This window comes from Dromaius novaehollandiae, chromosome 6 (genome assembly GCF_036370855.1).
Source record: "Dromaius novaehollandiae isolate bDroNov1 chromosome 6, bDroNov1.hap1, whole genome shotgun sequence".
Taxonomy (NCBI): domain Eukaryota; kingdom Metazoa; phylum Chordata; class Aves; order Casuariiformes; family Dromaiidae; genus Dromaius; species Dromaius novaehollandiae.
The window spans coordinates 33,668,365-34,079,378 of NC_088103.1; the positions used below are offsets into that span (position 1 = coordinate 33,668,365).

Here is a 411,014-nt window from a genome sequence, read left to right on the forward strand (position 1 = left end):
TCCTAAGCCCATCAGTAATAAATTTGTTTTCAAGCATAAGTAATAGCTGAAGTCAATTAAAAAGCAGATTTTCCTCTCTAATATTATCCATACCATTTTGCAACGGTTTCTGCAGTTTTTTGGTACTCTCTACTTACTGACATCTTTGGCTGTGCATTCTAGGGGTTAACTACATTCTTCTCTGAAAAAAAATTATCAAATTTTAATTAACCGCTTTTCAGTTGAATAGATTTTTTTCCCTTTCTGTACTAGAAGAAAAACAAACAAAAGATGACCCTCTATATAAAGAATATCGCTATAATAAAAGCTTTTTGTCATTTCATGGGACCATTTCAACAAACTGCATCAGTTCTCTCTGAACATTAACTAGTTTCTCTGTACTTTTGAGATGCAGCAAGCAGAAGAGGAGTGTTGGTACCAAGAATAAAAATAATAGGCATTCCAATATTAAATAATATGCTCACTATTGTTTTCCATTCATTTTTCACATGTTCTAAAAGCATTTTGAATAAGTGGATAATTGATGACTGATCATGACGCTAAAATGACACATTTACAATGTTTACATTGGACTCTGAGCAAAAACAGTGGGTCTTGAAGTTAGTTAAAATGCACTTCAAAGCCAGTAAATGTATATAAAGGCTAATTCAGAACTAGACCATCTTGCCCCATATTTCTCATGGAGACACTAAGCCTTTTCTTCTGTGATTTTTGCGTTAAACCCAAGCAGATACTCTCATCTGAGATATCTATTTTGTTTCAGTGATGTTCATCCTTCATCTAGTGCAAAAGAGCTTTATTTGGTATGACAGGATGGAGGGTTTTAAATTATTTCAAGGACAGTATTATATCACCTCAGTAAATGCCAGGAGAGGCTAATTACATATATTTAGCCTACGAAGTATTTCATACATGATTCTGTTTGTCATATTTATCTTCTCAGTTGACTATAACTGACTTTTCAGATGGATGTCACAAAAAGCGGTATCACTATAACAGGACAAGTGAAATACTGTTTATTGCAGGAAGCAATGATTCATGAAAATACCAACTGCTCATCCCTTCCCTGGTATAATCATCTGTTTGTCTCTTCGCCAGCTTCTTGACTACACGTGATCTCCTAAAAGGTATGTTGAGAATACTGATTTTAGAGTAAAGTCTCTTCAATTAATTAAACGAGAAACACAACAAGCAGGAGCGCTCATTCAAACCTCTCAGTGCTCTATAGCTCATTTTTCCCTATATTGATTAAAAAGCAGTGCACTGCTCTAGCAAAGACATATAGGGTTATTGAACATATGCAGGCTCATGTATACATACAAAGAAGGCTCTGGACCACAGATGCAAGCCAGGAAGGGAGCCAGACCTCAGTGCGCTTAGCACGTGCGGTGAAACCCTCCATGAGACATCCCTCATGCTCACACTGCTTAATAATAGCCTCTGAGGTACCTACAAATAAAAGTGGGGGGAGGTGAAGGAGCTGCAAAGAACTGGTGAAAGTAGAGGCCTGGCCCCCCACCCCTCACTGCTATGGGGCGCCCGCACAGGGCCCCCTTCCCTCAGGCCCACCCAGGAGCTCGCAGCCTCTGCTCCTCGGCCCTGCACAGCGCCACTGCCCTGCCTCACCCTGACCAACAGCTCCCCACGGCTTCCTCCACAGCTCTACAGCTCCCACAGGGCCCCAGGACTCCCCACGGGGCCCCACAGCTTCCCACATGGCAGCTTTCTACCTCATCCCCTCCCCATAGGGCCCCATAGCTCCCCGCACAGCAGCTTTTCACCACACCTGCCCTCTCCCCAAACCCTATAGCGCCCCATAGCTCCCCACACGGCAGCTCTTCACCTCACCTGCCCCCTCCCCAAACCCTATAGCGCCCCATAGCTCCCCACAGCTCCCCACACGGCAGCTCTTTACCTCACCCCCCCTCCCCACCCCACAGCGGCCGCCGCCGCCGCTAGAGGGCGCGCGCGCGTCTCCCCTCCGCCGCGGCGCGGCGGGGCGGGGCGCGGCGGGGGAAGAGGCGGGGCCGCCCCGCCCCGCGACGCGTCGCCATTGGCGGAGCCGCCTGCCACTCGGGGTCTCCGTGGCAACGGGGCCCGCCCCACCCCTCCTCCCGCAGCGCAGCGCCGCGCCGCGCCGCGCCGCGCAGCGCTGCTTGGGCTGGACCGGGCCGGGCCGGGCGCGTATCGGGGCCGGGAGCGGGCGAGGGCTGCGCCGGGAGCAGTCGCCTCCGCCGCGCCGTCCCTCATGGAGGGCGTGCGGCCTGGCGGGGCGCCCTCCGCTGCCGCCGCCGGCGGGCCGGGCTCGGGGCTGGGCTCGGGCTCGGGCTCCGGTTCCTTCCCGTCGCTCTTCCCGCCGGGGCTGCACGGCATCTACGGCGAGTGCCGCCGCCTCTACCCCGACCAGCCCAACCCGCTCCAGGTCACCGCCATCCTCAAGTACTGGTGAGGCCGGCGGGGCTGGGGGCCTTGTGTGGGGCTGGGGGGGAGTAGCGGGTCTGGGGGCCTCGTGTGGGGCTGGGGGACCTGGGAGGCCTCGTGTGGGGCTGGGGGGGCTCGGGCTAGGGGCCTTGTGTGGGGCTGAGGGTCCTGGGGGAGCCTTGTGTAGGGAGCAGTGGGGCTGGGGGCCTCATGTGGAACTGGGGGACCTGGGGGGCCTCGTATGGGGCTGGGGGGCCTCAGGCTGGAGGGAGCAGTGGGGCTGGGGGGGTCCTGGGGGAGCTTTGTGTGGGGCTTAGGGCCTTGTGTGGGGTTGGGGGTCCTGGGGGGGCCTTGTGTGGGGTTGGGGAGGACCAGTGGGGCTGGGGGTCCCGAAGAAGCCTTGTGTGGGGCTGGGGGGTCTTATGTAGGGCTCAGGGGACAGCAGGGCTGTGGTCTAGTTTGAAACTGAGGGTCCTGGGGGGGCCTGGTGTGGGGCTGGGGGGAGCAGCAGGGCTGGGGGCCTTGTGTGGGGTTGGAGAGGGTTTAGGGGGTGCTTTGGGGCTGGAGAGCATCGCGTGCGGTTGGCAGGAGTTTGAGGGTAGCAGTGGGGCTGGGGGGGGGTTGGGGATGGCTGCAGTGGGGCTGGGGGGTGTTGGGGATGGCTGCAGTGGGGTGGGGGGAGGGGGGCAGCGAGGCGCAGGGGGACTGGGGAGGGAGGCACTAGAGAACAGGGATCTGGGGGGGCTGAACTGAAGATGGGTGATTTTGGGGGGGGGGGGGGTGTTAGGGTAACGTGGAGCTTTCCAGAGTGAGGAATGGGGGCTGAAGAGGGTCTTGGCTGGGGAGGCCGTGGGAGAAGCTTTACTCAGTGGAGCGGTTGCCACAGAGGACTGGGTGGCCCTGGCGTTTCTCCTGCTGGACAGGAGGCACCAGCTCCTCTTCTGACCTGGAGCTTGGGGTACAAATACAGAGTTAACCAGAATGAACCTGTGCTCTGGCCTCCAAACCAAGCGTGTGCAGTGCGTGCCCGTAAAACCGCTGGGAGAGAACCAGCTTCTCTTGCCCTTGCGGAGCCGTGTATTGTTGTAGGCTGAGGATCTGCTTCTTCCCATCTCTTCTGACACCAACAACAGTGGTTGTTTATGTGGGAGAGTGGCATGAAGGAAGTACTCGGATGTTTAGCTATCGAGATAAGTGTCTAGCGTCTAGCCCTGTGGGAAGAGGAGTCCCTTGTGCTTTTTACTGTAACTCTGCTGTTCAGCCCCCTCTTCTGGACCTAAGGAACATGATCAGGTCACCACTGACTGTTTGCTGGCTCTGACATTGACCAGTCTGTCTTCCAGCACTTTGAAAAAGTTTAGCAAAAGCTTAACTTCTTCATTTACAGTAAGTTTTAACCTGTGTGTCTCTACCCGGCTGAGTCCTGAGCAGCAATAGAATAATATCCCCGCTATGTTTTACTCTGAAAGGCAAGCCATCGCTCGTGTCTTCCAAATAAGTGTTGCTCTTTATGAGGTTCCAGGCAAGAAATATAGCTGTTAGTCCTCATTGCTCAGGTGCTTATTTGGTTAATTGCTTAAACTGGTAGAGTGGACTGAGACAAGGAGATCTTGCAAATCTGTGACTTTGGAATAAAAATAATTTCTTAATGATCTGTACATGCCAGTACTGTGGTACTTCAGTGCTGGTCTGCTGAATTTGCTTAGTGACCTGTAATATCTAATCTTAGCTATTCAACCTTCATGAGTTTCCAGTCATCTTGGTTTAGGAGTCAGCTGCTTAAAATACTACTGACAAGAGTGATGATGATGTGTGTGGGATGGAGGGAGATTTGAGTCTGTAATGAGGAATGGCAGAGACCCTTGTTTGGAAAGACTCCTTGCTTCCTGTTGGCTTAAGGGGTTGATCAGGACCTCACTGCAGTCAGAGCTCAAACACTAGAAAAGCTGCTATTGGCAGTGATGATAGATTGCATGCAAGAAGTAATATGAAGGCCTGTTTATACTAGCATTTTCTGCTTAACGGTTCTTCCTACTGTCATCTCAGTTGGCAGCAAGAGCTGAGAGCTTCTGTAGCAGGACCTCAGAGGTGCTCTTACTGCTGCTTTCAAACGCAGGAAACTCTCGTGCGAGGTATAGCATATGTGTACTCTGCTGAGGTTTTTTCTTGTTTTGTTGGCAAAGCTGGCAAAACTCAGAGGTTGGTTTTGCTGAAGTCTGGTAAATGACTTCTGCCACCACTCATGCTCAACTAGTCTGTCCTCCTTTGCCTGAGCTGTGAGCTATTAGGTGGTTTAGACTAAAAGAGGAAATTGCTGAACAAAGTTTCCTGCCTTAGGAGAAATATTCTAAAGCTAATCAGCTTTTAATAATATGTATCAGTTTCTCTATGGTTAGCAACAAGTTTTTGTTCTGGGAGCTGAAATTATGTTCTTGAGCTTGCAGGGCAGAGCATATCCTCCAAGTTGGAGGATCCACAGAATCACATACCTGTTAAATGAAGGGATTTGGCTGTACAAATTATTTCATGAAACTAGCAGCTCTTTTTTTTAAAAAAAGAAAAAAAAACTCCTATTTGCCTATCTTGGGAGAGTTCTTGATTGCAATCGGAGCTTCTTGGAAAAGCTCCTGGCTATATCTGTGCAAGGCTATGCCCTGAGAAGGAGTTAGTCTCCGTTGCCATCCAATACCTGCTTTTATTTTTAAAATGTGGTTGAATACCTCTGAAGTGGAATATCTTGATACACTGAACTGCAAGTGAAAAAGCAAATTTATACTTCCATTGCTTTGTGATAGGTTTTGAAATATGTAGAATCCAGGCTGGACTGTTGTTTTTGCATCCTCCATCTTGAACTTGGGCCATGTACTTGAAAACCAGTGCTCTGACTTCTGGTCTGTGGCTACTTGGGGATCACGGACTACTCCTGAAGGGTTGGCAAAAGGTAGCTGAGAAAAGCAGACCTGTTGTCAGCTGCTGGAAATGATTATAAAGGATCCCCTGGAGACTTTTCAGGGTGTAAACAGACTGGGGATTTCCCAGTGTTTTTCTCATTGTGGAGCTGTTTCCCCTCTGCCCACTTTGGGTTTCTCCTTCAACAGAAACTTCAGAGCAACATCAGTTAAAAGACGCTTCTTCATGCAGATGCAAATACTGCTTTTCCCCTGAGGCTGCCCTTCTTGCTCCTAAATGAGCTCCATGAATAGCGAATGTAACAAATTTGTACTGTACCTGTAGCTTTGAAGTTTGGCTCTTCCTAATGAAATCCTCCAACGCTTCCAAGCTCTTTGTGTGAACCCTTGTACTGATATGTAGATGGTGATACGAGGTCGAACAGTGCGGTAGTGGCTGTGGGTGGGAGGACAGTGCTTGACTAGGTTGCGTAGCAGTCACACCTGCCCCTGAAACTGGATGACTATCAGTGTTGACTAGCCTTGGCTGAGCTCTGTTGCCGTGGGTATGCTACTTGCTGTCCTCCAGGTAGCTGGCTTAAAGCTAGTGGTAGATACTCCTGCGGTTGTAGTGGTTTCAGCATAGCTGTATGGCATGGTTGTTTATTTTTCAAAGTTAGTTACTGCTACAGGCTTTTTACTTTATCTGAATCACTTCCAAGCCTACCAAATTTCTTAGGGAGTAAACATGGTCCTTCTGGATTGCTGTGTAGCGTGTAAACTGGTGTGTGTAGCTAACCGACCAGGTCTGCTCTGCACAAAGCAGAGCTCAGCTCTCCAGAGCTGGTTGCTGCAGTGTCTTTGCACCTGGATCTTGGGTAGTTTGGTGCTGCTCATCCTGAGAGGCTTGGTGTTTTTTGGGAAGCACAGAGTTGTTGCAGGAATGAGGGAGGGGTGTCTGGCTTGCCTAGCGAAGTCTGGGCAGAATTTGCTCGTTGTTGCATCTGATCTGAAGAATGACATTTGAGTAGCCCTGGGGAAGAGCGTGCTTGCAGACAAGTCCCTGCCCTGAAAAGGGGGCATTTAAGGGTTTGCTTTGTGTGTTGTCAGTGTCAGAATGCCTTGTGTCAGCAAAGAGTGTTCCAGTGTGAATCATCTGGCATCTAGGGTGTTATTAAACCCAGTTTGGAAGCAGGTTTTATGCATGCAGGAGAAACTTGTTGCATAGCAGGTGGAGGTGTTTTCCCCTCATTGCACATCTTACTCATCTGCTCCAACCACTTGCTAACCTCCCACACTGTTTTGCTGGTCCTTATATTGACCTCTCTTGCTCTGGAGTCTTCCCAGTCAGGTAACTTTGAAAAATTGTGTGCAACTGTTGCTGCTCGTGAGGAATTCATGTGTTTGTGTCACTCCTTTTCTGTGCTGCACAAAAAGGAGCTCTAAAGCCAGAGACAGGGGAAACTAAACTGTTGCGGCTTTCCACGTGGGTTTCTTAGCAAATACTGGGATATGGAGATGGCCTGGACACCCTCAGTGCTTTTGGGGCAAAGGAGCTCTGCATGCATGCAAAGTGTAGGGCAATTATACACAGACCCTGTGCATGGCTGTTCCTGGGAGGAGTGTGGCTATATCCTGGCTAGAATCACTTCCATCTGGCTATGTCCCCATTACTGTGCTAGAAGTTATTGCCATGTGGAGCTTGAGAGCTGGCCAGCGGGTCAGTGCCACTACTCTGAACATAACCACCTGGCTGAACATTTACTACAGAGGTTGAACATTTACTACAAAGGTCTTGGACAGTCTCTGGTGCAGCCTGGTGATGGGGGGGAGGAAGGGGGAAGTGAAATGCAGGTGGAGATAGAGAATGTCAGATGGGACTAGTCTTTTTCCTAAGTGTTTCAAGATACCACTAGACTTAGAGAATGGGTTTTTACAGCCTGCTGTTGAGGGTCACACTCTGCTCCATCCCAGGGCCTAACATGCATACGCCATGTTTACTTTCCAGTTTACCTTTTACACAGTAAAATTGCTCGTGTTGTATGAGGACCTAAAGGCTGCATAATTATGACTTAGCCCTTGCCTAGTTGAACTCTGTCCCATTGCTTGGGGTGGGATGCTCATGTACTCTCTCCTGCTGTGGTATCCTCAGCTGCATCCTCAACTGACCAGCTGGGAGGCTAAAGCTGGCATAGAGCCCTTGCAGTGGCCTTATGGGACTAAGAGGAGGGAAACTGCTTTAAGGAAAGTCACTCATCTTAAATAACCTTACTCTGTCTTGTTTTTGTTTTGTTTTTTTCCCCTGCAGTAATAAGAGGGAAGCAGTGCACTCACTGGGAGAGCCCATGGGCCTTTCCAGCTGATCCATTGTTATTGTTTCATAAAAGCCTTTCAATACAATAAGCTGGTATATTATTTTGTATATCTTTAAAAACAATTGGGAATTTCTTCGTTTGTTGTTCTGTGGCTTCATCATCTTTTCTTGCAAAGTACCCCTCTTGATGTCTGAGGAGCTTGGTGGTGTCGTAAAAGCAATGTATTGATCATGTCATTGGAAGCTGTTCATCGTGCACCATATGGGCAGCTTTAGATTCTTCTAGATTAAATACTGGTCCAATTCTATTGTGCTTCTTCCTGCTGGTATGTACCCTAAATGTGCTCCTTGCTGTGCTCTCATTAGGCTTCAGGTAGGAATGCACTGTGCTCAGCTTGTGCTCTTCTTCCTTTTGCCCCTCTAGAGATGCTGCACAGAAAATAGCTGCCCTAATTGTAAGAAAATCCTTACTGGGATCTACTTCCTTTTTCAGCTTCCCAAGTACAAAGTCTGTGCTGGTTCTGTAGCTATTCATGAGACAAATGAACACTGTCTGTCTTTCGCTGAGTAAGAGACTTCAGAGTTGGGCAGTGGAGGGTAGGCGTGAGATTTTGGATAGTGTAACACTATCACTGGGAAACTGCTTAAGAGTTTCTAGGGTCCTTTTGGAAACAACAGGGAAGCTGGTGATGAAGATAGTCAGATGCTGCAGCTTTGATGAGGCTTGTGCAGAATCAGAGGAGCAGCTTTAATGCCTCTGTTCTGCAAAGCCAGCTGTCCCAGCTCTGAAGCACTCTGTCCCAAGGGTCTCTATTAAATGAGCCTCAAAGAATTGCTGTGCTCGGTGAATCTGATCTGGGAATAACTGTGCAAGGTGAGGGTTAAATCTCTTCTGCATTGGTTGCCTGTTCTCTGAAGCTGGTAGGTGTAACCCTAGCTGTACTACCAGCAGCCTGGTTACAGACTGGGGACTGAAATGCTTGTCAGGGTTTCCTCTGTGTTGCCAGGTGGGACTTTGAGAAGGGTGCTGGCTTGGAGAGGGATAGTAGCTAGGTTTCGCTGTATGATCACCCCAGAACTTCCTTGCTAAGGCAAGATCTGAATCCAGACACGGAGCACAAACACTCCCGGGAGGCATAGAGCAGGAGCTGAGCGCAGTATGGGCAGCCTGACTAGCGGGCTGAGTGCTTAAAAAGTTTCTTCCCAAACCTGCTGCTGTTTGATATAAGACAATGATATTTTAATCATGCAACAAAAATGAGGCACTTGAACGCTTTTCGTGCGGCAGTTGTGGAGCACGTAATGATGATACGCAAAGCCCCAGGGCTAGTGTGGGAAGCGTAGGTGTGCCCTGAAACCTGCAAATGATAGGACCAGGGTCGAAACAGGTGATGTGGATGAGGGGAGTTAATGTGTAATAAGTGGTTTGAATGAAGGGGGTCATACTAATTTGGATTCTCCTGTTTTGAGCATTTGGAAGTGTTTTACTTGATTGAAAAAATGAGTCGGAGACAGGAAACGGTTAAACAGCTGCTCTTGCTACTCCATAAACAGTTGTGGTACATGGTTTGATGTCTTGTCTCTTCTTGCTTGTTTCTATCCTGTTTATTTTATGATTGACAGGGCAAACAGCAAGCAAAACAGTCTAGCATGTCCCTTCGTTCAGTGGGGAGTTTGCCTGCCTCTACACAGCCAGATGCCACTGCGAGAAGCTGCGGAATGGGCGTACTCGCACTAACTCTGTTAGCACAGCAACCAAGTTTCCTCTTGTCTTGTAATGAGAAGAGTTTCTGACAATTTGGGTGATTTAATGTAGTCTGGCTGTGCTGCACTGACTTTTAAATAACATTCTTTTGTGTAGCCAATTCTAATGTTGAAGCAGAGGTGGCAGTTATGCTTTTTACTCATTCTTGATTGATGCAGCTAGTGTATTTTACAAGTTCTGGTACTAAATTTTTCTGAATTGGTACTTTCTCCTCCACTATTTTAGCATCTGTGCTTATGTTCAGGAGTATGGATTACTCTCCTCACAACTTAGCCACTTCAAATTTTACTTTAAGGAGTAGCAGGGTTTTTTTCATTAAGTTGAGGTATATGCTTCTGGCCTGAATTAAGCTTGCAGTACAGATACAGCTATCACTCTTTACTAGTATAATTTTCCAATTTTCTTTGTTTTGTGGAAACTTTAATGTGATTTTCCAGAGGTTTTCATGCTTTAATGTTAAAAACATTTTAGTATGTTGCACATATGCACTTTGCCTTCCTGTCCTTGAAGCTCTCTGGACTTAACCCAACCTTTCTCTTCAGTTTTTTTTAAAGGTAACTTGAACATGCTAATTTCACTTTTGTCACTAGCTATGATTTAAAGCAGGTCTTTGTACAGCCCATTATAGCATCTGTGGACACTTATAATTTGTCTCAAATAAACTAATTTATCTAAATCTTTTTTTCTTTTAATGCAGGCTGGGGGGACCTGATCCTCTGGACTACGTCAGCATGTACAGGAACCTGGGAAACCCCACACTGAATGTTCCTGAGCACTGGCACTATGTCAGCTTTGGTTTAAGTGACTTATATGGAGACAACAGAGTACATGAGTAAGTCTCTTAAGAGTTCTGTTGGGGTGTGTGTGTGTGTGTGTGTGTTCTGTTTTGTATTGCATTTGGGGGGCTAGATAAAACCCCAAACTGCTGTTCTTATTATTTGATCTACTGTGAATACTGTAGTCCTGGTCTTGCTAAGGGATGCCATGTGCTTCTTCTTGCATGTAGAAGATGTACTATGTTCCCCCCTTCAGAATTAAGGCCCACTTTGAATAATGCAGTGTATTTCCTTGTTAGTATAAATGTTGGTGGGGAGGGTTGATTTTTTTTCTCTTCTTCCTGAATGTCCTCCCCTCCTTCCCCCTTGTTTAGTCTGTTATGGTTATATGCTTAAATCCTGACCCCTCCCTGCACATGTTAATGCCTTTCTCTGGAAAACTGCTGTAAGGGCATTTTTCCTGCTGCTGGCACAGCAATGTTAGTGTCAGCAAGTGGACTGCCATCCCAGTGACTGCTGTATAAGATGCCAATCTATAGTACAGAAGCATAAAATGGTAATTGTTTGCCTCTATTCTGTCCAATAATTGAGTGATTATCTTGGCTTGTTAGTGTGGACAGTCTTTAGCAGGTGTTTTGTATCAGATCAGGCAAGCAGTGTGGCCTGATCTTGTTTTGGTATGTCTTTTACTGACTTTGCTCCTTAACTTTACATAAAGTGAGTTGCAGTAGCCAAGCTGTCATGATCCCAGGGCTGTGAACACAGCCTTTTAACTAGCTAGAAATCAAAAAAAGGTTTCCAGTGTTGCTGTTCCTTAGCTCTTAGTTTAGTGAAACTGTCTTGCACTGTTTCATAGTCATAGGATAAATATCCTTGATGAATGCTGCAGCAAAGGCCCCATTTCGTTCATTCAAGCTCTCCCTCTTTTGTTTGTCTTGGTTAAGTTTCAGCCAGCAGTTTTTCATCCTGGTGCTTTTCTTGCAACAGCAGCAGTCAAACAGCCTCTTTAACCTTATCTGTGTCCTCAAGGCAGCCACTCCTGCTTGCGGGTACAGCACTGTTTTTAAGACAAGCCTCTTTTAAGAGGGGAGCCTCGGTGATGTGTTTGACCCACAAACCCCATTCACTCATCGCTGGGGCAAGGTAGGGCAAGAGAAAGATGAAAGAAAATAATTGGAAATTAAGTTAAAGGCTTCCTTCCCTCATTTCCACAAGAGACCCAGTCCTGGATATGCAGGTCTTCACACATGCCTTTTTTTCCTCAAATCATGAGCTTTCATCTTTGCCACTAAGAATCTGAGGTTGCCAAGACTAGGTCATCTGTGTATGGCTGCTTTGTTTTGCTGGAAATGAATTTTGTGGGGAGAAAGCCTTCTGCTGACTTCCCCTTCTGGTGGCTTATCAGCCTGAGACACGCTCTCGCAGGGTGAGGCTGTTCTTTTTGCTCAGGCTCTTGCTTGATGGTTTTGGGAAAGAGTAAGGAGCAGACATGGGGGTCTCTCATGAAGACATCAAGGGTGAGGGGTGGCTTAATGTATTTTTATGAATGAAGAAGCAAATATGTAAGGACATAGCCTCCTTGCCACTGATTGTAGCACGCACTGGCCTCTCAAACTCAAGCTGCTCTCACCAAATACTGCTCTTATTCTATAGTGGAAAGCTGAAGGAGAAGGGGTGAAAATATCACATGGATGGAATATCAGTTTTTAAAATCTGCTTGGGATGAGACCTTCTGTGTCTTCATACTGTTAAATGCTTCAGTCCAGAAATTCATAATCGGAAACCTTTTGCTGGTTACAATTCACACGAATTTAAAAAAAAAAAAAAAAAAAAAACTGGACATAGGCAACAGGCAGTTTCCTAGGCCTGAGGAAGGAAGGAGTGGCAAAGTCCTCTCCAGACTCTGGGAGGTCTGGAAGGCCCTGAGCACCATGCCTGTACCTCAGCCTGGGAAGGGAGCACGGGGCTCAGTGAGCGAGCTCGCCTTGGCTGCTGGGAGCGCCGCACTGCAACAGGAGCCTGCAGCTGGATGCTGCACGTGAACAGTGAGCCCAAGGTACTGTTTCCTTGCAGGCTTTGGCAGAAACCTGTTGAGTACAGGACTGTTCAGATCTGTCAAAGTGATTTCTGTGCCCCATGTGTACATATGTATGTCCATTCTCTCTGTGTGGGCTGGGACATTGTTCCTGGGCTCCAGAGCAGGGAGTCCCTGTGTCATTTGCCCTGCAAAGCTTAGCTGTCTACACCCTGCACTGTCTTTATTTTAGCTTTATCCTTGGGGCTACAAAATACAATATTACATGTGCTGTTGAGAAGGCTGGAGCTGGTTCTGTCTTTATTGTGAATAATCTTAATATACATTTATGTGTGTGGTAAGGCTGTCAAAGCCTACATATCTCCTAAACATTGAACCGGAAATTATCATCTGGTATGTGAGCACTGAAGACAGGCACAGGAGAGATTTAAAAGGAGCTCAGCACTGTCCCGATCCAATATCGGGGGGGGGAGTTTCATTATGATCCCAAGGACGAGATTAAGACGCTAAAACTGGTCAAATATCGTACAACCTTTTAACTTTATTTTCCACGGAGTGGGGAATAAAGGTGGGGAAAGGCAGAGGGGAAGAGAGAGAGAGAGGGAAAAGGGGGAGAGAGAAAGAGATATCACCACCCGTGGATCCAGCGGCGTCCCGTTGGTCCTCTTCACCCTGGGTGTAAATTTTAGCAATGCGCGTGCGGTAATTACAACTCGAGCAGGGTCTGACCCTAAGTTCCCACTGAAAAGTTCGGAGCCAAATCAAGGCAAATTAAATAGATAAATTGTAATGACACGCATGCAGTAGTTACAGCTCGAGTTGGGTGCCTCCGAAGAGGGACGAGGAGGGAGGGCCGAGAGAGGGAGCAAGAGGGGGGGGGCCAAACAAAGAAATCCCTCGGCAATTATAGCTTTTTCAAATTAAGTTTTCCCACCCCTCACGTGGTAGTTCAGACCAATAGTAATATTTGGGTCTGGGGTCTCCTGCTCCTTATTGGGTCTCATCACTGTCCCTAGGTAGGCCGTTTACTGTTGCCGTTTCTGCTGACAGGTGTGTCTCCATTCTTAGGTCCAGCCATTAGCTCTCAAGGTCCTGACAAAGAAGGTGATAACTCCAGCAATTAGCACTGTTTCAGCAGTGCACAGGAATGCAAATTGCTGGTAACGCCCTTATCATTCCCGCCTGCAGCAGCTCTGGGCCCTTTCTCACTGTACTAGGGAGTGCGGCCTAAGGCTTCAGCAAATTTAGCCACTCATGCCAAGCAGGTTTTATAGAAGTTGTGCTAAAAACGGACAATAATTTACAGTCCAGATCCCAAAGTCTCTGCCCGATTGTGGTCTTGTTCAGTGCAGGCTTGGTGTGTCCTGGGTGGTCACAGGGAGACCATCTCAGGGGTCGCAGCAGCCCAGTCCTGTTTCCGCCAGGGACAGATGGCTTGTTCAGGGTTGTGGCCTGCCTGCACCCCATGCACCAAGAAATGTTTAAGGCAAAAAATTCATTCATCAGTCCGCCACAAGCACCCACCAGCGCTTCTTGTTCCCAGTGGCAGTCACTGTTTGCTAAATACTCTTGAAATGTGACTGCCTACATGAACTGCACATCACCAGATTGGCACTGCACGCACACTGCATGAATGTAGCGATTATTCTGTGCATTCAAGAAGGTCTTGTTCTCTGGGAGGCAATCTCTTGTTTAAAAGAATTGGGTATCTCTCTCTATGTTTCTTGAAGGACTTTGGAGTTCTGCTGTCGCAGATAACATGTGCTATGGGATAGTTGGCAGGAGCAAAGGGTGACAGTGGAGTTGTCTAAATCTTTGGAAATTTTCCTTTAAAGCTGGTATCATGCAGAACTGGCATCTGGAGAGGTTTTTTTTTTCTTTTTTTCTCCCTCAAAAAAGCACTGCAAGAGTGCAGACTGCAAAGAATGCAGAGTTGGACCTGCTTGTGACAGTCAACAGGGTTCCTACAATAGGGACGTGTTTCCATAACCCTGCCAGCTTTCATCCTTTAGTAAGGGGAAGGTAGTATATTGCCAAAGGCCTTTGAAATCTCCCTAGCTGACTTTGGGTAATGCATAACTTATCTCTCATAGACCTCTTCTGGTGCTACAGTACAATTTAGACCAATTATAATGCAGTATGAAATGAAAAGGACTTTTTGAGGGGTTTTGAGTGAACCAAAGCTGAATAGGAGGCCCTTATATTTTTTTATCTATAATGGAATAGCAAACAGATGTAGCAAGTAATGTGAAGAAGTTGATCTTAATTTATATTTTTAATAAGAACCTGGAAAGTCTGAAGTGGAGCTCTCCCTGTGCCTCCTTGTTGACAGATTTATTTTCAGTTAAAACAGCACTATTTCCTGCTCTGCTTAAATATCAGCTATGCTCTGCTTACAAAACAGGTCTGTTTTTAAGAGTCTACAAAATAACATAGAAGAAATCTAAGAATTTCAAATGGGGAAACCTCTTTCATTTAAAAACAGTCGGTGTTTCATGGTATAATGGCAACTGTGACACCAGCTGCGCTGGGCTCATCGCTCTAAAAATCCAAAATCGTGACGTAATGACCGTGTTATGGAACCACAGGCCTCTCGGTGGGATTTCATGCCAAGTTGCTTGCATGGCAGTAAGTTTCTCCAGTCGAGCATGCTGCACAACTTGAGTGGCAGCAGAAATCCTGTGACACTTCTGCAAGTTTTTCCTCCATTTTTAACTTTCCTGACTACTTTAAAATTAAAACTGATGTGTAACTCTTTGAATCCTTGCAGCAGGGTTAGAATAGAACTTTTTTTTTTTTTTTTTTTGGACTGTTACTGCATGACAGGGATGGGTAGATGTGTAACGTGTGCTGGCAGGGAGCCTCTGGCGACTCTGACTGTGGGAGATGTGACAGGCCCTGCTCCCTCTTCCCCCCTCGCTAGCAGCTACGGCCCCATGGCAAAGTTGGCAGTAGGGAGCATAGCCCTGTGCTTCAGTGCAGCATCTCAGCTGGCAACTGCAGATTCATGCTCAGATGCCAGACTGTCTTCTGGCAGGGTCAAGGCAAAGGCATCTGATTCTTCCTGCGGTTTCCAAGCGCTGTGGTAACTTGTGACTATGCGGAGAGCAGGCATCTGAGGGAAGCAGCTTCAGCAGTTGTAGCTGGACTCGGGAGACTCAGTGACAACACCAGCTTCAGCTCCCGCTGTGTCACAGCGTGCTCCGGCCCCTGGATTGTGCTGGCACAGGGGTTTGCAGGGCTGTCCAGGGAGCTAAAGTGATATGGTTTGTCACCAGATTGGCTCCTAGCTCCGGTTCACAGATAGGCCAAGGCTGGATCTCCAGTTAATTATTCCTGTAGTTCAACAAGTGCTCACCCTTTTTGTCAACAATTTTAAAAGTGCATGGAAAATGAGACCCACGAAACCAAAATCCCTGAAAACCTTGAATAGTCTTATTTGTATTACAGTTGCAAGGCTGTAATCCAGAGCCATAATAGAAAGCAAAATTTAAATTTTCGCTAGGTTAAGATAAGTTGTGTATTTGAGGCCTTCCTGTATCCTGAGAAGAAACACTGCAAGTGGGTTTGTTTAGCTTTTTATGTAAATGTCAATAATTGGGTTTCCTGGTCCACACAAACCTCATATTGACGAGGGTTTTTCTGGCAGCTTGCCGGGAGTGTAAGTGCAGCCTCACATTTGCATAAAACCGAACAGATTACAGCTGCCTCCATCTCCAATACAGATGCATGGTGCCACCCGCAGAGACAACAGGTTCCAACTTGCTGTGGTCCTTTTGATTTGGGCTACTTACCATTTGGATCGAGTGGGCGCAGAGCATGCCGGGATAATGTGTTGTCTCTGTGGGTGGTGCCTCCCTATTAAAGGTGAGGGTAAGCATGAGCCTTTCAAGATCTCCAGTCCAGCTTGTGTTCTGCTTGCTTGTATAGATCCTCTGAATGACCTTAACTTGTAAAAGGGCAAGGATGCTTGTTAGAGCTGGGAGGAAGAAAAAGGAGCGCAAAACTGGATCAGGTAACAAATGCAAGGCTTGCAGAGGGGTGGATGTTTTCTGGAAGGCTTTTTCCAAGCATGAAAGGAGTTTGAAAAGAGTATTTAGAAAATAGCCTGAAAGTTGGAACGAGTGCTCTCTTTCTTTTTAGTGCGTGCTGGCTTCTCTTTTGAGCCTGCATGAATGTAGGATGGAGTGGTGCTGACAGCTGTCACTTTAGTGGCCTCTTAGTTCTGTAGCTTTTCATAAGTTTAAAAAGCTCGCTGCCCTCAGCTTGCTAGACTTTAGCCTTAAATTTTGATATTTAATGTGTCCCTAACTGCTTCATAAACTATATGCTTAAAGCACCACTGAAATATTACACCAACTCCAAGGTGACAGTGAACACTTCAAAAATGCTGGAGATGGACTCTGCCCCTCTTTGTCTTCACAAAAATGCAATAAAATAAAGGACCTTTAAGAAGAGAGTAAATCAGGGAGGGGTGCTGGTTGTTCTGGGTTGATACTGCAGAGGAGACCTTGAAGCAGCTTTTAGAGTTCAGCATATCTGCCTTGAAGGGATGAAAGATCCTATCAGTTAAATTTGGGAATTGAGTCTGCAATTGCAGGAAAATTATTAAAATCTCAAGGTTTTTTTCCAGCTTTTGTGGCTTCCACATTTCTTCCAAATGTGACATTTAAGAATACTCTATGCAGAGGAGACCAAGGACTTTCTTAAATAAAAGCTTAGAGGCGCAAACCCTCCCCTCATCCTCAGTTTGTTTCACTGGGCTGTTAGCTCTGAAGTCAAATGGCACCTGCCATGTAAGGGTTGGCTACTGGGAAGCTGCTTTAGCACATGGAATAGGGAAGGGAGGTTGAGTTTTGGGGACAAATCCTCAAGTTGAGGGTCAGGAGGGTAGAAGCAGTGGTTCTGCTCTCAGGTCAGGCTTTTGTGAGCTGTGACTGTGAGGGGTTGGTTGTGGGGAGCAGCCATGAGAGCACAGCAATTCTGGAGACTTGGCATCACTCTGACAAGCTTCTTGCCGTTCTCTGTGGCTTCCTGCTTCATGTTGCCGTGGCTTCGTCTGTAGGAGTTGTCCATTAGCCAGTACACTGAAGGAAATATTTCTTCTGGGCTTTGTTGCTAGAGATGTAGCATCTACCCCAGCAGAAGGAAATAATGTGAAGGGGGACGTTGATAAACATGAGTTTAGAAAGGAGGTACGAGAGCTAAGGCTGCAGGGGTAAGGGTCCAGCGTGGGCACTGAACTCTAAACTTCCTTTTTCTTCATAGTTCTCCTGTCTGTCTGTCGGAGATCAACCCCCAGATGTAATGCTTATTTTTCCAGTTAGTCTTTTTTTTTTTTTTCTGAGACAGAGGGGAGGAGAGAGCTCATGGCAGAGTGGGAAGGGAGAGGCCACAGAACTAGGGTGTTCTGTGACCAAAAAAGTATTTCCTTTCACTGATAGCTTATTTAAGAATCCCTCAGAGTTGAAATGGGTGGTTTCAGCTGCAGGGGGCTAACAAGGTCTGGTTTCTTACAAATTTAAGTCTTGTGGCTAGATGTTTTGGTGTCTGAAGATGCAAGCTGGACTGAGCTTTTTCCACAATTAGAGTACTCGTAATGGCTCTCTCCTGTGTGGATTCTCAGGTGTCTAGAAATATAGTTGTGCTTCTACTGGAACTTGCTTACTGGGAGCACTTGTAGCTCCATCTCTTTTACCTGGCTGCTTGTCTCTGCCTAGTTTGTAGAACTGTGATGTTTTGGGGACTACTCTCCTTTTTGAAGGACTTGGTTGCGTTTGACCAGAGGGTTCAAAAATTGTGGGGACACCTTAAAGAAACACATGCACAAGTGTGATCCTGTATGCTTCACTTCCATGAGACCAGGCAAAAAACAGTTAAAACCAAGTGTCATTCCTGTTTATGTGCCCCATTGATAGTGTCCTTCAGATCACCGAGGTAATGCACCAGGACTGTCTAAGACTTGTGTTTCCCTGCTGGAGGCAGACCTCCCTTGAAGCTATGGTCACCATGGGGAAATCTCCCCCCCCCTTCTCAGTACAGAGTGCACTTGGCTTCCAAATGTCATTTGTTGGAGGTAGTTAGCACCGTTAATAATACGGAAGACGTGGGCCACCTACAGAGCAGAAGTCTGCTTTGTGCTGTGGTATATCCATGTGTTTGTGTGCACAGGCTGTGGGAGCAAAGTGCACTCAAACTGTGTTAGGTTTGGGATTTTTTTTGAAGTATTGAAGGAAACTCATTTAACGTTTACAGCACAGTAGTTGAATTTACAAGAAGGACTGTTTTCAATAAAAAAGAATAAGATTGGAAGTAAGTTTATAGCTGAACATTACCGAAGGCAAAACCAGCTTCCTGTGCAGTAGCGCATCTGTACATGCATCCTGGTAAGATGAGCCTTCCCTGCCATGCAGGGGAAGGGGCACAATGTTCAAATTGGATGATCTCTTTTTGTCAGCGGATTTGTATGTATATCATCTTGGCACGTGGGAGGGGAGCTGGCCTGAGCTAGGGCTTCCTTGCTCTCACCTGGGTTAGCGTTGAATGACGTGGGAGAGCTTGCATGTTCTGCTCTCCCCGTGAGCTCAGCCTGCTGGGAAGAGGGAAGACTGGGGAGCAGGCTTAGGTCTTCTAGTGGAAGACTGTGCTATTTGATAAATGGATGTTCCAAAACAGTTATTAAAAGATAATTTTGTTGTGTATGTTTTTTTTTTTTTCAGGAGTATATGAAGGCAAAAGCGCCTTTTTTTTTTGAGCTCTGTGGCCACTCCAGCTGTGAGATCAAAGGGGGGTCGATTTTTTTATCCTTTTGGTTGCTGGAGTAATGATACTAACAAAATGAATGTTTGAAGAGGCGCATTTGAATGCTCTTATTCAGACCTAATCCCCTTTTTTTCCTCAATGTAGACTTAGCATTGGGAACATGCCTTGCTGACTAAAACAGTGCTAGGAAAGTCTATTCATCTCTTGTTGGGACAGTGGTTACCGATTGCAGATTTTATTTGAAAATATGGACTGTCAGTATATCCCTCTCCTAAGCAGCAAACTTGATAGTAATCACTAAGCTGGTCTGCACCTCTACTGTCATCTCAATTTTGAATCGAGGCCTGGTAGGCAGTGACACCAGGCTAACAAAAGAAGGCTGTAAATCTTTGGTGGTCTCCCATTCACATAGTATTCCCCCCCTTGGACAAAGGGGTGGCTAGTGCTCCTCAGCGCCTCTCTGCCTCCAGGGATGGTAAACAGGGAAGGGATTGTCTTGTGGGAGGCATTTTTTGATGAGCTGACAAAGCTGATTTGGGGTAGATGGGGTACCACCTGACAGAGGGCTGAGGTTTAGTGAAAGATTCCCTTGGAGCTCTTGAGAACAAAAAGTAAAGAAAGAAATTAACCCACAACTTCCCCCCCCCCCAAAAAAATAAAAAAAGAAACCCAAGCAAACAAACAAAAAAACCCTGTTTTTTGCAGGAGATAAACAGAGTGAGAGGAGGTGGAGGGAGGCACTGCCGTTCTTGGGGACCTCTGATTTAAGTCCAGAGGGCAGGGACAGGCGAAGGAGGGAAGGGCGCACAGATGGCTCATTGTTTTGTCTCGCTCGGCATTCTTGCCCTGCTGAAGCGAAGGGCAATTGTTTTAAAATCCCTTTTTGCAGAGGGAGCTATTTGCTTTTCAGCTATGGCTTGTCCCAGAAGATGCAAGCTGTGATCCAGAGGGACTGTTCTTTAGCACCAGTTTGTTTTGGAGGGTCAGTGCTCTATCCAGGGGACCCAGGGCATTTGGGTTGTGAGGGAATGATGGTAAGAGCATGTGCCTAGGAAATGTGCCGTGGAGCCAGGAAGAATGTGAGAACAAAAGGATGCACATGCACGGGCTGAAGCAGAGCCCGCTGCAGTGGTGTCCTGCTGGGGGAACTCCACAAACCCGAGAATGTGGCATAAAGCTGGCATATACCCTGCCTGCAAAGAGATTGATGTACTCTGTAGCTTTCTTACAGTCCTTAACTTTTTTTGCAGCAAAAACTACATTAATACAGAGAAATATTCTGCCATTTCTATACTGTTATTCTTCTTACTGCTTCAGTTGCCCTGGTGTAGCTCCTTCCCTCTCCTCCCCTGTGAATTGTTGTGGCCTTTCTGGAGCAGGGGCCTTTTTTGGCATAGTCGACAAAAATAAACCGTAAAGACTGCTGCTGTTATGAATAAGGCTCAACAGGGGAATTTTACCAGTAGAACTACAGCAATATAATTATGCTGGTAGACTAGTTACAGTAAATTTCCTCATGAAGACAAGCCCTAAGTTGACATTTCCTAGCTAAGTTGAATCCATATGTATAACTTTATTACGCAAAAATAATGCGTCTCTGGGCCTTGAATTCTTTTTCACCCAGAAGAATAACGTTAAGCAGGAAAGCAAAGAATTTGGTGTTCAAAGATGTGTGGGGAATTTTCCGCAACAGAGCGGTTGCGATGAGTTGTATGCTGAATTTTCTGTTTTACTGAGTAGGTTATTCCTCCTTCAGTGATCGTGAGCATGAGAGGAGTGTGTTAGTGCCTAACTGCATTAAAAAGCAAGAGGTACTAAAACATGCTATAAGTTGATATCTCTCCAAATCTTACTCTTTTTAAGAGAAACCGACCCATATTGCGGTCTCCCTAGCTGAAGTGGCTTGGCTGGGAGGCAAAACTATTTTGCCTTTATTAAAACCTTTAGGGGTAATCCTGGAGCCACTGAAATGGGGAGGAAAATGGTGTTTTCATTCCTTCTTTGCTTGATTTCAAGAGGCCAAGATATTTTTGTCCTTTTGTTTTTTATCTTCCAATAGGATGGGGTATATGTAATGTTCACAGGCCAGGTGTTTATTTCTAAAGATCAAAAAATCAGCCTGTGATTCCTGCCTCTGAAAGTATCTAACCCTTCAAAGAAGAGATGATCTTTCAGGAGAAGCTTATCATTTAAAGGCAGATAAAAATGCAGTTGACTTTTCCATGCAGCTGTTTTGTGTTTCCCATTTGGGAGTCTTTCACCAGTGGTCTAAGGCTTTCTTTTCCCTTACTGGGGTTATGGCTAGGACTTCAAGGGCCTTTCCCTCCCTGTTTAATCCGTTAAGATTTCTTGTGGTGCTCCTCAGTATGTTTTTGAGTGCACCCTTTATAATGAAATGAGACTTGCTTAATAGCTCTGCAAGTGAGGAAGTATTGTCTTGATTTCCACAGCTAATGAAGTGAAAGATCAGGGGTTAATGTCCAGATCACGTTGGATACCTAGGTGCCCAAACTCCAGTCGAAATCTGTTGGAGTTCAGGCACCTAAATACCTTTTGTGTCTAAAGCTTATTTATGGCACAGCACTGCTGAGAGCTTAATTGTATCAGAGTCCTAAGAGTGTGTTTTAAAGTTGTTTCCTGTGTGATTTATTTTACGTATGTTCTTTAGCTAATGGGAAAGTAGTAGACACCACTGTTGATATACTACATAGCATGTTGGAGCCCTGATCCTCACCTGAGACTTTTAGGCGATACTGAAAAAAACTAGTTAGCTGTCAGCGTAGCTTCTCACTTTGGGTTTTTCTCTTGTTCTTTCCACCCTCCCGTACTGATTTTTGAAAGCCGCTTTTGTTCTGTGAATGGATTCCTCCCAGCAGCTGCAGAACTTTCCACAATATGAGCTAGGAAGGAGCCAGCAAACGCTGCAAGGAAAATTGGTGCTCTTTCTCCAGCCTCCCTGAACATGGTAGTACGATCCTTCCAAGTCACGCAGGCCCTTTGCTTCACTTCTCTCATGCAGTGATTTGGTGAGGTTGCAGCCGAGCCCTTTAGGCGTTCCAGGTGAAGTGGAATTCCTTGTAGGCTATGCAGAGACCACTATATCAGAGCTAAGGATGCAGTCCTGATGTGAAATGGGATCCACATGGAGATGAGAAGTTGTCTTCCCTAGTGCACTGCATAGCATAGTTAATACAGCTTGTGTTGCAGGATCACCTGCAGCTCAGGCCAAGTGAAAGCCCTCTTCTGCTGGACCTCGTAGAAATAGGTATCATTTTGCTTAAGCTGTCTACTTATGCTACACTTGAGAGCTTTTTATGAAGTACAGGAGCTTTCTTTTTATTTAGTAAGTTCCCTGCCCCCTCATCCTCTGAATGCAAGTGTGCATTCTTACTCTAGTCCTAGCTGTTCTTTCCAGGTCCTTATAGTGGGTGTAAAGATGATGCAACCCTTTGCTGCAGCTTTCCCAGGCCATTACAGTGTGGCTGCACTTTGCCAGGTGTTCCCAGAAGAAGCAGCCTTGCTCAGGGTGCAAACTGTGTGTGCAGTGTGCTGGCAGGTAGTGGTTGAGAGGCAGCTCTAAGGAACACCTCAGCTAGAGTGTGCAGCCACTCAGCTGGGTTGGGATGGCTTCTGCTGGCCAGGACATGTGGGCCTGAGTGGCTTCAAAGAGAAAAGTATGAGCCCTCAAACCAAAAACACGGCCTGTCCTCTGACTGCTGATTTCATATAGATGTCATCTTGAATATATGTTTTGGGAAACATCAGGATGAAGCATTTTTGTTTTGTCATTTTGATTATGACTGTTTGTAATGGGCAGCGAAACCATTGCCTATGAGGTAGCTACATCCATGCAACATAAAATAGAAAATAAAAGGAAAACCACCCTCGTGGGGACATGTTTTTGCTGGGGTAAAGGGTGACATATACCATGCAGCCTCCTGTTTCATATTTTGGTGTTTTAGTCATTTCCCGTGCTCAGTATTTGTCCATGCTGTGCGGAATGTGGAATTAATTTCCCAGCTTTTCTGTGGCCTTTATAGCGTGAGCATACAAGCATTTCCTATATGATGAGTTTGTCCCGTTACCCTATGGAGTAGGGAAATATCATTATTTTACATCTGAGAATAAAATTCGTAAGTAACTTGCCAGGGATGATAGGAACATAGGACAGTGTAGCAGACAGGGGATTCAAACTTAGATCGCTCAGGTACTGTTCCAGGACTTCAAGAGTGTCCTACAGTTTCTTGATTCAATGTTAATAATGAAGCATCTAGATTCCCTTGGCACCAATAGGGCCATTACAGCCTTTCTCCCTTAATCTCCATGCATACTACTCTTATATATGTGTGTATATGTATGTATTATGAACAATCTGTATGTATATGCATGTATGACTATATGTTGCGGTGCTCCAGGATGAGATGGTAATGCTTCCAAGCCTCTAGAGCTCAGAGGGATTAGCCTGTGGCAGCTAAGCAGGGTCCTGTCCTTCCCCCTAGATGCTACTGCTTTCATGGCATGGACAGCTGAGCCTCAAATGAAGCAACCCCTGAATGGCCTTAATTTCTAGCCTAGCACACTGAAGTGACCTGAAGCTTGTGGTGGTTTACTTTAATGTGCTGGGCTGGAAACAGCAAGGTTTAGGAGCTGTTTCACATGTGAATGAGCAGGAACCTGGGTTCAGAAAACACTTCTGTCAAGTGAGTTTGACTGGTGTGTTCATGAATTATCAGCTGTGGGTCTTGTCAGCTCTGTTTTCAACACAGGGCACCAGAAGTTCTAGGACAGTATTAAAAGTTTATATATGCAGTCTTGGACCTAATGCTTCATAGGTTCACCTCTGTTGGAGGGGACCTCTGAAAGTCTCCAGTTCAGCCCCAGCTCAGGTCAGGGCCAACTCCCCCAGTCTCTCTGGATCCTTTTCCAGTGTTAGGTTTAGGGGAAAAAATTGTTTCATCCAATGTGTCAGCATTCTTTATTCTATTCACAATAACTGGTTTAAAACAACAACCACCACCCAAACCACCAATCTTTGGGCTTCAGAGGAAAGATTGTTACCAGCTGAGTAGTAAAATGTGTGAAATCCATGTTGCATATATGACAGAATGAAACTTAAACCCAAGTCTTTTCTATCCCCTCTTCCCCATAATACCACTTCACTTCTTAAGTGGTAGCTCAGTGAAGTAAAGTTCTGTTCTCGTATTGTCCAGCAACAAAATGATTCATAAATTTTACTCAGATCTACGTGAATATAAGTTTTCTAAGTGCATCCTACAGAGGATTAAAGAATACTGAGACCCTTGCCTCCAAAACACTGTGGAGCAAGTACCTCTGCATCTGTTTGGGTTCAGATGTTGGAGTAATTCTCTAAAACAATTTAAGTTGCTGTTTCTAGAAGGGTTTTCCATTTGGTTGATTGCAAATACATTTGATATGACATACTGCAAGAGAAGTCTTTAAGCAAGTTTCAAACATAGCCATAGATGGATGACTGAAGCATTGTTTGTCACTTGCTTTCTGACACTGATTTACATTAACAGCAGTCTTTGAGCATGTATTTTTTTGCACTCATTTTTTCTTCTTATGTGTAAAACTTTTCCTTAAATCAAGTTAGAAACAAGTCCAGTAAAGCTTCCTTTCTGTGTGCAGGTTCAGGGTTGTGAGAGCTCGTGGAATTTCCTGTCGAGTGTGCTGATGCGAGAACCATCTGATGTCCAGATAACCATCCTGTGGTTTTGTCAGATGTTTCTATGTGTTTTTCTTTAAAATTGATGTTTTTGTCAATACGAGGCGACAATCTGTGAGAATATGTGAGTAAGCAGGTGCTTTTTGGCCAAAATAACTTTTCCATATACTACTTAAGCCTTTCAGGGGAGTTATGCCTATTTTCATAAGAAATTTCTTCACAGGAACACCTTAGCATGCCATCAAGGCTCTCAAATGAAACTTTCGTATTGTTTCAGAGCTGCATTAGAACAACCATTTCCTGGTAGGCAAGATGCTGGAATTACCAGTTGATAGGTGGTGGTGAGGGGGTTGTTCATCATCCTTTTTGTTCTGGAGTATGACTATGATTGGCCTATGGTAGTAAGACAGTATGTAATACACTTTTGGTGTCTGTCTACAGAAGACTGACTCTGAAAAAACTTTTGTTGGGACAAATCAGCTCTTGCCCAATATTCTTCCCAGGAGATGGAGACACTAAGATGTTGAACTCAATGGCTGCAGCAGCCTACTTGAGGCTTTTCCTTGGTTTTTAGACAAGAGAGCACCCTTTGTGTTACTTGCTTCTAATCAGATGGGAGCAACTGAAAGGGAAATGACATATATCCTGATTTTTTTTTTTTCCCTTTTCTCAGTGAGGACCTGTGAAGTCTGACAAATCAGCATCACTCATCAGTTGCTAAGTGCACCGATTTTTTTTTTTTTTTACATTAGTCCTCTGTGTTGCCAATAATAAACAACATGTTCACTAGCTAATAGTAACCATCACAGAACATTTTTCAAACTATGCAATCTTCAAACACTGCTGAAAGTTGGGCTGTGAAATACTTTGGTCTTGACAAGCGGAACTGTGGGCCCTGCTTGTCAACTTTGGTGGAACGTAACCAGCTTCTTGAGCTTCTGAAATGTCCTGATAAGTTGTACTCAGAGCTGCTATGGATTAACCATTCCTGGTACGTTTCTTGAGGCAGAATTGAGACTGCTTTATGATGGAGCTAACAGTAGGTCTTGCTGGTGTCAAACTTAGAAGTGCAGTGATACTGTATTTTTGTGGCCTTTAAAACAACATTGGAGTGGCTCAAAACAGCAGGAAGACTTTGTAGAAGATGTGGGGGAAATGCAGCTAAAGAGTTGAAGCCAAAGGTAGCCTAAGTGGCTTCACAAAGGCAGTCGTAGCAGAGCTGCAATTTGAAGCTGGGACAAGTCAGTCCAGCGTGCTGTAAGACTGCCCCTATTTCTCAGGAAAGACCCATTTTATCATATTGTAGTTGCTGGACAAGTTGGAGTTGTGACTTCTGGAATTCAAGTTCTAACTATTCTAAAAGAGCTTTTCTTGTTCCCTGGCTGAAATAAATGTAGCAAAAGGCCAGCCTTTCCCTACATAAACTCCCGTTTTCAGGGTTTGGTACACCTAATATATTTATGTACACATACTCTTAAACTCTCAAAAATAAACACCTAATACACTCTGCTCCTTGTCCAGCTCTGCGCAGTGTTTAAAAGCAGAATTTCAGAAATACTGCCATCTTGCACTGAAATGAAGCAGAGCTTTTCTTGTTTCTTGCAAAAGCTGAGAATGGAAGTGCTTTGGCAAACAGTTTTTTTTTCTAAACTGCAAAGCCTCTGGTTTTCAGAGCTGCATTTAAAGCAAAGGGCCAGTTTGGCTTTTGAGCCTCTTAAGCTGGGTTATTTGATGTGAAAAAATGCCCTGGGTCCGCTGCTGCAGAGGGGAGCAGCTTTTCAGTTCTGCGTGTGTGGCTTCAGGAGAGGGGCCTGGCAGAGCGCGGAGTGGCGGGGGGCTCGAGGAAGCTGGCTGTGCTGCTCTGTAAATAGAGAGGCCTCTCTTTCTTTGGATTCCTTTACAGGAACTAAATATCATGATCAGTGAAACTCTTACCTCGTTAAAGGAACAAGCCAGACTTCTGCAGCGTGTGCAGCGTTACAATGTGATCTGTCCTGCTGATCTGATTTGCTGAATAGATAGAGAATTTTAAACCAGAGAATGGCATGTGTAATGTATGACCTTGGCTTTCAAAAGGTTTATTTTTGTTCATGTGACAAAATAAGGTTTTAATATTAAATATAGGGTTGGATGTGACTTGGCAGATAGCAGAGCCTTCCACTACTGCTGTAGTCATAATATGAAACTATCTGCTGTGTGCCAGTGGGCATGTAGCAAGCCAAGAATTTCTCTGTTGATGTTTGTTTTGTGAAACCTTAGCTGGCTGCTTTGGATCTGGAGTGGTGTAAAGGTGATGCACCTTCCTGTTGGGGGGGGGCAAAGTAATGACAGGTATAATACAGCCCCTGGTCAGTCTTACTAGCAAGTATCTTTAGTATTTGGGCAAAATATGGATTTTTTTTCCTCCTTAGCATTTTTTTTCTTCTGGTTTAAAAAAAAAAAAAAAAACTTTCACTCAAAAGTGCATGGTTCAGCAGAAACAGGGCATAAACCAAACTATGTGAAATATTCAGATCTGTTAGCAGAGAAACTTAATGCTGTGTTGAAGCTGACAGTTTATGTACCTGGGGCCATGCATAGATGCAAAACTCTTTCTGAGGTTTTCCTCTCGCACATGCGCCATCTCCCAGTGCTGGCTGGCTTGGCGCTGCTGTTGCACTGTAAATCTGAGGAACTTTCAGGCTATTGTACTGCAATTGTTTGCTGTAGAAATGCCATGTAAAGGACTTCATGTGCTGAGGTGGTGAACTGAAATCCAAAGCCTCTGTTCTAAATTGACTATAATCTGAACTGGTCAGCCAAAAAAACCAAAACCCAACCAACCCACCCACAGCATGTAATAGAGATGTATTACCTTCACAGTTTACATGGGAGACTGGGTCAGGTTAACCTACTAACAATACTTCCCTGCCTTCCTTGGAAGGGAGCAAGTCAGTGTGGGTAGCGCTGAACTGTTGAGATAACTAGAGAAGAGCATGAGACACTGTATAGGTGACTTCCATGTGCTTTAGCAGACATCCTGGACAGCACTTGTTTTGCAGTATCTTGTCAAAATACTGCAAACAACAGGTAGCTAGAGTAGGGACTTGGATTTTGGGTTATCCTCATCCCTCCACCCCATGGAAATGAGGTTTATTCAGTCTGTCTCTTTTGGAATAATTTTTTTTGGCCTCTTGGTTGACCCCAGCCGGTCTGAAGGGACTCCATGATTCAGTTTCCTGGGAAGTTTTGTGAAAATTGGGAACCTGGAAACTCTTTCAGCTTGAGGTTTGCATGTCCACAAGCCTCTAAGTTGTGATCCCTTTGGCCTGTTCATAGCAGCCTGCTAGCCACTGTAAGATACCCTGTAGGGAGGAGGTTGCCCTGAGATTTCCTGTGGCCACATGAAAATCATGGGACATCTTAGTGTAGGTTAACTCGTTAGTGGGGAATCTCACTTCATTAGCTCCTCTGACTGTGGGAAGGGGCTTCTTGTTTGAGAGGTGTATCTTTTATCTTTTTGGTAAGGCCTCGAGGAGATATAACACAAATATTTGGGGGAATGGGTGGCTGCTTACTGCCCAGATGTTATGTAAGAGAGGAGTTTTGTCTTAGTGTGGCTCATTGGCAGGAGGGATTAAAAAACCAAAAACATTAATGTGGTCTTCTACGTTTATGGCTCATACATCTAGTAGTGTTGAACTTCTCATCATTGCTGTACAAACTCATTTCCAATGCATTTTTTTTCTGTTGACTGTAGCTACTACTAACCTCTTCAGCCAGCTGACCAACGTGTCCTTATCCTCAGCAATTTTGTGTCAGTGCCAGGGCAAGTGCCTATTCCCTGGTGAAAAGTCCTTTTGTAAGAACCAGCCAGTCTGTGTAACATGGCTACAGGATTCTCCTCTGTGATTTTTGTGAGACCAAGAGTCTGAGGCACGTTGCCAGATTGTAGATTTATTTAACTTCTGAAGCCCAAGTCTGCCCGCATTGTCATGTATACCCCCTAAACCTAACCAAGTGGGAGCTCTCCTTGGGATCGATGTTGGAGAGAACAGCCATGCAAAGCTGTAGTGTGTCATTGGGTAGGTGGGAGTTGTCCTCATGAGTGCAAAGTGCTTTTTTCTATCCTACAGGCTCAGTCAAACTAGGTTAGCACTACTCAAAAGCTTCATTATGACCCAAACTGCTGTTATAGGAGCACTTTGTTGCTTGAGAAGGAGGAAGAGGTGCTTCTCTGTCGTGTTGATCTAACTAAACAGAATGGAGACCATTTTTTACCTGTCAGGACAGATTTGCAGAGAGGGCGGAAAGGTTTGAAACTAGTACTAAGAATCGAGGCTGCTAGCAAATCAACACTGTCGAATTCCTGCTCCAGCCTCGTCCCAGCTTCTAGTGATGGCAGGATTTGCTCCTGGCTACCTTCCGATTGAACCATGTGGGTGTCTGTTAGAAAAGGCTACATGAGTGTCGGTGGCTGAGCAGACAATTCACTTCATACATTGTGTAGCTGGATCCCCAGGTTGAAGGATTTATGGTCTTTTGTTCAGTGTAAGCTTTTATGGTAGCTACTGAAACTACATTAGACCTGCTTTCAAATACAAGTGTAATGGGTTTTTTGGGAAGAACAAAAGCTTTGGCAAAAATGGTAACTGAATGTGGCTATTTTTCCTAATCAGATTTTGAAGGTTAATATTTGCTGCTTTCTGTGAAAGACTTATGTCTGTTGAATTGTATATAAACATAAAAGGGTTTTTAAAGTTGCATACATCACAATTACCTTAAAAATAAGTTACCAATCTAGAATAAAGCAGGCTCCGATCAATTACTTGACACACCTTTGAAGAGCGGTAGAATACAGGCGAATTGCATATGTTTAAAGTTTCATTGCAGTCAAGCAATGTGTTTTCAGCAGCCTTTGGTCATTAACTGTTCTAAAACAAACTTTTTTGACCTGGTCTTTTAAATACAAATTTCTTGCATGCAGATAGGGATTTTTCTAGGAATTGATTGTAAAGTTTAGGATATTAAGAGTTATAAATGTTGTATGCTGCTGCATTTTTAAGTCTTTTGAAGAATCAAAAGATGCATCTACTTCAAAAATTTTTTTTCTGACCTTATAAGGGAGGTAATTTATAGAATAAAAGATGGGTAAAGGAGTAGTGTGTTTCCTAGTAATTTTGTTTTAGAGGCTTGTTAGTTACCCTACCAAAAATAATTGAGCAACAACATTGCCTGCCAGTTTTACCACTTTGAGACCACTGGTGTGTTGCTGGCCGGCGATGTTTTCTTAAATGCTCATCTTGCTTTAAATTTGGTGGATAATTACCTGAGCACTTCTTCTGTTACTGAGTTAACTTGCTTGTGGATCAATATAAACCACATGTGCTATTTGTTAAACACTTATTTCTGGGTACCAGAGTGATCTTCGGAGTTCTTTAAAAAAAATAAATAATTCTCTAGCTGAATGCATATTAAAAGTAAAAACATGTTTCAGAACTTGCTTTGGAAGGAGTAATTCAATAGGGAGCCATCTTGCTTTCCAAAAATTATAACTGCATAAAATCAGCTTGAAGGCTTTATGTTAACTTTGATCCTTTCTAAAATTGACCTGTTCACAAAGCACTTCAGCCTCTGCATACTTTTTCCTGAAATCAGTCCTTGAAAACTGCCAACTTTGAATCATTTCTGTTTCTGCCTTTATGAAATACTTCTGTTTTTCCTTTGCTAAGTGATATGTGAAAACATTGAGACATAAAACACTAGAGATGCCGAATGTACGAAGTACATTTTCATATTTGAGGCATCGCCATCATGTACCAATCTCTTTGGTAGCGCTGCGTGCGTGGTTGCAGAGCACGGGTTTCACTTGCATCCAAGTCTCACTCCCTGATCCCTGGCTGTCTGGTTAATTAGTAAGCTCTTGCTTTGTTTTAGAATGAAATATAATTATTTGGCTTGTTACTTAAAGGTACATTTGTTTTCTAAAAGAAGTATTATGTGCACCAATTGGCATTATTGAATGCAGTATCTGTTCTGTTTGCAGAAAACTTGCTTGTGGTACATTATCTGCAACAAAAGACTTGAAAATTATGTGAAGGAAAAATGAATTAACTTGCATGTTTTTATACTAATAAAATAAAGTCTTAATTTCTTTTTTTCTTTTTTCTGTTTACTCACCTTTTGCTCCCCATTTTAGATAGGTAGCTTTTTTCAGTACCTACCCAAAGAAATAAGGAACAGCTGTCCCATAGTTTAGTCCTGTCCTTGAGTGTATTTCTTACTACTTTTGTTAAATCTATGAATCTATCACAATCAGACTTTCCATGAAGAAATCTTTTTTAAAAAATTGCATTGCATCATGAAGCAGTTGCCTTAATGCTTATGTTTGGTCAGCTTTAGCACTGCCATTAGGCAGGATGGCTATAAAGCATTTCTGCCTCAAATCAAACTCTTTCCTACCACAGCAGACTATGCAACGCTTGGAGCTGCTCACTGCACTGCTAATGCTCTGTGTTTTTCAGCTCTCATCGCTTTTCTGACTGCTCTGTTTGGCTGCTTCTAGTAGAAGCACCATGTTAACACTTCGTGCGTTATATATATCATGGGTGTCAGCAAAGTGTCTACATCCAAGACATTTGCAAAGCTTCTCCGGAGAATTTGCCAATGATTGTAGCAATTGCTGGAGATTTAAACTTGCAGAATGATACTGGTTTGTGAAGGCTTCTGTGAGATGTCTTTGTGCTCTGCGTAAATCCTTTTTTTATGTCTACCTTATGGAACAGCCACAGCAAACAAGTGAGGGGTGTAGTAGCAGAAAGTAGCAGAAAGGAAACTGTTGCCCCAAATTGTTTTCAAGTTTGTGAGCTTATATATTTGTACATGAGGCTTCACTTTTTCACAGGTAAATTGTCGCATTATTAGCTGTTGGGCACTTGGAGCAGGAGCTCCTCGTGTAGAAGTGTCAATTACAGGATTGTTAAGGACCAGTTTTGCTGAGCAAAGAATTACAGAATCGGAAAATGGTTGGGGTTGGAAGAGACCTGGTCCAACCACCCCCTAAAGAAATAGAACAGGGTATCTTTTATTTGCTTCTCTTTATTGTATCCTTGATATTTCTAATGTGACTTTATTCTCCTTATCAGAGCAAACCACATAAACTGGCACCTAAGATGGTCAAAAGAGGAAGTAGCCAAATATTTTGCTTTATCTGCAGTAGTTGTCGTATTCAATGCTTTTTCATTGCTATCCTCCTAGATAGGCAAAGAGAATTTGTGCAAACTGTAGACAGGCACTACAATGTGTCTGTTACATGTGGTAGAAATTGAAGGATTAATGAATTGTGTGGGAGGTTATTAACTTTCTGCCTGCATCCTCCAACTTTTTTGACCATTCACAGCACAAAATACCATGTGCTGTACACCAAAACACCAAACTGTTTAACCCTAAATCCTGCTGTCCAGTAAAGTTGTGTCCTACTCCTCCATGTGTGGAAACCCGACTTCACAAGTGCAGAGTAACATTCTTTCCTGTTGTACGCTTTCTTTGGTGTGCCCATTCAAGCAAATGTAAGTAGGGCAACTAGGTGTACAACAAATTCGGGATGCTGAAAATTCCACTCGTCCTGGGCAGAACTGTCATGATTCCAAGACTGAGCTATTCTGACTGAAAACATTATTATGATAGTTATCTTGGAAATTATCTTATATTAGCTAACCTGACGTTGTTATGCCGTTCAAACTAATGTAGACTGAAATAAGAGAATTTCTAAACTTATCTTTCCTGTGAGGAGAACATTTAGGCTTTTTTGATGGTCACACTCTTGAAGCCTGTTCTGGTTGCAAGTAGTATGTTGTGACTTTTCATTTTTCATTTCCTCCAGGTTTACGGGAACAGATGGACCAAGTGGTTTCGGATTTGAATTGACGTTTCGACTAAAGAGAGAAACCGGGGAGTCGGCACCACCTACCTGGCCAGCAGAGTTAATGCAAGGCTTAGCCAGATACGTCTTCCAGTCAGGTACTGCAGTGTTAAATATGCTGTCTGTCTCTCTCTCTCTCTCTTTTTTTTTTTTTTTTTTTTTTCCTGCCTTCAATTTGAAAGGCTCCATCTGTCGCAGGGCACTGTACTTGATTCGTGTGGGCGTTCAATCAAATTTTGAGAATTTTCTTTGTGTGAGAACAAATGTTTGACCAAAAGGAGTGGGTTCCTTCCATCAAACTGGCTTGCCACAGGACAAAACTCAACTGCTGTTAAGGTAACTCCAAATGCCTGGTTATCGAGAAGCTGAAGATGCCAGAACAGTTGGTAACTGTGGGAAGCCTGCCCACTGGCTGTTTGTTGCTTTGTCGCACTGTTGGTTTCACCCTCTCTAGGTGAGAGGGGAAGATGATGCAAGAAAATGTCATTTGCTTTTCTGGACAGGGCTGAGGAGCACTCATCTGATAAGGTTACACTTTTCCGCAGAGGGGCTGTAACCTTCTAAACAGTTGCAGCTCCTTCACAAGCAAATCTCTTCCTACAGTCTGTGCAGTTGAGCAACAGGAGCGTATTCTCGTAAACAAGATGTTGCTAAGATGAGGAAACAAATGCCTTATATAAGGGATGCTAAGGCTGGGGGTGTGAAAGAAATGACAATTAGGAATTCTCAGTGCTGGTGAAGACTTATCAGAAAATGGGGGAGCCAGAGTCCCTGGAAAGTATCCAGCTCTTTGCACTACTCTTCCTGGGTTTTATTTATAGCAGTAGGTCGATTACTAGTTTGTATTGTGAGCACATGAAGTTCTGTGGAATGGCCGAGTGCGTAGTATACTCAAAAAGTGCCCTTCAGTGTCATAAGATCTGAATGAAAATATTTGAAGAAACTTTTAAACCTAGTTTGGGGTCCTTTGCAGGTAAAATACCTTTCCAAATCAATGATTACTGAATTTGTAACATGGGTACTTGCTCTACTGGTTAGTAAATTGCTCAGTAACTTCTGATTCTGTTGCTGGTTTTCAGTCAGTTGGCTGACTCTCAAATGGAAAGGTCCAAATGAAAACAGGATTGCTCTAGTAACTTCTGTCACCAATCACTGAGGCGGCAGCAGCTCTTATGGGGCATTTCTTCTAAATGTTGACTGATGGAGACCAATGCAGGCATGGTTTATTGCTTGTTTTCATCTTGGGAATGTCTCTTGATGCAGTTTAAAATGACGCAAGCATCTTTTCTAACCTTTGCTGTGCAGCAGTCTTTCTCTGTTGCCATCCAAACTTAGACTCCTCTGTTCTTTTCTGTCTTGATTTTTTTGCTACTCTGAAGCATCTGAATCTGCATGACTCTTGTAGTTTTTGCTGTTGTTCAAGAGTCCTGTCCTGCCTGAATTGTACTGTACAGTAGTTCTTCAATACTGACCACCCAGTGATAGATTCATGCTCATTATTTTGTATGCATTAACTGCAGGGTGTGAAGAAAGCATCTGATTTTATGGCCCCCCCTTAGGTACAATACAACATATGACACATTTTGCTATAACAGACTACATACAAGGTTTCTTTTGGAGCCTTTCAAATTTTTAGCCTTACACAGGCTCTCGTAACATTCTCTTTACCACAGTAATTTCAGTGCCTTCTAGTTGCATGTTAAGCAACCTGTCTATTGCAGCAGCTTGTTTGTCTCGCCCTTTCCATGGGAAAGAAGTCCGCACAGGGAAATGGGGTTTTGTAGGGTTCTTGAGGGAAAAACTTCCCAGTGACTAAGCTAAACTGGTAGTCAGGGCAGAGAACTTCCCTGTCAGCAAAGCAGCTTTTCCTGATAGATGAGGTGGCACTTTCTCCTTCATAATATTAGCAGGCCTTGTTTGCATGTAAGTGTCAATAAGCCTGTTAGAAAAGTTTTGCTAATGGAAGGATTGTTCTGCTGGAAGGTTTCTCAAGTTTCCTGCCACTAGCACAATCTCATCTTTCTGACTTCGAAGCAAATGGACTGTTTTTCAGCCTACACTGAAATAGCATTTTTGCCTATGCATAGCACAGTCCCTACGACATGAACTTCCAAGGGCCTTCAGTATTATCCTCTGCTTGTCCATGCTGATTTTGACTTCCATGGCTTGTTTAAAACATTGCTCAAATATGTTTTAATAGATTCTAGCCTCTGGGTGTTTAATACTCAATCTGTTGTCAAAAAAAAAAAAGTGTGAGAATCATAAATTGACTTCTTTGAATATGAAATTAAATATGAGCCAAGAGTGTGCTCATCGTGCAATAGGCAAACCACATACTGGGTTACATTAGGAAGAGCATGTCCAGCAGATTGAGAGCAGTTATTACCTCTTCTACTTGGCACTAAATGAGGCCTTGCTTAAAATACTGTGTCTAGTTTTGGACCTCACAGTTTAAGAGATGCTGAGAAACTGAAGAGTGTCCAGCGGAGGCTGCCAAGGTGACTGGGGGCCTAAAGCACGTGTGCTAGGAGAAGGGGTGGAGGAGTCAGGGCTGGTTTAGTCTGTAAGGAGAAGGTGAAGGATGACCTAATAGCAGCCCGCAGGTATTTGAAGGGTAGTTACAGGACTGCAGACCCCTTGTAGATGATACAACAAGGTGCTACAGCTATGAATTGCAGTAAGGGAGGGTCTGAAAGGATTTTAAGGAAAACTTGCTCAGAAAGAGGGTGGCAAAGCACAACAACATTTCCTCAAGATCAGGGATTTCCATCCCTGGCAGGGTTCAACACTTACCTAAACAAACCTGTAGCTGCCCTGATCTAGCATTGCTGATAGTTCTCCTTCAAATAGGAGGGTGGACAAGAGGGCCACAGAGGTCCTCTTAAACATACTCTTCTGTGACTTTTTTCAGTTTCCTGCCCTGCAGCAAGCAGCTGCGTGCTGTGAACAAGTATTACAAACTTTTCCTCCCTGTGGTGCTGCAGTGAGTGATCAAGGCATAGTTTTATCTTAGTACAAACTTTGTTATCACTTGCCCCTTTGGATAATAATCTTCTCACTTAAGCTAAAATCTTCTGGCCCTGTCTTTGCTAATCATAGACTCTGGGTTAACCCAGACAAGATGAGGCATTCAAAAGTAAGGCTTGGCATGGGGGTAAACTCAGTGGCACATTTCTCCTCGGTTTCTCAGGGCAATGCTGGCAGATTGTAGCCAGATGTGGTCATTTTCCAGTTTAGTGTAAGCTCACTCCATTGCTCTAACAAGTCCCCAATACTCCTGCTATATCTGATATGGTCCACTTTACTTTGCTCAATTCCCGTTCCCTGCCTCCTCTCAGACTGGGAATCTCCAGAGCAATTCCCATGTTCTCCCTTACCTTCTGGGTGATTGGGCAGTATGATTTGTTCAGCAAAATTGGATTTTCCCCAGTCTAACCTGACCAGTTTGCAAAGCTGAGTAAGGTTTTTGCTGATTGCACCTTTCCTTGGTCTTTTACAGGACTTCTCTTGGTAGATGCTAACGTGTTAAAACAGATGAGTATTTGAAGGGGTGTTTCTCTTGAAACCCATTCTGCATACAGGAGTGTGTGGCACTATAGCATTGTTTTACACGATGAAATATTTCTTTTTTACTCAAGTTTTTCTGACTGTGCTGTTTGGGGCATTTGTCAAGTGCAGCAATGATAAATGTACTTTAAGGACTGTAGTGTAGTGTGTACCTTACTCTTGTGCTGCTCTGTTGTTTAAAAATCTGTTGAGTCTCTAATACTCCAAAATAGCCTTTAAAACATTTGAATCAAAACAACTTGAATAATGCTTATTAATCCACTCTGAACAAGAAGCAAGAGAAAAATTAAAACTGGCAGAGACTTTGTGGGTAGGCTCCAAGCGGTTTGGCATGTCAAAGGATTATTTACTTTAAAAACTATGCGAAGAGCTAGATTCATATCTCTTAAATAATAAGCCACCTTCTTGGTTATCATGGATGTTCTTTGCTGGGTCCGACTGAAGTGGTGGGAGAGTGAGATGTAGTTATGCCCCTGCTGTGTCTGAGCATTTTCAGATGGTGATGATTAGGTTGAAAATTCCTCTAACAGCTACTGCTGTCCTAAATATTATTTCTGTGTATTGCAGTTGTAAAGCATATCTCATTGCAGGTGATGCATTTTTGTAACAAACATTTTTAGGCAGATGAATGTCGTGTTCTTTTGTTTCCATCTCTCCTGCAGTGTGGCTGTAGTTTAGAAAAGCAGCAGTCTTCTGCATTGAATTTCAGACCCCTTTGAGCCTTGGCTTCCCTGTTCACTGTAACAAACACTTGATGCTTTGTGCTTTTGATTAAACGGCACTATTTCTCCTCCTTCAACAAAATGAAGTTTGCAGTTCTCAAAGTTTTGTTTGTGGCTTTATCTGTTTTGAATTTTATCACTGTTTGACCATGACCACAAATTCCAGCTCTGTTATTTTTAGTTAAAAAATAAAAAAATAAAATAAAAAAACCCACTGAACCTTGAAAACGAAATTCAGTGACCTTAACTTGTCATGGTTCATGGGTGTTCTGGGAATATCTCAGTGGAACAAATTTATATTTCAACTCGAACCAAGAGAAAGAAATGCTGTTCCTATGGAAAGCGTGTTCAGGGCTTGTTACATGGTTAACTCTTTAGGAACTGTGTTGTTAGGACACTTGGTGAGTGTAGAAAGGCCATGGGTTGTGTTTTCCTGAAATTGAAATGTGCAATTTCTTTCTTATTTCAAGTCAGGTAGTTTTCAAGGGCCTGAGTGGTTTACATAATGAAGGCAATGTATTAATGTAGCATGGAAATAAATGTATTGTGTGTCTGAGTTCTTGCAGCTTCCATGTTTCTTGGTCTGAAAGAGAACAGTTGCAACTTTCAGGTACAGATCTGGAGAACAGTCAGGAAAAACATGTTACATTATGGCCTAAAGGTAAAGGCATAGTACATGCTGTGGCTGTTTCCTCTGCTAAGGAAGACTAATGGGGAACTAGCTAGTGAAGCTAGCTTCAGAAATATTAAGAGGATCTCCATGGATAACTTAGAGGTTTCCAAGCTGGCTGGGCCTGATGACATTTCCTTCAGTATAAGCAGTCCCTGTGAGCCCCTGTGGTTACAGCTGGGAACTTTTGGGCACAGGTGGATTTCCTGCAGGCTGGAAAATGGCCAGTACTGCTGTCCTTGATTTAAAAAAATAATAAAAATATCAGGGGTTTGTAGTCAGTTGACCATACTTCAGCTCCTAAGAAACTTCTAGGAAAAACAAGCCATCCAGATGACATCAAGGGAATGATGGAAGTTCCAGAGTTGATTTTACCAAGAATAAATCAGAGCAAACTAATTAAATTCTGTACAAAGTAACAGGCACTGTTGGAAGTGGTGAATATTGGTTACTTTGACACTACTGAGACTTTTGACATTATCTCATATAACAGGTCTGTGAGCAAGCTAAAGAAATATGGTTTTAATAAAACTAATAGGGGTGCAATACTAGTTGGATTTCTAGTCTCCGAGTACTTGTCAGCGTGTTGTTATCAACCACGAGCGATGTGCGGAGCTGGGATTCCACTGGAAGCTGTCCTAGGGCTGACGCAATAGGTACCGACCTGCATGATGAAATACAGAGTTTCCTGATGAAACTTCCAGACCCAGCAAATTTGCAGATTGTCTGCAAGCACTACGGCAGATAGGACTAGAGTTCAGAACAGCCTTTGCTGATTGAGGAAATAGTCTGAAGTAGCTGTGTGTCATTCAGTAAGGTGCAGCAAGTGCAAGTTTCTGTGCTTATGCAGGGAAAATCCAACCCACAATTACTAGTTGGGGGACAACTAGCAAAGGCAGAAGTCCTGAAAGGAAAAGATTGGGAATTGCTATTGATAATGAGCTATAAATAAACAAACACTTACTTCACTCTGAGAGAAAAAAGTAAATGTGCTCTGATACATAAATAACATACAGAACACTTAAGTGTGATACAGTGCTCAGTTATTCCGGCAACACTGTGAAGGTAAAAGGAGAGCGTTGGGTCTGGTGTGGGGCACAAGATTTCAAGTCAGATTTATCCCAGAGGGAGAGAGTCCCAAGGAGAGCAATAAGAATGACCCAAAGGTTTAGAAAATATGACCTGTGGAGGAAAGATCTGGGGATTATATATGTTTAGTCTAGGGAAGAGAAGATGGAGGGAAGATGTGAGAACAGTCTTCAAATATGCAGCAGGTTGCTGTAAGGAATAAAATAATAAATTTTTCTATGTGCCTGCTGGGGGTATGAGAAGCCCATTACTATTCAAATTCTGTAAGGTATATTTAGGTTTGTCATTTAAAAAAAAAAAAACTTTTTGATGGTAAATATAGCGAAGCACTAGAATAGTTTTGGAATTCCCAGTGCTGGAAACCTTTGAGAATAGGTTAAACTATTTCTCTTAGATATTTGTCAGGAAGAGCTGATCCTCCCGTTGGGTCCCCTTTATAACTTGTCTTGTGAGTGATTAGATGTTGCCTTCAGATCTTTTCTCTGGTTCCATGAATACATAATTTATCATCTTTTTCTCAAGTTTTCTGGTTGCTAGTGTGCTGAAAGATACATAAATGTGAGTTTTGAAATCTCAGCTAACTTAAAAGTGGAATTTTTAACCTTTAACAAGTCAATAGTAGGAAGTTGTAGGAGAAGGTGTGTTTGTGTGTTGGGGGAATGTGAAACAATAGTAAAAACTTACAAGCAAAGGAAGCGAGCATGCAAGATGCAATTTCTGTGCAGTACTTTAATATACATTTCACATGATTACTTCAAGAGAAAATTGGAGGAGAAAGTTGCTTATATATAGCAGAGACAATTGTTAGGTTTTGGATAACATTGACTACGTTACTCCTTAGCAAAATTTAATACAGTGTATTGGACAGAACTAATTCCCACAGGTACACAATGAGTTATATAAGTTGACAGCAGTGCGTCAACACAGTGACCAAAATAGTAATAGCAGAGTTTCTGCCCACAAATACCTTTTTTCTTGGCATGTCTGCCGCCTCTGTACTATAGTTGTGGTGGATGCCCTTTTTTCAAGAGGAGATAAGATGTGTCTTGGCTTATTCTCTTCTCTCTCCCCGAGCTTATGTAGGAAATACTTTGTGACCTCTGAGTGACTCTAGACAATAGATTAAAAAATTCCTGGGACTGGGAGGGGCCCATTTGGCTCTGATAAGATGTTTGACAAGACATTACTGTACTTGCCAGAATGGGCTCCATCCTGGCATGGTGGAAAACTTTACTTCTGTGCACGGGGCTTTTTTGGTCTGTGGTTCAGACTCTGGTGGATACGCGGGTGTCGTGTAAAGGTCTGGGGGGATCAATAGCATGTGTGTTAAATGCTCACAGCTTCTAGGGGAGGCAACAGCAGCTGCCCTCCTCCTATAAAGAAGAGGTTTATGAGCAGTACAGGCAGTAAAAATCCATTTTCCTGTAGGTTTCGCTCAGGGCTGAGCTTCCTGAAGTATTCTCCAACATCTGAGAGTTGCTGTTCTCAGCCTTTCTCTTGGATAGTGCTAAGAGGGTCTTGCTCCTCTTGTGAAACCCATAGAAATTTAGTACCCGTGAACCTCTGTTGCTCTCTGTCACGATTTAAATCCTTTGGCTGATTTCCCAAGGTCACCGGAAGGAAAGATGGTTGTGACTGATACGCGAGTGCCCAAGGCAACACAGCCATATGAGCCTTCAGAAGCCACCCTAGAAAGCAGGCCCCAAATGAGATACATCTAGCTTCACTTAGTTACTTGTGACATGTACTACTTTCCTCAGGTAGGAATTACTGTCTAATGGCTAATCTGTAGTTTGAGGAAACGCATATGCTGTTCCTGCCTATGTCGTTGGCCCACTGAATTGGTTTGAGCGTACTGTGCCGCCTCTGTGTGCCTCCAGTTCCCCTTTGATAATTAAGGAGGGTGACGAGAGTCCCAAGGTCTGCTGGTGAAGAAGCACTCTTATTTGGTAATTTTCATCTGGTTCAAAGTTAATTTAATCTGAGCCACAGAGGCACTTTGTGTCTGACAAGCAATATAACTTTTGCACTGAAAATGAGATGCGGTGGGATTAAGTGATTTGGCTAAGGTCACCTGCCCAAGGCCATTGAACGAGTGAATATCTTGACAGCTGTTGCCCTTGCTTAACCGCTAGACCTCATGTTCTGATCTTCTGGTGTCTAGAAAGCCTCAGTGCAGTAGCCTCAAAGCCTTTCCTTGCTGATGTGTTTTCAAACATTCTTGGCGCAGGCAAATTTCTGTTTGCAAAAAGGAGGAAAAGAAAACAAAATACATGCTTCCTTGAGTACAAATTAGACTTGTCTAGTTTGCTTGTAAAACAGTGTTTATTTCTTCCCAACAGGATGACTAAAGCCAAATAGAATCTCCCAGTAATTCATATATTTCTTTTTCTTGACTGTGCCTTTATTTTTTTTAAATCCCAGGCTGATTTATTATTCTGTTATGGTTGCTATGGCTCTGCTTAAAAAAAAAAAAAAAAAAAAAAAAGTATATCTATATTTTTTTCTATCATCTGTTTGTAATATTGACCAGCTTCCAGTGTAGAGCTGGCCCTGGCTCCTCTATAGTATTCCAGGATTTTAGATTAAAAATGGGGGGATTAGCTGTGTTTTTAGCTCCATAAAGAAGAATAAATCAATATAAATTTCATTTCAACAGAACCTGTTATGTAGTGAAATCTGCTGCACAAACATTGGAGCTGTAGTGCAGTGAAGTTTACAAAATAAACTCCTGGCCAGTTGTTTGCCTTAAGTGAATAGGATTCAGCCAAGTGAGTGGACTGCATGCCTAAATTCTGTAAAGGGGGTATGGAAAAATTGAGTCACTGGTTCCAATTTAACCCAAGCTTGTCATGGCCAAAAGCTGTCATCATCTGATAGTTATTCAGTGGTCCATGAGAAATTGGTTGGGGTTTAGCTTAATTCCTCTTTAGAACATTTCCCATAAAACAAGCTGATCTGTGAGCACCGGGACAGATGAAGCCTGGTCCTTTTTGTATTTGTCTCTTAGCCGCTATATGTCCCATAGCCCTGCAATAAATCCACTTCTCCCCGTACTGCTGCTTATGAGCTCACCTTCCCAATATTTCCCACTTTTCTGCCCCTCCTGCATCTCCAAAGCCAGCGGTGTCACATCCCCTAGCTTCCAGCTGGGGAGTACGTGCTCTGGCTGGTACCAAACTATGTGCTCGCTGATAAAACAAGCTGGTTCCTTGTGTGCGGAGCGGTCTGCTGACGTGCCAGGCGCAGCAGACAGCTACCAGCTTGTGCTGTGGCCGCGCTCTGTGCAGCACAGCTTTGGGGCTCTAACCTGTCACTGTTTTTTCCCAGCGCTGGCTGAAGGCTCAGAGGTTACTGGTGAGGGAATTGGCAAAGAGACTATTGCAAAATGTCTCGGTGATCGTGGTTGGCGTTTGCAGCAAAGTACTGGTTGAAGATGGACCCGGCCCTTTTTCCCCCCTGTGGATCACAAGTAGAGCTTATGCAGTGCTGCCAGTAATCCAAAGAGGAACATCTGTCTCCAGAGCTGCTGAGCAGCCAGACAATGCTGAAGAAACCTCAGGAAAAATGTTTTTATCTACAGAAAGGATGCCTCTGAGAGGAGACATTTTGTAGGAGTATAAAAGCACATATTCTTGAAATACTGTCCCAGAGTTGCACAGAGTAAACGCTGAAGGTGTAACCACATTTATTCTTACCTTCTGATTGCTCTTACTCCTCAGGATGCTCAAGGGTTGAAATGTGCCCCCTGGCACTGATTGCCCTGCCCTGCCCTGCCCAAAGCTGCCTCCCAGGTAGTGTTTTGCCCATGTTACGGGTCCCTCCAGATAGGGCTTGTCCTGCTGTAGCAGCTCTGCTGACACTTGGGAGGTATGTGTATGTACGCCCATTAGCTAACATTCAAGACAGTGCCAGTTACAGTAAACCTTTACTTTTGCAGCTTAAGACTCATCAGTCTGTCTTGCTTTAGCCTCAGCCTAAGACTGTGTGCAGTTGTTGCCGCCTAGCTAATAGACGGCATTTAAGCTACAATACCTTGATTGCGTGTCTGAGCTCTCAGAGTGAAAAAGTTCATGTTCTGTTTTTGCTTTACATGTTTTTCTTTGAGTGCACTCAAAGCATGGGGCAGCTGAACACCTATCTGCTTTCCTGACAGCAACTTTCACGCAAGTCTCAAAGCCTTCTTGCTGTTTAGTCCTTGGCATCAAATATTTTTCTCTAATCTGTTTTGGTTTTACTGTGACTGGTCTGGGCTTGGTCCAGCAGAGCTCAGTTATAGCTTTTTCCCCTCTCAAAGAAACTTTAAACTTCTAATGCCTTTTTTTAATATTAAGGTGGTCTTGCCAACCCTTAAGAGGAGTCTGTGGAGAAAGTGTAGCAACGCTGACTGTGTGCAGCATCCATTTTCTTCAGTGCAGGGACCCTTTTACTTGGAAAGGAGGAAGAGGACAGACCTTGGCATGATACTGGTAATAGTGAGATATTGGTAATAGTGCCTGTGAGGCAGGCAGATACAACCAGCTCCATTTTTGTAGCTGAGAGTCGAGGCACAGAGAGAGTTAAGAGACTTGCCCATCATCAGAGAGGAGCTTTGTGGTAGGTCAGGCCTTCAGCTGAGGCTTTCCAGGCTGTGAGCTAGCACGCACCTGGTGGTCTGTCCTTCATCTGTGTGAATCCTATCAAGGTCAGAAGAGCTCAGATCTTGGTGGTAAACTAGCCGAGGGAATCATAAGACAGAAATACAGATGTGAATGCTGCCTAGTACTGTTAAGTCACCATACAGATGGTACAGCTATGCAATATGCCTGTTCTCATTCTTCCTGGCAGTGTAAATGGAATTGTATAACTTTAGATTATGGCTGGATAACTTGGATTTTATTTCTGTTCAGAACAGACAGACTATGCAGATGCTGCCCCTTTGCGAAACCTGGAGGCAGCCTAGTTCCACAGTCTGTCCTGCCCATCGTCTTGGAGCAGTGTCATTTCTTCAGCTGCTAATGGGAGAAAATAACCATTCAGTTTAACTCTTACTGCTTTTGGTGGGTAGCATCTCCCTGTTCTTTGCTTGGAAGTTGCCAGGATATTGTGCTGTACCAGAGAGCTAGAATCTCTTCTCCGCCAAGCTCCTTCTGCTGCAGTGATAGAAAAGCCCTGCAACCCTCTAGCCAGATTTAAAAGGTGCTGGCCCCTCTCTCAGAAACTTGGGTGGAGAAACATAACACCCACTGCCTTGTGACATTACCTCTTACTTTATCAGCACTGGTGGCATGAACCTGAACTGAGCATTACACTTGCTCAGCTTCATCGCAAGCTGCAGTTCAGCTGTAGGAAGCATGGCTGGGAACCCAGGGATGCCCTTACTCTCATTTGACTTGGAGGAGGAAAAAAATCATCTGTGGTCCATGTCGGCATTCAGCAAGCTGTGTAACATGAGTAACAGGAGCCTTTCCTCCTCTACCTCCCCAACCTCATGGAGTTTAGGCATTTTTTTTCTCCTGAAGTTTGTCCAGGCTCGCAGATCAAGCTGGGTAGTTCCTGTGCCGCCTCATGGAAGTCACTGTTGTCCCTAACTTCTAGCTCTCAGCTGAGAAAAGATCTCTGACCTTCCCCATCCTCAAAGGCTAGGCTGACATTAAAGTATGGAGAGACTTTGTGCCAGGAGCAGAGGCACAGAAAGTCCTCGTTCCTTATAAAAGACAGTTCAAATGGAGAGAAGGGAAGCTGCCTTCCCTGAGCTGCTCTACTGATTGCCTAGTATTGCCAGGCAGTAAGCAAGGGATCTGAGTACTGCTTAAAAGAGGAAGCTTTTTTTTAGCCAGGTGTTTAGATGTCCAGTTTGAATTGGGTAGACTTCAGCCAATGTTGCCCGTTTTGAGTCTGTCAACCCATGTCCTTTTGCTGCCTGGGAACTGAACTTAGCTTGTTGCTTTTCTGCTGTTCAGTACAGTTCATTCAGTTGGTTTATTTAAGAAAAACAAGACCCCTGCCTTCTCTTTGCTCTGCATCAGACCGTGTGCTTTGGGGCTGCTCCCGAATGTTGGGAGAGGACAGAGCAGCAACACTTGCAATGATACGGTTGTATTTACAAATGCACAAACAGTTTCAGCCTCTGTACTGCACATGGGCTGGTGCTGGAAGAGGGAGGAAAAGCCCAGAGAAAGCTCTGTGCTGCATCTCTGTGCCAGGCTGCTGGAACAGCACAAGCAGTATAGGGATGGCTGTCAGGCTCTGTGCCCTGGGGATGCTTGGATGCTGTCTCCTAGCAGGTGTTTGTCGTGAGTGGCCACAGTTCATCAAGATCAGGCCTGATCTTGCTAATGTTTTCTGCCCAAAGCAGGGAGGAGCTGAGCTCTTTGCAGGCAGCCTTTTGTCCATCCCACCTCTCCGCCGCGGGAGGGTCCGGAGCTCACAAGGGGGACCAGCAGGCCCTGGTGAAAATAGCATCTCTGGCTGCTGTGGTAAGGAAGCGGGGGAGAAGCTGCACATGGTCGGCGCAGCCCGGGACAAAGGCTCTGTCCCCTGTGCTGAAGGAGGAATGCAAGACAAAGGCAGCGGCTCGGGGAAGGCAGAAAACTCCCCCTCCTGCTGGTGTGAGGTCTTTTGGCATCTTGTATATGAGGTCTTTGTCCCACCCGGATTTTTCTGGGAAACGGAAGCAGTCACTCTAATAGTTGAAGGCTTTTGCATAGAATAGTATTGCCGCCTCCTATCAAGGGGTTGAAAGCCACAAAGCAGAGGGATTGTTCCACAGTCCCAGGAGCATCCTCTCTTGCTGCCTGCGTGCAGTTGTTTTGGATGCATGGAGGAGAGTTCGAAGGCTGCATGTACTGAGTAGCCTTGTGAAAAAGACCAGTCTTTCCCTTGAGAGCTGCCAGCCTGTTAGATGAAACTGCAGAGAAGAGTGGACTGAGCTGGAAGTTGGGTTCAGAGTTTCATAGCCACCTTTCTCTTGAGGATGTGTGCAGCAAGTGGTGCTCAGACTGTACCTTCTGACTAAGCCACTCTGCCCTCTGCCTAGGAGTATGGCAGTATGCTGAGGTCATTACAGACCATCTTCTGACAGCCTCACATGCAAAGATCCTTTGCAGCAGCCTGCTCAGCCAGGAGGCAGCAAATGGGCGCAGCAGGGGAAGCGTTTTGTTCTTGGTGGGGAAGAGAAACTGGGAGAGTGTGTTCAGAGGCTGCAGGCAGCATAGAGCCTGTGGAAAAAGTGGGCTCTCCTGCTTCTTCTTTTTAAACAGGCCATAAAGGAATCATCTCAAACTTCTGGGACAGAATTTCCAAAGGTATTTCATAAACAGGCTGATCATTTTGCATTTGAACCACACTATAGTTCTTGGATGAACGTTTTGTGTTTCTTTTGCACTACTATAATAAGTTGGTAGGATTCAATGTGTAACTAAATTTTTACACAAATATGTGTGAATATAAAGTTCCTCTGTTTCCTGCCCTTCAGCCTGCTGCTTTGCCAAAAGCAAAACAAAAGTTTGGCCCATGCAAGCTTTAGATTCCTGAAAATTTAAGAGAAAATAATCAACCACTGAGGGGGGAAGAAAATGCTGCAGTGCTCTGTTTTCTTAAAGACCCCTTCACTCCTTTTTCATTATAAACTCCAGAACTAGAGTGAAGGTAACTTGATAACTTCTCTTAAGAGGTTATGATGTGATAACTCCGTAGATGTTTTCTCACAAAGGCTGTCTTTCCCTTTTTGCCCTTTCTGTTGAGTAACTTACACTGCAAGCGATATTCTAGTACCTGCACCTTCTTGCAGGCTTTCTGTCGAACTTGTAAGACTTCTGTGCTGCAGAGACTGAGTAAAGTGCATGCATCTTCTTTAGATCCTTCACGGGAGAACAGTGCCTTAGTTTCCCTTTCAAGCTCCTTAAAATCTCTTCAGAAACATCTCAAAGATATGAGGTGATCACAAGTGACTACATGCTGTCGTGGTGCTCCTGTGCCCATCTGTAGGTACATACCCTTGTTCAGTGACTTGCACATGCACAAGGGGCAGGAGGTTCAAAAAAAAACTGTTTTTTCTCTCCTGTTGCATTTTTCTTCCCTCCTTAAGGATGCCTAAAAGGTGGTTAAATGCTGCGGGTGCAAGTCTTTGTTCTAGCTGCAGCAAGCTGTGAAATGTTCAAATAACTATAAAAAACTCTGGCTTTCATGTGTCAGAACACAGGCTAGTATTTTTCAATGAAAGGCAAGTATTGCTTCAATTTGGCCACGTGGGGCCATTCTGAGTTGAGTCCTTATCTGATGGGAGCTCCTTCTGTGTAACATCCTTTCTTGCTCCCAGTCTTCCACCCCATCCTGAGGCTATTCAGTTACTGCAACCTTGAAGGCATAAATACCCTGCTTTGAAAGAGAGCCGTAAAGCACTTGTTTTCTCTCTGAAAGACGGCTGATGCAGAGAGCTGGTGGCAGCACAACTGGACAGTGGTGGTAGGTGCATAAGAGGCTCTGCTCTGGGAGGCCATTGCCCTGGTGCCTCTTGGCTGCTCTGGCTGCCTCTCAGGTGGGAAGTGCTGTGACTCTGCAGTAATGCTGACAGACGTCTGTTCAGAGGAATCGAGATAATACGGCCCGGGGGAAGACGTTATCAGTGGGGCTCGGGCTGTGACACCAGCCCAAAGCTCCCTATCTGGCAAGTCCCTGCACTCTTGTGGTTGCTTGGCTGGGGGATGAAGGAGGTAGGGTAGAGATCGTCCCGCTCGCCTGTCGGCAGACAATGCAAGCAGGCTAGCCCTGCAGCACCTAGGGGAGACAAGCCTGAGTGACAGGGTGTAGAAGAGCAAGAGCCTGGAGTGACAGGTTTTCGTGGCACCACAAAGGTACAAAGAAGCAGCTCATCCATGTTCAGTTTCTTTAGCTCTATACTCAGCTGTGTCAGGCAAGCAGTTTCCTTTCTTGCCTTCCTCCAGGTTTCCCTCCCTATAGGTGGGTGCTCATACAGATAAATTGGTAGATAGGTAAAAAGAGTGGTGTTGCAAAACCAGCAGAAGAGCTGCAGCCTGCCCCAGGCAGAGCTTATGCAGAGGGGGTGCCCAGCCTGCTGAATGCGCCCACTTCCCTCTCTGCCGAGCAGGAGGCTGAGGACGGTAAGAGGCTGAGGAAGGCTGTAAGGAGCAGGGGTGGGCAGGCACGGAGCTGAATGAAGTTGTGGAGGGGAAGTGGGGGAGGAGGTGTTCGGTGGAGGAGGCTGTAGAGAGTCAGGGAGAGGATGGGGGGCCCACAGCTCCAAGAGGGTGAAAGCGTGCCCTGGGCACAGGAGTCACTCTCTGGGAGTCTGCGTGCGAAATTTTCGGGGGCTGCAGTAATGGAAATTGTATACATGCATAGAGATGGGCAGGGAGAAAGAGCAACTCAGAAACCCAGATGTGTAAGCAATAGAAAGAAGTGTCCTGGAAGACAGAAGAGGTGAAGGAGGCCCCAAACCAAACTGGTTCTTGTAGGATAGCATTTTAGCATTTGGTTTTCTACTAAAATGTTACAAGACTGACAGTCTCCAATATCACATAAGACACCCAGGTGCCTGGGATCTGCTTTATGATATGAAAGCCAGTATTTGTAACTCCATCAGTGGAAGCCGCAGTACAATGAGACACTTTTTCCACCATCCCACTGTCAGTAGGATTGAATGGCAATTTTGAACGGTCCACAGAGAAGCAAGGAGTCCTGCTTGTTCTGCTCGTGAAAGTACCCTGGGGAAGTATGGTAGGTTCCATTTTTGGCCCCTTCATCTGGCTTTCAGTCCAGCAGACTTAAGCGATCAAGGAAGATTATATATACTTGCATAAACTGATGGGACTCTTCAGGGCAAATCGTTAAAATTCTAGGCTTGCAACCTGGAGCTGTGCAGTAATGAACTTTTTTTGAAGGTGATCAGCAGGTTGAAAATATGATCTGCGTCACACTTCTGTTTTCAGGAACTCGGTCTCCAAAAAAGCAGAGGTTCAGCAGTCCTTACAGTACTGATAATCTGTTTTTTCACTTTTTAAAGAACACTTTGTCTGGGCCCCTTTTTCTAAAAGCCCAATTTGAATCCCTGCAGTGGAGCTATTGTTTAATTGTACTCTAGGGATTTAATTCTTCCTAAGGCATCTCGTCTATGCTGCATGTCTGCAACAGGCAGCAGCACCATGGGATGCCCTCTGGAAATCTGCACCTCATTAGAGAGTTCCTGTTTCCCAGGCAGGAGATAAGGGGCTGCAAAATGAACTGCATAAGAAAAACATGAAGGAAATGCATTTTTTTATGTCATGCAAGTATATAATGGCTTGGCTTCTAATGGCTTGGCTTCTAATTCCTGGTGCACGTTGTTCTTAAAACACATTCAGCTCAAGCTGAGAATGAAATTATAAATTAACACGGCCAGCAGGCCCCAGAGATGATACCATGATTGTTCTGCCCCCCCCCCCCCGCCCCCAACCAGTGCGTGTGTGCAGTTCTTTGTAGGTTAGGCAACTAGGCAGACATACTGAATTTAGTGTTAATTTGATTATTCCTAGATTATCTAAATTAATGTGACTGGCAAAAGAGTCCGAATGAGATCTTATTCTTTATACTGTTTTTTTTAAAATTTGCATCTGCATAATGATTTGCAGTAACAGTATTAATTTGAGATATTTGGACACAATTTTCATGTTTAGCTTCTGTATCAGTTTGTTAAAGGTACATCATTGCAAGCACTGTTTTATCCATTATTAAGCTAGTTAGAAATATATTAAGTAATTCTGGTGAAAAATGTAGCTAATACATTTCAGTATTGGACTCTACATCTGCCCTTAGTGTATCAATTCTAGCAGTTCAGACTGCAAAATGCTACTGAAACACAGCAACAAATCTAATTTGTGACAGACTGCCAGATTATCTTTAAAAAAAAAAAAAAACAGACTGAATATTCAAAATGTGTTGGGGAAGATACCCATTCACAGTGTATATGATTTATTATATAAATGTAATAACAATGCAATCAATTACATTATTTCTGCAGGCGTATGATAAGCTACATTCAATTTAAATGTCTGGCTGCATCACTGTGGGACTTATTGGGGATCTTTTTAATGTTCCTGCATCCCTAAGTCTTGGAGCCAAAATCCTTTATTGCTTTGCCCTTAAATGCAGAATTTCTCCTGAGCTATGCCAGCTTAGGTGACTTGCTGCCTGCAGTTTAGCTGAGCTTTCACAGCGAGATCCAAAATACAGGTTTGTGCACCTTAGAGTGGTGAGGTTTCAGGCTGCTGAGTGATGTGGATAACATGGACCTGGCTTGTCTGAAGGATGTGGTCATCTTGTTTGCCTGCCAGCATCCCCAGTGCCACACACTCTTGCAGGTTTATTAGATATATTTTTTTTAGACCAAGTCAGGAGAGAAGCGCCAAGCATTGCACTAGCATAGCTGAGCAGCTTCACTGGTTGCAGGGCAGTGATCCAGGTCATGACTGTTGTCACAGAGGCACGAGCAGGATTGTCTCAGCAGCATCTTGCACATTTCCTGGAATAAAGTGACCATGTAACAATGGCCTGAATTGCCACAGAAACAAAAGAGGAACACAGACATTTGCCTTTGAAGGATATGAGTGTAGCAGAGCAGCTGTTTTCCCAAGATCAGGCACACTTGGTCGTTAATGTACTTAGGACTTCTCCCACTCTCTGCTGTATTACCACAGAACGCATGATACACTATCCAGATGGGTTATCAAACTGGCTTTGCAGTGCAAATACAAACAGATTAACTACTGAGAACAATTTAACCCTTTCTTTGCAGCTTTTAACTGGCATTTTGAAAGAGGAGGTGTCTTGGAAGCAATAGAGAGGAATGACCATGCTACAGTTCTATTTTTTTAATTTAAAATTACTCTAAAGAACGGCATGGTGTGACCAAGTCAGAAGGGGAAAGTTTCTGACCTTTGGTTGAACCAGGGTGATGCATTTGTTTGACAGATCTCAACTGTCTCAGGAGCCAGACTCAATTGGGGACTTTGTGCCAGGCCATGCATGGGCAGGAGATTATGCTTCAAACCCCCTTGCTGTCTCCTTTCTGGTAGAACAGCATCAACTCCTTTTTCCTTCACACTCTCACCTATGCATGTGCATAGGTATTTTACTCTCTGATGCCCAAATTGCTATTTCCTATCCCCTCTGGGTGAAGGATAGCAAACTAATGGGAAATGTTCCTAGGGCTGGATTCAGCCTGGAGGCCACCCTTTGGATGGATCTCAATTGCTTCCCAGTACTGCTTGCTCACTGTGGTTATTCAAGGGAGGAAGGGTTCCTAGCAAGATCCTAATGTTGTGGAAATGTCAGGTTTAAAAAAGACATTGAAAATACTGTGAGAAATAAACCTGAAGTGATCTCTGTTTATCTCTAGAGCTAGCCAACACCTTTAGAGCATGGGTTGCATGCATTAAACTGTTTATAAAACATCTTGAGGCCAAGAATATAGCTTAGGTTTGTTTCTTGAGGCATTAGCTATATTTAGTCAAGATAAGCTGGGGGGAATGTACTCTAAGAAAATACATGAACAGCACTACACAAATAAAATTTACTAGCCCACAGTGCCATGATTCCCTCTGAGTTATTTCCCCAGTTCTCATTACACAGCAAGTGGATAGTAAAGTTAGGAGAGATTGCACAGCTGAATTATGACCACTGCTGCATGAAGGAACCTCACCTGTTTTATGTGGGCTGTAAAAGAAAATGGATAATGACATTTCAAAGATCTCAAAATATGGGAAGTTTAACAGGGCAGCCTGGTATAACTGTCTTATAGAAGCTGCTTCTGCATAAAAGGGTGGTACAAGAGCTGGTCTGTAGGAAATTTAGAGACTTTTCTGTAGAGCTAGAGAGAAGTATCAGGTTTGCTGTTATAAATTATGAAATCAAGTAATAAGTTTGAAATGAAATGTTTTAATCACTTCCCTGTTGAATTTTTATGAAATCAATACCTCTCTGTAAGGTAATTTGATTTTATGGAATCAGCATTCCCCAACTGAAAAAAATATACATTTTGGTAGCTTTTGTTAAAACACACTTGCAGAAAAAGAACCAGTTTCAAATTCCTGAGGCTGGAACTCCTTGTTGCACTAGGCTTAAGTCCTGTTAATGCACCTGCAAAGCAGAAAGGAAAGTGAGTGCCCAAGAGGTTACTTAAAACCACCCTTGTACAATTACAACACATCTATGGCTCCTGTGGTAACTGCTGAAGGGTATGCACTAATCCTGAGGCAGGTGAGGCAGCTTAACTCCTTCTTTCATGGAGGGAACATGTAACTACCTCAAGTTTACCAAGGGGCAAAAGTATACAACTGTGACTGTTTGCTGTAAATCTGAGCCCTAATTTGCTCCTGATGACTTGCCGATTTATTCATTCACTAAGATCATTTGGATTTTTTTTTACATATTTTCTTTAGTTACTTCGCTATTTAATTCTGCCTGTGGATCACCAGATCATTTCTATGCTTTGTGTGCTCTGTCCTAGGGATTTGACAATTCCCCAGTGATGCCCTGGTAGCTTTTTCATGTAATTGAGTATTGTTTTTGCTGTGATTGCATAAACCTTGTTTCCTTAGGTAGTCATGGTATTCTTCTATCTAGAAGACTGTACTGCGCTAACGGTACTTGAACCTGTTGTCCAACATCAAACGGATCCGATAGATGGGTAGGGCTTGCAGAGAGACTGTTCTTTAAAGGATCATAAAAATGAGCAGGTGGTTAAAAATGCTAGCTGTGCCCCTGCGATGGGGAAGAGTAGAGGTGCATACGCTCCATGTTAGACAGAAGCAAATATACATGGAAGCATCCTCCTGTGCTTGCTGTATCTGTGGTAAAAGCTTTAGTCAGAGCTCCTTCATAGACAATGAAGAATCCAACCACAATGTGCAAAACCATAGGAAAAACTGCTTTAGTAGTTCCCCTGTTCAGAAAAGGTCTTTTTTTTAGCAAGTCTAGTGATCTCAAGCTTCAAGGTAGTTTTGATGTGACAACATGCAATCTGCTTTTGTGACAGCCCACTTTGTCTCCCTGTGTTCCTCTTTATTTGAATGTCTGGTGTGTCATACATGATCTGAAGTCCTAGAGTAAAGATGTCTCTCTCTAAAGCAGAACAGGCTTCAAGTGCCCTTTTTTCCCCTAAGTTGATCAAGCAACTCTTTGCTGGTTTGAGAGGCCTCAAGAAGTCTAACTCATCTCTCCTGCTCCCCTTCCATAAGCTGCTCCCTCCACTCCCCTAGCCCAGAAGTCCCCTTGAAGCTTACTCCTGAGAATGGGAACACACCAACTGACCATCAGTTATGAGACTTGCTATTACTACAAGAATAGATTAGACTCATCCCACTATATAATGTGATTTCCTTGGACATATCGCAGCTCTTGTTGGCTTTGCTGTGCAGTCATAGTTAACACTGAAGTTCAAAGAGGCAAGAGTAAGTTCACCTTAGTCCTGTTGTTTTGTGTTCATAGTAGTTGTTCTTTTGTGCTGGTAGCAAAGGTGTTTGTTCAGTAACAGCTCATGATTTTTCACAGCTATCACTGAGAGCCCCCTCACCTTTGACTAGATTCTGGACCCAAATGTATTTTGTCTCATGAGGAGATAAGATGCAAAAGGACTTTTGTAGTCTGTTGTGCTTGGTCTTTGTACAGAGGAGCTGTACAAAGGAGGAGAGAAACCAGGAGAGAAAGTTTGCCACATTGTTCTGATCCCCACAGCATTTCAACAGGTTAAAAGGGTTGTTTTGGCAGAGCTTATAAGTGTGAAAGGTATTGGGGTCAATGGTTGCTGTAAATTGGCTGGGATAGAGCAGAGGCTGTCCCCAAATCTACAAGGACTTGAAACAGCATCAGTGTTGTGATGGTATCCTTTCAGAACCATCTTTGTTGCTGAGGCCGTAAAATTCCAGGTTTACTAACCAAGATAATTTGCCGAGGAATTTTCTGTGCTTATCTGAAAGAGAGGTGTTTCGGCCTAAAACTAGAAATTGCAGGTGACCTTGTAGCAGTGAGTCCTGTCAGACTCTGTCAGCAATCCATGGACACAGACTTCTATGTGTAATCTTTTTATTTTTGCATAAAACATTTCTTTTATGTGTATATAAATAGTTATTTTAATGTCTGTATTTGCAAGTTTCCATGTTTAAGTAGCTTGTAGCTGCTCGCGTAGATTTCTCGTGGCAGTAGGGATCAAAATGTATACTGAAAGGTATGGCTATAAAATGATGAACATTGTTTAGAGACCAAGATTGTCATCCATATCACTGAAGGTTTAGGTTCCATTCTTGGTTCATAGTGATGCAAAACAGAGCTTCAGAAATGAACTGGAGATGGCACGCTACTTGCTCCAGTTTGTTCACGCACTGTTGGAGGAATGGGAGTGTGTTTTGGGGAACCAAAGTAGCCATCGCCAGGCCAGCTCTCAGGCACAGTTGACTGAAACATGTTACTTGTAAGGTGTTTGGGCTTCTAGCATACCTGCAATAAATGCATGTGCCGTGTGCCTGCTGTTCTCTTGTTTTTATGGGAATACATATGAAAATGCTAGTGCACGGTAAGTGTTTGTGGATGGAAGGAAGGTTTACTAAGTGTGTTATTGAGAGCACTGCAAATGATAGAGAAGGGACAAAAACCGCAAGACACTTCTCCCATCTATGGGAAAAGTGATGACTCTGAGGATTTATCTGGATGTTGTATGTTCTGATTCAACATTCATGAAAGCCCAAAATTTGGTTATTAATTTTCTTCATGGGAATTTATGAAAATTTCAGGATTCTTAGGTAAAAATATTGTTTTAAGTTTAAAAACTTAAAAAGATTTTGATTGTTTTATTTTGAAAATATGAGTATGAAAGATAGGGTGGATACTCACCACTGTTTTCAGCGTGAGGCTGATATAAGTCATTATCTAGTCCTCCTTTGTTCCTGTAACTTCTTAGTTTCTGTGACTGCAGCTCCTGTAATTCAAGTTGTCCTCAATACCACAACTATCTCTATACAAGAGCTGGTCTTACATTCTATGTGGTTTACAATGCAGCAAGCTGGGTTTTAGGCCGCCTGAATTTCCTGCACTCTTATGGGTTTTAATTGGGCTTCATGTTACTTGCACAATGTTTTTTTTGTGATTTAATTGAGCAGTCAGTGTGAATTTTGTGGTGTTCGTGTGCATGCGAGAGAGAGGGGGATTTTCTAAGTGTTCAGTGTTCACATAGACATAAACAGGTGGGTTTCCAGCAGAGATATTTGCATTTGAAAACCTGCTCTAAACGGGCTGGGATTTCCCAGGAGAAGCAGCATCAGCAGTGAAATGCAGCGATCGATCAGCATAGAATTGTGTGAGCATTTGATGGGCAAAATGTTGTGGTATAAAGACAGGACCCAAGAATAAGCGCTTTGTGGCTTTGTTTCATTCTTGAAAACTGTGACTGAGAAGCACTTATTTAAAAAAAATAAAATGGCCACATTTTGGTTAACCTGGAAAATTTCAGCAAGATCTCTTGCAAAATTGTAAGTATTGTTTATTTCTTTAATCCAATTTTGATGTAAGAAAACTTTTAAATCAGGTTTTTCATTTGTCTGCCTATATGCCCAGCTTTAAAAGTAGAGAGTGCAAGAACTACGTGCTGAGCCACTCCTTTCAGTCACAGAGCTGAAAGCGTGTAATTTATTGTACGTAATGGTAAACTCTTTCTAAGCAGCTTGCATTTGCTGTTTTCTCTCTTTCCTAGTTCTAACTAAAGAAAACATTCCCTTCCTCATCACAACACTTCTACTCCACACCTTGTTCTTCAGGCCAAGCTGCTTATGGTATTGAGAGTTTATTTTAATTCTTACCTTATCAAATGAGCTCTCCAAGAAATACATCTGCAAAAATATGTGTAAATGTTCAAATAAACAGCAATGGGGACACCTGGTGGAGAAACTACAAGTTGCCTACGACACCCTGAATTGCTCATGAACATGTAACCATGAATTAGCTATCAGTGTGGTGGTCTGTGAGTGCTTTTAACCACAGCAACTGCAAGATAACTCTGGTTAGCTTAGTGGTCTGCCACTGTTGGCTCATTCGAGGCATCCTGCACTTGCTGCTGGCCAAGAGCATGTGCACGGATTTGTCCCGGTGCTGGTGAACAGTGACCAGTACGCAAGCACCTGCTTCCCGGTTTCTGTTGTTGCTTAACGTGATTGGGGATGAAGCTGCAATTGCTGGCCAATGCTAATTCTCCTTTGCTGCTGCAGAAGCTGCTGTGCCCAGGGATTCTCAGCGAAACACTATGGATACTTGCTTAAGAGATGTCCTGTTCACAGATGTTTTTGGAAGGTAGTTGGGAAGGTTAGGTGAAAAGCCAGGAAGATGTCTGCTCATAGCTGAGAGGCAGAGGAGAAGCCAGACCGGACAGCACCTTGTCCTTGAATGGTTCCTGCTCTATGTCACCCAAGATACCCCAGTCTCAAGTGCTCAGTTCATCCCTGGAGCACCACACCTACGTTACAGGGCAGAATTTGGTTTCTAGGCTGTTTATTTGTATGTACTATAAAAACTCTATTCAGAATGGGACAAGCACAAGATCAAGTGTGAGGCAATCAAATGGGCAGCATTTTTGTATGTGTGCTCTTGGAACTGTGTGCAAGTAGACCCTGCTTTAACTGGAGAGAAAATGCTCATGGTTGATTGTTTCACTTCGAGTTTGTTTGGAAAACAAGCATTACCCTTTCTTGTGACAAGGCAGCAACATATGGGTTCTGCTGTGCCTTCTGGCAGGCACCAGCTACAGAACATGGGACTATCTGTTTTCTTTGTCTTTCTAAGCAGGAGAGGAGGAGGAAAATTCTTATGGTCATGAAGGAGGAAGAATAATTTCTGGCTGTTTTGATGCAGTCCATTCTGACATAAATTGAAATTTGTATAGCCTACTGGTTTTCTCATTGTTTGGGAAAGGAATAAATTAATTATAATTCTGTACCAGAGCTGCCAGACAATTGGAAGAGAAAGTGACTTCGACTTGGACTGTCACAAGTTGGGCAGCAAACTGTGGATTTTTATTAGATATAACAGAGTATTATTTGTGTTTAATTCACATTTCAGAATCTTTTCTCTGTGGCAAAGCAGAGTTGCAAGTTAAGTATGAACTGCTGTTCCGTAAGCATCCAGTGTGGCCACCTGACTGTCTCTGCCCTTGCACAAAATGAGAATAATAATAGACAGACTAATTTTATTTGTTTGTATTTCTGTGTCGGGATTAATATCAAACCATGGCACTATTTTTTGCTACAGGACTGTGACTCAAAATCAGGCAGTTTTAAATTTGGAGCTTGAATTCAGATGCCTCAACAAGATGCCTTTCCTGCTGCAGGATTGGGTGCTCCGGCTGCCTGAGACCCAGCAGAGCTGACTAGAGGCAGTCACTTTGAATAGCAACAAGTGACTGTCTGGGGCCTGAGCAGAGGTCCCTGTCTGAGAACGGCCAAGAGCAGATCCTTACAGAAGGAATATGAGTCCTGAGCAAGTCCCTGGTTTATCCTTCCAGCTTCTGGAAGAATTTAATCACTAAATATTTCTTATTTTCTTCCTTGCAGAAAACACCTTTTGTAGCGGTGACCATGTGTCGTGGCACAGCCCTTTGGACAACAGTGAATCTAGAATCCAGCATATGTTGTTGACAGAAGACCCGCAGATGCAGCCAGTGCAAACTCCTTTTGGGGTTGTTACTTTCCTACAGGTACGGCACAGTAGTGGTGGCTCTGATGGTCACCTCTTGGTTATGGAATGGAGCTGACGTTACGTTTTGTTTAGTTTTGATAAATAATGTGGCCTTTCAGGACTTGCTGTCAAATGCTTATTTCCCTGTTTTCCACTCTTCTTCCTGCTTTGATTACAATGGATCTCATCTTTGAGTTGTTCCTTTGGTGGTGTTCAGTAAGGATTTTACTGCTAATGAGCCATGGCGTGCACAGCTCTCATGGTAGAGGCCTATCTGGTGGAGAGAAGCTTGATACCCTGAAACAGACCCAGAGTTGAATGTTGCATATTACTGCTCTGAAATTTCAAAAAACAACATGGGGGAAAAAGGCTCAGAGAAGCAATTTTTAGAAGAGTATTCAGAGCTAAATGCCATGGCAGCATTAATAAGTGATCCACTGGTTTGAGGTCCAGGAAGAGAGGTGCTTGGAGTAGGACTCAGACTTGCTTTTGCATCATTTAATGGCTGAACTATAGCCTGTAACATTGACACAAGGATTCTTTAGAGGCAAGTGAATTTGCCTGTATTGTTCTACTGCTTAAGAAAGGTTCAGGTTTGCTTTGCAGAAGAAACATTAAACAAATCCCTTGCCTGTTAACCTCACATCTGGAGCTGTTTAGGCCAACTGCTCATTTCTCCCTGGCCCATGAAAAAGCTTCTTTGATGTGGGAAGATGCAAGTATCTGTATTTTACAATTTAAGCTTCAGGTTGCTCTCATTTGTCCCTGGCTCTGGTTGCAACAAGTGATTGTGAGCAGGAGTGAGGAGAAGCTCCGTTATCACAGACCTGCACAAGGCAACTGCTGTGCAGGGGCAAAGGGTTTCCTGAATCTTCTGGCATGCCCAAAAGCCTGTGTTTTATCAACAGGAAAGAGATATATGCGGGTTAATCAGTAAAAGGTGAGTTGTTGGTTCTGGAAAGCAAAGCTAAGCAGGGTGATTCCTGACTGGCCCCCAGTGGGTGCTGCATTAGTCCCCATCCCCTCTTTAGTGCCTAGCTGTTCCGGATTGAAGGACAGTCAGCTTGTGGCATCCTTTGGCTCTTGGTCTCTCATCATCTTCACAACACATACAATTGACTTATTTTTCAACCCTTTGTTTGTTTGAAGCTCATTGTTATGGATTTATTTTGACACATGAGGATAAATGATTGCAAAGAGAAAGGAACGAACACAAAATAATTTCCTGTTTAGAGTCTTGCTGTTTGTACGTAATTAGTGAGTAAAGGCCCAGGGAGGGGTGTGCTGAAGCGAGGGTGATTCAGGCTGTTCGCTGAGGAAGCCTAGCAGATGGGTGGGGGTGAAGTGCTGTTCCAAGGGCTGGGTCCTGAGAAAGAGCACTCTGCAAGGGGCAGGAGGCAGGGTGTGCAGGACTAGGTGCATGCTGACATTGATAGTTTTCCATACAGATCTCTATCAGTGCAAATACACGCTTGTAGCAAAGGCACATCAAGCACTTCTACTTACTGCTCTTCAGAATTTAGTTTCCAGTTTTCCTCTTTTCTGATAAAGCACTAGCTGAGCAAATTTTGACCAAAAATTCAGTGTTGTTGCAAAAGGCTTAGGCTCTTGAGAGAGAAAATAAAAAATAATTTCTCATTCCAAGGGGTGAGTCATTGCGCTCCAAGGCACAAGGCAGCAGTTGGTGGATAAGGAAGAAACTGCCTTTCTCCATCAGCTAAAGAGTGTTTTGCCCCCTTATTTGAGGTGGTTGATCTCAGCTGCTGTGAGAGGGACATGTGGTATTGCTCAGTGTGGCAGTTCCCACCCTGAAAGGCAAATACATCCTGCATTGTACAGGAAGGTAGAAGCCTGCAGTTGCTTGCAGTGAAGAGTGGATTACGTTATGTGTAAGCAGCTCTATGGTGCTGGATTTAACCAGTCAGCAAACTGAGTTGGTCAAGGATTTGTGCGTACCAAAGCATTCCTTTGTGGCAGTAGGTCCTTTGCCTAATTGAAATCGCTGATGTAGCGTTGCATTTGCTCCAAGCAATTGGCTGACAAAGCATATGCTCAGACCCTAACATGTGCTGCCTTAGTCTTTCTTGCGTTGACTAAATTGAAGTGCAAGAATGGGCTAGTGGATCTTTGGTGAACTGGCTTTTCAGCCTTTTCATAGTTAAATCCACATGCTCCATGCAAGATCCGAATGTTACATGGCAAGGGCACCTTACATGATGTGGGCAGAGGGCATAAGGAGCTGCAGCATCTCTCTGTTGTCTCAAGCTCCATTCTGATGTAGTTAGTTTAAAAGAATGGTGCTTCCCTGTATCTCCAGTTTGATCTAGGAGCATGTGGCACATTTTCTCTATGGTTCTTGCACTGTTCCCATACTACTTAGTATCTCAGTTTTTATTTATTCCAGATTGTTGGGGTTTGCACTGAGGAACTGCATGCCGCTCAGCAGTGGAATGGACAAGGGATCTTGGAACTGCTTCGGACTGTGCCTGTGTAAGTGTCCATTAGTTCATACAGCCCCATATAGAAGAGAAAATTGTCTGAAAGCTTGTACAGACCCATATAGAAGCACATCTGCAAGCTGTGGGTTTTTTTATTAAAAATATTTAACTCGTTGATGAAACTTATTTAATCTTTTGCTGTAGCAGGAGATGGGAATTCATTGCAACTCTTTTCTCACGTGCAGACTCTTAGATGGCAAATTAATGCATGTGAAAGTCAACATGTTCTGAGTGGGACAGAATGACCTCTTGAAAGCTTAATTTCCTTCCTCTTGTGCATGAAGCATTTTCCTGTTAGTTCTTCCTGGAAGAACCAGGATAACTGTTACTGGTTGTCCTCTCTATGCAGTCCATAATAAAGAAGGTAGAAGGTCTGACTTAGAAAGCCTAGTAAAGCTTGGATATTGTCTGAAAGTGAGAAAATCATGGCAAACGCAATGAGAGGAAGAGTGTTCATGCTAGTGAAGTCCTTTCTGTTATTTCTCCATTATAATGTTGGATCAAGGAGGAGATAGATTTAAAATGTTACATGATATGTTGATGCCTTATTTGCTGTCAGGTTGCAGCTAAACCTTTTTTTGCTTGCAGGTGTTTTGTTTAAATGTTTTCCTCTCCTACTTAGAGGAGGTTATTGCAGTACGATAGTAGCATGAAAGATTTTAAATAAAATGGTTTTGAATATGTGCTCCTGGGCACCATAGGCCACTCTCTAGTCCCACAGTGGACTTTTATTTCAGCCTTGTGTGGGTTTGTGGGTTTTAGGTTGGTGTTTTTTTTTTTTTTTTTTTTTTTTTTTTTTTTTTTTTTTTTTTTTTTTTTTTTTTTTTGAGTCCAGCTTTTGCTTCTGGTTTTCTTGAACTTCTCAAATTTCTTCTGAATGTCTATGCTCTAAGGCACAAGTGCAGATAGTTCATGAGGATGCGCTAGAGAAGAGAGAATCTGTGCAGCTGCCAACTTTGTTTCTGGGACCTCAAGGCAATAAACACTGCCTGCAGCTTCCCTGGTTCCTCTTAAGTCTATGCAGATACACTATGCTTCTCATTCTGTTCTCTTGTTCTGTTTTTGGGAAAGTACTGCTCTTCTGCTGTGGTGCAAGCACCTTTCCAAGGGTGAAATGAAACCCAAATATGCTGCAAACTACTGAGCTGCTGATGTGTCAGGGTGAAAGTTTCTCACATCCTAGGTGAGGAATTGAAGCAGGTGGCACCTTTGCAGTTAACAACAGCTTCCAAAGTGATGTGAAAAAAGTGGCTATCAATGCATCTGAGGAGCTATAAAATATTAACTTTCAGTGCTCTGACTGCAAGTGCTTTAAGAGACTGTAACACAGACAAGACCAGAGGAGGGGGCTTTTGACTGCAATAACAAAGTATCTAATGTAAAAGTGAAATTTTTATGGCAATTCCAGAAGACTTCAATCAGTTTTTATTTCAAATGAAAAGCACCCTCTAAAACTGATTTCTGTAGTCTGTGTGCATTGTAACCTAAATTAAAGTCCTCAGATAGTTTATCTTCTTAGTAATGTTTTCTATCACCTTTGTTAGGAAACATCTTGACCCTTCCAACTTTTATTGCTAATGAAAACAGATTTTCCTGAACCATCTGAGTACGCAGCCATTAAGTACCAACCAGGCAAAACGTCTTTTGTGAGGATATTAATCAAAGCAATAAGCTTTTCATGGTACTGAACATGACTGCTGATCTCGGCAAAAAGCAAAGCCCCATTGGGACCCTGCTGCATCTTTAGATGTGTAATAGAGGTGGTAGATCTTGGCCCCAGGCCTTGCTTTTCTTTCCTAGGCCCAGCATGTGCTGGACTTCTCTGTCCCAATTCAGTTACCTACTAAGAATAAAAAGCAGTTCAGTCTTGTATGAGTAAGAAGGTCCACATGGGGGATAGCCTGAGTCGATCTTGACTGTGTTGCAAGACTTGGTGGTGCCAGACACAGTCAGGTCATAGAGGACTTTCATTACGTAAAAATGTAAGGGATAAATGGGTGCTATGGGATATATATGCAACGTGGAGGGGCTTCCAGGCTTTTTTTAAATTGTCTTGTGCCTCCTCCAAGTACAGGTCCGCTGTGGGGGCTCCGTCTGGAGAGTACTAGCTAAAGTCCTTGTTTGGTTCATTACCTTTCTTTCTTTGTAGAGCTGGCGGCCCCTGGTTAATAACAGATATGCGAAGAGGAGAGACAATATTTGAGATTGACCCACATCTGCAAGTATGTCTTTAGTTAATAAAATGTCATGTCTTCTGTAGTAGCCAGGAGAAATTGGTTTAATGGTATTAAAACAGTTCTGTTGTTTTCTGTAAACATACTGTGATCTTCCCAGCATTTGCAGTTATCCCAGAGCTGCCTTAAGACTCCTTTTGCTGTCTCAGAGGTGGTTCCAGTGTTCAGGTGTGCACATGTTCAGGCCCAGGTGCATGGCAGCTCTAGGAAAAAAATCAGAGGAGGAGGACCAGGAGAGCAGTCTCATACATGAGACAAATTAGTGAGATTTGGGTTGCTTGTTTGGGAAAAGGTGGGGGGGAGGGGAGATATAAGCATGTAGAATCATACATGACTTAAAGAAGATAGATCAGGAATTTCCTTCCTCATTTTGTATGTAAATATAAGGAGATATGACATGCAGAAAATTCAAAACCTACCGAAGTAATATTTTTTCACAGGTATGACAATGTAACTTATTTCTCTAGGAAGTCACTTGAGGCCAAGTAGTTTAATCTGAAAAAGAATGGGAAGCCAGGAGTATCTCCTGCGGTTATCATTAATAATACATTCAGGAAGACATATTAAACCTTCTGCTTTAGAGTTCAAATTAATTTCTAAAGTTAAAAGATAAGAATAGGACCTGTATGGGGACAGGGGGAGGTTACCGTCCCATGGCCTACAGCTGATTTATGTGTTTGACAGACAGTTGTGCATCCCTTCAGCAGAGACGTGATACTGAAGTAGATGGGTCCCAGGCAAATCCAGTGTCATGCTGACCTTGTTTCAGTGAATCACTGAGAATTTTCCTTTAACAGAGAACTTACGGCTTAGTCTGGTAGGGCATGTGCATATGTGCATGTTTTATACAAGCTATCACATTTGCTTATGGCCTGTCTGTCTGTATCTGATTAGCCTTAGTTGCCTCACAAGACTTTTTGTTTTGAAAGCTTAATAATAAAACCAAATTCTACTCTTACTGTTTTTAGAGATTCATTCATCTAAAATAACCCCAATCTGAGAGAGAAAAAAATACTCCACATATGTCCCACAGTGTGGGTGCCAATACAACTGTAAGTTTTTTAAAAATTTCAGGCTCTTGCAAATTTTGCCCGTGTGCCCTCTCCCCTCCTGGAGGGTGTTTGTTCTCTACACACTGGTGATTCCTAATGATAACAGGGTTTTCTTCACTTTACTGTAAACGAAAAGTAGCTCAGCTTACTGGAATCTGAGTCAGCCAAGGCAAGTTAAGGCAAATAGAAAAGTACTTCTCCCCCACTAGTGTGTCCTGCTACTGAAGGCTGCTATGTCTGTGGTCTTTCCGGACTTCCTCACGTTGAGAACGTTCCTGTCTCTGTTCTCTCTTGCCCTTCTTGCAGTGGGTATGTGCAGGTATGTGCGTACCCCCTTTCTGCTGTGCTGCTGCTGAAGGCAGACTGTGAGGGAGACCCAGGGCAGAAACTTCTGTGGTCCTGAGTCCCGGGAAGAGCCTCTGCGAAGTGCCGGGAACAAGGCTGTGCCACACCAGGTTCAGCCCTCGTCGTGGGCCTTCTGCTCTGAATTAGCAGGCAAAGGATAAAGTGGCTTTCACTCGGCATTTTCTTATTGGTGTTACTTGGTGCCCGAGAGCTGAAAGGCACCACTAGAGGATAGGTGGAGGCGAGGGAGGGAGAAGGGAGAGAAAATGGATAGCTTTCCAGGGAGCCGGCACGCACATTGCCTGCCTGGGAAGCGGGCAGAGCTTGTTTTGAGACTGCATTGTTTCTTGTGGGAATTGGTTGAGGCCTAAACCCAGCCCTGGCAGCAGCAGCTGTACTTTCTGTTCGAAGTGCTGAGAATGGGTCCCAACTAAGATGTCATCCCAGGATGTCAGCAATTAACACTGTGGCAACACTGGCTGGTTTCTGTTCAGCCAGGCTTCCCTGTAGGCTATTCAGATTTCTCTGGCAATACTGTCAAACAGTCCCTGTTGGGCCCTAGCTCTGCACTGATTCTCAGCGCTTTGCTTCTGTCTTAGCAGATATCTCAGAAGAGAATAAAGCTGATTTGAATTTCCTGAGTTGTGGTTGCTGCTCTGCGGGTCACGCTGCAGTGTTCTGGCTCGTTTAGAAAGGGATCAATGACTTAGAAGAGCCTCAGAGCATCCCTCCCACATGCTGAGAGGAAAATGGGACAGAAACATCCTTTCTTTGAGGAAGGAAAAAGCTGAACCTCCTTTGCCCTGGGCTCCTGCAGCCTCCTGCTCAGGCTGCCCTTTCAGGGAGGAAGAACAGCCTCTTGGCCCAGGCACATCTTTACTGGCCAAAGATGGGGTAACACTGTGCATCACCCCAACTGAGAGCCTGTGTTGGTTAGGTTTTTTTTTTTCTCCTTTAGCATCAACACTTGCAAATGTTATAAAACAGGCATACAAATTAGGCTGCCTTAAGCCAGCTCATTTCCATCAGTCCCCCATGATCTCCAAGAGATGCCAACAGAGCAACACTTCTTCCCCTAAGGAAGTGCTCTGCAAACCAGCTGAGATGCAGATGATGAGCTACAGAGCCTTTCCCCTTCCCTTAGCTTCTGTGTCCTGTCTGGAGGAGCTAACTGTGTCTGTCAGCGGGGCCCCTGGCTATGCTCTTGGAGAAGCACTTCCCATGAGAGCCTTTGTCCAGCTGGAGGCTTCAGGGCCCTTGGGCTCTTCCTCTACCTCCTCAAGGGCAAGTTTGGCTCTCCTATGCGTCCCTAGTCACTGGAATGAAAAATAACCATGCTGACAAGCCAAAGCTCCCCATCCTCGCTCCAGCTGATTTCGGTCCTCACAGAGCACTGTGCAGCTCACTAAGGAGCCACATGGTAAAGCATTATTTGCGTATGTAGGATCGAATGTATTTTTTTCACAACTTCTATTTCTGGGTGGAACAGCTCATTTTGTATTTAGGATATAACAAAAGAAAATGACTGCAGATTTGTTATTTCTCAGATTTTCCCATTGCTTTTCCATGACGCTGGAGGAAGATGCCAGCAAGTGGAAGCCTTCTTCCAGGGAGAGAAGCAGAAGGCAGTTTCTTGACTGCTTAAATCTATCTAAGCCAGGATTGCTCTGGTCCTGCCCTTAGCTGCAGGCTTCTGCATGATGCCTTGGGCCAAGGAGACAGTTCAGGGAGATGATCCAGCTGAGAAAAATCTTTTGGCTCAGGGGCAGGGGTAGGAGCACATGGGGGAGGGTGGGACTGCAGCCACTGCGAATTAGATCAGCTTAAACTGCTGTGCAACCACACCCCAAGTCCTAGTGCTTATCTTTGAGCTGCTCAAATCCTCTCTTGAATGGTCACAAGAACAGGCAGTGCTCTTTATAGGGTACAGCGTATTCAGCTGGGCAGGGGGAGGAGTGTATGTGGGTTTTAGTATGGAAACTGCTTCTCAGGGAACAGAGCACTGAATGCTCCCACGGTCTCTTGACTTCAGTGGCAAGGTCAAACCGGAGGGTAGGAATAATGAACGAGATCTGCTCCTGTTGTGTGTAACACGCAGAGAACTGCTCTGTGCTTCCCTCAAATCTTCAAAGTCTGTCTTGCGTACTGCGGAAGCTATCGCATATTTTGAGGTGACCCAGATGTATGTAGTGAGGTGGAGATCTTGCTAGTGCTAGCCACTGGTACTAGAAGTGACACTCCTGAAGAGGGGAAAATGAGCCTGATTTATTCAGCGCCAGCTGAGAGGTAATAGCATTAAGAGCAGCCCTTCCCATCTGTAACTCGGCTCTAGGTTTGTCCAGCTCAACATTACCCCCTTGTGGGAAATAGGTGGAAATTCAGACTAATGCCTGTTCCCTTTAGCAGGTAGGAGTCCTTTGGAGGTTTTGGCTGTAGCTTAAGGCAGAGGCTTGCTGGCAGCAGATGCACGTGTCCTTGAAAAAATGCTTGGTGTCTAAGAATATCCAGCTGCATGCTGTTTGTGTGCAACACATTCCTAGACCCAAACAGTGGTTACGTGCTTGGAAATTCCAACTCACAAGGGATGGAGTTTGTGTACTTGGCCAATAGAGAAAGCTATGCGAAAGCTTTGACATCTGCACACAGATCTTACGTCTCCCTTGCACGTTTGTACTCAGCTGAACACAGCAGCATATTGAACAGCAGTAGTTGTTTGGTTGGGTTTGCAAATAATGAACTCTTGTGAACAGTTAGCCACTCCGTGAACTATTTTTATTCTGGGACTCCTCGGTAAGCTTGGAAAGGGATCTTAAATTTAGCTATTCAAGAGTTTGTCACTGACATAAAACAAGTAGACTGCCAAGCTGTGCTTCATAGAGGAGTATACACTGTAGTGTCATAAATGCTTCAAGCTGGTATAAGCTGGAGCTGGCACTGAAAAAAGCAGCCCTGCATGTGCTAGGCCACTCATTTCCACCTCTGTTTTTCCCTGCTTCATGCCAGCCATGACCACACAGTGAAACAGTGGGGATGGGATAGGAATTCAAACCAACCTGCTACCAAAAAAAGGTTTGGTCCAGTTTAGATCAGCTCCCTAATTTAGCTCAACGTGCAACCACCCTCAGCAGGCTGACCAGGATGAGGAGCAGAGAGTGGAAACAGGCAGCAGAGGAGGGATACGTAAGGGCTGCTGAAGGCAGCTGAGCCAATGCTGTCCTAGAGCCAGAGGGCTTGCAGCTCACATCCAAGCCACACCCAAAAAAGTCTTGGGGTTTTGGATCTTTTCAAGCAGGAGAGAGTCGACAAAGGAATTGAGACAGATGGCTCAAACCTGAGCGGCGTGAGTGCCAAGTGTGCCTGGGATGATCTCAGCCGGCCCCCAGAGGATGACGAAGACAGCAGGAGCATTTGCATTGGAACCCAGCCACGGCGGCTGTCCGGGAAAGGTGAGAAGTCCTGCACTGGCCTTTGAGCCTGCTCTCTGATGTGTCTGGGCAGCGGGCTGAGTCGTGCGGGATGTATAACAAACACCACATTTACGGGAAGGCTCAGCGTGTCTCGGGGGGTGGGGGGGGGTGTGGAATGAATTTTGGTATGGCCTTTTCGAAGAAGATAAGAGGAGTGGGAGAAGAGAGAGTGGGAGAGATCTTTGTGTTGTTTTGTCTGAATTTATTTTGAAGTTTTTAGGCTATTCCTAATCTGAATCTCCAAAGTTAAACTGAGGTCTGGGTGAAACCAGGACCTTAAGTACCTACAAGGTGGAGCAACTGCATTTTCCCAGGCCATGTTTCCTTTTTAACATTGTCACTTCCCGGGTGTCAAGTTAGATTGACGCTGCGTGTTGCTGTAGCTGAACTCAAGTGATACTTGCAAATACATAACTCTGGAAAGAAGAAATCGAGTACAGTGGAGTTCCCCTTTACAGTGAGATGCCGTCTCAGGGTACAGATGTTACAGCCATTAAGCACACTTGAAATTACCCATGTTAGCTTTCAAACTGGTTGAGTAATGTAAAATTTAAGGGTTTGAGATTTCCAGAAATTAATGGTGGTTTCCATAGGAATGATATCTTGCTTGTTTTTGATTCCATAGTTTAAAAAAAGAATTAAATGCATGTAGCGTTCCATCTGGCTTCTGCGCAAATATCTTGAACTGCAATGGATCTAAAAAGACTAAGCACTGTTCTCTCCAAGCCCCACAAATGAAGAGCCTGAGACAGGTCTACACAGTGGTATTTGCCCATCCTTCAGATGATTCTGAAATAACTTGGATATTTTGTTCTGCACCCAATTCCCACATTTCTCAGAAAAGATGAGGAATTGTCTAAGGAAGCTGGGGTATGAACATCCTTTTAAAGTATTTGGCTATTAGGCATTACAGGAAGATGAAAAAGTAGAAAGACTGCATTCAAGCTGCATAATTTGCAGTTTATTTTCAAATGTCAGCTTGAGGATGAAACTTACTGTGCATAAAATTCCTTTCTCTTGTGGATATTTTTGTAAATTAATTGACAGATTTGCAAAGCCAAGTGCAGAAACTCAGGGACCCTCTTGCACTAATTTGGTAAAGGAACAAACTCCTGTTATGCCTACTCCCATCATGAAAGCTGGAAGTATCAGGAGGTTCTGCGAGAGCTGCAGAAGCAGCAAACATGTAATTTATGAAAGGAATACAAAACTACTCAGAATTTCCTCAGCAGGAGGGTGTAGTGCAAAGGTTCCAGCTCTCTTTGCCTGACATAACATAGCAGCCCAAAACAACAGCAAAATAACTTCTAAGTTGCAAGAAGAGCCATTAGGAATTCAGCCTTATTTTATCCCTTGATGTCTTTCTGAAGGGGAAGAGTTTGGATGAAGCGCACTATAAAAACAGGCCTTTTAGGAAAAGCTGATACCTTCTTGTGCTATGTTTCTGGGGACAGTAAATCACATTAAACAAATTCTCTTTGCAGATACGGAGCAAATCAGGGAGACTTTGCGGAGAGGGCTTGAGATTAACAGCAAACCTGTTCTACCTCCAATAAATGCGCAAAGACAGAATGGGTTGAACCATGACCGAGCACCGTAAGTTTAATTCTGCACTCTCGGATGACAGGAGAAGACTAAAGAGCTCAGAGTGAAAACCAAAGCTGGGTGGGAAAAAGACTTGGTGGGGGAGAGGAAAGCTAACAGCAAATACTGGCAAAGTGTAAGAACAGAGGGAAAAGAGTTGCTCAGGCTGGATTTATAGGCTAATGCTTAGGAGGGCAAATTTTGAGACGGATGTTGGGCAAACCTTAGTAATGCAGAGTGGCTCTGACTGTCCTAGAGGACTTGCTGCTCACAGCGCAGTGTTTGAGGTCAGACTGGACTGAGCCCTGTGAAATGTACTGGGTCAAACAGTGCTGTACTATCCAGAGAGCTAGGTGGAAGAGAGCAGTGTTTGATATTTTTGCCTGAGCGTTTTGTTTTCAAACTCATAATTACAAACCTTTTGGTTAAAATATTGTGGAGTGATTTTGTTTGTTTGCTTGTTTTTTAGAAAAGGTGACTTTGATCTTGTCTAGCTCAAATAGGCAAGTACTGTCACTAGTCATATGCCAATACCACCCTGGTGTCTTTTTGTGTACAGACTGTAAGTGGAGGAAAGTGGGTCTAGGTGGCCCTGTAGATCTTGCCTCATTTGTAATTTTTGACTTTGGTGAATCTATAGACAATCACTTGTGGTCTCAGCCATTTGCTGTGTCTGCACTCCAGTTCTGTGGGTTTTTTCCCCCTTCCCATTTTAGGCTATGTTTCAGTTAGTAGTTAAATCTGTTCCCATCCATTATAATGTTTTCATCTAAATCTGAAGAAATCTAAATCTAAAGAAAATGCATGCGTCTTTGCTACATTCTTTCATCTTGGTGTTTCTTTTGGTCTCCTAGCCTCCCCTGAACACTTGTGCTCTCTTGTTCAAAGAGTAAAGATCATCAGGCTCTTTCCTGGAGTGCCAGGCAGGCCCAGCGTCCTGCTCTGTTTCAGTTTCTCTGTTTCATTCTTGATTCAAGCACTCTATGAGAAAAATATTGCTGGTACTTGGTTAGGACGCTGATGTTCGTTCTTTTCCTTTTTTTGTGTAACTTCTGATTTAGCTAACTTAAATATTTTCGAGTTACCCTGCCCTTTGGGGAAGTATTATGTCAATTGCTGATGCAATGTACTAGTAAATAATATGAGGTAGTGGTATTTTTCAAAAACATCTCAAATGGCTTTATTACTGCTTTAAGAATAATCTTATTTTTTCTATGTAATGATTGTATCGAGCCAGATTCTGACCTGACTCAGATTCTGAGTGGTGTTTTTCTGCCTAAAGGTTGGTCCCACTGGAAAAATAAAATGATAACGTGTGATTTGCAAGAATCACACCCAGCCTTAGAAGGCTGAGAAGTACTGAACAGGGTTTTTCAGGGATACTGGGCTCCTGCATGAATCTGCACGCCCAGTAAAAGCCCTGTGTTCACAGAGGTTTGGGGCAACCAGAAATATTTGGGGTGCTCATCAGGGCAGGGAGGCAGCTGCTGGGTAAGACTCACTGCTGGGAGGCAGTCTTTGCTCAGATAAGAAAGCTTTATATTATCCAGGGTAAGGTAAACAGAGATATGCTCGAGACAGAGTGCTGAAATGTTAGCAGAGGTCAGAGATGGAACACACAAATATTTACCTGGGTTTTTAACAGTTCTGAGGCAGAGAGGAAGGTAGGTCAAATTTGGAGCTTTGTATCTGTGTAGTGCCCTTTGTAGCAAATCTGTCCTACCTGTAGCAGCTCTGCACCCGCCTTCCCTGAAGCTTTAATAGTAGGAATGGCAGGTTCCCAGTGTTTGTCTCGTAGAAGATCAATACATTGCTCAGAGGTCTATGGTTACCAGCGTGGAAACTGATAGATAGCCTGTTTCTCCATAATAGTGATTCAGTTAAGGAAAGGGAGTTATCAGACCACTGTGTCTTGCCTGCAGTCAATCTGCTGATAGTTAGCATCTGAGCAATAGAGGAGGTCTCAACTTAAACAGCAGTGTTTCCTGACACCTCCTTCCTCCATGCTTACTGACTAGTCAGAGTTTGGAAGAGGTCTTTTTCTTCTTTGTACAGTAGCTCCCCCCCCCCCCCCCCCCCAATTCACACAGCAGATAAAATGGAATTTGTTCAACGGCATGTCCTTACTGGGAGAAGTGGCTTGTGCTGCGAAGCAGTGTTTGTTTGCAACCTCTGACTAACTTGTAGTGAAATCAGGCCTGATTGTTGTTACCCTTGCTGTGGCTAACACTTACCAGTCCATGTTTTTTCCAGCCCAATGTGGTATACACAGAGCAAAAGAGAATGATCTTAGTAGGTCTTGGCCATTTTTAATACGCTATCTGAGCATATAGTCTGCATTTGAGCAAAGTTGGACAACCTGCTGCTTAGTACCTCAGCATGGTCTGGAGTCTCTCATCTCCCACTGTTATAGAGGGAAGTAGCTTAGAAGTTCAGCTTTTGCATGTAGTAGTATATCTACATCCACATTCCCTACAGGTACTTGTAGTGGCAAAAGCTAAGACATGAAAGGCACCAAACCTAGTATGGATATAGTGATTTTGTAGGACTCGTGGGTAGATGCCTGACATGGAGGACAACTTTGCACGTAGACCTTGTCCCTTGGGTACCATCCTTGTTTGGGCCTGGTAGAGCTGGAACTCTGTTCTGTCCTTCAATGTAAATCTTGTGTAATCTAAGGCAAGTCATTTAGGTATTGAGCCTCAGTTCTGAATCTATAAAATGGGACTAATAACAATGTCATCTTCTTGAGGCACCACAAGGATAAATATGTTAACGATTACAAGGTGCTAGCTGATGGGAGCCAGGCTTGTGTGTAATCATATCCTGCACTGTACACATCGGAGCATAAACTATCCAACCCGTGGTTTTGCAAGGGCCTGTGAATAACCGGTGCATTGGGGGCTCCTCAGGAACTCGACAGAAGTGCTCTGTCAGGGCATGGCAAGTTGTTCCAAATCTGCTTTGCATAGGAAGCACTGCAGAACCCCGGGCCATCAAATTTGCACCCAGCTGACATTCAGACATTCAAGTCTGACACAGACTCTAATGGCTTCATGCAGAAGAGGAATGTGCTGTTTATTTACCATAGATTTGCAGCCACTGACTGCTTTCCTAGTAGCTTTCTTCCTTTTCTTTTATCCTAGCCCTGCCACCCACCCACAGTAATCTGTCAGGGTTTAGAGCAGACAACCTGTGTTCTGCATTCAGTGTCACAAAGTAACACCAGAAACACTCAAACTTTCTAATATTTATTTGTATAAATTTTCTATAAATTGTGTAAAATATATAAATTGTGGGGATCCATACAAACTTCCCTATTTTTGTGCAGTTATTTTCAGCACTTATACAAAAGCCTCACATTGTTTCATTGCAGATAGGGCTTAATTCAGTATTTTGGCTCCAGCAAAGTACATACTTACATGTTAAGCATGCATATTACCAGTTTGCTGTCCCAGAGTCCTAAAAAAAGTTCCTTCGAGAAAAAGCTGGTTTCTGTCAAAACCCAGTTGGGCAGCTGAGCACTTTGATTCATTAGTGTTATTACTGTAGACTGTGTAGCCCTTTTTCTCCTACGGATATGAATAAAAGCACTCTTAATGCTTGAAACTGCATTGGACATCTGTTTCTCAAAATGACTGTTAGCTCAGTTCATAAGCAGCCATTAAATCAGTTCATATGCATTAAACAAAAGAACATGTAAATTAATCTTTGGAAACATGACTAATCATTTTGACCATAGGTAGCATAATACTCTTGATTACTACTTGGAAAAATGAGGCATGTATGAATACAAATGTACTTTATAGCAGCACATTATTTTTAGGACACATCAGCTTGGTAGGTGCTATTCAGACAGACAAAAACACAAGGCTCCCAGTCTCCTGAACTGTGCAGATTCTGCCCTTGTTGGATACTGTTAGCTGTTATCAATAGGGAAAGTCTGGATGTCAAGACTAAACACTGCTGCTGTTAAGATCTCAGTGGGCCAGAGGCTCCAGATGTCAAAGATCAGTGACACTTGTAGAGTCTTGCTTAGTTCCCTGTTTAATTTCTTGATGTAGTAAAATTCTGGGGCTGAGTCTTTAATTGTCCCCAGCAATTAGTTCTCTGCTCTCCTGTGAGGTAGGTAAGCAGCATTTCCACTTCTGAGATGAGGACAGAGGAGTTAATTTGCCACAGTTGCAGTGAGAGCCAGGATTGGGATAGGGGAATTCTTGACCTTTTCCACTCCTCAAGGGTCCCCTTGATCACACAGTGTTGCTGAAAGTGATGTTTTTCTGCCCCTTGGCTGACTCAAACAGCTCTACTGCTCCTGTCTGCTGAGCCGTAGAATAGAAACCTAGAGCTAGCAAACTGTGGTACTGCGTAAATTGAGGCTAGAATTATCAGTAATTGCTACACTTCATTGTGCCAGGATTCAAGTAATGCCCACCCACATCCCTGGTGTCTCAGGTGACGTCTGAGTAGTGGAGAACGGTCTCCCAAGACTGTGTTACTTTGACAAAACGCAGCGCTTATCCAGCTTCTCTCTATTGTTTATATCTCTCCCCCTTCTCAAAAAGGATAAAGCAGTGTGGTTCAACAGGCAGCTCACGCACAGTTCCCATATTTGTCTGGGATTTCCCAGACAACAGTGCGCAGGAAGGTCCCCCAGCATCAGTGGTGAGTCACTCATGCGCAGTGGTCATTTGTCCGGGAACCCAGGACATGCCCAAAGATCTAAGATCCCATCTGCATTCGATTTCCAGGCAGAAAAACAGGTTGAGTCTAGGGAACCCTGAACATATGGTAGCTCTGTGCCCGTGTGCTAATTCTATCCAGTCCTGAACAATTTCCAGCTGTGCAGGGAAATGTAAGTAGGTTCCTGGCAAATAGACCAGGGAACAACCCTCCGGCAGGTGGGGCTGGCAGGACTGTCCTGGATGTGACCTTCTGGTGCACTGCACACTGAGCATCTCAGGTTGTTGCCCTTCCCATGTGGGGAAAGAGAGAAGTTGTGTCACTCCAGAAGTCCGCTTCAGATAACCCCAGACTGGCACCTAGTCTGCTCTAGTGCCAAGTTTAGGAGCAGATGAATGACAGCGCTACCACTTGCAGGACTGGAGTCCGCTCTGTGTAGTTCCTTTTACTTGATAAATAGGGCATGCTGATTTCTTCTTTCAGTAAATGCTTTGCGTAGCATTAGGTTAATGCAAATTAACAAGCTCCATCTGAGGAATATTTTTGAGGAAGCTCTTAATGGTAATAGTGCAGGCAAGTCTGCACTTTGCTTCTTCCAATTGCGCTAGGTTTTGATTGCTGTTTTACTTGGGCAGAGGGAAACTGTTGTCTGTGTAGCTGGTTTCCTGTCTTCGGTTCTTGGAGGCAAACTTTTACATAAAGGGAAGCATTTCAGTGTTCTCTGAAATTGTCTAGTTCTGGCTAGACTTTCCGATCCTGCAACCACTAAGCAGTAAGTTTCCAATCCAGTCCTGCTTATTTAGGCATACTCTCTCATCGAGACGCCATGCAGTGGTGTCTTGCTTGAGTAAGGAATGCTGTATGGGGGGAGGCGGTATACTTCAGGGAGTGTCTCTCGGCATGAGGCTGAGTGCTGGGTGACAAGCCAGCAAACTAGGAAAGCAAATGTCTGGAAAACCAGTGTCAGTAGAAGTGCAGAGTGGTCACCATGCTAAGCTGCACTTGTGCATAGCTTTCCCCATCTGAGAATCCAAAAGTGCTTTGCAAACATTGACTTAATCCTTGCAACACCCCTGCGTGGAAAAATGTCTCAGTTGTACAGACAGAATACCTAATGCATAAAGGAGTTGTTTGACTTTGCCCATGAGTCTGCAGGGTGCCAGTGGCACAGCTTAAATCTCTCAATCCCAGTTCAGCTCTAGGTCCAGAACAGTCTGGCCCCTGCAAACACTGACAGTAGTTATTATGCAGCTTTCCAGAGGGATATGTGAGTGGCAAGAAGATTGTTGCTGCTGGCATTGTCCTTGGAGCTCTTCTGTGCCAGGAAATACACACAGTACATTTTTGCTGTCCGGTTTAACCAGGATGATGAGCACCCAGATCTGAGCGCTTGAGCTAGCTTTGTCTGAGCGTGATCACAGCAGGATCTGTGTAGCAGTGTCCTCCCCATTTCTGCACTTGCCTCTGTGCGTCTGTGATGTGTCCTATAAGTCTGTGTGCCAAGATGCTGTAGGGCTTTTTCCCACAACTGCTGGTTTGCCCTTCAGGGAAAGCTGTGGGAAAGACACTGGAAGATTGCTGGCACTTAAGCGATCTTTGAGTGTATCTTCACTAAGGAATAAGGAAGTGGGAAATAGCCAGAGTTGGCGGGAGAAGACAAGTGGGCCAACCTCTCTGTCCTGGCTGTGTAAGCTGGCACGAATTATTTGCATTTGCCAGCTCATGGCACAGGGTTTTGTACCTGGGAAGCAAGCAGTGACTGTAACTCAGGATAGTGGGGCAGTGGCACCCATTCCTACAGAGTCCCTGTCGTGAACAGCTTCCAGCAGCCTCTCCTTTGCGGTTTCATTACCTGGGAGGTAATTTGGAAATGCAGAGAAATGGTGCCCTGTCGGTGGCAGAGCTTGGAAGGGAACTGAGGGCTGGTCCAGTAACAGAGCTGTGAGCTCAAGCACTCTGATCGTAAAGCAAAATGCAAGGATAAGTAAGATCAGGTTTCTTAATTGGATCAACCTGGTTATTTTTGAATCCCATAAAATAACTGCTGTCAGGACTGCTTGAAAAGAGGCTGCCATAGACATGACTTACAAGGAGGGGACATCCAAACTTTGTGCCACCCAGTGATTGCATTGGCGATTTTCCAGGATCCCCAAGGGCTGCTGCCAATTGGCATAAAATTAAGCAGGTTGCAGCCACCCTCATCCTTAATGCAAAGAGAGGGCCCTGAGTGGAGGCTGCAGCTTCCAGTGTGTGGCTGCACCCATCAAGAAGGAGCACAGCGTGTTGGGATGTGTAGTCTCCTCAGGCCCTTCCTCCCTGTGGACAGAGGTCTGGGGAGGCTGCAGTCCACGTTTGACCCCTTTGCAACGGTTTGACCACCCCTCTCACAGAAACCTTGCTTAAAAAATCAAATATGGCTTTGGCTAAGTTCAGGCTATTAGTCTTCATTCACGAGATTTAAAACAAAACTAACAAGCATCATTTCCTCCCTCTCCCCTCCACCCAGAAGCAGGCTACTGGTAGAAACTGAAGCTGGAAAAAATAGTTGAAAGTCAGCTAAAGTCACCTTGGTAACTGCAGCAATACACTTGCCCAGAACAGGAGACATCAAACCCAACTACAAACAGCTTTAAAGAAACAAAAAGAATGTAATCATCTAAAGAATTAATCTGACAACTGCCCACGTTTACACCTCCCACAAGCTCCCAATCAGAGGGAAATGTGCTTTAATCTCCTCCAACTCCCCTCCAGTTTCACAAAACACTAGATGTGCAGTCCTTAAACTGGGGCATTTCCGGCATGCTGCTTCCATTTAAATAGACAGCCTTTCCTAATGCAGCAGCCCTGGCTTTTGCAGACTTGTTTTTTCTGGACACTGAGAAACATGAATTTTTTGTGTGGGTTGGATGAAGCATTAAATCTGGAATAGACAAAGTTTGCAACATTTTACATGATAGTCAGCTAGATCTTAGTCATAACAAATAAAACTCCACCAGTTTTTGCTGCTGATTTCTTTGGTGATGGGGTGGAGGAAGCAAAGGCTTATGGGTAACTGACAGTCAGAAAATCAGAGATGTTAGTCTTAGAAAGCAAACTTTTTCTACATTTCCTTCTAAAGCCGAAAGCTACAAGCTGTGAATGGCAGAATGTGTTATTACAGGAGCTTTTTATTAATAACACTCTAGAAGTCCTACTGACCCTTCATCTGGGCCATCACCGTTGGGAAGTGTCTGTGTACAAGGATTTCCATTTCCGATGAAGGAATTTTAATGGGTCTTACAGAGTCCCTGTGTCATGATACGTGTTCCAGAGTCTGAAAGTCAGGGCTGCTTTGTGACCTTCCTCATGCACCTTCCAACTGAGCATCTCCGGACATTTTACAAACTTTAAGCCTGTTAACACCCTTCGCTCTGAAAACAGCTTAGGTGTATTTTGCTCTGTTTTATTTTCATAAATTTACATGCCTCTGGATATAAAAGTAGTGGAGAAAACAGTCCTCTCTGTGGATAGTATGGGCCAACTTCCTTGCCTCAGCCACCACATGGGTCCAACCAGTAGCCCACATGGGATGCTCATCTCCCCCTCACGACCTTTGCACCACAGAGAACATGCTTGAGGGACGCTCGCAAAACCACAGCAGGGCCCGTAGCTAGAACAAAGTGCTGTGGGGTCCCTTGCTGGGGAGGTGGGACTAGTCACCTCAGCTCCAAGGCTGAGATTGCAATTTCCATTAAGGCAGCAAAGCGGATGCTACAGTCTGACTCCAAGTAGAGAGCACTGTGACCTCTCGATATGTTGTGTCCAATCCACAGCATGTCCAGAAGGGCCCAGCACACAAAACTCTTGTTTAGAAAGGTGTAGCTGAGAGAGAAGGTTATTTGGTTTCTGCTGTCACAGTTTCACCCGTAACTTCATGTAGCTGAAATTGTATGTGTGCCACCAACGTGAAACAAGAAACACAGAGACAGTGGCTTTTTTGAAAAAGTTTTGTGGAAAGGATTAATAATTTCATGTCATTCAAAGTATTAACTACCATTTTGCTTCACTCCTTCACCTTTTTGACAGAAGGGCTGGTTACTTATTAATGTGAAGTCATAATTATTGACAGCCTTAAAGTCATGACAGTTCCATTTGATAGTTATACATTACTCAACATCTTCTTGAGCACGTAATGACAAACAGCATTTGCTGTTTTTAACAAGACTTAGAAAGCTTTGCCCCTTGCCTGCAGAATATTGTCGGCATTCCTATTATTGCATTAGCAACCGGAGGCTGTTTCCCCTCAGGACTGCGGCCCCCTTGTGCTGGCAGCTCTACTGGCTAGCACAGGGGAAATCTGAAAACTCACCTTCTGCTCGGAGTTTGGAGCCCGGGATTTTAGGGAACTGTCGTCCAACTGGCCGTCCTTCTGAAACGCGAAGCTACAGCACTCATCGCCTGGGAAGCAGTGTTAGGGGACGTGCCCAGCACACTTAGCCAGTCGAGGTGAGAAGGGCACGGTCTCTTGTCTGTAGCAATAACACTGCTGTTTAACTCTTGATCTGCTCCAGGGTACATAAACTCTGGAACTGCATTTAATGAGTGCAAGCTTATGGCCTGCATGAAAATCATGCGTTGCTAATGGCTGACCCTTTTGGTGGGGATTGATAATGAATGATGGGAAGCGGTAGACCACAGGCTGACTTTCCCACAGCTCACTGTGTATATAAGATCTGATAAGGAAGTTCAAGCGAAGCTTAGCTTAAGGTCAACTGATCATTAATCAACTGTGCACTTCTCAGGTAATCAGCCTGCAAAATGCTGGCCCACTGTACTCTTCCAAGGCCCCACCTACAAAGAGCTGTAAAATGTTTGCTGAACTAGATTAAACACAGCTTTAAGTGCCACCTATAGACTACAAAGCGTGATGTGTCTTTGCTTTGGGGTTAACCCATCAGACTGACACTGTGCTGACTGTCAGCCCATCAGCCCACCCCTCACATACAAGCAGTATTCTGATCTGCTGTGCCTTTGCTGGGTCCATTATTGCTTTTGTGTGCTCTTAAGGCAGAAGCTGGGACATGTTCTGCAGTTCTTTATTTTGCAGGGAGCTGAGCTGCTCTTATTTATTTATTTATTTATTTATGGTGCATATATCTGTCCTGGGCATGCTGGACATTTGCAAGAAGGCATTGTAAGATAACAGCATGCAAAGGGTTTAGTTGGTATCCTCATTTCAGAGTGGGCAGTTTTCAAGTACAGGGGAAAGGCTCACCTGGGCCCTGGTGACTTGGCAGAGGCTGTTCTGGTTTGGAAGCCACACTGAACTCTGTTCATATGTCTGCATGTGGTGGATGGGAGTAATTTTGGGACAACACCCATTCATAAAGTCAAGTGGAGATAAGGTAATAAATCAAAAAAAAGTCATCTTCTGAGGGTCACGCTGATTCTTTACAGTTTTTTCCAGATAAATTTTAGAGGTGGGTCCCATCTTGGGTGCAGGAAGAAGCCAGGCATATTGCAGCTTTGCTCAGAAATGGAGCCATGGCCTGGTAGCTTTGTTTCATTTTGGTTTGTCTGGCAAGATAAAAACATATTATAATATGGCATCTTTTTCTCATCTCCTTCCTCCTGTCCCTGTCCCCCTTCTCTGGTGATTCTCTTCTATAGAAACTATCTTAACAAAGTCTTGCCTCTGTTAAATTCACATGGATGACCAGGTCAGATAAACATAAACCATGTGTCAGATGCATCACATTCATTGCATCCCCCAAAATCATAGATTTGCTGAGCAAAAGGAACTGTGTCCTTCCTTCCTTTATTCTGTACCATCAAATAAGGGGTCACACTGCTGCTCTTTGAACATATAAAATATTTATGATCAAATATTTTGAGATATACCTGTTTGGTTATCTGGAGGATTCTGTCTGGCAAAGTTCCTAATCGTGTAACAATATAACCTTTAGTCATAGCTTCACAACATGCTGGCCTTGCAGAAATGAATAAATGAGTAAGGAAGAAGGTCTGCATTGTCTTAAAGCAGCACCACTTTCCCCACAAAGGGAGAGCAATCTGCAGATATCCAGCATGTCATGTGTAGATTTTGTATTGTGGCTGTTTCACTTGGTGCTGGTGGAAGCAAAGGGTACTCAAAAGCTTTTGATGGTGGAAAGAAATGATTTGGGAGGAATTGCAGAGATGCCTCATGACCTGAAAAGTATTCAAGCAAGGGCAAAAGAGACTGGACAGCTCTTCCAGGCAGGCTGTTGCCTAAAAAACCCTGAAGATTAAGCACAAGGATGAAGAGACATCTGCTAATTCTTCCAAGCCATTTTATAGTGCTTCAGGCTCTGAGAGAGTGTAGTTTTTCTCCAGTTTTTCACAGAAATATATTTCTTTTATTCTGGGAAGGTGAGCACCATGTGTATTCACCAGTCGAGGTCCTAGGTCATCAAATCAAGGTGAAGAACTACATGCTGGGATCTGTAGGCTGAAGGGACCTGCATCTCTGTAGGGGTTGGTGACAGCTCAGATACGCCCTGATAGCAGTTTGCTTGTGTCCTTCAATTTTTGCACAGCCACTCTGAATCACAGCGGAAATAGGTGTGTGTTTTTTCACAGCACTGGAATCCTAAATATGGACCCTCTTTCTCTTCTCTTAGAAGCCGTAAGGACAGTTTAGAAAGTGAGAGCTCAGCAGCTATCATTCCTCATGAGCTAATCCGCACGAGGCAGTTGGAGAGCATACACCTGAAATTCAACCAGGAGTCCGGAGCACTGATTCCGCTCTGTCTAAGGTGAGCGAAGCTGTCCTCCTCCTCGGCTCTGTGCTAGCATGGTGGTTTTGCTTTGTGGCAGTGTTTCACCATAGACATGCATGCAAAGGATCTCTAAAGGCCAGTGCTGAGATGTTTTGCCAGAACACATTAGAAACAGATGATGCTTTGCATGTGTGTTCATCATGGTAAGATTGTTTCTCATTCTTTTTGTTTCCTCTGGTGTATTTTGAGTGCTGAAACAGGAGAGGGTTTGTATGGGATTTTTTTATTAGTCTAATGCTGGCAACTCTGTGATAAATAAGGGATGCATTACCATATTCTGCCGCAGAAATGCCTTAAGTTGATAACTCTGGCTTGTGGACTTTAATACAAGTGTTTGTGCAAAGCCTGTTTGCAGTCAGTTGCTGCATGCAAGTGTGTTTTGTAGACAAATTCTGTCAGTTACATGCTTGAAGGAACAAAACATTGTGTGCATGCTCTACCTGTTATCTTTTGAAGGTTCGGGCTGCTCATACCACTATAAGTGACTTTTCTAGGTTTCCACAATTTCAGTCAGCGCTGTTTTTAGAAATGCTCATGACAAATGCTGTAGTCCTTAACACAAAGATGAACTGCGGGGTAGAGACAATGATTGCAGGTGATTGAGTTACTTTGGCTTAATGAGTTACACATCTGTGGAGCCAGAGTTATCAACAACAAGTGCACGCTTGCCTGTTGAGAAATCCAGTGTAACCGTTGACATGAACGTATTTTATTTTGCATTGCGAATGTGTGAGCAGTCTGCCCTGGTCACTTACCACAGCTCAGCTGACCAGCAGTAGCGCATCGAGCAACTGTGATTCAGTTGTTAGGCACCATATATCCTACCTGGAATTTTTCCAGGTATGTACTGGAAGCAATGTGTATGTGTCTCGCAGGGACTCTGAGCATAAATACCAGAGTCATGATTTGCCTTGTGAAAAGCACTGAATGAAGAAAAGGTGAGGGATACTGTGATGGTCATGCACGTACATCTTCTAGGCATTTTATTGAAATGCTTAAGTGGTACAGATTGCATTTGTCAAGTGCCAGGGCAATGGACTGCCAGGTGCTGTCGCTGTGTGTAAGTTTGGCCCTCTGATGGGCCTGCTTGGAAATGTATTTTCACATTGCCACGTGATGTGGAGTCTGGATTCTCTCCTGCAGTCTTCATCTTATTGAAAGGTTTGGCAGTCCCTGGCCTTACACACAGCAGTGCCTCATCATGGGGATAGGTGTGCGGTGGGATCTAGATGTATTCTGGTTCTGATACTAGGCCCTACAATTAAGGAGGGAAATCCCTGTCTCAGAAAGAGACTTATGAGCTGCTTTGTGGAGCAAATTGTTCATATATTCCTAAGAAAAATTAATGGTTGCTGCTGTCAAAATAGTTTCCCGCATTGATGGCAGAAGTTATAGCGATACATCATCATCATTCTGTTGAATGTAGCTCACAACATCTCGGTTCACACACACATTTTATTCTACAGGGGAAGGCTGTTACATGGACGGCACTTTACATATAAAAGCATTACAGGGGATACAGCAATCACGTTTGTATCAACAGGAGTAGAAGGAGCCTTTGCTACAGAAGAGCACCCCTATGCAGCACATGGACCTTGGTTACAAGTGAGAGCACCTCCCTTTCTTTCTTTTTCTCCCCCATCCTTCTTTTACAGTGTCCTGAAAATGATCCTGCGAAGGGCTTGTGTGGCTTAGAAGTGTAAGAAGCCTGTATATTCTGCTGCAGCATCTCTGATACTTCTTGCATAATGTTTTCAGTAGTTATATACTCAAAAAATAATGTCGAACTGTTACTATTTATATTAATGGAAATCAAAATGACAAGCAGGGGCTGGAAAGTTCTAAAGTCATCTGTGAATGCAATAGTGTCCGTTTCCTGGAGTCACAGAACACTTTGCAGGCTGTATTTACTCTGATTTATTCCAGAAAGGAATTTGGGGAGGCAGAGTGGAATGACCTAAACCAGAATGGAGCCAGGGCAGAAGAGCTAGCAAGCTGATCTCAAGGGAAAGCTGTGGGACTTTGATCCTACAGTCAGGATCTCAGGTTTACATCATCCTTTAAAGGAGAGTGGCACACAGAGCGCCGCCACCTTTGGTTCTGTCGCTTTCCTATTGATTTCTTGGCAAATGCAGTAGTTATGTGAAGCACCCACACAATTTCTGTACGAGGGATTTTCCTTGGAATCCCTGTCCACTTGGTGTTGAGGGTCATCTCTACTGAGCCCCAATGATGCACTACTGGTATGAGGTCTTTGCGCTCTTCCAACCTTTAGGTTCTTCATGGTTGTAAACATATGTGGTAAATCCCATCTCTGAGGGTCTGTATATATGCAGTACATTTCTGCCTTCGCTGTCACTGTGGCCTTCCTGCCTCTCCTCCTGTTTTTAAGGCAAACATCTGTCTCAGACCTCTAGAATTACAGTGCGGCAATTAACCTTCCAGTGACTTGTTTTCAAGGTATTCCACTGCCTGTGTTCATAAGTCTAGAGGAGGGTCTTACCTGGAAATCTGTGTGACTTGTAAAGGAGCCGATCTTGGCTAGAATCATCTCGTGTGTAGGGATTTTCAAAGAACTTGTGAGCTTTGATTGTACAGACTGGAAAGTGCAACACTCCTGCAATGATTAACAGCAAACGGTCAGGTTTAAGGGTGGGTCATCTGCTGTTGGCTCCTGCGCTTGCCAACACATGATACGCAGGATCTCGTGACTGTGTTAACCCCAAACATAAAAGTGTTTGTTTGCATTTACATCACATCTTGAAGTGTATTGATGTGTAGAGTAGTCAGGTAACCTCTAAACAGTGAAGAATGGCAATAATTAGGTCACCATTCAGACATGTAACTTATATTAACCCTTTTGATCCTGGTTGCTTCTATGCCTGTTACTCGCGCACTAAGAATTAGTTAAATTTTTCTAGTAAGTAGGAGGGAAAGGTGGGGGATTTCTGGCTACTGAGAGGTAGGGAGAAGCAAGTTCCCTGCCCTGTCTCCTACACAAGGTTAATGCATTGGATCTTCTCTTCTCACATGACCAGCTCTGCTGCTGGCTCCTGCCTTGTCCCTGTCATGAGAGTGGAGGAGGACAGCCTGGGTGGGGGAGGAAGGGAGGCTAAAAGCAGCCTGGGACAAGAGGAGGAGCACCCGGTTCTGCGAGATACATGTGGGAGGGTCTGAGGCTCTTGGCTTAATATGCAATGGGAGGCTTCATCTGTGCTCAGCAGTCCCTTGTGGTGTTGGGAGTGGAGGAGGGAGGTTCGTGTGGCTTTGCTTCAGAAGTAAAAGAAATTGTGGTGCACAACATTTCCAAGGAGGCAAATTCTGTTTGGTTTAGTCCCTTAACAGTCTGGGCCAGCCGAGCTGGCAAGCCCTGCAAAGCTTTCAGAGCGAGGCCCGCAGAGGATTCGTCTCCTACCTCACTTGGGACCCCAGGCACAGTGATGAGCTCCAAGGAGAGTTGGCGTCTGAAAGCAGATCACTGCAATGCAGGGGCTTGTTGCAAAGGCATGTAAATGGAGGGGCTGCGTAGAGGCAAGAAAACAAGAGACTTCTCCTCCTGTGGACTTTTTCCCTATCTTGGGGGAGGAAGAACAAGCCTGAAAAATCTTGGCCAAGGCTGTGTGACAGTCAGAGACTGACTCCTCTTGGCCCTGAGCTTTGGTGCAGTGAAAGCCCAAACCTGCAGACTAAACACAGTACCTCCTGTTTACATCTCACGGGCTGGAGTGGAGCGTGTCCAAGGTGGGACAGGCCGGAGAGGTGCTGCGCGGTTGCTTAGCTCCAGCCACCCTGGCCAAGCAGTGAGCTGAGAGCCACTGGGCTCCAAGGGACGATTAGCAGATGACAGGAGTTTGGCAGGTCCCAGTGCCATTCCTACCAGACAGGTGTCCGTATCACCGCTGCAGCTGGTACTCGGCAGGAGCCATTTTAGCAGTCTCAGCAGAAAAGGCAAGGAGTCATTAGACCGCAGAGATTATATGCCCCATTTCTATCAACAGCCTTTCCAGGTCACGTTTGAGGCATGTTAGTAGGGGAAGCCTGTTCTGCTGCTGCCCATGCTCTGGGGATGATTAGATTATTTCATTTTCCAGAGCTGTCAAATTGGCACCTTTCCCAAGTACTTGGATTTTTTTTTTTCATTTAAGTAATATTTAATTAGTTCTAAGAAGCTAAATTCTATTAAAGGTCCAAGCATGTCAGGCTGGTTTATTTCTGAACTTCTTCCACTGTGTCATGTATTGTTGAATAGGGAAATTGCTTTGACTCGGAAAAGTACAAACATATTCAAGAAGTCCTCCTTGTTAACACTAGACTCCTGTTTATATGCTAGTTACCGTGGCAAAGTCTCTGATGTGTAACACTTGCATTAACATTATACATGATCAAAGGCTTTTGCAGTCCTTTCTTCCATTCCCCCTTCCCCCAGCGTGGTGACAGCAGTGCCCTGACACTGCCTCCTAAACTCCTCTCCGCACTGCACATGTTCCAGATGCGCAGTGAAAGGCTGCGCAGGAGGTGCCTGGCCCTGTGTTGAAGGGTTAAGGATGCTGATCGTGCAGAGAGGCTCTGACATTAACTGCCCCACAGTGGCATTCATATTCGTGGTGAAGCGTCCAAGCTGAGCCATGCCAAGCGTGCAATTCATCACAGATCAACCTTGTTTGTCCCTAAACCTACCCAAAGCAAGGTGAGAATGTGCGTGTGTTCTCCCTCTCCGTCTTTCTTATGTTCAGGCAGGTGATAGAGACGCTCTGTTGAAATGTGTTACTGATCAAGCCCTTCCCAATAAAGTTGCCTGAGCCTTTAATACATATTAATATTATCCTGGGGTAGTTTGTGTCAAAGCCTGTCAGCATGCATCATCCTTTGGGAATTACCATCATTAAGTCTCCAGTGATGGGAGTCAGGACATGCTTCTGCAAAGCTCTTCTGCTTTTATGTGGAGCGCTCTGCTCATCTAGCACAAAGCAGACTGTTCTCCCCTCCTACCTTGCTCACCTGGACTGCTTACTCTCCCCAGAGGGGAGAAGGAGGTTTGTTTAACACTACCTTCAGATAATTTCTGCTCCTGCTGCTTTAGGCAGTCATTGTTCTAGGGAAGATGACATTCAAGTCTTTGATCATGTGCAATATTCCTGTTGCACTTCAGATATTGCTGCAAACTCTGACATACAAGCCAATATGCTGCACTAAAAACAAACCTATAGTTAAAGAGTTCTCGTTAACTTCAAAATCAACTAGCCAGAGTTTCAGAAATAGCTGAACAACAGTCTCTACAGTTTAGACTTGACCTTGTTAGGCATGTGTATTTCTATACATTATCTAACTGAATGATGGTATGTATTTTTTCAAAGGATGCCTGCCTCATTCAATACACAGAGAGGAAACATGGTTTGGGGGTGAATCAGGACTGTGGAGCAGACTCTCGTCTATAGGACTTCCACTTCATTTGCTTGTCAAAATTAGAAGGTGTGTAGTGAATGAGGCAGGTAATTGCAGAAAAATCACAATAGTGTCATGGTGAAGCCTGTTAAATGTTGCCCTGGAGAATTGGATCCTGTCCCTGCCTCTACTGCAGTGTTATTTCTCAATGCTATTGCACATTCTCAAGCCAAAATGTTCACAGGTGGCCACTGAGTTAGTGTTCCTCATCTTCTGGATGGCTGATTTGAAACCTGAGGTCTGACCCCTGTTCCCAGCAGCGCCTTGAGGCCACGAGGAATTCTGCTGCAGAGAGCCCTGTGCCCTCCAGTGCCGAGCACACTGGAAAATGGGGCCCTGCAAGTCTTGAGCTGGGTATCCAAAAGAAGTGGACATTTGGACTCGATTTCCTCTTCACTTGTTTTCCCCTGTTTATTAAGGAAACCTTCTGCCAGTCATCCTGTGAAGATTAATTCAGTGTTTGCCAAGCATTCCAGCACCACAGCTGAACACCAGAGACAAGTTCATTCTTACAGACAGGGAGAGAGAAAGGATCGCTCTGTGGTAGGCGGTCAGCCTGGGAGTTGAAGACCAATGTCAGCTCCCTGCTCTCTTGCATTTTTCCTCTGTGACCATGTCAAGTCTCTCAGCTTCTTGTAGCCTCCCTGCCCTGTCTGCGCCAGGGAGAGGAGCCATCCCTGCCTCGCAGAGATGTGAGGCTCAGCGTGCCAGAGACCGTAAGAGTGCTAAGGACAGTAAGATTAGGTACTTCCAATGTAATCCATGCTGGCAGTAGTCGGCTGGAGCATACTAAATGAGGAAGAAGAGAGCAGGAGGGAACGAGGAAACAACTTGAATGATAATGAAAAGAAATGATGACTAATGCTGCATTCAGTGAGCAGAGCCATCCTGAGGACTGAGCAGGGCAGAGGTCTTGTGGGAGAGGAACTGCAGGCGGTCCTGTGATTACAAATTTGTTTTGTGGTGCAGATGTACACTGGGGCCAAATCAGCGTTGTGCAGGCAATCTCAATTCAGGCATTTCCCAAGTTTGGTATGCCTGATAGTGCTGGTCTCTGAACGTGGAGAGTTTTTTCCAGGTAATTTACTCAGTTTCAAAACAAATCCTGTTAGGCAGATGGAGGCTATGGTTCATTTGCAGTTGGCGCCCTTCGATTTTCAGCACAAGGTCTGTGTCTCCACATGAGCTGTGAAGCTCACAGAGGCGGCAGGACTTTATCCTCTGGCACCCGCTGCTGGTGGGGGACACCCCGCTCAGCTCCCATGTCAGTGGGGTGCAATGTCCAGCAGACACCGTGTGGATGCTGAGGCTGTGGAAATGGGGTTTTAATCCTGTCTCCCTACCCTTTCTGTCGCCTCCCGCTTTGGCCTCTGATCTGCCCTCCATCCTGTTTTTCTGTGTTTTTGTCTTCCCCTCGTCCTGGCCGGTCTCTGCTTTTCTCTCCTCCTCTTCATTCAAGTTGGCAAATTCCTCCTCCTCCTCCTCCACATTGCCTGACTTCCAGCAGAAACGCCGAGAGCGCTGGAGAGTTTCCCTGCTTTTAGTCCTGATGTGCCTGGTGCCATAGCAATCCCTTGTCGCTCGGAGGAATGATTGGAGGGAAAAGTACTACTTAGCTACCTCCGCCCTGTGTTGGGGGAGAGCTGTGTTGGGCTGGGACATGCTCAATGAAAAAAGAGCCTTCAGTACATTTTTCTGCCTTTCCCTGAAAGGCTATGGACAAACAGTGACTTTCAGAGGCTTCTGACTTGGCGAAGCGTTCCCATGATCGGGAGAAAGACTTTCCCTTGACCTCCAGAGCATTTTTTGCTAATCTTCGTAGTTCTCCTCCTAAGGGGTAGTTTCAAGGCTTTGCAACAAAATGTTCGTACATGTTTGTTAGCACTGTTGAAAAGTACTTCTTCCAAAATACCTCTCTGTGATAACTTGATCTCTTTTCCCCTAAAACCTTTTTAAAAATCAAAACCAAGATATCCTGCATGGAAAAATAAGTTGAGACTTAGGACAGCAAGGTCAAACTTTTCATAGAAAATGTTAAACAAACCTGCCTGTAGACGGGGTAGATACGTGGAGCCTGTATGAAGCATCCAGCATTCAGGAGCTATCAACACGCTCTATCTATGCTGGCAGTCTGGGGGAGATTACTGTGAGCAGGGTCACAGGGGATGATCCATTCTTTTGGTTTGGCAACCTAAGTGAAAAATCTGGGGAAGAAACTCAGACTGAGCCTGATCTTTAAATATTTTCAGTTTTTCTTGCTGAAACAAAAGCCTTAAACCAAAAGCTGGAAAAAAAAATCCTTTTGTGTTGCATGAAACCAGAAATAGAAGGTTTTCTTTAGTAAAAAACAGTGAAGGAAAAAAACCTAGTTTTGCAGAATGGAGCCGGAATTGTTAGAAGTTTTGCCTTCTCTAATCCATGTTTGAGGGATACAACACTTAGCCAGGATATGGAACACTCATGTTTTATTCTCTCCCTTTTATTTGAACCCCTATTTCTGCTTCTTGGCTTTATGGGCACCATAGCTATAGGGTTTTTTGGTTTTTCCTTAGTTCATCCAATTGGAGTTGTTCCACATCATATAAAACACTGAATTAGTCACAGAGACAGAGAGCACAAGAGAATGACTCTATTCCGGTAGAGCTGGGACATTCCCCTGGAAATGAGCACATCTGTTTCTTCTCTCAGCTATAGCACATGTTAAATCATTTACGCATATTGGCATAATGGCAGCAGCAGCAGAAGTTCAGCGCAACCTTCATAAGAGCTACCCTGATGCTCGCGATGCTCTGCTGTAAGTGGCAGGTGTGGGTTGAGTCTTCTGCTGAAGACAGGGGATTGAATTTTGGTCTCCCCAACCTTGAATAGATGTGCTACACCTAGGCCAGTGTAGCTGTTCGGTTTAAGTCATGCACAACTGCAACTTCCCCAAAGCAGTTTTAGGAATCTAACCCAACAGGAACTTTTTCAGAATCTTTTTGGTGGCTTCCTCCAAGTTCTTCAGTAGGTCTAGGGCTATCTAAACTCATGCTTTCTGGTAAGCTTATCACCTTCCCTCGATGCTCTCCAAACCTCGCTGCGTTATCCCCCTGTGTTCTTCTTCCTCATTGTTGAATGAGACACTGGGAGAAACTTACACTAAAGGCAGAAAAAAGCCTGTTAGGTCATCCTGATGCATCATTCCCTGGGGACCATCAACTCATCTGCAGCATGTTCTTTTGTACTTTGTCCAGGATAGTTTTGGATGATTCAAGTTCTTCCATCCTGCCTAAGCAGACTGATTATCCCACAGCCTAATTCCCCTCCCTTGCTACTCAGACTACATTTTGGGTAGTTTCTGTAGCTTTTCTTCCTCCCATTTGGAGCATTCCCCAAAATGCCTGTTCTTCCTTAGCATTTTCACTCTGAAAAAAATGGTATTGCCCAGTACCTTGGCTCAGCCCTCCCCGACTGAGCCAAACTCTGTGTTCGCTGGAAGCAGTCCTGTCTGCAAGGCAGATCTCATCAGGCTCTGAGGCATCCAGGTTCTTGTGACTAGCCCTGTAGTTGGGGATGTCATAGAGAGATCTGGTGTGGTCAAAAATCATTCAGCATCATCATATGCTTCCTCTGCTAGAGTTGTAACATCACTGTATGAAGCAATAGGGTCCCTTAGGCATCTGTGAGTGGATGTCTTCCCTTTACAAGAAGGGTTATGAGTCTCCTGGAAGAGTAACACTGGAATTTCCCATTAAAGGTGTTTGTTGCAATGCTGGTACCTTTGAGGCTATAATGAGAGCTGTGGTGAATCCAGACAGCAAGGTGGACTCTTCAAACAGTGTCTGGGCTGGGCATGACATAAATGCAGTGAAAAGGCCTCTGCGCTGAGCCACTTGCAGTCACAGCAAGGCTGTCCATAGAAGGCCAAGGCAAGGGGAGAGCAGAGAGATGGCCTGGGGGGTGTTCATGGCCCAAAGCATGATTTATGAGGGGTTTGATTGGTTATGTTTAATTTCATTGGGGAACACAGGCACAGCTTAACTTCATTTTCGCAGGAATTACGCTGGAACATTTTCAGTGCAAAGGGCTCCTAAAAGTTGTTGGGCATTTGCAGATGTAACAGCTGACATGCGGCTTAAGGTACAACTGCTCCACCCAACCCAGGCATAGCACCTTTATGGATGAACATTTTCTTAGGTAGGGTGGTATAATTTACCTAGGGGTTTATTGCAATATGTCCCCGCCTTCTCTGGCTGAGCTGTACAGGCCATCTCTGTACTAAGTCCAGAACTAATAAAACATGATTTCTTTTCTGTGACAAATGTGTTAGAAAAGCAAGTGCTGGTGTTTAATGCAAACAAAGCACTGGGGCAAAGTGTAGGATTGTCTGGTTTGTTCCTAGGTAGGCAAGAAAAATGGGTATTATTAGCAAAAGCAGCCATGCTTAATCATCCCTGGGCTAATCACTTGTGTCTTGCCATGGACAAAATGTTTTCTGAAGGTGGGCAGAGCTGTAGCCAACTTCTTAGCTCAACTTCTGATGGTCTTCCTTGATCAAAGATTTGCCAGCTGTGCCAGGCTATCAACACCTGGGTGACCTGCAGCCCCAGGCAACCTGTCCCTAGCTGAGAACTTCAAGCCTTGCTGCTCAATCCTACCACCAAAGTGGGACATGTGCTAGGTGTGGAAGGGTACCTACAGGCTGATTATGAAGTTTTTAATATTTCACTAAGCATCAGTTGCTTTCAAAGTCAGATGAACTAGTCTAGAGCCCCATGACCTTGTGGGCATTTTTAGATCTTGCCTGTTTTCATGCACTCACAGCTGTGTACCTGCAACAAGTCACAATACAGGTTTGTCAACTATCTGCGGGTACAAAAGCTTCAAGACAAGCTCCTTCACTTGACCTTTAGGCAAGTCCTGTAGGTAGGGAGTAGGTTTCAGCAAGCACGGGTGGGACTTGCCACGAGAGGGAGACATCATGCATGCAGCCGGTGTGTTCCTTGAACACATCTACCTGAACAAGACTGCGTAGCATGGTATTTTGTAACGTGTCTGGACACATACAGCCATTAGTGAGGCAGCGAGAGCCCAAAGTTTGGACCCTAGGTTGTGCAGTAGGTGCCTGCGATAGAGAGAAAACAGGGATTTATCCCTTGGCTAGTCAGTGTCTTTTCAAAGCATCTGCAGCGTGAGCAGGGCTGCAAAGCGCATATAAAATGGAGTCTAAATCTGCTGGCGGTGGGATTGCATGCGTCTGGGCCTGTCTGGGTCAGGTCACGGAGATACTGGTGTGAGCAGTACTGCACAGCCCCGAAGGAAACGGTTCAAATGTCCCCAGCTGGTCGGCGCGGCTGTTCCCTGTGCGTATTGCAAACAGCCCTCACAGAGGCCGAGCTGCACCCTGTAACCGGCTTCAGCAGGCCGGGCAGGCGGGAATGTTTGCACAAAACTGTGAAAACACAGCGCTGCGAGCGCCCGGCCGCTCCGGCACTGGTGGCGACGCCAGCAGCACCTCGGGAGAGCTCCTGTGCTTCCTCAGCACTGGCCAAGAGATTTCATGGGAGAAAAGGCCTGCTCAGAGCAGAGGCACAGCCGGCTCTGACTGTGCACAGAACGGCTTCATTTGCCCTCCAGATCGCAAAGACTCTTCCCCTAGTTGCAGCACAACAGGCCTCTATTATTCTTTGGGGAGTGAAAAAGCTGCTTCATCATTGTGATCTCTGTGCAGTGTCCTGTTGATAAGATCAGTTAACAGCATCAGAGGAAAACTCTAGATTCAGGTCTGAAATATAAAGTGAACAGGGCCTATTTGTTTAATTTGAGCTTCTAAGGTTTAAATCCCAAAGGAAATTAAATTAGGTGCCTAGAGCAATGGCAGTCTGTCATGTTTATTTGCTGGGAATGTCACCTTTAATATCATGCATCTATAACGTGTGTGTATTAATGTAATGGGGTATCATACTGTGCAGGAGCAGGCGTGCTGCAAGAGCTGGAAACCTGAAATATTGTGAGTGAGGGAAGCTGAGACTGGCTTGGATTTATTCTCATTCTCCTCTGTGGGAGCAAAGACTTGCTCACCAGCATAAAGCTGGTTCTGCTGCTTGCAGGCGTGGAGGTCAGCCGGATCTAGGAGCCTTAGTACTCCTGGGCCGTTTTGGTTGGGCTGGTTCTAAGTGGAGAAATCTCATCTGGATGCGAAGCCAGGATCACAGTACTTCAAAGCCCTCTTCAGCAGTTCATGCACTGGGAACATGTGCCTTCCCCCTGCATCCTCAAGAGAGTTCAAGAGTGCCGATTTCCTGTGCTGAGAGACCAGGTCACTTGTACATTTGGTTACACCTGCACTTCGAAGACTCACTTCTCCTCCAGGGAGGAGGGCAGGTTCCCCAGCAGTGAGGCTGCATGGAGTTGTAGGGTTTGAGATGGCTTTTTTTTCTGACTCAGGTTGTTGAGGACGGAGGCTGGTTGAGGACAGGCTGTGAGTGGCACGCTGTGTGAATGTCACTGCAGCGGTTTGTCTTTGCAGCCTGAGACGCCTGCCCTCCACCAAAGTTAACTGCCTATGCAGGGTGTGCAGAACAGCGCCGCGATCTTCCCTCAGCCCGCTTCGTAGCCTGCTGCACTAGTGCAGGCTGCTGTCAGTTAGATCTCATGAACATGGTTCACGAGACAGCTGAGCTGTGGACTCTCGTTCCCTCCGCACTTGTCACGCTCTTCAGGGAGCCAGTTCATCTCACTAAATCAGCAGAATTCGTGGGTTTTTTAGCTGGATTAACAAAATCCAGTGACAAGGTAGCAGCAAGCTGCAGATGGGCTCAGCTACCTTGTGGGATTGGACCTCAGGTCAGTGCTAGCTACAGTGCTCCACGTTTCTCCCTAGTCTGGGAGTTTGTGCTTTAGCCAAGACCTGACCTGTCCCCCCCTTCACTGTCTCCAACCTGCGCTGTTTACCCATACACACCCTGTCTCATTTTCCACCAGCCTGAGAGCAGCTGGCTGCCTCGCACACGTGGTTCCCATTTCTCCCCTGCCTCTGGCACCTTGGGAACGCCCGGGGTCTTCCTGCTCAGCTCAGCCAAAACTATGGCTCCTCATTCCTGTGCTCTCAGCCATCCCAACCTCTGGCATTTTTGCTCATCCGTGGATGGCCGAATATTCATTTCCTCCTTGCCTGATTGCTGTGAATACCAATTCCTCCTCCTTTTTCCGGCTGCTCTGTAGATTTTGATGTCTGCCAAATTGTTTTCATTCCCTCACCCCATGGCAGGCTGCACCTCCGCAGAATCTGATCTGCTCTGTGCAGAGCCCCAGCTCCCCACCCAGCTCTTCCTTCTGAGCTAAGCGATCAGGTTGCCCTTCTGCCTCCGACTACGGACAGCCTGCTTCCTCGCTTCTGCAAACAGTCAACAAACGAGTGTCTCCAGTCCAACAGGCAGACTAGTTACAGTCTCCTGCAAGGAGACTGCAGTAGTTTGCAGTGATACTACGTGTTTCAGTGTTTCTATGTTTCTCAGCTTGCCAGTCTGCAGATTGGTGCCAGGTTGCAGAGTCCTGTCCAAAGCAGCAAGATCCTGGCTCATAGCTAAAGCAAGGTTTTTCCAGGCTCAAGGTATGATCAGAGAGGCCTGGTGGAGCTGCCTGCATCTGTGCTGAGCAGCTCAGTCATAAGCCCTGGACGGGGGTTGATGGTGGCTTTGGGATGGAAAGCAGTGCCAGAGATAGAGGAAAGGGTGGAGCGAAGGAAGGAAAGGAGGAGCAGTGGGGAAGAAACAAACCTGTAGGTTGAAATGGGAATAATCTGCTGGATACTGCTGCAACCTAACTCCCAGGAATGTGGCTCCGAAGCCCCCTCACTGCGTGGGGATGTTTGCCTCATCCTGCAACTGCCGCCTCAACTCCTGTGCCAAACCAGCTGCCCTGCATGTAGCTCTGGCCCTCATGGCTGTTGTGAAGAGAGGCAGAACGTGTTTGTTTTTAGCTGTCACACGTTTATTTAAAGAGGGTGGGAGTTTTTTCCCTTGAATTCCTGGGGCTGGTTTCCTCTCTGGCATCTCTGGTTCATGTGGCTTGGGGTCCTTGGGGGCCAGGACCAGCTGGGGCTGTGGTCCTCAGCTGGGGACTTTGACCTGTCGGAAGCCACTTCTCTGGGCCGCTTTATGCGTGCCAGCCTGGCCTTGAGATGAGCCAAAAGCTTTCCCAGCACAGGCACGCGGCATCAGCAAGTGAGAGATACAACTCAGAGCAGGGAAAATCTGCAAGTTTGGGAAAGAGCAGAACGGGTTTTCTGAGAGCCTAGGCCAGGGGTCCCAAGGCCTCGAGCTCCTACCGCAGGCACCTTTGGGAGCACCTCCCCCACCAAACCTTTCATTCGTCAAAGTGACATGCTGCGCTCCAGGCAAGAGCCCTCCGTGTGCCCACAGTACCAGCTCTGTACGGGTTTCAGGCTTTCCCTGCACTGCTCTTTCCCTATTAAACTGTAAGCGTAACTTCCATGAATCAGATGAAAGTGGCTCTGTCTCCCACTGTCTTTCTGGCTGTTGTTATCTTGACCCCTTTTCCTCCTTTCCCACTCTCTCTGTCTGAAGCTGAGCCTCTAATTTTAGATTGAGGAAGATAATTGAGGGTCAAAAAAGATTGCCATATAATTTTAACATTTTTTTGCCGCGGTTGGGGTGGGAGGCAAAGTTATGAGCTGCTTGCCCTCAAAACCTATGTGGTGCAGGAAAGAAGGACACGGGAGAAGGAGGAGTGAGCTGATACAGTCTGCTCTGTGCAGAAGCAGTTCTCTTACTTGGCAGTTAGCTAAAACCGGGAGCATAAAAGCATAAACAACTGTATTTCCTTTGCAGATCCTATTGACTGAAGAGTTTGTAGAGAGAATGCTGGAAGACTTAGAAGACCTGAATTCTCCGGAGGAAGTAAGGCCGTGTGGTTGCCACATCTCCCTCGTACTGTCCCCACGAGCAATGGCGCGGCTCGGCCCGCTCTGCGGCTTTGCTGTGTTCCTGCCTGCCACAGGCAGGCTGCAGCCCTGCCTCCTCGACGCGAGGCCTCCTTAGGCCTCCACATCTGCTGATGTGAACTAAGGCACTGAGAGGAGACCTGAGAGCAGGAAATACAGGGCAGCAGCGAGTATTGAGGGGGATGCTGTGTGACCTCCCTGTGAGGGGAGAGGGGTACGGGCAGTGGGACAGGTACGCTATGCCCCAGGGATCCTTTCCACCAGCAGTGTTCCCCATCCGGCATCCAAATGCCCCGAAGCGGTGCGGCCCTTGGCCCGGTAGCCCCGTGCGGTGCAAGGCATCCTCTGCAGCAGCTCGAGGCATGCCACCTTCCCCACTTTCAGAAGGGCGGTTTGCAGCTGTACAGGCTGCTGCAGGGGCCTCTGTTTGGCTTCAGGGAGCAGACGGGGTTTTTTCACCTCTGCTGCTGGGCCTTCACCTGCTGCCCTTGCAAGTCAGCACACAGGGGGCTGTCACCAGCCTGGAGCTGTGGCGGCGGAGGGAGCTTTATAAAGCTTTGCTGTGTGGTGCTAAACTTCCCCCTGCCATGTGATCTCTTCCTGGGGAACATTTAACACCCTGTCTCCCATGCATGCCATATAAATATTCTGCCTGACTTCAAAGAGCAGTGGCAGAAATGACATGTAATATTTTTAATCCCATTTTTTACAGCTCCCTGCAGACTCTAAAGAAACTTTCCTTGGCTTGTCGAGCAGCCTTCCCATCCCTCACCCCGCTCCCCTCCCCCCAGCAAAATCTCAGGGTTCTAATTGTTTAATCCTGAGTTGATTTAATGCCAGGGTGTTCTTCACTGTGCGAGTGAGGGAGCACGCTGCTGGCTGTGCAGTGACTTTCTGGCCAGCTTTTATCCAGTTAAACCTAATCCAAAGCTCATTTTGGCCAGTGACATGGATGCCTGGGAACACTCGATTCGAAGGCCCTGTAGTTAAGTCTCTGGGCGGCTCGTGTGCTATCGCTCTCTGCTGAGATGCAAAGGCAGCGGGTATGGCAGCTCCTGGCAAAGCGAACAGGCACTTGGTTCTGAATTACTGTGACTTTGCTAAATTAAAAAGCAAAAAATGAACAAATGCAAAGGGTGACTTCTCCAGGAGGATTGCTTTGAAGCCACTCCTGTTTATAAAAAGGAAATGCTTTAGATGAAATGTGATCTCTCAGCGGCCAGATTCCTCCAAGGGTTTGTAAGTTACAGGATCCCAGTTTGGGCCAACTTAATGCGTTCCTCAGCAGCCCTGGCTGGTTGCTGGTGATGTTCGTGTGATAGAAGGAAGCCCAGTCAGTGCTGCAGAGAGTCCTTCCTTCGCTGTGTAATGAGCCACCAGTGGAAACTGGAATTAAATACCAAATTATTTGTCTGAGTAGCTTTAGCATGTTTTTTGCATACCCTAGACATTAAACTCAGAAGGATCCCCTGGGCCTATAGGACCTAGAGACTGAGGAGTGGGAGTTTATGGTAGCCATTACCCTACATGATCCTCCTGCCTTGCCACCACAGCAGGGCTCAGACCCTGAACCACCAGCCCAATGTGCAAAAGTCAACGGGTACCGATTGCAAGTTACCCTCATACCCGAGCTGCAAGTGCAGTGAGTTTAGGAGCAAATTCATAACCCGTTAAAGTGGAGCAGACAGCTGGAGGGGAACTCCTTTAGCAGGAATCTGCCACTGAGTAGATGTTAATGTCCTCCAGAAGCAGGGTGCTTACAGGAAGGACAACGGATTGGATAAAGATGGATGATTCACCCATCACTTACACCAGCTCTCTAATTTTCATAGCCCCTGTGTAGCTTGCAGCACTGTTGGCCTTGGTCTGGGGACTCTCTCAGGAGAGGATCCCTCTGTAGGCATCCTGAATTAGCTGCCTCTGCATTGGAGTATCATTGACGTCTCGGGATCCTGCCTAGACACCCCTAGCATCCCTTTGGGGTATCAGGTACCATCGTGGGTCAGGCAGTACTGCACTGTGAGCGCAGCAGAGTTTTAAAAATAAAGTTGTTCTGCAGACTGATTTCCAGAATGGTCCCCTATGTGCTGTGGACCCTCAGGCCCAGCAGTGGGATTGCCTGAAATGCTGCTCCAGGTCATCCAGCTCTGGATGGGGCACATCCAGAGTCTGGAAAGCTCGGTAGTCTATAAAAGCCTCAAACACAACCAGCAGCTTTATATATCCAGGGTGCCATTCTGCCACGTAAGGATTTGAAGCCTTTACTAGCTCTGCATCTAGGCTGTTTGCATTCTTTGGACTTTTTCCACTCTTAGGCATCTCTTTGCCAGCTCAGCAGTGAGAACCAAATTGAAATGTCGAGGAGAGGGGATTTTTCCTGCTCTGGGATGCACTTGTCAACCCCACAGAAGCCCCAAGTCCCCCCTGCTGCACGGCACCTCTCTCTTTGCCCACCCTCTGCACAAGAAGGGAATGGGAGGACTGGTGCATGTTAACCCTTGCAGGGACACTGCTGCCTGGGAATGGCCTGTGGTGTTCCTCTCTGCGATGGGTCGGTTCCCCCTTTTTTCCCCCTCCCCCGACAAAGCTGTTTCTGAGAGGTCTGCGTGGATGCACAGGCCCTGCTCAAACGTGGTTGTGTCAAGGGGTGGTAAGGGCTTCTTGGGCCTCTCTTCCCCGGCAGTCCTGTTTGGGGTCAGAGATGTTGGGGAGACTTCCCAGCCAAAGGCAGCATATCCTGGAGCAACATCAGGGCTGGTGGAAGCAGTGTACTTGCACCATTCAAGAAACATTTGCCAGAGACAGTGCTGTGTAAACCAGACCGGGGCAAAAATCTCCTCTCCATGGGCTTCAATCAATGTTTGCAAAACACCCTGAGCAGCTGAGCGCCTGTGTGAATGCGAGGCATTGTAGAGGCGCTCACGCTCAGCGAAGCCTTTGTAGCAGAGGTGGGTAGGGCTCGATCAGCAGCGCTGTTCAGGCCCGCTGGCTCTCCCCAGCCAGGGCAGTGCAGTTTGCCCTCCTGGAGCTGATGGCCATTTGCAAACCATTGCGATTCTTTCACCTTGCAGAAGCACGCTGTCTCGCGCGCACCCCGCCGTGCAAGGGGAGAATTTTAAAGCTGCCGTAATCCCCTCTCTAAAGCAAACAGAGGGATCTTGGGGCCGGGGGGTAGCTGAAGGGAAACGGACGTGGTCAAGTGGGAGGGGAGATACTTGTGTGTTGCAAATTTTCAATGAGCTCGGGGAGGGGAAGTGGTGATGGGAACAGTCACCCTCCAGAATCCATCTGATGAAATAAACAATGCTTGGGCTGAAATCTCCGAACTTTACTTTGGCAGCTGAGGCACAGACCACATTATCTAATGTCCACTGCTGTCCAAAACATACTGATGGGGAAATGTTTTCTTAGTGGCCTCTTGTTTTAAAAAATAATAATAACAGAGGGCTGCCTGCCTTTGCAATGCCTGTGTTTTTCTGTGGGTTAGGTTGCAGTGATATACATTAACTGGCTCTCTTCATTGTCTTACAGTTTAAACTTCCAAAGGAGTACAGCTGGCCTGAAAAGAAACTGAAAGTCTCCATCTTGCCAGATGCCGTGTTCGACAACCCGCTGCATTAGAGCTGAATTACACCCTTCTAACGACTGGGAGAGCCAAGTTACTGTCCATTACCCAGTGACTCACAGGATAATTAATGCAGTAAAAACTCTGCCTGCAAATGAAAGAGTTTGCTGCACAACCACTGCAAACAGAAGAGGAGCTACTCAGCACCAGCCCAGACCGAACTGAGCCCTTTCCTTTATCCTTCCCAGGGCTGAGCTCTCTGGGAACAGCCTGCGTATGTGTGAGTGCGAGTGAGCAATATTTAACTATGAAAATTAGTAGTAAGAATCCTTTCTCTCTCCTAGCTACAGAACTTCCCTCTGCCTTAGCCCAGGGTGTAGACGCTCTGCACGCCTGTATTTACACATGCATTCTGCCAGGTGCGAGCCTATAATCCATGGATTAAATGTTCTTTACGTGACTCTGGAGTCCTTTTGTTAGCCAAACTTTTACTGACTGCAGAACTGTTCTTCCATGTGCTATTTTTTTTTGCTTTTCAGAAACGGAATGGTATTTCCCCTGTTTAAAGGAGGCCAAAAGCTCACATGCTTGAAGCTGAACAGATTTAAAGATGAACTTTCTAGTTCAGTCAAGAAAAACAAACCCAGATCCTCCCTGCCCTCAAATTAGGCATGTTTGAAGTGTCGGTCTTGGTGCTATTAGCTATGGTATCGCTGCAAACAGAGGCAACTTTATTCTCGCGCATCCTGTCCTTGTGCCTGAACCCCAGGGAAGGTCGCAACCTCTGGTTTTGCACAAGCAGGAGGAAGAAAGCTACCGGGGCGGGGGAGATCTCCTGTTTACAGTGTGTTTATCTTTAAAGAGATACTGTCAAGTATTTTTTCCTTGCTATTGTACAGAATTTGAGAAGCTAGAAAGGACCATTTGTTCACAGGGACAACCTCAGCAGCTCTGCAGGATCCAGAGGGCTGCTTAAAAGCCTATGAAATGGAGATCTCCACTGCCCTGGTGTAGCACAGAGGAGACTCAGCCTCACTAAAGCCGACTCTCCTCCCTGTTCCAGCAGGGTTGTGCCCTAGCACAGCTCCCTTTTCCCCTTCAGTCTTGCTGTGTTGGCTCTTTTGGGGCTGGTGTCCCTTTACAGGGGGTTTTGGACTGTAAAGCATCAAAATTTGTCTCCTCCTAGATCCCCGCAGCCTCCTCCTTGGAGCAAAACGTGGTGTGCAGAGGACTGTGTCCCCTGCAGGCTGTGGCTCTGTGCTGAGACGCTGGCCCCTGTGGATGTGCTGGAGCAAGCTGCCGCAGGCATTGCCCCCTGCTGCTGTCGCAGTCTTGTTCCTGATGCGCGTTCCCCAAGCCTTTCCCTGCTCACTGCCTTTTGGTGGCAACTCTTCGCTCCTTGTCGAGGAGGTGCAGCTTCTCTTCCACCCCTTTCTACCTACAAGCTGACTTGGCTGTTTTTTCCTTCCCGGTTTATGCGCAATAGCCGTGTGATCTTAATACAGATACAACAAAAGCTTTTAACACTTAACTCCCCTGATCAAACAGCAAAGTCCAAGAGGCCTCACGGTACCCCAGGGTCGGTTTTCTGTTTGTTTTCTGATGTAATTTCTTCCTGGCACAGTCGGCTTTGATGTTTTTTGCATATATTTGGGGCTGGTTGGTGTTGGTTGAGAAGCAGAGCTAGGAGCCACAAAGCTTTCCTTGGACTTGCTACAGAATTCCTCTGTGGCCTCGGGCAAGTCGCTCAATGTCTCTCTGTGCAGAGAGGGTGATTATTGACTAGGGGGCTGTAGGACCTACCGAAGCATGCCAGCATTTGCAGGGGAGGGTGTGCTTTGTGTACAAAGTAGTATTTGTATTATTATAATTGTTGGTATATTATAATTTAAGGCAGGCCAAATGCAGGGTCCAACACTGCTAGGCAGAACCTTCCTTTCTGCAAAGCTACGGAAGCAATTTACATGTAAATGAGTTTGTCATTTTGTCTGAACTCAGAGGATCATCTTAAAATCCTGCTGCGAAAGAGCAAACTTTCAGATATCTGCAATGTGCCAGCCAGAGTGATTTCTGTGCTGTGGCAGACTGTGTTCATCCATCGGATCTCTTGGCTAGTTTCCACTGTCCTGGTTAGCACTAAGCATGTACCGTCTCTTCTGCGCTGTAGATGCATATCCAAGGGCCAGTATGGGCTAGAAAACGGCAGGAAAATTTACCAGTCCAGCTTCAAAAACGACGTGCCCGAGTGCCCCATCGCAAGATAATGAACACACGGCCATTTGTGTCAGTCAGGAAAAGGGCAACGACTAGGATTTTTACCCAAAGCCATCTGCAAACAGTAGCCCGTGGACTGCTCTCACACGAGCTTGCTGAGGGTGCCTGCAACAGAGCTGGCCCGGTGCCACGACGCTGGCTGCTCTTCCTTGTTTCCAGATGCTAGCTCTCATTAAAAGAAGCTCAAAATCCACATCTTGGTGGAGAAGGGACATTTGGAAGGTCAATTGTTGCTGTTCCTGCAGAGATCAGCACAGGGCAGAGAAGTCTATCAGAGCCTCTCTGAGCCCTGACACACATCTGGAAAGCTTAGGACCTCCTGCCCTGCGAACCTCAGACTCTCTGAGCCTTCGCAGTAGGGAGGCAGTGCTCTGCGCAGGGAAAGCACCTCCTCCGCGCTGGCTTGTGCTTCAGTTCTGCTGTTCTTGTGCGTGTGTTTTCCTCACCATATTTACTCTCATCAGCCGCGCTAGGTTGGGTTTTCATTGACTTCGGCGGGAGCACACTGAACGCATTCGAAAACCCACACAGGATCCTTGTGTGTGTGTGTATTTTTGTTCCATGTCATGCATTTATATATAGTTCTGTGTATTTGAGTTACGAACAGGTGGCATGACAGAAATCTCTGTTTCTGAGACACTTTCTCACAGATCGTTGCTGGTAGCCAGATAACAATTGGTTTGAGGAGAAGGAAAGGAAATCTTCCTATTTAGTTGTGGGGGGAAATTCTAGACAAAAAACTGCTAAAATAGAAAACGCTGTCTTATTGTTAGAGCAGCTATAAGAGATAAAGTGGTGAAAGTCAACCCTTAAGCTCCAAGGTTGTGTTGCTGCCTCTCAACGGTTATCTAGGAATAAGAAAGTTGCATGTTACTCAGCGCTGTAAAGATCTCTGCACCGACAGGGCCTCCCCTCCCCGATTCGCTTTGAGTTTGCATTCGTGCCAAAGGCTTACTTATTGGCAAGCGAGTGAGATCTTCAGTTTGGATATTTTCCTCCTGGGGCAAGGGGGCATGCCCGGGTGTGAAGGCAATAGAAAAGAAACCTATATATTTTAGTGGGCAAATAAGTTTGAAAAAGGGAAACGCATCAGTGCTTGCAAATCCCACAGTAGCTTTCTAGCCCAAACCTGCTGCGATGGTAGCTCCACAGGTGCTGATTTTTTCTAGATTGTGTAGAAGGTCTGAAGCAGGATTATATGAAACCAAAACCCGTTGGCTAAAGATAGTGATCTGGATATAAATGACAGTTTCAAAGAAGTGGGTACAGGTTTTCTCCCTCCCGCAGAAGTCTCATGATGCAGATAGATAGGGATGTTTCCAAAGATGAAGAGCATTTACAGCAGACCTTGCCTTGAAAATCCAACATGGGACTGCAACTCTGAAACAGGAGAAATCCCCAAAACCAGGACTGCTTTCCCTCTCAACACCTGGTTAAAAAAAGGGGAGAAAGAGTTTACAGTTTCAGTATTAAAGCATGCAGCATATGATCTGAGCAGAGCAGTCAGTGTCACAGCCAGTGTGACCTACAGTGATATTTTCAGTGGCTTAGATAGGTGGTGTCTGCTGCATATGGTGTCTTTGAGGATGGTGGTGTATTGGTTTTTCTGTACACGGATTTGCCAGCAGTGATTTGAGATGCTGTTGTGAAGCCCTTCACTTCAAATACCCTGTTGCTCTCGCATGGCTTTTCAGCTGATGCCGTCGGGGCGTCAGATGCTCTTTGAAGTAGTGGGGTGGTTGTTTTTCGGTTGAGACCAGTAGAAATGTTTAGGGGGTGTAGCTTTAAAGAAGGAGAGAAAAAACAGTTGAAAGCAAGGCTGAGTTTGGAAGGGGTCTTTGGTGGGTCTGATTTCCCCATTGCACGATCTTGCACCCAGCAGCTCCGCTGCCAGCGGCAAGAGCCTTTCCCCGCCGCCACGTCCCGGCGGCTCGTTCCTGTGCTGAATCGCCCTCCGTTTAGTATATATTGTGCCTTATTTCTCCTCTGAGGGAAGCTATGAGGGCACAGGAATCGCCGAGCAACTGAGAGACCCTTCCCGTGCGTCTGCCCCCTCAATAAAAGCGAGCGCGCGCAGGGGCCACGCTGCATCGGAAACGATCTCTGGATACACGTTCACCAGCGAGGGCTGCATCCCGAGGTTTTGAAAAGCTCAGTTTAGGTCTCTGGGACCGTGGCAGTTTTTAACTAAGCTCTGTAGCAACTTACTATTTTTGTAACATTTTTCTGTTGTCCGCTGCCTGCCTGTTTGCTTTTGAAAAGAAAAAAACTCTTCTATTCAATACATTTCCAAAATTTTAAATGGCAAAGAGGGCTGCAGACGTGTTTTGAGCTGAGCCTGGCGTTGAGCTGCCTCTCTCGGGCGGCGAACCCGTGGCATCACCTGCTCCACCGCCGCTCTGTCTCCACCCCCGTGATGCTTGCCCGAACACTGCTCCCAGGCCATGAAACCGCCGCACGCGGCGCGTTAGCTCGGAAACACCGCGTTCAAGTGTGCCACGAAGGCAGCTGGCCCCTCTCCCCGGCACGGAGCTGCCGCACGTGGCCCACGGCACCGGCGAGCTCTTCAGTGCGTTGGTGTTTCCAAACTGCTCTAGCGCTGCGTCTCCCCTCTTTGAGAAGAGGAAGGGGGGGATAAAAAAAGCCCTTGAAAAGCTGGAGGAAAATTTCCTGCCAATTGTTGTGTTTTGCAAACGCTGCTCTTTTCTCTTGTGCCGAAGACCAAAATGGCCCCTTTGTTCCCGCACCGGGGGCGAGGGCAGCTCCGGAAACCCACAGGCAGCGAGGCTGGGAGGCACCAGCACAGTGGGTCCCGCGTAAACGCGGGGCTGGGCAGCAGCCTGAGGGCTTGGCGGGGGCGAAAGCTGATGGGGGCAGAGCAGGGCCCCGTCCCCGCTGCCCCCGCCAGAGGTGGCACCAAGGGACGCTCAGCCACGGCCATGCCCCAAGGCCGCCTGCTTCTGCAGCCGGCACATCGGTACCTTGTAGGTGGCTTCCCACCCCAAACCTTTTTTTTTTTTTTTAATAAAAGACAAAAACGGAAAGCTAAACTAGCAGAGGTTTTTAAATATTTTATATTAGTTTCTAATGTAAATTCCAACATTGTTATTGCGGTGCTGGGCGCCTTTCGCCCGCGCGTGACTTTTGTAATATTTTTGTGACTCGCTGAACGGTTTTTCTCCTCCCGTGTATCCTAAGTGCATTAAACGTCTTTGCGTAACTGTTGGCGTCCGTCTGTGCGGCCTCGCGGCGGGCATCACGGTTTCCCACCCTGGCCCCACTGCAAGCGGCCGGGACCCCCAGGGGTCTCCCCCCCCCGAAAAGCCCTCGGTGGGACGGGGCCGAGCGTGCTGCAGTAGAGGCACGGCAAACCCTTAGGAAAAAAATATTACCGAGCTAACGTTGCAAGGATTTCCCAGTAATGCTAGGCGATTTTCGCAGTCATCTTTTTACACTCCTCGGTAATAAATTCCTCTACGGTCAGCGAGAGGAAGGGTGGGATGTGAAGACGGGGGGAAGGGAGCTGGCGGCGCGGAGGCAGCAGCAGAGGAAAGGACAGGCCAGGAGCCGAGACCCGGCTCGGGGGGGGGGTTTGCCGCGAGCCAGCGGCCGCCGGGGCGAGCAGCAGAAACACCCCCGGCGGCGTCCTGCCCCCGCCAAAGCACCTTGGGCAGCAGGTTTAAGGAAGATTCCCGCAAAGCGGCGGCTGGGAGCCCCTCCTGGAGCTGCAGCTCCGTTAGGAGTGGCTTGTTGCTAATAACACTGGCCGCTTCCCTAATTAATACCGGAAGGGCTGCGAGCAGCTGCCAAGCTGGGAGAGGGAGCGCATTTGTTTATTTATTTCTATTTTATTTTATTTTTTTGTTTTAGCGGTGCACAGGGAGGGCTGGGGCTCTTTTCCCAGCCGAAAAGCGAATCGCGGCGGCAGGGACCCCCAGGCTTTGCCTTAAAAGGAGATTTCAGGGAGGCTTCGATTTGGGATTGTTTTCTCATTATTCGGCTTATTGGGAGCCATGCCACACTGCAAGCGGCAAGGGGGCTCCGGGGCACAACCGGCGGCACCAAAAGCTCCAGCCAGGGACGTTTTTGCAGATTTTGAGGCCAGAAGAGCCTATTAAACCATCTTGTTCAACCTCCTGCACTTGCAGGCCGGCGGCTTTCACCTGATTACCCTCGCACTGAGCCCAATAGCTCGTGTTTCGGACCCAAGCGCGCCGTCCAGCCGCCCCGTCTTGATTCGACAACTTCAAGAGATGAAGAGTCTCCCACCGAATTGCTTGTCCTCGCAGTGAAAAGAAAAAATCACACATGCACACACAAACACACGGGAAACACCCCCCCCAAAACACCCACTGCCAACGGGTGCCTAGCGAGCGGCTCGAGGGTTAAAACACTTCGAACAGATGTGACCGACATGTCAAGACACGCAGAGTACATGGTACGGATGTTTATAAGCACATCGACAGCAGGCATTCGTAAAAGGTTATAAAACGCGGTAATAAGCAACCCCTCAGCTTGTTTGGACTCTAACACTTGATTAACCATTTATTAAAACATGGAGTAATCATTTATAAGCCCGAAGTGGGACCAAACGTGAAGCACGAGGCTTTCTCACGTTAGCGGCAGCCTCGAGGATCTCAATGCAGCCGGTTGCGCTGCCCAGCGCCGTGGGACCGGCCGGTGCGGACCCATCCCGCCGCCCTGCAGCGAGTCCCCAGCGCCTGCCCGGCTGGCAGCACCGCTGCCCGCTGGCCTCTTCCCCCAGGTCCCGGCCGGGAGGAGAGAGGAGGAGTCCGCCCGGCCACTCTCTGAAAAGAAGAAAAGAAAATCAACCTTTTTTTTGTTTGTTTGGCTTTTTTTTTTAAGGGCTTGCAGCTTTGACGCAGTTTCCTGAAAATCCTGCCTCATCCTGCCAGGGGCTGAGCGAACGCACATCCCGGCCCACGGCGGCGGTGGGGGAGAGAGGGGGGAAAAGCGCAGCAGCGGTGCGGGAGAAAAAAGCCTTCGCCAAACTGGCCTGACCAGAGTGCGACACAGGAGCAGGATGTGAGTCAGGCGGCAGGGCAGCTGCTCGCAGGCGTTTGCACAGAGAGAAACCCCGCCGGGGCGCAAGCCGCCGCACCAGCCCCCGAGCATCGCCCCCACCGCTGCCGCCGGCACCCGCGCAGCCTCCTGCCGCCCGCCCCCAGATGTGGCCGCCCACCCCCAGGTGTGGCCGCTCAATCCCAGATGTGGCTGGTCAACCCCAGATGTGGCCGCTCAAACCGAGATCTGGTCACTCAGCTCCAGATTTGGCTGTTCAACCCCAGGTGTGGCCGCTCGACCCCAGGTGTGGGGCCCCTCAGATGGAGATGTTGTCACCCAACCCCAGGGGTGGCCACCCAACCCCAGATTTGGTCACTCAGCCCCAGATGTGGCTGCTCAGCCCCAGCTTTGGTTGCTCAGCCCCAGATGTGGTTGCTCAGTCCTGGCTTCATCCCGGGACCAAGCTGAGCTCCCCCCATCGCCACCCCCCATGCAGCCCCCCTTGGCCAGGCCTCCAGCCTGTCTTGACCCCTCGTTTCCTCCTGATTTCAGATGGCAAAGGGACAAGGGACAAGGCTTAGACCTGCTGCCCAGGGAGCCCGCGACCGATCTCCGCAGACTCCTTCCCTTCTCTTCCTCCCCAGCAGGGACTGTTCCCGGGGATGGCCCCCAGCAGACAGATTGAGCACTGCCACCCCGGGTCTTGCCACCCTGCAAGTGCATTAAATCCTTCAACCCAACCTCAAAACTTCAGCTAAAGCCTTTAATGTATTACTCGCCACGGCACAGGGATGGGCGCCATACCTCCGCCTCAGCAGCCGCCTCACTCGGCGACCACTTTTCCCCGGCTGGTTGTGACCGACCCAAGGGGGTCACTGCTCTCTGGTATTTTTGGAGGGCTCTGGATTGGGAGCTGCCAGCTGCTCAGAGAGATGGGATAAACCTTTTGGCAGGCCTTGGCTCGGCCCCGAGCCATTCGCCTCTCGCTTTCAAGCCCCGCGAAACACCCGCCCACCCAGCCCCACACAGAGGGCTTCGGCCGGCCGCCCCACGGCGCTCAAACAGAGATTCAACCATATAATTAGGAGGCAAACGGAGCCATTTTTGGAGAAGTGGCCCCTTTTTTAATGCAGGGGTTACGCACACGCGTGCTGCTCTTCCCAGAGGCCGGGGAAAGCACTAGGTCTCCAACACCTCTCCCGAGACCCTGTGGTGGAGCAAGAACAAAACGCTGCCTGGAAACGAGGCCTTGGGGGTTGCCAGGAAAGCTGCTGCGCGCCGGCGTCGGGGCACGGCCCGGCTGGGCGTGTGGGTGCACGGCGGCGCTGAGGACGCGCGGCTCAGCGCAGCAGTGGCGGGCCCGCACAGCGCCGAGCACTGCGGTGGGCCCCACCGGTGCGGCGCGGCCGCTTTAAGGCGGCGCCGTTTCATGTCGGGGCGCGGCGCGCCTGACGCGCGGGGGCGGGGCCGGCCGCAGCGCAGCGCAGCTCCGGGCGGCTCGAGGCGGCGGCGGCAGCGCCCGGCGGGACCCAGCGGGACCCAGCGCCGCGGACTGGCCCCACCGCGCACCGGTGTCGCCGCGCCCCCCTCGCCCGCCGCGTGGCGGCCCCGCTGGTCCCCCCCCAGCACACCCCATGGCCGCGCCGCGTCCCCGCCCGCACCGGCTCGCCCCCCCGCGGCGCCGCTGAGCCCCCCCCCCCGCGCGGCCGGGCCGTTCCCGAGGCGCCGCTTCCGCACCCCCCCGCGCCGCGCGCTCGAGGCGACCGTTGGGGCGGCCCCGCCCCCTGCCGCGGGGGCGGCCGGCGGTGGGCGCCCGCGGCGAGCCCGACATGGCGGGCGGCGGCGCGGCGGGCGCGGGGTGCCCGGCGCGGCGCTGATGCGGCCCCGGCGAGAGCCGCGCAGGGGCAGCTCGCCGCCTCGTGACTTTATTCCCCCCCCTTTTCCCTCCCCCCCTCCCCTCCACCTCTTTTTATTTTTTTCCCCTCTTTTTGGCGTTTCCCTCCGCGTTTTTCTCAGGCCTCCGGTTTCGCTAGTCGGGCGCAGCTCAAAATGGCTGAGGACTGACTCGACCCTGCGGGGATCGGCCGCTCGCTCCCTCGCAGCCCCCGGGCAGGCCGGATCCGGCGGGAGGAACAGCTTCATGTCGGCGGGGGAGCGGCGGGGGGACGGAGCCGTGGGGGCAGGGCGCCGCCGGAGCGGTTCCCAAATTCCTTTTCAGTTGGATCAAGGCGCGCTCGGCCGCCCGCCCGCCGCCCGGCGCGCCCCGGCGCCCTGAGCCGCCGCTCCGCGCATTGTCTCTGCTCGGGGCCCTTCCTCGCCCGCTCCCGTCAGGATCTCTCCAGATCTGGAATGAAACTAGCCTAGATCGGGTTTTTGGTTTTTACTCCCCCACACACTTTTTTTTTCCTCCCCCCGCTTGAAGAGGACCCAACCCCTCGTGAGAATTTAGAGCAGGTTGATTTTTGGTTCATAGGATTTAAATTCTCTTCCTCCCCCCCCTTTTCCCTCCCTCCTTCCCTCCCTCCCTCCCTCCGCGAAACCCATTTTCTTTTTCATTCCTATTTATGAACGGAGGGAGAGATTGGGAGGGTTGCTTTGGGCTCGGGGCTGGAATTTCATCTGAATGATTGGCCTGTCTTCCCTCCGAGCTCTCCCATTCAAGACCTCACAATTTTGAAGCAGGCGAGAGGTTTCATTCTTCCCGTTTTTTTTCTCCTGGCTTGTCTTTTTTCCCCCTTTTTTTTTCTCCCTCCCCCCTCCCGCTCTGCCGGGTTAGAAGCAAATCTTCGGGGCCGTTGAGCGAATTCAGTTTTTCATCACCGTCATTGTTGCTATTATTATTATTTTTTTTAATCTTCCTCCTTTTCCCATTTTGGATCTTAACCCTTTGATCTGTTTCCTTTAAAAGACTCCGATTCTGAACTCCCGTCGGGGAGAAAGGGAGGAGAAATAATTAAAAAAGAAAAAAAAATCTGAGCTAGTCTGTTCTCTCAGCTGTTAGCCAGGTTGGTGGGGGACAAAAGTCCTTTTAAAATATTGAATGTCAGTGGCAAACCTAAGAAAAGAAAAATCAAATCCGGAGCGCTAAATTTAGGAGGTTTATATGGAACTTGGACTCTGCTACTGGATTTTGTATGGATTTTTTTCAACCTTTGGTAAGTTTTGATTCACCTTCTGGGATCAAAAGAAACAAATTGTTTTTAAGGGTCGTTAAGACTGTGGGTTGTAAATCCTACAATATTATGCCTTTTTTAACTGCGTGCTTTTTTTTTTTTCTTTTTAATGACATGGATGTTGTGTTTTCTTTTCTGGGATTCCTAGAATACTGCTCCGTGGTTTATTTTATTCTTAATTTTAAAATATGTTGTGGTTTTTATTTATTATATGCACTAAAGGGGGAGGGGGGGAAAACAGCGATTCACCCCGAGACTTCCTGTTGCAGGGAGAAAAGACCCCGGTGTCCATCTGTAGACCAAACTGAAAGACTAAAAAGGGGGAAAGACGCCAGATCCTGCCAGCAGAAATGGCTGAGAATTGGAAGAACTGTTTCGAAGAGGAGCTCATCTGCCCCATTTGCCTGCACGTCTTTGTGGAGCCCGTTCAGCTTCCTTGTAAGCACAACTTCTGCCGGGGCTGCATCGGGGAGGCTTGGGCCAAGGAGTCGGGCTTGGTGCGGTGTCCCGAGTGCAACCAGGCGTACAACCAGAAACCCAACCTGGAGAAGAACTTGAAGCTGACCAACATCGTGGAAAAGTTCAACTCCCTCAACCTGGAGAAGCCCCCCTCCGTCTTGCATTGCGTCTTTTGCCGCCGCGGCCCCCCACTGCCGGCCCAGAAGATCTGCTTGAGGTGTGAGGCCCCATGCTGCCAGTCCCACGTCCAGACCCACCTGCAGCAGCCCTCCACGGCCCGTGGGCACCTCCTGGTGGAGGCGGACGACGTGCGGGCCTGGAGCTGCCCCCAGCACAATGCCTACCGCCTGTACCACTGCGAAGCCGAGCAAGTGGCCGTGTGCCAGTTCTGCTGCTACTACAGCGGGGCCCACCAGGGACACTCGGTTTGTGACGTGGAGATCCGCCGCAATGAGATCAGGGTAAGTCGATCCCCTTTTGCTCCCGCTCGTCCTCCCTTTTCCCTCCCCTCCGGGGTCGGCATTGCAGCCGCTGCGCGAGGCCGCGGCGCAGAGGGTCTCTGCCCCGAGGAGCCTGCAGAGCAGCCAGAGCATCCGTGCTGTAGCAGGTCGGCGGGGCCTGCCAAGTGGTTCTGCAGGCCGGTGCCCGTGCCTGCTGCGGGATGGAGCTGGGCACACCTGCTGGGCCACGGGAACTGTGCCGGGGCTGGTGGGGGGGGGTCTGCTGGCAGCAGCGTTCGAGAGCTGCCTCTCGGGAAATTTCCAGGCTTCCGTGATGGGTTAAAATCCCATCCAGTGCAGCAGCCCGTCTGCCTGCCTGCCTCCCCCAGCTGAGACTGCTCCCAAGCACGGCCTGCCGTAAGGCTCGGCCGCGAAGGGATTCAAGAGGTTCCCCGCCACTGGAGTGGTCGGGTTGGGAAGGAGCTTCCAGCAGAGCATGGCAGGCCTCTGCTAGGGAGCACGATGTGGTGTCTGATAGCAGTGGCCTGGGCTCGCCTAGGTGTCTGCTCCCTCCTTCGCCTGGATCCACTGCTCTGGACCGTGCTGTGTTGGGTGCGTTGGCTGTTTTTGAGAGGCCTGCGTTTGTGTAGGGCCTACACAATGTGCATCTAGCGCTGCTGCTCCTGCAGCTAACCCTTTGACATAACGACCTGTTCTCCATGCCTCGCCGATGCCCTCGGTGGCGCTGGGGTAGGAAGGAGGAAGTAAGCAGCAGCAGACATGTTAGATTACAGCCCCATCGGGGAGAGACGGGGAAAACCAGCGTTTGCCAAACGGTGACGGAGGCGGCGGTGGGGGGTTTTGTTCTCCCAGCCCTCCCTGCCCTTTTGGGGGAAGGGTTCCTGCGGGAAAGGGGGTTGGGGCTGGGAGCCGTCTGAAGTCGTTCAGCCGTGGGACCTGCATCCGCTTGGTTCGTTTGCAGCGTCTCGCTGATGCAGCTGAACGGGGAAGGGTAGAGATCTGAACGCAGTGTAGGTAAAGTCTGCAGAGGAGGGGGGATTTTGAGGAGCAATTTCCCCTGGTTCCTGTCTGGGTACAGCCCTGCTGTGATACGAAGCAGGACCAGCTGACGGCTTTAGGAGAAACATGCTAAAAACCAGCAGCAGAGAGAGCAGCTTGGCTGTGTCCTCTGCTGCGGGGCCTCTCCTTCCAAAGGCCTCGTCCTCTCCTGGTTGCTGAGCAAGGGCAAGCTGGGGAGCAAGCACCGGACGGGGGGGCAAGATGGAAGAGCTGCCTGCGTTGAAGGCTGAATCGCCCTGAAATCTGGTTTCAGGTAGCTTGCTCCCGGGGGCGACAGAGCCATGCCGCGAGGACACGGATCCCGTCCATTGTAAGGCTGGTGAATGTCAGGCTGCTGCCTCTTCCCACCGCCTTCCTCGCCTCTGCTGAAGCCTAGTGCGAGCCTTCCCGTTCCTCCCAGCAAGGTCTGAGGCTGGGAGAGCTTGGCGTTAAGCAGCATACTCCCAGCCTCCCCCCTACGCAGGGGGAAAGCAGGACCTCTTGCGGGGACTCAGGATTGAGTTTTGGCCAAATAATGGGGTTTGCTAAGGAGAGGGCGCGTGGGCCTGCGCCATCCCAAAAGCAGTGTGGGGCACAGTGCTGGCTTGGGGGGAAAGTAAGCCTGTATTTTGCTTGCAGCTGGACCATCTGGCAGGAGCTTTCACCCCTGGCTCTAGACCCTGAAATTATTGGCGGGCATTTAACCGCCCCGCAGGCAGCCCTGTTGTAACCCCGCTGGCCTCCTCCAGCCATCGCATCCCCTCCCGGCTGCCCCAAGGCTCCTGGTTAGACCCTTAGGAAGAGGCCCAGTGCTAGTCCACCGAATAAATATTTAACAATGAATTGAATGGTGATTACTGTAAAATGGGGATGATTTCCTGTGTATTTTAATGTTGCCAAAATGAGTCACCATTTAGCAATAAAAAAAAGAGTCATAAATAAAAATTGCAGTATAATTACTTTCCAATTGGATGGCCAGGCCTGGGAGGGGGGGAGGTGGCTCTGTGCAGTGAGGAGCCAGTGTGAGCTAACAGGAAGGTTATTTTCCTCTCCAGGTTTTTTGGGGGAAAACCAGAGACCTCCGCGGAGGTGCCAGCAGCTCCACCACACACACTGGAAGGGGGAAGACCCAGCCAGGCTTTTTGAGAAGCACTTTCTGCTTCTATTTATAGGAAGTCATTTTTGTCTCTCTCTGCCAGGGTGGAGAGCCACCCTGGAGGACTGTGTGGGGCTGGGACAGGCCTGCCTGTGAGTGTATTTCCCGGGAGCGTTAGCCAGGGACCTAAAGTATTTTTCCAGGTCCTTTTCCAGGACACTTTGATCTCATCTATTCCCGCTCTCCCTGCATTTTTGTTGTTGTTGTTGTTGCTGCCGTTGTTATGGCTGGATGTTCGCTGCTCCTTGTGGATACGCGCCACTAATGGCCTGGCACGTAACTACTACCACTAGGCTGAATTTTGGCCCTGGTGTGAAATCGTAGGAGACGTGGCCCAGCACCGAAGGTGTCGGGCCATATAGTAGTGTTGCAGACTTACTGCGTGACCTTGGCTAAATCCCTTAGCACCTCCATGGCCGATATCTTAGTTTCCCTTCTCTGCAGTAATAAGCTTGTCTCTTCTCACTGAGCTCACAGTTAAGGTAGTTGCTCATGGTTGGGTTAGGTGCTGGGATAACAGAGGACAGCTCAAAGCTGGGGGATGGTATACCTGAAGGATTCCCCTGCAATTCAAGCAGTTTCTGTGCGAACCGACTAGAATAGGGAAAGAAAAACCACCAACGGGTTGCCGGCTCTCCCCTGCGCTCGCTGTGTGGCCTTGGGTAGGGCTCTGGTTAAAATCCACCCCTTGCCGAGCCGCGTGAGCCGGTCCCGGAGAGGAATGTGGCCGTGTCGGCTCCTGAATTAGGCCGCGTGCATGTACCGTCCTGCGCGCGCTCAGCCAGCGGCGGCTCCCTGCGCGCAGGAGTCAGGCCCGGGATTCCTGGCTGCTTGCTCATCCGACACGGGTGAATACGCTCATTGAGCGTCCTGGGGAAGGACCGCCGCCTGCGGCAAGCCCCCACATCGCCAGAAGGCTGGGGCTGGCGAGAAATGCCGGGCTGGGGAGATTAGCGTGACGGGGGCGAATGAGTAACGTTGGGCTTGTGAGATCCGGAGGAGGCCCCAGGAGCAAACGGTCATGAGAGATTTGTTCCATTCGTGTCTCTGGCGCTCGTGTTTGGGAAGCTCTTAATTGAGAAATGAGTCAAAGTTTGGAGGCTAGGAGCCTGATCCTCTGCCCGGTATGTGGCATGGGGAATTTGCGGGTGTTACAGCGTGCGAGACCAACCCAGTGGCGGAGGTGACCCCTGGAGGGGGGGCGGGCGGGACTCTGCAAACTGCCCCTTTCTAGTGCTTATTACACCAGCCCTGCTGCCAGCCCACCTTGGAGGGCATCTCACCCACTGCTTGCAGACTGATTTGAAGGGGCAGAGGGGCTCGAAACCATTTGGGGACAGAACTATTGCTTTGTCAGCTGTAAGTTAGCAAGTCGGACAGGAGGTCTCTTGCTGGCCCAAAGATGCTGGAAGCAGGCTAGTGTGGGAGGAAGCGGGGTGTCCGTGGAGTAGTTAACCAAAGCGGAGGCTTGTGCTTGGGTTGTTTCAGGGGAGAGAGACCTTTCAGTGGTAGGTGCTGCACAAACCCACACAGCCCTGACTCAGGATTGGATGAACTCTAAGGTGCAACCATAGTACAAACAGTAAATAAAGTATGTGGTTAATCTTTCTTTCGTGGGCGTATAAAACGCTTACCTCCCCTTCCCCCTTGTGAGATGTTTTCTCCTTTGTTTCCTGTTTTTGCAGCGCTTAGAGGAGAGAGAGAGAGAGGAAAAAAAAAAAAAGCCAACAACCCACCCTCTTTTTTTTTGCTTCTGGAGGTTTTATTTGTGTCAAGGTCTCAAAATGAAACGTTTTTTCTTCCATTTTTGCCTTTCCTGCCAGAGACATATGCCTCCTGCCTGGTATTCCCAGGCATGAGGGAATCTGCTTCCAAGGTTGAAAAAGAAAGTTATTCCAACTTGAGGTTGGTATGTTACTTTTTTTTTTCTTTTTTCTTCACCCAAAGATGGGGGGGAAAAATACATTGCTGGGATTAGAGGGCAGGTCGGAAAGCAGCAGCCAAAGATATGCAAAAGGGGCTCACTCGAACATTTGCTGGATGTTACCACCACATTAACACCCTCTTTGTATCTGACATGGTTGCTCGAAGCCAGGTACAAAGCTTGCTTGAGGATGTCCCCGCTGTCTGTACAGAGCTGAGGGTGCCACTAGTGGAGAGGGTGTTAGGGGATCTGCTTCCGCTTTGCTTTTGTTCCAAGGGACAGAGGTAGCTTTCACCTTGCACCTTGGTATAAAACCGAGAGAAAATTCCTCTGTGTTCCAGCATCTCCAATATTTCTGAATGTTAAGAAGAGGGAGCAAATGTGCAAAGCACATTGTGGGGATGAGTCCTGTGGGAAAACATCTGGGGGACCTCCTGCCAGTGTACAGGAGCAGAGCACGGCTCCATCGGTGGAGCAGCACCCGTTTGGCAAATCCAGGGGGACAAGGATTGGGTTTCCAGGTGCCTCTGGCCCGCAGTGGGTTTGGGCTTTCTTTGCAGTTCCCCGAATAAGCTCAGTTCAGGTGCTTTCTGAAGCATGGGAGGAAGGAGAGGCGAGCGCTTGGTAGAAGCAGAGAGATGAATCCCAAGTCTGTACCTGAAACTCTGGCCCTTTGCCAGCATTGGCTACCAGTCCCAATGCAGAGATGGCCACTGGCTTTTCCTAGCTGCCCAGCTGATTGCTGTTAAGTTCAGAAAGTCTAGGTCTCTAGAGGGAAGATGCCACCAGTTTTTCTTTGATAGATGGCTCTGACACCAGAGACACCTTTTTATTTGGAAAAGTCCCATGTCAGATCTTTCTGCTGCCATCCATGCTGAAGATGTTAAGCAGAGAGCTAGGGAGCCCCAGTGCTGGGGAGACTGGGGTCTGCTCCACCGCCAGGCTCCTGGCTTGAGCTGCTGTAGGTTGTTTTACTCTGGAACAGGTTTGGTAACTTGTGATGGGCTGGATTTTTACAGGCTTACTTATTTTCCAGATGACTTGTTTATGAGGAGTGCGGCATGCAGTTCGTTGGAGGCACTGTGAGTGCGTATGCTGAAGTTTTCTGGTGCAATTTAGCTCTCGTGACTGTAGGCGGTGTGGGCTGGCACCTGGCAGGTGTTCCCGATGGTGCTCTTTGAACATACCCAGTCCCCACCACTAATTTTGGCAGTGGGTCCTATGAAGCTGGGCTGGTGCAGTCAAGTTCCCCCTGCTCCTGCTCCCTCCATCTGCCAGGACCCCTGGAAGTGAACCTCCAGCCCTTTTCTCCTCCCCTGTCAGTGTAGACCTGGTCTCTTCCTCCCCCAGCTTTGCCGATGCCCCTTGTTCCTGCCCAGGGGCCTCGTGGCTCCAGCGCCAGGCTGCTAAATGTGACTGATTATTGTGCCCTGGGATGCTGTCAGTTGGTCAAACTGCCTTGATGAATAATGACTTCTCAGGCCTTGGGCAGATGCAGAAATCCCAGCACCCACCTAGCCTTGCTTTCTAGCTCCATGCCGTTCACCGCCATCGATCTGTCAAGCTTTGCTGTGCTTCGTCAGGGACAGCAGAGAATTTACGTTCAGCCGATAGCAACCGGTGCTGCCCTTGAGAGATCTCGGTGGGCCAAGCCACACTGGTACAAACCCATCTGGGTTTGCTAGAAAAACAGCCATGGGTGTCTTAGTGCTCCCACATCTTCAGCTGAACTGGATCAGTCTCCTGCCTCCCTGGGGTTTGGATTAAGGGCTTTTCCCTGCTGCTTTTCTGCTAAGCCTGGGCATTTTCCTTGCCCTTCACTCATCGGGTTGCCTGTGGTTGCTTGTTCTAAACCCGCAGCCACAATTCTACTATGTAGAGTCATCTGAGAAATGACAACAGAGATGGGGGGCACAGGGAGGCAACTTAATGCCTTCGAGAGGGAAGAGGCCTGGATGGAAGACATGGAGCTGGTAAAGCAGAGATAGAAGTCAACAGCTGGGGAGGGCAGCGGCTGCAGCGGGGAATGCTCTCTTCCCTTGGCGGGGAGTGCTGCATGAAAGGGTGCTGGAGAAGAGCGAGATGGAAGGAGGAGAAAGAGAGAGGGTCATCCAAGGACCTTGAGCTGCTTGCAAGGAGTGGCAACAAGTTAAAGCCCAGCGACACCACTGCAGTATATTTGAGTTAGCTGTATTTTGCAGGTGAGGATGTCTCGGCCCAGCCTTGCGCACCCATACCGGACAGCCCTGGCCAGAGAACTTTCTGCCTTGAACCCCTCCATGTGGTGGTGGCTTCTAATTCACCCCTAACACAGGGGTGTGCTGATCTGGTCTCTGAACTAGCAGGTATCAACCCAGCTTTGGCTGGTGATGAGAATGTAATAAACTGTGCCCAGACCCTTGTTTAGTCTGAATCTAACCCACAGTATTTAGGTAAGTGTCACGGAGGTGCTGGCATGCAGGTGTGGTTTGTGCAGCTCTTCTGGAGCCTATGGTCATGGTGGAGAGGGAAAAGTAGGAAAGACTTCACTCGCAGTGTGACACCCCCTGGCTTTCCTCCACTTCTCAGCCTTTTGCTTCACGTGTGGGAGCCCGGGTGAGTCCATCGAGGAATACGTGAGTGCCAGGGATATTCTTCCCTTCTCCTACCCGCCATTGCTCCAGCAAAGCCCCCTCCTCGAGCTCTCCCGTGCGCTTGGCCCAAGCCGGGTCTTGCCGAAAGGGGGGCCGCATCCTCTCTGCTGCTCTATTCTTCACCTCTGGAGCTGTGCTGCGAGAAGTTAGGCAGATGAGCCTCTGCCCCTTTCTGAGCAGGGCAGAGAAGAACAGAGGCTGTCGGAGGGGGTGGGAGGAGAAGGCAGATTTCCATGTCTCACAAAGGGCACAAGTGATCAGATTCGTGCAACTGCCCAAGAATAAAGAGGCTCTTACATTGCTGGCTGCCCTGACCTCTCTCCTCTCTGTGTGAGGGGACAGCGTGTGACCACACAGGGATTTCTTAGTTGTGCTTCTGAGGGAGGCAGCAGGTTTTCTGTCCCCAGATCTGGGCCTATGTTGGCCTATTTTTTGCATGTTACCTATCTGTTTATTTTTAAACAGCCCTTGGAAGTCTTGGTGCATGGTGGTAATTTTTCTTCTCTTTAATTTCATGTAAATTTTTTTTTTTTTATCTGAAGCTGAAATGGGGCTGAGAGCAGCAGTGCTTCCAGAGCAGGCACAAAAGTAACCAGGAGACACAGGGCAAGAGAGGAGGGATCGACACCGAAACAATGAAATAGCCGAGCAAGGAAAGGCTGAATGCTCAATAGCACAAGCCTTTGCAGAAATGCCTGGCTAGTGCAGCATTTTATAATCAGCTTCTGTGCTGGGCAGGCCTGCAACAGTAGTGTGATGGGGGAGGAATGCTTTGAATTAGCTGGATGCCAGAATTAATTCTGTCAGAATTCAAATGTACGTGTATGTACAGATTTATAAATAAACACTTGGAGAGATTCTGCTTTGCCACGCAGGCTCCAGGGCAGAATCTGGTCTCGCCTTGCTTTTCCCTTTTCAAAAAAAATAAAAGACTGTAGATCTGGACTGGTCTCTGGTGACTTTGTCAACTTTCTGTGTTTATCAGCAGCCCATAGGCTCAGGAGACGCTGGTTTGGTTGGAGCAAGGGAGGTGGCTCAGAGGAGTCGGAGCTGCTGAGCCGGCTTGCTGAGGTCCCCAGTTCGCTGCACTGAGCCTCCGCTTGCTGGTAGAGAAGATGGGGCGGCTGCTGTGGGGGCCAGCACGGAGGTCTGGATGCCCAGGACCGGGGGGAGGGATGCCCTGCCTTTCTCAGCCCTCCGTGGCGGGAGTGGTTTGGTATGTCATAAGCCCCAAACTGATGCAGGCAACTTTCTCAGGAGAGTGAAAGCCAACATAGTGGGGAAGTGGAGAAGGAGACGCCTGGTCCTGAATATGGAGGGGTAGACAGTTATTTACAAGCATGAGACTTGGGATGCACGTGGGAGTTTTTACATATGTCTCCCAGATGAACTCAGGGAAGAGGTTTGCAGTCTTGCATCCTTTCTGATAAGGACAGCTTTGGCCCCTTCTTACTAGAGGATCATGCTTGTCCCTTTTCAATCTTGTGATTCACTTGTGACAGTAACGTGAGCAAAGTTCCCAGCTCGGAGCAGGGCCTCACAGTCAGAATGAGCTGTTTGCTGTACCAGAACTGCAAAAAAAATTAAGCATGAATTAATTTTGTTTCTCTGCCTCCTCCCCATTTCTTTTCCACCTCTTTCACTCCCCCCCACACACCTTTTCTTTCTCAATTCCTTGTTTTGTGGATGTTTTGGGGGCTCATCTCTGGAGCGAATTGGAAACAACCGAGCTGTGGATGGCTCCAGATGAGGCAGTTGGCAGGGAGTGACGTTCCGGATGGCTGTGTCTCTCTGAAATATGAGTAAACGTTGTCAGACCAGACGACTGTACGAGCTGGAGGTTCAGGGAAGGCTGATCTGGCCTTTCCTCCCTCCACCCACCTCTCTGTGTGCATGATCCCCTGTTTGCTTGGCATCACCTGATTCTCCTTTCCTGTCTTGGTGACCTGGAAGCTTCATTCCAGAGCTGGAGACTTAGAAAAAAGGGAAGGAAAATCCCCTGTATCCTAATGGAGTCGGCAGTTCCCCTCATTGTACAACAGCTTAATCCAAACCCTTGTTCGAGCCAGTTATTGTGTGGCTTTAAAACCCAGTCCCCTGGAAACCAGCCTCCCACCCCCTTCCTTTGCAGTCAGTCCTGGTGCTTGGCTGTCACTGGGGCTGAGCTCCAGGGTTTGGTGCTTGGCCACACGCAGGCGAATATCGATCGTGTTGGGGGTCGTTTGATATTTTTGTGGTGATGGTTTTTGCTCCTGGTTGCGGTTGTTGCTGGAAGGAGGGAGGGGGGTGTGCGCTGTGATGGGTTTGTGTGTGTGGCAAAGGGAGAGAGGGTAACGTGATCGCATCCTTGTGTTCATTATCCCCTTCCCGGCATGGGAAGGGGGGGGGCATCCCTCTCGCCATCCGATGCCGCACAAAGCTGCCGGCTGCTCGGTGGGAGCTGCTGTTCCTCGCAGGTGAAGCTCCTCCGTGCTCAGACAAAGGGATGGGGGTGCGGGTGCCTCTCTTTGTTCTCCGGTCCTGGTGCGTCCGGTGCTGACGGCAAAAGCCCCTCGCAGCGCGGCTTGCAAATGGCTGGAGCGGAATAAATACACTGCGAGGCTCCCATCGCAGAGCCGCCGCGGAGGCGGGCAGCCCTCCCCCCTTTCCTCGCTTCCCTCAGGTCTTGGGTTAGGCCCCCTCAGTGCTGGGGGTGGCCGGATCCAGGAGGGAATTCCTGCTCTTCGGCCAGCTGCATGGTGGCTGAGCCCTGTTTGGATCAGAGGCGGTTTGGTTGTAGGAGAATCAGGGAGCAGGATCAGCCCACCCTCTCCAGGGGAGTGGGAGCATCTTTTGGGTCCATTTTCTCCTGCTTCTGCTGTGCCGGCAAACTGTACCACAGGGCATCCAGGTGGGGGGCTGGAAATGGGGGTGCATGGCCTGCAGAGAGCACCCCCTCCAAACACCTCTCCCAAGGATGGGAACCCAGCAGCTGTAACCGTGGCCTGTCCTCGAGCCAAGCATTTTGTAGTGTTTTCCTTACAACAAGGGAAGAAAAAGGGCAGCTGCATCTCTGCAACACCCTAAAATCAGCATAGAGGAATCGAGATGTTACCCTAAAGCTGGCATAAACTGAGGTGGGGGGGGACTTCCCTGACATCATTCAGAAAGTCCGTGGCCGCATGGGAAGCGATCCTGGGAGCCCAGACTTGATCTTACCGGGGGTGCTGCAGCGTCAAGCCCCAGGTCTGAAGTTTTGCATGCTCATCGCCAGGTCGCAGCACGTGAGGAGCCCCTGCCTGCAGTGCCTCGCTGAACAGGGACCTGCTCGGTGCCCCCACCCAGGCATTTCTGCCCTCAATTCTCCGCAAGGTTGGCTGCTGGCTCCTGTTATCACCTGTGAACATACACAGTGCTAATCTCCATTTATCAAAGTGCTTTTGCAATAATCTAATAAACAACAGCTCAGCAGCAAGCAAAACCTTCATCTGCAAGTTAAAAATGCCCACTGGAGCATTCCTGGGGAATGTGCCTCCTTTCCAAAATGCAAGGCCTAGCTTTGTAGGAAAGGGAGAAAGACAGGGAGCATCTGAGAAGACACCCCCCCCCCCCCCCCGCTGCCCTGTGCTAAGTAATCATAGCACAGAAATGTGAGGAAAATACTGTGATTCCCAGAAGATGGAGGCTGAGAATTTCTGTCGGCCGGGGTGCAAGATGGAGGAAATAGGGGAACAGAAACGCATCGGGCGGCAGACCCAGGCGTCCTGAATGCCAGCTCTGCTGGCTGGCAGTTGCTTTGTATCCGGGGAACCTGTCTCTTGTTCTGCCCAGCGGAGGGAGCAGGCATTAACATTTTGAAGGTCAAGCAGAAATCGAGAGCTGCCTCGGAGGTGCTGTTGTGCTGGCAGGCAGGTAATGGAGAAGCTACCACATAACCGAACTAGCAGCGAGGCTGCTCTGTGGGTGCGAACGCGTGGAGGGGCGAGGAGCAGCCATTGCTGGTCATTCAGCTCTAGAAAATGGCAGTGTGGTCACAGCTAGAAATGGCTTCTCCCTCACACCCTGCTCTCTGACACGGCCCCCCCGATCCCCGCACAGCCCTCGGCACCTCCCTTAACCTTTGTGTCTCTGCTGCATCCTCTTTAAAAGAGGGTAATGAAACTGGAAGAGGGAAGCAGCAGGCGCTGGAGGCACCTTGGACTGCCTGACAGAGTGCTGCTGATCTGCTGGAGATGGGAGGAGCTGGATTTTTGAGTCAGGAGATCAAATGCCAGCTCCGGCTGCCACCGCGCTTCCTCAGGGCTGCTGCAGCTCACGCCGAGCCCTGCTTGGGGACCTGAACAGCGAGGCGCTGTGGCCGCGATGGGGCCTGGAGAGAGCTGCTCTGCGGGCCCCAGCACTGAGGTCTCTGCTGGGCTCCTGTCTGCCAGCTGCACCCGCCTCTGCGGGCACACGCGGGAGGAGGCCGCGCATGGAAATCCTCCGTTCAGGGCTGGGGACTGGGGCTCGAATACGGATGGTGCAGAGCAGTAGAACCATACTCGAGCACTGCAGCCTCACCTCTTGCTCCTCAAGGGGATGGAGCAGGCTGGGGTCTGAGCTGTCAAGCACCAATCTCAGAGTCAAACCTGAAAGATAAATGACACTTCAGGGGCCTGAGATCAATAATGTCAAAGGCTGGCCCGTAATCAGGCGAGATTAAAAACCAATGACAGGCCTCCTCCTCGGAGCAGAAGTCAGCGCGTTAAAGAACAACAGCAGGGGTTGGTCCTTCACTGTTATTTCCCGGTGGCGGCTGCATCCGAAACACTCACCCCCGTCGCACCCTCCCGGGCTCCCCTGTCAGTGATTTCCCCTCCGCAGCATCAACCAAATGCTGCAGCTCTCCTACGCCCACCACTCTTCACCAGGCCCCGTGCGGCTGGTCCACCTGATCCTGAGTGTTCTTGCCCCTGGAGGAGCCCATGAGTTGGGGACAAAAGAAGTCCAGCCCCAAACCAGCCCAGGACTGGTGTGCAAGGGACCTGCCGTTGGGGGGTGGATGGGGGGGTGCAGGGGTAGAGGAGGGGGAGGAAAGACTGCAGCAGACTACAGCGAAGTGGGGAGCTGTTTCGATGCTGTGGGTACGGCAAAGTGACGCATGCCATGAAGACTCAGTTTTGAGGAGGGGGTTGGAGAGAGCAGTATGGGAAGTCAGAGCTGCTGCTGATGGTATTGACTCTTCTTAAATATGTTGTTTTCACCTATGTTTATCTATTACCAGTGTGACGAGTGTTCAGCCAGGTAACAGCGCGAGGTTCAGGGAGGCTTGCTGTTGCTCCGGCAAGGAAGCAGTTGAGGCGGGCGCTCTGCCGGGGTTCAGGAGGGCCAAGCTGGGGACCCCTTTGCATGCGTGCAGCTGCAGGTGCCGGCTCCCAGCCAGATCCTGCACTCAGGCAGCGGTTGGGTGCCAAAGCTGGGGCCTGGCTTTCCCTGCCCTCCTCAAACTGCTGCTGAGCCCCATGATCCAAAGCTAGTGCTCATGGAGAGAGGTGCGCATTGCTCAATTTGCCAGCTTAAAATATGGTGAGAAGGCTTTCGAGTGCTGATCTTCCTTCCTCCCCTGTTACTGCTTGTGGCTATGGGGAGTTAGCGCAATTTTCTTGGCTGGTTTCGCCGGAGCGGTGCAGGCGGGGGGCCCATTTCGGTAGGGTGCTGGCGCCCAAGCCTTTCGGAGGCAGCTCTTCTCCCCGGTGCGTGCTGGGCGCCCGAGCCATGTGGAGCGGAGCGCAGAGCCGGAGCGTGCTTTCCCACGATTGGCAGCAGCCACAGTCCAGCTGAGATGGAGAAGGTGGCGCTGATTTATTTTCAAGCGCAAATTAAAACAAACTCGGGGCCCTTTTTCCTGTGGAGCCTTAAAGGGGTGCGGGCTCTGCCACAGCTCTGCGAGGCAGGGCCGCACGGTCACTGGGGGTTGCTCGCAAGGCACTAGGAGATAGGGTGTTGCCTCTCTTTCCCAAGCACAAGGGCGATTAAAGGAGAAGGGGCCGTGCTGTTCTCCCAACACCGTCCCTCCCGCATGCCGGGAGCTGGAGGTGCCGGTTGCCTTTGCCCCGGGCTCCTCTTCCCCTTCCTCTGCGCTGCGCCCACCCCTTCCCCGCCAGGAAGCCTGGCCTTTGTGTGAAGTAATGCCGCTTGACATCGCCCAGCGCCGTTTCCTGACGGGCAGGACGGGTGCTCCGGTGGGGGGAGAGCGCAGGGGTTCCGCGCCGCCTCTTCGGCATCTGCCCCCACCTCAGTGCCAAGGGGGAGACAGTCACCCCCCGCCTCAGCAGTGCAGTGGTGCTTCACCCACTGTTATTGCTCAGCTCTGTGTCTGAGACCCCCCCCCCCAGTACAGGGCTTGTCCTGCCTCTTGTTGCCTGCAGATCTGCTGCTTCAGTAGGGTCTTCAATTTTCCCCTCCAGGAGGGCAGGATTGCCCCAAAGCCTGGGCCAGTGGAGGGTGCTGGGTCTCATTCCCGGGGAGAGCGGCCTGGTGGCACTAAGCAGAAGCAGGAGGGTTGGTACCGGGGGCAGGAACGGAGCCAACATCGCCTGGGACCCAGGCCTAAAACCAAGCTCTGGGATACTCTAGCTGTCTGCACAGACACGTTACTTTAGCAAGGGCAGAGCACAGCTCGGCTGCAAAGGGGTTTGCAGGGTGTGGGCTCTTGGTCTGCTCTTAAAAAAGGGCTAATGCAACACGTGAGAATTGGCCAAATGCCTTCCAACAAGCCGCTGCCGCTGATGTCTTGCCAGCAGCTGGGGGCTTTGCATCTATTTAATTTAAGATGTGTTTACAGACGGATGGTGTTTTGCAGCTGGCTGGAAACTACAGGTCCCAGCATGCTCCCTCGCATGTCGCCTGGCTGCTGAGCGCCAGCGGGAGCATTGTGCTGTGGGACTCGTAGTCTCTGCGCTCACAGCCGCAGGGTTTTGCTGCCATGGAAGAGGACTTCAGTTTAGCATTGCTGGGCAGAGCCTGGCTGCAGAGCACAGGCTTGGTCTCTGCCTTCGGCTCTCTTGTCCTCCCACCACCCACTTCCGTGATGCAAGACAAGGTTGGCCTTTTTATCTGACCAGGCTGGGGAGTGAATTTGGTCCTCTTCTTTCACATTTGCAACGTAAATATTTTGATCCCAAGTACGTTGCTGGGAGCTGGACGTCACGTTCAGGAGCTGTGATTCATTCATGCTGTTGCTGCACGGAGCACAGCGAGGCAGTGTTGGGACCTGTCCCAAATCTTTCCTGTGATCGTGGCTGTGAGCGGCTGGCAGGGAACATGGGACATCACGTTTGACTGAGTCACAGTTTGCTTGATTCCTGCAAGCAAGAAGTGCTCTGCCAGTGTAGTTAAGGACTTGCCACCTCCAAAGTCTGAAGGGTGTGAGTGGCTTACATTTCCATGAAGAGGAAGGAAGAAAGGAGGAGGGAGGAAGAACAGGAAGCGAGCCTGAACGCAGGCTCTTTCATTCCCTGGCCACTTGAGTGCCAAAATCCTGCCTCCATCAAGGTCACTGGGTGCAACGCTTCATGTCTGGTCCCAGCTAGCCTAAAAAATAAAGATGCAAAGCGATGCACGCTCAAAACCTACTGCACATTGAGCCTCACATGAGGCCCCTGCAGGGTTTCCCCAGTGGGATCAGTGTTGCACAAGTGTCTGGGTGTGTTTTAGATAGAAATGGGGCAACTCGAGATGGGATGCTGAATGGATGGGCCTGTTCCAGCTGGAGGATTGCCATGTCAGGAGGTGTCAGAACTGGCGCTTTTGGTGTTAGCCAGCATCATTGCTACCTTGAATCCCTCTTCCGGGGGCGGATTTACCCCAGGGTTATAGAGGGAGGTTGGTGTCCATCCTCTCAGTGCCAAGCAGTGGCAGATGTCTCTCCAACACTTGCTTTTGCTGCTGGTGCTCCACTGGTCAGAAGCGAGGTAGATCTTCTAGCATTGCTCCCTCCTATTTGGGATGGGGTTGGGTGATCGCCGGTGAGGGAGAGGAGGCATCACTGAACCCTGCATCCTGAGGCTGCTGTCTCATTCCCTTGCACCCACAACCCCTAGGTGGGGAGGGTGGGAGCGGAGCTGGCTCTCTTCATCCCCTTGCGTGTCTCCATCGCGTTTGGCCGACAAAGCTTCATCCTCCTCGTGCTGCTTAAAAAGCCAGGTGCAGGCTCTGCAGCGCCCAGATTCGTTCTGGCATCCTTCGTTAGACGGTGTTTGTTCATGCTGCATTTTTCTCTTTACTGGCTTGTTTGGACACGCACTGGTACATTCACGGCACTCAAGCAGTAACGTGAGTCTCTTTCCCATTAGGAAAGGGGCCAGGATTTGGGGGGGCTGGGAGGGCAGTTTAAGCAGTAGTTTCTGAGATATTTCCTTCTGCTGCCACACCCTACATGAAAGAGCAATATCCGCAGCTTCAGCTGCTATCGCAAGGCTCCGAATGTATCTCTTTTAATATAGATTGGTATCATTTTGCATTTTAAAGTAAAAACACGCTGCAAGCTGCAGACAGCTGTCGGTTGGCAGCTTTGTTTGAACATCTGGTATTGCTGGGCTGCTGTTCAGCACGTTCTAACTATGGGATTCATAAAGATTATAATCCAGGCTTTCAGACTCTGAACAGCCACCTCTCAAAAAATGGGGGAGAGCGAAAACCCAGGATCTTTCATGTACGGACGCAGTTGAGGGGGTCCTTGGCACTGTGCAATGACACATCGTGGTCAAAATACAAACCTCCCAGCTCTCGCCCCGACGTCCGGGGTTGTGCCCCGCTCATATGAGCGGCTCAGTCTGCTGTTCGGTTTTGAGCCACAACCGGGCTTGCTGTACGCGGGCTTTACTGCGCGCAGGTGTCGAAGGGCTGCTCCGGGCCCGTAAAACGCTGCAGAGAGCCTGGCGTTGGGGGAGCTGTAGGAGTGCGAAGTTCTCTTTTTCGCTCTCTCGTTTTTTCCAGTCTGAGTGCCGAATCCAACTGAATCTCATATTCTTCTGGGTGGTTTCTGTTGCTGGTTAGCTGAAGCAGCAGATTCTGCTGTGGCTTTGGAGGAGATGTTTGCAACGGTTATATGCAGCAGCAGGACTTTGTTTCCTTCACTTCAGAAGTCAGTGGTGGAGCAGCCAAGCCTTTGAATAAAGATGTTGATGTGTCAAAACCTCGTTTTTGAGAGAGCTCGAATCCCCTTTTCTTCAAGGGACCAAAAGGTTGAGACAGCCACATTTGTAAGTGCCATCCATTCCTATGCAAGTTAGGCATTTTCACTGACACCTTATAGAGTTAAGCAGCCTCTAAGCCCCTAACAGGTTTTATAAATCTTGTTAGTTGATCTGCATTTTTGCAGAGCTCTTTGAATCCAGCCTATAGGTGCATAAGTCACCTTGACTTCCCCTAAGACTTCGACTCTCAAGTCACTTTCAGGCTCCATTTGCCAGTTGGAAGGGCACAAAAAAAAGCCCCCCCCCTTATCTTTATTAGAAAAACAGCTGCCTAGAGAAATCTAGCTGTGCTCCAGTTGGTGCAAGCCAGTAATAGGGGTGCATATAAACCTGTTCTGCCCCTGTTTGTGTTGATTTAACTTGCCAGTACAAATTAAAATAGCCTTGAGCAGTTGGAAGTTTAACTAGATCAGTTGGGGAGGAAAATCACTGCCTTTAAATCCAAGCAGAGTTTCCTTTCTAGAGCTGCCCTGAGCCTGGCGAGGGGCTCGTGCCGTGTGCACAGCCAGACTCCTCGGCTCCCTGGCACTTTCTGATGGTCTCGTGGCTCGGTCACGTGAGAAGCAGGGGAAGGGGGTACACGCAGGTATCGCAGCAGATGCTCAGCTCCTAGGTGCTGTCTTTGGTTTCCTCAATAACCTTCTTGTGTGTCCAAGTCCTCGGACTGGCATCCTCCAGAGAGGAAGTTGCTACTCGAATATAGACCCCTGCCCTCCCTGCCAACCAGGCAGAGGGGTAGGAGGCTGAAGGGGCTGTTGTTCAAAGCGGCTGCTCAGGTCTTGCCGCACCGGGGCTGAGCCAGGGTTGGTGCAAAGCAGAGGTCTCTGGGCAGGGAAGGGAGTCAGCTCAGTCTTCAATGGGAGGATGGGTGGAAGGGGCTGGCTGTGTTTCACCCCTGCAGGGAGAAAGCTCTGAGATCATGTAGGCCAGCTGGATTTTGAATCCGAGATGTTTATTTGGAAGAGGGTGTCTCAGTTTTGCAGGGGCTGCAGATGGGGATAGGTTTGCTGCCAAGTGATGGGAGTGGGTCTTTACAGGATGACTGCTTTTGAAGGCAAGGCATCCTGCCAGCCAAAGTTTGGGGACTACTGGCCAGGACCTTGAACTTGCAGCACATTTGGAAGATCTTGGGATACAACAGTTAGAAGAGACTGGGACAACAGCAGCACAAGGCGAGATTGGGGGTGCTGCCAAAGTTTGTTTTGTCTTTGTGGGGGCTATGGAAGGAGCAACTCATAGCTGATATGTCAAAGCAATGTGGAAGGGGACTCGTGTGAGAAGCAGGATTTTGTGATTCAACAAACTGGGTTAAAATGCTGAACAGCCATCTGTTTTTCCCACTGCCCGGCCCTCCTGGACTCAGCAGACTGCTTGTGAGAGCCAGTTCAGGGAGATGATCCAGCTCAAAATAGACTGCTTTGTTTTACTGGGGTAATTTGTCATTTGGTCCATGGTTGAGAAGGGGCAGGTCCATGAAACTGGAGACAGAAGAAGGGAAAAAAAGGAGTTTGGGGCCCCAGTAGCTTAAGCGTAAACTGGTTGAAGCTTTCAAGAAACCACAAGCACAGAGTGTGCTGCAGGCGGAAAGGGCAGGACTTCTTGCATGATTTCTTACGCTCTGAGAGCACACTGTGAAACCTGGTTAATCCTTTTCCTTCCCTGCTCCCCACGCTGGTCAGTGCTGCCCTTCTCCAAGCAGGGAAACTGGGGCCCACCAAGAGGAACTGATTTGCCTGGGACAATGCAGTAGGTTGGGCACCTTCCTGTGTCGCCTTCCAGAGGTTGGAGGAGCAAACCCATTTCTCTCTCCCCCATGGCTGCAAGGTCCCTGCACTCTGGAGCACCTTAGCCTGGGCTTTTTCAGGCAGGCAGCGTCGCTGCTGGGCCCAGCTTTTATTTTCTGGAATGGCGGGGAGGAGGCATAAGGATTCAATGGCAATGTTTGTCAGCAAGGGCCAGATGTGCTCCACGTGTTGATGTCAGTCCAAGGCCTCAAGTGGCTGGAAACAGTTGCTCAGAGTGCTCAGGTTCAGATCTGAGTCCTGAAACTTTCTAGGATGTTGCAAAGCCCTGCGCCTTCCCCATCACAGTGCTGACGAGGTGCCAGTGCTCTGGGCGCCAGGATGAGGTCCCATGATCTCCCAGCACTGTCCCTGGGGAGGTGACCCGGCTGCTTGGGGGAGCGTTTGGTGCTGGGTTGTGCCTTAGCTTGGAGTAGGAGCCCTGTGTCAGGCAAACAGCTCAGCAGCAGGGTGAATCCTGGCACTGATTTATAAGCGTAGGGCAGTCCCAAACCAGGACAGTTTTTCCCTAAAACCAAAACGGGGAAAAGAGCTCCTCCCTTGCATCCCTGGTGGCAGAGAAGACACGGACCGTGTCCTTCATAAACACAAAGCCAAGCCCTGTGACTTTCTGGCTCTCTCTGCTCCCAGGCGAGCGCAGCCTGGACTGTCCTCCCTCCTGAAATCTGGCCGGGAGTCCTGCGGGCTGGGAACGGCCGCTGGCCGGAGTCCGCGCCCAGGCCTGGGTGGGGATCTCCTTGCACTCCCTTCACAGCAGAAGGAAAAAAGGTTTCTTGAGCTCCTCTCTGCCCAAGGGCCTGGTTGTGCTTGCAGCCACAGCGCTGTTGGGCCAATTTGCCCCATTCCCTGCAACCCCCTGGCCCCATGGTGATCTCTCTGCACCCAGCTTGCTCCAGCTGCTTTGTCCCAGGGTCTGGGCCATGAAGCAGGGGTGAGGTTTGTCCACTTCCTGAGCAGGGACAGCAGAGCAATGTGGTTTTGCATATCTCCGCATCTGCAGGGACGAGGGGAAGGCGGGTTTGCAGTTTGGGAGGGGATGGGGCCCAGGTGCAGGAAGCACGGTGACGGCCGCGTGAGCCCCGCGCAGCGAGGAAGTGCCTCATGCAGCCACGCGACGGGCCTTGGCCGTGGGCCTTGGTGTGCTGGTGGGAGAGGGATGGCCGGGAGCGAGGCCAGGGGCTCTCGGTGCTGGTCTCTGGGTCTTGCTCATGCAACACCCAGAAGCATCTGCTGCCCCCCCCAGCCTCGGGTGTGCTTAGGGGAGGGCTGCACAAGGTTTTCCAGGTGCCGGAGTGCTGCAGGCTGCTGGAAGGATGCTACTGAGGGAAAACAACCTTCCTGGATATCATTTTGTGAGAAAGTTGGGATCTAAAGGTGATGGAGCAGGAGCTGTGAGTCAGTGGTGGAGCTGGGCTTGTCCCAAGCTCCATGGGGCCAAGGGCCCAGCTTAATGCCACGGCTGGTGCCACCACCCTGGTGGGAGAGGGCATCTTCCTTGTGAGCGGCCAGGATTTACTGACTCTCTCTGGAAGGGCAGGGGCCGATTTCCATGAGTGTCGATAGAGGTTGGAGGAGGGAGCGTGGTTCATCATTCCCCGACGTTTGGGGGGTTCCTGCTTTCTCCAACCGCTCTGCAGCCATCGCGAGCTGTGCCCGCTACCGGCTCTGAGCTCTTCCCTTTCCTCTGCTGCGGCAGTGCTCCTGGGTAGAGCAGCTGCCTTGTGCTCCAGGTTGAAATCCTGCCGGGCCGAATGTAAATTGATTTCTGGTAGGTTGATTTGCAAATCCATTCTCTGCTGAAACAAATGAAGATATCATCTGCTTCTCAAATAACCCCTTCCTTCTCCAGCAAACTCCTTCTCAGGCATGGCCTAACGTTCCCGTTTGTGCTATGGGCCGTATAAAATGCATCGCCACAAGTAATCCCGGTGATAGAGCCCACGGCAGCTCAACAACGGGCAAAGAGCAGCAGGGGAAACAGAGGCCCGGAGAGGTGAACTAACTTCCTCAAGGTCGCTCTGAAGGTCACTTTCAGACAGAGAGCAGATCGCGATTTCCTGGACTCCCGAAATCCCGCTGCTGGCCCCATGCAACACAATGCTCCTTATTTTCCCTTTGCGAACAAGTTCTTCCTCTCTGCTGGGTGTAAACAAGGGGAAAAGCAGCCCTTGCCTGCCGGGCCCACCATAGTCCCACAGCACGAGCTGCAGTCTGGGATCTGCTGGTTTGGAGGCTCAGTGAGGAGCCAGCTGAGACCACCAGTTTGTCCCCCAGCGGTCGGGAGAGCTCAGCTCCGAGCAGAGCTGTTTCGGGGAGCCCAAGGCAGAGTCGCAGCCTCGCTCGGTGCCACGTCTCGCTGCCTGGTACTGTCCCTCTTGGCCATGCGGCCGGACCTGCCAGGGAAGGGAAGCGGTTGCTTTCCAATCAGGTCTCCCCAGCTCTTGCTACATGGGACTTGGGTCTTCCCACCCCAGGTGGGGGAAAGCTGCTGGTTGCAGCCCTCTTTGGACATGACGCAGCCAAGCCCTGCTTTTCCGGGAGGCCGAAAGCCTTTCCCTGGAAAGCACTGGGCAAGGTGGCTTCTGTGCGGGTGACCCATCCCTTGCACGGATCCTGGCTGCTCTGCAGTGGGCTGGGGACCACCGTGCAGCAAAGGGAGCGGGGAAGGGGGGATGCCAGGGAGATGAGACCCATGGTGAGGCCAGCTGTGTGCTTGAAGGCTGCAAGAGAGGCAGCAGTGCGAGCAGAGCCCCTGCCTCCACCATGCAAGTCAGAGCCCTGCCACCACCGCCCCAAACTGAGCCATGGAGCAGCTCCCCCGAGGTGGGTAGGGACCAAGGAAAAGGGAGGACGGATGCCTTGCTTGCCCCCGCACAGGCTGTTTTCAAGGGTCTTGCTAGGATCTGGCCCGGCTGGCAGGAGCAGGGCATTGCTCCTGCATATCGTTTCCTTCCCAGGCGTCACTGCTGGCCGGATGCAGTGCCCGGGGGAGGCCTGTCTCCGGGGAAGGGCGGCGGGGGCAGCACTGGGAAAGGCAGACGGGGCCCCTGCATGGTGGCGACACCGCAGCCCTTAGTCCCTGCCGATACAACAGCAGAGAGGAGCAGGGGCGAGGGGATGCAGCAGCCCCCTCCCCTGCCCCGCTCTTCCTCCCTCTGCTGTGGGCAGCCCAGGAGAGTGGCCGCCGCTGCATGCACCGCTGCAGAGTGCGTGCTGCCCTACGGCGGTTCAGGAACAGCTGGAAATAGCCAGGCCACCCCCAGCAAACAGATGTTCAGCCTCAGCCCGGGCACCTCCTCCGGCTGGGCTCCCGCAGCGGCTGTGGGGGGGGCTGCGAAGTGGCAGGGCTCGCGCGCTGCGACGTGGTTTTGGCAGCGCCGGTGACGCATTCGATGTATGCAGAGGAGCGCAGCTCGCTCTGCCCTCGCTGCCCCGGGGTGCTTTGGGGACGAGGGCTGACCTAGATACCTCCGGGCAGATGTGAGTCGTGAATCGGAAGAAGCATCTGGCCGCTGTGCACCGGCCAAGCTGTGGTGATGCCACATCGTGGGGGTCGGCGCTGGCAGTGGGACATGGGGTTTAGCCTCATGATTGCTCCTTCCTGCTTGCTCTGAGATGTCACCAGCTTGGGCCAGACCAGGCAGGATTTCACGGGGCAATGGGACGGGTGGGAAGTTTCTCCACCCACCCCAGCATGGGAAGCGGGTGGAGAGTCACTCTTGCAGAAGGCATCCTGTGTCCTCCCCCCAAGGCGGCACTGGGCACTCAGCCTCCAGCCCTTTTCCATGAAACACCAGCTCTCCCAGCATTTGGGGCATCCCCTGGCACCTCGCAAGGGGGGTCTCTGATGCCCATGCGCTGGGCAGCTGCTGCCCCCATCCCTAGCAAGAGCAGCTACTGATAGCCTGGAGGCTGCTCCCATTCCCTGCCTGGGATAAAACCGCCTGATTCTGTGCAGAGAGCACCGTGAGAAAAACGAAAGCCCAAAATAGCCTGTGAGCGCTCCTGGCCAGCCGGGGGGGGGGTGGGGGGGGTGGGGGGTGAAGCCGTCATGCTCGGGCCTAAGCCCTCCCCTCCTGCCTGCTGCTTACTGTACGTTTGTGCAAGACGAAACCCCGACCGGAAAACATTTCCTTCCTGTGGCTGTAAATGGATTGGCCTCCTGCAAGTAGCGCCAGGGCCAGAGGGAGTTTTAAAGCACTGTCTCTCCCCAGCTCGGGGCCGGGCGCCCTGTTTGTGGTGGGGTGGGACGCATGGGCCAGAAGGGATTGGTGCCGGCTTTGATCCTCGCCGGCGAGGCCGCGGGGGGCTGTGGCAGCCCCAGGGGAAGCCCATCCAGCTCGGTGCACGGAGGGCAGTGCTGGGGGTGCAGGTTTCCTCTGCCCTCGGAGGCTCAAGAGCCCCCCAGGCTGTCCAAGGGGATGCTGAGCACAGCATCCCTCACTGACACCAAAACCAAGGCCTTAAAGGCTCCTCGGTCCAGCTCCTCTTGCTCTTCACAGGACGGTTCAGGCTGGCGCCGAACTCCCATGCTGCAGCTTGCAGCCTGCCATTTTCAAAACTCCCCTGCGACTGCGGTCGGGTGCGGTGCAGAAGGTCAAAACCTTCCACGTTTGAGCAATTTCTTGTATTTGGGGGCTGGGGCAGCTCACATGCTCTGCCCCCGTCAGCCGCACCATGACAAGAAGTGATGGAGCATTTTGCAAAGCACCGACTTTTGTTTGCAGGTGGGGGATGCTCTCAGAAGGGATCAGAGTAGCTTGTAGCGTAGGTTTTTCTCAGAAAATTGGCTAGTTTATTGTCAAGCAGGGCTGAAAAGCAGGAAGTTTGCAAGTGGGAGGCAAGGGGAGGTGAAAGTTTGTGCTTGCCTGCTAGGTCCGGGGTTTTTGTGCATTGAAATTCAGTTGCAGTGACTTCAGTCCCATTTGCAGCTCTATGCTGCTTCACAAGGGGAGCCAGCAACCTCGTTCCCCAAGAAAGCTCTGTGTCAGGATGCTCATCTCTCAATAAAGGTCCTTGATCCTAGTCCCTGGGCCCAGCTGCAGGTGTCTGGAGCCATTCCCAAGAAAGGCATCTGCCCTTCATGGCTTCTTTGCTCCAGTTCCACCTTCCTCCTCCTCGCCCTTCCTCCCCCTTGCGCTCTGTGCTGCTCCCTCAGTTCTGTCTTTCCGGTTGTTGCAAACAATGTCCTTATTCACTCGGTGGCTGTGATTTGGCTGCAAGGGGAAAGAGCGAGTGCAAAGGAGAAGGAAGGAGGGAGGTAGAGATCCAAGCTCACCCGTCCTCCGCCAGCTATCCAGCTGGATTTAAAGGGCCTGTGTCAAGCAGTCTGGATTTCTCCTCCCTCCCACACCCCAGCAGGCCCCCCCCCCCCCCAAATTTGGGGTGTCTTAAAGTTACTTATTAAAATCCCAGTGGGATTTGGTTGCATGGTATCATGCGTTACGTGAATTGGGTGGTGATCTTCGCCTTGCAGACTGGGACAGACATGGGGACTTGCCTGAGTGATGGGGCAGGCGGGAGCGGGGAGGGAGGTGTGGTACATGCTAGCATAGTGCACACACTGTCTAGGCTAAATTTTTTCATCCTGGTTTCTTAAGGGAATGAGGGCTGCGTAATCACACTGTTTGTCTGTTTGTCCATCTGCCCTCCTGTAATAATGTCCGAACCCCTGGCTAATTGCTGCCCAGTTTGATGGAGAGTGTAAAGCAGCATCCTGAAAGCTGGTGCGCAAAGACTCAGTTATCGCTCTTCCTGAGAGAATGGCCCTGAGGTGAGCACAGCCTTTATCAGACATCAGAGAATCCACATACCCCCCCCCCCTCACTTTCCCCGCAAACACCGCAGATGTAAGCTCCTCCAGGTTTTCACTGCTCCCACTCTTGATTAAAACCAAAGCTGCTCCCCAGGGCTTGGGGCACCTTTCTGGCTGTCGTGAAACACAAGAAACTGCCAGGCTCCTTCCTAATCCCAGCCGGAGTCGGGCTGGGGCTGGCGCGAAGCTTAGCACCTCCAGGGAAGAGCTGCTGTGGGAGGAACCGCAGCTCAGGTGAGGTCTGCGGAGCGCCAAGCCCTCCTGCAGATCGGGGTCCTACCACCAGCTTTCCGCTGGGAAGATCTTCCCGCTGTGGCGGATTACCCAGGAGCCGATCCCCATAGCCCTGGGGGCGCGGGACGCCTCCTCCTCTGCCTGGCCATCTCCGGGGAGCGCGGGGGTGCACACGGGACTCCCGGCTTTTGGCTCGCCTCCAACCAGACGAAACCCTGTCACTTTGCTGCCCAGCGTGGCTGGACCGAGCCGGGACTTGCTCCTGCTGCGCCAGCGGCAGCTCCAAGGTCACATTCGGCTGGGCCAGACGTCGTTTTGGGCTTTGAAGCGGGGCAGGGGGGGCGCTGGGCTCCTGCTGCTGAGCCTGAGAGGACTCCAGGCCTGGCAGGGGTGTAATCTGCAGTTACCACGTGCTCAGTGCCGACCACCGACTTAGCCCTGTCCTTCAGGAGAGGAGAGCGGTGAGCCCAGCGCAGAAAGCCTGGAGATGTCCTGCCCGCAGGTTTCTCTGGCTGAGGTCCACCTGGGAGGTCTCAGGTGGGTCTGAGCACCGTCCCCTGCCCCAGTGTCCCCTTTTGAAGCCTCGGTAATTGTGGCCAGGAGAGTGGGGACCAGTGCGAGTCGCAGGACTGAAGCTTGTGGTACCGGAGTCACATAATGGCTCTCAGATGAGGAGCCCGGATGCCCTGTGTCTTCAAAGCTATTAAACTCTTCGCTGTCATCTTGCTGTCTTGTGGCTTCAGGCGTTTAATCTTACAGATGTTCTGGTCTATAACGTCAGCCCTGGCCCCCGCCAGACCTCCCTCCCCTCACGTAGACGTGTGGCTGGAGTTTCTCCAGCCCAGGTTGCCGTGAAATTTAGCGTCAAGCCCCCAAGGCTCTTCCCCTCCAGAGCCACGGCCTCGGTGCTGTCACCTTACTAGGTGCCTGCAGCGGGGACCGGGTGCCCCACTGGAGTGACCGGTCCGTCAGGGCTTAGCTTTAACCCCAGCGCTGGCATTAAAGCGGGTTGGTTTTCCAGGAGCACCAAGCTTCCTCCCCGGCAGCGGTTTCCTCACATCTTGCACCGGGCAGGTAATTATGGCAAATGATTTGCTCCACAAGCACAGCCCATTCTTCCTGCTCGGGCCTCCTCCGTGGCCGGGCTTTGATCCGACAGGCGCCTTTCGACTTGGCGAGCAAGGCAGTGAGCCGCTTCTCGGCGCGCGAGGCTGCCAGGACCTGTTGCACGCGTCCTCACCGGAGCAAGGTTTTGCAGTGCTTTCTTGCCTTTCTGCAGGGACATCCCTCCAAAGAGCATTTCACGCCCAGCGCGTGATTATGGGTGTTTGCGGTACCCCAAACCAGCCTGACTTCTAATAAATGCGCCCGGGGATTCACCCCACTCGGCCTACGGATAATTGAGCAAAGGATAATCTCAATTAAATTTTCCTTCTATCTTCAGCCGGCCCTTGGCCTCCTCGGGGTTAATGCCCATCGTGTGCTTGCAGAGCGGTGCCCGTCCGACCTCCTCCGCAGCTGCCGCTTGCCTTTTGTTTTTTCCCTGCGAGAAAGGGGAGATTACGTTTAATTCCTGCGGAATAAGCTGGTGTCCAGTGAGCAGTGCCGTCTCGCTGGGGCCTGTCGGAGCTGGATGGAGCAGCCATTTACCCCAGCCGCAGATTAATTTATTAATTAATTTGTCAGATTAATTCACATCAACTCTGCTGGCTTTGGCATATAATATCCCTCCTTGCTCAGGGAGTCCGTTTACCGCTCCGACAACTGCGGTGGGAGATAACAACAGATCTGGGATTGGAGGGGCCTCATCCTTCCAGGAGCTGAGGACCCTCCTGGGTTCAGCTTGCATACGAAAGGCACAGTCATTGCCTTCTGCGTACATTTTGCACTATCTATCTTCCCCCTCCAAAAGCTGCAGCTGGAGGGTCTCTGCCCACCCTCCTGTGCCTGCACCTGCTGTGGTTTCACTCCTAGTCCTTCATGCAGGATATTTGCAGTGGCCGCTCCGCAAACGCACAGCATCTCCTCATGTCTCGGAAGGCCAGCTGAGATCATTGACTTGCTCGGAGTCTGAGAAGGACTTGAGTAAGACGACTATACGTGGAGAGAGCTCCAGTTATCCCAACATCAAGGTCATGCATGAAATATGAGAAATTACCCTGAGAAATTTTGATCCTGGAGGAGGAGGAGGAGTTCATGACTTCAGAAATACCAGATTTGGGAGGGGATGGAAGGGAAAGGAATATATTTTCCTTTTCAAAATACCTAAGGAATTCAATCTGTGCTATAGAGACAACGAAATTTCTCTCCTCAGTGCCAGAAGGGGTAGTTTATACCCATGTGTCTTGTTAAGGCTTCGTTTGCTGTGGGTGAAAAACCCTCCCAACCCACTGCAATCTCAGATACGTATGGTTTTTAAATCACTCTAAAATCAAGAAAGTGACACAAATGCGAAATTAAAAAAAAAAAAATACTGTGTCCTCTATTCTCTCAGATTTCTAAGTCTTTGGGTTGTATTTCAGCCACTTTTCCCAGCTGTGAGCGGCTATTAAATTAACTTTATATATATATGTGAGTGTGTATATATATATATATATATAAAGTTATATATATATATTTATAATTTCATGTAATCATGTGATTCCAGGAGCTGGAGCCTTAAGATTATGTGGAATACTGTGAGATTTGTTAAAAATTACAAAAATTGGCAACTTGGCCATGGCAGCTGCAGGACAGCAGAAAGGCAAAAGCCTGGTCAGCCCCGTGGCTCCCATCGGCAGGGCTGGCGGGGCTGCGTCAGGTACCGAGGGGCACGCGGTGAGGAGCGGTGGTTGCCCCAGCAAGGGCATCCCCGCAGTGCCAGGGAGTGAGCCGGGCCGGCGCGGGGTGGGTCTGGCTGCGCGCGGTGGAGACAGCGAGTCTCTGCTGGCAGGGAGGGACGCGTAAGGAAGGGCTTGGTGCAAAGGCTCAGTATGTTTTTTGGCTTTCCAGCTTGGAGAGGGAGAAGGTCAGATGGTGCTGTGGGATGGTGCTGCCCGGCTCCCGGGCTCAGTCAGCCTTCAGCATGCTATGTGGTTGTCAGCCGTTCAGCGCATCGGGCAGGGGTTAACCCCACCACCACCCCAGTGAGCCAGGCTTTCTGGGCGGCAGTGGCCAGTCTCCCGGCAGGGCACGGGGAGGACAAAATTTCATTTGCCCTGTTCTTCTCTAGAGGTGGACATCTCTACAGCACCTCCGTGTCCAGCCTCCTTGCGGAGTGCTGCCCCTCGAGAGCCCTCGTGCGTGTGCTGGTCCCTAAGCAGAGATGCAGGCAGGTGTCCCCTTCCTCTTCTTTCTTCAGGAGCCTCCCAAATAATCACCCACGGAGGTGCCACCGCGGGATGGCTGGGGAAGAAGCGGATGACGGCCCGCAGGGCTTGGCTTTGACACGAGCCCAGCTGGGTGAGGGCACGGCTATCCGGGACCAGCCATCCACAGCCACTGCCAGACCTGTCCAAGATGGGCAGGGAGGGTTGGGGAGCCCCTGGGAGCATGAGGAGGTCTCCTGAGGCCTGGCCAAGCCCAGTCACTCCTGCTGAGCCTCCAGAGGGAGAGTCCCGCTGGGACCAGCAGACTCCTGGAGACGGCTCTTGTGCTGGGAGCTGCTGGCTGGCCAGTGCTTCGGTCTGTCCTTGTGGTCCAGCCTTCGTGGGCCTTGGTGTGCCACATCGCCTCACCACGGTGGGCTTCAGCGCCTTGCTGCTGCCTTTGGAGCTGAGAGTGCTGGAAATGCTCCCTGCTTTCACCAGAGCCACCGAAACGTCCAGGCTCCCTTGGAGCGTTGGTCCTTGCTGGAGATGTGCCAGCTAATCGCAGGAGCAGGGCGGTGAGGTGGCTTTTGCTCACCTGCGTCCTAGCGTGTTATGTAGGTGGGACTGAAGCTCTACTCAGCAGAGCTGGATTTTCTGCAGTTGGAAAAGCTTTTCTTAAACATTTGCCGTGGGGCTTGCTTGCTGCTATACTTCTCCCCCCTGCGGGTTCCTGGAAATCCCAGGGCTGCCTGGAGCCGGGCACACGGACAGGCTGGTGGGCTTTGCTCAGAGTCTGGAGATTTGAGGGTGAAGAAGTCCAAGCAGTGAGCAAGCTCTGCCTCATGTAAGGCAACAGGCAACTCTCCCATCAGTGGACTGCGATTTCAGTGGGGAAACCGGTGGTTTGCACCAGGCGGGAAGGAGGCTTCACATTCCTGCTCCGGCATGGAGTCAGAGGTGACAGCCTTTCCCTACAATGCAATTAATCCCAGCAGCGCTTCTGCCGCCCTCCCCCTCCCGCTTCATCCAGGAATTAATTACTTGGTTATAAATCCCCGCGCGGCGGTTCGTAACGGCAATAATCCCCTCGCAATTCGGCCTCGGCGCCGGGTGCTCTCCCCCTCGCCCCTGTCGCTCAGCGTCGCTGACACCGCCTCCCCAACGCGGGCCATTCGTGTCTGAGCCGAAGCCCCGTCTCCTCCTGGTGTCGCCACCGGCGGCTTTTCCCCCCAGGGATTAGCGCCGAGTGAATTGAGGGCGACCGTCTGCAGCGCCTCCTCCAACCACATGCCCCTACGGCACGAGCGGAGCTGGGCGGACGGCAGCGAAGCCAAGTGGCCCTGCCGGTGGGGCAGCCCGGCGCAGGGCGCGTGGCAGGGGCGACCGTGCTCCGCTGGTGTCCTTCCTCCCCGGGAGCCCCCTGTTCGTCGGAGATGAGCCCGGGTGCTCTGGGCTCCAAGCTGCGCTGTCGGGAATGTGTGTCCTCCCTGCCACCAGCCTTCGGTGTGACCTCAGGCACGTCTCCCCCCTCCTCTCCCTGCTCCCCAGATATTACCGCCGGCCCCCAGCCAGCTTCTCCTGCAAAACCCCCTGCTGCGCGAAGGGTCGGTCATGTCACATCAGCATCGACCAGATCCTTCTCCTTGCAGCAAGTCACGCTCTGACCATGGTCCCTTCAGCCCCAAGGGGCTGCCAGCGGTGGGGACGGGTTTAATCCTGCCCAGCTGCTGGTGGGGAGACCGTGCCCAAGCCAGGCTGCTGAGCTGCTCGCTGCAGATAATGTTTTGTCCCAGTTATTGGGCCGATTGCTGAGGCCCAGCCCCGAGGAGCGAGTCAGGGGCTGGCAGCGTGGTGGGGAGGGCAAGAGCGGGCTGCGTGCCCCCTCTCTCTGTCCCTCCCGATTACGCTGATGCTGGCTCTGGGGCTTGTCACGGAAGCAGGGACAGGCGAAAAGATTTGGCATGGCGTACGGGTCTGCGAGGGGGACAGTGGATGTCTCGCGGGAGCCTGCCGGGGATGGGTGATGGGCCTCCGAGCGGCCCTGCCGTAGCCCGAGATGAGCTGCTCCATCCCCTCCAAGTGTGGCTCCAGCCAAGCTGTGGTGACTGGGCTGCCAAACGGGACCCAAGGGCTTGTCTGCACCAGCGAGGTCCTGCCTGGCCATGGGGATGCCGCCCCATGGTGGGTGCTGGGGGTGGCTCTGGGTGCGGCGAGGAGTGCTGTTTGGGTCACGTGAGCTGGGTGCGCGCGTGGCTGGAGTGTGCGCGCTGTCCAGGGAAGCTAAACGCAAGGTCCCCAGCCTGTAGAGAGGCCCAGCATACACAACCGCTGTGCGAGACCATTGAAAGAGTGAGTTTTCCATCTCAACCAGTTGCGCTGGGACTGATCCCAGCCATGTGCAGGCTTCAGCTCATCAAGGGCATCCTGGCGTGCTTGGAGACCCAGGAGGAAAAGCCAGGTTGTTCCTCCCAAGGAGCACGGGCAGAGCTGGTGCCCGCAGCACCGAAGCCTCCCAGCATGCATGGCTGTGCATGTTGCTGTCACGGACAGCTCTCCTGTCTCTGACGGCTGCTCCCGTCACTTGTCCCTGCAGAAGATGCTGATGAAGCAGCAGGACCGCCTGGAGGAGCGGGAGCAAGACATCGAAGAGCAGCTCTACAAGCTGGAATCGGACAAGCGGCTGGTCGAGGTAGCTGATGCTTTTGGCCATGCTGTGGCTGACCCTGGGGACCGTCACTCTGACACTGTGGGGACTGGCTCCTGCTGGGGGGGGTGGGGGAGGGGGGTAGCAGTGACCCCAGAGCCATGTGGACAAGGAGGAGGAGGGAGGACAGTGCAGGGAGGAACTGCCAGCCAGCCCTGCTGATATGTGGTGTCTCCATTTCAGTCCTCCTTTGGGGGGACGTGTTCAAGGCTGCCCCCACAGCCCCGTGGGTCTTGGGGTGAGTAGTGAGGCCAGGAAAGGGTCTGGAGGTGGGAGATCACAAAACAGGGATGTGGTGGGGAGCTGCTGAAATACCCCAGGGGGGGAAGGTGGGTGCTTTGCTGGGACACAGATAAAATGAGATTTGCTCTTGGTCCTTGAAGCCCCTCGGCCTCTCAAGGAGTGGAGGGGAGGGCTGTGGAGCATGGTGTGTCCCCAGCTTGGCGTCTGGAGGGCTCAGGGGTGGGGATGGGCAGAGATTTCTGGAGAGAGCACACCAGGACCCAGACTGCAGCTGCACCAGCTGGCCTGCACACACACCTGCCTTGGTGGTGTGGGGAGCTGCTTGGCTTCAGACCTTGGGAGGTGATCCCCCCACAGCAGATCCAGGGGATCTTCTGTACCAGCAGAGCCTCCACACTAGCTCCAATGGGTTTCCCGGTGTGCAGGAGTCCTACATGGTAGCTGGCCATGGGGTTTGCTCTGTGTGAGCATCCCCACCAGAGAGCAGAGGTGTGAGTGCAGCTCTCAGGCCATACCTGCCCTGCTGGGGGAAGGAACCCAGGTGTCCTGAGACATCGTGGAGAAGGTCAGGGAGGTGCAGAGGAGGCTGACCCTGACCCTACTCCTGTGCCTCCAGGAGAAGGTGAGCCAGCTGAAGGACGAGGTGCGTCTGCAGTACGAGAAGATGCACCAGATCTTGGACGAGGACTTGCGGAAAACCATGGAGATCCTGGACAAGGCCCAGGCCAAGTTCTGCAATGAGAACGCAGCCCAAGTCCTCCACCTCAATGAGCGCATGCAGGAGGCCAAGAAGCTCCTCAGCTCCGTCCAGGTCATGTTCGACAAAACCGAGGACATCAACTTCATGAAGGTGAGAAGAGCTGTCCCTGCTGGGGATGAGAAGGGGAGCTGGGGACATGGGGACAGGAGGTCAGGGAGGGATGGGGCACAGCGGGGATCAGGCCAAGGGCACCACGGGCTCCAACAGCTGGTTGGTCTAACACGGATTAGCTGATTTCTCCAGAGGGCTCAGTGGTGGCAGGAAGGTGAAGAGGAGCAGGGGACGTTCAGTGTCGGCCTCCTCAATCCCAGCAGGGATCAGTGCAAGGACATTTCCTGCAGCTAGAAATGGGTCGGGGCAGCCTGTGCTTGGGGGAGAGGGACTTTTGGGGCTTTGACCCCTCCTGACCCCTGCTAGACTCAAGGCTGTCCTAGCCACAAGTCCTGGAGCTGGCGCCCAGACAGGGGTGACCCCTTTGCGCTCCGAAACGGGGAGGGCAGCAGGATTTCCCAAAGCTGAAGGAGATGTACTGTCTGCAGGAGGGACTGGACGAGCTCTCCCATCTCCTGATCCCCTCCAGGCCTAATCCCCTCCTCACATGCCCTAAACAGCTCTGCTGTGGGCTGTAGAGCTGACAGAGCCCTCCCTCTCCTCCCCCCGAGCTCCTGGGGCTCCTGGGGCCTTAGCAAAGAGGCTTTCCTGGGGAACCGGGCGCCTCAGGGGTCAGCCGAGGTGACACCCTTGGGGCTTGCAGGGGGCTGTGATCCGGGGCATCCTCAGGAGGGCCAAGGCAGGGAGCGCGGGAGGATTTGGGGCAGCTGGAGAGCTGCTGGGGGTGACCCATCCTGGGGGTGGCCACTGGGCTGGCACGTGTCCCGGGGACAGGACGGGGGGAGGATGGGAGACGCTGACGCAAAGACAGTCCTTGCTGACCAGGGCTTCTCCTTCCCCTCCTAGAACACCAAGTCTGTGAAAATCTTAATGGACAGGTAAGCGTGACGGGCAGGCGTCTTCGGAGGGGAAGGGAGCTGTGGCGGGAGGCAGCGGCATGATGATGATGAGGAGGAGGAGGAGCAGGGCCAGGGAGAGGCATGCGCCATGCCTCGGTTTCCCTCTTTGCCCAGGGAGGATAAATCCTCTCCCATGGGCTTTGACTCAAGTCCTCCCTGTGGCCTAGAGGAGATGTTCAGCTTTGCTGTAAATGACCCCCGGGTGCATGCAGGGAGCTGGGGTGGCAACACGGGAGCTCGTGGCGGGGGCTGGGGCTGCTGGAGGTGCGCGGCTGGTGCGGGACATTCAAAGCAAGGTTGGATGGAGCCACATCCTGCCCTGAGCTGCTGGGAAAGGCACCGGCCAGCAGAAGAGAGCCGGTCCCCTGCCGCTGTCAGCGCTGCCCCCATACGGAGGGCCTTCAGCAGGCGTCTGGGCCCTGGAAGGTGCAGGGGAAGGAGCCGAACCGGGGGCAGCGTGACCCTCACCCGAGTGCATGTGGTCCCTCACCCTTCTCCTTTCTGCCCGTGGTCCCCAACAGGACCCAGAACTGTACGGGCGGCAGCCTGCCCCCACCCAAAATTGGCCACCTCAACTCCAAGCTCTTCCTGAACGAGATCGCCAAGAAGGAGAAGCAGCTCAGGAAGTTGCTGGAAGGTGGGTGATGCCCGCAGGCGCGTGTCAAGCCGCCTCGTGCCGTACCTCTCCGAGCACACCCTCGCCCCAGTGGTGCCGGGGAAGTTGGGGAGGTGTCCTGGATTCCCAGTGGGGTGTTAGGGCTTGGGGCTTGTGGAGGGGCTGTGCTTTGGGGTGGTACCATGAAGGGGCTGGCCATCAGCAGGGGAAGTTCATGGAAGACGGGTGCTCAGCCCGTGGGCAAGGATGGCTGGGTACCGATGTGGTCCCCTGGTCTGCCTGGGAGCAGAGCAGGTCCTGCAGAAGCTTTGCAGGCCTCTCTCAGAGCATTTGGGTTGTGCCACCAGGCTGTCCCACCGGGATGCTCCGCAGCAGATCCCGGCCACCAGCACCCTGGGAGCGAGCTGCGCCCCGGCTCAGCCCCTGCACGTGCGGGCAGTGGCAGCGCCTTTGCGCTGGGGGTTGGGTCTGGCAGCACAGCACCCCACGGATGGGCACCTGATGTGGATGCGCTTCCGTTGCCCCCCTGCAGGTCCTCTGAGCACCCCGGTCCCGTTCCTGCAGAGCATCCCCATGTACCCCTGCACCGTCAGCAACTCCGGAGCAGAGAAGCGCAAGCACTCCACCGCCTTCCCCGAGGGCAGCTTCCTCGAGCCATCGTCCGGGACTGTGGCGAGCCAGTACATGAGCCAGGGGGCTTCTGCTGGCGAGGGCCAGTCCGCACAAGCCATGGTGCCTTGTAGCTCCACGCAGCACATTGTCGGACTTCCCAGTGGCCCGCAGCCGGTGCACTCGGGCTCCGTCTTCAACCCATCCCACTACCCCAACACCACGTCATCTCAGCAGTCCGTGCTCTCCCAGTACGGCGGGCGCAAAATCCTCGTCTGCTCAGTGGACAACTGTTACTGTTCCTCGGTGTCCAACCACGGTGGGCACCAGCCCTACCCGCGGTCGGGCCACTTCCCCTGGACAGTCTCCTCGCAGGAGTACTCGCACCCGCTGCCGCCGGCGCCCGCCGTGCCCCAGTCGCTCCCGGGACTTGCCGTGAGGGAATGGATCGACGCGTCGCAGCAGCATGGGCGGCAGGATTTCTATAGGGTCTACGGGCAGCCTTCTGCTAAACACTACGTCACCAGTTAACCATGAAACCCTCCGGAGAGGCCTGGTTCACGGCACGGTCGGAGATAAAAGTCCGCTTTGTTTTGGCTTTTTTTTCTTTTAAATCAAACCCAAGTTGCTCCCCGCCTCGTGCCCCTCCAGGATTTTGGGGAGGGTCGTTCTCTCATCTCCTTTTTTAATTTTTTTTCCTTTTAAAATGAAATAATAATGGTTTTTTCTTTTCCTTTTAATTCTTTTTTAATTTAATTTTGGAAAGTCCTTCCTGCCCCTCGCTGGGAAAACACGAGGGAGAAATTCCCAAGAAGAAATCGGCAGGGATTTCGGGCGGGCGTCTGGCTCTGCGTGTCACATTTTTTTTGCTTCTCTCTGGCTTTGGAAACCTGCCGAAGGGACAATGGCTCCGTCTCTGTCGCAGTTGCTCCGAGTTCTTTTTTTTTTTTGGTTTGGTTCCGTTTTTTTCCCCTCCCACCTGCTCTTTCCCTTTTTAAAAAGAAAGAAAAAAAAAATCTATCATTGATTCAGTATGAAACGATACTTATAGATTTTGGGTTTGTTACTTTTTTTTTTTAAAAGGCTGGGGGTTTTTTTGTGTTAAGAGGCCACTTCTCATGCATACTGGCATTTTTTTTTTCTTTTTCCTTCTTCTTTCGGAGATTTGTAAATACACAATGGCAGGAAATTTAATGCACAAAAAAAAGGGAAAAGAAACTTTAAAAAGAAAAAAAAGAATAAATAAAAAAAACCAATCCTGTTCTAGTCTTCAGGAGGGAAAGCGTTGCCGAAACGCCCCCCCCACCCCCCCTCCCCGCATATCGCTGATGCAACTTCCTGTAACAAGCACTTTGTATAAAGAAAAAGTGGACTTCCTGCTATACGGCACAGGTATTTATTCTGTAACCAATTTTAGAAGAGACACACACACACACACACACACACACACACACACACACACACACACACACACACACACACACACACACGCGGAAAAAAAATATTCAAATAAATGTGATCACTTAGTGCAACCGCTTTGCTCTGCTGCAGCTCTTCCCCCAGCACCGGCGACGCCGGCGGGAGGCTCCGGCCTCCTGTCCGAAATAACCTGCTCCCTGGTTTTGGGGCTGTTGGGAGGGGGAGGGCATTCCAGGAGCCGGCCGGGAGGCTCCTTCGTGCCGCAGCGTTTCCGTCCGAGGGTGCGGGCAGGCCCCCGCTTTGGGCTCACAGCTGTCCTTCCTCCTCCTCCTTCTCCACAGCTGCGGAGGCAGCAGCTGCTGGCCCCGGCGTCAGGCATTAAAGCACCTGTCGCCTATAGCTGGGGGGGACCTGCACCCCCCGCCGGGAGCCGGCGCCTCGCCGGGGTTTCGCGGGATGCCGCGGGGGTTTTGGGGCAGCAGCCAGTTGCGGCAGCGGGGAGAGGCCGATGGGGAACAGCTGGAGCTGGGCACGCACATCTGGAGGAGCGGGGAGGCAGCTCGGCCATCTGCAGGGGTTCGGGCGCTGCTGTGCCGAGGGGTCCTGGTTTTGGGGGGGGGCCACGAAGAAAGGAAATCTCCCGTCCTTGCGGAAAGACAGACGCCACAGTGTCATGGGAGCCTTTTGCGGCCGCTTGTCCAGGGGCCCCCGCGCCGCCGGCTGAGGAGCCCCCAGGCCCAGCCAGTGCTGTGCGAATGGCCCCGGCGCGCCACGCAGCCCTCCCCGTGCTCCAACACGAGGGGTATATTTAGATGCCGTCGATTTAAGTTTGCACATCACGCTTATAAATATGAAAGCCCATCTCGGCGCGATGTTGACGATACCTCATCAGCCCTTGCAAAACATGCGGGAATATTAATTAGTGAGATTTGGGTATTATCGCATAATGAATAAATGAAGATCCTCGCTGCATAAGATGAATCACTGTCGGCTCTTTAATTTTTTTTAAGTCGGATGTGTCTATGCCAGGGCACCCTCGCAGGCCGGCGGAGGCTGGGCGCTTTCCGCACTTTTGGCACCTGTTACCGCTGGCCCAGCGGCTTCGTCGGCTGATTTATGGGGCGATTTGCACGGCTTTCACAGAATTTGCCCGCAAGGTGCTCAGGACTGCCGGGGAAAGGCGGCGGGGCTGAGAATGGCGCCTGTGGCCAGACCCGGTGCTGTGCCGGCCTGGTGCAGCCCTGCTGCTGTAAAAACTTATTCCCGGGTTGCTCTGCTCCCTGCATCCTCCGCCGCCCCCTTCCCGGCTCCTGGTGGCTTTGCTCCCTCCATCCCGGCCGGGAGGCAAGCTTCCCCGTTGCTGTAGAAACTGGGATGAAGGACACACTTCAAATGGGGGGGAAAAGGCCAAGCAAAAAATGGGCTTCGGGTGCTGCCCAGGACGCAGCAGCTCTCTTTGGGGCGCCCCAAGAGGTGCCGGGTGGGTTGGCGCCCCCGAACCCGGGGCGCCCGGCGGTGGCAGTGGCGGCGGCGGCGGCGGCGCGTGGGTGCGGGGAGCTGCCGGCTGCCGGAGCTGCCATTGTTTGCCTTCAATCAAGATGTTTCAGGCAGAATCAAAAGCACCAACTGGGGAAATCATCATCACAAAAAATCTTGCGCCTGCAAAATAGGTCAAGTAAGACTCCAAAGAGAGCGGGCGTCTGATCTGCATTGCAAGGAAGAATAGCAACAGCTGTGAGCTCCAGTATATATGGGGGGGGGGGATAAATATATATATCCATGCATATGTATAACCGCTTACAGCTGTTGGGCCGTATGTTCATTAGGGCCAACTGTTTCGGAGGGAGAGGGATCAGCGCTAATCGGGAAAGGGAGTTTATCATCACATTCAGAGGCAAAAGTGTCAGGAGCAACTGCGCCCCCCCCCAACCCCCTCAGCCCCCCCCAGCCGGCACCAGCTGTGCCGTGCTCAATGCGCCTGATTCAGCAGCTCCCGCCTGGCTCTGGTGGGGCTGGCAAAGCCGCTCATCCCCATCCCAAGCCCGATCCTCATCCCCATCCCCATCCCTATCCCCATGCCCATCCCAATCCCCATCCCCATTCCCATGCCCATGCCCATGCCCATCCCCATCCCAATCCCCATCTCCATCCCCATCCCAATCCCCATCCCAATCCCCATTCCCATCCCCCTCCCCATCCCCATCCTGCCGTGCCTCGGTTTCCCGTGCCCGAGCGCGGCATCCGGGCCCCCTCGCGTATCCCCAGCCTGGCTCCGGCCTCACAGGTGCTGGCTATAAAAATGAGCTCGAAATACATATAAATCCTGCCGCGGGGACGGCAGAGCCGGGGGCAGGACAGCTGGGCTGGGCCGCCCCAAGCCTCCAGAGGGACCCAGCTGCCGAGGGCCGGCAGCCGGCTCTGCTGCTGAGGGCGGCCCTGGCACCTCCCGAAATCACAGCCGTCCCAGCCATAGGCACCCGGGCAGCTACTCCTCTTGGTCGCCGGCTCAATAGGAAAAGTGCAGGGAGGCGCGTGCACGCGCCTGTGCCGTTCCCAGCGAGCTGGTCACGGTGCCCTCGGCGCCTGACCGCAGATTTCCAGGCATTTCGTTTGCAGCCAGCACTGGGAAGGGACGTATGGGAACAGAGTGCAATAAAAAATACGACACCCCCAAATTCAGCCAACTGAGTCCGAAGCTGCAGTTTAGCCGGGAGCCGATTGCAAAGCTCCGACGTGAGCTTGTTTCCACTTAAACAAAATAAAATAATAAGAAAAATAATAAAAAAAGCTCTTAGCTGCACGCCGCAGTCGGTGCACTGGCCCGGTGCCTCGGTCGGGCGAAGGAAAACTGGCCCGGGGGCTGCCGCAGGCCCGCGGCCCAGCTGAGCACGTCGCTGCAGCCAGGGGGACCGGAGCTGGAGGATCTCCGCGCAGAGGTAAGATGGAGACCAAAACCTCCAGCTCGACAGTCTGATTTCTGTGTTGCCTTGAAGGCTGTAGCCTAGGGTGTGCAAGGCCATAAACAACAGGGAAATACTATTCAAAGCGGCAGAAAAATCTCACGGTTTATATCCCCTTCAGGCTGTGGATTATTATTATTCCTTTTCTTTTTTTTTTTTTTGCATCCAATCCACTCGGCTCCTCGTCCTTTCGGGAGCACTGAATTCATCATGTAAATGTAAAGCGGGGCTTGTGTGGGGAAGGGAGCTGAGGCTCGCGCTGACAGACGCATGCAAGGTCACACACAGCCCCGCCATAAATTACAGCAGGTCCCACTGTAAACAGCAACAGGAGAGGGGAAACGCGCGGCTCCAGGGGCAGGGGGCTGCGGGGGCCGATACATAACGCTGTGACAAGGCAAACAACTCTCGGGGCGTTCGCTTGCCAGAGAAATATTTTTCACATCCACTCCATTAGGCAAGCAAGATGAAAAAGTATTTCGTATGTTGCTGAAAAAAATATCAGGAATCGGTATAAAGCATGCCTTAAAAAAAGGGAGAAGAAATTACGTGTGACCATCTATAATGTTTTTTCCAAAGGCTCGGACAGCCTTCCAGGCACCTCGGCTGTGCAGGGAAGGAGCTGATGTTTTAAGGGTTTCTCTCTTTTTGGCCTGTCCTGGTGTTGCAGGAACAGTAACGAGTCAAATTAGTTGGACAGGAACAAAACCAGAATTTGCTCCCCCTCCGATACTCCCTCAAGCTCAGTCTCACTCAACCAAAGCCAAATTATTCTCGTTTCCCCACTTAACCTTCCTGCCAGATCAGTGGTGAACGTGTTTCATCAGATACACTTCTTTTTAACCCGCAAAATAATTTTTGAAACAATTAGAGGCTCTCAACATTCGTCTTCCTTGCCTTCTTGCTTTAAAGCTAATCTCGGACTAGTTCTGCTACCATCAACCGTCTCCTGTTCGTGATGACAACCGAGAGAAAAAGTGGGAGAGTCGTCTCACAGACCAACCAGCAGCTCCTTGAAAAGACACAGTCTTCAACTGACCCTTGGAAAGGTGAGCCTGCTAAAGGAAAGGATCACCCCGAGACACAGATCTGTCTTTCTACTAAATTTTAATTAATTTATTTTTTGACAAAGACATCTAAATTATGCATCGAGTAACAACACGACCAGATATTGCAAATACCCCTTTTTGAATTTCACCAAAAGAGTGAAGCTTTTTGGTGAATTTCACCAAAAGAGTGACCATAAAAGAGTGAGCTTGTGCGGACCCAGCTGGACCAGGGAATGCGATCGAGAGAGCCAGCAGCGACCTTTTGCTTGGCAGCAGAGCGAGCCCCTTGGGGTGCAGCTTGCGGAGCGCCTTGCAGGGCAGGGAAGGAGCCTGCGTGGGCTGCTCTCATCCCAGTAGAGTTAAGAAAACAAGTCTAGTGATCAGTTGCATTTTCAAAGGAGAAAAAACTCATTAACGTGCAAGAAGCAGTGCCGGGAGTGCAGGGAGAAAGGAGAAAGCGTTGTGTGACGCTTTGGTCAGCGTTCTCCAAGGGCAAGGGAAGAAAAGTCTCCATCAAACCTGCGCGCCTGCGGCAGCCAGAGGAGGACACGAGTCCCCACTCCAGACCGTCGCTGTTGGAGTGGGGACTTGAACCCACGTTTCCCGATGTGCCCTTGGAGAACTGCACTTCTCCATCGTCTTTCCCCTCCAGAGAACACAAACGGGCAGGAGAGGCGTCTTTAATCTAGCACAAAGGTAAAACCAGATCTAATGACGTGAAAGTGAAGCAAGACAGCCTCCCCTTGGGAAGGGAATTAACCCCTGCGACAAACTTCTCAAGGCCTGGGGTGGATTTGCTTGTCACCGAGAGCCTTTAAATCAATGCCGGGTGTCTTCCCACCAGAGGTGCTCTGATTCAACCGCAAGTCCCCAAGCTCGCTGCAAGACTCGCTGGGCGGGATTTAATGGGCTGTGTTTTGCAGGAGGTCAGAAGAGAGGAACATAATGGTCCCTTCTGGCTTTAAAAATCTATGAATCGATGCAACGCGTGGCAGAGCTCCACCCATACCAATGAGATGGTTTGCTTCCCTCCAGCCTCACTTAGAAGAGGGTAAAGCAGGCAGAGTTGGAAGGACAAAGCCTCGCTCACACGATTAGCATAAACCCAACAGGAGCTGAAGGGCTGAGAGAGGAGTACGGATTTCTCTCAGTGATGGCAGACGTTTTGGCTTGCCGTAACCAGTTTCAGAGGTGATATTCAGCCAGGCGCTGCACAGGCTATAGCGGGCTGTACATACATTCAGTGAAGGAGTGGCAGGCGAACAGAGCCCCACAACCATTTACATTTTCGCCAGGTCAATGCACAGAGATATGTTTACAATATGGAGAGCATTTACGGCCATCGCTGCAGGATGATTTACTTCAGTCGTGGTCATTCCCACCCTCCACCTCCAGCCTCCCGGCTTGGCTCTCTGCGCTGCGTCCTCTCTCGCGCTGCCGGGATCGGGTGGACCACATTCACAGGCTGGATTTTAGGCAAAGCCCTGGGGGGTACGGATACGAGCAACCAAGATGTGTAGCTCCACACAAGCATACAGAGCCAGCAAACACTTCTGGATCCTGAGTTCAGTAAGGCAACTTTTCTTTCCAAACCGGAGCTATAGGAAATATATTCTACGTCTTTTTACACACATTTCCAAGTTTAAATAATGTGAGCCTAAAAAAACCCAATTACTCCTCCAGATGCTTCTTGGATGCAAAAAGTTAACTGTGACACAGGTCAGCTGTCACAGGGTAAGTTTGCCACTGGTTTAGAAAAGTAGACAGAGAGCAGAGAAGCGCCCAACCCAAACCCCTTGCAAGTGGCAAGGATCAACTCCAGAGCCCCGGAGGGGATCTCGCTGTGTTGTAACTGGGGCAGAGGAGAGGTACTAAAGCATCTCACTCTGCACTTAGCATGCAGTGAGGGTAAATCCAAGGCTTCGGAGTCCCTATTGCAAAGTTCGGCACTCAGCCACCTGGTGAGCACAAAGCGTACCTCCGAGAAAGGGCTGCAACTGTTCACAGCGCTTGCATCAGGCGGATGCATTACTAACACGGAAAGGGGACCTTTCATACACACGCTGGGATGCCTTTCTTCTCCTTCGGCTGACTGGCCGCCGGGAACAGATGCTGCTCAGATTCCCGGGGCTCCTGATATGCTAACACAGCTGCAGAGTTACTGAACGAGCTACGTTCAAGCGAACCTCTCTGCATCTTATGACTCCTTACTCATTCCATGCAAAGCTGGAACCATGTCACTTTGTGTCATTAGCTATTGCTTAACAGATCACTTGAGCCTGCTTTCTTATTTTTTTCCTTCCCCTCCCAGTCTTCCGGTTTTTAAAGCGAGGCTGTATTACTCCAACATGCACATCCTGCTTCGGCGCTAGCGACAGATGCACTCCGAGGCTGCTGACTCACGGACACAGGCAGATTAAAGTTGCATTGCTAAAGCAGTTGCTGTCCCAGCTGTCCCTCTGCCCCTGGCCACAGCAAAGACAGCTGAACTACAGGCAGAACAACCCCCAAAGCACTGCGGTACAACCTGATGTATGGGGGGAGCTGGAATCAGCCCCAGATAACTTTAATCTGCTGGGCTGTAGCACACAGGCGGCCGGGAGCTGCTTCACGTACAGTGCAGATGTTTCTGCTGTGAGGTGGAGACGGCCAGGGGAAGGGAGAAGCGAAGAGCTGGGAGCTCCAGGGGTGTCAGCCGTCTGCCTGGGTCCATGAGTCAACTCGCTGACGCGTGCTAAAGCCACATGCTTTAGTACACGCAGCTCTCCCCATCCTGCCCGCCGGTCCGTCTCCAAGAGGCTGAAGGGGCTAATGCACTCCCTAGTCATTCTTTGGCCTTTCGCAGGCAGGCAGCAAACAAAGCTGGCAAGCAGGGCAGCGGGATTATTTTACCATCTGTGCATTAGAAACTGGCCCAGGAGTCACCAAGCTCGCTTCACACAGGACACGGCAGCTTTGGCACGCTAATGACTCCTGCTCACTGTCAGCTGGGGCTAGGTTTGAATCAGGGATGAGGAGGTGGAAAAAACATTCTTTCCTATTTCATCGGCTGCATCCTTTCAGAGGAAAGACAGCTCAGGGAAGAATGAATCCTCATTGTAAAGAGTGCTTCCCATCTGTTGTTCAGTCTCCCAACCCTCTGCCGGGCAACGTGCAACTGGCACCAGGCAAGGGTGAGCTCAGTCCCTGCGCGGCCAGCCCACCCCGGGGCGATCTCCTGGGCACCCCAGAAGGGCTGAGCAACGCCTGGGTAGCGAGGGGGGAAGGAGAGTTTATTTTGCACATTTCTAAAAGGAAACCTGGGACCTGGTATCTCATTCTGGAATGTAATCATGAACTTAATTGCATTTTGCTGCAGAGTTGCCTTAACATCAAGGGAAAATCAACAGGGATTGTTCAACGTCAAGGCTAATCTCACATATGGAACTTACTGAACAGAGGAACCATGTTTTTGCCAGCTCAAGGTGAAATGCTGGGCTAAATTCTCCTTCAGCTGCGAGAAAAGCCCTAGGCACGCTCCTCCTGCATTACTCCAGTTGTAAAGAGCTTCAATTATACACGCATAACCCTCTCTTCCTTCTACAGCAGTGTCGCAATGCAACAGTGTCTCGATAGGATCAAACTCCTCTTTTATGGCTACAGGAATATGTGGAAGTCTTCTACCCTCATTACACAAATGACTTCTCAGCAGCCTTTTTTAAGAAACTACTCACAATTGGTAACAAAATCACATTTTATCTGTCACTGAGGGAAATCTGTGACTGACACCTGAGAGTGTCCTCAGCAACCGCAAACCTGCATGTATAGGGCAGGCTCTATGCACATCTAAGCAATTACAGTAACTCACCACTCCCTCTGCTCCACACTGAATCACAGCCTCGCTTCTGCTTACAAACTTGCTTGCTAATCAGACATTTAATACTATTTATGCATAGGGAGGAAATATATAATTCCTTTATTGGGATAAAAAATGATACTAAAGAGCAGGTCAAGTTCCAAATCCAACAGTAGGTTTTAACTGATGTTGTTCCCTTTCTTTTTCTCTTTTTTTTTTTCTTTTAACAGCTGTAGCTGTGCACAGATGGAAAAACATTTGGTCAGAAAGCAGCAAATTAGTGTTTTCAGGCTAGAATTCTGCTCCCTCCGCTCCTCCATTTCCATGCAGCTCAGAACGCTTTATTTCTTCTTTGCATTGACATTTTTGCACACCCAATTCATGCCGTCCTTCAGACAGAAAAAGGTAATGTTAGTCCAGCAAAGGGAACAGGAATCCCCCAATCCCACGCGACTGCCATTCTGCAAGCACAGTACTCTGCCTCCCTCCCATCGGCCCCACAGCTGCCCCCGAGCCCAAAAAACACTTTGTGTAAGAAACAAGTGCTTTGTCGCTCAGTGCACGTTATCACAGAGGGGTTATTAAATCCTTCTTCTGACCATAAAAAGTATCATTGTCCCATCACGTCACAGCGACTAGGTCCTCTGAGGAAGGATCACTTTGCAGTTCAGCTATGTCAGTGGCAGATCAAGGCCCAGTTCCAGGTTCAGCTACAGATGATCTGCGTAATCTTGGGCAAGTCATCTTATCTTTGAGACTCTGGATTCAGGGAACTGCTGGCTATAAAGTCAGCTCCCTATTGCAAATATGGCTCTAATTCTCTGCTCTGCTGCAAGTTCCTGTGTGACCCTGGTCAAATCACTTCAGCTCAGATCCACAAAAACCACTGAAATAACTGCATCCGGACTCTGTGTTCCCTGTGCCTCGGGCAATCCCAGAAAATGGACCTTGTAATGGGCCTATTTCACAAGGGTTCAGTGAGGATAGATGTGGTCAAGTTTTAAGAGGCTGAGATACTCTTTGGGGTATTTCTGTGCAAACATGTGAGCTTCATCTGTGACCTCTGCAACCAGTATGGTAACACTTCTGCTGTGGATAACTGAGTTTATTGCTGGGATCCCAGAATGGGATATGCTACTGAAGGGCAAAGCAGCACTTTATCTGCTCCTGTCACTTATCTGCTGTGAGACACACACAACGAAGTGCAAGATACACAGACTTCACTTATTTGTGTCCTGTCAAATCCGCTACCCTAAATGCAACCTGTCTGCGCTGACCGGGATGCTCAGGGCAGAAGCAAGGCAGGTAGGCTTTTGCGAATGAGAGGGGAGCAACACACCTTCGTGCTTGTAAATTGGGCAAAAGTCACCTTGGAGCTCTGGAGGGGCGATTCCACTGCATTATGTTTAATGATCATTTTTTGATTACTAGAATGATAGCGAAACCCTAGAAAAGACCAGGGTCTTTGGGCCACCATTGCCCTGGGGAGCACTGGTGCTGCCTTCTGTGCCCTTGCTCCCAAACTACCAAAAGGCTGCCAAGGAGCCCAACTTCCCCAAGGAGAGACAGCCAAAGGCACAACCCAGCAGGCCCAGCCGGTGAGCTGCGTCCATGCCGCTGTGCTGCCTCTCAGCCACAAATGTGGTGGCTGTGGCAGAGGGGAGCTAAAGAGTTAAGAGAGGAGAGAGGGAGTCCTCAGGGCTTAATCAGAAACAGAGGTTCTCACTTGAAAATACCAATTTACCTTGATAGCTGCGCTATGTGACACTTCTTATCTGAAGGGGAGCAGCAACTTTTGAAATCGGCCCTTGTTGCTGTGTTAAATAAAGAATAAGCAAGCCCAGTTTGCACTGGGGCGCACATGAGGCCCTCTACTAATAACACTTCTAAATCTAACCTTGGGGAGGGATGATGTCTCCAGTTTCATTTATTTATCTCCACAGCAGAGATCAGTGTAAAACGAATTGTCTGAAATCCTCAGAGCAAATGGGAAAAGACGAGAGGTAGATTCACTTTAAGGCCCAGTAGCTTTGTGTCTTCCCCTTTCAATAACACTGATAACCTAGGTGTAAAACATGTAATGCCTTAAGCAATCAATAGCGTGGTTTAAAGCTTATCACTTTAGAGAGAGAGGGAGCGAGCGATTCCCAGCGCGAGGAATGCCAGGGCTTAACAATGGGGCGAGCAGGAGAGGTGCCGAGCTTTTGGCTTGATTGTGTGCTTTAGAAATCTGCATGATTGCTCACAAAGAGCAAAAATAAATAAATAACTAAAAACGCTCCCACAATGATTTCAGCTTCCCCTGCCTCGGAAGCAATAATCACATTTGCACACATCATGGCATACAAGGCAAGCAGAGCTCCTCATTCATTTTGAATGTAGGTTTATTTGCTGAACCAGAACAGCTGAGACAGCTTAAAGTAATAAATATCAGCTGACACCCTCTGCTATTCAGCACAGTAATCCCAGAAACAATACATCACTGCAAAACAACAAACACACATCCTATCTTCTACCTAATCTGACCACAACCTGAATTCACAGTGATTAAAACTCTGCCTGCTGCCATTAGGGAGCTCAGGAAGGGGAAAGACGGACCATTTTAGCACCAGTGCAGCGAGGGTCATAAAGCAGAGTTTATGATGAGATTTACAGTGGCTGGGAGCCTGCCTGCATCAAGCATATAACGAGGGCAAAAGAATGACAGAGCAAAATGCAGGAGGAAAGGTGAACCCAAACAGGCTTGAAATACATAAGTAGGTCACCAAACTTTTAAAGCAGGAATAGATTTTAGTCACATGAGGTAAGTGACAGGTAAATCATATTTAATTCTAAATATCCACCTCCCTGACAATGACAAAGAGAAAATGAACGTTCCCAGCTGTGTGCTTGAGGTATCAAAGAGGTACGTGTGAGACATCTTCCTCATGTTCAGCCACATCCATAGCTTCTGGTGCAACTTTTCGGGGGTGGGGGGTGGGGGGTGGGAGGCACGTGTTCTGCAGTGTCCCCAAACACTTTGCAGAAGGGCAAAGGCAATGGAAAGCAAAAGGATCTAAAAGGTATGCTCGCAGTTTTTCCACCTAAGATTTGAAATGGGACAAAGGGTTGGCAAAACAGAAAAATCTGGGGAAGCTGCTACAAACAGAAAGAGCTGCTATGGAGGCGGCACACAGGAAGGAGGAGAAATCATGCTTGAAAGAGTCAAGTCCACAAGGAGTCAGCTGTTGTCATCCTTTTTCCCTACACATTCTGCCCCTATATCTGCATGTTTAAAAGATGGCTCTGTGCAGAAAGCACAATCCCTACAGTAACATTTAGATCTTGATAGATGTCCTTGTGCTGCTTTGTTAAGACACAGAGACATCGGCAGGTATTCTGCGGAGGGAGACAGATACGACATTAGTATTCCAGCCTCAAGTCGACCATGGGAAAACTTAGCCAGGGAAAAATTTCAGATCTTTCGGATTCGGCTCTCTCAGCTCCATGACAAGCAGCTAGTAAACTTTACCAAAGCAAAGAGAGAGACCCCCAGGGAAGAGGGTGATGCACCCTGCAGAGTAATGCCGCTTGGCACGGCCCCGTCTCGCTGCAGTCACATCTGCTGTTGCACCAGGCGAGCGGTGCTCTAATTCCCTTCGGGAAAGGGCTGGCAGAGCCTCCCCCAGGAGAAGCCTGGAATCCTTCCTGAGATTTTGCCACTCTGCTTGCTTGCCTACTGCCTGTGTTATCAGCGCTGTGGCTATGGGAGCAAAGTAGCCTGACTTCAAACGCCAGTGAACGAGCCCCTTCCACCCCATAAAAAGCCTCCTGATTTCTGCTCCCTGAGAGCCAGGGATCAGGCAAGGCCACAAACTTGTGACCCCTAACATGACCTTAAGGACAGCAAAGCTTAATCCTTTCATGTAATCCTCTGTCTAACATAACAAATTGGGTCAGGCAAGTGCAAAATTCTCTATCTCTAGCATTTTTGGTGCATGTTATTTTAACTGTCACTTTCTTTTCCCTCTGCAAACCTAGGACTTTGCCTTCATTTTCTTTCATTTATTTGCACATCCAGTCATCATACACACAGGCTTTTTCAGGCTCCTGCAAGTACAGTATCCACTGTTTTTCGCCTGGGTGCAAGTTTTTCTTATGTCCTCTGAGACCTTGTATCCCTGATGCTGCATTGTAGACTCCCTTCTTACCTGCTTAAAAATCACAAGATTTTGCCTTATAATTTGGAAACACAGTTGCTTTTCCCTAGCAAGCACTAGCTCTGCCTGCCCCAGGAGAGCTGCAGTCATCAAAACCGGTTTTAAATCACATTTACAAGTAGCCACAAAACCTTGATAAAATGTGGAAGATCCCCATCTAGCCTGCCCTGGCTAAGACATCTTTGAGACAAAGCCGAGCCCTGGGGACACAGCACATGAGATTGCCGGGGGACTGTCCTGAATCTTGCCCTTATGAAAATTTGGAATTGCAGCATCAGCATAGCTAGGTCTCAGGCTCCGTTCTCAACCGGGCTGAAACAGCCAAGGAGGAGAAAGCAGCTCAGCCCTTCAAACAGTCCTTTGGGCCTGACTAGCCCTGGCATAAATTAGAGAAGTTTAGTGGCTACTCTCATTTCCACTGGCTTTTAGTGGTCTCCAGGGGACCATTATGCTTGGGAGACTCCGGACACAATACGCTGCAGCATCAATCTGGAGGGCGATCCCTCAGGGCGAGCTGAGCTCCTGCTGCCTTGATCTGAGGCTCTTGCTTCAAACAAGTAATGAGCTGCAGAGCACGGACCAGTCCAAAGCCTTGAGTCATGTTTAATACACACCCTAGCCCCTAAAAATCACCTCCAGCAGCGGGGCAGGCAGCAAAGCAGAGGAGTCCTGCCTGCTTTCACCCCATCCTGGCCAGCTGGGGCAGAGCGTATATAGCTTTTGCATGGCCAAGTACTACATCTGGCAGTCGGGTCACAAAACATAACCTCGAGAGAGCCTATGTGGCAACCAAAAGCTGTTGTGAGGCAACAGTTCCCTTGCATTTCTCTTACTGTCATTGCTGGAGTTGGCAATCGCCTCCCTTGTTTGCTACACCACACGCAAGGGTCTCAGCGCACGCTGGAGCAGGACTCTCCATTCCAGAGGCAGAGTCCAAATGGCTGCCTCAGGGAGAAGAAGCTTTCCTGCTTTGCAAACTAGGTCTAAAGGATAAAATCAGACCCAAGCAAACGGTTTGCTTCTAATAGCCTCTAAGCATGAGGGATGTCACTCCTCTCTCAACGGCACCATGAAGTCTGATTAACAAAACAAGTGCTGCCCATGGTTTCAGCTGGGAGGTAATGAAGTCTTCAGGTGGCATTATGTGGGATACCAGCTGGGTTCCAGAGGACATTATGTGGGGTTTCCAGTTAACCCAGTCACCTCTCTTCTGAGTCTGCCCAGGACTTTGCTTCTCCAGAGCCCCAACAGTTAATTTTAAAAGAGAAGATGATAATATGGATTCCCTCCTTAATTAACAGTTTTATTAAATAACCCATTTCAAATAATAGTTAAATTCTCTAAATTTATATCATTCTATTATCCATAATCTAATCTCATTAACCTTGAAATCCCCAGTCTTAACTACCCAATTCTATACACCATGGTGCTAGCAGCTAAACTAATTAAATGACCTTCAAACTATTTCTCCTTCATTTATTGGCATTATTTATCTTTGCTCATTGCTCTTCCTTTGAGCTATCACAAAAATCTTCCCCTACAAACTCTGTTCCTGCATGTGCTCAGTTCTAGATATGCCACAACTTTTCCTTGCAGAATCCATCAGTGATATCTACAATTTTACTCTAGCTAATACATTCCATCAGCAGTCACGGTTAGCTTGCTCGCTCCTTGGCTTTCATTCTGAATACCTGATGCTTCCACATCTTCATTTATTTTTCTGTCACTCAGTGTCATTTCTCAAAGAAGTCCTTAAAGCAGTGAGCTGAGATTTAGCTACACATTGAGAGCTCCCTTTCTGAGCCACTGGTGTACAGACAGCGTACCATGATCCTCAAAAACATCTTTCTTAATCTCACTCTTTAAACAAGTTCTTCTTTGATTTTGAGCATGTTGACCCCTCCTTAGATTCCTAGGGATGAAGACACCATTTCTTCTTGTGCTGATCCAGTTGCAACTAAAATCCTTCATTTAGTTTAAAACTCAGCTCCCAAAATACTTTGTTTAATAAATTTCCAAGCAAAGGGAGAGATTCTTGCCATCTGATTTGACCATGCTGGAGTTGTGAGAGAAGAGAAATGTAGCTCATCTTTTTCTACAAGCTGCAGAGAATTTGTGACTTCCCTGATCTTTCTGCAATAATCATTTATGGAATAAGCTGGAATATTTAGGGCAATGGGACTGGGGACAACAAAGCGGGACATTATCTGGCCTGCATCTAAATTAATTCGTCTAAATTAGCATGATGAGCAAAATACATAGGCCTACAAATACTTTAACAGTTTAGCTCTTGCCTTTATTCTCTGGGAAATAAGTGCAGAAGTGGCTTTTATTTTCCTAGTAGAAGGTATTAGGCTGTACATTTTATTCTTGTGAATATACAGACACATTGTTCATCAAGAAGGCACAAAGGAGGAGCTAACAGCAAGGAAGTGAGACAGGCCACTCTAGAGAGGCTATAGATGAACTTCAGTAGGAAGCATTTTTCAAAGCTCATTGACAGAAAGTGCCATTTTCTATCATTAATTCTCCCACATCCAACGCATCTCCCTCAATTTCATCTCCTATTTTACTGCCCCTTCACAACTGCAGAGATAATTTGGACTTACATAAAGTAGGGGAGGGCCTGCAGGAGGGAAGAAGGTGACCTGAGCCTGCCTGCCCACATCCATGTGAACTGCAATGTCGCATTCTTGATCTCGATCACATTTCTTTGGGAGGGTTTTGCACTTGAATATACACTACAATTGTAGAACATATTTCCCTCTAACAGCAGCACTTCAAAATAAAGAACACAGAGTGGAAGCCTTTCACAAAGTTGGTAGCAACATAGCTGAATTTGTATCTTAGCTAACTAAATAAAGGCCCTTTGAAGGACACCATCTGCTACGTGTAGGTCTAAACGGTAGGTTAATAATTTTAAAACACAATAACTGCTGTACTGGGTCAGACCAACAGTCCATCCACGCCACCATCCCTTTTCTGGATGCCAAAGGAAAGAGTGCCAGAGACCGTGTATGAGTACCATGTATGGCCTCCCTTTCTCTGTTCTTCCCTCCCAGTCCATGGCCTTGGCTATGCCCTGCTCAAAAGCTGCCTCCACATCTTTGGGGTTAGCAATTGCCTGAGGACGTCTTCTTTAGAAATTTGCCCAGTCCTTTTCTGAACCCATTGATGTCTTTAGTCTCCACAACATCATGTGCCAATGAAAGCCACAATTTGACTATGCAATTGACAAAGAAGTATGTCTTTTTATCTCTTAAAACTGTTGCCTGATTATTTCGCTAGGAACCCCTTTCCTCTAGCAATGTGAAAAATAGCATATAGTTTATTTGCCTTTTTTGTACATTATTTTATAAACCCTGAAGATGTTCCCACTCTCTGTCCTCTCTCCTCCAAGCTGCAAGTCTTATTCTATTTATTCTCCCTGTGTACAGATGCCACTCTGTACTGCTGATCAATCTTGACAGAAGATCCTGAAATCTCTCCTACTTCTGAATAGATAAAAGGACAACATTTTTCATGATGAGTGTGGGTAAGCACCGGAACAGGTTACCTAAAGAGGCTATGGAATCTCCATCCATATATATTTATAACTTGACTGGACAAAACCCTCTAGACTTGTAGTTAGCCCTGCTCTAAGCAGGAGGTTAGATTAGAGATCTCCAGAGCACCCTTCAACCTAATTTATTGTTGGACTCTATGATTCTACTTCTACTAGAGTCTTTTTAGATGAGGGCAGGGCAAAAAATGAATGTCATGTTCAAGGTGTGGGCCCAGCGTGCCTTTGTCTTGTGACATAAGAAGTGTTTTCTGGGATGTTGCTCACTCCCTTTCTAATAAATTCTCTAACACTGATTTCCTTTTCTGGTCTCTGCTGAGTGCTAAACTTCTGTTCCCAAGGATCTGCTCTCTGAATAATGGCAGCTAATTTTGAGTCCATCACTGTATGTGTATAGTTAGGGCTGTTGTTCCTCGTGTGCATTATTTTGCACTTGTCAACATTGACTTTCATCTGCCATTTTACTGCCCACTCAGTATTGCGAGCTGCTTCTGTAATTCTTCATACTCAGCTTGAGATCTGACTACCCTGAACAGCTCTGTAGCATCTGCAAACAAGGTTTTAGAGAATCTGCAGTGAGGATAAATCCCTTCATGATCCTGTTTCTTTAAATATCAGTGAAGGGAGTTCTCACCGCTGGGACTGCAAGCGCTGCAAATATTTCATTAATTCAGGAAAGCCTAAAAGTGAAATAAATAAACCTAGGTCCCATTTACATTACAAAGAGCTACTATACTGCAGGAGCTGGCTACAGCACAGGAGCACAAGACACAGCTATTACAGTTTGGTACAGGAACACAGCTCAGCCCCCTCTGCGGGTTTTTGCAGCCCCAAACGCTGCCATTAGAAGTGGTCTTGTGCGACATGTGCGGCTCTCGTGTTTCTCTGGGTCAGAAACAGATCAATTTTTCTCGCTGGCGCCTGAGCTGAGCAAAATGCCAAATGACATTAGCAGTGAAGGTAAATCAGATTTCTAAAGTGCACACTTGTAACAGTCAAAGGGGTTAATAGTAAAAGGTGATTTGTTTTGTGAAAATGATTAACCTGACAGCAGTCTCTTTAAAATAAATCAATGTCTTCATCTGGCCTGACCAAGGGGTTCCGGGTGGGGAGGTGAATCTGTGATCGCTCTCCCCTTTCCCGGGGCAGCAGAGATCCCAAGGGCCTGCTGCTCCCCCTCCCCTTCGCACCGGTGGAGAGACATGCGCCCCGCATGCTTGGCTGCGCCGACCCTCTTTTGCGAGGTTGCCGGTCCAGCCCCACCCTGCAGATCAACAGACAACCTCTCGCAGATGGCCTGCTGGCACAGCAAGCCCTCTCCAGAGCCTCACCTGCACTCCCTCTCCTGAAAGAGCTGAACAAGACTGGATCTGCCAGACTCTGTCACGGATTGTGTGTAGGTTCAGTCCCTCGGCAATCTCTGAAGCAGGGGCAGCCGTCAGCAAATCCTGCTTGTTAGCAAATATGAGCACGGGGACTCCACTAAGCTTTTCTTCATCCAAAAGCTCAGCCAGCTCCTATATCATTTACAAGGGAGGGGGTAGGGAGAAGAGGGAGAGATGGAAGGGAAGAAAATCTTCAACCACCAGTGGTTGTCTCTAATTAGAAATATATTTAGGGCAAATGCTGGAAGACTGTGCTTCCAGTGAAACCTAGATCTTATTATAAGAGAGCAAAAAAAGTATACAATCATCTGTGCCCAAGGTTCAAAAGCGATTTCTTCCAATTACAGGTTACAAAAATCTTCATCTTAGTCTGAAATTAGCAGTTGCCTTAAAGGCTACAACTCTGTGTTTTACCAGCCCCTGCTCCCTGGAGATCAAAATTGATGAAACAGCAAAAACCATGTAAATTGGCAGTATGAGAAGTCTATCTCAAGTTATCGCCTGACTGGCATTTGTACCTGAGCTGCCATTGACAACCAGACCTGATATCTTTGCTAATACTGAGTTTCGGGACTTTGTTCCAAGTTTTATAAACTGCAATTTGAGAAGGAGAGGATTTTTTTTTTTTCCCCCCAGATTTTTTTGTTCCCCCCAGAAATGGAATTCTCCCTCCCACAAGAAAGCAGCGATGCTTTTGAAGGCATTGGCTAGCTGAAGACAAGCTAAAATCAGTTTTACTGGATGGATTTTGGCTCCTTATGCACAGCACACATTGAGTGGCATCTTAAGAAATGGGTTTGTTCATTCAAAAGTGGGTGACTCAAACAGTCTTTTAATAGCTCAAATCTGAATCTGCAGTAGATCAACGATGGCTAAAATACTTCACATCTAGGGTTGTGCAATGGCCTCATGTGAAACAAGCACACAGTCTCAAGTCACTTCCCTATGTGAACATATGGTAAACCCAGCAGAATTTTAACCTGTAGGGAGTGCTGGCACTGCGGACAGATGAGTAAATGAGATTTTTGTGGGCTCCTTGTTTAGGATTTCACACTCTCTATACTGTCCTAACATCTTTCAAGCACTGACTAAAAACTTGGATTAAATGAATGCAGTCGGGGAGATGCTAAACTGCAGCGGAAATGTGACTCCATCTCCCCCAAAAGCAATGTTTGGTTTGGAAACCAGAATGAGAGAATGGAGTTATAAACAGAGTTGGCTGGGAATTTTTCAGCAAAATAGGTCTTTCATCTGACATGGCTGATTTATTGAAACCAAAACTGTTTGCGGAAATGTGAGGGGTCCAGGCTGACTCCGCCTGACTCAGGCAAGTGCTCTAAGCTTCTGCTTCCTCTCCCTCTCTTTTGCCCAATGTATATTTAATTATTGATATAAAGTGAAATAGATCCAACAGGAGAGAGATTCCTGCCCCACACCCCACAGTCCTGCTGTTAGGATGTTCCCACAAGACTTGAGACAAAAGAGCAAGTGCCTCCTTTAAAAGAAGCAGAATAGAGGCCTTTAACTTAAGTCTCCCATTTCTGGGGGGTAAATCTGCTGCTGGCTATTTTGGGACACTGTCACTTTCTAAATTTTACAACAGAAAAGTCAAAAGTCCTATTTTTGTTCCATCCTAAAATACAAAATGTTACAAAACATCAAAACTTTGCAAAATGGAAGTCTTATTTTCTGGCCAGTCCTAGCTAAAAAGTTCTTGGGTTTTTTTTCAATTACATCCAAGAGACAATCAAGTCAATATGATTTCCATTTCAACTTTGTAAATAAGAAAATAGGATTCCTCGGGGTCTTGGTTTGGCAAGGTTTAAAGGACTTACAAAAGTTTTTGCTTTCTGTATTAGGCTTCATCTGATATTATTGTATAATTTTAATGCAAACCGTTCTATTTAAGTGGAATTAGGCTACCTATTTTCCTTGTTTCACATCTACCAAAATAATCTGCATTGATGTTGAAAAGGAAGTCTCTCTTGAAATGCAAATTTCCCTTATAAACAACAAAAGCATCTTCCTAACTTTTGTGAGCAAGCAGCACTCAGAAGCACTCAGTTACTTCAAAGGAAGGTGGGCATAACTTACCTGACCTGTTTCTTCAAACCTCTTCCTATCTGCACTGTCAATGACATAGATCTGAAAAGGAAATAAGGGGAAAAGTTACTCTCCCCAGAAGACATTCTTCCACTGTATCATGTGCTTACATGGACAGAGCCTAATAATAATGCTTTTGGGACAAAGACTCGGGTATTATTTTATAGCAAATGTTGACAAAACTTCACGATGTTCCGAAAAGAGAGGAATCACCTCTTTCACAGGCAGGGAGAGCGGATGGCCGCGATCAGAAAGGAGCTGGAGGCAGTACCAGGGATGCTCTCACCACCTCCACAGCATCTGTCACTTGGAGAGAGCAGGAGACTGACTGCCTGTCATCTTCACAGCTGGCCAGCTTTCAGGCTGCAGCCGACCTCTGGAAGGCAAAACCTGGGGAGCCAAACGCGGTCATTCATCCCAGCAGACATGGTATCTAGGCACTGCACTGGTGTGCCTACACCATGCTGCCCTCTTGCAGGACAAATCACCTCCTGATAAGCCACCAAGACTCATGATGGCACTCAGGGGTCAGATGAGACAGGAACATATTGGAGGCACCAAGTTCCTCTCCACCAGGTGATCCTACCACTACCTCCTGGATTGAGTGGTGAGGGGAGGGGGCTGGATCCAGCTTGTAAGACTGTCTTTAGCTGCCAGCTTCTCCACCAGGACCTTAGAGGACACAGGGAGCAGCTGGCTCACAAAGCATGACAGCAGAGCAGTGCCAACCCCTCAGGGCTAGGCACCACATCCCATGGCCCAGGAGGGGGTCCCAACCGAACACCTGTCCCCAGTACAGAGAAGAGTGGACCCTGGCCTGCAGGCTCCCTGCCTCAGAGGAGGTTGTCACCCCTCTAAGCAGCACGGTATGTGCTAACTTCTTTCTGTAATAAATTCCCCTTTGGGGCAAATGCAAATGAGCCTTTCCAGTGGAGCAGTTTTAGGTCTGCACAGGCTGAAAGGCTCCTGAAAGATCCTCCTAGATATGTGATTAGTAATTCCAGCTGCCTCCCCTTCCCCCAGTAATGCTATTGCAGTTCAGAGCACACAGGCATCAAGCTACATCTAAAGAAATGGGGAACCTCAGTATAACACTCACCGACATGAATCACCTGAGGCCCCATTTTCATTGCTTGGGTATGAGAAGGTTTTTAAAGGAGAAGGAAGCTGGGGCAGTGGGCAGGGACAGGACTGGTGACAAACCCTGAGCCTTTTGCTTCCAGTCCCTGCCATTCCCCATCAGCAGTGATTGAAGCTGCTAGCATGTCATCTGCATGCTCCTTGGTGGCTTACAGGGAGCAAGTGTCAGCCTGGTTTTCAGGGAATAGATGAGCACAGCACCCCGCCATCAAGATAAATGGCAACCTTGCAGGCAGTCTCTGCAAAAGACTCCGCACTTCCAAGACAATTTTGACCAAAGAGTAGGGGGAGGGAAGACCTCTAGCAGCAATATCTATTAAACTGTAGGCACTCTCTTAATGAGCAGTGCTAGAGTTGTTTAAAATTGGACCAAACACACAGCATGAGAACCTGTATGCTAGGCCTGGAGAAGGAGCTAACTCAGCAACCTTGTGGGCCTCTTTGCTGATCACTTGGGGTCTGTGGTCCTTCCTAGGTGCTCATCAGCAGAGGCTGGGAGATACGCAGCAGGGCTCGACACAGCTGCAGGGGGATGTGATAGTGGAGCACATGCCTGGTGTCACGTGACAGGGAAAGGCCCACAGGCATTGCATGACACACAGCCTCTCCCCACCCCCATCTGAGGCATGTGCACCTCTAATGTACCAGCTAGACTGTCCTCTCTGCTCCTCCCTGTGCATCCCGTTTGGGGTAGGAAGCACAGACCAAAAGAAAGGAGCAAGTCGCAGGGCTGGCAGTTGTGCTCCGAGGTAAAACTGGACTGGCAACTGTCCTCTTGACGGACATCTCAGGGGAAGCTTAGCAACACATCAATGCAATAGCCAAGTGCTGCTTCTCAACCAAAAAGCAGCACCTCCCATATTATGGTGCTACTCTGACACGGAGGAGCTCTGAGTCCCAATCAGCCATACCGTCTCCTGTACCACTCCATTTCTTGCTAGGGAACTATCCTGCAAGATTAGAATTGGAGACAACAGTGCTTGGGGCAAAAGCCACAAAAGCACAGCACAGAGAAGGTAAAGTATGTATGGAGCGCCTGCTTCCAAACCAGAAAGCACTGTGCCAAATAGCTGCAGGTGCCTGTCTGAATATGCAATCAGACAAATATCCACACCTTATTTGCCTGGGCTAAGCTTCCAAATATCACAGGTGTGTGATGCAAGACATGCCTCTCATTCAAAAGCACCTGCATGGATTTGAATTTGCAATCACTTCCTGCTTTTTAAAACCCTTTAGAGGGTCCTCTCTGCTTTTTGCACTATAGTTTAGAAGACAGAAGCAGGGGGTCCTGGGAATTGTAGCATATCTTATCTCCATCTTGCCTCTACTGCCAGGCCCACACAAGAGCCTGCTTCTGGCAGTAGGGTTTGGTTGTTCTCTGGTTTGAGCAGCCATCGAGCACACGGTGCTGGAGGAACAGAGCTTGAGAAAGCAGTTCCCCTAGAGCTGGGTGCCTCCTTAGAGCAACAGGCCAAAACAAAGCCTGGAGTTAAGTGGGTTGTGAGTGGTGGGGCTGGATGAAGCAATACTATGAGGAATAAGTTGGCTCAATTTACAGAGGCATGACCTGCACCAAGCTCGTGAGATGGATAAGTTACTGGCCAAAACAGGGTGAGGACTGGTAGAAGAGAGAAAGGGAGTCATCAGCATGTACCCGATCCCATCATTTTAGCTGCTATCCCTATTTTGGTGTGCACAGACATACCAGCCCTGGCAAAGCACTGCGCTAACATGCAGACAGCTCCAGTCTGAGACTGGCTGCCATCTGGCTAGCAGGCAATGCAGGCCAGGGAGCTCAAGTCTGTGTGCACACCAGTTGCTCCCTCCCTGAATTCAGACTGCTGTTTCCCCCAAACTGATTCTTCTTCTATCTACTCATTTTCTTACTCTCATGAAAATAAAGGTTTTCTCTGTACATCGCTTTAGCTGGGGAAGGCAGGGAACACAACTGCCTTAATGTCCTTCCGTTTTGAAATTCACCTTTATTTCTCCACCTCCTATGAAGCATAGTGGGAAGAGGGTGGTTTCAAGCCTGCTAAGGAAGACCCACAGACTGGTGTAGCTCACTGTCTTTGCCAGCAGAGTCTCCCTGCTTCAGTTTCATGATGCACAATCTCCGCAGTATGAGCACCTGATGCAGCAGGCAAAGATCCTCGAGCTGCTGCTTTGCAGTGTTGACTTTGATCTGCTTACCTGCTGCCTCCCCACCACACAGAGCTGCAGAGCTCAGACTCGATGGGCACAACCTGCTCACGGCCATGCCATGCTCTCCTTCTCGATTGCCACAGAGGACTATGTTAAGTCTGCTCTGTTAGTTTTTCAAAGCCAGGACAAAGAAAAATCCTCTCCCCCTTCTCCTCCTAGGAAGAGCTCATCATTACTCTTTGCAAAAATCAGCCAATCAGCTTTTTGCAATAGTGGTTGTCCTCAAGCACCAGACTCCAAATTAACTTAAGGCTGAATATGAGGGATTCGCACAGAAGACTGCTGAGGACTTCTTAGCCCCATTTAAATAACAGCTTCAATTTGGACAATGTTTTCCAAGCCTCCAGGTACAGCCTGGCTCTTTAGGACCCTGACATAAGCCTTAGAGCAGAGTCATATTTCTAGCTGCACTGATCCTTCTGTGGAAATGCACTGAGTTCCCAACACATCAGTGAGTACCTGTCTGTGACAGGAGGGAGGAAGGGCATCTCTGAGCGAGAGCTTCCCACTTTCCCACAGGGAACCCTGCAAACCTCGCTCAGAACGGCCTTTTCTCTGCTTTGCTGGCAATATTGCTTGGGAGAGACTCCTGGAGCCCCCAGTCTGTCTCCATCCTGGCACACGTGGCTACATGTTAGAGGTGCTCTTTGAAACTAGTCTGGGCAGCATTCAGAGGGTCCCAGGACTAACATGCTCTGGCACAGAAACATAGAGGTCCTGCACTGTAATTATAATTGTAGTTAACTGTAGCTAATTGTAAGGTAATTGCAGCTAAGATGTCAAAAACATTAAAGGACAGTTGTGTGATTAAAGGACCAAGAGAAGAGACAAGGGGTCTCTCTGTGTCCCTCAGCCAGAAGCTTTTCTATCTGACACCAAACATGGCATTTAATTCTTCTGTGCCTCAGCTTCCCCAACTATAAAACAAGGGCACCATACTGACCCACCTCCATACACGCGGCTTAAGTCACTAATATCCATGACAAGCCTTCAGAACCTCCAGTGAAAGGAGCTATACATGGGCAAACTACATGTTATTCACGTTCTTTCATTTGAAAGAGACTGAGAAGAGAGGGAAAGAACTGGCTGTAACCAGCACCATCCTGTGAAAGTAAAAACATACGACTGAATGATTTCTCCAAACATCACTATTTTTCTTACTGCACCCAACCAATCTTGCAGTTTCACTCAGGATAACTCCTGTTACAATGGCCATGGTGTTGCTGAGGACTGGGACATTAGATTACTTGTTCCTGAATGTCTGGCTGAGACCTTGGAAAGCCATCACATGAACACAGCATTCAACTGCAGCCAATACTTACAAGAATATCAGTGTTTTCAAAATAGTTCCTCCAGTACGGCCTGATCTTCCTCTGTCCGCCTATGTCCCATACGTTCAGCTTGAAGCCTTGAGACTGTACACTTTTGATGTTAAAGCCCTAGAAAGAGCAGAAAAAGCCACACAGAGCATAAGCCAGAATGGCTGGATCACATTCACAGGCAGGCATTAGCACCTTATATATCCCATGCCTGCAGTGTGCAGCGAGATGGGCTGGGCAACCACAGAGATGGATTGGCTGCGGGAGAGGCGCTGGCAAAAGTGAGCACAGACGCCAACCCATTGGTTTGCCTGTGTTGTTGGGTCAAGGGTTGACGCTGTCAAGGCTACAGAGACATACGATGCAGTTAGTGGCTTGGGAGGGCTCAGCAGGGTGGGTGCAGGAAGAGGTAGGAGAGCTGCAGATAAGGAAAAAACAAGGGCGCTGTGAGAAGCAGGCTTGAGCTTGTGAAAGCCGAGTACAGAGTCCCTGCTAACATGAAGCCAGAGGTCTCAGCTTGATTCGACACGACACAACTAGTGCCAGGCTTAAAAGAGCAACAGCTGCACGTCTGAAGAGTCCATTTCATCAATTAGAGCGCCAATCGAAAGGGCATTCAAGCAGAAAAACAGGGTGCGGTGTGGGCTGGCAACATGCTGCCACACCACCCAGGGGACACCCGCTTGGAAGCGGGGTGTTGGGGCTGGGAGCTCTGGGAGGCATCTCCCACAGCTCTCTAGCAACCTCCTCTGGTCAACGCAGGAGCGGTGCTGCCGTGCTTCCGACGGGAGGCATCCCTCTCCCCAACCCCGCGGCTGGAAGAAAGGGGGCCGGAGGCATCAGAGGGAGCACTGGAATACGCAGGACCCTTGGAGCTGGCTAGGTGAAAGATGCAAGGGGACAGGGATGTGCCCGATGCTGCAGCATCCCTCGTATATGTCCCCCTTTCGGCAAGGGCAAACAGGAGCAAAGTCTCATCCATGCAACGCCAGCCTGACTCAAGAGCCTCCCACAGAACTCCATGGTGCACGTCCACATTCACGCAGCCTGACAGATCTGGCCTGACGCCCCCTGGCTCCTTCGGAGCACCTCCCTTTGTGCAGATAACACAAAGACTTAACGGTGCGCCAGGCTCCAGCTTTCCCCCCTTCACTGAAATCCTGTGCTGAATCATCAGTGCTTCATATAAATTTATGAGGCAAGTGGGACCACGAGAACAGCCTTGGGCAGGGAGAGGCCTTCCTCACCTGTGTTGGCGTGATGTGGCTGATGTCCTCAGATGCCAACTGTTTCAGGAGCGTGGTCTTGCCAGCATTATCCAGTCCCAAGAGGAGGATTCTCACCTCCTGGTCTGGGGTGCTTTTCAGTTTACGCAGGATTGACAGTAAACCCTAAATCAGCCAGAGAGATCATAGCTGTTACTTCTCACTCTCTCCCCTCTACCAGGCCATGCCTTCTTCCCTCAACAGGGGTTCTGTGTGGTGGTTGATCCCAGGACACCCTAAACCCTTTCCTGCAGTCCCTCTTCCCAGTTCCTCTTCTATTCATTCCCCCCAATTTTTCTTCATCTCAAGCAGTGTCAACCAGGCCTCAGAAAGCACAAATGTCACTCAATGGGGCACACCACTGGCTGTATCGCTCATGACACAGCTGTTCAGCATTCCCTGTGCCAGGAAGACAGCGCCTAAGGATATCATATGTGTAGAAGCTGCAACCCAAGTCCTTGCAAGCTCTTCATTATCTTTATCAGTGGGAAAACCCCATTAATTTAATCTCCCTCCTAGTTAACTGTAGGTTACTGTGTACCTGACATCAGTCCTTTTCACAGTAACTCCCTGATCATCTCAAACCCCGTTTATCTGTCTAAAACATGCCGGACCCATGGGGCACGTGCAGTTCAGCTTCTCAGGATGTAGCACTTTAACTATCTCAGATCACCACACGTCCTCGCTAAGAAAAGCACAGTGGATTTCAGTCATTAGCCAGGCTCAGCTCTCTGAGCTGACAGTATCACTCAGGATTAGGAAACAGAATATGCAGGTCAGCTCATTTACAATCGTGCGCGTTACAGCAGCACACCCAAGCCTTTGTCAATGGCACCGCTCAGAGACCTGCACCTCTCTAAAATGGCTGGAAAACGTTCTGGATCCTGGCGCATAACCGAGAAATATAGATCACCCCACTTCGATCTGAATCTTGCTGCCTGGTCCAGCCCCACAAGCTGAGGACACAGGACCAGGCTGGGAGTGCGTGACAGCCTAGGCCTCCTTGGGCATGTTGCTGCACTGCTCTGCACCCTTCTCTCCCTACTCCACAGATATGATTTCTTAGAGCTTCTGTATAGCACATACCGCACTGGAGACCCAACCCAGGTACACAGGTGCTCTTGCAACTAATAACAGCCTGGGCAAATCCAGAGGAGAAATATGCCTACGGCTTTTTGGAGCCCTCAGGATTTCAGTTCTGTCTCTAACAGACAATTCCCAAGACTACAAGTCCTGCAGGACAATCATAAAGAGTTTCCCTTCGGCCCACTAAGACCCAGAGCCAGGAACAGAGCTCAAACAGCAGCACAAACCTGGGCCCACGGGGGCCCATCTCTCAACCTTTTTGTTCTCCCATTTGCAAAATGAGGACAATGATTCCTGTCGACCTGCGAGGGTGAATTAGTTAATGTCACAAAATGCTTTGTTGCTAAAAGCAACTACACACTCTAAATATTCCTACTGGGAGCCAAGGACTATTTGAGCCCTGAAGGTTGCTCCTGATCCCCTCCAGATCATGGCAATCAGAAACCTGTCCTGAAGATAAAGAACTGCAGGACGCAGTGCAACTGTCACAGCTGCAACGGGCCTTCAGCTTGCAGCACTGCCCTCCTGCCGACTCCTGGAGAGCTCCACCTCAGCCACTTGGAAAACTGCTTACGAGAGAGCTCTGCACAAGGGTGGCGTGGAGTTTTTGGAAAAGACACCACACTATGGATCACAATGCCAAAGCTTTCAATAACACAGTGTGAAAATACAAACATTCAAATGCAAGTTAGATTTGATCCACCCCTCTGAGCACTTCTGCTTTGGAAATAATTTATCAGTTACCCATTTAATTACCAGCCACAGCTCAAAATGCGTGCATGACGTGTGTGTGAGAGATGGGGGGAGAAAAGGAGGGTTAGGGGGTGGAAGGATGTTTGTAGAAAGTTACAACTGCAATTGCGACTGTGCTTTTAAAAAGCACCATTGAAAGCCGAGGTTCACACATTCACAGCTCGTGCAAGGAACCACAGCAGAACTGAAATCTTACCCTTACCCTGCTTCTTGGGCTTTTGCCTTTATATTAGCTATGCCATAAACAGGCTGGTACAAAAAGTGGAAAACCAGGCCCAGCTCAAGGGATGTTAATCAGGAATGGGCTCTGCGTGGTAGAAGATGCCATGCCCACACGGTGCAGGCACAGTAAATCCCCAAACTGCTTTTAGTCAAAGAGTACAGGCCTGAAAAATCTCATGCTGAGCCCTGAGGGCCAGATGCTCACAGCTGGCTCTCGCTGATGGACCCATAGTTAATGAATTTGGAGCGCCGCATTCGGTACAGCCAACTGCTGCAACTCCTCCCCACCCAACGGCTCATTTCCCCAGTCACAGCGCTCGTCTCATACCCAGCCCTGATGACGGTTTGTACATCCACAGGTCTGATGGCAGGGAAAAGGAGCAGGGACAGAAATACCTCTAATGTTTACCTATTTATATGCATGTCCTAAGTGCCCTTGACATCATTAAAAAACACAAATTTTAGCTACATGATTAACAAACATTTTCTTTTCATCTGCAGTCAAATTTACAGTTGTGTTTAGTTAGCTTGTAAATACACGGATTTAAATTCAGTATGGACAGACCCCACACAAGCAGGAACTCGCTAAAATTCACACATTCTCCCTCCTTTCCAGGAAAAGGCTGTGAAATTCCCCATTCTTGTATTCTTATGGGCCTGACCCAACCACAACAGCCCTCTTTCACAAAAGTACTGACAACTTCAGAGAGCTCTGAATCAGGCCCTATTATTTTAGTTTATTGCTCACAGTTAAAAAAAGAAGTTGTTGAAATGCTAATCCTATTCACAGTACCACTTGCTAAGAGCAGAGCAGTGTATCCCAGAGCAGATCAGGATTAGGAGCCTTTATTTTTCAGAATTCAACTCCAAAACACTGAGCGCAAAGAAACATATTACAAAGTATTGCTTATCTACTACAGAGCAATTCTCAGGGGTCAGAAAGAGGAACAGTTGTAAATGTTACTAGAGCTTCTCCCATTGTAGATGGATGCTATTTCTGGGCTAGTATGACAGCCTACGAGAAACCGATCAGCATCGTTCCATATTCTACTCAAGTGACACTGCTGCATAGCTGATCACAGGATTATCTGGGGTAGCCAATAGAAGAGAGGATATATTTAGAAATAAAAGTATTCTCTAAGGTATAAAGTAAGCTGATTTAAAAGGTGGAAGACAAGCAAGCCAATATAGAGAAGTGGACTTTATTTCAGTAGCTGCCAGCATAGGTTATATGGTCTGTATGCACAGCCTAGGTCAAGAATCAAACAGTTCTGCCTACTATAATTGTTGCTATTCTGTAAATATTACTATTTAAAACTTATACCCAGCCTTCTCCCTCTAGTTAGTGAATATTTAAGAATAAGGAAAGCTATGCATAGATATATCATTACTGTTTCTAACATACTTATTTTTTTTATTGGTCTTAGGAGCACAGCAGCCAGGAAGATGGACAGTATTTCCTGACAGCTTAGCAGACTGGAAAAAATAACTCAAATGAGTTCTTTGTTGCGTGCCACCACCGTGTGGGACAAGCAGCCTTCACTGCACACATGCTGATGGACTAGCACTTCTCTGCCTGCAAACAACACTGAAACTAAGTTGGGCTGATGAGAGTCAAGAAACAACCTCTTGGTGCTGATGGGAGATGCCTAGTAGAGAAGCCACAAAATGGGAAGATTTGGTGCAAAGAGTATGCTCAAAAGCCACAGGAGAGGAGCAGGCCTTTGCAGTGATACAGCAAACAGACAGATATCTAGATGCAGGGACCTAGGCTGAGGTGTAGGAGAGGGGACGCCCAGGTCAGAAGCCTGCCCACCAGCCGGGCCAGTGGTAGGCAGCCATTGGGGTGCCCAGGGCGAGGAGCAGGACAAGTCTCAAGCAGGAAGGTGCAGACGTTACCTGGCTGAGGAGCTGCCGAGAAGACTCAGGGGAGCGCATCCAGGCAGCATGTCATTTGCACAAAATTAAGCAGACTGCGGCATCTGTAACAGAGGAGGGAACCGCAGATGCTGTTCAGATAATGAACAGCACAGCATGGTAGCGTGTGCAGCCTTTGGAGAAGGGCAGCGATATGGAGCAGCTCAAGGCTGAGGACAGTCACCCAGCAACCGCTTCTTGGTCACTTCTGAGTTAAGCAAACTGCATGTTTTATATCATACTGGCTTATTTAAAAACATCTTTGTCCTTGGTAGAGAGGGTTTTCTTTATGAGCACCATGAGGAGACAGACTGATGGGGTCAGCAGTGAGAAGACTGCCTTTTCCAGACAGTGAGTGGGGACATAAAAAAAGAAGAAAAAGATTCCTGACAATTACTAAGAAATCAGAATGGGCATTAAAGTCAAAGACGCAACTAAACAGAAAAGAGCACTCAAACACACTGCGCATGAAAGAAAAGCTAACCATCTTATTAACATCTTTCAGAAAACAGGGATGTGTGGTTTTATGAAAGTATATCATTGCTAGGTTTAAAATACCCACTGAATTATCAAAGGGCTTTCAGTTATAGCAGTAATCTCATTCTCTCAAAAAAATACACATACATAAAAATACAGTGACATTTATAGTCCTAGCTAAGGGTTTTGTGGGTTTATTCAGCTTTAAATCCATGCTGTATATGGGTCTTTTGAACTAGTTGATGCATGTAACTACATCCTGTACCACAGAAGCCGCTGAAAGGAAGATTCACTTTATAGGCCAAAGCAAAAATTGGTTTGGGACAAACAGAGCATTGAGATAATCTGTTTAAACATTGTATCAGATTGGCAATATAAGGCCATAATGGAAAGAACAATTTCCCCTTGTACTGAGGGCTTGATGCACAGGGCACGGATAAAGCAGGCCCTGCAAGCCACTGAAGAGCACAGAGGATTCCTATTAGGAAAGAGAAGTAAATGTATTCTGTTTAACTTTATTAGCCACAAAGCTCAGATAATGAATTTAGAATAAAACCGCCCTCAGTCACCAGCTATTGCTTATCTAGTAGATGTGGACATTTAGCTAAAATCAAATAAATTCACTGAGATGCAATACAGCCACAAAGCTCAGCATCTCAGCCTGGCACTACAACCACATTCCCCCCATCCTCACACCTCTGCACGGACTCCATCATTTCTGCTTCTTCAACCACAGGAGACCTGCCTTCACCCTCTCGGCCCTTCCCAGCCAAGCTCATCTGCCATGGAGATGACAGCTCTCATTTCCTAGTGGCTCCTGTTGCCAGCCCCATCACTGCCTAGCTCCAGTCTCAAACTGGTCCCTTTGTGCCTTTCCTACAACCACGGGAGAAGCCTCACACAATATCCATAAAACCACCCCGTGATTCTCCTGCTCACTCCTCTGCCACACCTACAGTCCTTGGTGAGGTTAGGCAGCCAACATGCCAAGTTCGAACCTGCCCTGGATTCTCCTCACTCATATCACTCAGTTATCTCTCACCTCAAGCAGCCTGTTTTTCCATGGAGTGGGGCACATCTCCTTGTTTTGTTTGCAGAGCACCCAGCACCGTGCAGCTCTGGCTCAGGAATTACTTTAATTAAGCAATATGGTAGTTCATCATGTTTAAATAGTGACCTAAGATACAGCCAGTGCATGGAGGAAAAGGTGTAAGTGATGGCTTCACAGTCACACAGGAGTAGCTGAAGTGGGGAAGGACAAGTGGTTTATTTGAGCCTAATATCCAGCCTTCAGCAGTGGATAATATTTGAGGCTACATCTTAGTCCAGTATACAATTCTAGGCACACGGAGATGGAGGAGGGGAGTCCTTCCTGACAACTGCACTGATTAGCTGGTGCCCTGAAGAATGACGTTTGATTACCTTTATCTTCGGCTGCAGAACTGCAAATGTCACTAATGGTCATAAAATCACCCAGCCTTTTTCAAAATACAACCAAAGTAAATTAATCTATTGAGTACAGTTTATTCAATACTTCTTACTCTGGCAAAACTCCCAATGAAATCATTTGCTTGCTGCGTGTCTCCACCATATGGTGTCATTCAATGCAGACTTTCTTTTCTACATTGAAATCTAACATATAATGGAGTCAAGTCACCTAAAGAGTTTTTCCAGCTCAAACCCACTGACACAGTTCTCTGCCAAAGCGGTCACGCGGCACAGCGCTGTTTCGGTATACTAACCAATACCAGCATGAATCCTCCATCATAATTAAAATCAAACTCCTCTGGTTTTAGCACATTTCAAGGAGGCATTGCATCCTGTGCAGAGAAGAACTAATGCCCAACACCAGACAGTGTCAACAGTCTTTGTCTCCCCTCTGGTGGTTTCAGAGCTTCAGGGTCTCGTCCAGTTGTTGGTATGCTGCCTTAGCTGCATGCAGTTTCTCATCCTAACCTTGCGGCAACCATTAAAAACAAACAAACAAAAAACCTCATGACATGTAACTGTACTGGGAAACTAAAGCAGCGAGGCATTATTAGAGCTTTAGAAAGTGTTTTTAAATTGAGCCATTTTAAATACAGCCTTATTTCCAAACAACGAAAGACAAAGCGAACAAATTCTGGGTATCAGGTACACCTACATGAGACGACAAATACATGCCATTTTCTCTAGAAACATGAGCTCAAGACCACTACACATTTAGATAGGCTGATATTTCACTCTCCCCACAAAATCTGCCTAATGTCACCTAGACACTCCATGACTCAGTTTCCTCATCTGTAAAGTGGGGTCAGGCTTTGACAACCCTAGTTTTGACACAATGATGTCATCTTCAATCAGTGGTTTTAGAAAAACACAGGTGATTCTTTGACCCTGATATCTATTAATAACTCACTAGCTAAGATTGTTATTACAGTGACAAGAAAGCCACAAGCCCTGCTTCATACAGCATCTCCAAAACTTTTGAAAGCCGAGTGCAATTCAGTCTCACTTCACTCTTGCTGTGAGGCCACCACACACGCTGCTTACCAGAGCTACAGACTTCAGCCCTGCGCTTCCCTTGTGCTATGCATTTTCATGGCTCATCTTTCCCTCTGTGCTCCACCTATGACCCTCCACCAGCCCTGTCCCACCACTGTGAGAAATGCTGGTGCAGCTGACAGAACAGGACACTTCTCTTCTGCACTTACTCACTTGGATGAACACTGCAATAATTTAAACCTCAGCATTAACCCTCCTATAACTGGAGTCAGAGCAAGCAGGCATAGAAGGGGCTTTAACCGCTTACCAGTGCAATCATGACATGCCAGAAACACGATCACAGTCAGCTACCGTGGCTCAGATGACATGCAGTGGATTGTTAAGTCAAGCTGCCTCGATCATTTCTGATTGCTGATCCAGAGCCCAAGGCTGCCCTATCTGCTTTGGATATTCACTGGTGTTTCAGAGAGTTTCTACTGCTAAGGATGCATTTGATTTTAGTGAAAGCTGAGAACCCTGAGAGACAATATAGAGCCCTCCAGTTTTCTGCCCAGCCCCGCCAGGCACCCCGAAGTGCTATCCACCCTGTCTGGGAGGCTGCAATGCAAAAAACAGCTCCCAGAAATGGAAAATAGACACAGAGGCATAAGAAAACCTGTATCACAGAACACAGGAACTGGAAAACACCCAGTCCAGTCTCTCTAAGCACAAAGCACTCAGATAACAGCAGCCAGACCCCAGACTACATCAGCTTATTGGGACATCACAAGGCAGAAGAGCATATCTGGTCAGCAGCAGCTGCAGGCCAAATGTGTCCCACAAAGCACTGCACTGCTGGAGGCAGCTGCCCTCATCTTTACAGCAGATGTCCATCCTGTGATGGCTTCAGCATCCAGTGTGACATGCTCCATCATCACTCAATCTAAAATAAAGCAGAGCCCACAGACCCAGTCCCAGCCTCTTTCACTGTGGTCCAGCAGGCTGAAACAGGCGGCGACACAGCCAGAACTAACCCAGCGAAGATGAGGAGCTGCCTCTGCTGCGCTCATTTACACCTCCTTCCATGCTGTCCACTAGCATTAATCAAGCCTGTGTCCGCAGGGCTCTTAGACAAAACACAGCTCCCGTCTTGGGCAGAGACTGTTCAGCTCTTTCTTTCTGCTTGTGCTGTCTGCACACACTGCATCCTCAGCACACGACTCACCCTCCCGCCAACGCACTCTCTTACCCACCACCTGCCGATCCTCACCCACCTGACAACCCCATCCCTTCCTGCCAATCCTGGCTGGACCCTGCCAGCATCTCACTTGTCCCAACCCCAACTACTCTAGCATCTACATCCACATTGTTTCCACCACACCATTCCATGATCCAACTTCACCCAACCTTGATTCCTCATGACTAGATCCTCTGCAGCACCCAAGACCGCCCCACTCCTCCCTCCAGCCCAGATGGCTCCCTATCAAACAATTCCTCTCTGCTCCTGAACACTCCTTTCCTCCTAGGACCCTCTCTTTCTCTCACCAACATCAACACTCCACCCATGCCTTCCCAGTGTGCTCTTATCTCTTCTTTCCAGCCCAGTCCATCCCTTGTATTCCCATCCCCTGGCAGAAACCCCCAGATCATCCAGTACCCCAATGACACATCCTAGGCAGCCAACAGTGACTGGGTTCCCCAAGGGACTCTCCAGACTAAGCTGTTCATCCCCTCCAATTCCTAGGCCTCTTCCAGCCCGAGCACTCTGTTGCAGTTCTCCCACCCCTGAACAGTCAACCTTTTGTCCCGGTTCCCTCTGCCTTGGCTGAGCACCCACTGCAAGGTGGTTTGTCCTGACTTGCCCCTCCACTTGAGCATGGGGTTTGGCCCCTGATCTCCTGGGCACCCCACCCCCACCCATGCCTTCCTCACTTTGCCCAGCTGGAGCGTATTCAGCGTGCCCCAACCCAAAGAGGCTGCCCAGAGCATCCTCCAGCCTCCCAGGCCCTGCCGCTACCTCACCCCTCTCCTCTGGGTCCCCCACGGCCTCCAGCCGCCACCAGGACCCCGGCCAGGCTCTCTCCTGCCTCAGCGCCCCCAGGCCACACGGCCGTCAGGCCCACGACTCACGGCCCCCCGCGGCCCCACCCCCAAACCAGCTGCCCCATCTCCCTCGGGGCCTCCAGCCCCACCACCCGCCGCGTGGGGGCTCCCGGCCCCCTCGGGCCCAGCCCCCCGCTCCCCTCGAGCCCCCACGGGACGGTGCTGCCCGGCCCCGGCCCGGGCTCCCCCCCCTCCCCGCCGCAGCCCTGCCAGGCCTCCCGGCTGGGGGCCGCGACCTCCCCGCTCGCGGCCCCGCGGCGCCCCCGGCCCGGCGGGGCCTGCCCGGGCCCCACTCACCATCCTCAGCGCGGCTCCGGGGTTACCATGGGCAACTGCGTCACGCACACGCCGCCGCTACGTACAACGTCAGCGCTTCCCGCCGTACGTACGGAACGTGCCGACGGCGGGCGGGAAGAAGGGCGGAGCCTGGCCCACGGCCCCCCTTTAGCCACACCCCATCCCAGCTCGGCGCATGTGCACGAGGCACCGCCCCGCCCCTCGACGGCAACCCCCCGCGGGAGACGGGCCCGGCGGCCCGGCTCGCTGTGATTGGCTGAGGGCGGCCACGCGTCAGGGCTCGGAGGAGGTGGCTCCCACGTGGTCTGGGGAAGGCGCGCGAGGGGTCTGGGGGCGCCGCAGGTAGGGGACCACGTGGGGGAGCGCGGGGGGCGTGGCCGCGGGGGCGAGGCCTGCAGTGCACTGCAGTGCAGTGTAGTGTAGTGTTGTGGGGTGCGTGCAGTGCAGTGCTACGGGGGGGTGTTTTGCCGGGGAGCGTGCAGTGCACTGCAGCGTTGTGCGGTGCGTGCAGTGCAGTGCACTGCAGTGTTGGGGGGGTGCTGCCGAGGAGCGTGCAGTGCACTGCAGCATTGTGCGGTGCATGCAGTGCAGTGCTGTGGGGGGGGGCGAGTGCTGCTGGGGGGCGTGCAGTGTAGTGCAGTTAGTGCAGTGCTGTACTACGGGGGGGTGCGTGGTGTGGGGGGGTGTAGTGCAGTGCTGCGGGGGACCTGTGCTGCGGGGGGGGGGCATGCAGTGTAGTGCAGTGCAGTGCCGTGCTGTGCTACGAGGGGCATGTGGCGCTGGGGGGGGGTAGTGTAGCACTATGGGGGGCAGCGCAGTGCTGTGGGGCTGTGCAGCATGGGGCCATGTGACGCGGCGGCACAGGGTGCACAGTGCAGTCTTATGGGGCATAAACCGCCAGGCCACGGGGGGCACGCAGCGTCCAGCCACAGAAAGGAGCCGTGTCGGTGTTGCAGGGGGAGCGCAACGCAGTGCCACGGGGGTTGCAGTGCAGTGTTTGGGGGAGTCCTGCAGTGCAGTGCCATAGGGGGGTGCCCGGTGGCACCACAGGGGTTGCAGTGCAGTGCTGTGGGGGGGCATGCAGTGCAGCCGTGCATGAGGGGGGCAGTGCTGAGCTTATGCACGTCACGCCCGGAGGGGTGCAGCGCCGGGCCGTACCCTGCACCCGGCCGCGAAAGTGGGGCAGGCGGTGCTGGCGTGGGCCGACCAGGGGGCACGTTGCAAAAGGCAGCAGCGCGGCGTTAAACATCAACCTGCCACCGGCGCCTGCCTGGTTCGATGCTGCCAGCGGGGCGCTGGGGCCGGTGCGGTGCCGGAAGCCGGGGCCGTCCCCGTCCCCGCGGCGTTGGGCCGGGGCTCCCTCCTACGCCACCGCCGTCACCAGACCACCCCTGGCCCAGGCGCGGGGGAAGATGACGGCCACCTTCGACATCGACGCCCCGCGCTGGGACCAGGGCACGTTCGCGGGGCGCCTGCGGCACTTCCTCGCCGTCACCGACCCACGGCTGGCGCTGGCGCCCGCGGCCGAGCTGGAGCGCGCCAAGGCCCTGGTGGAGGCCTGCAGGTGAGCGCTGGGGCTGGGCGGCGGGAGCCCCGGCCGGTGCCACACCGCCGAGGTGCCACGGCCGCCACTCACCCCGCAGGGCCGGGCTGGCGCCGGCGGGGAGCAGCCGGGAGCAGCTGCGCTACGCCAAGACGCTCTACGACTCGGCCTTCCACCCGGACAGCGGCGAGAGGATGAACCTGCTGGGGCGCATGTCCTTCCAGGTGCCCGCCGGCATGGCCCTCACCGGCTGCATGCTGCAGTTTTACCGGTGAGGGCCGCCGCGGCCGCGGGGGGAGGACCCGTTCGGTTTGCCATTCCCAAAGCTCCCCCCCTTCCAGGGTGTCCTGCCTCCCCCCACGCCCCATAGGGAGAAATCGGGGGCGGGGGGTTGAGGGCGCCTGACTGCCCCCCGGCGCTCCCCCCCCGCAGGACGGTGCCGGCCGTGGTTTTCTGGCAGTGGGTCAACCAGTCCTTCAACGCCGTGGTCAACTACACCAACCGCAACGCCGCCTCCGCCATCTCGCCCAGGTGAGCGTGGGCCGGCGCCGTGTGGTGTCAGCGCCCCCCCAGCGTCCTCGTCCTCCCAGCGGCGCCCCGGGGGCACCGCTCGCCCGGGGGGCTGCAGCTGGGGGTCTGATCTCCCCCCCTCCCTTGCGGATCGTTGCCCAGGCAAATCGCGGTGGCGTACGTCACCGCCACCGGCACGGCGCTGGCTACTGCCGTGGGGCTCAACCTCTACACCAAGGTACGCCGGGGCGGGCATGGGGCAGGGCGAGGTGGTGGTGGCCTCCTAGGACCCCGAGCTCGTCCCCAGCCCCACAATGTCCTCGTCCTGGTGCGTCCATGGCGCGGGGCTGAGCCTGGGCCGTCCCTGTCGGGCAGTGCCTGGCCGCATCCTGCCCCCCGGCGCTCACGCCGGCCTCTGTCCTGCAGCGAGCCCCCCCCTTGGTGGCCCGCTGGGTGCCGTTCGCCGCCGTGGCCGCTGCCAACTGCGTCAACATCCCCATGATGAGGCAACAGTAAGTGTCTGGGTGCCCCCGGAGGGACGGGGGTGGTTTTGGGGTAAGAATAGCCCGTTCCTGGGTCTGGTCTGGAGGATCCCTAAGATCCTGGCGGCTTCAGAGCTCTCCAGCCTGTGGCCACAGGAGAGCCCCAGCTGGATGTCCCAAGAGCACCTACACCTTGGGGACCTTCCCGGCTCCTGTCAACCCTGCGCCCCTGAACGCCCGGCTGCCATTCCCGGAGCTGGGAGCCCTCCTCGGACAGGCTTGTCCCCTCCCCATCCCGCGGCCCTAACATTTGGGGACCGGCTCTGGGGTCCCCAGTGGGCATCTGTCCTGTGGGGACGGACGGACGGACTCTGTTCGCAGCCGTGCCCTGAAGATGGCAGCATTGCCCGGGCGAGGGACCGTGGCGCCCCGGGGTGACCGAGCCAGGTCCCCTCCACCCTGGCCACCTCCCCGTGGGGTGGCCGGGGCTGGTGGCCCAGGGCAGCTGGGGTCCTTGGACCCCCAGCCCCCCCCCGGCAGCCCCTCACCCTGCACTGGCGCTTTGGGGTGCGGGGCAATATGGGGCCGAGGGGCTGCAGGGCTCACGGATCCCCCGTGCAGGGAGATCATCAACGGGATCACGGTGACAGACGAGGACAACAACGAGCTCGGCCGCTCCAGGGTGAGTCCCCGCGAGACTGCAAGCCCCTGTGTCACCCACCGAAGCGAGGGGCCGGGGGGGCTCACCGGCTGCTCCCGCTTTCAGAGGGCTGCGGCGAAGGGCATCGCGCAGGTCGTGGTCTCCAGGATCACCATGGCGGCGCCGGGCATGAGTGAGTGCACGGGGAGCGGGACCCTCTGCCTTGCCCCCCTCTGTCTCAGTTTCCCCTCTGCACAGAAGGGGCGGGTGGCCACCGCAGCCCTGGGGTTGTCTGGGCTCATCTCACCGATGGAGCTGGCCAAAACCTTCTCGCCATCCTGCTGTTTCCATCAGAGCCCCCGGCCTCAGCCCTCCCTGCCCCAACCCACAGCCCGGGGGGGACGTGGGGCGTTCCCACGGCAGTTGGGCCCCACAGGGCCATGTCCCACTCTCTCTGGCCCTGGCTGCAGCCAGATGCAGCTGGCAAAGCATTGCTTTGCCCTTCCTGGGGCCCTTGGCGTGCCGCAGGGGAGCAAGCCGGGAGGGACAGGAGCACAGCCCGGACCGTGGCGGGGACCGCGCTGCCCCTGCTGATGGACGGGTGGGACCCCCAGCACAACCCCCCAGGCGCCATGGGCCGAGCAGGTCTGACCTCTTCTCTCCATGCCTAGTTATTCTGCCCATCATCATGGAGCGGCTGGAGAAATTCCCCTTTATGAAGGTGAGTTCTTCCTCCCGTCACGGTTTTCCAGTGGGCCCTGCTCCCCCGGCCTCCCCGCGGCCGAGATGCCAGGGATGAAACAGCAGGGTTTGCTGAGCCCAGGGCCCTCCTGGCCCCATTCACCTCCCGTTGCCCCGACAGCTGTGGGGAGGCCACGGGGCGCAGGGCTCACTCCCGCTGTTCCCTTGCAGAGGATCCGGCTTCTCCACGGGCCTTTGCAAGTGCTGCTGTGCGGGGGCTTGTGAGTATTTCGCCGCTCGAAATCCTGCTCTGGCTCCGAGGAGAAGGACCTCTTTTCCGGCAGGGGATTGCAAAGCGGCTTCCCTTTCCTCCCCGGGCTTTCTCCAGTCCTGGGGAGTAAGAGGGTGGGAGAGCATCTCCAGGGCTGAGCTCCCCACAGCCTGACCCCCGCAGATCAAGCTGCCCTGTGGCGCTGCGGGTGCTGACACGCGGCTCTTCTTTGTCCCGCAGCCTCCTGTTCATGGTGCCGGCGGCCTGCGCCCTGTTCCCACAGAGATGGTACCCGTTCCCCTGCTTCCCCCTCCTGGGAGCCTTCCTATCCCCCAGCTCTTCGCAGAGGGGGGTCCCGCATACCCGTCCTGCTCCACGCGGTCTGTGCTGGGAGCAACGGGACCCCCAGTAGCAGGGAATGGCAGTGCTGGGCGGTGGGTCTCCAAAGGGAGCCCGCAAGATCTGTGGGGAGGGGGGGCCCAGCCAGCGTCGGGGCCCGCAGTCGGGGAGGAGGAGTGGGGGCTGGAGCAGGGGGTTCAGCGTCTGCCCCTCTGCCGCAGCTCCCTCGCGCTGGCTGACCTGGAACCAGAGTTGCGCGCCAGCATCGTGGCCAAGCATGGGGACCAAGTGCAGTACGTCTATTTTAACAAGGGACTGTGAATGGAGCCATCGCGCCCCTCCGGACCCCGCTGGCCCTCAGTGCCCTGCGTGAGCCATCGCGCCCCTCCGGACCCCGCTGGCCCTCAGTGCCCTGCGTGGGGCACAGTGGCCCGCTCTGGCCAGATCCCCCCCACGGCCAGGCCAGGGGGATCGGGTCAGGGCCGGCCTCGGGGTCAGTGCCATCTCTGCTCTCTCCCCAGAGAGACCCTGCCTGCTTTCAGAGCGCTGTGCCTGGCCGACCCCCTCACCTTGCGGGGCCTCTCCATCCTCCGGGTACATCCAGGAGGGTGCACGGTCCTACCTCCGAAAGCAGGCATCCCTCCGTCGCCTGCCTCCAGTACCGGAACCAAACCACAACGCTGCCTCAGATCACTTCAGTGGCCTTTCGCCAAAAGCTGCCTCCCTCCCTGGCAGGAGGGAAGGGACCTGTCCCCGCTGCAGAGGGAGCATGCCGATGTCCTGGGACCAGTGCTTGGACCGTTTCTCCCATGCTGTCACGTTCAGATTTCATTCACTTTGCAATCGCCACAATCAAGGAGAGAAATACCTGATTGTTTTTAAGCTCTCTTTTTTGTAATCTACCCTTTCCTCTGAGCACCAGAGCCAGCCATCCCCCTGGCTGGGGAAAGTCAACTCTAGGCCCCCCTGCAAGCGGAGGAGGAGACACCAGGGCAGGCTCAAAGCAGTCGGGGTGTTAACTCAGGCTCTGGATGGGCAACTCTGCAAACACTGGAGGGGAGGGGTGAAAAATAAAATACAGTGTTTTTTTAAATCATTTACCATCTCTGCCTTTGGCTGGTCTTAGGGATCTGGTCTAGAGACGGGGCTGACAGAGGGCTCTCCTGCCTCCTGGGGAGGGGGAGCCCAGGGAAAGATGTGGATGCTGTTTGACCAGGCCCAGGAGGGGGAGTCAGCCCAGGGGCCAGGAGAGAGGAGGAAGAGGCATGCAGCTCTGCAAGGGCTGGCATCAGCCCTGAACCCCTTGGGCATCCCATACAGCCTTCCCAGAGAGGCTTGCTGTGTTGCAAATGGTCCTCTGGCAGGGAACAGGCAGAGGTGACAGTGCCAGGCTCAGGGGGCTCCTTGTCCCATGGGAGCTGTTGGTCTTGGCCGGACATGCAGAAGCCAAACTGGGACCACCAGCATCTGCACAGTGCTAACATGGGTCTGCCCACGGGCCCTCTCCCATCCCCAGAGGAGAGTTGGCCACAGCCTATTTTTGAAGAAGGAAGGGGTCCCCAGCACTTGGCCACCCCACTCTCAGCCAGCAGCATCCAGACTCTTGTCTTGCTGGTGCATGTCCCCAGGTGGGACAAGCACGTTTCCAATCAGCCGTACACATGTGGCCACCTGGAGAGCCCTGCGGCCCAGCGGATAGTCCACACTCATCCCTCCAGCTGGGAGTACGGTCCAACCACAGAGAGCAGCACGTCCCAGCTTCAGCAGGATGCCCCGGCAGAGGTGCAGCACCTGCAGCCAAAGGGTTTTCTGGTATTAACTGCTCCCCCTCTGCAAAGACAGCAGCCAAACCCAAAGTGTAATTCTTGAAGGGCCAGGCTGTATCTGCCGCAGGTTTGATTCTGCCCGAGTGGCAACAGGCAGAGGATGAGGTCTCTGAGCACATGTAGCTACAGCTGCAAAACTGCACAAAAGCGCAGAAATAATTAATAGGTTAGCAAAAAGTAGAAAAACAGGTTCGAATTTGTGTATCTGTTCCCTGGGCATTATTAGATCTCTTGTTAATGCACAATTAAAGAAGAAATAGATAAGCCCCTGAAATGAAACAGATGTCATTCCTACTGGGAGTGGGAAGAGGCCATGAGGAGAGATCTCTGCTGTCTGCCTTTCTTTGGCTCCTTAATTCAAGTCTGTCTTTCTCTGCAGCTAAAATCATGTTGAGCACTTTCAGGAAGGCACATGGAGCAGCCTGGGCTGTATTTGGGTCCAAGGAGCCTCCGATGTGCTCAGGAACAAGGTGATTCCTGTAATGCGACGTGCCGCAGCTCTGTGAAACCGCTCTTCCTCCGTGCAGCCCAGCCGTGCCCTTGCTGCTGGCCCCTTTCCGTGCCGGCAGTGCGTGTCGGGAGGTCCGGCCCCTGCCCGGAGAGGTGCGTGCCAGAGATGCCAGGGCAGCACCCACCCGAAGCAAAGGCTGGGAGCACGGTGGAAAAGCCGCCCTGGTTTTGTCACTCCTTCCTTCTCCTCCTGGCAGTGTTTTGCTCCACTGGAGAGGGAGGCCAGAGGGGCAAATGCAGGGCTCAGAAGAGAAAGTGGGGCCAGTTGCTGCCTGGCAGTGGTTTTGCAGCACCAACTCAGTTCGGAGAGAGCTGCAGCTCCTGCGTGCTCCCCGGGAGCCTGCTCCCACAGGAGAGCATGGTGAGAGGTGACTGGAGTTCATGTCCTGCTCCCAGGTCAGCTCTGCGTTTCCTGGGTAGCTCCAACAACCATCCTGGCAGATGGTCCAGGTGGTGACTGGGCCCCAGTCTGTGTTGGACTGGATCAAGACTTCTTGGCTGCATAGTGGCCAGCTTTCCCTGGACTCCCTCCTGCCTGGACCGGGCACCTGGAGATGCGGGATCCAGCCCCTTCGAGCAGGAGACAAACAGGCATGCTCTGCTGCAGGATGGGTTAGAGCAGAGGTACCAGCATTTTTGCTTTCTCCTCCTCTTCCTCCTGTTGCTTTGCATTTCCTGTTGCGCCAGCCTCAGGGGTTTGCTAGACGTGCCCTGCCCTGGGGACAAGGTCTCCGGGATTTGGCTGAGGGCTCCGTGCCTGTACAGGAGACACACCCAGACCTCGCAGCACAGCTGGATGTCCCTCTCCCAGCCAGCAGCACATGGCCACACTTCCAGCAGGAGCTCTGGGAGGTGCCAGGGTGGCCGAGCTCTGCCCCAGGCAGACCAGGTGTTGAATCCTCCCTGATACAACGGGCATGGGCTCTGCTGGCAAGCTGCAGCCCCTGGCTACACTGGAGGGCGGTGGAGCAGGGAGACTCTCTGAAGAGCTGTCGCCATCTCATGCCCATGGAGTACTCCTAGCTCTCTCCGTGGCCTGGTTCTTCAAGGGATGTGGGCATTGCTCACTGCTCTTGGCCAAAGGAAGAGGGTTGCACTGGGCTCAAAAGATCAGGAAGTTGACCGGCGCCACCCTAGAGACAGAAAACCCCCCACTGCTTGTAGCAGTAGAGGATTCCCTTTCCAGATCTACATGGATTTACGCCAGCTGACAACTTAGTTCAGGGGGGTTTCTAGGTTGTAGCTGGAATCTCCCCTGGCGAATTCAAGTCATTTCATCAGCTCATGATGTTCTGGCGTCAGGAGATAGCTGCTGTGGTGGGTGTCTGCTTGCGCTCCCTAACACTTTATCATTCCCCAGCCTGCCGTGGCCCTGCCAGGAACGGAGGCGTCGCAAGCCAGGCCGCAGGCAGCAAGTCCCTGCGCTGCACCGAAATCAGCCATGGCTCTGTCTTCAGCCCAGCTCTGCTGTCACATCTCTGCCCTCACCCACATGCTTTGGCCGGCTCTGCCTCCCTTTCTCAGCACTGCAACAGGAAGGAAACCTCATCGCCAGGGATCAAAGCTGGACTCATCCCTGTTTGTAAAGAGCTGCAAGTGTTAATTACTCTCCAGCAATGAGTCACGCCTGATCTGGGCTTGTCCCACGGCCCGGTGTGTTTGCCTCCTTCTACCTGCTGTGCCTTTAATTTCAGGGCTGGCTGATAACAGGAATAAAGCTCCTTCAATAACTGTGCCTGGCTGAAATGTCAGTGCTCCAGCATGTTTACAGTCCCCTTTAAAATAATAAGGAGACCAAAGATGTCTTGTTGGGCTGCAGCAGGGCCCAGAGATGGGCGGTGGGAACCTGCGAGCCTGTGGGTCTCCTCTGATGAATCAGCAGCCCCAGCAGGTAGACCTGGTTCATCCCTCCTTCTCCAAATGCTGGTGGAGGTTGATTAACCTGGCTCCCTACGGAAAGAGGAGCGAGCAGCGTGCCTGCGTACTGGGTTAACTCCTGCAGGCCCACACTGCTGACACTCAGCGAGCTGCTTCAGCAGGGGAAGGTGTGTCTCACCTATTGTCCTGACCGAAAAACCCCAGTGGTAGGAGATAAGCCACTAAGTTCATTTTTTTCTTGGGGGAGCTTTTCTTAACACGTTACCTGAGCATCTGATAAACCTCATTGGGCCAATTGCCTGTGGAGCTGTCTGACACGCAAGGGACGGCAGTGTAGAAAGCCTGCGTTACTGCCCAAGAAACATGAGACACTTCCTCCAAGCTGCGAATTAAACTTGAGCCTCCTGCACCCCCGCTTCCTCTCACTGCTCAGGGACAAGCCCAGGCGACCGACTGCTGTGGCTGGGACACACGGTGCCAAGAATGCCGGGCTGGTGGCAGAACTTCTTCTCAACGCCTCGCACTCCTCCCTGGATGCCCCCCTGGAGCAGCCACTGCTCCCTGCCGCAGTTTTCTTCCAGGGGTTTTTTTCCAGCAGCCTTCGTCCCTGCTGTCTGTTGTGTCCAGCACACACAGATTTGTGAGGATAAGAGAATATTAGCCAAGCGATGGCTGGGTTCAAACCTAAGCACCATGTAGCTTCTGGAGCACATTGCTGGAAGCTGCCTTGCAGGACCAAGACATTTGCTGCCACGCTTCTTGCTAAAAGCACCTTTTACTGCCTATTCCTAACATTTTCTTCTCCAGGAAGGCTCTGTGTTTGCTCAGTGCACAGAGAAAGCACTTGATTAATGAACCTGAGGGAAAATAGCTGGCCTTAGGCCTTGTGCGGCACTTTCTGAACCGGCCCTTTGACACAGACCCAAACTCCACCACAGCACAGCATTTCTTCCCAAGGCTGAACGTATGCTCTCACTCTCCAAGGGAAAAAGAAGTGGAGGAAGACTGTGCATACTGCTCCCATACTGGTCTGCTTTGGCTAGGGTGTTCAGCCCAGATGATGCTCAGGCTGTGCTAGTCTGTGCTGCTCCGCGGTTGCATGAGCCTGGCTGATATTAAGCCTTGAGCGTGAACAAAGCTCTTCCATCGCAGCTGGCAGGGCGTAAGCCCAAGGAGCCCCAGGCAGGCCAGGTCCTGGAGGATGTGGCATTTCTCCACCTCATTGGAGAAGGCTTCATCCAGACCCATAGTCCGAGATACAGCCGCTGACATCCCGTCCATCCCAGCGGGCTCTAGCTCGGCTGAGGAGAGCGACGTAGAGGAGGACAAAGTCTCCTAGGCGTGTGCCACCACTGCCGCTTCCCCTCTCCCGGCAGTGCCAGTTCACAAGTCCTGACGTGGCGAGTCCTGGCGCAACGTCCTGGCACGGTACCACGGCAAAGATGCACAGACTTTGTGTTTTGCTTCCCTGTTATCAGCGAGCTGAACAAACACTCCCGCCGCAGGGAATGACATGCTCCTTTGTATTTTTACCCAGACAAGAGTGCGCTCAAGTCCTGGGTGAATCAGCAGCCAGAAACACGGAGTCTTTGGAGTTTTGCCTCAACAAAGCAACAAACATACAAAATCCCAAACTGCTCAAGTGTGGAAGTGCGGCTGGACAGCCTCCCGCACCCAAGCACCCAAAGCACAACCAAAACAGAAGCACCCACGCAAAACAGCGGGCAGGAACTGTCCAGCCCAGGTGGGAGCAGCCACGCGCCCGGAAGCACTGCCTGTCCCGCGGCCATCTGGGGACACGGTTATGTTTACTGTCGAGCCTCTGCCTTGGCAGGTGCTGGCAGAAGGATGGGACAGGCCTGGCACAAATAAACGCCTTCACTGCAGGGTGTTTGGAGTCCACCCTGATGCTTCTGCAGCCGTTTTAACCCCCTCTCCACAAAGGTCTCCTGGTGCACCCCAGATCTGGATGGGGAGCTTGGATTTGGGGCTCTTTGTGGGCATTGTAGAAGAAGCCAAGCTCAGATTAAGGCAGACTGGGAGCTTTGATGCACTCCCCATAAAACCTTCCCCAGTTCCCACCCGGGGATGGCAGGGGCTGAACGGACCGGCAGGGCCAAGGGGCACCCCAGCGCCTCCACCAACACCCCCTTCCCAGCCACTTCCGCCACACACAAGATGGCAACACCTCCCCCCCCCAGCCTTCCTCCCCAGCGCTCCACACTCAATATGGCAGCTCCCAGGGCGCAGCCCCCGCCCCTCCCGGTGCTGCCCTGAGCGATAGCGAGACGAGCCAATAGTCGGCCGAGAGGCGCGCCGTCCGCCCAATGGGTAGGCGGCGTGGGCGGGGCGGGGCGCGGGGTGCCCCCTCGGCTCCCGTCCCGGGCCGCAGTCGGGCTGGGGAGGCGGGGAGCGGGGGGTGGGGGGGATGGCGAGGAGGCTCCGCGCCGCCATGGCCTTGCTGCTCTTCCAGGCCCTGCCCGAGGGGCTGCCCGCCAGCGTGGAGCCCGCCCAGGTAGGGGCTGCCCCAGGGGGGCCGGCTGGGGGGCGCCGGGCTGGGGAGCCGGTGCCCCTGCGGTGGGGAGGCGGCCCGTCTGGGGCGCGCAGGCCTGGAGACTGGGCGTGCGGTGCCTGCGCCCTCAGGGGGCTGTTTGTGGGGCTGGCCATGTGGTGCCTGCGCCTCTGGGGGGCTGGTCAGGGGGTGCCTGTGCCTTCGTGGGGGGCTGGGGGGCTGTTTGTGGGGCTGGGAGCTGGATATGGGGTGTCTGTGCCTCTGGGGGGGTTGTTTGTGGGGCTGGGCATGGCGTGTCTGTGCCTCTGGGGGGTGTTTGTGGGGCTGGGGACTGGGCATTGGGTACCTGTGCCCCCTGGGGGGGGAGGGTTGTGGGGCTGGGGGCTGGACATGGGGTGTACGTGCTCTCTGGGAGGGCCTTGGGGGGCAGGGCTATGGGCATGGGGTTCCTGTGCCCTTTAGGGGGAGCGTTTGTGGTGCCAGGGGCTGGGCAGGGGGTACCTGTGCCTCCTGTGGCAGGGAGGTAGTTTTGGGGGGTCATGCAAGGGTATGGCAGGGGCTGGAGCACATAAGGAGCTGAGCATGGGGTGCCCTTGTTTCTTGGGGCTGGGGGAAGAGGCTTTTGGAGGGGTTACCCAGGTTTTAATGAAGCTGGATGGGGTGCAGAGACCTGGTGTGGGTGCCTGTGTGTCTTGGGGGGTGCTTTGGGCTAAGGGTGAAGGTGGCCGTTGCAGGGCATGGGAGAGGGGCGTTTCATGCAGCATGACTAGAGACAGGGAAAAGATGGCTACAGAAAGGGCACAAGATCTGAGAGTTGGTGGGTGTGGGTGGAAGTGCGTGTGTCCTTCACGGGTGGCAACAGAGAAGAAGGTGGCTTGTGAGGGGCTGCGGAAGGTTTGGGATGGGGTGAAGGGTGGTCATGGCGCAGCTGGCCAAGGGGCTTGTGTTGGTAAGGAAATGGGATTTGCCCAGTGTTGGGGCAGCTGATCATGCCCTTGGTGGATGCTTGAGGTGCACAGGCCAGAAAGAAGGTATGCTGGCTGTTTTGTGGCATGAGCTATGGTGGGGAGGCCCACTGTAGGCCTCTGGGTTGGGGGAAGGAAGCGGGAGCATGTTTCTGTTGGGTTGGGGTTAGGCCTGTGTCTGTAGATTCTGACCACCCCTTTACTGTCTGCTTCATACCTGGAAAGGGTTTTAACAAGGTTAATTCTCTCTCCTTCATCTCTTTACTGCATTTCCTGGCTATGCTGCCCATGTGCTCTGTTCAGATCTCCAGCATTGCTCTTAGGTCCCCCATATGTAGAAGCCCGTAAACCTTTCCCCCTGTGCTCAGTGTCATCCTTAGAGAACTGTACTAGGCCAAATAACCTGGACACGAACTGGAACTTATGGTTCATGGAGTCATGATATCTTTTTCACCTTATGTAGAACATAAATCAAATACAATGACTTCTGATTTGATGCGGTGTATCACATGGGAGGTAGAAATCGTATTTTGAATTTGTTGAAGGTCTAAGCCGGTGAGATGCGGATCTGCGACTGTAGGCCGTAGGTGCTGTGGGCTCCACAGTGCTTAATGTCACAGGGGTGTGTGTTTGGAGCCTCTCTTCTGGAAGAGGTCCCTTAAAATACCTCCCAGTGCTTCTGGAGTGCAAAGAGATGGGGAGCCTGGATGTGTCTGTGACTAGTATCATCCCAAATCTCCTTCAGTTGCGCAGAGGCTAGGTGTTTGTCATTGCTGCCCCAGAGAGCCAGGTGCAGGATAGTACTAATGGAAGTACTAATTTTTGCTCTATTTCATCTGGGAGATGAGGTATGTAAACTAGGCATATATAAGCCCGTCTCACGTCCGTGCCGCGCTCTAGTTGTTGTGGTACTCCAGCTGCGAGCAGTGGTCAGGTGGTAGGATAATCTGTACAAAAGCTGTGAAAGTCTTCAACCATGTATGTGCTAATAAAAATACCACACCTGCTTTGAAGACCAAAAGATCCTCCTTGTCCCGTACAGCTTGTTGTACGTTAGGCACGGAGCAGGTAGAGGAGAGGAATAGGAAGTGGTAAAAGAGGAAAGGAGAAGGAAGGAGGACATGTAAGCAATAATAGAACTAGATTGCTTGTGGGATAGTTGTGTACATGGCTTGTGGATATCCTCTTCAGTCAGTGCACCAGAAATAGTCCTAAAAAAATAAGTCTTGAGTGGTACGATGTATGAGGGTGGGGAAGAGGAGCCTTGGTGGCATATGTTTTCTTTAGAGCACCTAGATATGGTTGCATCTTTTACTCATTTTCTTTTCATAGTTTATCCATATAAAGCTCAGGCCGCTTATTTTAGCTTTTAATGTAGACTCTGTCTGTCAAAAGGCTGGTATTATCTCGCTGTGTACTACAGATTGACAGCTACCCACTCAAAAATGATAGTGGTAATGTAGGATCTTGAAAATGAGCATGTAACAAAACTTTGTCTGCTCTTGTGTTGCCTTAGACTGTGATTGTGTCAGATCTGGTGGGCTTGTAGGGCAGCGCTGCGATGGGGCAGCGCTGGACTTGGAAGATCTCTACAGCAATGGTTCCTGCATTTTCAGCTGAACCTCTGACAGCATTTGGCTCTTGTCCCCTCTAGATCCTTGCTGCCCTCACTGCTTCCCATGGCTGCTGCCTACTTCCATCCGTGCTTCAGACATTTGCTCTGCCCTGCTTGCCCTGGCTGTCAGGGAGAGCTTATAGTTCAGGGTCCACGCCTCACCTCTCAAAATTGGCCCGTAGAGCAGGTGGTCTAAGGTTGGGAGGTGCTGCAGGAAATGTGTCCTCTAAATAATTCAGGAGGTGGAGCTGTACTGCCTAGCCGCACTGAACAAACATTCCCGAGAACATGCTGTACTGTGCAGGAGGGTCTGATTTTTCAGGTTAAAATAAGTCCAGGCTGCCTAGGATCTTAAAAGGCCTTTCTTTTAATTAAGATTTTTTTTTAGGGTGGCGGGTGGAGGAGAGGGAAGATAATTAGCTCAGCACCATCCAGAGTCCACGTTGTTTAACTGTCTCCTGTCTGTTCTTTGCAATTTCCCTTGTAGTCAGAGCACAAAGCTCTGTTAACAGGAGATGAAACATTTATCAGCAATTTAAGGGCAGGAATGTTGTGATTATGTAAAACATTAAAATCAGGGTAAACACCACAGGAAAAAGAAATCTAGCTATGTTCAGTTATGACTGTACTCATATGACCTTAACTGTGTACCTTAACTGTACTCTCTCCTGTCAGTTTGAGGGCAAGCGAAATGGGGAAATAAGAAACACATATGTTTAAAAATGAGCTTGATCAAATTTTTAACCACAAATTTTATACATAAATCATAATTCTACTATAGTATGTCTCTCCAGGGCAGAGTAAAGGTTATTTGACTATGTTAACTGTCTGTCTGCTTCCCACGGCATGTAGCTTAATTAGCACATAATATTCTCAACAGTTGTTTTCTTTAAAAACAAGAGCTTTAAGTGAAGGTTAACAATGCAACAAGTCTGAGGAATCTGTGTTTCTCTAATAAGGTGGTTTTGAGCCAAAACCTGACAGAAGCATGCTTTTCTTAAAAACCCATTTCATCCCAAATTAAAGACTTTGCTTGAAGTCCTGGGACTTGAGGGATGATTCATCGTGTGTGACAGAGGACGGATCCTTGCTTTAAGGAAGAGCTCAGTGTGACTGTTGCTGCGGCTAACACCCCCGTAAGACAGTGTTTCTGGTCAAGGCTGCAGTCTAGCTCTGGCCACGGCTCCAGTTGCACAATATGGAGATGCCACGCGTCAACCAAGAGTTTGGCTGCATTTGGGCCTCTTGAGAAGATCACTTCAGGTGGTGGCCTGTTTGTGAACCGCAAGACCTTAATTACCCAGCATGAGAGAGGGTTATCTCCTCATCTGTAAATTTAAGACTATGTTTGTTGATTAAGCTTTAGTTAGTTGGTTGCAACTGCACTCCCATGTCTGCTGGGTCCTTCAGGAGGAGAGCTGCTTATATAACTGTAAGATATATTTTGTCTGCCATGATATCTTTGTCTGGGACTCTTGGTTTTTGGCTTGCTGATTTCTACAGTTTTGGCAGGAGGCAGCAGAGATCAAAGTACGTCCTGTACTTGCTCAGAACAGGAACCTCTAAATAGCTCTGCAGGTTGGATTAAGGACTCCTCGTACTGTGACAATTATACCACCGTGAAGTCCAGTGTCTCCTCTGTGTAGCATACTTTCCCACTGATAAAAAGTCTTGCATTTGTGACTTTCCCTCACAATAACATACAGGGCTGTAAGGATTTCTGCTTGCACCACTGCAGCTGTGCAGCAGATGGAAAGCCTGCTCAGAAAGTGTCAGATGCATCCTGGGTAGGAGCATGGCGATTCTCTTCGGGGTAGTAGAAGCAACTCTGTAACTAGGATCTGTAAATGCCCTTCTGAGAATTTCCCCTCACCCTCCAAATATTAATTGCCCCCAAACCTAACATTACCTTAAGAATAAACTTGGTCAGCTTTTGTAGTTTGTAGTCCGGTGGAGGGGGGAACTTGCAAGGCTTCGTCTGCCAGCATTATTTAGATATGGTTGAGGATTTTTTTGCCATCCTCCCGACCTCACAAGCCAACCCGGGTCAGTCCAGGTCGGCCTTGTCTGGTTAGCAGCAGCATCCAGCAGGTGGCATTCCCCCCCCAGCCGTCCTAAAGCCGCAGCTCCGCTGGATGCTGCTACTGGGTAGCAGAGATCCTGCCCAGGGCAGTGATTCCCTCATTGTCCCTTTTGGTGAGACAGAGGGTTGGATGTGGTCAGTGTTCAGCCACATTTCAACAACAGATGGCAATTTGGCCCTGGCTAAAATGCCCATCGACCCTTAGCTCTGATTCTTAGGAGTGCTGCTCTCCTGAGCATCTTCAGGTCGTCACTTTTGTTCTGCTGGTGAAGGTGGGAACTGTGCTCTTTTAGGTAGCTCTGTCGGCCTGTATCGAACCAATGTTATGTTGAGGTTGACCCTTGTCTGCCTTTCTCTGGTATTTGAAAGCCATTAACGTAGGTAATATGTTGTCTGTCTTTGTATTCTGAAAATACATGGACATCCTCTGTGGTAACGAGCGCACTCTCGTTTGGTTTTTATTTTGTTTCTTTAAGTCATTTTGGAAAGGCCGGGAGGTTGAATAGCCATTAGGTCATGGCAAAAAGCTAGTAATGGTCTGATCTTCTGGCCTAGCTCTCCCTGCTGCTTTGTCTGTGCTGTGCTCTTTGGTTGTGGCCATGCCTGTGCAAATCTGTCCTTGTCAAGCATGTTCTGGAGGTTTAGTAACGCAGAGCCGCATGTGACCTTTTGTTCTGTCTCACGCCAATATGCGTGTTTGGTACTGGGGTTTGTGATGTACCTCTCGTCTGAGCTGCTCTGATAACTGTTTTACAGGCTACAAGGTAAGAATTTGCCCTTTCTGGTCGGTTACATAACAATCTTCTTCACTTAGTAATGCATTTAACTGGTGACTTTATGGCTGTACATGTTCTTCTCTTGCATACGTTTGCATGGGTTCCTGGTCATGAATCCAGGCCAAATAGGTGAACTGCTCCTGCCAGAGCTGCACTGCTGTCTTTGCAACATGAAGGAAAGTATGCAGCACGTCAGAGACATCTCAAAAGCAGTCTTTGAGTCAGGGAGGGTGACAGTCTCAGAAGGGCCATTAATCACGGCAGAGCAGAGTTGCTCGTTGCATGCTGCAGGGCAACCTGATTACCAGGTTTTGATCTGGGCTTCCGAATTGGAAGAAAGCGAGCGCACAGTGCAGGACAGTACCCCAGTATGGCTTCATGGAGAGATGCTGATGGAGTACAGGTCCCTCCTGCTCCCCGTGTGGTTATAAAACCTGTAGATAACAAACTTGGTTTTGAGATGCCAACAGCGAGTGCTGTGGCAATGGAGCTCTGAGAGTCAAAACCTAGCGCGACTGAGCCTGGGAGCAGTGCATATAACAACCATGCCTGAAATAACAGCTGGCATGGAGAGAACAGGCTTGCCAAGCAGGAATTGCATGCCTATACCTTGACAAGGAGCGGCTGGTATGGTTGCATCTTTCATGTTTTTTTTCATGATTTTGCAGATAGAGTTTGACTGTAGATGAAGGCACAAGGTGCTGTAGAGACCTGCCATTTATCTACTTACACAAGGAGGAACTGCATTTTTCTCTAATGACATGATCATTGGTGGGATCACTGCCCCTACTATTATTTTTAGATGACCCCTGTAGTCTCTGCAGTGGCTTGTGAAGCTGTCATGGAGCACTTGGCAGGAGAGGGCTTGCCGGGTGCAAAATGAGGTAACACGTGCAGCTGACCAAACCATTGGATGCCAATGTGGCCAGTGCCACCTGGCATGCTGTGTCCTGAACAACACCTGCAAAGAGAGAGGAGGGACAACTTGTGTTGCTGCTGGTTTGCAGGCCTCCTCCACAGAGCCAGTAACTTCATCTGTCATCACCTGATCTGAGACTAAACTAGCAAGAGAAAAAAGGACATCTTATGTGCCCATATCCTTTCAATGATGGTGATGTGCGTAAATATGCACTGCTGTTTCCTGTCGCTTAACTTCCTCCTTGTGCCCTGGGTTTGTAAGAGAAATCTTCTGCAGAAGATTTAAATGCAGTTTCCTGACTCTTCCTTCTTCGCAAGCACTTTTACGTCAGCACATTGTACAGCAAACTCAATTATTGACAGCGTGCTGACAGCTTGCTGGAAAGTGACAGCTTGAGCATGCAAGAAATCATCAGTGTGTTGGGGGACAAAATTTTTTGCCATTAAAATACAATCTTTGCCATTTAAGATAGTGTTGCCCTCTTGCTGATAACAGGTTGCAGAGGTGTATGTGGGTATGCTCTTACAGTTCTTACAAGCCTATGGTCTTGGGTATAGGGATATGGGAGAACAGGAACATCTGTCCACTCAAGTTCATGAAGCGGCCATGGATCCTGAGCTGCAGTGTGTTGCAGGCTTTGGGTTGTTACGGTGCGAAGGAGACTTCACAGGCATTTGTTACCTAAGGGGGAGGCTGTAAGTTGGCGGCCAAAATGAGAAGCAATTTTTCAGACATGTCTTCCTCCAGATCTTGGTTCTGCTCCCTTTCCCTTCAGTTGTGCTCAATGAACGGCATGACCAGTTTCTCACGCTTGTCCTTGTCCCGTTCCAAGTCCTCTCCTCCATCTTGCTCACAGGTTTTGGTTGGCACCTGATGTCCTGCAGCAGCTCATCTGAGCCCTTTCCTTTCCTCATGGGGGTTTAAGGCATAAGGACCGTGGTTGGAATCCTTAGGGCTCACAGAGGAAAGCATTTATGTGAAGAAATGAAAGATCCACTAGTAATATTAAATTAAAATCCCTCTTTTTCCTCTTTTATCTTCTGCATTACTATGAGGCAAAAGTTTGCTACTTCTCGCGGTGATATGGTTTTATTTCATCTCAAGTTCTGGTCTGCATAAGACAGTGATAGAAATTTGTGAGGCAGCAAGGCAACTCAAGAGCAGAGGTCTCTTTAGGAGGAGGGATCTGTGAGGTATCATGATCAAAGCAGAAACTAATTGCATCTTGGATCCATTTTAGGCAAAGGGAGCCTGTCAAGGTACTCGTTTGCCAAAAGTCCTGGAGCGGGGCAGAGAGTGATTTTTACACAGGAAAACAGTGAATTCTGTTGATGCCAAGAAGACGGTTTGCAGAAGGAGGTGAGCTTTATGCAGTTATCAGTGTGTGTACATTTCCCCATTAATAATTTTGAACCTGCTGGCCACTTTGAACCAAATTTGACAAAGAGAGGGAGGCCTCAAAGATGTGTAAGACTTCAACAGTTCGTGAAAGCAGGTAGACAGAGAGAGATCCTAAAAAATAGAAAAAGCTTCACCGACTAAAAAGCTACAATTGGGAGCTTATTAAGCACTAGGAAATTTGTAAGACAGTCATTGACTGGCTTGATATATGCCCTAGCTTCTGTAAAAGCTTCAGTTGGAGCTCACAGTTTCCTAGCCTGCAAAGTCAATCCACCTTGTGGAACAAATTGATAGGAGGTCAGCTTTACAGAGCTCCAGTGGTTGCAGAACTTACTTTTATTTTTCTTTTTTTGTGTCCTGCTGGCTGAACAGCAAATTGAAGGGGGAAAGGCTGATAAGCTGTAGAGACAGCTATGAAGAGTGTGTTTTGCCGGGAATCTCACCAGCCATCTTGAGCTTTCCTTGCACAAAAGGTGTGGAGCATTGCCTGTTGGAAGCTGGGAGGAAAATCAAACGTTAATGGCATGCCAGCAGACGTCGCAGAGGCTTTTTAATGAGCAGAACTGATTCACACTTTTCTCTCATGTCCTAGCACAGACGGTGTGTTGCAGACAGATATGATCAGAAGGTCAAGTACTGTTGTCCATAAGAGACTTTTGTTTTAATTATTTTTTTTTTACCTAGTATGGAACTGGAGCTTATAATCAAGATAGTTGAGGATAACGCTGTCATTCAAACAATGGTGTAATTGTGACAGCCGTGCCAGAAGCCTGACATTGAAAGAGTGCAAAATATGCAGAAATATTCCTCTTTGCCAAGCTTTGTATTCCTGATTGTTTGTTATAAGTTTTTATTTGTTAATGCTGCGTCAGTAGCTGCACGTTTAAAATTTCTTCCCCACATCCTCTTTAAATCTCAAGTGGTGGATGATGGCCAACAAGAAGCCACAGAAAGTGCATTTCTCCTGTCTCCAGCAGGAGCTCGAGCCGTTCCATTGCATCAAGTGCTCCCAGTGACAGTAACTGTACTGGTTGTGGGCTAAAAAACAGGCCTGTGGAGCTGGCAGCGTGCTGCGAAAGCATCTTTTAAAGCTGTCTGGCTGAACTGGACAGGAATTGGGACTGACTGGTGTAGAATGAAAGGGTTAAATGCTGGCTGGGGTCAGTCTCGGCCAGGGGAAGGGCTGGAAGTGGTGGTGGGCTTCCTGCCAGCAATAGTAGTAAAGGTGGGACAAAATCTTGGAAGAATACAATATATCTTCAAGGCCAATATTTAGGCTGGCTGACTTGATCTCATCCTAAATATCAATTTCTGTAATCATATCACCAAAATTACTAAAAATATTCCTCCCCCCACTTCTTGGGGAGAGGGAAGTCTTTTATTCAGGTAGTCTCAAAGACCTTTACTGTGTGCTTGGAAGGCATTTAATAGAGCTACCTGAATGTGAGTGAAGGTCATGACTCATGTCTGGGTCTCTTGTGTGATGAATTCCTGCTTTTGTTACTGGTTGTCTCATCTGTTAGTTTGCAGACCGCTTTTCAAACAGTGAATGCTGAAGAGGAGGAGGAGGAGGAGGGTTGAGTGTGTATTGTGTTGTCTTCAGATTACCTTGTCATTTTGACTTCTGTCTTTTTAAAAGAAGCAAACTTCACAAACAGCTTTCATTGACTCTTCAGTCTGCTGTGATCTGAAGTCTAGATGAAACAGGCTTGCAGACATCTGTCATTGCTGATTGTCTCCGCTTACTGACACTTAGCACTTTGGCTCAGACAAAGCCAATCTTAAATTGCAGCATCAAAAATAACAGTTAGCTCTTAATTTATCTCTCTCTTCTTTTTAGCTGTATTGTTTTTTCTTTGTCTGATTATTCTGTTTTTCTCCTACCCATCTCATTAGGATTTTTTTGCATCTCATGTACTTGATTATTAAATATTATCCTCGTGTTTGCAGCTCATTATTTTATTGAGTTTCTTGCTTTTCTGCTCTGTCCTTGTATCCATGTCCTTCCCGGGTCTTGCCAGAGTATGTGATCACACTAAATCACCAGATAGCAGTTAGGCTGTGGAAGCAAGAGTTGGGAGTTTTATTCTCCATTGGCCCACCCAGTGCCCCTAGGCCTGTCCCTGGACTGCACAGTCTGAGTTTCATCCTTGCCTTAAATGATGAATTCAAATAACCAGAAAAGTCTGGAATGATTTTTTCTTCATGTGATTGTTTTCCCTTCCGAAAACTGTAGGCTATTCTCTCTGGTTGGACTAACTGAACAAGAGGCCCTTCTTTATTTTCAGCATGCTGCATATTTATTGAGAAGTACGGTGCCAGGAAAACTTTGGATTATGAGACCAGACAAATCTGTTGTTGCCTTGTTTCACCTTTGCTGGCGCAACTCCAGGCTGATATGAAGTGTAAGGGCTTGCTGGATTGCCTGCGTGGACAAAGCCCAGACAAAACTCCTGTATTCACAACCTACTGCAGAGCAGATAAACTTCTGAGGACAGAAAGAGTGGCACTGATGATTTCTTGTGTGTCTCATATAATATAGTAGAATATATCAAAAATTCTTCTTGCTGTGATCCTGCTCCTAAAGATTTTAGAGATAGGACCCAAGGGATTAAATGCCTTCAAGTGTGTCCTGATAAAACAGGACTATATTTGTTTATGTAAGCAATTAATATTTTGGCTTTGGCTTGAGAACGTAATGATCTGCAGGGGAAGGAAAAGAGCACTAGACGAGATGTTCAAACTGCATCTGTGAAACTGCCTGCCTACCTTAGGGTCATCTGAAGGCTGAGTGAATTGTCAGTGCTGATGTAGCCATTACTATGCAGGTAATACACAGAAAGGTAATTTTACAAATCCTGAAACTGTAAGTTTTAGTGGCAATTTACAAGTGGGGATAGACTCTTAAATGTATTTATCTGCATTCTTGCTACAAGAGCTCTTTTTATCGCCAGCTCTCCTCTTGCACGGGCCCTGCCTGCCAACAGTTCTGCAGGCACGTTCTTTCAGTACACGGTGCAAGGTAAAACTTGTTTATGTTTTCAACTAATGTCTTTAATTAAAGAAATAGGCTTTAAAAATATTGCTCTTATCATGTTCAATCCACTAACTTTTTCATTTACAGCTCTCAAGCTGCTTTTGTCTTTGTCAGCTTTCTCCCCGCCTTGACAGCAGGCGTCTTGCATGTTCCAGGCTGTGGAGAGCTCTTGAGAGTGAAGTGCCTTGATACTATACCTAGCCCTAAAGAGTAGTGGGAAGGTGGAAGATGGAAAAAACAGACCTTAAAGGAAGTCTTTTGGTTTTAGTTGTTGGTATTTTTTTTGAGGGCAAATTTTAAAATATTATCAAAAATAAAGAATGATTTTTTTAATTTTATTTTATTAAAGCCACAGTGTGCTCTCGAGTCCTTTGTTCAGCATGCTGGTGCTTTTTGCAAGAACTCTTCAATTCTGATCCTAGCTTATACCACATGTCATTGAACAAGCAACTTTAGATTTCTCATCTTAATGTTGTCATTTTAGATGATGAGCATGCTATGAGCTCTTCTCTTTGTATCAAAATACTGGTAGTTGAGTGATACCTTGTGTATAAGTGTTAAGTAATTTCTCTCCTCGGTTGGAGGCCTAGCCAAGAGTCTTCAGGTCTGAATTATTAATTGTTAACTGAGAAACTTCTGTTTTTCTTCTGTAAGGTTTCGGTCCACGAGTACTATGGTCAAACTGTATCTAATTATTGAGATAGTTTCATTGTTCTTGGCTCCTGCTGTGCTTGAGTGGGGACTACTCTATCAGCATGTGAAGACACATGAGGATCAAGCTTTTGGGCACCTCATGAATTGCATGTGCTGTTTACTGCGCAGAAAATGAATATTCCAAGTGAAAGCTTGTCCTTCTTCTCAACTCTTGGTTAACTGCTTCTGTAGTGAAGTTAGAAAGTTGAATTTCTTGTATCATATTCTCCCTTGGAGGCAACAGAATGCAGAGATGCAGACTTGGGACTCAACCAGCAGGTTGAGTGAGCAGAGCTGCAAAACGAGAGCGAGCTTGCTGAATCCAAACATAATATCCGAAAAGGGAGTACAGAACTTGGACCGGCAGCGCAAGCTATTTTGTTAGCTGCGTTTTAGCTTGAAAAAGCCTCAAATGCATAGAACAGAGAAGTCTGTTTTCTAGACATTCATACCACATACCGAAATCTTCGGACGGCTGGGAACCACAAAAACCTACCTTTTATTTATATATTTTTATATATTTATATATTTTTATATATATATAAAATCCACATATATATGGAGAGTGAAGGGGAGCAGGAGCCTAGAGCAGCTTGCCAGCAGGTCTGCCCACAGCAGGATGGTGCTGTGCTGGGCAGGCAGGGTGGTTTCCAAGTGCCCCCGAGACGCAGACGTCAGCACCCAAGCTTGCCTTGCTTTCTTTGGCAGTGGGCAGTTGGACTGCCCAGCAACCCAGCTGCTGGGAAGGCTCAGATGTCTCATTAGTTTCAGTTCTTTAGAGGATGGGATGTTTTTTGTAATACCCAACCTTCTGCAAAGGGTAAGAAGAAGCTCTGATACGTTGAAAAAGGTTGTTTTATGTTTGCACACTGAAAAGATATCCTCCATTTCCAAACAAGCTTCTCTTGCTGTTTCACCTTGTATCTTTCATTCAGGTGATGGAATGAACCGGCCAGTTTGACTTTCTAGGTCTTTAGTGCTAACTGGTCTCAGTCCTGGGTGCTTGGGCTTTCTGTACAGCAGAAGCCTTTCAGGTAACCCTGCTGTCCTTCAGAAAAGAGACTGAACAGAGCACTTCTGCCTGGGTGGTGGGTGTTCATACTTGCATTCATCGCTGTCATTACTATGAGAGCTTGTGCTGTCTGTGTCAATAACACCTTTGATCCACTTATTTAAATTAGATAGTGGGTGTCCTGCAGAAGTGATCTCTGCAATAGGTGTGAAGTGCCTTGCAAGGTTACGCTGCCACATGATGGTTAGTAAAAGTTTATAAAACCAAGCTTTAGACTGTGAATAGTTTTCCAAGCACAGTTCTCTGTGTTGTAGTCTGCAGCAAGCATGATTTACTTGCATCTGACTGACCTTGTGTAGACTTGTGCCCATGCAAGTAGCAGATGAAATCAAGTGATCTGAGCACTAATCTGCAAGTCACAAACAGTAGGCAATTATTTAGTGAGAATGCACCACAAGCCTCTTGCTGCAGCATTTTCATTGAAAAGGTCACTTCCGTGAGCTTGTGAGCAGCTGAATTTAATGTTCTTTCTCAGCAAGGCAGGCCACACTGGAGAGCGCATGATTATAATAAATACAACTTTGTTCTCAGCTGAAAAATTCATCTGAAATAAATTTTTCCAGCCCTTCCAAGAAATGCTTCTAGTAAGATAAATAAAAGCAATTCTTGCTGATTTTGCATTCATTCAGCAGGAATGTTAGTGGGAGTAGGGTGCCTCCACTTAAGTCACTCATCACAGTGCCTTCTGGGCTCTATCAACTTGTATATTCAATAGCTGGCTACGACTAGCATTTGCAAATTGAGTTGCTCGCAAACCACTTAAAACCAAGTTCATTGTTTCCTATTTGCTTTGAATCCTGGTTACCACTTTGAGTGAAATTGTTCTTAACAGCAAGTACAGAGAGTTCAGTTAGGCCCTCAGTTTGGCTGAGCTTTAAGCAATGCTTTGATAGGTGCATCTGTTTTTAGGGACGTGCATGTATTCATACGAGCTTCTGTGGCTTTTCTGGTTGGCACTGCTGCGTAGGCAAAGTAGACTTGTTTGCTTCTGTGTTCTGTTTTGCAACACTGGAAATACAGAAAAAAGTCTCTGCCTAAACACAGAAAGAAAAGCTTACGGGATTTTTTTTTTTCTGAACTTCTAAGCAAGTACTTAAGCAGAAAATCCCCTCTTTTGCTTTCATCTTTCAGAAGACTGAGCAGAGTGTGCAATGCTCTGACTTCCCAGATTCTTTTACTTTTTTGACCAAGTATAGCAAAGGGGCTGTACTAGCTGGTCACGGTCCTGCCGACAATGAGAGTTGAGTCTTTGTGTCGTTTCTTTGGGTCTGTGAGCAAGTTTAGTTACTTTTCAGGTTTCGGAGGAGCTGTACTGGGTGACCATCGAGTGTCTTTGCCCTTTCCCTGTAGAGATACCAGATAAGCGGTTCCCGTCTTCTCTGCTCCTAGGCCGGACTGGAAACTGCCATGACCTTGGGTTTGGGAACCTCCTGGTGTTATCGTACAGCTGCTCATTGCTGCAAGGTCGTTGTTTTGCAGGGCTCTGCTGCGGAAGCTGTGAGGCTGCAAGGGAGGAAAGACTTGTACGGCAACGTCAATGGTAAATGAAAGATAACACAGCCATTCTAGCCTTTTGATGAATTTGGCCGGCCCTGCGCTCTTCTGCTTGGCATGATGAACCCCGTGTAAGCTGCGGCACCTAGCATCTTGTCTTGTTTCCTTTCTTCCTTTTCTTTTTGGTGAGGGACAGGTGCAGAGGCCTTTCTAAAGGAAAGAAGAGCTTGGTTTCTGGCAGAGAGAAAGTGGAGGGAGCTCAGTGAAATCTGACCACTCAGACTTCATTAAATGAAAGTGAAGGAGAGGAGGGGTAGAAACTCATTTCTACTTGCATTCATGGTCTGTGCGGTAGATATTCATCTCTCAAAAACTTGATATCTCTTCAAGCCACTGTGGATTTCCACTGATGTTGGAGAATGATCAAAGGGAAAATATGCTCTTTGTCATCAGACTATCAGTTAGCACCTTATGGTCGCGTTCCATATTGATCAGGAGCAGATTTCATCAGCGCTTAGATGATGACCGTCTGCCTTTTTTTTTCTCACGGTATTCTTTCCTCTCCTTGCTGGTTGTCTTTGTTCTTCCCGCCACATTCCTTTTCCTGCAAGTCTTTGTGTTCGCTTTATTTTATCTGTTGCGATGATCAGGAATTGCATGCTTGGTACTTGCTAATGAAGCTGCTTTGGCAGTGAGAGCACCAGGGAAGCTCATTTAAACAAAGTGGTGCTTTAGGATGTCTCTAGGCATCCTGACCCTATGTGCAGACATGGTTTTTTTCGTAAGGTTGTCTTGAACTGTAGAGTTAGAAAATCGGTCCTAAAATGAAAAGATACGTTCTACAAAATGTGAATTTCGCATGGGCTGTGTAAGCTTGTAGTTTGTGTTAGGTCTGGTCTTTGGAAAATATGCAGCATCGTCATCCAGGAAGTTACAGTGCAAGAAACATGGGGAACTTCTGAAAGTCACATTAATGGTGTCCCCTTGGAGAATTGCCTCAGAAATCCTGACCTCGGCATTACTGCCACGTGCTTTATACGAGGCTCGCAAAGGAGGTCGCTTGGGCAGTTGCCAGATTCTCTAGGTTACATACATTAGCACAGCGCTGTGACCTGCAGCAGGAATAATGCCGTGCTTCCCAGAAGACTGCCCAGAGACTCGTCCCCTGCGCGTGGCGTGTGTGATGCTGCTCTGATCTACAAAGCACTCCTTGTTTTGCTCCCTGTTGCGTTTCATATGGTCAAGTCGCCTAAACCTTTCACTAGTAGTCCATGTAGTTGATTTTTGGGGGGGGCTAGAGTTGGGGTGCTCTTTGGCACCTCTCATCCTTGCCAAGCCCCTGTCCAGGGCCAATGTGTCAGGTTTTAGACTGACCTGGATGCCGAGTTCCCTATCCCCATCTACCAAAGGTTTCCTGCGAGAGATGTTAATGTTACTCTCCTGTTTATCATCCCTGACAACAGTTGTTATTTAAATGTTGCTCAAGATTTGCAACGTGATCTTGGGATGGCTGCTAATTCCTTCAGATCCATGTTTTGTTTCAGAATTTCTGATTCCATTTTCTGTGACTAAGTTCAGTTGTGTGGATTAGGGTTTACTGCTGTAGGTACGTCATTCTGCCTTTGAAGCTGCTTGCTCACGCTTTCCCGGGCGAGCTCCGGCAGACACGTTTAGCAACAACAGAGATCCTATCTTTCTCGAAAGCTGCAAAGGGGTTAATCAGAAGGGTGTTTATGAAACCAGGTCACTTCCTAGACCCTTAAAAGCTTTTACTGTGATCTGTGATGCTTTTGGAAGACTTGTCACCTGTTTTTGTAATTTACATTGCATTTTTTCTTTTCTTTCTTGAAATTGTTTTAATATGACCTTTGATAGGTGACTCTTCTCAGCGAGTTCCATGCTGTGTGTTTCTTGGACACAAGCTGGAGAAAGTGACTGTCTTCACGTGGATGACTTAAGATTTTTGGCTGGTATGTTTGGGGAACAAGCACAGGACATCTGAAGTACTTATGTAGCTTAAAAGCAAATCTAAGAAAAGGACTAACACCCCCAGGCAGGCAGATAGGTGTTCATACAGATGCTTTTTCTGGAGAGCCTTTTTGTAGTAGCGGTCACAGTTGCAGTTGAGTTTACTTATGTGTGCAGTGAAAGGGACTGATGACTATTCAGGGCAGAAATATTTTTCACAAGGGAGATTAAAGGCATTGCTGCTGGTCAGGAAATTTCTTTGTGTGGAGGCTCTCGGTCGAAATGGAGCACCTGCGCATATGTAGTACTTCTTTTAAAATGTTAAACAGCCTCAGCCCTCTGATGGAAATTGTTAATTGTGCTTTTGGCTTTATCTGCCTATCTGGCAGATGTACCATTGTGAAATTTTCACAACCTAATAAAATATTACAGGATGCTTCACTTCAAGAGGAAACTTCATTGCGGCTTTCAGCTCATGCCTCTTTGAAACCAGGTGAGAACTTGTGCTTGCCTCATCAGGACTTACACCTACCTCCACTGGCATAGCACCAGGATATTGATGCAAGGTCCATGGATTACAAAAAGTCTCAATAATTCTGGTAGGGGAGATGTTAGATGCCAGGCTCTGCATATTTGGTATGATGCAGTTGATGCATAGATTATGAAAATCTTAGTTTTCAATGTATTGACTCAAAGTGGAGTAATTTCTGCATTTGAATTCAACTTGTGTCTTGATTTTTAGCACATTTCTAAAGGTGTAAGGTGTCTAAAGGTTTTGGACTTGCTGTATTTACCCAAGTCTAGTAGCAGATGCTGAGCTTTGTGAGCTGTGACTTATGGTACGAAGCTTGTAACATAAGGATCTTCCAAAAACTCGTAGGAAACATCTGGTGACCATTCTTTATATTTTGCTGCTTGTTGGAATTGCACAAATCTAGAATCTTTTGTTTCTGAAGATTTTATTTGTCTAATATCTTCTCCCCAGGAAGTATCATCTCTTGGGATTTAAGTATTTGCTAATGCAAATCTCTGCGATCAAAGGATTGTTAAAGAACTATTAAGTGTCACATCATTAGGTCACCAGTTCAAATCTAGTCCAAAGGGGTAATGGATATTTTATATTCCTAACAGCTTTCATCGAGATTTACAGTTAGTTGCTTTAACTACAGCCAGAGTGTTTGTTATTCAGAGAATTATGAATTTATGTGAAAAATAAAGCCTAGAAGCAGATTTTTCCATAGGAAAAATGCCCGTTTGACTTCTTTTAATATCTGTATGTGGTTGTCAGTGTCTGCAGTGCTTTAGAAGCAGTAAAAGTAGTGTCTTCTCTGAAGACTGTGAGATCTGCTAGGTATGATGTAATGCAGAAAGATGACCCTGCTGAGTGGTGAAATGCATCCATTAGTTGAGTCTGGGTTTTTTTGGTGTGCTTTTCTGTGACTTTTAAATTGCAGGAGCCCTTAAAGCAAGTAAGGGAAGAGAGAGGCTTTGAAGAGAAAAGAGTGAGATTTTGATATCACAAATGCAGGGAGAGCATTTCAGATGGTAACAGAACGCTTCTGGATAAAGTACTTTTAAACCTCTTCCAGGTAGCAGCTCTTCTGTAGAATGCTTCTGGTTAGGGTTTGGTTTTGTTTGGTTTGTTTCTTCCAGCATTCATGTCAAAATCTTTGTTTAAGGCTTCGCTTCTCAATCTCACCTCTGATTCCAGGTTTGTGGTCAAGAAGCGTGGACTTCAGTTTAGAGCAAAATCTAGTACCTATGACTACAAAGTTAGTCCCTGTAGTTTAACTCATTGGACTGTACGTTCCCCAGTGTGTAGAGAGCTTGAAGTAGTTCTGTTCGGATATACAGGCTTTCACGCTTTTTGCAGTGAAGGTCCTTGTTGGTTCATTATTCTGAAGCTGGGAAGTTCTTGCAATCTCTTTGAGGTATGTTGGGATATAGAAAGTTTTGTGAATTTGGCTTGACCTCTTGCGTGCTGGGATCTGCTTGCAACCATGTCTTGTTTCCCACCTTTCCTGAATGTTTCCTGAACACTCTCTGGCTTGTTTCAGGGACCAGATTGGCAGCTTATCAGGAATCAATAGCTGGAGTCCTTCAGGAAGGAAGCTGAAGATGCTGAAGTATGAATACGGGTGTCCTGATTGTTAGAGTCTGTTAGCAGAGACCTCAAGATATGAAGAAGAGAGATGTTGAAGCCGGTACAAGCGTGCTCTTTCTTTGTGTTCCCGACTTGAAAAATTAGGATCTGAGCTGGCTTCCCAATCCCAAAAGTTGTTGCATAGTTTCCCATGCACCTAGGGCCATGGGGAAATCATTGGTGAGTTTTGTCTGCATTTTCAAGTACAAAAAGTATTTATGGGGTGTGGAGACAGGAAAAAAACATGTTTTATGGTATAAAAAAATACTGCTTGTAGAACTTGAGTTGTCACTGTGGCATTTTGTGCCTGGGATTCCAATGTTGTATGTCTTACAAATATGTGTGTATTACTGCAAGGAGTGGGGAGGGAGCTGTCAGTCTTCAGTCACATGGAGTTCTGATTTTCTGGCACTTTGGGAGAAATTTCTGAGAGCATTAATTTTCATTCCTGATGCCACTTGCTGCTACCACTTCCCTGGTTATCTCAGAGACTGTTGGCATTATATTTATCACTTCCTATGTAGAATATTGTGTTATAATCGAATATGTCAGAAGCATTGAGCTTATTTTTGCCTTTTTTAATGGTGATTTGTTTTATAAAGGCAGCATTAAGGTTCTGGCTTAACAAAGGAATATTGCTAAACAACTTCTGTCTGGATTTTAAGTCTCTGTTTTCTGGCTTGTAGCTGTGATTTCAGCCAAAAACTCTGTGTGGCTGGAAACCTTCATAAATTATCATCCGTCTTTGTGCTGGAGACTAAAAGGGGAGAGTTACTGAAATGCAAAGGAAACCTCATTTTTTGGAAAAGCTGAGTCATGGCAAGATTGAGAAGTTGGAAGGGAAAATTGAAATCTGGTATTTATTTACTGTCGTTAACAATGAAATCCTCCATGTTTAGATTGAGGTATGCTTTCAGTCTCCTTGCTATCCTGAAGGAGTGAAAAAGAACATAATAATCTTAATGTGTTCAGTCTTTGGCCTAGGACAGGGGTGAGTTGCCACATTTTTCTCTGATAATTCACTGGAGATTGGAGATCTGGTCGACACGGTTGTCATCAACAGTTGTTAGCTTGCACAAATAGGATGACTTGATCCATATTAATTTTCCCTCATTATGGAGAAATCAAAATATCTTGAGGTGTCTAATTCTGAAACTTGTCATATCTTACTTAAAAGTAACAAAATTCAGATCTAAGTTAATACATATACAAACATTAATATACTGAACTAGCATTAAAAACATGTAAAGTCTTTTGCATAGTGTAAAATAACAGAAGTTATCTATAAGAGTTAATGACTCTGCCTCTGATATGGTAAATTCTATTCTTATTCTGCTGATAGAAAATCAAAGAACAGAAAATTGTGACTTTGCCAAATGTGAAGTCCATTGCAATTTGAGAATGGACCACAAGTCATTTTGAGTCCTGATTCTGTGCTTACATAAAGAACAGAATTTGTCTTACAAAAAAAAGAAAGCGTTATGTGTCTTTTGCAAATAGGTGAAATAGATTGCAGAAGAACCTAACTGTGAACAGGAAGTAACCATAAATTTAGGTGTGCAGGCATCAAGCATGGCTGAACTAGACTGCAATTAATAAAGATAGACCTCCTCCTCTTTGCTTTTCTGGCTTTAAGTAGGACCAGAGAGCACCTTCTCTGGTTAGGGCTGAAGAGGCTTTTTAAACCCCTTTGGTGTGCGTGCTGTGTATTAATAGAAGTTTTGGTGCCACATGTTCATAACGCAGTCTGTTGGCCATGTGAAGCGAAGCTGCAAGTTGTTGCTGGCCCGTGGCCACTGCTTTCCCACCCCTGGTGTCAAAGAAGTGTTTAGGTATTAGTAAGATTTGGTGCTGGTCAAACAGAACATGCGCATTTCAAGGTGTCCCAGTGTGGCTTTCTGTCAGGCTGCCAGACTTGCTTTCCTGAGCCGTTCCAGGCAATGAAGGACCTTTTGAGATTGCATTGATCAAGATAGAGTGGGTGTGTTCCTCATTCAAGGGGAAAAATGAGGTCAGTGGGAATGAATGCTGTGCTGCAGCTCAGACTGGAAAAGATATTTCTTGGTGTCCTGGGAAGAATATGTCTCTGATTTGTACTTTGGGGTATTTAGTCTAACACGGCAATCTTAATGTTACATGGCAGGTGACATTCTTTTCTCCCTTGCGGGGCTGCCCTATATGTTCAGGTGAAGGCCAGTTTGTACCTCGTCCTCTGCTTCTTCCTCTGGCAGAGATGTCCTTCTCTCGTCCAGGCGTACACATGCTTCAGCCTTGCCTGCCGCCTCCTCCAGCCAGGAGGGGCTGCTCAGATTTCCCTTCCAAGTTGCTCCTTGTAGACGGGGCAGGACGTCCCAGCCTTCAGGAAGCTGGGTGCCTGGTTTTGAGTCACCTCCCCAAGCTTTCTGGATGAGACAGTAGAACAGGAGCTGTTTGGATAGCAGGCTTCCTCAGGAGCTGTTGCTGTGGTGGGAACAAGGGCAGCCGGGACAGCAGCAGACCAGGCGATCCTCCCGTACACTACGTCTGCCAGTGGGACCCAAAGGAATACGAGTGAGATGCTCTCTTATACCCTTCTCTTCTCACTTTTTGGGTGAGGTCTGCTTGTTAGTTCAATGAGTGAAGAATATTTTCTGTCTCGGAACACATGCAGAAGCAGGAAGGCTAAATATACTCCTCTTCAAACCTCAGACAAGCTAATTTTGGTATTCTCATTGTTCCCCACATCTTCTGTACTGCTGCACTGACATCCCTCGCAAGTTGAAGGCCAAGTGTGGTTGGTTTTGTTTTGTTTTTTAGTCTTGCTTCCCTCCCTCCACAGTTTAACTTTTCTTATGAGGTTTATCTCTGATCAAAGGATATTAACAAAATCCTTATTTTCTTGGTTTTATAAATTTGGCTTCAAATATGCTCTAGTAGAAACTTGGCAAACACTGTCTTTGTATGCAAACATTTGGGATGGGATAGAGGAACACTTGGCTGTTAAAAAGTTACATATGGGAAAGTCACATGGAGTGTTGCGTTTTATTTATAGTTCTGCAAAGTCCTCTTCTAATTTGAAAAAGTAGAAAAGACTAAATAGCGGCTTCTGGAAAGCAAACAGCTAGATTTTTTTTTTTCCCATGAGTATTTTTAACACAAGTATTAACTTCACAGATTGTAATGTTCTTTCCTTCTTAAAAATATATATGTATTTTAGCTTTCAGGGTGTATGATATGGCTAAACTAACATTGCTATGAAAACCTTAAATCCTGCAGTTTCTTGCTTTTTAAATTCTAATTGTGAAGTCATAAGATATGTTTTGTTTTCATTTAGTATATACAGTAGTGAGCTTCCAGAAAGTTAACTTGATTTACGGTGAGTGTACCCAGTGGGGAACCATACACCTTTCACCTTTGTCTCCTAATGAAGGATAAAAGTAGTTCTTTTAAAATCTCTTTTCCAGAAAAAAACTATTTTTAAGCGTTAAATAATGTTTAAGTAAGAACTGAGGCTGGATTTTCAGCCTTGATTGTACCTGTGGACATTTCCAACTACAAGTCCATGGAATAATAATGTTACCACTTAATAGTGCAGCCCTGAGTTTTACATGGGCTGGATTCTGAGCAGTGTTTTGCTGATATCAGTATGGCCTAACTGTATTACGTGAAATTGCTTGAAGAGGACTAAAGGAAGAGTGATGGCAGAGGTCCACCTGGAAGGCTCTAGTGTTCTGCTGCTAGAATTGCTGAACGTGGCAAACGCTTGGTAGAACAGCATTTAAGGTTACACTTGGAGCCATTAGGTTATAAACAAAATATTTTACATACTCACGTTAATATTCTCCTGAACATCAAGATTTCCTGAAAGGTATGAGAACAGGCAGCAGAGAAACTTTTCACTTCTTGAGGTTTATCCACAATTTTCTAGATCGCTAAAGCTCAACTGTCTCATGAAGAAATTTCCACAAAATGAATTTTTTATGCAATTCTCAAAATGTGTATGTGTCAGGGGAATATATTGGGTAGTGTCCTTCCTTTTAGATGTCAGCTTTTCGTATTTTTGCTGGCTGTTGACCACTCTTCTGAGATATAGCTCACTATTTTGGACGATCTTTCTGACTCAAATTTGGTAAATTATGTGAACCTTAGTGTTCAAGAATGCTTTTGGGTCGTGCGCTGTGTTGGGAATAAACATGGCAAAAGCATGAAATTCTTGACAGAATGTCTGAATCTGTGTTTTCGGGTAGAAAAGGGAGTCCTTTTTTTTTTCTAGTCCTTGCTAAGAAATCCCTCCTCAAAAAAAATCATCTTCATCCTTCTTGAGGATGCCAGGGTTTCTGAGAGATCTCACCTCCCATGTAATTTCTTGCCAAGAATGAATCTTTCTTGTGCAAAAATCCTGCTTTGGTGCTAGGCATGATCCAGGTAAAACTAGGTCTGAGGGGGGCTGCGTTGTACTTGTCAGCTTGTCTTTTGGCCTGGCATTAGCATCTCCTGCCTTGACTGAATTTTTGGTGTCTGTAGTGGTGTATCAGCAGCAAGGTGCCTGTGCGCCTTGCTTGTGCCGTCAGCCAGGCTGGGGCAACGCTCTGAAATACATCAAAACCTCTAGGCCACCAACTTGTCCTTCAGAAGCAAATTTTATTTCAGATTGCACTGCTGCTTTGCAAAATACCAGGATCTATAGACCTGGCAGGGTGGCTCTGACAGTCATCCAGTTTCAGCAAGATCTTGGCTCTCTGTTGAATGCCTGACTTAAGTGGCGTTTCTCAGACCTGAAGATATAACTCGCTAGCGACAGCCTTGCTGTCTGCGTGCATCCAGATTTCTTGCCGCTCATCTAGGTGAGAGAGAGAAAAAGCAGAGAGCCTGGATGAAAACCTGGTGAGAGCTGCCGTAGCCAGCAGAGAGATTCGGAGGTGAGTTGCAGTTTGTAGACTGCAGGAGCCACTGGTGCATCTTTCCACTCCTGGAGAGTTTGGGAAGCAGCATTTTCCCATGCGTTTGCTGAGTTTTCAGCAATCTGGTTATCCCTCAGGGTAGTTTTAAAGCCAGTTGCAGGCGATTCGACAGCGGTGCTTTACACTGATGAGGAGCAGCAGGGCTGTGCTTCCTCCTGCCTGCCTTCCCAGCAGAGCTGTGCAGAGGCTCGGCTGCTCGGCGCTGCACCGCTATTAAAGCACAATAATGGCTTTTAAAGCCCAGAGACTCTTCTGTTAGTGCACACGTGAGCTGTGCAGTGGCTGTGTGTTCGAGAACTAAACCTGCCCCAAGGTGCTCAATAGCAGGAAAGCTCTTTGATTCACCTTCGTTATTGACCTGGGTTCCTGACCGAGTCCCCAAAGCGTTTTGCAGAGTCTCTTTTGGTGTCCGAGGGACCAGCTGAAAGCCACTAGCTGCCTTGCTTTGGCAGACACCACTTCCATTTCACTAATGAGTTTCTACATTTACAAGAAATTGCTTTAGCTTTCTTCAGTGAAACTTTCCTTTGAATTTCCCAAGAGTTTGGGGGATGTTTTGCGGGTCACTCCCCCCCGCCCCTCCCCGGGGAATTTCAACTCAGCAGGAGCTCAGGCTTCAACAAATAGTCCAGTGTGTGCGGACACCTTAAAAGACAAAGCCATGCTGTCACTTTGTGCTGACTTCCTTCCACAAATGGTATATACGTTTTAAGCAGTCGACCATTTTTCTTTCTCCTACCAGATCTGCATTTTAAAGGGATCTTGTAGTTTTTTATATTATTATTCGCTGAGGTTTGGAATCGCTTATTAAATTCAGTCTACCAAAACTGAAGGACAGTAAAGGTTTTACTGTTTGTGTAGTCCACCTTTCGGTGTAATAATTGTATTGCAGCTAGCAAGGAACACTCAAAGGCAGAAGAAAAGGTTCTGCAAATATGGCATTAAAGGTGAAAAAACGAAGGACAGTATTAATCTGTAATTTAACGAGGGAAGTGAAAAAGAAGTAACTGATATAGAGACTGAAAGGGTCTGGGGTCTGCTTTTTCTTCTGTGCCTGGGGGGGGAACAAAACCGAAAACACACAAACTCCTAGCTGTAATCCAACACTGATTAAAATGAATGCTAAATATAAAGGGGTCAAAGTAAAGGAACAGAATAAGGAGAGAGAGGATAAAAAATGGTGAAGTCATTGGGGCCTGTTGGAATTTACCCTGGAGAACTTAGAGAGGTAGACGTAGCAGTTTCTGAGTGTTTTCTTTGAGGCTTGCAGAGAATGGGTCGCTGTATAACCTCTTTTTTTGAAGGGAGGGAGGGGAAAAAAAAAGGATCTTTGTATTATACTCAGCCCAACCTCAGTCTCCAGTAAAGTACTGGAACAAATTTATATTTGTTCCAGTTTATAAGCATCGATGAGACAATAAGAAACAAGCGGTATGGCTCTATCAGGAGCAGCCTCACGAGAAGATCTAGTGTGGCTCATGCAGTGGATTGACTCAGCTTGACCTGAGTGAGGGAGCGCGTTGCTCATGGGATGCTGAGCAGGGATCTGTGTTCTGGCTGAAATGGGAATATAGGGGGCTTGGCATATACGCGCCGAAAAGTGTGTGGTGGTTACTGTGGGTATCTCGGAGGGGTCTGCTCTGCCTCTGTGCTAACGGTGTGGAGATGGAGAGAGTGCACTTAATGTGCAGCTGGAGGGTCATATGTATTTTTGAAGACAGGAGAAGAGCTTGGAGAAATAGTCTGAAGCCTCCAACCAAAGTCAGTAAGGAAAATCATGGAATACCATTAGATGAAGAGAGTCAAACAGGAGGTCTAGGAGCTGGGATGTAGCAGCAATTGAGTGCAGCTGTTGCAAAACCAAATCTTTTAGGATGTAGTAATAGAAGTATCAAATATAGATACTTTGCAATGCTGCAAAGTGATGTGCGCAGTTCTGATTGCCACATTTTAAGATGTGTTAGAGTTGTAGACTGAAAAGAGCAGTAAAATCAAGAGATTTAATCCCTATGGTCTTTGAAAAAGACCTTTTGTCTTCTCAAAAACAGCTTATAGAGGAATGGATACATTTTCCAGGTGAGCTAGGTTGTTAAGAAGATGGCAGTGATCAATTATCCTGTTTCTAATGGCAAAGAACAAAAATTACTGCCTTATCTTGCAGTAAGGTCCTGAAATAATATTAGTAGGAAAGAACTTTCTTGTTTTTAAAGAACATGGTGCACTGGCCCAGCTTGCCTGTCAAGGCAGTGGGATCACTGCTGAGTGCAGACTTTTTAAGAATGAGTTAGACAAATGTTGATGCTTTAGGTACAGCAAGTCCTTCTCAGAGTAATTTGATTGACTGGGTGACTTCTCCAGGAGCCTTTCCAGGCTGGTGCCTCTGGGATTGCGTCTTTCATTTCTGAACAGTCCTGACGTTTCAAGCCTCTGTTAAGGAACAAGTGCTGAAAGGAGCACACTTCAATAGCCAGGCTGTAATTAAATCCTGCTCACAAAAGTTGTTGTCCCTCCCCAAGTTCTTTATGTCCCTTTGGAGGCACTGTCACCTGGAAGAAGTCTCTTTCAGTGGGCTGATGACTTTGCAAATTGCAGGTCTGCTCTTTGCAATGAAATCGGTGGGGAATTTTGTCATTCCTTTCCAGGAAAGCAAGGTTGGGCTTGGTTTTCTAAAGTTGATGTTCAGAATGCCTATTCCCCAAGTTACCCACTTCAGGGGAAAAATACTGTTTAAGAAGCCTATGATGTGTCAGAAGTGGATATTTCTAAAAATTGAAAAGATTTCCTTGTCTTAGAGTTTGTTCATTCAGCAGTCATCCACAGGTCTTTGAGTTTTCTGAGCACTGAGGATGTGTATATTCTTCATCTTTGAAGAAAAAGATAACTGGCTTATGACAGCATTTTTAAAAGATTTGCTGTTTTACTGCAGTCTAATTAGCCACAATTACCTTTCTGGAAAATAGAGGGATGTCTGTAAAGTTTTGGTATGGTTTGGTTGTTTTGTTTTTCACTTTGGGTCTGAAGAAGTGTGATCTCAATACCTATTTGCCTTATGCTGATGCCTCTGGACTATTTGGTTTATGCTCTGGGAGAATGTAAAAGAAAAGAATGGTTGCAAAAGTAAGAGGCTACTGGTATTTTGACCTGGAGCAAATGCATATCTGAAAGCCAGACGTTAAGCTAGGAAAATCCAAGCACAAAGCTTTCTCTTTTCCCCCAGCCTTCCTCCTGCGCTTCAGAGAAACGTGTGAAGCAGGTAAGGCGGTGTGGGTCACCCTGTCCTCCTTCAGCGCCGCTACGGCCGTGGGAGAGTTCCCTTTATCTGCCAGCAGAATAACAAGCACTAATGGAAATTATAGCAGTTGGGATAAGATAATACCTATAACGGCAGGTTATACTGATCAGCGTTTCTTCTCGAGATAAAGCTGAAATGAATTTTTAATTATTGGGCATTTAACTATATTAAATAGAGCATGCGTTACCTGTATAGCTAAGGGGAAACCCTACAGGTATCACCAAGGTAGGAGATCAGGGTGCTGAAGGCATCTGCCCTTGGAATGGCAAAACTGCCTGGCCTGCGGGTACATCACCGAAATTTAGAAGCTGGCTGTGATTCGAGGTGCCTCCAGTGCTTTTAATGCTTGAGCAAATCGCAAAGTACGTAATACCAGGGCTGATGCTGAAATGTGACACTCGGACATAGCTTCCTCTTAGCCGCCTGTTACTTCTTACATAACTGCTTGTTGTCCGAGGAGCTGCCTGTAGATGAGCTGAAGCACACAGGAAATACTTGGGTAACCGGTGTCAATACTGCTGGGCACACAGAGAGTAGTAATTAGGTGTATTTAGAGTCTCATCGTTGTAATATCTCACATGACTTTGTCACTCCGTTTTACGTTTGGGGAGAATCCCTGCAGAAAGGGGAACTGCAGATGAGCAGAGGAGCTGGTAGTCGGGGGCACTGTACACTTGAATCGAGTCACCTTCATTTGTACCAGGAAACCTAGATCTGGGAGCTCTCTGCTTTAGGCAGATCACGTTTTTCGAGGCCTTTCTTGTTTGAGGCAGTCCCAAAAGCGCTTTGTGATGGTCGGCGGAGCAGCAAAGCGCGGGGGCTTTGGGGGAGCTTGTCTTCTCTTCCCTGTGAAGATGGGGGCCAAAGCAGAACCCGTGTTATAACAGAGGAGAGATTAGGCTTTAATACCTTGCTATTTCTTGCTGTTTCAGAGACATGAGCAAATTCAAGCTTAAATCTGCACTTAAATATATCCTGTGCCAGTTTTTCTTCCTCATTTTTAGCTGATAGTCTACTGTTTCAGAAAGAGATGAGTTCATGTTTCACTCTTCCAAGTATTCAGAGAGCTCCTGAACATCACACTTACTCAAGTTTGAAAATATGAGAGTGCCTTTAAGATGAGGCTTTCTGAAGTGGTTTTTCCTGAAGATGCATGCTTTTAAAAGTTTCTAAAAGTGGAAGTTAAGATCTGATTGCTCTCTTACTTAGTGTTTTGTCTGGTGATTTAAAAGTGAAGTCTTTAATACTGTTGTGCTGTGATCTTTTAAATGCTTGTGGTATTGAACCTTCTTAATAGTTGAGCTTGTGGTTTCCTTTTATTCTTCGCTTTGGTTCTTTGAAGATATATGTATAGAATCCGTAGCGCTCTTCGTTTTGGAAAAGGAGAACTATTCTTCCTGTGTTTTTGCTAGTCAGAATATGCTGAGTGGAAAGACTTCCCTCACTATCTGTGCCAGGGTTTAACCACAAACTCGGAGCCTCTGCCTTCCTCTAGCGGTTTAGTTTTCTGCTAGAAATCATGTAAAACTCTAGGTGCTGCCTAGCCCACCAGATTAATTGACAGGCTTTTAACTTCTGGAGTACTATATTCCAATCCACACGGATTTTCTAGGAGGAAAAAGAGACTCAGTTAAACCGTCATTTGTGTATCACAAAGCCAGTCCCCTCTGCAGCCCAGAACCCGCATATCGATGGGGATGGTGCCAAGGCACAGTGTCGAGCGCAAAGTCCAGGGATGATAGTAGGAAGGTGCTCCAAGCTGCACCTATACAGGGCAGTTAGAGCAGCTCCATCTTTGCCTCAATAAAACCTAGGAGATATTACTTTGCAGTGCAACGTTATCAAGCTATGATATCTGGCAGGGTGCTGGGAAAGATACAGCTGCTGATGTCTCTTTGTCCTAAATTAATTCCCAGAAAATCTGATCCTTTCACAGAAGGGTACAGACTATATAGAAATGGTGCTCTGCTGGAAACAGAAACTTAATTCTCAGAACTCAATAAAAGAACCTCTTTCTTGCAAAACCAGCTGAGGAAAACAAGACTGCTCAGTTTATTGGGGCTTTTGTAAATTTGTTCAAGATGTAAACGTCAGCTCAAAAAAGACCAAGGAACTTAAGAAAGATCTGACCAGGCTATATGAGTAACACATATCACAGCAAAATCCTACATGATGAGGCAGCCTTTTTAACTAACTGCATATCTCATTAGGTTAATTAACTACATCATTGCTGAAGGAAGACCTGGGCTGCTGTTTCTGACCTTCTGACCAGTGTAGGTTTGTTTTATGTTTTTTTTGGGTTCTTTTTTCTTCATAAGAAAAGTAAAAAGTAATAGAGGATAATATTTTCTAAGTTGCAGGGTTACCATCACTTCAGATTACTTGCTCTTCTCTATATTTGCATCTGTGTGGGTGTATCCCACTATCAACATCTGTGCCTCATGTGTATGATGTCAGATTTTATCTGAAGAGTAGTGTTTTGCAGAGTGGCATGTGTCACTTCTGAGAGTGCAAAAGGAGCAGAAGGCCATGACCTTTCTTGGTTTTGTCTTCCCGCTCGAAGCGATGGAATTTGGCTGATCCCTGACCCTCTTCTGCTTCAGACTTCTGTCTCCAGGTATATCTTGGTGATTAAATGCCACATGACCCTCCTTATCTTTAGTGGATTCTCTGTTTTTTGGGTCGGTTCTTTCTCCATGCATTTGCAGGTAAAAAGAGATCGAGCCTTACTTCATCTGCAGTGGACTTGTTTCTGATATAGTTGGGCCCAGCAGTGGCAGGGCTGCATCCCAGACGATTGCTCCAGGTACGAATCCTCCTCATTCAGGACTTGTAAGTTAAAACTACATCTGCTGGCATAATTGCCTGTTGCCTTAGATCCTGATGAAAGATCCACCTCTTAGGACCCCAGAGGGTCATTTGGAGCAATATTGCCCTCTGAAGTCTAGAAGCAATAGAGGAGCAAGGAAGAAAATAACCTGAAATCAGTGCTAGTCACCCCGGTAGTAGTGCCGTTAGCTCTGGCAACTCCTATCTCAACAACAAAGCCAGCTGCCATTCTGGCACCAAGACAGGCAGACTTGGCATAAACCCCTCTGGCACTAAAAAAACTGCGTCGTGGGAGCTGGCACCAACACTGTGAAACAAGGGTAAGGCCCAAGGGAAATGCCGAGCAGACATGAGATGAATACTAAAAATAGCAATTTGCTGTCATTTGGAGAGAAAACAAATGGCACTTCGAAGAGTAGGGCATCTAAGATCTCCATCAAGGTTGTGCTGGTAAGCAAACTAGCACTGGCAGCTTGGGGACAAGACTGTCTACTGTGATGATGTGACCAAGGGACACACACATGCTGTATTTTTGGTATCCACATGGTACAAGACTCTAAAACTAGAACAGACGCTCACCGTCTTAATTCCACGTTTGGGGGATCTTGTTACTGTTTATAGACTCTGCCTTCTTCCCCGTCTGGAGCAGATTGTCTCCTCTTGAGCCATTACCAAAGGTCTTGTTTGCACACACAGGCATAAGGAAAACAAGAGTTGTAGTGCCAAAAAGCAGGGAGCCAGCCTGGTGTCCCTGTACCACCCCAGGCATGCTAGCTGTCCTGAAGACAGTCTCTTCAAATGTTGAACAGCTGATCTTCCCTCCCTCCTCCTTTTCTCTTTCCAAGCAGCCTCTGAGAAAGAGAGGAGGCTTTCCAGTGACTTCATTATCCATGACAGACTAAAACTGGAGCCTGACATCAGTGTCCCAAACCCGGGAACTCTAGTGGGACAGAGCTGACTCTGTCCCCACTGAAGCAGTTAGTATCATCTCTGAATAGGGCAATTTCCACTCTTTAGTCCCCTGCTTCCTCAGTGACTAAGGACTTCAAAGCTTTTTAGGACCTCTGGGCTTGCCAAGCAGGTCTGGATATTGAAACAGTGGTCATGCAAAATAGATCATGCAAATAGTCTTTGGCATTACAACTACATTGGCTTGGCCATAACTGTGCTGCTGTGAAGAAAAGCATGCTGGACCTGTGGTTATCAGTTGTTCCTCCTCTTTAGAGAAGAAGCAGCAAGAAATAATGTTACCGAGGGCTCAAAACTTCAAGCTACCCTTAGCAAAAACTATTTTGGGATCTCGGAGTCTGGACTTTTCATTGACAGCACTCTCCCATCAGTTAAACAGCAGAGTTAGTAGGAGCATCTGGAGCAGCTTGGATGTGGCCTGGTTTTGTTTTCCCCATCAGATGGGTGTTGGAGAGGATTCCCCTCGGATATCCCTGCCACTTCCACCCTTTCTCTGCTCCCTGCCCTTTCTTGGGCACTCTTCTTACAAGAGCTTAATACGGAAAGTGCCTTAAGAGGAGGGATTGCTCACTTTAAAGAAGCGTGAAGGGAAGTGCTTTACTGTTGGTATTTCTTCACCCAAATACGAATGTGAAGAGGACAGGCTCCATCTGGAGTGCCAGGTGATGGAGTGGGCAGTGCTTTCCTCTGCAACGTTCAAGGCTCACTCATGGCTTACAGGTGCAGGACGTGGTGCATCCTTGCACTTGTCCTCTTGGCCTGCAGTTGCTGTTCAAGATTCAATTAGAATGGAGCATGAACTGTTGCATTTGGGCTCTCTGCAACACTGTGCTTGTTTTGAGGTGCGCGGTCTGTTCCTCCGTAACCAGTTCCTCGGAGACAACGCGCAGGCAACAGCTGTGAGGTTGAAATGCACCATCCCTATTTGCTTATCTAAACTCTGTAGTAAGCTACGAAAGAGTCTTGCAGATCTAAACCACTGAGTTGACAGAAGCAGTAACAGACTGCAGAAAAGAGGTAGCTGCCCAAGGACAGACTCTAACCTCTGCAAGCCCTTGTGCTTCACCGCATGCGAAAACTGACTGTTCTGACAGTCTGGTGCAGCAGTGGCTCACGTGTCTGTTCCAGCAGGTATGATGGCTTCTGCTAGAATTATTCTTTCTTCTAACATCAAAGTCAGTTTGGCCTAACAAACGTTAAGTACAAGTGACTTCAGTGTCATTGCTTGCCTTCTTGTTGAACCGCACACAAATAGGAGACCTTCTTTACCCCACTCCTAAACAATACAGTGATGCTAAGAGTGAAGGGGACTGCCTGCAAGGTTTGCTTGGACCACATACCCATAAGCAGTAGGTAGCTGTAACTGTAGGTACTGGGAAATTATTAAGCATCAGACTTGCCTGTCTTATGTTCCTGTTTGTCCTCTGCAATTCATTAATGATGTTCTCTGTGAGCAGCGCCAAAGCTATACGTGACACAAACCAGGGGCACCTGCTTCTTATATCGGAAAGTTGTCCTCTTCTTGCATTGGTGCTGTTAGTGGGTAAGTGGCCCTTCACTTTTCAGGAATTAGCAACAAGTGGGCAGACTTCACGCGCAGATAACAGGTGCCCGGCCAGCAGTGGTTTCCAGGCAGATCCAGCATTGCATCGGGGATCTCCCGACAGTTCATGCTGTTTTTGCAGTCAAACGAGCCCCTTTGGAGCTTTTGCTGTCAAGGCAAACGGAGCTTGGTTATTGCCTGGATGTTGTCATATTTCAGGGGAACAGAGATCTGCTTTTATGTCTTTCTATATGCTTGTCCTTCCCTTTTCACTTTATTCCCAGAGTCACCTCCAGGACTGGGGAAGATAGTCACTGTCGTTCAGGTTGCATCTTTCGCCCATGCAGTTTCGAGTGCCTGACAGGTCTGCGCTGTCGCAGTTCCAGCACCCAAGGCTGACAAATGACAGCGGATAGCTGATGCTCCTGTTGCCAACGTGAAAATAACAGTGTGTGTACTGGGGCAAATGGAAGTGCCTTAGGTACAGTTGCTCCAACTTTATGGTCAGCCTGCATAGTTGCACTGGCTTTTTTTCAGAACCACAATATTGAAGTTTAATTGAGGGGATATTGCACACCACCCACATCTACTGTTCAAAACCTGCCTCTGCCTAGTACTCCAATTATGGTGCTACTGAGATTAGCCCTGTGCGCCAAGCCTGGCAGATATAAACTGTGCAACTTCATTTTTATTCCAATCGTACTGTCATAACTGGCTCTTCCAAATGTCAAGCTGTTTCTTCAGGGCGCATCAAAATGGATAGTGCATCTTGCTGGTTACTAAACCAGCTCACACGCATCTCCCACCAAACATTGAAGGTGATCCTACAACGGCCCAGACAACTTTCTTCATCTGCTTCAGTAACATGCTAGTACCTGGGATCACAAGGCACAGCGTGTGCTGGGCTTGTGAAATTGCCAAGCAGCATCCTGCACACAGTGTCTGGGGCGGATGGCGTGTTCAGGAGGGCAGTACTACAGTCTGATAAAGCTGGAGGTCTTCATTCCCGCTGTTAAAAAAGAAGCTTGCTCACCACTCACCTGCAGTGGGATTTGCACTGAGATGTCCTCAGAGAAAGAAGAATGGTTGTTTGCCCTAAACCAGCAGGTTTTCAAAATAACGCAGATTTCATGATCTGTCCTGACTTTTCTGAGCCCTCAAGAGAAACTGCAAAAACTTGTTTGCTCTGTCTGTTATATCTCAGATAGAGGCACAACAAGTCATGGAGGAATAAGTGGCAGATGCTAAGCTCCAGGTTCTCATAAAGGAAGTGAAATCCATGCTGAGCTTGCCTTAGAGCTGCTGTTATTTTCCTTAAAATAATTATTGTTTCAGGTCTGGGTGTTTCCAACCAGAGGGCAATAGAAAATCAGAAGGGTTTCAGATACGGGCAGCAGACAGTTGAAGGCTTTGGGAAAGATCTTACATTAGGAGGACTGTGAAGATAACTATCTTGTAAAAGATATCAAACAGGTACAGAGTAATGAATGGGTGAGAAGATAGATGGGGACTTCTGTTCTCACTTGTTAATAATATGGAAGTCAGATTAGAAGATGGTGAATTCACTGCTCATGAAAGGAGCTCTTTGTTCACAGCCACTGTCCAAGAGGCTCATTGCCACAGGATACATCACTGGGGCCAGGACTTCTGAATTTGAAAAAGAGGGGGCAAAATGATATAAATCAGAATATCCAAGCAATTGCAAAGATTGGGAGAACCGAAATGTTTTGAAAAGACTGAGTATATTGATTTATAAGGTATGAGCTAACTACTCCAGCTGCTGGGGCTAGAGAGGATAATTTTTTTTTACCTCTGCAGAGGTTTTTCTGTAGTCACCTATAGCAGGTTTGTGCAGTATTCCCCTCGTGTTACCAGCTGCTGTCACTCGGCGTCCGCAAGAGAAGGCGACTGCTGCTCTTGAGTCTGGTAACACCCGCTTGCAAACCATCTTCTTCTTGTCAGTCTCTTCAGGATTGCTAAATTCACACGTAAACTAGGATGCGTTTGCTTTTCCGCTGAGTTATCGCCTCTGATATTCCTTTGTGTGTCGACTTGGATCAGGAATGAGGCTTTGCCTCTGCAGCACGTTTGGGGGGAGCGATGGCTTGGTCCCTCGGCAGCCAGGATCCGGGGACCGCTGCTTGGGCTTGGCCCCGAGAGCCAGGACTGTGCTAGCAGCCACCAAAATAGAGTATTTCAAAGGGCAGCGTAAGGCCATGGAAGAGATTACTGAAACAGAAAGCTGCCCTTTTATATCATTGGTGTTTATCTATGTAATTGGAAAAGCAAAGGTTGCAAGGTTGTTTGATCCAAAAGCTGGAAAATCCGTTGCCTGGCTCATGCTAGTCAACACTGACGTTTTGCATCCTTCAGGAAATTACTTATGTGCCTATTTTCTTGGGAAAAACAGGGCCGTGCATACTTCAAATGACAAGTTTATTTGGTGGCTTTAAAGCCGTTTAAAATAAGCGCTACTTCGAAGAGTCTCCCAGCCCACCGGCGGTGTTAAAGGCCGGCGCACAGCCAGGTCCTGGCCCCGTGCGACGGACGGAGGCAGCTGCCCAGTAACCAGAAGCACCCAACAAAAAAAAAAAGAGGTCGCTGAACTTTTAAAGTAGAGGCATAAAAGGGAGTTAAATTTAGATCCCCTTCTGCAGTGTCATCTCCCGTGTTGCTGTGGGACTTGCTGTGCCCCTTGCGCATGGGAGGACAGACGAGAAATGCCAGCCCGCATCCCACAGGATGGGCTTGTTTGCAAGGCTTAACAGCCCGCTGGCACGAGAGCTCGAGGGGAGCTGGAGACCGTCCCTGGGGGCCCTTCGTGTTTTCTGTGCAGGGACAGGGACCGAGAGACGCCCCTGTTACGCCCTAGAGGCCTGATCCTGATGCCGTTGAAACGGGGGCAGTAGCCCGCTTTCTTTAGCGGGGTGGCTGAGGGTTGGAAAGCGCGGCAGGGACTGCGCCAAAAAATTGCAGAAGTGGCGGTAGGCAGGGTGCACGGGGCGGCTTGGATCTGCGACGGCTTTACCAAAATCCCAGGGGTTTCGCTAGTGACATTTAATTGCCACCGAGGCTCCCTTGCTCCTTGCCGGCGTTTTTAATGGGTTTTCCCAGGGTCCCGCGCCGCTGAACACGCGCCCTCTGCTCACGGCCAGCTGCCTGGCAGCGGCCAGCAGCTGCCTTAAGGTCCTGGGTTGCATGGGGCTTGCTTTTTTTTTTTTTCGTTTTGTTTTTTTCAGCGCTGCCTGACCTGATGTCATTTCCCTCTTGCAAACAGCCCCGCTCGTCTGCGTCTGAGATATGTCACGGGGGTGGGAGGAGGAGGAGGAGGGGGAGCCAGCGCGTGCGGGCCGTGGCCCCGGACCCTGTTTACTTTGCATTCCCAGCCGAGGAAGCCCGGGTCAAACAGGATCGCGGGCGCGCGCTGCCCGCAGCCGCCGAGGAAATGGGTCCCGCGGGGCTTTAAATGCCGTTGTTCCCAGGCGCTGGCGTGGACGATGAGCCTGCAGCATGCCTTTCCTGTTGGGTCTCAGACAGGTAACCGGCTTCAGCGCGGCTCCTTCAGCTGGAGGATGCGGCTTATTTACTTTTCTTTTCCTTTTTTCCATAAGGAAATGACTTCTGGCTTTCCCAGAAGAGAACGGTGCAAGCAGCGCTCCCCCGCCGGCGGTGTTTGCTCGGCAGCGCCGCTGGCTCGAGAACTGCTTTTTGACTTGCAAGGAAGGAGCAAAACGCAGCTAGCGAGGAGAGGAAACTCTCTCAGGTTGTGTCGTTGGGGGATTAGCAGCGGGGTGGTTCCTTCTGCTGCTCTCCTGGAGAGTTTCTGCTTGCTTGGTTTTTAAGGGTGTTTTCCACAGTCCTTAACGCGGGAATACATATTTATATTGCTCAAAAACTTGTGCCAAACTTTTGAGCAGTTTTCTTGTGTGGGCAATATTTTGAACATTTATATATGTTTCATATATATAGCCAGATCTGTAGCTCATCTTTTACGAAGGTCACTGAACAGACAAGGGCAGAGTGCTGGGACCCCTGGTTTGCGGACTTGCTAAACGGTCTGGGGAGCTTCTGCTTGCACCAGAAACTCGGGATAATTTAATAGCCGGTAATATCGAGTGGAATGAGAAGCAGTAGCAACTGCCCGGCTGCTCCTGGCCGGGAGGAGGGTGCCAACTATTTGTTCTCGGGCTTTGGGCAGGGCAAAACCTTTTTTTGGTCTGGGAGGCATGTCTGGTGGGGGGGGTCTGACTCTAAGCTCTTTCCAGTGCTGCCAGGATCCGTAATCCCCAATAAATAGATATTACGTGATAGAGTGCTGTTTAGAGTCGCTTGTTCAGAATTAAAACTTCAAGATATATCCGAAGTGTGTTTTAAATGACTAACTTTCCATTGCTTTGAAACGAAGGCAGGCGGACTTGCAACACACTGCTGAGTAAACACTGCTGTCTCTTTTCCCTTATCAGTTCAGTTTTTGGTGAAATGCGGCTCCCCCTTCCCTCCCACCCGGCTGGTTTGAAAGCAGTTTTGCAGAGGGAACTACCTCCAGCCCAGTGACCTTCTGCGACTGAAGGCGGTGGCTGCGATAGTTCCCGTGTCAGCGCGCAGGGCAGAGTCTTCCCTTCGCCCGGGCACCAGCAGCACGGCTGCATTTTTGTAGGTGAAGCTTTTTGGTTTTAAAAAGCCTTTGGGGATCATGGGGTACAAAACCTAAAGCTAGGTGTGCTTTAGCTTTGTTTGCTCCGACCGCGAGCACCCGTTTATCTTGGGGCGGAGGGGGAAGATGGTGTTTTTTTTTTCTCTGCTTGCAACTTTTTAGCGTAGAAACGGAGGCAGATGCAGGAAGCTGAGAAAGGTGTTGCCTCAAGACCAGCTGAGCAAAGCTCTTGGCTATTTTTATCCCCTGAGGAGGGACCCGGTGGGAAAGAGCTGCTTGGGGAGGTGCTTCAACTTCAGTTTTTGTCCTTTTTCAACTTTGAAAAATCTAAATATTTAGGATTGTGCCCTGCGGTATTCAGATATTACTTTGCCCGCTGCTGAGAGGAAGGAAGGGTTGTTAGTGAGCTGCGCGGTTCAGTCGCCTCAGTTGGCTCTTCTTGTGCTCGGACAGCGAGCTTTTGGGTGCCCGGGATGTATGTCTGTCTTTTTTCTTTTTTCTTTTTTTTTTTCTTTTGTTGCTGTTCCTGCTCAGCAGAAAGGGTGCCGCTCACAGCATTGCAGCAAGGCGGGTGGGCGGCCAGGCACGTGATGACACTATCAACTACCATTGCATTTACTGGGGCAAAACCAAGACCAGCTTTTAAGCTGTTTTACATGCCTAGTTTGGTTGATAGACTGTGATTGCGTGCCCTTCCTCAGGAGGGATCAGTAGTGTTTGATTTGGTGCATTGAGGAGGAAGAAATTTTGATCTTTATAGTTCCTTACTATTAAAAAACATTTTTTTTCTTCAAAAGTGCATGTTGCAAAGGGGATGATGCTTAAATGCCTAAAAAGCTAGGTCAGCTCCATCTGACGTCAGGGCAACGTGGGTGTATTTTTAAAGCTCCCATCCCAGGAAACATGGTTGGGGACGATCTTGGCTTTCGTTTTGAAGTGAGCGTTTGGCCTTCTGGTTGCAGGTGGAAGCTCGAACATGCTTATGCAGTTCACTGCATAGATAAAATATAACAAAACCAAAAAAAAAGCAACATGTTGGATTCCTAACTTTTTTTTTTAATTTTCACTTTAACTGCTTGAGGTTTTCAGCGCTGTCAACCGTTTGGTGGTTTAAAAGGCAAAGCCGAGTGCAGCTTTCTCGGCGCGCTGGGCTGTCGGTTCCTGGAAGCGTATCTGTGCCGCGAGAGGGCCGGGCCGTGCCGGCCGCTGGGAAGCTTCTAGCAAGGCGTTGGAGAAGTAAACACTTTCACGTGCTGGAAGCGACTGTGCCTGGCGTCCAAAAGTGCAGCTCGCAATAAACAGAAGTGAAACCAGCTCTTATTAAAGCCTGTCAAAGCATCCGTGAGCTTCGAAAGGACAGTGGCCCTTTAAAGATAGCGCGAGTGTTTCTCCAAGGTAAAGGGCTGCTAGAAACCGATTTGTTCCTTGGATAAAGGTTAATAAAACCTTGGAGGTTCGGCAGCTTTTCTGGGTAAAGGCGTTTGCTGCGGCTGATCAATCTCGGCGTTTTAGATAGGATTCTCCTGCTGCTGGCATTAGCAAAGCAGTAAACGTTGTGGATCCGACTTCCCAGTTTGGAGACCTTCATTGTGCCCGGGACATGTCCTAGGAGTATCTTGATGTTTGTGTTTAACACTGGTTTCTCTTTCACATTTGGGAAACTTTGTTCAGGGTGTATCCTGAAAAAATGTTGTCCGGACCTAATTTATTCCCTGGCCTCAGCTGTCCGTCATAAGGCCACCTCGCGGGAATTTGTCCCCTGGGTGCTGGCAGACACCGATACCTGCAGTTCCAGGAGCTCGCAGCAACTAAAGCAGCTTTCACCTTTACCAAGCTCGCGTGCCTCCGTTCAGCCCACCTCACCAAAGGCACAGCGCTTGCTGAGAGGGGCGATTTTTGTTTTTTACGTTGCAAAGGTCTAACATTTTATGTTCTCTATGTGATTTGGTATTGCAGTCTCATGCTCTCTTGGACCAGCAGTCGCCCAGGTCTCTTATCTGCACAGGGACGCTCATCGCCTTGTCTCTGCTCATCATCTGCAGCGCTGTGTTTGCGTTGCGTTGATGATGGGCAGGGCTGACAAACACTGCTGATAGCCTCATGCGTGAACTTGAGTAAAAGCCAAGTGGTAACTCGTAAATAGCAGGATCAAATACAGTTTTTTCTGCTTGTTGTTTCTAGCATATATTTAAGATAAGGATAAGCTCTTCCATTCTGTGACTCCAGGTATTTAAAGAATAGGTATGGTTCAAGGCCTGATTGCGAGTTACTCAAAATGCATAGGTTTTATACGTTTTTCTGAAGATTGTGACAGCTCAGTCCGTCATTTTTCGCTATTTCTAAGAAAAAGTGTTTATCGTATAGGTTGTGGTCCTAGATAAGGGCTGTAGTTTGAAAGCATTTATAATATGGCGTGAACTTGTGAAATAAAACCAGGTTTTGGCTGGTCTGGAAACAGTAAGGACAGTCTAAATTAGACTGGCAGCATAAAATATTTTTGGTCACTGGCTTAAATCCACCCTGCTATGTTGTCCTGGGGGTGGCTAGGTGCCGAAAGCAAAGGATTGTTGCCCACAAGTAATGCAATTAGTAAACTAACTAGGTCAGGTTATTTTTATTTTTTTTATGGATGCTTATTACCAAGTTCCCTGTGAGAGCCCCGAAGGCAGAAGGTCTAGAGCAGTCATGGGTTTGGGCCTCAGTCCTGTTAAAACCAGTAGCAGCTTGCCCTCAGGCCCATGCCAGCTTGGCAGTCTTCCATCAGCCAGCTGGTCTTCTCACCATGTCCCGCTGATGGTGTCTGCGTACTACCAAGGTGAGGGTGACTAGGTACCTCGGCAGGCTCAACAGCAAACAGGGGTCAGATAAATATAAGGTGCTTGTATTTAGGGTAATGGAGGCAAGACTTCTGTGGAAACAGGAGATGGAGGAGAAAACTAAAATGGTTATTAGATCTTGGCGGTATTGGCCACTGCTGGGTTTAGTTACCTGGCTAATGCCAGCCGAGGAGTCATCTTTTGTAGGTGGTTCACTGCCAGCTGTGCACTTCTGAGTGTGGTCTTGCAATGTTTGTTGCTGCAGTTGCACATACTAATTTTCAGCCTGGAAAATAGTCATACTAGTCTGGAGTTTGCTCATCTTCCTCTTTCTCCTTTTTGACATAATAATGTTACCAGGTTAACTGCCTTTTTTTTCTTTTTTCTTTTTTATTAAGTAGAAGTATGTTTTGAAGTCCCTTGATCCTTTTTACTATAATGATACTTCCTTGTCAATCAGTTGTCATTTCCTTCCATTTCCTACGTTGGATCCAGAATTCTAACAGAGACTTACGGATATTAAACCCAACCATTTAATACTGAAGAACTTTACAAAAGTAGTATGAGGAGGTCTGGTTCCCTCCTTCCTTGCAATGAATGGCAGTTCAGGCACCCTACAGATCTGCATGAGTACCTCCTGTCTTGGTCATGCCCCAGATTTTGACCTTTAATTTGTCACGTAGGCCTCCAGCAAAGGTCCAATACTAGACTGGAAGGTGGAGAAAATAACTGGCTTTTATCCCTGGCACTGACATTAATGTTTGCTGTAGCTTCAGACATGACAGCATATGGCACTGCCTTGAGTTCTCCCTATATCAATCTTGTCTGGATATTTTAAGGTTTATTTGTAAAGCACTTGACAGGGAAAGTGTGCTACTGGCACAGTTGCCAGCATGGTTATTGGTCAAATGCCAAGGTATCAACAGGGAAATAAGAAAAAATAATTTCATTTTTATTCAAAGTTGTGTTATAAAGTCTGTTCATCACACAAAGGAAAAACTAATCCGAATCACCACATCTAAACTACGAAGAGATTCTCCAAACCCACTACAATGATGTCTTGCCAACTCGCCCAGTTTCTCAAGAAAAAGCCTGCACCAGGTTCATCAAATAGTCCCAGTTAGACCAGATGGGGAGAGAAAACAGACTCCAAGGCTGGAGAGCCTTCTCTTGAAAGTTCATACAGGTTTGGGGTCTGGTGACTGCAGTTTCCCCGATTTGTGTCAGCTCTTAGGATAATGCCAGAGACACAGTGATGTACCTACAGCCCAGAGTACGTGCTGCTTTACAGGACAAAGGCAACTCCTTGAAATGAGCTGGAAATCTCTTAGGCTTGCAGGAGGGAGATAACGGATGGCATGTTCAGGCTTCTTAGTTGCCAGACAGGAATATTCTGCTTTAATTGAGTAGAACGTTCTTTGAGAACAGACCCGTGTAGACGCTGCTTAGTAATCCTGTCTGGAGGCGTCTGCAGTGAGCTGGCCAGGAGGGATGTGCTTGCCTGGACAACCAGAAAACAAGACTGTCCTTCAGCAGGGAAGCCTGCACTGGAATGCAATAGCCAGTGGCTAGAAGAAAGTGCTATGGGAAGAAACCCTTCTCTTTCCTTTCTTTATTAAGATGAGTTTAAAAAAAAAAAAAAAAAAAAACCCTTTCCAGTAGTTCAATAAAATCTCCCTGCTGCTAAGAATGATTTAAATGGTTGTTACAAGTACTATTAGAAATGGAAACTAAGAACAAAGGCAGATCAGCAAAATGTGAGTCTTCCAGCTTTACTTCTATGAGATTTTTTTTTCATATTTCCACATTTCTTATCTCTAAAACTACTCTGTCAATCCTATGCCTTGTCCATGCTTGTTGGTGTGAAAGAGGAGACTGTGTACTTTAATAGTTCAATAAAATCTCCCTGCTGCTAAGAATGATTTAAATGGTTGTTACAAGTACTATTAGAAATGGAAACTAAGAACAAAGGCAGATCAGCAAAATGTGAGTCTTCCAGCTTTACTTCTATGAGATTTTTTTTTCATATTTCCACATTTCTTATCTCTAAAACTACTCTGTCAATCCTATGCCTTGTCCATGCTTGTTGGTGTGAAAGAGGAGACTGTGTACTTTAATAGTACAAGTACTTGTGATGATATGTCCTGGAGACAATGTTTAGAGTATAGATAACTCCATTGCTGATATGTCTTAAGTAGTTATAACTTGGTATCATATAACATGAAGAATGAATGGGAGAAGTAAGTAAAGATAATACAACAATGATGGTATGAAAGGTGTCGAAGGGGATTTAATTATCAAATCAAAGCCTAATCGAAGTGCTTGGCAGTAGTTCAATTCCTAACAAAAAATGGTATGGATTGTGTCTTGGCCTGTACTGAAGGCAGCACGTAACCTCTCCCTTTGTTTGCACAACAGTGGAAGAAAATGTACACTAGTCTCAACTCTTCACAGAAACAATTTTTGACTCGAGAGGGAAGAGGATAGGAAACTGCAACACTTAATCCAAAGGAGACATCTGTAACATTGTCCAAAGCGCTGCTCTCCTTGTACTAGAAGCTTTGTCTAATAGACGACTTAAGATTTAGTGCCTTTACCTTTAACTCTTCCCCCATGCTGAGTCGAGCAACCCAACATTGAAGGTAGCCATGCCCTGAGCAGGGGGTTAGACCGTGTGACCTGCTGGGAGCCTTTCCAAATTAAATTATTCTGTGAAACTGTTTGGAAACAAGTGTGACAGTTCTGGATCTGGCATAGGGAGCGTAGTCTGGCAGCTCCCATATTCCCAGAAATCCATCTGTGGTGGAGCTGGCAGAGAGCTGCAGAAAGGCTCCAGGAGGACCTGCCCATCCCACCTGCTGCTGGTGCAGTCGGCACAGGACACCCGGTCTTGCATCCTGCTCGGCCTTTGAGGAGCACTGATGGTGGCTGGCAGCCCAAGGGCTTTCAAGCCTTGAGCTCTCTTTAGGTGCAAGCACTTAGGTGTTAAGGAAGATGCTTTCTCTTAGCCAATATGTAAAGAAGCTCCAAACACTAAGCGTATGCCACAGTCTTGAATGCAGCCAGTTCTACTTTTAAATAGGAAAGCAGGATGTCTTTTGAGACTAAATCTCCAAAAGCAGACAGGAACAGCCTGCAGCATACCAACCTCTGTTGGGGATTTTCTTTTCAACAGACTGGGCCATCCCCTTGTAGACCTGTTTGCCAGCTGGGCTAACAGGAAGCAACCCCATGCATAATCATACAGCACGGTGGAAAGGTCATCCTAAATCTAATAAGCGTGGCAAGAGGGAGTCAGGAAGTTCAAATTAAGGGGTGGTGTGGTGAAAGCCTCTGAAAATACTGCTGCAAGGTCTTAACTGGGGAAAATCTAGTGATGTTGATACTGTTACAAGTTGCTGCTGCCAACAGACAGGACTGTGTTCCTGAACGCTTCTGCTTTTTGAGGTAGGCAACATTGAATGGAACAAAACTTTTAGAATAAGCATAGGTGGTGAAGGACAAATGGGTGCTGTGATGCAAGGGAGTGCCTGAAATGACACTGTAGGACTCTGTGCTTTCACCAACTTCAAATGATTCATTTGCTTGTTCAGCAGGCCACATTGATCTTCATGTGTCACAACTGCAGACCTCAGCTGGGGACTTTCTGCCTTATGGTTTATCAACAGGATTGCAGTTTTGCAACTGGATCTTAATTTCTCAATTCTGTTGATGTGAGAGCCAAAATCTATCTTGTTCTTCAGTTGCATTAACTCTGCAAGGCCAACAAAAGTGAGGAAAACTGTAAATAAACTAATGAGAACAGATAAGAGAGTAGGTGTGCGTGTCCTGTTTCTAGTTCTTTTGCTGACTATAACTACATTTTTTTGGAATGAATTCTGTGCCTGAAGCAGAAAGTGCTATGCTGCCTCAACACTCTCCACTGAAAGTCCCTATCAGGCATTGTAGTTAGACGGAGAACACCTCCTTACCCTACAGGAAGATGATGTGTCTGTTACTGACATGGGGCATTTCAAGAAAAGACAATAAAATGTTTGCTTGAGGTTCGTGCAGTGAAGCAGTTTGACTGGTCTGTCCAGCAGAATGTTCCTCCCTCCCTGGAAATAAAAGGCTGGCACTCTTCTGTCTTGGTGCCCTTGCTGGTGAGTTTTAAGGAGATGACCTGTGGGTACTTCCCAGGGTATTTCATGCACTCGGTGACACCTGCAGTATGTCTCATGTAGAGCTGCGCCCTCACCCTGCGCAGTCAAAACCCTTGCAAAAGTCGGTGTGACTTCTTATGGGAAAAATGCAGTGTGGGGTCCTCTCTGTTGTACGATAGGTGATAGGAGGATTTTCTTCTTCTAGAAATTATGTTGCTGCTCTAGTTCGGGTGCTCGCGTGTGGGGTCCCAGAATGCCAGCGCCCCTGGAGGTGCGACTCCAGTTGGGGTGCTGCGTGGTGGGCGAATGCTCTCACTTGCCTGGATCCCAAAATAGGAGTCTCCTTAAGAAAAACAGGGAGCTGGGCTTCACTTGCATCATTACAGCCAATTATAGTTTGGGTATTTACTGAAGTGGTGAAAGAACACTTGTTTAAAGAAAAAGAAAAAAGGCAATAAAATACACAGAGATATTGGTAACCTGTGAGCTGTGTTGAATATCAAGAGCAATTCCTCTCTTGGAAACTTAGCCTCTAAAACTGCAGTCATTTTGGCTATGAAGTTTGAACAAATGCTGTTTTAAGACTGTCTCGGTCTACACTTTTGATTTACCTTTGTAGATTTTTTTCCTGCACTTAGTGCAGGACTCCTCTCCATTGAAATTACCATCTTACGTTGCTTGTTTGGTGAGGTGCTCTGGTGAAAGGTTCATAACTTAAAGTAGATGTTATATTTTGCACCTATAACGATTACACAGAGGCATCCAAGAAGCGTGGCGGTGGTGCACTTAATGTAAAATACAGAACCAGTGCAGTTCAGCAAGTGTTGACATCCTCTCAGGGGGGTGTTAACCAAAAGGTGAAATGTTGCCTGCTTATTTAAGGCAGAGAGTGCCTGCTGGTTGCCTTTGCTGCTTTTCCTGCCTTTTTGTTTTTTTTAAAGGCGGTACTTATAAGATGAATGCTTTCAGTACATCTTTCAGTATAAACTTCCCCAAATCTTCTTTGCCGTATTGATAAGAAAAGTTAAGTGAAATTATGTGAAAATTTTAGGCTTTGTTACAGGTTTGCTTGCAGCATCAGTGTGTTTTCCTAAGATCGGTTTGTTTTTTAAGAGCTCCTGTGCTGTTTTCTAGCTTCCAGGTTGCTCCAGCACTGTTAGAGGAGGTATATACCACGACCCATAAAAGTGTTTCTGTTTTCTTCTCCTATTTTGTACTTTTTGCTACCCATGTTTTCAGACTGGTCAAAGCAGGGAAAATAGAGCCACTTGTGAGGCAGTTCTGCGTTGTGCGGGGCGTTGGGAGCTCACACCATAGCTCCTTTCCATCTCTTAAGTGTCCTGAGGACTGCCGGGTGACAAAGTGCAGCTGATTTGGCTCTGCTCGCAGAATGCTTCGCTATTTCGGGAAGAATTTTTACAGGAATGCTGATCTCATATAAAGCACATGGCTAATTATGAAGGAATCATTTTAGATTGGAATCTTGCAGGAACATACTGTAATTATCATTTAGATCTAAATGAATCCAAGCAGCCTTTTCCCAAGTTATAATGTTCTGTTTGTGAATGCGTTTCCTCCACTTGGCATTCAGCCCCAGTAATGCAGCAATATTGTGTAAAACGTGGAACAAACAACATCTCCTCTTTAAGTGAATGCCTGGCTCCCAAAGCATTATAACTTTAATGGAAAAGGAAAGGGATGGTAAGAAAGCAGCGCTGTCTAGCTGCTAAAGCAATGTCACTCTTGACTTTGGAGATGTGGGAGTTCCTTCTGAATGGTGGTGGATACTCTTTGGTGATCCTGAGCTGTATTTTAATCTCTTTATGTATTTTAGAATTTCCCAGGACCATAACTTGTGTTTTTCAAAATGTTTGAAGATGCTTGGGCAAAAGGTACAATATATTTACAGAAGATACTGACAAAACATTTTAAAAGTGTGTCTGTTTAATTTTAGGACAAGGAAACCTGCATGGGTGTCAACAATCAAAGTTACATATGTGAAACGGGCCACTGTTGTGGACAGTCCCAGTGTTGCAACTACTACTATGAACTCTGGTGTAAGTCCTTCCTTTCTGCATGGCTTCCTTTCCTAAACTGCATGGCTGTCATACTACAAGTCTGGCATGTGTCCCGTGGGGTATTGTATTCAGCCCTTGTTATGCGTTGCCACTGTATTTAACTGCAATGCAAACTGGTGTTGACCTGATACGACAAGGGACGTAGGGTTGTTGGAACTGGCATTGCCTGCCGTTCGGGGAGTAATGGGTCTTCCCACCACCTACAGGACTGGAAAGTTACTTGGTGTTCAGCCTTTTCGTTGGTTTGGGCAATATTGCTGTGATAACTCAAAATAACATTGTGTATGAGTGGGGAAAACACTTGAAGGAAAGATGCCAACAAGGACAAGTTTGATACGCAACCAGTATCAACTCTGGGTTTGATACTCAACCAGAAAATTAATTCAATTAGTTTCATCTTATTGTTTTATTTATTTGCAAGAACAATAGTTTACATGTGATTAATCTTTCTAAAGCTGTCCTCCCAAGCAAGGGGGAGAAGAACTGTTATTCTCTTACAGGAAGCACTCTGCTTGGAGCACAGTTCCTTGGGTGAATTTTGTTTTGTTTGAGAGTAGCTGAATACGTTGAAGAACCTATGTCACCTGTTGTAACCTTTACTGTCTTCTGGGCACTTCCTCATCACCTGGGATTTAAAACTTACCCTGTTTCTAGTGAGTGGTCAAGTGAATATACCTGCTAAGTCTTTTTAGAGGTCAGCAGGCCAGTCAAAGCAGATCAGCAAGACTCTGTCAAAGGTATAGGGAAAAAGGGAAAGCTGAAAGTAAGAAATGCTGAATCTGAAAGGCAGACTTCTAGAGTAGTGTCTGACCTGAAAGTGTCTTCCTTTCCCATGGAGGAACATAAAGGATTTTGGATATTGATGCTCTTATACTGCCAGGAACCTAGGCTGAGAAGACATCTGTGCTCCAGACACTTGGAAGTATGGTATTCTGCACAATATCACCAGTCTCTAATGTGGCGGTTTAATTTCTTACCACACCTGTGGCATCTTGTAGCTTTTACGTAACTGTGCTACCAACTTAATCCCACTGCTATGCCAACAGTTTCACTTTCTCAAAGTAACGTGTGCATGGAAATGTATTATACGTACAGAAAGATTGCCAGTTAACCTGGATCCAAGGGCAGACTTCATGCTTTAGCGTGGAAGCTTGCTTTTACTTTTCAGTGTAACCAGTGAAGCTTGGAGGATGTGACTGTAAATTAAACAAGACTTTAATAGGCTTCTTCAAGATGTACCATGAGTCAGAGTATAGTGCTTGGCTGTGTAGATCCTAATGACAGGATTTGAACTTTGATGCTGTTTTGTGGACTTTTTACAGCAGCTTTGTTTTCAGGTATCTCCAGGCAGCTCAAGAAATGATTCAGGACCTGCAGGGTAGCTCTAGGGACCTCAGCAGGCTGAGAAGCAGGCGTGAGCACGTGGCCTCCTTGGACCGTCTGGTTCAGATCATAGCAGTCAGCAGCGCTGGCCGGACAGATGGCTGGAGTTTGTTCGGGCTGTATGGGATACACAGACAGAGCAGAGTGGGGAAGGTCAAGTCCTGTTTTGGATTTGTGTGGGTGAGAATGTACAGGAAGAGTCATGTATCCAAGGGCTTATATACTCTATGGCAAGCAGGAGCTAAATTCAGCAACAGCCTTGAGTACGGCTGCACACTGAAGCTGTTGCATAGTCGCCATATTTCTCCCATGTACATCTTGAAAGGGAGACTTAATTAAATTGCATATAAACAATGCAGTCAGAACAACAGCTCCCTGCCATTTTACTGAAATGATTTAATCATCTTTGCATTCTTTGTATGGTACCGACTTTTATATTTGACAGTGCCTGGCTACATCATATAACTTCTTGGAAGAAGAAAAAAATAAAAACAACAACAAAAAAACCAGACTTTATTACAGGGAAAGAGAATATTTCAGGCTTCTTTCGAGGCCAAGGACACAAGTCACTCTGAGATCATGGAATAAACATATTGATGTCACACACTGCTGAATGGGTCCCTGGGGGGAATGGGTTACTCTGTTGAGATTCACACTCCTGCATTGCAGAGAGCATCGTGTACCACACTGAGAGGAGGAGAGTAGCGCAAACATGAATTCTGTTCTTCTAGGCTTTCTGCAATTTCAGGCATATGCCCATCATTGATTTACAGTCTGTTAATGCTTTCAAAGCTTTCTTTGCCACTGTGAGTGTTAGAAACTCTGATTCCTGACATTTTTTTGGAAGGGGGCAAGGAAGCCTTTTAAATGAATGGTCATATTCTAGTGCACGAGACCATGGCCGCAGAATTCATCTCTTGTCCCAGGAATTGTTTAATATCTTTGGTATGCATGTGCGGTGAAGCACTCTTAACATCCTCAAGGTGAATAGCAGTGATAGTATATGTAAATAGGCTTCATAAGAGCAGTGAAGTGATGGTGTGGAGAGCAACAGCCTTACATGCTTGCAAATAGATTAGCTCTTTAAAAGTTATTACTAACTTTTGGTTAATAAGCAGTTATATTAGCAAAACCTTTTAAGTATGGCTTCCCGCTTGTTCTACATTTTGATTTTTAACCAGTGTATACATGTACTAAAGCAACTTTTGAGAAGTTGCTGCTCCTCTTGACTTTCTCACACCACCAGTACTATTGTGTGCCTGAAAACAAGCCTTCTTGCTAGTCCTGCTGAATTAAATCCCCTATTTATTTACCGCTGTAGCTTAGAGGGGAGGAGCGGCAGAGGAGGGTGGCATTTGAGATGGAAAGGGGAACTAGTCCGTCTTCCGTAGACGTGCCTTCCGAAACGTGATCCTGTCTAGTGGCCCCTGGGAAGATTTCCCATAAAAAGTATCTTGTTGCCTTTTTGAGTTGGAGGGAAGTTTGTTTTTGAAAATGGCTGATCTCAAAATTTCTAGACAGCAAGTAAAAGGTGTGCAGTAATTATAAACTAGCTCTTGAAGGTAGGGGAGAATAGGATGCAAAATCAAGGTATTATTTTGCTAAGGGGTGGAGTGGAGGAATGGAGAACATGATATGCCAAGCAGGTGGACAGCCTGCGTTTAAAATTAGATAACAGCTTCGTTCAGATTCCCCACCCATCTCTTATTAAAAAAAAAAAAATAGTGCTGTGTTGCCAAATAATAAGACTATATGCAGGTTTAATAATATAGCTGTATAAAGGTCTAATTAGTTCTTAGCTCAAGCTGGAGCTGGGCGTGGTGGCACATACAAGAACATGAAAAAAAAATCCGGTATGAATAAAGCTGTCTTTATTTTCTTAGAATGGGATTTTAAAAAGCAAAAGTTGGAGGGGGACTTTACTGTTGAAATTCCCTATATGGGGGTGAGGGCACCTATTTGGATGGTGGTTGTGCTTTTTAGACTAACAAGTTCTCTGGGCTCCTCGGAGAGCTCACAGTGTCCAAGGGGGAAACCGTGGTCTGGGGAGAACGACAGCAGCCACCGGATTTAGCTTACTAATGGTTTCTGTTCAGGTCCGTTATGATGTGCTTGTGATTTGCTGGAGTTTTCTAACGTTGGCCTTTGTCCAGGCCTGACAGGTGTTTTATGGCTTAAATGTTCCAAAATACCACTTTTCAAAATAGAGGAGAGAAGGTAATCGAGGAATGCAGTTACCGCTTTTTGCAGGTTAAGAACTGACGCTCAGAAGTTCTGGCTTTTGCCAAGTTTAAGCGTATAATGCGAGTTGAGAATCAAATCCCCATCTCCTGACGTGCATCCTTGTCTCCCGTGCCTGTTGAGGATGGGCATGGAATTAGACAATTCCCGAGGCTTTTAAAACAGCACGCAAGGAGGTAGAAGAATTTTTGCATGGTGTGGCTGGAAGAGTAGTGTGCTGTGCTTGGGGAACTGCAGAGCGTGGAAACAGGGAGGTGTCACGGTGCATGGGTGATCTCAACGGGAGCCTTGCAAAGTGAGCAGGCTTAGCTGGTCGGGTAGTTACAGTACGGTGCAACAAAGCAGAGCTTGCTTCTAGTTGTACCCTCCGTTTTGCCTCATTCTGGCAGCTTCTGTTATTTTTTTCTGGTTTACTCCTTAGCAGTGATACTGAGCACCTCTGTCTCTGAAAGACGAAAAGATCTTGAATATTTGGGTCTTAGGAGACGGGTTGTACAGGAAAGAAATGTTCTGTTTGCAGGCTGCACAGATGATGTTTTTGCTGATTTTGTGCATTTTGCTAATCTTCTGCACGCTTCCCCTTGGAATCTCTAGACAGCTCTTTTCCCCAAAAAGCACGCTGCCAGAAAATTTTGGCAGGGATCCGGTTAGTTGCTGAAACTCTCCAGCAACTGCTGTAACACGTACATGTTCCAGGTCAGCTTTATAATAGGAATTCGTTTCCAAGACTTTGCTGCAGTCTCCAAAGCTCTCAGTCAACACATTAGTCCCATCTTTTCTTTCTCACCCCATGTTATCTTATCCTTCAGTACAACCGTGTCCTTTTTCTGAGAGCAGTTTGCCCTATTCTTTGCCTCTCTTGCAGTCTCCTACCTGGTTATATTTGCTTTCTCTTTCTCGAGTGTCTCAGACTCTTCACCTTTGGCTACTCTGTTATCGCTCAGCTGGTGCTTCAGAGAGATGCTGCCACTGCAAAGTCTAGCTGAAAAAGTATGGCAGATGAAACAAATGTCACAAATATGCAGAAAATCGTGATAAACAGGAGAAGTTATTTCCTTATTTTCTTGTACTTTTTGTAGCCTAATCTAGATGGCAGAGTCATCTTAGCCAGTTTTTAATGCGGCTTGGTAAAATTCATAAATCCAAAGAAGGCAGCGAGCTCTCTTGGCACCTAGTCTTATTGTGCAGATCCTGACTCTTGCCCAGTCTGGCCTACTTTCATCTGCTGTGTGTTAAACATCAAGAAAAGGCAAGAGAGCTTACTTGTGCCGTCTCATCCCCTGCCTTCTGTACCTCCAGCCCCGCTCCCCGCTTAATATCCAGGTCTGTCAATGTGGGCTGTTCTCCAGATTGTGTTCCCAAATGTCCTGGAGGTGGCCTCAGGCTGGATGCCCCCCTCCAGTCTATGTCAGACCAATATTCAATGTGCTTTTTACCAAGATAGATACCGTGAGGGGGGCAGGTCTCTTCAGTTGGTGTTGACTGGGCTCCCTCAAGTCTCTTCTGGAGCACAAGAGCAATTACTTTTAGAGGCGCTCTCCCCAGGAAAGGCATTAAAAACAGTGTCTGCTGATCTACTGCCTCAAGTTGACTCTTGCTGCAAGATAAGCAAAGAATTTTTCTGAAACATATCTTTCTCCATCTTATCTCCAGGCAGCATGTGTACCATTTGTACTGACCACTATCATAAAAACTGGAAACCAGCTGCAGTTAATGTCTGTCTCCTCTTGTCAGAGTCAGCAATCCAGGAGCAAGTGAGAAAGAGCTGGAGATGTCATCTTCAGCCTTTTCTCACCATTTTACTCTACAGATGTTTAGTAACCTTTTTCTGCAGTGTAGTCAGGCTGGGGCTGCAGTTTCACCCACTCTTAAAGTGACATAAACTGTCACTGAAAGTCCCAATCTTACTCTTCTTGCTATTCTATTTCAACCTGGTTCGGCTCCCTAAACCCAGTTCAAAGCACAGTGATACACAACTTTGTACTGGCATGAGGAGATGGAGGAGACCACATGGGATTTGGAAGAGGCAGGGGCAGGAGAGGACCGCATCATTTGACAGCATTTCTTTCTTAAAGCATCCATAGGCCCATGGCCTGGATCCCTCGTCTCACTTTCTTGAGTAGTAGCATTGACTCGCGCAGGCTCATGTCCGAAATGGCAGGATACGATGCAGTCTGTGCCCAAGGACAAGATGCCAAGAGCATCCAGGTTGTGGTACCGATTAAACCTGCCTCCTGGTTTTGATGATACTGTTGGCCCTGTGAAAGACAATTTTTCCCAGCCATCGCTGACTGCAGTGCCACCATTTGGGAGATAGTTTTTTAGTCAATGAAATTGTCCCACTTCTCCTTCTGTTTAGAACCAGCTCTCGTGAAGCCAAAGCTATTACCCAGATGCTTGTCAGGCAGACACAAAAACACTTTGCAGTGTACCTTGGCTTGCTTTGAGGGGACTTCCTGCCAATAGAGCAATGGCATTTGCCCAAGTTTACCATGAACTTGAGGGCAGATTTCTCTGTTCCTACCCTTGGAACGCTGCAGAAAACATGTTTTCCATTTTGCACAGGATAAAAGGAGCTTCCCTCAGTGGGACTGCTGATGGCAACATCCCAAGCAGCAAACATCGCACTTTGTCCTCATTGTCAGACAAAAAATTGCCCCCACTCCCCTTTTCATGGGGATGTGTCCCGTAACTAGGGAATGCTCTGGGTTCTTTTGATTATTTTTAAGTCTATGCAAAACTATGGTCGGTGCCCCAGAATGCTTTTCTTGAAGCTTCAAGTTAGCCTGGCGTATTCTTTCATGGCTGGTGGAAATGTCTCCAGTGAGCGACCCTTTGACAGGGCTCCTCTTCCCCAGGAAGCTGTAAACTTTGCAGCCTTCCTGTTCGCAGATGCTCTCTTTACGTGCGAGAGGAGATGGCTCTTGCGGGAGGCAGTTCTGTTCCCAGGTCTCGCGCAGTTTGGCGTTCGCGCAGAGGTTACCACTTAGCTCTGAGCCTGCCTGATGCTGGGCAGCATGTTGGTGGTACTTTTTTGTTGGGTTTTTTGGTTTTTTTGTTTTTGTGAAAGCTTTTGTTACTCTGGTGGGGAAATCTCTTGGCAAAACTCGGCTCTTTGGCTGTCTGATACAATAAATACTCTTTGGTTGCATCATTATCAACCCATTGGCATCACCAGTGAATTTGACATGAAATGTAGCAGTGTTTCTCAGAACTCAGCCTTTTTTGGCCTGAGGAGCGTTTCAACTTCTGACTCTTCCATAAACCAAGAAAGAGCCTGAAATTGCCTTTAAATCTGATGGTCCCCTGGTGCACGTTTAACTCTGAACTGATGCATCGCTTCTCTCAGCACTGTCCATCAGTAGTAGTTTTTCCAGAGATCATGTTTGCTCTCTGCCTGTCATGCTGCCCCTCGAGTTACAGCCAGCTTTCGTTCCTGGTGGTCAGTGCCAGGTTGGCGGTGGGAGATGCTGGGTGGGGCGTTTCTCTCAAATCCGACATAATTGATGGAGGACTTGGCTCAGGGAGCTCCGGGCCTCCCAGCCTTCTCTCCCGCTTCCACTGGCTGCAGCGGTAGCTCGGCAAAGTACAACAGAAACCAGCCCGTGTCTGTATGGGAAGGAGGCACGTGCTGAAGAGCACTGGGAAGGTTTTGGGAACAGCGAAGGCAAATAGAAGCCCGGTTTTACTTGGCTTTTGGAGGCGCCTTCATGCCAAACTTCTGTTGCCTTTCAATGTCTCATCTGTTTTCAGCGCAAGGCAAAGCTGATGCCTGCTTTTGCCACGGACCAGGTGTTAGCTTGTACCGTTAGCGTGTTCAGCCTCCGCGTTTCCTATCCACCACGTCGTGGTGTTTCTGGATGAATCGGAAATTCCCCTCCTTCCCCTCCTGCCAAAAGAGCTGCTCTGTGCCGGGGCTGCTGCTCTGCTCCACTTGCCGCCCTGCCGCCAGCTTGAAGCCAGCCATCGCCAGGTGTGCAAATGCGCGGCTCAGCCCTGGGCATCTTTGCCGTTCCCCCCATACTTTTAGACATAATATTTACAGTTGCGCTTGGCCTTGTATCCATAGCTTTATTCCAAATAAATGACTGTACTATATATACGCTAAGCTTTTACAGTTTTTCTGTTCTGCAGCCAAAACTGCAGCCGTGCCCAGACTTCTGGCCGGGGCACGTTACCGAGCCTTTTATGGCGGCCCCCGACACCCAGCGGCACAGCCCTCACTCCGGCCTCGCAACCAGCTCCTGGCGGGGCTGGCACGGCTGGGCCGGCCGCCCTCTGCACGCCCCTGCACGCGTGGGTGTCCCATCCCGGGGCACCCTTGGTGCGAGGGGGCAGCTTTCAGCCCCACGGCGTGTACGTGGGTTGTGTGACAAGGAGGGGGCAAATCCATTAGGGAAGCCAGGCCAGAGGCTGAGAAGTGGCTCTGGTGGGCGGTGGGCTCCACGCTGCTGGGACCGTCCGGGCAGCTCCTCGGGCTTGTGCTGACTCAGGAGATGGGTAATTCCTAGAAGCCCTAGGACCGGGCGGTGGTTAGCGAAAGCGGGCAGTAACGTGGAATTAGTGGGTTCTTGTTCTGGAAATTCCCGTGAAAAACACCAGATCTCGTCCACTTGCGGTCGCATAGACCCTTTGCATGAGAACGGAGGTGTTGTTCCTGGCACCATGGCCAGAGAGCGAGCCAGCAAATTATGGTCTGTTTACTTAAAATGCCACCTGTGGTTTCAGTAGGATCCAGCATTAATTTATTATCCTAAAGTGTTGCATGTTGTTACTGCCTGTTGTTTACCGAGTTGCCGCACATTTTCCCAGGAATGGCTGAGCTTGCTGTGACCCCTGCTCCGAGCTTGTGTATCGCTTTGTCTGCAAAGCACTTTGGGATTGCTTTGCGATGAGGAGAGATTTATAAAGAAATACTTTTTAAATCTTCTCTATGCAGGCTTGGGTGGGAGCAGTTGTTCCCTGCAGAAAAATTCGGCTGCTGCAGCTGAGATTGCTTAACAGTGGCAGTTCTCCAGGATGTCTTAACTAACTAAGTGCTGCTTGCTACCATTACATCGAAGGCCTTTGGGAAGGGACATGATAAAATGTGTTAAAAAGCATCTGTTTTCATAACTGTAGTTAAAACCCCTGGAATAGCTGGGTGTAATTTTCCATTGTTTTTTAGTTCACGGTCATGGGTCGCTCTCTGGAAAATAAGAAGTACTGAAAGATGAACTGCAGGCCAGCTCCAGTGTGCGGTCGAGTGCCGTGTTTTGAGAAGTTCGTTCTTGCTCCCACAGCTTGCAAGAGCTGAGGAGCCTTCTCTCAGCAAGGAGTAAAATCTATCGTTGGGAGTCTCCAAGCTGTGAGACAGTGATTGCAAATATGTGGTTTGGGAGGGAAGAGCCGACTAGATTGATCCCTACACTTATAGTCTCTTCTAGGAACAGGGGGTGTTTGGAGGGAGGTAGGCGCTTTGGTAGGTTCTTGGCTCTGTTTGAAGGAGCTAGAAAGAGCATCTCAAGCACTTCTTCCTTCGCTTCCCTAGAGCTCAGATCATGTGCTTTCTCCTGCCCTTCACAGCTAGCCAAGCAGGCTAGCCAGAAAAAATGCGCAGGGCCCCCGATTCCAGTGTAACCGCAGGAATGCTGAGCAAGAAACGGAGCCTGCAACCTTCATTTCATAGCAGCTTCTGATAAATTTGAGCATAAGGCGAAATCCAGGCCATTAGGGAAATTGGTTGCACAACACAAGGGAGAGCTGGTGCTTCAGTCTGCTCTGCCAAAATACACGGAGAATTGGGGTTACGACATGGGGAGGTGCAAGGGGCTGTTCAAAACAGTCGGAGACACGATATGGCGTATCCAGTTCACCTACAAACAGCACAGTGCAGGGCTCAGCGGTTAGTGATACGGGTCCATTGCACTTTGTCCTAAATCGGAGCGTATTCCTCTCATTCTTGAAATTCCTAAACTATTCACCTTTCCCCACCCAGCTCTTAGCCGAGAAAACAGCTCCAACTCTGGAGATGTCAAGGTATTGGAAAGTTGGGACTTGAGGTTTTTTACTTACTGAAAGAAAAGCTGTGTTGTGATCTCTGCTGAGGAATAGTTGCTAGGCCATACATGCTTATAAAGGGGGAACTAGCCCGGTATTTTTAGCTGCAAAAATTAAGTTTTTAAAAAGATTGACATTTTAAATGCATCCGATCCAGATAAAGCTATGGGCTGTAATTGCATGAGATAAAATCCTAATCTGGAGTGAATGCTGTGGCTCTTCAAAATATGTCTCTGAAGTGTTTTTCTAATGCATGCAAGTATGAGGAGAGATTTAAGGAAAAGGGGCGGTTTGACATGTTAGAGGGAGTGGATAAAATTGGGGAAGTGCTCATTTTAAATTCCCTTCTAAGAAGCGTTGTACCTGCTGTGGCAGGGCACAGAAACCAGCTGTGACCACAAACCGAGCAGAAGTTAGGTTTCTTGAGAAATTTGGAGTGGGGGCGTCGGTTAATTTAATGTTGGATAATTTAAGACATTGGATACAAAAATAAGTTTTAAAAATATTTTGAGACATTTATGTAAAAAGGGTATGTTTTTGTTAAATGTAACAGTGAAAGAATTGGGTGAGAAATTAGAGAGCAGTGCGAACAAAAGCAAAACATAGTGCTTGGGGTCTTTCTCGTCTTCTGTGGTCAATCTGCACAGGGCCTTTTGTGTCTCGATTGTTATTTCCAAACCGAAATGGCTGTGGGAGTTGCATTCAATGCCCTTCACAGTTCTGCTCCGATTTTTGGCTAGAAAATATTGTAACCAAGGGATGGGATGGGATGGATGGTGCTGGGAGAGCTTAGCCCTGTCACCATATTATTTTGTTCTCCTCTGGAGCTGTCGCTATCAAGTGTGCTCCACATTGCACCAAAGTGCATAGACAAAGTCCTGGTTCCACCTGGGCTTTCCACCTAGCGGGGCCCCACGCGGGTTTGTCACTGTCGACGCCTGGCACAGCACGCGTCTCCACCTCTGCAACAGCGCTGGGTTTGGAGCCGGGCTTTCTGTGGATCTCCCCGGCACGTCCACGGGGTTTCCTGGGGGAGGATGTGGCTCTCACACCACAGCTAATGTCACTCTCCCCCGCGTGTCTGCAGGGTTCTGGCTGGTATGGACCATCATCATCATCCTGAGCTGCTGCTGCGTCTGCCATCACCGGCGCACCAAGCATCGCCTCCAGGCCCAGCAGCGGCAGCATGAGATCAACCTGATCGCTTACCGGGAAGCCCATAACTATTCAGCCCTGCCATTTTATTTCCGTACGTACCTCACACAGCTTCTCCTGGAAGACGTGGGGTGCAGGGCAGCGAGGTTCCCGTGCTGGGTGGAGGTGGGAAGCAGTGGCTGGGCTCAGCAAGAGGCAGGGGCAGCTCAGCTGCCTGGTCTGTGGCTTGTAGAGAGGAGATGGTAAATCGCAGCTGCTGGAAATGTTTGGGCCCCCTTGACTCCAAAATTGAACCACACCAGCTACGACACCTTCACAGCATCTTCACAGCCACGGTTGTGTGTGTGCAGTGATTACCTGGGTGTTTTCCTGGGAAGGTTTTTAAAACACCTCATCCAGGACTGCATGGATGCTCCTTTCCAGCCTGCGCTCGCAGCTGGTGAGACTGAGACGTGGGGAAGTGGTTTCACGATATTTGGTCACCCAGGCTGGGTGGGAGTGGTGCCCCAGCTGGCTCCCCACCCTGTGCTGCGGCTCCCAGACCGCGCTGGTTCTGGTGAGCCTCAAGACAGTGCATGAAGGAGCTGTTATCTATAGCTCAGGGGAAGCACAGCTGACTCGTGCTCTCCTTCAGTGTCCTGCTACGCTGTGCTAGAGCAGCGAATCGCAGCCTTTTGACTGGAGGTGCCACAATTAATTTTCCTACAATAGGCTGTTGGACTGCATGTCTGAGCTTGCTTTTCTCGTTAAAGTCTTGCAGCACCTCAGAAACAGTGCCCAGCAGCCCTCTCCTCCCCAGCCCCAGAGAGACACAATTACACGTGGAAAACTGCAGTGCTATCTTTAAATGTTTCCATTATTTGCTAATTAAGTCCATTTTGCCTGTATACAATATTTTGCTGCCTCTTAAGAAATAAATAAGATCTCTTGTAGACTGAGGGGCTCTAACCACAATAAACCAAATTCTTCTGCTGCTACTGCCAGTTCATTCTGACTGCACCAGAGCAACTGAATCCAGGATCTTTAGTTTCCTGTAACTGCTTGTGTCTTTTTGTATTTACACAAGGCTTTGTGAGATGAAATCTTTGCTCTTGGAAGCAGAAACTCATCTCAGTGGCCAATGTTGGGGAGGGCTGGCAAGTTATCTTGGGGGCTCCAGGCAGTTCCCTGCAGCCGGTCCGGGCTCTCCCTTGGTGTGTCTGCAGGGCCGTGATGGGGCTCGGGGAGGTGGGGAGGGTTGCCTGGTAGTCCTGAGCGTGGCCCTGGGAGCCAGATCTGGCTGCCGTTCCCAGCTGTGTCCATCTCCTGCGACCATGCCCTTCTGTGCCTCAATTCTTGCTTCTCTGAAGCATGAAATATCTTGTTTGGGCTGAATTTTGGCACCGCTTGTAAAGCGCGCTGAGCTGTTCAGTGGGAAGGTGCTGTGGGTGACAAATGATATATTGACCTACCTTAATGGCAAGTTTCCTGAGATAAGCTGTTTGTGAAATAACTTCTCCCTACCTCTCATTTTTTAGGATTTTTGCCAAATTATTTACTGCCTCCCTATGAGGAAGTGGTGAACCGCCCGCCAACCCCTCCGCCACCGTATAGTGCCTTACATCAGCAGTGCGTTCCGGCCGGCAGCAGCAGCATGATCCCGGACATGCCACGAAACCTGCAGCCAGCACAGAGCAGCTCCTCGGCGCCCGGCGGCATTAACGGCAGCGTCGAGAGTGCTGGCTCCCCCAGCCTCGGCGACCCCGAGCCCCCCGCCATGCTGGTCGAACGAGCAGTTGCCAAAATGCAAAGCATCGAGCCCGGCGGTAGCAGCACAGAAGCCGAATTGGAGGAGAGGGCCGGTCCCGAGAAGGATGCGGAGTGCAAGGAGGAACTGCTGAAAGATTACAGCTCTGAGAGCTTAGAGCAGAGCAGCGCCATTCCCGACGCCAAGGACAAGACACCAGGCAGGCAGCGCCGTTTCACGGGCGACTCGGGCATCGAAGTCTGCGTTTGCAACCGGGGCCATCATGACGACGACCTCAAGGAGTTCGACGGGCTCATCGACGACGCTCTGGATGGGCCCCTGGACTTCTGCGACAGCTGCAGCGGGCGCCCCCATGGGGACGAGGAGGAAGGGCTTTTTAATGCCTCGGAAGAGCAGCACCGCGAACACAGCCACCACCACCTGCCCCGGCAGCCGGTGTGTGTACTCTTGAACACAATAAATGAGCAGGACTCTCCAAACTCTCGTACCAATAACTCCCCCAGCTAAGGTGGCAGAGCGGAAGGGAGAATCTGGGGAAAAGCAAGCAAATAAATAAAAGTGAAATGAGAGGATTAAACCTTTAAGAGGAGGAAAAGGTGATGCAACTTTTTTTTTTTTTTTTGCTTTCTTTCTTTCCTCTCTCCCCCCAGTATAAATTGGGGACTAACCCCCGAAGGCCCGGCGTGTGGGGGACGGGTCTCTCTGGGTTTTGTTAATTGTGTCCCTGCCGCTCCACGAGGCAGGGACTGATGTTTCTCAATGAGACCTTCTGACAAATGGAACTTTCCCAATGGTGATTTTGGTGATGGTTATTATCAGTTTGTTGGTTTTAGTTTTCCAAAACACTGCTTTATCTTGCAATCAGTAAAGCTCAGCAAATCTCACCCTGGGAGGATACGAAATCACCATAAGGCTTCAACCTCCAGGTGTCTTCTCAGAAGCCAGCAGCTTCTGACAGTGCCGGCAGTCAGTAGCCCAAGAGTTCTGGTTTGATTTAGTGCTTTTGAGGCATTGTGGATTTCTTTTTATTTTAACTTTTGTTGTTGTTGTTGCTGTTGTTAAATTTTCCCAAAGCTGATGGATGACTGAACACATCAGCCCTGTAATCTCTGTGTTATGGAAGTTAGGCCTGTCGGCCTCCATAACAGGGCTCGACCCTAGGTACCCGCAGAAAAGTTCAGAGTCAAATCAAAACAAATCAGATAATTTTAATCACGTGCGTGCCGTAATTACAGCTCGAGCTGGGTGCCTCCGAAGAGGGACCCTAACATAAACAAATTCTGGGTAATTATAGTCTTTTCGACTTACATTTCCCACCCTTCACACGATAGTTAGACCAATAATAATTTTTTGGTCTGGGGTCTCCTGCTCCTCATTGGGTCTCATCGTCATTCTGACTCAAGCTGTTTTTCTCCTTATTCTTGTTTTTTGCAGTCTCTGATGACGGTTGTACCTCTGTTTTTGTTGGGTCTGGCGGTTGTCTCCCAAGGTCTTATTTTTCCCCATTGTTTTGGCGTCTTCCCTCTCGGAGTCGGTGACACAGGTGCGCAGACTGCGTGTGGCTCCCCTATCTTCCCAGCCTGAACGAGCTCTGAGGCACTATTTTTTATTAAACTAAGTAAAGATTCGTTACTTTTCCCACGCTTGGCCTAAGGCTTCAGCAAATCTAGCCACTCATGCTAAGCAAATTTTATATAAGTTGTGCTAAGCAGCCATTTCTAGACAGTTTCAATTCACTATTCTTTAACACTCTGGTGCTTCAGTGTTTAAGACAGCAGGTAGGAAGTTTCCCACTTTTGAAGCTGGTAACTGAAGGACCAGTTAATTTCAGAAGGAGTGTTAGTCTGTTATAAGCAGTTTGGAAAGAGAGGGTTTGCAGAAATTTGCCTTTACATGTAGTTCTTACAGACAAATGTATTCCTTCAATGCCTCTAAGAGCACAGTTAGAAGTAGAATCCAGGCAGCTGGGCTGCCTTCCAAGTACTGTGGTCTCCGAATGACCTTCACCCAGTGTGCTGCAAAAGGGCTTGGCTTTATTTTTTCCTTTTTTTGCACCCCGAGAGCAGCACACTCGAGTTAAGATGACAAAAAAAAGAACAGGGCTCTCTTTGGCCAGCGTGCCTTTAAGCTTCAGCGATGCATGTTGAACAAATGAAGACGAGAGCTCCGTCCATTGCAAAGGGATGACTTACCGTGTAGATGTGGAAGACCTGTGCAGTATTTTTTTTTTCTTCTTTTGATCCAAAAGTTTGGTGCGGTTTAATGTTGACCACTTAGAAGAAATGAATGTCTGTTTTCTTTTTCTTTTGTGTTTTTTATTTTTTTATGGTGGCAACTGGCTACTGTATAATGTCTGTGAGCGTGTGTGTGTGACTGCAATCCATGCATGCGAGTCCTACTGGTAATATGAAAGAAAACCTGCTGTAAGACTGCAAGAAAATTTACTGTAGCTTTGCTTTAATAAACGGTAGAGATTTTGTTAGTAATAACCCAAAGGGAAAAAAAAAAACAAGAAACGAAGAGCTGAAACTAACATTCCCTGAAGTGCTCGCGTGGAAGAGAGCACTGTTCAGACTATATAGCTTGTTCTTGGGTTTTCTCCCCTATCCCTTTTATAATTATGGTCGTCCAGATCATTACTGTCATGGGGAAAAAAATTGAAAACTGAACTCAGACATGCTCAGATTTGATTTGATTGAAAACCAAAATCAGTTTTAAATAAGTTGGAAACCAAAATATAATGCCTTTTCTGATAACTTGCCTCTGTGTGCGTGTGTGTCATTTTGTGAGCGAAGAACATGAGCTGTCCTTGGTTTCTTCTGGTTTGTTTGGTTTTTGGTTTTTCTGTTTGTTTTGACCAGAGGTACGTAGCATTGTCCTGGATACAGATGATGGAACGAAGTAAGTGGTGCTTGTTTCAGTGCTTTCCCTGCGTGTCTGAGGAGAGCACTTTTAACTCACGGCTCAGAAGAGGGCAGCTTGCAGGCGAATCTGGCTGCTTTGCCCGTCACAGCCTTTCCCTCCCATCAAAGCAGCAGCTTAGCGTGTGCTCTTCAGAAACAGAGCTTCAGCTTGTGTATTAGGATGCCCGTAAAGATTTAAGGCTTGGATTTGGATTGAGAAGACCTCATTCCTGGAGGTGTTACGTGTCAGGGAGGGTAGAATAGCCTGTACTACGCCGCTTACCCAAGAGATGGGCTGGATTTGGGAGCAGTGCGGCCCCACTGCTCGGTGACTGGGAGCGGGGACTGGTCATTTACTGCTGTTAAAGAAAACTTGTTTCCTGTTTTCCACCGTGAGCGTTATCAGCTGCTGTGTTCACTGATCACTTTTTCTTTTGAGAAGAGAATTAAAGGTCTTCGGTGCCACCCCTAAAAATCCTGTACAAATTGTCACTCCTTTTTGTTTCTCGCATGGCAACGGAAGCTGAAGAAGGACAGCGGTCCTTAGGCAGTAAGTAGGGTTTTACTGCTGTAAATCTTGGGGCAGCCTCACCTCATGCCAGGGTGAGGTCTTCTGCCAACATGGCTGTAATTAAAAGACAAAAATCTCCTTGTTACCTTTCCTGCCTTTCCAGCTAAGGGCAGAGGAACTTCCCCACTTCCCCCAGACGTTGAGGTGCTACCAGCAGCAGAGTAAAGTGAGTTGATGTTTCCGATCATAAAATGTCAGGAGCAAGCAGCGGTGGGGCTGGTTTACTACTCCTTGAGGTTTTCCAGGTTTTTAAAGACCATGAAGAGACGAAAAGAGCACAAACCACATCTCATTTTTTTGCTGCGCTCCTGCTCTCCCAGTGGGAAGCTCACATGCGCTGAGGAGCACGGCTCAGCCCTGCAGGCTGGCAGATCTCCTGGGCTGGGCCACCTGGCCTGGGGCAGGGAAAGGGCCAGGGCTCATGCCCTCGGCGGCAGCCCAGCTCTGTGCCTCCAAGGGGAAAAATTCGGGCAGGCGGAAGAGTCCAAAAGCTCCAGCTTTGGCTCTTGGTTCGTGAAGAACGTGATCCTGGAGCGTGTGCCTGTGTGGAGAGCCAGCATGGCCCAAAGGTAGGGAGGGAAGCCAATGTCTCCCAAAAGCCATGGGTGTAACACAGGGGAAGTGCAAGGATGGGGGCAGGTGCAGAGTGTTTCCATGTGGCCCTCTATAATAGTGTGGCACAAAAAAAGCCTATTTCCCACTATAGTGTGTGTCTTATAAAGGTTGCAAACAATTTGTTTGAAAACAGAGCTGCAAACAATACAATGGATTGCACATCAGTGTCAATACACTGCTCAGTATTTGTTTTGCAGCATGCTTTAGCTGTTGAGGGCAGTAATGTTCTTTTTTAAAAAAAAAAAAAAAGAAAGAAATCCCTTTTCTAGGCTATTGCAATGCTTACACAAGGTTGCTGTCCCCGCTACTCAAATTGAGGATAGTGTTTATGAGATTCCCCGCAGCAGCGCCAGCCGCGTTGCGGTGCATCGCTGGCGGAGAGGCCGTGGAGAAGCCCTTTTCTCAAATTATCCAGCAGGATGGATGTCCTTGAGCCGTGCTGCCCGGGAAGGGGAGGCGGCGGGTGAGGAAGCGTCACCGGGGTGTTTGCTAGGCACTTTTCTGTGATTTCCTGCTAGTGTGACAGCCAGAAACTTCCCCACGGGGAGCACCCTTGCGGTTTGCCTCCGGCGTACCCTGCGCCCTGTTTGCAGCTGTACTATAAACAGCCTTTGCCCAGGGCTCACCTACCCGCAGCATAAAACACGGCTCTTTTTTTCAATTATTATTATTTTCTCCCTTTTGTTTCATGTATGTAGGAAAAGCCTGGCCAGGGGGAGGGACATCGACCCCAGGGCCAGGGCGAAGGATGGCTCCAAACCGGGGGGGGGGACCAAGGCAAAACCCCTGCCCCGGGGGGTCCCTGCCCCTGCGTCGAACCACGATTCAGCAGAGCTTTGAACCTGATTAAAGTGTACCTACGGCGGGGCGGTTGCTGCGGGGGGTGCCTCTGGCAGCTCGCTGCACCTGGGGCTCCACTCGGTTTTAACTCCCCGCTGCAGAAATCATGAGACCCTTAAGGTTTTTTTTTAATTATTATTAAACTCTAAACCAGGCTTGTTACAGGATAAAAGTGCAGTTGTGGCTGTGGGTCAAAGGTTCAAAATCGAGAGTTAATTAAAAACGCAACCTCGTATTTTAAAGCAAAACCATCCTTTCGCTTGCGGTCTCCGCTGATGCTTTGTGACGGTCCACGTCGGCTGGATGGTGGTTCTGGGTAAACCCGGGTGCCCTTCTGCCTGCACTGCAATTCTTCCTTCAGCTCCTCCATAAAATCCCGAGCCCCCCAAAAAAGGGATCTGGAGGGGGAGATGCGCCTGGCATCTCCCTGGGCTGCAAACAGCCTCTCCTTCGTTCTGCCCGTGTCCTTCGCTGCGCCCTGGGCAGCCTGAAGGCACTCGCTTGGCCTCGGATACCAGCACTGAGGGGGCCGAGCAAGAGCTCTTTGGTGGCAATTCGAGAGAAAATACAAACTATGAAATGTGGAGCAGAAAGTTAGTGGTGAGGAGAGATTGGGGGGGGGGTTGTTTGTTTATTTTTTTTGCTGGCTTTCCTGCCTGCTAGCAGATAATGCGCAGGGAGAAAATGGGAAGGGGAGGGGAACGTGGAGACGTGCTGGGCTGGAGAGGTTTCCTACAGCGCCGTGGCTGGACCCAGGGCACCGGCAAGGGGAGAGAGCTGGGTTTTCCTCTCCAGCTCCAGCTGCTTTTCCTTTGGGTGCTCAGAGCCACAGCCATGTCGCTATTTAGTTAAATATTAAGAGGTCAAGTAATGGAGAACCAGAAACCTAATTGCGCAGTGCCCTCCGTGGCACCGTGTTTTATGGCAAAAGCAAACACGGCCTCTTGCATTACAGCAAGGTTATGCTGCTCGAAGCGGGCAGCCGCCATCCAGCCGGGCACCGAGCGGCAGCGGCTCAGGGAGAAAGGCCATGTCGCCGCAGGGCGAAAGTCAGCAGCCCCCGGAGCTCAGCGCTGGGGGGACTTGCTGGGCAGCCGGGCGTCTCGCTGCGCACCGCCTGGCACAGCTCCTGGCTCCCAGCTGGGGAAACTGAGGCAGGGGCCACCCGAGTGCCACCCTCGGTCACAACCTCTGAGAAAAGCTTGGGGCTTTATCACCCCTCGGACTGCCCGAGGAGATGCTCTTCCCCTCCGTCCTCCCACCAGCTGCATGGAGGTGCCTGTCCCTGTGGCTCATGGGGCCCCACCACCGCTCTCCCTGGGGAGGGCGGGGGGCTGTTCACGTTAGCAGCCCCCACAGAGGGGCCGGGCAGGGGCGATGGCCTCTCTGCACAGCCCTGCGCTCACAGGCTCTGGGGCTACCAGATGCCTCAGCTCCCCTCCCACCTCCCCCTGCCCTCTACTGCCTGCCCAAAAAACAACCAGAGCCGCTGGGGTGGAAATGGCTTTATCCAGACAACCTGTGCGTGCGGGGCAGGCAGCACGCAGCTCCTGTGGTCCCGCTGTGGCCATCCAGGGCTCCCGGCCGCCTGTGCTGTCCTGTCCCTCCTGCCACTCCAGCTCCAGGGTTCGGCCCCGTCACGAGGCCGCCCGCCAGGCCTCCCGCAGCCTGGCCTTCACCCGAAACTTCTGCACCTGCAGCACGACGCCAAACTTGCCCTCCAGCGAGGGCAGGGGCTGGCCCTGGGGGCACTCCAGCGTGAACCTCTGCAGCACCCATGCCAGGAAGAGGAAGAGCTCCATCTTGGCCAAGACTTCGCCCAGGCACACGCGGATCCCGGCCCCGAAGGGCAGGTAGCTGGGCGAGGGCGAATGGATGTGCTGGCCCTGCTCGTCCAGGAAGCGGCCTGCGAGGGGAAGAGGCACCGCTGGAGTTAGCAGGGATCTGCTCCCTCCACCTGAGACTGCCCAAACTCATCTCATGTATCCCTTCCCTGAGCTGCAAGAATGGCTGTTCTGGAGCAGTGGTGGCATAAATTCCCCAGCTGGGAGAAAGCGGGGCCTGACCTCCCACCAGCGGGCGCTCCCCAGGGTTAGCCTGGCTCACCTCCTGCTACTTCCCCCTCACGACCCGTGACAGGCAGGGAGCACACAACCCACCGGGGTTGAACTCCTCGGGCTTGTCCCACTCCTTCTCGTCATGGTGCACGGACCAGAGGTTGATGATGACCCTGGCGCCTTTGGGGATGGAGTATTCCCCGATGCTGCGGGGCGAAGACAGAGTGAGAGGGTCAGTCCCTCCCACGGTCTCTGCCCACATCCCCGCTGCGCCCCGGGCAGTCTCACCTGGTGTCAGCAAGGGACACGTGCGGAATGAGCAGGGGGGACACAGGCCGGATGCGCAGCACTTCACTGATGGTGGCCTCCAGGTAGGGCAGCAGCGGGCGGTCGCTAAGGTGGGGGTGACGTGCCAGGCCTATTTTCTGGTCCATCTCCTCCTGGATCTTTCTTTGGACCTGAGAGGGGGACAAGGGCACGGCTTGAACCTGGAGAAAGGGTTCCCATGTGCATGGGGCCTCCCCATGGCAACCCCATGGGTCCACCCAGTACCACCAGCACATCCCAGGTGGCAATCTGGGCAGAAACAGAGAACTCACAGCTTGATCCTGCTTGTTCCCAAAGTCTGGCATCTCTCCTGGCATCTGACCACCCCAAAGCCCCCCCGATGCCCCCTGTGTGGGAGGGAGCCCAGGCTGCCCCTGTGGGCTGGGGCACAAGCCCTACCTCAGGGTAGTGGAGCAAGTAGAGCACAGCCCACTTGAGTACAGTCGTGGTGGTCTCCACACCGGCCCCGAAGATGTCCCCCACCGTCATAAGCAGGTGGTCATCCGTCAGCGACAGCCCTGGCGCTGGGGGGCTGCCGTTCTCAGCGCTGAGCCTCACTTGCAGGAGGGCGTCCATGAGGTCCCTCACGGTGTCACTGCAGAAGGCTTCCTGCCGGGGGCCAAGTGTGAGCCAGGCTGCGCCGGGCACACGCCCCCACCCCAGGCCCAGCACCCCACGTCCCCCCAGTGTCAGGTCCTCCCAGTCCCACCAGCACCTTGTGTTCGGCAAACTTCTGCTGGAGCAGCTGGTCCCTGACCTTGAGGCATCTCTTCAGCAAGGCCAAGTCCTTGTTGGGGAAGATCTAGGGGAGAAAACAGCTGTCACACAAAGGCTTCCAGCTCAGCCAGGCATCCACAGGCCCATGGACAGCTGCTCTGCACCCACCACAGTATCAGCTCTTGTGGGACACCTGTGCAAGGACCCTCCTAACTCCAAGGGCTCAGGTAGCCCCATCTGCAGGACACATCCCAGCTCCTTGCCCTCTGGGCACCCCTTTGGGTGAGCCCTTCCTCCCTCACCTGGAGCCAGGGGAAGATGTCCACCAAACTCTCCTTGGCCACGGTGTCCACAATGCCCTGGCTGTACTCCAGCATAGCCTCGAACTCGGGGTCCCCACGCCGGTATGAGGAGTTGAAGCAGAGTGAGCAGACCACGTTGGTGACAGCCCGTGTGAGCTCTGGGGCCACATCCAGGGCCATATCCTGTGCAGTGCTGAGCGTCTCACACAGGGATGCAGCCTCCTGGCAGACTGTGGGGCAGGCAAGGGACAGATGTGGGGACAGCGAGGCCCAAAGCATCACCAAGGGAGCAAGATGGGGTAGTCTGGAGCTCCTGGGGCAGCTCAGGGCCAGACACAGCCCATAGGTGCTGTGGGGTCATGTAACTGAGTTGCCCCAGGAATGCTAAAAGGGGCTACAGCTTATTGTGCCCCTCCACCCATGCCTGAAGCTGGTAACTCTTCCCTCTTGCCAAATGCTTCCTTGCTTCAGGCTGAAATCTCTCCTGCTGCTCCAGTCCCTCCCTATCCAGCAGCCCGGCCAAGGCGGTGCTGGGGCTGCGCTGTTTTGCTCCCCCGGAACAACCTCCTTCCCAAAATACCCAGTTCTCGGAGCACTTTGGAAGGGGCTGGGGAAGTCTGGCCTTGTGCTGACCACAGGTTATGGTGCTCGTGCTTGTGTCCCTCTGGGAAAGCTGGGTGGGGAGAGCAGCCAGAGCCTGGGGCTCCCGGGATGCTCCTGGGCTCCCCAGCCTGCCAAGCTCGAGCAGCCCACAGAGAGCACCCTCCAGCCGGGGCTGAGCCCCGAGGGGTTGCAAAGGGGCAGCGGGGACAAGGCCGGGCGTCCCTGGGCCAGGCAGGAGCAGAGAGGACAAGAGCCAGGCTTTATGTGAAGCACAACACTCCCGCCTGGCTGCAGCCGGAAACCCAGGAGTCCGGGACTTTGCATTTCCCAGCTGTTAGTGGACAGCTCTGTGCATGCCGGGGAGGCAGCGAGCCTCCCCGTGCCCAGCACGCCGGGACGCGCACAGGGCACGGACATCTGGCCACGCTCGTCACCAGGCTTGGCCTAGCCCCTGCCTGGCTCTGTGCCTCAGTTTCCCCAGCTGTCAATGTCAAAATGCATGGGGAGAGGTGTCGGTAAAACACTCGGGAGGGGACAGAGAAACAGAGCCCCCAGCTAGGCAAACTTGGGGGATGCTGAGGGGTTTGGGCTGAGTCTCGGGCCATGGGGCAGGGAGAGGGGACTGAGCCCCCGGCTGTCACGGGGGTGCCCTGAACCTTCTCACACATCCAAAATTAGTCACCCCTTGGTTCCCACAGGATCAGGGAGAAAGCAAAACTCCAGATTTGGCCATGGGCAGGAAGGAGACACAAGAAGGATGGAGCCCCCGCAAGCCCCTGCGCAGGTGGGGGTGTCCCCAGGGGCCACGGCATGAACCAGCCCCTGTGCCCATGCCCAGCCACGCTGCGGAGCTGGCTGCTGCCCAGCGGGTCCCAGGGGCCACCGGACAGGCTGGGGGGCACTTACTGATCTTCTCGAGGGCCAGCGAGCCCTCCCCGAACATGGAGAGCGCAGCATGCACCAGCTTGCGCTGGAACTTCCATAGGGGGCCGTAGCTGGCGAAGGCGATGTCCTTGCCCCCCCGCGACAGCAGGTCCGTGGTCACCTGTGCAAGCAAGTGCGGGGTGAATACGTCAGATAGGGGGGATACTAGTGGTGGTGGTGGTGGGGTGGCTCGGTGTTTCAGCCCCTCCTGCCCCCCTCCCAGGGGTGGCCTGGGGGTGGTGGTTAGTTTGGGAGGCTTTGCCAAGTGCCAAGTGCTTTGGGGAGTGGTGCCATGGGGGATCAGCACCGGGCAGAGCTGGGTTTGGGGCTCAGGGTGACCAGCCATGGCGTTTAGGGGGTGCAGCGAGGCTGACGGGAGTCTGGCCCTTGCGTCCTGGTGGACAAAGACGCATGGACAGCAGTGACCCCATGTCCCCAGTGCGCCAAGATGTAGCCACGCCTGGGGAGGCGCAGGCACCCTTGGGATGGAGGATGGGAGACCGACTCACGGTGCGGGGCCGTCCGGCGAAGGCCTTGCCCTTCTTCAGCAGCACCTCCTTGGCATGGCGGTAGCTGTTGACCACGACAACGTAGTGGGAGCCCATCCAGAGGGCGTAGAGGCTGCCGTAGTGGCCCTGCAGGCGCCAGAGGTGCAGGTGGAGCTGGGGGTGGCCGGCCAGCTGCAGCAGGCTCCCCAGGAGCGGCAGGGCTGGCAGGCTCCGGGGCCGCTTCAGCCCCGGCCCAGCGCAGTGGTGCGCCAGCCTCCGCGCGGACAGCAGCGCCAGGGCCAGCAGCAGCGCGCCCAGCAGCAGCATGGCGGGGGCGGCTGCGCGGGGCCGGGCGCCCAGGGAGCCCTATATAGCAGCTGCGGGGGCGTCCCCTTGACCCGCCGCCGGCCGCGGCGCCTTATCAGCGGCCAGGGAGGAAACCGCCCGCCGGGCCAGCGGCCAGCCCCGGCAGCTGGTGACCCCGCGGAGGGCAGCTGGAGGGCTCGGCGTCCTCGGAGCAGCGAGCCGGGGGGGACACAGGATGCTGAATAACCCTGAACCACCCTGGGGGCCCACGCCATGCTGCTGCCCCACGGTGCTCAGCACGGCGAGCGGGACAGAGGGCCCCATGGTGGAGGTATGGGAACATGGGGCAGCCGAGCCCTGGTGTCTCCCCTCTGGTGCGGCAGCTGCAGCTGGGGCTGGGCAGGGCATCGGGGCCCCCTCTGGGCCTGGGGGCACTGGGCAGGTCTGGGGGGCACTGGGCAGCACTGGACAGGCCTGGGGGATGCTGGGGAGCACTGGGCAGGTCTGGGAGGTACTGGACAGTGCTGGGGAGCACTTGGCAGCATTGGTCACATCTGGAGGGCCTGGGGAGCCCTGGACAGGTCTGGGGGACACTGGGCCAGTCTGGGAGGCACTGGGGACCACTGGGCAGGTCTGGTGGCACCGAGGAGCATGGGGCAGGTCTGAGGCCACAGGGCAGGCCTAGGGGGCACTGGGCAGGTTTGGGGAGCACTGGGTAGGTCTGGGGGCACTGGGGAACACTGGGCAGGTCTGGACGCACTGGGCAGGTCTGGGGGCACTGGGGAGCAATGGGCAGGTCTGGGGGCACGGTGCAGGCCTAGGGGGCACTGAGCCAGTCTGGGGGGCACTAGTCTGGTCTGGGGACCACTGGGCAGGTCTGGGGGGGCACCGGGGAGCACTGGGCAGGCCTGGTGGCACCGAGGAGCATGGGGTCTGAGGGCATGGGGCAGGCCTAGGTGGCACTGGGCTAGCCTAGGGACCACTGGGCAGGTCTAGGGGGCACTGGGCAGGTCTGGGGGGCACTGAGGAGCACAGGGCAGGCCTGGGCAGCGCCCGTTCCCTCGGGAAAGGCAGGGCCGGGGTCTCCGGGCTGGGGCAATGTCTGAGCACCAGCACATGGCACCTGCTCCTCCTCCTCCCCGGGGCAGGGTGCGGGCCAAGAGCCCCGGGCCAGGCCCGTCCCCGGCCGAGGGACAGGCGGCACCTCGGCCCCGGCCCGCCCTGTCGGGGCGGGGCCGCTGCGCTTTCCGACTATTGTTGAGCTCAGGCGCTCGCCGTAGTGCTGCCCCGCAGTGCCGAGGCGGGGCTCGACCAAGATGGCGGCGGCAGCAGCGGCGGGGGGCGCGGCGGATGCTCAGGCCCGCTTCGGCCACTCGGTGAAGGGGCTGCTGACCGAGAAGGTTACGAGCTGCGGCACCGACGTGATCGCCCTCACCAAGCAGGTGCTGAAAGGCTCCCGGAGCGCCGAGGTGAGCGGGGGCGACTGGCGGGGGACTACGGGGCCCAGCATGCAGCGCGCGGCCGCAAGGCCTGCCGGGAAGTGCGGCCGGCGGGCCCTGAGGGCGGAGGTGGCGCGGTGCACGCCGGGAGCGGTAGTCCGGCGGGATTCAGGCGCCTCCGCGGGGCAGCGCCGGCCGGGTGCGTGAGGAGCAGGGCACGCTGGGAGATGTAGGCGAGCGCAGGGTGTGGTGGGAGGTGTAGTCCGGGTTATGGGGGGGGGTGTCTCACGGGATGGTGGCGGCCCCAGCTCGAGGTGCCCCCCCAGCGCTGGCTAAGCGCAGGGCGGGAGTCGCTGCTGCCTCCGTGGTGCCTTCTCTCAGGGGGAAAGGCGCAGCTCCGGGCAGATATGGAAGATCTCAGTGTGGTTTGTGCACTTGTCTTCCAGCTCCTGGGTCAAGCTGCTCGAAACATGGTGATGCAAGAAGATGCCATCCTGCATTCGGAAGACGTAAGCGCTGTCCATCTGCTAGAGCAGCAGCGCTTCTTATGGGAAGGGGAGGAGGAGGGTTATGGGAATTGGGACACAGACACGTGAGTGGAGCCCTGAAACAAAATACGTGGATGCAGGTAGCAGGGCTGATGGCCAAAATAATTTACTGCTTCTTCCAGCACCTGTGTACCTCTGGCCTTCCTGCAGCGCAAGTCAGCCTGTGAGCTGTGCCACCTCTTAACAGAAAGCAAGAGAGGTTGTAGGCTGCAAAAAGAACTTGCTATCTGTGCCCCTCACTGGGAGGGGAGAGGCGAGCATGCCACCCATGACAGCTGCTGGTGGTGGTGTTTGTGTGGCTCTGCAGTGATACAGTGATGAGCATGCTGTAGGAGCTCCCAAGGGTAGAGGGTTATTTTCCAAGTGGTACAGGGCAGCTCACTGAGATTATAGCAGGGAGCTGTTACTATAAACTGCTTTGGGACTGTCAGGGCAGCAGAAGCTCTGGAGGCTTCCATCATTTTGAGACAGCTTGCCCTGTTATTCTGCTGAGATCTCTTTTCAGCAATATTCATTCTTTGTCTTGTTCTCCACAGAGTTTAAGGAAAATGGCCATAATAACCACTCATCTACAATACCAGTAAGTAGGGGGCATGATGTACTCTGTGGGGGTGCTGAGCTGGTCCCTGGAGCCCTTTTACCCCTCCTTTAAGACCTTGTGTAGTGGAGACTTTGCACGGAGCCCACTCACACCAATCCCTTTGGACCAGCTCCCCAAAACCGTGCAGAACCTGGAGCTGGGATCCTCCAGCACTCCCCATTCCTCTGGGATGGAGCAATCTCTGGCAGGGAGCTGAGGTTTTTGCCTCCTCTTCGCTGTGCACCAGCTGTCCTGTGAGAGTGTGTGATGCCTCCAGGGCTGAGGGAGAAGCTGGTGCTGCTGCTGTCTGCTCTGCACTTAATCCAAGAACACACCAAAGTTTTGGCCTCCTGAGCCCTTGATCAAGTTCTTTTTGATCAACACAACATGAACCCTGAGGTTTTCTGTTTTTTCTTATGCTCCTTTCTCTCCTTTTCTCATTTAGGCAGGAAGCAATTCAGAAGAAGTGAGTACCCAGCTGAGGAATTGCCGGGAAAACCTAGGAGACTGTACAGGGTCCGATGGGAAAGGGAAGAGCGGTGGAGTGAGGTGGGGGAGAATGCAGCTAAAGGGTTTTTGCAGCTGTGTTTGAAGATGCTGGCACAGCAGGATAGTGCTTTGCTACTGCAAAGATCAGCACCTTGAAGAGATGAGAGTTTGGGTGCAGCAACGATATATACTAAAACTTCTATTTGTTTCATTAATGTGATAGAGCCTGTGAGCTTGATAGGTGATGAGAGTGGAGTAGAGCAGAGCTGTCTGCTTATGGGTGTACAAAGTAAGGTTTGCCTCGTGCTTGTGGGGATGTGGAGGTCGGCTGGGGGACCTCAGGGTTTCCCTTTTCTGTCGTATCTATGCTGGAGCTGTTCTGGTCCCTCAGGTGCAGGCAGCACAGTGCAGATCTGGGGAGCAAATCTCACTGTGAACCTCTTCTTTTTGTCCCCAGTGTTGAGCAGTCATCAAACCTACAGGACCAGCTGAATCACTTGCTAAAATGAAGCATAGCTGAAGTCACAAGGACGTCTCAACCGGTGCTGAGGGCAGCCAGCAGTCCTTTCCCCTCCCGAGTCAGCTATTTAGTGCTCTGGCTGGCTGGGGCTGGGTGTCAGCTGGGATGTATGCAGAGCGTGTGTTCCTGAGCATATGGGCGCCTCTCATGTTCCCATCCACGTCTCCATCTCTGGAACGCACGCCTGCTTGCCTGCATCGAACCGAAACAAACTCAGCAGAAACTTTCCTTCCCCCGATGATTCCTGTGCTCGTTTACTTTCTGTGAGTAGCATGAAGTGCTCGGCCGCACCAGCACCTCAGGCATCCAAGCCGTTCAGCTAACGGATCACTGGGCATATGCCTGAAATGGTTGGCCAGTGCAGCATCCAGCATGTGATACTCCTTCTGTCCAAGGTCTTTTGTCTTTCATGGCTGTAGTAGGGTGATTTTCCTTTCTGTCTCTAACCTCTGCTCAGTTAGGAACCATCTCCTGTGAGATGATGGAAGGAGGGTCGTTATGTCTGCCCAGGACCAGGAATCACAGAGCCAGTTTTTTCAGACACATTTGTTTTCCCTCATCCCTCCCCCCCAAGAAATGCAGAAAATAGAGCTGTGGGTTTTAAATACACATGCCTGCAGTTTGACACTGGTACTTGGGCATGGAGATGATCAGTGCGATTTATTTAGGGCATGTTAATCAGTGGGAGCTCTAAGTGCTCTGGTGGGTGAGAGTGGTGCTTCAGTGCAGACTGAGGTGCCAGTCCCAAGGCAGAATTTTTAAAAGCAGGAATCTGGGCACGCACCCTCTGTCAGTGGTCCAGCTGGATACTGTTTGATAAGCATCCTGCTCTGAGGTTATCTTATTTTCCACAAAGCCGGAGTCTGGAACGTCCTCCCCTTGCCAGCCCATCTGCACTGCCTTTGGCCTTCAACTGCATTCCTGTTCCTGGGCTGCTGCTCCAGCTCTCAATTAAACAGTCTTGGATGTGTTGTGTGTTTGTATGGGATCGGGAAGGTATCCAAAGGCACAGCTGGGAAGCGGGTAGTGGGGGGGAAAAGGCAAAAAAAAAAATACTGCAAGCCTGTATTCACTTCTGAACTGTTGTGTGTATGAGGATTAGCAGCTGGGCTCCTGTTCACTTCCCAGGGAGCAAGATTGGGTCCAGGCTATAAATATTGTGTCTGGTTTTTGTAAGTCACTTATCTGGAGCACTTGGAGCACACTGGAAGCACTTCATTGCCTGAGTGTGCTTTTCATCAGCTGATATGACAAGGCAGATGGATAGCGGAGATCAGCCGCCACGTTCCTGTTGTAGATCTGCAGCGAAGTGCTGCAGGGTTTCGGTTCCCGCGTGGCAGAGCCTTTTCTTGGGCTGGTTTTACTCTGATTGCCATCCTTTGCACTGCTGCTGCCTGCTCGGGCCTCACCTTGTGGCAGCCCATCTCCTGCGTCCCCGTGAAGGTACTGCTGTCAGCCCAGGCTAATCTAATCAGCCCAGCAGTACTGTTAGCTTATGCTGTGTGCTGTGCCTCTACTCTAACGTGGACACAGCCCAGGAGGGTGTAAAAAGCTAAAATGATTTGCTTTACTGTCGTAAAAGGCTTGGGTTTCTACTTTCTTTTTTCTTTCTTCTTTTTTAAGCCCCTGATTCTTTTCTCTCCTGTGCCTGGTTACGCTGTGGCAGAGCGCAGGGTCCATACCCCGTGTGTGGCGTGGGCTTCCCGGGGGTAACGTAATGGGATCCTGAAGGATCGGTATGGGGCTCCCGAAGCCCAGCCTCGCTGTGCTGGGTGGCAGTTGCAATTTGGGAAAGGGGCTTTCCTCCAAGCCCCTGCAGAAGCTGCATCCCGCTTGGTGGCAATGGAAGAGCTGCCCTGAGCACCACCAAGCCGCAGCAGCGTCCGTGCTGGGTCGCCAGCGCTGGCCCTCGCTGCACCTCCTCCAGCAGCCCCAGGAGCCAGTTTGGGACAGCAGGTCTCTGCCACCAGTGTGCCCCATCCTGCCTTCGGTTCTGGGGGCTCCCTTGCAGATGCAGCACCCTCCCTGCTGGTGACTTGGCCCCTCAGCAGGATCCCACGCCCCAGAGGGGTGGCAGGCCAGGGCTGTGCCGTGGGGTGCACGGCTGCCAGGGTGGGGGGGGAGGCAGCGGGGCCGATCGGGGAGGATTGCTGCGGGCAGAGGCCGTGGGGCAGGCAGGTGCCGCAACCCACACGCAATCAGGGCCACGCTTGGGGTGGGCCTGCCTGGCTGGAAGGTGAGTGGCTGCGGGCCTGGGGTGGGGGCCAGGCTGGGGCGGGTTTCGGTGCCGGAAGCCGGGGCCGGGGCGGGCGCAGGACGCCAGGGCGGAGCGTGGCCCAGCCTGGGCAGAGTCCGGCCGGTCCCCAGCAGCCGGAGGCAGTAAGGGGGCCCCAGGGCGTCCACACTGGGGGCTGTCCCTGGGGGGACCCCACTGGGGCTGGGGAAGTCTGAGGGGGGATTTGCCTTACAGGAAGGTTGTGTCTGGTTTGGGGGGCTCCTCTCCTTGGGGCAGTGGGATCTGGGTTTAGGAGGCTCATTTTGGGGGGAGTGTCAGGCTCCCGCAGGAACTGGAGGTGCGATTCCCGCTTGGGTACAAGTTTGGGGTGTCCCTGGGGCTTGCCAAGGTGGAGAGTCCACAAATGGTGCTTTTCATGCTGGGGGTGGGTCAGGGCCCTTGGGAACGCCCTGGCGTGGCGCCCGTCACTGTGGCGTCAGGTCCCAGCCCCGTGTCCCCGGTGCTCTCCTTGCAGTGGCGGCCCCGGCTGGAGAGCAGATCCACCGAGCGGTGCAGGTGAGGGGCCGCACGGGAGCAGGGCTGGGAGGCAGCGACGGGCCAGGACGGGGCACCGGGTGTGCCAGTTTTGGAGCAGGCTGTTTGCTGGCGTTCCCTGCGGGATTGGGAGGCGAGACCCACCAAACCAGGGTTTCCCTGTGCTTGCTCCCCGCGTCCCTCTCAGCCCAGAAAACAGCAGGCTGTGGCCTGCAAAAATACTGCAAGCAGGTTAATTAATTAATTAAATCCCCTACTATGCAAATAGGTCGGTGCATGTGAGCAAAGAGAGTGGGGGGAGGATGGGGATGAAGGATGCTTATTGTCAGCCCGATTTTTAACTGGGGGTGAATGAGTGGCCTGGGGGCACGCGTGGCACTGTGGGACGCGGCTCATTGTAGGTCAGTGGCTTCCGCCCTTCCCGGCTCAGGATTACTATGGCAAAGAGCTGCAGAGGTCGGAGGACCTGAAAACCAATGCTTGCGTCACGCCGGCCGTGTGCCGCGTCCCCAAGGCCGCGAGGGCCGCGCTGGAGCGCATCCACGAAGAGGTGGTGGCGAGGTAACCGCCGAGGCGCCCCAGGGCCAGCCCCATGGCAGCTGCCCCCAGGACGTGGCTCAGCGCTGGCAGCCGTGGTGGTCCCCGGCACACGTGTCCACGCGGGAGTGTCCGTCCCCCAGGTATTACGGCTGCGGGCTGGTGCTTCCCGAGCGCCTGGAGTCCTGCTGCGTCCTGGATCTGGGCAGCGGCAGCGGCAGGGACTGCTACCTGCTCAGTCAGCTCGTCGGGGAGAAGGGCCACGTCACCGGCATAGACATGACCGCAGGCCAGGTATGCGCAGGCTCGTGTGTCCGCGCTCGGAGGCACCGCGCGGGCCGGCCTTGCCACCTGCTCCGCTTTCCCCACTTGGTCATTCCCTTCGTCTCCTCAGGTCGAGGTGGCGAAGAAGCACATCGCCTACCACATGGACAAATTTGGCTACAGAAAGCCGAACGTGGACTTCATCCAGGGCTACATGGAGAAGCTGGGTGATGTTGGCCTGGCCGATGAGAGCTACGATATTGTCATGTAGGTACCACACAGGGACATGCCAGCCCGGCATGCCCAGGCTGCAGGCAGGGGCCTGGACCAGCGTCCCACCAGGCTGCTTGCTCCAGCCACACGTTAGGAAAGGGCAAATCCCAAGCCAGAGTCTGGGCCAGGGCTTGGGACCATAGAGACCACCCTTTCCATGGCCAAATTGGCCTCTCCAGTTCCTCCATCAAGTGGTGGAATGTGCAGCAATCAGCGGTGCTGGGCATAGAAGATGGTGCAGGCTTTTGGATGCTCGTTGGTGGCCATGCCAACGTGGTTAGATGGGCTCTGGGTCGAAGCAGGGCCCTTTTACGCTGAAGCGAGCCCTCCATGTGAGGGACCAGCTCTCAGGGGTAGCTGGAGGTGGCAACGCATGTGCTGAGAGCTGCTAGACCTGCCGGGAACTGCTCGAGCCTCCTTAGCCGGCCTCCCGCCAGGTCAGCCTTGCTCTGCTGCGGATGGTTGTCCTCGCTGGAGCTAAGCTGCTCTGTTTTGCCCCTCTTGGTGCCCAAACGAGCCTTGATCTCCTCCCCCCAGCTCGAACTGCGTGATCAACCTCTCCCCGGACAAGAGAGCCGTCCTGCGGGAGGCCTATCGAGTGCTGAAGGTATCACTGGGGCCAGTGCTCCAGCCTGCCCCTTTCTCGGCCCATTTCGACCCTGAATCCCCGTCACTCAGTGGGGCCCTTTGCTCCCTTGCAGCCTGGGGGAGAGATGTACTTCAGCGACGTCTACGCCAGCCAGCGCCTGAGTGAGGCCGCCCGGGCGCACAGGGTGCTGTGGGGTGCGTAGGGCTCCTCGCCGGGGTCTCCGAGGACGGGGTTCAGGCCGGGCTCGGCCGGAGATGCCAGCACGCGGGGCGCGAGCCATGTCTGTGCTGTCGTGGCAGGGGAGTGCCTGGCGGGAGCCCTGTGCTGGAGGGAGCTGTACGGCATCGCCCAGGAGGTGGGGTTCAGCCCCCCGCGCCTGGTCGCCGCCAGCCCCATTGCCATCGGCCACGAGGAGCTGCAGAGCATCGTCGGTGAGGGTCTAGGTGGCCGGCCGGCCGTGGCGGGACGCGCCGGCCTCCCCGCTCACCGGCCTCTCCCTTGCAGGTGACTGCCGGTTCGTCTCTGCCACTTTCCGTCTCTTCAAGGTGCCGGCGGGCGGCCGGGCCGGGCCGGGCCGGGCGGTCTACAATGGCGGCATCGCGGAGCATGAGCGGGAGCTGGCCTTCGATGCCAACTTCACCTTCAAGGTCCAGTGAGGCGCGCTGGGGCTCCCGAGGATGCTGGGCAGGCTGGGGGCTGCAAGGCCAGGCGGGGGGCATCCTGTGTGGTTTTGGGGGATGAGCAGCGGTGGAGGGGCAGGGGACGGTGGCACATGGGAGCAGAGGGGCCACCCAAGCCAAAGGAGCAAAAATGGGGAGGGAAAGGGAGCCCAACCTGCATGTCTTGTTGGCGTGAAACTGGAAGGACATCCATGGGGAAACGCAGGGTGGTTGGAGCTGGCCGCTCTGCCACGGTGGGTTTTGGAGGGTTTTGGAGGGTCCCTGCTTTCACTCCCCACAACATCACGGCAGCCGGCTGGGGCTCTCCGGGCTGCACGGCCCCGTCACCGTCCACCTGCCCCCAGGAAGGAGAAGCCGTGGACGTGGACGCCGACACGGCCGCTATCTTGCGGAGCTCCAGGTTCGCCGAGGACTTCTCGATCCAAGCCAGTGGGGTGGGGGCGGACGCCAACGCTGCGCTGCCAGGCTGCTGCCGTGGGAGGGTGAAGGTTGGTAGCTGGTAGCTCCACAGCTCGGTTTGGGGGCCAGGACACGTGTCCCTGGGGGTGTGGGGCTGGCAGCGGGTGCTGACGTGAGCACGGCGCCCAGCCCTGGCCCCGCAGCCCGAGGCACCTTGATCTGCTGGAAACCCCTCTCCTCCTTCCCGCGGCCGTCCTTTCCGCCCACCGCTGGGCTGGTGGAGGCCGCGACGTGGGGGTCATCGGGAGGCGAGGGAGATGAAGCCCTGCAGCTGCGCGTCCCTGAAACGCAACCTTGTGCTTGGCGGGGGGGATGTTCTCGGGTCCCGGTCCAAGCAGGAGGCATTTCTCAGATAAAAGCAGAGCGGAGGTCCCGGAGGAGCTCGCGGCACCCTCCTCGCGGCAGCTGGGACGGCCCTCACGTTAGCCACGGGGTCGGCTCGGGCTGCCCCGCCGGCGGGGGGCGAGGAGCAGGGAAACGCTGCTCCCCCGGGGCGCTCACCCTCCTGCTTCCCTCTGGCCGCATCCCGTCTCAGGTCCTTCTCTGCCCCCAGGAGAGGATCTGCGACCCCTTCCAGCTGCTGGAGCGCCCGGGAGCCCCGGCGCCTGCCTGCGGCCCCCACGGGTGCTGCTGAGCGGCCGAGCGATGGGGGACGCGGCCCCGGCGGCGCCTGGCTTTCGCTGGAGAGCAAATAAACAGCTGAGCTTGAACGCTGCGTGCCCACAGGGGCCTTCGCGTGCTCTGTTTTCACCTTTCGTCCCCTCCGCCCTGCCCCAGCCTCCCGCGCGCTCCCAGAGGGGCGCAGGGCTGGCCACCCCGGTGCCCACCTCCACGAGGGACGGGGATGGCTGCAGATCCAGCTGTTGGATGCCACATCTGCCTGGCGCTGGGGAGGGCGAAGGGGCCAGCAGGCTCTCACTCGAGCACCAGCCCTGCCCGCCATTCTCTGGAGAGCCCCAAATAATCTGTGCAATCTTGCTGCCAGCAAGCGGGGCTGGGGCTGGGCTCAGCACCGCTAGGCCTGAGGCGGTGCTGCAGCACCAGGCTGCCATTTGGGTTTTGGCGGTAGCTGCATGCATTTATTAAGCCCGAGGAGCGGAGCAGGGACATTTGCGGAAGGCAGCTTGGCAGAGGGAGATGTGAGAGGGGCTGCGCAGGGACAGCCCTGTGGCACGCACCTGCTGCGCCTGGTCTGGCTGCAACTTGAGGCCTTTGGGAGCCCACAGCCAAGAAGCAGATGTTTCAGAAATCAAAAGGCATGGTGTTAAGCAGCCACATGCCTCTTCCTTGTTTCAATCTTGCTGTGCTCACCCTCTGCATGCAGGGAGCCCTGAGCATCTGCAGGGCAAAGTCCATGCAAGGTGCAACGGTCCTCACGCATGCAGCACCAGGAGATGTAATTAGCATCCATTGTAAGGCTGCAAATGAGCCTCTCCTCATGGCTGTGGGAGAGACAGGCCAGGCACCTCCCAGGAGTTCAGCCAGGCCTGCTTTTCCACAGAGAACTCAAAGCAGTGCATAAGGCCCGCAGGGCTGTTGCTGCAATTTGCACTCAGGGCAGGAGATACCCCCAGTTAGTGCCTGCTGCAGCTAGGGTTTGGCTGAACTCCATGTGCCCTCGTGCAGGCCCTCTCTCGGCTGCATTTTTCTAAAGCTGAACTTAGCCAGAGGGTAATTCTGCTCTAGGAGGGAGGAATTTCTCTCTCTTTCCTTGCGCAGCACTGCTGCAGTTTATATTTTCCCCGGACTCCATCTAGCGGAAAAGCCCTGAGCAGATTTTGCAGGGAAATCTGGAGCGCCCGGCTGGCCGGGTCCCGGAGAGGCTGAGGAGTGGGCGGCATCAAGGCTGCGATTGGAGGGGACAGGCTTGCACTCCTGCCCGCCCCGGTGGGAGGCTCGCGAGATGCTAGGTGTGCGGGAAGGAAATAGTGGGCTGCCCCAGAGCCTGTAGGTGCAGGAGGTGCCAGGCTGCCACCCAGCCTTGCTGCCGCGGCGCAGCTCAGCACCTTGCATCCAGGTGCCGAGCAGTGGGCACAGTGTGCCGAGGGGTGCCTGGACTGTCACAGGCACAGAGTGGCTTTCAGGCCATGGTTCCTACATGAAGACAGTGTGTGAGGAGGAGCGGTCGAGGAGAAAGACTGGGTGAAGTCCTTTTGCCCCCATCCAGTGAAGGAGAAGGTGAGGAGGGGGCATCTCCCATCCCTGGAGACCTGAACCAGCTCTGAGGCCAACAGGTCCATGGTGCAGGTAAAGACAACTGGCAGGGTTGTCTGAGCCCTCAGGTTAGTAGCTGAGATCAGAAACAAGGATTTGGATACCCCTTTGAATCACAGACGGTGGGCCCAGATGGGGCCATCCCATCCGCCTGCCACGGTCAGGGTCTCGCTGCGCTGTCCCAGGCAGCCGCTTCCCCAACCGGCTCTCCAGCCCCCTGCGATGGTGTTTCCATCCCTCCTCACACAGTGATTTTCTGTGTGCTGCTCTGGGATTGACCAAAATCACCCTCTCTGCTGTTTAAACAGCATCTTGCATCCCCATCACACTGTGTGAGTGCACAAAGAGTTATGCTAGGAGTTGTTTTACAGATTACGATGAAAACTTGTAAGATGACAGGGAAACCTGTGGTACTGCACAGTAAAGAAACATTTCACAGCACCCTCTGAAAGATGGGTCATTCACAAGTGCTTCCAGGTTAAAATATTGAAGCTAGTGATGATGGCAGCGTGGTGGCCATCAAACCCATCCCATCGACCTCCCTATGAAGGGGCCCGAGCGGGTGGCGCCGAGGCGCGATGGTCGCCCGGCGCAGTCCCCGGGGGCCTCCTCCTTGTACAAAAGGAGAGTTAATCGCTGACCTAAAAATTAACGGTTGCCTAGGCACTGGGGATCATGATCTGATTAGGTTTGCTTTGCATAAACAGCTTATGGTGCCAATCAGTGATATGTATACCAAAACCTTTGTGGGGGCCAGCTTCCCCAACCTGCAGGTCACTGTCTGTGCAACCAAACGGCAGCAGAAGCCGAAATTTGGACATGTTAACAAAGACAGGGAATTGTTTGAGGACCTCCTATGATGCATCCCCAAAACATGGAGTTCAACACACGCATAATTTTGCACCAGGCAAAAAAGACCATCAAAGAAGATGCTAACGAAGCAGTACAAAGTAAAAGAAAATCAATTTATAGAAAATTGTGGCATGGGAAGAGAGAGAGAGCAAAAGATAAAAGATTCAGATTCGAAAAGAAACATGGGCAACTGCCCAGGATGCTCCAAAGCAGCTTGGCTGAGGGGGTCCCAGCAGCGAGGAGGCACTTCCAGAACACCTGAAATGGAAAGTGTAAGTGGTCAGGTACAGACCGACTGCTGCACAGCGGTGGGAAATTCAGGCACTGCACAACAGGCTGAAATGTTCAACAGCTGCTCTTGTTCTGTATTGAAAACCAAGCTAGAGAATCCATCGTCTTGGGTAACGTGGATAGAAAAGAAAGTTTTCCCATCCCAAGACCTTTTCTACCTGGAGAAGAAGCTTTCAGGTGACTGGTCAATGTGACTCCCAGGCAACAGCCGTACCAGAACAAGGAGCGCTCACTGGGCCTCCCATATTAACTCCTGACAAAACTTGGACTGCTACAAAATATGAAGATTGTAAAAATAATTCCACAATTTAGAAAGGATTTCCTCAGTGCCCCAGACTGCTTAACCTGACCTCTGCCATGAGCAAAAGAGGGGAACAATTAATTCACTATTTAGGGATTAAACATATAAATAATGCCCATAAACATAGTTTCCTGGAAAGTCACCTTGCCAACCAATCCTTCTGGTTTTGGATGAGACTATGAGTCTGACCAACTTGGTTGACAAGAAATTTCCAAGGTGTTTTGGATTTAGAGCTACAGAGCACCGTAGGACGTTCCTGGTTAGGGAGATATGGGGTTTTGGGGACAAGATACTGGTTAGTCCTATTCTACACGCGCTGATTTATGTGCTGATGATGCAGCGAAGACATGTTTCATTTGCCCTGGAGTATCTCTCTTCCGCTGTTGCTTGCAAAGTCTTTCATAAAGCCCTCAAACAGCCCGTCCTGGGAGGCTGGTGGCAATTAACTCTGTTTATCAAAGAGAGTCTTCCCAGTGTGAACGAAAGAGCAGATGGGGTGGGGTGGGGGCTCCCACCTGCAAAATCCTTCATTAAAAAGGCATGAGGCCCTGCTGGAGCTTTTCAGCTTTCCTGGGGGAAGAGGCACCTGGTGCGGCTCCAGCAGCGAGACCCCCTCTCCGACATGCATACGTGAAAAGGGCACAGCTAAATGCCACTGCCTTTGCGCAGCACCGTTTTCTGCAAATTCTTGGCGTTTTGGGCAGGAATAGGAGGAAGCAGCTGAGGGAGGTTTTCCTCCCTCTTTGCTTATTTTGCGCTTTAGAGGTCCTCACCCGGGTGCCAGTGTGGGCGCCTTGTGGCCCCAGCACGACCTGCCCTGGGCGGGGGTTAGACCCCGAGCCACAGGAAAGCCACCAAAGAGGCAGCCTGGCAGCCTCATCCTGCATGAAACCCTCCAAAACAACGTGTCCCAATCGTTCCTGGGGGCCGAGCTGCGTGTCCGGGCCATGTCCGGGCCGTGTCTGGGCCCCGTCCGGCCCAATGCGAGGACTCCGTCCCTAACCAGGCCTGTGTGTGCCCACTTGTTCGGCGGAGCGGGGGGTGCAGGGAGGCTTTCGACTCCCCCGGCGGCAGCTATAGGGACCCGGTGCCATTTTTGGCAATTTTTGCCATATGGTTTTGTCCGATTCGAGGCGGCGGGCAGCGAACCTGGCCCCGCTGGCACCGGGCGACGCGAGCGGGGCGATCCGTCGGGACTCAGCGTCCCACGGTATGTGTGCCGGGGGGGCCGGGGCCCGGCGGGGGCGGGCGGCTCCAGCCCCTTTTCGGTAACGCCACCGAGGGGCCGGGCCGGGGCGGGCGCCGCCGCGCGGGGCCGCCAGGGAGCGCTGCGCCACCGCCGACCGGGCCGCATGCGGGGGACAGCGAGGCCTGGGCGGAGGCGGCGGCCCCCGGGCGGAACCGCGGCCCCTTGTCTCCCTCCCTCTCCCCGGCCCGGCCCGGCCCGGCCAGGCCGGCGGCGGCGCAGCGCACCGGGCCGCCCCGCGGTGCGCGGCACGCGCCGGCCCCGGCCCGCCGGCCGCGCCGCGCCGCCATTGGTCGCGCCCCTCCGAGTCTCCGCCCCGCCGGGCGCCAGGCGCGCCGCCATTGGGCGGCGGCGCGCCGCTGGCCCCGCCCCCGCCCGCCTGGCGTACACACCAGAGTCACGCGCCCCGCGGGCCGGGGACTCCGCCGGGGCGGGCGGGGCGGGGCCGGCCCCGCATTGGTGGAGGGCCGGGCGCCGGGCCCCGCCTCCGCGGCGCCGCGCGGGCGCCGATTGGCGGCGCGCGCCGCCGGCACCGCCCCCGAGAGGCGGGCGGGGGAGGGGCGGCCAGGACAGGGGCTTGAGGCGGCGCTCGGCTCGGCCCGGCCCGGCAGTCGCCGCCTGTCGGGTCCCGCGGGCAGCCCGTGCCCGCCGCCGCGCCCGCCGCCGCCGCGCCCTCCTCGCCCGCCGCCGCCACCGCCGGGGAGCCGGGGCACGCCGCAGGCGCCGCGCGGCGATGCGGGGCCGCGGCGGCGCCGAGCCCTGACCAAAGATGGCCGCGCTGCCCGGGGGGAACATGGCGGGGGGCGGCCGGGGGGCGCGGGTGGTGCTGCTGCTGCTGCTCGGCGGCTGCCTGGGCCGGCGGCCCCCGGCGGCCGCCGCCGCCGCCGCGCCGCCCGCCGCCTCGCCGGCGGCGGAGGAGACGGTGATCATCGGCCTGCGGCTGGAGGACACGGACGACGTCTCCTTCATGGAGGGGGGCGCGCTGCGGGTGAGCGAGCGGACGCGGGTGAAGCTGCGGGTCTACGGGCAGAACATCAACAACGAGACGTGGTCGCGCATCGCCTTCACGGAGCACGAGCGGCGGCGCGGCGGGCGGGCGGCGGCGGCCGGGGCGGCGGGGCGCGGCGGCGGCGCGGCGGGCGGCGGCGTCCCGCAGCGCTGCGGCATCCGCACCTCGGACATCATCATCCTTCCCCACATCGTGCTCAACCGCCGCACCTCGGGCATCATCGAGATCGAGATCAAGCCGCTGCGCAAGACGGAGAAGAGCAAGTCCTACTACCTGTGCACCTCGGTGTCGGCGCCCGCCGCCGCTGCCCTGGGGCCCGGCGCCGCTGGCGGGCTGGCGGGGGCTGAGGGGCCGGCGGGGCCCCCGCCCTGGGGTGAGACCACCTGGATCTACCATGACGGCGAGGACACCAAGATGATCGTGGGCGAGGAGAAGAAGTTCCTGCTGCCCTTCTGGCTGCAGGTGATCTTCATCTCGCTCCTGCTCTGCCTCTCGGGTATGTTCAGCGGCCTAAACCTGGGCCTCATGGCCCTGGACCCCATGGAGCTGCGCATCGTGCAGAACTGCGGCACGGACAAAGAGAAGAACTACGCCAAGCGCATCGAGCCCGTGCGCCGCCAGGGCAACTACCTGCTCTGCTCCCTCTTGCTGGGCAACGTCCTCGTCAACACCACGCTTACCATCCTGCTGGACGACATCGCCGGCTCGGGGCTGGTGGCCGTGGTGGTCTCCACCATCGGTATCGTCATCTTCGGCGAGATCGTGCCGCAGGCCATTTGCTCTCGGCACGGCCTGGCCGTGGGCGCCAACACCATCTTCCTCACCAAGTTCTTCATGATGATGACCTTCCCGGCCTCCTACCCAGTCAGCAAGCTGCTGGACTGCGTCCTGGGCCAGGAGATCGGCACGGTCTATAACCGTGAGAAGTTGTTGGAGATGCTGCGGGTCACCGACCCTTATAATGACCTAGTCAAAGAGGAGCTCAACATTATCCAAGGGGCCCTGGAGCTGCGCACCAAGACAGTGGAGGATGTGATGACTCCACTCCGAGACTGCTTCATGATAGCTGCTGAGGCTGTACTCGACTTCAACACTATGTCCGAGATCATGGAGAGCGGTTATACCCGCATCCCTGTTTTTGAGGGTGATCGCTCCAACATTGTGGACCTGCTCTTCGTTAAGGACCTGGCTTTTGTGGACCCCGATGACTGCACTCCGCTCAAGACCATCACCCGGTTCTACAACCATCCGCTGCACTTTGTTTTCAATGACACGAAGCTCGATGCCATGCTGGAGGAGTTCAAGAAAGGTGGGACATGCCTGTGGCAGGGGTGTGGGGGGGAGGTCCGGGTCGGTGCGTGTGAGCAACCATCTTCCCACCGTGAGCCGGCCCCGGGGACAAGGGGGCTCTCCAGGTATGCCTCTCTGTTTCCTGTTCCTGGAGGGGTTTGGGACAGCACATTCAGTACAGAGAGTGGCCTCTGTTTAGGAGTCTGTCACACCTTCCAGTTCCTTGACTCAGAAAGCTGGTACGTGGCTGGTAGATGGTGTGTGCTCCCTTCCTCTTTTCCCCACTGTTTTGGGATGTGCATGTGTGTCTGTGGGCACGGTGCCAAGCAAGTTTCCCCCCTGCCCCATCTGCTCACCCTAGTGGGAACTGCTGATGTGAATCTGCACCCGTTACTTGGCGGTGTCTTCTCTGCTTTTTTTAGCTGGCCTGAGGGTAAGGAGCGGGTGGGCTGCTCATGTAGGTCACTCATATCTTTCAGGCTTAGTGTGCACACACGTGCTGAGATAAACAAGGCTTTTCAACTCCATTCATAGGCTCAGCTGGGTGACTTCCATTCCCTGCTTGTGTTCCAGCTATTTTGATTGACACTTTGGTCTCGTAGCTTGTAAATAGTTTCAGGGTACTTTCTATGCGTGAGTCTTAAAATATATTTGAGCATGCTTGTTAGTGCTGCGCTTAAGGGTTACAGACCTTTTTACCCAGGCTTCCCTCTGCTGTGATGATCAGAGGCTGAGCTGTGTCAGGACACGATCCTTTTTACCTCTCGCTGGCATAGCAGGCGTACTAGTTGCCTCAGAGCAGCACTGAAGCTTTCCAGCCTCATCTTAATTGTAGGAGATACTGACCTGACAAGTGCATCTTAATTCCTGTTACAAGCCGTTGTTTATGAGAAAGGAAAAAACTATTGTTTTTATTATTGTTTTTTTTAATCTGTCCTTCCTTTCAAGCCAAGTAATTGTGCAGGCTGTATATCCTGTGCAGGAAAGTACTCAAAGAAATAGCAAATGAAATTTCAGATGGATAAGATATTTGTGTACTGCTGTGCTGGAAAATTGAAGGTAATGCGACGGCCATGGAGCTGATCATATCCCGGGAGTTCTGATCAAAGTACTGCTGAATAGCTTAGTCCCTGGGAGATAACCTGGCTGAAAGAGGAGATCTTTACAGCTGCATTGACACCACAGGGAGGCTAATAGGGAATATTTCAGTTAACCTTTTATCAGCTGCAAAAGTTATCTTGAGCAGAACTTTGTAAACCGTGCTTATGGTCTTTCCAGGTAATAAACTCTACCATTTAAATTTCCATGTACTATTTGATCCACACACTGAGCTTTGACAGCATGGCACTTGATCTGTTTCTTCTTGTTTAACACCATTTCTGTGATTTAGGGGATTATCCCATTGGTTTCATGATCTCTATTTCATCTTCACAGATAAAAGCAAACATGCTTCTGCTTTCTACTAACTAGATTAGAACAGCAAGTGTTTTGTTTAACTCTTTCTACCTCTGTATAGAGATGGGGAATTCTTACTCGGGTTCAGAGCTGTTGAATGAGAGATGAGACAGCGCCTAGTCTGTGCTCTGTATGCTACAGAATCTGCAGCTCAGATCTGAAACGAAATTATGTCACTTAGCTGTTGGCTGGTTAAGGTAAATTTTGCCACGTGTGCGGGTATAGCATTTTTCTTTTCCCCCACCTTCCCCCAGTTATTCGGACTCAAGAAAATAGCATGCCCGTGTACTTTACCTCTAGCTAAGTTTGTATTTTCTTGGCTTGTTTGTAGCAATGTGTCTGAAGGAGTGAAAATTATGTTGGATGCTTTATTTTCCCTGTCTGAAGGAGACGAGACACAGTCCTGTGTGTTAACACAGGAGTCCTTTTATTTAATTGTGGGGAGAAGTAGATATTCATTTTTAATCCTGCATGTGTGGCAGAACCAGATATTGTTTCTTACAATTTTTGAAATTTGTGCTTAAAATAGGCCTCTTAAAAATTCTTCTGGGTCTCTTGGAAGGTGCAAACAAGAGATCACTTTCCCTGGTGGTTGGAGGACTTCCCTTGCCTGCACGAGGAAACTTCCCATTAGCGCAAGTCTAGGATGGCTTCCTCAAGGTGTGTGTTCCCTCCTGAAATCACTTTTTTCTGGAGTCATCTCTGTGGTAGTGAATTAATTCAGGATAGATTGATCTTCAGAGTTTATTCCAGAATAGCTGTGCTGGATGGTTGGCAAGCACCGATGGTAGGACCAGCTTTGTCCTAACCAGCTTCTCTTTAAAAGTGCAGATATGGCAGAAATAAATGCCTTCCTTTGTGTCTTTTGAAATGAATGTAAATAACTGGTAGCTTGCTTGATCTGGCATAGCACAGTGTCTTTTGTAGGAGTTCTTCAAACTTTCTTCTTGAGAGCAACCTTGCCAAATTCCCATGAGAACATATAAATTAAGGCGGAAGAACTGAATTGTGCGTTGCTCTCTAGTGCAGTGTTGAAAATAAATAAGCTTACTGTTTTTAATCATCCCCTTACCACCACGTTGGTCTGCCACCGCAGCAGACTTGCTTGACAAGTCTTGTGCATGTTTCTTCCCCCACCTGGGTCCCTGTCACCACAGCTCAATGCAATGGGCAGCTAGTGTCACAGTGCTGCTGTCAACTGAATAGTTTAAACCATTTAAAAGAAGAGGCCTATTTTCTGAGAAGTTTAGTAATTAGCTGGGTGCAGGGGTTTGAAGCTCCCTTTTTGGGCAGGAACAGAATATTCTTAGCCCAAACTTAGAATCGAGACTTACAAGGAGACAATTAAAAGTCAAGTATTGTAGGATATAAGTACTTGGACTGTTGTGGAAGATGAAACTGGTAGTTCTGTACTTCTTTTGGTGTTTAAGCTGAACAGTTGGAGGATTTGTTTGTGAGTCTGTTCGTTAATGTTCTTTGCCCACAATTACAAAATAAAAATCTTTCACTTCTATGCTGCCAGGCAAGAAGTTTGAAATTAGAGAGCATATTCCCCTCCCTTGTTGTTTAAATCTCTTTAAAATATGAATGAACATGACTCCTGAGGAGTCTGCAAAAAAGCTTGTCTTATAAAAAGCATTGCTTATTTAAAAACAAAGTAATAAAAAGCTTCTGGAAGTAGAGCAGTTTTCTAGTCCTGTCACCAGACCATGAATCTCTACCAGTACTGTCACATCTCTTTGCCTACAAATTGTGCATGGTTGGTTTTAGCTTTCTTGAATTCAACCCATGTTTAATAATGCAGAGAGGTATAAGGTGCTCTTTATTTCAGTCTAAGAAATGATCTGCCTGACTTTGCTCGGCACAAAGGTAGATCTCATCTGAAATAAGTCCACTCCCAGTAATCTGACGTTGGCTGTTGCTGTAAAGAGGAGTAAGGTGTTATCTCTTCCAGGGTCTGAAAGTGTCCTGGCTCCTAAGCTGCAACAGGGAGTGAATGAGTGATAAAATCTTCTTTTTGGAAAGAAGCTGGTGCACCATTTCCCCTTGTCTCCTCTCCCCTGTTGAAAAGCGTGTGGGCTGTTTTTATGACAGTTTTCCTAGGTTTCTGCTCAAATGCACTCTGGCACTTGCTCTTGGTGTTTTTCACTGGCCGATCTCCACATGTGTGATCCTAAATCCAAAGTGTTCTATTTCTAGCTCCCTGCATGCCAGAGCTACAAGAATTCAGCTTGAAAAGCATTGTGTTGTAATACTAATATTTTAAGATTGGCCCACGTACTATGAGCCACTGTATGGCTGCTTTCCTGGTGGCCTGGACAGCTTTGGAATGCAGGAATTTCTCAACCGGAGTCGTCCTTATCTGTTGCGGTTGCAGATTCGGGGACTTTGAGTCATATGTTTTGATCTTATTTTTATCTGTCCCCACTATTATGTTATACTAAAGATCAGAGTTAATAACCTGTTACAGAGAAGTCATGGGAACTGTGTTCAGCAGTTCTGAGATCTTATTTTCTGAATCACATGACAGCCTTGAGGAAAATTACTAGATTCCTTACTAAAATCACTGTCAATTAGTCCTTAAAGATTTTTCTTCCCTGAAAACCTTGTCAGATTTCACATGATGAACTTCTCTGTGCTCTGTTGATCTTGCATTGTCTGTTTTTAATAGTGAGTGTTTGGCTATATTTGGTTTAGATACAGGACCTTTAGGAAAGCTTTCTTTCTTTCCAATTCCTCCTCTCCCTACAAAGAAAATCCAGGCCCAACAACATTTAAACAAAAAACCTTATTTTTGAGGGGAGCAAAGAAGAATACCTAGATCTGTTTACTCCTCTGAGCACACAGATCGCCTTCTTTGAGGTGAGTAGGTTAGTGAGTAGCCTGGGAATCCAAAGCTCTGCATTATCGTTGTTCTGGTCTGAGTTTTCTCTCTGTTGTTGGGTCCCGCATCTCTCTGGTACAACTCAAACCCAAATTTGTAAGTGGTTTCTTTCCTGGTCCCTTGAAGGTTATGCAAGTTCCCATCCTGCTGAGTCTGCATCCAAACTTGCCACAAGTGACCTCTGAATGCTAATTTTTCTTCTAGTTCTTCTAATAGATAGTCTCCTAAACCATTTTTCTATTTAGGCTTGTGATTGCAGCGTTGGAAGAAACTACATAAATCCCTTATGGGGTTATCAAAGAAGTTCTTGGAAGACTATTTTTTTCAAGGCTGCTTGGCTAATACAAGGGGTCTCCTCTAGTCTTTTTTGGGAAAATTCACATGTGTGTTGAGATCTAGCATGGACAGTCTTTTTGGAAGAAGAGAGTAGGGGAATGGTAGATGGGAGGGAATTTGCCACCAAAATACAGATCATGATATGCCTGCAGATCTGTTCCCTGAACAAGTATTGCATGGTGTGAGGGGGTGCCATGTGACAAACTGTTTCTGGGCTGCCTGGCAGCAGAGCACCTGCAGGTGCTGTGCTGCCAAGAGCTCTGCTGGCCTTGCAAAGCTCCTTGGGGATGTGTGCTCATTCCACTGGAGAGGAGAGGATGTGGGTTATTGTAGATAGCCCTCGTGCCGGTGTGCTGAGGCGCCGGTGTCAGAGGGAAAGCATTGGAGAACAGCTCCAGTTCATCTAGGCTGCCTGCTGGGAAGCTTTTTTAGGGCCTGCGAGAATAAGAGATGCTGCTGGAGAGCAGCACTACATTTTCACCCAGCCTTGGTGAAGATCCTGGCTGGAGGCTCAGTTCTGTTGTTGAAAGTAGTGAAACATGTGGTTTACATGGTTGACAGGGAGAGGAGTGAGTGAATTAAATGTCTTCATAAATGTTCTGAGCAACAGAGATTTGAATTTGACACCCAAGCTGGGCATGATTTTTTTTTTTTTTCTTTTTTTGATTGCTCTTCAACTGATTGCCAGGAACTCTTTACATTCAACAAAGACCAGACATTGCTTTATCCCCACCCCCCACCCCTCAACTTGTTTGCAGTGTTAGCTGCAGCGAAGGAAAGAGTTTGCTGATCAGAATGAATGAACCAGGTTTCCATCTGCCTTCTCTGTGGCTATTAAGGATATCTGTAATAGGCCCAGATGTCAGTCTGTGTAGCCAGCAGCATTTCATGGACTTTTTTTGAAGTAGAATAGGGAGGAGAGATGGGATGTGGACTTATGATTGAATTCACTAGTGCAGCAAAATGATCAGGTAATGTAGCCGTTGCAGTATTCTTCCTCCAGAGCTGAGAGAGATCTGTGAGATTTGAGTGTTTCTCTGCCCATGTAAGGTTCGTAGGAGCAGGATGCTTTACCAGTGAGCTGCAGTTAAATACAAAGATGTGAAAACAGTGATGGTGAATCCTTTGTGATATGTCTGACTGACCGTGAGTGCTTAGAGCATTAGAAAAGAGCAAAATTATTTTGTTCCCCATGGAAGCTTACTGATCCCATCAAGCTGCAATTCAAGAACTTCTGGAGCTAAAGATACTGCCTTTAATAAATAGCCCTAGATGTTTTTCCCTTCTGTGAGTGTGTCTGATAAACACTGAACTCTGTCAGCTCCTGCATGCAGGTAAACAGCAATGGTGCAGAGTCCCCTTCTGTTTTGGGGTGCTCGGAGTGGTTCTCTTTGTAACTCTGAAAACCTCCTTCTCCTCTTAACTCTGGAAAATGCTAAATGGGAAACTGTGAAATGCTGTTGCAATTTTGCTCTTTAGTCACTCAGTATTAGGAAATACTAAAATTGAAGTCATCTGTACAACTGTTATTTGACCTTATAGTGTATAAGCATTATAATGCAGCTTCTAATTACATTATCACAGACTGTCTTTTTAAGACCTCCATGTAGCCATGTGATGGAAGAAATGAGTTTGAGATACTCTTATCAGTCTCTTCAGTGCTCTGTGCCAAAGCAGATATTTGGGACAAAAATCATCCTTCTGTTAACCTAATATATTAGGTTATTCATTTTTATTTAATGTAGCAAATCCATTCTGATGCTTGCATATTGGGCCATTAGCATATACAGTTTCAGGAGAGCTCAGCAGCAAAGCCATCCAAAGATAAATTTCCTCTTGGTAGGCTGTGATATCACTCTAGCTGGTATTTGAAGAAAGAAGGGAGTTAACTACTTTACACATATTTAAAAGCCCTAGCCCTCTCCCTTCTTTACTGGAGGAATCGAACCTTAGGAGTACCCTGCAGGAGTACAGGCAGGGTTATTAGGTCAATTAGCTTGGAGCATCAGTGCCATTAAACTGTGGAGAAGATTTACTCATCTCTTCAGTGCTGAATAGTAGTGTCAGATTTTGTCTTGCTTCCTTTTGAGAGCAGACATTCTAGTGCAGAGGAATTAGGCGGAGAATTGAAATCGCACTACTTCATTTCTGCTAAACGCTTTACAATGTATGCTTAATATTAGAAATCCTAAGTTAGTTTTACAGCGACTTAGGCATCATAAAGTAAGCCTAAAATGAAAGGAGCTGCTGCCCAGTGTGTTGAATGAATCTATTGGTCCTAGCATTGCTTTTTCCATTAATACTTGAACTAATGAAAAAGAGAGCTGTTATGTGCTTTTCCAGAGCTGTGGTGCGATTGCCAGTCTGGGTAGACATCTAGTATTGAGTCCCTCCTAATTCATTAATGGAGATTGTAAAACTGGCCCTCAACACAGAGGACTGCAGTACTCCAGACCATACCATGTCTGGTGAGCATGACTTGACACTCTTGTTGTTTCGACAAGGTCCTAAAATACAGCCTGCCAGCTACAAATGGGAGAGTAAATATTTGGTGCTAAGGAGCTCCAGCTAGCAGCACATGGCTAGCAGCCCCAGGTCAGCTGGTTGATCCAATCTGGCTCCCACCAAGGTCACTGAATCAACCCATCTAGTGAGGGGTTTTTGTTTCCCTTTCTCTGTGATTATGTACTGCTGAAGTGAGATGTATTAGCCCTTCAGTAACCTTCTTGTGGTGGAATCCACCTTTTCCCTTGGCCTAGGAATTGGTATGATCCAACAGCTGGCGGAAGAAGCTGTGCTGGAAATAAACTGGGGCTATGCCTGATGGTATACAAAGTATCTGTGGAGAAGAGCATGAAAGGTAAACCTGGTTAAGGGACTTTAAGGGGTAGAGATGACCTGGTCACCTTAGTGCATGTCTTAGAGAGGTGGGTATAGGAAAGAGGAAAGAATGACCTGGAGCAGGTAAGTCTAGAAAGCCCCATGGTGTTCAAAATGGCTTTTTGTACATCATGGACAGGTTGGACAGGTAGAGAAACTGAAATCTACTAAAAGATTTCCCATGGCTTCTTAAAAAAAAAAAAAAAAAAAAAAAAAACTTATAGGATGGCTCTAGGACACCCAACGATACTATGTCTTTCACAAAGTCAGCTCTGGAGAAGTAGATCTTGTTTGGCAGTTCTGCTTGAAACCTTAGGTTGCTGTATCAGATGGAGAGAGGGCAGAGAGATCCCTCTCTTGCAGTGAAGTCCGTCCTGCTTGGAGTGGAACCGGATGTTCTTTTGTCTTACCATTAGAGTTGCGTCTACCTGATCTGCTTAATGCAGTGGCTGGCTCGGCTTATCTTTCCTTTCGTGGCTCACAACAACTTAGAGGCTTTGATTCTTTCCAAATTTGTCTCCACTGACTCTTCCCTTTTTTATCTTCCTTTACTCAGATTGCTCTCACCCCTGTTCTTGAGTCTTCCGTACTAACTTCTGTTCTTGAGTCTTCCGTACTAACTTCTGTTCTTGAGTCTTCCGTACTAACTTCTGTTCTTGAGTCTTCCGTACTAACTTTCCACTCTGGAGAGTCATGACTAGGGGATCTTGGAGAACTTTGAGCCATTTCTTTTGTGTTTTGTGCTAAAATTGCTTAGACTTGCAGAATTTTGGTAGGCAGCCAGTTTTCCCTGAACAGAAGAGCAATTTCATAGACGTATTTGCCACACATCTGTGTTGTCTGTGGGACATCACACAGGTGGTCTGTCTTAAGTGACTAACTGTTCTGTTTTAGGAGCACAGCCTGTAAATGTAAGAGATCTTTCTTTGTCTGGGCTGGCAGGAATGTTGGAAATTTGGATTCTTACAGGAAGTGTTTGTTGTGGTTATTTTTTGTGGTTTAAAGATATAATTCAGTCTTGTTCTTTACCTACTAATGAAGATATCCTCTTGAGAGGCCTAGGAAAATAATATTATAAAAGCAAGTTGTCTTAAAATACCCAAGCCCTAAATTGAACAGAAACCTCAAAGCTAAGCAAGCGTGTATGTGTGAATGAGGCTTGTTTGTTGTCTCTTTGTATTAAAACATTTTGTCTGTAAGTCTAGTTAGGTGCAGTAACTTCAGTATGTGAATATGGAGCAGCAGCCCTTCTTTTTGAGGGACTGTAACAGAGTTAGTGTGATGCCTGTCAATCTGGCAACTGAAACCTGGTGATTACTGAGGCCTCCAGGGTAACAAGTTAAGGAGATTCTGCTGTAGTTACTAATTAACCAAGCAAGAGCTCAGCTCCAGCTGGAGGAGCTGGGCCAGAAGATGAGCGCATGCGTTAGTACAAAAGACCTACACAGTTTTGTTTTCTGTGGTGCTGTCTGTTGGGATTGCAGCATGCCTTCTTCCGCTGGCAATCCTGAAGGAATCCACTCTTCAGGCGAGTGATGTTGTAACAGCGCTCTGCCACGTGAACCGTGCCATCGGGAATGGGCTCTTACTTGTCTGAGGCACTCTCCTGCAACGAGAGTGAATGAAAGTTTTCTGTAGTGTGTTTTTATGGTGGTATAATCTCTTACAATGATATGGTGGAGCATGCCACGACTGTTGATCTTTATGGAGGTGAACAAAGCTCTATTTTACCCACGTGTCTGTGAGTAATCACGGCAATAAAATGCTGACTCTGTCTCTTAGTTGGATACTCTGCTGCCTTTGAACAATCTTAAGAATGATCTTGCCGTTTCTGGTTTCCTTCCAGTTTTCCACCTCCTGCTCTCAGAATATTATCCTGCCAGCCCTTTGCCCTGGGGAGTGCAAAGTGCAGCCCTTCGTGGCTGAAAATGAGCCTGCAGGTCCCCTTTCCATGCAGCAGTTACGTGAGGACAAGGATGATCAGTTGCCCATTTTTATTGCTTGTGAATTGCTTGTCAGTAACTTCTAGTCTTCTATTAAAAAAAAAAAAAAAACCTCTTGCCAGTGTGAACATGTTCTTGATAAAATTTGTAATTTGGCATGGAGAGTAGGTGTGGCTGTGAGTTTTAGGCAAGCTGCAGGCTTAGTTCTTGCTATCTAGCTTGGGACATCTTTCCATTTGAAGCAAGGAATAGAGCTCTTAACAGTTACAATTTCTGTGCACAGCAAGTGCAGACAGGGGCCTGAATTTAATATTGCAGGGTATCTAGTAAGAGGCTTTGTTTGAATTTTATTAGTTAAAATAGGCCTAAATTGTGACTTAGAATTATTTATTAGCTCTAACTTGAGCTCCAAGGGACATCATTAAATTGCTTTTGCTTGAAGATGGATAAATTGGTGTGTAACATGTTTTGTTATGTGAATTTGTGTGTTTTTTCTGCTGTGTGCAACTGAAGTATGTGGACAGATAAGGCTGACTTTCTGTTTTATATTTTAGTGCCCTGATGTAGTTTTGCTTTGTTTTTTTTCCTCCCTCGGTATAAGTTGTATATGTTAGAGGGAGGTTGCGGGGGCAGGGGGGACCAATGCATTTCTGAAGACAGTGGTTATACAGAGGCTGCTTGGTTAGGTCCTGCCTTTCTCCAGCAGAGCAGAGGAGTAAGAGGAGCTTCAGAGGAGGCCAGGCATAGTGCTTGTGTGAGTGACTCGGTACACGGATTACACTGCTGTAGCTGTATGGGATTTATACTGCTCTAGCAGATGTGATTGGATCTTTGCTGTGTGCTAGTTCCCTGCCTTCCCAGGGAATAAGTTATCTTCTCCTTGATATTCTAGTTTGCCCGGAGCCTTTTGGGGTGGTTAGGTTTGAAAACACTAACTCTCCAGCTAGATTCAAGGACTTCATGCTGCTTGGTAGGAGTCTTTTTTTCTTCTCCTCTGAGTGTGGAAGAATTGCTTGCACTATGTGAATGGGATTTTTCTGGCAAAAATCCCACCCTATCAAAATTACTGTTTATTTCTCTTGTTGAAAATCCTGTGCAGACTGTACATCAGCTACCAAAGCTTGAGTGCTCAGTTGCAAGAGAAATGAGAGGCTTAATTTTCTTATATCAAACGTAGAAGAAATGCTGCTTTTGCTTCTTCAGTAATCATGTATTTATGTTTTCATATGACCCCTGCAGAGGTCACAACAAGGTTAGAGTTTTATTCCTTTTCCATACGGTAAAACCTGCATCTTTTTTCGTAATCAGAACTGACAGTTCTTTGGGGTCTTTTTGTTTGGTTGATAAAGGCACAAGGGAGATTATGATCACTAATGTGGGACTCTTTTTGGCAGTAGCTTACTGGTTTAATCCAACATGTGTTGCATTGGCTGAAGGCTCCCAAGGAGAACCTGGAAACCAAGAAGTTGCAAAGTTCACCCTGTAGGTAGTCTTGGTGGGGGGTGAAAGTAGGCTGAAGCTCCCAAATGTGGGAATCCCCTGAGGTTAGAGTTTGAGGAAGGCAGCTGAGGTGATGAAGAAAAAACTCCCCCAAACCAAACAATTTACCTACATAATCAGTGCAGTTTCCAAGAACTACAGCAGTCTGTTGCTTGATGCCAGTTGTAGGGTTGAATCTCTTGAGTGCTGTTGTGCGCGCAGCCACTGTGCAAGCAAATATAGTAGCTTTCTTTTCCTCCTTTCTTCAGTGCCCCTGGAATTACAGATGGAGCTGAAGGATTCCCGGTACTGTGTGATGCATTGCAGGTGGGAATCCTAGTTTTTCCTTCTCTTGCCAGGGACACACCTGCTGTGTAGGATGAGAGGTCTACCAGGAGAGCTCTAATGTTAGTGGCTCTCTTCTGTCCTTAATGTGTGTGGTGGTGGTGGTGTTTTTTCTTTCCAGAACAGCTGTTCTGAATTTTCCAGTTTTTTTTACTGTAGTCTTTGAAACAAGCTTTTTCTTTTATGAGAAAGAGACAAGGTAGGGAGGCAGGGGAGGAAAGACAGACATACATCTGAGTGTTCAGGGCACTTTCATTTCTGACTCCTGGCCTGAAAGCCAGGTTTGAACTTGTTGCTTGCCTGCTGTTTGAACATGGTCCAGTGGTAAGAGGCTTTACTACATTTCTGCTTTGTAAATCATCAACCTCACATCTTCCAGTAAGGGAAAGAATTCTGGAGTATAGCTTCCAAGAGTAATAGCCCTCTCAGCCCCGTGCAATGCACAGGCTCCAACCCAAGAGTTTCAAGGAAAGTATTCAGAAAGGGAGAACTTCTCTAGCTGTATTCCTGACCATTTTGGCTTTAAGCTGTTGGGCTTTGAAGAGAGATCAGTATACTCTGAATAGCTCAGAACAGAAGTTAATAAAACATCTCTTATTTTTCCAAGTTTGTATTGATGATACTCTAGTAATTTTGCCTTTTTTCCCCCCCTCTGCCCAAATAATCTCTAGCTGAAAATACATGTGGAAGTATAGTATTGGGGGCTGCATCCAGGCACCCTTCTTACCTGTGTCTCCCTTCTGATTAATGGAAAGCTGGGTGCCTTGCGGAGTGTTTCAGAGGCTTAAAGGAGGGTGCTGAGCAGAGAGCCACTCTGAGGCAGCTGGCAGGCATGGGGACTTGGGTGGCATTTATGTTGAGTGTGGACCTGCATCAGTTTCCTCTGAGAAGCACTAAATAAGCCATCTCCTGATGGTTTCTAGGGGAAGCCTCAATGTGAACATTATTTCAGGAGGGAATGAAGTACTCTAAACTTGAGAGATTCATTTAACAAATCTGGTAATTTTAGCTGTCCTCTGTAGCATTGGAGTTAGTTGTAGCAAGAAATGAAAGAATATATACTGTAATTCAAAGTACTCCTACAGCTAGAAACTGTGCAGTTTTTAGGTGCAGGAAACCTTATGCTATGGTGATGCTTGTGAACAGCTCCTAACTAGAGAAAAATCTCATCTCTAGGTTGGTATTTTCTGTGGGGATGATCAGGATGAGAAATACCTGAAGATATAACTGCATGCAGAAGTCCTTGTAAATAAGAACAGGCTATATTTTTACCTTGTAACAACTTAGCTTAACACACACAGGAGATCTGATTTTCCTGTTCCTGTCTGTTCAGTTCCTCCACAACAAAAAAAGATGACCCAAGGAAACCAAGGACATAACTCTGCTTGAAGTGAGTTGAGTGTTGGACAAGGAGAATGTGGAGGGTCATTAAGTGCTTTCAGGAGCTGCTTGAGTGGACAATGGCTAAGCAAGTTTATCAGACAGTGTTTGATGCATGAGGGAGCTGGTGGTGAAGCTGATGGGGAAGGGCCCACTTACAGAGTCGGAAGTTTTTACTGGCTTCATGTGAGATAACAACCAAACCTCTCCAGCTTGCCAGGATTCATGATGTTTGCCATCTTCATCCAAGGAAGCTGAATTCTGGCCCATCTTGACATGTCTTGCATAAATGTGACTCCTTTTGCTAGTGCGTTAGAGGAGAGCAGCCTGCGGTGTGTTGCTGTTGATGGCAGTGGTTCTGGTTACGATTCTAGCACTCCTCTTCTCTCCTCCCAGCCCTGGTGCTTACCTGATTCCTCAGTGCACTTGTTCAGCTCGCTAGCTGGCTGAAAGGTATTTGTGCTGGGTCAGGCCAGCATCAGAGCTGAGGCAATGGAGGAAATGGATGTGAAACCAGAGAGCACAAGTTCCAAAACTGTCCTTAAACTGTTCAAATTGGTGCTGCTATTGTCCCCTTCCCCCAAACGTGTTCCCAGTTCCTCCTTTGGCCTTGTATGAGTGTTTGATGCTGCAGCGAGCTAGAACTGCTAACTCTGGAAAAAGTTTTTTTGCCAGGGTCACTGTGGAGTTAAGTGAGCAGCAGATGTGGTGCTGGAGGTGGAGCGTGAGGAAGGGTGAGCTGTGGCGATGCCAATTTAGACATTGTATCTTGAGACTCTTCAAGACACAGCAAGATCCTTCCCACTGCAAAACATTGTGGTGGGTTAGAAATTGCCATCTGTTTTCTCCCTAGCACTTACCCTTAGTTTGCCTGTCACCTGGGAGTTTCTAGCTCAAATTGTTGACAGAAGTGACGGTAGCAGCACCAGAGTTCAGGTGACTTGCAGAATGTCTAGTCTCTGGTTGTAGTCAACCTTCTTTCATTCATTTCTAGAGGGATTAGGTTCTCTTTCTGTTTCTGTAGAGGGAAAGTCTTTGGGATGGCAAGTAAAAATAAAGCATCCTAGATAATGTGGGTCCCATGTAAATCTCAAGAGTGAGCAAAGTTCATTTGAGGGTAATCTGGGGGCAGGAGAGATTGTGTTGTCTCATAGCCAGGCCGGAGAGTTAAGTGTCCGAGCTTTTGGATTTCCTAGTACTGTCTAACTGTGCCGCTTTCTCTTTGTGTTTTGGCTACTTTGCTCTAGAATAAGGACTAAATTTTTGTCCTCTTCCCTTGCATCTGTTGAGCATTTTAGTGGGAACCAGTGTGTTTCTTTTTCTTCTGTAATTTAAGGCATATTGTAGGAAGTTAGGCCTTAGTCTACAGGTAACAGCTTCCTTGTATGATGACTGTAATTTTCTTTAGACTGACAGTCCCTCTAATGACTCAATCCTTTCTTTCTCTTGTCCCAAGGCCCTCGCCTGTCAGCATCTTACTTAGCACCTTCACTCTCCTTTCTGCAGATCAACACGTACTTCAGCCTGGCACTGTTTGTTGGCAGAAGGTGAGGAAAATTGGATGGGAGAAAGTAGCTGCAGTTGAGATGTGAGGCCATCTGTTAGGCAAGGGTGGGGAGACATAGTTAAAGTGAATGTCCTAGGGGTTAGTGGCTTACACTGGACTTTATGGCAGTAATTTTAGTACCCATAAAGCTACACAGAGCATCGTGCTTTTTAACCCTTTACTAACACAGGAGCTTTTAATCTGTTTTTTAAAACTGTGTCAGAGGTACCATAATCATTTTATCCTATATATCTTGGTTTTAGTTTTCAGGCAGCTTTAAAGTAATACTCAATTTATGATTGATTATGTACTACATATTTTCTGTTTTGCCTGGCTGAAAAAACTGTAGGCAAATATTTAAGTGACAAGCCTGTTACTATTGCTTGGATTTCCAGTCTTAAGGAATATATGAGTAGTTTTTCTGTTGTAGACAACAAGGTGGCAAAGAAAGTAAAACTAAAGACCTTGGCTCCCTCGTGAGCCGGGAAGTCTCAAGCTCTGTTCCTGGTTCAGCTGGAAAGTTGTTTTTGCACCATGGACAGGTCACTTAATGAGGCTAACGCAACAGCAGTCTGGGTAAGAGGGGAGCAGCGACAGAAATCCAAGTCTGTTCTCACCGCTGGTGAAATTTGGGATTGGATAGGGATTAGGCCTTTCCCCCATTCTGTGTATGATACGGGTAAATAGCTGCCCACCAACCTGCTATTTGTCAACAGATAAGGGGGTGTGCAAAACCTCTATCCCTCTTGCTAATTCAGCCCTGCTCCAGAATTGTGCAAGGTAAGCTTTCTCTGTGCTATGTTGTCCTGCTTTTTCCGAGTGTGCTGACAGAGGCTGGATTCTGCCGCTTCTCTGGCTGTGGTGGCACACCTGTGCGTTGTGGGAGGAAGCTTGCCCAGCTCCTTTCACATCAGGGTCCAGGCTGTGCTCGCATCCGTGACAGAATTGAAAAAAAAAAGACAAACTCTGTCTTGCTGATAACATTATCGCTATGTCTCTATGCTTCCATTTAGTGGCTTTGACATCTGATGAAAGTGTCCGTTAGCACAGAAGCTTCGTCTTGGACTCATAATCAAGCTCACCAGTGTGTCGTGCTAGCACATGGGGTTTTGATGCTGTTGTGATCGTGTCGGTGTGCCTAGCTCCATCTTGGCTCTTTACTATTGTCTTTGTTGTAAGAGGTAGGAGCTGGATGCAGGAACTGTGAATTTTGCTGCTTGTTCCATTCAGAAATTGGATGCGACTAGAACAGCAAAGACATGATTCATTTTCTCTTCTTTCTCCCATGGGTTAGGTTGATGCAATGAAGGTGTGGACAGAGACTGGTTCATCCTTCCCTTGACTGAGTGAATGATGTCCCCTGGTAAAGTGTAAACGCAGACATTTCACTGGAAGAATTGAGTGAATGATGTCCCCTGGTAAAGTGTAAACGCAGACATTTCACTGGAAGAATTGTTACCAGAAGTGACTGAAATAAATTTGTTTCAGAGCTTTTTTTTTCTTCCCTCCCCCCTTTGCCTTGGAGCAGGGAGATGAAGGCAGTGATAGCGACTAGCTATGGCAGCTTTGAAGGCTGTGCAAGGAAGAGGTGGGAGTGTCGCAACCTTTGAGATGGTAAACTTTTAAAGTTGCATGGAGTAGGGGGCTTACAGCCCTGGTCCCAACTTGTGCACGTTTTTACCTGTGACACACCAGGCAAATTGCCTTCTGCATCAGAGGTGGGAAAGGGCTGTTAGACCTGTTTGACTTCGAGTCAGTCATTCTGGGGATTCTCTTTATCTGCATACATGAGGGTCAGGAGGCCTTGAGATGCCACCCTCTGGTCCCTGTGTCTGACTGCCTCTCTGGAGGACCAGCACTTAATACCAAAGCTCTGTGTTGGGTGAGGGCGTTTTAATAGGTGCTTACAAAAATAGTGGTAGACAGTCCCTCTGGGGTCAGATAGGGAAGCTGCAATGCTTGTGAGGGAGATCTGCATCCACAATTTAACAAGCCAGTGACTTTTCATGATGGGAAGGTTGCTTGAGTATGGTGTTTGAGGATTTTTTTAGAAGAGGAAAAAAATGGAATATACAACTAGCTTTGCAGCTTATGATTTAAAAACTGATACTAGAGTTTACTGCTGCTAGATGTGTGGAAAGTGCTTTGCAATTCTTAAAGCTGGTAGTCGTGTCTGATTTTCCCTCATAATAAACTGTTTTTAATGTAAGTAACTGCATTAATGCCCAGCAAAGTGCCGAGTTCAGCATGAAATGGTTTATTTGTATCGTGTACACATCAGTGCATCTTGGCAGTGATCATGTTTCTTGGTATATAGCATTTCTGTAGCAGATGACAATAATCATGGGACAAAGCAATGATCTTATCTGTTTGCTTCTATTTTTATTTCCTCCAGCTATTGCGTACTTGTATCAATTGCTGAGATAAGCTTGAATCTTGGTGGGGGTAAGCATCCAGAAACTCTGGGAAGGAGGAGAACATGAGAACTGCTGTTATTTCCCTGTTTACTTCCATGCCTGGGAGAAGGATAAAGCATAAAATATAGAAAATAAAATGTGTAACAGAAAAACAGGAAAACAATGTAGGAGAGAGAGTAAAACCTAGTGATTAGAATAATCATTGAAGTATTTGACCTCACTCTGTTGCCCTTGTCCTAGATAGCATGCTCCTGATGTGCTGCTTGTGCTTGTCTTTGTTTTCGGCATGTCTGAGTGATCCATTTAGTCTCTGCCATTAAAGCAGGTGCCACATAGGCACAGGCAAGTGAGCTTTCTTCTCGCTGTTCCAGCAAAGGATATGACTCATTGCTGAAGTGATGGTTCACTTAGAGCAGTTAAGTTAAAAGGATGGAAACTGTCAGGGTTTCCAGTGATAACTATTTTCTTTGGATATTTTTTCTGTTACGGACACGGTGAGGAAACTTTTGGCTGTGGGCACTGGTCTAATAGGAATTACCTTGTAGCTATAAGTTTAGTTTATGTGAGCCTCATAACACAGGTAGCTACTTTGTGATGGAAGTTGAGCTAGATTTGAGCCTATAAAAGAGTATTAATTTGATCTTTTAATATATCATCTCATTTTGCACTCCTGTTTTCTATTTGGTGTAGTAATTTTGAGACCTCTTTGGAAAAGGCACTGGGAAAACTTGCAAACGTTTTTCAAACAAAAGATGGTTTGTCTTCATGGCTGGGAGGGCTGATTTGGACTCTTGCTCTGAAATTTTTTTGTTTGGAAAACTGAAGTTCTTAGAAGTTAGATGGCCTTGGCTTTCTTTGTTCTTTCTCCTGTCTCAGACATCTGTATCAGCTCTCTCACCGAGCTCTTTATCTTACTTGGCTTTTCTGTGGATGCCTGGAGGCCTTGGCTCACATTCTCAAGAGTGTCCACTGGTTCAAGAAGCCATCGCTGCTATCAAATTACCTTGACAGCTGTTGTCCCATCTCATATTTGCCATCCCCTCCCCTGGCTCCCTTGTGATTTTTGGCAGAAGCAGTGGCTATTGAGCAACAAAACTTGGATCTGTGAATCCTGTTGTTGGTGGGAAAATGAGATGAGTGTACTAGTTAATGCCTTGCAACTTGACTTCTTGCTGATGTATAATCAGTAGCATCTTTATTTAAAAACAAAACCTACCACCAGCAACTCTGTGGATCAAGTGAATGGTCCATTTATTGTTCATCTGGAGTGATGTGATAGATGCCTGTCTCCTAAAACAGCACGCTCTTTTTATAGATGTATATGACTAGACAGGCTCTTGATTTGGAGCCCTTGACAAATTCTGGTACCTAAGGACCGCAGAACAGCTAGGATGCTCATGTTAGCTAGTATTCCTTGGAGGGTAATCTGTAAGGGCAGACACAGATTTGAATTTGGAAGAGATGAATCTTTTGTTTTGTTGTCTTATTAGCTTTGTTGATGGGCCTGCTCCTGCTTAACCTGGAATAGAGCTTGTTTAGTGCCATTTAGTAGATATTAAGGATGACCCTCTAAGAAATGATTGCTCTTGCTTGAATTTGAACTAAGAAAACATAGAGATAACTCATTTTTTTTAATGTTTGGGGATTGTAGTCACATTTCTTTTAAATACAACCATAAAACACTTCTGACAACTGACAGAAATGGTGATGACCTTGGGACCAGCTGTCATGATGGAGCTGCTGTCTCTGTTAAACCTTTGCTTTTAAGATGCTTTGCTTTTCCTTTGTCAGTGATCTGAGAAGTTGGCTGATGTGTGGCGTGCTTTAATCTCTGCTGATCATTCCTCTCATCCCTGTTGGAACATGTCAGGAACTGAATTTTCTGTTAATGTGCTGGAAAAATTGGGAAGGAAGGAAGAAATCTTAATTGAAAAGATGACTGACAGAAAACAATTAGGGTATCCAGAACACTTAGTTCTGAAGAACACAAATAGGAAAAGCGTATACGAAATCCTTTTGCTTATGATGAGTATGATTTACTAGCTGATAACATCCGTGTGAAATGTAAAGCTTGTAAAAGGCTGGATCAGACCAGCCTTATTGCATGTCTTACAACGTCTAAATTACTGTGCCGATGGGGCAAGACTAAACTCCTACTGAAACACGTGCTACAGCTGTTTGGTACGTGTCTGTGGAGAAGGGTGTTTTAGGCAGTTGGTGAATAGTTCTGTTGTGTCTGGAGCATAATCATGATTTTGGTCAGTGGCCATAAACTTGAGGGCTGGTGCCTCTGGGCTGTCCTGGTAGGAGCCAGTGGGTTGTTGCATGTTATGGAGTCTCCGTCTCGGATATCGCAGAGTCGTCTTGGGTCATGCTGAGGAGGAGCCAGGGAAGAAGTGTGACCAGCTGGGAAGTTGGGCGGGGGGAGGGGGGCAGGGGAAATGACATCATTGTTGACCCTACCTTTTAAGTCCTAGCTTTGAAAATCACGATTATGTCCACATAACTCTCCTGAAAAAATTATGAAGAAAAATAGAGGATGGACTACATCTAGGTGAAAAATGTGTGAAGTTTCCTTCCCCGAGCTGTAATGTGAGAGTTGCAAAGCGGGATGCTTGGGTTTTCTGTCGAAGAGCATGGAAATAATATTTTCTACTACCTTCCTCCCCCCCACAAAGCGGGGGAAAAAATATACCCTCCTCAGGTCTCAGCTTAGTGTGCGATTTAATAAAAGGGGTTTTAAAGAAGGTAGTGGGTTTATCCTTGCTGCCCTGCATCCCTTGCTATCTTGGCACTTAATGTGGGTTTAAAGAAGGTGCTGCTTGGCTCAGTCGTTTCATGGAGATCACAGAAAGCGCTAGAACATGAGTTGCTTGCAATCCCTGGCACATCTTCTGTTATGTCCTTACGGTTATTATAGCAGTGGGGGAGTTGTTAGTTTTCCAACTGCAGTTCCCAGGGACTGTGTCTGCTCTGCGGCGCAGTCTCCTGCGCGCTCAATGTTAAAATAGTTCTATAGCGTTCAGGCATCTTGCATTTCAAATATGGGTGGAGCAACAAGCGCTGGCCTTTAAGGCAGGGGTTTCAAAGCTTTTTGATATCAAAGGCCATGTTGACAACTTGGCAAGCGCTTGTGGGCCCGTGTGTGCGTTAGATCTTTAGGATATGAGCTGATTTGCTCCAGGCGTTGGAGAGGATGTTTTGCATTGTTTAAATGTATTGTCAGGTGTGTTGTGCCCTCTCTTTGCAAAGTGGTAGCTGAAATGTCTCCTCCTTTCACGCTAGCCTTGGCTGACTTTCCTGCTGGCCCCAGGCTTGCTGGTACGTCTCCTCCAGCTTCTCCTGCTGGCCAGCCCCTTCTGCTTCAAGCTGCTTTTGTGGGGAATGCTAGCTCTGTGCCGTAATGGATCATGTTTGCCACAACGCTAAGGCCGCGGGTGGCCAAAGGGAGCTTTTCTGGGAATGTGATAAGATCAGCCAGCAGGTTGCAGAGTGGGCAAGAAGAGGCTCAACTTGAAGTCTTTTCATAGCCCTTTTTCCCGGTGTGGGAAGCTGGTAGGATTCTGTAAACCCAGGAAAGCAGCCGGTTTTGACAGGGCTGAGCTTATCTGTCCTGGTCAAGGTCTCAGAGGTCTCACCAAGTTACTTGCTCACTGAGCATTTGAAATACCGGTGTGTGATGTCCGCTCTGCTCTTGCAATTTCCAGCCTTACTGAACTGCTGCTCTGCTTTGTTGCAATGGGTGCATTAACTTCATTAGTTCTCTGTGGTATCTGAGCATCTTTGGATGATTTTGGAAAAAGCTTACCAGTGCTTAATGAACCAACTTTGCTGTACATCTATAAGGAGGATTATTTTGCTTTGACTGCGAGGCAAGGCAAGTCCAAAGGTCAGTGCTGCAGCACAGTGTAGAAGGGTAAATACAATATCCGTAGATGTACAAAAGCTTTTTTTTGAACATCAGCTCTGATGCTGCAACCCGTGTGGCTGTGACAGTGTGGGGTGCAAGCAGGCTGATTGTGCGTGTGTTTATCTGGCTTGTGGAGAGCGATTGCAGCTTGCATGGAGCTCTGGCTATATGACTGGTTTGCCTGCTGCCAGGAGCGAAGCTGGCATGGGCATGTCTGCTTTTAAATGCAGTCACAGTTTTGGACTGAGGAGGAAGCATACTTTAAGAGCTATGCTGCATGAAAGGCTAAACAACAAATCTGTAGCAGTTTGGAGTAGAAGCCAGTTCTCCTAACTCCTAGTCATGTGCTTTCACCACAAAGTCCCTGTTTCTTCTTTTACTTAACTGAAGAATTCCATTAGATCAAAAGCTAGTTAAGGAAAATAGAGCCCCATGTGGTCCTGTGTGGTTACTTAGGCAAGTGCTATATTTAGGAATCCCAATTGAGTAAGCCCTGGCTCTCGCTGCTGTTAAAATCCATGGCAGCAAAATTAAAACTTCTACCTTCATCTTAACTGCGTGTAGGCCACTTGGCTCCAGCCCTCTGGTTGTTTCGTCAGTCCCTCCCCCAGCTCATGCCCTGCCTTGCGGGGATTTCTACCTTTCCAAGGGAGAGTTAATCAGTTCTGTGGGTGTGGGAGGTTCAGAGTAAGGCAGGTAGGAAGTAACTGCTTGTTCCCGTTCTGTGCCTCCGAGGACCGGTATAAGGAGTTGCTAATGAGCTTGTGCCCTCCAGTCCGAGGGTTTTGCCTAACACCGCTCAACTGTTGATCCTCGCTTTAGCTTCTGTGGCCCAGTTTTGTTGACCTGTAGAAGATGCTCATTGCCTGCTTCTCTGGCTGCCAAGAGCAGGGAGCCTGGCTTTGCAGCATGGCTTGTTCACAGCTCTTCCTCGACGGTACAGCTGAAGGATATTTCTGGCTCACAGAGTCTTGTATGCAGTCTTGCCTGACCAGCCTGTAGGAGCATTTTCAGGGGGGATAAGGACAGGTTGGTCATAATCCCTCTTTAATTCAAATAGTTAAAAGGATCCAGTGTCTCTTTTTTGTGGAAATAAGTGCCTGGTGGTAGGCAGACTCCTCCACACAACTTCATGTCCCTGCTTACAACAGAGTAGGGATGTCCTTGGTTATTTTGTGATTTCCCCCCCGGGAATTGGAGCAGAAAGCCAGTGGAAGGGTAAGGGGGAGGGCATGGCCTTGTGGCCAGGAGGAAAGATTAAAGCCTGAAGAAGCTTTGGGAGTGTGGCCTTGGGGAAGGCTTACAGAAGGATTTTGAGCTGAGTGCTGACTGAAAGGGTGGGAACTCCGAGTGGACGCTATCTTTGTTCTGATTCTTGCTCTGTTTGTAGAAATTTCTTTTCCATACTTCTCTATTTAAAAAAAAAAAAAAAATTATTGTGAGGAAATCACTCTGTCACGATGGTTCCAAGTAAAAGAATAAATTTGTGGGGGCCTGAATGTTTAGCCAAAGCACTTAGCTCAGAAGTGACAGTGAACAGTGTTTTGAGTCTGAAGACCCTGTACTCTGCCCAAATTATTTGTATAGTAAATAATGGCTAATAACTTTCTCCAGGTTGCAATCTCTGCTTGAAGAATCCTTTGTTTAAATTAAGGGGGGGGGGGGGGGGGAAGGCCCCCAGCCAAAAAAAACCCCTTCTGAAACCTTGTGTCAGGATTAAAATTACACAGCCTGGTAACACATCTAGAGAAGGCATGGCAGTATTCTGTGAAATATTTGATGTCCATTTAAATGCAGAGCAAATGACTGGTGACCTTTTAAGCTTGGTTGACATCAGCCACTTGCTAATGCTTCATGTGCATGCTGAAGGGATGGGAAATTGGGTAGGGATGATATTTGTTTGTGCTGGTATAAATGCAGTTAGATGGCCAAACTTTTCTTAATGATTCGGCTTTCTCTATCTACAGATCTGGCTTAGGCTTGGCCAGCAAAAGAGTGGTCTTACTGGTAGAAATTGCATGTCTCCTCAGTGTGTCAGTTCTAGCTGTAGCAGTGATGTTTGGAGAAGATATGGGTTACTTAGCCCAACGTGATACCCTAAAAAAGTATTAGGAAGGCATTAGCCCTGAGACACTCATGGATTGAAACATCCTTGCCTATGGTCAGAACATGGTGCAACACAATGCTGTACTGGCAAATCCTCTGCAGTATGAATGTGACTGTCTCAGTGCAAAAAGGCTCACCAATATATAACTGAGGTAAATGGTTCTTCTTCTGCATATGCATGTAGTCAGCGCCTTTTCCCCTCCCCACCTGCAGCTGACGTAGCTGTGGTGGTCAGTCACTTCTGCAGAGCAAGGCTGATTAAGTGCTGTGAAGCTAGGTCACTTCTGAGTCTTCAGCACCTGAAATCTTCAGCTAGAGGAGTTCTTCTTGCGCTGTTGGAGATTATACTTGTGACCCACTTCATGCTGGGAACCTGCAGTCTGTCCCAGAAAGTTGGCTTTCCACTGTTTTTCTCAGCATCCTGTGATACTGGCTGTGCAGTTGGGGCTTTGCTTAGAGCTTAATGCAGCAATTGCTGCTGTAAAACTGTTCTACCTAAGCTCAACTTTCTTCTGAGTATTTATTCATAGAGACCCAAAAGGATGTGGTTACTGCTCCTCAAGGCTCGAATCTTTTTCCATCTTGAGAATTTGGAGGCTTTACTGCTTCCTGTGGCAGAATGGAAGCCCAAGTAAATAGTCCCAAATTCTTTGAAAAATATGTGGGATAGATTTGCTTAGCTGCCCTTTACATGGACTGGGGATCAGAAACAGAATCAGTACTGAACTGCTGCAAAGGTTGATTAACAGTGCAAAGCTATAGGATTGGGAGGTAGGAATTTTTATCTTATTTTGATCATTTTCCTTGTGGAAAAACAAATTGAGGTAACATCTTGTTACTGCGGAGTCTCCTTGCTGCAGTTTAACCAAAGAACAAGCCATTATCAAGCCACAAAATGGAATTAGAGGAATGTAATGTCCCGCGGTGACAACCATACACTGACTGTGGCAGGATTCAGCCACAGAGATTATAACTTTCAGAAACTTTGATATTAAGGTAAACTGAACAACTGTAACATTTCTCACTTGCGTACTTGTAACTGGAGAAGAATGTGTGTGGTGATACTGTTTGGTCTGTTAAGCTAGTTTTGCAAACGTGCCTTTTGCCAAAACTCTCACTTTCTGGGTAGCATTGCACTGAATTATTTTGCTAGCTACCATGCATATCAATGTTTTCTGACTTCTTAAACTGCTGATTCCCCAGTTGTGTTTTCCTGTCATTTTTATTAATCTTTATGCCAAAACTAAATTTTGCGTGTTAGCCTTGGGTGTGGTTTTCACCTTAACTTCCTATTGGGATATAGGATATCCTGGGCATCACCTGTGGGGCATCTTTATTTTTAAGAAAGATGCTAATTTTAAGTTAGAAGTTTTGCAAGAGGCAGGTGAGAAAACTGCATCTTTGAAGGAGTGCAGGATTAAATTCCAGTAGTACTGGTAATTGTTTGCTTCTGATGGGAGTTCTTTGAAAATCATCTGTGTAGTGTTGCCATGTTGCATTTTACAGTTTCAGAGTAGAATGCAAAAGCTGACAGAATATAAATGTCTAGGAGCAATGGTGTTCATTCAGTGTCCTATTTGACTACAGCTGAAATCAGTGGAGATGGCTAGGCCTTACAGTGTTGTCTTTAAATGGCTAATGATGTGGCTTATTCGTGCCTTGCTGTGGTCCCATGTTTCCCCTCTAAGGGAGGAAGGTGACTGATGCTGTTAAGCACTGCAGAGGTGCATGAGAAGGCTGACAGAAGAAGGCCTTTAAGAAGTTAGCAAAGAGCAGTTCAGCAGCAGGGTTTAAGCTCTTGCATAACCAGTTCACCACCTACTGCGGAAAGCATCTGTGGTTCTTATTCTCCAATAGATGAAATAGTACTGAATATTAAGCAGGGAAGGTTAACTATATAGAGAACTGTAGCATTAAAAGAGATTGCCCTGCTTTGCTTCCGCTGTTAGCCAAGCTGCGCAGAGGGAGAGGCTGACTCACTCCAACCTGCATTACAGGCTGCTTCGGGTAGAGCAATCGGAAAACTGTGTCACTTTGGCCCAAGAGAGCTGTATAAGTGTGGTAATGTATTAAAATTACATCAAAGGCTTTGGGAGACTTTAATGAGATCAGCCCCATATTTATTTTCATGGTTAGGAGCAGAAATAACTGTGAATAATGTCATGGAAATATTCTGGAATGAGGAGATGTAACAGCCAAGGCTGTCTCTATGCTGGTCAAAAGCGTCATTAACTCCAAACTGGCTCCTTTGAGTTAGGATATGGGAAATTGTGGATAAAGGGTTTAGGCAGAGCAGACCCCTGGCTAAGGCCCTAGAGGAAAGGCTAAAATCAGGTGAGCGTGGCAGAGTGCTTCCCACGCTGGCTCTCCTCTCCTGTCCCCCACACATCAGCAACATGGCCAAGTCAGTGTTTTGGGCTGTCGCTCTGCTCATACAAATCCCTATTGGTCTGGACATCTGGTTGAAATGGGTTGGAGCTCCTTTCCTTGCAGTTTCTCCAGCTGAGGGTGTTTGGGTCCTGTGCCTGGGGCCCCAGGTCCCTCTTCCAGGCTGCTGCAGCGGTGGCTTGCCTTGGCCAGACCCCGCTGCTCTGCAGGGCAGTTCTCGGGACAAGTTGCTCTTTGCAGACTGCTGGATAATTTGGCAGGGTAGGACTTTCGGTCACTTCAAGGCCCTGAATTTTTAAGGGTGCCCCAAACTGCAGGGGAACTGTATTTTATCTGCAGTTCCCTCAGGGTGTTGGAGACCAGCACCAGCTCACCATCCTCTCGTGTCTTCCCTCCTTCCCCTGAGCTCTTTCCAGCTGTCAGCAAAGCACTAGACTTCTTCATCCGCATGTGCTTGGGCATTGCAAGGGTGCTTCAGGAGACCTGTTGCTGGATTGAGGTTGTACAGCAGAGTAGCATGTGCCTGTGCCAGCGAGCCATTCATAATGACTGAACTTGTGAGGAGAGGTTTCCACGTATTCCTTGCATTGCTGTGCTTGTATTCTCGGGTGACCACATATGCCACTAACAGGGCTGTGCATACTGTATTTGTGCAGGCAGGAACCTAAGTATTTTTTTTCCAGACTTTACTGAAAGAAAGAAGTATTTTTAAAAATTGTGTGCATTTGCTTTATTCCCTTTGCCTAAAGCTAAAGGGTAGGTTACCGTGCTGGTGAGAGATTTGTTGGAAGCAGGGCTGCTGCATGTGTGAGGCCCTGATAGAAGCACAGGTATCTAATCTGGCCATCAGTGTGCTGCAACTGTTACGTTAGTTCGTGGGTTATGGAGATTAGCTTTGTACGGCATTTCAGCGGAAGCGAAGGCTTTAGGCACTAAAGCAGGGGCCCTGTTCTGGCGGTTTCAGGGCAAAACATCAGCTTGCATCTGACTGGTTTGCAGATATTGCCCAGAAGGGGCCAGGAAAGCATGGGCTGAATCCACAACAAATGCATTTAGCAAGATGTTTGCACCTCCCAGGGTTGTGTTAAGATGACAGTGGCTTCCTAGGATGTGGAAGTGAGGCTGGAAGAGCATAGTCTGGTCTCATTTGGAAGCAAAGCTGAGGGACATGAGGAATTAGAGACCTCTTAAAAAAGGAGCCACTTCTCCCTGTTAGATGACTAAGCCAGAAAATGAAGTAAGGTTATTCCTTAGATGTCTGTAAAGTTCCTTTTTTCAAATAGGGCTCAGTATTTTGTTCATCATATTATTGCCATTCTTTTGACTTTTAAACATAAACCTCCACAGTACTGGGAGAACTTTAAAATAATTTTTTTTTGTGAACCCGATTGACTTATTTGTATTTAACAACTTGGATAACTTACTTGTTTTTTCCTGCCTCAATTCTGTACGCTTTTCCTCTTGCCTTCAGCGACACAGCATCTGTCATACTAAAATTGTTTGTGTTTCCTTCGGGGGTAAATATATTTGGAAACTCGGGGGACACTGGAGAGTTGTCTGTAGTGAAAAGTCTTCCTATAAAAAGAATAGCAAAATTCTCCACTTAATGAATAGTCCTTAAGATCTGTTGGCTTTGGTTTTTGTGGAGTTTTTTTTAGATGCCAAGCAGATGTGTATATTTTAATGTAGCAGGACAAACTAAATGAATTAAACAGCAAAAGATGATACAAGAATCTGTCCTTCAGCATGCTTGAGTCCAAAGAGAAAGCCTACATGCTTTTTTGCCTCCAGCTCCCCCTCTCCACAGGACCAGTTTCACCTTGAATAGACGAATTCTAAAAGCCATGCAAAGAAATCCTTGAGATTATTCTTTCCTATAGTCCGTTAACATAAATTAATTGTTCATGGATGGATGCTGTTTTTCTCCTTTGAACAGGTAAATAGTCTGGAAAATGAAGTTAACCAGATACTAAGATTCAGTCTTCCTCCGCGGTTGAAATCGGTAAATGGTCAGGAATTCTTTAGGCTCATAAAGGTGACATCTGTAGAAGTCTTCACTTTAAGCACAGGCATTTTCCCCACATTTGATTCACTTCTGGTGAAACTGCATAAACTTGTATAAAGGCTGGGATTGGGGCAGTAGACTTCTGACCTGCGAATAGCTTTCAGTATAGGCTCAGTCCTTTTGGGGGCAAGAGCAGCCAGTGTCTTCAGGATCCGTGGCTCAGTTCTGCATCTGAACTGGTGTTCTCTAAACCATCCTGTGGGCCAGGCTCCCAGTCATCCCACCAGTGAGTCTTACTGCAGGGGATGACTTCCTTAGGAGGAAGCTTGGCTGTGTGGAAGGTGGGGACAAGGCCCAGTCTCCTCCCCATTTTAAAGGTCGGTTCCTCAGTGAACTTAATTCCGTACCAGTAATCTTTTTTTCTTGACTTTGTGCATGTTGGTAGCATGTGAGGAAGGCACAAGAGCAATTCCCTGATCTTTTCCTCATGCAGGAAATGATATTTGATGTTGTTCCTGCTCTGCTTTAAAATGGCTAAAATCATGCTCTGAAATGTATTTTGCTGCATCTTACTGAGCTGCAGCCCTACATTGCCAACTGGGAGGCCTTGCCACGCTATCTGCTGCCTTTGGTAGAGCTGTTTAGCACATGAAGAATAAAAAATGGATAGGCTCTGGCAGAGCAAATGAAGATGGGGAGGGAGGAGGCTCTTGGAAAAGCTACTTGGCTCCAAATCTGCAGAATCCCTAGGTGCCAGATTCCCACTGGTTTCAAAGTGATTTATGCATCCTAAAGTGGGTTTGCTGCTGTTAAGGTGTTTTTGTGGAGTTGGTGTTAGCCTGGGTCCTGATCTTGTACATGGCCGCATAAGAGAATTGCCTCTGAGCGCTGGATTGTCCTTACTTTGTCCTCTTCAAATGGAAACACTGTTAGAAAAAGATGTTTTACTTTGACCTTGAAAGATCACATTAATCTACCTTAGACCAGAGAAGAAGGTGCTTTCTGCCTTCAGAAATGCATTGTCTTCTATTTTGTGGCTCAAATTCAACACCTAGTCTTGGATATGTTTATTTGGGCTCTATAAAATAGAGCATGAGGGTCATCTTCATCCTGAGTAGGCAGCATCACATTTTTACGGAAAGAAAATAATAGGATGTGACTGCCTGAGACGAGCAGTCGCTTCATTGTGCATGCCAGAGCAAATCAGTTTTCCTCCAATCTCTTTTCCTCTTGGAAGATAACATGCCAAAATAGTCAGTTACCTTGTACCATGAAGGTTCAAGGTTAGACAAATGTTACAATGAGGCTAGTGGGTTTTTCCCCTAACAGCTCAATTTTCCCTTTGGAAGTCCTAGCACATGATTTCAGATGTCCTAAAATATGTTGCGAGTTTAGTGCTTCACTAGAAGATTTCTAGTTGCTGTTTTCATTGCCTCTCCTGTCATCCCAGACACTTAATTTTTTTTTTTAATTTGGCATGCAAATGAGAAATGCAGCTGTTTTTGAAGGGTTTACAGTGCTTGTGCAACAGATTTGGCTCAGGTATGTTTGTTCCAGAGGCAAAAACGAGAAGATTTATTCTGTTTATAGAGCATTTTTTTTCTAGAAATGCTTCCCGCCCCCCACCCCAACACAAGCATTTCTGTCATTTTCTAACTTTAACAGTGCAGCATTATATCATTAGATAAATTATTAACGGTTGTTTGAAGCTGGTAAACATACCATTCCTAAAGGAGAGGAAACTGAGATAAAGATTATTACAACCCAAAATTTGTTAGATTAAAGGAGTAAGGCAGCCTAACAAAACTCTGTGAATTTTGAACAGAGATAATAACAGAATGGAGGCAATTACTACATGTTTTAGAGACCAACAAACTTACTGTTGTGGATGTGTAAGGATTTTTGACAAGTAACTTTTTTCTTTGGCTGCTTCTTTGTCTAGTAGTCTAACATACCAATAAAGGCACCTGGTTTTTAGGGAGTGTTGAATGCTTAGTGTTTGGAAGAATGGATCACTGTCAGGAGCAAGTTTGAACACCCAGGAGAGCATCCGAAGAGTATCAGCTGCAGCACATGAGACGCTTCTGAAATCCGAGTAACCAACTTGGCCGTTGGTATTGCTACCTGCCAACTTAATTCTGTTTGTTTAAAATGTCCCTCCTGCTTTTATTTTAAAAGGGAAAAAGTAGAAATGCTCCTGTCAAACAACTTTTTGCTTTACTTGTAGTAGACAACAATTTAGCTGCAGGACCTAATTACTGAAATGCCTTAAGCTCTTGAAGAAAGGCATGATCTAAAATATTACTACATAAAACTTGGGGTTACAAGAAGGTGGAAGCTAAAAGCAAAGAGCTTGATCAACTGTCTTCAAAGCAGCTCATCAAAATTCCTAACTAAAATAACTTGGATAGGTGGTCAGAAGGCCATTGATTGTTCTCACGGCTGTTTAATTTGTAGTATTTAAATTGCAACTGAGTATGTCACAAATGTTGGTAATTTCCAGTAACACCCATAAAGTATTGCATTGGGTTTCCCCGGAAGATGTTTTGCACAGCACAGAGGGTAGATTTTGGAACTGACAATGATGTAGAGGAAACAATGGACAAAGGTAGCTTCTCTTTTGATGCATCGGACAATCGCTCTTAGCTTGGATATATATACCTTAAGGCTTCAGCCTTAATGGTATATGCTTTATAAAGGAGTTTAAACAAGTTAGACTTTAGGGCTAGAATGTGCTGGGTGTTTATGATCCTTTGATTTAAGCAGACCAACTGGAAGGGGGCAAACTGAGTCATGCAAGAGTCAGGCTTTGAGTTGTCTTGGAAATAATCCATCCCTTGAAGACTGTCTTGCTGGTCTTTAACACACATAGCAAGCCTGCTGTCTAAAGTGGTAGTGTTTCCTCTGACAGCCACACAACTTTCTTCTTGTTAGACTTTTACTTGGTTAATTAACATCAAGAAGAGAATGTTGAGTGTTTTTTTTCCTGTTTTGCCATTTGATATCACTGAACGAGTTTGCCTAATCTCCATTTGTTGCTAACCAGCTCAGCAGACCCATTGTCCTCTGGTTTGAGTGCCCCATAAACTGCTTTTAAAATTCTTAAAAGAATAGAGTCCTCTCAGCATGCAGGATTAAAGTGAACTGCAAAATATGTAGTTTAAAAAGAGGCCCTCTGTGGACTGCTCAGGCTATTGATTTAGGGCTATCTTTTCTGGTTTGAACAGAACTTCCATGACCTACAAAACGCTCCCTCCTGGAGCATATTGCCTTGTTTTGAGACTAATGTGGCAGTGTGGCACTGTTGGATAGCAGGGCTCGTTTTCTGAATGGCATCTCTCAGGGACAATCATCATATACTTTGTAGAGCACTTCGGGGGAGACGCTGTCATTTGGTTTTTCTCGGTGCATGAAGAGCTCGTATAGACTTTTTTGTCAGCCGAAAATGAAAATATGCCTACAGTGAGATGGAAAGATGTTAAAGACTAACATCTATTCAGTCATCCCTTTGCTGTCAAAAGAGCAACACCCAGCAGTGCAGCAAAGGATGAGTTGTGCTACCTCTACTGAACTGAAAACCGATGTGTCAGTCAAATGACTTTGGCCAGGATGAAATCTGCTTAAAAGACTTCTGCTTTCCCAGAGTCTTACTGAATGTCTGCTTTGAGGCATCTCAAGCAGCAGAGCTGCTGAAATGGGCTGTGGACTTTCTATTCCATAAGCAGAAGATGCTGTGCGTGTGCCTGCACGTTGTGTGCGTTAGGCTGTGTGTAAGCAGGGGTGCTCTGGCCTGCTTTGGTGGTACTTAGTCCTTCCCTTCTGGTTGGAAGGCCTCTAGCAGAAACTACAAGTCTCCCTTGACCTATCCTGTCTGTTCAGTTAGCTTGGCCAAGTAATTTTCTTATGTTGCCTTCACCAGAGGGGGACCAACCCAGCATGAAGATAAAAGCTGTTCTCCATCTGTTTTATCTGTAGTCATTAATTAGCAACTGATGAAAGGAACTGACTTTGGTTCAAGGCTGATGGATTTCTTCTTCTCAATTCAGGCAGCCCATAGAGAAACACTGGCTGTTTACAGCCAAGTAAAGCATACAACTGAAACAGTAAGATAGCGGGGTTTGTTCACACAGCGCTTGAGGCTTTGTATAAGCCTGTAGTCTGACATGGCATGATGTTCCTGTGTGGTGCATCTCCTTTTTTCAATTCTGACTTCTCTCCAACCTTCTGTCCTCTCTCCTTTTTCCCCTCTGGATTTATTTGATGAAAAGAATTTGGAGTGGGATGGCAGAGGGGTGGCATTACCCTCCTCCCTTTCATCACGGCCACTGAACTCGTGGGCTGTGTTCTCTTACTGCAGTCTCTCTGGGTTGCCAGGGCAGTTTTCTGTTTCTTCCAGTACTTATCAGTGTGGGGCTGCTGGACTCCTGAGTTCAACCAGACAGGAAGCACTCTTCCCACTGGTGGATGTCAAAGCTCCTCTTGAACTTAGATTGGGAGAGGACAGGGGATGTGGTATGAGGATGCAGACAGTATCTAGTTTGATAAACCATTATCTAAAATAGAGCATATTGTCCTGGGAATTCTGACTGTTTTTACAGATCAGAGAATGGGTGCAGCTACTGAAAATGTGGTTTTAGAGATAAATACCTAGGCTTGATACTTGCATGGGTTATGTATTGATTCTATTCCAGTTCCTTCACAGAGATGCTCTCAACCCAGTGCTTCTTCCAGTTGTGGTACATAAGCATTATATAGCCATTTCTGACTCACTTTTTCTTGTCTGTGAAAAATATAAAAGCAAAGCCAGCAATTATCTGCTTTCTTTAAGTTGAGGATAGTCCCTAATATTAAAACCATTATTCTGAGCAACTGTGATCTTACTGCCTCTTCCTGATCAAACTAGAAGCAAATATTCATCTGTGTTAATGTAGCACCACACTTGCCCAATGCCCAGCAAGTCTGAACTCTTGATATGCCCTTGTACAATGCCTGCTTCAGTAGGACTGTGTGACCTTCATCTGCTAGGTGATACATGGATTATCAAATGGGAAAAGTGTTTTGAAGTGCTGAGATATCTTTTGAGCAAGCCGGATGTCCGGTTGTGCAAAGCACCATGCGGCTTCCTGGGACTGCCCCAGGAACGCTTGTGTTTGTGGCTTGCTGTGACTTATCAGGTCAGAAATGTCCCAGTTCTGAAAAGGTCAATTTAAGTACATTGAGAAGGCTTATGCGTGCTGGGCTGTTCTTTGCTAAGCAATTTAAGTGGCTGGGAATGCTGTTATGGATGATGCCATATTCAGTATAGGACTTAACCTAGGAGATCTACTCCGCTGTCTCTCACAGTTCTGCTGAATCTTGTCAAAAGTTGAGTTTAATCAGTCCAGTTTAGTAATTGATACTAGAAGGACTCGAGTCAAATGTTCCTCAAGACGTCTGAAAGCATCTCTGCTTGTGTATCCTCTAATGTTGTTGTTTAAGCAGCACTAAAGGGCTCTAAGAACAAGATTCTCATCCGGTTCACTTTCCTGGCTGTTTCTCAGAATAGAATGGGAGAAGGGAGCACAGATACTGGCACAATATCTCCACCTTCATGAAACTTGCTGTGCTGATACTTTTAAAAGCATGAATTGGACTTCTTATGGCCGTCCAAGAGGTCTGTCCTAAGGGCTGCCAGCGCACAATGTAGTATCGGGTGCTTACAGACATGTTCACGTACTCTTTCTCTGATGTTCCCTTTAGAACAAAGATGTAGTCTACAGAGACCAGGACTACAGAAGTATATGCTGATTCAAACAGAATCCACTTACTTGTCTGTCCTTCAAGATGCTTTGTCAAGGTGCTTTTATTGGTTGAGCAAAACATTCTTTTCTGAATAGGCAGGTCTCAAATAAGTATCTAAAGGCACAACGCAAATGAAACTGCACTGTGGCAAGCAGCCCTGGAGGGTCAAGGATGCCCTTCAGGAGGTCACACTCAACTCTGCAGGCTCTGAAACTGCAGGCTCAACGAATTCAGATGGTTACCAGAATGTAGCAGGAAAAATAAGGTTTTGTTGTGTTGTGCTTCTTTGTTAATGTAGAAGAGCAGTGTGATTTAAGGCAAAATTGTAAAGCTGCCTTTTCCTCTCCCTTATTTTAGTGTGTAATGTTATTTTATCTGTGTAATATCAGTAGTGCAGAGGACTGTGACGGATTAGAAAAACGGTACGCACAGTCTGGTCATGTTCCTGAGAAGTAACTAAATCCTTCTATGGTTGCTGGGCCAGACAGTGACATTGTGAGGGGCGTGTCTTCTCGTTCCATGCTGATGGCCTGCATGAGTTTAACTGACCTTCCAGGGTGGATGGGAGATGTCATCTTATGTGTAAGCTTGTGTCCTTGAGTTGAGAACCCTGTGGGAACTGGGGCTTGTTACAGCAGAGAAAGACAAGTGGGAAGCTCTATTTGATACTGTTAGTGTCACTTAGAGGGCAGGGTCTGTTTTTTGGCAGGAAGCGTGTGTTTGACCTTTCACAAAGCAATGGTCTTGATGCCCGTGGTCATTAATTCCATTCCTTTTAAGGCAGTGGCAAGATTCTCTTGATGTCTCAACCCTCCTTGGCTCCTGCTGGGTAGTGCTAACCTGGGTGTAGTCTGGAGTCTTAGTCTAAATGCAGGAGTCCTCTCCTGGAAGTCCGTGGAGATCCGGAGTCCGTACTTGTATTGTTTGTCCTTGTCGGCTGAGTCTGCTGTAGCTGTCAGGTCATGTTGACACACCTTTCCTCTTTGCTGCGGAGAGATCCAAGCTGCTCTGGCCCTGTGTGGCTTCATTCTTTTCTTTTGTGATCCCCAAAGGCCAGTGTTAAGTAACTGTTCTGCCCCGAGACCATCGTGCCTGAGACTGCTGGACGCCTCTGCCAGAGCTGAAACTGAAAGCGGTGCTTAAACTGGACCTCTCAATGAACGCTCCCTCTCCTCTATTCAAACAGGTGTGCTTGAAAATTCGTTCCTCTTGAGCTCTTTAAAGCCTTCTTCTGTGCTAAATGTAATGTACTCTGGTTTACTTGGCTAGCTGGCCATCTAGGGATCCTTAGCTGAAATTACGCTGTTGAATGTGCTTCTGCTGTCTTATATTGGAATGCCTCTTATCTGGAAACAGAACAAACAAGTATGTATGTAGAAAGGGAGATGAGAAAGTTGGCTTAAAACATGTTGTCTGGAATGACCATTTTATCTTTCTCTGCGCAGTGAGTGTAGTGTAGTCAGATCCGCAGAGCTGTGCAGTGTGGGGATGCCGCTGCGGGGAGGGGCCTTCGGACTCGGTGCGTGTGGTATTCGCTGCCGCATGTCATTCCCACCTGGTCGAGGAAAATGAAAGCCTAAACATGTAATAAACTCAAAACCAACCAGCTTTATTTTCAGATGGCTTTTAAGACTGTTTTGTACTTCTTGGCATTTGTGCTTGAGCCTTCCTTTAGTTAAAAAAAAAAAAAAAAAAAAAAAAAAAAAAAAAAAAAAAGCTGTGTTCTTGTATGTTACAATCTTTCGTATGGGGCAAATATATTTGATCTTCATTACTAATTCCTTGTGGCTCAGCTTGGGAGGCTGGTCAAAATGACAGGAGATGAACCTCAAGGTTTGGCTGGCTGAGATGTCAAAATACTGGCACAAAGGCAAGTGTGTTTTGTTTAAACTATATGCAGCTGTCCCCTGAAACGGGTGTGATGTTGTAGCAGCTATTGCTGTGCGGGGAATCTGGTTTTGTTTCTTCTTCCTATTTGCAAGATTGTCTATTTTGTGGTATTTGGAATTTTTCCAGCGCTTCAGGTTATTGTATTCAGGGTATAATTATGTGATAATGATGCAAGTTAACCCTGTTTCCTTAGAAACTGACCTCCGCAAGGTCTAAGCGAGGGTGAAAGTGCGTTTTGCATGTCTGCATCCTGTGCAGGGGAAGAAGTTTCTGATATGACAGAGCGACAAAGGGAAGATTTTGACTACAATTTGCCTCTTTCACAGCAGTTGATGTGTGTGAGAAATGTTTTGAAATTACTTAGAACTTGAGAGAAAAGCTGCAATTGTGGGGGGAAAAAAAACATGTCCTATAATGGCAAATGGTTGGAATCCTGTTCCTTTGGGGCAACTTGTCTTTGAATGGTCTTTGCTAGAAATGCTTTGGCTATACAGTGCTGTCACATGGAGAGGCCTTGGCTCAGGTTTGGAAGGAGTAAACCTACTAAACTGCCGAGATGCTTGGTTCTAGAGTGGGAAAAGCCTCTCTTACAGATGCTGACCCTACTGACCCCACTCTCTGTACCTTGCAAGTTGCAAGCTGATAACAGAGATGCTGATTCTAAGTCCCTCTGAGATAATTCGCATATAATTTCTATAAATCATTAGATAAAAATGATATAGTGGCTATAATTAAAGAATGTATTCTGCTTGAAACAGGAATTCAGAGATTGAATCCAATTACTTATCTTGGAATTTTGCCAATGTACTTGTAAGCTTAAAGAGAAACATTAAAAATTGCATTCACCTTTAGTCCTGGGTACAGGATGAAATATACTGACCAGCAATGAGTTGCAAGGGCTTGGTGGTTATTTGGGAGACATCTGTTTATTGGGGAGGCAGAGAGCACCTATGCAAACATACAGCCTCTGTCCTGTAAAGCAGTGCGCGTTTCTGTGGCTGGCACTGAAAGTCTCTGGGATGGGGCCATCGGGCCACCGTGTGCCCAAGGAACTGCATGTGCAAATAGTCACCCACCCGTGGAAATGACAGGCTTCATTCTGCCCCATACTTGCAAAGCCAGTTGGCTTGGAAGAAATAGAGGGGGCACTGGCTTTACGGAGTTCCTTGTCATCTTCTACCAAAGACCTGTCAGGTACCTGCAGCCTCTCCACGCTCCAGGTTTTGTAGTCATTCAAGTCTCTCTTTCATCCCTCAAATAATATAGAGAAGTAGCTCCTACTTTTCCTCTTTTGTCTGAGAATAGTGGAGAAACTAACTTATGACTAAGCTTTTGGTGGGTGCTCTTTAAAATCAGGCCTCTGCTGAGAGTTGTCCATACTTGTTTATCTGCCAGATATTCTGGAGTCAATAGGCAGCACTTAAATACTTAAGCAGCTCATCAAGTGCTAACCCTTCCTATTGTAAAATATGCTGACTAACAAAGCTTGGTTTAGGAGAAAGAACTGGAACTTAATTTACTTAAAAATTACAGAGGGTTTTGTTTGTTTGTCTCCTTTGGACTTTTATATAAAAGCAGTATCATATCCTTAGCAATATTGCCAGTTTGTCAGACTCTTGTCTACTCTACATTATTTGCTGCAGGTAGAGCAGAAAGGTACTTTGGCTGCTAAAAAGCAAAGCATAATTTCTGAGTGACTGCTGCATGGTATCTATGATGCTAAGCAATGAGTTCACATAATAGTTACACTAGAACTTAGCTTGGAAAGGGTCTTGAAGTTAAAGGATGCATCTCCTTAACTTGCGGCTTGACCCTTTTTAAATATTTATTCCTTTTCTTTACCCTGTAAGGTTTTGGTGTGTCTTCTCTCTTACCGTGTTGCTCAGTGCTACCCTGCCCCCAAACTTGTATTGGGCAGGGAGGTGGGGAAGAGAAGTACCTTGCGTACCTGATTTTTTAGGATGTTCTCCAATTAATTTAACAGCTTGACTTCAGCAGCGTTCAAAATTGTTATGGTGCTTCAGTGGGAAGGTCAGTGCCGAGGGGGAGGGAAGTGCTGGAGAACGTATTAGAAGACGTGAATCTGCTTTGGGTGCTTTGAAACAAGGGAAGATTCTCTTTCCACTTCCAGTTTTCTGTTCTTTCAAACCAGCTGGAGCGAGTTCATGTTGCGTGTGTGTGTGCGTGCGTGTGTGTGTTGGAGTGGGCTGGGGTCAAGATCTTGATCATATTCTCTCGGGGTAACTTGCAAATTAGTCATGCTTTTATATTGCATATTAAACAAGATCACCTTTTTTGCCTTTCTGGGCATGAGTACAGTAAATATTCTCACCTTTTCCAACAGGAGTGAAAAGATGCTGTGACAAAATCCTGTCCTTGCAGCGAAGTAGCTTGTGTTTCTAGCAGCTGGAAGACTGGCTGTTTTGGCCACTCTTGTTTAGGAGCCTGGAGATTGAATTATTTCTCTGACTTGAGAAGGCAAAATCAATACTGATCTTATTTTAAGATAACAAGATTGTGCACAAGAGGGAGGAGGTGACTGATCTCTCTTGATGCTTCTGGACCAATTTCACCTCACGTGTTTGGTTTCTAAACTCAGGTGGTGCAGAGTCATGTGAAAACACTGCGTTTCCTTCTGCTGTGGACATCCTTGCTTGCTGAAAAGGCCGATTTTAAGCTTTTGAAGCTGAACGTTCTTGGGCTTCTGAAAAATAAAAATGGTACTTTTTCATGGGAGAATGTGCAACAGGCCTGTGAGGATATGTGAAAGTTTAGTTGTATTTAGGGGAGAATGTAGCAGCACATTGAGTGCTCTCATGTCTTATGCAGGAGGGATCCCACCTTCTCTTTTTCCCTTTGTTCCTGGGAGTTTCTCCTTTGCTGGAGAACTGGTTCTGGTCATGGTCACAGCCTGGGACGCGAGGAGGCCTTTGCTTCATAACCGCGATGCTGCTGCAGTGACCATTTCTGTAGTGGCTGTCCAAGTTGATGCAACTTTAACAACCCAACTCAAAATCACTCTTACAAGTGTGTGTTCTGAAACACTTGAAGCAGCTTGTCTTCAGGAAGCAAGGGTTATTAATCTAAAGAAAACAAAAAGAAGAAACCCTAATGCCTTGGTGGTTTCTCGATCTCAGTGGGCCAAGATTCACTTCTTAAATATCAGAAATGATTATTTTTCCAAACAGGGGAATTTCTGAAAGTTGCTCAACTTGCCTTGTGCTTAAAGAGCTGTTTTTAACAGAAATAGCACCCTGGATATTCACTGATAACATCTGGTCTGCTGTCACTGCTGTACCTCCAAACTCAGTAGCACATTCTTGTGAATCACTTGGACTTTGTGAAGAATTACAGTTTCTGGCTTTACTTCCTGACTCCTTTTCTTCACTCACACAGCACTCCTCAGTGGCACTGAACTGCAGAGCTGGCCTCTCAGGAGCATTGCCGCTTTCTTTCGAGGCAGTCACTACTTGACGGTGGTACGAGGCCATGGGGTGGGGGGGGAGAGAAAAAGGCCACTTCTGAGTTTTAATGCTGATAGGATGTTATCCTGACATCAAAAGTTCAAATTTCATAACAAAATACATCTAGCCTCATTGTTAATTGACACAGCTGCTGTTGGTATAATCTAGCAATAATCATCATCATCTCATGAGGGGTCCGAATATCTCTGCTGATATACCTGCTACCTGGTAACGTGGTTAAGCGCTCTGCTGCTTGGGCGTGCGCCAAGTCAAATGTGTCCCGACACAGAACAGTTCTGGGTTGGTAAAACTACTCTGCTCTCCCTATGCCTGCATGCATGTTTCCATGCTCTTTTCTCAGTACCAGAGCTGCTTAAAAGGTGAGTCCATGTAGAGATAATCCTGATGCTGTTGTATTTTTCTCTCAATAGATTGACTGTCCAATAACATAGACAGCAGATAATATCTGGAAAAACTTATTTGGGACTTATTCATACTGATCTTTGTAAGCCAAGTTATATTTCTAGTTATATATATTGAGCTTCCAACAGTGTACACCATAGGGCAGGATGGCTGATTATTCAGTCCCAATCAAAGCCTAAGAGGATTAGATTTCCCCAGTGTGCAGACAGCAGCTGAACCTGCTCCACATACCTGGTAAAAATGATTTCTGACTTTGAGATTCCTTAAGGAGAAGTCTCAGGTAATTAAACCGAGGTCTAGCTGGTTACTGATTTAAGAGCCGTGCTGGTAGTTCCCCTCCCACCATCTGACCTTAGAGGCCAGTTCAGTGAGACTCTTGCAGGAAACCTATTCTACTGCCTACAGTGTCCGCTTGCGCTGTGAGAAACTTGCAGTGCATGAGAGAGACTGAGAAAAACGGTCTAGAGCTCTTTGTTAGACTTCTGTTGCGTCTGTGAAGGCATCTCTGCCACAGAAAAGAGGACTTTATCTATCTTTTTATATTTAAAAAAAATAAAACAGGAGTCGGTAGATCTTTTGTTCTCTTGAACCCACTTCTCAGTTCTTACTGGAAAAAGCAACATCTGGTTCAGCTGTACACTCTTTGCAACACATTTTGTGTCCCACTGGATCCACCGTGGGGAGAAGCATGTCCGTGCTTTCTGCGTGCTCCGCTGGCTGGGGTGAGCCTGGAAGCAGGCGATAGCTGCACTGAAGTTCCCCGATTTTTTCCTTCGAGATCTGTCTTCTGCCAATAGACTGCTTTGCTTTGAGTGTCAATTCATTTTTCCTTTTCACGTGTTGTGTTGAGGCTTAAGGTGTTTTATCCTTGGGGGGGAGGGGGGGGGGGTCTCTGGTCTCATTAGCCCTCAGGATTTGGGGGAAGAGGCCAAGCTGTAGACGGTTTATCAAAAAGTTCCCAGAGTGTTTAAACTTTGCTCAGCGTTGCACTATTTGCTGTGGCTGGCTACATTCCCACAGCTTAACTGAGACTGTAGGGCTTTTATTAGTAATTAGCTCGTTGTGGCTTTAGGGCTTTCAGACACGAGTAGTTGTTTTCATTGGGGGTATTAATTATGAATCACAAACCTGTAAACAGCTATAGCCAAGAATGTGCACGTTTGCAGATATGACTGTTTTGCTGTTCAGCTCTGGGTTAGCTCTACACTGCCCTCATTGTTGTTGTAGAGAAGTGTATGGAAAACATGTTTTTAACCTCCTAGATGCTATTGAGTTCCTGTTTAGCAGCCTGTAAAACTGTGGGGAAAACTGGCCTCCCATTTGCTTTCTAAGCAGTCTATTTTAAATGTGATGGTTTGAGCAAGTAGAGGTGCAGACTCTGAGAGCCCACTTTTCAGGAGGGCTGTGCTTTTAAGTTCATCTTAAATACTCTGAATTTGACTTGCATTTTCTGGAGGAAAAAAAAGGAAAAAGGACTTGTTTACACAGGCCAGTCTTACCAGCTCAGTGTCACTTTTGCTGGCTTTATTTCCAGTGGTTTCCTGATTTTCCGCAAAGAGCGGTACCTGACTAAGAGATCAAATGAAATCCACTTCCCATCAAAGTTGATCACAAATCCCCCTTTTAATTCTGTGGAGCTTAATTTTTACTCTTTTACGTGGGAAAGGTTTGCTTACCACTCAAAGAAACAGAATCCTTATTATACACCAGGGATTGTGGAGGGCTCCTAACAGCCTCTCGTGGCTGTTCAGAACAAGCCAGTTGGAGCAAATAGTAGGGCCTCGAGTTGGAGACCTATTAGAGATATTTAGATTTCTGCTGTGAAAGTAGTCTCCAGCCTTGTGGGATGAATAGCTCTTGACCACTGGATTCATCAGCTAAAAAAAACTACCCAAAACAGGGTAACTACTCTGTAGCTCTGTGCTTGTGAATCATGACAAAGCAAGAGCTATATTACTGTGTGTGTTGGGTTGTTGATACCCATGACAAAAGGAGCTGCTCTTTTGGGAAGAATAGTGCTACCCTTTGGTAGCTGTGTCCTTTGGTAATGAGAGAAGCTGCATCTTCCTCTCCATTGCATTCTGCTTTGTGTACAGTCTGTGGAAAACTCGGATGGGTTTTGAAGAACACAGGCTACAGGCTAGCACAAGCTGAGTTACCAGGTTTGTTTTTATTTTTTTTTCCTCCCAACAGGTTCCCTCCTTCCCCAACTTGCTCTTTTGATTTTTATTAAGAACTCTCCCAGCACCTGTCTAACCTCAGAAAGCCTCCACAGACTTTCTTTGTAGAGGTACTAAAACCTAAATTGTGAGCTGGCTTTTGAAAAAGAATTTTCTCAGGTATTTTCCCATCTTTGTAGGAGGAAGCATGGAAGCTGTTTGAAATATAATTTGCTTTTTACTGCAAGGTTAAAGCTCCAACAGAGTCCTCCTCTCTTCTACATTTACGCAAAAGGATGGGGGAAGGTGATTTTATCTGTTGTCTTCTCCTCTCCCTCTCCAAGTTAAGAAACAGATGGTCTGACCTGTATAAGATTTTAAGTGTTGGAATTGGCATCAGTGTCTTTTTAAGGATTATTTAAAAAAACAAAACCCAGGAAGCACAGTGTCTTTGCTCAGTGTGAAAGCTGGTCTGTACAAAAATAGCAGGCTCACAATATGCATCTGAGGTGATTCTTCTGACCTAAATAAGGATAGCGATTACCTGGTGTTTGGAGCATAGCTTTGCTTCTGTCATGAGTACCTCTTGGCTGCAGGAGGAAATACCTGCCTCCCCTTCCCCTGCCTCTCTGCACACGCTTCCCCCAATATTCTCACCAGCGTTGCAGCTTTGAATATCTCATAATCTAAGCACGTTTAAGTCATGGCTATTACTTGAACAGCAGCTTGCAAGATGGATAGTTGGAATAGGACTGTTCTGGTAAATGCTATGACACTGTGCGTGCGCCAGGAGGGAATTGTTGATACTGTTGATGATGGAAAGTATCTACCCCTATCTAATCTAGGTATAGGTAGTAAACCATGATTTTAAATTAAATCTAAATTTGTTTCCTTTTTAGGCTAATGTTTCCTGAAAATAAAGATAAGCTTATTGGTATTCTTGGTTGCAGGCAGTCAGATTAACAGTGTTGGAGCCCAAGCTCAGCAGCCAATAGATTTTTGTTTCCTATAATGAGTATATTGATTTCCAAGGGTGATATTGTTGATGAGGAAGAAATGCTTCAAAACTGAAATCTGTTTAACTCTTGTGAGTATGGTTCTCCCTGCTCCAGTTAATGAGATTCCGTTTTGGATCTCAGGATCAAGCCAAGCCTTCTCAGTACAGCACAGCTAAGAGGTATTCTATAAGGCCTGTATATAACTGTGGTGGCTCAGAAAAGCGAGAGTCACTTAAAAGTAAGATTAAACAACGTACTTGCATTAAAAAAAAATTCAGATGTGAGCCCTTCTGGGTGAATCCTGGTAGAATATCTTTGGAGTGGTCCTTGCTTGCATTATACTACTTGGTGATCCTCATGGATGTGGTCATTTCTTTAACTGAATGAAATTATAGAGGTCCCACTTCTAATTTTTGCTGAACTCTTGTAACCTTGTTTAATCATTGCTTTCAGCATGGAGAAGATGTCCTTGTCCTAGTTTATGTTGGCTAGTGGCTGCCTTCCCAGTAGCCTTCTGCACAATGGTGTGTGTTACTTGCTCAAAAATTATTTAACTAATTAAGTTGCAGAAGTGTGTGTGCATGTGTCTGTTTAAACCACGCATTATATATGGCATTTAGAGAAGACATTCTAAATAGCGGAGCTTTAAAAGCTCCTTATAATAGAGTGAAGAGGTAGTTAGTCAAATCAATCCATCCGTTTGCCTCTCTGGTACCTGTTGAGACTAATCTGTTTCTTTTCAGATAGAGAATTTGCTCAGTGAAGTGAAACCACATTAGAGTCATGGACAACCTCAACCTTTTAGTTAGTATAAAGGTTATGTATAGCATTAGCTGTCCTATTTTTGAAGAGTATCTCTTATTCTTGCAGAAAGTAGCCAAGTTCTTGTTTATACAGTTCTGTTTCATTGAGTAGGAGGCTGCTGACCTGATAGCAGTCCTGTCTGTCAAAAGACTATTTCTAAACACAGACCTTTGTAATATTGATGAACAAAGCTTAGACCCGGATGTTTAGAACTGGCAAGCATTGTACTAAGGAGACCACCTAGTCCCATGCATCTTGTCTCCTTTCTTCCTTGGCTTGTAAACCGTTGGCCAGACTGGTTAATATGAAGAAGTTTGTACAGCTGCGATGTCCAATGCAAGACTGATCGTCCTTGAGCTGGGAAGGTTGCGCACATACTTTCAGTAAACAGTTAAGATAATCTACTTATAATGAAAATAAAGTTTGCCTTTTAACGTATGTAAACTACTGTTCTCCCTCCATAACGAGAACAGATTTGAGCTTTGATGCATATGGCTTGAAGCCCACAACTTTTGTATTGCATATTGCATATGTGATGATGGAGTGTGGATGTTAGGGGATTGCTTTGGCTGGAAAAAAATTTTGTCATCAGTTCAGTATTAATGCTGTGGCAGTGTCCCATTCACTCTCTTAGAACTATCTTTAGTTGTGCCTAGGGATAACTCCTCATCCTGGTGGCTAACTACATGTAAACTCTTAAAAATCCGCCCCTCCCCCTGCCATGGAGTACATATTAACCTATTTCCCTCCCACCACAACCACTTCCTTCCCCCAGCCTCCAGACAGTTTGCCATCATGAGCAATAAATGACATGTCCAACACTTGCCAGAGTCTGGGAATCTAGGTCTTTATTTGTGAGAACTGTTCTTCTGCATGCATACAAGAATGTATGGAGAGCTGAGGATTCACCTCCACATGCCCTGCCTGATGGGGCCAGTAATAGATGGCTGTGGAAGGGCATGGGAGCAGGGCAATCATATGGTGGCATTTTCCATGTGTGCTTTCCTGGGCTCCGTAGATCCCTGCAGTAACTGTCACCACTAGAGTCCTTGACATCCATTCTAAACTGATCTCCATTGCCATTTAGGAACAAAGTGATGCTTTTCCTCTTTTTTTGGTCCCCCTAAGAAAGCACAAGTGCATACACAGCTATAGCTGCTAGGCAGCAAAGTACAGTGCAAACCCAGCCCTCCTCCCCTGCACTGACTACCCAAAGGAGCCTTTCTCTGAGGGTGTGACTGAACGAGGGACCAGGCAGCAAGCCTCTCGAAGGTCACAGGCTGGGAATGAAAAGGATGCAGTGGTGCTGAAGGGTGACTTCATTGGCAGTCTTCAGCTTGGCTGGTTCTGCTCATCTCCATCGTGATTGTTACAGCGCACAGAGAGACCTGGTCTCCAGGAGGATGGTTTAAAGCCATATAGGTCTTGAAGTCAAAAGCAACGCTTTGCTTCATTCTCAAGCCAGTGGCTAGCTCACAGCATACTTTCCTTTTGGACTTGTATTTGTTCTTGCCATCCACAGTACACTGCAAAAAGGAACAGGAAAAATGTTATGGCCTGGATTATTCTATTAATTGCAAAACATTGCCTTGGCCCAGGAACCATGAGGCTAGAAGAGTGTCCTTGGGAAGACTGTTGTCCTCGCTATGTCATCTTGTTTTCTAGGTGTCTGCTGTTGGCCCTGAGAGAAAGAGAAGAGGCTCTGGGCTAGAGGGATCTTTCACCTGTTAAAGCTACAGATTTTTACAGATTATCTTGATTTCTTTAGATCAACCACTCAGCTCTATTTAAGCTGAAGCTGTAGGCATAACTCTGCTCTGGTATTATGGTTTAAAAATTATCTATGTGATAGTTACATAAGGCTATGGTGGCAGTGCAGGTGGAGAAGAGGGGTGGTTTGCTTATCTACTGCTGCATTTCTAGAGGGCAATATGGGGAATTGAATCAATCTATCAACTGGAGCAACTTTAAAGATGCAACTAAATAAGCTGTCATAGTCATCTGGCTCCTTTCTGAGTTAGGTGTATCATGTCACACCTTGTGTCCTTCTGTACGCATGCCATGTGCGAACAACTATCTTGTCTGCAGCTGCTTTGTCTGTTGGCATTTCCTTCAACAAGAAAGTTTATGGAATAGTGTTCACTTTGCTGTTGCCTCCTTTAAAAAGTAATATCTGGCACATCTTTAACTGAAGCCAAGTGCTTGTTGAACAGGCTGAAAATTGTTTGATCTTGCTTATGTTACAGTATTTGCTACCCTGAGCTGTAATGTGAAGAGTAGTGTTGGCTGTTGTTTCTACATGGCAGGCCTACACAGACAGCTAACCTAGCAGGATAAATAGCATGCTAATTGCAACATGGCTTGACCCTTCAGTGCAATTGGAGCTAGTTGCCTTGTGTTTACTACAAGGTAAGAGTTTCCATATAGGCAGTTAGCACCGAGCGGTTAATGAACTGTGAAGGCACACCTGCCTTGCTTGTAGTTTATCGCTTCTGTCACCGTCACTGAGAATTTCATAATTTTTTCAGTGTAGCAAGCATCATGGCTTCCTCCACTCTGTGGCCTTTGGGGTCACATCTGCGCCAATATTCCCGTTAATCTATATGCTTATACCTTTTTTTCTTGAAAGAACCACAAATATTTGGTGTCATTTAAAGCCAGTCTAACTTATTTTTGGTTTAAAGGGGAGGAGTCCCTCTTAACCCCACTGTTCAAAACCTGAACTTCAGTTGTATTCTGGATTTTGTTCTGTTCATCTCCATCTTGGGACAGTAAATCATACTGAAACCTAAAATAACCTTCCAGTCTGCTTTAATGCAGGCGTTTATCTGCTCTTCTAGTTCAGACCTGGTAGAGAAAAGCGAGGTTCCTGTTCCCAACCTGATCATATGATTCTGGCTTCTAGCTGCAAAGACATCTACAACCATAATGTAACTGAAATAAAAAAGGAAAATAAATTTTAAAGTGGTGTGTCGAGGCATATGTGACATTCATTGAGAAAGATGTTTGGTGACAGCCTCCATACGTGCCAAATCAGTGGCAGATCTATGCTCGCCCAGCTGTGTTCCTGTGGTCGTTTTGTTGGGGGATTTGTATCTTTGGGGTATGGGGCTTGTGTGATTTTTTGCAAGCGGGGAAATAATGAGAAGAAACTTAAGGGCTAGGGAACGGCTTTCCCACTGCAACTAGTATGTTCTAATGAATCTCGTTCTTGGGGTGTTTTTGTATCTCATGAGGCCTAAGTACCAGGTAGGCTTAGCAATATTCAACTATTCTGCCAATGAGGTTTAGAAACCGCCAGTATTTTTCAGTACAAAATTGAACAGGGAAGTAATTCAGCCCCTGAAGAACAGTACTTGAGTCATCTAGGATCATGGCACCAGATATTTGCTGAAACCCAGAATGCCTGGGAAAAGTTGATGGGTTTAGAAGCAGCTAATCACGAGAAGATGGAGCTTTTTCTCTCTGTGTCTTGAACTGAGCAACTGACACAAGCTTTGAATGGACAGTGAAAATCATGAGAAGAAATTGAGGATGTCTGGTGCCTGTTTTACAGTTGAAGAGGTTAGGACTTTGAGCCCCTTGGAGATGGGCCAAGGGCAGACCATGCAGTTCCCGAGCAGGGCAGGCTCAGCTGTTTCTTCTGTCTTGGTGGAGAAATGGCTGTTCTGTGCAAAGCTTCTGCTGTGGAGGCTCTTTCAAATGCACAAAACTTCTCTGTTTAGAAAGAACTATGAGTGTTGCTATCTAATCAACCAAAAGACTTATTCCTCTTGCTAGGCTAACTGCAGATATACCTTCAAGCAAGGTATGTGTTGAACTGTAGCTAGGAATAGTGGTTTGAGGAAATTAAGAAGATGCAGCAAGTGCTATAGATTTTCCAGACATACAGAAACAGTCTCCTCCCGCCCTTCCCCTCCAGACCTATAGTTTGACCCTCACTGCTTAAATTATGGTAAGTTCTTACAGAATTACCAGCTATCAATTTCTCTTTCTGAATTTGCATCACTGTGACTAGTGACTTTAATGGGAGCTACTGCTTACTCTCACCTCTACAAGGGAGGAGAATTCAGGTTTTTTCCCCCCTCTGAAACAATACTCATTTTGGAGGGGGGAGGGAATCATAACTGCTCAAATTTTGGTGAGAAGCTACAGTGCTGCAATAGCTTCTGCTTTATTTTCACAGGAGGCTACTTTCTAATGCTAATTTCACGCTTGATAAATACAGTCCCGTGTTGCCTAGGCAACAAGTTACTGCACAAATGTTCATTACTGCATTTCTGGTTAATGAGTCTCTAGTGTGCTGAAAAAATTACAGCCAGAATTAAGTGGGTTTATTCACTTTAATCTTAAGTCACCCACAATCTAAAAGACCAATCTGTAATATGTTTCCAGTTAGGAGTGGTACCCAAGTGCAATAATGATAGAGCAACCAGAAAAACTTAGAGTATTTGGTACATCGTTGTCTCTGTAAATGCACAGATCTTTCTCGATCACTCTGGACCTAAATCTTCATCAGTTTAAAGGTGTGCTATTCTATTACCATTCTCTTAGGCTGACTTTGTTATGAACAGCAGAATATTTCGTAGTTAAAAGTTGAAATCTCTAGAAATATACCTCTTGTCAGCATTCATAATCTTAATGTTGTTGAGCTCGGGCAAGTGAACTGGCCAGGCTCGAATGAAATTCAAAGTCAAACTTTTGTGTGCTGACAGAGCTTTGCAGCCTGTAGTTCCAGATTTATTGTAAAACAAATTAGGGCATGTCTGATTTGATGCCTGGAGGCAACCTTAATATTTTCTGATATGAACGTGTCAAGAGCCCTCTTGCTAGTGTCTGGTTTTGCACTGTGTTCCACTTTGTTTCTTGTAGAAGAATCAAGGTTAAAGATTTCTGGTTGGTTTGAGTCAGTTCACATGTAATTAAGGCAAGAATTCCTTGGTGCTCAGTTGGTTGAGAGGGGGCTCCGTTTGCTGACCTTTTCTTTGGTGACTCAGTATGGGGAACTCAACACTTGCCTGCTGGGCAGAGACCATTGTTAACTTTTATTCCATTATTATTTTTCATTTAAAAGCTAATTTGCTCCTTCACCTTCAATCCCTGTCATACACATTATTCCAGCTGTTAAGTAATATGAAAGTTTGTCTTTGGCAGGCCACACATGTCATCTTGCCTTGGGAAATCAAAAGGGAGGATTACATAACAGCTGACAGTAAATTTGGCTACAGAACATCATTAAACTAATGAATGTTGAGTTTTCTTTCCCAAAGTTCAAAACTAAAAACTTTCAATCTTGTTACGTGAAATCTAGAATGTACTTAGGTGAACTGCAGAACTTGAGGAGCCTTCTGATCCTACATCGTTAAACAGAATATACCCATTGGTATGTAAAAAATTGGAAATGCAATCCAGATATATGGAAATCAGTTGTCTCTATGTGAGTTTGGAATAACTGACTTAAGATTTTTTTTTCCTCTAGACTTTACTGTCATAGTTGCCTAAGTTTGACATGGTTCTGGTATTATTCCTCTAAAAGAATCCCAAACTACCTATTTGAATGTGGAAAAGCACTGCCTTTTTTTTTTTTTCTTGTTTTGCTTTTCTTTTTTTTTTTTTTTTTTTTAAAGACTAACAACAAGTCAGCTTGAGATCTGACTTTTGAACACTGGTTCTATTTTATTTCATTGAAGACTAAAGAATTTTAGAACATAAAATATTGAAGAAAAGAAGCTGAATGCCTAGCACAACTTATTTGTTACATGCTCTTAGAAGCGTAAGCAGCATTAGAATGAAATATAATTGCTGTTATATGGATTTTAGCTAAAACATGCAGTTTTGTCCTAAAACAACTCAATTCACCCTATTGCTGTAGCTCCTTAAAGGTCTTCTGAAGGAGAGAGAAGGAGAATTATCATTTTCATTTAGTTCCCTATTTAAGAAATGAAAAGGCAGTTCTACCACATCTTGGAGCTTACTGTTTCTTGTGATTTATTGTAAGAACGAAGTTGCTTGCAAAGAGATGCCGTATTTTCACTATAGCTAAAATAGCTAATGTGTTAGCTATGTTAGATGCTATGTTGTAACTTCTAGAATTTAATACAAGTTGCAACGCATATTTGCACAAAACCTCTTACAGTACTGCAATTACTCTTCACAGATTTGAAAATCTGCTCCTGTTTTGAGAGGTCTTTATCCATCAGGCTAATGAGAAGTCGGGTTTGCAAAATGGGAGGATTTAATAGGATAAATGGGGGTATTTGGACTGCTGTTGAGGATGCTGTTTACAAGGATGCACTTCTTTATTCCTTCCTAATACAAGAAACTTGCTCATTCCACAAGGCATGTTGTAATTTTTGTTGTCACCTGTCATGAGAAATAGAATACTAAATGAGTTTTAAGCACACCTTTCCCTTTTTTGATATCTCAGATAAAAATTGTGGTTTTGGTGATTAGAACAAGCCTGTCCTGAATCGAGCCAAGTCCACAATGTGAATGACGACAATGCTATGCAAGTACTCCGTTAAACTACCAGTTTGAGTATCCTCTAGTGTAGATGATTTGAATATTCATGTCCATGTATTGCAACAGACAGCCCCCATATGAACACGGTAATTTTGTTTGAGGTGAGATAATTGTTACTTATTTCAGACTTTAGGTTTCTCTTGCACAGCAGGGAAGTCTATTTTGAAAAACTAATCAGAATCCCAGGATGGGTGAGTGAGATACTTAAAATACTGTTATGTACTTGCACACATACTGGTTAATGTAGCCCAGATGCTAAGGACAGATAATGGAAAACACTGAATAGCAAGATAAGATTAAGGATGACCAAATCTATTAAAAATAAATGGACATTTTTAATTGGTTAGTGTAATCTGAAATGGAGCCTATGTATGAGTCACAACCATTCTAAGAAACAGTTTTTTCCTTTTTCAGTTATAGGGTAATTTTCTCATCTTAAAAGTATGCCATTCTTTTTTCCTCCTTGCTTTTCAGAATTGTTCCAGTTCCAGGGATCCCATGGCAGTACCTGCTTGTTGATCTAACGGTACCTTCAAATTTGGGTAGTCTCTTTCAGCAGAACTTGTTCCCATTCCAATCGCTCTGTCGAGAAGCGGGTGTTTTGTGCAGAGTTGAGAGAAGTGACTAGTGTTTTCTTGAAATCTATTCAGAATCTGCTTAATTTTAAGAACAAAATTAGCAGTGCATGCTCCTTTTGGATAACATGATGCTTGTGAGTTTGTGCCAGCACCACAAGTATCACAGGGCAGAGTGGATCAACCTGGGAACTGGGATCATCCATAAAGATATATGGATTTTACTAAATCTTTGAACCTGTAGGTCGATTTGATTTGCTAGATCAGCTTACCTGAGTTACTGTACTCAATGTTGAAAGGCAAAAATATGTTGACTCTTCTATAAAATGCTTCAATCTGGACATAGTATTCAAGGTGCTGACCAAGTGTACAAAAAGTTGAGGCCCACTGCCTCAGGGAAAGCTGTTCCACGTGTACTAAGCCAAGATGGTAAGCTGTGATGAGATGGGGTGCTAAAGACTCAGCTTCTTAAGTGCTGACAGAAAGGAGGCTGGGGCAAGATCTTTGGTTACAGAAGGTCTAGTGAGCCGCTTCTGAAGGAGCAGAGTTCCTGCCTGGCACCCACTTCACGAGGATGCCACCTTTCCCTAGGGAAGTCCATAAGCTGCAGGTACGCTGGAGTCTGGGAAGTATCAGTAAGACACAAGACATATGCTTCCCTAGAGGTTTGTTTTTGACTCTTTCTGTGAAGAGCATGTTGGGCTATAAATGGACCTTTTTTTGGTTTGACTTTGTGTGGCCGTTCTGTTTGGGAGCTCCTAATGGAGTGTAGAGCCAGCCCTGTGACTCTCAGACCACAGTTCCCAGACTGATCGAAACTATAAGCCAAGTGAGATGGTCCTGCCAAGAGTCCCGCCTTCCCTCTGCAGATCCCCCTTTGTCCCTTCTGTGCAGATGATCCCTCTGAGCAAGTTCAAGATACTAAACCCAAAGTAAGCTATTCACTTTTTCTGGGTTAGTTTTCTGCAAATCTAATGCCCTGTGCCAGGAGAGGGACAAGCAGAGAACCAGTGTTGGAGCTAGGGAGGATGGGACAAAGCGGTGTAGATGGGAGTGGGACTTTGCAAAGAGGAGAGTGGGACCGTACCAGTGCCCTCATGGGTTGGCTTGGTGTCATGGAACAATAGTTTCAGTTGCATTTACAGAGAAGAGAGGTTGCTCAGATACTTTGCCTGTCAGGAGTGGTTTTTGTCATTGACAATATTAATGTCAGTATGTTAAAGATAGAAGAGCAGAGATGCCAACAGCTAGGTAGTAGAGTAACTGGAGGTTATGGAAAGTTGTCATTACATGGGGTTCATATGCAGTGATTCCAGCGGAGTGTGATGATGGTAGTTTTACTGGTTGACCAAAATGAGGCCATTGTTATCTAGGCAGAAAAGACATTGAAATGAGTGGTGTGATTGTTCTCAAAACCTGTCTGTGATAAGTCCTAAAATGTTGGGAAACCTTTTTTGGCTTTTATGTAGAGAACAACTTCTGATTTTTTTTTTTTAGATCCAAAAAACTTTCAGAAGCACCGTTAGTACTTAGGTGTTTGTAGTAGTGTGTGCTCAGCTAAAGGAAAGGAGTGGGAAAGAGTAAAAAGGCTCAGTTTCCTTCATCCAGCTTGATGTGCTTCTGCAGCCTTTTCTGTGGAAAAGGAGGGATGCAAGTCCTGCATATCTCATATCTTTTCTCCCTCCCTCTTTCTCTTTCTCCCACCCCAAATTCAAGGACTGAGAGGGCTTCCTTCCTTTTGCCTAGTGTACTGCCCAGGAAATTTTTCTTCCTGAAGGAAGGCAAGGGAAGAGAGCTCCACTAATTTACTCCTTATTTTTTCCATAAAAAGAAGGAAGACTGTGTACAGAGCGGAGCTGCCAGTCTAGGTTGACAGTAGTTTAATCCTCACTTTCAGCTAGTGATCATTCCAGTCACTGAGATGATGCTTAATAGTAGGACATCCAGGTGAAATGTGAAGGCATTGGGAGTTATTTAAGGACAAAGATGTCAGTGATTTATTGTCAGCAGTGTCTGATAAGCATGGCAAAGGCCAACTCTGTGCTGTTTCTTTACGCAATAGCCCATAGCCATTCTGTCAGTGTGCACATGAGCCCTTTTGATGCACTTACTGCAGTTACAATGTAACTAACCTATATCAATCTGAACTACTACCAGTATCCCTGCAAGTTCCCCCTATCCCTACCGAGGCCCCAGTACCATGGGGGAAGAACTTGCTTTTCTTAGTTCTGCTGGCCAGTCTGCTTGATACTTGGTCGCTGAGGACCTTTGGTGCTTTGGCATTTAAACTGCTTGACACTTCATCATGAGTGCTGCATGGGAAATGAGGTTGAAGAGGAAGCCATAGACTGCAAAAGTAGTCCACAGTCTGAGCCACCACAATGGTATTTCCCTATGAACCTCTTCAGACCCTGCTGAGTGTGATTTTTAGCCAGTATTTCCCTTACTTTGCTCCAGGCAGTTGTGTTGCACATCTGCAGCTGCATTTACACCTTTGGCTGTGCCTTGTTGTTGGGAATTTCAAAGTGCTGTGGGTTAACATGAGTGCTGTCACACCTGTTTCACCAGAGGAAGCTGCCACAGCTTCTAATCCTAAAGTGGTGAGCTGCAGGAGGCCTCTCAGGGGACCTGTTGTTGCTCTTTATACTCTGCTTTGGAGCACACTGACATGTCTCATGCTGCGTGTAGTTATTGATCCCAGTTCTTTACCAATGATCAAAGGACACGATTACTTCCTTCTCTCTCTTTCTCTCTCTCTCTCCCCTTCTGTCATCTATTATTGGAAGTAAAAGCTGCATTTGGTCATCTTCTACATACTAATTCAGTGTAGCCAGTAGAAAATGTGGTGGGATGGGCCCAGGTAGCTTTGCTGCTGTTGCTTTAGCCAGAATGGCTGTACCTGGCATCAGGAGCTGTTGGTTTGTGTCTGACAGGCTCTGAGCACGAAGAGCACTGTCTTAGTGATGGCTGAGATGAACCCTCTGCTGGTGTTGCACTGTTCCTGTCACTCGTTCATCTTCCTGAACTTCTGATGGCTTTGTGTAACCTCTCCAGGAGAGCAGTATTCTGCTGCAACTGTGACAGTTTTTGTTGGAAGCAGTTGTTTTTAAGGTGGAAGCCTAGATTTGTCTTCTGTCAGCTGACAAGATTGTGTCCTGTTCCTATTTAAAGACCAGTGAACCCTCAAATAACTAATTCAGAGCATTTTTTTTTCCCCTTCTAAGTGACACTGTTCTGTCTCTAAAATTCTACATATTTGTTTCTAGGAAGGTTGCTTGTTGCAACAAGTGTCTCTAATACCCGCATGATTTATACCAGCATGATTTAAGAAAATGTGCTCATCATTTGCATGTGGAGACACAGACTATTTCTTAAGCCTGCTTAGGTCTGACTGTAATTACCTCTGCCTTGAGTGTGGGAGTGGGGGGGGGTGCTGTCTTTTTTTCGTAAGAAAATGCTGAAATCACATTTTCCAACTTTATTGGAAAGGATTTTCAAATAACAGGATGAGGTGTCTGGCCATAATGAGAGAGGGGAGAATGATACTAGCTCAGGGTTGTAGCATTTTATTTGGATGCTGTAGAATGGCAGAGTGTGAACTTGAACTTCCATCCCCTGCTCCCTTGGCACTGCGGTCCTAAGGTGCTCTGGGACCCACGGAGACATAAGCAGAGTTGTGTACCTCTCTGGGATCAGCTCTTCTAACACCAAGTTTAATAAATCTGGGTGGCTGGATGAAGCTGGGTCTAGTCAAAGACACATCCTAGTGTTTTTGCCCTGCCACAATGTTCCCAGGTCTCCATGTGTAGAACAGTCATCCTGAGTGAGACCAAGAACCCGTCCAGCTCAGGATCCTGTTTCCAGTAGCAGCAGAGAACAGAAGTCTCAGGAATAAAAGGAAGAGCAGGACAAGCAAATAGTGGTCCATCCCCAGTACACCTTCTCTGCCTCCTGGAAGCTGCGGCTCCAAACCTTCCTAAAGCAGATGCAGCATCCTTGTATTTAATAGCTTTCAATGGATTTCTCTTCCTTGAATCTTTCCAATTTATTCTTTTAACTCGTGTTTATTTTTATCATCCATGGTATCCTGCGTCAAGACATTCTCATCCACAGCTTGAGTGCATGTGGCAACTTACCTCCTTCATTGTTTTGACCTTGCCTTCAGTTCATGTGCCTTATTTCTACTGGAAAAGAGCATGAACAATGCTTTCTTTTTACCCTTTCCATGTCACTGTGGCTTTTATAGACCTACAGAAGCCACCATGAAGCTGGAAGTGCTTATTCATTTGAACTGCTCATCCTGACAGTGCAATGCAAGCATATGATCAGTGAAAAATTGAACCAGCAAAACTGTGAGTCACCAGTTGACCGTAGGAGTTGGCTGCTTGTGTCAGGTTCTTGTTCCCTGGTTTTACTCAGTAGGTTTTTTCTTTTCTTTTTCTTTTTTTTAATATGTTTCCTTTGAATTGGGCTGGACTGTGAAGCCTGTTCAACAGTGCAGGATAACACTGTGTACCAGGACTGATTAAGGATTAGAGTATAATGGAGGCCAGAACCTGCAGAAGGAGTTTTAAATGGTAGACTGCTCCCTGAAATAACTGCACCAGAGCAATGGGGTGTCCATGTATCTCTCTTCCTAAGGCAAGCAGTAAAAGGCTTAAATGCCATCCATGAATACTAAGGTCACATATTACGAAAAGGTAATGACAGAGCAATGGAATAGGTTACTTGGAAGTTTTGGCCAGCACTGGATGGTGAGGACACTCAGGGATGAGATCAGTGTGAAGGTGGACATAGCATCACGTCTGCCTGATTAGATCATTTCCTTGCATCATTGTCAGCCTCTGGTAGAGGTAAATAATAAAGGTGTTCGAGGGAGCGAGGTTGTTTTTGTTTCTTTTAGAGTGAGCTATTCCCTTCTACTTGCTAGCAGTATATATTTCTCCTCTGTGTAGAATCTCCCCTCCCAACAATATATTTTTATTAAAAAGTTAGCAAACCTTGTTTATGGTCTCTCTGAGAATATACTCGGAAGGTAGGAAGGCTGTCATACAGCGTAATGAGTGAAAATACAGTTTACCCGATCATGCTCTGGTTAGATCAGCTTAATTCTTTACTTTACAGATGTCGTTTCTGTAACCCTAATTACAACACAGCTTGTTTAAAACACCAGAAAAATAGGACCACTTTAGAGAAACACTTAGGAATGCAGGGCTCAGATGTAATCTAAAGTGACAGAGCTATATTAGCTCAAGGTAGGTTCAGCCTGCAGTTTGTGTAGTGCCCGTTTCTTTATGCTTATGTCCTGGACAGCTTGACTCCATTTTTAACCTATGCTGTTACCCCCGAATGTGGAAAAAATTATTATTTTAGAAACAATTTAAAGCTGTGCTGACACAAATAGCCAAACGGAGTAGTTTCAGTATCTTAGGTAAACAGTGCCCCTTGTTGTATTGATGTCGTCCACCTGTGACGAGACTACTCAGGCATGTCTGGCAGAATTCCTCCTCCCCTGCTTCCTAAATTATCTTCTTTAAAAAAAATAATTAAATGTTAAGTATTTATCTCCCTTTTCACTCGTTTCCTTCCCCCTCTCTTTTTTCCCAGAGTGTTTAATGTGAGTGTTAGTTAATTGTGTGTCATAACTTAAAAATTCCTTCTTCCTGCTTAGTCATGGCTTCTTTTCAGAGTTTTCCAGGAGGATTTCTTTACATGCCTTAAAACACGTAAACCATGGCAGTAAGGCTGAAGGCAGCTTGACACCACCAAACAGTATGTAGCTCTATATTGTTTAATAGAAGCTGGGGTATTTTTATACCAGCAGGTACAGACAGAGCTGAGCTGATTTTCCTTGGGCTAATCTTAAAAACCCAAAATACAGGAGAGTCCAGTGCAGAGGTTTTTGTGACTGGATGTGCTAGCTTCAGGTCCAAGGCAACCTACTTATGTTAATGTGCTGCTGCACTCAGGCTAATAAGCTGCAGGTCTGTCCTAGTTTGAGTTGTCTCTGCACTGTTGTCTTGCCTGTTTTCTGCCTTAGGCACGCTCCTTGCATGTGCCTGATGATGCTCCCTGTCCCTTGTCTCTTGGCTGGAGGTAAGAGATTATGTTGATTTCTCTTAGCCTCTTAGGATTTCTGCCCTTTTCCCCAAAACTCTGTCCATATGTGGTTTTCTGATCGACCATCAGAAAGTGAGGGTTAAGTTCTGACAGGTTTAATACTCTACGGTTTTCAGGTGCAGAAGGACCCATCTCTACCTCCTGTCTTGAAATGTTAGGTAATAAACTTTCTGTGGGTAGTATCAGGGGTATTTGTGTCTCTGGTGCCAGGCAAAGCAATTCTGTATTTTTTTCATGCTGTGGGGAGGCTGGTGATTGGTAGCTTTAAAACCAAATACAACTCACACCGATCTTTGCTGCATATTCTTTTACCTGGGATACCTTATAGTTAGGTAAACCCAAATGATGTCTCCTCTTTGTATCTGGAAATACTGTTCTGGTAAAATTTGAGATGCTGGCTGTTTTATCTGGGTTTTCTGAATAGACAGTAGGCTATTCTGGTCTGTTTTGGATGTCTGTATGCAGTGGGTTTTTTGTTGGTTGATTGGTTTACTATGCTCTCTGCTTTAGTTCGCCTTCTCCTAACATTGTCCCTGAATCATATGGATGACCCAGGGTACTTTGACCTCTGAATCTGTGAGCAGATTTTGCCTTATTCATGGATTTTTAACATGCTCTTTATAAGTAATTCTGCTGTCAGAATGTTTCATCCTCTGGCAGCTACTGCAAGCATTATGTATGCCAACTTCTAGTGTTGGAAGAAACATGGGCACTGAAAGCAGAACTGAAAGATCGCACAAGTCTGCAAGTGAAGGAAGATGCTTGGCCTCTGCACAAGCTGGGTTACATTTCAGTAGGAAAGCTTGCTTTGGATCAGATAAGTCCTGTTTTCTCTTGCGCTTTTCCTGAGACAACATTGGACCACAGTACCATTTTCAGGTGTGTGATCTTCTGAGGCTGCTGACAGCTCACCTTGTTAGATATATGTACTTGTTCTGCTGTTGGGTTTGTTTCCTGGCATCTGAAAAGCATACTGGAGAGATGACTGAAGTCAAGAGCCCAGGTTGCCTGCAAGGGCACCATTGCCATATTTATTACAGCCGCGTGGGTTGATTGCCCTAGAGCAAGGTCCCTTGGTGTAAAGCTATGGCATGCAGAGCAGTGACCTGCCTTGGCTCCCTGCAGTTTAATCTCGACAGGCAGGGGAAGGGGCTTGTGCATGAGCTGTCTCTGAGGGGGCAGCAACATTTGACACCACAGCTGTGGTTGGAGAGTGTTCTCAGAGCTGGAGAAGGGGGATGGCCAGGCAGATGGATCATGAGAGAAGAGAGAAGCAGGTGAGCAAAGGTGAGGACACTGGGTTCAGTCAAAACAGAAGCAGAACAGGCTGCCTGAATTGCTGCTACTTTCTGCCTCTGCTGCCCTCTGGCTCTGCCATGGTGTCCTGTGTGGAGCCATCAGGTGTTCTCACTTGCCCAATTCAAAGTCTGAATATAGCCAGAGAGAGAGGCATAGCAAACTTCCTTCCCTCCTATGCAAAGACACTGCAATGCCCATGCACATGGCCTTGCTGTGATAAACATGCAGTGCAAGGGACACCTTTCAATGCCAGCAACTGTGTGTGTGCTATCCTCAGTCTGCATGCTGGGTGGTGCACCTATAACCAAACTAGCCTTTGAATCTGAGGCAGCATCTAGCTTGGCATCAGTGGGCCTCAAATTTGGGGTGCCTGAATTTTTAGTGAGGATACCAAGCTTAAAAGATGTCTGAAGCAAATTGGCTTTAGTGACTGGCTTTGCAAAAAATATAGATTGGACTGTGACCAAACCGTTCATTCTGGTCATTCCATTTTCTGGAGAAGTAGGTTAGGAGTAGGCTGGGATGAATGTGTGCCTTGTCCAGTCTTCCCCTCCTCTGCAGAGAGGAACTTTGTTTAAGGGGGAGGACATGGAATTGCTGGAGCTTGTTAACTTTTGGGGAGGAGGATCTGACCTCATGGCTGGTTCATCTTGGAAAAAAATATTTCTAGCAGAGTTAGCTGCCTTTGGGAAGAAGTTGGAATTTATTTTTCTGTCCAGAACTGTGCTGGGGTTGTGGCTCTGCCTCTCTTCTGCTGAGTAAGGTCAGGATAAAGAATGAACTCCTGAGCAGAAACCTGCACACAGGAGGTGCAGCAGCACTTCTTCAATTTTGCTGGTACTATCAGATTGCTTTTTGCAGTCTTTTCCTTCTGGTTGTCTTGTTCCTGCCTAACTCCTCAAAGACCTTCCACCTTTTTTCCCTTGCATTTTCTATTCGCTAACCACACCTTTCATGCATTCAGTGTTTTCTAGTTTCCCCTCCTTCTTGCTTTTCTGTCTGGTTAATTTATTCCTTGCTGAATCTTGCTGGTCTTCCTCTGCCTCTGTGCTGTACAATATTGATAATAGTGGGAGAGGCAGCAACACACGTGCTCTGAAGATGCAAAAATCACCAAAAGAGCTTATCAAATGCAAGTGATCTTGCTTCTGTTACAGGAGCAGAACACCTTGGGAGGTGGGGAAAAAGCAGTTTATTCTAGCAGTGACTTCTTGCTCCTGCGCAGTTGGATGCTAGTAGGAATGTGTCCTGGCAGTGGGATCCTTGTCTCCAGTGGCAGAACCCCATCTCTGCCACTTTCGCAAAATGCCTTCAGAGAAGCAGGTTGTTCCTCTCTTGCATGGCTGAATAGTGGGAGGCTAACAGAAGTGTACTGTCACTCAGCTGTAGCTGTAGATTTCTAGCTTTGTTCAAACAGCAGATGCTCCATTTTGAAAGCTGCTTGGACCCCTTGCTGTTGGTAGCTAGACCCCTCCAGTGTTGGAGAGAAGCAATGAAATGAGGCAGTTACTGACTGTCTCATCTCAGAAGTTCCAGTTCATCAATATTAAATTCTTATTGCTAAAGAAATCTGGAAGTTACTGTTCTGCTTGTTCTCCTTCACTTAATAGTTTTTCACTGGGGAGGAGAGCATTGTAACTCTGTCTCCCCTTCCTTCCTTCAAACGATCTGTACTTCAGCAGAGGAGGAGAGCAGCAGTGCTGTCTTAGAAGGCTGCTCACTTTCCTTCCCTGCTCCCTTGGTGACACTTTCCGTGAGCCATCAGGCATGTGCTGACAGCTCTAGTGGCCAAAATTATTTTCCTTGCTCCTGTATTAATCATCTGTAAGTTGGGGCTGTAAGACAGAACCTCTTCTCCAGGTTGATCAGTATACAGCTTTTGGGGCAGGAGAGCAATGGATAGCAATTCGTAAGCTTCCTGTTGCCTCAGGGTTTGTGGCTGTCCAGGCTGGACCTGTAAACACCTGAAATAAGCATTCTGCATTTGCTGAATCCCTTTTGGAGTGGAGCAAAACAAGAGCCAGAAGCCGGCTTCTTCCCGTGGTGAATTGTTACCTGCGCCTTGGGTGCGATGCAGTGTCCTGGAGGTCATAAACTGGACTGATGCCTGTCCCACTGCTGCACAGGTGCCTGCACTGCTGCCTGTGGGAAGGGAGGCCTGGGAGCAATCAGCTCTTAGGTGGAAACTAACATGACTAATATTTTAAAAATTAAACTCTCCTTTTCAATAAAGAAACTAATTGCTCTCAGTGGTGGTGGTTAGCTGAGAGAGTCAGGAGTCCATTCCAACCTCTGCTCTAAGCTTCCTCCTCTGCAATTAGTTACTTGATTTCTGTGTTGCAGTTTTCAAGCTGTAAAATAGGAATTAGACTCACTGTTGAGGGCCTTCTATTTTATCGAATGCTGTTTGTCATGCAAAGAACGAACTGCAGTTCAGTTTGAATGAAATACAGAAGGTAAACAGTACAGATAGCAACAGTAAGTCAGGTCTTAGAGTGGTTAAAAAGGAAAAACTTTTTCAATGCTAATTGAGATACGATTTGAAAAGCTTTTTAAAAAAACAAAAAACCCTCCATCCCTTCACCCCAATTGGCTTAGGGTTTCTGACCAAACACTGTTGATCAGAGTGAAAATATAGGGAATTCTGAAGGAATTACTGAAGTTGTGAGGTCCAGGCTTGCTAGTCTATGATCCTCTTGAGCTAAGGCAGCTTGGTTACCAAATCTGGGATCCCTTCTTCAGTAAGGGTGATGTTGCACTCTCCAGCGACCAGATTCCTGCCGATGAGATTTTTGCGCGCGGCAAAAAACTGCCTGGAAAGATAGGCCAGGGTGGATGTATTTTACTGGCATCTTACCTTCATAAATGTGTTGGAATCTGAGTTTAGAATTGTCTTGAACAGGCATGGAGGACCCATAAAAAAGAGTGGCAACTGCATGAGATCTCAGGTGGAGAACATTGTGCCTGAGGATTGATCTGGTGACGATCCAAATGAAACTGCCGCTGTCAACCTCCCTGGAATACATAATTGATGTGAACAGCACCTTATACTTCAAGGTTAACAGTTTCCACTTCTCTCTGGTGTTGAGTAGCTGTCCTGTGACAGTCTCTGTAACCATATGATGTGATAATGTGTCATGTTTTGAATTCTTCCCTCATTAGAGATGTTCAGGCTTGCTGTGTGCAAGAGTGTATGTTTGAGTGTGTTTGTGTCCTTCCCTGGGCATGATGGGCTCTGATTATGTCCAGGTTTGGATTTAGCTGGCCTCTGGAGAGATAACGCAACCATGTGGTCTCCCCCCTGTTATGGGAACAGGAGTGCATGCCGTAGGAGATGGTGATGCAGAGACATGAGCTGCTTCACTCCTATAGTCGTCTTGCTCAGTAAACTTTGCCCCTAATTATGCCCTGAAAACTGTAATGTGAAATGGCTATGTAATCCAGTTAGTTTGTCCAGGGTCTATGCCCTGTAGACTGCAGTTAAGGCACTGATACAGTGGAAACATGTCCAGAAAACAGGACGCAATTTTTGTGGATGAGGTCTGATCCCAGTTTGATGTGGCTTTGGGGAAGCTGCTTATACCCCATGTGTCAAATGAGGAAAATAGAGAAGCAGAATTCTTAGGGAATGTTTCATAGGGCTCAAAGTGTTCTAGATAAAAATGTCTCTGAAAAGGATGTTAACAGAGTTGATGTACAATAGTTTTGTGCTCACTAGTCTGAAGAATAGACTGCTCACTTTCTCTGATGCTTGTGAATGGAGTGGGACAGAGCCTGACTATGGACCCAGCTCGGAGAGCAAGTCTATTCGTGCTGCTCTTATTTCTTTCTCTGAGCTTTCAGAAACTGCAGTGTTGGAGGGGCCTTTAAGAAAGCCCTGATTTAAGGGAAAAAGCCTTCATGCTAGTTGCATTTCCTGATATGTCTCACTGAACAGTAATTGCATTAGAGGCCCTGCTGTCTTAGCCTCTGGAGCACAAAGTGGCCCCAAACTGCCCTGCCTCAGCCTTGGTGACTCATGCGGAGGCCGGAGCTCTGCCAGGTCCTGAAATTCCAAGCTCTGTTGATGTCCTTCGAAAGGCCCGAGGGTCAGCGGTCACCGACTCAGTGCATCAGCTAAGGAAACGCTGATTGCATTAAGAAAAGATTCTGTTATTAAAAGGTCAGCAGTAGACCAGGTGGGCTTCTTGGAAATGTGTCGTACCTACTCTGTTAGTAGCTCTCTTCTTGGCCTTCTCAGGACTCTTCATTTCAGGCCTAAAAAGTAGTGAAGTGCTCCAGGAAAATTAAGGAAAGTGGGCATGCTGGTATATGGAGTTGTCTCTAGAGATCTCTTTGATCTTGTAAAAGAGGCAGGATTTTTTTTTAATCAACTATATTCATCTGTAAGTCTTCAGACATCTTTTTTTTTTTCCTAGTAGACTAACAGGAAAAAATTTAAAACAGCTATCTTGAGGGGTCTTGCATGATTCTTCAGCTCCAGGTAGTCTCAGCCTCTCTGGTACTTTAAAAATACAGTGAATTTTTATAACTGCAGAATTGAACAAATTCAGTTTCTTAGGGAAATGAGTCTATGGTCTGGTAACTGGTGGCTTATTAGAGAGAGGAAGAAGGGAGAGAGGGAAAAGAGAGTAGACTGTTGCCTACAGGAATTGTGTGCTTGGATGGCATCCCAAAAGCATGGTAAACCTTTCAGCCTTTACTCAGGAAAGGGGAAGCGATGCATGTTGGCATAAATAGTTTAGTGAAGTAACTGGAAAGGATTTTGATATGGGGTAGAGGAACAACCTGAAGGTGTCCTCGGTAGCTATTTGGGCTCATCACATTTGTTGCTGGTTCACTTGTCATGTAACTGTTCGCTGTAACTTCCCTCTCGCGAACAACTTTTTGTAAATTATTTCTACATCCCTGCATAGACAGTTTCCTACTGTTTCTTTGAGTTATGGTGTTTGTCTTATGCTGTTGCACAGAGTTATTTTGGATAGCTTGCTACCTTGGAGGGTGCCTTGCCACCTCTTTCTTCAGAGATTGCAGCAAGTTTTCCTGAGTGCTCAGCCTATCTCTCTCTTTTTTTTTTTTTCCTTTCTACCCTCATTCTTCAAGGAATCTTTAAACACATATACCAAAAAAAATTGCACAAGAACAAATATCCATGACCTGTTCCTGACAGTGTTTGTAACTTTCTTGCATGGACAGCTTCCCCTCTCTCAACTTGATAACAGCCTGTTTTGGTTAGTTTTAACAGGTCTGAGGCAAAAACTCCACTGTTGTTCTGTGCAGGGTCCCAGCAGCGTGAGGCTGCTTGCTAATAAACAGCCTGGCCATGCCATTAAACTGGGACACATGTTCTGAAGGCAGGAATTGGTGATGTTCTTTTAAAGGCATAAATCATCCCTTTCCTTTACTAAACGTCACATAGCTACGTTGACTGGGCATCTCTTAGGATGAGGGTGAAGCCCATCCTGCTCTGAAGGGCTAATGCCTTTGAGCTGTGAATAGTAAATTCTGGGGATTAGTGGATGGGTTTAATCCCACTACTCAACCCAATCAGTTCTAATCTTATTACCATGCTCAGCTGATTAAAATGGATGGTGATTCCAGTCGAGATACAGCTTTCTTTAACCTGTTTGCAGCTCTTCTTGGGCAAAATTTTGTAACCTGCCCTATGCTCCTGTGAGGTGCTGAGTAATTCACCCCTTTGCTCTACACTTCACACAATTGAACCCTTCAAGGACTTTGTGTATGAACATCACTAATAATAGTATTTAATCAACTGGAAGAGTGCTTGGATTTAATCTTCCTACTTTTCTATAATAAAATCCTTGTTAATTGGAATGTGTTCCTGTGGTCTATCTTGTATATTTTAAAATCCTTTGAAAGGGAGAGAAGTGAGTGCATTTATCTTGGAGGAGAAACCTGCCGGCTTGCCTGAAATCAGTACATCTGGAAGATGAAGATAGAAATAATGCCAGTGCATGCTCTTCTCTTCTGTTGCTAGTGAACCTCAGTCCTAACCTTTCCTACTGGTCCCCATGCCCCATCAATCTTTTATCTAGAGAGAGTCCTAATGCTAAATATTGCAGTGGTAGTATTGTATTGCATGAGCCCTGTCAGCCTAGGTATCTACAGCTCCTGCAGACTGTACTTTTGGCAAGCCCTCGTTAGTGCAGATGCCTGGATTTTTAGGTTTAGATGTTATCATTAAGTCTTCCGCATGTGATTTTTATATATCCATATCTATCTTTTTTTCCTCCTTTGTCATCCTGAGTTTGAGTTTTGGAAGTTTTACTGGCTCTGGGTTGCTGACTTAACACAATGCAGCCTTTGCTGAATGCCTGGCAGTGCTGCATGGTGTGTTGTTCCACAGAAGGTGACATTTGAGTAGTAGGAGGTGTGCTTTTCTCTGGTCAGGTAGCGCCTAAGTGTTGCTGGTGAATGAGGATGTGATACCGAGGAGGAGGTCAGTGCCAGGGCTGTTAGGGCCCATGATGTGTTCTAGGAAGGTTTTCTTATTGGGTCATTCTAACTTTCTGGCCACCTTTTGGATGTCACCTAGATGTGGGACTTCTATCATCTCCTTAGTTAAGCTGTTTTATGCTGTTGCTGTTTAGTACTAAATTGAGGTACTCCAGCCTAGAGGCAATAACTCGTTAGTGCTGGTTGTGACTGCTTTAGCCAAGTACAAATATCACTTGGGTGGGCTATAAGCTTGCAAGCACCTGTATAGACTTAGGATACAACAAAGTCTTTGCTGTTCAGTGCTCTCCAAAGCTTGTAGGAAGAGTGCCAGAAAACAGAAAAGCACTTCTTTGGTATTGTTGCATTGAATAGACCCAAAAACATGGGTCTGGAGAAAGACTTGCCCGGGATGATGAATCAGTTATGAAGTGGGAACAGAGCTAAGATCCTCTGACTCTTGCCCTGTGTTCTGCTTGCTGGACCATCCATCCCCTCTTCATTTTTATGGTGGTTGCAAGTATGAACCCAGCTTTGAGTCACTTTAATCTTGTAGAGCTCATCTGTTTGGGAATTTTAACTATGACTGATATCCACCTCCCCCACTTCATTTCCAAAAAAGCTCATGGAATTAGACATTCCAGTCTCCGTAGCCAGAACTGTTCTTCCTGTGAGCCGCCTTGCTGCTGGGAACGCTGCTCCGCTTGCTGCCCGGTCCCGCCAGGAGAGGCGAAGAATTCTCCCTTGAGTCAGTGCTTCTCTGGGAGTGTGGAAAAATTATCTCTCTCCTTTTGTAATGACCATCCCTGTTGATGCAGGGAGAAGTCCTATTGTTCAACAAAAAGTTTTGGAAGATCTCCAAAGATGCAGTTCTGTAGATCAGCATTAGGTATCGCCCCATTTCTATCATCATCATCTTCCTGGAATGTTCTGCCACCTTTTGGCCCCATCAAGACTTGTCATTTCAGTCTTAAAAGGAGAGGCTAATAGAACAGATATTAAACGTATTTTCAAGGTGGACAAGGCTAAAATTGAGCCTTTTCTGTCCTTCCTTTTTGCCCAAAGGAGCACAGCCTTTTTTGAGAGGTCAGACAGGTAAATGTCTGCCCTGTCCATTCTGTGATTCTGTGCCCTGAGAGCTCTGAGTAGGGGACTGAGAGAAATAAATTCTCTCTCCCTTTCTCTAAGTCAAATCAAATATTTTCAGCAGCATGGTAAATCACTACATTCTTCCTCACATCTCTACCCCTTGTCTTTGTTCTGTTTTGGAAATGGGTTGTAGGTGTCTGTAAGTTGGACTGTAGGTAGCCATGCCTAGGATTCCCTCTGCAGCAAAATTTGAGGCATGTTCTGTTTTTTCTTTTTTTTTTAAACTTTTAATTTATCTCTCTCTCAATCCAGGTAGACATTGGATCATATTAATCACTGTGTACCCAACAGTTGAATCCATCTGCATGTGTGTGTACGTACAGACACAGTACCTGATGCCTACATATACACCAAATATGTTCATGTGAGGGCTAAAGGTTTCTTTAGTGTGTTTAAAAAATGAACTCAATACAAGAATTGTTGCTCTCTCCCACCTTGTATAGCCTAAACCATCCAAGCCTTGAGGAACAGTATGGAGCAAGCAGTTTTCTTCTGGCTGGGATGAAGAATCAGTCGATCAGTGAGTTTCCTGCTGTTGGTAACTAAATTAACTAAAAAAGCTGTGACTTGCTGTGTGCAGTGGTAGCACTGTGGAGAAGCTTCTGGTGAACACACTTGAGGGCACCTCGACTGAGATTATGATAGGTACAAATATGACCCTTTCCTTATGACAAAGGTGAGGCTCTGTTTGAACTTGGATTTCCCAGTTCCAAGGAGATACCTGTGTAAGACAGGAATTTCTTGTTCCAAGCCTAATGGGAACATCCTGGGCAACTTTACTTTTTCCCTTGTATTTTAGAAGTTTGTATTAATCAAAGGATTTGGTGCCAAAACTGAACTTCCTGCCAATTGCTAATTGCTGGGCACTTTGGAGTGGTGTTTGCAGTGAGCTGTGGTCCACTGGTGGTGTGACACCATTGTTTCTCCCAGAGGCTGACGTAAAATTAACCCAGGAAGTGAGAATGAGGGCAACGTACTTGAGAGAGAAGAGGGAATTATGCAAAAACCTGGCAGATTTTCTAGAGTAGAGGGATCAAACTAAGGAGCTTTACCAACATGCAGCAGTGTCAGGGTTGCTGACCCCTGCCAAGATCCGTGCCAGGTCTGTGGCTGGCTCACTGCCCGTGGCATTGTTCTGCTGGATTTTTCTATATAAAGTACTTTTTCATTAAAGAATATTTGTGTTGCATTCAGAGCAGGCTGCATAAGTATCTATTATAAAAAAACAAAAACAAAAACTCAAATATTTCATGTTGTACCAAAGTAGGATTTCTGTTTGTAATCCAGCATATTCAAATAGTGATAGCTCTCTTAATGAGACCTACGCTCATTAAGTAGTCCATGTCTCCTGCTGAAGTTTTAAAGTCATCCACTGAATTTGTAGAGGTCAATGCCTGAGAGCTCAGAAACAGAATTCGTTTGAAGTGGTAAAGCAACTTTTGATGGCAGTAACATCATAGGCAGGTACATAAAGGAAGACTAAGAGGCTATTTCTTTCAATTTCTGAATTTTAATGGCTGAATGAAATCAATTGGGAATTGAAAAAGCAGGGTAAAAAAGTAAACTAAGTCCATCCATGAATAAAAGAGCTGGGGTGAGATGATGACATCTGTTAGCTCCAAGAGCTGATTATCATATACTTCAGACAGGTTCACTTCCTTCACTGCAGACAATACTTCCTCCTTAATGGAACAGTTTTAAAATGCAAATCATGTTCAGATGAACTTAACCATTTAAAAACTATGTATCCTATATAGTCAAGGCTATTTGAATAACTCACGTTTTAAATGCTGACTTGTTTGCATGTAAATTCAGTTCCTGTTTCTCTATTAATAGTTTGACATAAACTGTAGATATATTAAAAAAGAAAAAAATTCGTAACACAGGAAAAGGATCAAGAGTGAAATATGGTTATATTGTTCCTTAAACAGATGTGGATTGAATTATCACTGAACCAGCACAGCTCAGGTGGCAGTGTGGGGACAGGAACCAGTGCTGGAGATAGGGACGGGACGAGGGCTGCTCAGCATGGCTCTCCCATGCTGTTAACTGTGAAACCGCAGCCAGAGGGTCTGCCAGTTGTTTTAAAGATCAAGGGGTTTCAGGCGACTTGGTTTGGAAGCAAATATTATGCATCTATGGCAGAGAGAATCTAGTTTTCTATCAAAAAGTTTTATCTGTATTTCTTTAGTTTGAGGAAAGTGGAGTTTCAATTCCCAGAATTCTTAATAGGAATTTTAATTCTAAGTTATATCTCTTTATTTCCCCATCTGAACTCCAACCTGATTATAGTGTCTGATGCCTTGTGAACTGCTGAAGCCAGAAACCCATGCTTTATAGTCTCTGAAAGTAGCTCTGAAATCCCAGCTTTCAAATAGTATGAAGTATTAATCTCAAATTCTAACAATTCACAAGGTGTCTGCTAAAATCCTGTTCCGCCTGAACTGTGCAGCATAAGGGGAACAAGATGCTTTGCCAGATGCCATTATTTTAAGGTCTATCTTCTTGCCATGACCTGAAACACTTTAATCCTGGAAGCGTTCTGCTACTTTTCTAAGTTTTTGTCCTAGATCCATGAGGAGCCCTCTCTAGAGAACTTCCTCTGTTAGCTTATTCCTCGTTGCTGTTCCAAGAGCTGCTGTGGGAGGGTATGCATGGAAGCTGCTGTTTCAAACTGTTGTGCCTGTCTTCTGTGTTTTGGTTTTCAGCTAACTAGAGGAATGTTGGAGAGTGATTGTGCAGCATGTGATTATAATGTGTGGGTCTTTCAGGAATATTTTTGTTCTATTAAGGCACATTTGCATCTTGCAGAGAGAACTGACTGCTCTGGTTGTGTCATCCACATTTGACATTGGTATGATACCTAGAAGACCCCAAACCGAAAAGCCATGCTAATACTCCTCAGGATCCCTTCCATCCTTTTTTTCTCTCTTTTGCGGTCCTGGCTTGTAAATTTGGTGTACCTGGAGTTTGAATAACGTGTCATAACAAAAGTCTGTGGTATCATAGTTATTCACAAAAGTTGATGTTTAAGTATAACCCTATTTCTCCTCACTAGGGATTGAGTAAATATAATGCTGCTCAGCAGGAGGCCCATAAGGACTTCTGTCTTGCTAACACATGTGTTTCTCCCTACTTGCCTTTAAGAATCCTGTAAGCTCTTTTCCTTGTTCTTTATCTGCTGCCTCTCCACTCAAAATTGTTGTTTTGTCCACAAAACGTAATGCATTACCCAGAGGCAAAGGCAGAAGTGCTTGTATTTTATTTTCTTCCCTGGTGTGACCCAAAGCAACATCTCAGTGGGTTCAAGTTCTTTTCCTATTCCTCTTTCTGTGGCTTGCCAGACCCGTTCTGCTGGGCTTTGTAATGGACTAGGAATGCGTAGGGGTCAGTTACTGTGTACCAGCTGATGAGCTGGGGACTTCCAGCCCTGGGAAAATAGCCTCCTGAACCATAGTCCTTTCTAATCATCTAATTAAACTCACAGTAAGAGGAAGTAAATGGTGGGATTTTTGACACTTGAAACTGTTGCAACAAAATCGACAAGTAAGGACCCATTGCTGTAATCGCTGTCCTGCATATATGTAACTGGGCAAAGTATATTTTCTTAGCAGGAAAAGTTTGATTTCAGAATCACAGGAGTGCAAAAGAGCTTTGGAGCAATGTCCGGTCTTCCTTTCCCTTCTGACTTAAAGCAATTGCTTTACCGATCACATGATGGGTTTTTTTTCCTCCCTGAAATGGCTACATCAGAAACACTATCTGATGGGGTGGTGGGAGTGCTTATGTTTCAGGTGTATACCCGTACAGTAGAGTCGGTGGCCTTTGTGCAGGAATGGCCCCATGCATGTATCCTATTTTTAGTGCATCAAAGATTGGTAAATGAAGACTTTGGAACATCTTCCTTGATTGAAGACAGCACAGAAGACCATGCCAATAAGACTGCCTAGTGCTTATAGCTGTATATGCTCACAAACACTGGTAGCCTGGATTGTAGCACTGGATAAATTTTTCACTGATGTCCTTGTTTAGGTGTTTTGGAAGTGCTGCGGAGCTAATAACTCTGTATCTGTTGATGCAATTCAGTATCAAAAACCCTTTTTTGAATTTCACAAAAATCTGCATCCTCACACCCCAACCATTCCTTTTAAATCATATATTTATCTAGAATAAAATTGAGGGGGTGGGGGGGAAAGGGAAATGGAAAGCAACTTACTTGCATAGGTTCCCAAAAAGTCTTTAACATTCCACAGATGTATGAAAATGACAGAGCCCATCAGTGGAATGAAAACACCAGCTAATAAAATGGGATTAAAGTTAATTTAAAACAGGATCCTGTAATTAGGAAATTCCTGCAAAGTTGCATGAACTTGTCATCGTAACATCTTCGGGCTACATGCACAGCTTGACAGCCCTGCTGGGACAGAATTTGGAGTTGTTAAGCTTCACTAAAACACTTTTTTCTGACAGCTCAACAAGTTACATCTATAAAAGACAGCATCTAAAGATAAATGTTCTGGACCATTGGTGCCTGTTCTTGTTCTGCCTGGCACTGTTTTGCTGACCACCTGTTGCATGAGCCCTGTTGAAACTCCGTCCCCTCTGGGGATGGAAGGGGAAGGGCAGTGTTTTTGTATTTGAGTGCTCATTTGGATCCGAGGAGACAAACTACTCAGTGGATGAAGCTGCCTGTTAGACTGTTGTTCAGTTTCTTTCTCTGGAGAGAGCTGGAAGGACGTCAAAGGGAAAGGAAAATCAGGAGAGTCAAAAGAGCATCCTTCAGCAAATCTATTTTCATAAACCTACTGCAGCTGGAATTAGAATGTACTCACCTATGAGTCCTTTTAGCAGACATAGGGTCATTAATTTATTAATGTCATTAATATTATTTAAAGAGTTCTTGCAAGGAAGGAAAAAGCCCAAGGTTAGTGGTGATAAAGTTCTTCATTTGGCTTTAAAAAAAGAAAAAGAAAAACCCACAGTGATGTATAATTATCTTTCAGAGCTGTAGTAGAGCCCCCACTGCTAAAATGGAAGTCTTAATGCAGCTTTAGCAGAGCAGAAAGCATTCTGTAAGAGCTCTTTTGAGTAAGAGGATCAATGCCAAATGCATTATTGGACTTTATGAGCTGCTTGAATTTTTAAGGCATATTGGAAGGGAAAAGCATAATGTGAGGTTAGTTAGAATTATTTCGGAAAGTGCTGTCTTGCTGAAACATTTTCATTATGTTCCTCAGCCTCCCTTTAAAACATTTAGTGCTTTATGTTCTAGGTATGAAATTGCATGGGTTTGCATGGGTTTCTTTTCTATGGGGTGTAGGGAAGGTGTGCTGAAAGTTGCAGTGTGATTTATAATAGGTGCAAACAATCACATTTTGAATATCCATATAAGGTTATATCCTGTGATGGTTATTTGGCACAGATGGCTCGGGCTTGTGGTTGATGTTCATAGTCAGCTTGCGGAAAACTGCATCAGTAATGGACTCGGGAGAATGCAGTTATAACCCCACCATCTCTAGACCCTACTGGGGGAAAAAAAAGATGCTGTTTTGAGCCTGCTTCACCTACGTTTTGGCTAAGAGACCATGGCCCAAGTTTTGTGCTTGGACTCAATGCTGCTGCCCTCTGTTCCTGGGACACCCCTCTCGAGGGCAAGAATGGCAGAAGAAGCCCCTGTACATCTGTCTGCTCTGTTGTGCCGGTGCTGTCGCCTGGGGGCTGTACAGTGAACAGAATCAGGGACTGGAATTGCATTAAAAATCTCCCCTGACAGTTATTTTTAGTTGTAATCGGTGCCCCCTGCTACCCTATGGCTGCCTGTACCAGTACAGGGGAGGGGGCAGTGCACAGGCAGGAATGTGAGGCAAAGGAATGGGAGGCTGGCACCCATGTTGGAGAAATGTTTGTACTACTATAGCTTTTCTGGCAAGAGGGACCGAGATCAATGTGCAGAGCACTCGGTTCCTGCTGAATGACATAGCCTCTATTGACACCTGTCATTGCACTCACTATCCCTCAGTTCTGAATTTTAAAGCACAAGCCCCTGTGGTCAGGGCTAGAGGATGAGGGCTGCTGGATCAAAGATAGGAACAAGCTCTTACAGCCTCAAAACGATGCAGCTCCACCGGAGATGATGAAGCTGTCAGTGTGCATTACCCTGTGTCTTCATGGACATCTTAAAGAGCTAGGTTGGTGCATCAGATATCAATGTTTCATGCACTTATGTTGTTCACTGGTCAAAGTCTCTGGAAACGATTTCTTCCTCTTATGGATTCTTTTCCTTGGATAACTTTCCCCTAAAACTGAATTGCTTTTTAAGGAAAAACTGGACTCACTGACAATATAAGCATGTAACCTCAAATCCCTGTATGTGGGAATTCCAGGTCTAAATGGGGAAACTGCAGTGTAAGAAGTACCCTAGAGGATTATGGTAGCGTCTGTGCTATGCTGAGGAAGGTGAAGGAGGCTGCAAGGCTGGGATGGATAATAGTAACAGCAGCTTTGATGCCCTGTGGTAACTGCATGAGCAGGGGGAAGGTGCCAGATTGGGCCATGGAGCTGAAAGCTGCACTTTGGGCTGCCCGGAGCAGCAAGCCAGGGAGTGTCCAGCAGGAGAAGCATCGCCGCTATGCTGTTCTCCCTGTTACTACTGCCACCACTTGCTGAAGGCCACCAAAATGTACTTTCCTTCAGGGAAAAACAACTACAGGTGTGTTAAAAAGTTACAAGAGAAACTAATAATTAGGGAGCTTCTTGCTATGGAAGCTAAATTAGTAAAATGGTTTCAGGTGACTGGAAGATTGTTTAAAGACACTATATTAGAAACAGAGTGAAGACGCTTAGCTTTCATTTAAAGTGGTAGCTCAGAAAAACTCCTTCCTCTGTCCCTGTCTCCCCTACACACATTTGCAAGCTGAAGGATGCTAATCTGAGCAAAGCAAAACAAAGAAAAAAAACACCCTTCAAAAGTTGCAACCATGCCTAAATGCAGAAAGCTGAAACGAATTTTAGTAATTTAAATTTAAAACCTATGAAGTCAGGCCAAAGAGCGTCCGAGGAAGAACTTGCAAAGGGTGTCAAAACTAGTAAGGACAGCAGGAGCCCGAAAGTGGCAGAGAATCTCTAGGGCTGAGAGGTGGTCAGGGCTGAAAAGGAGCAGTGGGAGAGAATAATAAGGCCATGGCAGAAGAACTAACTGAGATTTGGCCTCTGTGAAAGAGGCCGTGGAGTGGCCGATGCCTCAGTCCTCCTTCACAGGCGCCCGGAGGAGCCGACGCTAATGGAAGAGGCTCTAGAACGAATTGACGATGTGAATAGCAGCGACTGGCCAGGCCCCCACGGTATTCACTGAGGAATTCTGGGGGGGGATTCAGGGCCAAAATAGCTGAACCGCTAACGTCAGTGTATAATCCCTCACTGAAAGTTTTCTTGGTACCAGAAGATTGAAAGGTGGCAAGTGTGTCACCTTTTGTGACGCCCGAGGTCCCCCCCAGCAGATAGAGAGCTAAGGAATGCACCAGCTAGACCCATGGATGAACAGGACCTGTTAGGGAGATTTCACAGTGGTTTTGGAAAGGGAAGTCACATCTCAAAAACCAAATTATTAGCAGTAAGCTAATGGGATGAAAGGGAATTCTCATTCGGCTATATAACTGCTTAAAATACAAGAAGCAGCGGCTGAGATTAAATGCTCGGTTTTCTCAGTGAGGGGAAGTTACTAGTGAAGTTCCCTATAGGTCTGAGCTGTCAATATTACTCAAAGTAGTCAAAACCAGAATCTGACACAGATGCAGAAGGATTTTATGATGCAGGGTGATAAACTGCCAGATAAATTTCAATGTAGATAGATGTAGAGTAGCCTGCAGTGCTGGGCTTTGGCCTAGCTGTTTCCACCCAGGAACGAGATGGGGGATACCAGTACCCTTCACTGTGTGGGGTTCCCATTTCGTAATGTCCTCGTAGAACAGACGGACACCAAACCAATGTGGGCTGTAGGTGTGCTGATATAACGGAGTTGAGTTGTGAACTCTCTGAAGTTACTAGAAAGGTAGGTATGGTCTCTGCTCAGAGGAATTAGTGTTGCAACACAGAGCACAGCAAAATGTGGGAAACAGCCCAGCTTCAATGGAGAGCTTGGGCTTAAACCTGTGATGGTATTGCTGTTCAGCAAATACCAACGCCAACTGCAACTGTGTGCAGGAGGGCACCTACTTAGCCTGCGGTCAGTGTATAGACACTGATAAGAGCACAGGGGAAAGTGGACCTGTTCGTATTGAATAAACTAGTCTGCAGGTTTTCTGTCTTCCCGAGAGTTTATTCAGGAAATGAGCTTTCTACAGCTTTGCACTTCGATTGCACAGAGGTTGTCCTCTAGTCGAGCACCGCCAAGAAATGTGCTTCCCGTTGGAGAGCTACATGTTTCTTGGCATATTTTTTAGATTTAGATATATTTTACATTTAGGATTTGACAGCTCCTGAGCAGCAAAGGTCAGGATCAGGAGGAGGACTCTAGAGTGCTGCCCAGCTTGAGTTTGAAGCAGCAGCTTCAAAAAAAAAAAAAAAAAAAAAAGCTCTGTCACATCAGGGGATCTATTACCCAAAGCCTCTGTGCACTGTGCCTCTTGCGGATAGCAGTACCTACTGATCCTACCTGTCTTGGTTGGGTTACTGGTGTGATGACATGGATGAAGACATGATCAGATGTAGAGGAACTTAAAACCTTGCCTTGTTTAGACCAGCAAAACAAAGACTGAGAGCTGATATTTGTTCTCTGTAGTGAATAAGAGGGCTAAACATCAGAAAGGGAGAAGAGCCATGTCAGATAAGGGACAGTACTAGCACAAGAGCAAGTTGATATAAACTGGCTATGGATATAGTTACAGTGGAGGCAGGAGAAAGGCTCCTCCACCATTACAGCAGTCAGGTCTAGAATGGCGTTGCAGTCAGTCACAGCAGCAAATATACAGCAAGATGCTGCTTGATGGTGCTTACAAAAGGGATTATAAAGCATTTTGTCTTTAGTGAATGGCCCAGAATGTCCCTTTCAGTCCTGCTACTATGTAAGTAGGGTAAGATACAAATCATGAACAAATCAGTCTTTGCAGCAGTGTTATCACCTTAGAAAATGGCGAGTGGAAAAATAGTTCTCATTACTTAAGGGGTGAGCTGCATACCCAGTTAAACCTCCCAGACAAACACAACCTGATTAGGACTACGCTTGGCTGCTTATTCACTTATGGCAGTTTTGATTAAATGCTTAGGAAGACAAGACTCATTTAGTATTACCTGGTGGGCATTTGGTTCAGGCATTACTGGTTTTGATTGCAAAGCAGCTGCTGGTCAAGATTGAATTTAACTATATCGGAAAAGGAAGAGCTGATCACAAGCAGTGGTTAACAGTAGACTGAAGGAAGAGGGGAAGGTCCTATCACTTCTACCAAGGAGGAGGAGCTGGGAAATACTCTCCTTTACCACTGCTTTATAGCCTGCTCATAAGTTCATAAGATACATAGGAGCAACCTCTCATTTTCAGGTGAGGCTCAGGGTCCTGTCCAGATGAATACCCTATCACTGTCTGTAGCTACCAACAAAATGCTTCTGAGAAGATTCTGAGAAGAACCTAGCAAGAGGCAGAAATATGATCACCTGCCCCTTTCACTGCATTTATCCTAATAATAAGTGATAAATATAACTCTGAAGTAGGCGGCTCTGGAGTTCTTGTTTACCTCTGTCTAATGTTAATGGATATTTTGCCTGGACATATGAGCATCCATCCTATTTTTGACACTTGCCCCAGAGCTTTGCTCTCGGAGATCCATGTGGTATTGGTTTCAGTGTAATTGTGCATTGTCTGAAAAAAGTGGCTCTTTTGTTGTTATTGGTTTTGAATTTACCTGATTTCTCGGATTATTTGCTTGTTAGTCTGAGTGAATTAGTCTGAGTTCCTGCAGAAAGGAAGTTTCTGCTTGCACTGTGCATATTTCACCCCTTTTTCTCCCTTCCTCTATCGCCTTCTGTCCACTAACTTTTGAAACTCTTTGTTTTATCAGATTTGACAGGTGAAAAAGGGTCTCCAAAATGTAAAAATCCTACAGGTTCTGGGAAATTTGGAAGATGAGAAAAAAGACCCAACTTCCAGTTCCCCTGGAGCGAAGGCAGCACCATCATCTTATGTATTCGTTCAGTTTGTTCTGCTCCCTGGCCTGGTAGCTCACCTTACTCATTGTCAGATCAGTGCACACGTATTTCTGAGCCAGCCATAGCATGTGCTGTTCCTTGCCCACCTTTGGGGAATTTAGGAAGAACCTGAGAGTATTGATTAGGAGTGTAAAACAGAAAGAAACTGCGAGGGGGTTAAGGGAGAATGAAATAGAAAATACTAGAGGCAAACAGTCTGGGAAGGGGCTGTATGGACACGTGCCTGGTTTTCCATAGACTCATGTTTCATTAGGTCCTGGAACAGCTCATATGGACAGAGGAAAGTAATAATATCTACATAGTACTCAGAGAAAGGGGCTAAATTCCCTTTTGGCTATTAAATATGTTCTTTTCTATGAAAAGGATATATAATTACTATTGGTGCAAGTTTTTTTGTTTGTTTTAAGGGGTGAAGTAGATTACTGTTTAAGTATTAAACTGCATTGTAGCCCAGCTCTGTCGATCAGTAAGAACTGGGATGAAATTTGGACTAACTGAAGGTGATGTGACAAAACTGGGTGGAGAAGCAGGGTGCTGTAAAGCATATTCTATTACAATGCCATTTTGGAATTTGATTGCAGCGGATTTTTGTGTTTTATAGCACAAGTGTGGTATTACTTGGAGAAGTGTGGCTCAATGGAAAGGGGGTTCTTTAATTTCTCTGTTTTTTTGTATTTTACCTGTTTGAAACAGGCTACTTGGGATGCTGAGAAAGCCGTGCTGAGCTCTGTCATCATGTAGTTCTTGCTGGTGAGTGAAATCACAGAGATTGCCTTCATGTGAATATCAAGTCTTAAATCTCGCGAGTTTAGAGTTGTTCAACATCTGCCCTTGCTTCCTTCTCCCCTGACGTGAGTTGTTAAAAACTCTTGAAAGCCGTGGTAGGCTGTTGTGTTATTACCAGAATACCGGTTGGTATAAATCTAGTTTTATACCATATTAAATTATTATGTCTTTAGACTTTTGAAACGGTGAGCAGGGTTATTTCTGATCAAGGATAATCTCAGAGCTCTGGGGGTAGAGTAGACATTTTTTCCCTCATTTTACTCTGAGTTTAGGATGAAAAGTTTAGCCAGTGCTGACATTGCAGACACAATGCTGATAAACGTGTTCTGTCTCGGTGATTGAAACTGAAGTCCTGATTGTAATTTTTAGGCACTTCCATTAATCTTCACCACATACTAATCTCATTTTGATCCTAGTTTTCTTCTGCAGTTTCGGTAAATACCATTCTTATTTCCACTTTGTAATAATCTGTTGCACAGTCTGGCCAGTCACTGTGCAGAAAACTGCTACCTTTCATGCAAATAGGGAGAGCAGTATAAGTAGCTGGATGTAATCTAAGCTTTTCAGCAGTACTTATGTGCCTGTGATGCTCTGATATTTGACCAGTTAGAGATACCTTGAAGAGTTTCTCTTAAATGCAGAAGGACTAGTACTTTCCGAAGCTCAGCACTATCACCTTGGTCATAATTACTCTGCTTGGGAAGTTGCAGAAACTCTGAACATGTATCTAAGGACAAAGTTTCACCCTTGACTAGTGAGAGTAGTGAATCAAAAGCAAAAAGGTCTCAGGAGTCATGGGATGGTGCAATGAAGTGCTTATCACATAAATCTGTGCAGCTGAGAGGCAATGAAATTAAGAAGCAGCTGGTGAAGCACACCATAGATTGAATTTGCTGCTAATAATTACGAGCCTGTTTGAGCCAAGCACTTTTCCCCTTCATGCATGCCTTGGGAAGCGCCAAACCAATGAATTACTCTTCATACCAAGAGCAAAGGGTAACTTCTGCTACTGTATTTTCTGTTCAGTATGTTTTTATTGGATGTAAAACAGTCATAGAGAAAGTAATAGAAATACCACACATGACTTAGGAAAAGGAATCTGCAGATTTTATTGCATTTATCCAGTTACTGACATCTCAGCCCTGTGTGTAAATCTTTGGACGTGCATTGGCTTCTTGTGAGGTTTCGCAGTTGCCTCCCATAAGAATTGCCAGACAAGGTCATACCCAAGGGCTGTTCAACTCGATGTCCTGTCTGCAACAACAACACGGACCAAATGCTTCAGGGAAACATGGAGCAAGGATTTGTATGTAGTAGGACCCATCTTTTCTCTAGACCCCATCTTGCAGTCTACAGTAGAGAAGTTTGTACAAAGCCTTGTGCTCTCTTGCTGTTTGATGCTTCTGTCCTCATGCAGAAAGCCTTCTGGATGAGAAAGCAGGATTCTTGCTGATCACCTAGCTCCCCTCTGGTGCCTCAGCATGAACTGGGAGTCATTCTAGGCTTGGTTTTTCCAGGAGGGGTATTTTGGATGGTGGTACAGTGCCATCTGTAGGGAACTAGTTAAAGAAGCACAGAAAGGCTTAAACCGGAGTGACTATGTAAGGTGTATGGTAGAGAGTATGTTCCACTGCTTCCCCCATCAGCCATTGTACTACCTTTGTACTTGGATTTTAGAGGGGGAAAAAAATCGCACTTGTAGCTTCCAGCAGCTCTCTTTAGACTCAGAGTGCTGCTCACAGCCCCAGGTTACTATGTACATGAAAGTCCAACAGCCAACCTGAAGGAAGACAAAACAGGTCAGGAGCTGAAGGCTTGACAAATGAGACTGAAAGTCCTAAATTCTTATGACTTTACTAACAAACAGATTTGCCCAGGTGGTTTAGGTGAAATGCAGTTGTAGCAAAGATACAACTATGCTTCCCCAGTTTTGATGTGAACTAGTGAAAGAATGCAACTCCTCTAGGAAACCCTGTGTATGTACTAGGCATAGATTAGCAAACAAGGTTATACACTTAATGGCTCCCAAGTGGCCACGTGATGCCTTTGTTATGGGCTGTGTTGTTGCTACTGTATCTGCGCCTGACCGTGGTCCACTCGTTGCTTTGATTCACTATGCAGATTCACTCTGAGTGGGCATCTGATGGCAGCTTGTAAGTATTTGAGGAGTGTAATAGCCCATGGAAGAAGGTTTCAACCTGGTGCTGCTGGGACAAATACAGGAGATGCAAAATAAAGAATGTAAACTGAGATTGTCAGCAACGCAGGAAATGAAAATTAGTTTGCAACAGATGAGATACTGACAAAGAACATCAACCCTCTTAACAAGATGACTTCTCTGTCCCTTTCCCCTCAAATTTAGAAATCTAGGACAGTTAAGACAGTACTTCCCAGAAAAGATTTTGCATTTGCCCAAATGCCAGCTGACTGTCTTGTCCAGTTTCCCATCTTTGCACATGAGATTTTGAAAATATGCATCTCATATCACCTATATTTCATGGATTTGTTTCTAGCAAGAAATAGGCTGCTTTTCATGCAAGCCCTCCAAACTCCTGATCTGGGCATGGGAAGTGTTGATGTAGAGGCACACTAGCTTCTGTCTAATGCTGTCTGGAGAGTTCTTTGTCCTCTTGGTCCCAGGGTGCTAAGCAGTGTGTGAAATGCCCTCAGCATGTTGAGGGATCGGACTCTTAGAAGGCCTGGGTAATGTCTGCTTTATTTGCAGTCTTTATCTTGCAGGGAATTTGTCAATTTAATTTGTGTACAGTGCGTGACCTTCAAGAAGGTTGTAGAGTAGCCCTGGTGCTCTATGGTTAGGACCAAGGCATTCCAGGTTGTGTGGCTGCTGATAACATGCGACTACTCTGGTGAAATGGCCTCATGTTGAGGGTGGAGTTTATGCACCTGGACAGACGCTGTCTGAATTCCACATTTCCTGGCTCTTTAACGTTTGACATGTTCACGAAGGCAATCCTTTCCATGCCTAGACCTAGGCTGAGCTGGCACATTTTGTCTTCATGAAATAAGATGTTCTTGTGCCTGAAATTCTTAAAGTGTCGAAGATGGCTTCAGACAAATTTCTTTTGTAACTCTTAAGGACTTTCCCCTGGAGGCTATGAGATAGTTGAGAACTCCCTTTTCCAGACCTCTGCAGGATCAGTCAAAGGTGATAGCTCTGATAGTTCTTCCCTTTCAGCTCTCCTCAGCTCTCTGATAACAGATGCTTCTAGGGGAGAAATTCTGTTCCTTCTGTAGCAGTGTTGATCCTTGTGCAAAGTTGTGGTCTGAAGGACTGAGTTCATATGGACATCAGAAAAACCTCCTGGCAGGAGCAGCAGAGGCAGCTGGGGATAATCATCTACTGCCTAAGTAAAGGTCACTAAGCATTAGGTGAGAGCTCTTTGAGTGGGAATAGAGGGCTCTTTCTGTTAACAAAACTCTGCTTATGCTTTGAGTGGGTTTCTTCAGGAGAAAGAGGAAGACTCTAAGCTTTTTCCAGTAATTTTCCAGTAGTTCTCTTGACACCTGAGATTAGTTCAAAGTTACTCCTCTGGCAAAGGTACCAGTAACACTTAATTCAAAACTGCATGTTAGTGAAATCTTGGTATTGAGCAGTCAGTAGTAGGCAAGCCTTGCTGTGGTGTTTTGTTTTCTGTCTTAGCTACAAAAGGGCTTAGAAGTACCAGTTTGAAATGTCAGCGATTCTGCTTTTTAATGACAGATTTCACTAAGTTGGGTCCAAATCCACAATTAGATATTTGAGTATACAGATTCCATTTCTTGAAAGCCTGCTTTCAAGTTAACTTTGAATTTGCATGGGAAAATGTGTTTTTTCCTTCTCCTCTATTGAGTCTGACCTACCAATTTCCCTGTTGATGGGACATTTTATAGGTTAAGGCTTTTTTGAAGACAGGGTCAGGAAAGGGTCAGCTTAGGTTTATAATGGAAACTCAATGTCAGCCTTAGCTCTGGAGCGAATGCTGTTTCTCCATAATTAGACTCGAGGAGCGTGGAGTCCCCAGTGGGTCAGGGAGTGCACTCTCCTGGGCTGGCTGCAGGCTGTGCTCCTGGGGCAAGGCATGTCTCGCTTGAGTACCAGCCCAGGATAGGCTGCGAAGGGAAGGCGCACATGCGGACACCGCGCGGGGTGGAGTCCTCCAGCTGAAAGGTCGCTGCCTTCTCCTCAGAGGTTGCGCGACTGCTGGGAGCAGGTTGGCCCAGAGGGCTGAAGCCTCGCTGCCTGCAGAGACGGAGAAAACAGGTAGCGGCCTGACGCAAGCAGTGCAAGCCTAAATGGCTGTGAATGGAACAAGTTACCAGCAACATTTTCCGTTTGCAGCTCCATGTTGAGGTAATTAGCCCAAATGAGCTCAAACTGCTGGAAAATTGCAAGAGCAATGGAAAATAAAAAGGTCACTGTGCATTGCAGGGGTTAAACAGCTGGACTTAAAAACTTGCAGTGCTCTCTGAATTAAAGGGAAAAGTGCAGTGATTCATTAAGTCTAATACCTCTCAAAATTACTTCTAAGATGCTTATAACTTTTGCTTGTCTCTTTATTTCATTGCTTCTCTTGAAGTTTGTTTTTAAGCTCTGTGGGTGATGAAAACTCATCAGGGAAGAGTTAAGTCTACCCCCTAATTATGCATGTTGGGGCCTGGTTTCATTGTCTCTGCCAAAAGTAACAAGCAGCACAGTGCCCTCCTCTTCAGTTCCCTCCTCCCACCAGCTTCATGGCAAATCATTTCCTTTGGCTTCCTAAAACAGCAGAAAAAAGATGGAGCAACGTATGTTCTCATGATATGTAGAGATTTTACATCCATTCTCTGCTTAAAGTTTGCGTCTTTAATATACCAAAATTACAAGTTTTGACCTTGAAAGTTTTGGCTCAGGGCTACAACACGCAGTACTTACGCTGTTAGGGCAAACAGAGGGAATTGGAGTAGATGGGTACGCAGTGAGGGTGTTGTGCTCCGCTGTAAACTCTAGTGGGTTTCCCATGGAGGAGGCTAAGCTCACAGGTATCAGTTGATGCTGTTACTTTCTGAGGCTGAGAAGAGGATTAGGGTAAAGAGGCTTTCCGTAACTGAGCATAATTAGACTAGAGCCCTTCACAGGAGAAAGAGAAAATTGCTGATGAGAAGCTATGAAAGGATTGGTTGGGAAATTGGATTTGGAAAGCACATGTATTCTTGCTTAAAATCTGTTATTCTCTAATTCTTCTAAAGGGAATGTGTAAGCATTTGTGTTGCTTGATCTACTGTGCCATGCGTCTCCCACAGAATAGAGGCTTTCTCCTGCCTTCTCAGTTTAACTGGGTGATGCAAGACTTTTGGAGAAGAGGAGCTAGTTGAAAGAGTTCCTGTTTCCGCTTATTTGATCTCTCTTTCTCCTCTGTTTTACGTCTGTCTCTCCCCCTTCCTCTTTAATCCAACCTGACTGTTTTTGTCACTTTGGGTGCATTCGTAGCCACGAGCAGTTCCATGATTGCTCAAGTAGAGTCCTGTTTTAACTCGTCTCCCCCCACCTCTTCAGTGAGCGCTGTTGTTTGGGAGGGAGTTTGCACCTCCCCTGTGCCTTGCTTTTGCCTGCATGCTAGGCTTGTGACAAGCAGTACTGATTATTTCCAATGAGGGATTGTCAGGAGCGGAAACTCATATGTAGCCCCAATTCCCCAGAAGAGGGGAGGAAAAAAAGACAGGAGCTGCATGTGCAATCCTGTTAGAGACAAGTGAGCCACAGTAGACTCCTCATGAGCTGTTGAATGTACTGGAGTCCAAAGTGGAGATTGCCTCTCTCTGAAATTTTAGCAGAAAAAAACAAACCAAAAACAGTGGTAGGAAATTGAATTGGATCCTCAAGGGGTTCTGAAAAATACAGCCTAGCTGTCTCAGTAGTTTGTGTTTTCCCTCCTAAGGCCTTGCTGTACACCACTGGTTCTGGCAGTGGTGTATATCCATAAGCTAGAGTCCTACACATGCCCAAGCTGTTCCTTCAGCTTATTAGAAAAGAAGGACTTGCATCTTACTGCATATAACAGAGCAAATTTTAGCTATCTCTGTTTTTATAGAGACCTGAGGACTTGTGATCTATTTTGGTCAATGTCTGATTATCACAAGCTCCTCTGGAAAGAACAGCCTACTCTGCTGTCTACAAAACGCACCGTGCTGCTCACCGTGCCAGCCACAGGGATGGGTGAGCATGGCAGCTCTGTTCAGCAAGTGACACACCAGTGCTTAGTGTTGAGAGTAGCCAGTTTTGCCCTCTTAATCCTTCAGGCTCTGTGGTGAGAGGACTTTGTAGGTGAAAAAAAGATGAACTGGTTCTCAGAGCCAGTACTCATCATCATCCACCTTTGAGAATCCCATTAATGTTCTTGAAATCTTGCTTTCTTTTAATCATTTCTTTAGTATACTAATGTGTTTCATTGCTTTCCTTCATATTCTTTCAGAAAGCTCCCTTTTGCTACAGGACTGCAGCAGTAATGCAAAAATAGCATCTAAATTTGGTGCATGCATGCAAAGGGAAGTCATCGATTTGAAATATGGCTGATTAAAAGTATAGGTGTACTGCTACCTCTGGGTCCTCATATTTTTATGATTTAACTATCAGATTCCTTTTTTTGTTCATTTCCCTCACACTGCATTTCCTTACCTATTTTGGTGGTGGGTCAAAGCAATGATCTTTTTTTCCTAGATGATGTAGTATCTAAAACTTCTTCTGTTTTTGGTTTTCAGCACTTGAGAAATGTCATTCACTGGGGTGGGGAAAAATATGTTGCCACACCTACTATCAAATGAGATGTGGTGTTGGGTGAAGGAAGATTCTTTTAAGGAAACAGTTGAATCTTATACTGACTGAGGTCTGATAATGAAGCTTATCTCTGCACATTTGAGAAGCTGCAGGAGGTCCAGTGACTGCTTTTACCATGTATTTGCATTGGCTATTCTGTGACTCCGTGTAAACAAAACCACCGTGGCTGACCAACGCCTTTTACGAAATAGATGCATATGGCCCTGCCTTTTGAGTTGATACCTGTGTGGGTACAAGTGAGGATGATGAATAAATGGCCATGCAGAGCACATGCCACACCAGGCTGCAGCCTCTTTACCACTGTGGATCCGTATCTGAGCAGGGAGTAAGGCATCTGCATTCAAGGACATCCTCATGGCAGCATGGCTACAGTACAGCATTCAGCATCTTTCCCTCTTAGGAAGCTGCAAAGAAAAATGTTGGAAAACTTAAAGTAAGGCATCTTTATGCATCATTTGGGGTAAACTGTCTGGTAAAAGTGTCTTGTTCCAGTGGGATTTTCTAGCATTTTCTGTTTTGCCTGTTTTTAGTGTGCATGCCAAGTTTTGGCCGCTTTAATGTGGATGAAGAGAGAGGATCTGTTCACCCTGTTCAGTAAATCTCAGTTAGGGCAATTTGAGTTGTTTGGTTTGCTAACCTAGTGATGATAGCTGGGACTTGCATTTTGTAGAGCAAGTGCTGAATGGAAGGGATTGATAAGCTAGGAGGATTCAGATCCCTTCCTTGGCCAACTCGCAGCAGTATAGCTGCAATGCCCCCTCTTTCTTTTCCTGAAGACCCTGGTGTGGGCTGGCTTTCCCTCTTCAAGCAACGTCTAGGAGCATCTCAAAGTAGGATCCAAAGCTTGCTTTTCACTTCAGGCCATTGAGTTCTCTTCTGCTTTGTCCTGATCAGAGTTCGCGGCCCAAACGCTTGTGCTTGGGATGATGTTTGCCAAAACCACCAGGCAAACTTCCTCCTTTCTGCAGAGCCAGCTGTCTGGAGAGACAGTCCTTTATAAACCTAAAGACCGTGGCAGGCACCAAGTTCCCGTGCCTGGTGGTGCCCATGTGCCAGGCCGCGCTCTTGTGTGTGGAGTCGGGACCGTTGGCTGAAGAGCCCCACGTGCTGAGTCCAGGGCCCTTTCAGTCTCGGCACTCCATGTGCTCGCGCCTTTCCCCGTAGGAGCCACAGGTCACATTCCTCTCCAGCTCTTACTCTGAAGCAGGGGGCTTTGGTTGCCAAATAAGTCTTTTGAGGCAGGAAAGAATGTTTTGTGGAGGGGATTTACCCGTTAGTGGATTAGACTGTCCCAGCATCAGCAGCCCTGCCAGCTCTGCAAGAACCTGCCCGCTGCTGCCTATTTCGAGTGTTGTTTCCTCTTGCACCCCTTGCGAGCAGGCTCTGTGTGACCCTGCTGCGACTGCTTGCTATTTGCTCCTTTTTCCCTCAGGGGAGTGCTGGACAGGTGAGCCTAGGTATGGAGCTGGTCTGGGCTGCTGTTTGCAGGGATGTTGTTATGTCTTCAGGTTGGGGAGATCGGGGCTGAAGTTGAATAAGACCTCACAGCACACTTGATTTTTAAGCTGTCCCAGGACCTCTGAATGACCAAGAGTCAATTAACTCTGACCTTTTGCAGTTTTGAAATCTGGATCCAAATGTGGAGGTTTGACTCTATCTCTGTCTAAAACCCTTGACCGCAGTTCCTATTTTTAAGCAGGCATTGAAGACCGTGATCTTCTGGAATTCACCAACTTCCCCTCCCTGCTGCTCTCCCCAGCTCCTTCCCCATTTAACAGGGATGTTGCTGGGTTAGTGCAGCTGGCTAGTCTTGTTCATCGCTGCAGTGGTGCATCCAGGGCCATAGCTTGAAAGACCTGTGCTGCATTTGTGTTGTGCTGTACCATCTTGGTACAGAAGTGGGTCTCGTTGATTGAAGAAGCAAATTCCAAGCCCAAACTGCCTGGTCTTGTTTTTTCTCCCTTGGCCATGGCTTACCCTTCTTCACTTCTGTTCATGTTTTTGATTTTCTTGGGAATATCCAGTGGTGTGGTTGGCCTCAGCACCTCCTGTGGGTCAGGGTAGAGCTACAGGCGTTTCTGCAGATCCTTGCTCAGCTGTCTGAGTGCCCAAGACATCATGTTTTCCCATGGCAGCCAGACCACCTGCTGGCATCCAGTGCAGCCTCTCCACCAACAGGCTGCTCAGCAGAAACCCTGGGGGCTTTAACTTTCCTTGCAAAGTGCTAACTCGATTATTAGACCTTGGATTAAAGTAAAGGTTCTGGGAGCAAAGCATAGATCACAGCATTAGTCCACTGAGACGTGTGCTTAGCAGCAGGGGTGTGTTTCCTTCAAGTTTCATATTTGGATTAGAAATGCTTTCTTTTGGGGGCCAAATTTCATTCTCAGACACTGTAGTCAGTCTTACTATCAGCTCCATGAAGCCTGCATGTCTAAAGGAAGTGACCGAAATAGATACATTTGTTTCCAAAACAAAACCCTTTAATCCAGAGAAAAGATACCTGCCTCTTGGGAAAGATGAGAAGACTCCCATCTCTCCTATTTGTCTGAGCTCAAGGTCTCTTATCCTTTGTCTTTGACTTGTTTCCCATCGCTTATCATTTACTACAAAAACATGCCAGCGTGCTTGCAAGGCTAGACCACCAAAAAAGATGAAGAGGAGATGGATGCACTGCTGCTCCTCTATTTATAGGAAGAGAGAGATGAACCAAAAATGATATGGGAAAATTCAAATCTTTAAATACTCTGGGAGAGATGGAAAAAGGGCTGCTCTCATTGTCCACAGGGTTCAGGAGACTTTCTCACGAGCAGCTTGGCGGCACCCACCGGGCGACTCGCTCGCATGGCTGGGGGCGTTTCAGGGCACGAAACCCCCTCTTGTTTCTGGAGGGACTGCTCTGCTGCTTGAGGCAAGCTGAGAGAGAGAAGGGCCAGGCTGTTACGTGCTGCATAACAGACCCAAAGATTGTCCCCTCACGAAGCCTTTCTTCCTGGTACTTTCTGTGTTCATCCTCTGGGGTATCTCACACACTGATATCAGCACTTCTGGTCATTTCACTCGTCGTCACGCCATTCTGCTCTTCTCTCTACCTAAGGGTTTGAAAGCTTTCTAGTCACCGTCTCGTAAGCCCTTAAACATTTCAAGATGTTCCCCATCTCCCTGGAGAGCAGTAGGCTGCTCTAAGGTGTCTTCCTGTCAGATCAGTGAAATCACTTTCTCAAGCTACTTTCTTGCTGTCTGTGCTTTCCTTGCTGCTTTTAGCCTAGTTCTAGAAACAATACCATCTTCCCTCTGACCTCCCCTGCTAATCAACTTTCACTTGTCCCAGTGTTTGGGAAACGTATCTGCTTTCCCTGTCTTTGACAAAGGAAGTGCTCTAATACTTGACTGTAGATCAGTCATTGTTCTTGGTTGAAGATTTGAACTTTCTTTGTGCTGTAGCTCCTATTCTCACCTTAGAGGTTGGCTCAAACCCAAGGACAAGGAGCAGTTTTCAGTTTTTATTTTTGAAAGCATGTTTCATAACGTATTGTAAGAGCAGGAAGTGAGGCTAGAGAGTCATGCTACTTCGAAATTCAATGAGGAATTAAAGGCAGTAGACTTAGAAGTGGGAACCTTTACCTTTGCAGAGAGGTGCAGGGTGGGCAAGAGCTTCCTTTTGGTTCGTGTACCCTCTTAAATGTCTTGTCCCTGCAGATCTAGAGCAGCGTTGACCTCAAACACGCATTGCCATGAGCTCTCTTGCACTGCTCCTTTTGCACATAAAATCTTTCCAAGCTTTATCTGCAAACCATTCCCCTCAGATCACCTCTGTTGTGACACCTACAGGAAACAGTGATTTCGTAATGGCTAGAAGACCAGGCCAACTTGCTGATATTTATGTTTACTAGAACAGTAAATCTGCTGAAATGCTTCAGCGCTTGGGGCAGTCATGCTGTCCCAGGAAGATCCTGCCATCATCTCCCCAGTCCTTCTACCTCCTCCCCTCGTGGAGCTGCAGTGTCTCTCTTGCTGCCAGGCAGCAGCCAGGCAGGCTGGGGTACACCGGCCTCTCTCACCCCCACACTGCTGGGCCTCTTGCTGTGCTTTATGTTACAGGAACAGGCAGATTAGTAGAGAATCCAGTGCACTGCTTTTCTGAGCACTGGTTTAAGCGCTGCCACAGCAGAAATAATATGAATCTTATTTGCAGTTCCCAGAGTTCTTCCCTTTCCTTCTCTTCCCCCTTCCCTGTTTTTGTCTCTGTTAACTCTCTAAATGCTACCTTTAAAAAAACCACTGTTGCCAACCACTAATTTCAGCTTCAGTTCTTCCTTAGAAATACACCCGTGTGGGATTCAGCATTCAGAGACCATCTGAGGGTTGTATCCGCTCTCCCTGTCTGCTCAGAGGAACCCTGGGGCTCGCCGCTTTGTGATACACCGCTCACGTGGCAGTCCCAGGCTTGAGGACTCTTGTGCAAAGGGAGTAAATGACTCTGACAGCAAAAACAACCCAAATCATTCTGATGTTTAAATCAGTAGCTGTGCTGACTGTAGGGTAGACGGGTTTACATGCACTCTGAACCTGTATTTGGGAACATTTTTAGCTTGCTCTGACTGGCTGTCTTATAACATTAACTATGCCATAAATCTATAGGCAATGCAACAATTTTTGTTGAAGCCTATTTTATTACACAGAAAAATTTCTGAACAGCAAACTAGAGAGGTGCTGTCAGCAGCAGTGCCCCACCAGGCTTGAAAAAGAATGGAACCACTGGTGCTTCGAGTTCTGTCATTTGACTACATTACTTGGTCATTGGTCTCCATATATCTTCTGTGAACAGATTGCTTTTGCTAACGTCACTAGTAAGATCATCTTTTTTTTATAGGGAGCTGTAACAATTTGATTTCAGGCTTTTAAGTTTTGGCATTGACTATGGTGAGCAAGGTTGCTTAGTGTTTGGATGAAAGAGTTCCAGAAAACCATGTGAGCAGGTAATCTTTTTAGCTTGTGTCCAAGGACTATTTCTGACGTCTCAATAAAAGATATCTTAAAAACAATAAGCAGACTGATAACAATAAGTAGACTTATTTGCTATAGAGTGTCCTCCATTCCCACTGAGCATTTTTAGCAGTCTACAGATTGAAAAACATTGAAGGCTGTTGTCGCAGTCAATTTGGCAAATCATTTCCTTTGAGTTGTTACACTGCATAAATATTTTGCTGTCGTGCCAAGAGCTGTTGTTCTGCCAGACATGTCATCATGTAAATGAATAAAAGATCCGAGCTCCTAATCACTTGTGGTCATGAAAGGACTGGGGGTTCCTATGAGGCTGTGTAGGTTTGGGGTTAGTGGTCGCAGGGTCTAGAGCTCGGTCTAGTCTTGCCATCGCAGTATGGTGCCCTGCCCTTGGACCCTGTGGCTGAACCTGTGAAATAATTGCTACTTTTCAGCCAGCGAGAAGGTTGTGCTGTAGTGAAGTAAGACAAATTTGTATTTTTGTAAGAAGCCTTTAAGATTGCACTACTTCATTTGTGCAGTCCTACCACAGTTGAATGTGTTCATCCCTTGTCCCATTTGCATTTCTGGATATTTGGTGCAGCACGAGGTAACTAGTACAGTGCAGGAGAGAAGACAGAGCTTAGTATCAATAGCTCTTTGATAAGAAGGGAATCTGTTGGCTCCAGAAGTGAGCAGGTGAGACGTCACCAGCCTTTGAAGACTGAAAGGAGGCAAATTCTGTTATTGAGAGTAGTTCATCTTGATTTCTGAACTCCATCTGCCACTTCTGCTATACAGTTATCATGTGAGGACCTCAGCTAAGCTCTGTGGGCAGTGCCCTCTGTAACATTGCCCTGCTCAGATCCCTTGCTGAATGTTACCCCCGTCGGCTTTACCTGGCTGGTAGCAGCACGCTATACAAAGTTGTGATCCTGAGATGCAGGACTGGGAATGCTGGTATTTCAATAGTTTTATTGTATTTCAGAAGATACCTTGAGATATTTATCGTCCAGGTCATCCAAGGGTTATTTTTATGATGCTAATTGCTGTGAAACTGCTACAAAAGTACCTGAGCTTTATTGTTGAAAACTGTCCTTTTCATCGAAACCAGAATTCTGCGCTCATCACAGAACGTGTTCAAGCAGGACAATTTGGCTAAATGTTAAAATGGGCTCCTGCGACAGTCGTAAGTACTATGGTATAAATACTGTGATTGGAGACTTATGGCTTAGAATAGTGCTTGACTGGAGGAGATGAGATGGGATTGAAGAGATGTTTGCTTAAAAAATCCAAAAAAGGTATTCTGCATCCATTTTATTAATCTTCTTGGATTAGGGAAGGGAAGAAGTATTTCAGTTTTGTCCTTTAAAAAAATACTTCTCTGATGCTTTCTGGTCGTTTTATTATGAGGGAAATGTTTATTTCCCTAAGCTTAAACACTAAAACAGATCAGACAATTTTACTTTTATCTTCTGGTCTAGTGCAAGAATGCAGTGTTTGGGACACCAAACCAGGGAGGAGAAATTAAGAAGTAAAACCAGAACTCCTCCACCGTGTGCAAATAAGTCATAGGAATAATTTTTCTGACCCTCAGGTGATTACTGAGGTGTAATTCTTTTGTGAAAGGGGAACATAATCTTGTGGAATACCTCTCACAAGGGTGGCAGTGGGAATCCACTCATTGGGAGCGTTTTTTCCAAATGGTTTTAAATGCTGAGGACTTTAGCGAGGCGGCTGGTCTTTTGTTTCCCAGCAAATGAGCTTTAGGGCCTAATGAGATCTCTCTGCCTCTCGCTTATGTTTCATTACAGAGATTTTGGTGGGTTTGAGGGGGGGAAATAAGAGGCAAACAAATGTCTCTTTAGTTGAGCCTCTTGGACCCATCTCCTAGCTTGTTTATTTTTGTGTGCATTTCTTGTGTCAGAGGAATTGTAACAGGATTTCAGCATTTCATACAAAGATTACCATAAAACAAAGGGGATTTTATGTTCTGCTGCTTTGTCTACTTTCTGGCAAAGCTCAGTGGTTCTTTAACATTTTTTTTTTTTGAGTGCGTCTTCAGTTCCATGTACTAATATTAGTTATACAGTGAGGACACGTCTATATATAAACACACAGTTTTGTAGGTTTCCATATATACTCATGTTTCTATATATAATCAAACTGCTTTCATAGGAATATTTCAAAATATTTGTCACATTTTGTCGTGTATTTTATGGTGGGAAACTGTAATCGGAAAAAATGCATTTAGTTCTTGTGGGACAGTAAGGTAAAATAGCTACTTGTGTGAACGGGATCTTTTTTTAGACGCAGGCGCTACAGAAATAGCCGGGCGATAGCCCTACTGTGAACTCCGAATGCATTTCCTTTGCGCTGGGATTTGCTGCTCTGTTTGCCTAACCCTTGTAAGGACAGCGACGCAGCGCGCGCGGCCGCGCTCTCAGCTTCTGCGAGGCCTGGGACGGACCTTTGCAGTGCCGCAGTGCTCGGCGGACACTCCTCCAGCTGTTGCTGTGTGCTGAGGTCTTGACTTGGTGTGCGCGAAGAGGAGCGCGGTAGCTGATACGTATTCCCTCTTTTTTTAGCGTAAATAAAATGTGCACAGTCTAAAGCAGGCTTTTATATGGCTGCTTGTGTTCATAGCTTTCTAGAAAAATGTTTTTTGTCTTTACTTTGTCACGAAGATATGTCGACCTCCTGCATGTAAGTGGAAATGATAGCAATATATTGGAGTTTGTTTTTCTCCTGTCGCCAGGGGAGCTGGCAGAGGGTCGTCGCAGTGTGCGGGGGATTTGTTTGCAGGGTTTTTTTAGCGTGAGATTATCTGGAAAACAAAGCTCGTGACGGCGCTGTGTCTTGGTTCCGTCTCTCCTTCCATACCCGTCCTCGTCCCTCGTGACTTTGGAAGTCTTTGAGATAGGATTCTGAGAAATGTTATTTTTCCATAAATTTCCTGAAAATGTGGGGTCTGGATAAGGGAAGGAGTTTTTCCTGTCGCTGCCACGGGGAAATGCTGAGGAGAGCTCAGCTGTTACCTGGTCGGTGAGGCAGCGTTGCCAGGCGCTAGATTTGCAGAGGGGCCTTCCCTGAACAGGCAGAGGCTGCAGGAAGAAGCCGAGAGAGTTGCAGGGCCTAAGGGAGGGCGTAGGGGAAAGGGGAGGACGTGTCGCTATCGCCGTAGGAGGTCATCAGGGGAAATAAGGATATTACAGTGGGGAGAGAATGAAATGTAAGACCTGCCTGTTTTTTTTTTTTTTTTTTTTTTTTTTAAAAAGGGCATCTAAATTTTTAGCTCTTCCATCTCTCTCTCATGCCCCAGTCCTTGGATATTCTGTGAATCACATACAGCAACACACGTCCTTTCTGCTGTGGTTAATATAGCAGATAAATACAGTTGTTTATGTTATGGATTTAAGGGCAAGTCCTCAGAGTACAGTAGGCTAGTTTTCTGCTTGGGGTCTGCGTTGATGGTTTTGTATGGGCATACCCCAAATGCTTGGATTTGCAAGCGGTCATGGAAAATAGCAGTGAAACGTGCGTATGTATGTTGCGTGACCTAATTGCCCATGTCTCTTCTAGCAGAAGCTTGAGCTGTTTTACTTTAGTGTTTATTGGGATGTAGAAGAATTCAGCCTAATCCTCGCTAAAAATAAACAAAGCCAAGGCAAAAGTCACAACACTAGGACACCATTCCTCTGAGGCCATTTCCATGGTAAGAGCGTTTTGTGGCTGCAGGGATGCTGGTATCGTCCTGGCACTCTTAGTGTGGGCGCAGATTTGTGGGCAACCCCGCGTGGGGCACTTGTATTTTAATTCCCCCTCTGCCCTCACAAAGAAGCAAGAGAGAACTGTAAAACGTGGGTTTATTAGACTAATTTGAGCTGTGCTATAGCCATGCTGATGAGATTGTGCTTTACCATAGCTCTCATCAGAGTATTGTAAAAGGAGTTGGGTAGCTGGGTCAGCGTTTCCCAACTGAGTCCATTAGATCATGGACCCAGTACCTGCACGTAGTGCGTTACTCAAGTGGACCCTTGTGGGCTCTTTCTCTTCTGCGATGCTTGTGATGAAGTGCTATTATGTGGCATTAGTAGAGATGTATGAGAGCCTAGCCTTTGACAAAATCACAGAGATCCTCTGTGGCACGTGTTTGCAAACAAGGTGAACAATCTTAAAAGCCAGAGATCTGCCCCTTGCCGGAGCAGACTGAATGAGAACGTATTCTGCTTAGATGAGAAGCCCTGTGCTCTTAATAGAAGCTGTGCCAGAAAGCTTGTTCTGGAGTAAAATTGTCAAAGTAAATGAAATCCCAGAAGTCAGTGATATTAAAGCTAAGTGTTTAGATTATTTGGGAGCAAATATGTTCAGACTCATTTTGGATGGGAATAAAATAATGATACAGATTTGTGCAGAATACCAAAAATGACATGGGATTGGCTCCACTACATCTTCCCTGAGCTTGTCAGGCAAATCATGAAAAAAATACTGTGCTGTCAGAATTCCCATTACAGCACTAAAATATCAACCTGCCAGAAAAAAAAAAAAAAACAAAAAAAACCCACATCACACCTCTTCACTCTACGGTAAACAACTGACACAAAGAATTTGAATAACCTTGTCGTGGTGTAAGTGTAAGTCCCATGGCATCCACACCCAGTGGCTGGAAAGCTGTTGAGCTACCCTGATTTATGTGCCCTCTTTGAAATCATTTTGGCCCAAATTTTAAACTAAAACAATAAGCAGCCATTCCACTAATTCTTTGTATTGTCTTCTTGCTTCCTCAAGTGTCATGCTTCATGTCTCTGTCGTTGGGTTAGGAAAACTGTGATACACTGCTGTAGCAAAATATTTTGGTAAAATCTGGGAACAGATTCACCTTAAATAAATCAAGTAAGTTGTTCAAAAGAATAGTAAAATAGACATGTGAGAGGTAGTTACTGTTGGCTACTCATTCTAGACTGTGATCTCTGTTCCAGACTGATTCCCATGATGATTTAGGTATATCCTGCTTGACCTTAATCTTCTGGAGTAGAGAAACTGTCACAGAAAAACAAGTGGTGGCAAATTCACAAATTTACAGGTTTAGACTCTTTTTTTTTTTTTTTTTTTTTTTCCCTCCTCCTTTTCACCTTATCTGCAGTGGCTTGTTGCTCAAGGGGCAAGGCTCTGCAGTCTCACCTGGAAGTCTTATCTGCAAGTTTCCTTCCTCCTTCAAGAGCTCTGAGCAAACTCAACCTAAGAGAGATATGTAGGGTGGTCCACTGACATGCTAATTATAGGATTGTTCACAAACGCAGGCTTGAAAAATTGACTTTATAAACTCAGTAATTAAAAATATTCATAGTATAATTGCTACAGAGATTAATCTAAGTCTCTTTTATCCCATCCAAAATCTGACCCAGTAATACCATTTTTGAGAAAATTAATATTGCCTTCTCTGGATGGAAAGATGGCATTGTATTACTTTTCATTTGAAACTCCCATGTATATGAGTAATTGAAAACACCTAGGAACAAAGCTGGTCATTCTACATTTGTTCTTCAGTAATTATTTGCATTAATAATGCGTTCAAATATATTATCGGTATTGTCACTCTTCTTTCAAACAAGGCAGTATGCCTTCTCCTGGAGCTGCCGAATTAGCAGTTGAACTGTAAATCCTAGTTTACTTGGCTCATCAAGATAAAATCTATTTAAATGCTTAGAATATTATGCAAAATCACTTTTTCCCCTGCATACATTATCGTGTTCATATTTTGAACGAAAAATGCAGTTTACAGGGCCATGCTCAGCTCTGAAACCACAGGCTCTCTCAGTCTGCTCGTTTCCTGTAGTGTCAGACGGTTTTGGCATGTCTTTGGGTGGTTTAAATGATTTTTTTCCCTCGTGGCCCTAACTGTTGTTCTGCACATGTTCTCAATACACAGGCATGGGGCTAGCAGTGCTCTGCCCTGTGCTGTTAGCTAAAATTGCACCAAGGAAAATTAAAGATGCTGTTGGTGGGTTCAGAAAGTTGGAAATGTTCCTTCCTGGTGGGGTTTTCTGATCCACGGCTGCCTTGACACTTCTCTGTTTCAATGCCCTGTACCTGCAGTCTATAAAACGGCCGGAAGATATTCCCACATCTCGCACTGAATTTGTTCAGTGTGAGACGTACTTGTGCGACAGCCTTTCTTGGATCCTTACGTCTCATGGTATCTGAGCCAAAACCTGACCCAAAGAAAAAGCCTGTGGGAGAAGAAGGTCGCATTTCTTGTGTCTTTGAATCGTGGAGGTATCCTTCATTTTCTGGCAATGCGATTTGGAGTCTGTCTTTGATGGCGGCTGCCCCAGCGTGCTATGTGAATCAGCAAGCGCTGTGTTACATTTTGGAGAAATGTGCAGCGTCAGAGAGCCCGCGCTCACGTGGCCCCAATTCGGCACTCGTGCAAAGTCAAGGTCACTGGCGCTGGTTACAGGCATGGCTGTTCGGCTGCTGCCCTCACTGTTAAAGCACATGCACTTAAGTGGTTCTGAGGTTGTATTAATTATAATAGAGGAGGTTGTCACCAATTTAGAAGGTAACAGGGCAGCTTTTTGTGAAGCTTCCCCTGGCTCATGCCGCACTGTAAATGATAAAAGCCTTGCGCTGTGCTTGAACATCTGAGCGTGCAGTCGACCAGGCGGAGTTTGGAGCTGCTGGGTTTGCAAGCTGCACACGGTATAAATGGCCCGAAGTAAAATAGGTCATTAAAATGGAATATTAATGATGTAAGATGTTGGTAACGCTAGGACCCTTTTTAATTTATGTCCTAAATAATGAGCTAAAAGTAAATTGTAGGAGCTGCTGATGGTAATAAAAGGAAACTACGTGCAGCCTCCAATTCCTCTCACCAGCCGCAGTCCCAAGATGCTGCTCTTCCTTTCCAGCTCGGACGCTTTGCTCCCGGCACTGCTGAGGTCCTTTCGTAAGCACGCTGCCCTCGGCTAACCTCGTCCCCATGTCCAGGCGTGCTTCTGTTGCGGCTTCTGGTACTTTACCTTTGTAGGATTTAAAATCCACTGGGGTAGATGCCAAAATCGAGAAGCTCCCCAAATTAAACCGTGTTTGTTCCAGGAAGTGAGGCAGGTAGGATTAAAGGGAGGGTAAGATTACTAGGGGGGTTGGCTGCGATAATACCGAGCAATGTTTTTGTTGGTGTCGTGTATTGGTTACCTGAGTACCAAAGCCATTGGAGTTCATCACTGCTCTGGGACAACTTCTATTTTTGCTCCTCACAAACATCTCTTGACGTGCTTGTTTTGTTGGGTGGATGTAGCGTTGGGTAGAGGAATCCACCTGTTGGACAGGCGGCAAAGTGACGGGGCATCTGACAGGGTGACGGATAGTGCCTCTGCTGCGTCCTTGTGAGGCCTGATCCTGGGGCTCGGCATACTGTGCCCGGAGCACTGGGCGGATGGGGGTGGGTGGTGTGGGGTGGGTGCAGGTCACCGCAGCACCACAGCCCCAGGAGGCACAGAAGGGGCCGCGACGGGTGTCCAGCACCGCGGCGGGGTCCCAAGCTGAAGTGTCCATCTCTGAAGGAGATCTCCCCGGGTGCAGCAGTGGCCCTGACGCCAAGCCCAGGGCCTCTCCTCTGCTCCCGCTCTCTGCGGAGCGTGGGCCGGGAGGTCCCCCAGTTCCTTCAGCTCCGCGCTGAGCAAACCCAAGGTTTTACGCTCCCTCTGCTGGCGGCACTTTGCTGGCTGGCGCCTGCTTGGAATGCTGGAATCAATGGGGACAATCTTGAACAAACAGGGAAGTAATAAAATTAGCTTGACTCCTTTTTAGGTTCCTTGAACACTACAAGAAAAATCCTCGTTGGCCGTGCTGTGAATGTGCAAATCAGCAGAGTTGCATTTCTTGCATTTCTTTTCAAAAGATCATTCCTTACTCTGGGAAGCTGAGGCAATGGGGAAATCACATCAGCATAAGTCACGCTTTTAAGTATCGTTTGAATCTGGTGTTTGAGATTTGAACTGTGATCAAGAATGACTCCAATATTCTGTTTGCTTACCTTAAATTTTATCTGAATTTTTTCTTCCGTGTTACCCCAAATATTGATGGGTCTCTCTCCAGACTCAATATTTTCTCTTCTCAGTGTTGCCATCTCTTCCGTCAACTTTAATTTCCAGCACTCCCTTGAACTACTTGATTTGTTTTTTAAACTTTGAGCCTATTTCACATCTCCAGCCATCAGTATCCAGATATCACAACCTTCTTACTGGGCTCAAAGCCTCAGAAGAGTGGCGAAGACTGCTTTGCTTTTGAGATGGCTTTCTCCCTCAAGCTTCATAAAGGTTTTGATCTCTTCCTCTTCCACTGTAAGATCCAGTGGATACCTTCTCTAGGGCATTAGCCTCCAGTTTTAGGAAGCAGCTTATATTTGTTTACCAGACAGATGTCATCCATTCTGGCCAATACTGACAGCACCCCAGCTAGAGGTGTGAGTTTTACGTCCCCGTGGACCCTGGTTATTGCCCATCCCAACCACATTTTTGCGAACAGCCCAAATTCCCTAGCGGACAAGGACTGTGTGCCTGGGGAGCCCTGGCATACTGTCCATGGCAAAGGGGATCGTTGCTAGTGTTCAAGGGGGGTCTGAAACTTTTCTCCGTTCTTCAGTTCCACTCTTGTTGCCTGCCTGCACCTGGTAATAGTTTCCCCTAAACGTTCTCGTGTCTCCAGATTCTTCCTTAAGATTTCCACTCTGATAGCAGAGCTCTGAGTTTAAACGACCTTTTTCCTTACTCTCAAGTTAGTTCTGGTTGCCTATTAATTTCTTTTACTCATGGACCTGCAGAGACTTCTCAGCCTGTGATCCAGGTTTGTTGCCAGGTACGGTTCAGTTGCGTTTAAAGCTGCAACAGGTAGCAGCTTTCTAGAGCTGTGCTTTTCCTTTTAGAAGGAGCCACAAAGCCCTTCTCAGGAGGGTCTGGGAGGAACAAATTGAAGGGTAGGCGACAGCCGTCAAGTCGGAGTGTATACGCCGAATGATAGGCTGACAGCAATGGAAAATGTTAGATCATCCCTTCTCTTCCATCTGCCACGGGTCAGGGAGTCCTTTCTAGGAGCTTTGTCCAGTCTAGTTTCAAAGCTGCAAGTAATTGAGCTTCTGCCATTTCCCTTGGGAAAGTATTCCTTACAAATACAGTTCGCTGTCAGGAAGTCATTCTGAAACTCTGCTTAATTTTTCCTTTTTTTGGTGTCCTCCCACCAAAATGGGAAGATAGGATTCAGGGTTTTAACAGGAAGAATTAATTCAAAGCTTTATCTTTCTGTGAGGACTGATGTGCTTGTGTAGTTAGTGTTTGTGCGAGACTGCAAGCTCTCTGGTTTAAAGGCAAAGAATCACCCTATGTCCCATGGTGACACCAGGATTTTCACTCACTTTGTTGTGGGCCTGTATGAGTTTCATGTGGCTGTATTACAGGAATATCGGTTATTGGGTTCTCTTCCCAAGCATACTTTTAAGAAATTGTGTGTTTTGTTGCAGAAGAAAGCTTGATCTAAGAAGCCTATTCTCCATTTAGATTACATTCATGCAGACATTTTGAATTTCAAGATTTTCACTTAAATATGTGAACAGTCTTGTGTTATGAACCTGAATACAATGTTGCTTGCACACATACACCAGTTAGCGAACTGAGGGTGGGGGAAAAAAGGAACAGCCCAATCTCCCTGTTGGAAATGGTCAAAGTGCAAAAGCAAATGGCATGAATGCAAATTTCAGCTAATAGAAAAGAGATTTAATGTCCTTGAACTGTGCTGCAGAAAAGAAATTTAGGAAAACACTTGTTACTTAGGTATAATTGCTTGCAAGCCAGCACTGTTCTAGAGGGAGTTGTTTCTAATGGTTAAATTATACAACACGTTTTAAAATTGATTATGTTTTGCATAATGCGTTGTTGAACCTGTGAATCTCACCGACAGACCAGATTGTTTACCCTGGTAGAATCTGGTCAAAACCAAAACAGTCAGTAAGGGTAACCTAGAAGATTTTTTGGAGACGCAGATTGTTGGTTAACAAATTCAAGGGCAACTAAACATCTCCTGGGATTTTTCTCCATTTAATTGTAGGTATATTAAACAGGTTATAGCTTAACATTCAAGGGCACTCAACATCAAGTGGACTTGGATTACTGGTTTTAACAAAAACAATCTAGCCTGATCCGAGCTTTGCTACAGAAGGACTAGCAGGAGTCTGCTAGTTTTGATAGGTTTGATTTATGCCTTATTTTTTAATAAATGTAAACCGAAGGCCTTTAATGAGATCTGATGCTTGCATGGGGCAAACAAACATGTGAGGCTTCCCAGGTACAAAGTTCGTAAACCTGATCTGCAGAGACAGAGGCATGTCTAGTTGCTTAGCTGTGGCATAAACTTAAACATACTGCACACGGGTTGCTGCTCACTGCGTAGAGCCCCAGAGGCATAGCTCCACGACTGGACCACTCACTTCCCGAGACGTGTCTTTTGCTTTGAAGCAATGTCAGTGGTATTATAAATGTCTGCTGCAAGGTCTGGTTAGTAGTGTCATTTTGCTATTACGTTTGGTCACGTACAAGGGCATCTTGTGCCATTCCGGATGAGTAAAACACATCGCTTGCTCTCTCTACGTATCATCCTTGAGGACTGGACATTTTGGATGTGTTTAGGTTCCTGGGAAAAAAATGGAAAATTGCAAGTCAGAAATGAAACTTAGGCCTGGATTTCAGTCAGCGTCTCTTAGAATCACAGGATAATTTTGGAGGGGACCTCTGGAGGTCATCTGGTCCAATCCCCTATGCAAAGCAGGTTAACTTCGAAGTCAGATTAGGTTGCTGAGTTTTGAATACATCCAAAGATGGTGATTCCACACCCCCTCTGGGCCCTTGTCCCAGCGTTTGGCCACTCTCTTGGGGAAGAATGTTTTCCTCATCTAATGGGAGTTTCTGTTTTTGTAACTTGTGTCCATTGCCTCTTGTCCCATCAGTCTCTAGCTCTTGAAGAGCCTGGCTCTGTCTTCTCTACTATACCCTACTATTAGGTAGTTAAAGACAGCAGTAATATTGCCCTGTTAGCCTTCTCCTTGCAAGTCTGAACCAGCGCAGCCCTCTCAGCTTTTGCTTGTGCATCGTGTGCTCCAGCCCCTGACCAACTTCGTGGCTGTCTGCTGGACTGGCTTCACTTCCTTAATGTCTGTCTTATACTGGAGAACCTGAAACTGGACACAGCACTGCGCATATGGTCTTGCAAGTGCCCCAGGGAGGGAAATAATCCTTTCTCTGGACCTGCTAGCTAGGCTTGCACTGATGTAGCCAGCTTGCAGTTAGCTTCCATTGCCTCAAGGGTGCACTGCCTACTCCTGTGTAGCTTGTCCACCAGGACCACCGAGTCCTTTTCTGCAGACCCAGCCAGTTAGCTCCCAGCCTGTACCAAAGCAGGAGGTTATTTTGTCCCAGGTAAATGACTTTGCATTTGCATTTGTTGAACTTCATAAGGCTCCTGTCAGCACACTTCTTCAGCCTGTTAAGATCCCTCTGAAAGGGAGCCCTACCTTCCATCGTATCAACTGCTCCCTCCAATTTGGTGTTGACTGCAAACTCACTGAAGGTGCGATCTGTCCCATCGTCCAGGTCATTACTGGAGCTGGTGCTGCTTAGCATCCTTGTTTTCAGTCCCTGAGGAATGCCACTAATAACTGAACCACTCACAGCCAGGCTCTAGCCTAGCAGTCCTGTCCGTTTTCCAGCCTCTGTAATCCACTCGTATTTCTTGACTGCAGTCCCAGCTTGGCTACAAGGATACTCAGGGAGACCATGCTGAGAGCCTTGCTGAAGTCAAGGTAAATGGCAACCTCAGCTCTGCCCCCGGGCGCTGAGCCGGCCATCTCCCTGTGGAATGACACCGTTGGCATAGAGCAAAGTGCTAAGAATGACGCTTGAGCCTTTTTTGCAGCAGCTGCTTTGGGAAAAGAGTTATCCCCTGTTTTGTAGCACAGAACACAGGTAACTCACCCTTGATGCAGGGGAATAGAAATTAAAGCTCTTGTACTTTAATCATTAGTTGGTGTTTCTTCAATCTATTGTATGAGTGTGGCTGATTGCTGGTTAAATGTTATAACTTTTATTGGTTGGAGAAGTTTAATCTAAACTGAGAGTTGTCTTATAGGGGTGTTCTTAAGCGTATCTTTGGGGAGTGGTATGTGGGAGTAGGGTTTGATGTGGCCCTCTTCATATGGTGAAACTCCTTATGCAAACAAGGGCATCGGTGCTGATCAGAACAGATGTTGAACTTAATGACCAGGTATTTACATCTCTGGTTTGAACACCATGTTAATATTTTTAGGTTCTTGCTGCAAGCATATAAATGCCTCAGTAAGGATCAAAGGGTCAGGAAAATGTTTCCCTCTGTCTTTCAAGGAATGGTCAAGCTATTGCAAGAGAATCAGTATTTCAGGCGTTTCCTACAGCATTGTTCTGCCTGGTCAGTCCCATCACATGGATTCTGTCTTGAGCTCATTCGGGGTTCACTGACTCCTGTGGATTTCATTAAGCATCTTCATGCTTTTTAATTAGCTTAATAAATTGAAATCAGAAGTTGTGGTACAGAGTAAAATCCAAGCTGTGCTGCAGGATTTTGAGCAATAAGGTGATACTGGCTTTGCTTTTAACAAAACTCCCTGGTCCTTTAGTTGCCTGTGATGGTAACTGAGAAATTAGCCTTCCTCACATTTTGGATCTGAAGCTGGGTACACATAGGAGCTCTGCAGGCTCTTGCTGAGGTTGTTACCAACTGCTGCTCTAGCTGGGGGAAACTGAGGCAGAAAGTAAAAGCTTCATGCCTGTGGCCGCAGAGGAGCTCTGCGTAAGAGCATTGCGCGCAGTTCGTGCCTTGTATTGTTTATTACACATCACTTAGATCTTTTCTGCCTTTATCATCAGATCTGTTAGTGCTGCAGAGCTGTGGGCTTGCTCAATCTCGCTATACTGACACTTAAAATAGGTGATTAAAGAAAGATTAATGTCAGAGATGTATTGTGGTTACAGACTGTTGCCAGAAAACCAGTGAAGTATAGAAGTTATTTATATATTTTTCCATGCACACTTGCTCTATTCATTTAATTTGTGTTCTGCCCTCAAAGCCTTGGTGGTGATATAGACAGTCCAGATTTCCTTACTGGACATTTACCCTGTTCAGATCCTTTTGGAATATGTATCTTCTGCCCTTAGCAGCAGCTGATGCAGTTGAAACTTGTCTCTGGATAAAAACAAATAGCAAATACCAGTGGCCTGGTAAAATCTTTGAATAAAGCTGTAGTTAATTTCTACTTAAAATAGTTGGAGGAATTGTTATTTTACTCACAGGCCACTTTTAAAGTTGGGCACATGCTGTGTTGTGCTCTTTTATGATGTATAAAGAAGTCTTTACACTCCTCTGGATTTTCCTTTAGCCTTTTCCTCCTTGATTGCTTCCACGCTCACAGGGTATATTTTTACAGTCACTTATACAGCAGCTAAAACCAGGCTATCCTGGAGAGGGCAGCCAGTCCATGAATGCGTGTTCCTCTCACCTCTGTCAGCAGTACTGGGGCTTGTTCCACTATATGATGGCTTTTGTCACATCTCTGGATGAAAATTAATTTACAAAAACCCAATAAATGTAATTTTTAGATCGATGAGCAATCTGGTCTGGCTGATCATGTGATGTCATGAGCGTTGGAGGACAAGACTTTGGGAGCAAAAGGGAGCTGATTAGATTGGCTTAAAGTCATTTGACCCCACAGCCTCAGTTTTCACTCCAGCCAAGTGATGAATTCATGAAAGTCAGGAATATGAAAACTTGACAATCAAGAGGGAACAAGGGTAGTGTCAGCCTGGATTTGGATAGTATGTATTTGTGGCAGATAAACATTCTGCAAAGTGTTGATGCTACCACCAAGACATTCATTGACATTTGACACGGGAGGAGACAAATTTCAGTACTCTTAAGACATTGGGTGATAAGCCAAGACAATAAAAATCAGAGATTATGACAAAACCAGACAAACTTTTCTAGCCTTCTTTTGCATTGTAGGAAGTGCAAAATGTCAGAAACTCATCCTTAACTAATTCCTTATCAGTTCATATTTAAGACAAAAAGTTGCATAGAAGAGCAACAGTTGGTACAGACTTTGACAGCTTGCCTCACCACATTACGTACTTTTGATTAGACTTAACACTGTTAACAGTACAGTTAAGTGCTGTTGGTTAGGACAGTGTGTTGCAGATGCTAAAATGGGGACACTGTTCTACAGTCCAGAAAATTTTAGTGATCTTAAAGTCTTGGCCAGGACTGGACCCCAATGGGAAGGCTGTGTAAATGGTTTGGTGGATGAGAGTCATGCATGCTTTCTGTGGTATTACAACCCTTCAGCTCCTTCCCAGACCCTTTTCCATAAATCTATCCTATTGCTTGGAGATGTGCCTGCTACTTCCTAGGGCTCCGTTGCTAGGAAAGGGCTGTTCTTTTCACACAAAGTGTAAAATTACATCAAGTAGGTCAGCCTTATGGTAGGAAATTTGGAAGTGGAGGAAAAGACAGTAAATTGGTCATTTTGATCTAAGCCGTAACGCTGAGTTAATATAATACTGTTGTTTGTTGTTTGAGGAAGGCCTTTTTTTTGTTTTACCTACCTGTATGGATCTGAGTACTCTTACCCAGTACTAATGGATGAGCGTGGTGATCCTCGGGAACCAGCATCTGAATGAAAATGAGCTACTCCGCTCAGTTATAGAAATAGTTCCTGAGGGAATTATGCATTTTGACTTGAAAGCAAATATACTAATATCAGAGCAAACACCAGGAGTCAATTAGAGTATCTTGTTTTGTCCATGTGACCTTTTTTGTGCCACAGTTCTTTCTTGAACATCATTATATTGAATGGATGTAACTGGACTGACGTATTATAGGGGAACAGCAATGATGATAATACCTCCATCTTCCATCTTTTTACCAAGTCACTTTTCTTTGTTTTTTAATGTTGTCTATTGAGCAGTAAAAAGAGCTGGAAGTCTCACAAGGGGTGTAAGGAAATAAAAACTGGCACAGTGAGAGACTTTCAGTACAATATGAATGTCGATCCTTTAAAATCACAAATCATCTTTCTAAGAATTCACTGTAGAATAAGGTCTCTTCAAGATAAGACTCAGCAGTGCTGTGGAGTTGGTATTTAAAGTATGTCCATCTGCATCTAAACGAGTAGCTCCAAGACAATCAGATTATGCAGTAGTTACTTTGGTGAGAATATCGCCTAAGTGGAATGGAAACTTCATTTTGAGTCTAATATTAGACCCTGCTTTGGAAAATTCCTTTTAAATGATCACAAGCTGGGAATAGCAAAAGAATTTAACTTTCGACAGACAGCATTCACCAAGAATTTGTTTTTAACTGCTTATGTTGGTCCCTGGGAAAGCAGATGTGAAAATCTTACCAAAGTGAATTGACTTGACCTGATGCAATGTTTATATCAGTAGTTGATAAGTTTTCCTCCCTAGTCTAATTTGTTCAGGGTATTTTCATTCTTTGAGCATGAGCAAGTCTGGGTTGGAATACTTTGAATGCTTGCTGGTCTAATAATCTGAATCTTAAAGCACGCAGACATTATTGCCTATAAAGGGGTTTAAGCAAAGTTGAGCTATTTTGGTTATCTTCCACAGATGGGGACAAGTATCAGTTTTTGAAACTAACACAGAAGAATGTGAGAGAATATTACTTAATTCCTAATGTCTCGCAAAGCATGTTGAGATCTGCTGTGTTAATGCTTCAAAATGCCACTTGCGTTTGGTGAACTCCGTGAATGCAGACATCAATGCGTCCCTTTACGCAGCTTTACAAAGAAGTGACTTTCAATGGCAGCTATGGAAACTGGCTAGCACGGATGTCAAAGTGGATTCAAAGGGTCATGATATTCTCATTATTCCTGTAGCAGAAAGGACTTCAGGAGTTATAGAATGCACTGTGAACCACGCACAGCTTAGGGATCTCTGGAGCTGCTAGTACATCTCATCATAGCTTTTCTCTTTGTTAAACAGACACTGTCTCTTTGAATATTTTAATTGATTAATTCCTAAGTAAGCCCCCGTCTATATAGCGTGTGTCTAAATAAATTATTTTTGCAGCAGGGAGGAGGAAAAGAGCAACTCATGGATCGGGTTGACCTCTTCTCCCCTAGCTCTGTCCTGTCCGCATGCTTCTGCGGTCTGGCTGTTGAGGCTGTTGTTTCCAAGTTTGAGAAGAACATGCATGGGAGCTCCCTGCAAAGGAGGACTCCGACCTGACCTTCTCATGCCAACGCATGAGACAAGAAGAGAAACAAGCATCAACAAAATAATGTAATGAATTTGATGCTAGGGTGACAGTTTCACTGGAGAAAGAGATTACGAAGAGAACATCAGTGTTTTTGACTGTTCTCCTTTAGTGTGTTAGGTGGATTTGTGTGCTCCAGGAATGAGGTTCTCTGATAGAAATCAGATTATGATTTTAAGCACTGTAAAACTTTGCCTCTTCTACTGTATGAGGCCTGAAACCAACTTCTCTTTCTTTGATTTATACCTGCATGTCTGTAATTCTGCTATAATTTCTGATCTTTTAGGAATTTCTGAAATGTCTAAATTGCTAATCTGTCTCCTTGCAGGCAAGTCCCACCTGGCTATAGTACAAAGAGTAAACAATGAAGGAGAAGGGGATCCTTTTTATGAAGTCCTGGGAATTGTCACTTTAGAAGATGTGATTGAAGAGATCATCAAATCTGAAATTCTGGATGAAACAGATCTATACAGTGAGTAGAAATATTTGCACTTTGTTTATGTATTCGAGAGGAAGATTCCATCCAGCAGCATCTGTGTCTAACAGCTTTGTTTTGAGAGATGCAAGATGCTGATTTAAAATCTAGAGGGTTGAATGACCTAGAAATCCCTCAGATGGTCACAGTAACTTCTGTTTTTACAGCATGGGTGCCTCACCCTTTTATGCAATGTTAATATAGAAGTAGGGCAGCTTTCTTTATATGACTCTTCCATCTAGAAGATTTATGTTTGCAACATTCTGATCGTTTCTGCTAGCTGTTCTTCACCACAGGGTTTTGTTACGGTGCTCAGGACCTCCCATGTTGTTGCCCCTCCGCTTTCCACCTCGAGGGCCTGTAGTGCGTGTACTGTACTTTAGTAAGAAGACAGGCAGATAACCATGCCTCCAGGAAGGGGAATGGAATCTATTTAGAGCCTCTCTGTCTCTTCCTCAGAGCTTGAGCAGCGAAAGGCTTCTTCAAGGCTGCAAATCAGTGTCCTGAATGACCTCCTTTTACCACTCTGTACAGCTCCTCTCTTTCTTAGTGTTAACATATATTGAGGAAGATGATGTTACAGGTTAACATTACTTGGGATTTGAGAGCTCTGGACTCTTCTTTGCCACTTTAGAATTTCTCTGATCTTTGACCGGTTACCTAAGGTGTCTTTGCTGCTGTTTCCACAATCTGGCACATGCATGTTGGACTTCCTTTCCATCGTTCCCCATGTGTCTTATCTATACTTTGTTCTCTTGCAGGCAGATGCTATTTCTTACTATATATATGTTTGTGTAGTATATAGCACAAGGATGTCTCCAGGTTCTATCATCATACAGATAATCATTCAAAATATCTTTAATGCTGTTCAGATGGCCATTGCTCTCTCTTTGTTTTCCTGTGGAAGGTATCTGAATATTTCTACAGGATCTTTTCCATACCAACATGAGCATCTCCTGTCTGCCCTCCAAGCCAAATGAACTCTTTCTACCATGGGGCAGACATACTTTTACCACTTTTCTTAATAAATTGTTATTCCCTGAACTACTTTCCCTAGCTGGTCAGTATTTTACTGACATTTATGTGCCCAGAGTTTCATGTAAAAGCCGGTTGTGTTTTATGCTACACTAAATAGTCTAATTACTATCCAAATCACAGAACTGCAGTTGGTATCAATGTTTCTATTTGTTCATGCTTTCACAAATGAATTGTTAGGCTAATCAGTTATGACATAATGCTTTTGCAGGGTGAATTCGCGCTTTCTTTTATAATCTGAAAAGATCCTATCTTTGTCTTGCCACCGCTGAGAGATATCCATGTTCCTACGAGTGAAAATAATTGTATATGCTTTTCACTGCTGGTTTTCTTTGTTTACTAAAAGAAACCACATGGATCATGCTATAGTTGGTACTGCAGGAAAAAGAGATTAGACTATTAATAGCATGTTAGGGGGCAAGGAAATGAGAACTTAATTTTACTGTCTGAAGACTTCAGAGATTAACAAAATAGAGCTGGTGAACATGAGTTCATTTGAAACTGTCCTTCCTGGGAAGGTTTTATTGTTGAAAATTCATGGGTCAGAATAGGAGGGAAACTTAACTTCCTATGCTTCCTGGATGATGCAGGAAATTTTGAAGGGTGGCTCCTGCCATATATCATTAAGATGATCTTCTGGTCTCCTTATGAAGCACTAGAATTCATCCCACTGTTCAAATTGAAGGAAACTATGGAGGTAGAGGAGAGAGGAGAAATGTACATAGAAGCTGAGAGGATCACAGAAAATGTGGCATGTTTTGTATTTGAGCAGCTTGGGACGCGGAAACCGTTTCAGATTGGTGTAGTGATAGGAACACGCTTTTGCTTTACTGAAAGTAGCTTCTTGTACACAACATGTTAAGCTGCTACTTTTTACTGTTGATGTGTGTCAGTGCTAGTAACCCCACCTAATATTTGAGTTCTCTGATATTATCCGTTGTAAGGCCATGCTAGCTTGCTTACAACTTTGCCAAACTGGAAAGTTTGGGGCTGATTTGCTCTGTGCTAGATGTTCACTTAAAAGTAGATCTTGGGACAAATTTTGGCAGCATTATTATACTTTTGTTCTGAAGTTTTAAAAATCTTTTATTGTAGTTTGATGAAAACTTGAAGTTTGCTGAAATGGCTGCCTTGGTATTGGAGATGTGCCTTTCTGCCACTTCCATGAAAATCCATTTGAATGGTTATGGTGGAAGTGATTGTAACTTTGCAGTTTTCACAAGAAGGGGCTTGCTGAAGCTCTGCAGCCAAGTTCCTCGAGGGTTGTGTAGCTGACAGGCATGCAGTATTATTTTGGCTGCTCTAGTCTGCTCTGCCTTAAGGCTTGTAGGGAGAAATTGAGAGCAAGAGAAGCTGGTTCATCTCTCTGAGCTCTGTGAGCTCTGGTTGGACGAAGTACTTCTGAGCATGCGGCTCCATGTTGGGGAAGCGGATGGTGTGGAGAGAAGAGGTTTCTGTCGTGACACAGGCAGGCTCTGACAACATTTCAGTCAGTCTCAGGAAGAAGATCTGTCAGTGTGTTTGGCTCTAAGTGTTGGAAAGTCAGAGCATTTTTTTGTGGCAGGGTTGATGCAGTGCAGGAGTCTGTCCCTGCACTCCCAGGTCCCTAGCAGTGGTGGGAGGGCCTTTCTCAACCTTCTCGGAGGCCTAGGAGTGGGAGCTGCATGTCTTGTATTGGTCTTGGTGGAGATGGTGGACTCCATTTCACAGACAGGAGGTCACCATCCTGACCCAGGTTTGACTGGCAGCCTGTCTTATTTAGCACTTTCTAATTGAAGGTGAGTTTAATTGCTCCCTCTTTCAGTGCTGCTGGAATGCTGCTGTCATGCACGGACACAGCTTCAGGGAGTCTTCGCCCCACATAAATCCTGGCCTTATCTACAAATGTAATACGTAAACACTCCCCCTGTGCACATGGCCCATATGTTTCAGGTAAACAGACTGGTGCTATGCGCCACTGTATACCTCTCACTGCATTTTTACATCCTTACCTGCACTGTGTTCAGTAGTCTGCTGAAGCTAACACAGGCCCTGGCAAGCAGCTGTTGTGGGATCGTGCTGTGCCAGTCCGTGGGGCGCACAAGTTGTTAAGAGCTGCAGTACTGCAGCTGCAGTAGCTTTGGCCTAATCATTTTTTTAGCCTTGGCCAGTTGCTTCCCCCAGGGAAAGACCACATCTTACCCTAGGATTCCCTACCTCCAAACAGCTGACAAAACAGGTATGTTAAAAATATATGTGCTATTAAGCGCTGTGCAGCTTCTCTCATTTTAATGACAGAGCTACAGAAATAAACATTGTTTGCCCTAGTAAGTATTTTCACTGGTCATCCAGTGAAAGAGTAACAACATAGAAAAGGCTGTGCAGCACCGATTTGTCTGACCAGACCTGCAGATATTGGCAGAGTGTGTACAGCAGGGGAGCAGAGCTTTCTGTAATTAGAGTCTAATTTTTAGGCATACTGAGATTGTCACCACCCTTCAGAAAGCAATGTCTTTACCCCGTTGGTGGTTACAACTGTGGACTTGGTTAAAGTTCTGCGTTCTAGCACTGGTAGGCTGCAGGGTCTGCATCCTTCCAGAAAGCTATTTTAGGCTGCTTTAGAGCTTAAAGTTTAGTCATGCTGACTTTCTGTCGGTTGCCAAAACATATGTGATACACCGGGCAACCTATTTTTTCCAGCTAGAGACAAAAAGAAAACCAGCATAACTAGATTAGTTAATTCTTAAACTTTTCTTTTAACATGAAACAAACCCACAGGCTTAAGAAGAACTGTCCAGTGTATGGGGCATAGATTGTCAGCCTGGGGGCCTGCATCACTTGGGGAAAGAGGGCAAAGGAGCCATGGGGTGTGTTCGGAGCAGAGGCAGAGAGCAAGCCTCTCGTGTCCGCTTTTGCCGAGGCCAGGTGGCATGGTACTGAGTAAGGGTACAGGATCAGTGAATCTAGTCCGCTGGGGATTGTATTTTCTTTTCTTGGAGCATCTGATGGACAAGCAGTAGCTTGTCTCTGTCCTTGCTGTTTTGTTGTAGTACAGTCCTGTGCCAGAGCGGGCTACACTTCCATTGGATGAGATATTTTTGTCCTTGTTGTCTTGTCCAGAGTGCACTGAGGGCGTCTACTCTGGTTAACGCAGGTTGTAAAGAGAAGAGGACAGAAATAGAACAAGGACCTTCCCAGAGTGTTGTCCAGGCACATTTGTGTGTGTACCTCAGCCTGTCTCCCAGCCCAACTGAAGGGTGCTCTGAGGTCTGAACTCTTCTCTTGGACCCCCTCCTCTTGAGATCTCTCCTCAGCCCATGAGCAGACAGTCAGCCTTGCTGCCTTGGATTTGTAGGAAAAGTCTAAATATTTCCAGAAACTACTGAAGAGAACTACAGTACTTGTTGACATCTCACCGAAAGTTAAACTGAGGGCATCCTTCATGCTGCATGTTGTTCATATTGCAGAACCAAACAGCATCACAGTGCTCTACAAGCAGAGATCTCTTAAGCATGCCAGGATGACTTAAATGCTGAGGTCTCCATCTCACTTACCTTAGAAAGAATAGACAGAAAATAACTGGTACAGATTCAATTACTTTTATTACCATCCTTGGTTCCTGCATCTTATGAGAGGCTAGGAAGTTGCCTGAATAGCAAAGAACAATTAAGACCATTCCTTACAAAACTAAATCAAGATAAAGGCTTTAAGCCATATGGCTCTGTTCGCACTGTGTAACATTCTTCTTGGGGGAAGGTTTTTGCATAAGCTGCCAAGGGAACAGTAGGAGGGAAAGAAATCCTCCATCATTTGTTTAAGAATCTGTGTGTCCTACCTTGGTGACTGATGCAGGCAAAAAGATTCAAGGGGTTCCTCCAAGGTCTGGTGCTGATCCTGTATTCAGGTACCGGAAGTATGGCGTGAAGCCTGCAGTGGTACAGCTCATTCATGAGAGAAGTACCAAACTCCTTTACTGCCCCATTGAAGAGACTGTTCCCATCCCAGGGCCAGAGCTTGTATGTCTGGTGATTCTGCATCCCTGAAGAGAGCAATGACAGCGCTTCCCGAGAGCTGGCCTCTCTGCCACAGCACGCATAAAAACCAGCATTCTCTGAGTTTTTTAGAAAAAACACACATTCTTTTCTTCTTATTCCCCACTAACTTGATATAAGAGGTAGGACCTAACAAGAGCTTCTGGGGGACTTTTCTTCCCTTCACCCTTCTATTATTTTGGGACGCATCTTACCTGTACTTGCAGGAAAAGGAAAGGGCTGTCTCAGTCTTCCCTATCACTAAGTTATCCTTTTCCATCTTTACTATCCCTTTGGGTAGTTTCTTATCCCTCTGTTGAAAGAGAAACTCAAATCCCTGATGCAGTCCAGGCCCTGGATGAAGTACTGCTGCGGCAAGAAGCTTCTGGTTCCAAATAAGAAAAAGGGCATGGGTTGTCATCTTTCTTCTCTGTGTGCTTGGGGACAGGTCTGTCTCTGCTGGACTTGCACTGCTCACAGAATGACCTTCAAAAATCTAGAATAGGTATGTTGCTACCACTACAGTCCTGCTGTTGAGTCCATGGTGGTCCTGTAGTGGAGGCTTGTCATCTCTGCATACACGGCCCAAAATTTAGTAACAGCAGCTACCTGGGAATAAGCTCAAGGTTCCACAGCCTCAGCTTCACCTACAGCTTTTTGTGTGTTTACCTGGACAGGTAACATCAATGAGTCAGAACTGGCTGTGGTCCCTCAAAAGTCCAGGCATTTTAAGCCAATGACTAGACCTATAATAAACAAATACCTCTGGTGTTTTCAAAATCTTTTCCCACTAAGGCCCTAGAATTTGAGCCATGCCTTAGGTCTGAGGAGCTTGCTGTAATTGCCTTGAGGCACTTAGAGCTCCTGCACTATATGATGTAGCTCAGAGCCATGTGACAGCACTATGCTGCTTATAGCCAGTGCCACCTTATATGCTAACAGCACATCAACAGAGAAGAGCAAGACAGTGCTATCTGAGCAGAGACTTCTTCTCCCAGGAACTGATGAATGCCATACCCCAACACATCTATAGCCCTCTGCATGCCAGGTTTCTAGGACATTTTGGCAGATGGGCTCAGCAGGTGGATGATGATAGCTGGATTGTTTGTGCCTCTGCAGCTCCATCTTTCATGCTGTCTTTCACAAATGGGGATTCCCCACTAGGGAACCTGTTTTAAGACATAGATGAAGTAAGTGGCAAGTATTTTGCTGAATAGGGAACAAGAGTCGAGGATCATTGGCAGGCATGTCCCTGTATCTTTACTTGTGAAACTACTCTGTACTTCATTCTGGCTTTGGTGCCTGGAAAATGGCCACAATCTGTACTGCTTTCCAATTTTTTTGGAAGCCTGGCTCCATCCAGGACAAAAGATCCTGCATACGTTAGACATTGTGAGAGTTGCTTGGACCGGCCATGCAGATTTTGCCCAAGCTGTGAAGAGCCAGTGAAGCCATGGTACATTGTAAGAAACAAATGAATGCATCCTTTAGTCTTTGTGTTTGCTGGAAATTTTCTAAGGAGTGCACATGAAAATGATAGTTTTCACAGATACTCTTGTGAGATGGTATCTCTCTATTTTAGTAGTACTGAGCAGGACTCTTCCCTCACCCTACACATATATGCACACATTGTGTCTAATATGCAGAGCCTGGACTGTGTTAGATGTTTGCAAGCAGCTATTTCCTCCCATTGAAGTGATAAAGACTAAGGGTGCCAGGATCTGCAAAACAGGGGCTCACGACGAGATGAGCCCGCAGGACAGGTCGCTGGTTATTTCTCTTCTGTAATGTGCGTCAATGAGCAGGGTTTTGCATATGCTGCAGAGGGGCCTGTCTGCACAGTTTGTTCTGGGCTGTCCTGGCTGACTACGTCCAGCACGGTTCACGTGGAGCCTATTCTAACAGAACTCGCTTCCTTCCTTTCTTTTCCCACCCTGCCTTCCCCAGCTGATAACAAGACGAAAAAGAAAGTAGCCCATCGGGACAGGAAGCAGGACTTCTCTGCCTTCAAACAGACAGACAGCGAGATGAAGGTTAAAATATCACCACAGCTCCTCCTGGCAATGCACCGTTTCCTGGCAACAGGCAAGTGTGGCTTATCTGTTTTGTGATCGTGCCAGAGCCTTGAAGGCAGTTTGTCAGCAAAGGCCAGCGAGGTGGGTGGGACAGTGTAGGCGGGAAGGGAGGCTGGGTTGCGGGGTGACAAATAATGCCACTTTTGTGTTTTTCTTTTTAAATTCTCTCCTCTCCTGTGTTCAGTGTCGGCATGAACCCTCTGAGACATTTACCAGGGGTGGACCAGTAACTTTAAATTGGTCTGAAAGGTAAGGATGAATGCCAAGTGCCGCACTGCATGTCTAGAGTCCGTCAGATTAACGACTAGCAAGTACGCCCCATTAGGAAGAGCTCAGGGAACAAACCAAAGAGGACTCGATACCACTGGCCAGCTGACTGTAATTCCACTCAGGCGCCTCATCCAGAAAGAGATGCTCGACTTTTTGCCCGAAAGCATAAACTTGTTCTGTGAGACTTTTTTGACTTGAAGTGAAAAACTCTGCTGACACATTTAATACAGACTACACAGGTGGTTGGACTGTAATTTAAAAAATGGATTTCTTGCTGGCTTGTATGACCTCCATTGATGGCTGCAGGTTTCAGAGGACAGTTGTCTCCATCCCAGATCACCTTGATGCTTAGCCCTTGAGTGGACAGTCTGGCAGAGAGGCCAGGGCTTGAATGGTTTCTTGCAGCTGACATTGCCTTTCGTCGTAGAATTGGTCCCTTCACCTCAGAGATAAGACCTGTTAATGGGAGAGCTTGTGGAAAACATACCTTCCTATTGCTTATGCTGTCTCTCTTTGATATATAAAGACTTTTCACATGCGGGCCTTTCAGATGGGCATCTTCACTGCTGTGTTCAACATACATTCATGGGTTGCAAATGATAAAGCTGTTTTCTCGAGCTTGCCAGCTCAAATTGGAAATTAGTACTTCCCCTCTTCTAAGATGCAGTAGCTGTCAGCCTAGATGCACCTAGTCTGTCTTCATGTTTTGCCTCTGTGACTTAAGAGACACACGTACATGATGGGTTATCATGTCTCAGCTGAGGGGCAGTAATTCCTTAGAAGGCTCGGACTCCTGCTGCTTATGTGCATGTGAGCATGTCCCTGGTGAAAGGAAGCAGGTCAACAGGAAGACCCGGATTTAACAGCAAGCAAAGCTTTGTTCATGTTGTGGTACAAGACTTCGTGGAGTTCCCTATACACCTTCTCAACAGATATAGTCTTATAGTACTGCCTCTCTACTTGTTTTGTGAATGAAAGAATTGTGTAGTTTAAGTCTAGGTCTGGCTATGAAGCCCACTACTAAATAAGCTGAATGCTACAACTTTGTTTTCTCCATTCTAAGTTAAGAATAGAATCTCTAGCAGATGAAAGGTCCAGGTTCACTAAAGGTCCAGTTCTGAAATGAGGTATTAGGAAACCTTATCAATTTGCATGATTAAATATCAACGTCTCTGGCCTAACTCTCCCACACAAAGATGAGCTTTTTCACTTCAAAAGCTCCTGTTGGGAACACTGATTACTGCAAGAGCAAGTGGATAGGGGATGTGTTCTGTGTGTCAGGTATTAATCCCACATGGTTTGAATTGACCTGCACTGTCTCTCACTTTGAGTAACTCTTCCCATATGAGCGATGGCAGCTTGAATGGTGTCTTTGATTTATGTAGAATGTCTACCTAGAGCAACTTTCTGGGCCCCAAACAGTGATTTTTTGAAACAAGTGCTATACCTAAGTTACCATTAATACTCTTTGGGGAAGAAAAAAATATTCAAAGGTTGTCTGTGCCCCAGCTGTAATGCTCTTCTGTTTACAACTCTGCAGTGAGCCTATACAACTGCGACTCTCTGAGCTATCAAGTGGGCAAGACTGCTTTTTTTTTTTTCTCCCTTTCAGATGAAGAAATGATTCTTGGTTATTTTTGAAAGTACTTCGGTAATTAAGGTTGGGGTGTTCCTGTTTTTTTTCCCCCCTACAAATCTAAGAGTCTCGAAAGACAGGAAGCCTGCCATTCCATAATGGATCTATCTACATCTGTGTTTCTTTTAGAAGCAAATGCTTATTAATGAGTATTGCTATCTTCTTGCCTGGCATCTGAAGTGTAATGCCAAGTTGTATCTTGTGTTGTAGAAGTAGAAGCCTTTGGTCCATCCCAGATGTCAGAGAAGATCCTTCTCAGGCTGCTAAAACATCCCAACGTCATCCAGGAGCTGAAATATGATGAGAAGAACAAGAAAGCCCCAGAATACTACCTCTACCAGCGAAACAAGCCCGTCGACTACTTTGTTCTCATTTTACAGGTCAGACATGTGATTTATGTAGATATGTGCAACATGATCTCCTGACAGCTCCCTCTCTATGCTTTTTCTAGCTATTGAGTTTTGTCTTCTTTCAAACATGGAATGGAGCTATGGCTCCTGGGAACTGTTCCTGCCTCCTTCATGGTCTTGCTAACCTTGAACAACTCATTCAGCTGCTTTCAGTTTAATCTGCTGTGAAGGGTAGTCAACGCTTCCCACGACCGATCATCTCTTGAAAGTCACTTACACTCTAGGTATTACTAGGATAGGCAGTGCAAAGGAATCTGGGTGTACAGCGGGCACTGCTTGGAAGGCACACGTACGCAGACTGTAATGGCCCTCACAGGTGTTTGGCTGGATGCTTTCGCTAGTGCATTTTTTCCTTTTGCAAAAGGAGGCATGGGGGGATTGACAGGTTGGCAAGATCTTATCTTTCTGTGCAGTTGTGCAGTCTGGACCTTTGGTATTGTGGGAAGTGCAGGTTTTGGTGAGGGCAGTGCACCATCTACGGAACCGTTGCCACCTCCTTTCGCAGCCCCTGCGGTTCCCCGGGCGCCCTGCCATCCATGCACTGGCCCTGGCCTGAGCTCGCTGCATTTGGGTGATTTTTAGATTGCAGCCCTAGGTGGTGTGGAAGGACTGTTTTCTATTTGTTCACTACAGGAATGCTTTCAGTGCTGTTCAAGTCCCAAGTTCAGTTGCTCAGAGGGAACATTTGAATGGCTAGGTCAAGCTTTACGTGGAAACTTAACTTGCTTCTAGCACCTTTTGTGCAGGAATTTCCCTTTAAGGGAAATTTTGCTGGACAGATTGTGTGTTTCTTGCCTGGATAGACTGGAAAAAAAATTAGCTGAAATTGTAACACAGTAGTTGAAGTCTTCCTTAACATGGCCTTAAAAATTAAAAAAGAAAAATGGAAGGAAGCTTTTTGTTTTTTAAATGCCATCAGTGATAAATAATAAAGCAAGCGCCAAAATATGACATTATGGATTCAACCTACTAGTTTTTTAAAGTGTTCTGGGAGCTCTTTAACTGCGCTTCCTTATGTGCTGGATTTTTGCAGCCTGAAATACTCCAGAGGCAAGATAATACTCCTGAATGAAATCATGCTGCAAAGATGTAAATGAAGGACATGTATGATGCAAAAGAACAGTCAGTAATGAATAAATGTATGATTAGCAAAAACAATGTGCTAGTTCTAGAATGCATTTGGAAAAGTGAGTCTTGCAGCAGGCACAGACTGTAAAAATGGTAACAAGTTTGCTTCTGCAAGATCCAAAGGGAATAAAAACTCTGCTTTTGTGCTTTTGTTACTTAAGCAATCTGGTTTGGGGATTTGTTCTGTCACCTGGAGACACCAGAATATCTTCACAGTAAGAGCATACCAGAACACAAGTAAATAGGTTTTCTATACATTAAATTTACCAATTTAATCTTCATAGAATTATTGTTGTAACTGAAATGTTACCTGTTTGCAACAGCTTTTCTCTTAGCCACTGAGATGTTCTTACGTAGCAGTTTGAGATTTGGTTTTGTTACTGTGTTTTTTCAAAATTCATATTAGTGGAAAACAATAAATAAAATGAAATAAACAGTGGAACAAACAGAAACCATGGACGTGTAAAACAGGGCAGAACACATCTAATGGTATGCATGAGGCTTTCTGCTATCAGCTCTTCAGCTGCCAAGACAGTGCCATGTGAACCCAGTCTTTATATGGCCACAAGTGAGGAGCCTGGAAGTTTTGTGTGCTGATGGAGTAATAGTCCTGGAACAGGGGCTCTATTCTTACGGCTAGTTACTAGTTTGTAGGTTTTTAGCAACTAACGTCAGAGTGACTGTACATGAAGATCAAAGCTTCACGTGTATATGTATTTTGAAGACCTGATCTTGACTGGCGAACACTCACGATAAGTAGGTTGAGAGCCCTGTCTACCACCAGTCTTTGGTGACCAAAATAGTTCCTTTTGGAAGGCTTATAATGAACAAGTAAGCTGCTTATTTGTGTTGTGGAGTGAAATTAGTTTTAAAAGGGATTATATGAAGTGATTGCCTGTGATAGCAGGAAAGTGGATTTGTGAGCTAGACACTCTGTTCGTGTTAGCTTTTGTGAACTTTTCCTCGTCTGGGACAGTCAGATGAATGGGCTTGGTTTCAGGTCTCTTCCAGGTTGGTTTAATTTTCATGTTTTTCTGCCCCAGTACAGTACTGTAAAGTTAGAGGCATAGTTAGTTATTTTAAATAGCTTTTACCACAACAAATGCATAGAAAGAAAATCTACCTTTTGCACTCATTTTGACCTGACTCTGTCCATTCGATGGTGAGTCTAGTCAGTACACATGGGACTGGCAGCCTGCCTCTTCTTTCCAGCCTAGCCACAGGGAAAGCATTGCAGATAATTACGTGGTTTGGCTAAAATCCCAACTTTCTGTCCTTCAACCTGACTGTTGCATGCGACTTCTTTCTGCAATAGTATACTGCAATGCTCAGTGCAGTACCAAAAAGGATGGAAATGAAAGCCAGGTCCCACTGAGAAGCCAGTTATTTTTGTCTACTTGTATACCAAAGTAACTGGGATGTTTACAACTACATTTGATAAAGTAGTTTATCTTCTAGATTCCTTTGTATGATATTATTACATGATGTTTGCCTCAGCCCACATCCGAAATGGCTGCATTTGCATGGTAGTGTGGTTTTGTATAGCTTGGGAAGCCCTGGAAGGTCCTTCTGGACAAGACTCTGCAAAAGAGCAGGGCGGGTTCCAGGCCGTGGCATCTGGAAACCTGCTAGAAACCAGAAGAACCAAAGTAGCCCTGAGACTCCTTCAGGAATAAGGGCTTTGTTTCTGTGGGAATCGCATCGGCGAAAGCAGACAAGCTCCTCGCATGTTGTCTCCCATCGCCGTTTCTGGTGTTTGTGTTGACGGGGCCTTCGTGTGAACCTGAGCCATGGCTTGGAGTGCGCAGGTGTCTCCAGACCCCAGACGACTGTGGTACATAGAAGCTTGCTGTGATATAGGGGGGAATAGTTGTTCCCTGGCTTGAGGGAAAGCAGCCCGACAGCACGTGAAGCGGGGCAATAGTGCCACGCAGAGCTGCTGTGGCGACCCTGCTCCTCTGCAGGGACTTGCACCGGCCGGGGGCAACCCCAGGCTGGAATGGCTCAGGGAACAGGAGTTTCGCCCTCTCCTTTTTCAGGCACCGTTACAAACTGCAGGGACCGTGATGCTGCCTTAGTAACATCAGGCGAAACTAGCTGTCAGGGCTGAAGTCTGGTCTCGTGCCTCTAGACCTATGGTCCCGTTTAATTGCCGCTCTCTCTCCTTTTCCTTAACAGGGGAAAGTGGAAGTGGAGGCTGGGAAAGAGGGGATGAAGTTTGAAGCTGGTGCTTTTTCCTACTATGGGGTGATGGCCCTGACAGCGTCGCCAGGTATGTGCTCTGACCGTCTGCCTCCGGATCGCCTCGCGCGTGAGCCCACCCGCTGGGGCGAGCGCGGCAGAGGGAGGCCACGCGGGGCTCACCCCGCGGCGTGTCGCGGGGCCGGTGGAAACGATTCCTCCGTGCTGACGAAACGGCCGGCCTGGCATCGCGTCCCTGGCAGGGGCCGAGACCGGTGGCAGTGCTAACTCTGAAGCAGCTCGCACAAGTTTGCCACTCGCAAGCTGCAGGTGAATGCAAACGCTGGCCTTAGCGAGTGATGTATTTGGTACGGGATGACAGCTTCGGGGGTTTTTTTGCATAGCCGCATACTAGGGAATTAACGGGAATAAGTAGTTAGTAGCAGGAGGACATCTAGTGGTATAACATACAAGCAGCCTGTTAGTTTGGATACAGTCTGTTTTACCGTTGTTTCTAAAGCCATCTTGAGCAAAGGAGAGCAACGGTGCAAGGGAAAGCGATCGCTCCTGCCGGGCTGCGCAGGAACGTAACCGCGAACTGGGCACGGGGGGAGTGCTTGTGGCAAGCTGAGAGGGGAGCAGATTCCCCGTGCACAAACCGTAGCGTCACAAGCCACCGCCTCGGAGGATTGCTTTAGTATAGGCGAAGCATATGCTTCATACGCTCCTTAGCTTTTCTGGCCCTTTATAGCTGCGTCACCTCAAGCTGTGGTTTCATCCTGTCCCACACGCTGAGCGGTGCTGGGCTAACAAGCTTCCTCCGAGAAAGCTCTGTGCGCTGCAGGCTGCGGTGCCAGTGAGCCGCTGGGTGACACAGGCGGCCAGCGTGGTCCGTCCGCCCTCGCTGTGACGCTGGGTGATGTATTTCGGGGCTGGCAGCGTTGCCTTTTAGATCCCCGAGATTCTGACCTTAACTGGGAACCCGCAGTCCCGTTCAGGAGAGCTGGGGCGGCAGTGCTGGCAGGGGCAGTCTGCTCACCTGAAGCCGCTTGTTCAGCTCCTGGGAGAGGAGTTTCTCGTGCCAAAATCCACTTCTCCTGTGACAGAGGCACAGCAGCTCTTTGGTTTCACTTGGGAGGCAGCTTGTTTCACCAGGAGGTTGATGAGCACTCTTTACGTGTGCCTGCATATTTATATGGATGTTTGTGAATGGCTCGTGGTACCTTTGGAATGAGAATTATTTTGTAAATAAGTTATGAATATAGCTTTGTTAGAATAAACTCTACAGACAAAAGTGGTTCTCTTGGCTGTCTGAGGTACAGCTGGTCGGCTCCGTGCTGCCCTTCTCCTGCTGTTCTGCTGGATCTCTGCTAGGACCTCCCATCTAAAGACAAGTCTAGTTATTCCATGAGTGTGTGCGCTTCAGTTAGGTTCGTCTCGGTTGCACCTTTTGAAGTTTGATCGATTTGGAAGTGTGCAGACCATTGGGAGGACACATTTTACCTGTGCAATAGCCGTGGTACTTGTGATGAACCATATGTAACACGCATGTCTGTGTGCAAGTGTGTCACACCCTCGCTGTTCCCTCAGCTCTGAAGCTCAGCTTTTGCAGTCGGGGCCAGTCGCAGAGCTGGGTGGAGCACGATCACTTCACTCCTACGTGACCTACTCCTGGAAATCATTTGTGGCTTCTCTTTTTGCCAGCACTGTTCATTTTGAATGTTTTAGTGTTCCTTTTTTTTTCTTTTTTTCTTTTTTTTTCTTGTGTTGCTAACCATCCCTGCAACCCTGCTGGTTGTCCCCGGTCCTGTGAGGTCAAATGATTGCCCCTTTGCATGTCTCTGCCCTGAAACCCATCTTGGATTTTGTCATGTCAAACTTGAGCATAGGCACAAATTAATCTCTGCTAACCCTGGATTTGCTTCCCTGCCATCGGTTGATTTTTACCAGTAGCAAGCCTTTCATTTTGCTAGCTTTTCCCCCAGATTTCAGAGGGTTTGTTTTATGATGTCTTAGAGCATCCTGAAACTTCTGTTAGGATGAGCTCATAAAAATGAGGTAATTCTTGTTGCTTTGGGTAGACATGAAAGCTCAGTAAAAGTATAAACCTCTGCGGAACATGAGAAAACTCCTGTTCTTCCCTGTCTCCTTAATTAGGTTTATGTGCCTCCTCTCCCCACTGGAATATGAAGTCAGTAACAGGAGATTAAAACATGTTTTTTTGGGGGGGGAAAAATAGAAATCAGTGAAGCTTTTTTCTTTAAGTACAGCTAGGGAGGGATTTACAGTAATAATTAGCAGTCCTGTAACCATTCTGACAGCGATGAGCTTGGAAAATCACAACCTCACTTGATGGCGTACTGAAAACTTGATGAACTATAAAGTCTCCTTTGGTTTTGTTTCTGTTTTTATTTTACTCCTATTAGGAATTGCACCCATAAAAGCTTTCTGGCTTGTTTTAACTCTTTGCCTTCCAGGCTGGAGTGGGCACCACTGCTCCTTTCGAACCATTTTATAAATGTATATAGCTTGATAGACCGTTCCGTGCTGGATGACCACCCAGATTAGCAAGCGAAAATTTTTCACTTAACCGTGTAATTCTGCAGGCTTGGTATTTTTTGGTTTATTCCCAAAATTGTTTAATTGTCTTTTTGTTTGTTTTTTAACCCTTTACTTTTCCACAGTTGATTTGCACTTTTGGTTTTAGTTCTTCAGTGTGTGAATTGGCTCCTTCCCCTGTCAAGTGTGGATAGCTGCCGCCTTTCTGGTCGTGATCTCATCCTTTTTCTCTCCCTCTTCTAGTTCCCTTGTCCCTGTCTCGTACCTTTGTTGTCAGCAGAACAGAGTTGTTAGCAGCAGGTTCTCCAGGTAAATCCGCATGCTTCTATTTTCACCATTCTTGTGACTGCCCTGATGCCATAAAAAGTCAGTTGCAGTCTGTATTTATCTGACCCCTTTGCTCGTTAGGGAGAAGTCCAGCACAGCATTATGCCTCGCAGGTAGGTATCCTGAACTTTTATTTATGACTAACTGGTAGCAACATGACAGAGTCGTCAAAATGGAAAGAACTAAAAACATGTTTAAGAGAATGTATATGGTAATGTGCACTTGTTCTTGGTTCGCATACGTACACTGGAGAAGTATTAGGAGGGAGATTTTAAAGGAAGATATCCTCCCCCAAGCTGAGGTTAAAAAGTTCTTCAAAATTTCTGAAGAAAACGCATTTAGCAGAAGCGAATGTCTGCTGCTAAACTGCCATGAAAGAAGAACTTGTTTAATAAAAGACTTTTTATATTTAAACAGGTGTTAAATTCTACCACTTGTATGCAGTCTGATCATTTCAAATGCTCAAAAGCTTTGAATTTTTTTTCAATGAGTTTAATGCCATGGACCTGCACAGTGATCTACAGCGGGGACAGATTTGCAATGGAATATGCAAGAAGATGTGGGAGCTCCTGGGGGGTTTTTTGGTTTCATGTTTTGCTTAAGACATTTACTGCTGAACAGTTGAGCTGATTGACATAAGAAGTCCCTTTAGAGGAGTAACGCCAAGGAGAGAACAAATTGGGCCAAAATGAGCTCCAAGATGTGGTTGAATGGTTAGAAATTGGGAAAGGTCAAGAACTGAGCTTTGCAGACACTGTGCACACACAGTATAGTTGAGGAAAATTGAAACCACTCAAGAAAGTATACAGGAAAAGCAAAATCCTAAAATAGTTTGGGCCACACTGAACATATTTCTTCCTTTTGAAGTTACCGTTTTCAGATGAATGTGTCTTCCTGGACCTAAAAACAAATAAGATAATTAGATGCATATTTAAGTGAAACAACGCCTAAACATTAGTACATATTGTACATTTCAGAAACTTTCACCATCTGCTGCCTGTGTTTTTCCCTCTCTTCCTTTTTCAATTTTGAAAATATATTTCAGCATCAGTCCTTAAACTGGTCTCATGCACATTCCAACCAAACTACAGGTTACTGCCCCGCAGGGGATTTTTTTCATGCCCTGTTAGTTTCCTGCTGCTAAACTTGAAAGAAGGGGGAGAAATTTAATCTTTCTTTAATTAAAGTATCTGATGGGTTTCTTTTAAACTCAGCAGCTTTGATTATCTTTTTTAGCCTGGTTCTTTCATTTTGCTAGGTCCTTTTTTTTCCCTTTCCATTCTACAGAGGAAGTGTACACCATGCACATGCAAATTGTTTCCAATATAAATGCCAAGCATATTTTCTAGCTTTTTTTTCCCCCTCAACCGCCCAAAAATCAATTATGGAAAGTAATAATGAGGAGAATATCTTATCTGAAAGAAACTGATATAGTAACCCTGGTCACTGTGGCAATGGTTGCAGTAGGTGAACATCAACTTCCGTGTGGTACCAGGTTTGATGAAACTTGGACCTTCTGCTGGGTCCTTCTAAAAAGGACCCTGCTGTTTAACCCAAAATACGTAACATGGTTGTACTGATGTTTGTCTTGTGGTTTGTGCTCTTGAGGACTATGGGAAACCTGGGTAGAAAAGGTCTGTCCAGAGCTGAGCAGACCTGCTAGGGGACTTGTGGGGCACTGTTCTGCCAACATGGACCTGCCTGGTTTTCTTTCTGCCTTCTGCTCTTTCTGCATCCTCCCTCCTTCACTAACTTTCTTCTCCCTCCCTGACTGGTACATAGGTCCAGAAGTGTTGTCCTTTCCCTCAGATTACCTGTTGTCGTACTCTTTTGTTCTTTCCTTTCATTCCATCTGTCCCTTGCTTTCTTTAACAGGCTTTGTCATGTTGCTCTCTATCCTTCTTTGTTTTTATTAGTAATGTACTATAGGACCCCTGGTGAAGAGAGAGTGCAGATCCGAGTCAGGCGAATGTAAAGCTGTTTCGGATGGAAATGTTTATCCCAAATAGCAGTGGTGCTTGTCACACAGAGCCGTATTTTATGTATGCGGGTGGGAAAGATGGCGCAAATTCATTTGGTCTTCACACTTATTTGTTCTCCAGTGAGAATTACAGCATCTCTGCTTGTGAGCACGCTTCAAGCCCTGGGTGCAGGTAGAGGTTTGGTTCCTGGCAGCAGCTCTTGCAGCCTGCTGTGGCTTCCCAGATGGCTAGTTGGTATCAAGGGGGAACGTTGCGGAGCTCCGAGTGCTTGCGCCTAAGCCTGTACTTGGTGTTACCAGAGGGACTTGCACTAATTCCTCCTAGTGCAGAAATGCTAGGAGATTTGCCAGGTTGTCAGAACCTGTATTTTTCCACTCCCCCCTGCCCCTTTTTTTAAAGAAATTGAAGGAAAGAAGACATTAGACGCATTTTACATAGGGGAAAAAAAAAGTAGGGCAATTCTGTCATGCATCTGGAAGCATCTAAATGTTAAATTTACAAAAGGCTGGATTTAGAGCTGTCCATTTTTTTGGTTTGGTTTTTTTTTTTTTTTTTAGACCTAAGTTTCTATATTGAAAAACCATTAAAAAAAAAAGTTGAAAAGCTTGTAAGAATGCTCTTGCTGACTTGCTCCAAGAGGCTTCATATCTAAAGATTATACGAAAATGATCTTTCAGTTGAGAATGTGGATGACACAGTGAGTAGTATAGCTTACATCAAGTTTCGGTATGAGCTGGACGGATGAAATTTAACTGCAGTAATGTCCAAAAATTCACCAGTCCCAAAGACAATTCTTTAATTGCTATGCACTATATGTGCATCCAAGAGAAGCCCATCTGTAGAAAGGCTTGGGGTCTCTTTTAGGATGCATTTCTGCCTGTCCTTCTGGGTCACTGGGTGGGCAGAAGCTAGAGCTGCAAAATGTCTGTGGCTTGCTGAAAGCACGTTTACATTAGAAAAACTGTGGCCAGTCACTCCTCTGGATAGCTGCAAGATTTCAGTTGGTGAGTGAAACCCTGCAATGCTCACAGGCCAACGATGGAAAACGGTGTCTCTAGTTTTACTCCTATATTGACCGTATCTTTCCTGGACACACATTTTTCTCTGTAGCATGGGCTGTTTTCTCTGTTTTGCTGGCTGGCATGTACCAAATGGAGCTTGCTCACCTTCATTGAGTTTTCCATCCTTCAAGTTTCAAGCACTGACAGGTACTAGAGGAAACATTATTGAAATAATTATCGTGTGGACTGCGTAGGGGACACGTTGGTCCATTGAGGACTCTGTCACTCACCATTCCTATGCTTTTGAAAATGTGTCTGGTCTAATCCAGAAAACAAGGCGGCAGATATTGGCACCAGATGGAATAAAATGTCTAATGAGGATAAAGGTTAGCTGGGACTGACTCAGTAGATGAGAAGTCTGATACTGGTGCGGTTATAAATCATTAAGAAGAAGAAATCTATTAAGCATGGTCTGACGATCAAGAGCTCCTGTTAGAAAGTCTTGGGAAGTTGCCTTTCTCTGGCAATTACCCTGCAACAGCTGAAACACTGTGACCAACTGTGCCTTATCCATTGTAGTACAAATAAAAATGGGTGTGTTTAAATTATACGCAGCGATGTCCACTACCGGCTCTGGATTCAAAATGTACTTTTCTCAGGGTAATTTGGTTGTTGAGCTGCATGTCTTGTTATAAGTAAATGAAGTATTTGCAGATCTTCTGTGTTACATCATGATTTATTATATCCCTTTGAAGCTGATTACTTTAAATGTTTCCTACTTAATTTAAGATTTCTCTCCCTCTTGCCCAATTCTCAGCTGAAAACAAGTCTCCACCTCGGCCCTGCGGCTTGAATCACTCAGACTCTTTAAACCGAAGTGATCGCATCGATGCAGTGACGCCAACGTTAGGGAGCAGCAACAACCAACTGAATGCGTCTTTCCTCCAAGTGTATGTCCCGGACTACTCAGTGAAAGCACTCACAGACATTCAGTTTGTCAAGGTAGGAAAAGAGCCAGTAAAGCCCTGCTGAAAAGCTGGGCTTAAATGGCAGGATGGAGAGCCTGGGGAAGGGAGGTTTCTATAGATTGCTCTATAGCACTATGAGTAGATAGGATTATTAAAGCAGCAGCCCATTTTAAAATCACTTTGAGTTACCTTTTCCAAATACCTGCTGTCCACTGGTTTCTGTCTTCCCTGTTCCTTTCATTTAGAACTGTGAATGTATTGGTCACATAAGTTCCTGGATTCCAGGTGCTTCGAGGAAAATTTATGGAAAAGACCCTTTCTGTGCTTTTAGTCATGAGAGACACATCCTTGTGACATCTCTGGAGCCATCTAAAATGGAAACCTTTCATTAGCTGACAATGTCATTTCCTAAAGGATGAGATATTTTGTGTTGGATGCAGTTTTTATTCACTTTTGATTTTGGTTTCAGTTTGGGGTTCTTGATCTTACTTTCCAACTTGTCATCCTTCTTCTGCTTGGAGAAGTCTTGGACATTTATCTTTATCTTAACTTCACATGTTAGGCTCATGTCTCATAATACCAGTGAGTTGTTGCATGAATACAGCTCTGTCCCCCAGCATGGTGCATCCCATGCTGAAATGTGTGCGAGTCCTGTGGGATGAGGAAAGCTAGCTGAGCTGAGGAACAGCTAATGCTGGCAGCGATTCCAGCCCAGCTGGGAGTCCAGGGAAGCTGACGTCCCATGGCCAGACATTGACCTTGGTGCCTTTCTTAAGGAAAGTGCATGTTTTTGTATACAACTCAAATGATTTGTGAACTCAACTTCTGTCAAAGTTAATTCAATATTAAAAATATGTGAAATAGAGTAGAAATCCTGGAATGCTAGCTGGATTGTTCCATATCTACAGGAAGCCAAATTTGCAAAGGAGAGTACAGTCTCGCAATCAGAATTTGACAAATTCAAGTGTACTGGTTGATGATTCAAGTCTTCAAGGTTTAGACCAGTGCATATTTATTACTGGGCAAGCTGATCTAGAGCTGAACTACTATTACCGAGTCTCGCTACAGATTTGAATGGCTCATCTGCTGTACAGAGCAGCTGCTCATCTTGTGCTGGTTTATGTGGAGTCCTTCCAGCTCTCACTGTGTTCATACGGAGGCTAATGAATGCTAAACTGTGTCTGGTGTCTCTGCAATCAGACTTGAACACCTCTTTTTGTATCACTGTGCTTCATACATAGGATAGAGCATTCAAATGAGTGTTTTCATTGTGCCACATGGGCATTTGTTCAAATAATACCTTGTAAGCCAGGGCTGTGACCTGCCTGTGCATGTTTGGATTTTGCCTTGGAAGCTGTGACTTGGTCCATCTGACTATCTCCATTGCCAGTCTTTCTGCTGTGTTGCTACTAAAGCTTATGGTTTTCTAAAAGACTCACTTAACCTCTTCCATCTTTCTGCCTGCTGAGGTGACCTGCTGCTCTTCTAGCACGTGGGGCCACCAGTGCATGTACATCCTGCTGCCTGTCCTGGCCGCGAAGGCTAACCCAGAGGAGCGTACACTGCTGGTTCAGGAGGAATTCCCCCCTCTACCACCATATTCAGCAGTAGGGGACTATGGGCTTCCTTGCCTCTGAGGCATCGTGGGCAGTATTGACAAGCCCCTGTTACGACTCTTCTGCTGAGTGCAGCTGGTTCTCCGAGAGACCAGTTGAAGACTTTACGGGTAGCTAATTTGATCTAGTCTCTATGGAGATCCCAGTCTTTACTAGAATCAAATGCCTTATGTATGAGAATAAGGATCTAGGTGCCACTGCATTTGCTGGCCTAGACCAGAGCAGTAGAGCTCTTCCCCTCTGGCTCTATGGGGACGCTCAGAACCTCGCCTGGAGCTCGCTGAAGTTGGGAGAAAGCCTTCACTGAGCTCTGGTTCCGGCCCTAAAAATGTGCATGATTAGAAGGAAATGGAGATTTGATTTAAAAATCTCTGCGTAGGAGTAAGTCCCTGCCTTTGAACAGCGTGGTGATTGCATAGCTCTGCGCTTCCACCCTGTCTGTGGAAATGTCACCATGCCGTGTCATTGAGTTGGGATCTAGGCTTGCAAAGCACAGGGATGTTTTGTAGAAGTGGAGCTGATCCCAGATAAACAGGAGTTTAAGCGTGGCCATCTGGAAGGAGAGGGGGACCTCATTTTCTTAATGTGTCCCATGGGGGAGATGAAAGTGTGACTGGCTGTTTTTGTTCCTTCCTTCTGTGCTTGGAGCAGATCTCAAGACAGCAGTACCAAAATGCCCTGATGGCATCCCGGATGGACAAAACACCTCAGTCCTCGGACAGTGAAAACACTAAAATCGAACTGACTCTTACGGAGCTGCACGACGGTTTGCCAGATGAAACAGCAAACCTGCTGAATGAACAGAACTGTGTGACTCACAACAAGCCCAACCACAGTATGCACAGTGAAGGAGCCATCTAGGAGCTGACTCCCCACAACCCACCCATCCCATCTCCTCAGCAGGACCAGTCCTCGCTCCTTCCTGCCTCCTCCCTGAGTGTGAACACCGTTAGTATGTGCTTGCAACACTGTGCTGCATCCAGTGTTCTGAGACCAAAGACTTTTGCGTCCGTTCTGGGAGCAGAAGAGGAAGAAACAGGAAGAAAGGAGCAAAGAGCAAGATAGAGAGACTAAAGCCCCAAGCGTACTTTGGGAATGGTGAGCCACCCTTGAGAACGATGAAAATACTTCTTGCAAAGTAGAATCATGTTTATTTTTTATCTGTATTTTGCACCCTTGTTGGGTTTTTCCTCCTCAAACACATATGGAGAAGTTTAAAAACTGCTCCGATTATTTTTTCAAGAGAGATCATGTTTTTAAAAAGTATTTTGCAGAGTTTTAAATTGTTTCTGTCCCTCCCCAACCTGAAGGAAGCTCTGTTGTGGTTTTGTAAATCGGCTCCAATGTCCTTAGACCTCTTTTCACCTCTCTCTGGTTCTTTTTGTTGCCCTGTTGAAGAAGTTAGTAACCGGTACTTGTATGTGTTTGTCTCCTAAAAGTGAGCAAGCTTCAAGGAACCTCTGGTTTCAGCCACCTGGAGGGTCAAGGGATGAGTATCATTGCATTCTTCCAGTTAAGTTTCAGGGAAGGAGTGGTTATTTTGGTATGTAATGATCTCTCAAATTTCAGAAGGTTTCTTTGTAAAACAGACAAAAGCATTGTTACACTTAGTTTTGTAACCTCCAAAAACTTTATGTATGTTGAAGATCATACTGGGGGGAAGGGATTAATTAGCAAAACAGCAGTCTTGCAAAATGAAAGCTGGGGTAGTTTTCCACAGCAGTGTAACTGGGTGATTTTCCTTTGATGTTCCTGAGAACTGCATCATTAAGTTAACTCTGTGTACCCCAAAATGACAAACTTTAAATGGCCACGTGCTGTAATAGCCTGTGCACAGCTACCTTGGCCACAACAGACTCTCAGTCTTTGTTAAGTAACAGAGAGAACAATGGTCCCTGTTCCCCCCTTAAATCTCTAGTGTTAACAGAAAAGATGCTGCTACAGTTACGCCCAAAGTACATCCTCCAGGTGACAGTAAACCTCTGCCAGTGCAAGGATGGGCTCTGCTGAGGAGTCAGGACCATCCTGTCCTCTCCAAGAACTGACACAACTTTCCAGACGCGAGTGTATTGCACTTCAGGGATTCGGAGAGGTTCACTTCTGGGCTGTTCCCCAGCCACATTCCTTCCTTTGAGAGCATTCAGTGTATTTCCTTCTTTCTCTCTCTCCTTTTAACAGCCGTGTTAGGGATTACCATGGTAGCTGAACAGAGAGCCTCCCAGCAGGCTGCCATTAGTGCAGGACAGCCAGTGTCAAGCAGCGGAAACCAGTTCCTCCACCCTGAAAACCTGCATGTGGACTGGGTGCAAGAGAGACATACCCTGTGGCAGTTCTGCGTCACACCTCAGCATTCCTGCTCCCTCAAATGGACTTTAAGTCCCAGCCGGGTCCTCAAATGAAAAACACGTCCTCCCTCTCCTGGTTGTCGCCCTTTCCATTGCCGCCTGAAACAAAATGTGAACATTGCCCTCAGTATTAGGTTTTGGAGAGAAGAACAAATGAGGCCCTGCGGTTTCTGGTTCAAGACTGTTCCATGGTCCTGGTTGTGTAGCATTTTCCCTCCTTTCTTTATGTGCAGATGATCTCATCTGACCCTCAAAGAAACCCCCGGTCCCAAATGCAACTGCCAGAGCTCTCTGTGTCCTGTCCCACATCTCTCCTGCTCTCTGTTTAGGGCAGGCACTTGCCTGTGAGTTCCCGTGGTCGGTCTTTGCAAGTGTTTCCTGGAAAGGTGCAATATTTTGCTGCGGTAACTTCCTGCAGGAAATCAGTGTGTGTGGCTTTAGAGCAGATTTTGTGTGCATGTCTCTCACTTTCGCTCGCTCTTGGCTTCAGGAAGCAGCCCTAATTTTTGCTCTCCTCTCTGCAAAGGGCCACAGATGGATCCTGCAGGCCTGCTCCCTGAGAGCACCAGCATGGGAAAGATGTGCTTTCTTTCTTGGAAGGTGCAGCAGCCTGTAAGGGTGAAGTCCCCACAAGGGGGCATAGATATTCCATGGTATCTAATATGTGCATTGAGTGACAAGGAAACCGGGCCCTCAAACTTCGCTCTCATGTTCAGCATTTAGCCACTTTTTAAAATCACGGCTTTTCCCATCTAAAAGTGTTTCCTTAACCTCCAGCCTCGCACTGACATGCCCCTGGCTGCACCAGCCCGCCATGTCCACCCCGGCTGTGCAACAGCCTGAGAGCACTCGGCTCAGCACCAGCCCGAGTTGGTCTCAGCCCTGCTCCTTCCTGGAGAGCTGCTCGTATTGCACCTTTCTCACAGAGCAAAGTGGTGAGATGTTACAGCGCTTGTCCTGGTGGGGCCAGTGACTTGCCCCCCCCACTTCTTATCTAGTGTTGCTGAATGTAAAAGTTTATTGAAAGTGTTTGACACAATGGTGAACCTGAGATGCAGTATCTTGTCAACCCTGCCAAAGAAGGGAAGGCTCAAGTCGAGGCAGCTCGCTCTCCGGGATGAGGTTGCTTGCTCGATCTTACTTCTGCTTCTTATGTCAGGTTGTGGATTTGTTTCAGTGTCTGTTTCCATTAAAAAAAAAAAAAAAAAGCCTATTTTTCCAACCAAAGCCATGCAATCCCGAAGCAAATACCTCCTGCTTCTGCCCGTGCCGCACTGTTCTAAAATCTGCAGGCAATTTTTGCATGACTGTTTCTCATCATTTGTACAGTTCCAATAATGGAAAGTGAAATAATTTCCATAAAAATAGTTGATTATAGATGTGTTTCATATGGAAAATATGTACCTGACCCAGAGGGGTTAGGAGCTGCTACTACTAATTTGCTTGAAGAGCAGGGCATGGTCCTCTCCACAGAGGGGAAAAATCCAGTCTCCCTGTTCTCAGGGTATTTACAGTTTTACTGTTTAACAGACGAAAGGGGTTCCCAGCCCTCGTGGTGGGAACCTACATAAATAGAGGAGCCCTGTGCCCGTCTCAGGGTTACTTCTGAGACTCTGGACAGTGTTTGCAAATGCAAGGACTTGGCTTTCCCTACTGTAATGGAAATGCCTTGGCTTCTGCATCTGTACTGATGCAGGAGGTGTCCTACCAGGTTCTTCTGGCTTGCTGGTTGCCTCTCTGCGTTCAAGTGGGCTCTGATGCTGGATTTCGTGCCGCGGTGCCATGTGTACGCGTGGCAGAGCTGTCAGTCATTGCTGTGGTACAGGGCACCAGCTGATGGCTTTGGGAATTGCTGGACTTGACCTCAGACCATGGCAAGGCTTTGACTTGTGAGAAGGATACTGCATCTTCGTTTGTCAACTCCTATTGCCTTCGTTGTTCACCTTGTCTGTCTGCCTCCAGGTACAGGCAGAGGGGCAGATGATGACCTGTTGGCTTGGGGGGCTGGGAGGGCATCTAGCCATGGTTTCTACTGTCAATACAATTTTGCACAAAAGTTCTTTGAAGTGAGGTTTTCAACACTAATATCTTAAATGCATAACTGTGAATTATAACTTTTACACTCCTGTTGGTTGAATTTCTTTTAAATGAAATGAACCTGAATCTATTGTAACTATGATTTATTTTTTTTTAATTGTGTGTATTGCCAAACCTTTGTAAAGAGTGAAGGAATGTTCTTGCTTTCCAATGAGAATCTTTCTCCAAACAAGACTGACTCTGGCGACACGGAGATCATACGAAGCACACTAGCTCTGAGTGGGGAGGGGCTCGGGGGCAGCTTAGCAAACCAACATTGTCTTCTCTGTAGACCCCAAGCTCAGAGCATCCAGAGTTTACAAAGTGCTTGTTGTTTTATTCCCTATTTGTCTACTCCCTAAAATCCATATGCAGTTGAAGAAGAGCTCAGGACCGGGGTGTCCCCGAGCGGGGTGAAGGTCCAGACGAGGGATGTCGGCAGAGAGGTAGGGTGTGAGCAGGGCTGGTTGGAGAAGTGGGGGGACCCCGAAAGCTGGCATGGCCAGGAGAGCCTCCAGTTACACCTGACAGAGCTGCATGGGACAAGTCTTCCCCCCCCCCCCCCCCGCTCCAAACCTTTATTCATGTATAGCTCCCTCTCATGCTCTCTCTGCCCCGCGCACGCCTGCCTGCTCCTGCTGCAGGCCGACCAGGGCCCAGCCAATGCCGTGACCTGGTTGAAGCCTGCCCCAGCACCTGCGTTAGCTGCGGCCAGCAGTGGTTGTGCTCCCCATGCAGGCTCATCCTTTCTCAGGCTTGCGGTACCATTACTTGTCCTTTAAGGAGCAAAGTGAGCCAAGTTTGGGAGTGTTTCAGCTGTTGGGGAGGAGAGCTGCACCCCGCGGCAGGCGGGAGGTGGCTACGCCTGGGGACCTGGCTGGGAGCATGGCTTGCCCGTCTTGGGCTCCCTTTAAAGAGACACCAGCCGCTCGTTTGGCGTTGTTCTCTGTGGTCTGTTCCTCTTCTGTTCTCCTAGACTTATATTCCTTTTTTTCCTCACCGCAGGGTTTTTTTTCTTCTTTTCTTTAAGTGCCTTTTTGTGCAGTTGGAGCTGGCAAGAGTAGGAGTCTCAGGATATGGCCCTCTGCACTCACCTCAGACCTGGAGAAGGCGCGGGGGGAGCAGGGTGAGTTGCTGCTCAGCCGTCAGGGCCCTGCACAGATGGGGATGTGCTTTTGGCAGCGGTGATGTAGGGCTCAAGTCAGCTCAGAGGAAAGAAAACCAAAGAGGTAGCTGTGTGCAAAGGGCTGCTCAGGCAGCAGTGGTGCTTCCTGTGATCTCCGCAGAGCTCAGCCGAGGGGGCGCTGGGGTGGGGACGGCGAAGAGCAGCGCTGTCTCCTCGCAAGCATCCTGTGTAAGTACCATACGTAGCGGGGAATACAGCCGTGTTCTCTGGGAGCGGTTGGGACATGCATCTTCCTTGTGCTGAAATAGAGTATCTATAGAAATCATTCCCACCTGAAAGATGTACCATATTTTATATGATACCTAATACACACATCTGTGGTTTTAAAACTAGTACCTGTGTACCAGTTGTCAAGTTATCCAGTGTCTGGATTGCCAGTAGGAAACTGGGGCTGGGCAGGGAGGGGAATAATGCTATAAAGTGTGTCTCTTGTGATGCTGACTCGAGACTTCGTCCCGAAGGTGGCTGGCCAGCGATGAGGTGATCCTGCGCTTGTACCATACGCTTTGAGGTGCAAAGCTGGCACACGGCCGAAAACCAGCGTGTGCTGAAAGGCTCTGGGTGATGCAGACCCTGGCTTGCTGCACATCTCGCTGCCCTGGCTTTACACTGTGGCTTTAAGTAGACCCAAAGAAGTACCTGGTCCTTGGATACTGAGGGTTGTTTTGGTCCAACAGTGAAATGATGAGCTTAACACGTGTGACCAAAGGCCAGGCGTCTTGTCGCGGCATAAAGGAGAGCAGCCTTCATCCTGACTTGAGCGGCAGAGAGGACAAGCACTGCGCTACCAGCTTAGCTAGAAAGCTGCCCTCATCCCTGCTCTGCCGTGTGCTGGGTCCGTTGGTTGCGGCTCTCTCGTTGCTGTGATCTCTGTGGCAACGCTGGCCCCATTCCCGTGCATCTGCAGCACAGACGCTGTTAGTGGAGCGCGGCACGGAAGAACCTGAAACATCCGCTAGCTTCCCATAGACTCCCCCCCCCCCCCCCCCCCCCCCCACTCCGAATAATCCTGCTCGGTGTCTTGCTCTCCTCCTGGAGGCTGGCGTCACACAAGGCTGTGCTCCTCCTCCTTTTCGTTTCACTGCAGTGGCCCTGAGGCCGCGTCTGAGCGAGGGGACGCTATCGCTGCAGGTCCAAAGCGGTACGGTTGAATTTCTCAGTCAGGTTTTGCATGTTTGCTGCTCTTTTATGTTACAAGCTGGAAGCTGGACCTGGGGAGGCCAGAGCATTCCCTAGGGAAAAGCACGAGAGGCCAGGTTATCCCAGCCCCTTTCCCCGAGTCGCGGGGAAGGGAAGGGGGTGCTGGAAAGCTGCCTCCAGCCCCTTGCATGGTACGGATGGCAGAGGGAGGTGTTTCACAGGTCAGTAGCACCAAACTGTGTCAAAGTGGCTTGTCATGGTGTCCTCATTATCCTCAGGTCAGCCTCAGTGACGCTTCTGCACCTTGGCGGTAAGGTACTCAAAGCTGCTGATTTTCTGTCTTCAACTGAAAAACACTTTTTCCTTTGGGCCCTGTTTTCCCTTGAGCAGAGCCGATAACTGGAATCCAGCAGAGCAAAGCGCCCCGTCTGCTCCCACCCTTCCAGTGCCAGCCCCCGATTTCCGGTTACCAAAGCGCTTGATGTTTAATCCTTCCCCCAGAAGGAGAGGTTTAGCCGTTCTCAAAAGAAACTGCCTGTTGTAGGGTCTGGCTTAGAGGTTCGTAGGCTGTCGTGAGCCCGAGGCCCAAAGAAGTGCCTGAAACGTGCAGAGGCTGCAGGCAGCTCTGGTGCTTGGGAGGAGCATTTGATGGGCTCAGGTCAGTGGCTCCATGGTCATTTCTCATCCTCAAAGCGGTAGAGACTGAAGGGAAGCTGGTTATGGTGTTTGTCAGGTAGGAAGGACTTGTCCCAACATTTAGTGCTTGGTGGAGCTATCTGGCGTCACGTTTTGGCAGCTGTGAGACTGCAGAACTTAAAAAAGGAGGGTTTTACCCTCTGGGCATCACTGTTGTACCAAATCCTTCCAAATTCAAGTGAGAAAGTTGTTGGTCTCAGACCAGTAGCCTGGATTGTCAGCCTCTAGCTGAAAGTGCCAATATTGCATGGATGCCTTCCGGACTCATCCAAAGATGCGTGTGGGAGCATGGAGGGGACTCGCAGCCGACTCCTCTCTTCCCAGAAGCGACAGGCTGGCTGTGCCACGGTCAGCCCCAGCGCGGCTCCTGCTCTAACCTCTCAGGTCCCCGCAGGTTGAGCCGAGCGGGTTTGGCCGGTGGATTTTGACCTAGGGTACGTGTCCTGCCTCATGCTGGCTTGGACTTGGTAAAGCAGCTCTCTGTGACTGCTGCTCTTGGCTTGGCGATACCCATGTCTCCTGTTCTTGCTGAGGTTTAGCTGAGCTCACAGGAAGACAGGAGGGGACTGCGCAGCCACCCCGTGGGCTGCCGGGCAGGAATGGGCGATGCTGCCCCAATCCTGTCTCCACTCCTCGTGCTAAGCTCCTGAGGAGGGTGGGAGATGTTGCTCAAGGAGTCGCTTTCCTCTGCCTCCCCTGCAGACTCGGTGTGAAATCTGGAGAGCGGAAACCCATCAGGACCCCCAGCACCAACAACCCAACCACGTTTTATCCGTGTTCTCTGAGCTGCCAGGTGGGAGGGTGGCTTGCGAGCAGGTTAGGGCTGGGCCCTGCTGGGGGAACCGCAAGGCTGTTGGGTGGTTTTCTTCTCCAACACACACAGCTGAAGATCAAAGCTGGATAACTGAATCACGGGGCAAACGTCCAGATGCCAAATACATTGAATCTGAAAACCCAAATACTTGAGAATACGTCCCTGCGTCACGTGGAAGCCATGAACAGCTGGTTCTCTGCAACCAGCAGTCTCTAAAACCAAACCTTTCTCCTGTATTTAATCCTGTTCTGGAAAACCTGTACCTATATCGAAGTTTGCACAGGATCTTTTCCTGACTCCCATTCATGAAACCTTTATTTTCCCCCTGTGTTCAGAAGCTTTGCAGTTCGCCCTTTAAAATGTGTTTCCGTGGCTATGTGAACCCACCCAGCTTCTTTAGGTTACGCTGCCAATCCTAGGTCTCTTCACTGCGTCTTATTTTCCATCATAGATGGTCTTTGCTAATTGTATCATATTGTACATTACTTTGGGTTTTCAGAGTTGTAGTATTCTGACTACAGTATTTCCAATTGTGTACATAAACCTGAATAAGCACAACTGAAATCCATGAATGAAGTGTATACGTTTCATATACTGATTGTCATACAAATGAATTTTATAATTATTCCAATTTTGTTGTAGATTTCCAATCTTTCCTATTTATTTTGTACCAGATTTATTTGTATATTTTGTGATTTTGTTTAAAGCATTTTGTTTATTTCTATTCTTTTTAGATAAATGATGATTTTTTTTCTGTTGAACATTCCAGTTTATGCATTTTTCCCTCCTCCATGCTTCCCCCTCATTTCAAAGGGATGGATTTTGGCATGCGGGTGGTGGGGCTGATGTTGGTGATCCTGGACCCAGATCTTTGCAGATCATAAATTGCTGTCGGCACATTAACAGTCTTTTATCTCCGCTTTAGTTGTCGAGAGCCATGGAGGGGCCAGATCCTGTTCCCCGTAGAGCCAGGTCTTGCTCTTTGCTTTGGTGGGTCTGGGCCCATGAATCCTCGAGCCAGGGAGGAGAGCTGGGAAGTTGGTGGTAATGGACAGCAGCTGACTTTCTCTTTCTGAAGTGTTCCCTCAACAGCAGTGGTCTTTTTCTTCCACTAATAAAAATCCCTTATTTACAACCTTCTCTATATATCCTGTTTGTTTGTCTGGAAGTGTGAGCACTGTCTGTCTGTCTGTAGCACGTGGTCCTGCCAGGTGGTGCATGAGCCTCTCTGGGGTCACCAGCGAGGGACGTGCCTGGTGGCAGCGGCTGCTCCTCGCAGCGGGTGCTTGGCGCTGCCGAATGCACCAAACCCTGGGGAGGGTCCCAGGCTGCCACCAGGCCCCGAGGGAGAGGGGCTTCCCCAGGGTGGAGCCCTTGTGGAGGCAGGTTTCAGTCTCGATTGTGATTGCTAATACCAGCGTTTTCCAAAGCAGCCCTGAAAATCAGAGGAAAGAGGGATTTATTGGATCTGAGCTGCCAACGGAGAATTACACCTTCTTCTCTGTTGTCCGTCCCTCTTTGGCATTTCTCTGGCCACATATTTTTTAATCCTCTCTGCTCCCTGGGGTGAGGCCATGCTGCGGGGCATCTCCTGCACAGATGGGGAGGATGAAAAGGCCAAACGCAGCTGGCCCAGCATCTGCGGGAGCCTGGCCGCAGGGCAGGAGCAGCATCTGGAGCTGACACCGCTCTGCTGTGGGGCCTGCAGCTCTCCCAAAGCCACCAGCAGCAGCACGGACAGGTGACATGGTGCTCCTGCAAGGACGGACCCCGGTGCCTCTGGATCTGCAGGTATAAGGGCTCCCTGGGCATAATGGCCAGTACGCACGTGTTGGGTGCCTTGCAGTCTCGGTGACCTCTTGTGAATGCAGGTTATTAAATCCTGGGAGACTCTTCCCCACCCCAGCCTACTGCTCAGGTAGCTCTGCTTGTGAGAGCTCCGCAGCCCAGCTGTCCCCATGGGGGTCCTGCTGGAGGTGAGCACCCCGTTGGCCATATCTAGCATGGGTTGTTGTCTGTGCATATACAAAACTGCCTTTTTGAGGTACTCGGCAGATGCGCCAAGTCCTGCCACTGGCAATAGCTGCTTGCCGGCGCCTGCAGCTTGGGGCAAGGGCAGTGGGGGCGTTTCACTGCGGGGCCAGGGAGGACTGTGGTTCATGTTGACTTTTGCTCGGGGCATTGCAGAGCTGGTTTGCAGTGCGGGGACGGCCAGGCTGTTGGTGTAGTGAGGCCACGGGAGTGTGTCGGGCGTTACAGGATGGAGGTGCTGGCAGGTGCTTGAAAACGGGGCTGTGGCTGTGTCCCCTGGGCTGGCCTGGGGATGAAGCTCTGCCCTTGCTCTTGCTTGGTGCTTTCCTACTGCAGCACCGTCTTGAGCTGCTGTAGATCAGGCAGAGCTGTGTGAGGCCCCGGCAGCGAGTGGAGGCTGGGTAGCCATCAGCTCCGGCCTGCTGCTTTCCCACCATCTCGGGAGGGTCAAATATTTTCCATTGCTCCAGCCTTGAAGAGTCTTTTCCCCATCGCTGTCAGAAATAGCCCTGGGCTGAGAGTGAGCTATTTGTGGCGACCAGTTAGGCCGGAGGAATGCTAGGAGCTTCCCCGGCCTCCCTTCCTGCAGCCACACGCCCTCCCCAGCTGCTGAGCTAAAGCTGAAAAAATTCAAGTGGCTGTACTTGGCAAAAACGATGTTTAAACATAGCAAAGCCCAGCATGGCCTTTAGTGAAAGGGCTCGGGAACAGCTCTGCAACCCCGTCCTGCCCTGGGGCACCCGGAGGCTGTGGGCTGGTGAGCCGGCGATGAGCTTTGGCTGTGCTCCAGCCCCCAATGTGAAGGGGCTCAGAGCCAGCGCTGGGATTTGGGGCTTGCGGTTGCCACAGAAGCTTTGGCTGTTGGGGGTTGGCCACCTCAAGCCTCCCTTTAGCTTCTGCTTTTTGATTTAGCACTCGGGGCA

General features: G+C 47.6%; 9 protein-coding genes across 26 annotated transcripts; 7 read left to right on the forward strand and 2 right to left on the reverse strand.

The window, feature by feature from the left end:
• The first annotated feature begins 2,083 nt into the window (after window positions 1-2,083).
• Window positions 2,084-103,393, forward strand: SUFU (SUFU negative regulator of hedgehog signaling). Of its 3 annotated transcripts, none has more exons than XM_064514163.1 (12): window positions 2,087-2,445; window positions 10,086-10,220; window positions 32,509-32,645; window positions 57,162-57,304; window positions 59,690-59,775; window positions 61,933-62,005; window positions 66,704-66,860; window positions 68,366-68,477; window positions 79,790-79,924; window positions 81,415-81,553; window positions 94,222-94,290; window positions 97,866-103,393. In XM_064514163.1, exons 1-12 carry the CDS (start codon window positions 2,249-2,251, stop codon window positions 97,953-97,955), a joined length of 1,473 nt encoding a protein of 490 aa, XP_064370233.1. In that variant the 5' UTR covers window positions 2,087-2,248; the 3' UTR covers window positions 97,956-103,393. The 3 variants fall into 3 exon arrangements, 2 of the variants coding, with proteins under 2 accessions (XP_064370233.1, XP_064370234.1); XM_064514164.1 differs by having other exon boundaries at window positions 2,088-2,445; window positions 66,707-66,860; XR_010389751.1 differs by lacking the exon at window positions 81,415-81,553 and having other exon boundaries at window positions 2,084-2,445; window positions 97,866-97,946.
• Window positions 103,394-106,659: 3,266 nt separating this feature from the next.
• TRIM8 (tripartite motif containing 8) lies at window positions 106,660-144,740 on the forward strand. The gene is made up of 7 exons (XM_026110350.2): window positions 106,660-108,353; window positions 108,641-109,291; window positions 138,992-139,087; window positions 139,962-140,195; window positions 141,063-141,094; window positions 141,637-141,752; window positions 142,264-144,740. Exons 2-7 carry the CDS (start codon window positions 108,722-108,724, stop codon window positions 142,869-142,871), a joined length of 1,656 nt encoding a protein of 551 aa, XP_025966135.1. The 5' UTR covers window positions 106,660-108,353; window positions 108,641-108,721; the 3' UTR covers window positions 142,872-144,740.
• A 3,069-nt stretch (window positions 144,741-147,809) lies between these two features.
• Window positions 147,810-178,253, reverse strand: ARL3 (ADP ribosylation factor like GTPase 3). Its single transcript, XM_026110351.2, has 6 exons — window positions 178,100-178,253; window positions 168,764-168,907; window positions 167,520-167,636; window positions 162,844-162,894; window positions 160,696-160,881; window positions 147,810-151,992 (listed from the first exon to the last, which is right to left on the reverse strand). Exons 1-6 carry the CDS (start codon window positions 178,100-178,102, stop codon window positions 151,945-151,947), a joined length of 549 nt encoding a protein of 182 aa, XP_025966136.1. The 5' UTR covers window positions 178,103-178,253; the 3' UTR covers window positions 147,810-151,944.
• Window positions 178,254-178,278: 25 nt separating this feature from the next.
• Window positions 178,279-183,661, forward strand: SFXN2 (sideroflexin 2). Of its 7 annotated transcripts, none has more exons than XM_064514166.1 (13): window positions 178,279-178,441; window positions 179,484-179,663; window positions 179,743-179,913; window positions 180,075-180,173; window positions 180,315-180,390; window positions 180,528-180,664; window positions 181,256-181,316; window positions 181,401-181,467; window positions 181,946-181,995; window positions 182,187-182,236; window positions 182,467-182,514; window positions 182,787-182,981; window positions 183,087-183,661. In XM_064514166.1, exons 2-12 carry the CDS (start codon window positions 179,512-179,514, stop codon window positions 182,884-182,886), a joined length of 1,011 nt encoding a protein of 336 aa, XP_064370236.1. In that variant the 5' UTR covers window positions 178,279-178,441; window positions 179,484-179,511; the 3' UTR covers window positions 182,887-182,981; window positions 183,087-183,661. The 7 variants fall into 7 exon arrangements, with proteins under 7 accessions (XP_064370236.1, XP_064370237.1, XP_064370239.1 ...); XM_064514167.1 differs by having other exon boundaries at window positions 179,500-179,663; window positions 179,770-179,913; XM_064514165.1 differs by having other exon boundaries at window positions 178,280-178,441; window positions 179,500-179,663.
• A 5,488-nt stretch (window positions 183,662-189,149) lies between these two features.
• WBP1L (WW domain binding protein 1 like) lies at window positions 189,150-250,045 on the forward strand. 6 transcript variants are annotated; one of them, XM_026110363.2, is made up of 5 exons: window positions 189,184-189,294; window positions 207,372-207,637; window positions 234,597-234,699; window positions 245,471-245,632; window positions 247,056-250,045. In XM_026110363.2, exons 2-5 carry the CDS (start codon window positions 207,623-207,625, stop codon window positions 247,790-247,792), a joined length of 1,017 nt encoding a protein of 338 aa, XP_025966148.1. In that variant the 5' UTR covers window positions 189,184-189,294; window positions 207,372-207,622; the 3' UTR covers window positions 247,793-250,045. The 6 variants fall into 6 exon arrangements, with proteins under 6 accessions (XP_025966146.1, XP_025966148.1, XP_064370240.1 ...); XM_026110361.2 differs by lacking the exon at window positions 207,372-207,637 and having other exon boundaries at window positions 189,150-189,294; XM_064514170.1 differs by lacking the exons at window positions 189,184-189,294; window positions 207,372-207,637 and adding an exon at window positions 203,355-203,392.
• Window positions 250,046-253,714: 3,669 nt separating this feature from the next.
• On the reverse strand, window positions 253,715-258,010 carry LOC112989287 (steroid 17-alpha-hydroxylase/17,20 lyase). The gene is made up of 8 exons (XM_026110360.2): window positions 257,654-258,010; window positions 257,127-257,265; window positions 255,618-255,847; window positions 255,314-255,400; window positions 254,998-255,207; window positions 254,560-254,729; window positions 254,374-254,477; window positions 253,715-254,120 (listed from the first exon to the last, which is right to left on the reverse strand). The coding sequence occupies exons 1-8, from the start codon at window positions 257,957-257,959 to the stop codon at window positions 253,852-253,854; spliced, it is 1,515 nt and encodes a 504-aa protein (XP_025966145.1). The 5' UTR covers window positions 257,960-258,010; the 3' UTR covers window positions 253,715-253,851.
• A 1,182-nt stretch (window positions 258,011-259,192) lies between these two features.
• BORCS7 (BLOC-1 related complex subunit 7) lies at window positions 259,193-263,109 on the forward strand. Its single transcript, XM_026110371.2, has 5 exons — window positions 259,193-259,407; window positions 259,824-259,886; window positions 260,462-260,505; window positions 260,951-260,971; window positions 261,452-263,109. The coding sequence occupies exons 1-5, from the start codon at window positions 259,255-259,257 to the stop codon at window positions 261,501-261,503; spliced, it is 333 nt and encodes a 110-aa protein (XP_025966156.1). The 5' UTR covers window positions 259,193-259,254; the 3' UTR covers window positions 261,504-263,109.
• A 680-nt stretch (window positions 263,110-263,789) lies between these two features.
• AS3MT (arsenite methyltransferase) lies at window positions 263,790-267,796 on the forward strand. 3 transcript variants are annotated; one of them, XM_026110329.2, is made up of 11 exons: window positions 263,790-263,893; window positions 264,265-264,305; window positions 264,691-264,845; window positions 264,965-265,115; window positions 265,216-265,352; window positions 265,896-265,965; window positions 266,060-266,141; window positions 266,247-266,378; window positions 266,452-266,594; window positions 266,972-267,115; window positions 267,622-267,796. In XM_026110329.2, coding segments are annotated over exons 1-11 (1,155 nt in total). In that variant the 5' UTR covers window positions 263,790-263,892; the 3' UTR covers window positions 267,721-267,796. The 3 variants fall into 3 exon arrangements, with proteins under 3 accessions (XP_025966114.2, XP_025966115.2, XP_025966117.2); XM_026110330.2 differs by having other exon boundaries at window positions 267,640-267,796; XM_026110332.2 differs by having other exon boundaries at window positions 264,715-264,845; window positions 267,640-267,796.
• A 4,734-nt stretch (window positions 267,797-272,530) lies between these two features.
• CNNM2 (cyclin and CBS domain divalent metal cation transport mediator 2) lies at window positions 272,531-409,200 on the forward strand. Of its 3 annotated transcripts, none has more exons than XM_026110333.2 (8): window positions 272,531-274,308; window positions 378,459-378,602; window positions 385,598-385,735; window positions 387,842-388,011; window positions 391,348-391,441; window positions 394,153-394,218; window positions 398,037-398,221; window positions 400,455-409,200. In XM_026110333.2, exons 1-8 carry the CDS (start codon window positions 272,760-272,762, stop codon window positions 400,662-400,664), a joined length of 2,556 nt encoding a protein of 851 aa, XP_025966118.2. In that variant the 5' UTR covers window positions 272,531-272,759; the 3' UTR covers window positions 400,665-409,200. The 3 variants fall into 3 exon arrangements, with proteins under 3 accessions (XP_025966118.2, XP_064370244.1, XP_064370243.1); XM_064514174.1 differs by lacking the exon at window positions 400,455-409,200 and adding an exon at window positions 394,318-394,349 and having other exon boundaries at window positions 398,037-398,215; XM_064514173.1 differs by lacking the exon at window positions 394,153-394,218.
• The last annotated feature ends 1,814 nt before the right edge of the window (window positions 409,201-411,014 follow it).

Coding starts and splice junctions, on each gene's coding strand:
- TRIM8 (XM_026110350.2), top strand. CDS start 108,722: ATGGCTGAGAATTGGAAGAACTGTTTCGAAGAGGAGCTCATCTGCCCC. Junction 109,292..138,991: donor TCCGCCGCAATGAGATCAGG/GTAAGTCGATCC, acceptor TTGTCCCTGCAG/AAGATGCTGATGAAGCAGCA. Junction 140,196..141,062: donor AGGACATCAACTTCATGAAG/GTGAGAAGAGCT, acceptor TTCCCCTCCTAG/AACACCAAGTCTGTGAAAAT.
- CNNM2 (XM_026110333.2), top strand. CDS start 272,760: ATGGCCGCGCTGCCCGGGGGGAACATGGCGGGGGGCGGCCGGGGGGCG. Junction 274,309..378,458: donor GCTGGAGGAGTTCAAGAAAG/GTGGGACATGCC, acceptor GTCTCCTTGCAG/GCAAGTCCCACCTGGCTATA. Junction 391,442..394,152: donor GGCCCTGACAGCGTCGCCAG/GTATGTGCTCTG, acceptor TCCCTCTTCTAG/TTCCCTTGTCCCTGTCTCGT.
- AS3MT (XM_026110329.2), top strand. Junction 265,966..266,059: donor AGGCCTATCGAGTGCTGAAG/GTATCACTGGGG, acceptor GCTCCCTTGCAG/CCTGGGGGAGAGATGTACTT. Junction 266,142..266,246: donor GGCGCACAGGGTGCTGTGGG/GTGCGTAGGGCT, acceptor CTGTCGTGGCAG/GGGAGTGCCTGGCGGGAGCC.
- SUFU (XM_064514163.1), top strand. CDS start 2,249: ATGGAGGGCGTGCGGCCTGGCGGGGCGCCCTCCGCTGCCGCCGCCGGC. Junction 2,446..10,085: donor ACCGCCATCCTCAAGTACTG/GTGAGGCCGGCG, acceptor CTTTTAATGCAG/GCTGGGGGGACCTGATCCTC. Junction 66,861..68,365: donor ACGGCGGCTGTCCGGGAAAG/GTGAGAAGTCCT, acceptor TTCTCTTTGCAG/ATACGGAGCAAATCAGGGAG.
- WBP1L (XM_026110361.2), top strand. CDS start 189,208: ATGGCGAGGAGGCTCCGCGCCGCCATGGCCTTGCTGCTCTTCCAGGCC. Junction 234,700..245,470: donor CTACTACTATGAACTCTGGT/GTAAGTCCTTCC, acceptor GCGTGTCTGCAG/GGTTCTGGCTGGTATGGACC. Junction 245,633..247,055: donor AGCCCTGCCATTTTATTTCC/GTACGTACCTCA, acceptor CTCATTTTTTAG/GATTTTTGCCAAATTATTTA.
- LOC112989287 (XM_026110360.2), bottom strand. CDS start 257,959: ATGCTGCTGCTGGGCGCGCTGCTGCTGGCCCTGGCGCTGCTGTCCGCG. Junction 255,848..257,126: donor GCTGGCCCTCGAGAAGATCA/GTAAGTGCCCCC, acceptor CCTGCCCCACAG/TCTGCCAGGAGGCTGCATCC. Junction 254,478..254,559: donor GTGTCCCTTGCTGACACCAG/GTGAGACTGCCC, acceptor TTCGCCCCGCAG/CATCGGGGAATACTCCATCC.
- ARL3 (XM_026110351.2), bottom strand. Junction 160,882..162,843: donor GGTTTGAAGAAACAGGTCAG/GTAAGTTATGCC, acceptor TAAATGATATAG/GAGCTGGCTGAGCTTTTGGA. Junction 151,993..160,695: donor TTTCAGGAGAGGGAGTGCAG/GTGAGGCTCTGG, acceptor TTCTGTCTGAAG/GACGGCATGAATTGGGTGTG.
- BORCS7 (XM_026110371.2), top strand. CDS start 259,255: ATGGCGGCGGCAGCAGCGGCGGGGGGCGCGGCGGATGCTCAGGCCCGC. Junction 259,408..259,823: donor AAGGCTCCCGGAGCGCCGAG/GTGAGCGGGGGC, acceptor CTTGTCTTCCAG/CTCCTGGGTCAAGCTGCTCG. Junction 259,887..260,461: donor CCATCCTGCATTCGGAAGAC/GTAAGCGCTGTC, acceptor TGTTCTCCACAG/AGTTTAAGGAAAATGGCCAT.
- SFXN2 (XM_064514166.1), top strand. CDS start 179,512: ATGACGGCCACCTTCGACATCGACGCCCCGCGCTGGGACCAGGGCACG. Junction 179,914..180,074: donor TGCATGCTGCAGTTTTACCG/GTGAGGGCCGCC, acceptor CCCCCCCCGCAG/GACGGTGCCGGCCGTGGTTT. Junction 180,391..180,527: donor GGCTCAACCTCTACACCAAG/GTACGCCGGGGC, acceptor CCTGTCGGGCAG/TGCCTGGCCGCATCCTGCCC.